General features: G+C 42.6%; 2 protein-coding genes and 1 long non-coding RNA gene across 11 annotated transcripts; 2 read left to right on the top strand and 1 right to left on the bottom strand.

The window, feature by feature from the left end:
- The first annotated feature begins 48899 nt into the window (after positions 1 to 48899).
- LOC137374455 (T-cell immunoreceptor with Ig and ITIM domains-like) lies at positions 48900 to 101733 on the top strand. The gene is made up of 4 exons (XM_068040592.1): positions 48900 to 49003; positions 66714 to 67043; positions 98991 to 99103; positions 99738 to 101733. Exons 1-4 carry the CDS (start codon positions 48964 to 48966, stop codon positions 99897 to 99899), a joined length of 645 nt encoding a protein of 214 aa, XP_067896693.1. The 5' UTR covers positions 48900 to 48963; the 3' UTR covers positions 99900 to 101733.
- Positions 101734 to 172945: 71212 nt separating this feature from the next.
- On the bottom strand, positions 172946 to 528407 carry zbtb20 (zinc finger and BTB domain containing 20). 9 transcript variants are annotated; one of them, XM_068040587.1, is made up of 9 exons: positions 528352 to 528398; positions 482145 to 482265; positions 372876 to 372955; positions 214712 to 214856; positions 212459 to 212570; positions 201735 to 201890; positions 194509 to 194632; positions 191214 to 192833; positions 172946 to 182165 (listed from the first exon to the last, which is right to left on the bottom strand). In XM_068040587.1, exons 7-9 carry the CDS (start codon positions 194573 to 194575, stop codon positions 181807 to 181809), a joined length of 2046 nt encoding a protein of 681 aa, XP_067896688.1. In that variant the 5' UTR covers positions 194576 to 194632; positions 201735 to 201890; positions 212459 to 212570; positions 214712 to 214856; positions 372876 to 372955; positions 482145 to 482265; positions 528352 to 528398; the 3' UTR covers positions 172946 to 181806. The 9 variants fall into 9 exon arrangements, with proteins under 9 accessions (XP_067896688.1, XP_067896687.1, XP_067896685.1 ...); XM_068040586.1 differs by lacking the exon at positions 528352 to 528398 and adding an exon at positions 526994 to 527147; XM_068040584.1 differs by lacking the exons at positions 482145 to 482265; positions 528352 to 528398 and adding exons at positions 198211 to 198344; positions 526994 to 527147.
- On the top strand, positions 527600 to 562796 carry LOC137374454 (uncharacterized). The gene is made up of 4 exons (XR_010975820.1): positions 527600 to 527819; positions 528680 to 528821; positions 557137 to 557466; positions 558057 to 562796. It is a non-coding gene; the product is annotated as an uncharacterized lncRNA (long non-coding RNA).
- Positions 562797 to 576716: the final 13920 nt, after the last annotated feature.

Genomic DNA, 576716 nt, shown 5'->3' with positions numbered 1-576716 from the left:
GGTATTTTAGCACTTATACTCACTCTCCAGCATTGTAGCTGTTACATTGTTAGCATTAACTGTTAGCATTGCTGTTAACAGGGAAGTGCAAAATAATTAACACTGCGACAGACAGTAAAAACTTTACTTAGTGAGACTGCCGCTGAGATCATCAACAATCTTAGTGATTGTCATCAGCCATCATCTGTTTCTTGTGCATGACCAGACTGTACAATTCTGCCAAAAGCCATAAATTGCCAGGGGTTGGAGTCATTGGCCATCGACAATAATCTAAACATTCACTCAATGCACGTATCTTTTTTTCACCAATTTAGAGTTCATTAATAAAGGTTGCTGTGTGGTTTTTGTTTTCAAGTCCCTTACATACTGACCATTCAATAAAACACACTAATATTGAAAGTTGTTGACTTTTATTTGCATAATTATCAATCAAAATACAACAATTTTTTTTAAATTATTCAATTCCCAGATTTAAAAAATCATACAAACAAATTGCCTATTCTTTTCTCCTAGTATATGATCACTGTGGTGATGTGTTTTCTCTGTTTAAGTCAAGAGTTGGGTTTTCAAGGTGAGAAATGTTTGTAATGTTAGCTTTAACCTCAAACCACACATTGCAAAGTCCTGAGCATCTGCAAAGAGAATAGGTGTGCGAATGTTTCAGTGATACACCCTTTCGCAGAGCTACACTCAAAATTTTAATCTACAGTTCCTTTTATAGATAGTGTTGGACCTACTGCATTTTTCCAACATTTTATGTTTTGTATTTAGATTTATTTACTAGTGTTCTGAGAAATAACTGTTGTAGTTCCCTGAATTAACATGATCTCAGTCCTCGCTTCAGTATTCAGTATAACTAAACTTGACATCATTCTCCGCATTAATATTCCTTGTATTGAGTTATGGTAACCACACACACAACATTTGGTCCTGCTCGTGGAAGTGCAAAGGAAACCTTGACTGAAATTATATCATAGGATACTGGCAGAAGAATATTTAATATATTTTTGTCAAATGCCTTCCTCTGCTATTTTAGTGGAGGCATCATCTATTTATTTTATTGCATAAAGTAAGGCCCATTGATTATCTCATCACCCTGCCATACTCTAAAGTTTTGAAACTCAAAAATAAGATATGATATTAGAGATGGGATTATAGGTGTTAGAAATTTGAAATCTATGCAAGTCTCAACAGACTTCATATAATGCATTGAATTTTGCTGAGTGGCAAAGAAACAGCTATTGTCGTTCACCTCACATCCAGATACCAAGAGACTTTCCATAGGCTTATCAGCAGAGATTTCTAGTTTCCAAGCATCTGATCCATTGTGATGTCCACCACAGGGGATCTGTGGCATCTGTAATCAGGCAAGCAGAAGGCAGGCTCTTCAACCAATCAGAATGATGAATCCTCACTAAGGCACGCAGACTGCAAAGCAGGAAGTAAAAAATAGGAAATATAAATTGCATTTAAATCATTGTACAGGAAGCAAAATAAAGATTGGGACATACACGTGGGATTAAGTCAGACATAAAAGAGAAAACAGATTCCTTTTTTTAAATCTGCAACATCGATTTGCTTCTGAGGAAATGAGACTCAAAAATTATAAAATTAATTTTCAGGGCCAAGGAAGTTGTTCAGCAGTAATTATCACTTATTACGCCATTGAAAATTCAGGTACTCCTGATTGTACAAGCCCCAAACTTTTCATCTGTCTTTAGAGCAATAATAAGGGAATTAGCCGAAGTTCATGCCATTACAGTGATCATCAGCGAAGACTGCAATAGAGCAGCCTTTGGAAGAGCAGGGTATCATGGACAGTAACTTCCAGATATCCACGTTTAACGGTGCATGTCTGGACGCCAAAAGTTGCAGTCAGTTTTATCCAGTAGTAACAGCGAGTGCTGGCAGCCTCACCATTATTAGTACAATAAAATCTGAGTTATTATTTGTTAATTATTTGTTCAATTAGATGATTATGATATAATGAAGAACACACCAAATGAATGTTTCTATTTGTATGCAATTAATATTTCTCTTAGTATTACAAAAAGGGAGATTAGACATGCACATTAAGTGATACAGCTGGTGATTTAATTTGTCATATCAGACACAACGATATATTGCACATCCAGGGCTGAATTAATGCGGCCGTTTGCAGCAAAAATGGGGGCGTGGGGAGGTCGGGTTTGGGTGGCTGTATCGGTTGGCCAATCTGTTGAGTGAGAGGATCAGGTGCCCATACTGCTGAACGAGGGAGTCAGATACCAGCAAGGGTGGAGTCTGCCAGGAGAAGTATCAAAGGCACAGTTGCCAAGGCAGGGTTGTTTCTACATCAACAGTGCTCTGGAGGCCCACTGATCATCTAGCATGGGTCTCAAACAGCCAGTCTTTTTGGACCCCCATGGTGTGATGCAACACCTCTGACAGCTGTGCCTATCCGTGAAGTTCCACGTCGAAAGCAGCAGCAGCCGGTCATGCCAAGAACCAAGAAGGGCCCGTCTGCGCCAGAGTGTGTACTGGACTCGAACCAGCTACCTCCAAATGTCCGAGCAGCAGTGTCTGTTGCTGATTTATGTGACCTGTTGCAGGACGCATTGCAGCCTCTGGGATTTGGTGGTCACCCGAGGCCAGTGGGCTTGAAGATCACTGTGACATTTCACACTTGTGGCTGGATCATCCCAAGGTTCCACTGGGGCCATGTGTGGGGTCTCCCAGGCAGCAGCCCACTGCTGCATCCAGAGGTGACCAATGCCCTGTTCAAGAGGGCTGCACTACTGGACTGACCTTGACAGTCAGGCCAAGAGGGCCATTGGCCTCAGGGCCATCGTTGGATTCCCCCGAGTGCAAGATGTGAGAGATTGCACACGAGGCCATCAAGGCTCCAATGGACCAGCCAGTTGCCTTGATCAATAGCAAGGGCATCCATTCAATCAATGTTCAACTGGTCTACGACCACCAAAAACATATCCTGCAGGTGTATACCCACTGGCCTGGAAGAAGCCACGATGCCTACATTTTCAACAGTCCCAGGTGCCACAGTTTTTCAGGCCCCCCCCCCACACGTCTTCAGGGATGGATTCATAGGGACAAAGGTTAGCCATTGAAGACATGGCTACTAATGCCTGTGAGGAACCCTTGCAATGCAAAAAAAGAGATGTACAAAACTTGCCATGGCTCCACCCGAGCAATCATCAAACAGGCCATTGGGCTGCTCAAGATGAGATTCCATTGCCTACAGCGATCAGATGGAACCCTGCAGTATGGCCCAGCGAGGATCTCATGTGGTGCTGTGGTGTGCTGTGTTCTGCACAATCTAGCAGTACAGAGGGGGGAGGCCTTGCATGATGAGGACATGATTGAATGACACTCCTTCACCAAAAAGGAGTACACCGAGGAGGGAAATGAGCAAGCAGCTTTGGCTGTTGAAGCCCTTGTACCAGAGGCCGGGCAGATTGAGCGACACGCCAAGGAGGCAGGAGACAATCTCATACTTACCCACTTCCAACCACCATGATGGCCTCTCAGAGTAAAAACAATAAAGACTCACCTCAATGCATGCAATCTGTTGCCTCCTTTCTATTTGTCTTCCGTGCCTAGTGCTTGGTTGAACCACATGCTATGGCTCATGGGAGACCCGATTCAAATGAGGGCTGTGGCTACATTAGCATCCAGGGGAAGGGGGAAGTCAGCAGTTCACAATTATTGCATGATAGAATTGTCACTTTTTTTTCATTCGTTCATGGAATGTGGGCATCACTGGCTAGGCCAGCATTTATTGCCCATCCCTAATTGCCCTTGAACTGAGTGGTTTGCTAAGCCATTTCAGAGGGCATTTAAGAGTCAACCACATTGCTGTGGGCCTGGAGTTATATGTAGGCTAGATCAGGTAAGGACGGCAGATTCCTTCCCTAAAGGACATTAGTGAACAGATGGGTTTTTACAACAATTTTCCACAATGAAGGTAAATTTCAAAAACCAAAGAACTTTACATGATGAAGCAAATGTCAAATTTCAAACACCCATGAAACCCTAAGTGTCTCTCGGTGGTTTTCTTTATACACTTATGAGTTGTCAAGAAACATACTATACCAAATGAGGATTTTTAATTCATCTGTTGGAAACCTACATTAAACTTTTAAAAAGGAGCTGGGATCCTACAGATAACTTTCAAAAAGCTGGCAGCCAAGATGGCCACCACAATTTGCATTGAAATACCTCACATTCCAGGACATCGAATTGGAGACACATGTCTAATGAGGTTCCATCCAGAACAATGCCTCATGAATTTGGAATCAGCTAACATCTTCACTTCTAATGGCAAAACATTCAAAGCTATCTTGGAACATTAACAGTGGAGTCATACCTCCAGGGTGAACATTGAACCAATGAGATCCGAGAGAGATTCAAAATACCTAGACTCAAATCTAATTAAATTGCAAGCAAATACACTGGACAATCATGTGACTGCCTCCCCATCTGTGGAAAAACTAGCCACCTTCTTCAAAAGAAAAAGCTCCTGAGACTTTGAAGCAGACAAGCTTCGATTGCTAACCAGACAAGACCCCAGCAGAGCTGCACGTGTGTCTCTCTCTCTCTCTCTCTCTCTGTCTCTCCAGATAACATCATAAGTTTGAAACCTGTCTGCGATTGTGGAACATCCAAGTCTACCATTGCTAGAGACAGAGACCCCAGGGAAGAAAGCCATCTACAACTCTGTCTCTGAGAAAAACCTGAACCAGGTGGGCCAGCCACAAAGTGCACTTCTAATGAAAGGTCACAGAACTGAAATGTTAACTCTGCTTCTCTCTCCACAGTGCTGCCTGACCTGCTGAGTATTTCCAGCACTTTCTGTTTTTTATTTCAGATTTCTAGCATCTGCAATATTTTGCTTTTATTACAAAGTGCACTTCTACCAGCCAGAGACTTCAAGATCATAATTGCAGCCAGATGACAACGGAATTACCTGACCCCACAGACTGTATATTATTTTTACTTGCTCTGGACTCTAATCTAAACCAGACTATTTCTCATCACACTCTACTCTATTTGTGTGTCTGATTCTCATGTGCGTGTATGAATGAAAGTTTTATTATTTTATCTAGATCGGGTTTAGTTTTTTTTAAGTACAATAACTCACCTCTTTCTTGTTTAAACTCAAGAAAACCTGTCCAATTGGTTCTTTTATGATCACAACAAAGGTAAAAGATAAAACTCTCACTGAAGTGGGAAGCAAATCCAGTTTCAAAAGGAATAAATCCTGTTGTGGTCAAACAAGGAGAAGGACAAGAGGGGAGCCTTATCACCCCTCTTCACCTGATCATAACAGACTGCTTCTACAAAGAGTGACCCCAGTGCTAGCGGCTGGCCTGGAGGCAGACTGCTGATCAGGCTCCTTTGGTCTCTGATGACTTTGGCAGCCGTCTTCTGGCTGCCTGAGCCCTGAAAGGCTCTGACTGCCTGAGGGTTTCCTGCACAGGTATAGGACTCTCCTCAGGCGATGCAGCTGTTGGAACTGGGCTCACTGGCAAAGGGGCTGAGGAGCCTCTGTCACACTCTGAGCTCCCTGTGTGGGACCCCCCCAGCTATGGAGGTCAGCCTCTCCTCTTCCCTTTCAAGGCTCACTTGAACCTCCCTGCTCACCAGAGAAGGATGAGGAGCTTGAGAAGACTCCTGGTGCCTCATCCCTCTCTTGCCTTTCCACTGCTGCATTGTGCTCATGGCAAAGGCGATGTTGTGCAGGTCTGGATGCATTTGTGGGATTAGGCTCTCCGTGAGGGTCACCAACCTCTCGATGAAGGAAGCTATGCTCTCACATGCCTGAGAAATGGTAGCACACCTGGCATGGATAGATTCCTTCATCGTCTGCTCATGGCTGCACTTTGCCTCTGGAATCTCTGCCATATGTTGCCTTACATCTGTCTGGAACTCTGGCATTCCCTGTGCTGTGGACCTCAGAGGCTCGTCATCATCCTGGAGCTCAGCATGGGCCTGGCCACCCACAATCCTCCGACTGTCAGAGGCCTTGGCTGTCTCAGCCTCAGCCAGCTGCTCAGGCACGTGTGTGGTTCTCTCACCAGCTTGTGACCCTGATTCTACAGATGAGCAGAAACCCACCGAGGTCAAAGTATCTGCACTGGTGGAAGGTGCAGGACAGTCATGGGAAGGTGCATCCTCTGACTGCAGATCCTCTTCAAAGGTAGACTTATGTTCCCCTTCTGCTGGAGTCTCCTGCAGACAACAACATGCATGAGAGAACACAAATATGTGAGGGTTAGACTGTGCAGATCTCTTCATACCAGTCTCACCATCCACTACTGAGTGGCCGCCTTGGGTCCCTGCTAGCTCCAGTGTCTCCTCCTCAGCCATGGAAAGAGGCTGGATATCGACTATTCCTACACCAGTCCACAAGGCCTCTCTGGTGATATGGGCCCATTTGTCCTTCAAGTGGAAAGTGCGACATCGTAAGACTTTTCAGGATGAGCAAGAGAACTGTTCTGCCAGTGGCAGCTTCTCAACATCTGCTGGGGTTTCTTACATGGCTCCTCCCCATGTCCACTCTGAGGGGACGTCATTGGGCTGAGCTGCGAAAGAAGGTGGCCTGTCGCCGAGATACATCCATGTATTTGCCAGGATGTGGTGATGCCTACCCCCCCTTGCCATTGCCTTTGTGGTGACTCCCTTCCCATGTTGCACTGCCTCCCGCGTAGCTACGAACAAGCCCCAAAGAGGAGAGAGGTATGGAGCACTCACCTTGGTCGAATGAAGTAGGTTATTGAATCTCTTCCTGCAGTGGAACCAGTTGCATTGGGCGAACCCATAGCTGCTGATCTCTGCCATCTCCAGCCAGGCTTGCTTAGTCAGGCTGAAAGATCTCTTCTCGCCATTCTTTGGAAAGAGGACCTCCTGCCTTTCCCTTGCAGCCTGGAGGAGAACCCCAGGAAGGCATCACCGAACTCTGGGGTCACCTGGTGTCTTCCACCTGACATGGTCCCTCTTTGCTTATGAAAAACTCATGGCCTCTGAGGCCTTCTTCAGCAGCACAGGGATACCAGGCAGGTGGGGGTCAGCAGTACAACACTGCAGCAGCACAACACTGCAGCAGCACAGGGACTGCAGCAGCACAGGGACTGCATGCAGGGGGGTCAGTAACACAGCAGTACAACAGCACAGGGACTCCAGGCAGGTGGGGGTCAGCAGCACAGGGACTCCAGGCCTGGGGGGTGGTGGTGGGGAGGTGTGGAGAGGGTGTCAGTAACACAGCAGTACAGCTGCAGTAAAGGTGAAACAGCTGCAAAGTCAGTCAGTGAAGCAGCTGTTTAAGCAGGGTTGATAGTGCTTAAAGATGGCTTCAACACCTGCGTCGTCTCTGCTGATGATGCCATCGGCACCTCACCAATGCATAATTGGATGGGCCTCGCACCTCCATTATAATTGGCCGCCCACCTTGTGACCGTGTAGGCCAGCCGCACATGTGATGAGTGGCGACCCGCACTCTCTTCCAGGTCTGCCGCTGAGATCCGCGACAGGTTCACTAAATTTAGCCCCAAAACCCACTGAACACCGCAATAAAGACAGAACCTTCTATCTCTGGCACAATGGAGTTCAGCTTCTTTCCTACATTCCTGCCCCTCAGGCTTGGTACTATTTATACAGTTTGCTACTCAACACATCTCCTCCTTCAGTAAGGCCTACAAACATCTGTACTCTCAGTTTCCAATTATAGGATTGTGTCTGAGATTACGTTAGCCCTATTAATTTACTTTTCTCTCTCCTTTTAATGTTTTTTTTCTTTCCCTTGTCTCCCCTTCTCTCCTCTCTTTCCTGAAGGTACTTATGCTTCATGTTCAAGCTTACATTAGATTAGATTAGATTAGATTAGATTAGAGATACAGCACTGAAACAGGCCCTTCGGCCCACCGAGTCTGTGCCGAACATCAACCACCCATTTATACTAATCCTACACTAATCCCATATTCTTACCAAACATCCCCACCTGTCCCTATATTTCCCTACCACCTACCTATACTAGTGACAATTTATAATGGCCAATTTACCTATCAACCTGCAAGTCTTTTGGCTTGTGGGAGGAAACCGGAGCACCCGAAGAAAACCCACGCAGACACAGGGAGAACTTGCAAACTCCACACAGGCATAGTTCATGTCAGAAGGTTTTTCAGACATCAGGCACCACAGCTGAACATAATCATGTCCTTAAAATAAAAGCAAAATACTGCAGTATTTTGTTTTTATTTTAGTGTTTAATTCACTGCCACTTCTCTTCCAGGAATGCCTACCTTGAAGAAGTTCTGCTCTTCTCTCCGACGGGATTTTCGTTTGTCTCTTTTACCTTGTTCACCTTCATTGCTTTCTATTTCCCTCCTGGTGTTTGATAAAGTGTCTACCAAAACTCGTTTTCACAGCCACAACTCCTTCCTCAGTGACTGTCTCCGGCTCCGACTTATTCCACGTGGATTCCAACTGCAGTTTCACCCATCATGTTTTGAATCCACCCAGGATCACAGGTATCTCCGAGAAATACAACGTTCCTCGGACTGCTATTTTCGCCGCATCCTGAGATCCACACTCAGTGCTATGCGCCGCCACATGCACACACTGGACCTCTCTCTCCAGCAGCACCGCCTCACCTTATCTCAAAGCTGTTGTACTCCGCAGTTTCATTTCATCTTTCGTCTCATCCGACGCATTAATAAAAAGCTTTTTTTTCTTCTTTTCAGGTGTTAAGGAACGTAAGCTCCAGCAGCTGATAGGGACTAATGCCCTTCCAGATCCTCCTTCCGCTTCACTTCCCTCTGACCCCACCCCTTCTGATCTGACCCCTTGTCGTGTATTCACTATACCCTCTGACCTCCCCCTCTCTGATGCTGAACGTTCTGTACTCAGCAAAGGTCTCAGTTTTATCCCCTGACGCCCCCACCTCAATGAATTTCGCGCTCGGCATGACGTTGAGCTTTTCTTCCATTGCCTCCGTCTCCGGGCTCACTTCTTTGACCAGGAGTCCTCCCCCCGACCAGCAGACCCATTCACCCGCCTCCAGCATTCTCCCTTTACCTGGATCCCTCCCCCTGGCCTCTTACCCACTCTTGATCTCTTCATTGAAAACTGTCAGCGAGACATTGGTCATCTCAATTTCTCTTCCCCCCTCACTCACTCTAACCTGTCCCCCTCTGAACTTGAAGCACTCTGTTCTCTCAGGTCTAACCCCGACATGGTCATCAAACCTGCAGACAAGGGTGGTGCTGTTGTTGTATGGCGTACCGACCTCTACCTTGCAGAAGCTCAACGCCAACTCACAGACACTTCTTCCTACCTCCCTCTGGACCGTGACCCCACCACCGAACATCAAGCCACCGTCCAAAGGACTGTCACTTACCTCATCTCCTCTGGAGATCCTCCCTCTACAGCTTCCAACCTCATAGTCCCGCAACCCCGGACAGCCCACTTCTACCTCCTTCCCAAATTCCACAAACGGGACTGTCCCGGCAGACCCATTGTGTCAGCCTGCTCCTGCCCCACTGAAGTTATTTCTTTCTATCTTGACTCCATCTTTTCTCCGCTGGTCCATTCTCTTCCTACCTACATCCGTGACTCTTCTGACGCCCTACGTCATTTTGACAATTTCCAGTTTCCTGGTCCCAACTGCCTCCTCCTTCACTATGGATGTCCAATCGCTCTGCACCACCATCCCCCACCAGGATGGTTTGAGGGCTCTCCGCTTCTTCCTGGAACAGAGGCCCAACCAGTCCCCATCCACCACCACCCTCATCCGCCTGGCTGAACTTGTTCGCACATTGAACAACTTCTCCTTCAACTCCACGCACTTCCTTCAAGTAAAAGGTGTCGCTATGGGTACCCACATGGGTCCTAGTTATGCCTGTCTTTTTGTGGGATATGTCGAGCATTTTTTGTTCCAGTCCTACTCAGGCCCCCTCCCCCAACTCTTTTTCCGGTACATTGATGACTGTATCGGTGCCGTTTCCTGCTCCCGCCCCGAACTGGAAAACTTTATCAACTTTGCTTCCAATTTCCACCCTTCTCTCACCTTTACATGGTCCATCTCTGACACTTCCCTTCCCTTCCTCGACTCCGACGCATCTGCTCTGATGATGCTAACTTCCATGACGGTGAACAAAGAACAAAGAACAGTACAGCACAGGAACAGGCCATTCGGCCCTCCAAGCCTGCGCCGATCTTGATGCCTGCCTAAACTAAAACCTTTTGCACTTCTGGGGTCCGTATCCCTCTATTCACATCCTATTCATGTTTTTGTCAAGATGTCTCTTAAACGTCTCTATGGTACCTGCTTCCACCACCTCCCCCAGCAACAAGTTCCATGCACTCACCACCCTCTGTGTAAAGAACTTGCCTCGCACATCCCCTCTCAACTTTGCCCCTCTCACCTTAAACCTATGTCCCCTAGTAACTGACTCTTCCACCCTGGGAAAAAGCTTCTGACTATCCACTCTGTCCATGCCGCTTATATCTTTGTAAACCTCTATCATGTCGCCCCTCCACCTCCGTCGTTGCAGTGAAAACAATCCGCATTTATCCAACCTCTCCTCATAGCTAATGCCTTACAGACCAGGCAACATCCTGGTAAACCTCTGCTGTACCCTCTCCAAAGCCTCCACATCCTTCTGGTAGGGTGGCGACCAGAATTGCACGCAATATTCTAAGTGTGGCCTAACTAAAGTTCTGTACAGCTGCAGCATGACTTGCCTATTTTTATACTCTATGCCCCAACCGAAGAAGGCAAGCATGCCGTATACCTTCTTGACTACCTTATCCACCTGCGTTGCCACTTTCAGTGACCTGTGGACATGTATGCCCAGATCTCTCTGCCTGTCAATACTCCTAAGGGTTCTGCCATTTACTGTATACTTCCCACCTGCATTAGACCTTCCAAAATGCATCACCTCACATTTGTCCGAATTGAACTCCATCTGCCATTTCTCCGCCCGAGTCTCCGCCCGATCTATATCCTGCTGTATCCTCTGACAATCCTCATCACTGTCCGCAACTCCACCAACCTTTGTGTCGTCCGCAAACTTACTGCTTCTGTTATGACCTCCTTTTTCCTCAACCGAGGATTTCCCCCCACTATGGTTGACATGGCCCTCAACCGTGTCCGGCCCATTTCCCGCACCTCTACCCTTACCCCTTCCCCCTCCCTCCCAGAACCGTGACAGGGTTCCCCTTGTCCTCACTTTCCACCCCATCAGCCTCCATATCCAAAGGATCATCCTCCGCCATTTCCGCCACCTCCAGCGTGATGCCACTACCAAACGCATCTTCCCCTCCCTTCCCCGGTCAGCATTCCAAAGGGATCATTCCCTCCGCGACACCCAGGTCCACTCCTCCATTACCCCCACCACCTCGTCCCCGTCCCATGGCACCTTCCCCTGCAATCGCAGGAGGTGTAATACCTGCCCATTTACCTCCTCTCTCCTCACTATCCCAGGCCCCAAACACTCCTTTCAGGTGAAGCAGCAATTTACTTGTACTTCTTTCGATGTAGTATACTGTATTCGCTGCTCACAATGTGGTCTCCTCTACATTGGGGAGACCAAGCGCAGACTGGGTGACCGCTTTGCGGAACATCTCCGCTCAGGCCGCAAGCAGGACCCTGAGCTTCCGGTTGCTTGCCATTTCAACACTCCCCCCTGCTCTCATGCTCACATCTCTGTCCTGGGATTGCTGCAGGGTTCCAGTGAACATCAACGCAAGCTTGAGGAACAGCATCTCATCTACCAATTAGGCACACTACAGCCTGCCGGACTGAACATTGAGTTCAATAATTTCAGAGCATGACAGCCCCCCATTTTACTTTCATTTTTAGTTATTTTTTCTTTTTTTCTATTTTACATTTTTTACAATCTTTTTTTGCATTTATTTCATTTCATCTTAGTTTGTTCAGTTTGCTTATCCACTGTTTTTTTTTCAGGTTTTCACTTGCTGCTGTTCAATATTCAGTCCTTTAACACCTAATCTGTACTAATGCTTTGTCTTTCAACACACCATTAACATATTGTTTGCCTTTGCTCCATGACCTTTTGGTCAGCTATGTGGCCTTGTCCAATCTACACCTTGTCCTTTTTTATCTCTTGCCCCACCCCCACCTCACTTGCTTATAACCTGTGACTTTTCTAATATTTGTCAATTCCGAAGAAGGGTCACTGACCCGAAACGTTAACTCTGCTTCTCTTTTCACAGATGCTGCCAGACCTGCTGAGTGGTTCCAGCATTTCTTGTTTTTACAATCATGTCCTTACCCAACTCCCAGAAAAGAGCGCTCTCCAACAGAGAGAACCAGATAACAGCTATCAGGAATGAGAAATTTGCCATTTTTCTTCTCCCTAGCTCAGGTAAGCATCTCCCCCCTTGGCAACAGCTGAGTTCAGCTAACTCAGAGATTGAATCTGGGGCTATGTATAAATATGCCGAAATCTTGACTTCCTTTCATAACCATCTGAAAAGTTGTCGTCATTGCAATGATCATAGGCCAGATTTTGCTGTCAAATTAACAATGAGACTAATGGCACTCACCATTATTTATACGTAAATGCTACAGAAACTTCAGGCAAGGAGCAGATGCTCAGGTTAAATGCCAATATCCATTACTGTGCTGGTCTGCTCCACCACTAGCTTTTGAGAATAACATCTCACCGTCTGCCTCAAGTTGAAATGTATTGAATGGTGTGATGTTGCTGTGCTTGCACTGTAGATATGAACTAAATTCACCACAGAAAGGTAAGTCTTGTAACTTCATGCCTAAGTACCCTATTAATGGGGTGATGTGTGTGATTTACTGCAAATCAACTTCTCTGGCACTGAAAATTAACTACTGGAAGTGTAGAATTACATTATTTCAGATATTACATTTTTAAAACTTCCATTTCATCTCTTTTCTCTCTCTCTCTCATAATCCAAACTTCCTTTCCATCACTTTATATTTCTTTCTGTACCTGATTTGACATGTAATCCACTCACTAACATGGTGGACATGACACTGGAAGAAGAGATCAAAGAAGATATAAAGACATTTAAGATAGAAAGGCAATGGGGAGGGTGGAATTATTGATAAACCAATCAAACTTAGAGAGGATAAAACTGGGTGGATTGCATCGTGCATATTAAAAGAAGTTAGGGAAAGGATAGCAGAGGCACTATTACAAAGAAATAACAATTTATAGAAAAGGGATTAGTGCCAGAGGACTGGAGGACAGCTAATATTATCTTATTTAAAAAGGGGAGTCAGAATAAGTCCAGAGAACTATAGGCCAGTTAGCTTAACATCAGTAGTAGGAAAGATAATGGAATCTTTACTCAGAGATGTAATAGAAAAACATTTAGAAATTGAAAATAGAAACCGTAGTCAGCATGGATTTCAAAAGGGAAGGTCAGACTTAACCAACCATGATCAATTCTTTGGAGAAGTAGCAGCAAGAGTGGACAGGGGTAATGCAATAGGTGTAATATATTTGGATTTTCAAAAGACCTTTGATAAGGTACCTCACAGTAGACTCATGACTAAGGTCAGATCATGTGATGCTAGAAGAAGAGTGGGGGAAGGCTCATTTGGAGCATAAACTCCAACATATTCACCCAAATGACCTGATTGTGTGCTGTAAATACTACGTAATTCAATGTAATACTCTAATTTACACTCGCTTCTCAGTCCTTCGGCTGCTAATTTCTTAATCCTTCAACCTGACTGCTTAAGGAGATACACAGTTGGTCACCCTGTTTGCTCAGGTTCGAGAGGCCCAGTTTGCCTTGGTGTGACGCTATCAGGTCACAATTTCAGAAACTTAGAGCTGAATTTAGTGTGGTCATTTTGAGCGGGAATAGTGGCTTGGGGGGGACAGAGAATCGTGTTGGAAACGTCTGCCCTGAAATCCAGCGTTGTGATGTTGGTTCCGCATTTAGTCAATAGCGGGAAGGCAGAATCGCTGTCCCGATGCGACGGGAATTTATTTTAAATTGCTGAGCACTTACTTTCAATACATTTGCCTCTAATTCGTTGCAGTTCAGTGGGAGGCTTGGGATTAAGTGGACGGTGGGCAGCACTCACATGCCTTCAGGTACCCAACCGTTAAAAGCTGCCGGCACTGCAGCGAGGCTTCAGTGCCATAACCGGTAGGCAGCCACGTCCAGCACTGCATAGAGGAAAGAGGGTAGTGTGGAGGCCATTTTCAGCCTGCAATGCTATGTGCTCTGCAAGGGGGCTGGGGTCTTAGGTCCTCTGCAAGGGGGGTGGGGTTGGGTTCTCAGGTGCACTGCCAGACAGGGGGGTGGGGGGGGGGGGGGGTCAGAGTCTCTGGTGCTCTGCAGGAGGGGGTGGGGGTCAGGTTTTCGGATGCTTTGCAGTAGGGGGCGGGGTGTCGGGGGTTGGGTGCTCTGCAAGGTGGCTTGCGTTTGGGTGGCTGTATCAGGTGACCAAACTGTTGAGTTGAGATGTTTGGTTGCCCATACTGCTGGATCAGAAGGTCAGCTATGAGAAATGGTGGGCACCAAGAGCCATCAGGGAGTCTGCCACGAGATGTAGCAAAAACTCAGTTGCCAAGGCAGGGTCGTCTCTGCATTGACAGCGATCTATAGGCACACTGGTCACCTGTCTTTTTGGGCCCCCGTGGCATGATGCAGCGCCTCTGATGGAGGGATGGCCAAGAGGCAGCTGCACCTGTCCTTGAAGCTCCCCAATGAGAGCAACCACAGCTAGCCATGCCAAGAAGGGCGCACCTGCACCAGAGAGTGTACTGGATATGAATCAACTACCTCCAAATGTCCAAGCAGCATGGTCAGCGAAGACTGTGGCACTCCAGGGAGACCGTCACCGATTTATGTGTCCTGCTTCAGGACGAGTTACAATCTGGGAATCTATGGGATTCGGTGGTCATCCTATGCCAGTGGCCCTGAAGATCACAGTGACACTTAACATTCACATGTCTGGATCATTCTGGAGACATGTGGGGTTTCCCAGGCAGAAGTCCACCGCTGCATCAAGGAGTTGACCAATGCACTACTCAAGAAGGCTGGTGACTGTGCGTACTACTGTACCGACCCTGATAGTTAGGCAGAGAGGGCCATCAGGACCATCGCTGGAATTCCTTGGGTGAAGATGTGATAGACTGCACACATGTGGCCATCAAGGCTCCCATGGACCAGCCAGCTGCCTTCATCAACAGGATGGGCTTCCGTTCAACTGGTCTGTGCCCACCGAAAGTGTTTCCTGCATGTGTGTGGCCGTTTCCCTGGAAGCAGCCATGATGCCTACATATTTTGACAGCCCCAGATGCCACAGCTTTTCAGGACCCCCCCCCCCCAACCCCCGCCACCCCCCCCCACCCCACCACACAACTCCAACTCGCTTCCAAGGATGCATTCTCAGGGACAAGGTCTACCCATTGAAGACTTAGCTACTGATGTCTGTGAGGAATGCTTGCATTGCAGTGGAGGAGAGGTAGAACACTCGTCACGGCTCCAACCCTGTGACCATCGAGCAGGCCATTGGGCTGCTGAAGATGAGATTCCGCTGCCTAGATCAATCCAATGGAGCCGTGCAGTATGCCCCAGCGAGAGTTTTGCATATTGTTGTGGTCTGCTGTGCTCTGCACAATCTAACACTGCGGGGGAGGGGGGGGCCTTACACGATGATGACATGACTGAGAAACACCCCTCCACTGATGAGGAAGATGCGGAGAAGGGAGATGAGCAAGCAGCACTGGATGTTGAAGCCCTTGCACTGGAGGCCAGGCAGATTGAGCAACCCGCCAAGGAAGCAAGAGACAATCTCATATTAGTCTGCTTCCAGCCATCCTGATAGCCACTTAGAGAAAAACTAATAAAGACTCATCTGAATGCATGCAGTCTGTTGCTTCCTTTCTATTTATGTTCCGTGCCTAGTCCCCAACTGAACCACACACTAGTGCCCTAGGGAGATCATATTCAAATGAGGGCTGTGCCTACACTGGCATCCATTAAGGGTGAAGGGTGAAATCAGTAGCTCACAATGAAGGAATGGTAGAATAGCACTTTTACACGGTGAAGGTTAATGGCTTGTACAAAAGAACCTTATATGATGCAGCACGTGTCAAATTTCAAATACCTGTGAACTGCCAAGTGTCTCTAGCTGATTTTCTTCATACATTTACGAGTGCTTCTACGAAGTGTGAACCCATCACTAGTAGCTGGGCTGGCGGCAAGCTGCCTCTTGGCCGGGATGACTTTGGCGGATGTCCTCCGGCTGCCTGAGGCCTGGAGGGCCGTGGCTGTCTAAAGGTTTCCTGCACGTGCGGGTGTGTCTACACTCAGAGCATCCTGAGGGGAGCCCCCAGATGTGGAAGTCAGTCTCTCCACCTCTCTTTCAAAGCTAACTTGAACCTCCCTACTCACCAGAGAAGGACGAGGAGCTGGAGAAGACTCCATGCGCATGCTCGTTCTTCCGCCTTGCCACAGCTGCATTGTGTTCATACGAACATATGAATTAGGAGTAGGAGTAGACCTTTTGGTCCCTAGAGCCTGCTCCACCATTCAACAAGATCATGGCTGATCTGATTGTAACCTCAACTCCACATTCCCGCCAACCCCCAATAACCATTCACCTCCTTGCTTGTCAAGAATCTATCTACCTGTGCCTTAAAAATATTCAAAGACTCTGCTTCCACAGCCTTTTGAGAGAGTTCCAAAGACTTTGAGAGAAAACATTTCTCCTCATCTCTGTCTTAAATGGGCGACCCCTTATTTTTAAACAGTGACCCCTAGTTCTAGATTTCCCACAAGAGGAAACATCCTTTCCACATCCACCCTGTCAAGACCCCTCAGAATCTTATATGTATCAATCAAGTCGCCTCTTCGTCTTCTAAATTCCAGAGGATACAAGCCTAGCCCGTCCAACCTTTCCTTTTAAGACAACCCGCCCATTTCAGGTATTAGTCTCGTAAACCTTCTCTGAATTGCTCCCAACGCATTTACATCCTTCCTTAAATAAGGAGACCAAGACTGTACACAGTACTCCAGATGTGATCTCATCAATGCCCTGTATAACTGAAGTATAACCTCCCTACTTTTGTATTCAATTTCCCTCACAATAAACGATAATGGTCTATGAGCTTTCCTAATTACTTGCTGTAACTGCATACTAACCTTTTGCAATTCATACACAATGACACGTAGATCCCTCTGCATCTCAGAGCTCTGCCATCTCTCACCATTTAGATAATATGCTTCTTTTTTATTCTTCCTGCGAAAATGGACAATTTCACATTTTCCCACATGATACATCATTTGCCAGATCTTTGCCCACTCATTTAATCTATCTATATTCCTTTGTAGCCTCCTGATGTCCTCTGCACAACTTACTGTCCTACCTATCTTTGTCTCATCAGCAAATTTAGCAACCATACCTTTGATCCCTTCATCGAAGCCATTTGCATAAATTGTAAAAGATTGAGGCCTCAGCACTGATCTCTGTGGCACACCACTCATTACATCTTGCCAACCAGAAAATGACCCATTTATGCCTACTCTCTGTTTCCTGTTAGCTAGCCAATCTTCAATCCATGCCAATGTGATACAACCTACACCATGAGCTTTTATTTTCTGCCATAACCTTTAATATGGCACCTTATCAAATGCCTTCTGGAAATCTAAGTACAGTGCATCCACTGATTCCCCTTTATCCACAGCACAAGTTACTTCTTCAAAGAACTCCAATAAATTGGTGAAACATGATTTCCTTTTCATAAAATCATGTTGGCTGTGCCTGATTACCTTGAATTTTTTTTAACTGCCCTGCTATAACGTCTTTCATAATAGCTTCCAACATTTTCCCTATGACAGATGTTAAGCTAAGTGCACAAAAAATAGGACAAATCCAATCAGCAAATTACCAACCCATCAGTCTACTCTCAATCATCAGCAAGTGATGGAAGTTGTTGTCAACAGTGCCATCAAGCGACACATGCTTAGCAATAACTTGCTTAGTAACGCTCAATTTGGATTCTGTCAGGGCCACTCAGCTCCTGACTTCATGACGGCCTTGGTTCAAACTTGGAGAAAAGAGCTGAACTCAAGACGTGAGGTGAGAGTGACTGATTATGGCATCAAGGAGCCCTAGCAAAACTGGAGTCAATGGGAAACAGGGGAAAACTCTCCACTGGTTGGAGTCGTACCTAGCGCAAAGGGAGAAACTTATGGATGTTGGAGGTCAATCATCTCAGCTTCAGGACATCACTGCAGCAGTTCCCCTCAAGGTAGTGTCCTAAGCCCAACCATTTTCAGCTGCTTCATCAATGACCTTCCTTCAATCATAAGGTCAGAAGTGAGAATGTTCGCTGATGATTACACAATGTTCAGCACCATTCGCAACTTCTCAGATACTGAAGCAGTCCGTGTAGAAATGCAGCAAGACCTGGACAATATCCAGGCTTGGGCTGATAAGTGGCATGTAACATTTATGCCACACAAGTGCCAGGCAAGGACTTTCTCAAACAAGAGAGAATCTAACCATTGCCTCTTCAATGGCATTATGATCGCTGAATCCCCCACTATCAACACTACCATGGCTACAAGAGCAGGTCAGAGGCTAGGAATCCTGCGGCGAGTAACTCACCTCCTGACTCCCCAAAGCCTGTCCACCATGTACAAGGCACAAGTTCAGGAGTTTGATGAAATACTCTCCACTTGCCTGGATGGATGCAGCTCCAAAAACACTCAAGAAGCTCAACACCATCCAGGACGAAGCAGCCAGCTTGATTGGCACCCCATCCACCACCTTCAACATTCACTTCCTCCACCACCAACACAGTGGCAGCATTGTGTACCATCTACAAGATGCACTGCAGCAAAGCACCAAAGCTCCTTAGGCAGCACCTTCCAAACCCATGACCTTTACCAACTAGAAGGACAAGGGCAGCAGTTACATGGGAACACCACAACCTGCAAGTTCCCCTCCAAGCCACACACCATCCTGACTTGGAACTATATCGCCATTCCTTCATTGTCGCTGAGTCAAAATCCTGGAACTCCCTTCCTAACAGCACTATGTATGTACCTACCCTACATGGACAGCAGCGGTTCAAGAAGGCAGCTCACCAACACCTTCTCAAGGGCAATTAGGGATGGGTCATAAATGTTGGCCTAGCCAGCGATGCCCACATCCCATGAATGCATAAAAAAACTGGTCTGTAGTTTCCTGCTTTCTGTCTCCCTCCTTTTTTGAATAAAGAAGTTACATTGGCTATTTTCCAATCTAAAGGAACCTTCCCCAAATCTAGAGAATTTTGGAAAATTAAAAACAAGGCATCAACTATCTCACCAGGCATTTCTTTTAGGACCCTCGGATGAAGTCCATCAGGACCCGAGGACTTGTCAGCCCGTAGTTCCAACAATTTGCTCAGTACCACTTCCCCGGTGATTGTAATTTTCTTGAGTTCCTCCCTCTCTTTCATTTCCTGATTTACAGCTATTTCTGGAATGTTATTTGCATCCTCTATGGTGAAGACAGATGCAAAATACCTGTTCAATTCATCTGCCATCTCCTTATTTTCCCTTATTAATTCCCCAGACTCACTTTCTATAGGACCAACACTCACTTTGTTAACTTTTCTTTTTTTAAATATCTATAGAAACTCTTACTGTTTTTATATTTCTAGCCAGCTTTCTGTCGTACTCTAATATTTCCTTCCTTATTAATCTTTTTGTCGTTCTTTGCTGCTTTTTATATTCTGTCCAATCTTCTGACCTGCCACCCATCTTTGTGCAATTATATGCTTTTTCTTTAAGTTTGATATCTTTAACTTTTTTAGTTAACCACGGATGGTGGGTCCTCCCCTTGGACTTTTTCTTTCTCGTTGGAATGTATCTCTTCTGTGTATTCTGAAATATCCCCTTGAATATCTGCCATTGCATCTCTATTGATCTATCCCTTAACTTACTTTGCCAGTTCACATTTATTAGCTCAGCTATCATGCCCTCATAATTGCCCTCATTTAAGTTTAAAATACTAGTTTTAGGCCCACTCTTCTCTCCCTCAAACTGAATGTAAAATTCAATCATATTATGATTGCGACTGCCTCGGGGCGCCTTCACTGTGAGGTCATTAATTACTCTCATCTTGTTGCATAATACCAGGTCTAGTATAGCCTGCTCTCTGGTTGGCTCCAGAACATGCTGTTCTAAGAAACTATCCTGAAAACATTCTATGTAATCTTCATCTAGGCTACCTTTGCCCATTTAAATTTTCCAGTTTATATGTAAATTGAAATCCCCCATGATTATCGCCATACCTTTCTGACAAGCAGCAATTATTTCTTCCTTTATACCCTATCCTATCTTGTGCGTTACTGTTAGGGGGCCTGTACACCAAGTGACTTCTTGCCTTTATCATTTTGCATCTCAATTCAAACTGCTTCTACATCCTGGTTTCCTGAACTTAGGTCATCCCTCTCTATTGCACTAATACCATCATTAATTAACAGAACCAGCCCTGCACCTTTTCCTAACTTCCTGTCCTTCCTAAATGTCATGTAACCTTTAATATTCAGGTCCCAATCTATGTCATCCTGCAATAAAAACAGAAAGTGCTGGAAATACTCAGCAGGTCAGGCAGCATCTTGGAGAGAGAAGCTCTCTTTTCATCATTATGCAAAATGGCTGCCCGCTGCATGATGGGGCGACTGCCCACATGGCTAGTGGAAACGGTGCCCATTTCCGGGTCCACTGCTGGGACCTGCGGCAGGCTCACTAAATTCAGCCCTTAGTGTGCAAAATTGTTTTGAGGTGAAAGATGCGGGGGAAAATCTAAATAATGGCAGGTGAAATTAAACGCCCTGCTACAGCAAAATCTATCCCTACATTTTATTGCGAAGATTGTGTCCCATGGTGTATCATGTGACCTGAAGCAGTAACATATTTGTCTCAATAAAGTTCAATTTTTGAATCACAAATGTGTCCAGCACTGTATCTGATTTTAGCAATCAAGAGGAAAAGGCGATGCCTGCCCTAACTGCTGCCAATAGTACAACTTATTACACTATATTAAATATTCTGTATAAAAATCCAGAATTAAAAATACTGCAACTTCACTACTGTAAAGGCATGTTACTGCAACACTTTTTTTTTTGTTTGAAAAGTACAATTGGAATAAAACGAATGATCATTTGTTTATTACAAACCAGTTAGTTGGTCCTCAGAGCTGAAGATAATTAACAGGAGCAAGTGAATCTCCAGTGGCATTACCCACAGTGAGTTGGGGGTATGCTCTTTCTGAATGCTCATTTGTTTCCTCATATTATCTTAAGTAGGCTGCTAAATATTCACAGATGAAGAAGTGTGGGAAGATGCAGGAAAGAGATCAATCCACTATGTTTTGAGGCTCAGCAGTTATCGATTTAAGGGAAAAGACAGTGAAATGTGTGAAAAAAATTCTTACACCAGGCATAAAAAGTTTGTTGGGTTATCCAGGCTTCACGAACAGTGTTTTAAATGAAATTCGGAAGAAAGGGCATGGTTTTCCCATGCACTCCTGCACAAAAATAAGTAAGATATGATTTTACTGTGTAAGTTTGCAATCTTAATGGAGATGCTGAGCCTCAGGGGGTCATACACTAAACTGGTACTTGGGGAGTATCAACAGGAAATATGTGTGCGTCTGTCAGAATTTCCAGAGGCAGTGCACAGAAAATGGAGGAGTCCATCTCTAACATGAGTGCTATGATGTCTCAGGCATTTGCACTGATGACCACCTTCATGAAAGAGTGACCAACCTCATGGGGAGTCAGACATGGCAGGCCACTGAGTGCATGCTAGACAACACCAATGGCCTAAACACTCTGTCTGCCAGTTTGCACAACATCAATCAAAGCATCCCCTTGGTGGCTGAACGCCACACTCACATACAGCCAAGTGCTCTCCTGATATCTTGGTTAGCAGGGATGTGCAGGTGGAACCTGAGAGGGAAGATGGGCAAAGGGCTAATGGCACTGGTGGCTCTCTTCATGGCACCCCCACTTTTCGGTCCTTTCCCTCCTCGCCTCTGACAGAGCCGCACATGCTGCATTCTGCCCTGTGGGGCCCTCATGGGCTCCAAAACCCAGAGGATGCCCGCCAAGGGCATCTCAAGTGTCAGAGCTGGGGACAGAGCATCCTGGCTCTAGCTCCACTAAAGACAGGGGTAACACTACATAGAAGTAATAGAAAGCGTACAAGAAAAAGATCTTAGTTGTACAAAGGGAATCGCTTGGGTGCTTATTCCATTGTTAGTGTTCCATTGATGTGCTTTATTTGATTGGAAGGATCAGTTTGTGTGAACAACTCATTGTCATGGCCTTTACTTTGTTGGATTCCCCCACTGACCCTGGTTAGTTTCATTCCAGTGAATGGAATGAACCACCTTGATGAGGAGGTCAGGCTGTGAATGTGACGGGTAGCTGGGTGTCTGTAGGGAGGTGGTTTGCTGGTTAGAATCATAGAGTTATACAGCACAGAAACAGACCCTTTGGCCCACCGTGTCCACACCAGCCATCAAGCACCTATCTATTCTAATCCCATTTTAGAGCACTTGGCCCCTAGCCTTGTATGCTATGGCGTTTCAAGTGCTCATCAAAATACTTCTTAAATGTTGTGAGGGTTCCTGCCGCTATCACCCCCTCAGGCAGTGCGTTCCAGATTCCAACCACCCTCTGGGTGAAAATTGTTTTCCTCAAATCTTCTCTAAACCTCCTGCCCCTTACTGTAAATCTACGTCCCCTGGTTATTGACACTTCCGTTAAGGGAAAAGTTTCTTCCTATCTACCCTATTATTGCCTCTCATAACTTTGTACACCTCAATCAGGTCCCCACTCAGCCTTCCCTGCTCTAAGGAAAACAACTCTAGCCTATCCAGTCTCTCTTCATAGTTGAAATGCTTCAGCCCAGGCAACATCCTGGTGACTCTCCTCTGCACCCTCTCCAGTGCAATCATATCCTTCTTATAGTGTGGTGACCAGAACTGTACACAGTACTCCAGCTGTGGCCGAACTAGCATTTTATACAGCTCCATCATAACCTCCCTGCTCTAATATTCTATGTCTCAGCTAATAAAGGCAAGATTCCCATATGCCTTCTTAACCACCTTATCTAACTGTGCTGTTGCCTTCAGTGATCTATGGACAAGTACAACAAGGTCCCTCTAACTCTCTGTACTTCCTAGCATTCTACCATCCATTGTATATTCCCTTGCCTTGTTAGTCCTCCCAAAATGCATCACCTCACACTTCTCAGGATTAAATTCCATTTGTCACTGCTCTGCCCATCTTACCAGCCCATCTATATCGTCCTGTAATCTAAGGCTTTCCTCCTCACTGTTTACGACACCACCAATTTTTGTGTCATCTGCGAACTTACTGATCATACCTCATATATTCATGTCTAAATCATTAAATTACACTACAAACAGCAAGGGCCCCAGCTCCGATCCCTGCGGTACACCACTGGTCACAGGCTTCCAATCGTAAAAACAAGCCTCAACCATCACCCTCTGCCTCCTGCCACGAAGCCAATTTTGGATCCGTTGCCAAATTGCCCTGGATCCCATGGGCTCTTACCCTCTTAACCAATCTCCCATGTGGGACCTTATCAAAAGCCTTACTGAAGTCCACGTAGACTACATCAACTGCTTTACACATCTAGTCACCTCCTCGAAAAATTCAATCAAATTTGTTAGACATGATCTCCCCCTGACAAAGCCATGCTGACTATCATTGATTAATCCCTGCCTCTCCAAGTGGAGATTAATCCTGTCCCTCAGAATTTTTTCCAATAGTTTCCCTACCACTGATGTTAGACTCACTGGCCTGTAATTACCTGGTTTATCCCTGCTACCCTTCTTGAATAATGGTACCACATTCACTGTCGTCCAGTCCTCTGGCAGGTCTCCTGTGGCCAGAGAGGATTTGGAAATTTGTGTCAGAGCCCCTGCTATCTCCTCCCTTGCCTCACATAGCAGCCTCGGGGATGCAGCTGGTGAGTTTGCACAGCGATCATGATTGAAAGCTTGCAATGCTGCAAGCACATTTCTCAGGTGAATTGTGCCCAGATGAGTCCATTGTGGGCTCCTCTGGCAGGTACATCTGCAGCTGCTGGCACATCAGGATACTCCTCCTCCAAGGATGTCGGGCACTCTACACCTTCCTTTGGCGCTAACTGCAATCTTCTCTGCATCATCATGCTGTGCAGGGCACAGCAGACCACAGCAATCCTGGAGACCCTTGCTGATGCATATTGAAGGACGCCTCCACATCTGTCAAGGCAGTGGAACCTCATTTTCAGGAAGCCGATTGCTTGGTCTTTTGTCGCTCTGGTGTTGACATGTCTCCTGTTACACCTCTCCTTTTCCATCTGAGGTGGGTTCCTCACGAGGGTCATCAGCCAGCTCTTGAGTAGGTGTCCCTTGTCCCCCAGGAGCCAAACACTGAGGCTGTCTTTGGCTGCTGAGCTGAAGCAAGCTGCACCTCCTCCTGAGAGGTCCAAGCAACTGCTTAATATGTAGCCCCCATATCACAGGGAAGTCTCACAGGAAATAAGGTGAGATTACCCTCAGTGGTATCCAAGGCACTTTATAGTAGTTGCACCAAGTTGCCGTCCTCAATGAGATCAGTAAATTTAGGCTGAGAGAATTGTGCCCGTCAGTGCTAGCCTTTCACTGTGGCTGGCCACAGGCATGCCAGTTTCAGCCTTTATACAGTTGCTATCGGGTCTGTTTCACTTTACAATGAGTTCCCAATGTGCACTCACCTTCTCCAACCTGGTGAGGTATAGACACCGCGTGGAACCTGTGCACTGGTGAGAAACAAGGAATCCAGGGTTAAAAAAGCTCTTCATTATATTTTTAATTGGCTCAATTGCTTTCCTGCCAAACTCAAGAGGGTTCCCCACTAGACTCAGAATCTGCCCTGGGAAAAGCCAGAAGAGGGCGGGATCCTGACCTGACCTCAATTTCAGGGGATTTACCTCTCCGCACGCACCAAAACCCACCTCCACTTAGCCGGGAAAGGCTTACCCCATGTATTTAACTTTATCCAATTTGTTACATTAAAAGATATCTGATTAACAAAATTTCTCACTTTCCTGGGCCACACTTACCATTTCTAGTTGTTCTGTTGTCAAGATGATGAGCATGTCTGAGAACCATTTTTCTATGTATCTTCATGCATTTCAGCAGCACTAGATGTACCTAAAAATGGGGTGCTAATCTGGTGAAGCTACAAGACAGGGTTATATGAATTCTAAACCACGGAAGCAAAATGCTATAGACAGAGGTAATTATCCCACAACCAACGGATCAGATTAAAGCACAGTAGGCTTGCTACATTCAGTCGCGAATGGTAATGGACAATGAAACAACTAACAAGAGGAGAAGGTTTCATGAGCATGCCCATTACCAATGATGAATGAACCCAGCAGATGTGTGCAAAAGACAGGCCTGAAGTGTTTTCAACCAGCTTCAGCCAAAAATGCAGAGTGGATGATCCAACTCAGTCACCTCCTAAGGTCCCTACTATCACAGAAGCCAGTCTTCAGTCAATCTGATTCACTCCACATGACATCAAGAAATGCTGAATGCTGGATACAGTAAAACTAGGGTATTACAGACAGGCGAGAAATGTTAGGAATGGTTCCCCTTTTTCAGCTCTTCACTGACTGAAGACAGCACATTTTAAAAAAGTATTTTAGCTCCTGAGTGCTTTAATTGTCAAGAACCAACTGTCATGCAGGCTCCCACCTGCCAACAATGAGGCACATTAATTTCGCCAAATGGACATTGTTGCTGGGAAGAAGAGAAGGCCTGTTACAAGGAATTGCCAGGCCCCCTGGCTGGAAAGACATTTTTGCCTATTAGTAGACAGTGTTGGAACAAAGGACCAGTCCCTGCTCCCATACAATACAGAGAACAGACCTGGTCAAACCAGTCAGTCATGTGACCAGCCTGCTGGCCAACTTGGGGAGTTTTATGTTATAGAGACAGTGTTTGAACTGGCAGAAAGCTATTTGCTCCTGGACTGAGGCAGACCCCCTCTCCTGTCTGCTCCCATCTCTTTCTCATGGCAGTCCAAAACCCACTGAAGACGCGTGAACGCCAAGAGAGAGAAAAGTCTCCTACAGTGAACAAGGCTGAAGAAGAATACTGGGCCCCAACGAAAAGCAAGACCATATCTTCAGTTAAGGACTCTGCAGCGAGCTCGAAGCACAGTAACAAAAAAACCCTCTTCAGATATTGCCTCAAACCTTTTCACTTTATTTTCCTTCTGCTCTTTTCTGTCTCTATTTGCATGTGTGTATCGCATATGCATGCAAGCATGGGCACGTCATGTATCCGTAGGCGTTAACCAAATTAGAGTTTAAGTTTTAATAAATTTCAATCTTTCTTCTTTAAACCTAAGAAAGCTTATTTGTGCTCATTTATTTGCCTTATAATTGGAAAGCGGTGAACAAGGATTCACCAAGGGGGAGCTAAAACACACTGTGTTTAAAAATAAAACCATGTTACAGCAAGACCAGGTGAAGGTAGAAAGGGACCCCTAGACCGTTTTCTCACCTGGTCATAACAAGACATATGACAGTTTTTCTCATAAGTTTTAAAAGAAAGATAAATGTTTATTGTTCAACACCTGAATATACGCGACTACACCCAATCTCACACTCATACAGATACACACACTCTCAAGAAAAGATTACGATTACGAAAGTAGCATGCGTTTATGTCTTATGATTTCTAGGGTTCTCTGTTACATTTGCTTTTCCCTGGAGTGAAGGCTTGAAATGATTCAAACCTGTAATCCTTTTCTTTGTCAACTGAAGAAAAGTTCAGGAGGTTTAAGAGGACAGATTCGCTGTTGTTTTATGTTCACAGTGGCAGATTTCTCTTGTTACACCACAGTCAAGGTTCAATTGCAAAGCTCTGGTACCATTCCTCAGGTGGAGAGCTCAGTGCCAACTCGAGTCTCTGCCTACATGTGGCTTAAAGCTGGTGGTCTTAGGCAGGGTCTTTTCTCTTTGTTGGCATTGATGTTTTTCTTCCCTCTGTCTGTTCCGCACATGCCTTATTAAATAAAGCCCCTTATCAGAAACTTAGTTTCTGTCATGTGACCATCTTCATGTGAAAGAGCATCTCTTTCCATTGTCCTCATAAATAGTTTCTGATGGCTAAGCCATTGTCAGACAATGGAGTCTGGATATCACTCATCTACATACCATCTTGATAAAATAGATCTTTTCACACCCATTTTCGAGATTTCAAGTTTGGAGTCAAAGTGCATGCAACAGTATCATGAACGCAGTTTTTTTAATTAGTTGGAGAAATGCAGCCATTACCACAGGAAGGGTCATTTGCATTTTAATGACTTCGCCAAGACTTGTCCAGATGTGACAATTAGTTCAGGGTTCTTTCAGTTCCATGTGTATTGGCAGGAAAGAAAAGGCTCCCTGACCTCTCAATTCATTTTGTTTTACAGGAAAGTGTCTGTTTTGGGTTTACACTTCATAAGTTCATATTTATAGTTTGTCATGCTCATGAGAAGTGCAGTAATGAAAATATAGAACCAAACTGAAGAGTTATAAAAAGTTTTTCTTAAAAAAGTGGACAATGTGCTGCAAAATGGCTGGCAAAGGTCGGGTTGGCTTGGCCTGTATCTTCAAATTGTCTGACTGTCTGTTAAGGACAAAAATAAAATTTCCAAGCTAAAAGATGTCAATTGCACCCATCCTGAGACCATCAAGAGACATTCCTGAATTGAATGCATTCTTCTGAAGCAAAGAAGGTGTGAAGTAGCTACATCCTGGGACATGGTGTGGTGAAAACAGGGAGGGGCCAATGTGTCTCCTAACAGAGACTAATGTGACAGATTTTTTACCTTAAAAGGTCGCTCTCTGGAGAGAAAGAGACCACAAGAACATCACCAAAAAGCAGTCCAGGCAAGGGCTGTGAAAAGAAGCCCAGCAAAAAAACAAGGATGGAACACTGCAGCAAATTCTACTCTTCAACTTGGTGCAGCAGAGAAGTGAAAGTGACCACCGGCTCCAGTCTAAAGTCTTAGCCACCAGAAAACTACAAATACCCAGGCTTGCAACTTTAAAAAAGAGAAACTGTCCTCCGAGAAGATTCAACAGGTTTATCGTGAACCCCAAACACCTACCTCACTTCAAACTCTTACCCTTTTCCTCTCTATCCATCCATTCTTGTGTGTGTGTGTGTGTGTGTGCGTGTGCGTGTGCGTGCGCGTGCGCGAGAGTGAATGTGTGCATGGCTTCAGTTGTTGCCATTTTAGGAATGAATATTGTTCAATAAATATTTCATCTTCTGTTTTAAACCTACAAGAAAACCTGTCACTGTCTGATTATTTGACAAATAAAACACAAGGGGTAAAAACCCTAGTTACAAAAACACTTGCTGTGGTCAGCTGGGTGGTGAACAACGGGAACAAGCCATACCATCACCCACCTGGCTGTAACAACTTCATAAGTTTGTAATTCATGAGTGTGACAGTGAACCCCTACAAAATGCCAGCTATAGTGCTGAAGACATGCTCCAGAACTACCTCTGGCTCTAGCCAACCTGTTTCAGCATAAGTGCAATACTGACATCTACCCGACAATGTGGAAAATTGCCCAGGTATATCCTGTCCACAAAAAGCAGAGCAACTCCAATTCTGCTAATTACCACCCCCTTCATTCAACTCTCAATCGTCAGCAAAGTGATGGCAGGTGTCGTCGACTGTGCTATCAAGTGGCACTTAGCAAAAACCTGCTCACCGATGCTCAGTTTGGGTTCCAGCAGGAACACTCGGCTCCAAACCTCATTACTGCCTTTGTCCAAACTTGGATAAAACAGCTGAATTCCAAAGGTAAAGTTAGAGTGATTGTCCTTGACACCAAGGCAGTATTTGACCAAGTGTGACATCAAGGAGCCCTAGCAAAATTGAAGTCAATGGGTATCAAGGGTAAAAACTCTCCACAGTTTGGAGTCATACTGAGCACAAAGGAAGATGATTGTGGGAGTTGGAAACCAATCATCTGAACCCCAGGACATTTCTGCAGGAATTCCTCAGGGCCGTGTACGAGGCCCAACCATCTTCAGTTACTTTACAAATGAACTTCCCTCCATCAAAAGGTGAGAAGTGGGGATGTTCACTGATGATTGCGCACAGTGTCCAGCACCATTCGTAACTCCTCAGATCACGAAGTTATCCATGCCTGCAAGCAGCAACAACTGGACAGTGGCAACTAACATTCCCACCACACAAATGCCATCTCCAACAAAAGAGTATCTAACCAACTCCCCTTGACGTTCAACAGCATTACCATAACTGAATCCCCCGCCATCAATATCCTAGTGTTCACCATTGACCAGAAACTTTATTGGACCAGCCATATAAAAACTGTGGCTACAAAAGCAGGTCAGAGGCTGGGAATTCTGCAACTATTGATTCATTTCCTGATTCCCAAACCCTTTCCACCATCTACAAGACACAATTCAGGAATATGATGGAATATGACCTTTCATCAGAATATTTTCTCTTTTTAATGTAACTGACCGTGACAAAGGTATCAGACGCATGGAAACACCACCACCTATAAGTTCCTCTCCAAGTCACACACTATCTTGACTTGGAAATATATTGCCGCTCCTTCATTGTCACTGGGTCAAAATCCTGGAACTCCCTCTCTAACAGCACTGTGGTTGTACCTAAAACTACATAGACTCACCACCACCTGCTCAAGGGCAATTAGAGATGGGCAATAAATGCTGGCCTTGCCAGAAACACCCATATCCCATAAATGAATATAAACAGAATCCACTGGATCTGCCCCATTGAAGGCAGGAGGTAAATCCTCTTATATTCCAAATTACATTTTCATTGTCAAAATCTTAGGAGGTGGGAAGGAGTCAATCAATCGCAGATCTCAGACTTGCAGTAACCGAATTAAGAAAACAATGCTTTGCAAACCCTTGAATTGATTTAATACCAGGCCACGCATTTTTAATTTAAACCATACAAAGCAACAGCAGTTATTAGCTGTAATTCAACTGAAGACGTTCAAACTGATTTACAACTAGGCATCATCCTGCAACTGAACTTGCAATGCTTTGAAGCTGCTCTTACATTTTTTTGTTAAAAAAAGCTTTGCACTTTCACAGTTGCATAAGTAAAATTCATCTGAAATAAAACCACACAAGCATCTTTAAATTAAAATTCACTCTTCCATGCACCTTAACAATATTGAACCCTGTACTAGGTTATGAATTCAATCAGTGCCAATTTTTATGTTAGATCCCAGGTTGCGTGCCCTAGAAATGATCACATAGTTTAAATCAGCTCAAAACCAAAAACAGAAGGACTCAAAATATCTTTAAAATAATACACATTTGTATGCATACACAGAGATAACAATTAACAAATTTAAGACAGTTCTTGTTTATAAAAAAGATGTCGGTTAAAATGCTTAAAATATATTCGGTTAAATGCTTTTAGCTTTGTGAAAATAAGAGGGTAGAAACAAAGGTCACACAGATTGGAATTCCTGCAGCCTTTTCTTTTTAAAATAAAAACAAAAAATGCTTTTGCCTTTTCTTCCTCACAGTAATATTAACATTTGCTGTGAGCTTTTAACTGTTTTCTCTCTTTCCTAACCCTTTAGCTACACCTCAAGTGTCCAACCTAGGGTTTTTCAGGCAATTCTTTCACAGCCTTTGTCTGCTCTGAAAGGACAGATTTTATTCTCAGTCTGTATTTTGTCTTCAACCTCACACAAAGTCTACATTTCCCATACAATGTTTTTTTAAAATTCAAAACTGAGTCCATGTATCCATCTGACAACCCATCACAAGGTTCTGTGGTGATTGGACTCACTGCACCTTGATTTGAGCGTGTTTCCTTCTGATCCACGAACGTGCCAATGATCTAGGCTTTATGTCTTCCTTATATATACATTAAAAAAACTCACTTATTCCGAAACAGCCTTATTCCCTTGAGAGTCTCCCATCAATCTTGGTCTTTGTTTTGGTCTAAAAGCTATCTGTTCTATTACCTCATCCAGGATAACACCCATTACCTGACTCTCCAGGTATCCCTAAAATCATCTGACAAAATATAAGATAAGAATGAATGAATGCCTTCTTACTTGAAATGTTCCAAGAACCAAGTTTGACTGAACACGATTTCAAATACAATGATACAATACTTAGTTAGAAATTCTAACATGGAAGTTTTATTCTAAAATGGAAACCTGCAATAGCACTTTGCTTACAGCATGACAGCAAGGTGACAGTAAAACTGGGCCATCAATGAAGTGCAGAGTACAAAAGATGACGTGTCACAATGCAGGCTCGAATCGTTAATTCCCTCAACCTTCTTGACATAAAGGTCCATAATAGGAATTAGCATTTTATCCTTTATGCTTTGTCCGAGTGGTGCCACTCCACTGTTAGCTCCATGAAAATGACATCTCACTGTCTGCTTCACCATTGAAACGAATTGAATGGCATGAGGTTGCTGTGTTTGCACTATAGATAGGAACTAAACCTGCCACAGAGATGTTAAATGTTGCCATTTCAAGTGTGGAGCCTCATTCCTTCAGGTATTAATTGACATTGGAGATGTAAACAAATTTCAAATTAAAATGTTTACTTTTATTTAGTAATTCTTTCTGCCTCCTTTTCTCTCACCCTCTTAATCCAACAGTTCTTTCACTCTCTAAGGGCTGAATTTTAACCTAAAAAAATGAGCGGGGTTGAGTTGGGTGGGGGGGATGGGGGGAGGGGGTGAAATGTTCGAAATCTGTTACTCGACCTCATCCTCTGTCCTCCACCTTCCTCAGGCCACTAACCTCCACCCCATGGGGATCGGCAACCTACCTTATGAGGAAAGCTTGAGCAGGTTGGGCCTACACTCATTGGAGTTTAGAAGAATGAGAAGTGATCTTATGGAAACATATAAGATTCTGAGGGGCTTGACAGTGTAGATGTTGAGAGGATGTTTCTTCTCATGGGGGAATCTAGAACTAGGGGGCATGGTTTCAAAATAAGGGGTCTCATGTTAAGAAGGAGATGAGGAGAAATTTCTTCTCTCAGAGGGTGGTTAATCTTTGGAATTCTCTTTCCCAGAGAGCAGTGGAGGCTGGGTCATTGAATATATTCAGATTTTTGATCCACAAGGGAGTAAAGGGTTATGGGGTGGGGTGCAGGCAGGAAAGTGGAGTAAGGCCACAACCAGATCAGCCTTGATCTTAATAAATGGTGAAGCAGGCTCCAGAGGCTGAATGGCCTGCATCCTACCCACTTCTGATTCACCCACCCCCCGCCAGTCGAACCCGCCTCTCCAACTGACACTCCCCCTCCCACCCCCGGTCAACCCCACTACCCACAGTGTGCACTTCCCTGTTCCAACAGCCTTGACTGACCATATCTTCGCTCAATCAGGCTGGCCTCCAGGTAGGAAGCCAATCAGTGACATGCTGTGGAGTTGAAGCTCCCTGCAGGTCAGGTCAGTAAAAGTTCTGCCCTATATTTCTCTTTCTGTACCTGATTTGGCATCAAATTCACTCACTCTAATTTACACTTCCTTCTCAGTCCTTGCAATATTTATTTCACAAGGTTAAGTGATTGGGCAAAAAGGTGGCAGATGGAGTATAATGTGGGGAAGTGTGAGGTTATTCACTTTGGTAGTAAGAATAAAAAGTAGAATATCTTTTCAAAAGGGGCGAAACTTCGAAATGTTGATGTTCAGAGAAACATGGGTGTACACATGCAAAGAACACAGAAAGTTACAATGCAGGTACAGCAAGCAATTAGGAAGGCAAATAGAATGTTGTCCTTTATTGCAAGGGGATTGGAGTACAGGAATAAAGAGGTCTTGCTACAATTGTGTAGGGCTTTGGTGAGACCACTCCTGGAATACTATGTACAGTTTCAGTCCTCATATCCAAGGAAAGATAAACTTGCCTTGGATGTGGTACAGCCAAGGTTCACTAGATTGGGATGAAAGGTTTGGCCTAGGATGAGAGGCTGAACAAATTGGGCTTGTACTCTCTGGAATTTCAAAGAATGAGAGCTGATCTTATTGAAACATGTAGGATTCTGGAGGGACTTGATAAGGTCGACACTGGAGAATCTAGAGCACGGGGACACAGTCTCAGGATAAGGGGGTCAATCATGTAGGACTGAGCTGAGGAGAAATTTCTTCACTCAGAGGGTTGTGAATGTTTGGAATTGTCTCCCCCAGAACATTGTGGATACTCCATTGTTGAGTTGCTGTTGCAGAGAGCTGGCAAGAACACAGTGGTCCAAATGGCCCCCTTCTGTGCTGTAACTATTCTATGATTCTATATTCAAGGCTGAGATAGATATTTGGTCTCCTAGGGCATCAAGGAATATGGGGAGCAGACGGGCAAGTGGAGTTGAGGCAGAAGTATACAGTTTGTAGTATATATAAATGATTTGGAGGAAAATGTAGCTGGTCTGATTAGTAAGTTTGCGGACGACACAAAGGTTGGAGGAGTTACGGATAGTGATGAGGATTGTCAGAGGATACAGCAGGATATAGATTGGTTGCAGACTTGGGCGGAGAAATGGCAGATGGAGTTTAATCCGGACAAATGAGAGGTAATGCATTTTGGAAGGTCTAATGTAGGTGGGAAGTATACAGTAAATGGCAGAACCCTTAGGAGTATTGACAGGCAGAGAGATCTGGGCGTACAGGTCCACAGGTCACTGAAAGTGGCAACGCAGGTGGATAAGGTAGTCAAGAAGACATACGGCATGCTTGCCTTCATCGGTCGGGGCATAGAGTATAAAAATTGGCAAGTCACGCTGCAGCTGTACAGAACTTTAGTTAGGCCACACATAGAATATTGCGTGCAATTCTGGTCGCCACACTACCAGAAGGACGTGGAGGCTTTGGAGAGTGTACAGAGGAGGTTTACCAGGATGTTGCCTGGTCTGGAGGACATTAGCTATGAGGAGAGGTTGGATAAACTCGGATTGTTTTCACTGGAACGACGGAGGTGGAGGGGTGACATGATAGAGGTTTATAAAGTTATGAGCAGCATGGACAGAGTGGATAGTCAGAAGCTTTTTCCTCGGGTGGAAGAGTCAGTTACTAGGGGACATAGGTTTAAGGTGAGAGGGGCAAAGTTTAGAGGGGATGTGCGAGGCAAGTTCTTTACACAGAGGGTGGTGAGTGCCTGGAACTTGCTGCCGGGGGAGGTGGTGGAAGCAGGTACGATAGCGGCGTTTCAGAGGCATCTTGACAAATACATGAATAGGATGGAAATAGAAGGATACAGTCCCCGGAAGTGCAGAAGGTTTTAGTTTAGGCAGGCATCAAGATCGGCGCAGGCTTGGAGGGACGAATGGCCTGTTCCTGTGCTGTACTGTTCTTTGTTCAGAAGATCAGCCATGATCATATTGAATGATGGAGCAAGCTCGAGGGATCTACTCCTGCTCCTATTTCTTATGTTATGTGCTTAATCCTTCGATCTGATTGGTTAAGAAGATGCACTGCTGCTTACCCTGTTCACTCATATCCCAGATTCCTAGTTTCCTTCACTGCCTTGTTATTAGGTCACACTTCCAGCAAATTGCCACGCAATTAAATTAAAACTTAAACATGCAATGGCGAATCTAATTAACGGCAGATGTGACTAGAATCTGTTAGATGGCCTGCTAAAACAAAATCTGTGTCAATATATTTTTGGTTACTTATTAGTATCTTTTGATAATAGCTTCATTTAAAATCTAAGAAAATGGTTGAAGCTGGCTGTTTATGAAAATACAAATGAATCAGACAAGTTTGGTATCTGAGAGCCATATTTCTGAAAAAGCAAAATACTGCAGATGCTGGAAAACTGAAATAAAAGCAGAAAATGCTGGATATACTCAATATGTCAGGCAGCGTCTGTGTAGAGAAAAGAAGAGTTAATGTTTCCAGTCACTAACTAAGCTTAAATGTATTTGTACAGAATTTAAACAAGTCCAGTGAAAATGGTGCAATATTTAAAAGCAGTTTTGGATTACTCAGAGTTTAAAATCAATCCCAAAGTCAAAACTTTCTGATGTCGTAATTTCTGACCATTAGAGAAAAAGAGGTTTAGTTCACAAAACAAAGCAAAATTCCCAAAGCCTCCCCTTCATAACCAAATTGGTGATGCACAGACTAGGGGGAGAGTCTTGCTGATTGTCTTTGTTTCCTATTTGCTAAGAATCCCTCAGTCACATATCCATTAATCTGGTTGAGATCAGTAACCTGCCATTTGGCTTAGATTTGAGTGCAAATATTCAGCCAAATGTGTGACTCAGCCTGGTCTCCATGCCTTTGGTACAGCAAGAAAAATATATACAACTGACTGTCTTGGTGCAAGGATTTATGGGGCATTAGTTGTTTAAGGTGCTCCGCAGAACATTTCAAAAACACAAACAATATACTGAGAAATAGCATCATGTAATTCTTTTAAGCTTTGCAACGAGGCTGTTATTATACTGAAGTAGCAATTATGTACAATTGTCAGTACAGAAAATAGCTGGTAGATAAAATTTAAAAAATATAAAGGGAAAACAATTCACATGCTCAGTGGAACAGTATGCCTCTCCTGTTACTATAGAAACTTATGTTCAGTGGTGGACACTTTCCAATTCATGGAACCTGTAACAGTTTCATCTCCAGAGCTGCTGATTCTTTTACAAGATGTCAAAGCAGAATTTCAGCATCAGAAGCAATTCTTCTTAGACATGTTTAATTCTCTTTCATGTAAATAATTGCTATAATCATAATTACAAAGATAAACTGAATCCAGCTGACCAAGTTATAGTAGATTTTGATGACAATAACAGATATGACTCCATGTTGTGAACTCTCTTGAAACCACCCCATTTAGTTTTTTTACACTATTTCCATGAGCGGCAATTCTTCAATGGAGCAGCTGGTGGTGTCAAAAATATTACAAAGTGCAGTATCTATAGAGAATTAACTCCTGTGTTTACATATTCAAGGTGAATATTTAAATGTTATTTTCCGGCTGGTGCATATTTGCTGTCTTTAAACATGCGCTAACATTCTATGGTCACTTTTCTCCGTATATCTAGTTGATGTCGAGCAAAACAATTTGCCACATCTGTTGTGTATGCAAATATTTTAATGCTCGACAGCTAATTCATATTTGTACAATTTAAAGGGTAAGTAATAACCAGGAGAGTACCTTCTGCTCAGACTACTCCATAGAAAATGTAAGATTTTCCAACATTTCTAAACATGCATTCTATCGAAATGGTCTATCATTAGATGAACTTTCTTTGTAAACAATTTCAATTAACAACTTTGTTATCTGTCTGAACAGAATGATTATTTCTGGATACTTATGTTAAAAGGAACATTAAACGGATCCAATTTGCAATAAATAAGTATCGGCTATCCATAAATAATCAAATTAATTATGAATTAATTTCAAACCAAACTAATCCATCAGCTAATTAATACAGGGCCTCAAGAAATTCTATTAGTTCTAGATATAAATTACTACTAATTAATCAATAGGGCGGCACAGTGGCGCAGTGGTTAGCACCGCAGCCTCACAGCTCCAGCGACTCGGGTTCAATTCTGGGTACTGCCTGTGTGGAGTTTGCAAGTTCTCCCTGTGTCTGCGTGGGTTTTCTCCGGGTGCTCCGGTTTCCTCCCACAAGCCAAAAGACTTGCAGGTTGGTAGGTAAATTGGCCATTATAAATTGCCACTAGTATAGGTAGGTGGTAGGGAAATATAGGGACAGGTGGGGATGTGGTAGGAATATGGGATTAGTGTAGGATTAGTATAAATGGGTGGTTGATGGTCGGCACGGACTTGGTGGGCCGAAGGGCCTGTTTCAGTGCTGTATCTCTAAACTAAACTAAACTAAACATAGAGATGGTAGCACAGGCAACGTGTTGGGACTGTGATATGTCGGAGTTAGTGGACAACGAGACCGTCCTGGATTTCCACAAATGTCTCTGCCTTGAATCACTCCAGCACAGATTTGTTGAGACACTCCGCCAGGTGAAGGAGGGAGAGGAATTTCTAGATAGTTTTCCCCAGATGCACTCACATCTCAGAGGAAGGCACAGGTGCAGGAATTGAAGAATGTTACTGTCAGTGAGCAGGGTATGGGGAATCGAGGGAAGATAGAGAGCCAGGTCCCACAGACACTGGTCCTGTCCAACAGGTACAGCATACTTGCTACCTGTGAGGATAAGGATGAAGGCTGGAAGGAGGATAGCCAGAAGGCTAACCATGGCACTGGGGAGAAAGAGGCAGTCCAAGGGGGAACAGAGCAGAATAGAAAGGTTGTAATCATGGAGGATTTGATAATGAGGAGGTTAAATAAAGTTGCCTACCTGGCGCAAGGGTAAAGGATATCTCGGAGCAACTGGAGAGGAACTTTGAAAGGAAGGGGGAAGATCCAGTTCTCGTGATCCATGTTGGGACCAATGACATAGGGAAGAAAAGGGAGCAGCTCCTGCTATGGGACTATCAGAAGTTAGGAACTAAATTATCGAACAGAATCTCATGAATGGAAATTTTGGGATTACTACCCAAGCCATGTGCTAATTGGCATAGAGATAGACAGATCAGGAAGCTGAAGCTGAAAGACTGGTGTGGGAAGAAGGGGAATCTAATCCATGGGACACTGGCATCAGTACTGAGACATGAAAGAGCTGTGTCAGTGGAACAGATTCCACCTGAATCATAATGGGACCAGTGTCCCAGCAGAAAGAATAAATCAGGTTGGGGAGAGGACTTAAAACCGGTCAAGTGATAGCATGGGATTTTGTGAAAATAACATAAACCTGGAGCTAAAAGAAATAGGAGATGAGAGTAAAGATCAGACCAAGGATAAGAAGGGATTAATCTTGTTAATAGGGGGAATCAACAGACCACCTAATAGTGGAAGGGAAGTGGAGGAAGAAATATGTAAGCAAATCTATGAAAGGAGTGAAAAAAATAATAATCATGGGAGCTTTCAACTATCCCCAAATCAACTGGCAAGATAAAGTAGGCAAAGGGGAAAAGGGAATGGGGATTTTACAGTGTGTTCAGGACTCCTTTCCTATCCAGTACATAAGAAGCCCTACAAGAGTGGATCTAGTAAAGGGAAATGAAATTGAGCAGATAAGAGAAGTAAGTATAGGGGGAAATCCAGGTAATAGCAATCATAACATCTTAAGGTTTAAAATAATGATTGAGAAAGACGTAAGTAAAATAAAGACCAAAGTAATAGATTGCAAATAAGCTTAGGGAATGAGAATGGAATGAGGAAAGGTAAACTGGAAAAAATTATTGACGATGAAGAGATAGAACAGCAATGGGAAATATTTAAAACAATGATGAATAGAGTTCAGGAGAAATATATTTTGCTAACAAAACCCGAACCAATAATGAGACACCATGGATGAATAAAGAGGCATAGGTAAAATTGAAACTGAAGAAAAAGACATACACTAAATACATAGACAATAAACAAAAACATGACAAAAGGGAATATAAAGAGGTTAGGAAAGAATTAGAAAAGGGAAAACAAAAGGAGCTACAAAACTAAATTATCAAGCAATATAAAAATAACTAGTAAAGTACTCTGCAGACACATTAGTAACAAAATAGCATAGGGGTGGGGCTAGTAAAGGACGCACAAGATAAATTCATAGGTAATGACAGCGAAGTGGCAGAAATACAGAATATTTACTTTGTCTCAGTGTTCACTCGAGAAACTAACAAGATGAGCATGTCATTAGAAGAAAAGTTCAAAAAAGAAATAAAGACACGAAGGTAGAAAGGGTAAAGATAATTGATAAACTGATCAAGCTTAAAAAGGAGAAAACCACCTGGTTCGGATGCATTGCATTTGTGCATACATACTGGATAAGAAGTCATGCAATAAATAGCAGAGGCACTATTACAAACATATAACAAATCGTTAAAAAAGGGAATAAAGCCAGAGGACAGGCAAAAACATATGAACGTACAAACATACAAATTAGGAGCAAGAGTAGGCCAAACAGCTAATCTTATATAATAAAAGCAAAATACTGCGGATGCTGGAAATCTGAAATAAAAACAAGAAATGCTGGAACCACTCAGCAGGTCTGGCAGCAACTGTGGGAAGAGAAGCAGAGTTAACGTTTCGGGTCAGTGACCCTTCTTCGGAACTAATCTTATACATTGTTACGGTCAAGTGAGGACAGGTCAAAGGGCTTCCCTCTTTTCCCTCTCCTTGTTTGACCATAACAGGTTTAATTCTTTCTTAAAGTGCAGGTATAGCCAATTCAGTAGGTGTTTGATCACTTATTGCTATGATCATAACAAGAACCAATCGGACAGCTTTTCTTGAGCTAACAAAGAAAGAGATCAACTTTATTATACCTAAACCGAACTAATAAAAATAACAAAAACACTGTTGTTCACAATTTGCATTAACAATTTGGACTTGTGAAATGGAAGTGCAATTTAAAATTTGCAAACAACACCAAATTGGGAGATGTAGTTAATACAAATGAAGAATGTGACAAAATGTAAGAGGGCACTTAGTTTAGTTTAGTTTAGTTTAGAGATACAGCACTGAAACAGGCCCTTCGGCCCACCGAGTCTGTGCCAACCATCAACCACCCATTAATACTAATCCTACACTAATTCCATATTCCTACCACATCCCCACCTGTCCCTCTATTCCCCTACCACCTACCTATACTAGGGGCAATTTCTAATGGCCAATTTACCTATCAACCTGCAAGTCTTTGGCATGTGGGAGGAAACCGGAGCACCTGGAGGAAGCCCACGCAAACACAGGGAGAACTTGCAAACTCCAGACAGGCAGTACCCGGAATTGAAACCGAGTCGCTGGAGCTGTGAGGCTGCGGTGCTAACCATTGCGCCACTGTGCCGCACTGTGCCAGCATTAATATGCAAAATACAAGAAAAATATAAAAAGATATTAAGCTTGCAGAATGAGCATGTAATTGAACAATTAATTTCAATGTAGGTAATTGTGAGGTGGTTCATTTTAGTAAAAAGAATAAGATCATACACTGCTTGGATAATGAGAGTCTCAATGGGATAGAGGAGAAAGGAATCTAGACTAGACACTACACAAGTCACAAGGAGTGGCACAGATTAATAAGGCCATAAATAAATCAAACCAAGCACTGGGATTCATTTCTGGAGGGATAGAATTAAAAAGCAGAGAAGTTATCTTCAACTTGTATCTAATCTTGTTTAAGACTGAACTTGGAGTACAGTACACAATTATGATCCCCATATTATGAAGAAGATATAGAGTCATTGGAAAAGGTGCAAAAAAGATGAAGAAGAATGACTCCAGAACGGAGAGATAAGAAAGATTGAACAGGCTGGGGAAAAAAGAGAAAACTGAGAGGCGGCCTGATAGGGGTCGTTAAAATAATGGAAATGTTTGATAGAATAGACATAGAGAAAAGGTTTCTGTATATAGAGGTGTCCAAAACTTGAAGGTAGAAATTCATCTCAAGCGGTGGTGCCAAACGGGCAGCATCTGATTGGCCGCCCATTATACACATCTCCTGATATTTAGTTCCATTGCAGTAATTTGAATTCAATTAATAAATTCTGGAATTAAAAGTTAGTGTAATGGTGGCCATGAAAGCATTGTCAATTGTTATCAAAACCCATCTGGTTCACTAATGTCCTTTAAAGAAGGAAATCTGCCATTCTTACCTGGTCTGGCCTACACGTGACTCCAGACCCACAGCAATGTGGTTGAGTCTTAACTGCCCTCTGAAATGGCCGAGCAAGCTATTCAGTTCAAAGGCAATTATGGTTGGGCAATAAATGTTGTCCTAACCAGTGATGTCCCCACCCCATGAATGAATTTTAAACAAAGTATAAGGGCGACTGATCTAATACCACCCATTTTGTGTCACCACCCAAGACAAATTTCTACCCCTGGAGGTCATATGTACAAGATAGTCAATAATAAATCCAAAAGGGAATACAAGAGAAACATCTTTACCCATAGGATGGGAACAATATAGAACATACTACCACAAGGAGTAGTTGAGGCAAATAGCATAGATGCATTTTAGGGCAAGCTAGATAAACACATGAGGGAGAAAAGACCAGAAGGATATGCTGATAGGGTCAGATGAAGGAAGGTAGGAGGAGTCTCATGTGGAGCATAAACACCGAATCGCCTGATTCTGTGCTGTACGCTCAATTTAAGACTACAAAAGGCCTACCTTACTGCATAAGACCTAAATAATAATCTCCAATTTGATAGTCTTTATGAGCTGGATTTTGACAATCTGGAAATCATGTTTAAACAACCATCTCTCTACCATAAAGCAAAATACTGCAGATGCTGGAAAACTGAAATAAAAACAGAAAATGCTGGAAATACTCAGCAGGTATGGCAGTATTTGTGGAGAGAGAAACAGTGTTAATGTTTCAGGTTGATGACCTTTCATCTGATGCTGCCAGGCCTGCTGAGTATTTCCATCATTTTCTGTTTTTATCTCGCTATAGAATACATTCTGCAAGGTGAGGCTCCTGGCACAAAGCCTTACTCAGTGGGACATCCGCTGTGGTGTCTTGCAAAATGTACCCTCATATCTATGTGATTGTGATAAGGTTTGACATTTTTAAATATAGTTGCTCAGAACCACAATAACAGCACACAAATCTTATGGAATGGAAAAAAATCATAACGCTACAGGAGATCCAAATTAGGTATATGAGTTTAAGAAGGTGCACTTATTGTAAAGGGTCACCTATTTCATGAAAAGTGTTCAGTAAATCTGTTAGTAATTTATTTTGAAACAAGTAAAGAAAGAATGTAAATCATGTTAACTTGCCTCTTTGTGTCATTTGTGCTCAAGGACTTTATCATTGTTATAACTTTCTGAACAAAAAAGGTTTACCAAATACTTTTTCATCATCATTGTGCCCCTTTAAATTGTATGTAATATAAGTCAAACAAACTTGTACAAAGACATTACATAATGGTCACTAGTATGTAGTTTCCTGGCAAAAGGCGCACAGTGGTTCACAGAACAGGTCAGGAGCAGTGCTTCACATTTTGAGACATACAAATTGAGCTTGATTGATAACCACAACGGCAACAGGCTACAGGAAATTAACAAACTGCTAAAGGTCATTTTTTAACCAATGATTGCATCAAAATAACCTTATTTGTTCCATAACCTATATAAAATAGGACCCGAGCTAGCAAACCACTATGTAAAAAGCAATGGCTTTTTCAAAGGCAAGACAATCAACATAGAATCATAAAGAGATACAGCACTGAAACAGGCCCTTCGGCCTACCGAGTCTGTGCCGACCATCAACCACCCATTTATACTAATCCTACATTAATCCCATATTCCCTACCACATTCCCACCTTCCCTCAATTCTCCTACCACCTACCTACACCAAGGGCAATTTACAATGGCCAATTTACCTATCAACCTGCAAATCTTTGGCTGTGGTAGGAAACCGGAGCACCCGGAGGAAACCCATGCGGTCACAGGGAGAACTTGCAAACTCCGCACAGGCAGTACCCAGAACTGAACCCGGGTCGCTGGAGCTGTGAGGCTGCGGTGCTAACCACTGCGCCATCTTAAAGATTTCCGTCACTCATGTGCATCATTTACAGACTTAATTCTAGAACTTACCTGACAAGCACCAGAATGACATTCTTATACTCATATGCTTTCATCCTCATCACCTTTGATCATTCCTCCAAGAATAAGCAAGAGCAAAAAGAAGAAAAAGATAACATTGGTTGAGCTAATGGCACTTGAGGTAAATGGCACTTTATGTTCAAAGTGGTGAATCACAAAAGAAGTAACAGAGGACTGTGGTGTGAGAGAAAGCTCTGTATCAGATTGAAAGCAAATCCATCCAAAATTGAGGACTACACAGTAAAATTAACTTAAATGATGTACTCATCATGAGGAATCTATGAATTCCCAGTCAGAATGCATAGCTTGACAAGCCATTCATCCTGTTTTTTCCAACAGAAAAGGAGCATTCCCATTAATAGCTTTACCGATGTACCAACAGTTGGTTCCATCACCAATTAGTCAAATAGCTGGCTCACTTTAAAACTTCAAACTGAATTCAGATGAAAATCTTCTGTCCTAGCTGGCAAGTAAATAGAATTTTATTATTCTCAATTCAGTTGCTAATGGATATGAGCCCACACTACAAAGCACACTGTAAATGATAATCTCACGCAGAAAGACCATTGGAGATTGCTATTACAAAATGGAGATATCATTGCTGAAGTATGAGCTGCTCATCCCAGACTACAGCACACTACAGTTCACCTAAACTGTGCCTTATCTTGGAAGCATTTCCTTTGCACTAGAAAACTGTTCTGTTTCCCAGCACTAACATCAATCAAACTGATGACTCCAAAAGACACCAAGAGGGAAAAAATCTATTTGAAGATTACAAAGTAATTGTTGTGAAAATGGCAGCCGGTTTGCTTAACATTGCTGCTATTAAGGCCATTTAAAATACTGCACTGAATCTAGTTGTTCAGTAACTTCGTTTGGTTGTTCTAAAGGATGGTGATGGGCTTCCTTACATGTCCCCTTAGAGCAGAGAAGGCTAAGAGGAGATTTGATACAGGTGTTTAAAATCATGAAGCATTTAGATAAAGTAAATGAAGAGATAATTTTTCCAATGGCAGAAGGGTCAGTAAACAAAGGACACATATTTAAGGTGATTGGCAAAAGAACCAGAGACAGCATAAGGAAAAAGTATTTTACAAAACGAGTGATGAGGATTTGGAATGCACTGATCGGATGGTGGCAATAGATCCAATACTAGCCTTCAAAGGGGAATTGAATAAATATTTGAAGAGAAAAAATTGCAGGGATGGAGAAAGTGTAAGTGTATGGGACTAACTGAATTACTCTTTGCAAGAACTGGTGCAGACTCAATAGCCTGCTTCCATGCTGTACTATTCCATGATTCGATGTTGATGCTTGGTTGACCAAAACAAGCTACTTACAATCGTTGGCATAACAAAATGTCCTGGTTATATATATCTGCTGTTGTTCTCATATATTACATTCAACAGGATACTGCTGGATGTGGATAAGACTGTAACATTTTCACATAATTTATGGAAATACTTGGGCGAGTTCCATGACAAGAGTGACTAACGCATGACACAGTGACATACTGAATAAGGCTGAGGCCAGTGTTCTTACTGGAAGAGTAACTGCTGTTGGGGGGTGAGAATTTAAACCAATATGGCAATGGGGAGAGAAAAACAAGACAAGGAAGCATAAAGAAGAACAAAATGAATACAGAGATTCAGAAAGATAAAGGAAAAATGCTTTAACAAGCAGATCAGAGGGATGAGTTACAAAAGTGAATAAGATTGCCAAACAAAGGCAGACTTGAATTGTATGCACTTAAATGCATCAAGTATTGTGAATAAAAGTGGTGCTTTAGAGGCACAAACTGTTATGATGTGCTATCAGTAACAGATGTGGCTCAGACTAGTGTAGGGCTGAAACATAAATATTCTCTTAGGAAGTTTTCAGGAGGGATTGGAATAAAGTGAGGAGGAGTAGTAATGCTTATCAAAGATTCTATTACACCACTAGGAAATAAGGATGATATAGGGATGATGCAAAAGCTGAATTTATTTGATTAAAGTTAAGGTATAGGAAGGGAACGGTTGCTTTATTGGGAGTATATTATAGACTGCCAAACAGCAGAAAAGTGATAGAGGAAGAAATATACAAACAAGTTAGAGAAAAATTGCAGGAACAGGCCCTAATAATAGGACCAAAGCACCCCTGCTGAAACTGTAATATTCTATAATTCTACAGAGGCAGATTGCACCACATTAGATCTTTAAGGAGGCACCACTTAGCACACTATGGGGGTAAATTTCCACAGAGGTTCTCCCATTCATTCATGTAAGAAGAGCTGCAGGAAGTCCAAAAAATGGCCATTATATAAAGATGAACAGAAGATAGATTTTTATGAATTGGAAGGAAGAAATAATCTAAAATCTTCAATACATTTGGTTCTGTTTGACTAAATTATCCAATTCTTTTCATTGTTCCCTCTCTCAAGTTTTCGACTATTTTATTTTTTTCCTCTTCTATTGATTCCATTCTAAGCCTGAGAAGGAGGCCAATCACCATTTCCTGACTCTTGCCAATCCAGCTCTATCACTAGCCATGAAGAAGTGCACAGAAGTGAGTCACTCACTATGGAAAAACATCCAATCTGCCTTTCGTGCAGCTGAGATCAGGAATTTGTCAAATGGAGATTTACAGACATAATCCTCACAGCACCACAAAACATGGTACTTTGGCAAACCAGTCTGGTTTTCTAGTCTGGGAAATCAATCAGTCTTCCTTTCTTGGCAAAATGTGGATAAAATACTACTTCTTATATAATTTAGCAAGAAAAGTCATTAGGACATACCCAAGGCGATTTTGCCTACTAAGATTTCTTTTGTGAGGGTGGGCTAAAGGCAAAGCAAACCATATTTTTCTTTGGAAGGATTTCCCTCCAATGTTATTTAATTTTTTGATCATTTATGGCAGACCCAACTAGAAAAATAACAATGATATTATAGATCATCTCAGTTCAGTCTTTGCCTGTGAGGGAAGTCAGTCCTTGCTCCCAGATTCTGCTCGTTAACTAGCTATTAAGAATATCACTGTTCCTCAAAGAGTAACCATTTTATCTTGTGAAATCTCACAAGACAGAGATCACTTTGGTGCAACAGTTTCAGTTAATTGTGGCCACACACACACGTAGTTGTGGGTTGCTATACATACATTTATACAAGTGTCACCATCCCATAAGGAAATGAAAGACTTGCCTCTGGCAATTCTCACACTCACATCTTCTGAATAAATCCATTAGTTCAGAAAGACATAAACTTAAGAACCGAAGTGGCATTTCTCATGATTTTCAAAATCAAAGCTTTTGAATAATATTTGGTCCATTAGATATTTGCAACTATGCAACTACTGCGGTGATATCCTGATCTTATTTGTTAGTGGAATCAGAAGCCTGGGGGAATTGCAGAGATGAGTGTTCACATGAATCAGTAATCCCAATTTTATCCCAACCCACCTGCTTCGGGTCTGATGCTCATTTTACATCCCATCCCATTTTACTGTTCATTTAAGAGAATGGAGACTAAAACGAGATTGGATTTTAAATGGTCAAATGACCTGAAAATCCTCTCATTCCCGTTGAGCAGGTTAAATTAAAATAAAAACACTATCCAAGGCCCCAAACGTTCCTTTCAGGTGAAGTTTACTTGTACTTCTTTCAATGTAGTATACTGTATTCACTGCTCACAATGTGGTCTCCTCTACATTAGGGAGACCAAACGCAGATTGGGTGACCGCTTTGCGGAACACCTCCACTCAGTCCATCAGCATGACCCCCGAGCTTCCGGTTGCTCGCCATTTCAACACCCCCCCCCCCCCCCACCTCTCATGCTCACATCTCTGTCCTGGGATTGCTGCAGTGTTCCAGCGAACATAAACGCAAGCTCAAGAAACAGCACACTACAGCCTGCCAGACAGAACACTGAGTTCAATAATTTCAGAGCATGACGGGCCTCCCTTTTTATTTTTAAGTTATTTTTTATTTTATTTTAGTTTGTTTAGTTTGCTTCTACTGTGCCTACCCACTTTTTTTCATGTTTGTGCTTGTGGCCAGAGCTGTTCATTTTACTGTTAATTGACACCCTCTCTGTTCTAACGCTTTGTCTTTCACCACACCATTAACATACCGTTTGCCTTTGTTCCATGACCTTCTTTGTGACCTTGTCCTATCAACACCTTCTCTTTTGTTATCTCTTGCCCCACCCCACTTTACTTGCTTAAAACATTTTACATTTCGAATCTTTGTCAGTTCTGATGAAGGGTCACTGACCTGAAACGTTAACTCTGCTTCTCTGTCCACAGATGCTGCCAGACCTGCTGAGTATTTCCAGCATTTATTGTTTTTATTTTAAATTAAAATCTGGGTTGGTATGTCAAAACCCAACTCCCCCCATCTCAAATGCATAAATATGCATGTTCTTCCAAAGACGTTCTCAAAGTTACATTCACAATGTAGTAAGGGAAACCTAGATTAGGAAATATCAGGCATAGCTTATTGCCAAGGTCTGGAGGAGTGAGGAAGATTTCATCCTGAAGACTGCCAAAATGTTGTCTGCCAATTAGGGAAACTTGAAGCCAACTTTTCATCAATTTATTTTTTAAACCTTTCCACTAGACAGTACTGATCTGACTGCCGATAGGACCATGACAGCCCTGGGAACTTTTGGTCCCCACTCACAGTGAGGACTTCTTAGCAGCTTGCATGGGTTTCTCAATGAGTATACCGGTGTTTGCCATTGTGTTGGACAAGGATGAGGAGGAGGAGGAGAGCAGGGAAGCAAGGCCACATTTAAGGAAGATGCCACTTTAAGATATCAACGTCCTTCAAATGATATAGAAGCAACATAAATTCTATAATGAGCTTAGCAAGGAATTCCACTTTATCTGAATGTGGTCCACTAAGGAGTCAATAGGGGAGCTATACCGGCTACTGCATGGTGACCTACAGCCACAATCTTCTGCCCGCACAGAAGACTTTGGAGGTCACAACCTCAAATCAACCTTTATGGCATCTCGTCATTCCAGGTAGTCAAGGGTGTCTGTGCAATATCAGCTGGGCATGTTTCCTTCTGAAGTTCATCCAGCATCATGGAGCATAAAATCCATGGACACAATCCTGGTTGCCCAAGGCCCAATACCTGGTGTGACACAGGATTATCTGTTCTGTTAAGAGATCATTGCCAACAGCCAGACCAGTGCAAACCCCTTACTAGGCATATCAGTCTAGGTGCTGCTGTGCGCAGACTGCATTATTGGGCCCATATTCTACTTTATCATCGTACAACACAAGCTCGCAGCTGATCTTCTATCTCCAAATACATGTGAAAACTGACTGGCAATTTGCTAAAGAAGCCGGCTCATCTCAATCTCAGCAAACACATTCATCACATTGCTCCACGAGAGCCGGCATGGACCCGATGGGCCAAATGGTCTCCTTCAGTGCCGTAAATGACTCAATGACTCTATAGCATTCATCATGAACAAAAAGAACCCAGATACAGTTTTTACCAGAAGTCCTACATTGTAACCAACAGAAACCAAAATCCATTGGTTCACTTTTCATTAACAGGAGGGTTTTATTCTTTCAGGGTGAAATTGCACCACCTGATACTACCTTCCACATATGTTAACACGCTCATATTTTAATATCATGCAGTGTGATTTGATCTCATTTGAATCATTTTATGTAAAAGAATACATTACCTTCTATATTAAAACTGTAGGAAAAAAATCTACAGGAGAGAATGGAAATTTTTTAGTCTCCACAACACATCCAGTGTGGTATACCAAACTTAAAGCAGGATTGGGTGGCATGATGCCACTTTCCATTAGAAATTCCCTGTACTGTACTAGGATTGGTTACTCACCAATATCTCCCCCACCCCCAAAATGAATTTAAAGTCCATACAGAGAGGAAGATAATATGTTTTAGAAAGAGCAGATATTTACAGTCTTTTAACAAAATGCCATTCGAGAAATACCAAAATGAGATCATTTAGAACAAATTATAATTCAAAATAAATCGTAAGCTAGACTTCGGTAGATCAATTAAATAACAAATGAACTCAGCTGATTTTAACTGGAATGCACCAGTTTAAATGTTAACTTAGGGATAGTTTGAACAGCCAGCACATGCAAACCTGTGGTTTCCTTTTAATGACAGCTTCCTGTTACTGCTGTTGAACTTTTTAAGATGCCCAAGTCAGGCATTTTGCAGTTAGAATAATTTTGAGACTGCTTCTCAGAAACACCATGATAAAAACAGTTGTCATTTACTTGCTGATTGTGACTGGTAAGTCCATCATTCTTACTGTGGCGAACATTATTTAAAGTAGCAGAGGAGTCATTTAGTACAAAAGTGAAAAACTATTCAGTGAAACCAGTCAGAACAAAACTGAATTCAGGAGCATGTCATAGACAAAAATTAATAAACATAAATCTGTTTTCAAGCTAAGATATGGTTTGCATTACAAAGGCTTTTGTAACTGTACTAGGACCACTCTAAAATCTTTGGAAACTACACAGCAAGTGTGCGATTAAGAGGCATGTTTATATGGTTTCTCTAAAGGGGGATTAGTCTGTGTGGAGCAAGAGATACGAGTAAATGTAAGTGTGCCATGATATTATTAACAAATGTTATAATCAGGGCCTGGTGTATTAACTTTATTTGCCATGAATTCCTAAGCTCTAAGAAAAATCCTTCAGAATTTGAAGGCTTGATTATTTTGTAAGTTTTGATTACCCAGTAGCATTAATGTGATCTGTGACTTACACTGTAAATTACGTCGTTTTGTGTACCAGTCTTCCCGTTGTAAACTGAATCCAAAATTTCCTGGAAAAGTAATTTCAATGAGCAGATCAATAAGCATGACTTGAAGTCATAGAATTCTGAATTTTAAATGTTTTCACTATACTGAAATTGTTTGAGTTATGAATATATTCAGCTGTTGTATTCCATTTTCAGGAACATTCTAAATTATAGATGTTTTAACCATCTATTTAGAGTATGACATTAGTCATTTAAGCTACCTAAACAACAGGGGGAAAAAGTTGGACCCTCTTTCACCCATTTCTTGGCCAGAAAATGGGGTCTCAATGATCCAGTTTGGCAGAGGTATGTCCTGTTTCTATCCCAAGGGCACCTAAAATATATCTGATGCCGTATTAGCTCAGGCAATATTCAGGCAACCCTGATTGCCACTTTACAGACATTGGTCCTCTTGAATATGCCAATGAGGGGCCTATTGCCTGTTTAAGGACCCCTCTTTGAAATTGGTCAGCAACTGAGTGGAACGTTTTGGTTACGTCTGCTTTCAAACAAGACTCTTCATAGTTTCCTACTACAATTCATTCTTTCTCAGGATGCCAAAATTGTGGAACTGCTCACCTCCCTCAGCTTTCTCTTTCCAAGTTTTACAAGCCTTTAAACCTCAAAATTGGAGCCATCTAACTACTACTGAATGATTGAGTTTGTCATCTTCACAATTTTTTTAAAATCTTGCTAATGTCCTGGACTATGATCCTGAGCTTGTCACCTAGATTTCTTAATAAATTAATTTCTTTTATTTTTTCTTTTGGGCCTCCTTATCTCGAGAGACAATGGGTATGCGCCTGGAGGTGGTCAGTGATTTGTGAAGCAGTGCCTGGAGTGGCTATAAAGGCCAATTCTGGAGTGACAGGCTCTTCCACAGGTGCTGCAGAGAAATTTGTTTGTCGGGGCTGTTGCACAGTTGGCTCTCCCCTTGCGCCTCTGTCTTTTTTCCTGCCAACTACTAAGCCTCTTCGACTCGCCACAATTTAGCCCTGTCTTTATGGCTGCCCGCCAGCTCTGGCGAATGCTGGCAACTGACTCCCACGACTTGTGATCAATGTCACACGATTTCATGTCGCGTTTGCAGACGTCTTTATATTGCCTAATTATCATGACTATATACAAGTAAAACAAACTTTATGCAGTGTTTAGTGTGCACCAATAAATATGTATTTGTGGATTCATATGGTCATATACATGTATATGTCTGTTTCATGAAACAGACATATAGATAGCCTTTCTATTTAGTGCATGTTAGGATGTGCACTGCTATGTTTTATGTATGGTGTGTGTTTCTACAATATGCTCCTTTTTAAATCAATAACTGTTAACTCGCAACTCCACATTCATGACAATCAACCTCATTGAACAATGTAAGAAAACAAATTAAGCACATTTTGAGACCAAACCTCATTTAAGGGAGCATACCATCAAAAAGTAATATGGTGTTAATTTGCCTGTCTCAAAAATGTGAAGAAAACAAATCAAGGACATACCAGATTTATTTTATCCCATAATCCTTGATTTTAATTGGTTCCTAAAAGTTACCAGTTGAAAGGAATTTACAGTACAGGTGTGTTGTTCTTTTTCACGTTTGACTGTTTTCTGCATGCATAGGTTTGTGCATGTATGTCTGTATATGTTCATACCCAAATAATAGCCAATACTAAAGTATAAAACTAAGGGAATGTTATTTGTCTGTATCTTTCAGATGAGCAGTTAAATAGTGGTCTCATCTGTATATTCCAGTGTTTCAGGTGGACATCAAACATAAGAAAATAGGAATTACTGGAGGAAAAAGACCAAAGTCTATCTCGTTTGCCTTCTACCATTCTGGTAGCAGCATGATATAACTATAATGAAGTTGTTGACTAATAATCCATCGCTATCAATTAGTCTACACCAGACTCAGAAATAAGGGGAGGAAAACCCCAATGGTGGAGAGCTTGGGGAACAAGAGGTCCAAAGTCACTGTTCCTCCTGTTACGACCAACCACTCAAGACAATGATTCTGATTGTGGTGAGAAAAACACACGGTCAATTCAGTCCCATCCCTCCATAGATCGCCTAACATATCACTTTAAACTTTCCAAATTAAAGAAAGTCACAGCCAAATTGAACCATCTATTAACCCCCCCAATGAGGCAAACCAAACCTGGTATCTTATCAACAAATTAACTGTTTATTAGAGAAAACTAAATACTTAAACACTACTAAGATATAAACAACATTTTTTTTTTAAAGTAACAAAGTCCTTGCAGATTTACACTCCTGCCGAAGTGGAATCAATGTGGAACAGTCCAAGGTTGCTTGAAGTCCTTGCAGCCGGCCGATAGGAAAAAAAAAGGTTCTTCAACAATTGGACAGTCAGGAGTTTATTTCAGAAGTTGAAGTGATGCTCTTCTTTTCCAGCGCTGAATTCAGCAATTACAGTTCAGTAGCTAAAGTAATTGGTTATTTTCTTTCAAGAAATTAATCTGGCTTGACTTTTCAGAATTCTGAGAGTATAATAAATAGGGTTTAAACAGACAGAGGGAGAGCTCTCCCATTTCCTTCAGTATATGCTGGCAGACAGCCTGTGTGTCTCTGTCTCAACTATCTCTGCAAAAGCCAATTTTTCAACTAGTTTCAAAATTAAATGGCAACTTTGTATATCCTGTCCTTGGTCTCCAAATGGCTGTATCCAGGCAACCAAGATACACTTTCTCTAACTCCTGAGGCTTGCTTGTTCTTAAAGCAGTAATGATCCTTTGCTGTCTTAATGCATTTCATTACAATGCAAAAAGAAAGTAAATGGAAAAAAAACTAACTTTTTTTCACATTTACAGATATACTTTTCTAAAATGTTAAGATTACAGCAACAAGTTCCACCAGAACATTTTAGGCTTTAAATTTTCAAAAAGTTGTCCAAATTAACCCATTTCAAATTTCCAAGCATAGTCTTCCAGTTGTTTCGTGTTTTCCTTCCAAGTGTCACTATTGTCCTTCACCTCAGCCAGGTGAACTGCCCAGCTAGGAGCACTGACCACTACTGGGTTTACTATTCTCCGAGAAGTTTCTTGAGTACCCCTTAACCTGTGTGGCATCACTTGATACTGGAAAACCCTGTTCGGTGTAATAGAAGCTGATTTTCTTTTACCCTGGGGTGTCAAAGGAGTTTGACAGGATTCCTCCGACAAATTTGTCTCTTTAAGACACATGGTGTTGCCCACTCTGTCCATACAGTCCTTTAAATGAGAATCTGGGGAGGAGTCTGTCTTCTGTACCGTAGTGACTTTTGTGAATCCTTGTTCACCGCTTTTCAATTATAAGGCAAAGCAACCAGCACAAACATGTTTTCTTAGGTTTAAAGAAGAGGAGTTGAAATTTATTAAACTTTAAACTCTAATACGGTTGATGCCGACAGATACATGACACATCCACCCTAGCATGCATACGCGATACACAAATGCAAATAGGGACAGAAAAGAGCAGAAGAAAAATAAAGTGGAAAAGTTTGAGGCAATATCTGAAGAGTTTTTGTTATGGTTCCTTTGAGCTTACTGTAGAGTCCTTGATTGTAGGTAGCTCTTGCTTTTCGTTGGGGCCCAGTATTCTTCTTGAACCTTGTTCGCTGTAGGACACTTTTCTTTCTTGGGGTTCATGTGTCTTCAGTAGATTCAGAGGCTTGTGAGAAACAGATGGAAGCAGACAGGAGAGATCTTTTCAGTCCAGGAGCAAACAGTCCTTCTGAGTTCAAACTCTCTGTGACCAGTTCAAAAGAAAACCTTGGAACAAACAGTTAGTCATGTGACCAGCTGGTCTAACCAGTCCTGGCCCTTGTGGATTGTACCCTCCTTAGCAGGCCCTGGAATGCGCTTCCTCACCTTCGATGTCTATTAGTATGTAAAGGTTTTTTCCAGCCACGGCTGATCTGTTTAACAAGCCATTTCCTTGCTCCAACAACAGTTAAAAATCAATGTTCATGACAAAATTAATGTGCCTCATTCTTGGCAGGTAGGGGCCTAGCATGACAATAATCTATACAAAATCAGGTTGATCCATTAGGTTTAGCTACTAGAACTACTGGCGAACCCTACTTTGACTAGGTTCAATCAAATTGTTTCCAGAATGTACTGGATCTCTGCTTTCACTTGGGCCTGTTTGTCTGGACTCAAGCAGTAAGAATGTTGTTTTAAAGGAACAGTTCCCCCTATATGCACATCATGGCTTATCTCTACAAACCCTTTTAAATGTTGTGAAAAACCTGGTTAAATCTTCACGTTGTTTTACCTCTAAGTGCAAAAGCATATTGTCTAATTTTCCTAGCCAGTCTGTATTTGCTCATCTGACAGTTGGAGGGTTCAATCTGAGAATTTCCTCAGTCTATTTCTGCCTCATCCTCACTATCCTTTTCTTCCTGAACAGTCCCAAGTACCTGACACACCTATACTGGCTTATCCTCATCCCTGTGGTAATATTGTTTGAGTCTATTAATGTGACAAACCCAGTTCTTCTTCCGGCAATCAGGGGCTTCAATCAAATAATCTACCTTCCCCACTCTTTTGATTACTCTATATGGGACACTGAACCATGCTTTTAATGGTTCTCCCTGTAATGGTAACAACAATAATACTTCATCCCCGGGTTTTATGGTAGGTTGTGGTTTTCCCACCATTTGACAGGTGTGGCATGTCCTACAAAATTGTCTCACATCCTTTGTAAGACCTGGCAGTAATAATGTTGGCTTATGCGTGATTTGGTCTTCCGAATTCTTTTATGTCCTGAGAAAGGAATGTTGTGTGATAGCCTTCGTAATCCTTGGCGATACTTAGGTGGCACCACTATTTGTTCAGCCACTGTCCAGTCTTCGTTGGCAGGTCTATGAGGCAGTATCCATTTCCTCCTCAAAACATCGTTTGCCATATAATAGCCTTCCGGAACTCCTTTCGCCTTAGCTTCTGACAGAGCCATCTGTGCTATTCGGTATATATCTGGATCAGCTTGCTGTGCTGCAATGATAGACGAACTGTTAAATGTCTCATTTGAATTATCTAAATCCCCAAATAAGGTTTCAGATACTTGGATATCAATTTGTGGTGCCCTTTTTACCTCTGACAATGGATCCTGTTTAGCCATTGCTTGGGTGACTGCACGCACAGGAAATATTCCCAGAACATGTTCCTGTAATTGCTCCGTTTCCTTAATTTCACTTGGTTCCTCTGTAACTAAAAGAGAAACTGATACTTCTGATCCAGCCAAATCATTTCCTAGGAGTAGATCAATTCCCTTTACTGGCAAACTGTAGGCAATACCTACAGTTACTATCCCAGATAATAAGTCACTCTCTAGGTATACTTTATACAAAGGTACGGGTATATACTCCCCGCAAATTCCATTTACTAAAACTTTAGCGTTCAAGGTGCTCTTTGGTGGAAACCTTATATCTTTTCCCAGCAAGAGTGTTTGGGTTGCTCCTGTGTCCAAGTATAATGATAGGTTTTCCTGCTTCACTTACAGGATACGGAGTTATTCTCCCCTTTGACAAAAATTCATTATAACTCTCAGGTATTTTATTCTTAACCTCTACACTCCTTTTAGTTTTAGTATCTGGTTTCACAGTTGTTATTAAAGCTATAGCCTGGTCTGCTATACTCTCAGTCAGAGTCTTTTCTTTTGCACTAACTTTGCATACTCCAACAAATCCTTTGGGTTTTGCGTGCAATTTCCAGTACTTTGAACGAAGATGACCCGTTCTGTGGCAATGATAACACTTTGGCTTAGGCACCTCACTTCTACCCTCAGCACCTTCCTTTCTGACCTGAGATGATCCTGGGGCATTCCCAGCTGTTCCTTTTTGTCCCCGGCTACTTGCCTTACTTTCACTTTCCCACTTTCTATCCTTCTCGGGTTTATGGGGGTGACGGACAAAATAGATTGGCTTATTCACAAGTTCAAATTCATCAGCAATCTCTGCTGCTTGCCTAGCATTCAAGACTTTCAGGTTATTTTTTTTTATTTAGAGATACAGCACTGAAACAGGCCCTTCGACCCACCGAGTCTGTGCCGACCAACAACCACCCATTTATACTAACCCTACAGTAATCCCATATTCCCTACCGCCTACCTACACTAGGGGCAATTTACAACGGCCAATTTACCTATCACCTGCAAGTCTTTGGCTGTGGGAGGAAACCGGAGCACCCGGCGAAAACCCACGCGGTCACAGGGAGAACTTGCAAACTCCACACAGGCAGTACCCAGAATCGAACCCGGGTCCCTGGAGCTGTGAGGCTGCAGTGCTAACCACTGCGCCACTGTGCCGCCCATTAATATGAGTTCTCACTACTGAAGGAATGGAGTTTTTAAACTCTTCTCAGAGAATCAATTCTCTAAGGTTCTCAGATGTGGTTTCTATCTTTCATGCCCATATCCACTGGTCAAAAGTAATTTGCTTCGCCCTCTCAAATTCTAAATATGTCTGCCCAGCCAATCTCTGTAAGTTCCTAAACTTCTGACAGTTTTAAAGACCCACCGCATACTTCCCAAAGAAACCCACCAGGATCATAACACTCCCGAGCAAGCATTTCTCACCCAAGAAACCAGGCCCAATCTTGCTCCCTGGTTGCTTAAAGGACTCATATCATCTTCTAAATAGAATCTTAAAGATTCAAAAGAGATCAACAAGTTGATCTCTCAATCAACACCACTAAAAACAGCATTGTTTATTGGCTATTACTGGCGCAGAATGATTGCAGTGGCTGAATGTCAAGATAATTAATTGTGTTTTGATACAATAAGGTGCTACATAAATGCAAGTACTATTATTGTATGAAGTATGATGTAGAAACATAGGGCTAAATTTTACGCCGCCCCAGCGGGTTGGATGGTGGGGTGGGGGCAATGTAAAATTGAGCGGCAGGCTCCAGGAGGCCTAACCCCCGCGCTTCCACCTCCGGACAAGTTTACAGCATCGGGCGGGGGGTGGGAAACGGCCCGCCCACCCGAGGTCAATCAAAGCCTTTAAGTGGCCACTTAACGGCTACGTTAGGGCCCTCGCCTGCCTCCACGGGTATTTTAACCATGGCAAGCGGGCGTGCTGGGCGCGTGAAAGGCCGGCCAGCGATAACTGCCGTCCTTCCCGTGCCCCGGGAGGGGGGTGGGGGGGGTGCCATGGTAATCAGACACAGGGTTCCCGATTGAGGGCCGCCCCCGCCTCCCGAACACACCCCCAGGACCCAAGACGCCCCCTCCCCCCAAACGACCACTCTAGCCTCACCAGGGAAGGACCGATCCTCCTGGTGAGGCAACCTTAACTTAACTTCCCTCCAGGCTCCTTGGCCGACAGCTCACGGAGACGGGACCTCCTTCCTCAAGTGGGTGGAAGTCCCACCTCGGGACAATTAAAGCTTGGGGACCCGTAAAATATGGGACGGATCCCCGGGCTAGGCGGAAGAGGGTTCGCCACCGACTTTCATGTCTGTGGCGAATTCCCGTCCGCGAAAGGTAAAATGCAGCCCATAGAAACATAGAAAATAGGAGTAGGAGTAGGCTATTCGGCCCTTCGAGCCTGCTCTGCCATTCATTATGATCATGGGTAATCATCCAACTCAGTAACCTGTTCCCATTCTCCCCCATATCCTTTGAGCCCTTTCGATCCAAGAGCTATATGTAACTCCTTGAAAATATACAATGTTTTGGCCTCAACTGCTTTCTGTGGTAGCGAATTCCACAGGCTCACCACTCTCTGGGTGAAGAAATTTCTCCTCATCTCAGTCCTGAAAGGTTTACCCGTATCCTTAGACTATGACCCCCTGGTTCTGAACACCGCCACCATCGGGAACATCCTTCCTGCATCTACCCTGCCAAGACCTGATCAAATTTTATAGGTTTCTATGAGATCCCCCTTCACTCTTCTGAACTCCAGTGAATATAATCCTAACCGACTCAATCTCTCCTCGTACGTCAGTCCCGCCATCCCAGGAATCAGTCTGGTAAACCTTCGCTGCACTCCCTCTATAGCAAGAACATCCTTCCCCAAATAAGGAGACCAAAACTGCACACAATATTCCAGGTTTGGCCTCACCAAGGCCCTGTATAATTGCAGCAAGACATCCCTGCTCCTGTACTTGAATCCTCTCACTTTGAAGGCCAACATACCATTTGCCTTTTTTTACCCACTGTTGCATCTGCATGCTTACCTTCAGCAACTGTACGGGAACACCCAGGTCTCGTTGCACATTCCCCTCTCTCAGTTTATAGTCGTTCAGATAATAATCTGCTTTCCTGTCTTTGCTACCAAAGTGGCCTCCTCCTGAAGTCCCCAAAATCACAGATGCCAGACTTCAGCCAATTCGATTCACTCCGTGTGATATCAAGAACGACTGAAGGTACTGGATACTGCAAAAGCTATGGGCCCTGACAATATTCCGGCAATAGTACTGAAGACCTCTGCTCCAGAACTTGCTGCGCCCCTAGCCAAGCTGTTCCAGTACAACTACAACACTGGCATCTACCCTGCAATGTGGAAAATTGCCCAGGTATGTCCTGTACACAAAAAGCAGGACAAGTCCAACCCGGCCAATTACCACCCCATCAGCCTACTCTCAATCATCAGTCAAGTGATGCAAGGTGTCATCAACAGTGCCATCAAGTGGTACTTGCTCAGCAATAACCTGCTCAGTGACGCTTAGTTTGGGTTCCGCCAGGGCCACTCAGCTCCTGACCTCATTACAGCCTTGGTTCAAACATGGACAAAAGGGCTGAACTCAAGAGGTGAAGTGAGAGTGACTGTCCTTGACATCAAGGCAGCATTTGACCGAGTATGGCATCAAGGAGCCCTAGCAAAACTGAGGTCAATGGGAATTAGGGGGGAAACCCTCCGCTGGTTGGAGTCATATCTAACACAAAAGAAGATGGTTGTGGTTGTTGGAGGTCAACCATCTCAGCTCCAGGACGTAACTGCAGGTGTTCCTCAGGATAGTGTCCTAGGCCCAGCCATCTTCAGCTGCTTTATCAATGACCTTCCTTCAATCGTAAGGTCAGAAGTGGGGATGTTCACTGATGATTGCACAATGTTCAGCACCATTCGTGACTCCTCAGATACTGAAGCAGTCCGTGTCGAAATGCAGCAAGACCCGGACAATATCCAGGCTTGGGCTGATAAGTGGCAAGTAACATTCGCGCCACACAAGTGCCAGGCAATGACCATCTCCAACAAGAGAGGATCTAACCATCTCCCCTTGACATTCAACAGCATTACCATCGCTGAATCCCCCACTATCAACATCCTAGGGGAATCCCCCACTATCAACATTGACCAGAAACTGAACTGGAGTAGCCATATAAATACCATGGCTACAAGAGCAGGTCAGTAGCTAGGAATCCTGAGGCAAGAAACTCACCTCCTGACTCCCCAAAGCTTGTTCACCATCTACAAAGCACAAGTCAGGAGTGTGATGGAATACTCTCCACTTGCCTGGATGGGTGCAGCTCCAACCAATCTCAAGAAGCTCGACACCATCCAGGACAAAGCAGCCCGCTTGATTGGCACCCCATCTACAAACATTTACTCCCTCCACCACCGACGCACAGTGGCAGCAGTGTGTACCATCTACAAGATGCACAGCAGCAATGCACCAAGTCTCCTTGGACAGCACCTTCCAAACCCGCGACCTCTACCAACTAGAAGGACAAGGGCAGCAAATACATGGGAACACCACCACCTGCAAGTTCCCCTCCAAGTCACACACCATCCTGACTTGGAACTATATCGCCGTTCCTTCACTGTCGCTGGGTCAAAATCCTGGAACTCCCTTCCTAACAGCACTGTGGGTGTACCTACCCCAAATGGACTGCAGTGGTTCAAGAAGGCAGCTCACCATCACCTTCTCAAGGGCAATTAGGGATGGGCAATAAATGCTGGCCTGGCCAGCGTCGCCCACATCCCATTATACTGCATCTGTCTTGCATTTGTCCACTCACTCAACTTGTCCAAATCACCCTGAAGTCTCTCTGCATCCTCCTCACAACTCACCCTCCCACCCAGTTTTGTGTCATCTGCAAATTTGGAGATATTACATTTAGTTTCCTCATCTAAATCATTAATATATGTTGTGAATAGCTGGGGTCCTAGCACCAATCCCTACGGTACCCCACTAGTCACTGCCTGCCATTCGGAAAAATACCTGTTTATTCCTACTCGTTGTTTCATGTCTGCCAACCAATTTTCTATCCATCGCAATACAGTATCCCCAGTCCCATGCGCTTTAATTTTACATGCTAATCTCTGATGTGTTACTTTGTCGAAAGCCTTCTGAAAGTCCAAATAAACTACATCCACTGGCTCCCCTTCATCAACTCTATGAGTTACATCCTTGAAGAATTCTAGTAGATTTGTCAAGCATGATTTCCCTTTCGTAAATCCATGCTGACTCTGTCCGATTCTACCACTGTTCTCCAAGTGCTCTGCTATAAAATCTTTGATAATGGACTCTAGAATTTTCCCCACTACCGACGATAGGCTGACTGGTCTATCATTCCCTGTTTTCTCTCTACCTCCCTTTTTAAATAGTAGGGTTACATTAACTATCCTCTAATCTGTAGGAACTGCTCCAGAGTCTATAGAATTTTGGAAGATGAACACCAATGCATCCATTATTTCTAGGGCCACTTCCTTAAGTACTCTGTGATGTAGATTATCAGGCCCTGGGGATTTATCGGCCTTCAATCTCATCAATTCCCCCAACATTTTCTCTACTAATACTAATTTCCTTCAGTTCCTCCCTCTCACTAAACCCTGTGTTCCCCAACATTTCTGGTATGATATTTGTGTCCTCCTTTGTGAAGACAGAACCAAAGTATGCATTTAGTTGGTCAGCCATTTCTTTGTTTGACTATAAGGGACCTACATTTGTCTTCACCAATCTTTTTCTCTTCATATACCTATAGAAACTTTTACAGTCAGTTTTTATGTTCCTGCAAGCTTACTCGCGTACTCTATTTTCCCCTTGGTCCACCTTCGCTGAATTCTAAATTGCTCCCACTCCTCAGGTCTGTTGCTTTTTCTGGCGAATTTGTATGCCTCTTCCTTTGATCTAATGCTATCTCTAATTTCCCTTGTAAGCCATGGTTTGGCAACCTTTCCCGTTTTACTTTTGCACCAGACAGGGATAAACAATTGTTGCAGTTCATCCATGCGCTCTTTGAGTGTTTGCCATTGCCTATCCACCATCATTCCTTTTAGTAACGTTTCCCAATCCATCATAGCCAATTCACGCCTCATACCTTCACAGTTTCCTTTATTAAGATTCAGGACCCTAGTCTCAGAATCAATTACATCACTCTCCATCTTGATGAAGAATTCTATCATATTATGGTCGCTCATTCCCAAGAGGTCTCGCACAACTAACTTGTCAGTTATTCCTCTCTCATTACACAATACCCAGTCTAGGATGGCCTGTTCTCCAGTTGCTTCCTCAATGTATTGGTCCCGAAAACCATCCCGCATACATTCCATGAATTCCTCCTCTACGGTATTGTGACTAATTTGATTTGCCCAATCTATATACAGATTAATGTCACCCATAATTACAGGTGTTCCTTTATCGCATGCGTCTCTAACTTCCTGTTCAATGCTATTCCAACATCACCACTACAGCTTGGGGGTCTACATACAAACCCAACTATCGTTTTTTGCCCCTTAGTGTTTCTCAGCTCTACCCATACAGATTCCACATCGTCAGAGCTAATATCCTTCCTCATTATTACATTAATTTCCTCTTTAACCAGCAATGCAACTCCACCACCTTTTACTCTTTGTCTGTCCTTCCTAAATACTGAATAGCCCTGGATGTTCATTTCCCATCCCTGGTCACCCTGCAGCCATGTCTCCGTAATCCTGACTACATCAGACCCTTTTACATCTATTTATAGGTAAAGTGTCAGATGTCTGCTCAAGATTGAACACTACAGGATATATATTCAACTTGCCACCCAGTGCTGGAAGAATTAGGGTATAAAATGTCTAAAAAGAATGACCAAGATCCAGTAATCCAATAGGCATATACTCTGGGGACACAGGTTCAAATCCCACCACAGCAGATGGAGAAATTTGAATACTGTTTTTTTTCAAAAAGCTAGACTAATGGTGAACATGAAGCCATTGTCAATTGTTGTAAAAACCCATCTGGTTGACTAATATGCTTTAGGGAAGGAAATCTGATGTCCGTTGCTGGTCTGGCCTCCATGTGACTCCAGACCACAGCAATGTGGTTGACTCTGAAATGGCCTAACAAGCAACTCCATTGTCAAAGGCAATTAGGGATGGGCACCAAATGCTGGCTTTGCTAGTGATGCCTGCAATCCATGAAAGAATAATAATAAATAAATGCTGGTCTTGCCAGGGACACCCACACACCAGGAATGATTTTTTTTTTAAATTTGGAGGAATGTCTGATTGTTTTTGTTAACAAATGATTTGGATCTGTTGTTTTCCTTTAAACTGACCTTTTTCTTGGCCCAGTATTTTGGAAAAGTATAATCAGAAAAGAAAAAAATTATTGTTTTATCCATCTTTGACAATAGTCTATATTCTAATCAATTTTAGTGTGGTACTTTAATAATAAAAATCATATCACCATGGGAGGAGTTGGCATAAAAAATTTTAAAATGTTATTTTTTTTCAGAAATCTAACCAGTTTTGAATATATTAGATTTTTAAAAATATTAATTAGTTCATATTTTCATAGAGTTCTTGAAATTATTGGTTTCAATTTATAAACATGTGGCCAATGAGGCCACAATGTAAAGAGTTATCTGTGGCATAACCAGTAGAATTCAGGCTTTATTCAATCAGAACAACTTTGCCACAAGCCGATAATAGTTGAAAAAAAATTAAATAGTGACGCACCGGGGTTCATCAGCATCAAGTGCCAGCTGTAACCATAGCAACTCACACTTAACAACAGGCAGTGAGCTTTCTGTGGCATCAGTATAGCAGACAAAGCATATTGGTACCACACAGCTGACACAATGCAACAATAAAAACATGCTGGCTCTCAGTATCTATACGCATCCTGTCTATCACTAAGACAACCATAGAAAGAATCTATAACACCATAATCCTCTCCATGAAATGCAATACACCATACAGGGCCAAACTCCCATCGTAAAAGTAAGTTTATTTAATGTTTTTAATAAAGTATTATGAAGCTGGAACACATACACTGTAGGTAGAATATTGCAGTGGAAACTGCTATTTATCACGTTGATCACATTCATAAAGGAGATTATTAACAAGACTCCATTAGCCATGAGTTACATTTTTTCCCCTTCAGGATTTATACGTCGGCCTTGTGGATTCCTAGCTTAACTCCAGCACACATTTTTTTGTTTAGTTCCCTTTAGGGGCTCACTTGGTTTCCAGTTCTGATAAAGGGGCTATACCCAAAACTCTAACGTTGCTTTTCTCTTTACAGGTGCTATTGAACCTGCTGTGCAATTCTAGTATTTTGCTTTTATTTCAGATTTTTCAGTTACTAGACTGGTTTACTATGTTCAGGCAAGTGGCTGGTTCCACGGGCTCTTGCTCTTTCCAGGAGCTTCCTTAGTGCCTTGTAAGGGATGCAACTTTGTTCACCCCTTACAATGCAAATAATAGGGCAAAGTCAGTGGCAGTGGCTGTCGATGTTGAGAGCTCCCACTCCTGGACCTAGAAAGGGATCTAGCAATGCAGTGGCAGCTGATATGCCCAGTAATGTGAGGCATACCAGCCACCATAATGGCATATGTGGGCTCCGGTCAGGAGGGCCCAAGCCAGGAAAGTGGCTTGGGCTGCTAATGGATTGAAATAAAAATATTGCTGGTGATTGAACTAGATTGGCCTCCTTAATCAAACCACACTCCCCACGCACCCCATGTGGAGTTTCAGGCAACATGGGACAGGTGGGTACCTGAGATGCACCCAAAGTGGCACTTGTGCTTGCTGCCCCTAGCTAGTGAGGTACTCTCTCACTGGCAATGCAAATTCCAGTAGGATGAGTGCTGGAGGGTGCCATCATGCCACTGGCACATGCAGCATTCTAGTTTCATGCGTTCTGACTCACCGCTAATATCTAAAAAAGAGGCTTGCATGTATATAATGGCTTTCACGATGTCCCAAAGTGCTTTACAGCCAATGAAATAGTTTTGAAGTGCAGTCACTGTTATAAGGTCGGAACCATGAAAGGCACACAGCAAGCTTCCGCAAATAGTAATGTGGTAATGACCAGATAATTATTTTTTGTGTGATGTTGCCGTCCACCTTAGCAGTAGATGGGGCCTTGGTTTAACATCTCATCCAAAACATCAGTACTGCACTGAAGTGTCAGCCTGGATTTTTGTTCTCAACTCGCTGGAGTGGGACTTGGAACCCACAACCTTCTGACTTCAAGGGGAGCATGCTACCAACTCAGTCAAAGCTGACATACCATACATGATTTATCTTTGTGTCTAGATGGTAGTGTCCACATGGCATGAAGTCCCCATATGGCCTCATCGGATATCCGCACGTGTGCAATTTACAGCTGGAATCACAGGAGGTGATTCTTCCCTAACCTTCGCTTTCTGAGGTCAATTACAATTCTGTACCCCAAATGGTCCCTAGCTTTGACCAACTAATTCACCACACAGTGGGTATTGAAATTGGGACATTGTTAGTTGGTATTATCCTTGTACAATGCAGCCGTTGGGAGCACTGACTGATGAGTTATGTGGTCACATTCATTCAAGAAAAAAATACTAGATTCCACAATTTCCAAACTGTTATGGACAGAATTGAGAGAGAACAGAAACCCCAGTTCCCTTCCCTTGCTGTCTGTAATCAGTTTGTTTTTGACAAGGAACATGTGTGTGTTTCTTAACCCCTGAGTGTATGGTAAATTTGAATAACCAGCAGCACACTTTTCATGGATTTAAATAAAGGGGAATATTTTAGTCACCCCAAAAGTCTAACGCTACATCACCCACTCACCACCCACACAAACACACACCCAAGAAAGAAATCTATCAAAGAGGATAGTGCACTTTTACCAATTACAACCAAAGGAATAATTCATAAGTCACATGATTTGGCTCATCCTGGGAAAAAGGCATGTGTTGCAGGCCCAGTGAAGAATGCATTTTCACTCCAGAAATGTAGTTAGGTAGATTCGTAACCGGAGTCATATATTGAAGTTGTTGCAGGATTCTCTTGAACAGGTGGATTTTCAGCAGGTCACCAAGTTAGCTATTTGTAGTCTCATTACTCGGAGGTCAGTTTTCTGTACTGGTGGACTTGAAAAGGAACAGGCTTGGAGATCTTATGATGTTACAGTCTCTAGTTCTTTTAAGGCACAATGGTACTGCTGAATCTGCTTTCTCTGCAGTTTCTCCCTGGTGCTTGGAGTAATAAGATCCATTATCCGTTTTTAGTTTTGGTCATGTGACCGCCTGATCACTACTTCTATGGTCCACCCAGAACGATTTGAAGTTCAAAGCCATTGCTACTAATGGAGATGGCTGGTGGCCATTCACCTCTACTTAAGATTCAACTTTTTTTTACAGCTCTCTTTGTTAAGTTTCCAGCTCAGAGACAGTGATCCTAGGAGTCCTTAGATATTGTGTGTTGGGTACGAACACAAACAATACGAGGTGTGAATTCCACAAATGGTTTTGTCTTGGTATGTCCATTTAAGGGAGGCACTCCATCCATGGTCATTCAATTGCCCTGAGCAGCCATCTTATGCAGCCCTTTTAATGTCCATTGTGGTTCATTTAAAAATAAAATTCAGTTTCAGAAGATTCTATGCTGAATACAGTCCATGTTTAAAGTTATGAATAGGACATGTCTTTACTGGGCATGACACAATCCTATAGTCTCTATAACACCTATAATCCTATATCCTCCCATACTCCCTAAGTGTCAGCCTGGCTCAGTGGCAGCACACTTGCCTGACTGTCACAAGACTATATGTTCAAATCCCAGGACTTGAGAGGACATGATCTTGGCTGAATTTTCAGTAAACTGTTGAAGCTGCTATGTTCTAAACCAAATGAAATACTACAACCCTAGAAACGAAAAACCAGGCCAGCAACCCAGACTTCTTAAGAAGACTACTGATCGTCCCAGACAGATGACAATTGGATCAGGGAGAGTTATCAATCCTCCTATGAGACTGAATCTGTAAAATCAGAGACTGGGGGGGCGGCGGTTTGGTGGAAGAGAGTAGTAGAGAAATCATAAATGTATATGTTTGGAATAATGTTGGATAAAGACTTTGGGGGAGATGTAGTATAAGGTTGTAAAGGGTTAATACTGAAGATAGTGAGAGACCCCACCCATTGTATGAATGATGATGCAACAGTCAGATGAAATAGGCTTGAGAAGAAGAATTTATAGCAGCACGAAGGATGCTAGCTTAGGTGGCTTGCGGAGAGTATATATAGTAACTGTAAATAATAGAGTTGTTAGCCTTTACCGAAGTCTAAGACTTTCTCTAGAATAGCCTACAATGCTACTAATATAAACCCAACAACGCAACAAGAATGAGGTACAATACTCAAGCTAAAGCCGAACCAGAGTTTATAAAGGTTCATCATAACTCCCTTGCTTTTGTACTGTATTTGTAAAGTCCAGGAACCTGTATGCCTTATTAACCACTTTCTCAACCTGACCTGCTACCTTCAATGATTTGTGCACATATACCCCCAGGTCCCTCTGTTTCTGCACCCCCTTTAGAAGTGTACCCTTTAGTTTCTCCTCTCAACTTTGCCGGAAATATGAATTGGTGCGTAGACTAGAAATAACTCACACAGAGATGCTACTTAATCGGCCATGCTGTCTCCCTCCTTTTATTCATATCTACTCCCAACAGAGAGGGCAATATTACAATATAATCAGCTCTTACCATATACAACATATGGCAGAAACCCCGTTTACACAAATAAACAGATGTTACTACAACAGAGCAGGAGTGGCTCTGAAGAAATACATGACCCTACCAGAAAACAGTGATTAGCTTTCAAAAGTAGATCACAAAAGTAGGTCCTGATGATGCGAGAGGTGCTATTTATAAATACAAGTCTTTCTGTTACATCATACTTGCTGTATTTGTAGAACTGTATCTGCTTATTATTATAAAAGCTGTTCCAAAGTGAATTTGTAATATCTTAATTCTCTTTCTTTTCTACCTAGGTGTCCAAACAATAGAACTTAAAACTAGTGGGAATGTAACCGTTGTGAAGGGTGGTTCAGTTACCTTACGATGTGACTCTTCTGATAAAGGTGTCAAGATGGTATTAGTTGAATGGGAGAAATCCAGTAACAAAACAAAACTTGCAGTATACAGCAAACAATCAAATGGTAAAAACCTAAAAAATCAACGAATAACAATGGATGTCGATGGACAACACTCCACAATCACAATCAAAGAAGCTCTCAAATCAGACAAAGGCTGGTATTCCTGCATATTTCATACTTATCCAAATGGAAAACAGGAGGGCAAAATATATTTGGATGTAAGAGGTAAATATAAAGTTTTAGAAAATATCCTACATTCATAAACTACTCTGAATGATATAAACTATTGCAATACCAAAGCTTACAGTATTTTTTTAAGTGATGAACAAAGATTATATGACTGGCTATTTTTTGGGTCAGTTAACTCACAAAAAAGATTTTAAAAAACATGATCTGCATAAGTTGCTTAAATATTCAAATACATTTAGCTTGTCGTCTTCTACTCCGACCTTGTGTGTCCAACAAGATTACAATCACTGGACATTAAGAAACAGATACCCAGACTCTCTATTCTGTGTTTTCACTGGAGGGAACATGTCTCTCTGTGCATACATGTACTGGTGGTGCAGCACAGAAAATAGTTGCATGCTGCAAAAAGGATTGATTTGTTCCTCAGTGTTGTGATTTGGATTCCAAATCTGAAGAGACTCAATTAGCCAAGTTTGATATCCATAAACTGAAATGCACTTAATTTGGGTCATTGCAGGGTCTGGCAGTCCACTCAGTAAAAGCAAAACCTGAAGCCATGAACTCCTTCAGGTAGAAGAGGATGTAATGCTGCTGCCTGGGAGACAGGAATAAGGGGTAGATTCCGAATCCACAGGTATTCTGGGAGAGGGAGGGCACTACACTGGAAGCCATACTCACAGCAGACCTTCATGGAGCAAATTTCATACTCAACCTCATCAAGGAACAATGTGACACTATAAAACAAAATATGACACCTAGTCACATATAGATATATTAGGGAGATGACCAGAAGTTGGGTCAAAGAGTTAGGTTTTAAGGAATGTTTTAAAGGATGTGTCATGCAGACCTCCCACCTGCCAAGAATGAGGCACATTAATTTTGTCATATAAACATTGATTTGAAAACTGTTGAAGTGAAGAAAGGGCTTTTTAAAAAAAAAAATCACCAGGCCCTTGGCTGGAAAGACATTTGCATATTAACAGACAGTGCTTGTGGAGACAAAGGGGTTACTTCCTTTATCCAATTTAACCCACAATGGACTTTGAGCACCAGACATTGAAGATGAGGGAGCTCAAATTTCAGGATGACTGCTGGAATGGCCGAATCCACAAACTGACGTGGTCAGACCAGCTGGTCACGTGACTAGCCTACTTAACAACCTGGTTTTTCTGAATTTGAACTCGGAGACTGCAGTACCCTGGACTGAAGAAGACCTCTCCTGTCTGGCTCTCCCTCTCTTTCTCATGGAACTCCAAATCCACTGAAGACACATGAACCCCAGGAAAGAAAGGTCTCCTACAGCGAACAAGGTTTAAGAAGAGTACTGGACCCCAAAAAAGAGCAAGATCTACCTACAATCAAGGACTCTACAGTGAGCTCAGAGAACCGTAACAAAGACCCTCTTCAGAGATTGCCTCAAACTTTCCACTTTGTTTTTCTTCTGCTCTTTTCTGTCTCTATCTGCATATATCAGGTATGCATGCTGGCGTGGGCATGTCATGTAGCCGTAGGTGTTAACCAAATTAGAGTTTAAGTTTAATAAATTGCAACCTTTCTTCTTTAAACCTAAGAAAACATGTTTGTGCTGGTTTCTTTGCCTTATAATTGAAACGTAGTGAAGAAGGATACACAAAGGGGGAGCTAAAATATGGAGTGTTTAAAATTAAATCTTGTTATGGTAAGACCAAGTGAAGGTTGAGAGGGAACCCTAGACAACTTTTTCACTGGGTCGGAAAAGAAGAGAGAGAAATAGAGAAGCGGCAACAATTAGGGAGGGTATTCCAGAGGTTTGGACTAAGGCAGCTGAAGGCATGGCCATCAATGATCGAGAGATTAAAATCAGGGATGCTGAAGAATCCATAATTAGATGAGCACAGATATCTCGGAGGATTGTGTGGATGGAAGGGATTACAGAGAAAGGAGGAGCAAAGCCATGGAGGGGTGGTAAAACTATGATGAGAATTGTAAAATTGAGGCATTGCTTAACCGGGAGTCGGTATGTCACCGAGCAACGGGGTGATGGGTCAACATGATTTTGTGCAAGTTAGGACATAAGCAGCAGAGTTTTGGATAAATTCAATTTTACGGAGAGTAGAACATGGGAGGTGGGCCAGGAGTGCATTAGCATAGTCAAGGCTAGAGGTAACAAAGTTATAGTTGAGGGTTTCGGCAGCAGATGAGCTGAGGCAGGGCAGAGTTGGGCAATGTTATGGAGGTGGAAATAAGCATTCTTAGTGATGGTGTGGATATGTGATTGGAAACACACCTTGGGGTCAAATATGACACCATGCTGTCAGATGGGAGGGAGTGCACTTCATTCCCTTCATTTACAGATCTCAATATCTTTTCACCCTCTCCTCCAGATATTCCCACCTCTCCATTGCCCACTTGATTCTGCGGGGCCACCCTAGTGATCTCCATCACTGCCTTCTCCATGGCAGTTATGACAGTGAGTTAAGGCACTCCTCCTCATGTGCGCGCTGTCTCCCATGAATTCGGTGCCCTCTTCTCCTGCAAGGACAAAAGAGAGAGAGATAAGGCACTGCTGACCTCTCTCACCAATGCCAGCAGCTCCTTTACATAAGAAACTGCATGTGTCAGTGCTGCCAGGTCCTCAACAGCGCTAGGGCTCTGGACATTGCTAGGATAGGAATAGAGGGATACGGTCCCTGGAAGTGCAGAAGGTTTTAGTTTAGGCAGGCATCAAGATCGGCGCAGGCTTGGAGGGCCGAATAGCCTGTTCCTGTGCTGTACTGTTCTTTGAGTCAGTAAGTACCCTGAGCACATATTTCTCCCATGTTAAGGAGCACCTTGAGCCCTCAGGCTCCTCAGCTGGTGTATCTCCCAGAGGTTGCAAACCTAGAGACCTGTCATCAGGCTCTCGTGTTGCACTCACTTTTCCAGAATGAAAAAGGTCATTAAACCTCTTGCAGCTCTGCACCCAGTTCCTCCTTATGACACTTCTGCTTCTCACAAGTTCTGTCACCTCCAGCCTGGCCTGCTTTGTTTGGCCGGGTGGCCATCTCCTGTCACCCTCTGGAAACAGGACCTCCTTCCTCTCTCTCCGTGCCTTCAGCAGCACTTCAAGGGCTGCATCTCTGCCTTTCATCATGGTGAGCTGAAAATCGCATGCTGAATTAAAATGATTATCAGAGTAATGGCTGCCATCATGCCTTTAAATCAGGCCTACACTTTCAGAGTCCCGCCTCCATCCCGCATACGCCGCCACTAACTGGCTGCCAAACCCACACTTCAGCCAATTAGCAGCTGCCATTGGGGAAAATCGTGGGCTATGACTACCTCCCTCAAGACCTGGAAATGTTCTGACGTCAGGTTCCCAATCCCGGAGGCAAAATCCTGCCGGAGGGATGTGGGTGGGATCTTGCCTCCTGACCCTCCCACCCACAAGTTGGTCCTTGTCGGCACCCCGGAAAACAAATACAATGAGAACCAATTTCTAGGGTTTAATGATAAATGAAATCTCAAATCCACAATGACCCAAATTAAGTGCAGTTCAGTTTAATATAAGAATATCAAACTTGGCTAATTGACTTTCTTCAGATTTGGAAGCCCCCATCGCCAGCATTTGCAACATGTAGCTATTTTTTGTGTGGCACCTCCACTACATGTGTGCACAGAGAGACATTTTATGTGGCGTTTGCAGTTCTGTTCCATACCTTAGCTTCCTGTTCTCATAAGTTGGTGTTACATGTCCTTAGCCACAACCACAACAACAGAGCTAAAGGCTATTTTCTCTATTCTTTTGTAAAAGAGACGCAGTTGTTATTCATCTTGGGCAGTCATTGAAGTCAACAAGAAAGAAAATTGGACAGAGTGTAAAATGGTCTGTAGCCCCTATCACCCATTTTGTGCAACCACCCAAGAATTGCACTTCCAGTTTATGGGCTAGCATGAAATTTCAAAATATTTCCTCTGCAGCGTTTTTGTTCCCACTTTGTAGCTCCATGGAAACTGCAGCCTGAAGGTCACTAAGACATCTTGGGGGTGAACTTCTTCATTGCTCTTAAAGCATTGTATACACAGTGCAGTAAAGGGACTGGATTTTATCCAGCCAACAGGAGTGGGAATGGAGGCGTGAGGAGCCGAAAAACTGGGAGGAGAGGTGCTTGCCCAGAAACTCGATGATGTGACGTCGGTTCCGGATTTTGTCAGCAGCAGGAAAGGTTCGAGGTCTGTTGCCGCAATGACACGGCGGGACTGCAATTATAATTGCTGTAAAGGTATTTAGCATGTATTTACATCAACCTGACTCAGATTTTATGTGTGGGTGGGGGGGGGGGGGGGGGTTGCGGGTTCCTATTTAGTGAACGGCGCATAGGGTTCATGTGCATTCAGACCCCTGGCCATTTAAAGGTGGTGGCACTGAAGCAAAGCCTCAGTTCCACCACGGGAAGGCAGGTTCCAAAGGCAAGGTCCTCTTTCCAGGGACAGCGCAAAGGATGGGGAACGATCAGCTGAATTAGATCTCAGACACCAGTCTTTGTAGATCCCCGTGCTGCGCAGCAGTGACTCAGACGAAGGCAGAGGGATCAAGAATTGGAATGAGAAGCAGGAAGAGTGAATGAAAGATTTATTGAGTCACACAAAAGAAATGAAACTTGACATTACCCATGAACCCCAAGTGCAGCTAGATGCTCCTCTTAACTCTCTTATAAGTGCTCCTATGAGGTGCTACCCCTGCATTTGCAGCTGAGGTGGAGGCTGGCTGCTGATCGTGCTGAACTGTGGTATGGGATGACCTTGATGGCCGTCCTCTGGCTATCTGAGACCTGGATGATCCTGGCATGCTGAGGGGCTCCCACACAGGAGCAGGACCCACCTCTGTCACTGCAGCTACTTGAGGTGATGGCGTCACTGACAAAGGGGCTGAGGAGCCGCTGTCCACACTCGGAGTGCCCTGAGAGGAGCCCCTGGAAGCTGAAGACAGCCGCTCCTCCTCCCTCGCAAGGCACACCTGTACCTCCCTGCTGATCTGAGAAGGACGAGGACCTGGTGGAAAACCCAGGTGCCTCGTCCCCCTCTCGCCTTGCCGCTGCTGCAGAGAGCCTTTGGACAAGGTGATGGCATGCAGGTCTGCATGCATCTCCAGCATCCACTGAGCGGTCTGCCAGATTTGGCTCTACACAAGGGTCGCCAATCTCTCCATGGTGGAAGTCATGCACATATACATATACCAGAGGCATGGCAGAACTCACGGCCTGGATGGACTCCTCCATCACCCATGCAAGGGTGTGTTAAGCTCGGCCCATTCTATTACCTCTTGCTGCAGCAGTTACCGTGTCGCAGCTGACTCCAGAAACACATCATCAACCTGAGGCTTAGAATGGGCCTGGCCTCCCACTGTCCTCTGACTGTCAGTGACCTCAGCTGTCAAAGCCTCCGTTAGCTGCTTTGGCGCGTCTGTGTTTTGCTCACCAGCTTGTGACCCTGAATCTAATCATGAACACATATCCACCGATGTGACAGTATCTGCACTGCTGGAGGGTGTGGGGGAATGATGTGACGCTGCACCCTCTGAAGATCCATCCTCCTCCTCAGAGGTGGCCGCCTGACCCTGCTCTCCCAAGTTCTTCATGCCTTGGCCCAATCCTGACCTGCATGAGAGAACATAAACATATAAGGGTTAAGGGATTCCCATTTCCAAATCCCAACTAGTCCTGCTGTGGAGCTCCATATTGTTACGACTGAGGCGAGAGCAATGCACTGTCAACTCAGTCCCATCACTCCACAGGTCGCAACATATTATTAAAGTTTTCCCACCCAACTGGAATACAACCAAATTAAACACTCTAGTAACCCCCAGAATAAAACAGACCAAACCACATATCTTTCGACAACAACAACGTATTTATTAAAGCTAAATCTTAAACACTATTAAGCTAAAGCTATGTCTAAAGACCTTATAACTTCTTATTTTAACCTAACTCCCCCATTCACACACATACACTCAAAAATCAACGGTTAACCATTTAAAAAAAAAAGAATGATGCTTTAACAATTAGTTGTCTCATAAGAATAAATAAACAACTGAGTTATAAGTCTTCGTGGGTTATGTTCCTGATGGGTGAGGTTTCCTCGTGTAAAAACAATCAAATGCCATTCGAAGTCTCCATGTGGATTTGATGAAACAGTCCTTCAATAGATAGGCATTCAAAGCACTTCAGCTGCAGCAGGCATCAAACAGTTCTTTAAACAAGGAGTATTACAATGGGTCCACTCGGATTTTAAAACCGACAGTCTCTCAGTTGAAACTTTACTGTGAATTCCAGAAAACACAATCAGTCAAAAGAGATTCAATCTTGAAGCAAAGACTTCTCGGATTGAAAGTAAAGAAAAGCAATACAAATTGTCTCTTCAAAGAGTTTTTTCCTCCTTCGGCAATTAACACGGCCTATAGCTCATTGTAAAATTTCTGCTGAGAGAAATAGACAACTCCTTCCTCCAGTAAGCAGCTTCATTGGTGGCTCTCAAAACTATTTTTAGCTGGTTTTTACATATAATTAAATTGAAACATTATATCATGTGACCTCCTCACTCTCCTGCTGTTGCCTGGCTAACAGGTGCAGCTGGCACACTGTGCCTCTTAGTTTTTAAAGGCACATTTTTTTTAATCCGAGGAGAAAATAAATACAGCTCCATGATAATATGTCCAACATTGGTCACATGAGCACATTGCCTTGTGTGTGGCAGATGCATCTTTGTGCACCTGCACTCATTCTCTTACCCTCTTGGGTTGGCACTCCTGTCTCACCATCAGCTATCACATAGCTGCCCTGGTGCCACGCCAACTCCAAGGCCTCCTCCTCCATGGGGTCAGGATGTGAAGGTACGGCAACCCTCCACCAGTCTTGGCCTTCTCTTTGTTATTGTGTGCCATCTTCTCCTGCAAGCACAAGAAGCAAGACTGTTAGTTTGCTCACCTATGCTGCTGGGGGCATGGTGGGGGCACACGAATGCTACCTGCATACTGTCACTCCCGAGGGACCTTGCAGGGATCAGCAAAGATAGACAGGCACCTCCCACCGAGATGCAGCCATGCCTCTGACAGGATATGCTGGAGTCTCACCCCGTGTCACCAATGGCTTGCTGCCTGCAGGAGGACCTGCAGGGAAACATCGCTGAACCTTGGGGCCACCTGGGGTCTTCCTTTTACCAATCTTGCTGTAGCTTTCCAGTCAGCTCCTTGGTTGGTTAAGGCCGCTGTCGGGGAGCAGCAGCTGCAGCAGGATGATTGAGGCTACAGTCAGGGAACAGCAGCAGGATTTTTAAAAATTTGTTTGTGGGATGTGGGCGTCACTGGCCAAGCCAGCATTTATCACCCATCCCTAATTTCCCAGCTTGCTAGGCCATTTCAGAAGGCAGTTCAGTGTCAACCACATTGCTGTGGGTCTGGAGTCACATGTAGGCCAGACCAGGTAAAGATGGCAGATTGCCTTCCCTAAAGGGCATTAGTGAACCAGATGGGTTTTTACATCAATCAACAATGGTTTCAGGGTCACCACTAGACTAGCTTTTTAATTCCAGATTTATTAATTGAATTCAAATTCCACCATCTGCCATGGTGAGATTCGAACCCATGTCCCCAAAGCATAAGCCTGGGGCTCTGGGTTACTAGTCCAGTAAGATTACCACTACACCACTGCCTCCCCCTAATGATGGTTGCAGCTACAGTCAGGGAGCAGCAAGAACAGCAGCAGTAGGATGGTTAAGGCTGCAGAAAAGGGAAGGTCTCCTTTGTTTAGGCAACCATGAATACAGGGCTAGCAGCCTATGACACCAGTACCTAATGCGGTGTCAGCTCATGTTAACCTCGCCGCCTGACCTCCTGCCTCGGGCCCTGGATTTAACGGCCCCCGCGCCTTGTATTACTTTATTGGCCAGCTGCCGCAAGAGCGCATGCGGCCAGCTGCTGAACAGCCGAGTGGAAACGACACCCACTTCCAGTGCCACCACCATGACCTTTGCCCTTACCACACCATTCAGCTCGTAGAGACTTAGGAGATACAGCAGCTGCCAGGATCAGCTGATCAAGGCAGAAGTGAGAAGTTGCTGACACGGGATCTGGAAATTTTGTGTACAGGTTTCTACAGCCTTCTCCTCACCCACTCCTCATTCCTCCAGTTCCTTTGTGTTCTGTGAATCACTGTTGACATATCCTCACTACACTATCTAATTCCACTGGGTTCAAGTGTCTGAGCTGGAGTCTGGGAGAGAAGCAGGTGGTATGTTGGAGGCTTTTTGGACAAAGGAAGATGGGACAGGATGAAGCAACTGCAGTTGGTGGTTGGGCTGGTCCTTATGCTTTTTCTCATCATCGCCACACACAATGAGCTCCCCAACTCCTCCTCCCCCTCCTTCTCTTCATCATTATCGCCTCTTATGCCCACCTTTGTTGTATAGATCTGCAGGGAAAGAGGATAGAATATAAGAATGAGTGAACATTACCCTCTTGAGGTTAAAGAGACAGAGAGGGAGGGTAGATACTGATTGAAAGTTTTGGGCAAAAGATGCAGGGGGAATATAAGGAAGCATTTTTTTAAGCAGCGCGTTTTAATGACCTGGAACTTGCTGCCCACAAGGGTGGTGGAAGTGGAGATGATCAATGACTTCAAGAGGAAGTGGATGGCCACCTGAGAGAAATAGACTTCCAGGGCTACGGGAATCGAGCCAGGGAGTGGGACTAACTGCATAGCTCCGCGGAGAGCCGGCATGGACTCGATGCATCGAATGGCCTCCTTCTGTGCCATAAATGACTCTATGTTCTATCTGTGTGGTGCTTTAGAGGAATCCCAGGACAACAGTGCAGGCACTCAATTACTAACTTGCCACTGGCAGACTGCTGTTGATTTAGCCTTTGCCCACAGTAACAAGCAAATGTCCACAAAATGTAAGGGCTGAGGGGTTTAATAGTGGAGGTGTCACCTCTGGTGATCTGTTCTTGTAAGGCATTGTATTCCAATTTGTCCTGTAAGGAGATAGAGTGAATGAGCGTAAGGTTAGCATTTGAGGAGTGTGCACGAAGTAGCATGGGAGAGTTGAGAGATGGAATGGTGTGAAGCTGTTAAAGTGGAGGAAGGGGTTTTAAGCTTGTGTATGTAAATAATTAGTGTGAGAGGAGTGGGGCAGCCATAGTGCAAAATATCAAGCTACATCTGCCCTTGACCAGAGTGTAGTGTAAACAGTTAGAGGACTTGGACATCTCAATTAGTTAAGTTCTGTGCTCTTTTTCTTTGGCTTAGTGCCACACCCTAATCCGGATAGTGTCATAATCCTCTAGGAGTGTAATAAATTTCTTGGTAATACATGAAGTTACGAGAGAGTGAAGTGAAAGGGTCAATCATGTCCCTCTCTTACATCTTTGTCTCCCAGTCTGCGGCACAGAAATCTCTAGATAGTTCAGCTGCTTACACCAGTTTTACCTCATTAACTGCTCCAATGAGAATACAATTGACCACTAGTACCATAAACATCTTCGCTAGCATTCCAAACTCTGCATGAATTCAAGTAAATATGCACAGAACAGAGCTTTCCCCAAGTACAGATCAAAGCAGAGCCGTTGGCTTGCACTGTTCTAAAGCAGGTCAAACAATAGCTATACAAGCAAAACAAAGACAGATTAGTTTCATTTCTCTGAACAGCTCTTCCTTTACTAGTACTTGACCTATCAAATAAAGATCAAAATAGGATAAAATTGAATAGCACGGTCTCCTGACCTCTGATAACCTTGACTATTTTCTCCAATCCAATTGATGTATGAGTTTGGCACCTTAACAACTGATGATTATTCAGAGTTTTTGCCTTCTGAAATCAATTAAGATAACGATCTCTTCCCAAATTGGAATGACTTTTCACACATTATATGAATGAAAACTAATATTATTGAAATGCGCTTGAGTCAGTTAAAGTACTTTGCAACTCTAAGGGAATCTGATCATAATGCCTTTTGACATTGGCGAATACAAAATGTGAGTTTGTGATGCAAGGCGAGCTATCAATCACATTGCTTTTACTGGTCTGTTAGCAATGGCATGTTATTTATTAGGCAATAATACATATTTAGGACAACAGACATAGGGTAATGCACTACAAGGCAGTAACAATGGAGGTGGCTAGATAATTTTAATGTCTTAAGTGTCTAAAATAGAACAGTTTAAAAGTGTAAACTAGTCCTCTAGATTACACTGAGCCTCATTATTTTGCATGCTGCAATCAAAGATTGTGTCAGAGCATGATAAAATTGTGATCTAACAAAACAAGTAATCTGATAAAGCTTTCTGTGATCTTGCACAATTCTTGCAAGGCATGCAGTTACCATTACTACACAAAATGCTGAAGTCCCCCTTTTAAAAAGTAAAATAAGTTCTGTTCGAGAAACTGCTATAATAATTTTATATTAATACAGCAGAAGTGTTATTGAAAGCCCTTTCTGAATTATTGACCGTTCACTTAAACATTTAGTGATACAGTGTTTTAGATTCAGTGATTGGTGTTATGACTGCAAGCCACATCCTATATGTTCCAGTAAGAGGCACACTATTCTTGTCAGCAGTCTAAAAAGGTCAACTAAGATCAGACAATTGCATTATCAAATGAGTTTGTGTGTAATCTGTACCACACCTAAATTAAATAGGTATAAAATAGCACCTCCACATATTGTGACAAAATGATTAGTAATATGGCAATATGACATTGAGGGATGTTGAATAACAATTTCCATAATTGCTTAATACAGCAATTTACAAAAATGATTACAATTTTAGCTGCAGTTGAATCTTATATATTACTAATTTCTTGCAAATGGAATCTTTTCCTCACTGCTATCTCCAACCAAAATTCAAGCTACGACTCCTACAGAGGAATGCGAGATGGTTCATGCTGTGGACAATGCAAAATGTGTTGCCAATGCTGCTCCTAAATTGGCCCATTAGGAGACTGCAATCTGGGACTGGGAGGAAAATGGGAGAAGGAGCTCACTTCCTCAATTTCCTCTTTTTTTTGCATCCGAGATGAATGATGCACATAGGTAAAGTTCATGCCAAAGGTTAGCTTGGGTGAAAAGTGCCTGTTGTTTCATTTGACAATTATGTGAAAATTTGGTTCATTCAGAGGGTAGTAACCAATGGAGATTTATTCTATAAATATGGCTATACTAAATGCTTCTTAATTAAAAGTATTGTTAAAATGTTTATCCATAGGTGTTTACCTTAGAGCATGTTGGTGTCTTTGCTTGAGCATTTCAATTCTAATCCCACTGCACTTTTTTTTGCTCTTTATTTGTTCACAGGATGTGGGTATGGTCAAATTATTGCCCAGAGAAGGTGAGGGTTTGACATACGAGTGTGAGATTGAAATCACATGTAGTCCAAACTGACCTGAAGGGTGTTATTAAAATAGTAGGGTTTTTCCAATAAATCAGTATCTTTTTTAACCATTTATTGAATTCAATTTCACCATTTGCCTTGGTAGGATATAATGTCAGAATGGAACTCTCAACCTCTGAGGTTATTAGGCCATGGATACTATGATAATGTACCCCTTCAGTTTCAGCCTTACTGGCAGCAGCAGTCATTGCGATGTATAACAACTTTAAAAAAACACACTTAAATTAAAAATTAAACACTTGCTAAAGCACAACACAGAAATGATTGGACAGTTCACTGCGACATTAGTTTTCAAATCAATTGTTATGACCAGGTGAGATGGGGGTCTAGGGGTTCCCTCTCAGCCTTTGCCTGGTCTAACTGTAACAGGATTTAATTTTAGAAACACTGTATTTTTAGTTCCCCCTCAGTGAATCCTTGTTCACTGCTTTCCAATTGTAAGGCAAAGAAATCAGACAGGTTTTCTTAGATTTAAACCAGAAAGGTGTAAGTTTATTAATCTTAAACTCTAATTCGGTTAACGACTACGAATATGCGATGCAACCACGCTAGCATACATATGCGATAAACACACACGGAGATAGAGACAGAAAAAGTAGAAAGAATAAAGGGGAAAAGTTTGAGGCAATATCTGGTAGTTATTTACAGTCCTTTGAGCTCAATGTGGAGTCTTTGGTTGCTGGTAAGTCTTGCCGTTCGTTGGCGCCCAGTGCATGCTTTAACTTGTTTCAATGTAGGAGTCTTTTTTCTCGAGGTTTACGTGTCTTCAGTGGGTCCAGGGGCCTGTGAGAAAGCGAGAGAGAGCTAGCCAGGAGAGAAGCTCTCTTGTTCTAGGTTCAGTTGCAATCTGCAGTCTGTCCCCAAACTGTCCTGTGTCTAATTCAATAAGCCTGGACCAGCCGGTTAGTCATGTGACCAGTTGGCTTAACCACTTCTGTGTTAGTGGATTCCAAAGCTCTCCGTGGAGGACTATAGTGCTGTCTGTTACCCCGACAAGATGTGGCTCACCATTGCCCAGCCCAATCTCTGTTAATTGAATCAGTGAGCAATTCTTTTGTCTCTCCAAGCACTGTCTCTTAGTAGGCAAATGTCCTCCAGCCAAGTGTCTGGTGCTGTTTTTAAACAAGTCATTTCTTCACTCCAGCAACAGTTTAAAATTAATGTTTATATGACGAAATTAATATGCCTCATTCTTGGCAGGTGGGGGTCTTCATGACAATATGCTTCAAATACTAGTGTCCAAAAATTAGTTTGTCCCGTTTTTTCGGTGTGGATGTTGCAATTCATGACCTGCTCACTCCAGTTCTGGAGGAGGTGGGCAGCACGCAAACTTGGTGCCCCCACTTCATTTCCCTGATTGCCACATGGGGACGAGTGGGTTTCTTGCTACTGACTGCAATTTTGCACTTCCAGCCGCCTCTGCACTGAGCAAGGGCCTGAACACTGTTGTGATGAGAGCATGTGATGCAGCCAGCCTGGTTCTCTTAAATGGAAGCTGCCCTGAATAACATTGATGCAAAATAAAACATGGACAGAGAGAGGATTCCAGAGTGATGGATGTGGCCCTGGAGGCATTTGTGGTAAAGATGGGCAGGAGCAGAGATGCCATGGTTCCACAGGGCGGACCAGGAGGTCCTCAAGGACCACACTCAGAAGGAAGTGGGAGCATGTGGGCAGCAAAGTCAATTTCTGCAGTCCGGACCGGAGCACCTGGCAGCAGTGCCACAAGAGGTCTGATGACTTCACACAGGTGATCATAGCCAGTGAATGCATATTCACATGACATTTCCTACCCACTGCACCACCAGCCTTTCAGGCTGCTCAATGTACTACACCCCCATCATTCATTCAGCAGCACTCTCTGGCATCCAGGACTCACACCTAACATCCAGATACTCCACCTCGCCCTCACACACCTACCAATGCTACCAGTCTCACACCAACCTCTCTCTGCCTCCACATACCTCCAGCTATTCAGCTGTGGCAGGTACATCACCCAAACACAGCACTGCACAATCACTGGCATTCTGTCCTCTCTATTGTAGGACAAGGTGGCATGCAATAGAGGGCATAGAACAGGTGGGGAACAAGGATGTCTGCATCTCTTGAGCCCTCTGGAGGAGATGATTCTCAGCATCATAAGAACATAAGAAATAGGAGCAGGAGTAGGCCTGAATGGCCTCTCAAGCTTGCTCCACCATTCAATAAGATCATGGCTGATTTGATTGTGGCTTCAACTCTACTTTCCTGCCTGTCCCCCATAACTCTTTTTTACTCCCTTGTGGATGAAAAGTCTGTCTAGCTCAGCCTTGAATATATTCAATGATCCAGCTTCCACTCCTCTCTGGGAAAAGAATTCCAAAGATTAATGACCCTTTGAGAGAAGAAATTCCTCCTCATCTTCTTCATAAATGGGAGAGCCCTTCTTTGGAAACAGTGCTTCCTAGTTCTAGATTCCGCCATGAGGGGAAACATCCTCTCAGCATCTATCCCGTAAAACCCCCTCAGAATCTTATTTTTCAAAAGATCACTTCTCATTTTTCTAAACTCCAATGAGTATAGGCCCAACCTTTCCTCATATGATAACCCTTCATTCCTGAAGTCAACCGAGTGAACCTTCTCTGAACTGCCTCCAATGCAAGTATATTCCTCCTTAAATAAGGAGGCCAAAACTGTATGCAGTACTCTAGGTGTGGTCTCACCAACATCCTGCACAGTTGTAGCAAGATTTCCCTACTTTTATACTCCATCCCCCTTGCAGTAAGGGCCAACATTCCATTTACATCCATAGCATCCAGCACCATTTGGAACATTGAAGATGACAGTATGTTCTTGCCTAATGCCCCTTCTCAACTCCCAGCTAGTTCTCACCCTGCTATCTGGCATGATGAACAAGCTGCTGATGATGTGACCATGAAACTGTTACCTCACCACCTCATCCACCCAGCCCCCCGCCATCCCTCTTCCCCTTCCCTCACCCTAAACTTCCCCTTCTGTGTTCCTGCTTTCAGACACTCAGACACCTGCCCAGACACAGCAGCCCAAGCAGGAAGAGAGAAAACAACCTTGGAAGCTAGTATAGAGTTGGAATCAGCACATGGTGAGTCACTGGGCACAAGGGGGCTGCAGTCAGGGCAGGGTGAAAGGATGGTTCATTTGCCTGCTCACTGGAGGTGAAGATCACAGATGAGTTCTGTTGCAGAGGACGCAGATGAGGACCTCAATGGACGGTATACAGGAGAGCACTGATGAACATGCACACCAATATGCTTGGTACATTGGTAGGCCTGCTAGACAGTCTCCTCTCCCTATCAAGGAGCATGGAGGAGTCCAGCTCCAAGTTGGCTGTGGGCATTGTGCAGAGCTTGCCCTCTTCACAGCCTCTTCTCCATCTCCCTGTCCTGCTGCAGGCCCAAAGACACTGCCACTGCTGCCCCAATACATGTTGCAGTGTTTGTGTGGACAGCTCACCTACTCCTCTACCTTTCCTGTGACGATACAGCAGACTGTGCAGCAAATTTAGGAACTCACTACAACACCTCCAAAAACACTACAGAATACCTCTATGCACCTTGCAATGCCAGAAGTTTTTACAAAGGATCTTACCTGCAATTTGGGTGCCTGGCTCCTTAAAGAACACTTGTGCATGGCCCATTTTGCAGCTTGCTGTTTGAAGAGTAAGGAACAAATATGTTGCCTGGACATGCATGGTCCAAATTTGCTATCCTGGTGTCACATCAGCCTGTCGATTCACAGGTTTCTGGCACGTTCTGAGGACACCTGCCCTTTTCCAGATGCAGTGCAGCGCTACACAGATGAATTTCTTGCCTTAGATTTTCTGCTTATGTGACAGAACAAGCTAGTGTATATAACCACAGTTTTTAGAAAAGATAAAAACAATTGTCATATTAACATAAATGTGACCTAGCAAATGGTCTCAGCGGGTATAGGGCAAAAAGGAATTCCATTTTGCAACAGAGAAATGGAAAGTACATAAATCTGACCAGGTTCATCATTTTCATTGAGAGTCAACTAACTTTCTTTGTGGATGTCACTGCCTGTAGACAGAAATTAATTTGAGCAAAGCTTGTTTAGTGACTGGGCACTTCTTTTTAAGGTGTTAACATATTTGGCCTAGATTTTGCTGCCAAAGCGACAATGAATTTAATGGCGCTCTCCATTATTAATGTGTAAACCGTCCAGCAACTAGTGGTGAGAAATTGTGAATCGCCAGAAGTTACTGTTAACCTCAAGAAAACAGCAACTCATCCTCAGCCTCCCCGTTAATTTCATGAAGTTTCTGTATTTGCAAATCAATTGACAGTTAAATTTGCTGCTTAAAACTACTCAATAAAGCTATTTAATAGTGTAAGTATCTTTTCAATGACAAGATTTATATTGTTGCAATGCCACTCAACCTTTCTGGCCCAGAAAGGGAACAATTGAAATTGACTTTTGGTTTCAGCCTGAACATAATGCTCTGATAGTATTCTATTTACTGCCTTTGGGCATGGTAAATGATCTCAATAGCCAACTAGTATAGGTATCGGGCAATTTCTAAGCATATGGTACATCGTTCTAGTCATGCCATACAAAAGTATGCAGTATTTCAGTTCCTAAGAGATGTGGCCTGGTTTTGAAAAATAATTTTCAGTCATTTGTACTAATCAAAAGTATTAGGGGAAAGTCCAAATCATAATATATTTCTTCATCTACAGTTTAATGAGAACTGACAAAATGATAATGAATGTACAAAATGAACTTCTGTACAGCAAATACATTGTATCAGGTGGGATTTTTAAAAGAAATAACATGGTAATGTCAAAAATTAATGAAATGTACTGAAAAAAAAGTTTAAAAGTAACAAAAAGCATGAAGTTACAAAAATGTGAATAATCGATTGTACTGTAAAGCTCCCTCACAACTATGTTCATCATATATGAAAACAATGAAACCACACACCCATCCTCCACTCCCTTGTGTGAAAACACAATTCAGATTATTGACAATATTCTCCAATAGAAATTAGAGGATGTGGTAAACTTTACATATAGAATCATACAATGATACAGTACAGAGGAGGCCATTCAGCCCATCGTGCCTGTGTTGGGTCTTTGGTAAAGCTATCCAACTAGTCCTACTTCCCTATTCTATCCCCCATAGCACTGTAATTTTTTTCCCCCTTCAAATATATAGCCAATTCTCTTTTGAAAGTTACTATTAAATCTGCTTCCACAAATCTTTCAGGCAGTCAATTCCAGATCACAATTCACTGCCATAAATACTTTTCCCTTATTTCACCTCTGGTTCTTTTGTCAATCACCTTAAATCTGTGTGCCTTTAGAACTTTAGAACATCAGACAATACAAGGAACAGGGTCTCTTCCCATTTCCCACATCACTGCATCAGGTATCTGAATATACAAGTTTGGTCTAACGTAACTAATGGGATTACTGATGGCTGTAATTCTTGGTAAAGTGAAAAGCACTTCATTTAATTGAGAGGAAAGTAAAACAAAGCATGCAGAAACAGCTCTCACACACACACACCTCCAGTTACCACTGGAGACAGTTTCTCCTTATTTACTCTATTAATAGCATTCACGATTTTGAAAAGTGTAGGAGTGATATGGTGCGGCCCTGGACAGGGATAAAGGTGAAAGGGGACATGGAAGTGGGAATTCCACTCAAAGCACTTGCACTTCTCACCCATTGCCCCCCAGTCAGTACCCCACATGCTGCCTCATCTCCCCATAGCCGAGTCTGCTCCTACACAGGTGCAGGTGGAGCAGTCTTTGGCAGGACTCAGAAGGTGTAGGCCAAAAGCAACTCAGCAGGCAGGACAGGGAACTGAGCAGCCTGCTTCTACCTCTGCTGAAGCCACAAAGGACATATAGGAAGTGATAGGAAACCTAAGTTGAAGAAATTGTAATTCACCAAGGGTTGCACATGTATATTTGACAACTTGCCATAGATTCATAGAATGATACAGTACAACACAAGGCCATGAGGTCCATTATGCCTGTGCTGGCTCTGAGAAAGAGCTACCAATCAATCCCACTCCCCTGCTCTTTCCCCATAGCCATGCAAATATTTTTCCCTTTCAAGTATTTATCCAATTGCCTTTGTAAAGTTGATATTGAATCTTTTTACACCACCCTTTCAGGCAGTGCATTCCACATCACCAAAACTCGCTGTGAACAAAATTCTCCTCAACTCCCCTCTGGTTCTTTGACCAATTATTTTAAATCAGTGTCTCCTGGTTTCTGACCCTCCTACCAATTTGAATACTGCTCACAGTCTGCTTCCTATCTCTGAACCCATTCACTAACCAAAAGGAAATTGAAAGCAGAAACCAACACCAGCTTAAAAAGTCATTTTTCTTCATTTATAACTATAATGCCACATAAAATGTATTGATTAGCACCACTTCCACATCTTGCCTATTATAGGATACTGAGTGCCAACTCACTCTTTCACTTGTTTCACTGTAAACAAAATTAATGCACATACTTGCATGGATTGTGAATTGGTTAATGGACAGAAAACAGCGAGTAGGAATAAACGGGTCATTCTCAGGTTGTCAGGCTGTGACTAATGGGGTACAGGAAGGATCAGTGCTTGGGCCTCAGCTATTCAAAACCTGTATCATTGATTTGGATGTGGGGACAAAATGTAATGTGCTGAATTTTACATTCCCGCTGCCGAAATCGGTGGCAGGCAAAAACAATGGCGGCCCGTCCATGCAGGACACATGTCATGGAGCCACCGCAATCCTAAGAGCGGCTCACTTAAATAACTGGGGCCACCCACCCCGATGACATGGAGGGAGCAAGCTATCTGTCCCCCGTAATGGTGTCAACTGCCTGTGCGCAGGCGCTGATGCCATTTTTAAAGGGCTTTCAGTCCTTCCGTTAAGTTTACTGATTTAAAGGTACAATAACAAAAAATTAAATACATGAATTTTACCTCTGTCCCCCCCTCCAAATAACCATAAAATGAATCTGTTGCCTTCTTCCCCCCCAAAACAATTATCTTCTCCACCTGACCTTTCCCCACCACCAACACGCCCCCCCCCCCCCACCCACAAGTGCATAAACTTTAACCTAAAACTTTCTCACCATCCCCTACACCAATGATGTCACTTTGAACCCATTCCCCTATCCCACCACACTGAGAAACTTACCTCCTCCCCCTACCCCACCAGTGTGGCACCTTGTTTTCCCAGATGGGGATTAAAAGGCATGGGAGTGCCAGCCAGCAGCAAGAAGATCACACAGGGATGGAAGGCAGAATCATAGAATCGTTACAGTGCAGAAGGAGGCCATTCGGCCTATCGTGTCCGCACTGGCTCTTAGAAGGAGCAATTCCCTCAGTTCCAAACCCCTGCCTTCTCTCCGTAACCCTGCACATTCTTCCTTTTCATATAACTGTCTAATTCCCTTTTGAATGCTTCAATTAAACCTGACTCCACCACGTTCTCAGGCAGCGCATTCCAGACCTTAACCACTCGCTGCGTGTAAAGTTTTTCCTCAGGTCACTTTTGCTTCTCTTACCAAATACTTTAAATCTGTGTCCTCTCATTCTCAATCCTTTCACAACTAGGAACAATTTCTCTCTATCTACTCTGTCCAGACCCCTCATGATTTTGAATACCTCTATCAAATCACCTCTCAGCCTTCTCTTCTCCACAGAAAACAGTCCTAATTTCTCCAATCTATCTTCATAACTGAAATTCCTCATCCCGGGAACCGCTCTCGTGAATCTTTTCTGTACTCTCTCCAATGCCCTCACGTCTTTGCTGAAGTGCGGCGCCCAGAACTAGACGCAATACTCCAGCTGGAGCTAACTCGTGTCTTAAACAAGTTCAACATAACTTCCTTGCTCTTCCACTCTATACCCATTTTAATAAAGCCCAGGATACTGTATGCTTTATTAACCCCTCTCTTAACCTGTCCTGCCATCTTCAATGACTTATGCACATATACACCTAGGTCCCTCTGCGCCTGCACCCACTTTAGAATTGTACCCTTTATTTTATATTGTCTCTCCATGTTCTTCCGACCAAAATGAATCATTTCACATTTCTCTGCATTGAGCTTCATCGGCCACCTGTCTGCCCATTCCACCAACTTGTCTATGTCCTTTTGAAGTTCTATACTATCCTCCTCACAGTTCACAATACTTCCAAGTTCCATATCATTTGCAAACTTTGAAATTGTGCCATGTACACCAAGGTTTAGGTCAATATATACTAGGAAAACCAAGGGTCCCAACATTGATCCCTGGGGAATTCTACTATAAACCTTCCTCCACCCTGAAAAACATTGATTAACCACTACTCTTTGTTCCCTGTCAATCAGCCAATTTTGTATCCATGTTGCTACCGTCCCTTTTATTCCATAAGTACAAGTTGCTCACAAGTCTGTTGTGTGGCGTTGTATCAAACGTCTTTTCAAGTCCATGAACACCATATCAACTGCATTACCCTCATCAACCCTCTCTGTTACCTCCTCAAACAACTCCAGCAAGTTCGTTAAACATGATTTTCCCTGAAGAAATTCATGCAGGCTTTCCTTAATTAACTCACATTTGTCCACGTGACTATTGATTTTGTCCAGAATTATTTTTTCTAGAAATTTTCCCACCACCAAAGTTAAACTGACTGGCCAACATTAGCTGGGCTTATCTTTACACCCTTTTTTGAACAAGGGTGTAACGTTTGCAATTCTCCAGTCCTCTGGCACTAACCACCCCCCACCCCCCGAGTCTAAGGAAGACTGAAAAATTATGGCCAGTGCCTCTGCGATTTCCATCCTCATTTCTTAGATGCATCTCATCTGGTCCTTAATCCGTATCTTAATCCGGAGAATACTTGGCATCAGGTGGCAGGACCGTATCTCCAACACAGAAGTTCTCGAGGTGGCCAACATCCCCAGCTTATACACACTACCGAGTCAGCGGCGCTTGAGATGGCTTGGCCATGTGAGCCGCATGGAAGATGGCAGGATCCCCAAAGACACATTGTACAGCGAGCTCGCCACTGGTATCAGACCCACCAGCCGTCCATGTCTCCGCTTTAAAGACGTCTGCAAACGCGACATGAAGTCCTGTGACATTGATCACAAGTCGTGGGAGTCAGTTGCCAGCATTCACCAGAGCTGGCGGGCAGCCATAAAGGCGGGGCTAAAGTGTGGCGAGTCGAAGAGACTTAGCAGTTGGCAGGAAAAAAGACAGAAGCACAAGGGGAGAGCCAACTGTGTAACAGCCCCGACAAACAAATTGTTCTGCAGCACCTGTGGAAGAGTCTGTCACTCTAGAATTGGCCTTTATAGCCACTCCAGGCGCTGCTCCACACACCACTGACCACCTCCAGGCGCTTACCCATTGTCTCTCGAGATAAGGAGCCCAAAGAAAGAGAGAAGAAGAAATCTCTACCTCTTTTGTCATCCAGGGATCTCTGGATTTGTTAGCCCTACTTTTCCCGTTTGAGAAAATATACCTTGACTGTGCCCGAACTATCTCTTCTTTGAAGATAGTCCATTGTTCATCTATCGGTTTTCCTGCCAACTTTTGACTCCAATTTATTCGCCCCAGCTCCATTCTTACCACACTGAAATTAGCCTTCGCCCAGTTAATTATTCTTAACCTGGTAAGAATAGTCAGCCTAAACCTTATGATACAAAGATCATTATCCTCTAAATGCTCTCCTACTCTTACTTGATCCACTTAGCGCACCTCATTCCCAAGAATCAGGTCTAGAAGTGCCTCCTTTCTTGTTGGACTAGCAACAAACTGTTGTAGAAAATTTTCCTGAACACACTCTAGGAACTCTTGCCCCTCACTGCTCCTTACACTACTATTATCCCAGTCAATGTCTGGATAATTTTTGCACCTCTCTGTAATTTCCTTGCAAATTTGTTCCTCCACGTCCTTCTCACTAGTTGGTGGCCTACAGACAACACCGAGCAATGTAACCACACCTTTTTCGTTCCTTAGCTCTAGCCAAATTGATTCTGTCCTCGTCCCCTCTGGGACATTCTTTTTCTCCAGCACTGCAATGCTCTCCTCAATCAATACCGCCACCCCTCCCCCTTTTTTCCCTTTCCTATCTTTCCTGAACACATTGTATCCAGGAATATTTAACACCTAGTCCTGCCCTGCTTTGATCCAGGTCTCATTGTAGCCACAACATTATATTTCCACATGGCAATCTGCGCCTGTACCTCACCAGTCTTATTAACCACGCTCCGCGCATTCACATACATGCACATTAACCCTGATTCAGACGTTATTACTTTCTCCCTTACTCTAACCCCACCTAATAACTTACTATTCCCTATTCTCATGCTATCTATCTCCCCCAGTATTCTGTGGACCTTGGTATTCCTCTCCAATACTTGCTCCTGGGTTCCCACATCCTGACAAGTTACCAGTTTTGCTTCCCTCCAATCTGAGCTCCCTCTCAGGTTCCCACCCATGGGACAATTTAGTTTAAACCCTCCCCAACAGCACTGGCAAAATTTCCTGCCAGGATATTCATCCCAGTCCTGCTAAGATGCAATTTATCCGTCTTGTCCAGGTCAAACCTGCCCCAGAACTGGGTCCCAATGTCTCAGAAATCTGATGCACTCCCTCCTACATCAGTTCTCCAGCCATGTGTTCAATCGCTCAGTTCTTCTATTCCTATGCTCACTTGCACGTGGGACTGGGAGTAGTCCTGAGATTACTGCTTTTGAGGTTCTGCTTTTTAATTTTTTTCCTAGCTCCCTAAAATCTGCATTCAGGACCTCATCCCCCTTCTTATCTAGGTCATTGGTACCAATGTGGACCACGACCTCTGGCTGTTCACCCTCCCTCAGAAGAATGTCCTGCAGCCATTCCATGACATCCTTAACCTTGGCACCAAGGAGTCACGTTTACTGCTGCGGAAGCTTCTGTCTGTTCCCTAATTAATGAATCCCCTATCACTACTGCTCTTCTACTCTTCTTCCTCCCCTCCTGTGCAGCTGAGCCACACTTGTGCCACAGACTTGGCTCTGACTGCACTCTTCTGAGGAACCATCGCCCTCGCCAGTATCCAAAATGGAAAACCGATTAGCGAGTGAGATCATATCAGGGGACTCCTGTACTACCTGCTATGTTCTCTTAGACTGCCTGGCAGTCACCCATTCCCTATCTGCCTACACGCTCCTAACCTGTGGCATGACCCCCTCCCTAAACATACTATCTACATAGTCCTCCACCTCGCGGATGCACAATAGTGACTCCAGCCGCCATTCGAGTTCCGAAACCCAGAGCTCAAGCTTCTGCAGCCAGTGACACTTCCTGCAGATGTGTTCGTCTAGAACACATGGTGTATCCATGACTTCCCACATGCCATAGGCTGTACATTCCACTCAGCAGAGCTGCCCTGCCACACTTAACTTTACAGACTATTTATTATAAGTAGAATAACTTACCAGTTACTCACGAACCAGCTCTTTCCACTGCACCGAAGCAAGAACCAAATACTGAAGGGTTAAAAAAGTAGATAAAAAGTAGAAAAATGAAGCAACTCTTTCCCCCCTTCACCAAACTTGCCACTCACCAAAATCGAATCTCCACACTCAGCTTGCAATTGGCACTCCATTTGCAGGCTGTACCCAGATCTCTGTATTTATACCTTTTGAAGATGAAACTGCAGCAATCAGATTTGACTGGTCAGCTACTTAACTAATCAGCTGCTCTGCAGTAGAGGCTGCTAATCCCTGCCTAAGGCTGTAAGAAACTTACTTTACTTTCTTAACCCTACTTTGCTTTCTTAACCCTACTTAATCTAGAGGGTAAATCCCAGTTAAATGCTAACTACCAACCAGAATTTTATAAAGATAACACTGAAAATCCCCACTCACCAAACTCAAATCTCCACACTCAGCTTGCAAACTGCACACCATTTGAACATAAGTAGAATTAATGCATTAATTTAAATGTATTTGCAAATGTAAATAGGGGTCCTGTCGCCGAGTGGTGGGGGAGCCACCACGAGGCATCGCCGCTGCTGGCAATATCGGGTCAGGCCTGTCTGCCGTTGTAGTGTGTGGTGACCCTCTCCCGGAGGCATTTTCCGGCCCCCCACCCCTACCATGAACCTGACATTGGGGGGTCTGTAAAATTCAGCCCAATATTTCCAAGTTTGCTGATGACACAAAAGTAGATGGGAATGTGAGTTGTGAGGAGGATGCAAAGAGGCTTCAAGGGGATTTGGACAGGCTAAGTGAGTGGGAAAGTACATGGCAGATGGAATAGAATATGGAAAAATGTGAAGTTATCCACTTTGGTAGGAAACACAGAAATACAGAATATTTCTTAAATGGTGAGAGATTGGCAAGTGTTGATGTCCAAAGGGACCTGGGTGTCCTTGTTCATGATTCACTGAAAGCTAACATGCAGGAGCCGCAAGCAATTGGGAAGGCAAATGGTATTTATTGCAAGAGGATTTGGGTACAGGAGTAAAGATGTCTTGCTGCAATTGTATAGCACCTTGGTGATATCGCACCTGGAGTATTAGGTACAGTTTTGGTCTCCTTACCTAAGGAAGGATATACTTGCTATAGAGGGAGTGCAACGAAAGTTCACCAGAATAATTCCTGGGATTGTAGGATTGTCGTAAGAGGAACGATTGAGGAGGCTGGGCCTGTGTTCTCTAGAGTTTCGAAGAATGAGAGGTGATCTCATTAAAACATAGATATTTCTTACAGGGCTCAAAAGGGTGGATGCAAGAAGGATGTTTTCCCTGGCTGTGGTGTCTAGAACCAGGGGGATACATTCTCAGAATAAGGGTAAGCCATTTAGGACTGATGAGGAGGAATTTTTTCACTCAGAGGGTGGTGAATCTTGTAATTCTCTACCCAGAGGGTGATGGAGGCTTAGTCATTGAGTATGTTCAAGACAGAGATCAATAGATTTCTAGATAATAAAGACATCAAGGGATATGGGGATAGTGTGGGAAAACGGCATTGAGGTAGACCAGCCATGATCTAGTTGAATGGTGGAGCAGGCTCGAGGGCCAAATGGTCTACTCCTGCTCCTATTTCCTATGTTCCTATGTTCATGATGAATATTAACACATGACAGGACCTGGTGGACAGATATGCAATGATCTGAAACAAACATTTTTATTACACCGAGAAAGTTACTCAATTGTCAGGTGTAGTTTTTATGCTCCATTACCATTTAATAAAAATAACTACTTAAAGTAAAATAAAAATAAGATACTTTATAGACTTCCTTGTTCCACATTGTTTCTCAATCTTCTGTTTTCATTGTTAACTTTTCTTTAACTTTTGTTATAGCTGATACAACCTAATTTCACCACAACATTACTTAGCACCGACGAAAGAAATTACCAACTATTTTTTTCTTACCTTTTCTGATCTGCTGGTGTCCATCATCCACTTTTGGCAGACATGAGCCACATTAAAAAACATGGTCTCTGATCACTTCATCAGATCAATGTTTGTCTCAGTTTTTATACATTAAAAACTATCATATTGCAGGGCAATCCTTACCACTAGTAATTTTATCACATCTGCATTGAGGTAGCTTGGCAATTAGCAATAAGTCAATATAAAAATTAGTCTGATTGACAATTTGAAACAGCTAAAATACTTTGGGTGTGTTGAATGAACTGTCATTGATAGGTTGCCTTCCTGCATAATGAACTCTCATGTCAGTGACATGAGAAGCTGTGAAAGCGAATATAAGCATTAGATTGGTTCTATTAGATAAACAGTGGCTAGGAGATTAGAGGATAGATGAGATTGTAGACTCTGTAAGAGAGGGATGAATGGTACCAGGCCAACAGGAGCCCTCAAAGCTGGCAACTGAGATGGGCAAGAGATGATGATGGTGATGACCGGAGAGAGAAGCAGAATACAGGCACCAGCAATAAAAGATTAATTGCCCAACAAGTTAAGCACTCTTTCAACCTACAGAATAGATGCCACGTACACAAAGTAAACAGTCTAACCAGAGTTGTTTTGGGTAAAACCTGTACACCCTTACATTCCAGACATTAAAAGCTGATGGAAGAGCCTGTACTCTGGTAAAAATATTCTTGGGTAATTTAAAAGTGAAGGACTATAAGCAGTCCTGTCTGGATTTCTTGCTATACTTTGAGATTCATACTTTCTCCTCATCCTATGAATTTCACTCTTAACGATGGCACAGCTCAGGTCCTTGATTGATTCTGTGGTCTCCTTCCTCCAACAATCTTGTGCCATTCAGGAGGCTCTTGACAAGATATTCAGGAGGGGAATGAGAAGCAAGAATATTTTTCCATAATGTTCTTGGTGTGTGTGTGAGAAATTGAATCTGAGAGTACAGCAAATGGTGTAGTCTGTAGCTCTGGGTGGTACTGACCTTTTTAAGCCAATGTCACAATGTCATTAGCCATAGCACCCACTTTATTAAGCATGTAGTTGTGCATATTTCCAAACTTTTCCTGTTTATTATCTGATTTACTTCTGAGAAATACCCTAAATGATACAAAGTGTCATGCAGTATCTACACATCAGTAACAGAGAATAGAAGAAAAACTTTGAAATTGCACAGAACCCCAAGTGTAGGAACTTACTCAAAGTGTTATTGAACAGTTTACAGTCTGCAATAATCTGCAAGTGTTTCCCTGAAAGAAATTGAGTGCAGTGAAGTTCCAGTGAATTATAACTGGAGTTTCCCTGACACTGTAGGACCTATTTCATCAGGGATGTCTATTTTCAATCTTAACTTTTTGCCCTACTGTAACTATAAGTATAATAATCATAACAAGCTGTAACTGTTGAATGGAAACTGCAAGAGAAAATACTATTTTTGGCAAATACAGAAAAGAATTATGTAATATACATTGATCAGTGGAGAGTTAGGGGCTGCAAGGCCAAGTCTTGAACATTACAGGAGCTCATGTCTTCATACAACAAATCCAAACACAATGGAGAATTTTATTGACTGGGATTTTACCGGCAGCAACTAAGTCCCAATGTCAGGACCTAAAGTGGGTGGTGTGGCCATGCGGGTGGGGAGCAGACATGGTAGTACAATATTCTCAGGGCTGTTCAATTACTGGCTGGCAGGTGTGGGAGCTGGCCAGATAGGAGGCACGGGTGGGAGGAAGTACCAACTCAGGCAAGGCTTCCACTATCTTTAAAAGGCAGCCGGCAGTACTTTTAAAGGCCGCAGCCCTGGAGGAAACAGTGAGGAAGCCCTGGCAACTGCAGAAATTGTCTCATAGCAGAATGCAGAGCAAGGGTAGCACCAAGGTTCACTGATACCTCCCTGAAAGAGCTCCTACAGGCGGTGTACGCTCAGAGGGATCTCTGGATGGGTAGAGGAGAACAGCTTGTCAGACTAAACAGGCATGGATGGAGATAATGGAGGAGCTGAGCAGCCATGGGTTGGTGCCACGTACAGGGCTGCAGTGTCGAAAGAGGATCAATGGCCTGATGCTCTCTGGCAAGGTGAGTGCAGCGCATAATATTAAGCTTACAACCTTAAATGTGATTAAGGCTGAATATGAAATTGGAGAAGGGGGTGCCCACCCAGGCAGCAGCATTGGCTGTCTGATGCATGTTAGCCTCTCTGTGAAGGACACCAGTCAGTCAGAGTTGACTCCTGCACTCCGCATACTGAATGGCTGCATGCAGGAAGCATCCCTGTGGCACCATGATGGACAGTTAGGCTGCCACCAACATAGGCATGGTGCGTGTTTGATGGGCGAGTAACAATGGAAATTTATGTGCTTGCAGGAGAAGGCAGTTCACAATGCGCGAGAAAGATCAAGAACTGGAGGCAGTGTCCCATATATGGCCATTCTCAGACCAATAGAAGAAGAGGCATTGGAGCTGGAAGGAATGGAGGCAGGGCAGACAATCGCAGATGGTGAGACAGGTGTGGAGCCCTGAGAGAGTGAGTGAGTGCAAGAGACCCTCTGGCGAGCACAAAGCATAGTGCTCATATGTGCACAACTGGTCACAAACAGCTCCAGATGATGAGCAGTCAGAAGGATGTGTTAGAACATGCATTGCTTTCTCATCATTCTTCTCTTTCTCGCAGATCATGGACAAGATCAGCCAGCTATAGAGCCTGCAGGACAACCTTCCACCTCTGAGGAGGAGAAGGAGACCTCAGAGGGTGCACCGTCACATTATTCTCCTGTACCCTCAACAGCGCAGATACTCTCACATCAGTGGGTAGTCGCATGCAAGTAATAATGGGGTCACAATCTGGTGCGCACAGCACAGACACATCCGAGCAGCTGATGGAGTCTGTGAGAGCTGAGGCCACTCATACTTGGAGGATTGTGGGAGGGCATGACAATGTTCAGCTTCAGGCTGATGACATGCCTCTGGAGTCACCAAGGAGACAGATGCTGGAGCTGCAGCGTGAGGTGCATGAACATCTAGCAGATCCAGGCCATGAGGGCAGCCTTGTCTCTGGCATGTGCATGCATGGCACCCTCCATTGAGAGGATGGCAACACTCTTGGAGAGCCACATCCAGCAAAGCACTCTGTGGATGCCAGAAATGCATGTGGAGCTGAATGCCATTGTCTCCTCCATGACCTCTGTGGAACAATGGCTGAGCGAGTGGGGACTGAGATGCCTGGAGCCATTGCCAGGTCCTTGAACTTCAGGTGATCAGGACCGGTCAAGTGTGTCCTGAAAGGGAAGAGAAGCAGCTCCCTGAAGCATCTGGGGCTCATCTCAGGGCACTCCTGGCATGGACAGCGGGTCCTTGGTCTCTTTGATAGTGATACCAATGCCTCAGGAAGCCGCAATGACAGAGGTAGCTCCTGCACCTGTGAAGGAGGCCCCCAATATGCCAGAGTCCTCAAGGCCTGAGGGTACCAGAGGATGACTGCCATGGCCATCTAAAGCCACGGAGCAGAAAAACCAGCAGCCTGCCTCCACTTCAGCTGACAACAGTGGGGGAGCACCTTGAAGGAGCACCCACAAGCCTGTCAGAAAGTCCACCTAGCTGCATTTGGGTTTCACAGGGTTATATTCCGTAATTATATGGCCCCGAGCTGTTTATTTGCCTTTAATGAATTGTGATATGCTGCAGCACAAAAAGAATCCTTTAACTATTTATACACTACTGGGCCATTAACAGATCGATGGCTCTTGCAAAAGGTGTGATGGGAAGGAGCACACCGGATGAGGTCACTGCATTTCACATGCCGTTACTTCATGACGTGTTCAGGAATATGGTAAGGGCATTCAAGGAAAGAGCAACAGGGATATAGAAGGTGAAAGATTTATTTCATAGAGTGGGTGTGTAATGAAGGCTCATGAGAAAGGTGTTTGCATTAGTCAGTCACAAGCCTCCCTTGCACATATCTTATTCTGCCTTGCCTGTGGTCCCTCAGGATCTTCATCGTATTGCACCTGGTCACCCTTCCCACCCCCCTCCCCTCCCATATCCTCATCCTTGGAGCAGGCATTGCGCTCCAGGATGTTCTCAATTTTCAAAGCTTCTTCCCTGAGTAGCACCAGATTGTAGATCATACAGCACACCACAACAATACATGAGATCTTCGCTGGGCTACACTGAAGGGCTCCACCAGATCTATCAAGTCATTTAACTGCATCTTCAGAAGGTCTATGGCATACTCAATGATCACTCGAGTTGTGCTGTGGCAGCTGTTGTATCTCTCTTCTGTAACTGTGCTTGGGTTCCATAAAGGTTCAAGTAACCATCTCTTCAGTGGGTAGCCCTTGTCACCCAGTATCCATCGTTGAAGGTGCACAGGTGGCTTGAAAAGGTTGGGAGCCTGGGACTGCCTTAGTATGTAGCAGTCAGAACCTGCACACACTTGAAGGATCCATCTGTGATGGTCGCAGACCAGTTGTACATTGAACAAGTGGAAGCCTTTCCTGTTGATGAAGGCCGCTGCGTGGTCGGTGGGAGCCATGATGGTCAAATATGTGTAGTCGATGACACCATGTACCTGGGGAAATCCAGCGATGACTGTGAATCCTCTAGCCCTCTCAGCCTGACTGTCCGGATTGGTGCGAAACTACTCGTCTTGGTTGGCCCTCTTGAACACGGCATTGGTGACCTTCTTGATGCAGCAATGAGCCGCAGACTGGGAGATCCCACAGATATCTCCAGAAGATCCTTGGAATGATTCTGAGGCATAGAAATTCAGTACCATGGTGACCTTCAATATGACAGGCATTGGGTGCCCGCCACTTCCCACTGGGCTCAGATCCTCCTCCATTATGGCACACAGCTTGGTGAGCACCTCCTGCTTCCCTGATATTTTCAAGATGCAGCGCCTTCGATGGTAGACCCTATCTGGTGGGTAGCATCTTCTCTGCACAAGAGACATGTGCCTGTGCACCCTCCTCATCCATACCCCATTCCAGCCTCATGATCCTGGTGCCCCTCTGGGAGCTGCTGCCCCACTCCTGGTGGCTGCAGCTCTCTCCTTCTCTGATGCTCCTCCTTCCTGGAGGTCTCAAAGCCTGTGTGAATGAGGCCCATAGTAAATTGCTGCACTCAGTTCTCAGGGCTTCCCATCCCCCTTACTCTGTACACAAGTGACAAGTCAGTGAGGACACTCAACCAGAATGCCTCGGATGTGCCAGCTAAGCTTGGCTTTCCTCCAAATTGCTACTGCCAATGTCTATTCAGTATCACACACCCAACGAAGCCACACTACCTCTCGCAATGGCTGTTGACTGCAGTCAAGAATGACTCTCTGCTGAGCTTCTGCCTCGATATAGCTGGTGAGGCTCTGAAGCTCCGTTGTTCCCGTGCACGCCTCACAAAATGGTAAAAAGCTGGTAAACAGGCAATTCATAGGAATTTTAACAGGCTTAATTATCTTCCCTTAGTCTTCAAGCACAACCTCCTCCCACCAGCCCAGCTGCTTCTGAGAAAATTCCCTAGTGGTGTAAATACCCTGGGCTTCCCTCCTGCTATTTTCCTACCGCTCCTGCCTCCCAGCCCATCTCCACTGCCCTGACAACATCCCGGCCATTGTTTTTACCACCTATGAGTCAAACATCACCTGGACAGTGGGGGGGGGGGGGGTGCGGAGAATCACAGTCACATGTTAGATATAGTTCTTAGGGCTAAAGGGATCAAGGGATATGGGGAGAAAGCGGGAACAGGGTACTGAGTTTGGATGATCAGCCATGATCGTATTGAATAGCGGTGTAGGCTCGAAGGGCTGAATGGCCTACTCCTGCTCCTATTTTTCTATGTTTCTATGACAGAACCCACTTGATTCTCTTCCTATTTAAATTAATGTGAGGAAAATCCAGCAGCTCTATAATTTGTTTTGAGCGAAAGGGGTCAAACCAATTTATTTAAATACAAGTACCCTGTGCTTTTTCTAAAATACACATTTAAATGTCAGCTTTATTTGAACTTGATAAATCCAATTTTAACTTCCTTTGTTCTATTCAAAAGATTTGAAAGTATATCCCAGGTCGATTAAATCCAAGTCAGGTGCTATTTTCACCTCTCCTCCAACATTTAGCTCTTGCACTATCTATAGGATCACAGCTGTTACGAGGTCTGCAGCACAATGATTCTGACAAAACCCAAACTGAGTATTGGTGAGCAGAGTTATGTGAATAGGTGTTGAGAATGGTACTATGGATGACTCCTTCCCATCACTTTACTGATGATTGAGAGCTGGCTGATATGATAGTGAGTGGCCAGATTTGTTTTGTCCTATTTTTTGTGGACAGGTCATAGACGTCAGTATCAGAGCTGCACTAGAGCAATTTGGCTAAGATAGCGACTAATTCTCATATCTTTGGCATCACTGCTGGGATGCTATCAAAGACCATAAGACTTTGCTTTGTCCATTGCACTTGGATGCTTCTTAATGTCATGTGGAATGAAACAAATTCTACTGCTAAAGTGAAGCTATGTTTAATTTGACATAGCCTTTTAAAGCAAAAAAATCCAGCTCTGGCAAGTAAGTACATCTTGAGGTCAATTAAAGGCTGATTGTTGTGACTGGGCAATATTTGGCCATAGATTGGCAGCTGCTTATAAACCCTCAGCTGCCCTGCTTAGGAATAGGTTAACGTTAGAAGTCATCAGGAAATGGCTGGTTTTCCTTCTCTACATTAATGCCTTTAAAAAAGAATATTCTTTCTTCTTTGTCAAATTCTATACCAGTTCAATTGTCACTTTTTACTGTATTGTGATATTGAAACCAATTAGTTGTAGATGTGATAGATTTTTCATATGTAACGACTCAATTCAATGAATATGCTACATGAGAAATTTGTATCGATATAAATTGATAAGTATATACACCATCATTTGATTTAACTTTGACAATTTGCTTTTGCATGTCCCACCACAGAATTAGAATCTCACATCATAGCGATGTAAGTGAATACAACTTCATTTTGGATTTTCAGAACTTATATCAGAAAATAACTATTTATATCTGAACTTAAACTCCATTAGTTGCACAAATTAGGAACAGCGTGTTATACATTATGCAAAGCTGTAATTGCTTAATTTGATATCTATTTCTAATGTAAAAAGAAATCATTTATGTCTTTCTAGATGAAGCAACCAATTCCACAGCCTCCGCCAATCTAGCTGTATATATTAGCGTTGGTGTGGTTCTAACAGTGATGGTCATTGGAATCATTTTTATATTGCTACACTATTTTCATGTAAGTAACAGGAATTTACTATGTTTAAATATAAATATACACTTGAGAATCAAGACTACACTAAATCAGTAATTTAATAAACATACTATAATAAATACACACTTCCTTTAACTTGTTGCCTTCAGTTGTTGAACTGAATTATGGTTATTCACACCGGTTTATTGGTACTCTCAATTCTTCCCATGTTGCTAATTATTTAAAAAGGACAAACCCTTAAAATGAGTTTATCATTTGGAGATTGATAAAGCCTAGAATAGGCATGCATTCCATTCAATGTGATGACCTTTATTACAATGTGATACTTTACAATGCAAGTTACACTATCACTTCACAATTTATTGGAGATGCAGTGCGATAGGAACATAGAGACAAGAATAGACGATTGAGCTCTTTGAACCCATGCCAATATTCATTTAGACCATGGCAAATGTCTATAGATCTCAGTCTCAAATGTTTCAATTGATCCAGCATCCCCAGCCTTTTGGGGGAAAGAGAGTTTGAGATTTCAACTACTCTTTGTGTGTTCTTAATATTCCTTTGTAGAAAGGTAACTTTTCATATTAGAAAACCTTGAATAAAATATCAATTCATATTTTCATTGTCTGATTTTCCTTTCTTTTAAATTGTTTTGCAGCAGAGGAAGTCTAGAATTAACATACCGAACCAGATCAACATAATCCTGAAAAACACGTCTGACACTGATAACCAGAACAACAAACAACAATTGAACAGGCTGATGGTAACCAGCAATGATTGCGAAGGCATAGGCGATGACTATTTGAGTGTCTCAGTATGATGATAGTTTTTGGGTTAGGCCACAGACTAAAAATTCATGTTTTTTGAAAAGATTAGGCCATTTTTCATCATTTTTAATTGAAGACATGCACCGAATAATGAAGAAAAATATTTAAGGAAGAAAATATATGAAAGCTCAAAACTTGTTGCTACAACTTGTACTTAGAATTCTAAAGATGCCATTGTGTAAAAACTAAGTCATCTGATACTCAATTGTGAATACATTTTCAAAATATTTTGTGGCTCTGTAATGCTATTTGGGAAATTTTTATATGCAAAAACATTGCAGCCAAGTTAAAAATCTGCTGTGAAAATGTTCCACCAGTCCCTGGAGGTATTTCTAGGTAATTTCCAGAATTATGTACATGATACGCTGATGCAAATGCTGAATTGGCAGGGAAATTATTTGTAATAAATTAACTTGTTCGGATAAATGAAGAATATGCAAAAATGTTGAAGATTAAACTTTTATTAATTATCTTGCTTCAAAAAATAGTCAAATATGTAAGAAATTAAGACATATATCCATTAGCATGTGTTTTACTGTGCTTTTTAAGAGGTGCCATTATTTAGTTCCATAGTTTTCAGTTTTCCACCTTCCCATGAAGGTGTTAGGGCAAGTTTTTCTGGCACCTCTCTGTTCTAGCATTGGACTTCTTTAGCCTAGATGTACTTTCTTGGGCCATTAATATCTAGCCCTGACTCAATCCTTCCCACACCCCAACAAGACCTTGCATTGACAAAGGGAAAAGGCACATTAAACATGCATGCAAGTTTGAGGGACCAAGTGTAATATACAATCATGAAGTATATTTGATGCAGGTACAGATTAACGCACAAGCTTGTGCCCAGGTGCCTCAACCAAATATCGGACCTGTGATAAAACACACCATAATGCAGAAAAATGCATAGAAACAGTTTAAGTGTAGTATATTTTGATATGGTTTGTTCTATTATTAATGCAGAATGTAAACATTTTATATGCCTATTCGTGAAATTTACTACACCTTTCGGTCTTCATGGATTGAGAGGGAGGGTTGTAGAGAGAGAGAGAGAGAGAGAGAGCATGTTCTGAAGAAGGGTCACTGACCTGAAATGTTAACTCTGCTTCTCTCTCCACAGATGCTGCTAGACCTGCTAAGTATTTCCAACATTTCTTGTCTTAATTTCAGATTTCCAGCATCAGCAGTATTTTGCTTTTATTTGAGAGCATGTTCTTGATGCCCAGGGCCCCAAGAATTCTTAATCTGGCTCACATTTGATAATTATATCTAATTTCGTAGTCAGTGGCAGGGAGTACAGTGGAGGTACATTGACAGTTCTTGCTAAACAGCTGCACATCTATCTTCCTATGTGAATGCAAACACTCCAATTTATGCACTTCAGGTCTGCATTCTTGCTTTGTAGTAAAGATAGCATACTTTTTGAAAAAAATTTCAGTGGCTACAGTAAAGTGTACTATTAGGACTTAATAAGTTCCAAAGACTACAAAGATATAAGAATTTCCTAGGATTGCCCTGTAAACATTTACTGTGTTGTCTTTTACTTTGTCCTACGTTTGCATAAGCCTGCTAATGATTGACAAGGAATGACTTCATACACACTTCGGCACAGTTAGACTTCCCATATATATATATATATATAAATTGCTGTTGAAATTTTTGTGTGTGCTTTTTAATTGGTAGCATTCCCAAGTGATCAACTTGAAGTATTTTAGATAGTGTGCTTGGATTAAAAATATGCATTGATTGCAATGCAGTACTCATCAGTTTTAAATAACTAGACGAGATTAGCATTGTATTCAGCTAATATTCTGTGTACAATAAAAGATTCTAATGCAAATTCAGATTAAAAAGGCTGTTTGTCTACTTTGTTTAGTACGATGCAGATGCATTAACTATGTTAAACTGCCCCGCTACATTCTGTTCCTGAGAATGTTGCTTCAACAGGCAAAGAAGCAATAAAAAGTGAAACCGATACACAGCCCTCCCAAGAAAACAAATCATCAAAACAAAATGGAAATCATTCCATGACATATGAAACATATTTGTAGATAGAAAGACAGCTTTACAGAGGCACAACTTAAATATTACAAAATTTGTAACTTAAATAGCGACATAGAACAACATAGCAATGATTACATAATGTATGCCACAACCAGCAACTGAAATCCTGTGAAATATGACAGCTTGTCCTGTTCCACACTCCTGAGCCAATATTGAGATTAGCTGCAACCAGCTATCCCTCTGTGGCTCTGTAAATAATCCCCAAATTAGAACTGGAGTGATTTCTCAAGTAAGAATGGCACTCTCCTGCTTTTAGAGTCAGAGATTGTGTTGTTTGCTGATCCAGTTTTCTGTTTGACTTAATCTGTATCTGAATTTGCTAGAATAGTCTCCTAGAGGAGGTTATATCACAGTTCAACGAATATTATGGCTCTCTTCACTAGAGTCTGAATCCCATACATTTTCCAAGATAGTTTCTTAATCTGTTAGCCTACATCATGCCACAACCAAAAAGCAACAGGAAATATTTCTTGCCATCTGTTAAAAGCAGGCATTGTACTAAATTGCTGCCGGTTTTATGAATATGACCTTGGATTCTGTTGACTTGTAAAGAGTCATTGTATTGTTTGTCCTTGCAATGTTCTGCTTTCGACAGCCAGTAAAGGGTATCAATAAACAAATAAAAAGCCTGGAGGGAAAGAATATCCTTCTCTCACTTTAAGTCCGTTCTATGTGCCACAAAGAAAGAAGTGGTCTCCATCTTTTCAACTATTCAGGTTCAAAATGATGCAACCTAGAAAAGTCTATATAATTAGTTATGGTTAAAAACATAGTTAGATTTTGTTTATGTCAATGTGTCAGGCAAACCCCCCACCTGCCAAGACTGAAGCACATGTGATTTCGCCACATGAACATTAAAACTTCAAATTGCAAGCCCCTGACTGGAAAGACATTTGCATAGTACCAAACCGTGTTGGAACAATGAGGAACCAGTCCCTGCCCCAATACACAGAACAGACCTGGTCAAACCAGTCACGTGATCACCTTCCAACTAGGGGAGTTTTACATTGAAAAAAACAGAATTTGAACTCAGAAGGCCGTGTGCTTCTGGAACTGAAACAGAACCTCCTCTCCTGTCTACCTGCTCACCTCTTTCCCACGGAACTGAATCTTGTGAAAACACTTGAACCTCAAAGAGAGAAAAGTCCCCTACGTGAACAAGGTTTAAGAAGAACACAGGGCCCTGATGAACAGCAAGACTACCTACAATCAAGTGAGCTCGAAGCACAGTAAACAAGAAACTCTTCTGATATAGTCTCAAACCCCTCTCTACTGTTTAGAACATAGAACAGTACAGCACAGTACAGGCCCTTCGGCCCACGATGTTGTGCCGAACCTTTAACCTACTCTAAGATAAAACTAACTACCTACCCTTCATTCTACTATCATCCATGTACCTATCCAAGAGTCGCTTAAATGCCCCTAATGTATCTGCTTCTACTACCCCCGCTGGCAGCGCATTCCACGCACCCACCACTCTCTGTGTAAAGAACCTACCTCTGACATCTCCCCGAAACCTTCCTCCAATCACCTTAAAATTATGCCCCTTGGTGATAGCCCTTTCCACCCTGGGAAAAAGTCTCTGGCTATCCACTCTATCTATGCCTCTCATCATCTTGTACTCCTCTATCAAGTCACCTCTCATCCTTCTTCGCTCCAGTGAGAAAAGCCCCAGCTCCCTCAATCGTTCTTTGTAGGACATGCCCTCCAGTCCAGGCAGCATCCTGGTAAATCTCCTCTGCACCCTCTCTAAAGCTTCCACATCCTTCCTATAATGAGGCGACCAGAACTGAACACAATATTCCAAGTGTGGTCGAACCAAGGCCTTACAGAGCTGCAGCATAACCTCACGGCTCTTAAACTCAATCCCCCTGTTAATGAAAGCCAACACACCATACGCCTTCTTAACAACCCTATCAACTTGGGTGGCAACTTTGAGTGATCTATGGACATGGACCCCAAGATCCCTCTGTTCCTCCACACTACCAAGAATCCTGTCTTTAAGCCTGTATTCCACATTCAAATTCGACCTTCCAAAATGAATCACTTCACACTTTTCCAGGTTGAACTCCATCTGCCATTTCTCAGCCCAGCTCTGCATCCTGTCAATGTCCCATTGCAACCTACAACAGCCTTCCACACTATCCACAACTCCAGCAACTTTGTGTCATCGGCAAACTTGCTAACCCAGCCTTCCACTTCCTCATCCAAGTCATTTATAAAAATCACAAAGAGCAGAGGTCCCAGAACAGATCCTTGTGGAACACCACTGGTCACCGAGCTCCATGCTGAATACTTTCCATCTACTACCACCCTCTGACTTCTATTGCCCTGCCAATTTTGTATCCAGACAGCCAACTTTCCCTGAATCCCATGCCTCCTTACTTTCTGAATGAGCCTACCATGGGGAACCTTATCAAACGCCTTGCTAAAATCCATATACACCACATCCACTGCTCTTCCTTCATCAATGTGTTTTGTCACATCTTCAAAGAATTCAATAAGGCTTGTGAGGCATGACCTGCCCTTTACAAAGCCATGCTGTCTCTAATCAAACCATGCTTTTCCAAATAATCATGAATCCTGTCTCAGAATCCTCTCCAATAATTTGCCCACTACCGACGTAAGACTGACTGGTCTATAATTCCCAGGGTTATCCTTATTCCCTTTCTTGAACAAGGGAACAACATTTGCCACCCTCCAATCATCTGGCACTACTCCAGTGAAGACGCAAAGATCATCACCAAAGGCGCAGCAATCTCTTCCCTCGCTTCCCGTAATATTCTTGGGTATATCCCATCTGGCCCCGGGGACTTATCTGTCCTCATATCATTCAAAATTTCCAGCACATCCACCCTCTTAACCTCAACCTGTTCGAGCATATCAGCCTGTTCCACGCTGTCCTCACAAACGACCAGGTCCCTCTCACTCGTGAATACTGAAGCAAAGTATTCATTTAGGACCTCCCCTACCTCCTCCGACTCCAGGCACAAGTTCCCTCCACTATCCCTGATCAGCCCTACCCTCACTCTGACCATCCTCTTGTTCCGCACATAAGTGTAGAACGCCTTGGGATTTTCCTTAATCCTACCCGCCAAGACTTTTTCATGTCCCCTTCAGTTCCTTCCTGGCTACCTTGTAACCCTCTAGAGCCCTGTCTGATCCTTGCTTCCTCAACCTTAAGTAAGCTTCCTTCTTCCTCTTGACTAGCTGTTCCACATCTCTTGTCATCCAAGGTTCCTTCACCTAACATCCCTTCCCTGCCTCATCGGGACAAACCTATCCAGCAGTCGCAGCAAGTGCTCCCTAAACAACCTCCATATTTCTGTCGTGCATTTCCCTGAGAACATCTGTTCCCAATTTATGCTCCCCAGATCCTGCCTAATAGCATTGCAATTCCCCCTCCCCCAATTAAATATTTTCCCATCCCGTCTGCTCCTGTCCCTCTCCATGACTATAGTAAAGGTCAGGGAGTTGTGATCACTATCACCGAAATGCTCTCCCACCGATAGATCTGCCACCTGGCCTGGTTCGTTGCCCAGCACCAAGTCCAACATAGTCTCCCCTCTAACACAAACAAAAACAAGAAATGCTGGATTCACTCAGCAGGTCTGGCAGCATCTGTGGAAAGAGAAGCAGAGTTAACGTTTCGGGTCAGTGACCCTTCTTCGGAACTGACAAATATTAGAAAAGTCACAGATTATGAACAAGTGAGGTGGGGGTTGGGCAAGAGATAACAAAGGAGAAGGTGTAGATTGGACCAGGCCACATAGCTGACCAAAAGGTCACGGAGCAAAGGCAAACAATATGTTAATGGTGTGTTGAAAGACAAAGCATTAGTACAGATTAGGTGTGAATATACTGAATATTGAACAGCAGCAAGTGCAAACCTGAAGAAAAACAACCTGAAAAAAACAGTGGGTAAGCAAACTGAACAAACTAAGATGAAATGAAATAAATGCAAAAAAAGATTGTAAAAAATGTAAAAAGGAATGTAAAAAAAAAAGGAAGAAAAAATAACTAAAAATGAAAGTAAAGTGGGGGGCTGTCATGCTCTGAAATTATTGAACTCAATGTTCAGTCCGGCAGGCTGTAGTGTGCCTAATCGGTAGATGAGATGCTGTTCCTCGAGCTTGCGTTGATGTTCACTGGAACACTGCAGCAATCCCAGGACAGAGGTGTGAGCATGAGAGCAGGGGGGGAGTGTTGAAATGGCAAGCAACCGGAAGCTCAGGGTCCTGCTTGCGGACTGAGCGGAGATGTTCTGCAAAGCGGTCACCCAGTCTGCGCTTGGTCTCCCCAATGTAGAGAATGTCTCCCCAATAGTCTCCCCTCTAGTCGGCCTATCTACATATTGAGTCAGGAAACCTTCCTGGACACACCTGACAAAAACTGCTCCATCCAAACTATTTGCACTAAGGAGGTTCCATTCAATATTAGGGAAGTTGAAGTCACCCATGACAACAACCCTGTTACTTCTGCACCTTTCCAAAATCTGCCTCCCAATCTGTTTCTCCATGTCTCTATTGCTACTGGGGGGGTCTATAGAAAACTCCCAACAAAGTGACTGCTCCTTTCCTGTTTCTGACTTCCACCCATAATGACTCAGTAAACAAACCCTCCTCGATGACCTCCCTTTCTGCAGCTGTGATACTATCCCTGATTAGCAATGCCGCTCCCCCACCTCTTTTACCTCCCTCCCTATTCCTTTTGAAACATCTAAACCCCGGAACATCCAACATCCATTCCTGCCCCTGTGATATCCACGTCTCTGTAATGGCCACAACATCGTAGCTCCAAGTACTGATCCATGCTCTAAGTTCACCATCCTTATTCCTGACACTTCTTTATTCTTTGTTTATTCTTCTCTTTTCTGTCCCTATTTGCATGTGTGTATCGCGTGTGCATGCTAGCGTGGATGCGTAGTATCTCCGTAGGCGTTAATCGTATTCGAGTTTAAGTTTAAGTAAGGTTTAATAAATTTCACTTTTTTTCTTTCAAGTTAAGGTGGCCTGTTTGTGCTAATTTCTTTGCCTTATAATTGGAAAGCTGTGAACAAGGATTCACAAAGCGGGGCAAGCTCAAAACAAAGTGTATTTAAAATTAAACCCTGTTACAATAAGACCAGATAAAGATAGTACCAGACCCCTAGACACCTTTCTCACCCGGTCGTAACACAAGGCAATCAGAATTTCCCAGATGTGTGGGGGGTACTACAAAAACAGGAGGGCAGGAAATGATGAGCACAGATTCTCAAAGGGCTGATGACCATTTTGCTTGGTGCCTGCCTGTTCTGGCACAAAGATGATGTCGGGAATAAGTGAGAGAATTGCACTTCACTGATTAAATGCTGAATATGCTATAGGAAGAAAGGTAGGTGTGAGCGGTTATAATTTTTAGGGCTGTGGAGAAGCCTCCCATCTAACATCATGTGAATGCAGCCCTGTTAATGCAGTCTCTCATGCATACAGGACATGGGAGTAAATGAGAAAGATGCTCTTTGATCGGAAGGAGGTCATCAAGCTTGGGCTGGCTGATGGAAAATAAAGCCTGTACTATGCATTGGATAGTGCCACATCAGCAAAGCAATCTTAAAAGTAGTTTTCACCAGTTGGAACTTGATGGCTACCAATGGAAAAGGCTTCCTTCGCCTCAGTTTTCTGATGCATAGCTTGTTACAGTCTCCAATGACTCCTCAAACTGCTCTGTGGCCATCCTTTCACATCAGATGGAATGTATGCTGGTCACTGGGGCACATCTTGCGTTATTTCCGAAAGCTGAAAGCATCTTTTTTTCCTGAATTTAAAGGTGAAGGCTGCCCATAAATAATGAGAGAGCAGCTGCACTGGTGGTGTACCTGCTCAATTGTCCCACCTCACCCATCCTGAGGAGCTCACCCTCTAAATTATTGGCATGGAAGCCATGGAATGATTGGGTGAGGGAAAGCTTGGTAGCTTTGTGGCTCTTCCAAGTGTTAAACCATTTACACATGGAGTCATAGAGAGATACAGCACAGAAACAGGCCCTTCGGTCTGTGTCAACCATCAACCATCCATTTATACTAATCCTACATTAATCCCATATTTCCTACCACATCCCCACCTTCCCTCAATTCTCCTACCACCTACCTACACGAGGGGAAATTTACAATGGCCAATTTACTTATCAACCTGCAAGTCTTTGGCTGTGGGAGGAAACTGGAGCACCCGGCAGAAACCCACGCGGTCACAGGGAGAACTTGCAAACTCCGCACAGGCAGTACCCAGAACCGAACCCAGGTCGCTGGAGCTGTGAGGCTGCGGTGCTAACCACTGCACCGCCCACATTGATGGAATGAAAGCTTTATTGCATGTTGTTGATGGCTAGATATCTTCCAGAAAGGCCCTGTACTGAAGGTGTGAAGTAAAGGTGTTCGGCATTGCAGAAAATCAGCAGCAAACAGGAGAAAAAGCATTAATATCAAAACTCATGTACATCAAGTCCCAATAGTCCACAAGTGAACATCATGGAAGTTCCCAAGCACCTGTTTCAAATGGGTGAGTAGTGGAAGCAGGTTCCTTAGATCAGAAAAGGCAGAGGCCTCATTTTCTGAGCTGTTTATAGGAATTCTGATAAGTTTCAGGGCTATAGGGAGGTCTGCTCATTGCCTCAAAACAAAGCAAAAACTTTCTGCCCTGCTGAATTGTGAGTATTGTGCTATTGGCACGCAACATGAATCTGTTGCACACACACAGCACCCCAAGTCCACTGATCAGTTAGTTCATATATGTATCTATTTAGGTCTTTTTCAGAAGTGGTGCTGTCGTTTTAACAAAACTTTGTTTTTAAACTTTGTTTTATTAAAGCAGACAAGCCTTGGAGGAACCAATTCAGTGGGAAAACGCAGATGAGACAGCATTTCTGTTGAAGAACAACCCAGTAAACTTGAATTGATAACATTAATAAAAATGGCCTGCATTCCAATTGTGACAGCAAGCTTATTAGATAACTATGCACAAGCAGTCAATGTAAGCATTGTATAGGACATTTAATCCCTGCACGTGTAGCTGTTGTGTACTAGGTTTCAGCCTGCCGTGATATTTTTATCTGAGACAGCCTTTTCTTTGAAAGAACGAATAAATAGGTCAGTCAACAATTCTGCTGGTTGCAAGTTTTCTGGTAAGTATGGTGAACACTCAACTTTGTTTTTTTGAATAAAAGTTATTGTTAATGGAGTAAATTTCCAACATTAATAATTTAGTAAAATGGACTATTTCCACTCATGCTCTTTTACACATATTTGATAAAGTCTGCACAGTATTTATGAAATATTGAAGATTCACAAAAAATGTTCAGTTCAGCCAAAATGTATTTTCTTTGATTCTGTACTTTAAATAACTAAGTATGAATTCTTAATTGTTTTATCCCATGAAAAATGTAAGAATCAGAATGAATTACCATGTTTTACGATGTACCATCCATAGGCTCCAGTATTCTTTAAGTGCATACTTCTGGAAATGTCAGGCATGGCTGCTCATACTTAGCCAAGCTATGCATGGTAACTAGAATTTTAATGATACACTACATATAAGAGCATAACTTGCTGGTAGGAATTTGTTGCATAACATGAATAGATTATTAACACTTTTCTTTTTGTAAAGTGAAGATATATTTTCTTCAGTTTGTTAATTTGAGTATAAAAGTAGACATGTACTTCTTTGCCAAAATTAGTTAATGGAGAAAATAGACATCCCCTAATAGATGAACAATGAGCTTGACTTATGATTCTACAGGAGGATCCTGATTGTAAAAGTTTCTATGCTTTAATATAGCAACGTAACACACTCAAGAAAAATTTACAGCTTAAAAATAAAAGCCATAGAAATGATAGTCAGCCAGCAATTTTTTGTTACCTTTTGATTTTGATCTCTTGCACCATACATTATCTAGGGATGGGAAAGTCCATGATCTGGACTGTGGGCTTTACTATTTTGAAAGGTGTGATTCATGTAAGATGAGAGCTCTACACTGTCAGGTTCTCTTTCTCTTTGCTATACTCTTTCTATTTGAGAACTGATAAGATTTGCGCAACCAGAATTGGGAAGGATTCACAACCATCTGGCTGGGAATGAAGTGCTCAACTGCAAGAGCTACAAGGCCACAGGCGTGATTAACCAGTATCTTCTTGTAATTACAGGCTGAGGCCACAGCCAGTGAGTTGTATAAAGTATTGTCTGCAAACATTGGCACTGTTTTTGCTCTGAAAATGTTTAGGTATATACAAAGTGGGTTCATGCTGGTAATTGAGTAGGCTAATTTCTGGGGTACTCTATTAGTTCAGTTGTTGTGTTGAAGGTAAATCTCGAACTTTTCTGAGGATGCCTTGTGGATCAGGAGGCGCAGGAGTGCTTCTCTGGGCCCCTCAAGGGGTCCTTGGGCCACCCAGCCCCAGCCTTGCTTTTTCCTCCCAGCACTGGTATCTCCGGTCAACCAACCCCCTATCTCTCTACAGCACTAAATTCATGGCAGGGACTGTTCCATTGAGTCCCAACATCTGTCCCCAACGCTGATTTCACTGGTTTTGAGGAGGCAACTGTGTCACATGCTGATGAGGCCTGGGAGTTAAAATGGCCTGAGCTCTGCATTCAACTCTCTGTCGGGCTTCCCGCCCTTAACATGACCCAAGTTAAAATCAATCCTAAAATGTCTGAAATATACAACAAGACAGTCAGCATCTGTGGAGAGAAAAGACGGGTTAATGTTTTAGGCAGAATCCTTCCTTAGAATAGTCATAATCACAGAATTGTTGCAGCACAGAAGGAGGCCATTTGGCCCATTGCGTTTGTGTGGCTTTCCAGAAAGCAATTTACCTAGTGCCACTCCCCTGCCTTCTCCCTGTAGCTCTGCACATTCCTCTTTGCAAGTAACAATCCAATTCCCTCTTGAATGCCTCAATTAAACCTGCCTCCACCACATTCCCAGGTGGTGTATTCCAGATCCTAACCACTTGCTGCATGAAAATGTTTTTCCTCATATTGCCATTGCTTCTTTTGCCAATTACCTTCAATCTGTGCCCTCTTGGTCTCGTTCCTTCCATCAATAGGAACAGATTTTCCCTATCTACTCTGTCCGGACCCCTTATGATTTTGAAAACCTCTGTGTGTTTATGTAAAAGGGAAACAGAATGGTTAAGGTAATCTTTATTTCCTCCTTTGAAGTTATTCCATGCAAACTGTAATTTTAAAAAACAAAGGATGAACTCATCAGCACAGAGAAGAAAATTTTAAATGATCTAAATTACAGAGGAGGAGGCTAAACTGATCAGAAAACTGAGATTAGCTAATTTAAATAATTCTGGTAGGACATGGTAGACAGTCTTGCCTGCAGAGGTCAACGTTTGCTGAATCTACAGAGTCACATATCATTCTTGGCCATTACACATTTCTGAATATATTGGCCCTGGAATTCCTGGGTTTGGAGGAAGTGTAAATTGGAATTATTGTCACTCCCTGCCCACCTTTACCCCACCAATCCTCGACTGCCCTCTGATCTCTCACTGACCCCATGTGATCAGCCCGAACCTTCCCAACCACGCTCCACGCAAATCCCCCACAATCTCTATCCCCAACATTCACTAAACCTACCTTCTCCTGTATAATCATAAAAGCAAAATACTGTGGACGCTGGAAATTTGAAATAAAAACAAGAAATGCTGGAAATACTCAGCAGGTCTGGCAGCATCTGTGGAAAGAGAAGCTGAGTTAACATTTCGGGTCAGTGATCCTTCTTCGGAAGAAAGGTCACTGACCCGAAACGTTAACTCTGCTTCTCTTTCCACAGATGCTGCCAGACCTGCTGAGTATTTCCAGCATTTCTTGTTTTTACTACCTTCTCCTGTGTTGTGGCCTCGTACTGCAAGATTTTGCTGCCCAATTGATTTAATTTTATATTCGAACAGAAAATTCTGTGAATACTCAGCAGGTCTGGCAGCATCTGTAAAGAGAGAAACGGAGTTCATTTTCAGGTCTGTGTTTTGCACGTCACAAACCTGGAATTTTGCGGCTCCCAGCGACTCCAGGACAGCCGGGTCGGAAAAGGCTGAGTGAACCAAATCTGCTCTGCGCTGCTCGCCCACCGACATCACACATGGGGCAGCCAATTAGCTGCCAGCTGAATCAGTGGATTTGGGGGCGGGGCCAATGTCAGCCTTTTAGAAAGGTATACAGCATTACAATGGAGCAACCGCTCAGGGGAGTACATCGCAGGAGGAGTTATGAGTGTGACTGCCGAGGTGACCAGCTGACTGGAAAATCAAGAAGTGAAGGAAGACTGACAGTGCCCAGGGGCGGGAAAGGGGAAAGCATTTGCAGAAGAAATCCAGAGTCATGGAGCGCAGAAGGTTCACCACAACCCCCAGATTCTCAGAGGAATGTCTGCAGGTCCTCCTCCAGGCGGTGGAGGCGAGGCGGGACATATTACTCAACGCTGATTGCCGGAGAAGGCCTGCAGAAGTAACCAAGAGGGCCTGGCTGGAGGTCACCAGCCACTGTGTAGTATAGAGGAACTCTCTCCAGTGCCACAAGCCGCTCAATGACCTACTTCGCTCTGCCTGGGTAAGAGGTACTCCTCATTAATCTCATTGTGAATGTGTCAGGGAAGGGTCAGTCTGTCCTAACGATGCAAGGTGGTAACCAGCAATGAGCAGTCCTTGCCTGCTGCATTGTATTGAGACGCAGGATGCAGGTCTGGGATGCATGGTGATCCAAATTGTGTTGGATCAAATTGGGCACTGCATTGCAGTAGCACTGAAATGGAACAACAAACTCAATGGTTGAGGGTGCGAGATACCAAACCCTATGTCTAAACTAGGTGTTCTTGTTTAAATAGGAGAAGAGGGCTCACAATGCCCAAGAGAGGTCCCAGACCAGTGGTGGCCAGGGCAATCAGGCATACCTGACAAGCATAGAGGAGGATGCCTTGATGCTGGCAGGGGAGGACGGAGGAAGCGCCGTGGCAGAGGGCGAGGTTGGCGGCCCTGGTCGTCAGAGTGAGTGACCTATAATGTAGTGGGAGGGGGTAAGGGGGTGGGGGGCGGGGTTGAGGGGCAGTTGAAGTGGTGATCTTCTCATGCACTGAAATGTGCTAATGAAAGCTGATTCACACAAATGTGGGCAAAATGCAGTAAGGGACATGTGCTTAAATCTGCGGTGCTGATCAAACTGATCAATCTGATTTTCCCTGCAGGTGAAACACATCAGCGGCCAGGAGGGCTCTCGGGAGCTCAACAGTCCACCTCTGAGGATGAGGAGATCGCCTCAGAGAGTGCATAGTCACATCATCGCACCACACCAAGGGCCAGCGCAGAGACTTCCACCACAGTTGGGATTACTGTCTCCACGGAAGCAATGTCACTTACGGGTGTTAGCATACCAGACCAGCCACCAGCTTCATACACTCGGATGAGTGTGGGAGGCCAGGCCAGTGCAGAGCCGCAAGCTGAGAACATCCATTCGGCGGGAGATGTTGCAGGTTCAACATTCAGTGCATGGACATCTGGCAGAGTTGCCAGAGACGCTACGAGCCAAAACACATACTCTGGAAACTTCCATCCAGGGCATGTCAGCTGCAAACTCTCAGGCATTGTCCATCTGGCATCCTCCGTTGACAGATTGGCAGCTGCAGTGGAGGAGCCCATACTGGAAGCCATCCGTGATCTCAGGGGCAGTGTAACCTCCCTGGACCAGGCCATCAGAGCGCAAACTCAGATGCACATGCAGCAGGTCGAGGCTGCTCATCCTCTGAAGTCAGCTTTGAGGACCAGTCGAGCCTCGGCACGGGACAGCAGCTGATAGCACATGGGAGCTCCTCTCAGGGTGCTCCCGATGCATCATGCAGCCCTTTGCTCCCTCCACTTGTGACATGTCAACTGCAAACTCCCAGGGTGTTAGAGGGTGCTCCTGATATTTCTCAAGAGCACCCTATATGCCGCGGCCTACACGGCCGCAAGAGGGCAGAGGACGTCCGCCAAAGTTATCAAGAGCAGGGTGGCAGCCCGATCAGCCACCTGCCTCTGGTGAGTCTGGTGGCGAGGGATCGTCCACACACAGGAGCACCCGCAAACGTTTGAAGAAATCACTGCAACATCACTTCTGGTTCACTGGGTTACCTTCCGATTATTTATTTGAATTGGACATTAGATCACTGTAAATAAATTTGTGCTTTGAACATTTAACTTTGCATATGTCATCCATGAGGTTGCATCAGGCATCATTGCACTGCTCACGTGGTTATATATGAGATGTCACACACTTGGGTTGGGTTTATCGTGACATGATGTTGTTTTTAATCTGATCATCTCTTCTCTTGGATGTGTGTGTCTTTCCCCTCTCACAATCCCACAATGGCTCATTGCATGCCACAATGTGAAATCTTTGCATGTAGCGATCCTCTCAAGAGAAACGCCTGCCTATTAGAGCATCCCGGGACTCTCTTGCTCTTAATTCCAGAGGACATTCTGCTTCCTCTCCCCTGCCATCATGTGAGTGTTGCCCATCGTCCTCATCAGAAACTCCACCTTCATCTGATGACGCCTCACGGTTACCTTGAACCTCCTCAATGGCGTCTCCCCTTTCCATTGCAAGGTTAGGCAAGAAGCAGCAAACAACAATAATCCTGGAGACCTGTGCTGGCGCATATTGCAGTGCTCTTCCTGAGCGATCCAGACACCTAAATCTCATCTTGAGCAGGCCAATCGTTTGTTCGATTGTCACTCTGGTGGCCACATGGCACTCATTGAGGCGTTCCTCAGCATGACTCCTTGGGATTCTCACGAGTGTCATCAGCCATGTCTTGAAAGGATATCCCCTGTCGCCAATTATCCAACCTTCCAGTCTGTCCAGGGGACTGAAAAGAGCAAGCACCTTTGAGTTTCTGAGAATGTATGCATTATGGCAACTCTCTGGGTACCGTGCACAAACTTGCATGATTCTCTTCCGATGATCGCACACAAGCTGAACGTTCAATGAATAGAAGCCTTTTCGATTAATGAATGCCCCCGAATGACTTGCTGGTGATCTAATTGCCACATGCTTACAGTCTATCATGCCCTGAACCATTGGAAACCTAGCTATTGCACTGAATCCTCTTGCTCTTTCAGCCTGGCTGGTGTTGTCCGTTTTGAAACTAATGAAATTGTTAGCATATCTGAACAGATCTTCACTAGAGAAGGAAGCTGAATCATTTGTGCGGTTTGTGGCAGTTCATGCTATACCCAGCGCAAGGACAACTAGAGAGATTGAAAGAGAGTCAGACAAAAATGCAGAATCAGATAGAGAATCCAAGCTGGAAATTGGAAGAATTTCCCATTCAATACATACATTTTTATACGAGATGAATTGTGCACAATTGGGAAGTGTGCTCTCAGAGGTAACAGACTTGTAGTGCCACAAAAGCTTAGGCCTAGACTGGTGAAGCTAGCTCATGAGGGTCACTTGGGAGTGGTTGGTACTAAATAAAACTTATGAACCAAAGTATGGTGGCCAGGGATGGAGAAAGATGTGGAGCAGTTTGTCAAAACATGTCACGGATGCCAACTTGTCCATAGATCCAATTCACCAGAACTAGTATGCAGTACACAGTTACCGGCTGGATCGTGGGAGGATGTAGCAGTTGACTTCTTAGGTCCATTTCCATCAGGAGGGTCCATACTAATGGTGATTGACTATTACAGCAGTTATTATGGGCATGTGGTAATGACGTCTACAATGGCAGAGAAAACGATGTTTGCATTGACTGAAATATTTGCAAGGCATGGTCTACCAATCACTTTGTATTCAGGCAATGGGTCACAATTCATTTCACAGACCTTCGCAAATTACATGCAAGTCACAGGTATTCACCATCACAGAGTAACACCTAAATGGCCACAGGCAAATGGGGAAGTGGAAAGACAAAACCAATCTTTAGTGAAACAGATGAGGATTGTTCAGGCTGAGGGTAAAGACTGGAAGGAGGTGTTGTTGTCATATGTGGCCAAGTATAGAGCAAATACACACACAACAACAGGAAAGAGCCCAGCTGAGTTGTTATTTGGCACAAAATACGCACCGAGATACCAGAGCTGAGGGACATTAGAGTTGATCAGGACGTTCGAGATCATGATGCTGAGAAAAAGGGTGCTGCAAAGTTTTATGCAGACCACAGAAGGAGAGCTAGACAGCCTGATATGATCCAGGTGATGAAGTATTGCTGAGATGGGAGAGTCCGAGTAAGATGGCTCCACCGTATTATCCCAAACCGTACAATGTCATTGCCAAGAAGGGAAACAGTGTGATTGTGCAGTCGCCAGAAGGAGTACTGTATGACAGAAATTTTTCAGGCATTAAAAAGTATCATGATGACAAAGACACAACAGCAGATGAATCAGATGTAGGAGCTGAGGCGAAGCTGACATTCAGCAATTCAGATGTCCAAGCCAGTGTTGCTGTTGGCAGGCAGATAGCTTGCTATCCAGAGGGCGAAACATTGGTTCCAAAACGGCCGACGACATTTCCTATCCTGATGTGATGACCAGAGTTCCTGAGACAGCAAGAGGAGACCACCGAAACAATATGAAGATTATGTGTTATGATTATGTTCAAAAAATGGGATATACCGAAGGCTGCCCTTGAAAGCTAACGTAATTAAAGAAATTAATTTACTCAGTGAGTTAGGAAAATCATGGACATGTTTTTGTCTGATAAGGGAGGAATGTCATGATTGTATGTGTGGGCCTGAGTATTAGAGACTATGGGCTGAAATTTATCAGCTTCAAAGATGGCTGCCCGCCTGCGCAGACCGTTCGTCGCAGAGCCGCCGCAAAATTCAGCGCAGCGGCTCATTAACAAACGCGCGACATGCCATCCCTCGCCAACCCCCAGTTGTCCTGGAGGGGGCGGGATTGATGGCGCCATGACTGGCGTCGGATCACTCGAGGAACACGCATTGGGGCCCTACTTAAAAAGTAGCCGGCCCTGCATTAGTTTAAAATGCTGAGAAAACAGCCTTGCAGCTACAGCTGAGATTAGTTCGACTGTGAAGTAACCAGTGGAGTTAAAGAGCTGCAGAAAAATCAGAAGATGGCAGAGGCGCACGGGTCAGCCATGCCTCCCTGCTCATTCTCCTCCAGGCTGTGAGGGCAAGCGGGGGGTCCTTTTCCCCTACGATGATAAGAAGAGGTCCTCCCCCCGACCAAAGCAGCCTGGCTGGAGGTGGCAGAGGAGGTCATTAGCCGCAGGGCCATCTGGTGTGACTGGGTCCAGTGCCGCAAGAGGATGAACGATCTGCTGCACTCCGCAAAAGTAAGTAGCACTTGGTATCATGGCTCCAAAGGACCTGGGTGTCCCCACGCAGAGTGACACATGTGTGCCACTGTCATGCCAAAGAAAGGGAGGTTGGGCAGGGAGGAATGAGGTGACATGACAAGTTTCAATATAAAGTAATCACCTACTTAATGAAGAAACTCATTATGTTGTCTCGTTGCATACTGGTTCCGAAATTTCAGGGAGCTGCAAAGACCAACAATGGGTGCAAGGAAAGCAGTTACTCTTGCAAAAAAGGGCATCTGGCTAAATATTGGACAGGAATTTACAGTCCCAATAGCGGCGAATGCCACCGTAACTTCCGGTGTGCACTCTTACGCTGAAAACCAGAGTTTCAGAGATCTTCAACGGACTCCAGAGGAGCTTACGATGATGGTTCTGCCTAGTCACTCTATAAAGCTGCAGGGACCTGTAATTTCACAATTTGGCCTGACTGCCCACAAATTACGCTGATTTTCACATTTTTTTTAAAGCTGATATTAGCAAGTACAGAGTCTGCTTGGGAGATTCCACACTATAAATTAACAAGCCCCTTAAAGCCACCTCTCCACAAGTACATCTAGAAGTTCAAAACATTTCCAAGCAGCAGGATTTTTTGCAATGCAAACCTCCTGATTCATAGGACTATTTTTGAAGTTTAATACTCAATTTTTTTTTAAATGCATTAAAAAGAGCTTTTGCAATGTAGCAAACTCTCTGCTGTAAAACAAGACACATGGTGAGGATGGAGGAGGAGAGGAAGGAACTGAAGAAAGAATACAAAACTAGTGTGCCCACAGAAGTCGGTAGCACCATTACTGACCGAGTTGGACAAGTCCTAAAGGACATATCTGCCAGATTGGGTCTGCAGCAGGTGGTGCAGGAACCAACAAAGGGGAAAAACCTACTTGACCTCGTCCTCACCAATTTACCTGTTGCAGATGCATCTGTCCATGACAGTATTGGAAGGAGTGATCACCAAACAGTCCTTGTGGAGAAGAAATCCTGCCTTCACATTGAGGATATCCCCCATCATGTTGTGTGGCACTGCCACCGTGCTAAATATGGGATAGATTCAGAACAAATCAATCAGCTCAAAACTGGGCATCCGTGAGACGCTCTGGGCCATCAGCAGCAGCAGAAGAACTGTATTCAACTACATTCTGTAACCTCGTGGCCTGTCATATCCCTCACTCTATCATTACCATCAAGCCAAGGGATCAACCCTGGTTCAATGAGGAGTGCAGAAGTGCATGCCAAGCACAGCACCAGGCATACTTAAAAATGGGGTGCCAACTTGGTGAATCTACAACACAGGACTACATGCATGCTAAACGATAGCAGCAGCATGTGACATATGTTCTTTCTTTCTCTGGCCTCCTGGTCTCGAGAGACAATGGGTAAGCGCCTAGAGGTGGTTAGTGGATTGTGGAGCAGTGCCTGGAGTGGCTATAAAGGCCAGTTCTAGAGTGACAGACTCTTTCACAGACGCTGCAGATAAAATTGGTTGTCAGGGCTGTTACACAGCTGGCTCTCTCTTTGCACTTGTCTTTTTTCCTGCCAACTGCTAAGTCTCTTCGACTCGCCACACTTTAGCCCCGCCTTTATGGCTGTCCACCAGCTCTGGCGATCACTGGCAACTGACTCCCACGACTTGTGGTCAATGTCACAGGACTTCATGTCGCGTTTGTAGACGTCTTTAAAGCGGAGACATGGATGGCTGGTGGGTCTGATGCCAGTGACAAGCTCGCTGTACAATGCGTCCTTGGGGATCCTGCCATCTTCCACACGGCTCACATGGCCAAGCCATCTCAAGCACCGCTGGCTCATTCGGATGTATATGCTGGGGATGTTGGCCACCTCGAGGACTTCTGCACTGGAGATACGGTCCTGCCACCCGATATCAAGGATTCTCTGGAGGCAGCAAAGATGGAATGAGTTGAGACGTCGCTCTTGGCTGACAAACATTGTCCAGGCCTGGCTGCCATAGAGCAAGGTACTGAGGACACAGGCTTGAAACACTCGGACTTTTGTGTTCCGTGTCAGTGCGCCATTTTCCCACACACTCTTGGCTAGTCTGGATATAGCAGCGACACCTTTCCCATGCGCTTGTTGAATTCTGCATCGACAGAGCTAAGCAATCCCACAAACAATGGATCAGATAAAAGCTGTGCAGTACTGCCACATCCAGTCATGACTGGTGGTGGACAATTAAACAATCAACTAGAGGAGGCGGCTCCACAAATATCCCCATCTTCAATGATGGCAGAGCCCAGTACGTCAATGCAAAAGACAAGGGCTGAAGCATTTGCAACCATCTTCAGCCAGAAATGCCGAGTGAATGATCCATTTCAGACTCACTGATGCCAGTCTTCAGATAATTCAATTCAATCCACATGATATCAAGAAACAGCTGAAGACACTGGATACTACAAATGCTATGGGACCTAACAACATCCCAGCAATTGTACTGAAGATTTGTGGTCCAGAACTAGACATGCCCCGAGCAAAGCTGTTCCAGTATAGCTACAACAGTGACATCTACCCGACAATGTGGAAAATTGCCCAAGTGTGTCCTGTCCACAAAAAGCAGGATAAAACCAATCTAGCCAATGACCATGCAATCAGTCTACTCTCGATCATCAGCAAATTGATGGAAGATGTCGTCGACAGTGCTATCAAGCGGCACATACACAGCAATAACATGCTCACCAGTGCTCAGTTTGGGTTCCGCCAAGGCCACTTTGCTCCAGACCTCATTATAGCCTTGGTCCAAACATGGACAAAAGAGCTGAATTCAAGAGGTGAGGTGAGAGTCACTGCCCTTGTCACCAAGGCAGCGTTTGACTGAGTATGGCATCAAGGAGTCGGAGCAAAACTGAAGTCAATGAGAATCATTGGAAAACTCTCTGCTGGTTGGAGTCATACCTAGCACAAAGCAAGATGGTTGTGGTTTTGGAGGCCAATCATCTCAGCCCAGGACATTGCTGCAAGTATGTCTCAGGATAGTGTCCTCGGCCCAACCATCTTCAGCTGCTTCATTAATGACCTTCCCTCCATTATAAGGTCAGAAGTGGGGACGTTTGCTGATGATTGCACAATGTTCAGTACCATTCGCAACTCCTCAGATACTGAAGCAGTCTTTGTCCATATGCAACAAGATCTGGACAAGATCCAGTCTTGGGGTCATAAATGACAGGTAACATTTGTGTCACAGAGTGCCACAGAATGCCAGGCAATGACCATCTCCAACAAGAAAGAATTTAACCATCTTCCCTTGACATTCAATGGCATTACCATTGCTGAAACCCCACCATCAACATCCTGAATGTTACCATTGACCAGAAACTTAACTGTACCAGCCAGTTAAATACAGGGACTACAAAAGCAGGTCAGAGACTGGGAATTCTGTGGTGAGTAACTCACCTCATGACTCATCAAAAGCCTGTCTACCATCTACAAGGCACAACTCAGGAGTATGATGAATACTCTCCACTTGCCTGGATGGGTGCAGCTGCAACAATACTCAAGAATCTCAACACCATCCAGAACAAAGCAGTCCAGTTGATTGGCGCCCCATCCACCAGCTTCAACATTCACTCCCTCCACCATTGGCACACAGTGGCAGCATTGTGTACCATCTACAAGTAACTCACCACACCTCCTTTGACAGCACTTTTCAAACCCCCGACCTCTACCACCTAGAAAGACCAGGGCAGCAGAAGCATGGAACACCTCCACCTGCAAGTTCCCCTCCAAGTCCCACACCAAATTGACATAGAAATATATTGCCCTTCCTTCACTGTCACTGGATCAAAAACCTGAAATCCCTCCGAAATAGCACTGTGGGTGTACCTACCCCACATGGATTGCAGCGGTTCAAAAAGGGAGCTCATCAGTGCCTTCTCAAGGTCAATTACGAATGGGCAACAAATGCTGGCTTTGCCCATGATGCTCACAGCCCCTGAAAGAATAATAAAAATAGTTTATAAAATTGTTAGGAGTATTTAAAAGTTTATAAAAGTTTTTTTAAAGTGTTTAATACTATTTAAAATCATTCATCTGCCTTTGAGCTGAAGACTGATCTCAAGGGTGTGTCTTCTGCTTGTGACGTCATTAGGCGGCATGGCTTCATCGGCTATGTGCCACAATACAAGGCCTCGCCAGTCGTTCCGTCGGTGGGCCATGCTGCAGCTAGAAGTTGAAATTCTCGCTGCAGCCAATGAACCAGTTAAGATCGTATTTCTCTGTGCAGTCAGCGGCGAACACTGCGGCTTTGTCGCTGACGGCAAAATCTGGACCAACATTGTTTTCATTGAGTTTTCGGTAGAATGGTGAACTAGCTGGTGTTGAACAGTGCAGGATCAAAGATTAATGCTCCAATGCTTACATAAGGCCATGAAAAGATTGGGGGAGGGAAGAGAGTAGGATTTCTGGGACATGAAACCCAGATGTATGAGTTTCCCATAGATTGTGCTGAAATTAACCTCAGGACCTCTTGTACCCTTTATCAGCAGGGAACGAAAGCTCGGGAGCAGATGACAGATAAGGAGATCGTGGAGTGAGATGGGTTTGTGGGTCAGAGATGGGGGGGAGGGGTGAAGTCAGAGATAGGGGAGACCTAGAGGGAGTCAGAGATCAGACCATGTGGGGAGAGTTGGAGATTAGTGGAGATCGGATGGGGAGAGTGGGAGATCACGGGTGTTGTGTGATTGCCTTTAAGCGTGGTGTACCTTTAAGAGCTGAGTATGCTAATGAGCTAAGTACCAGGATACAGTCATGTGACTACATGCCAGTCTCACTCTGTAACTGTAACACCAAGAGGCTGGGCCTGTAAATAGATAGCTCTGCACTGTCTATACTCGTTAGCTGTTAATAAACCTGTTTGAGATTTTCAATCAACTGAATTTCATGCATCTCATTAATGTTGCATCAGACAACATAAAAAACTTTTCATTACAGTGGGAAGCTGATGGAGTCAAAGATGAGAGGGAAGTCAGATTCTAGGGGATGGGAGGAATTGAAAATTTGATGGGAGGGTGGTAGTTGGAGATTGGGTGGGGGTGAGGAGATGGAGATCAGGGGGTGGGAGGAGTAGTAGATCAGAGGGGGAGTCGGAGATTGTGGGTAGAATCGGAGAGCGAGGTGAGTCAGAAGTCAGGGTGAAAGGGAAATTGGAGGAATCGGAAATCGGGGGAGTCAGCGAGTCGGAGAATAGCGGGGTTGGAGAGTCAGAGATCGACTGGGAGAAGTTGGAAATTGCGAGTGACTGGCTGATCACAGAGTGTGTAAAAAGTAAGCATGTTGGCCCTGGAGGAAAAGTTCCCACTCGTGTCAGAGGATACAGCAGGATATAGATCGGTTGGAGACTTGGGCGGAGAAATGGCAGATGGAGTTTAATTCGGACAAATGTGAGGTAATGCATTTTGGAAGGTCTAATGCAGGTGGGACGTATACAGTAAATGGCAGAACCCTTAGGAGTATTGACAGGCAGAGAGATCTGGGTGTACAGGTCCACTGGTCACTGAAAGTGGCAACGCAGGTGGATAAGATAGTCAAGAAGGCATACAGCATGCTTGCCTTCATCGGTCGGGGCATAGAGTATAAGAATTGGCAAGTCATGTTGCAGCTGTACAGAACTTTAGTTAGGCCACACTTAGAATATTGCGTGCAATTCTGGTCGCCACACTACCAGAAGGACGTGGAGGCTTTGGAGAGGGTACAGAAGAGGTTTACCAGGATGTTGCCTGGTCTGGAGGGCATTAGCTATGAGGAGAGGTTGGATAAACTCGGATTGTTTTCACTGGAACGACGGAGGTGGATTGGCGACATGATAGAGGTTTACAAAGTTATAAGCCGCATGGACAGAGTGGATAGTCAGAAGCTTTTTCCCGGGGTGGAAGAGTCATTTACTAGGGGACATGGGTTTAAGGTGAGAGGGGCAAAGTTTAGAGGGGATGTGCGAGGCAAGTTCTTTACACAGAGGGTGGTGAGTGCCTGGAACTTGTTGCCGGGGGAGGTGGTGGAAGCAGGTACGATAGTGACGTTTAAGAGGCATCTTGACAAATACATGAATAGGATGGGAATAGAGGGATACGGACCCCGGAAGTGCAGAAGGTTTTAGTTTAGGCAGGCATCAAGATCGGCGCAGTCTTGGAGGACCGAATGGCCAGTTCCTGTGCTGTACTGTTCTTTGTTCATCCTGGCCCACAAGCAGTACACTAAAGGCACTCACCTAATGGAGCCGGCCCTTCTTGTCTCCTTTTACATGTTAATTCCTGAGCCCTGAGAAACGCCACCTCCATGGATTAAAAATAAAAGTCCTGTTGAAATGGAGGCATGCATCCACCTTAAAAACCTTACTGGCTGACCTGCCTCCTTGCCACCAGTAAACCAAAGAGCTTCCATTAAAACTGGTATTGGGTGAGTTAAGGTTGGGTTTGAGATTTAATTTTTTTGTTTTAACTCTCACCCGCCCCCAACCCATCGATCCTTGGGGGTTAAAATTCTCCCCATATGTATAATGAAAGGTTGAACTTGGTGGAATAGCAATTAATTATATGTAATAGGCAAAATTATAGGCAAGACAACAAAGTAAAGTAGTTATACTAAACTTGTTAGCCCAATGGAAAAAGAGCTTTTTAGTAAAGAAACCAGCTCATTTACTGAAATTATTAATAAAGTGCATGTATCATTAGATGCTCCTCTCTTGAAATTATATTTTAACCTTTGGTACAATCATGTAATACAGAAATGTGCGAACTGTCACATAGTTGGGCTGAGATAAATGTATAAAAAGTGACAGTTTATAATAAACATTTGGATTCAAAAAGGTTTGATCAGCCTGAAATAATGTGCTCAGAACTGTTATAGTTGAGTCGCCAACCATCATGCTTGTAAGTACTATCTTTTAAATCTATGTTTAAGTACTATTAAATGTAATGTATGCTTTAAAAAAATGAACACAACATTAATTGTTCAAGGAACTTATTGATTTTGAGGAATAGATAGAACATCTAATTATATATAAAAATCATTCTCTAACAGTCCACTATTTTAATGAAGGCACATAACGAACTTAAACTAGCCCTTGGGGAGAAGTATCTGCAGTGCAGGAGATAAGGGAGATCCTGATCCTTGACATGTTTTAGATTGTCCATTCAGGATCACCACTTGCAACCAGTAAAGAGTTTACCTACTTTGACGAAATGCAACATTGCAGACTGCTCCAAATAGGATGATGGAGGAGAAAAACTGAAATGGAAAATGATAAGAATCAAATCAGGTAAAATAGTAATATGAAAAACTTGGGTTTTAACAAAATGATTTAAAAAGCACATGACACCAGGAATTACACTGATAAAGTATGATACCTATTCTAATAGAAGCAGCATGGAGAACAGGGTATTGAATCTTGAAGGTTAAGTATAGACTAACAAGATGGATATAAATCAGCTTCACTGAAACATGGTAAATAGGCATGAGTTTAATTTCACAAAATGGTGATGCTGAAGGTACAGAAAATAAATTGAGGGGAGATAGAGCAAAAAGAAAGAATCTCAGTTATCAAGAGGATTGAGTTAACAAGCTGATGAGTGGGAGTTGCATTTAGTTTTGGTACAAACCTGAGACATCAAGGGAAGAAAATTAATAATTTACATTTGTTTGAAACCAGCAAGACAAGCTCATATGAGATTATTTCAATGAGTTAATTAATAAAAGGGAGGGAGCAATTTTATTTTCCTGATGGAATGAACACCTTAAAGTTTAATTTTGAATTGAGGTGGGTTAAGATAAACTCATAAAGCTTTAAAGGCTATTTTTTGACACAGTATGTTAACTCAGGTTGGGCAGAATTAATTTTCCTTACACCAGCCTCATCAAAAAAAAACTGATCAGCTCAAAGACTGACACAAAAACAACTATAAGAGTAATAAAGCTACACAAATCATAGGAACATTATTTCTGTAATTTTAAACTCCCACCATTTCTCAAACTTTTATACTTTTAACATCACTTTTACTACCCTTGAGAGGGTGGTGGTGAGCTGCCTTCTTGAACCGCTGCAGTCCTTGGGGTATAGGTACACCCACAGTGCTGTTAGGAAGGGAGTTCCAGGATTTTGACCCAGCGACAGTGAAGGAATGGCGATATAGTTCCAAGTCAGGATAGTGTGTGGGCTGGAGGGGAACTTGCAGGTGATGGTGTTGTCATGCATCTGCTACCCTTGTCCTTCTAGGTGGTAGAGGTCGTGGGTTTGGAAGGTGCTGTTGAAGGAGACTTGGTTAGTTGCTGCAGTGCACCTTGTAGATGGTACACACTGCTGCCACTGTGCATTGATGGTGAAAGGAGTGAATGTTGAAAGTTGTTAATGGGGTGCCAATCAAGTGGGCTGCTTTGTCCCGGATGTTGTTGGAGCTGCACCCATCCAGGCAAATGGAGAGTATTCCATCACACTCCTGACTTGTGCCTTGTAAATGGTGGACAGGCTTTGGGGAGTCAGGAGGTGAGTTACTCGCCACAGAACTCCCAGCCTCTGACCTGCTCTAGGAGCCACAGTATTTGTGTAGCTGGTCCATTTCAGTTTCTGTTCAATGGTAACCCCAGGATGTTGATAGTGGGGGATTCAGCAATGGTAATGCCATTGAATGCCAAGGGGAAATGGTTAGATTCTCCCTTGTTTAAGATGGTCATTGCCTGGCACTTGTGTGGTGTGAATGTTACTTGCTACTCATCAGCCCAAGCCTGGATGTCGTCCAGGTCTTGCTGCACCTGGACACGGGCTGCACAAATTTCTGAGGAGTCGTGAATGGTGCTGAACATTGTGCAGTCAGCAGCAAACATCCCCAGTTCTGATCTAATGATGGAGGGAATGTCATTGATGAAGCAGTTGAAGATGGTTGGGCCTAGGACGCTACCCTGCGGAACTCCTGCAGTTATGTCCTGGGACTGAGATGACTGACTTCCAACAACCATCTTCCTTTGTGCTAGGTATGACACCAACCAGTGGAGAGTTTTCCCTCTGATTCCCATTGACTCCAGTTTTGCTAGGGCTCCTTGATGCCATACTCTGTCAAATGCTGCCTTGATGTCAAGGGCAGTCACTCTCACCTCACTTCTGGAGTTTAGCTCTTCTGTCCATGTTTGGACTGAGGCTGGAATGATGTCAGAAGCTGAGTGGCCCTGGCGGACCCCAAACTGAGCATTGGTGACCAGGTTATTGCTGAGCAAGTGCTGCTTGATAGCACTGTCGTGACAAATTCCATAATTTTGCTGATGATCAAGAGTCGACTGATAAGGTGGTAATTGGCTGGGTTGTATTTGTTTTGCTTTTTGTGTACAGGACATACTTGGGCAATTTTCCACATTGCTGGGTAGATTCCAGTGTTGTAGCTGTACTGAAACAGCTTGGCTGGGGTACATCTAGTACTGGAGCACAACTCTTAAAACAATTGCTGGAATGTTGTCAGGGCCCACAGTCTTTCCAGTATCCAGTGCCTTCAGCAATTTCTTGATATACAGTCATAGAGTTATACAGCACAGATACAGCCCATTGTGTCTATGCCGGCCGTCAAGCACCTATCTATTCTAATCCCATTTTCCAGTACTTGGCCCCTAGCCTTGTGCTCATCTAAATACTTGTTAAATGTTATGAGGGTTCCTACCTCTACCACCTCTTCAGGCAGTGCGTTCCAGATTCCAACTGGGTGAAAACATTTTTCTTCAAATCCCCTCTAAACCTCCTGCCTCTTACCTTAAATCTATGCCGTCTGCTTATTGACACCTTTGCTCAGGAAAAGAGTTTCTTCCTATCTACCCTATCTATGCCCCTCATAATTTTAAATACCTTAATCAGGTTGCCCCTCAGCCTTCTCTGCTCTAAGGAAATCAACCCTAGCCTATCCAGTCTCTCTTCATAGCTGAAATGCTCCAGCCCAGGCAACATCCTGGTGAATCTCCTCTGCACCCTCTCCAGTGCAATCACATCCTTCCTATCGTGTGGTGCCCAGAACTGTACACAGTACTCCGGTTGTGGCCTAACTAGCATTTTATACAGCTCCATCATAACCTCCCTGCTCTTATTTTCTATGCCTTGGCCGATAAAGACAAGTATGCCTTCCTAACCACCTTATCTACCTGTGCTGCTGCCTTCAGTGATCTATGGACAAGTACACCAAGGTCCCTCTGACCCTTTGTACTTCCTAGCATCCTACCCTCCATTGTACATTCCCTTGCCTTGTTAGTCCTCCCAAAATGCATCACCTCACACTTCTCAGGATTAAATTCCATTTGCCACTGCTCTGCCCATCTTACCAGCCCATCTATATCGTCCTATAATCTAAGGCTTTCCTCCTCACTATTTACGACACCGCCAACTTTCGTGTCTTCTACAAACTTACTAATCATACCTCCTATATTCACATCAAAATCATGAATGTACACTACAAACAGCAAGGTTCCCAGCACCGATCCCTGCGGTACATCACTGGTCACAGGCTTCCACTCGCAAAAACAACCCTCGACCATCACCGTCTGCCTCCTGCCACTAAGCCAATTTTGGAACCAATCTGCGAAATTGCCCTGGATCCCATGGGCTCTTACCTTCTTGACCAATCTCCCATGCGGGACCTTATCAAAAGCCTTACTGATGTCCATGTAGACTACATCAACTGCTTTACCCTCATCTACACACCTAGTCACCTCCTCGAAAAATTCAATCAAGTTTGTTAGATACGATCTCCCCCTGACAAAGCCATGCTGACTATCCTTGATTAATCCCTGCCTCGCCAAGAGGAGATTAATCCTGTCCCTCAGAATTTTTTCCAATAGTTTCCCTATCACTGATGTTAGACTCACTGGCCTGTAATTACCTGGTTTATCCCTGCTACCCTTCTTGAATAATGGTACCACATTCACTGTCCTCCAGTCCTCTGGTACCTCTCCTGTGGCCAGAAAGGATTTGAAAATTTGTGTAAGAGCCACGACTATCACCTCCTTTGCCTTATATAGCAGCCTGGGATATATCTCATCTGGGCCTGGGGATTTATCCACTTTTAAGCCCACTAAAACAGCTAATACTTCCTCTCTTTCAATGCTAATCTGTTCAAGTATATCACAATCCCCCTCCCTGATCTCTATATCTACATCGTCCTTCTCCATAGTGAACACAGATGAAAAGTAATCATTTCAAACCTCACCAGTGTCCTCTGGCTCCACACACAGATTGCCACTTTGGTCCCTAATGGGCCCAACTCCTTCCCTGGTTATCTTCTTGCCCTTAATATACTTATAAGACACCTTGCGATTTTCCTTTATCTTGCCCACCAGTGTTTTTTCCTGTCCCCTCTTCGCTCTACTAATTACTTTTTTAAGTACCCCCCTACACTTTCTATACTCCTCTAGGGTCTCTGCTGTTTTCAGCCCTCTGAATCTGCCATAAGCCTCCTTTTTTTCCGCTTATCCCTCTATATCCCTTGACATCCAGGCTTCCCTGGACTTGTTGGTCCTACCCTTCACCTTTACGGGAACATGTTGGCCCTGAACTTCACTATTTCCTTTTTGAATGATTCCCACCGTTCTGATGTAGACTTTCCTACAAGTAGCTGCTCCCAGTCCACTTTGGCCAGATCCTGTTTTATCATATTGAAATCGGCTTTCCCCCAATTCAGTACTTTTATTTCTGGACCCGCTTTGTCCTTTTCCATAACTAGCTTAAATCTTAGAGTTATGTTCACTATCCCTGAAATACTCCCTCACTGGCACGTCTACCACTTGTCCAGCTTCATTCCCTAGGATTAGGTCCAGTACCACCCCTTCTCTTGTAGGACTTTCTACATGCTGGTTCAAAAAACTCTCCTGTATGCACTTTAAGAATTCTACCCCCTTTAACCTTTTGCACTAAGAACATTCCCAGTTAATATTGGGGAAGTTGAAATCCCCTATTATTATTCTATTATTTTTACACCTCTCTGAGATTTGCCTACCTATCTGCTCCTCTATCTGTCCCTGACTGTTTGGAGGCCTGTAGTACACTCCCAGCCAAATGATTGCCCCCTTTCTGTTTTTAAGTTCGACCCATATGGCCTCATTTGTGGAACATCCTAATATATCATCCCTCCTTACTGCAGTAATTGACTCTTTGATCAACAGTGCAATACCACCCTCCCCGTCATGCCCGAAGATTCTATACCCTGGAATATTGAGCTGCCAGTCCTGCCCTTCCCTCAACCATGTCTCTGTGATAGCAATAATATCATATTCCCCTGTGTTAATCAACACCCTCAATTCATCTGCCTTACTTGTAAGACTCCTTGCGTTAAAATAGATGCAATCCAGCCTTGCATTATTCGCTTGTGCCTTAACAGGTCTATATTTTCTCTGCCTTCCAGCTGACTTAGTTTCTCTTCTATATTTGACTGTGCATCACACCCTACTCTACCCCCACTCTGTATCCCACCGCCCTGCCAAATTAGCACTAGTAATCCTCCCAGCAAAGTTGTTGGTCCCGTTCTGGTTCAGGTGCAACCCGTCCACCTTGTACAGGTACCACCTTCACCAGAAACAGACCCAGTGATCCAGGAATCTAAAGCCCTGCCTCCTGTACCATCTCTTCAGCCATGCATTCATCTGCTCTCTCTTCCTATTCCTATACTCACTAGCCCGTGGCACCGGGAGTAATCGGAAGATTACAACCTTTGAGATCCTGCTTTTTGATCGGCTACCTAGCTCCCTAAATTCTTGTTACAGGACCTCATCCCTCTGTCTACCTATATTGCTTGTACCAATGTGAACCATGACCTCTGACTGTTTACCCTCCCCCTTCAGAAAATTCTACAGCCGCTCCGTGACATCCTTGACCCTAACACCAGGGAGGCAAAATACCATCCTGGAATTACGTCTGCGGCCACAGAAAATCCTATCTGTGCCCTTTACGATTGGGAATTCTATCACTATAGCTCTCCCACTCTTTTTCCTCCCCTCCTGTGCAGCTGAGCCACCCGTAGTGCCATAGACTTGGCTTTTGCTGCATTCCCCTGAGAAGCCATCTCTCCCAAAAGTCTCCAAAGCATAAAATCTGTTAGATAGGGAGATGGACCCAGGGGACTCCTGCACTATCTGCCTAGTACTTCTACTCTGCCTGGCGGTCACCCATTCCCTTTCTGCCTGAGCAGGTTTTACCTGCAGTGTGACCATCTCCCTGTACGTGCTATCCACGATGATCTCAACTTCTTGGCTTCTCCACAGTGTCCCCAGCTGCCGCTCCAGATATGAAACATTGATTTTGAGTAGCCGCAGCTGGAGACATTCTTGCACACGTGTTCGCCGTGGACACTGTAAGTGTCCCTGACTTCCTACATTGCACAGGAGTATTCCACTTTGCCGAGCTGTCCTGCCATGACTTACCCTTAATTTACTCCCTTAAATTACCCAAAAATTAGATTATTTACACTCGGGACCTTGATTCCCCCAAAAAAACTACCTACTATATTAAAAAAAAAAGGTAGATCTTTCTCTTTGGTTACTTACTCAGTTATTTAGATATATTTCCTAAAAGCAGTTAAGCAGCTATTCACCAACCAATCACCTTGCAGCTTTCCTATGATGTCACTGTTGACTTTTTTTCCTTCTTTTTTTCAAAACTCCGGCGCTTCTGGATTCTGCTCCGCTCCCAGAAGGTGAGTTTGTAGGCTGCAATCCTCGGACTGTATTTATCCGCTCCTCATTCGGCATTCTCGCTGCAGGTCTGCTCCTCTCCCAGAAAGTAAGTGGAGTGAATCGGATTGGCTGAAAACTGGCATCTGTGATTCATGTGGAGTGAATTGGATTGGTTGAAGACTGGCATCTGTGATGCTAGGGGCCTCAGGAGGCTGCCGAGCTGGATCATCCACTTGGCACTTCTGGCTGAAGATGGATGCAAATGCTTTAGACTTGTCGTTTGCACTGATGTGTTGGGTTCCCCCATCGTTGTGGACGGGGATATTTGTGGAGCCTCCGCCTCCTGTTAGTTGTTTTATTATCCACCACCATTCACGACTGGATGTAGCAGGACTGCAGAGCTTATATCTGATTCATTGGTTGTGGTATTGCTTAGCCCTGTCTATTGCATGCTGCTTCCACTGGTTAGCATGCAAGTAATCCTATGTTGTAGCTTCACTGGGCTGGCACCTCATTTTTACCTAAGTCTGGTGCTGCTCCTGGCAGGCCCTCCTGCACACTTCACTGAACCAAGGTTGATCCTCCCCCAACTTGATGCTAATGGTAGAGTGGGGGATATGCCAGGCCATGAGGTTACAGATTGTGGTTGAATACAATTCTGCTGCTGCTGATGGCCCACAGCATCTCACAGATTCCCAGCTTTGAGTTGCTAGATCTGTCGAAATCTATCCCATTTAGCACAGTGGTCGTGCCACACAACATAATGGTGGGTATCCTCAATGTGAAGGTAGGACTTTGTCTCCACAAGGACTGTGCTGTGGTCACTCCTAGCAATATCGTCATGGACAGAGGTATCTGCGACAGGTAGATTGGTGAGGACGAGGTCAAGTAGGTTTTTCCCTCTTGTTGGTTCCCTCACAGCCTCCCGCAGACCCAGACCTATGTCCTTTAGGATTCGGCTAGCTCGGTCAGCAGTGGTGCTGCTGAGCCACTCTTGGTGATGAACATTGAAGTCCTAATCCAGAGTACATTCTGTGCCCTTGCTACTCTTAGTGCTTCTTCCAATTGGTGTTCAACATGGAGAAGCACTGATTCATAAGCTGAGGGCAGCGTGGGGGGGGGTGTGGCTGGGGTGGTTAGTAGGTAGTCATCGGGGGATTCCTTGCCCATGTTTGACCTGATACCATGAGACCTCATGGGGTCTGGAGTCAATGTTGAGGCCTCCCAGGGCAACTCCTTCCCAACTGTATACCACTGTGCCGCCACCTCTCGTGGATCTGTCCTGCCGGTAGGACAGGACATACCCAGGGATGGTGATGGTGGTGTCAGGGACACTGTCTGTAAGGTATGATTCCATGAGTATGTCAGGCTGCTGCTTGACTAGCCTGTGGGACAGCTCTTCCAATTTTGGCACAAGATGTTTATAAGGAGAACTTTTCAGGATTGACAGGGCTGTGTTTGTCATTGCCGTTTCCAGTGCCTAAGTTGATGCCGGGTGGTCTGTCTGGTTTCATTCCTTTTCTTACACTTTGTAGCAGTTTAATTCAACTGAGTGGCTTGCTCGGCCATTTCAGAGAACATATAAGAGTCAACCATATTGCTGTGGGTCTGGAGTCACATGTAGGCCAGACCAGGCAAAGACGGTAGATTTCCTTCTCTAAAGGACATGTGAACCAGTTGGGTTTTTACAACAATCGACAATTGTTTCATGGTCACCATTAAACTAGCTTTTTTTCCTCACATTTCCAACACGAGGCACTGTATAGCAATCAGAAATGGTTTCCCCATGACCAATTCTCCCTTACCTAATGTAGGGAATTAGTGTCCGATTAACTAACTCTGCACAGACCCGAGATTGAACCTGGAGCCTTCCTCATCTGTGTAGCTTAGATGCTCACTGTCTAAAACCACTCAACCATTGTACAGGTACTACTCATGTTCTGTAACAAAATCAAATATAATTATCAAATTTCATAAAAGTCAAACATGGTTTTTATTGGAATAAAACTTGAATGTTTACAGATCGGTCATTTGGGAAAAGGGATATTTAGACTGTTGTTGGTATGTCAGTTTAATAAATATTCTAGTGCATAATAATGTCACTTTATGAAGTTTGTATAATTACACTTTGTTCTGGCAATAAATTTAATAGTTTGATATTGTTCATATGCTATATTTATAAATCCCTAAACTTTTAGGAGGGTCAAGCTCGTGAGAAGTGCAGTGCAGCACCAAACCAAACTGAAGGGTTCTAAAAATTAGAATTTTAAAGAGACTGGTACATGTGCTGTCAACAAAATGGAGGATAAGAAACTCAGCATGCTTTGCACTCAAATCCACATCCATATCTACTAACACTGAAAACCAATTAAGCCCTGTCTACATGGAAATGTAACAGATAACCACACCTGGATGTGAGCTATACTGATACACAATGAGAAGATCTTTCTCAGACTTCTTGTCTCTGAATAACCTCCATTGCAATGGAGTATGAACCATCCTCATCTCTTCAGGCCATTATACAGTCCAGCTAGGACTGAAACTTGAAGGCACATGGGCGAAGCCAACCCTTGTAAAATTCACCTTAAAAGGTAATCGTTTTGAGGAACAGAAGGGAGAGACTTTTCAGGACAGGACTAGAGACAACATCATCAGTCTGCTCTCTCCTCAGCGACACAGTGCAACAAAAAGCCATCTTGACTTCCAGCAAGACTGAGAGAGAGAAAGAAAGAGAGATTATTTCCAGTCAATACAGTGGAACTCTGCTGAGACAAGTTGGAAATTAGCTATAGCAGAGTCAAGAGAAAGCCTTTGAAAAAATTATGTTTCTACTGTTGAGAATTGACCCAAGACGTCAGCATTGTCTTCAACCCAAAGTGAACAGCCAAGAGACTGCAACAGCCCAACACATACCAGATCACCAGCAAACAGGTCTGCAACTTAAAAAAGTTACATTCTGAGGGGGATCCCACAGGTTATTCCTGAAACAACAGACTTTTAAAACCTGCACTCTGAACACCTTTTACTCCGTACTTTTCTATTTATTTTCTCCTGAAAATGCATATGAGGGTGAAGAATGCATACGTGAGTGGTGTTGCCATCATTTTGGGATTGTTTAAAAAAACATCATTTTTTTAACCTGCAAGAAAACCTGTCATCTGTCTATTTGGCAAATAAAACATAAGGCGTTAAAACACTAGTAACAAAAATACTTGCTACGGTCATTTGGAAGGGGAACAGTGGGAACAAGCCACGCCATCACCCATCTGGCCATAACAGAAGTGTGAATGGAGGAGAGGAGAAGGCACCGGTCAGAATGAAAAAGACAACCAGGAGAAAATTGCACTGATCACCCATGCAGCAAAAACACAGAATGACAGAAAACACAGAAGAATAAAGGAAAACCCAGCTGGTCTGACAGCATCGAAGGATATGTTCTTTCCTATATGATGCATCAACAATTTTTTAATTAAAATTGATTAGAAATGAAAAAAGAAAAATTCAATGTTTAAATACATTTATTTAAATATGTGTTATTCAGACCTCATGTTGCATGTCATTAATTTCACAAAAACCATGATGAGACCACATGAAGTAAAATAGCAACCATTTAGATTACGGAAGCCAGAAAAATGGAAGCAGATAAAATAGGTCATGAAACTGTACAAGAATTGTATAAGACAGAACAGCTGGGTTTGGACGGCCCTTAATCCAAAAACTGAGGGACCTCAAAGTGCCATACAGAAAGAAATCGAGCCTCAAATCATAAAAACTAAAAATTATTCCTTATAAAACTTAGAAAATAAAAAGGCAACAATGGCACACAGAGAATATCTGTGACCTGAGTACCCCTTTCATTCTTCCCTCATCCTCCTCCACAGAAACTGTTTTTGGACATATTGGGCTGAAATTTATATTTCTGCCGCTGACGCAAACCATGGCGGTCCACCCACAAGGGTTGCCCGTCGTGGAGCCGCCATGATATTGAGTGTGGCAGCTCATCTAAATAACCAGGACGGACCACCCACCCCGATGACGTGGAGGGGGCGGGTTGTCCATCCCCGGAAATGGCGTCAGCTGCCTTTGCGATGACGCTGACGCCATTTTTAAAGGGCTTCGAGCCCTACATTTCAATCTAAATATTTAAAAGGTAGAATAATTTTGAAAAATTAAATAAATTGATCTTGAATCTCTCCCCACACCCCCAATAACCATGGCAATAATTCCTTGCTCTCTCCCCCACAAAATACTGACCTTGTGCTAAAGCATGGCTACCCAACCCGAACCCGATCAGACCCACAACATGTGTCAGGTTCGGGTCAGGTCGGGTCGGGTCTCTCTTCCGGGTCCAGCATTCGGGCTCGAGTCGGGTCAGGCTGGATGTGGACACAGTGCTGCCTTGCTCAGGGAGGGAAGTTACCTTCAAAATTTGAACATTCAGCCAAGACGTCAAGGTGGGAAACGTGCTGCCGGAACGGAGGATCACAACATTTGGACAAGATAGAGCACAAAAACCTGTTTGATATAATTAACTTTATTACAGTGGTCGGGTCGGGTCGGGTCGGGTCAGGTCGGGTTGGGTGCGGGGAAAAATCAAAGGGCTCGGGACCGGGTCGGGTTTGGGCTGGATGTGGTCGGGTTGGGTTTCAATTTCATACCCAAGCAGGTCTTTCCCCTGTGCACCTGTCCTGTCCCCCACCGTCCAAATTCATAAACTGTGCACTATAACCCTTCCCACCATCCCCTACACCATGATGAGTTTGACCCTGCTCCCGCACCACTCCCCCCCTCCCATTGCACTGAAAAACCTACCAGCTCCCCCTTCCCCACCAGTGTTCTGCCTTGATTCTCCGGATGGGGATCTGAAGGCGTAGGAGTGCCGTTCACTGGCACCAATATCGCTCTGGGACGGACAGCAGGAGCACGATGGTAATTAATTCATTTATTTTAATTAATTTACATATTTAAATTGGGCTCCCGTCGCCGAGCAGCAGTGGGGGTGTGTGCCACCAGGAGCCCTTGCCACCGCCTGCAAAATGGGGCTGGGCCTCCCCGGCATCGAGGTCCATGGTGGGCCTATCCCGAGGTATTTTCTGGCCACCCCTGCAACAACACCTGATGTCGGGGGTGGGGGGTGGGGTTTGTAAAATTCAGCCTATTGTCTCATGTGCATAATTAATAGCATGTAAAAATCCTGAAAAGATTTTCAACCAATACTTTTAAATAATACATGAATTGTTCAATATTATTAGCAATAATAAATGCATGTAGCTTGGCATGCACCCTCGGCTAGTGAAAGAAGTCAAAAAGAATATAACAGAGACTCTGGCCACAATTTTCCAATCCTCCTCAAATGTGAACTTTCTTGTTTGTTTGTTCATGGGATGTGGATGTTGCTCACCCCTAATTGCCCTTTAGAAGGTGATGGTGAGCTGCCTTCTTGAACCACTGCAGTCCATGTGGGGTAGGTACACCCACAGTGCTGTTAGGAAGGGAGTTACAGGATTTTAACCCAGTGACAGTTCCAAGTTAGGATGGTGTGTGGCTTGGAAGGGAACTTGCAGGTGGCGGTGTTCCCATGTATCTGCTACCCTTGTCCTTCTAGATGGTAGAGGTCACAGGTTTGGAAGGTACTGTCTAAGGAGCCTTGGTGCGTTGCTGCAGTGCATTTTGTAGATGGTACACACTGCTGCCACTGTGCGTCAGTGGTCAAGGGAGTGAATGTTTGTAGATGGTGTGCCAATCAAGTGGGCTGCTTTGTCCTGGATGGTGTCAAGCTTCTTGAGTGTTGTTGGAGCTGCACCCTTCCAGGCAAGTGGAGAGTATTCCATCACACTCCTGACTTGTGCCTTGTAGATGGTAGACAGACTTTGGGGAATCAGGAGGTGAGTTACTCGCCGCAGGATTCCTAGCCTCTGACCTGCTCTTGTAGCCACGGTATTTATATGGTTACTCCAGTTCAGTTTCTGGTCAATGGTAGCCCCTAGGATGTTGATAGAGGGGGATTCAGTGATGGTAATGCCATTGAATGTCAAGGGGACATGGTTCGATTCTCCGATTCTTTCTTGTTAGAGATGGTCATTGCCTGGCACTTGTGTGGCACGAAAGTTACTTGCCACTTATCAGCCTAAGCCTAGATATTGTCCAGGTCTTGCTTCAGTGTCTGAGGAGTCGCGAATGGTGCTGAACATTGTGAATCATCAGCGAACATCCCCACTTCTGACCCTCTGTGTCATTGAGTCATAGAAAAAGAGTCATACAGCACAGAAACAGGACCTTCGGCCCATCGTGTCTGTGCCGGCCATCAAGGACCCAACTATTCTCATCCCATTTTCCAGCACTTGGCCCGTAGCCTTATATGCTATGGCGTTTCAAGTGCTCATCTAAATACTTCTTAAATGTTGTGATGGTTCCTGCCTCTCCCACCTTTTCAGGCAGTGTGTTCCAGATTCCAAGCACCCTCTGGGTGAAATTCTTTTTCCTCAAGTCCCCTCTAAACCTCCTGCCCCTTACCCTGAATCTATGTCCCCCAGGTTATTGACACCTCCGCTAAGGGAAAAAGCTTCTTCCTATCTAACCTATTAATGCCCCTTATAATTTTGTATACCTCAATCATGTCCCCCTCAGCCTTCTCTGCTCTAAGGAAAACAACCTAGCCTTTTCAGTCTCTCTTCATAGTTGAAATGCTCCAGCCCAGGCAACATCCTGGTGAATCTCCTCTGCACCCTCTCCAGTGCAATCACATCCTTCCTATAGTGTGGTGCCCAGAATAGTACACAATACTCCAGCTGTAGCCTAACTAGCATTTTATACAGCTCCTCATAACCTCCCTGCTCTTATATTCAACACCTCGGCTAATAGAGGCCATATGCCTTCCTAACCACCTTATCTACCTGTGCTGCTGCCTTCAGTGATCTAGGGACAAGTACACCAAGATCCCTCTGACCTTCCTAGGGTCCTACCGTCCATTGTATATTCCCTTGCCTTGTTAGTCCTCCTAAAATGCATCACCTCACACTTCTCAGGATTAAATTCCATTTTCTACTGCTCTGCCCATCTTACCAGCCCATCTATATCGTCCTGTAATCTAAGGCTTTCCTCCTCACTATTTACACCACCAATTTTCGTGTCACCCGCAAAGTTACTGATCATACCTCCTATATTCACGTGGTAAATGACAACACCTCATTTTAAAGCCCAGGCCTTGTTTTAATTTGACTTCCCACCTGGTCATGTTGGAAACAGGCAGCCCCCACCTTTTCAAAAGTGAAACTTCCAGCAGGTCACTCATTAAACTCTTTAAAGTCAGAATACACCTCTTAAAGCGAGGTTGATTTCCTTCATGAGAGATTTTGCTGTTATACTTCTAGAAAAAGGATTAGCAGAATGAGTCACAGGGCTATCCCCTCATGAAGGAGCTTAGGGCAAGTAGGAAGGTACAGTTTTCCAACACATACAGGACCATACACATGACAGCCATCCATGAGACAGAGGTGGCTCAGAGGGTCAGCAGTAACATTCCAGGGATGGGGTTCACTGTACGATGAGGTTTATCTATCTCAGAAGAGCAGCAAGGGTCAGTAAATTCCTCATCTTTTCATCTCTCTTAATACTACCTGCCAAAGGTCCTTTCACTTCCTCCCCCCAACACACTCAACAGTTCCTTCCACTGCATCACAATATTCTGCATATAATTTAAGGACAAACTGCAACACCACTCATTTTTCTTTTCACACACCAGCAACTCCTCCGAGCACATCTTCCTCACTTCATATTCCACACATTTGGCTTTACGTTAATCACCTTTCTGTCTTCATGCCATCCTGCTTCTTCTCCAGCTCTCAGCACATGCACTATATGCACAAGCCCTACACATCTCCATTTACCTTTACAACAGCCACCCACTTACCCTCTCTTTCTGCAGAACAAGAGAGCTCATAATTCAAGGGAGAGGACCAAGACTTGGGGAGCAGTACCTAACATCCTCGCACTCACTCAAACTGAGCAGGAAACCTTGGAGGCTAGAGATACGGAGAAAGATATGAGCATTAGGGAAGCCAAGGCTGGCAGCTTATCTGAGCAGGGTGTCTGCTTAGTGCTTGTGACCCTTCATTCAACACAGCAAATATTCAGCACACACAAATTCAAGCTACATTCTGAAAACTGCTCACCACATGCCAATTCCTCATCTGCATTATCTGTAAATACTCGAGTGTCTGTGCGTTGCTCAGTGCAAAGGAAAAGGTGAATGACAGGGTGGGGTAATGATCACCGGTGTTACTTGTGCTCGAGGGGTCTGCAACATCTTGCTTTTCAGCAATGTTCTCCACTGGGTCCTAGCATTAAACCTCTGGAGGAAAAACAGCACTGTTAACTTTGGTCTTTTTGAGCAGCATTCTTACTTAATCAGCTACTTTGTGGATTTCTTATCAATCAAGTAAGCAGGTGATGGAGAGATTGAAGAATATATAAAAACATTAAGAAAAGGCACAGTCCCATGTCTTCACCTTCGACGATTAGGCCAGAGTTGAAACCAATGATTGCCTGTTCGGTTAAAAGTTGGATTAATGAACTTTCTCTTTCTGTGATAAAAAAAACAAGAAATGCTGGAAATACTCAGCAGGTCTGGCAGCATCTATGGAGAGAGAAGCAGAGTTAACGTTTCAGGTCAGTGACCCCTCATCAGAACTGGCAAATATTGGAGATGCAAAAGGTTTTAAGCGAATAAAGCGGGGGTAGGGCATGGGATAACAAAAGAGGTGTTGATAGGACAAGGCCACAGTGAATAACTGACCATGGAGCAAAGGCAAACGGTATGTTAATGGTATGCTGAAAGACAAAGTGTTAGTACAGAGAGAGTGTTAATTGACAGAAAAATGAACAGCCCTGGCCCCCCGCACAAACATGACAAAAACAGTGGGTAGGCACAGTAGAAACAAACTAAAATAAAACAAACAAATAAATAATAAAAAATAACTAAAAATAAAAAGGGGGTTGGGGGGGGGGGGGGCCGTCATTCTTTGAAATTATTGAACTCAATGTTCAGTCCGGCAGGCTGTAGTGTGCCTAATCAGTAAATGAGGTGCTGTTCCTCGAGCTTGCGTTGATGTTTGCTGGAACACTGCAGCAATCCTGTGGCCTGACGTTGCCTGCTGATGCGTGCTGGGAATAGCCCTGCGTTTATCAAATAGCATTTAACTTAGATACATGTAGTGTGTGTGAGGGGTTTACATTGTCCATGTCCACATACTGGTCCAAAGCCGCATCTTTCCCACCCAGAGACATTTTATCTTTGAAGTTGGTTGCGATTCCTGCTGCATGCAGACTGCGGGCAACGTACTTTAAATCTAAAAGTTGCAGCTCAATGATATCATCGGTGTCATTACAACATTTTAATGGGACCAACCCTTGCCAGTTGAACCATGGTGTCACAAAGTGACCAGAACAAGGTAAGTTAAAAAAAAAATGTTTTCCTATGGAATTTTTGTTGGCCAGGAAAAACAGTGCAGTCCTGGGCCCTGCAAGATTTCTTTGGAGCTCTGCTGCCCTGACTTTGCTTCTCCCTCCCCCGATCGAAATTGGTTCAGCAACCCCCTGAACTGCCCCCCCCCCCCCCACCCCTGTGCTTACATTGTGCTGAGTCCGGCTCCCACCTCAATTCCTGCGCCTGCTGACCAGCTCTAATATCATTCCTGCAGGACTCGGTAGGAGACTAATTGAGAAAAAATAACTAATGTCTGGCTGTTAGAATCAGCTGGGTCTCACATCCTTCACAACCTCCAGGTGCACCACCTGCTTTGGGCCCCAAAGCACCATAGGATCATAGGAAATAGGAGCAGGAGTAGGAGTAGGCCATTTGGCCTGTCGAGCCTGCTCAGCTATTCAAACAGATCATGGCTGATTATCTACCTCTATGCCATTTTCCCCACTATCTCCATATCCCTTGATGTCATTAGTATTCAGAAATCTATCGATCTCTGTCTTGACCATGCTCAATGATTGAGCTTCCACAGCCCTCTGGGGTAGAGAATTCCAAAGATTTGCTACCCTCTGAGTAAAGAAATTCCTCTTCATCTCAGTCCTAAATGGCCTGAGACTGTGTCCCCTGGTTCTAGACTCACCAGCCAGAGGAAACATCCTATCCATATATACCCTGTCACCCCCTGTAAGAATTTTGTAAGTTTCAATGAGATCACCACTCATTCTTCGAAACGCTAGAGAATACAGGCCGGGTTTTTGCAATCTCTCCTCATGACATAATCCTGCCATCCCAGGGATTAGTCTGGTGAATCTCCGTTGCACTCCCTCTATGGCAAGTATATCCTTCCTTAGATAAGGAGACCAAAACTGTACACAATACTCCAGGTGTGGGCTCACCAGGCTTTATACAATTGAAGCAATACATTTTTACTCCCTTGCAATGAAGGCCAACATACCATTTTCCTTCCTAATTGCTTGCTGTACCTGCATACTAACTTTTAGTGACTCATGAACAAGGACACCCAGGTCTCTTTAGACATCAACACTTCCCAACCTCTCACCATTTAAGAAATACTCTGCCTTTCTGTTTTTTCTACCAAAGTGCATCCCTTCACACTTCTTGCCCATTCACCTCGCTTGTCCAAATCCCCTTGAAGCCTCCTTGTATCCTGCTCACAACTTACATTCCCTCCTAGTTTTGTATCAGCTGCAAATTTGGAAATATTACAATTGGTCCCCACATCCAAATCATTTATATAGATTGTGAACAGCTGTGGCCCAAGCACTGATCCTTGCATTACCCCACTAGTAACAGCCTGCCATCCTGAGAATGACCCATTTATTCCTACTGTCTGCTTTCTGTCTGTTAACCAATTCTCAATCCATTGCAATATATTACCCTCAATCCCATGTGCTCTAATTATTTTACTAACCTGTGTGGGACCTTATCAAAAGCCTTCTGAAAATCCAAATACACCACATCCATTGGCTCTCCTTTATTAATGCTATAAGTAACATCCTCAAAAAACTCCAACAGGTTTGTCAAACATGATTTCCCTTTCACAAATCCATGTTGATTCTGCACAATCATATAATCATTTTTCAAGTGTCCAGTTATCTCATCCTTTAAATAGATTTTAACATTTTCCTGATTACAGACAGCAAACTCACAGGTCTGTTGTTCTCTCGCTCCCTTCTTAAATAGTGGGGTTACATTTGCTACATTCCAGTCTGCAGGAAGCCTTCCAGAATCAATAGAATTTTGAAAGATAACCACCAATGTTTCCACTATCTCCACAGCCATCTTCTTCAATACTCTGGGATGGAGCTCATCTGGCCCAGGGATTTATCAACTTTCAAACCAATTAATTTTTGAGTCCTCTTTATTGATACTAATAACTTTCAGTTCCTCATTTTTACAAGTCCCTTGGTTCCCTAGTATTTCTGGGAGATTTTCTGTGTATTCCTCTGTGTAGACAGACACAAATATTACGACAGAGGCGGGAGGAGTGCACTGTTAATTCAGTCCCACTTTTCCACAGGTCACAACATATCAATAATTTTTCCCACTTACCGAAACAGCCAATTAGATATTCTATTTGTTCCCATAATAAAGGACACCAACCAGGTTTCTTTAACAACAAAATTATCCATTTATTATAAAACCATGTCTTAACTGATAATGAAGTGTATATATATATATATATATATATATATATATATATGCGAATCAAAATATTAAAGCCCTGTATTATTATCCTAACCCTCACGCACATACATCCAAAAACCGGTTAAACAGGAAAAAAGGGATTTTTGTTTACAGCTGTTGCAAAGAAATAGAAGGAATAAAAAACAAACTTTAACTGAATAGATACGGGAGTCCTTTTTTTGGCAAGGTGTCCCAAAGTTGAATAGTTGACGGCCATGAGGAATTTTTCTAGGTGAGGTTGATGAACAGTTCAAAGAACTTCAATGGCAGAAGGCTTCACATAGGTCTTCCATCAGGTGTGCAGCAACAGAGGTGTCCGTTCTCTCACACATTCAATGCAAAAGACCTTTTTTTTTAAAGATGCAAGGTTTCTGCAAACATTAAGGATGTCTTCAAAATTACAGGAGGCAACAATACCACTTCATACAAGCTTTTGCTTTTTAAGAGCAAGGATTCTTCAAAGATGCAGGTAACAGTTAGATGTTTTGTCTTCTGATCTCCTGGCAGGTCCATATGTAGATTCCAACTGCCTGCTTTTAGTCCAAAAATCAGTACCTTTTAACAGTTCAAAGTGAAACTACTTTTCCAAGCAGGTCTCATGCTAAGTCACAAATTCTCTCTTGTCACCACAAAGGGTAGCTCTCAGGTCAAAACCCCTGTGGTGCTTCCTTGAAATCACCTGGTTTCCAGTATTTGTTTATTGGTCAAAACCAGGAACCTCTTGTTGACCTTGTTTTTCTTTTATTTTAAAAGCATCTATAAAGTTCAGCTATCTCCAGATGTTTGAATGTCCATGAAATCCTTTTTTAGTTTTAAAAAATATAGATTTCCAAGTTTTCCACAAAAAATAGAAATTCCATGACACAAAGTAATTGCACCATTTCCTCATTCTCCGCCACAAACTCTCCTGTCTCTGCCTGCAATAGACCCACATTCGTCCTTGCTAATCATTTCCTTTTCACAAACCTAAAGAAGCCATTACCGTCCACCTTTATGTTTCTAACTAGCTTATATTCATAATCTGTTTTCCTTTTCTTTATCAGTTTCTTGGTCCTCCTTTGTTGGACTCTAAATTGCTCCCAATCCTTGGACTAATCACTTTTTCTGGTGACCTGATAAGCCAATTGCTTTGACCCAATGCAATCCTTAACTTCTTTTGTTAGCCACGGTTGATTTACCTTTCCTGTTGGGGGTTTTGTGTCTTAAGAGGAATGTATATTTGTTGTAAACCATGTAATACTTGTTGTCATAAGTTAAAATCTACCCTAATTGGTTAGGAATGGATAAAACTAATGGCAGGTAAAATGGAGCAAGGACTAGGATAAATCCTTGGAAGGGAAAAAAATTACAGGGCTATGGGGAAAGAGCAGGGGAGTGGGACTATTTGGATAGCTCTATCAAGAAGTCAGCATAGGCACGATGGGCTGAAAGGCCTCCTTCTGTGCTGTATCATTCTACGATAAGAGACTTCAATGTGCTATCATGCTTACTGGAAGTGAGTCTTCTAACACAAGTCCTGTCAAGAGACTTTGTATCTGGGAGAAGGAATGTGTATTTCCATGCAATACCCCAACTTTACTATGCTTCAAGGGAATACCCATGTACTTTTCTATGACTCCAGTATCGACTGTTACTCATTTAAAAACAATTATCTTTGGTGACCCTTTACTCATCTAAAAACACTTATCTTTGGTGACCCTTTATATCATGCTTTTCACAACTGCAAAATTTTCCAAAGTGTTAACACCCATTGAAGTACTTTTGAAATCTTTTCACTGTTGTAATGCAGCAGCTAATTTGCACACAACAAGGTCATAGAAACATAGAAACTAGGAGCAGGAGTAGGCCATTCGGCCCTTCAGGCCTGCTCCACCATTCAAAAAAGATCATGGCTGATCGTCTAATTCAGTACCCTGTTCCCGCTTTCTCCCCATATCCCTTGATCCCTTTGGCATTAAGAAATATATCTATCTCCTTCTTGAATATATTTAAATGACTTGGCCTCCACTGCCTTCTGCGGTAGAGAATTCCGCAGGTTCAACACCCTCTGAGTGAAGAAATTTCTCCGCATCTCGGTTCCAAATGGCATACCCTGTATCCTGAGACTGTGACCCCCGGTTCAGGACTCCCCAGCCATCGGGAACATCCTCCCTGCATCGAGCCTGTCTAGCCCTGTTAAAATTTTATAGGTTTCTACGAGGTCTCCTCTCATTCTTCTAAACTCTAGTGAATATAGGCCTAGTCGATCCAATCTCTCCTCATACATCAATCCTGCCATCCCAGGAATCAATAAATTTTCTTTGCACTCCCTCCATGGCAAGAACATCCTTCCTCAGATAAGGAGACCAAAACTGCACACAATACTCCAGATGTGGTCTCACCAAGGCCCTGTATAACTGTAGTAAGACATCCTTGCTCCTGTTCTCAAATCCTCTTGCAATGAAGGCCAACATACCATTCGCCTTCCTAATTGCTTGCTGCACCTGAATGCTTGCTTTCAGCGACTGGTGTACAAGGACACCCAGGTCGTTGCACTTCCCCCTTTCCCAATCTATCACCATTCAGATATTAATCTGCCTTTCTGTTTTGACAACCAAGGTGGATAACCTCACATTTATCCATATTATACTGCATCTGCCATGCATTTGCCCACTCACCCAACTTGTCCAAATCACATTGGAGCCTCTTTGCATCCTCCTCACAGCTCACATTGCCCCCCCAGCTTTGTGTCGTCTGCAAACTTGGAAATGTTACATTTAGTTCCCTCACCCAAGTCATTAATATATATTGTTGAATAGCTGGGGCCCAAGCACTGATCCCTGCAGTACCCCACTAGTCACTGCCTGCCACCCAGAAAAAGACCCGTTTATTCCTACTCTGTTTCCTGTCTGTCAACTAATTCACAATCCATGCCGGTATATTACCCCCAACCCCATGTGCTTTAATTTTGCACGCTAACCTCTTATGCGGGACCTTATCAAAAGCCTTCTGAAAATCCAAATACACCACCTCCACTGGTTCTCCCTTATCTATTCTACTAGTTACATCCTCAAAAAACTCCAGTAGATTTGTTAAGCATGATTTTCCTTTTGTAAACTCATGCTGCCTTTGCCCACTCCCGTTTATGCTTTCCAGGTGTTCTGCTCTCACATCCTTTATAATAGAATCTAGCATTTTCCCCACTACTGATGTAAGGCTAACTGGTCTGTAGTTCCCTGTTTTTTCTCTCCCTTCTTTTTTGAATAGTGGGGTTACATTTGCCACACTCCAATCTGTAGGAACTGCTCCAGAGTCTACAGAATTTTGGAAGATGACCACCAATGCATCCACTATTTCCAGGGCCACTTCCTTTAGTACTCTGGGATGTAGATTATCAGGCCCTGGGGATTTATCAGCCTTTAACCCCATTAATTTCCCTAGCACTATTTTTTTACTAATACTGATTTTCTTCAGCTCCTCCCTCTCATTAGATCCTGGGTTCCCTAACATTTTTGGGAGGTTATTTGTGTCCTCCTTTGGATAGACAGAACCAAAGTATGTGTTTAATTGTTCTGCCATTTCTTTGTTCCCCATTATAATTTCCCCTGTTTCTGACTGCAAGGGACCTACATTTGTCTTCACTAATCTTTCTCTCTTCACATATTTATAGAAGCTTTTACAGTCAGTTTTTATGTTCCCTCAAGTTTACTCTCATACTCTATTTTCCCCTGCTTAATTAACCTCTTTGCCCTCCTTTGCTGAATTCTAAACTGCTCCCAATTCTCAGACTTGCTGCTTTTTCTGGCAATATTATATGCCTCCTCTTTGAATCTAATACTATCCCTAATTTCTTTTATAAGCCATGGTTGAGCCACTTTTCCGGTTTTATTTTTGCACCAGACAAGAATGAATAATTGTTGTAATTCATGCACACGTTCTTTAAATATTATCCATTGCCTATCCACTGTCAACCCTTTTAGTAAAGTTCCCCAATCCACCATTGCCAACTCGTGCCTCATACCTTCGTAGTTTCCTTTATTTAGACTCAGGACCCTAGTTTCGGATTCAACTGCTTCACTTTCCATCTCAATGAAGAATTCTATCATGTTATGGCCACTCTTCCCCAAGGGACCCCACACAACAATATAGTTAATTAATCCTTTCTCATTGCGCAATACCCAATCTAGGATAGCTTGTTCTCTAGTTGGTTCCTCAACGTATTGGTCGAAAAAAACGTCACGTACACACTCAAGGAAATCCTCCTACACAGTATTATTGCTAATTTGGTTTGACCAATCTATATGTAGATTAAATTCACCCATGATTCACCCTTATTGCATGTGTCTCTAATTTCCTGTTTAATGCCATCCCTTACATCTCCACTACTGTTTGAGGGCCTATAGACAAACCCCATCAACATTTTCTGCTCCTAGGTGTTTCTTAGCTCCACCCATACAGATTCCACATCATGATTTTCCGAGCCAATATCCTTCCTCATTATTGCATTGATTTCCTCCTTTACTAACGATACTACCCCTCCTCCTTTCCCTTTTTGCCTGTCCTTCCGAAATATTGAATACCCCTGGATGTTCAGTTCCCATCCTTGGTCACCTTGCAGCCATGTCTCCGTAATTGCTACTGTATCATAACCGTTAATATCTATTTTCGCTGTTAATTCATCTACCTTATTACGAATGCCTCGTGCATTAAGACACAATGCCTTTAGACTTGTCTTTTTTAACATCATTAGTCATCTTAGCTTTATTTTGCACTACAGCCCCATTTGTTTCTCGCCCTTGTTTTCTCTGCCTTCCACTTTTGCTTTCTACTTTTCTGTCTCTCATTTCTATCCTTGTTTTCCTCTCCTCTGTTTCCCAGCTCAATTCCCATCCCCTTGCCATTCTAGTTTAAACCCTCCCCGACAGCACTAGCAAACACCCTCTCGAGGAAATTGATCCTGGTCCTGCCCAGATGCAACCCGTCCAGCCTGCACTGGTCCCACCTTCCCCAGAACTAGTCCTAATGTCTCAGGCACATTAGGGCGGCACAGTGGTTAGCACCGCAGCCTCACAGCTCCAGTGACCCAGGTTTGGTTCTGGGTACTGCCTGTGTGGAGTTTGCAAGTTGTCCCTGTGACCGTGTGGGTTTCCTCTGGGTGCTCCGATTTCCTCCCACAAGCCAAAGATTTGCAGGTTGACAGGTAAATTGGCCATTGTAAATTGCCCCTAGAGTAGGTAGGTGGTAGGAGAATTGAGGGAAGATGGTGATATAAGAGGAAAATGGGATTAATGTAGGATTAGTATAAATGGGTGGTTGATGGTTGGCAGAGACTCGGTGGGCTGAAGGGCCTGTTCAGTGCTTTATCTCTCTATGACTCTATGAATCTGAATCCCTCCCCACTGCACTATTTCTCCAGTCACGCATTCATCTGATATATCCTGATATTTCTGCTCTTGCTAGCACATGGCACTGATAGTAATCCTGAGACCACTAACTTTGAGGTCCTACTTTTAAATTTACGTCCCAACTCCCTGTATTCAGCTTGTCATTTCTTTTTTTACCTACCTGCTTTCCTCTGAGCCATCTCCCCCAACAATATCCAAAGCGGTACAACTGTTAGAGAGGGGTATGGCCACAGCAGACTCCTGTGCTACTTGCCTTCCTCTACTCTGCCTGGTGATCACCCATTCTCTTTCTGCCTTTGCAGCATTTGCCTGCAGTGTGACTACCTCGCTAAACTTGCTATCCACGACAATCTCAGCATCCCGGATGCTCCACAGCGAATCCACCCGCAGCTCCAGCTCCGTAATGCGGGTAGCCAGTAGCTGCAGGGACTTACTGCACACATGGTTGTCAGGGACACAGGAAGCGTCCCTGATTTCCCACATAGCGCAGGAGGAGCATATCACGGGTGCGAGCTCTCCTGCCATGACTTACCTTTAGATTACTTAGTTACTCCCGTTAATTAAAAAATACAAATTATGCTTGGGGCCTTGTTCTACTCCAAACACTACCCTCTACAAACTAAAGTCCTTAATAAATTACACTAATTGAAAAACAACACTCTAGTAGTACTAACCTTATCACATATAATGTAGGTTTTGAGGTATTTTCTTCAAAAAAAAAGAACTTTCCCCTGCTTTTTTAAGCTAATTACAGGCACTAACAGCTGTTACTTACCCAACCAATCAAATTACAGATTTCTGTAATGTCACTGTAAGTCTTTTTTTCCTCTTTTGAACCTCAGCACGTGCAGGCACACAGAGAGAGAAAGAGAGAGAAAGAGCCTACCGCCGCTCCGGTCTTCAAGTAAGTAAGGGCCTCGAGCCCCACACTCTCTTTTACAGGTCCCGCTCTGGATCCGCCTCCCGCCGCTCGAGTCCTCAGGTAAGTCTGACAAATGGCAATAAAATAAATTACCAGATCAATCTGTTTTTCATGTGGTTGAGGGCTACACGTTGACTAGGACACCAGTCAAACTCTCCTCCCTTCTTTGAATAGTGCCATGGAATCTTTTACATCCACCTGAGAGGGCAGATGGAGCTTCAGTATAAGGTCTCATCTGAAGGATCATTAAACTTCTTTCAACACTAAGGGGACACGATCACTGATGAATGCAAGCAAATGGACCGCTGGGTGGAGCATTGCCAAGAACTGTACTCCAGGGAAAATGTTGACACTGAGACCGCCCTCAATGCAGCCCAGTCTCTGCCAGTCATGGATGAGCTAGATATACAGCCAACAAAATCAGAACTCAGTGATGCCACTGATTCTCTAGCCAGTGGAAAAGCCCCTGGGAAGGATGGCATTACCCCTGAAATAATCAAGAGTGCCAAGCCTGCTATACTTTCAGCACTCCATGAACTGTTTTGCCTGTGCTGGGATGAGGGAGCAGTACCACAGGACATGCGCGATGCCAATATCATCACCCTCTATAAGAACAAGGGTGACCGCGCGGTGACTGCAACAACTACCATGAAATCTCCCTGCTCTGCATAGTGGGGAAAGTCTTTGCTCGAGCTGTTTTAAACAGGCTCCAGAAGCTGGCTGAGCGTGTCTACCCTGAGGCACAGTGTGGCTTTCGAGCAGAGAGATCCACTATTGACATGCTGTTCTCCCTTCCCCAGCTACAGGAGAAATGCCGCGAACAACAGATGCCCCTCTACATTGCTTTCATTGATCTCACCAAAGCCTTTGACCTCATCAGCAGACGTGGTCTCTTCAGACTACTAGCAAAGATCGGATGTGCACCAAAGCTACTAAGTATCATCACCTCATTCCATGACAATATGAAAGGCACAATTCAGCATAGTGGCGCCTCATCAGACCCCTTTCCTATCCTGAGTGGTGTGAAACAGGGCTGTGTTCTCATACCTACACTGTTTGGGATCTTCTTCTGCCTGCTGCTCTCACATACATTCAAGTCTTCAGAAGAAGGAATTTTCCTCCACACAAGATCAGATGGCAGGTTGTTCAACCTTGCCCGTCTAAGAGCAAAGATCAAAGTATGGAAAGTCCTCATCAGGGAACTCCTCTTTGCTGACGATGCTGCATTAACATCCCACACAGAAGAGTGTCTGCAGAGACTCATCGACAGGATTGCGGCTACCTGCAACGAATTTGGCCTAACCATCAGCCTCAAGAAAATGAACATCATGGGACAGGACGTCAGAAATGCTCCATCCATCAATATCGGCGACCACGCTCTGGAAGTGGTTCAAGAGTTCACCTACCTAGGCTCAACTATCACCAGTAACCTGTCTCTTGATGCAGAAATCAACAAGCGCATGGGAAAGACGTCCGCTGCTATGTCCGGACTGGCCAAGTGAGTGTGGGAAAATGGCGCACTGACATGGAACACAAAAGTCCGAGTGTATCAAGCCTGTGTCCTCAGTAACCTTGCTCTACGGCAGCAAGGCCTGGACAACATATGTCAGCCAAGAGCGACGTCTCAATTCATTCCATCTTCACTGCCTCCGGAGAATCCTTGGCATCATGTGGCAGGACCTTATCGCCAACACAGAAATCCTCGAGGCAGCCAACATCCCGAGCATATACACCCTACTGAGCCAGCGGCGCTTGAGATGGCTTGGCCATGTGAACCGCATGGAAGATGGCAGGATCCCCAAGGACACATTGCACAGCGAGCTCGTCACTGGTATCAGACCCACCGGCCGTCCATGTCTCCGCTTTAAAGACTTCTGCAAATGTGACATGAAGTCCTGTGACATTGATCACAAGTCGTGGAAGTCAGTTGCCAGTGATCGCCAGAGCTGGCGGACAGCCATAAAGGCGGGGCTAAAGACTGGCGAGTCAAAGAGACTTAGCAGTTGGCAGGAAAAAAAGACAGATGTGCAAAGAGAGAGTGAACTGTGTAACAGCCCCGACAACCAATTTTATCTGCAGCACCTGTGGAAGAGTCTGTCACTCAAGAATTGGCCTTTCTAGCCACTCCAGGCGTTGCTTCATAAACCACTGACCACCTCCAGGCGCTTACCCATTGTCTCTTGAGACAAGGAGGCCAAAGAAGGTCCTAATCCGCACACCCCAGATTAGCTAAAGATCTTCCAGACCTGCAGCTTTGCCTCTGTTTAAAAACCGATAACCAGTACAAAGCACTACCAGGGTACAAATCTGCATCAGGAGAGCCTCCAGGACAATTTGTTCTCACACATGTGCAGCACACTGCAGTATGCTATACCTACTGGGTTCCCAGCAGTGTTCCAGAAAGGAAAGCTGGTCCTATTAAGCTCCTATTCTTTTCCAAACCTAAGCCACCTCTCTAAAAACCATTAGAACTTATCCTTCGACAGTTTTTTTTTGTTTCGATCATTTTGTGCATTCACATAGATATTAGTCAATGCTGACTCAAATTTTTTGCAGCATTAACCCTTATTCTTTTTCCTGTACACTTCTATTTAACGGATTAATATTCCATTTCTTTCTCTAAAATCGTATTTTTATTGTTCATTATCTCAAAGCCTATTTCTTTCCTTTTTTCATCTAGTAATATTTTGTCACTACTTATTTTAGCTGAACCATGTGCTTCTATTTCAATACCTTGATCAATTCTACTCTCCCTTCGAACCTCAATCCATGACTTTCCCCACCTCTACTCATTTCAATCCTCTCTCACTGCTCTATTTACCCTTTTTAAAAGGACATTCATGCCTTTTTAGTTCTGACTGTCTCTTCAGTTTGGCTTTGCTTTGTTCCAAAATTCACCCCAAGAATACAAACCCTTCCCCTCCTGCACCAGTCCAGCAGTATCTATGTCATTAGCTCCAGCATGAAACATTCTTTTTGGCTCTCTGCCTTCTTTTTAACTGCGAGTGGTAGTGATCATGAATGTATATTGCATATTGCAGTTTTCAAAGCCTTTGGCAGACATTTATGTGGACATGCTGACCCAACTATGTATATAGCAGCTTGTTGCAGCAACAGTGTGCTTAGGTCAGTGCTGAACAGTGTAACTGCAGTCACTCGCTCTCTGTCTCAGTGTAACAATCTAATTTCTGCCTGTTTCTTCGTATACTAGTGTTCTTATTTGTTTTGTCTACTTTGTCTAATTGGGGGCTGTTTAATACTAGTTTATTGAAAAGTGGATGAACATAAATATTAAAATCAAGAAATAAGATGAAACCCTCATTAATTTCCTTTTCTGCATTATATCCAGATCGCTTCTCACCCTGCTCCATGATCAACAAAAGAGCATGAATTTAGTAGCAACATATCTTTGAAAAAAAATTAGTTGCTCAGGAATGTCCTGTTAATGATTATTCAAAAGAAAATTAGGTTGCATATTCCTAGCCAGAATGGAGATGATTGAGTAATTCCCTCATCAATTGCATCTGCAATTTTCTGGAGAAATATTCAATTTGTAATGCGTACTATCCTCCACTCACTGCATTTTTGCTGGAGAATTCAGTGTGCTTTTATCAGACATTGCTGAGTTCTGTTTGCTGTTGTAGTTCATAGAGACTCTTTTCAAATAGGCTCTGTGAGCAGGCTTTGTTGACTGAACTGTTTATCTTCTTTGTTGTAAAATAAACTGTTTGGCTTTAAATCATGCCAGAAGGCCTGCTGTACCTCCATCTCATTGGTGGGTACCATGGTGTACATAGTTGGGTCAGCATGCCCACATAAGTGTCAAAAAGCGCCAAGAAAATTCTGGTCATTTTCCTCTGGGATAAATGAGTTCACCTGCTGAGATGGAGTATATTTAACAATAAAACAACTAAACTCTTCTGTAGATTTGCAGTTCACTTGCATTTTATGCAAATTACCATTAACTAGTTGACAAGGCGGTCTGGGAGCACAGTCTGCACTACAGCCTTAAAAATGTGTCCAGTCAACAATCTTCATGGCTTTTAAATAGTTGATTGTGCTGAGAACTTCATTTTAATCAGTTGAGCAGCACTCCGCCCACAGACACTTTAAACAGATGAGCTGAGCAGTACAAAGAACAAAGAACAGTACAGCACAGGAACAGGCCATTCGGTCCTCCAAGCCTGCGCCGATCTTGATGCCTGCCTAAACTAAAACCTTCTGCACTTCCGGGGACCATATCCCTCTATTCCCATCCTATTCATGTATTTGTCAAGATGCCTCTTAAACGTCGCTATCATCCCTGCTTCCACCACCTCCCCCGGCAGCAAGTACCAGGCACTCACCACCCTCTGTGTAAAGAACTTGCCTCGCACATCCCCTCTAAACTTTTCCCCTCGCACCTTAAACCTATGTCCCCTAGTAACTGACTCTTCCACCCTGGGAAAAAGCTTCTGACTATCCACTCTGTCCATGCCGCTCATAACTTTGTAAACTATCATGTCGCCCCTCCACCTCCATCGTTCCAGTGAAAACAATCCGAGTTTATCCAACCTCTCCTCATAGCCAATGCCCTCCAGACCAGGCAACATCCTGGTAAACCTCTTCTGTACCCTCTCCAAAGCCTCCACGTCCTTCTGGTAGTGTGGCGACCAGAATTGCACGCAATATTCTAAGTGTGGTCTAACTAAAGCTCTGTACAGCTGCAGCATGACTTGCCAATTTTTATACTCACTGCCCCGACCGATGAAGGCAAGCATGTCTTATGCCTTCTTGACTACCTTATCCACCTGCGTTGCCACTTTCAGTGACCTGTGGACCTGTACGCCCAGATCTCTCTGTCCGTCAATACTCCTAAGGGTTCTGCCATTTACTGTATACTTCCCACCTGCATTAGACCTTCCAAAATGCATTAACTCACATTTGTCTGGATTAAACTTCATCTGCCATTTCTCCGCCCAAGTCTCCAACCGATCTATATCCTGTTGTATCCTCTGACAATCCTCATCACTATCCGTAATTCCACCAACCTTTGTGTCGTCCGCAAACTTACTAATCAGACCAGCTACATTTTCCTCCAAATCATTTATATATACTACAAACAGCAAACGTCCCAGCACTGATCCCTGCGGAACACCACTAGTCACATCCCTCCATTCAGAAATGCACCCTTCCACTGCTAACCTCTGTCTTCTGTGACCGAGCCAGTTCTGTATCCATCTTGCCAGCTCACCTCTGATCCTGTGTGACTTAATCTTTTGTACCAGTCTGCCATGAGGGACCTTGTCAAAGGCTTTACTGAAGTCCATATAGATAACATCCACTGCCCTTCCTTCATCAATCATCTTCGTCACTTCCTCAAAAAACTCAATCAAATTCGTGAGACACGACCTCCCCTTCACAAAACCATGCTGCCTCTCGCTAATAAGTTTGTTTGTTTCCAAATGGGAGTAAATCCTGTCCCGAAGAATCCTCTCTAATAATTTCCCTACCAGACATAAGGCTCACCGGCCTATAATTTCCTGGATTATCCTTGCCACCCTTCTTAAACAAAGGAACAACATTGGCTATTCTCTAGTCCTCTGGGACCTCACCTGTAGCCAATGAGGATGCAAAGATTTCTGTCAAGGACCCAGCAATTTCTTCCTTGCCTCCCTCAGTATTCTGGCTTGGATCCCATCAGGCCTTGGGGACTTATATACCTTAATGCTTTGCAAGACCCCCAACACCTCCTCCTTTTTGATAATGAGATGACTGAGACTATCTACACTCCCTTCCCTAGGCTCATCATCCACCAAGTCCTTCTCTTTGGTGAATAGTGATGCAAAGTACTCATTTAGTACCTCGCCCATTTCCTCTGGCTCCACACATAGATTCCCTTCTCTGTCCTTGAGTGGGCCAACCCTTTTCCTGGTTACCCTCTTTTAGCTCTCCTGACTCCTTGATTAAGTTCCTTCCTACTGTCTTTATATTCCTCAAAGGATTCGTCTGTTCCTAACCTTCCAGCCCTTATGAATGCTTCCTTTTTCTTTTTGACTGGGCTCACAATATCCCATGTTATCCAAGGTTCCTGAAACTTGCCAAACTTATCCTTCTTCCTCACCGGAACATGCTGGTCCTGGATTCTAATCAACTGACGTTTGAAAGACTCCCACATGTCAGATGTTGATTTACCCTCAAACAGTCGCCCCCAATCCAAATTCTTCAGTTCCTGCCTAATCTTGTTATAATTAGCCTTCCCCCAATTTAGCACCTTCACCCGAGGACTACTCTTATCCTTAACCACAAGTACCTTAAAATATATGGAATTATGGTCACTATTCCCGAAATGCTCCCCTACTGAAACTTCGACCACCTGGCCGGGCTCATTCCCCAATACCAGGTCCAGTACGGACCCATCCCTAGTTGGACTATCTACATATTGTTTCAAGAAGCCCTCCTGGATGCTCCTTACAAATTCTGCCCCATCCAAGCCCCTAGCACTAGTCCCAGTCAATAAAGGGGAAGTTAAAATCACCCACCACTACAACCCTGTTACCTTTACATCTTTCTAAAATCTGTCTACATATCTGCTCCTCTACCTCCCGCTGGCTGTTGGGAGGCCTGTAGTAAACCCCCAACATCGTGACTGCATACTTCCTTCCTGAGCTCCACCCATATTGCCTATATTTCATCAGTAAACTGATGAAAAGCCCTGACGGGCTAGGAACATAGGAGCAGGAGAAGGTCATTCAGCCCATCGAGCCTGCTCCACCATTCAATATGATTATGGCTGATCATCCACTTCAATGCCTTTTCCCCACACTATCCCCATATCCCTTTCAGCCATTAGTATATAGAAATCTGTCAATCTCTACTTTAAACATACTCAATGACTCAGCTTCTATAGCCCTCTGGGGTAGAGAATTCCAAAGATTCACAACCCTCTGAGTAAATAATTTTCTCCTCATCGTTGATCTAAGTGGTTTCCCCCTTATTTTGAAATTGTGACCCCTGGTTCTGGACTCCTCAACCAGGGGAAACATCTTAGCTGCATCTACCCTGTCTATCCCTTTAAGTATTTTGTAGGTTTCAATGAGATCGCTTCTCATTCTTCGAAACTCTAGAGAATACAGGCCCAGTTTCCCCAATCTCTCTTCATAGGACAGTCCCACCATTCCGGGAACATGTTTGGTGAACCTTCGTTGCACTCCCGCTATGGCAATAATATCCTTCCTCAGGAAAAGGAACCAAAACTGCACACAGTACTCCAGATGTAGTCTAACCAAGGTTCTATACAATTGAATCAAGACTTCACTACTCCTGTACTCAAATCCTCTTGCATTAAAGGCTAACATACCATTAGCCTTCTTAGTTGCTTGCTGCACCTGCATGTTAGCTTTCAGTGAATTATTGACAAGGACACCCACATCCCTTTGTCCATCTACACTTTTAAATCTAATACCATTTAAGAAATACTCTGACATCTGTTCCTCCTACCAAAGTGGATAACCTCACATTTTTCCACATTATATTCCATCTACCATGTTCTTGCCCATTCACTAAGTCTATCCAGATCTCCTTGAAGCCACTCTGCATCTTCCTCACAACACACATTCCCACCTAGATTCCTGTCATCCACGAACTTGGAAATATTACTTTTGGACCCCACATCCAAATCATTGATATATATTGTGAACAGCTGGGGCCCAAGTACTGATTCATGTGGTACTAGTCACAGCCTGCCAATGCGAGAATGATCCATTTATTCCTACACTGTTTTCTACCTGTTAACCAATTTATGCCAGCATATTACCTCCGATCCCACGTGCTATAACTTTCCTAACCAACCTCCTGTGGGGGACTTTATCAGAAGCCTTCTGAAGATCCAAGTATACTACGTCCAAAATCCAAGTATACTACGATAATTCTGTCAGTCACATCCTCATGATTTCCTATTCATAAATCCATGTTTACTGTGTCCAATCTGATCATTATTATCCAAGTGTCTATTTATCACATCCTTTAGAATAGATTCTAACAGTTTCCGTCCAACTGATGTAAGGCTAACAGGTCTGTATTTACTTATTTTTTTTTTTTTAGAGATACAGCACTGAAACAGGCCCTTCGGCCCACCGAGTCTGTGCCAACCAACAACCACCCATTTATACTAATTCTACATTAATCCCATATTCCCTACCACATCCCCACCATTCTCCTACCACCTATCTACACTAGGGGCAATTTACAATGGCCAATTTACCTATCAAACCTGCAAGTCTTTGGCTGTGGGAGGAAACCGGAGCACCCGGCGGAAACCCACGTGGTCACAGGGAGAACTTGCAAACTCCGCACAGGCAGTACCCAGAACTGAACCCGGGTCGCTGGAGCTGTGAGGCTGCGGTGCTAACCACTGCGCCGCCCCTGTAGTTCCCTGTTTTCTCTCTCCCTCTCTCCTTAAATAATGGGGTGACATTTGCTACCTTCCAATCTGCAGGAACCGTTCCAGAATTTATAGAATTTTGGAAGATGATCACCAATGCATCCAATATCTCCATAGCTACCTCTTCCAACACTCTGGAATGTAGAATATCAGGTCCTGGGAACTTAACGATCATCAGCTCCATTAATTTCTCCAATACTACCTCCTTACTAATACTAATTTCCTTCAATTCCTCCTTGTCCCTAGTCCCTTGGATCTCTAATTCTGGGAGATTTCTTGTATCTTCCTCAGTGAAATCGGACAAAAAGTAATCATTTAGCTTCTCTGCAACTTCTCTATTCCCCATTATAAATTCTCCTAACTCTGCCAGTAATGGACCCACATTTGTCTGAATCAAACATTCCCTTTTTCCGTATCTATAGAAGCTTTTACAGTCTGTTTTTGTTTTTTGCCAGTTTACATTCATATTCTATTCCCTCTTTCTTTATCAGTTTCTTGGTCCTCCTTTGCTGTATTCTAAAATCCTCCCAATCCTCAGGTTTACTACTATTTCTGGCAACATTATAGGCTTTTTCTTTTAATTTTATACAATCTTGAACTTGCTTTGTTAGCCACAGTTGACTGCCTTTACTTTTGGAGGTTTTGTCCCTTGAAGGAATGTATAGTTGCTGAAAAACTTTGTAATAATTCTTTGAAGACTATCCATTGTCTATGCACTATCATATGTATTTTCAATGCATTTTTTCAATCCACCTCAGCCAATTTGCTGCTCATACCTTCATAATTTCCTTTGTTCAAATTTAACAGCCTGGCTTCAGATTGAACTACCTCACTTTCAAACATGATGTAAAATTCTATCATATTATAGTCACTCATCCTTAAAGATTCTTTTACAACATTATTATTAATTAGCCTTTTCTCATTACGTAATCCTAAAATAGCCAATTCTCTAGCCGGTTCTTCAACATACTCCTCCAGAAAATCATCCCTAACACATTCCAGAAACTCGTCCTCCACAGCATTAGTGTTCATTAGTTTTATCCTGTCTATGTGCAGATTGAAGTCACCCATAATTACTGCATTACCCATGCTACAAGCTTCTCCAATCTCCTGATTAATATCATACCCCAAGCTACCACTACTATAAGTGGACTATAAACAACACCTACCAATGTTTGCTGCCCCTTGCTGTTTCTTAGCTCCACCCAAACAGATTCCACATGTTGTGCTTCAGATCTGAGATTCACCCTTACTAATGTACTGATCCCATCCCTTATTATCAGTGCAACACCATCCCTTTTTCCTTTTTTCCTGTTCTTCCTAAATGTTGAATATCCTTGAATATTCAGTTCCCAGTCTTGGTCACCCTGTAGCCACGTTTCCGTAATGGCAATTAGATCATACCTCTATTTGTGCCTTTAAATCAACCACCTTGTTGCGAATGCTGCATGCATTCAGGTAGAGTGCCATAACATTGTCTTCTTGACATTATTCTGCGTTCTAAATCTAGTTGATCCTTGCCTTTGTTTCACCTGCCTTCTAATGTTGCTTGCTACTTTTCTACCTCTTGTTACCAGCTTTATTCCCTTCCAATTTGAACTACCCCTCAGGTTCCCATCCCACTGACAAGCTAGTTTAAACCCTCCCGAACAGCACTAGCAAATCTCCGTTAGGATATTAGTTCCGGTCCTGTTAAGGTGAAGCCTGTCCATCTTGTACAGGTCCAACCTGCCCCAGAACCAGTCCCAATGCCTCAGAAATCTGATGCCCTCCCTCCTACACCAATTCTTCATCCACGTGTTCAATCGATCAATCCTCCTATTCCTATGCTCACTAGTGCGTGGCACTGGGAGGAATCCTGAGATTACTGCTTTGGAGGTCCTGCTTTTTAATGTCCGTCCTAACTCCCTAAAATCTGCTTTCAGGACCTCAGCCTCTTCCTACCTATGTCATTGGTACCAATGTGGACCACGACCTCTGGCTGTTCATCCTCCCCCAAAAGGATGTCCTGTAGCCTCGCCGTGGCAACCTTGACCCTGGCACCAGGGAGGCAACACGCCATCCTGGAGTCAGGTTTACTGCTGCAGAAATGCCTGTCTGAACCCTGACTATCCCCTATCACTATTGCTCTTCGACTCTTCTTCCTCCCCTCCGCTGCAGCTGGGCCATAAGTGGTGCCACGGACTTTGCTCTGGCTGCACTCACCTGAGGAACCATCGCCCTCACCAGTATCCAAAATGGAAAACCGATTAGCAAGCAAGATAGACACAAAATAGACTCAGGGGAGTCCTGCACTGCTTGCCTGGTTCTCTAAGACTGTCTGGCAGTCACCTATTCCCTCTCTGCCTGCATGCTCCTGCCTCCTAAACCACATCCCTAAACGTGCTATCCACATTGTCCTCTGCCTCGTGGATGCACAACAGTGACTCTAGCCGCCACTCAAGTTCTGAAACCCGGAGCTCAAGCTTCTGCAGCTGGTGACATTTCCTGCAGATGTGTTCGTCAAGGACTTCCCACATACCGCAGGATGTACATTCCACTTGGCCGAGCTGACCTGCCACACCGTAACTTTAAAAACTATTTATTACAGTTAGAAGTAGAATAACTTACCAGTTACTCACCAATCAGCTTCTTCTGTACCGAAGAGAGGTAGCTACTAGAGGCTGAAAAAGGTAGAAAAAAGAGCCCCACCCTCCTTCCCTCATGCACCAAACTCCCACTTTACACTCTGCACTCAAAGGAGCTCTCAGTGCAGACAAATTTATTTTTTCTTAATTTATAGTTCCTTACCAAACTCCTTAACTTACCAAACTCTCTTCTTCACACTCTGTGCCCCCCAGCAGCACTCAGTGCAGACAAGCAGTGCTGAGAGTCCCCTGAATTTATGCTCCCTAAAAACAATGCTGTGTCAGCTCTGCTAGAGCTCAGAAACTTGTTTAAGCTAGCCACCTAATTAACTAGCTACACAGTTACTCTCAGAAAGCTTGCATACCCCTTTTTAAAACCAAGAGACCTAACTTACCCCTTAACTTAAACAGGAATTTCAATTAATTGCTAAATGTAAACAGAACAAAAACTAGACTTCAGAGAGATTAACCCTAAAAATCCATTCACTTACCAAACTCCTTTCTTCACACTCTGTGCCCTCCAGCAGCATTCAGTGCTACTCAGCTGTACATTCAATTCTCTCTCATAGGAAATCAAAAAATTCAGTTTGTTTAAATAAATAATTTCAAATACAAAAAAACCACAACCATTAATGAAAATATAATTTTCAACATAAAATACACATTAATTTAGAACTTAAATGGCGGCAAAAGATTTCAAAACTTGATCACAAACACAAGAGAAAATACAACAGTTTTAATATCATAGGTCAATAAACATGTTTTCCAAAGTACAGAAATGGCCATACCGGTAAATCAGGCTGTACAAATTGTCTGTGTTCAATTTCCGAGATTCCTGCTCACTGGCTCTGGGTCAGTGTACTTGGCTATTAGTTGACTATTTAACTAGCAATTAAACCATTTTAGAAATGCAAAATGTTTATTATTATAAATGAATCTCAGTTGGCCAATGGTTCTGACAGCAAGCTAACAAAAAATCCACCAGCAGAAAGATAATTAGTCTGTCTATTTGTTGTTTCTGAAGCAAATATGGTGAGATTAAAAACTTCAATTTCTGAAAGAGAAAAGAAATATCCTATTTGGTGAGTGAGCATGAAATTGGGCAGCAATTATCTTATGACCTAAACAGCACAGCTTTGGGCTTTCTTCTTGTGGGACCAGTGTCAATTTTATTTTGCTTTATTTCTTGACCATGTGCCCCAATAAGGAGTTTGATACTTCCGTGGAAAGGAAAGTCTGGCAGGCTGTCTATTGGGCAACTAATATGTGCATGATGTATTACGACCAGGTGAGAAAGGTGTCTAGGGATCTTTTACTGTCTTTACCTGGTCTTATTGTAACAGGGTTTAATTTTTTAAACACTCTTGTGTTTTGAGCTCCCCCTTGGTGAATCCTTGTTCACCTCTTTACAATTTTAAGGCAAAGCAATGAGCATAAACAGCCTTTCTTAGGATTAAAGAATAAAAATGAAATTTGTTAAACTCAAACTCTAATTTGGCTAATGTCTACAGGTACATGTCTCGCCCCACGCTAGTATGCATACGCGATATGCACATGCAAATAGGGACAGAAAAGAGAAGAAAAATAAAATGGAGAGGTTTGAGGCAATCTCTGAAGAGGGGTTTTTATTGTGCTTTGAACTTGCTGTAGTCCTTGATTGTAGGTAGTCTTGCTTTTTGTTGGGGCCAAGTATTCTTCTTAAATCTTGTTCACTGTAGGAGACTTTTCTCTCCTGGGGTTCATATGTCTTCAATGGTTTTCAGTTCTGTGAGAAAGATGGAAGCAGACAGGAGAGAGGTGTTCTCAGCCCAGGAGAAAAGAGCTTTCCTGAGTTCAACTTCCCTGTGGCAAGTTCAAATTCAAAAAAACTCCAAGTCAGTTTGTCATGTGACTAAACTGGCCTGACCATGTCGGTTTGTGTATTCGGCCATCTTAGTAGTTAACCTGGACTGCTTCAATGTCTGGTAATCAAAAGTCCACTGTGGATTAAATTGGCGCAGGGAATAGCTCCTTTGTCCTTTGAAGTACTGTCTGTCGATATGCTAATGTCTCTCTCCAGCCAAAGTCTTCAATTGTTTTTTTTAAAGCAAGTTCTTTCTGCACCAACAACTGTTTAAAATCAATGTTCATGTGGTGAAATTAATTTTCCTCATTCTTGGCAGGTAGGATGCAAAACCCTTGTCATGTTTCAGGATTTTTGACTATTTAACTTGAGATACACTTCAGAATAATTTATATTAAGGTGTACCATTGAATTCATCTCAAGACATGAAAGCACATAACACATCCTGCTTTTGGAAACACACATTAGATCCAGATGAATTGGCTGGAGAACTACTATTTCCACAACAGCTTGAGATCATGGAAGCTTGTTAAGATATTCCTTGATACATAATTTGTTTGACTTAATTCATATGATCCCATGAAGAGGTAGTTTCAAGAAAACATTCCTAACAAGGCAGTAGCCAATTGCACTGGCATCTGAAATGGTCAATCTGCATCATGCAAGAGCTGGGAAAGGGTCACACGTAAAGTCTTTGGCTCCAGTCTAGTTGGAATTTAGCTCAGTCTGCAGAATTTAGAGTAAAGAAAATCAGAATAATAGAGAACATTATTCGAAGTCAATTCCAGAAATAATGCTATGTGAAAGTAAAACTAAGCCTGTATCTGGAAAATGTTTGCATAATTTGTTATTTCGACAGTGACAGTGTAGGGCATTCTCTTCCTCACTCGAAGACCCACATATACACTCAAGTTCGCAACACCAGAATTACAAATGTATGACTTGAACAGAATAACCAGTGAGACAAGTTTCTTCTGATAACTCACAATCAATTATCCACAGTCCTTCGAGAAGGGTTACACTCAGCAATCACAAGTTACAGTTGCAAACCCAGTTACATGACCCAGGACCCTGTCCTGCTACAGGCTAAACATAAATTAAACTTCCTATTCCTAACTTAATTTCCTCACTTCATACTTATAATGACCCTTGGTTGGTCTGCCAATGGTGTTCATAGGTCCCTTGGTGGAGTTGACCAAGCTCTACTGTCTTCCTTGACTGCCTGCAGGAACAGTAACATACTCCGATCTCCGTGTGCATTTATGCATTTCTTGCTGCTGGCTGGACCACCTCGTCTCCAAATTTGGCAATGCTCCAAACCTTTAGTTCTGATTGGCAACTTATATCCTCATTCTTGAAAAAGTCTTCTGTGAAAGACACAATCACCCATTTCTTGCTGATAATCAATTTCAGGAAGGCCAGTCTTTCACACCTCTTCAATCCTTAGACAGTACTTGAGCCCATCTCCTTCTTTTGTCTGGTTCATAAGGTCATCAGGCGCCAATCCCTTCTTCTACTGTAGTTGCAAGACATCTCTGCTTATCGCGCCCTGGATTTTTGACTGTGCTATGCCACTGTTTCCATTGAAAACTGGTAACTTCAGCAGAATCTCAAACAAGGAGGTAATTGTTCTTCAACAGGGATTAGCTTGAATTTCACTGGGAACTGTATTCTGTTCCTTTGAATAAATAAAAAAGCTTGATCTTTGGCTCCCCCAGATTGTGCATCAGCTTGTATCTAATAGAGACAATAAGTGATTTCATTGTCATGACCCCCCCAGGTATGTTCAGCTATTGGGCAGTACAAAAGTTCTCCAGATTGTAGCCACTAATGGGGGAGATTGCAGAACCCAACAGAATATATAGTACTTAAAATTTGTAACAACACATGGGGTCACACTTATATCAATCGTTCAGGTACAGAATGCAGCTGTATACCAGACAGAATACAGAGTGTGTAGATGGAAATTGTAAAGGGATATAAGAATGGTAGAGAGAGTATGAGAAGTGATTAGCATGTAATATAAAAGGGAACCTAAAAATCTTGGGGCTAATTAGGAGCAAAAAAGTAAATCTTGTGGAGGCAGGGGACATGACTGATGTATTGAAGGAGTACTTTGCATTGGTCTTCACAAAAGATGAGGATGAAATTAATGTCAGAGTAGAGATATTGGATAGCATAGATAGAAAGAAGGTGCTGAATAAGTTGGCATCAAAGTTAACAAGTCGCCTGGTTCAGACGGGAGATAACCTACGGAAGCTAACATGGAGATAGATAGAGAAAGCTCTGACTACAATCTTTCAATTCTGCTTGTATACTTGAGTTGTGGGATTACAAATGTTACATTGCTGTTTGAGAAAGAGATAAACCTGGCAAACTACAGGCCACTTAGTCTGATGTCAGTGGTAGGAAAACTAGCGAGAGACTTTTGCCAAGAACAAAATTAATTCTCACTTAGAGAAGTGTGAGTTAATAAGGACCAGCCAGCACAGACCTGTTAAAAGCAAATCATATCTGATTACCCTGATTGAGTTCTTTGATGATATATCAGAGAGGGTTGACGAAGGTAGTGCAGTAGATGGTGAATATCTGGGATATCAAAGGCAGTTGATAAAGTACCTAATAACCAGCTTATTCAAAAAATAGAAGCACATGGTATTAAAATGATTGGTGTTCACTGGGTACAAAATTGGTTAAAGGATAAAAGGCAGATAGTAGTAGTGAGCGATGTTTACTTAACTGGATAGAAGTATGCAGTGGAGTTCCCCAGGAATGTAAATGATCTGGACTTGATAATTGGAATTACTATTTTGAAGTTTGCGAGCAATACAAAACTTGACAAGATAATAAGCATGATAGTAGCAGACTTTAAAAGGACTGGTGAATTGGGCAGACACCTGCAGATTAAAGGCCTGCTCGAGTATGCAAATGAAACCTGACCCAAGCCGGACAGAATCACATCTGACCCGAGCCCGACCTGGCCAGAGTCCTTTCATTTTTTCCCACGCCCGACCCGACCCGACCACCGGAATATAATCAACTTTATTGAAGAGGTTATGCTCTACATTAGATGGAATCACTCACTGCAGACTAGTGCGGAGTATTTTCAGCCTTGACGTCCTGGCTGCCACTGTGTCCAGCCTGGCCCAACCCGACCCAAGCCCAAATGCTGGACCTTGAAGAGCGAACCTGACACATGTCGTTGGATCCGGGTCGGGTAGCCATGCTCTACTGCAGATGCAACTTAATGTGGATAAGTTTGAAGTGAAGCACTTCAGAAGAACCAACATGGAGAGGCAGTACGACCTAAATGGTACTATTTTGAGAGGGGGTGCAAGAACAGAGGGACCCGAGGGTGAATAGTGACAAATTTTTGAATGTGGCAGTGCATGTTGCTAAAATGGTTAAGAAAGGTGATGGGATACTTGCCTTTGTAAAGAGGGGCAATGAATACAAAAAAAACAAGAAAATTATGCTAAACCTTTACAAATTTCTGGTTAGGCCTCAGCTGGAGCATTTTACACAATTTTAGCCATCATACTTTAGGAAGAATGTCAAAGCCCTGGAGAGGGTACAGAGGAGGTTTACCACAATGGGATACCTGATAGGATGAGGAAGTTCCCTTATGTGGAGCGATTGAAGAATGTGGGATTGTTCTCCAGAGACAAGAGATGATTAAGGGGAGACCTAACAGACGTAATCAAAATTATGAGAGGTTTTGATAGGACAATTAGGGATAAGCTATTTCCTCTGGCAAGTAGGACAATTACCAGAGGTCACAGATTTTAAATAATTCATAAAAGAACTAGAGGGAAAATTAGGAGAAATTTCTTTACGAGAGGGGTTGATAATCTCTGGAATGTGCGACCTGAAAGTATGGTGGAATCATATTCGATGGGAACTTTTAAAAGGCACATATACTTGAAGAGGACTAATTTGCAGAATTATGGGGAAAACACAGGTGTGGTGGGACTAAATTGGGCATTTACTTTTAAAGAGCCAGCACAGACCCGATGGGCCAAATGGCCTCCTTCTATGCTGTAAGATTCTAAGATGCTATGATTTATGGAGACACATAAGGATTGGATTTTCAAAGCAATTTGGGGGCGCGCATGGGTGCAGGTGCGCATTGAAGACTGCGGGCTGAATTTTACGCCGCCCCAACAGGTCAGTTGATGGTGTGGGGGCGGCGTACAATTGAGCGGGAGGCTCCAGGAGGTGAAAATGGCCCGCCCGCCTGAGGGCCAATCAAGGCCGTTAGATGGTCACTGAACGGCCACTTAAGGACCCGCGCCTGCCTCCATGGGTATTTTACCCGTGGCAAGCGGGTGTGCTGGGGATGTGAAAGGCCGCCCAGCGAAAGCTGCCAGCCTTTCCGCACCCCGGGGGGGGGGGGGGGGGGTGGGGGAGCCATAGCAGTTGGGCACAGGGTGCCCAATTGAGGGCTGCCCTCACCTCCCAACCCACCCCTGGGACCCAAGACACCCCCCTCCCCCCAAACGACCACTGCAGCCTCACCAGGGAAGGACTGATCCTCCTGGTGAGGCATGCCCAACTTACCTCATTTCTAGGCTCCATGGTGTGGCTGGGCTGCAGTCCCAGCAGTGGCTACTGCTCCCGGTGGCGCTGCTGGGACTAACAGCTGCCAGCCCGCTGATTGACCGGCAGCTCACTGAGACGGGACCTCCTCCCTCAAGTGGGTGGAAGTCCCGCCTCGAGACAATTAAAGCCCGGGGATCCGTAAAGTGTGGGACAGATCCCCGGGCTAGGCGGAAGAGGGTTCACCTCCGACTTTTACGTCGGTGGCGAATTCCTGTCCGCCTAAGGTAAAATCCAGCCCTGCATTCCCGAAAGGCATCTCTGGATCCCAACGCCTTTGGAATGCGCTACAATTTTCTGATTTTCTAAGACAGGCTGGGTGGTGGGGAGCCGGGAACTGTCTCGTTTCCAAATAACAGCCTGTTAAGCTCCTTGAGAAGCTTGTTAATGGGCTGGGGAGGACCAGAAGGGAACTTTCAAAGAGGAGAGCGGGAGGAGTGAAAAGTCCAGGGCATGCAAGTGGTTAACTGCTGGGAGCAATGCAGTCGAACATTGCTTGATGTCGATAATTATTCAAAGAAATTAAAAAGTGTGATTGAAACATTGCGCTTTACCTGCCTTCCTGTTCACCGTTTTGCCATCTGTTTGCACCATAACACTGCTTGCCCATTGATCTGCTGCCTGCACCACTCTGCAAGGCAACAGCGAACCCTCTCATGGCTGCTGTCTGCCTTTCAACATTGCAGTCAGGAGCCACTTCCCACCTCCATGCTGGTCCCGGCACCGCTGTGTGACACACTCGCCCCCAGCCCAATTAGATCATTTACATTTGAAGATAGCATCCCGTCAGCCATGCTGACGCTGCACAGGGTTGGGACCTGGAAATTATCTGGACGTAGGAGACCCGACCTCGGAATGAAAATCCAGCCCATAGTGCGCAAAGATATTCTGAAATTAAAGAAAATGAGCATCATCTTTGAAGCTATAAAAGAAAGTCTTGAATAGGATTATTAAAACACCTTTATGATCATTTCCATTACAGTACAATGATAAGAGTTAAAAAAACAGTAAATACACCTTTTCAGTACAGGAAAGTACTAGAGATTTTATTCCTTCATGTTCAAACTTCACTACAGCGTGAACTTTACAATAACTTGGAAAGTGAAACTTACAAAAAAGTGCTGGTAACATTAAAAAAAGAAATCTTCATCCCCAGAATGTCAATTATTCTTTCACACGAACAAATTTAAGGCTTAATACTTCAGTATAAAGTAAGTATGCAGATAAAACTTCACAGTATTCAAATGTCACAATAACATAATGAAGCATACAGCTAGTTAACAATACACATGTCACAGGTAATACATGAGAAATACAGTCTAATAAATGGCAAGTTAGGATACTGTTGCTTTAATAAATCTGGCAGGATTTAAAGCACTTGAAAATTGTACTTGAATTTATACCAACATACTGTACTATAGTAAATGGGGGAAAAATTGGAGATCACCTCAAAAATGCTAGCCTGTTGTTTGGAGGGTCAACTGAAAAGGCCAAAAAGCTACCACATAAGCAATACCACAATTTAGTACTAACTAGTTTTGAACCCCTTTTATTTCAGGTCACTTTGAGAAGCTGATACTTCATTTCAAACATTATATCTAGACTTTTCACTGCCAAGGATAATTTTAAATATCCTGGTTAAAACTAAGAAATGGTCAGAAGTAATAATTTAATTGCCGTGAAACCCTCTTGGCAAAGTCATGTTTAAAATTTAGTTTTCAATTACAGATTGTTTTCCTTTGTTGTATGCTAACTTCCCTTTCATCTGTTAACATACACATTTGCATTCAGAGGGAAGAATAAACAGTCAGAAAATTATTTTAAGCACTCTACCCAGGGTAGTTTTGTAAATTTCTCATTTGACCCTTAATGCGAATCAACAAATCCCTTAATATTAGATAAAGGGTTCATACACAAGGCAAAAAAGGCAGGATGCTATAAAAGGGAAAATAGGGTACGTGTTCCGTACCACAGGTAAGGTGCAGAACAGAAACAGTAAACTGTTGACCTCTACAAAAACTGGTCAACAAGCATAAGGTGCTTCACAATCTAACTTTTTGGAAATATAACAAGTCAACATTTCTAAAGTGATCCCTTACACCAAGACAAGTTTATTCAACTGTTTGAAAAAACCCAAAATGCTAGTTTTCACCTGTTGTACCAAGATGGCTCAACCATGACAAGTGAACGTTAAAATGAACACTGCATGGTTTAACTAATCTCCTTCAGCACAGACCACTGCAAATTTGTACTGACATAAGAGTCTTATTTCTAATACATAGTAGCAGCACTGATACTGGAAATATTTAATGATCATCTTCCTAGGAGACTTTGGCAAAGAGTAAACCTACCCTGTGATACACAGCTTTGAGTTAAACCTTAGTTATTCCTTACATTTAGCACTATTAATTATGAGTATAACTGACAGGGTGAGAAAATTGACCTTTTTGGATCAAATGACGGCACTAAGTAGCATTGGCTCACAGGATAGGGCCATACAGATCAATAAAGACTTCCCAAAGTATCCATTATTTTATTTGGGGAGAAGTGATGGATTAAGAATCCAAGTGCAAGGTACTGAATACATATTAGGAATGTTTATGCTTCTCACACAAATGAATACAATTTTCCTTTTAACAATAAGAAACAGCACTCCTATATACGTTTCCCATGTTGAATCTTTTCTACTTTAATCACAAAGCAGAATTGATCTGGTGCAAAAATATGCTCTGATAGAGTAATAATACAGGATTATTGTGAAGTACCAAATTATACACTGTGAGAATACATTCACACATTTACTGAATACTTTACCAGTATAGCATTCACCTTTGAGCTTCATCAGATTATGTATTTTCAGCCAAACTCATTATCTTCTGCTTTGTCTGTAAAGGTTATATTTGTAGGTGAGAAGATGGCTTGAAAGGTACACATTCTGATGATACTTCAATCCAAGGTGCTATGATTCAAAACAAAGCTGTGTTTATTTCAGGTGTTAACCAATTGTGGCCAATTTGATTAGGTATATATTCAACCAGTGAACTAGAAACATGTGCAAAGAATGTGAAAGTTACACTTTTTGTACTACTGTACTTTTGGCCTACAAATAAGTAAATTGACTAGTACATAAAGCACAATATCTGTAGAATTTTGTGCTATTAGACTTCTACAGACATGTGTTTGCTAGGAACAGCAGTATGATGAGGAGAGCAGGCACACTAATGAAGACCTAAGATTATTACTTTTTATGATGCCAATGCAACTTTAGAAATCTGTTCGCCCAAATAGTTCCCAAATAGAGTATGTTTACTACACTTGCACAACTGCGTTTTTACTGGTGTTGAGTGTTCAGAATGAATAGCAGCAAGTGTATACCAAAGGCAACATGGATGTTCTACCATAGAAATTCAGAAGTAAAATGCACTTTAATTCATTCAATAGAATTGTCAACAAAAATAGGTTCAGCCTGTTATATCACACCATCAAACAAGGTAATATTTATATTTATTAAAAAGTGTACTCCTAATATGTGAAAAAGTATAAACTATAACTTTGGACATTAAAATCACAGTGGAATCTAAATTTATATAGACTCTTTTATAAAGTTGCAAGTGCAACAAAAATCTACAATTCAGTGCTTATATTATAATGATATTTTCACAAATCTGAATGCTGTTTTTGGAAGAAGGCTGGGTTCTAGAACAAGACAAACCTTTATTTGGAATGGTTTAAAAGCTTATTCTGATTTTCACCATTCAAATGTCAATATAATAGAAATAAAAACAGAAGGCACATAGACTTAATGTATATGTTATAGAAGTGGAAAGGCATATGTGCAACACTGAATACTCAGGGAAGAACAATAAGCTTGCACCAGAATTTCTACAGAATTATAGGCACCTGTTTTATGTCACAGACAATCAAGATCAAGCAGAAAGGGATATATTCTATTCATTGTAGGTATTAGACATGCATGTTTTTAGGTGCACTACTATCTGCATTTCATTATGAGATTAGAAGTTTTATATATCTGTTTAATACTTAGGTGTGCAATTGTCTGTGTGATTGGTGATATCATTTTTGAAGGATTTCTTTCATAGCTTGTACAGATCTTTCCGATCCAAACAAGGAAAACCAAGCATAATCCTTATATTAGTGCTCAGAGAAGCTTGTAAAAAGCTAAAATAGAACATGTGCCACTAACAAGGAGCTTTAGTCTTCCTATACAGGTGTGCATTAAATATCTCCAGTTTGTCCCTTTCAATACTCTGCCCAGTTTTCAATACATTATTTTATATTCAAGGGCACTGGCAGTGAAAAGGAACAGCTTCAGACAGTGCTGCTTTTTGTATCACAAAAATAGTCCTACACATTACAAAAGACTCACAATCCAGTGTGTTTGACAAATCAAAAAACGCCCTTAAAAACCCCTAATTAGTCATCAGAGGAACAGCAGTAAATACAAACTGTTGTAACAATAAACAGACAAAAACCAATTGAACACACATCAATAATTAGTTTCAAAACAGGTTACTGCAGCATTCTTAAGGGCAGACTTTGTTTTCATTTAATTCCTTCACCAAAACAGTCTTATACCAATAAATGTATCATTTTAAAAATATAAAATAGTACACAACAAAAAATATTTTCCTACCATTCAAAAGGATTATTCTCCACAAAACATAGAAAAATGCCACCTAGAGCTTCTTTTTAAGTATAGGGCACATACATGTTTTTGCATAAAATATGGAAGATGCAAAACCATCCTAGTGTTTTATAATTAGGAATAAAAAAACATTCGGCAAGCAATCAAAATCATTGTACATCGCCTATTATTAAAGGAGATGTCAAACTTGTCCAGTGCTTTCCATAACAAAACAAAAAACATACACAATCTGTGATAAATTTTCATCTTAAATGGAGATAAACTGCTTACAAAAATAAAAAAGCAGATTATAAAAAAGAAACAGTAGCTGCAAGAAAAAGAGTGAGAATGTCAGATCAAGGTCAAGAAATGGTTTTACCCACTAATCTACAATAATCTGTGAGCAACCAAACCTCATCTTTCATATTTTTGCAACTGCAGTCTTAAAAAATTTCTCTTTTTTATTTATGATGCTCTCAGGCCATCTTTTAAAGTTACTATATGCTTTTCCCATCATGAGTTGTAAAATAAATTAAATGGAATATGATTGGGTAAATAGTGAAATTAAAGTTTTTTTGGTCTACAGTAGTCACATTAAAACAAATATAAAATAATCATCATGACAGTGTTGGGCTAATATAGTAGAAAGAAGGTGCACAACAGTAAACTGTATGAATCTGATATATTGTACCTAAGAAATACTATACTACTGTCTGATCTTCCAACATAACGGTTGGCTGTTGCTTAAGTGTCTTAAGGCAATCAGATTCTACTTTTGAAACAAATCAGATTTTGGCAAAGGCTGGAATAGACATCTGCATTTTAAGTCATTATGACATAATTGTTTAGTTGTTTTTGAATTGGAGATAAAACCATTTAAGTGACAGATTGAGAAAGACAGAATTAATTGTTACATGAACTGATTCCTCCCACTGCAATACAGCCATGGTTTAAACAAGGGTCAGATAAAATTTGAAGCAGGAAAGGTATTGCTGAAATTTGGAGAAACGATAGCATATTTAACCCTCTAAATCTATTTATAAAGAAACAGACTGAGTTTTTCAGCTAATTTATTCCCAAAACTGTAATTTCTCCATTAACTTTTATCCTTTCAATTGAATGAAAACTCTGCACCAATAGTGCAAAAAATGCCATCAGCTGAAGGTGACCTGGTCCTGGATCAAGAGTTCCAAACTGAATGGGAAAGTCAGTCCAATCGCAAGGAACTCCCTTTAATGGTCCAAAGGTTCAATCATTGTGGACACCAATGCTTTAGCCTGCTCACTTCATCAATTCTTGATTCACTGGCTATTAATTTGACTAAAGTAAAATCCAATGAAAGATTTCACACATAATAACATGTGGAGAACTATGTGCCTTTTAGCAACCTATCCACAGAAGACTATCAACCTTCTTCCCCAGGTAAAAGTTCATGGTACCAAAGTCTTTGAAAACAGGTTTGAAAAGGAAAATTGATTTTGAATAGTCTGAACAATGCAGCTAAATTTAAGTAGAAAGAAGAAAACTTTTTTTTCCCCTAAAATTCAATTTTTTTAATCCAACTAATTGCCAGAAACAATAAAACCAAAAATGCAGATGTCAAGGCATAATAAATTCAGTAGATTTGTCACAAATGTTAACCGATTCAAATTTTTGGGTTAGTGTTCATTTACAGGGAAAGCAAAGTGCTGAATTAGTGTCATATCAAATTATGTGTTACGAGCTAGTATCCTGTACTAGGGTTCCCACCTGTGGGTTCAATTTTACTTTAGGTGACTACTTTGAGCATTGACTGGATGTGACACTAACACTGGTTTGGTTCTATTCAAATGCAATATCTCTCTCCGCGCCCCCCCCCCCCCCCCCCCCCCACCCACAAAAAAATGTTAATTTTTAGCCCTTGTGTGTGCAAATGTTTGAGTGTGAATTCTGGTCAGTAGTGGAAACCTTACATGCAGTGCAGTTATTTCAGTGCATAACACCACCATTAACTTGCACACGAGGGTTGTGCTGACTTTACAAGACAGCAACAAAATAGTGTATTACCACTTGGACACTTTTAAAATCTTACATTGGCATCCAGAGAGTCGGATCATTATTAATTTTGCAACTCAAAGCGTAGAATTGTGAAATACAACAGGAGTGTACTACTGCCAATGCTGACTGGGTTTTATTTGCCCTTCTGTACAGTATGAACCTTAAAGCCACAAGAGATTTATAAAACAAAAACAAGCTGAAACACTACTGACAAACTGGTAGTGCTTCATGTTTTTCAAGCCACTAAGGTTCCAGATAATACATTTTATTTAAAAGGATATACTGTAGTTCTGGGCTAAAACTGAGATATAGAGACCAGTGAGTTTACTTGGTATGAGTCTTTGCAATCCAATTCTGAAATTCATTCATTACACGTTAGTTTTGATGAAAGAAAAATGTCTAAAATTTCAATTTGTATGTTTAGATATAATAGTAAAAAGGCTACAAAAAGCTTTGTTTCCTGCTCCATAAAAAGAACTGTACCCTAGGAAATCATACTAAAAAATTCTAAATGAAGCAAAGAATCATAACGGAAACATTTAAAAGCTGAAAGAAAGAATGCACAACCACATAGGTGTACAGATTAAATGAAAAAAAAATCTTAAAATACAAAGTACTGGATCTTTACCAAAGTTGTTTTTATACTGACCCATATCTTCTATTTACATGTTAAAAAAGGTGGCTAGTTGATTAAATTCAGTATCAATGGACTATTCCACTGGCACAGCCTGATTGCACACCTTAATCTGTTTAATCTTCTGTGTACAACCCACTTGCTGTTGAGCATCAGAAAGAGGCAGTTCTACTAGTTCTTTAAACAAAATTAATGCTGTTCAGGCCTTTTATCTGTACAATTATCCCTGTTCATGTGTAATCCTAAATAGGTTATATTAAAATCTTGAATTCTTTTAAGTGAAAAAGTTACAAGCCAATTGAGGCAGAAATTGGTTTACGTGACCGGTTGTTATGTACATTAGTTGACCACTAGATAATCACAATGCACAAATTTTGTTACAAGGCATAAGGGAACATGACAGTCCTATCACCAACAATTTAAAGTTTTAATGTTTAAAATACAGTAAAACAGCTACAAATGTTCATTGTTGTCATGATCTTGGAAAGGAAATGGCTTAATGGTACTCAACAATTTGTTTAAATGCCCCAACCTCAGCCTCTGTATTGGATCAGTACGGATGCTTTTTATTGCCTGGCACTCTTGACTAATGGAGGTTATCACTATACACTAGAATAACTGAAATTCTTGCTTAAACATATCATCTCAAACATATGCATTAAATTATTATCTTTTCATTCCAAGGCAGCAACAGCTCACGTCTGCATTTTCATCTTATCCTATATTAGAATAACCAAATGCTGAAGGAAACTGTTTAAAGTTGCTGTTTGCTCAATTTCTAAATAGTCAAAAATTTCATATTAAAACTAAATTTTTCAAATAAAATAGTTTCTAGTTGAAATGTTATTGCTCAATCACATTCAGTATATTAAGTAGGAAAATGTGTGCATCCTAATTTAAAAGGGAAAACTGATATCTGTACTATCACAACCAGATCCATTAATGATGAATTTTCCTATACCCATTTTTAGAGTTATTGCAAAACCTTTGGGCTAGAACAGTGCACATAGTGCTGCCATTTTTCAAGAGCTCATTCATTAAATCTTTCATCGCATTTAGAGGTGAAAATGAACAGTAGTTGCTTTAACCCTTGAATTACATACGCCTTTCTTTGTCTGTTCTCTGCTCTGAATCTTCAGTTCTATTTGACTTGAGGACATTCAGCAAATCATTTTTCCATTAATAACAGTACTGCTGTCTTTGCTAGATGGCAGCAGACTGAATCTAATGTGTATGTAGTTGAGTTAATGGCAAACACAGCATTTGAAAAGATGCTGTGAAATTCTCATACGTGTCTTGATAAATGTTTTAATTGATACATGATGTAATATCATGTTTCTTTCTAACTGAATGTTGCCAGCATTGTATTGATATATCCAACATAAACTGAACATTTACATGAACATATTAAGAAAACATCCCTACAGGAATAAAGGCCTTTATAGTTTTACAAATCTAAAGACTTTTATATGAATATACTACATTTGATTTCATAAAGAAAAAATATAAAATAAAGTATAAGGTGCAATGTTCCTGCATTGTGATTTTACTGGTTCAATTAACCACTTGGGCATGGGTTGTACTATAACTTACCATTGATTACATTTAGAGAATCAACAACACTGTGGGAGAGAACGCGTGTAACATCTTGGTCTACTCACCTGCTGTTCAGTCATTTCTGTAAATGGGTTGTCAGTCTCGTCAGTTGCCTGATACAGGAATTCAGTGTTAAACAAATTATCTAAAGTACAGTTGGGGGTAGTATTTCATTCATACCTTTTATTAAAAGCAATGTGAGTATGTCAAGCTGTTGATCCAGCATTCAGAGTCAGGGTAGGGACTACCAATTCTACTCATTCTAGCCATAGCGTAGGGGAAGAGCAGGAGGTCTGATTACCCTGATTGGGCATTCCCAGCATAGAGCGATGCTCACAGGTAGCATAAGTTGGGAAATCACAATCCACAGTGCCTGTTTTTCTATCCATTAATTTAAACGGTCTGGAGACTATTAATTTTGCAACCAGTGGTTTGTGAGCACACTCCCAGTGGCAGGAACTGATCAAGGGAATCAGCCTTATGACAAGCAGAGTCAAAAGGTTGATTCTCCATGACAGAGTAGGTATAGAAAGTTATTATCTCCCAGAAAGGTACACTAGTTTAAAAAAAAAATTACAAATTCATGGTCTTATCTGTTAAAAAGCACTTGTGCTACCTTTTACTCTGTGCACAGTCTATCGCAGTACAGTATTCTTATTTTCTTGGATGGAGGGAGAAGAGATAGCATTAACATTTGGTACAATATCAGTACAATCCTCAAAATTAGAAATGGTCAATTTATAAATTGCTTACACTACATTAACGAATTACATTTTTAAGCTTCATTAAACAATGAAAGTTTACAACTAGCAATGGATCACACTTGTAAAATAATAACCTATGGGAAGCTTAGTTCATTGCTTATTTCTTTTAATAGTGGGCCAAAATATTATTTCAAATACCCTAATTTTTAAGATTTACAACTTGTACTGCAAACTATTCTTTGGTTCGTAATTGTGACATGAAATGTGCATAATTAAAATTACAACTGTAAAAATGTCACAGAAAATTCTCAGTAGAGTTACTCCGTGACACAACCCATGTTGTTCTATTGACATAATGCCTTTAATTTAAGTTAAATCTTCATCAACATATTCAAGCAGAGTTTTACATGATGTTTAAAATAGTTACTGCTAGAATTTCTATAAATCAACTCCTGATACAATGGAAAACTCAGCCTAGCATTAATTGGAATCTAGGGCACAATTTGAAAGTACATTTCTTCAAATTGTATGCACATCAGTTGATTAACTTTTAATTTTTTCTCCCTTCAAGGGAAATTGCTCTGGTTTTGTTTGATGTTTTCACAGATATTTTCAACAGAGAATCCAAAAATATCACTGGGTGTGGGAACTTTAGGTGCAAACTTGAATACTATCGTTCCACAACATAGCAAGTTAAAACACTAACTGTCCCACTGGCCTACTTAACAATGTCTACTTTAAAAAGCATCTAGATCTATTGCCCTCTTCAAAAAATGCCTACTGTTTTTCTGCACAAAAATAGGGTTTTGCAAGATTGTTCACATTTATTATAGTTTAATATCGGTGTTCTGGTGTTATTTAAAGGCACTGATCTACATTGCCCATATGACAGATAGTACATCGGTAACATGAACAAACTAAAAATTGTTCAGTAGCTTTTAAATATGTGTAACTAGGCAAGTCGAAGAGACTTAGCAGTTGGCAGGAAAAAAGACAGAAGCGCAAGGAGGGAGCCAACTGTGTAACAGCCCCGACAACCAATTTTTTCTGCAGCACCTGTGGAAGAGTCTGTCACTCTAGAATTGGCCTTTCTAGCCACTCCAGGCGCTGCTTCACAAACCACTGACCACCTCCAGGCGCTTACCCATTGTCTCTCGAGACAAGGAGGCCAAAGAAGAACTAGGTAAAATTCTAAACCATGTGATTCCACAAATGTTCAGGTTAGTTTCAAGAGTAAACAATGCAAAGTTATATGTACAACCCAAAACTCGAGAGAAAATACAATTTCCATCATAAAATTGTTAAAAAAAGCCAATAAACCATATCAAGGATAAGGATGCCTAATTGGTCACAATTATTAAAATGCATGTTCATTTTTTTTTACTTCTACTCATTGCCTCCAAGGTTCCAAATTTTAAATCTCCAAAAATGTAATGTGAAATACCCAAGGAGGTATTTTGGAGTGTGCTGTACATTCACAGTGGGTTGTGCATACAGAAGTTTAATTTCTACATTTCACAATTTCTGAACTATTGAACTTCAGTGATCTAATACTGTCTTGTTAGTACACATTCCTATGTCTGACTGATGGGTTCACTGAATAAAAAGGACAAATACTACAGAAACCAAGAGTCACTGTGATCGCAGCAGGCTGGTGATATGCAAGTGATTCAAAGTGATTGCATTAAATATTGCAAGGCAGATCTATTTTGTAATAAAATGTAAATGTGTACTGTTGTATAAACAAATACTGCATCGCAAAGTTAAGCTTGGTTAAATACTCCTTCCACAGGTCACTATTCCAGTAAAACAGCCTTATATCATTTAAGAGGCTTCCACTTATTGTGGCTAATGCCTAGCATAAAGCCAACCACCCTTCCTTTCATATTTGCACCTTAAAATCTCAAGATCTAAATCTGTACTCCATAATGTTAAGCCAACAGGACTTCTTATAAGACCCATTTGCCTCTAAAAGATTAACTAAAATTGTTGCCACATTTTTGTAGAACTCAGTCGTCAGTCAGTCAAAATACTGAAAGTGAGTATTTACATCTACAGAAAGATTTTCAAAATACAAAATGCCAACCAAGCTGTTTTCTAATTTTCTCGGATTACAGTTATTCAAGCTTGATATCAGCACTCATTTAAAAAGAGAACAGCATATAACAGTTTACTACAGCAACCACCTTACAATTAATAGAATATTCATAATCACAAGATATGTGGTCATGATTCATTCATAAGCAAATGAAACAACCATAACATTTAACAAAATATTTACTGTATTACATAGCTAAGATGTTTAAAGGTGAAATTTTGTGAAGCAGCTAAAAAGTGCCAATCACAGAATAAAAAATGAAAGCGTGCACTGTTTTTTTACATGCATGTGTCAAACGAGGTCATTAAAAAGGGAGTGCAGTCATCAATATTACTTTTATTTCCTATATGGTTAGCTAAAACAGCCTGTTGATTTTTTTTTTTGAAGTGTTGAAAACGTCATTGGTGGAACTGACTTGGAGGAACAGTCAACCCCATAATGACATGGAGCTAAACTGCCATTAGTAGACGAAGCCATTAATCTAGGATGCACCATCAATTATTTAATTACAGCCCTATTATTTAATTCAGCTCACTTGCACCGTCAGATTTAATAAGTCTCTACCACCACAAGCTAGTTTACTTTCTGAGTTTGTCAGTACTTATGGTTAAACAAAAAACATTCAAAACAAATCAACAGAAAATAGGCTTTAAAAAGAGTAGATAAATGGTAAACTCTCTCGCGTGTGAAAATAATTCCTATGAGTAGAACGCAAACGAAAAGAGGGCAAAGAAAATGAAACACGCAGGAAAATCTCAGTTGGAAAATTAGGCAAAGTGCATTTAGGGAGACAAGAAAGATTAAATGAAAGATTGTGGTTATTCATTACCTAATCCATCCATCAATCCATCAATATCGGCGACCACGCTCTGGAAGTGGTTCAAGAGTTCACCTACCGAGGCTCAACGATCACCAGTAACCTGTCTCTCGATGCAGAAATCAACAAGCGCATGGGAAAGGCGTCCGCTGCTATGTCCAGACTGGCCAAGAGGGTGTGGGAAAATGGCGCACTGACACGGAACACAAAAGTCCGAGTGTTTCAAGCCTGTGTCCTCAGTACCTTGCTCTACGGCAGCGAGGCCTGGACAACGTATGTCAGCCAAGAGCGACGTCTCAACTCATTCCATCTTCGCTGCCTCCGGAGAATCCTTGGCATCAAGTGGCAGGACCGTATCTCCAACGCAGAAGTCCTTGAGGCGGCCAACATCCCCAGCATTTACACCCTAATGAGCCAGCGGCGCTCGAGATGGCTTGGCCATGTGAGCCGCATGGAAGATGGCAGGATCCCCAAGGACACATTGTACAGCAAGCTCGTCACTGGTATCAGACCCACCGGCCGTCCATGTCTCCGCTTTAAAGACGTCTGCAAACGCGACATAAAATCCTGTGACATTGACCACACGTCATGGGAGTCAGTTGCCAGTGATCGCCAGAGCTGGCGGGCAGCCATAAAGGCGGGGCTAAAGTGTGGCGAGTCGAAGAGACTTAGCAGTAGGCAGGAAAAAAGACAGAAGCGCAAGGGGAGAGCCAACTGTGTAACAGCCCCGACAACCAATTTTATCTGCAGTGCCTGTGGAAGAGTCTGTCACTCTAGAATTGGCCTTTATAGCCACTCCAGGTGCTGCTCCACAAACCACTGACCACCTCTAGGCGCTTACCCATTGTCTCTCGAGACAAGGAGGCCGAAGAAGAAGAAGAATCTGAAAAATAAATGAGTAAATGCAGCAAGTTTTATATCGTGGATAAGTTCAGAAAGATTTAGGTGTGTCTGTACATTAAATTGAGATTATCTATGACTAAACTAGCTGAGTGCTTTCACACTCGTTAAACAGGCTGTATTATGGACATCAAATATGATATGTAATACAGAACTACATAGTGAGCGGTATGGTGTTTCAGAATGAATGGGTTATGATACAAGAGGATATGATAATAAACATATTTCACTGTATAGATATAGAAGTACTCCAGTATGTACCCACAGGTAAGAACCTGCAGATAATACTGATGCAGTACAGACCAGTATAACAAACTGGCATCAAAATAGTAGACCGGTTAATAGAAAATGTACAAGGTAAAAAGGCTATAAAAACATGCTTGCCTGCAGATAAAATTGCAATGAATTTGTAGTCAGATAGATACATATGTAAGGTACTTTAAGTATTCAATCCTAAAATATCCTAAAGGTAACAAGAAGTTATATATCTATAGGTGATATGTTTTTGAGGCCTGATCAACTCTGGAATTTCAAAAGGACAAAACAAGCTGAGAAGCACATGTTTTGCACTCATTTTGGATGATGGGCTTGACAAAATGTCATTCATCTGATAATGATTTAAAGCTAATGTATACAGTATAATGTTTACTTCCAGCTAAAATTGTGTGCATATGAAAAATTTCAAGTATTTGCATCAGTCTTATACAGATACATAAAATACACAAAATCCTTACACTGCATCATTCTTCTGCAGTTGTTCAATTTTTAAAAAGTTAAGTAAAGACAAGAGATTTGAACATGATGTCTGAGGAAATATGTAATACCACTGATCAAGACCTTCTTCTCTCGAACTTTATTCATAGTGCACAACTGAAGCTGTTCTCAACTTCATATTCATTATAATGACTGACTGACTGATTTGGGGCACTGCAATAGGTGCACCATGGAACTCTAATTATGTCTATGGCAACAGAAAATTAATCAAAATGTTGTAATATTGATTGGAATAATCATCATTGACAATCTGAAGATAAAATAAAAAACAAAAAAGGAGCAGCAATCAAAATGACAGCAAGTCAAACAGACCACATTGATTATATGCTAATTTTGAATGTTATCAACCACACATTGTGGGGAAAAAAAACTTCCTTCAATTCAGCTCATCTGTCTGGAAGAGATCTTATAACCTTAACAGTCTTCTGAATATTAGTGGCAGTGTACGCAAAAGTTCCAAAAAGCCTCACCTCTGCTCAAATACTGTTGTTAAAAAAAAAAATGCACATCCATGTGGTAAACTTTACCGGAACCATCTGCAATTAGAAAAAAAACTCACTGCGCTTTTCCTCATATTTCAATAACATTGAGTTGTTTGCACGTTTGAGAAATAAATTCTTGTACCTAACTGCAGTTGCACGGATGCTGCATTATATATTAAACCTTTTAATTTTTCAAAATGAAACCCCTCTGTGTAAGTGACCTGTCCACAGCAGGTAAATAATAAATATCTGCCAGTGTCATTATAACCACTATACATACAAAGTCATCTTCGGCAAAAGGCAAATTTTGTGACCATGTTAACACAGAAATGTCAATACATACCAAGTATTGTACTTCAAAAGATGTTGCATACCACAGTTTACCGGACTTCATGCTGTGTAATGATCTCAAAGAAAATTTCCACCTTAGATAATGCAACACTGGATTAGATCTGTAGAGATAGTAGGCCTTTGTAGTGTTCAACACGCTAGCAATAAACGAGAGCTGAATGAGAGGAAAAAATCTTGAGGCCTGTAGTGGTCATCCAGCCAGTGGAGCACACACAATAACAGGCATTAAGGCCACCATCCTGAAGAATTCTTGAACATCTTGCTGCTGGTAATAATATGCCAGCGCTTTTTGTTTTAAAAATTTGTTTTTTTAAATTAATTCCAAATTTGTTCTTAGAGAGTTCCTTAACCATCAGAAACGTGCATTCTCATATGGTCGTTGAACTGTTCGATTTGGTCGAACTTGGCTGGACAGACAGAGCAGACATATGTAGTCACCTCAGAGCAGCCAGTGCCATGGAGTGCCATGTGCCTCTCCAGTAGCGTCTTGTGGGAGAACTTCTTTTTGCAGACGTAGCACTCGTAGGATTTCTCACCCCGGTGAAGCCGCATGTGGACGTTGAGAGAGCTCTTTTGGGTGAATCGCTTGTTGCAGATACTACACTGATAGGCTCTCACACCAGTGTGTGTCACCATGTGTTTAATCAGATAATCCTTCAGTGAAAAAGATCGCCAACAAATGCTGCACTGATGTGGCTTCTCCCCTGTAGGTCATTTAACAAAGATAACAAAAATTAGTCATTTTCAAAGCCTTTAACTGGTGCAGTTATTCATTTTGTTGTTCAGTACTATTAAGATTATTAAGGGAACTGCTTCATTATGCTTATCTGCATTTAAGTTACATCAAGTGATAGAAATATCTTTGAGCAGTATCACAAATAAAACTGTTCAGTTTTATAAATTTTCTTCTGTCAGCATTACTACTGTTATACAAACTGTCTTGCTGGGGGCAGTGTTGGGGACGGGGTTGATGTGAGGGTGGGGAACAGGACTGTGTAAAATTGTGTCACCATGCAATTCATAAACACGGAGGATAAAATTGGTCTTTGGTACTAGTCAATCAACAATGGAAATGAAAATCGGTGCAGGTGGGGTTCACCACTAGCTGAGCCTCTTGTGGTCCCTGATTTCTTCACATTAGGCGCCCATCAACTTTTTAAAAGTAATTTTGCAACTGGTAGGTTGTGGCACGAAACAGCGAAATTAATGGTGCTGCCGTTCCAAGAAATTCCAGACAATTATGGCTGTGTGACCAAACTGAATTAACATACACAGTTGAAATAGCTGAAGGATCCTGAATTAATAGTTTGCATAGATTAATTCAGATCTGATGCACTAACAAACTGCAAAATTCCTCATAGCCAGATGAGCTTATCATTATTCACCATGGAAACAAAAATACCAGGAATTAACAAATGGGCAGAAAAGATTAAATGAGTGTCAATGCCAATCATAAGGCAAAATAAAGTCATTTAATATACTATCATTAAAAAATGTTGGAAAGCAAAATTAGGTCCATCAGCATCCAAAGAGAGAGGAGACTGACATTTTGAATGTAGATCCTTCCAGGAGAATTGGAAAAATGATAGGAGAGTACCACTCTAGAACTAATCAAAGCAGGTTGCTCCAAAAAGTGCCTCTCCGGCATATTTACCTTTCAGTTCCAAAGAAGGATCACTACCCAAAAATGCCTACTTGTCTTCTTTTCTCAGATGCTGACAGACCTGCTTTATAGTTCCAGAATTTTCTGGTTTTATTGGAAAAATTACCTACATTCCTAATTCTTTTCATGTAATTTATTTTCCACAATTGATCCAGTGATGTTATACTACAACCCATCCTTTCTCAGTCAAGAATTCTCGGATTATTGTAGCACGTTACATACTTTTCCCTACAAAGCAACATGACCCATAGAGGAGGACATGCAGCACAGTCAAGCCATGACACAGAAAGAGGATAGCAGTGATGATGGAGAAACTACAGATCCCCAATGTAGAAAACAGCACTTGTGCATAATGCAATCATATAGGATTGCTTTCTCATAGTTTTTAGAATTTCCACAACAAACCTATCCTTCCTCAGGTGACTTTGGTCTTTGAAAATACCAAAGACTCTCGGTTCTATGCCTTGTTCCTCATATATGATCACTTACCATCTTAAAGTCTGGTCTACCTGTAACCTCCAAAATGACATACCCAGCCTCAGCATAATATACAAATACAAAGTACTCTTATTATTTTTGCAAGCTTTGGGAGTGTTGTCAGCATGATTTTATGACTGTAATTTTCCCTTGTGCCAATCTCCATGTCACATAATCTCTAACCTCCTACCACTTCTTTACAATTCTATTATTAATGGAGTAGGTATGGTGGCTGACTGCAGGCATTTCACCTACTGACTGTTGTTATGAAAGTGATTCTGTTTTTGTTCAAATTTTTTTTGAGGAATTCATAGTCATAGAGTCATTGAGAGACACAGCACCAAAACAGGCCCTTCAGCTCAACGGGTCCACGCCGACCATCAACCACCCATTTATACTAATCCTATATTAATCCCACTTTTCTCTCTCACATCCCCACCTTCCCTCAATTCTCCTACCACCTACCTACACTAGGGGCAATTTTTTTTTTACAATGGCAATTTACCTATCAACCCGCAAGTCTTTGGCATGTGGGAGGAAACCGGAGCACCTAGAGGAAATCCATGCAGTCACAGGGAGAACTTGCAAACTCCGCACAGGCAGTACCCAGCACTGAACCCGGGTCGCTGGAGCTGTGAGACTGCGGTACTAGCCACTGCGCCACTCCTAAGAAATGTTTGACCAGTTTTTATTCCAAGAAGGCCATCAAGAGGACACTGAAAGAATTAGTTTGGTAACAATGTTTACTGGTTGTCACTTGACTCGAGTTAAAAAATAGAACAGAAACCCTGGTAAATGGGGATGACGTGTGCAAAGAAGTATCAGTCGCATGCCCCTTAATAGGTCAGAACCCCAGCTCAGCCCAGCCTGTTCCATCTCTTTAAAAAAAGCCTGCAGAAGAGAATTCCCAAGGAGGAAGACAACAACCCAGCTCAGCTTTCCAGCACCTCTCTAAAAGACCCTGAGAATTCCACTGTGTCAACTCATCTCATCTCCTGTCTTTGAAGAAAAGCCTGCTAAATTAATTCTCAACGCCACCTGAAAAGAACTATTCTAAAAGATCCCAGCGACCCATCTACATGTACTCGGAGGCCAGACTGTATGCCAGTTTTGGAACACAACGTATCTCATCTGCTGTTTTCTTCAAGAATGAGCAAGTATTCAGCCTGTGTTTTTTTGTCTGTAACAGAGCTCTGAACAAAAAAACCCTTTTATTTTTCCAGTTAACGTGTGTGTGTGTGTGTGAATGAGAGTGTGAGGGGTCAAGGTAAAAAGGGAACTTTAAAATTTCAATCTGTGTGTTTATGCTTTACTTCATTACTGGTTAAGACTTCTTGTATAATAAATTGATAATTTTGATGTTCATTAAAGAAACCTGGTTAGTGTGCGTTATTCTGGGAAAAATAGCATATATGATTGACCATTATCGATAAGTGGGAAAATTTAAATATATGTTGTGACCCGTGGAGAAGTGGAACTAGAATGAACAGTGCACTCTTCCCGCCTCGGCCATTAACACTGTGAACTCAGAAGGTTTCAGTGATGCAGCCATGTCAGTGACAGCTGCGCCTGCAACTTCCTGAATGCAGCTTGTTTCTTGTACATGCATTCGTGATGTTCATCATTGGTGTCGATGGGAAATCCAACCGTCTGATCCTCGACAATGAAACACAGGAGGAAAACTCTTAGTGCACACTGATCTGTCTTCAGGGTAGAACAGTGGATATATGAAATTGGAAAATTCTTGCTTTAAAGTAGGCTGAAGCCATTCTCAAAACAGGCTGAGACTACCTAAGAACATTATGCAGGATGTCCTCCAAGGCCACCACAGCAGTAGCTTAAGATGCTCCCATAATGCCAAAGCTCTACACAGTAGATGCCAAAGGTGCTGTCACAAACTTCATAGACTTCTGCAATAAAGGCAATGAAGACAATCTCTCCTCCACAATTGAACAGTTTATGATAATGAATTCCTCCACACTGCTCTTTGCAATGTATTTTTCACAGAGATATAGGATGCAATCAATCTATTCTAAGACAGGATTCTCCATTTATAAGCAGAATTTATGAGGTCTGAACACCAGGTTGTGCAGTATGCTCATGTTTCATGCTGAATCACCACCTAACAGGTAGCTGGTCTGAGGCAAACACCACCACTTACTCCATTTTGGTAAAAGAGGGCAAAGTTCCAAAATTTAGAATATGGAAGCGCACCACATATGAAGTTACATTGGAGAGTATTTATATTGGGGTGGGTAAGGTCAGTATGACCGTGCTATTTTACATGATGTGGGAACAATGCATGAGAGCATCCGCCAAGTAATGGCCTCAAACATCAGCATCCTGCATGTGCTCTTTGAATTCCCTTCCAATGATAAACAGGGTGGCCACTGTAATCATATTCAGCAGTCAACACTCTTGACGTTCCTATAATCTTCCCCCACTGTATATCTGTTTCCTCTTACTGAATGCCATCTTGTCTGCAAATAGACGAGGGGACACGAGAAAGGGGGAAAAAAAGAGAAAGCAGAACAATTTCAGGAAGCTGCACAATATTCTAAATATTGTGTGCATGGCCAGGACTATGGTGGATAAAGTATTCATTTGGGAGGCTGAACACATAGCTTAAGCAAATGCAATTGTGATTAGGTTCTTCCACAAACTTTACTCTTGCCATTGGGTCCATACAGGCTTGTCTGCATCAGTGGTACATAGGATGGGCTTCACTGGATTTTGTGACTGGAGTCCTCTAATTTGAACAGGCTGCTGTAACATAAAGAGCTTCTTCAAAGCACTTGGCCAGGAACAAACTCGGCTGGGGACAAAGCCCCATGCATATGGCTCAAGCAAATGTAGTTGATAGCTGATCTTTCACCAATTTTATTCTTGTCGTTTAAGGATATGTTTCAGTATTCCATTGTGTTTTTGCTAGCAGTGCAATGGTTAATGTCAAAATGTTACTCTGCATACTGGTATGTAACTCCTGGAGGACACAGCACATAGCACTAAACTTGGCTGTCTTCTTCAATCATTTGTTTTTCTTCCTTACATCCTTCCCTGTCCTGGGGATTCTGGACACAGAATTTACCAACTGAACTACTGATTAACATGCCTGGTGAACTTTGTGCTTCTGCAAAGCCAGCAGCATCTCATGCTTTTGGTTTGAAATATTAGATATACTATTTTGATTCAGTGTCAATAATTGACTCCTATACAGAGATTTTACATCTACTGCAAACCAGAAAATGTCATTATCTGCCCAATATCTAGGGAAATATAGTGAGATTCCAGGACAGGATAAGAAACCCCAGCCTCAGTATTCCGGCTTACTGAAATAGATCATGCCGTCACATAATTTCCTCTTTGGTAGACAGATATGTTCCATCAGACATCGGCTGAGGATATAAATGAACAGAAAAATATATTTAACAAACAACAAAGGGAAGTGTACTTGTACAGTACAGAGAGCTGAAGTGGGGGGAGTCGAGGTCATGATCAGGGGAGGGGGATATGTGACTGGCAGGAGCCCTTGTGATTTAATGCACGGTTGGCGGCAGCACTCATCCTCCCGGCTCCACATTCAGGTAGGTATATTTTAAACACCTCGTTGGTTGTTGTCTGCATTAAGGGCCTTATTTGAATATGTAAAAGACATAAAACCTGTTTCAGGCATTAGCCCTGGACACCTATTTCTTTTGTCAACACTTGTATGGTGGGCGGCACACTTGCAGCGTGTAATGAGTACACTCTGAATGGTGAATTTTTAGGTCACTGCATTGGAGGTGAACCTTTTTACATCCCAGGCTGTATTTTTCTGTAGCTTGTGGGAAGAACCACCAGAGCCAAAATGCTTGATTAACTAATTAACCTTGAATATCCAGATTAGGGGACTAATACCTAGTGAAGGGGACCTTATACAAATTGGTCACCTCATGAGTGAGACAGATCTTGAGCCTACTCCTCTCACGATTTTTCTGTGACTCTTGTGGCTAGCAGTAAGTTGATGAATTATTTAGTTGTCAAAAACAATTTCCTTTGAAACTACAGGAATCACAATCAAAGTAACCTTGGTGAGTTGCTGCAATGCATCCTGTCTTCTATGCAGTTTGCTTTTGGTTGTGGTTATTGACTCCAGTGGTAGTAGGATCACCGATCAAGTGAGCTTCTCTCTCCTGAATGGTCTCGAACTTCTTGCAGTTCTTCCTGTTGCACTCAACCAGGCGATCGGCGAGTATCCCATCAAACTTCTAACTTAAGCCTTTTTAGATCGTGGATGGGCTTTGATGGATTAGGAGCTATTTATCACAGAGTAAAGGCCTGCTTGGGTATAAAATTGAAACCCAACCCGGGCCTGACCTGACCAGGGTCCGAATCCTTCAATTTATTTCCACGCCCAACCCGACTACCATAATAAAGTTAATGATATCAAACTGGTTATCATGCTCTACCTTGTCCAAATGTTGTGATCCTGTTCATCCGTTCCGACAGCAGGCTATTCCTGCAGAGTCGCGCAGATGGAGTTGGGAATCTGAGCTCCTCCACCCCGCCCCCCACCCCGGCAACTTTCACACCCGAGCATCCAGAGTGCACCGTAGTGTAGAAGCCCTTTTGGATGCATGGAAGCTACAGCATGAGCGCGATGACGTCATAGAGACGCTCACTGCAGAGTGCGGAGTCTGGACTGCACGTTTCCTGCCTTGACCTGAATGTTCATTTGAACATTCACCCGTTCCTGCTGCAGGCTGGTGTGGGCTGTTTCATTATTGGAGGAGTTATGAATGGAACTGAACACTGTTGCGTTGTCAGTTAAAAGCCTGACAACTAACCAGAGGGAAAGAAAAGATGTAACAACTGAAGGTGATTGAGACAAGAATGCTTCCCGAAGTAACTCCTGCAGTGATGCTCTAGGGCTGTGATAACTGACCTCTGACAACCACAACCAGCTTTCTTTGTACCAGCTATAACTCTAACCATTAGCGGATCTTCCTTTTAACCCACCCACTGACCACAGTTTTGCTCACGTGCCTTGTTGCCACACTTGGTTGATTGTTGCCTCAATGTCGAGGGCAACTACTCTTACTTCTTCTCTGGCATTCAGCGCTTGTGCCATGTCTGGATAAAGGGTGTGATGAGGTCTGGAGCCGAGGGATTCTGCTGGAAGCAGAATTGTTATTTGTGAGCAGCTGTCATACGGGAGCACTACGAATTATTCCATTTTTCACTTGGAAGAAGGCCAATAAGGTGGCAATTACCTGGGTTAGATGTATCCTTTTGGTGTCTCGAACATACTTGGGAAACCTTCCACATTGTCAAAGGGATAGAATCATAGAATGGTTACTCCAGAGAAGGCGGCTATTTGGCCCATCATGTCCATACCAGTTCTCTGCAGGAGCAAATCAGCTAAATGCCAGTGTAAGAGCTGTACTGTAGCAGTTTGGGTTGGGAAGCAGCTGCTCTTGTGCAAAGATCTTCTTCACTGTAGCCAAGATATTATCAGGGTCCATGGCCTTTGCTGTGTCTAATGTGCTCACTCAGCTGATTCTCATGTGGAGTAAACCAAATTGGCTACATACTGGCATCTATAATGGTGGAGACCTCAGGAAGAGGCCAAGCAGCATCATCTATTCAGCACTTTTTGCTGAAGATACTTACATATCCTTTACCCTCATTGCACTCTTGCACTCATATACTGGGCTCAACTACAGATGGAGATGCTTCCTCCCCTTGTTAGCTGCCTGGTTGTATTAGGGAATGAATGCTTTAATTTGATCTCAAATTTGATCTCAGAGTCCAAAACTCCTAAAAGGAGCATTGCACAGTAAGTTTCTTCCAATGGACTTATTCTAAGGTACTTCATGAGTAAATGAAATATACTCAGAATTCACTCAAAATTGAGATAATCTTATGCTTTGACTGGTATTTTGACTGTGATCCCTCCCCCAGGCAATTTGAACAATTTCTAAAAGTACTTCTTGCCTTAAAGTGAGCCAAAACTATCTAATCAACCTTCAATCTAAAGATCTTTATGGAATCATAAGCAGCCCTTTCAAAAAGCAATCCAGTTAGTCCCACTCCCCTGCTCTTTCCCCCTATCCCTGCAAGTTTCTTGTCTTTTTCAAGTGTTCATCCAATTCCCTTTTGATGGCGCCTCCTGAAATTGTATGCACCAGTCTATCAGGTAGTGCATTCTAAATCTTAACCAGTCATTGTGTAAAAAAGTTTTTCCTCAGGTCACCCTGGATCTTATGCTAATCACCTTAAATCTGTGTCCTCTGGTTATGGACCCTTCAGCCATTGAAAATAGTTTCACTTTATCGAAATCTTACGTGATTTTAAACATCTCTATCAAATCTCCTCTTGGCCTTTTCTGCTGTAAGGAGAATAACCCTGGCTTCTCCAGTCTATCCACATAACTGTAATCCCTTATCCCTGGAACTATTCTAGTAAATTTCTTCTGTACCCTCTTTAAAGCCTTCATGTCCTTCCTAATGTGTGGTGCCCAGAATTGGACACGATTTTCCAGCTGGGGTCAAACTAGTGTTTCATACAGATGTAGTATAACTTTCTTTTTTTTACTTTATGACGCTATCAGAACAAACTGATGCTTCCACTTTGGTCATTTGAGGCAAAATGGAACATTACTTAGCTAATGCTCTTTAAATAGATGCTCATTATGTTTCTATTACTTTATCCTTTACTGTTCAAATCTCTCCATAATCTGTGATTCGTGTGCTTCCTTTTGACTTGCATTGCAGAACCAGCTCACTATTCCGACTGAATGGAGATACAGCAAAATAAAGCGCCTTGTTTGCACACTCTTTAGTACTTTGCAAATGACTATATGAAGAAAAGGAAGCAAATTCAAACTTTTTGAAATTTTTCAGTGAAGTATTTCAGTGGAAGCTGATAAATACACAACTCACATTCACTCCTGAGAAATACATCTTGGAACAGGTTGCAGAATTTAGTAGTGCATTTTAAAAACAATTTCAACAGAAGTGAAACATTTTGAGCAAGGAGCTATGAGCTAGCAGATGCCCTTGATTGAGGTAAAAGTGGAGATAATACTGAAACTTCACAGGGTGGAATTGGCTGCTTCCAAAACAGAAAGCAAAAGTGTCTCAGAGAATGTTTCCCAGTGCTGAGAGGAAAGGAAAGATAATTCCATACTAGTCTATGGATAGCTAAGCAGAGAGGGAGGCAACAGTCATTCTTACAGGACTTTCAGAAGTCCAAAACTTGAGTATCACCCTAGTAATTCTTCTCCAATGGGCCATGGTCCTTTTCTAATATATGCATAGGATGAATGAAGAATTTAAAGAGTTTTCAGGTAGACAATTTAATGCTTATTAAGGCCAAATATTATAACAGTACAATCCTTTAGATCTCTGGATTTGTACACTACTACAATGTCTAAAATTGCTATATTAGAAAATGACTAAAATTGTTGTATTATAAAGCAAAAATGATAAATCATATTGTAAAAACTAAAAACTATGAATGAAGATACTCTAACATTATTATGTCTCTTTAGTTTTATAACCTACAACTTAAGAAACATATTTAGATATAACTACATGATGAGCTATTGGTACAATATTTACTCACTTACCTGTATGGACAAACATGTGTTTCACATAGTTTTGTTTTGCAGTGAAGGTTTTATTACAAAGAGTGCATTCATAGGGTTTCTTTTCAGTCTGTCCACTTGTACTCTGCATTGTTGACTGAGATTGTTGGGGGTGCAACTGTGTAGTAAAATTTGTAAGATTGGGTTGAGGAACTGTTATAAATTGTGTCTGTTGGCTTGTCAGTGGTTGCGGCAAGGTGAATTGAAACAGTTTGCCACTGGTAGTGCTCTGAGTGGTGAAAAGTGTTGGTATGTACGTACTTCCAGCAGTGCCAATGACTGGAGTAGTGCTGGTTAAGGTCAGTGGCATTCTTAAGTTGGTGGCAAGGGTGTCTGACTGCCTCAGGTAAAGCTGGGTAGTTGCCAGTGGCTGAGTGTTTTGTGTCACTGAAATTACAGAGTTCATTGCAGCTTGCTGCACATCTTTTTCACTTGCAATATTTCCATTACTGCTTTGAGGCCCTGTGGTGTCCATTTCAGTTTCATAAGCCCTTTCTGGGGAAGAAGGATTCATGCTGTTGAGCTGCTGGCTGTCTTCAGCAGGAAGCTCATTCTGCTCAATTGGTCTGACATCTGATTGTCCCCCTCTGCTCATGCCAGCAATGAACTGTTGGTCTATTGGATCAGTTTCAGTCCCATTGGAAGAGCTAACACCAGAGTCAAAGCTTTCTCCTTTTGGCTCACTCTCAGTACCTTCAGCTTGGTCAGTATCTTCATTGCACTCTTCAGACTCATTTTGCTCTGACGTGTTTCTTTTCTGCTGCCCATAGTAATCGTAATCATATTCATCTTCAGCCTCCTGTTTGATGTGAATATTGCCCGCTATGGTCTGGATGCGAACTGGCCGTGGTTGCTTGCGGCAGTGCGTGGTTTCTGGGGTGGAAAGATACCTCTCCATCTGCTGTGTTTGTTCTTGGATTCTGGTTATCCATGCTGGATCATTTACATTCTCTTCTCTCTGCATAACTAGTTGCGTGCTGTGATGGCTGACCACGGGTGCACTGTAGAGGGATCTCTCTCCTGTGCCATTTTGTACTGGCATTCCAGAACAAGCATAAAGGGAGGAATAAATTCTTTCAACATTACGCTGGGAGTGGGCTTGTACATAGCCAGATTCAGTATCACTACTCTGCCCCGATGATCCAGATTCTGGTGTTCCTCGTGGTGTTACTTGGTTCGAGTCCCTTGTTGTAGGGTAACCGGTGCTCACCACTGTTTGTGAGACAATACGGGTGCATTCATCGATAACCGTTTTGATCTGCAGTATGCTGGCTGCTGTGAGGATTTGTAAGGCTTCACTCTGAGACACCCGGAGCACCCCACTGTACATGAAATCAATCAACTTCTGAACAGACTGCACTGAGACTACAGATGGAATCTCAATGTCACTATAGCCCAAAAGCAGTTTGTCTTGGAAGAAGGGGCTTCCAGCGGCCAGCACACAACGATGAGCTCTGAGCATGCTCCCATGGATTCTGACGGTCACATCACAGAAATGCCCTCGGTTTCGCTGCTCATTTAGTGTCTCGAGCACAGAGTTGCTGAAGTTGTGAAGGTTGATACTGTGAATGCGCTCTGTCATTCCCTTCCCATTGATGTTACCTAGTTTTGAACAGAAAATACTTGTTTTTACAGTTTCAGGAAAGTTAGCTAATGAGAGAGATAGCATGCTACTTTGTATTAAAATCCAAATATCATAAATACAAACAGTGAAAAAGAAAATGACACTACTGCATCAAAACACAAACATTGAAAACACATTGATGATATTTTCATGCAATTAAAGTTATTCAAGTTCTGAAATTAATGCAGAATATTGTTGGTCTATTGTTACCTGATAGTAAGAAAAATATAAAATAAATCTTTTAAACTAAAACTGTATGGAAAATATGCACTTGAGAGTGAATAAAAAAACAGCAGTACAAATTGAGGGGGTCAGATATCAAATTGCAGGAGCCAAGGCCTAGATTATTAATCATCTGAAAGCAAAGATCAGATGATTTTTTTCAGTACTGATTAACGATCCTTAGTTAATCTTATGATTATAGATACAGTTTCAGTTTTAGTCTGTTTTGGGCAGCTTATGTGCCAGCACTAATGCTGATTCGCCATGTGCTCTCGAATAATGGTGCACATTACAGGGGATAATTAATTGTGATACCATTAAAGGCTCTCCAATAACAAAACTTGCAGGTGATCACCAGATATTCTATATTTGGCATTTATTCTATACCTATAAAGATACTGTTTATAGTAATGATAAGATTAATTTCATGTAATCCCCATGAGACAATATCATTGGCATTGATTTCAACAATTAAAAAAAAAATCTTTAAATCCATTTTTTTTTTAAATGAGCTGGCATTCTCCCTGTGTCTGCGTGGGTTTCCTCCGGGTGCTCCGGTTTCCTCCCACAGACAAAAGACTTGCAGGTTGATAGGTAAATTGGCCATTATAAATTGCCCCTAGTATAGGTAGGTGGTAGGGGAATATAGAGATAGGTGAGGATGTGGTAGGAATATGGGATTAGTGTAGGATTTGTATAAATGGGTGGTTAATGGTCGGCACAGACTCGGTGGGCCGAAGGGCCTGTTTCAGTGCTGTATCTCTAAATCTAAAAAAAAATCTAAAATTATTCTTTCTACCTAATCTCCTGTACAATTGTACATGTATAATGCATAAAATAATTCACATTTTGATTTTATTTAAGCATTTGTAAAAAGAGCTTATCAGTTACATTTCCAGTATTTTATTAAATATCAAGATGTTGCAGATTAAATGTATGCTCATGGTTGTGATCAAGCTGAAGACTCAATGAAGAACTATCAATATATATGAGAGAGGGAGAAGGAGAGAAAAAATGAAGATGATGGGCAAGTGGGAATGATTACAGCCTAATCAAATAATCCAGAAGACAAAATGAGACAGCAAAGCTGAAGTGATTTATGACATCCAAACCTATGGATTAAATTATATCATTTGCAATCATTCCTTCCTGTCCATTACACTGTAAAATATATATACTAAAATTTGTGGGAGAGTGTTTATCAATCTGTCTTCTCTTTCATTCCCTTCCCTCTTGCCTGGGAGAGGAACATCAAGGCAGGTGTCAATAGCCATGATGCTCCATTAAGTCAACACATTATACAATCATTGTAAGATTACTGAAATTTAATCTACAGCTGATTCCTGGAAAATAACATTCTCGTACATATTGAATGAGATTTAAAAAAATCTTTCCATAACTAAAAATATTACAAGGGCAGAAGTCTCTCACCACTGCAGATGTAAGTGGCCACCATCTTGAAAATCTCCTTGTGTGAAGAAAGAAATTCATGGGCCATCTCTTCTCATGCAATTGAACATATTACTGGAATGATTCATGGAGCTAAGATGTTTGACTGTATATAAAGACAAAAAAGTAGTTCAAAAATTCTATAGATCTACTTTGCACGGTACAATTTTATATTGCACAGTACAATTTAATATATATACAATTAATATATTATATTATACAAAGCACAGAGCTAAAACCTAGCTAAAATTCTTAGCTCAATAACTGAACACATTCTGTGTTAGGCTGAGAAGGCCAGGAATTTTAATTCTCACTGCCACTATGGAGATTCTCAAAATGGTGGTCAAAAACTGAGCATCAGGAAGGCTTAATACCATGTAAAACCGGGAATATATTTTTATTATTTATATTTTTATTAAAAGTTGACTGAGCAAAAATGAATGTCAGTTCTTATATAGATACTGCTGGTATAACATAATACACAACAAATCATAGTTATTGAATTGGGGATATGAAGTTCAATTAAACTGACAAAATACTTTCAGTTAATATGTTCTGATTAAATAATGTTGACCAATAAAAACAATCAAAATCTACTGGGCCATTCTTTCAAGACAACAATAAACACTGCAGCACAAATTAGCCTTAGTGATTAAGGATGACATAGGATAAGAAAGCATATCATGGGAAGTAAGCAGGCAGTGGAGGCTTTATAGGTAGAATTAAGAAATAGAAAAGGATTTAAGACTGCAGAGGTAGTTGTGTATAGGGCCCCTGGTAGCAGCTGTGAAGTGGCAAATTGCACAAATACAGACACTGGACAAGCATGTAGCAAAGGCCGAATGGTTTTAATGGTGTAACTTTAATTTCCATATGGATTGGAATAAACATATTAGTACATGTCAGAAACATCGTGAATTTCTTGAGTGTGTCCAGGATAGTTTTCTGCAAAAATATATCCCAGAGGCATGCCAATTTAGATTTAATAATGAGGCAGATTTAGTTAACAGCCTAACAGTGTGAATATTTATCTAGTAGCAATCATAATATGACTGAGTTCACGTAGTGCGTGAAAGGGGGAAACGCAAAACAGCTACTAACTGACTTCAGTGCGATGAGACAAGATATTGTCCACAGTAAACTGTGCAAATGTGTTAATGGGAAAAACAACAGAAGATCAGAGGGAGGTTTTCAAAAAAGAATGTGATACAGAACCAGTTTATACCCCTAAATGCCAAGAGTTCTACTTGTCAAAAAATACAGCCATGGGTAACTAAACAGGTAAGGGACAACAAAAAAACTAAAAGCATATAAAAATGCAAAAAAAGCATAGATTCTGGCAAATGGGAAAGATATAAAGAACAGCAAAGGGTGGGCAAAACAATAGTAACAGCTATAAAAAGGAAGTATGGAAAGAAACTGGCAAGGGATGTCAAAACAAACACAGCCTTTTTTTAAACAATTATATTGGGGAAAAAGGATGGTCAGGAGCAATGTAGACCCCTTGAAAACTAATAACATTGATATTGCCAATGAAAATAAAGAAATGGTAGACTTAACTGAATAATTTGTATTAGTATTTACTATTGATCCACATGTCAGACATCCCAATGAAACTAATATTGACTCAGGGACAGGGACTGACTAAAATTAACATATGCAAAATCACATTTATGAAGAAAATAAAGGTACTAAAAAGTGAATACTGCCCAGGATTAGATGGTTTCCATCCTAGGGTTTTAAAGGAAGCAGGTTGTAGGTGAGAACATTGCAGATGCCCTAACTATCATCTTCAAAAAGTTTGCTTGATTCAGGAACCTTTGCTTTAGATTGGAAAATTCTGCATGCTAATCTGCAAAGGTGAGAGGGGGAAACCAGGGAATTATAGACCATTTAGTTTAATATCTAATGTCAGGAAATTCCTGGAGATAATAATTAAAGTTAGGGTTACTGAACACCTTGAACATTTTCAGCTGATCAGAAGGAGCCAGCATGCATTTGTAAAGGGCGAACCTGATTAATTATTTTGAAGAGGTGACTAAAGTAGTGAACAGAGAGAATGTCTATGGATGGTATTTATATGGCCTTTCAAAATGGTATTTGATAAAGTCCCTCCTAAGAGACTGTTAGCTAAAGTTGAAACTCATGGAATTGAAGGCAAGTTATTGACCTGATTAGGGAATTGGTTGAACGGCAGGGGACAGAGAGTAAGGATTCTGGACAAGACTCTAATTATAGAATCATAGAATGGTTGCAGCAGAGGAGGCTCTTCAACCCATCAAGTCCTTGCTGGCTCTCTGCAAGAGTAATCCAGTTAGTCCTACTCCCGCTTTCCTCGTAGCCCTGCAATTTCTTTCCCTTCAAGTACTTATCTAACTCCCTTTTGAAAGCCACAATTGAATCTGCCTCCAACATCCTTTCAGGCAGTGCATTCCAGATCATAACCACGCACCACGTAAAAAGTCCTTCCTCATTTCATCTTTGGCTCTTTTGCCAATCACCTTAAATCTGTGTCCTCTAGCTCTTGATCCTTCCGCAATGGGAACTGTTTCTCTCGATCTACTCTGTCTAGACACCTCATGATTTTGAACATCTCTCTGAAAAATCTCCTCTTAACCTACTCTGGTTGAAGGAGAACAACCCCAGCTTCACCAATCTATCCATGTAACTGAAATCCCTTATCCCTGGAACAATTCTAGTAAATCTTTTTTGCACCCTCTCGAAGGCCTTCACATCCTTCCAGCTCAAAGGAGCACTTCTCTATCAGGGAATGTGGAGTTGAGGTTACAATCAGATCAGCCATGATTTTGTTGAATGGTGGAGCAGGCTTGAAGGGCCAAGTGGCCTACTCCTGCTCATAATTCATATGTTCTTATGTAAGTGCGATGCCTAGAATGGGACACAATATTCCAGATGTAACCAAACCTTTTTTTTAATAAAAGGTTCATCACAATTTCCTTCCTTTGTACTCTATGCTTCTACTTTTGAAGCCGAGGATCCAGTATGCGTTTTAACCGCTTTCTAAACTTGTCCTGCTACCTTCAATGATTTGTGCGCATACCATCCCCAACCCACCCCCACCAAACTGGTTCTTTCTGTTTCTGCATCCTCTTTAGTTTAGTTTAGTTTAGTTTAGAGATACAGCACTGAAACAGGCCCTTCGGCCCACCGAGTCTGTGCCGACCATCAACCACCCATTTATACTAATCCTACACTAATCCCACATTCCTACCACATCCCCACCTGTCCCTATATTTCCCTACCACCTACCTATACTAGGGGCAATTTATAATGGCCAATTAACCTATCAACCTTTGATAGGTTGTACCCTTAGAATTGTACCCTTTAATTTATTTTGTCTCTTCTTTTTTCCTACCAAAATGTATCACTTCAAACTTCTCTGCATTAAATTTCACCTGCTACGTGTCCGCCCATTCCACCAGCTTGGCTATGTCCTCTCGATGTCTATTACCATCCTCCTCACTGTTCATTGCACCTCCAAGCACCACTAATCTCCGTTTCCTGTTCTTTAGTCAGTTTTTTTTATCCCTGCTGCCACTGCCCTTTTATTCCAGGGGTTTCAACCTTGCTAACAAGCCTATCATGTGGCATTTTATCAAATGCCTTTTTGAAGTCCATATATATCACATCAACTGCACTGCCCTCATCAAGCCTCTTTGTTACCTCATCAGAAGGCTCAATCAATTGGCAGGATGCGACGAGTGGTGTCCCTCAATGGTCTGTGCTGGCACCTCAACTATTTGGCATATTTATTAACAACTTAGACGATGGGATTGAAAGCCACATATCCAAGTTTGCTGATGATACAAAGATAGGTAACATTGTAAGCAGTGCAGATGGAACACAAAATTACAAAGAGACAGTGTTAGATTAAGTGAATGGACAAAACTGTAGCAAATGGATTTCAATGTAGGCAAATCGGAGATCATCCATTTTGAATCTAAAAAGGATAGAACAGAGTACTTTCTAAATGGTGAAAAGCTAGAAACAGTGGGGCCCAGGATCATAGATCATTAAAATGTCATGAACAGGTAGAGAAAATAATCAAAAAGGCTAATGGAATGCTTTTCCTTTATGTCTAGAGGACTAGATTACAAGGGAAAAGAAGTCATGCTATAGCTATAGTTACACCGCACCTGGAGTACTGTGAGCAGTTCTGGGTACAACAACTTAGGAAGGATATATTGGCCTTGGAGTGCACATTTACCAGAATGATTCCTGGACTCCAAGGGTTAAATTACGAGGAGAAATTACACAAACTTGGGATGTTGCCTGGAATTTAGAAGGTTAAGGGGTGATTTATCAGAGTTTTCAAGACATTAAGAGGAACAGATAATCTGGAGAAAGAGAAACTATTTCTTCTGGTTGGGGTGTCTAGTACTAGGGGGCATAGTCTAAAAAATTAAAGCCAGATCTTTCAGGAGTGAAATTAGGAAACATTACTACACACAAAGATTGGTAGAAGTTTAGAACCCTCTTCTACAAATGGTAATTGATATTAGATAAACTGTTAGTTTTAAATCTGAGATTGATAGATCATTGTTAACCAATGGCATTAAGGGATATGGGGCAAAGGGAGATATATGAAGTTAAGATTGCAGATCCGTCATGATTTCAGTGAATGGCAGAAGAGACTCAAGGGGTTAAAGGGCCTCCTCCGATTCTTATAACCGAGTGTGGCATCAAGGGGCCCGAGTAAAATTGAAGCAAATGGGAATCGGAAAAAAAACTCTCCACTGGATGGAGTCACACACACAAAGGTTGTTGCAGGTTGTGGTTGTTGCAGGCCAATCATCTCAGCTGTTTCATAAATGACCTTCCTTACACCATAAGGTCAGAAATAGGGATGTTTGTTGATGATTGCAGAGTGTTCAATTCCATTTGCAATTCCTCAGATAATAAAGCAGTCCATGATTGCATGCAGCAAGACTTGGACAATGTCCAAGAGAGAATCTAACCATCTTCCTTGACATTTGACAGCTTTACCATCGCCAAATCGTCCATCATCAAGATTCTGGGGGTTACCATTAACCAGAAACTGAACTGGACAGCCACATAAATTCTATGCCTACATGAGCAGCCCTAGGCTGGGATTTCTGTAGCGAGTAATTAATCTCCTGACTCCCTCAACCCTGTCCACCATCTACAAAAGACAAGTCAGAAGTATGATGGAGTACTCTCTGCTTGCCTGGATGAGTGCAACTCAAACACTCAAGAAGCTCGAAACCATCCAGGCCAAGGCAGCCCGCTTGATCAGCACCTCATCCGCTAACTTAAACATTCATTCTCTCCATAGCAGCGCTCCTTGGCTGCAGTGTGTACCACTTACAAGCTGCATTGCAGCAACTCGCCAAAGATTCTTCAACAGCACCTCCCAAACCTGCCACATTGACCACCTAGAAGGACAAGGGCAGCAGACACATGGGAATACCACCCTTCAAGTTCCCCTCCCAGTTACACCATCCTGACTTGGAAATATATCGCCGTTCCTTCATCATCACTGGGTCAAAATCCTGAAACTCCCTACCTAAGCAGCAACAGGGGAGTACCTTTATCACATAAACTGCAGCAGTTCAACACTGCCTCAGCTCAGTTGCTGCTGAAACCCTCACCCATGCATCTGTTATCTCTAGATTTGACAATTCCAACGCACTCCTGGCTGGCCTTCCATATTTGACCCTCTGTAAACTTTATATCGTCCAAAGCTCTGCGACCGATGTTCTAACATGCATTAAGTTCCATTGACCCAACACCTCTGTGCTCGCTAATCTGCAATGGCTCCCAGTTAAGCAATGCCTCAATTTTAAAATTTTCTTCAAATCCATCCATGGCCTTGACCTTTTCTCCATAACTTCCTCAATGTACAACACTCCGAAGTATCTATGCTTGTCCAATTCTAGCCTCATGAGTATCTCCGATTTTATTTGCTCTATCATTGGCGGCCATGCCTTCAGCTGTCAAGGTCCTAAGCTCTGAAATTGCCTCCCTAAACCTCTCTACCTTGCTTTCCTCCTAAGACCCTCCTTAAAACATAGCTGTCTAACAAAACCTTTGGTCATTTGCTCTAATGTCTCCTTAAGTGGCACGGTGCCAAATATTGTTTGATAATGCTCCTTGGGACATTTTACTATGTTAAAGAAGCTATACAAATACATGTTGATGTTGAGTGGAGTTCAGTTCAAGATAAAATCCACTCATAACCTGAACATGAAATCAAAGTTTGGTGACCCTGAAGAATAATGAAAAAATTGTCCGCACCAGTCTCCATTCCTTTGCAACTAACTAGACATTTGTTAGGTAGAAGTGAAACTTTGTTTTTTTAAATCATAAACATACTATGTTCCTAATTTAAATGAGTCCACTTGGAATACATTTAAACAAATATGTAGGCCTTGATTTCTAGAGAGATGGAATTGAAATGCAGACAAGTTATGTTAAACTTATACGGAACCTAGTTAGGCTGCACCTGGAGTTACTGTTCTTCATATTAGAAAAAGGATATAAAGGCACAGGTGCAGGTGCAAAAAAAATGGTCTACAAGAATGATGCAGGAACTGAGAGGATATACTTATCAGGAAAGGTTAAACAGGCTGGGGGTCTTTTCTCTAGAAAAGAGAAAGCTGAGGGGTGACCTGAAAGAAGTCTTGAAGATTATGGAAGGGTTTGATGGGGTAGACATAAAGATGTTTCCACTTGTGGAGGAGAACAAAACTAGGGGCCATAAATACAAGATATTCATAAATAAATCCAATAGGGATCAACGTCTACTTTAGCTACTCTCTTCCTTATTATGCACTTAGAAAAGCTCTTACAATTTGTTTTACAAGACATAGAAGATATGTTGGTGGGGTTATATATAGGAAGAAGGGCAAGAGGAGGCTAGGGGAGCATAAACACTGGCATGGACCTGTTGGGCTGAATAACCTGTTTCTGTGCTGTAAATATTATATAATGCTTTGTTACTATAAGTGCTTCTGAAATCATTTTTTATTTCTGAAATCATTATTGGGTTAATGACTTTGACTTAATCAATGCAAGCCTGACTGATATCTTATGAACCTCAATGTAACTTGTGATTTATTTCTTGTACTTTTGGCTACTAGATGTACTCCCCATTCTTAAATGCAACTAGATGTATCCATTTAAAAAAAATCAATAACAAACATACAATTATTGAATATACGTACAATCAGAAGAGAAGGTGGGTAAAGCAGCCGTCTCTCTGAACTGGACTACAGGCTTCTGTCAGGGAAGACTAGTCCTGGAGCAGTGTCTGTTTGCACGATTCTCATTCTTCAAGGATTGTAGTTACTCCAATTCTTTCATTATTCAGTTGATCTTTACTATTGCAAAAAGAAAAAAATAGAAACTAAGCAGAAATCTCAGACCTCTGAATCAGCAATTAAATCTCCTCAAATACCAGCAACTTCAGCAAATGCAAACAAAACTGAACAACAAATAATGTGCATCTGTGTTGCAGTGCATAAACTATTCATTACTGCTACCACACTTTGTAGAATTGTTTGCAACACTGCCTCCTAACCAATTTCATTAACTGTAATTTTCTGTAGTGACATCAGCAGGCAGCACATTTCCCACTACAACAAGCTGATTCTAAAATATTCCTCACTACATATCAAAAATGGGTGAAAATTCAAATCATCCACCCTACTTTTTAGTATATTCAGTAGAAGACTATAAATCAACACTGGCTACAGCTTATAGACTTCAGATTGGGCTCTGGAAGTCAAACCAGAACTTCCATTCATAAATACTGTACCAAAGCTTACTTACACAGAATGCTGCTTGAGCAAGGGACGAGAGGGCTGCTAGCACCCAGAGAATCTTATCCCAATATGCATTACGGCTCCAGGAGAAAAGGGAAATAAAGCTGAAGCAAAATTTTTCAAGAGTTGGGTAATTTTCATAATAGTTCAGTGGGTGAAATTAATGCATGGGTCATTGAGTTATATGTACCACAAATGTACAAGCTTTGATCCAGAGTCTGTACTGAATGAACTGATCTAAGCCAAAGTGGCAGTGGACACATGACAATCTAACTTCAACTTCCCTGAGATAGGGAGAAGGAATGAATGGTCTATTTCCTCACGTACCAACATTATCCAGCAAGTGATGAAGATAGATTAAGTTTGACAGTAACTGCTCTCACATTTAAGAATTCTTTAAAACTGTACCTAGCATAAGTACCGGCCTTAGATGGGAACAAAAAAGACAGATTACTGATCATTAGATTTCCCCATATCCATATATAGTACCAAGGGGAAATTCAGACAGGAAAAAGCATAAGGAATTTCATCCTATTTGACTTTAGCTTCACATGACTATGATTCCCAGGCAATGCCCCAGAGATTCCATCTTCAGTTATTCTGAAACAAAAAAAGGTATGGGTATAAAAACAGACAGGGATTTCACTATGCTATTAAATAAGTCTGGAACAACTCAATACAGTAACTAAAGATGGCATTAAACCAACATTTTTTTTAACCTGGCTCTCCAACCCAATAGAATCTGTAACTTTGCTACGGTATGTTCAAATCTCTGTTCACACTTATAAAACTGGATTCAAGTGAAATTTATGTCATTTTATTAACATAAGTTAATTGAATACCAAAATGATTTGCATTTATATCACTACCACACTAGTAGATCCAAGATCTGAAATCTGCAGTATATGAAATATGAAAATTGCTTACTTTGGATGACAGTGACGAACTCTACATTAGCTTTTCCTATGCTTTTATATACTTCATCCTGAAATGTCAATGGTAATGGAAGCCCCATAGTCACCCCTTGATGAATACTATGCCAGTTGCCATACGATCCTCGCAAAGAAGGGGCCTTCACGCATTATTACATTCTTGACAGTTGATTAGCTTGATATGAAAGGGGGCACTGTCTTAATAGAAAAGCGTTTTGCAATATGTCTTTTTAACTATTTGCAAGCTAAATTCCAAGAGGATTAATAATCAAAATGTCACCTACACCCTCACTTCGGTAGAAAAAACAGAAAGACAAGAGCATTTCTTAAATGGAGAGAGGTTAGGAAGTGTTGCTGTCCGAAGAGACCTGGGTGTTCTTGTTCATGAGGCACTAAAAGCTAGCATGCAGGTGCAGAAAGCAATTAGGAAGGCAAATGATACTGTGGCCTTCATTGCAAGGGGTTTCGAGTACAGGAGTAGAGAAGTCTACCTGAAATTGTATACAGCCTTGGTGAGACTGTATCTGGAGTATTGTGTATAGTTTTGGTCTCCTCATCTAAGGAAAGATATACTTGCCATAGAAGGAGTGCAGCGGAGGTTCACCAGACTAATTCCTGGGACGGCAGGATTGTCTTATGCGGAGAGATTGAGGAAACTTGGCCTGTATTCTCTAGAGTTTTGAAGAATGAGAGGTGATCTCATTGGAACATACAAAATTCTTCCAGGATATGACAGGGTGGATGTAGATAGGATGTTTCCCCTGGCTGGTGAGCCTACAACCAGGTGGCATAGTCTCAGAATAAGGGGTAAGCCATTTAAGACCAAGATGAGGAGGAATTTCTTCACTCAGATGGTGGTGAATTTTTGGAATTCTATACCCTGGACGGCTGTGGAAGCTCAATCATTGAGCATGTTCAAGACAGAAATCGATAAATATCTAGATACTAATGACATCAAGGGATATAGGAATAGCACGGGTAAGTGGCATTGAGGTAGATGATCATCCATGATCTATTTGAATGACGGAGCAGGCTCGATGGGCTGAATGGCCTACTCCTGCTCCTATGTTCCTATATTCCTATATCCTATGTAAACTATTGCTTGACAAACCTCAAAATTCTTTGAGGAGACAAGTCCTGTAAGTCACCATACAGATTGTCAACCAGGATTCAATTTATACTTGGGTGCTCCTCAACGCTTTCGAACTAGGCAAGGAGACTGCGCTTCAAATATCCATCCATGGTGCCTTTGTGACAATGACAAATGTCCTTGCAAACAAATATAACAAATATTATGCTAACTAGCTAAACTATCTGATGGCCTCCGCATTTTGCATGCTGATGATGACAATGCTCTAAGATGGCTGGAATTATAAATCAAGTCTGCGTACGCTAAATAAATAGCTGACAATATTATATCTTTTATGATCCACCAGATGGCACTGTACTAAACTGTATCTAATGTTAATTAGGCACTAGATGGCATTGCAAGTCATTCAATGCAGTTTCCTCTTTATACACATACAGTACCAATTATCATGCTCAAGTCAAGCTGCTTTCAACTCAAATCCAAGATGGTAGCTGTGCCATTATTCTCATTTGCCTCCATTATAAAGTAAAGGATACAATTCTAAAGGGCGTGCAGGAGCAGATGGACCTGCGGATTTATGTGATTTATGGGCGGCACAGTGGCGCAGTGGTTAGCACTGCAGCTTCACAGCTCCAGCGACCCGGGTTCAGTTCTGGGTACTTCCTGTGCAGAGTTTGCAAGTTTTTCCTGTGTCTGCGTGGGTTTTCGCCGGGTGCTCCGGTTTCCTCCCACAGCCAAAGACTTGCAGGTTGATAGGTAAATTGGCCATTGTAAATTGCCCCTAGTGTAGGTAGGAGAATGGTGGGGATGTGGTAGGGAATATGGGGTTAATGTAGGATTAGTATAAAATGGGTGGTTGTTGGTCAGCACAGACTCGGTGGGCTGAAGGGCCTGTTTCAGTGCTGTATCTCTAAATAAATCACTGAACGTGGCAGAGCCGGTTGAGAAAGTGAAGATCCTGGGCTTTATAAAGCAAGGCATAGAGTACAAAAGCAAGGCAATTATGATAAATCTGTATAGAACATTGGTTCGGCCTCAACTGGAGTATTGTAACCAGTTCTGGAAACCACACTTTAGGAAGGATGTTAAGGCATTAGCGAGGGTGCAGAAAAGATTCAGAAGAATGGTTCCAGGGATTAGGAACTTCAGTTACCATATGACCATATGAATTAGGAGAGGTAGGCCACTGAGTCCGTCGAGTCTACTCTGCCATTTAATAAGATCATGGCTGATCTGTTTCTGTCTCGAATTCCACACTCCCATCTACCCCCGATAATCTTTGATTCCCTTACCTAACAAGAATCTATCTACCGCCACCTTAAAAATATTCAATGACCCTGCCTCCACCACCTTCTGAGGCAGAGAATTCCAAAGTCACACAACCCTCTGAGAAAAAATTTCTCCTCATCTCTGTCCTAAAAGGGCAACCCCTAATTTTCAAACAGTGTTCCCTCGTTCTGGACTCACCCACAAGAGGAAACATCCCCTCCACATTCACCATGTCAAGACCGTTCAGGATCTTATATAATTCAATCAAGTCTCCCCTCACTCTTCTAAACTCCAGTGAAAATAAACCCAGTCTGTTCAACCTTTCCTCATAAGACAACCTGCTCATTCCAGTAATCAATCTAGTAAACCTCCTCCAATGCATTCATATCCTTCTTTAAATAAGGAGACCAAAACTGCACACAGTATTCGAGATGTGGTCTCACCAATGCCCTGTATAACTGAAGCATAACATCCTTACTTTTATTTTCAATTCCTCTGGTAATAAAGGACAGCATTCCATTAGCCTTCTTTATTACTTGCTGTACCTCCATACTAACCTTTTGTGACTCATGCGCTAGAACACCTAGATTCTGCAGTCATTCCCCGTTTAAGTAATACTCTGCTTTTTTATTCTTCCTGCCAAAGTGAATAACTTCACATTTTCCCACATTATACTCCATCTGCCAGATTTTTGCCCACTCACTCAACCTATCTATATCGGTCTACAACTTCCTTTTGTCTTCTTCATAACATACTTTCCTACCTATCTTTGTGTCAGCTGCAAATTTAGCTACCATGCCATCTAGGTCACTGATATAAATTGTAAAAAGTTGAGGCCCCAGCAAAGACCCCTACGGGACTCCACTCGTCATATCCTGCCAATCAGAAAAGGACCCATTTATGCATACTCTCTGTTTTCTGCCAGCCAGCCGATCTTCTATCCATGCTAATATGTTACCCCCTACACCATGAGCTCCTATTTTGCACAATAAACTTTGATGTGGCACCTTGTTAAATGCCTTCTGGAAATACAATTACAGTACATCAACGGGCTCCCCTTTATCCACAGCGCATGTTACTCCTTCAAAGAACTCCAATAAATTGGTTAAACATGATTTCCCTTTCACAAAACCATGCTGACTATTCCCGATTACCTTGAGTTTTTCTAAGTGCCCAGCTATAGCTTCCTTAATGATCGATTCTAACACCTTCCCCACGACAGACGTCAAGCTAACTGGCCTATAGTTACCTGTTTTCTGCCTCCCCCGCTTCTTGAATAGAGAGGTTATATTTGCTACTTTCCAGTCTGTTGGAACCTTTCCAGAATCGAGCACCAACGCATCTACTACCTCATTAGCCACCTCTTTTAAGACCCTAGGATGAAGCCCAGCAAGATTTGGGGACTTGTCAGCCCGCAGCTTCATTAGTTTGATCAGTGCCGTCAGTATCCTGTCAGTTATGCGGATAGATGAGAGAAGCTGGGGCTGTTTTGCTTGGAGAAGAGGAGATTTGATAGAGGTGTTCAAAATCACGAGGGGTCTGGACAGAGTAGATAGGGATAAATTGTTCCATTGGTGGAAGGATCCAGAACCCGAGGACAGATTTAAGGTGATTGGCAAAAGACACAAGGAAAAGTTTTTTTTAATGCAGCGAGTGGTTAGAATCTGGATTCACTGCCTGAGTGTGGTGGAGGCAGATTCAACTGAGGCTTTCAAAAGGGAATTGGATAATTATCTGAAGAGGACAAAATTGCAGGGCCATGGGAAAAAGGCGAGGAAGTGGGACTAGGTGGGTTGCTCTTGCAGACAGCTGGCATGGGCACAATGTGCCGAATGTTCTCCTTCTGTGCTGCAACCATTCTATGGCCAGGATTTTATCTGGGCAATGGGGTTCTCGACCTCCGGCAAAAAAGATGCCAAGAACCCCGTGTGCCCCCTTCTGTGGGAGGCCCGCCGAATCAAGTTCCAATTAAGCACTTAAGTGGACAGCGGTGCGCCTTCCATGGGGTCAAGGAACCCGGAGATGGAAGTTCTGCATTCTGAGAGTTTCTGGACAATCAGAGGCCGGCAGCTCTTTTACTGAGCAGTGCCACTGCGGAGGTGGTGACTGCTGCCAGTAGAGCACCCACCCGAGGCCTAGGAGCAGTGCTGGACCCAAGCCACAGGTAGGTCAGGGTGGGAGAGGTCTTGTGGGGTGGGGGGGGGAGTCATAGGGCAGGGAGGTGTGGAAGGGCTCGGCAACAAGGGCACAGGGTTGGTTCTCGGTGGGTCCCGATGTCGGGACCCTCGTTCAGGCACTGTGACGTTTAATGAGGGACCAACCCCCACCCCAACCGGAAACGACAAGCAACCCCCATGCTTTTTTTTGCCATGCTCCCCGTGCGGCTAAAGGCCCATCCACTTCTGGGCTGATTGACACAGCGACGCGCTAAAGCTCTTAATTGAGCAATAATTGCCTACTTAAGGGCCTCAATTGGTGGCGGTGCGGGAAGACCGCCCACCCAGCTCTCTGCAAAAGCAACCCACTTAGTCCCACTCGCTCGCCTTTTCACCATAGCCCTGCAATTTTTTCCTCTTCAGATAATTATCCAATTCCCCTTTGAAAGCCTCTGGTCTTCCCACCACGGGCTTAATTTCAGGGAGACAGGAAGGTGGCAGGGTCCTCCCCACCACCACCACCATCCCACCCGATTACATGCTCTCCCACCTCCAAATCCAACATGGGGAGAATATAAAGTACCCCCTATGATTATAAATATTGCATTTCAAAGTAATTAATTGTATGTGAAGTGTTTTGAGATATTTGAGAGACATGATGAGGCTCAAAATAAATGCAAGCCTTTTTGTTTCTTACCCAATCTGTGGTGCAATGGCAGCAACAATCATTAACATATAGATGTATAGGATGCTTGAAACTCACCACAGTTGTACTTAATTACACAAAATTTTGTCTTTTCACTCAAAGATTGCCCATTAGTTGGAAGGCTGTAGACAGTGGGAAAGCTGCAGGTAGAGTTAGAAGTTGAGAGGACAGGTAGCAGCAGTGGGTGATATGCCAGGCCTGAAATTGAGTTTTTTTTGGGGGGGGGGGGGGTGGAAAAGAGTGCAGTAGATATGGACTTAACAATGGATGTCCTTTCTCCTCAACTGAGGATTCTCCTCTACCATTCTTCACCGCCCTTGCAGAACCATGATAACGTTCTCCTTGTCCTCTCCAGCCTCTGCCATTTCCAACTACTGAGCCTTTGATACATCCTTTACTTTTCTCATTACTGCTTACTTTTACCACACCATTATCACTTCTGTCATTAATCATCTCCCATTCTCCACCTCATCACAGCCCTTCATTTCTTTTCTCCCCACCTCTTTTCCCTGGCTTCATTCCTCCTTATAAGCTATTCATCTGTATAGGTCAGTGAACTGAAACGTTAGCTCTATCTTCCTTTCTCCAGAGATCATGCCTGACCTGCGTGTTTCCATCATCTTCTGTTTTACCACCATTTGGTTTGGGACCAAGTTAACAATAGGATTTATTCATTTGAATGTGTAGCTCATTAATTTAAAAATAAGAATTAAATGCTGTTATGAAACGTTATAATCAACCTGTTTAACTTTAATAATGGATAGAACATAGAGGAACTGCCATAGTAGCAGTATTTTGTTTTTGCAAAGCCACTGGCTTGTCACATAAATGTTAAAATGACTGATTAGAAATTAAATTATAATGTTTTGCCACAATATGATTGGTTCAGTGTCGTTCCTTATTAATTTATTTTTATGAGTGACACAACCAGAAAACTTCTACATGAAACAAAAATATTCCATACCTTACCTTTTAACACTTTATAAACCAAATCATATTAAAATGTCTTCCATTATAATTACTCCATTCAATTACACAAATTGCTTCATTCCAAGCTTGTTGGATCCAGGAAAAAGCAGTTGGCTTGATTGGTACCCCAAGCAACACCTTAAACATTCACTCCCTCCACCACTGACGCACAGTGGCAGCAGTATGTAGCATCTACAAGATACATTGCAGCAACTTGCCAAGGCTCCTTTGACAGCACCTTCCAAACCTGCGACCTCTACCATCTAGAAGGACAAGGGCAGGGGACAATTGTGAACACCACTACCTGAAAGTTCCCCTCCAAATCACACACCATCTCGACTTGGAATTATATCACCATTCTTTCACTGTTGCTGGGTCAAAAACCTGGAACTCCCTTCCAAACAGCACTGTGGGTGTACTACACAACATGGACTGCAGTGGTTCAAGAATGCAGCTCTTTATCACCTTTTTGAGGGCAATAAGGGATGGGCAATAAATGCTGGCCTTGCAAGCAACATCCTTGAACAAAAAAAAACCAAAATGATATCCTTTTTGGCCCCATCCTTCCTTTGAACACCCTTTTATTATTTATATGTTTATACGAGACTTCTGGATTCCTTTTTACTTGAGCAACTAACCTATTCTCAAACTCTCTCCTTGCTCCCCTTATTCCTTTTTTTTAAAGATCTCTGTACTTTCTATATTCAGCTTGCCTCGCTGCTATATTAGGAACCTTACAATTGTCGTAAGTCTACATTTTCTGTTTCATTTTAACCTGTATTGCTTTAGTCATCCAGGGAGCTCTTGTTTTGAACGTCATTCCTTTCCCCTCATAAGGACATGCCTATTCTGTACCCAAACCATCTCCTCTTTGAAGGCCTCCCAATTACTGTTTTGTCTACCAATCTTTAGTTCCAGTTCACCTGGGCCAGATAGCTTTTAAACTCACTGAAGTTAGCGCTCCTCCTTTACTTTAGATAGTACCTTGTCCTTTCTTGTAACTATTCTAACCTGATGATATTATGATCACTGTTTCCCAAATGCTCTCCAACTGAAACAAGCTCCACTTGCCCCATTTCATTCCCCAGAACTAGATCCAACATTGTTCATTCCTCATCTGGCTAGAAATCAAGAAAGTTCTCTTGTACACATTTCAGGAATTCCTCCAGTTCTGATGAAATGTCAAACCTGAAATGTTAATTATGTTTCTTTCTCCACAGATGCTGCCAGACTGGCTGAGCATTTCCAGCATTTTCTGTTTTTATTTCAGGAATTCCTCCCCCTTTTGCCCTTCACGCTGTTATGATCCCAGTCTATATTAGGATAATTGAAATCATCCACTATCACTCTGCCGTAGTTCTTGCAACTTTTTGTAATTTGTCTGCAAATTTGGTCATCTAGCTGCTTCCCACTATTTTGTGGCTTATAATGTACACACCATAGTGTATTGACTCCTCTATTGCTCTCTGATTCTAACCAAAAAGACTCTGTCTTTGGCTCCTGAACTACATCATTCCTCTCCAGTGCTTAAGATTCTTTGATCACCATTGCCACTTCGTCTCCTATTTTATTTCCCTCCTTTGTCTTTCCTGAATAGCTTGTAGCCAGGAATATTAAGTCCAATCCTCCCCTTCTTTAGCTAGGTCTCTGTTATTGCCACTATATCATAATCCTATGTGGTGACCTGTGTCACCAATCTTATTTACTGCCGTCCATGCATTTACATGTATACACTCCAAACTCCTTTTAGACTACTTCAAATTTGCTCCCTGTCTGATCCAGCTTATTTCTGAACTGTTCTTTACTCTACTGCTATTTGCCTCTCCCAATCCTCTGTGCACCTTGTTTCTCCTCTCTAATTCATCCTGGTGCCCACCCCTTGTCAAACTAGTTTAGACCCATCCCCACAGGAGTAATTAACCTCCCCACGAAGACATCGGTCCCAGCTCTGTTCAGGTGCAAGCTGTCCACCTTGAACGGGTCCCAATGTCCCAGGAATCTGAAGCCTTCCCTCCTGCACCATTTTGCAAGCCACAGATTAATCTGTTTTATCCTATTATTCCAATGTTCACTAGTGCAAGTCACTGGGTGAAATCCTGAGATTACTACATTTGTGGTCCTACTTTTTAAATTCCTCCCTAGCTTCACTATGCCTACAGGACCTAGAAATATACAAACATATTTAACATGTTAATTCAGTCACCAGGGTGGTCATATACTATAACTAGTACATAGTAGTGAGCCGAACTCAGCATCAGACCTCCATATGTGGGGGAACATTTAAGAAACAGTGATCACAATATAATTCAATTTCAGTTGGGAGTTGTCAATAAAACTATATGTACCAAGAATCTACAGTTAATTCCAGCTTGTATAAAGGACTAGTTTTACCAAAATAACAGAAGACTTAATCGGGTAAATTGGTTAACTCAGCTGAGTGGAAATGCTATCGATACTGAAGATAAACAAGAAATTTTCAAAAGTTTATTAAAACACAAATAAACCATGCATGTGCCTAAAGTTAAAAAAAACGGCATATAGCTAGACTAAGCCATGGTGGCTAACTAGTCATGTTATGGGACAGGTTAATGGATCAGCTGGTCTTTTCCTGTTGGACATTTTTGTACATTTGAACCCCTCTCTCTCTCTATGACCTCCTTCTCTCTGTTTACCTTCCTTCTTTAATCCCCTTGCACTCACATGCTTGATCAGACTCTCCTCATTTTTCAGAAAATAATTAAGCAATTTGTAGAAACTGGATCCAGATTGCATAACTGTGGAACAAGGAACAAAGAACAGTACAGCACAGGAACAGGCCATTCGGCCCTCCAAGCCTGCGCCGATCTTTCACTAAGATGTAACAGTTATCGTGCATAACAGTGTGACACCTTTAACATTGGAACTACCTCTCACTGCACCACCGACAGGAGGAACAGATACTACAGGTACTTATAATTATACACATACCTATTATACTGACTTTAATATACAGGATAAATTACCTTGAAGCTTTGTAATATAGCCCCTGTATTGCACAATCTGGTCACTGGATCCACAAAACTTTCTCATGCTTTCTGAAAATATTTTCCAGTTGTCATTTTATTTCTCAGTAACCTAAAATAAGGGTTTAAAGAGAATTGAAAAAAGAGACATATTTCTCAATTGCATGATTAAATGTATTCAGTTAATTGACTTTGTATATTTTATTACGCTTATTTAGGCCTTATCTCAAAAGTGTGGTCTTTGAATTAATATTTTTATCCTATAACAATTAAGAGACCGGCATTCAATCACATATCTATACATTTTGAGCATGTGCAGTTTGCAGAATTTTTCAGAATGCAATGTGTATATCAACAGGACTTGAAGGGTAGAAGATGGATTATCTCATCTTACGACGGTTTAAAAATGTCTTTACTTTTTCGAAGAATTTGAAATAGATTCAAATTTCCAAGCTTTCATTTCCGGCAATTGATGAATTTATATAAATATACTATATAATGTAAAGGTTAGCTAATTCACAAATAGTGCACTCATTGTGCGAGTGGCAGTATCCTGGGCCACAAATTTCTGTCCTTTAATTTTAACAAGCAGAAAATTTAAGCTCATATGTTTTAAGACAAGAATATAGGAACAGGAGTCAGCCCATTCAGCCCCTCGAGCCTATTCTGCCATTCAATGAGATCATGGCTGATCTGTATCCTAATTTCACCACTTGCCTCGACTCCATATCCCTTTTTTGGCAAGCAAAAATCTATTGATCTCAGAATTTAAATGTATTTTAAAATTATTAATTGAGCTAGAATGTACTGATTTTTGTGAGTGTTCCACACTTCTACCATACTTTGCGTGAAGAAGTGTTTCCCAGCTTCTCTGCTGAATGGCCTGGCTTTGATTTTAAGGTTAATGTTGCCTCATCTTAGACCTCCCCTACCACTGAAAAAAGTCCCTTATTACCCCATCTATTCCTTTCAAAATTCTAAAAACCTCAATCAAATCACCCCTTAACCTTCTATGTTCCAGAGATTAGTTGATGTAATTTCTCTTTATAATCTAATCCTTGGGTCCCTGGTAACATTCTGGTGAATCTGCACTGCAACCTTAAAAGGCCAATATAATCTTCTCTAAGGTGTGATGCCCAATTGCTCAAAAGTGATCAATGGCAGTTTGGGTGCCATTCTTCTGGGATCTTCCCCTTTACAAGGATGTTCTATCCTGCACCATCCAACATCATATCTCAGCAACTACCAATGCTCCCAAATCCCCTCCCAAATCAGACCTCCAGCCATCCATACTTCTAGATCCTGTGACACCACCTACCCCGGGTTCTTAGAAACAGCATTTCCAGTTCTCCCTAATCTCCTAACTACACTAAATAGTCCCAGATCTTATGAGCTTTCTCTCCAATGCCTTAAAATCAGGAGCCCTCTCCCAGTAATCACAGATCCCAAAACCTGCCAGAACTTCCCTTCTAGTTCTTATAACACCTATGACTCAATGTGAGCAATGCCATTGACATGTACTCTAGTAAATGACAGCTATTGTATGTCACATAGTGTGTGGCGGTTTAATAATGAAAATACCTCACCGTGTCACCTATAGAAGCAATAGATACTGCAGGTACTTATAATGAATTTTCAATGGAACATGTGCCCCGAGTACCAAATTTAATATATTATCTGATTTCCTGTGGCATAACAAGTCCTTCTGCTTTCTCTTAAGCTCTTCTCCCCTTATCTCTCTTCATCTGGGTGAAATGTATGTTGTGGCAAGAAAAAAAACTTATAAGATCATCACAGTTCAACTCCAGAAAGCCAACTGGTAAAAGATAGAACTGGAACCAATCTTTACACACTTTTATATCTATTTATGTGAAAATACAGTTAATACCCACCACCTGCAAACAATTCAACACAAATAATATACAATTAACAATCACCTCCAGGTAAAGATTTTTCCAATGAAACACCTGTTCCATGTGTCAAATTTAAATATTAGCCCAGACTTTGCGATCAGTGAGGGGGAAGCAGTGGCACAGTGGTAATGTCACTGAACTAGTAATCCAGATGCACAGGCTAATGTACTGGGGGCGTGAGTTCAAATCCCACCACGGCAGCTGGTGAAATTCAGATTCAATTAATTAATTAAAGTCTGGAATTGAAAGCTAGTCTCAGTAATGGTGCCATGAAACCATCATCGCAAAAACCCATCTGGTTCACTAATGTCCTTTAGGGAAGGAAATCTGCCGTCCTTACCTGGTCTGGTCTACATGTGACTCCAAACCCACAGCAATGTGGTTGACTCTCGACTGCCCTCTGAAATGGCCTATCAAGCCACTCAGTTGTCAAGGGCAATCAGGGATGGGCAACAAATGCTGGCCTTGCCAGTGACGCCCATATCCTGTGAAAGAATTAAGAAAAATGAATGGGCTAGCCATTCATTACACTTATATTTGCCCACAGACTTTCTGTGGACTTTTGTATCGGAACTTGCAGTGATTAAAGAGGCAAAAACAATGCATCACGCTCAGCAGGTGATCTGGGGCCTGTGTGAACAGGGCAATCAACAGCATGTCTCCATAACCAATCAGACTGAAGAATCCTTACTGAGACACGCAGAGTGTAAAACATGAAGTGTTAGAATATTTAATTCAATGTCAAATTGTGTACAGAAAGCGAACAAGAGAGGGAAAGAAAGATGAGATTAAGAGAGAGAAATGAGTAATGAGTATTTAAAAAAAAATATCTTCTACAATAATTGAATGAGACTCTACATTTTTAAAAGTTAATTTTCAGTGCAAGAGAAGTTGTTTGGCAGTAATCAAGACTTCTTATGCTGATAAAAATTGTCTTACAGTTGAATGGACAAGCCATATCTTTTTCTGGGGAGTTTAGTGTGTATCTAAGGGGTATGTACTGTAACTTCACATCCTTAAATATGATTCAATGCCAAGTCTTTGGGTGAGATAGTGGTATAGCGCACCTTCTGGTGGAGTTGGGCAACTCTGACAGCAACTTCCTGATTTCCACATTTAACTGTGCATGTGCGGCCACTGAAAGTTGCAGTCTGATTTACTCTTTAGTGTTGTGCAAAATTCGGGCCATTATATAATTATATCAAAACACACACATTGCTCTCCTGTGGCATTGCACATAGCTAAGAACAAGTGTAGTCTTCAGCTGAAGTGGGGCGATAGAATGGCGGATAATTGAACGGCCCCAGTTTCTTTATATTTCAATATTTTCACTGTAATTTTTATGTCCACATTGGAAATGAAAATTACCCATATAAACTTGGGATGTTCTAATTACATATTCCCATCAATGGTGGTATTGCAGTACCTCTAGATAGGTAGATATAATTAACTGATGACAATTATCATTATCAATATTCTGATGATGAAAGGCGATACTGCAGATGCCACTACAATTGTAAACATCCAACAGACAGCTTGAAAATGGATACATATGACATTATGACAATAACTTGTATTTATATGGTGCCTTTAATGTAGTAAAATGTACCAAGGTGCTTCACTGGAGCATTATCAAACAAATTTTGATGCCAAGCCACAAAAAGAAATATTAGGGCAGGTAACTAAAAGCTTTGTCCAAGAGTTGGGTTTTAAGGAGCATCTTAAAAGAGAAAGAGAAGAGAGGCAGAGAGATTTAGGGAGGGAATTCTGGAGGTTAGGGCCTGGGCAATTGAATGCATGGCCACAACTAGTGGAAAGATTAAGGGATGCTCAAGAGGCCAGAATTCGAAGATCACAGATATCGTGGAGGGTTGTAGGGCTGGAGAAGATTACACAGGTAGGGAGGGACCAGGCCATGGAGGGATTTGAAAACAAGGATGAAAATTTTAAAATTGAGGCGTGGCTTAACTGGGAGCCAATGTAGATGAGCAAACACAGGGGTGATGGGTAAACGGGACTTGGTGTGAGTTAGCACGCGAGCAGCGGAGTTTTGGATGAATTCAAGTTTTCAAAGGATAGAATGTGGAAGGCTGGCCAGGAATGGTTTAGAATAGTCAATCCTAGGTAAAAAAGGTGTGTTTAAGGGTTTCAGCAGCAGTTGAGCTGAAACATGGGTGGACTCAGGCGATGTGACAGAGGTGGAAATAGGTGGTTTTAGAGAGAGTAGGCAGGGAGAAACTGTTCACATTGCGGAGGGGTTGAGAACCAGAGGACACCAATTTAAGGTGATTGGCAAAAGGTGACATGAGGAACTTTTTTTTTTGCAGCAAGTAGTTAAGATCTAGAATGCGCTGCCTGAGAGAGTGGTGGAGGAAGATTCAATTGTGGCTTTCAAAAGAGAATTGTATAATTAACTGAAGAGAAAATTTTTTGCAGCGCTATGGGAAAAAGGTGGGGGAGTGAGACGAGCTGAGTTGCTCCTGCAGAGAGCCAGTATGGACATGATGGCCTGAATGGCCTCCTTCTGTGCTTAACCATTTTATGATTCTGTGTGGTCGGAAGCTCACCTCACGGTCAAATATGACACCAAGATTGTGAACAGTCTGGTTTAGCCTCAGACAATTGCCAGAGAGAGGGATGGCAAGGGAACAGAGAAATCATCCGCATCGCTATCTCCAAGAGACTCACCGAACCAGTCATCCATCCCTTCAAACTCACGGCCTCAGGACCAGTGAATTCAGCTGGAAGCCAGCTGAATCACCAAGATCCACAGACTGTATACCTTTTTTTCTGGACTCTAATTCAACCAATCTACCTTTCCCAACTCTGTAACCTACATGTGTGTGTGTAAACCTCTAGTGTGTGTAAGAGTATATGTTGGCGCACAGTTTATTATTTTCATTAGTTTGGTTTAGGTACAATAAAGTTAAGCTCTTTCTTTATTAAACTCAAGAAAACCTGTCAGATTGGTTCTTGTTATGATCATAGCAAATAAGTAATCAAACACCTACTGAATAGGCCAGTACATGCACTTTGAGAATTAAACCTGTTGTGGTCTAACAAGGAGAAGGAAAAAAGGGAAACCCCTCCTCACTTGACTGTAACAGAAATCTGGGGGCTTACGTCTGGGATCAAACCTAAAGACAAATGGGAAATTGGAAGCAGGAAACCAAACTGCTCCCTTGCAAGAATTTAAAAACATCAATACAGGTTTTCTTGTGGTTTTCAGTGCTAGAATAATAAAATGTCCACATTCAAGGCGAGTACCTTCCCAGAACAGAGTGAAGTAACTTGGGCCAGGTTAAAAGCTTATCTGTTGAAGAGTTGAGGAATGTAGCTGGGCAGTTAGAGATTACTATCTGTCCAAAAGCTAGGAAGCCTGAAATCCTAAAACTTGTGGCCAACCATTTTAAAATTGACACAGAAGAACCGGAGACAGGTATCGAATCTGAAACAGACAGAGTAACATTAGCTGAGATACAGCTAGAAAAGAGGTGACCAGAATTAGAATTCCAAGAAAAAGAAAAAGAGCTTTCCAGAGCGAAAAAGAGGAGAGAATTCCAGGAATGGAAGCAAGAAAGGGAATTCAAGTTAAGGCAGCTCTAACTGAATAGGGGAAGATCCAATGTACCCAGTGAAGGCACAGTTAGTGAGGGAGTTACCCCTAGCTCAGGACTGGCTGCTGAGCTCTTAAAGTTCTCCTAGTTGATAGCAAAGTTCAATGAGGAGGATGTGGAAGCATTTACAAAGCTTGCAAAACAGTTGAAGTTGCCACTGTTATTGCAAAGCAAACTAACAGGAAGACCCCATGAGGTTTATTCACTTTTGCCTCATGAGAGTTCATCAAATTATGAGATGACTAAAAATGCTATCCTGGGCACATATGAGATAGCACCGGGAGCGTACGGCCAAAAATTCCGAACTCTCCAAAAGCAGCCAGAACAAAGTTACATTGAATTCCAAAGGGTTAAGCAACTCACTTTCAACTGATGGATACAGGCACTTCAGATAGAGTCCACCTATGAAAACCTCGCAGAGTTGATCCTCCTCGAGGAGTTCAAAAACTTGCTTTCCCTTTCCATAAGAAACGAAGTGGAAGAACAAAAGGTTCCATGAGCCAGGCAGGCAGCAATCCTGGCTGATAATTATACACTTATTCACAAGCCCTTGCCCGAAGGAAATCCCTTCCCTAGTCACCTCCAAAGTCCTGAAAAGGATAGAAGGTGGGAGACTGATAGGAGATTGAACAGCCATGAGCGAGAAAGGAGAGCTGGAAACACAGGGTGCACTCCTCAGGCCAAAGAGGAAGGTGCTGAGGACAGGAGTGATGAGTGGAAGCCTGTATGTTTCCACTGTAACAAGGCAGGTCACCTTTGAGCTGACTGCTGGAAGTTACAGGAAAACCTGTAGGTTTAGTCAGGGTACATCAGACCAGTGCAGGGAAAGGGACCCTGATGGGAAGCACAGTGGGCTAGGGTGTGGCTTTAACTGTGGCAGTAAAATCCAGTAAACTTACCGCTGACAGTGCGAGAAAACTAAACAAAATCCTTGAGAGATACCAGGATTTTGTGTCTAGAAGAAAAGTGACCCGATACCCCTTGAGTGAGCAGAGTAAGCTCCTAGTGATACTTAGGGATATGGGGACCACCCAATCCTTCTGCTGGGAAAAGGCATGACCTTTCCCCCAGAGAGTGCATTGAATGCTAGAGTGAGAGGAAACAGTATCGGAGGAAAGTATATGCCCGTGTGCCCATACCTTTATACTCGGTGCATCTGGAGTGCGACCTTGTTTCAGGACTGGTAATCGTTGGGAATGTCCCTAGTTTACCTGTAGATGGGGTTGACCTGATCCTGGGTATTGATCTGGTGGGGGCGAAGGTGGTAGCTTCCCCAGTGGTTTTAGAGAGACCGAAAGAGGTCAGGGAGACAGAGCAGTAACAGGTAAAGGTCCCACGCATTTTCCTTGACTGTGTGGTGACCTTGTCCATGGCCAAACAAGCTCCATCAGAGGAGGCTGAACTGGCACTGCAGACAGATGACTCTACTATCTGGTTATCTAAAACTGTCTTTGGGAAGTTAGAGGACCCAGAGGATGGGTTAAACAAGTCTTCCTTGGTCGAGGCTCAGCAAACCAACCCAGGGTTAAAAAAATTAGCACAGATTGCTGAAACTGAAGCTGGAGCAGAGGGAGTTCCAGAGTGCTACTATTTAAAGGATGAGATGCTGATGAGAAAGTGGAGACCTCCTCACAGACCTACAGACAAAGAGTGGACAGTGGTTCACCAGATAGTGGTGCCGCCGAGGTACCATAGGGAAATACTGAGATTAGCCCCTGAGATTCCAATGGCTGGACATGTCGTTGTCAGAAAACCCCAAGCCTGCATAAGACAGCATTTTCACCTTCCACAACTCCACAAGGATGTGGTGGAGTTCTGTAAAACTTGCCACACGTGCCAGGTTGTGGGGAAGCCTCAACCTGCAATAAAACCTGCACCCCTAATTCCCATACTGGCTTTTGGGGAACCATTCAGCAGAGTACTGGTAGATTGTGTGGGACCCCTGCCAAAAACAAAAAGGGCTACCAGTATCTTCTCACCATTATGGATGTGGCTACTCAATTTCCAGAGGCCATCCCTTTAAGAACTATCTTTGCCAAGGTAGTGGTGGAGGGGCTAACAATTCTTCACCCGATATGGGCTGCCTGCTGAGATCAAGTCCGTTCAGGACACAAATTGCCATGTCCAGTATTTTTCAAAAGGTCATGAGTAATCTGGGCGTAACCCAACTAAAGTCTTCAGCCTACCACCCACAATCACAATGGGCTTTGAAGCGGTAACACCAAATATAATGACCAGGGCATACTGCTATGAGTACCCCCATGACTGGAACAAAGGGCTAGGATTTCTTCTGTTTGCTACCAGAGACTCACCTGATGAGTCCACTGGCTTTAGTCTATTTGAATTAATTTATGGACATGAGCTGAGAGGTCCTCTAAAACTAATCAATGAGAGATTTTTGGGACACAGGGAAGAATCTTCTCTGTTAGACTATCTCTCCATGTTCCAAAAACAGCTCACGAGAGCCCATGCGGTGGCTTAGGAACACTTAAAAACCTCCCAGACAACTATGACAAGGCAAGTCGATAAACATGCCAAGGCCAGAACATGATAGCCTGGAGACTGTGTGTTAGTGCTATTACCAATACAGGACCTTTGAAAGCCCGGTTCCATAGAATCATAGAAAAATTACGGCACAGAAGGGAGGCCAGTCAGCCCGTTGTGTCCGTGCCGGCCCAAAAAACTAGCCACTCAATCTAATCCCACCTTCCAGCACCTGGTCCATAGCCTTGCAGGTTACTGCACTTCAGGTGCACGTCCATGTACCTTTTAAAAGAGTAGAAGGTTTCTGCCTCCACCACTGTTCCTGGCAGTGAATTCCAGACATTCACCATCCTCTGGGTGACAAAGGTTTTCTTCTTGTCCCCTCTAATCCTTCTACCAATCACCTTAAATCTGTGCCCCCTGATAACTGACCTCTCCACTAAGGGAAACAGGTCCTTCCTGTCCACTCTATCTAGGCCCCACATAATTTTGTATACCTCAAGTAAGTCATCCCTCAGTCTCCTCTGTTCTAAGGAAAACAACCCTAGCCTATCCAATCTTTCCTCATAGCTGCAACTTTCAAGCCCTGGCAACATTCTTGTAAATCTCCTCGATACTCTCTCCAGAGCAATGATGTCCTTCCTGTAATGTGGTGACCACAACTGTATGCAATACTCCAGCTGTGGCTGAACCAGCGCTTTATACAGTTCCAGCATTCCAAGTCTGCTTTTGAATTCTATACGTCGGCCAATAAAGGAAAGCATTCCATATACCTTCTTCACCATTCTATCTACATGTCCTGCCACCTTTAGGGACCTGTGGACATGCACTCCAAGGTCTTTCACTTCTTCTACCCCTCTCAATATCCTCCCATTTATTGTGTATTCCCTCGCTTTGTTGCGCTCCTCAAAAGCATTACCTCACACTTCTCTGGATTGAATTCCATTTGCCACTTTTCCGCCCACTCAACCAAACCATTGATATCATTCTGGAGTCTACGGCTATCCTCTTCACTATCAACTACACGACCAATTTTTGTGTCATCAGCAAATTTCACAATCTTGCCCCTCGCATTTAAATCCAAATGATTAATATATACCACAAACAGCAAGGGACCCAACATTGAGCCACTGGAAGCAGCTTTCCATTCACAAAAACATCCATCGACTACTACCTTTTGTTTCCTCTCACTGAGCCAATTTTGGATCCAATCTGCCACATTGCCCTGTATCCCATGGGCTTTTACTATTCTGACCAGTCTGCCATGTGGGACCTTGTTAAATGTTTTACTAAAATCCATGTAGACCACATCTATTGCACTACTCTCATCAATCCTCCTTCTTACTTCCTCAAAAAACTCAATTAAGTTAGTAAGACATGACCTTCCCCTAACAAATCCATGCTGACTATCCCTGATTATTCCATGCCTTTCTAAGTGGCAGTTTATCCTGTCCCTCAGAATTGATTCTAACAATTTACCCACCACCGAGGTCTGACTGACCGACATAATTATTTGGCCTATCCCTCCTACCCTTTTTAATCAATGGTACAACATTTGCCGACCTCCAATCGTCAGGTACCTCGCCTCTATCGAGTCAGGATTTGAAGATGATCCTCAGCACATCCACTATTTCCTCCCTGGCTTCCTTTAACAACCTGGGATGCAATCCATCTAGCCCTGGCGATTTATCCACTTTCAAGGATGTCAGACCCTCTAGTACTTCCTCTCTCATTATGCTTATCGTATCTAATATTCCACACTCCTCCTCTTTAACTACAATGTCTGCATTAACCCACTCCTTTGTGAAGACAGAGACAAAAAAACTCCATAAGAACCCTGCCCACATCTTCTGCATTCACGCACAAGTTCCTTGGTGCATCTTTGATAGGCCCTACCCTTTCCTTAGTTATCCTCTTAATGTACTGATAAAACATCTTCGGGTTTTCCTTCATTTTACCTGCCAATAATTTTTCATGTCCTCTCTTTGCTTTTCTAATTCCCTATTTTACTTTACCTCTGCACTTTCTATACTCCTTGAGGCTTTCTAAAGTATTAAGATATTTGTGATCATCATAAGCTTTCTTTTTCTGCTTTAACTTATCCTGTAGCTTTTAGATAACCAGGGCCTCTAGATTTGGCAGTACCACCCTTTATCTTTGTGGGTACATGCCTACACTGTGCTTGCGTTTGAATGCCTCCCACTGGTTTGCCACTGATTTTTCTTCAAGTAGCTGCATCCAGTCAACTTTCGCCAGGTCACCTCTCAGTTTCGTAAAATTTGCCTTCCCCCAATTTAGAACTTTTACTCCTTTGTCCTTTTCTATGATTATGCTAAAACTAACTGTATCTTGGTCACTATCTCCAAAATGGTCACCCACTGTTACTTCATCCACTTGCCCAGCTTCATTACCCAAGACTAAATCTAGAATTGCACCTCCTCTCGTTGGGCTTGTGACGTGCTGGCTAATAAAGTTCTCTTGAATGTAGTTCAAGAATTTTGTCCCCTCTGTGCCCTTCACACTGTTTGTATCCCAGTTGATATTGGGGTAGTTGAAATCCCCAACTATAATTGACCGATAGTTTTTGCACTCAGAAATTTGCCTTATTTGTTTTTCTATCTCCCCCTCACTATTTGGGGGTCTATAGTTCACTCCTAGTAGTGTGGCTGCCCCTTTTTTATTTCTGAGCTCCACCCATATGGGCCTCGTTTGATGATTCATTTAGCATATCATCCCTCCTCAAAGCTGTTATGGATTCCTTAACTAATAATGCTACATCCCCTCCTTTTTTATCCCCCTCTCTACCACGTCTGAAAACTCTATATCCAGGAATGTTGAGCTGCCATTCTTGCCCCTCTTTAAGCCAAGATTCTGTTTTAGCAATGATATAGCAGTGGCCTGTACAGAGTAATAAAGAGAATTAGCCAGGTGAATTACATAACTGACACCCCAGATCATAGGCAAAAGCAAAGGCTGTGCTACATCAATATGTTAAAACGGTATCACAGTCGGGAAGGGGACAAACAAGCACAAGTCAGTCAGGCAGTCAGGAAAGAGGAGGGCAAAAGGAACAGCGAGGACGAATTAGAGGAAGGCCCTGAGGATTCCCAAATTGAACCCCCTACTGTCCAGTTAGCTAATACTGAAATGTTAGGGAAATTAGACATCGTACTCTCCTATTCAAATGCAGAACAGAGGGGAGACGTAACAAGGCTTCTCACAGTGTTTAAAAGAATCTGCAGGGACAAACCAGGGTGCACAACCCTAACCCTACACGATGTGGATGTAGGAGAGACTCCTCCCATAAAACAAAATCCCTATCACCTCGGTCCCAGGAAACTGACCCACGTTCGGGAGGAAAATCAGAATGAAGACCTAGAAATCAAAGATTTAAATTCTAAAGGGAGACACAGAAAAGCTCATAAGCCAAAGGACGGCACAGTGGCGCAGTGACTAGCACTGCAGCTTCACAGCTCCAGCAACCTGGGTTCAGTTCTGGATACTGCCTGTGCGGAGTTTGCAAGTTCTCCCATTGACATGCCAAAGACTTGCGGGTTGATAGGTAAATTGGCCATTGTAAAAATTGCCCCTAGTGTAGTTAGGTGGTAGGAGAATTAAGGGAAGGTGGAGATGTGAGAGGGAAAAAATGGGATTAGTGTATGATTAGTATAAATGGGTGGTTGATGGTCAGCATGGACTCGTTGGGCCAAAGGGCCTGTTTCGGTGCTGTATAACTCTATGACTCTACCTTTTCAAACTAAAAGCCTCAGGACCACTGAATTCAGCTAGAAGCCAGCTGAATCACCAGAATCCACAGACTGTATATCTTTTTTATGGCCTCTAACTCAACCAATCTACCTTTCCCCACTCTGTAACCTATTTGTGTGTGTGTAAACCTCTAGCGTGTGTGTGAGAGAGTGAAAGTTAATGCGTATTTTATTATTTTCATTAGTTCGGTGTAGGTACAATAAAGTTAACCTCTTTCTTTGTTAAGCTCAAGAAAACCTATCCGATTCGTTCTTGTTATGATCATAGCAAGTAAGTAATCAAACACCTACAAGGAGAGGGAAAATAAGGGAGCCCTTCATCCCCTCCTTACTTGACTATAACAATATGCTGAGTGAACTGCCCAGTATAAAAGTGAGATCTATCTTTGTTGTACCTGATAGTTAATTTACAATTTGTAATATATATATTGACCGTGATTGGTCTGCTAATTCATGCTCAATTTATTTTGGTTTGATTGTTAAAGTCAAAGTTCTAATAGTGAAATGTTGTCCTTTTCTTTCTATTTGGGGATGCTTGGTAAATTCGGTTCTTTTGGTTTGTTGATCTCCACAGGAAGCATAAGATCATTAGGGAAAAGTAATTCTGCTGCTGCAGTACATTAATTACCAGAATATTTCCCCATTCTAACGGAAGAGCTGAATACTGCAGATCCAGTTAAATCCCCACAACATGCTAAATCCCATAAGATTTCTCTGAAAGGAGTTGATAACTCTGAAGAAAATATATTCACAGTGGAATCTGGATGAAAACTTGATGACATCCTTTTAAATAATTAAGACTAAAATTCCTACCATTCATACCGACAGAACTTGGCTTTAAGACACTAACAGTCTTACTTGCTAGTTGCCAAAATACTAAGTACAGAGAGAAAAGTTCAGATTAATTAAGGACTCGGTACCATAGCATGGCATACCATGAATTCATCCACTCAGAGGGAGGAGGGGGACACCATTTAAAACTTGTGACAAATAAAAAGACAACTATTATAAAGTTCAGAAAAGAGAAGGAATATACAATGCCCATACAAAAATGTGGATTTTCTCTATAAAGTTCAATTTCTCTATTACCAAATAGAATTTCAGTAGCTCACATTTTGAACTATTAATCCGTCTTCAGTGTAAAGCATCTGCTGCGAAGTGTATTGGGCATGGCTCATAACCCCTTTATTAAGGCACGTATTAATGAGTAAGTGAATTTGTGTCCATATTTGTATGAAAAAAACTAAATCCAGCAACAGAACAATTAGATATATTACTCGCAAAAAATATACAAACGGTTTGTAAAAGCCTCTATAGGTACGTAAAAAGGAAACGTTTGTCTAAGACAAATGTGGATCCATGGCAGGCAGAGTCACAAGAATTTATAATGGGGAGTAGAGAAATGGCAGAGAAGCTAAATGATTACTTTGTGTCTGTCTTCATTGAGGAAGATACAAGAAATCTCCCAGAATTAGAGATTCAAGGAACTAGGGAGAATGAGGAATTGAAGGAAATTAGTATTAGTAAGAAGGTTGTATTGGAGAAATTAATGAGGCTGAAGATTAATAAATCCCTGGGACCTGATATTCTACAACCCAGAGTGTTGAAAGAGGTAGCTACGGAGATAGTGGATGCATTGATCATCTACCAAAATTTTATAAATTCTGGAGCAGTTCCTACAGATTGGAAGGTAGCAAATGCCACCCCACTATTTAAGGGAGGGATAGAGAAAACAGGGAACTACAGACCTGTTAGCCTTACATCAGTAGTAGGGAAAATGCTAGAATCTATTCTAAAGGTTGCGATGAATGGACACTTGGATAATAATGATCTGATTGGACACAGTAAACATGGATTTATGAATGGGAAATCATGTTTGATGAACCTGTTGGAGTTTTTTGAGGATGCTGCAAACAAAATTGATAAAGGGGAGCCAGTGGAAGTAGTATACTTGGATTTTCAGAAGGCTTTTGATAAAGTCCCCCACAGGAGGTTGGTTAGAAAAATTAAAGCACATGAGATAGGAGGTAATATATTGGCATGGATTAAGGATTGGTTAACAGGCAGAAAACAGAGAGTAGGAATAAATGGGTAATTCTCACACTGGCAGGCTGTGACTAGTGGGGTACTGCAGAGATCAGTACTTGTGCCCCAGCTGTTCACAATATATATCAATGATTTGTATGTGGGGACCAAATGTAATATTTCCAAGTTCACGGAAAACTAGGTGGAAATGTGTGTTGTGAGTAAGATGCAAAGTGGCTTCAAGGGGATGTGGACAGACTTAGTGAGTGGGCAAGAACATGACAGATGGAATATAATGTGGAAAAATGTGAGGTTATCCACTTTGGTGGGAGGAATAGATGGGCAAAAGTATTTCTTAAATGGTAAGACATTGTAGATGTACAAAGGGACCTGGGTGTCCTCGTCAATAAGTCACTAAAAGCTAACAAGCAGGTGCAGCAAGCAATTAAGAAGGCTAATGGTATGTTAGCATCTACTGTAAGAGGATTTGAGGACAGGATTAGCAAAATCTTGCTTCAATTATATAGAACCTTGGTTAGACCACACCTGGAGTAATGTGTGCAGTTTTTGACCCCTTACCTTAGGAAGGATATTATTGCCATAGAGGGAGTGCACCAGACTTGTTCCCAGGATGGCAGTACTGTCCTATGAAGAGAGATTGAGGAAAATGGGCTTGTATTCCCTAGAGTTTCGAAGAATGAGAGGTGATCTCATTGAAACCTACAAAATACTTCAAGGGATAGACAGGGTAGATGCAGGTAAGATGTTTCCCCTCGCTGAGGAGTCTAGAACCAGGGGACACAATTTCAAAATAAGGGGGAAGCCACTTAGTACTGAGATGAAGAGAAATTTCTTTATTCAGAGGGCTGTGGAAGTTCAGTCATTGAGTATGTTTAAAGCAAGAGATTGACAGATTTCTAAATACCAATGACATAAAGGGATATGGGGATAGTGTGGAAAAAAGGCATTGAAGTGGATGATCAGCTATGATCGTATTGAATGGCAGAGCAGGCTCGATGGCTTAAGTAAGACAAGTGGAAGTAGGGAAACGAGGGAATGCATGTTGGGGGAAAAGGCAGAGTTTGGGAAATGGGCTCGGGAGACAGACTGGAGAATGGGATGGGTATGAAGACCAGCACGTTTTGAAGAGCTGCAAGAAGCAGCAAAGTGGTTGATGGGAATGGTGCTGAGAAAGAAGCAGCCTATCAAGGCTTGAATGAAACCTGAAGACCTTACTGTGGGTAAATAATAAAGACTGTTTCTACTGGTAGGTAAATGCGAAACAAGAGGTCAAAGTCTGAGAAGTTTAGGACGATGAGCCCTGTGCGAAGCGTTCCAAACACTGAGCCCAGTACCCTTAGTGCAATCTCTCTATTCAGCTCAGATTGGTCTGTGTTGGCCTGTTTTGATATATGACATCCAAGTACAGATTGGCTCTGATTGAGGCTCCCTGTTCAGAGTATCACCTTCACACGGAACCCAAGACCAAACCAGAGTCCAAGGAGATGAGAGAGAGATCGAGCCTATTAAAAGTGACTGACTGGGGAGCCTGATTACACCTTGTGTAGCACAGGAGGATGCCGGCTTTAGTTTCCGGGTGAATATCAGCAGATTATAGAATGACTACTATCGAGCTGTTATCACCTATTACTACAAATTATATATATACTATCAATGGGTTATATTACTGTTGGGTCCGAGGGAAATTGGAGTAATAACAGTATTACTGTTAGCTATCTGTACAATTTTCGTGAGTTATTAGTTACTGGTAGAAAGAAATTTTCTTCCACCTCTAGCTTCGCCTCTGCAAGCCCCTCTTCCATCTTTACACCCTGAGTTAATTTCTTTGCCTGTTAATGGTAGCCCCTGGGTCGTGGAGCTTTTTACACAACAGCTGCAGATGCACAACCACGAGCAAAGCTACTCAACTATACGGAACCCACAACCTTTTTAGGTAAATTCAATAACGTGCAGATGTCACATGGTCAGAACATGTGATCAAACATCCACAAATAACTCCAGAGTTGGTAAACCTAAAAGCAAGCTATGTTGGCAAAGGAGGAGAGAGAGAGAAAGCACGTTTTTCAAAAACAAACCTGTGCCAAAACACTTATTAAGTTTAGTTATAAAGACTGGCAAAACATTTTTGAGTTATGAGTAACAAAACAGCATTTAAAAACAGACAAAACAAGACATTGCTTCCCCACTAGTGCTGTGAGACACGATACATGGGTGGGTGCAAGGCCTTCCTGTTTGAAATATAAACAAGGACCTCTACCCCATCTATTTCCTTGTCAGAGCACTGAGTGCAAGCATTAAATATACTGCTATCAGAACACTAATGTAGCAATGTGAAATAAAAACAGAAAATGCTGCACACAGTTGGCCTGTTGGCATTTGAAAAAAGGAGACAGATTAATGTTTCAAATGTAGACCTCATTCAAAATTTTTTTCTTTTTTGTTATTACCAATGGGGCAGCCACCATCTCAGTCATAAAGAATGTAATCATGCAAACAAACAAAAGTCAGATACACAACAACAATTATTGTTGCTGGATGTAGCTGAAACCCTGCTCAAACAACATGTATATTCCCAAAAAAAACAGCTGGATCAACAATAAGGAAAGCTTCAACTTGTAAAATCCTGTTGAGTCCATTGGCTTGTTTCAATTCATATATGTGTTATAAAGTGGCAAGACCATTTCAAAATAGCATAGTGATCAAACAATCCAGATGAAAATGGACCTCACATTGCCCATTCTTAATATGACCAAGCGTGAGGGTTAAAGAGCTTCTAAAATACATTTTCCAAGCACACTCAGAACCTTGGTGAGTAATTTTCAAATCAATTTTTATGGGCAATATGAGCCCCTTTTTCAGCAGAGCAATTATAAATTTGGATCTTATCTTTGATACTGATGTCCAGCCCTTCTGATTTTCAGATTTCATTTATTCCTGAATTTGAAATAAAAAATCTGCTTGTGAATGTGTGATTTTTTTGGGTCCAAAATGAAACAATAATCTGTAATTGGAAAACGTCAACTTATTTCCCAAAAGAATTTTGCATGTGACAAAGAAAATACTTTCGGGTAAATATTAAAAATTTCCAACTGCCTTCAAAAAGTGTTATGCTAAAAGGAATAGGGATGAATTAATAGCAGCATTAGCACTTGTGCTACCTTTTTTATCCACTTGTCTGTAAGTGATGCAGGCAACAAGCTCTACATAGTTACTGCTTAGTGGTTGAGAAAGACGATAAAGTGCTTCCTGCAGCAAACAGGAAAAGTAAGTGCATGTGCCACCCCAAATCTGCAGTATGCTGACATGGAAGCATATCGGTTTTAGAAGGTTTAACCTTAACTTTGAATTATTTTTTGTAAATGGAGGGAATTAGAATTGGGTTTAACGCTAAAGCCTTTGTATTTGTATATTCTATCTAAATCCTTGACCATTATAGCTACTTGTCACAATTCACAACACTCTTACAACTTTGGATTCTCTGTAGTTTTGGCCTTCTGTCATGAAATGATTGCCACCACATTTTCAGTCTTGCTTTAAATCAATGGTATTACTATTCTATCTACTGTTCATTCTCTTAGTTTACATTTCCATCATCATTCATGAATGCTGGTGGATAGAAGCTGTTTTAGACTGGTCAATGTTTTGCAGTGGTGTTCCCCAAGGGTCGGTTTTGGGTCCATTACTCTTTTCAATTTTTATAAACAACCTCGACTAGGGTGTAGGGAGCGACATTACAAAGTTTGCAGATGATACTAAACTTGGCAAGGTATAGATAGTGATGAGGATAGTTATAGGCTTCAAGATGACATAGACAGGATCGTGAAAAGGGCAGAGCATGGCAGATAGACTTCAGTGTGGAGAAATGTGAAGTGGTATACTTTGAGAGGACTAATAGGGAAAGACAGTATACTATAAATAGCATGATTTTGAAAAGTATAGGTCAGCAGAGAGACCTTGGTGTCCATATACAGAAATCCTTAAAGGTGGAAGAACAAGTTGATAAGGCAGTTAGAAAAGTATATGGACAGAAATCAAGACTTCTTCAGCACAGCGTGTTGTTGAAACTACCACTGTGCCAAATATGAAGGAAGAGGCAGTGAAATTGCGGATCATTTCTTTTAAAAATTAAAATGTTGAGTGACAGGAATCATCTTCACTGAATTTACAATCAATGCTGCATAGTAAAATCCAAAATAAAAGGGAAGTTCCTGTGAACATAAAAACCCTGATTTTCTGAAAATGGGAAAATGGGATTGTTGTGGCCCAGTGCAGTGACTTGCCAGCACCTGCAGTGCATTAGCCTAATCCAATTTTTAGGGGCAGCACAGTGGCACAGTGGTGAGCACCGCAGCCTCACAGCTCCAGGGACCCGGGTTCAGTTCTGGATACTGCTTGTGTGGAGTTTGCAAGTTCTCCCTGTGATCGCGTGGGTTTCCGCCGGGTGCTCCGGTTTCCTCCCACAGCCAAAGACTTGCAGGTTGATAGGTAAATTGGCCGTTGTAAAATTGCCCCTAGTGTAGGTAGGTGGTAGGAGATTGGTGGGGATGTGGTAGGGAATATGGGATTAATGTAGGATTAGTATAAATGGGTGGTTGTTGGTCGGCACAGACTCGGTGGGCCGAAGGGCCTGTTTCAGTGCTGTATCTCTGAATAAAAAATAAATAAAATGAACTTGGGTTTATAAATGGAAGAATAGAAAATAAAAGCAAAGAGATCATGCTAGAATTTTATATAGCACTCATTCGGCCTCAGCTAGAGTACTGTGTGAAATACTGGGAAGCCCACTTTAGGAAAGATGTAAAGGCTTTAGAAAGGCTGCACAGGAGGTTTATCAGGATGTTACCAGGGATAAGGGACTTCAGTTATGAGGAAAGGTTGGAAAAGTTAGTTCTGTTCTCTTTGGAAGAGATAAGGTCAAGAGGTGATCTAATAGAGGTTCTCAAGAAGATGACAGATTTTGATAATGTAGAGAAAAAATATTTCCTCTGGTGAGTGGGTCAATAATCAGAGGTCATAGGTTCAAAATCATTGGCAAAAGATCTAGAGGGGAGATGAGGAGAAATGTTTCCACTCAAGAGAGCTGTTGGGATCTGGAATGTTCTACCTGAAAAGGTGCTGGAAGCTGATTCCATAAATAATTTTAAAAAGTGAGTTGGACAGGTACTGAGAATGAGAAACTTATAGGGTTATGGACAAAAAGCAGGAATGTGTGACTAAGCACCACTGCCCTTTCAAAGAGCCAGCACAGGCACGGAGGGCCAACTGGCCTCCTTCTATGCTGCAGGTTTCTCTGATCTGTGTTGCCAAGAAGACAGCATCATTAGCAAAATTAAGGTCAGCCAGTTATCATTTAAGCACAACCTCACTTCCTAGCCTTACTTCATTAATCAGCTAGACCTAATTAATTTCTGCACTGAGAACATTACCTTTCTTTCGTGAAGCCTGTATATACCAGGAAATCTCTCATATATTTTAGTCGAGCGGTACAAATTTTAAAACTAGTAATATCCAAAGTAATAAAATATTGTAACAAGTTCTAAGATCCTGAAGGCCAAAATACAAAAGGGGAAGCAGTGGCGTAGTGGTAATGTCACTAGACAAGTAACCCAGAGCCCGAGGCAGTTGGTGGAATTTGAATTCAAGAAGTCCTTGAAGCGGCCAACACCCCCAGCTTATACACACTACTGAGTCAGCGGCGCTTGAGATGGCTTGGCCATGTGAGCCGCATGGAAGATGGTAGGATCCCCAAACACACATTGTACAGCGAGCTCACCACTGGTATCAGACCCACCGGCCGTCCATGTCTCCGCTATAAAGACGTCTGCAAACGCGACATGAAATCGTGTGACATTGATCACATGTCGTGGGAGTCAGTTGCCAGCATTCGCCAGAGCTGGCGGGCAGCCATAAAGACAGGGCTAAATTGTGGCGAGTCGAAGAGACTTAGTAGTTGGCAGGAAAAAAGACAGAAGAGACTTAGTAGTTGGCAGGAAAAAAGACAGAGGCGCAAGGGGAGAGCCAACTGTGCAACAGCCCCGACAAACAAATTTCTCTGCAGCACCTGTGGAAGAGCCTGTCACTCCAGAATTGGCCTTTATAGCCACTCCAGGCGCTGCTTCACAAACCACTGACCACCTCCAGGCGCTTACCCATTGTCTCTCGAGATAAGGAGGCCCAAAAGAAAGAAAATAAAAAATCTGGAATTTAAAAGCTAGTCTAGTGGTGATCATGAAACCATTATTGATGGTTGTAAAAATCCATCTGATTCATTAATGTCCTTTAGGGAAGGAAATCTGACATCCTTACCTGGTCTGGCCTACATGTGACTCCAGATCTACAGCAATGTGGTTGACTTTTAAATGCCCTCTGAAATGGCCTAGCAAGAGACTTAGTTGTATTAAACCGCTACAAAGTCTAAGAGAAGGAATGAAACCGGACTGACCACTCATCATCGACCTAGGCACCGGAAACCCAGCCCTGTCAACCCTGCAAAGCTCTCCTATCATCATCTGGGGGCTTGTGCCAAAATTGGGAGAGCTGTCCCACAGACTAGTTAAGCAACAGCTTCACAAAGCTATACTCTCGGAATCATACCTTGCAGACAATGTCCCAGACACCATTATCACCATTCCCGGGTATGTCCTGTCCCACCGGCAGCACAGACCCACCAGAGGTGGCGGCACAGTCAGGAGGGAGTTGCCCTGGGAGTCCTCAACATTGAATCTGGACTCCATGAAGTCTCATGGCATCAAGGGCAAGGAAACCTCCCACTGATTACTACCTACTGCCCCCCCCCCCCCCCTCAGCTGATGAATCAGTGCTTCTCCATGTTGAACAACAATTGGAAGAAGCACTGAGGGTAGCAAGGGCATAGAATGTACTCTGGGTGGGGGACTTCAAAGTCCACCACCAAGAGTGGCTCGGTAGCACCACTGCTGACCGAGCTGGCTGAGTCTTAAAGGACATAGCTGCTGGACCGGGTCTGCGGCAGGTGGTGAGGGAAGCAACAAGAGGGAAAAACCTACTTGACCTCGTCCTCACCAATCTACCTGTCACAGATGCATCTGTCCATGACAGGAGTGACCACCACACAGTCCTTGTGCAGGTGAAGTCCTGTCTTCACACTGAGGGTACCCACCATCGCGTTGTGTTGCACTACCACCGTGCTAAATGGGACAGATTTCGAACAGATCTAGCAATGCAAAACTGGGCATCCATGAGGCGATGTGGGCCAACAGCAGCAGCCGAATTGTATTCAACCAAAATCTGTAATCTCATGGCCCGACATATGCCCCACTCTACCATTACCATCAAGCCGGGGCATCATCCCTGGTTCAATGAAGAGTGCAGGAGGGCATGTCAGGAGCAACACCAGGCATACCTAAAAATGAGGTGTCAGCCTGGTGAAGCTACAACCCAGGACTACTTGCATGCCAAACAGCAGAAGCAGCATGCAATAGACAGGGCTAAGTGATCCCACAACCAACGGATCAGATCAAAGCTCTGCAGTCCTGCCACATCAGTCATGCGTGGTGGTGGACAATTAAACAACTGACAGGAGGAGGAGGCTCCACAAATATCCCCATCCTCAATGATGCGGGAGCCCAGCACATCAGTGCAAAAGACAAGGCTAAAGCATTGGCAACCATCTTCAGCCAGAAGTGCCGAGTGGATGATCCATCTCGGCCTCCTCCTGAGGTCCCCAGCATCACAGATGCCAGTCTTCAGCCAATCCGATTCACTCCACGTGATATCAAGAAAAGGCTGAAGGCACTGGATACTGCAAAGGCTATGGGCCCTGACAACATTCCGGCAATAGTACTAAAGACTTGTGCTCCAGAATGAGCCGTGTCCTTAGCAAAGCTGTTTTAGTGCAGCTACAACACTGGCATCTACCCTGAAATGTGAAAAATTGCCCAGGTATGTCCTGTGCACAAAAAGCAGGACAAATCCAACCCAGCCAATTACCGCCCTATCAGTCTACTCTTGTTCATCAGCAAAGTGATGGAAGCTGTTGTCAAATGTGCTATCAAGTGGCACTTGCTTAGCAATAACCTCCTCACTGATGCTCAGTTTGGGTTCTGCCACATAGCTCCTGACTTCAATACTGCCTTGGTCCAGGTCCAAACATGGGCAGAAGAACTGAACTCCAGAGGTGAGGCGAGAGTGACTGCCCTTGACATCAAGGCAGCATTTGATAGAGTATGGCATCAAGGAGCCTTAGCAAGACTGGAGTCAATGGGAATCAGGGGGGAAACTCTCTGCTGGTTAGAGTCATACCTAGCACAAAGGAAGATGGTTGTGGTTGTTGGAGGTCAATCATCTCAGTTCCAGGACATCACTGCGGGAATTCCTCAGGGTAGTGTCCTAGGCCCAACCATCTTCAGCTGCTTCATTAATGACCTTCCCTCCATCATAAGATTAGAAGTGGGGATGTTCACTGATGATTGCACAATGATCTGCTCCATTTGTGATTCCTCAGATACTGAAGCAGCCCACGTCCATATAAGACCTGGACAATATTCAGGCTTGGCTGATAAGTGGCAAGTAACATTCACACCACACAAGTGCCAGGCAATGACCATCTCCAACGAGAGAATCTAACCATCTCCCCTTGACGTTCAATAGCATTACCATCACTGAATCCCCCACTATCAACATCCTGACCGTCACCATTGACCGGAAACTGAACTGGACCAGCAACATAAATGCTATAGCTACAAAAGCAGGTCAGAGGCTGGGAATTCTGTGGCGAGTAACTCACCTCCTGTCTCCCCAATGCCTGTCCACAATTTACAAGGCACAAGTCAGGAGTGTGATGCAATATTCTCCACTTGCCTTGATGGAATCAGCTCCAACAACACTCAAGAAGCTCGACACCTTCTATCACCTTCAACGTTCACTCCCTCCATCATAGACACATAGTTGCAGCAGTGTGTTACAAGATGCACTGCAGCAACTCACCAAGGCTTCATTGACAGCACCTTCCAAACCCATGACCTCTACCACCTAGATGGACAAGAGCAGAAGATGCATGGGAACACCACCACCTGCAAGTTCCCCTCCAAGCCACACACCATCCTGACTTGGAACTATATCGCCGTTCCTCCATTGTCACTGGGTCAAGATCCTGGAACTCCTTTCCTGACAGCACTGTGGGTGTCCTTACACCCAAAGGACTGCAGCGGTTCAAAAAGGTGGCTCACCACCACCTTCTCCAGGGCAATTAAGGATGGTCAATAAATGCTGGCCTAGCCAGTGACGTCCACATCCCCACAACGAATAAAAAGAACATCCATGACCGAGATATACTCAATCAGGATTAAAATGTAATGTGAGGTACAAAAATAAATCTATACACAAGGAAAGGTAGTTTGAAAATCAACAAAACTGTATTTGATAAAAAGCAAAAACAAGAAATGCTGGATTCACTCAGCAGGTCTGGCAACATCTGTGTCGGGCGGCACAGTGGCGCAGTGGTTAGCACTGCAGCCTCACAGCTCCAGGGACCCGGGTTCGATTCTGGGTACTGCCTGTGTGGAGTTTGCAAGTTCTCCCTGTGTCTGCGTGGGTTTTCTCCGGGTGCTCCGGTTTCCTCCCACAAGCCAAAAGACTTGCAGGTTGGTAGGTAAATTGGCCATTATAAATTGTCACTAGTATAAGTAGGTGGTAGGGAAATATAGGGACAGGTGGGGATGGTTGGTAGGAATATGGGATTCGTGTAGGATTAGTAGAAATGGGTGGTTGATGTTCGGCACAGACTCGGTGGGCCGAAGGGCCTGTTTCAGTGCTGTATCTCTAAATCTAAAAATCAAGAAGCAGAGTTAACGTTTCGGGTCAGTGACCCTTCTTCGGAACTGACAAATATTAGAAAAATTTTGCTTTTATTTGATAAAAAGCAATTTCTTTCAATTTCTTTCTCATTCCCCTGGCTCCAAGCCACTGTACACTGCTCAAAATGGTGAGGATATTATCCATCTTCCTCAGCACAGGTTAAAACCATTTAAGCCCTCTGTATATTGTAGGGGATTTTCAAATACACCAAGGAGCATGGATAAGCGCCACCACCATTTTGAGTACAGTATAACCTAGGACTGAGGCTCGGATATGAAGACAAAAGCCCGTGTGTATACTTACAGGAATAATTTGTATACAACTCAGCTTAAACACTTAGCAATTGAATTTTCATTAAGGGTTAAGAAAGGGGGCTCGGACAAAACAATTGTAAATAACCATGATTTTCATTGGCATCAAAGTTGCAGAAATGCAGCTGGGACTAGATCTGAAATATTTAGTGCATATTTAATTTAGTTCAGTTGTCACCTTAGATTGGAGGAAGCTATTTCTAAAAACACAACAAGCTGTAATTGGTGAAAAGAAGGCAGCTTTAAACACAAACTGTAACCCTCCAGCCAGCTACCAATAACAACAGGCTCTTCAATTTGAAAACTGCCTGTGTTTAGAATACAATTTTCAGGCCAACCAGCTGTCACAATTGGGTCCTGTACAGAATGCATACTTAGAGGCAACAAAGAGTGGATGGCAAGAAATAATTCCAGATAAAAACTGTCCCCGGCATATTGAACTGCACACCATTTATATTCACAACACTCTAAATATATAATGCAACTGTTAGGACCCACAGTAAATTAAATGACTGGCATCTTTTGCCTATGTGGTTCCTATGAATTACTTTCATAGACAACACAAATTTCTCAATTCTAATCCTCTAAAACTATAAGTCATTAAATTTGATAATGTATAAATCAAAATATATTCATCTTTGGACTTTTAAAAAGACTAGTGGCAGATAATAGATATGAAAATAAAATGTATATTTTCCCCATTTGATGAGACGTAAAACTACAACATATATCTCCATTATTCAGTCACATACAAAATCATTTCAGATGTATATTCTGCAGTGGGCCAGTCACATGCTATTTATGCGCACAATATTCATTGTATGCAGTTTTATCTGAAAGTACATTGGTATATAATACATTAAAGATAAACTTTTCATATTTACTTTTAGCAACATTTGATAAAACTAGATAACTTATGTTAGTATTCTTTGAATCAATTCCCAATATGGAACAGAGTAACATACAGTGAATACTACTGATGTACTTTATTCTTTGGACATGTTGGTCAAACCTCAAAGTCATCATTGGCATAGACAATACTGAGCACTTGTATTGCTGTACACAAGAGAAAAATAAGTTTAAAATTAATATATGCAGGATTCAAGTACCCACTATTATTGCTTAATATTAGTAGACCGTTCTAGAGGAAGAGAACATCAAAATACTTAGGTCATAATTCACAGTGGCCTGATTCTAATCAGCACTAAATTCTCTGAAGCACACATACCTCATTTAAGTTTAATGGGATTTGTCAAAATATGCATGAAGTGTATAGTCTGGGCAACCGATTATTATTACAAATACGCTAGATATAAAAGTAGCCCAGCTTTGCAATGATGTTATACTACTGTTAGCCTCTGTGGAGTGACAGGAATTTGCTATTACAATTTCCCCACATAGACAATTTCCCAACTCAGTCATCCCTTGGAGAGGTACTAAATGGACAAATGGGAAGTTGCACATAAGGGCGTCTAAGAGTCAAGACCACAGCTGTCAGACAGCAGCACACAGCAAACTTAAGAAGGGCATGTTGACGAAGTAACAATATATATCAAACATATGTGTGCAACCAAATCTATAGTGCCACACATCAACTTTTACAATGCTAATTAAAAAGGAGCTAACGTGGCTTTCCCAAAGACAAAGCAATCTCTGTGGCACTGTATTTTAAACAGAAATGAAATCGATATTTTATAATTTAAAAGACAATGTTCAGGCAAAAGAATATGGAACTTCTGAACTAATTCAAGTCAAATTTGATCACTATTTCAGTACTGAGCTGGTGCAATACATCCACTGTACACTGCCATGGACATGGGTGCAATTAATCTGTTTATAAAGTGTATAGCTAACCTAATGCCATCAAAACACAGGACAGGAGAATGGGGGGGGGAGGAGAGGGGGAGAGAGAGGGGGGGAGAGGTGAAGAGAGAGAGGGGGGGAGAGGGGAAGAAAGGGAGGGGGTGGGGGGAGAGGGAGTGGGGGGGAGAGGGAGAGTGAGGGGAGAGAGAGAGTGGAAGGAGTGGGGGGAGAGAAATACAGAGAAAGGGAGAGGGGGAAAGAGGGAAAGGGGGGAGGGGGAAGAGAGAGGAGGAGAGAGTGGGGAGAGAAGAGAAGGGAGAGAAGAGGAGGGGAGGAGGGAGAGAAGAGGAAGGGGAGAGAAGGAGGGTAGGGGGGGGAGTCAGAGGGAGGGTTGGAGGGTGGAAGGGGGAGAGAGGGGAGGGGGTAGAGGCAGGAGAAGGAGGTGGCAGAGGGAGGGGGTGAGGGGGCAGGGGAGGGGAGGGACACGAGGAGAGAGGGGGACACAGAGGGGAGAGAGAAGGGAGCGAGAGGAGGACATGGGGGGGGGTCACAGAGGGGAGAGGGATGGACACAGAGAAAGGGAGAGGGGTGAGAGATGAACACAGAGAGGAGTGAGGGAGAGGAGAGAGGGATGGGGAGAGAGAGAGAGAGCGCAAGATCATTCTTAACAGATTGACATCTATCCGAATTCTCTGCATTGCTCATCAAGTGTGCGGGCAGACACTGACTACTTATGCAATAGAAAACAATGCCAGGTATCTCACTAAATAGGGAGAAATGTGTTTTCAATCAGATTGTGTTTTGATGGCATTAGATTGGCTATACACTTTATATATAGATTAACTGCACCCATGTCTGTGGCTGAGTCAATAATTTTGTCAAATGTCTGTAGTACAACATGTTGGTGCCTATCCCTGCTCCTACTTATAAACTAGATTTAGCTTGTCCAACTCCTTTCACATAGGAGCCTTATTGTCAACAAAGGGAAGAGATTACTGGCGAAAATGAACCTCTTTTCCATCTAATATTTGCATTACGGTGCTTGAGGTTTGAATTTCCACAGCATCTGCAACCTGACTGTTCTATGGTCGCTAGGATTACTCCATCATCCATACTAATGAAATTTCTTTTTCAACTGGGAACATTTTACACATATTTGTCTAAACAGCATACTTCGAGAGTAAAAGTTGCTGAATAAGGATATCTGTGAGCGTATCTTGGTCAACTACCACAGCGCTCTACCAAACAACATATTATTTTATATGTGTATCTGCTATCTTCTGTAGATGAGAATTTTAAAAACTGTGAAGAGAGACTGTACCCTTGCCCAAAATTATAGGGGGAACTAATAATGCCTTACCTATTCCAGCCTGATGAGATCTTGAAGTGTAAAAGATCATTTTGAGAGACTTCAATCCTGGTGTTCAGGCAAACTTAATGTGAGCACTGGTCTCAGAATCTGCTCTGTAACTTTACAGCACTATTTCTGACCTGCAAACTTGTCGAGTACATCCCGACAGTTACAATTTCATCTCATAATATATTGTTGTGGGAGCTAGTCTCAATGTACAAATAAAATTAATTATCAATATTCTTCCTTGAAATGGAAACAATATTCCTCAAATTCAAGGTTTGTTAATGATTTCTGTTACTAAAACTCCTCTTCCTAGAGACAATGTAGTAATTACAGGTAGGAATTTGTTTTACAAGGTGTGGTAGAAGGATATCCAACCTTGTGCATTTTTCTGTCCTATGGAGAACAAAGAGAAATGTCCTGCTGATTTTCAATTTCATATTTGACTTGATCCCTCTACCTGTGGTACAGAATAAGACACAATTAAGGGGCTAAAGCATTTAGCAAAAGAACAGAGATGGAATGCTGGATTATTACACTCGCACATAATGCATAGTTGAAGGAAAAGAAAAGAATGGCTTCTGTGGATGAAATGTTACAAGATGCACCTTTTCACTAAAGGAGGCCAATCTTCCGATTGAGCCTGCACTGGCTCTTTCGAAGAGCAATCCAGTTAGTCCCACTCTTTCCCCCATATCCTTCAATTTTTTCCTCCTTCAAGTATTCATCCAATTCCCTTTTGAAAGCTACTATTGAATCTGTTTCCATCACCCTATCAGGCAGTGCATTGCAAATCATAACCGCTCAATGCATAAAAAGGTCTTTCCCTCATGTCGTCTCTGGTTCTTTTGCCACACCTTAAATATGTGCCCTCCAGTTATTGACATTTCAACCATTGGAAACAGTTTCACTTTACTTACTCTATCTAAACACCTCTGTCAAATCTCCTCTTAGCCTTCTCTGCTCTAAGGAAAACAACCCCAACTTCTCCAGTCTATTCACATAACTGAAATCCTTCATCCTTGGAACTATTCTAGAAAATCTTTTCTGTACCTTCTCCAAAGCCTTCACATCCTGTCTAATGTATGGCACCCAGAATAAGGCACAATACTGCAGATGGGGCTGAACAAGTGTTTAATATAAAAACAGAAAGTGCCGGAAATACTCAGCAGATCAGGGAGCATCTATGGAGAGAGAAGCAGAGTTAACGTTTCAGGTCTGTTACCTTTCATGCTGAAGTCCAGCTTACCGTTTATTTTAAATCATAATTTGTTCTAAATGACCTCATTTGGTATTCCTCAAATTACACTTTTTTAAAAGACTGTAAATATCTGCTCTTTCTTAAACACTTAAAGTAATTAATAACAGCAGAGAAAAAAGTATTGGACAAGCTTAAGGGACTAAAAGCCAACAAATCCCCAGGTTCTGATGGCCTACATCCTAGGTAGCTGCAGAGAGTGTGGATGCAGTGATTATGAATTTCCAAAATTACCTCAATTCTAGAACAGCCCCAGCAGATTGGAAGTTAGCAAATCTAACACTGCTATTCAAGAAAGGAGGGAAAGTGAAAACAGGGAACTACAAGCCAGTTAGCCTGACATCAGACATCAGGAAAATGGTGGAATCTATTAAGGATATCTGAACAATGCGTTTAGAAAATCATAGTATGATCAGACAGAGTCAACATAGTTTTATGAAAGGGAAATTGTGTTTGACAAATTTATTAGAATTTTTCGAGAATGTAACAAATCGGATAAAGGGGAACTAGTAGATGTAGTATACTTGAATTTCCAAAAGGCATTCTATAAGGTGCCATACAAAAGGTTAATATGCAAGATATGGGCTCATGAAGTTGAGGGTAATATATTAGCCTGGATGGAGGATTGGTTAACAGATAGGAAGCAGATAGTAAGGATAAATTTTCAAGTTGGCAGGCTGTAATGGGTGAAGACAAGACACAAAATGTTTGTTCAACATCTCTGCCATTTCCTCATTCCCCATGATAACTTCTCCTGTCTCTGCCTCGAAGGGACCAATGTTTAATTTAGCTACTTTCATCCTTTTTTATATACTTGTAAAAGCTGTTAGAATCTGTTTTCATATTCCTGGCTAGTTTACTCTCATTCTATTTATTCCCTTATCAATTTTCTGGTCACCCTTTGCTGGTTTCTAAAACTCTCCCAATCTTCAGGCTTACTACTATTCTTCACAATATTATAAGCCTCTTCTTTTAATCTAATACTATCCTTAACTGCCCTAGTAGCCACAGATGATTTCTCTTGCTTGGTTTTTGTTTTTAATGGAATCTACTTTTGTCGAACATTTTGAATTTTTTCTTTAAATGTTTCCCACTGTTTATTTACTATCATACCTTTTAGTTTATTTATCTAATCAAGCTTATCCAGTTCTCTCCTCATACCTCGGTAATTTGGCTTCGTTTAAGTTTAAGATTCTGGTTTGGGACTGGAGTATTTCACTCTCAAACGTAATATGGAAATATTTCTCTCTCCACAGATGCGATCAGACCTGCTAAGTATTTCCAGCATTTTCTGTTTTTATTTCAGGTTTCCAGCATCCACAATATTTTGCAACTGTATGAGTACATTCAAATATATATACGTCAATTACACAACCAATGCCATCCTTTACTCCTTAAAGTTTGGTCAACAACAAAAACCTTATACGCATACTGAGAAAAATGTTGGAACGCTTTATAAGGTACAGGAAAAAAAATGACACTAAGCAGGGAGAAAAAACAGTAAATTGAAATGAAAGTACAAAGAGAACAGTTTTTAAGGAATATTTTGAAAGCCTGGAGAAAAGTGGCAAGGAAGAGGGATTTAGAGAGCATATTTTACAGGTCTGACAGAGTGGCCACTAATAGTGATGGGTGAACAGCAATTGGTGAGGGATATGGTGCAGACAGCAGAGTTTTGGATGAGTGAAGTTTACAAAGAATGAAGGATTGAAGACTGGCTGAGAGTGCAGTCTGGAAGTGACAAAGGCAAAGTTTGTGGTAAATGGGCTGCGATGTGGTTGCAAATAGGTTGGTTCAGCCTGAGACAGTGACAGTAAAGTGAACAGGAATGGAGTCGGTGGTGAGGGAACGGACTTTATGGTTGGGGTTGTCATTATGATGAATTCTGTCTTCCTATTGTTTAACTAGAGAAGATTAAGGCTCATCCAACAGCAACAACAACTTGCATTTATATAGTGCCTTTAATGTAGCTAACCATCCCAAGGCACTTTATAGAAGCATTATCAAACAAAATCTGACACCAAGCCACATAAGAATTTTAGGGCAGATGCTTGGCCAAAGAAATAGGTTTAAGGAGCATCTTAAAGAAGGAAAGAGAGGTGAAGAGGTTTAGGGCCTTGGCAGCTCAAGGCATGGTTGCCAATGGTGTGATTAAAATCGGGGATGTTGCAGAGGCCAGAACTGGAGGACTGCAGATATCTGAGGTTAAGGCTGGAGGATAATACAGGGACATGTAGAAGTAAGGCTATGAAGGGATTTAAAAACAAGGAAGAGAACTTTAAAATTGAGGCCTTGCTTAACTGGAAACCAACATAGGTCAGCGAGCACAGGGATGATGGGTAAACAGGACTTGGTGCAAGTTAGGAAATGGATAGCAGACTTCTGATTGACCTCAAATTTACGGAGGATAGAAGATGGGAGGCCAACTAGAAGTCAGGACTAGAAGTAACAAAGGCATGCGTGAGGATTTCAGAAGCAGATGAGCAGAGATGGGATGTGGTTGGACAATGCTACAGAGGTGGAAATAAGCATTCCAGTCACGGTGTAGATGTGTGGTCTGGAACTCATCTCGGGGTCAAACATGACACTAAGGTTGCGAACAGTCTGGTTCAGCCTCAGCCAGTTGCAAGGGAGAATGATTGAATTAGCAGCTAGGGAATGGAGCTTGTGGCAGAGGTTAAAGACAATGGCTTTAGTCTTCCAAAAAGTTAAATAGAGGCAATTTCTGCTCATCTAGTACTGGATGTCAGAAATGCAGTGAGACAGTTTAGAGACAGTGGAGGGGTTAAGAGTGGTAGTGGTGAGGTAGAACTGGGTATCATCAGCGCATACATTGTTACGACCAGGTGAGCAATGTGTCTCAGGCGTCTCTTGCTGTCTTCACCTGGTCTTATTGCAACAGGGGGTTTAATTTCAACCATAGTGTGTTTTGAGCTCCCCTTTTTGTGAATCCGTGTTCGCACTTCCAAATTATCAGGCAAATAACTGAGCACAAACAGGCTTTCTTTGGTTTAAAGCAGAAAGATGAAATTTATTAAACCTTAACCTTAATTTTAATACAGTTCACACCTGCTGAGATATGATGCGCTCACGCTAGCATGGACACGTGATATAAACATGCAAGATAGGGACAGAAAAGAGTAGAAGAGATAAGTAGAACAGTTTGAGGCAATATCTTGTTAGTGTTTCTCGAGCTCACTGTAGTCCTTGATTGGAGTTATATTCTTGCGATTCATTGGGGCCCAGTAATCGTCTTAAAACTTTGTTCACGTGGTAAACCTTTTTCTCTTTAGGTTTCATGTGTCTTCAATGGTTTCAGTTCCCTGAGAGATAGGCAGGCAGGTGTTCTTAGTTTCAGGAGAGCACACAGCATTCTGCCTCGCAATCCCTTTGTTTGGGAGTTCAAATTGAAAAAGCTCCCAGGGTGCTCAGCAGGTTAGTCATGTGACTAGTCCCTTATATGGAACAGTCTCTTCACATCCCTTGTTGGAGACTCAAATTTCTCTGCCCCAGCCAGCTAGCCATATGACTAAAACTAGTCTGACCACTTCTGTGTATTGGAGAGCCACTGCAGAGTCTCCACTGCAAAGAAATTTCCATGGTAACAGACAAACAGAGATTGCAATTTTTAAAGTTTTAATGTTCATGTGGCAAAATGATGTGTCCCTCAGTCTTGGCAGGTGGGGGTTTGCCTGACAATATGGAAACGGACGCTGTGCTGTCTGATGATGTTGCCGAGGGGCAGCGTGTAGATGAGAAATGGGGGCGGGATCAAGGATGGATATCTGGAAAACCAGAGGCTCATGGTGCAGGACAGACCTAAGATTTGACGGCAAGCAATCTGACAGCACAGAACGAGGGATGAGAGAGCTGATGAAGAGGTAGTGCAGGGTGTAATCAGCACACATGTGGAATCTGACCTATGTCTGTGGAAGACATTGCCAAAGGGCAGCATATAATGCAGAAAAGGAGGGGGGAACAAGGATGGACGCTTGGGGAATCAGGAAAACATGGTGAAAGAGTGGGATGAGAAGCCAGAGACGCTCGGGCTATGATTGGATGGGCAAGAATGAAAGTGAGGGCAGTCCCACTGAACTGCATAATGGAGTAGAGATGGGCACAGAGCTGGAAAGCAACATGCGAAAGGTACTTGTAAAGGAGGCTGCAGATGATACCGTAGTTAGTGAGGACAGAGGGATCAAAAGTGATATTTTAAGGAAGGGATGATAATGTCTGATAATGTCTGTTTTGACAGGGCGTGGGGATGGGAAAGTAGAGACAGTGCCCGAGTACCTGAGAATTCTTCACTTGTAGCCAGCATGGGAACCTGAAAGGGATGTCAGGTGGTCAGAAGTTTAGTGGGAATCGGTTGAGGGAGCAGAAGTTAGCTGTTTTCAATGAGGTGAGCTTGGAGAGGATATGTGGTAGATGAGGGAGGAACTAGGACTGGGTTCAGGAGCAGCGAAAGATTGGGAGGGTTTTGCTTAGAAGCTGAATGGATGGTTTTCAACTTGGTGATGAAGAAATCCATAAGTTCTTTGTACCTGTTGTTAGAAATGAGGATGGAAAAGGCAGGAAAGAGAGGTTTATGGACTGGCCAGCAGTAGAGAAAAACAGCCTCAAGCTACCTTTGCCCTCCACTTTGCTTTAGGTTTCTGTTTGTTTCATCGTGACTTTTTCTCACCTCTAGCCCATCCCACACTGCTGCTGTTACTTACTGAGCTTGACTATATTTTAATACACTGCTGGTTTCTCAACCTAATTTGCTGCTGTGTAAGTTCTGGACAGTAGCCCACTTTTCCATTCTATGTCCATTTCTCCACTGCTTCTGAACTTCGCTGGGGCCTCCATTGCCACTGTTTCTTTTTACAGACAGATATTTTCTGCTGGACCATCTCGATTCTATTATCTGGCCTGCTGCTGCATTCTCAGTTTTATGATCCTCTACGAGGAATTCTTTTACTCTCTGCTGAGCTAGTTCCAGTACATTTCTGTTGGTTTCCATTCTGCCCTGGCCCTGCTGACAATTGACCTTTGCTCTGCTGCTTCGGCATTCTCACATTGTCGCTGACATACCTTCACTGGTATACTGGATCTGTCGGTGTGCATAATTACGAAAATCACTACTCGCCTCCGCTGGACTCCTGCATCAACCTAATCCTGGCTCAAGGTCTACACCTTCTTCGCTCCCCATTTTCCGCACCTTAGACAGTGTGCCGACTAATAATCTGTCCCTCCAACAGCCCCTGGACTCATTTACCCTCCACATGTCAATGAACCAGAACATTTGTTCATCGGTTCTCCAAGATAGCTCTACCCTATCTACAAGTCAATTTCATCCCGCCATGGGACCTCAAACTTAAACTTCAGACTCTTTCTTATTAACTTCTCTGTTTACAACCAGGACATATCTATCCTAATTTTTACCATGCCTATGTAAGCTGCATATCCTCTAAGTCCACTCACATATGCATTTTTGGTTGCTTCTCCAGACCTGAGTTGATACTTCTATCTCCCTTTCTCTTTCCCTTCTCATTACCCCTCATGCGTCCCTTGCTCCTGCCTTCTTCCCATCCTGTTAGCCTGTCATGCTTTCTTCCCTTTCTCCCCTCAATATCCCTACCTCAACCCTTCGCTATTCTTCTGCTGCAGCCATCCAAGGCCCCGAGTCCCTCCTGGGTAAATCCACAGCCTTTGCCTCTCTCAGGATTCTTCCAAAGTCCCATCCAGACACTCATCACTGCCTCCTTGCAGTAGTAACAACTGCCCTATTTTGCTCACTTGCTGACCTCCCAACCTAGAACACCCACTGGATACTACTTTTACCGAGTTCCTTTCTATCCCTCTCACCCCTCCATGGTGGATTCTGCCAATGGCTCAAGAATCACGGCCCTGCTCTGTATGTCCATTCACTTGCGATCAAGGCCTTTGCCTTCCGTGACCTTATTGTAAATGATAGTGTTCACATCATAATATTGAAAAAAACTTGGTGAACGATTGATGACATCTTTCCCTTTACTGACTTCTGCCTATTTGGCTATACCTTTCACCACTTGTCCTTCCCAAACCCCAAGTGGCCCTCACTACTAAATTTCACCTTGTTCTGTCCCATTACTCCTCTGACACTTTCGCCTCCTTTGAGCACCTCGCTTTGTTCTAACCTTCTGATCTTTCCTTTAATTCCTTGCCCTCTACTGCACACCAAGTTCCATGCCAAGCATCGCACCGAGATATACTCACTCTTTTCTTCCCTCAGACTCTGCACTCAGTGATGTCAACCTCCATCTCAACTCATCTTGCCTTCTTTCCTCTAAGTTCACTTCCCACCTTTGTAATCTCAGTTTTGTATAAGATCAAACTTATAGATGCTAGAAGATGGGAGACCGGCCAGGAGATAGTTGGATCTGGAGGTAACAAAAGCATGAATGAGGATTTCAGCAGAAGGATAAGCTGAGGCAGGGAGAGAGATGGGCAATCTTATGGAAACAGAAGCAGTCAGTCTTTGTGATGGAGAGGATATGGGGTTGGAAGCTGAGCTCAAGGTCAAGTAGAAAACTAAGGTAGCAAACCGTCTGGCTCAGCCTGAGACCATGGCCAGGGAAGGGGATGGAACTGAAGCGAAGGGAATGATGTTTGTGGCAGGGGCCGAAGACAATGTGATTTAAACATAAAAACAGTTAATAAACCAGACTAATTTCTCAGGATTCCACAGCACTGGATATAGTTTAATAAATTTGTCTTTGCATGTCCCAATTATTTGACAGAATCTAAAAGAATTGTATTTCAACTGACATACAGATGTAGTATAAAGATAAAAGATTAATTTGGATATATTCCAAGAATGGAAACACTGGATTATGCCTGATAGAACTCAATATTAACTTTTTTGGGTAATTACTTACCAAATAAGTTCTGAAAAGAAATGTAATTGATGTTAGCTCAGCACATGTTTACTTCAACTTTGACTGGCATGCAACATTGCAGTAGAAACATTCCACAAAGCAATTTTACTGCTTAAAAATCAGAAAAATATTCCAGAAAATGAATTTATTCATTCCTGGCCAATGTAACTTCTGTACTTTTACACTTACATAGGCCTTATGAATACTTTCATTTTCTAATTAAGTATACCATTACCATTCAGCTGTGTGGTCTGAACTGAAATACTATATTGGTGGAAGTGGTTACAGTAAAAGCTATAACAAATACAATTGCAGTAGAACATGTAGTATTGGCTGTTTTTTTTTTTAAAGTTAGCTGCTGAATTCAACTACCTTCCTTTACTTTTTTTTAGGAATTCAGATTTCAACTAATGTTAGATAAGACCAACATTCAAACTTGAAGTATGCTTGGATGTTAGATTTCAGAGCAGGTTATGGTACAAAGGAACATAGGAACTGAGGAAATAGAAGCAGGAGCAGGCCACCATTCAGCATGTGCTTCGACAGCTGCAATAATGCACTATTTCGCCAATTTAGTTTCCTTATGAAATCTACTTTTTCTTAATTTATACTCTAATTCCATTGTAGCTTGTGTTATGGCCAAGGTGGGAGTAATGCACTGTTAATTCAGTCCCACTACGCCACAGGTCACAGCATAGTAGTAAAGTTTCCCACTTACCGGAATATAGCCAAATTAAACACTTTATTTATCCCCCAGAATAAGGCACACCAAAGCAGGTTTCTTTAAATAACAAATAATTAACTATTTATTAATAAATTAAATCTTAAACAATAATGAGCTAAATCTATATATACGAAAAGATTTATAACTTCTTATTCTTCCAAACCCTCATGCACTCACACACACATTCAAAAACCGGTTAACTGGAGAAAAATGCTTTTTGGCGTTCACCTGTTCCTTAGGAATAATAAAATAGTTTGTGGTCATGGTCTGGTAGGATATTTCTGAATCAGTGAGGTGTCACAGAGTCGAATAGTCTGATGCCGCTTGAAGTCTCTCCAGGTGAGTTTGAACAGTCTGTGATGGGTAGGCATTCAAGGCAATTTGTCTGCAGCAGGCATCACACATATCTTTCAGCAAAAGGCGTAGCAACAGGTCTACTTAAACTTTAAAGTAGCAGTATAGCAACAGAAGCTTTCTTGAGATTTCAGGATCTCCCAAAAACACAAGTACAGAATTACTCCTGAGGCAGAGATTTTCCAGAGACTGGAGGCAATAGGAATTTGCTACCTTTAACAATGCAGAGCTTCCTCTCGGCAAAGGAGCCTTTCTCCACAGTGAGCAGCAACTCCTCTTTCTCTGGGTCTTTTCCTCTCCAGGTAAAACACAGCCACAACTCAAATGTAGGATTCCTTTTTTATAAGAGAGACAAGCCTTCCTTTCAGTGAGAAGTCTTTTTTTGGTCTGAAAACACAGGTCCCAGCCAGTTTGTTCTGCCTTGTGTCTGTCCAGCACTGCTCTTTCATAAAGCCAAAGATGAAACTCAAACTCTCCAACAATAAGTCATGTGACCTGTCATTTCCCTTGCCGTTGTTTGGAAACAGGTTGCCTTGCAGTCTGTGCCCCACCTAGTTCAGCATTCAATTTTCTCAGAGAAAAATCCTTCATTCCTCAGTCTTTCAAAACACAGAACTCCAAGTTTTCTTTTTAAAAACAAAGCACTTGTAAGACTTGTTCCAATGCATTTGATACTTAATTTTATTCTATTAATGTTTTCCCTTTTATTAACATATTGATATAAGGGCTCTGATTTAGCTATGGAACTCAAACTAATATAGGGCAGGATTTTGCATTTTGGGTCAAGACTCTGACATCGGGGTCAAATGAGGGTCCTGACCCCACACTGTGTTAGAAGCAGTCACTCAGCAGTGATTTTCCCTTAATTGCTTAATTAGTGGCCAGAGCACGTATTGCTTCTCAATTAAGGATGGCAGGCAGGCTCTCGAGGCTGGAGGGCTAATAGGAGGAAGGAGCTGCAGCCTGCCACTGCAGGTAAGGGAAAGAGAGGGTGCCTCCATCTTGAGGCGCTCTCTGCAACTTTAACAAACTTGAATTTTAAAAATGGCCACAGTTGCCAGGCCACCATTGTGGAGGGCAAACCCCAGCTGTGACTAGATAGGTGGGGAGGGCCTCAAAAGGATCCTGGAGTGCTGGCCCCCAGTCTGCCGCCTGAAAGCCGCCTTCAGGCAGCTGGCCTGTTTCCAATGTCGTGGGGGCTTGCAAGTCGATTGGAAAATTCCAGTCGGTCTCTGATAATTAGCCTTAATTGGCCTTAAACTCACCTCAATTGACTACCTTGCAAGTGGGTAGCCCTTTTGTCCCTGATCTCAACTTTGGGAAAATGGTGTCAGGGCAGGATGGTGCCAGCAAAGGGGCACACCAGGCAGCGACATGAAATCATGTGCCTGCCCGCCTCCTCTCTCTGTCTACCTTAAGAATAACTTAAACATAGCAAATAAAAGCTGTTAAATGATTTTTCTGCTGGACATGTATCTATCTTCAATAATCTAACTTTCACCACAAAATATTTAAAACAGCAATACAGACTAAAATATTGCACATGATAATTGAACATAAATTTTGCAACTTAAAAAACATTCTTAAAACATTTGTAGATTTAGGAAGAAATTGATGAGGAGGAAATGGTATACTTGTTTACACACTGAAAAAGTAGTGGTACATATTCTCAACATAGCACTGACTAGGAGGGCACGTTAACACCATAGATGTGTGTGCCTCTTTGTAGATCACTTTAGCATTAATACTAAATGGCTATATGCAAACTGTATTGGCATTATTGGTATTTTATTGTGCAATTAGATTATTTCCCTACATTACAACTGTGACTACATTTTTAAAAGTATTTAATTGGTTTTAAATGCTTAGGGATGCCCTGCGGTCATGAAAGACACTAAATAAATGCAAGTCTTTAAGTTTTTGTGTGTATAGTTTTTTTACTGAGCTATTCGATCAATGTTTCAAGCTTTATCTCCTGTAAACTATTTAGTCTTTGTCTCTTCGGGCTTCAGATTGGAACTCCATTTGTTGCTTACATTTGTGTATAAGTCCTCCAAAAACTAAGTAAGGCTGTGGAAACTAGTATTCCAAAAAGGTAAGCATCTCATTTCGTCACTTTATCTTCAAAGCATGTTTATTTTTAAACCTATACCATGGCAGTTTGGCTTATTGAATGAGTTTAGGAGACAGAAAGAAAACAAAAGTGATAAGAGAAATGGAGAAAAAAACTAAATACAATTTTCCATATTTTGCAGACTCTATGTTCTTAAACAGCCAATAAACAATCAAGCCAACTGATCAAGTTCAATTTGAGCTGTGCTGGGTCGTAAAGGAGATAAATAACCACAACACAACAAGAAAGCCCTGAAATAATACCCAGAAACAAAGAAGAAAAAAATCATGGATATCAACTTTACATTGTTCAATTTCAACCTCTTTAATTCCATAGACAGTGTTGTTATGGACTGAAATTACAAGCTGCACTCCAGGTATTTGCATGCATAATTTAGACTGACATTCCACTGCAGTATGGAGGGAGTGCTGCGTTGTCAGAGGTACTATCTTTGAATGTGACTTTAAAATGGGGCCTTTCTGCCTGTTTAGTTGGACATAGTACTATTCAAAGAACAACATGGAGTATTTCCAGTATCCTGGCCAACGTTCATCTTCAATCAACACTTTCAAAAAAGATTAATTTATCTAATTTTGTTTCTTGGACCCTGCAGTATCCAAACAACAATAAAATGAGCACATTTCAAAAGTAATTCATTGGCTGTGAAGTGCCTTAGAGTGCCTGAGGAATTGCAAGTTCTGCTTTCTTTTCGAAGAGATTCATCAACCCAACTAACCACTGACACCATTTCTTTAGATAACGTCATCAGTACAAGATGGTTTGTACAATATCGCATTATTAGTATAACACACAAAGATCTATGCATGGTTGCACACACCAGGAAAATTATTATTAAACTCTCTAATATAAAAGGTACTGAACTCTGTGGTATACTGAACAAAAACATTTTAAAGTCTAGATTCCATTCCAAAAGGAATAATTTCTTAGCACAGATCAACAAGATGAAAACACCCCTTCAATTTATATCACAGAATATTAAGATGCTCTCAATTAAAAAAAAATATTTTGACCAAGAAAAACTGTGTTAACAGTTTGAGTCAAGCAAAACTTGATAGATACAAACAATAAATCCAGTGAGAAGAACAAAACCCTGAATGGTTAAAACAATCAGATTTTAGGTAAAAACTGTGTGTGTAATGCTTTGCCACTAACCACCAATTAAATCAGCTCTATAAGTCACATCCACACAATTTTTAATGATCTCCAAACTCCAAAAATCTTATACATTGGTGCAAGATTTTATTTGTTCCCATTAACCAAAACACTAGACAGAAGAACAACACTGGTATGACTTGTATTCTAGATTTTTATTTTCTTAAAATCACTCACCAGCTTGTAGAACTAAGTAGCGAGCCTCCTATAAGCAAAACCAAACCTAGCAAAATACCATACCCAACAGACATTTACAAAACAGCGCTAATAAGAGGCATACTACATGAGGGAACGTAAAAAAACTTGCTAATTGAAACAAGCAGATCAAACCCAAATGTGTAGTCATCAACAGTTACTGAAGCATTAGCTATTGATGCATAAGAGTAAATGCAATTATCTTGTAGGACTATTCAAATATTAACTGTCACCATATTCAAGTTAGTTAAAAAATTCAGAATGGAAAATAGTTGGAAAGGAATCTTGTTTTATAAGATTTTCTTTGTGCAACTATCTACTGACAGCACAGACAACAGAATATTAACACTGCCACTAGGATACCAAATCCTGTGCTCACTTCCCTTGTTTATTAAATTCAAATTTTCAAAAACATTGCCTAACCTGAGGTTTTATCGGCACATACAGTTCAATCTCGTTAATAGTACTATCATCATAAACAGATTGAAAGTTCAGATCAAAGAAATCTGTGCACTTGACCAGTTTGGACCAGTAACATCATGGATGGAAGGTAGAATGGTTGCACTGTCAATTACTATTATCTTAAAAGAAATAAAATATCAGAATAATATGGTGGAACCCCTTCTCTACAGCAACTAATCTAATCTATGACTAACCTATGAATAAGAAGATATGCTATACTTTAAATCATGAAGTCTTCCTAAACTCAGTTCTTAAATCCAATAATAAGATATTGTAACCATGTTGCCTCAATTTTTGTGGAACAAAATGGGTCGGATTTTCCTATTAAAAAAGTAACAATGAAACTAACAGCATTCACGTGGAAATCACACAGCAACTTCTGGCGACCACATTTGTCCAGTTAAATGCGGAAATCAGGAAGTTGCTGTCCAAGATGCCCTGATCCTTCAAAAGCTTCCCGAAAATGGCATCTCGGCCATGGACTTGGCATTGAAATACATTGAATGGTGTGAAGTTACTGTACTTACCTCATAGGTACGGATTAAACTCACTAAAAAAAAGGGCATGTCCATTCCAGTCTAAATACCCCTTTTGGCAGTGTGATAAATCTTCATGGCTGCCAAACAATGTCTCTGGCACTGAAAATTAACTTTTACAAGTGTGGAGTTTCATTCCTTCAGCTTTTATGTATTGTTGGAAAATGTTTTTACAATCATTTTTTTCCATTTTTCTTTGACTCTTTTATCTCTCTCTCTTAATCCAATCTTTTCTGCTTTTTATTTCGCTTTCTGTACCTGATTTGACATTGGATTCAATATTTCAGCTGACAATTCCTGGTTCAGCCTCATTAATAATTCTTCAATCTGATTGGTTAAGGAGATTCACAGTCGCTTGCCCTGTTCACACAGGTATAAAGAGCAAGGCTCGGAGTCGCGGTCTCTCTATGACTGTGAGTCCATGATCGACACGGGAGAAAAAGAACAATCGCACTGTGACATCACAGCACAAGGAGGCATGCAAGGCTAAGTTTACAGGTAAGCATTTAATTTAATCAACTTATAATGTAAGCTGGATCGATTAATTATTATAAAAACTAAAAGTAAGCCAATTTGATAAAATACAAAAAATTTAGTTTATCATATTTTATATAATGTATAGTGTATGATTTATCATATAATTACAGTGTTTAATTAAACAGACCTAGATAGATAAAGTTAAAATTAAATAAAGAGGAATAGTGACTTTGTAGGGTTCCTATATTTTCCACTAAATTAAAATCTAAGATATATAGAGAATAAGTAAAATATTTAAATTAACCTACTGATAAAATAAAGTATTGTCAGCACAAGGAAAGCAGCTAATTGGTGAGTCACTGGTGAGTGTTTATTTAAGTTAAGTTTATTTTTCTAAATTTAGTTAACAGTCTAACAAACAGAGGTATGGCAGGGCGCCTCTGTCCCATGAAATGTGCATCCTGTGCCATGTGGGAACTCCAGGACTGTCCCGAGTCCTGGACAAACACATGTGCAGGAAGTGTAGCCAGCTGGACCAGCTCAAGCTCAGGGTTTTGAAACTTTAACAGCAGCTGGCATCACTTCAATGCAACCACGAGGCTGAGAGCTGCGTGGATAGCACGTTTCTGGAGGTAGCCACCCTGCAGCTTAAGAGCAAACAAGCAGCGAGGGAATGGGTGACTAACAAACAATCAAGGAGGACCAAAAAGGTAGTGCAGGAGCCCCTGGAGTGCATTTCACTCTTTAACGCATATACAGTTCTGAATACTGGTGAGGGTGATGGTTCCTCTCAGGAGTGCAGTCAAAGCCATGTCCATAGCACCACAGGCGGCTCAGCTGTTCAGGCGGGTGGTGGGGTGTAATGAGGAGGAAGATTGGGGAAGCATTCGTAATAGAGGATTCTATAGTTAAGGGAACAGACAGGCTCTTCTGCAGCCACAGATGGCATTCCAGGATGTTATGTTGCGTCCCTGGTGCCAGGGTCCAAGAGTGTCACTGAGCGGCTACAGAACATGTGGTGGGGGGGGGGGGGGTAGGGTAAACCACCAGAGGTTATGGTCCATATCGGTACCAATGACATAGGTAGAAAGAGGGATGAGGTCCTGCAAACAGAGTATAGACAGCTAGGAAACAGATTAATATGCAGGACCTGCAGAGTATACCCAGTGCCACACGCTAGTGAGTATAGAAATAGGAGGACATAGCAGATGAATGTGTGGCTGGAGAGCTGGTGCAGGAGTGTGGGCTTTAGATTCATGGAACATTGGGACTGGTTCTGGAGGTGGGACCTGTACAGGCTGGATGAGTTGCACCTCAAGACAGCCAGGATCAATGTCCTTGCGGAACGGTTTGCTAGTGCTGTGGGAGAGAGTTTAAACTAATTTGCTGGGGGATGGGAACCAGGATGCAGCATTAGAAAGGAGAAACAAGGTTCACAAAGGATGGGGAGAGACTGATAGCACTAGAATAAGAAATAGTAAGGTATTAGACTAAAGAGCAAATACAGCATGCTCTAATTCAGGTTTACAATGCATATACGTAAATGCACAAAGTGTGGTAAATAAGGTTGGTGAGCTGCAGGCACAGATAGCCACCTAGGAATATGATGTGGCAATAACAGAAGTGGCTCAAAAAGCACTGGCACTGGGTACTGAATATTTCTGGATACAAGGTGTTCAGGAAAAATAGAGAAGGTAAGAAAGGAGGAGGGACAGCAGTATTGATTAGGGAGAATATTACAGTAGTGCAGATGGAGGATGTTCTGGAGGGATTAAGAACACAATCTATTTGGTTAGAGTTAAGAAACAATAGAGGGGCCATTATACTATTGGGTGTATTCTATAAGCCACCAAATAATGGGAAAGGATTAGAGGAGCCACTTTGCAGCAAAATTACACAAGAGGTACAAGAAGTATTTGGTAGTGATAATGGGGGACTTCAATTATCTTAATATAGACTGGGATAGTAATATTGTAAAGGGAAGAGAGGAGGAAGAGTTTCTGAAGTGTGTTTAGGAGAATTTTCCTGAGCAGTACATTTCCAGCCCAACAATGGAGCAGGCAATGCTGGATCTGGGTCTGGGAAATGAGGTGGGTCATGTGGATTAAGTGTCAGTCGGGTAACATTTAGGGAACAGTAATCCTTGGATCATAGGGTTTAGATTAGCTATGGAAGAAGATAAGGCGCAATCGAAAGTAAAAAGACTTAATTGAAGGAGGGCCTATTTCAGTGTGTTGAGAACGATTCCAATTTACCTGGGACAGATCCAAAGATTGGCAGGCAAAACTGTAATTGAACAATGGGCTGCATTTAAAGAGGAGATGGTTTGGGTACAGTCGACGTACATTCCCAAGAGGGGAAAAGGTAGGACAACCAAAGCCAGAGCTCCCTGGATGATGACAGAGAGAAAGAGTAAGATGCAGCCGAAAAAGGGGGCATATGACAGATGTCAGGTTGTTGATACAAGTGACAACCAGGCTCAATATAAAAAGTTCAGAGGGCAAGTGAGGAAATAAGAGGGGAAAAGACAGAGTATGAGAAGAAACTGGCAGCTAACATATTAGGGAATTAAATTTCTAATGTAGGCATATACATAGTAAAAGGGTACCAAGAGGAGGGGTGGGGCAATTAGAGACCAAAAGGAGACCTAAATGTGAAAGCAGAGCATGTGACTGAGGTACTGAATGAGCACTCTGCATCTGTTTTTACCAAGGAAGAGGATGCTGCCAAAGCCATAGTGGAAGAGGAGGTAATTGAGACACTGGTTGGGCTAAAAATTGAGAAAACAGAGGTACTAGATGGGCTGGCTGTACTTAAAGTTGATAAGTCACCAGGACCGGAAGATGCTGAAGGAAGTAAAGGTAGAAATTGCGGAGGTACTGGCCACAATCTTTCAATGCTTCTTAGATAGAGGACTGGAGAATTGCAAATTACATCCTACAAGCCAGTATTTTTTTTTTTATTTATTCATTCAAGGGATGTGGGCATCACTGGCTAGGACAGCATTTATTGCCCATCCCGAATTGTCCTCGAGTAGATGATGGTGAGCCACCTTCTTGAACCACTGCAGTCCATGGGGGGGAGGGGGGGGGTGGGGGGGGGGGGGGTAGGTACATCCACAGTTCTGTTAGGAAAGGAGTTGCAGGATTTTGATCCAGCGACAGTGAAGGAATGGCGATATAGTTCCAAATCAGGATAGTGTGTGGCTTGGAGGGGAGCTTGCAGGTGGTGGTGTTCACATGCATCTGCTGCCCTTGTTCTTCTAGGTGCTGGAGGTCACAGGTTTGTAAGGTGCTATCTAAGGAGCCTTGGTGCGTTGCTGCAGTGCATCTTGTAGATGGTACACACTGTTGCCACTGTGCATTGGTGGTGGAGGGAGTGAATGTCTGTGGATGGGGGGGCCAATCAAGCGGGCTGCTTTGTCCTGGATAGTGTCGAGCTTCTTGAGTGTTGCTGGAGCTACACCCATCCAGTCAAGTGGAGAGTATTCCATCACACTCCTGACTTGTGCCTTGTAGATGGTGGACAGGCTTTGGGGAGTCAGCAGCTGAGTTGTGGCAAAGGTTTTTTGGACCAGAGGAAGCTATACAGTGTGGTTTCCCAGGTGTAGGTATGAGAACCATTGCTTTTCCTGATATATATTAATGACTAAAACCTGGGTACGCAGTGCACAATTTCAAAATTTGCAGATGACACAAAACTCGCAAGTATTGTGAACTGTGAGGAGAATAGTGTTAGACTTCAAGAGGACATAGACAGACATGTGGAATGGGTGGACGCATGGCAGATGCAAATTAACGCAGTGAAATGTGAGGTGATATATTGTGGTAGGAAGAACAAAGAAAGGACTTTTTTTATGCTTTCATGGGATGGAACCATCGCTGGCAAGGCCAGTATTTCTTGCCCATCCCTAATTGCCCTTGAGAAGGTGGTGGTAAGCCGCCTTCTTGAACTGCTATAGTCCATCTGCTGTAGGTACACCCACAGCGCAGATAGGAAGGGAGTTTCAGGTTTTTGACCCAGTGACAGTGAAAGAATGGTGATATGTTGAATACAGAGTAGAATCTCCAAATGTGCCAATGACACCAAACTTGGAGGTGTGGCAAACAGGATGATGTGAACTGCCTACAACAGGACATAGGTGAGCAGATTGGGCAGACAGGTGGCAGATGGAATTTAATACTGACAAGTGTGAGATGATGCATTTTGGTAGAAGGAATAGGGAGAGGCAAAGTATACTTCATGGCACAGTTCTAAAGAGCGTGCAGGAACAGAGGGACCTGGGTTGCATGTGCATCGATCTTCGAATGTGGCAGGACGTATTGAGAGAGTGATGAGTAAAGCATATGGGTTCTTGGGCTTCATAAATAGGGGCATTGAGTAGAAAAGCAGGGAAGTTATACTGAACTATTATAAAGCTCTGGTTAGGCCCCAACTGGAGTATTGTGTCCACTTCTGGTCACTAAACGTTATGAAGGATGTGTGGGTCCTTGAGAGGATGCAGCTTTATGAAGGATGTGTGGGTCCTTGAGAGGATGCAGCTTTATGAAGGATGTGTGGGTCCTTGAGAGGATGCAGAGGAGATTTACCAGAATGATTCTAGGGATGGGGGATTTTAGTTGCAAAGTTAGGTTGGAAAAAATGGGGTTGTTCTCCTTAGAGAAAAGGAGATTGAGGGGAGATTTAATAGGAATGGACAAGATTATAGATAGCGTCGTAGAGTCATAGAGTTATACAGCACAGGAACAGGCCCTTCGTCCCATTGTGTCTGTGCCGGCCATCAAGCACCTATCTAGTCCAATCCCATTTTCCAGCACTTGGCCCATAGCCTTGTATGCTATGGTGGTTCAAGTGCTCATCTAAATACTTCTTAAATGTTGTGAGGGTTCCTGCCTCTATCACCCCTTCAGGCAGTGTGTTCCATTTTCCAACCACCCTCTAGGTGAAAACATTTTTTCTCAAATCCCCTCTAAACCTCCTGCCTCGTACCTTAAATCTATGCCCCCTGCTTATTGACACCTCCGCTAAGGGAAAAAAGTTTCTTCCTATCTATCCTATCAATACCCCTCATAATTTTGTATTCCTCAATTAGGTCCCCCCTCAGCCTTCTCTGCTCTAAGGAAAACAACCCTCGCCTTTCCAGTCTCTCTTCATAGCTGAAATGCTCCAGCCCAGGTAACATCCTGGTGAATCTCCTCTGCACCCTCTCCAGTGCAATCACATTCTTCCTATAGAACTGTACACAATACTCCAGCTGTGGCCGAACTAGCATTTTATACAACTCCATCATAACCTCCCTGCTCATATTCTATGCCTCAGCTAATAAAGACAAGTATCCCATATGCCTTCGTAACCACCTTATCTACCTATGTTGCTGCCTTCAGTGATCTATGGACAAGTACACCAAGGTCCCTCTGACCCTCTGTACTTCCTAGGGTCTGGTCCTACCATCCACTGTATATTCGCTTGCCTTCTTAGTCCTCCAAAAATGCATCACCTCACACTTCTCAGGATTAATTTCCATTTGCCACTGCTCCGCTCATCTTACAGCCCATCTATATCGTCCTGTAATCTAAGGCTTTCCTCCTCACTATTTACGACACCACCAATTTGTGTCATCTGCAAACTTACTGATCATACCTCATATAGTCACGTCTAAATCATTAATGTACACTACAAACAGCAAGGGTCCCAGCACCGATCCCTGCGGTACACCACTGGTCACAGGCTTCCACTCGCAAAAACAACCCTCGACCATCACCCTCTGCCTCCTGCCACTAAGCCAATTTTGGATCCAATTTGCCCTGGATCCCATGGGCACTTACCTTCTTAACCAATCTCCCATGCGGAACTTTGTCAAAAGCCTTACTGAAGTCCATGTAGACTACATCAACTGCTTTACCCTCATCTACACATCTAGTCACTGCCTCGAAAAATTTAATCAAGTTGGTTAGACACGATCTCCTCCTGACAAAGCCATGCTGACTATCCCTGATTACTCCCTGCCTCTCCAAGTGGGGATTAATCCCGTCCCTCAGAAATTTTTTCCAATAGTTTCCCTACCACTGATGTTAGACTCACTGACCTGGTTTATCCTTACTACCCTTCTTGAATAATGGTATCACATTCGCTGTCCTCCAGTCCTCTGGTACCTCTCCTGTGACTAGAGAGGATTTGAAAATTTGTGTCAGAGCCCCTGCTATCTCCTCCCTTGCCTCACATAACAGCCTGGGATACATCTCATCTGGGCCTGGGGATTTATCCACTTTTAAGCCCACTAAAACAGCTCATACTTCCTCCCTTTCAATGCTAATATGTTCAAGTATATCACAATCCCCCTCCCTGATCTCTCCACCTACATCGTCCTTCTCCACAGTGAACACAGATGAAAAGTAATCATTTAAAACACCACCTATGTCATCCGGCTCCACACACAGGTTGCCACTTTGGTCCCTAATGGGCCCTACTCTTTCCCTGGTTATCCTTTTGCCCTTAATATACTTATAAAATGCCTTGGGATTTTCCTTTATCTTGCCCGCCAGTGTTTTTTCATGTCCCCTCTTTGCTCTACTAATTACTTTTTTTTTTAAATACCCCCCCCCCCCCCCCCCACACTTTCTCTAATCCTCTAGTGCCTCTGCTGTTTTTAGCGCTCTGAATCTGCAATAAGCCTCCTTTTTTTTCCCTGATCCAATCCTCTATATCCCTTGACATCCAGGGTTCCCTGGACTTGTTGGCCCTATCCTTCACCTTACCAGAAACATGTTGGCCCTGAACTTTCAATATTTCCTCTTTGAAGGACTCCCACTGGTCTGATGTAGACTTTCCTAAGAGTAGCTGCTCCCAGTCCACTATGGCCAGATCCTGTTTTATCATATTGAAATTGGCCTTCCCGCAATTCAATACCTTTATTTCCGGTCTCTCTTTGTCCTTTTTCATAACTAACTTAAATCTCACAGAGTTATGGTCACTATCCCCGAAATGCTCCCCCACTGACACTTCTACCACTTGTACGGCTTCATTCCCTCAGATTAGGTCCAGTACCGCCCCTTCTCTTGTAGGAATTTCTACGTGCTGGCTCAAAAAGCTCTCCTGTTTGCATTTAGAGAATTCCGCCCCTTTAAGTCTTTTGCACTAAGACCAGTTGATATTAGGGAAGTTGAAATCCCCTACTATTATTACCCTATTATTTTTACACCTCTCTGAGATTTGCCTACATATCTGCTCCTCTATCTCTCCCTGACTGTTGTGAGGCCTGTAGTACACTCCCAGCCAAGTGATTGCCCCCTTTATGTTTTTAAGTTCTACCCATATGGCCTCATTTGAGGAACATTCTAAGATATCATCCCTCCTTACTGCAGTAATTGACTCCTTGATCAACAGTGCAATGCCACCTCCTCTTTTTCCCCTTCCCCTGTCACGCCTGAAGATTTTACACCCTGGAATATTGAGCTGCCAGTCCTGCCCCTCCCTTAACCATGTCTCTGTGATAGCAATAATATCATATTCCCATGTGTTAATCAACGCCCTCAATTCCTCTGCCTTACTAGTAAGGCTCCTTGTGTTAAAATAGATGCAAGCAATCCTTGCATTATTCACTTGTACCTTAACAGGTCTATATTTGCTCTGCCTTCCAGACTGACTCAGTTTCTCTTCTGTATTTGACTGTGCATCACCCCCTACTGTACCTTCACTCTGTACCCCATCCCTCTGCCAAATGAGTTTAAACTCCCCCCAACAGCACGAGCAAACCTTCCAGCAAGGATGTTGGTCCCGTTCCAGTTCAGGTGCAACCCGTCCAACTTGTACAGGTCCCACCTTCGCCAGAAACAGACCCAGTGATCCAGGAAACTAAAGCCCTCCCTTCTGCACCATCTCCCCAGCCACGCATTCATCTGCTCTATTCTCCTATTCCTATACTCATTAGCATGTGGCACCGGGAGTAATCCAGAGATTACAACCTTTGAGGTCCTGCTTTTTAGTCTGCGACCTAGCTCCCTAAATTCTTGTTGCAGGACCTCAACCCTGTTTGTACCGACGTCTTTGGTACCAATGTGTACCACGACCTCTGACTGTTCACCCTCCCCCTTCAGAATGTCAGGCTTAGATAAGTTAGACAAGGAAAAACGTCTCATTAACTAATGGTTCAAGGACGTGGGGCACAGATTGATGGTTTTGGGCAAGAGATGCAAGGGGACTATGAGGAAGAACTTTTTTACGCAGGTGTGGTAATGACCTGGAACGCGCTGCCCACAAGAGAAGCGGAAGTGGAGACAATCGATAACTTCAAAAGGAAATTGGATGGCCACTTGAAAGAAATAGACTTGCAGGACTACAGAGATCGAGTGGGACTGACTGAACAGCTCCGTGGAGAGCTGGCATGTACTTGGGCCGAATGGCCTCCTTCTCTACCATAAATGATGCAAAGACTCTAAGTCAGGATGGTGTGTGACTTGGAGGGGAACTTTCTACAGGGTGGTGTTCTACTAACTAGAAGCTACAATTCTAAAGGGGGTGCAGGAACAGAGAGACCTGGGATATACGTGCATAAATCATTGAAGCTGGCAGGGAAGGTAGAGAAAGTGGTTAAAAAGGCGTACGGGATCCTCAGCTTTATAAATAGAGACATAGGCCGGAATTCTACGCCACCCCCCAGGAGCTGGCTGGAAGCAGGGGCGGGGGGGGGGGGGCGTAAAATCGAGTGGGAGGGAGGGGGCGTCGTTGTCTACCTGTCCCCGACTGCTATTTTACCAGCGGCAGGGTAAACGGCCCGCCCAACCCAGGCCAGTTGAGGCCCTTAAGTGGCCAATTACTTGCCACTGAAGGGCCACCTCCCGCCGCCACTGCCAGCTGAGGAGGCTACCCAGTAATACCTGGCAGCCTCCTTGAGAACTCAGGTGGTTCCTTTTGATTGGGCACTCTGTGGCCCATGGAGGACCCCCCCCCCCACAACGGCTCAAGCCGTCCCCGCTGGAGCACCTTCCTCTGCCCCTTTGATCGACCCCTCACCAGGCCCAGCCAATTTCCTGCCGAGGCTCCACTTACCTTTTTTAGGCTGGCCTCCCTGTCGCTAAGCGCAGTCCTAGTATTGGCTACTACTCCTGGGGCCTCAGAGGGGTCGAAGTCCTGACCAAGGCCAATTAAGGGCCTGGGTCATGTAAAATTCCAGGCCCGGTTCGCCCCCGACTTTTCAACAGGTGGGTGGGGCCACCGCCGTCACACACAATTGCAGCCATAAGAGTGCAAAAACAAGGAAGCCGAACAATAACCTTTATAAAACACTGATTTGGCTTCAACTGGAGTATTGTGTCCAATTCTGGGCACTGTACTTTAGAATGGATGTAAAGGCTTTGGAGAGGGTGCAGAAAAGTTTTACGCAAATGGTTCCAGGGATGAGGGACTTCAGTTACATGGATAGATTGGCGAAGCTGGGGCTGTTCTCCTTAGAGAAGAGGAGGTTGAGAGGAGATTTGATAGAGGTTCAAAATCATAATGGGTCTAGACAAAGTAAATAGAGAGAAACTGTTTCCATTGGCAAAAGAGTTAAGAACCAGAGGACACAGATTTAAAAATGATTGGTAAAAGAGCTAAAGGTGACAGGAGGAAAGCATTTTTTATGTAGCAAGTAGTTACGATCTGAAATGCATGTCCTGAAAATGGCTAAAGGCAGATTCCATAGTGGCTTTTGAAAGAGAATTGGAGAAGCACCTGAAGGGAAGAAATTTGCAGGGCTAAGGGGGAGAGGAGTGGGACTGGCTCAATTTCTTTTGCAAAGAGCCAGCATGGACTCGACAGGCTGAATGGCCTCCTACTGTGTTGTAACCATTCTATGAAGTTCCAAATCCCCTGCAGAGGATGTGGCACTTTTTGGATGTTTAGCTGATGTTAACTTGCTGTGCAAAACTCCATAGAAAGTCTATAGGCAAGTGCAAGTGTAACAGTTTGCTGCTCAGAGCAAACTGCAGCCCACTGTACATTTTGCTGACCACAATGGTCTTGTTTCACTGTTGTAGAAATTGTGTAACACCATGCAGGTACATCAGACAGTGGTCTACAGAAAAATGCACAATATTTCACAAGTTAAAAAAAGTGCTTTCTTTTGTCTCTGCCTAGTCAGTGTGATTTCAATAGTGAAAAATCACGCATCGTGGCAATCCAAATTTGTGGCTACTAAACGTGTGGCCTTTAGCATTAGTTGGCCACTATTTTTCCCCATAGCTGGCAATGTGTTTAGCTCTTGCCAGTTGTCTTTCCCCTTCCTTTTTGGTCCAAACCTCTGCACTCTCCTCGTGGTAGGCACCTTCCTCCATCCCCACTGCCACTGCCACCATTCCCCAAAGCCACAAACCTTATATTTAGATATACTTGTGGCTATTAGTAGAAGTAGAGAAAATTGTGTGATGTATACAAAAAAAGACACAGGGAAAGAGACAGAGACAGAGAGAAACAGAACAGGGACAGAGAAAAGGACCTGGAGACAGAGATTCAGAGACAAAATGAAAGTCAGTATGCTAAAGTCAGAGAGTGGGTGAGAGACTGATACACACAATAAAACAGTGAGATAGAAGGAATTAAGAAGTGAGACTGCATATTTATCAAGGGTATAATATCAGGAGTCCACACAAAGCAATGCCACTTAAAGATAGGGAGCAGCTCTTAAAGCAGAGGTGCATTCTAATTGGAAAGACAAAAACAAGTTGCTCAGCATATAGCTGAAGGAGGGAGCTAGTAAGATTTTCCCATGGTATAGGCTGTGGAGAGGAGGGGGTATATCCTGTTACGGTCATTGGCAGGAAGATCTCCAGACATCTATTCAAGACTGCAGTGGGAAGTATTATGAAAGTGCCTCTGTGTTTCGTTAAATATATTTTTTGAGGATTCATTTTTAAAAGATTGAAGAAATGTTAAACTTTGGGGTTTTCAAAGGGGGTCATGTAAAGGCCACTTGACTTTGAAAAACAGTCCCTGGAAATGATTTTTAAAAGGGGCACTGACAGGTCTTGTGGGGAAAACAAGCCTTTCCAGGAAACCACTTCACTTCCAGCTCAATAAACAACAGAGAACTTTGGACACCTGGAGAAGTTGTTTACAAAGAAGTGACAGGTCAAGATTTGTGAAGGTCTAAAGGTTGACCTCCTGTTGTCGGTTTCGCTTTTGAATTGTTTTGAGTTGGTGTTGGACTGTATAAAAAGGGAGAAAACTTCCGAGGAGAGAAGAGAATTCCCAAAGAAGGAGAGAAGACCACAATCCAGCTCAGCTTTCCAGCCCCTCTCTAAAAGACCCTGAGACGTCCACTGTCCCAACTCATCTCATCTCTTGTCTTTGAAGAAAAGCTGCTAAAATAATTCTCAATGCCGCCTGAAAAGAACTGTTCTAAAAGATCCCAGTGACCCATTTATGTCTACTTGGAGGCCAGACTGCATGCTAGTTTTGGAACACAACATATCTCATCTGCTGTTTCTTCAAGAATGAGCAAGTATTCAGCCCAAGTGTTTTTTTGCCTGTAATAGAGCTCTAAAAACAAAAATCCCTTTATTTTTCCAGTTAACTGCTGTATATATGCGCGTGTGAGGGGCTAAGGTAAAAAGGGAACTTTAATATTTCAATCTGTGCGTTTATGCTTTACTTCATTACTGGTTAAAATTTGTTTTACAATAAATGGATAATTTTGTTGTTTATTAAAGAAACCTGGTTGGTGTGTTTAATTCTGGGATAAAACTAGATTCTATGATTGACCGTATCGGAAAGTGGGAAAATTTAAAATATGCTGGGACCCGTGGAGAAGTGGAACTAGAGTAAACAATTCACTCCTCCTGCCTCAGTCGTAACAGAAGAGATTTCTGAGTATGCCAATCCCAATTTGTCTCAAGGCTATGCGCAGAGCATGCAGACCGTTCTGTCCAAACTGCAATGGAACCCAAGATGACAACTTCCACAGTGGCACAAACTGCAGCCTTGCATGCTCATAGGGCTACTATGCAAGATAACATTGTTGACATGGAAGCTCAAACAGCTGCCATATTGACTTTTTGGGCCACTGTGGAAAGGGCTTTCTAGGGCATTACATCACTCCCACACTTCATTCTCTGGCTGAGCCCTCGGACTGCTAAGCCCAAATTTTTAAAAGTGGTTCAAACATTATTTTAAATGTCTCATATATATATATATATATATATATATATATATATATATAGATAGTTAATGTTTTTTCACCAATTTGTTGGTAGTTCATGTTCTATTTTGTTATACTGAGTATAGTGATACTAGTAATAGTAGTAGTACTCAATACTGAATACCCATGACCACTTAGTACTACTGAAGATCTTGGAAAGTGGCGCAGTGGTAGTCACTGTAGCCTCACAGCTCCAGCGACCCGTTTTCAGTTCTGGGTACCGCCTGTGCGGAGTTTGCAAGTTCTCCCTGTGTCTGCGTGGATTTCCGCCGGGTGCTCCGGTTTCCTCCCACAGCCAAAGACTTGCAGGTTGATAGGTAAATTGGCCATTGTAAATTGCCCCTTTGTTGGTAGGTGGTAGGAGAATGGTGGGGATGTGGTCGAGAATATGGGGTTAAGGTAGGATTAGTATAAATGGGTGGTTGTTGGTTGGCACAGACTCGGTGGGCCGAAGGGCCTGTTTCAATGCTGTATCTCTAAATAAATAAATAAATAATATTAACCCTTCGACTGCTAGCAGGTTGTGGGAAATAACTCTTCTTGCATTGACCAAGTGCTTTTCAAGTCATATATTATGAATTAAGCAGTATCATAGTATCAACATTACTTAAATATTAGTAGATTTTCTATTGTATTAACTTCAACTACAAAAAGAGGCCTGACCACAATTCTATGAAAAAAATAAACAAACTTTAAACACAAAATGTGCTTAACCCCATCATTCAATTCCCCTGCTATTCTCTTACCCCATTTTTAAATTTTTGCCTTTAATTTTACTTCTCTATCTTTTAATCCTTTTCTACGTTATGCAGGTTCTTCTTCCTTCTGGCTTCCAATTCCATTTTGAAGGTGGGAGCAGCTGACAAAAATAGATATTTCATTGGTTGCAAACACATTTTTTCAGCCAATTGTAAAGCCAAGCTAAAATCAACATGGACGTGCCAGATACAACCAGTTCAACCCGCTGACGCACAAACATTCATCAAATCAGAAAGGGACTCTGCCAAATGAATATACTTGGCAATAGCTCCCAGAGCCCAACCGTGGATGGATAAGTAAGCTAGTCTGTGGCAGTATAAGCATTAAAGATTATCTGGTTTTAAAATATTCTCTGATGTTACAAGTGCTGACAAGTTTAAAAGGGCTGCTTTGGCCCTATTTTCACAAAAGGCCTTCAGGTCATTTAATCCCCAAGTGAATAGTTTAATGTCCAATTTTTCTACATTAAAAACTGAATTATAAATGTCTGATATCAAAAGCACAGAACAAGATTAATCACTAACTAGGCGATTGGCTCCAGAAATCAGGCAAACTCAGAAGACTAAATAACAGGAATAGTAGTTGCAAAATGTACATTCCACTGCTTTTGCTACCTGTGTATTTGACTTTAAGATAAATGCTCTTTTGATTTTCCATCAGATTTTTTCATGTTCCTAGCACCTATGAAGAGCAAGCTGTGAGTAACTAACCAAATCTTTATCAACATTTTGGGCTACACAAAGATACAATGATTTTACATAGTTAATAAAAGGTCAACTCTTACATAGATCCATGATGCCTATTTAGAGCCAAGCAAAGTGTAAAGAAAATGCATGTGGATGCCATTTTCTGGAATTATATGATATTCTGAATTTCTTTGTCATTATGAATGATGACAAAATATCAAACGGGGCAGGTCCCTGAATTCATTTGCATGACCAGATCGAATTTTACCCATCACTTATACCTTCATGTACATAAAAGGCCACTGATTCAGAATCATCTTTCTTTACATTTATTAATTTTATGAGAGGACTAATCAGTCAGATTACATTCATAATCGCAACAAAGTAATAATGGGCAAACAAAACTAATAGGTGCACAAGTAGAAGCTGGTGAATGTGAATTTTAAAATTCACTGTATGACATCTTGTTCAGCAAGGTTTTCTCTATTGACTATATAAAAATATCAAAGTAAATCAAGCTACTCAAAATATTTTAAGACTTTTTAAACACTCATTTTGAGCGTTGCGACACAACTACAACTTTTTGTTTCTAATCAGTAGAAAACGAGAAAGGGGAGAAATCTCCAGAAGGGAACTTTGTGTTAACATTACAAGAGGCAGTGCACCATTGCTCTGAAATAGCTAAATAGTATTCATTTTTTAGGCACACAGTAATGTGACATTTTCAGGAATTTAACACTTGCAGGAATTTTCTACAACCATTTTTATACATTTATAAGTTAGAAATATGTAGAACAATAAAATTATATTCTCTGTATATTCACACTAAAAATTAAAACACCTTTTTGTTTTTGTACAAAAAGTCGCGTGTGTTCACAGGATTAAATCTTGTATTTTCTTGTACAATTGCCAAAATATATACTGTACTGTAAAAATACTTCAAAAATTATGATTTAAGAAACATATCGAAAATTGGTTTAGCACCAGTCTATATAATTCCAGAAAGGTTACTAAATTAATTAGGTCATAATAAGTCAAGCCTTTTGCTAAACTTAGGATGACATTTAAAACTAATTGTGTCATAATAAGCAATTCCCTAAGCTAAATGCATCATAAAACTATAAATTTGCTAGAGATAGTGATTTAATAATCAAATAGAAAACTGGTAATCAATAATTTTACTTTATTAGCACCCAAAGCCACATTTCTCTGAAATCTGAAGCTAGCTGATTTTGGATTCCTCAAACACTTTTAATGCTTACTCAGTAGGTGAGATTTTAAAAGTATCAGTAGCAATCAGACACACTTACAATACACACATAGATACCAGGGGAGTTATAACTTTGTGTTAAATCCTTACAGGCCTCAGTAAAAAGAATGACATTTATCTTTCAGACTCTTTCAAAATTCAGTTCATTTCGGTCAACAGTAAAGATGGAATTTTTAAAAATATACCGGTAATACTTTCTTTTTTGTAAACTAACTATACAGGTACAACACTTCATTTTCTTTTTGCAAAATCCTTTAAAATCAAATTAAGCACTCTGTACAAACAAGCTCAAGTTATAAGTCATATGACATTCAATACTGCAGGAAGCTGAGCCAAGAGCCAACTAGTTTGGTTAAGATGAAAGACCCAGTGTACTCTTGGTCAAAGAGCTTTTTATGTATGTACGTTGTACGCAGGTCACCACAGAAAGAATTCAATACAGCCAGCTATCAGCTTACATCATGGCTGTGCAGCAGATACATACACTGCTTTGCACTGATCACTGGAACAAATGTTAAATACTTCTGTCTTTCTAGCTTGGCAACAATCCCAGTTATTACCCAGTACTAGGCAACAAAAATTAAACATCTGCTATATACAGTTTATAATTATTACATTTCAACCAAAGCGGGTACTTTTCTGCTTAACATAGCCACCTGCTAGACACACTCAGGTGAACTCTAAGTCTGATCACAAAGACATTACACACCACCCCCACAGCCATTTCAATTTTAGTTGCGACATACCACATGTTTAGCTGGCGTCTACCTGCTGTGCATATTAATAAGCCAAGTGTTGGTTTCCGAGACAAGGACCATTTCCCTCAAATTCATCACATCCAGCTGTAGATCTTTTGTTGAATTTTTTCCCCCTTTCTTCTGACACAGTATTCCTGAAAAATGGCTTCAGTGCTCCTTGGGACTGGTATTGATCCCCATCCCCCTGCTCTTTTTTCCATGTGCTGCTCTACTCTATCAATACTCCCAAGAGGTATTGGGTCAGTCTGCAGTTTCAAAACCAGACACAATGCACATCAGTGTACCATGCTGTAATCTACACACAGTCCACGTAATACTGAATCAAGAGCGACACCGCAAGTCAGGTTAATCATCCCCAGTTTAATTAGCTGTGTAGCAGAGAAACAATCAAATCTGAAGGATTTTTCAGTGACCCTCCAAGTAAAAAAAATAAACTCTGTGCTGGCTGAGTTATTGAGGAAGAATGTGGCAACAACAAGATTGAATGCCAAAAATTATATTTTCTTAAATATTTAAATGCAGGTAACACAATTAAGACTTTATGGATTTTAGTCAATTCAGTTGACGTAATAAAATTAAAGGAAACAAAGAAAGCATGAAGTGTAAATGACAATGCAGCTTTTCAGAGTGACTAGCAGTGGCTAACAGATGGACCTTTTTGAAAAAAAAGTTAAACTTTTGGACTAATCCTGTAATAGTTTTTCAACTGGATATATCAGTGATGCACAACCTGAAAGTATAGATCTGGTGATGGAAACAAAGGATATTGTTCAAGATGCGGAACTCTCACTCATAAGGACCCAGATTTCACGGTCAGTGGCGAAGCGATAGTGCTTGCTGTTGGTATTGAAGAAAAAAGCCCACAAAGATCTATTGATCTCTAAGGTGTGGATTTCCCTTTCCTGACATCAGGTTGCATCTGGAGCCAATTCAAGAGGATCTCCAGGCGTCCAGCAACAGTGATGTCATCGAGCAGGGTAATCAACATGGAAGAATTCTCACAGACTGCAAACCAGGAAGTAAAATGCACTGAAATTTTCACTATTAATTAAAACTTATACAGAGCATGAAATAAATGATTGGGACATACACATGGGATTAAGGTAGAAGCTGAAATATCAAACATGTTTTCTTTAAATGTGAATATTTATCATAATGGAGAAATCTGACATTCCACAAACATGAAATTAGCTTATCAGGAACAGTGAGGCTGTTCAGCAACAATAATGAACTTTGTACGCTGCTAAAAAAAGTTACACCTCATTCAACAAGGTGTAACTTTTTCAAGGGTTTTTACAGTGAGACCAATAGCGTAAAAGGGCAAGTTTTTGTCAGTTCAGTGATTTCTAATTGATTGCATTCTGGGTGACCTCAACATCGCACCCCATGTGGAAGAGTAGAATCACTGACAGCAACTTCTGGATTTCCGAGTCCTTAAGTGCATGCACAGACTTCTGACATTGCTGTCAGTTTCAGAGGAGTAATGATGGTAAATGCTGACAGTTTCACAGTCATTATGACCGCAAAATCTGGGCCAATATGGCAGTGCTTTTGCAATACATTCTTCTGTAAAAATAAAGCCCTATATTTATTCAGAACACAAGTAATATGCTACCACCAAGAGAAAACTATGTTAAACACCACTGTGAACACATCACTTTGAATAAAACGCTTTGAATTTTAAATATTCTTCACTAGTTAAAATTATCTATAATAAAGCGAAATACAACTGTGATTTTGTTACTCAATGTTCAATATGCTTTTAAATTTCCATGCAACAGAAATGTAATGGTGACATCCAGTTTTAGATGGGCTTCTACGAACACTGTTCATATTAAGTTGACTCCTTGCACTTACTAATTTGTTTCGGTAAGCAATCTCACTTCAATTCTCACTCCTCCTCATCCTCTATCCTATATAAACAAGAATCACTAACCTACTGTACCTGAGAAAAATGGTTATTTTTCCCTTCCTACAATTAGATTAACAATCTTTGCAGTTTATATCATACAGTAATCAAACTTTGATATTGGTGATCTCATTATTGTGGGATTGGCAAACAAAATACACCAGTAATAAAACTGAAAATACTGGAAATACTCAGGTGGTCAGGCAACATCTGTGGAGAGAGAGACAAAGTTAACATAACAGGCATGTCGCTAACCTTTTCCAGTTTTGATGAAAGGTCATCAACCTTAAATTTTAACTCTGTTTTTCTCTCTCCACAGATGCTGCATGACTTGCTGAGTATTTCCAGCATTCTCGGTTTTTATTTCAGATTTCCAACATCGGCAGCATTTTGCTTTTGAAAATACTCAAGTATAAGATCTTCATATCTACCCAATCTTCTCACTTTTAAAACATCAATCTGCATCAAAAAGCAATACGAACAATGTTTTTCTTAGAAAATCAAGGTCAGAAGTCTGCTGGAGGTCTATTTCAATTTTTAACATGAATCTACAATATTGAAATTCTAGGAAAGATTAGGGATTTGCACATGGGCAAAAATTAAAAGATACAGGTCTGTAGTAATCATTTACAAGAGGGAAGTAGGTTGAACAAAATGTAAAAGTTACATATCTGATTTCTAGTGATTTTTGGTATGTACTCATGTTTTTTGCCTACCTAGGTGAATGGTATGCACCTGATCCAAAATAATTTAGGGATAGGGAACTAATGTGGCTCAAGTGGTCTGGTGAGACTTAACGATCAATCTGAGTTATCAGTATTGCTCTACAGCAGGACATCTAAAGATAAAGCCCCAAAAGTCCTGGAACATCATATACTGCACATAATATTTTCCCAAAAAACTTTTACAAGTAACTGCTTCTTTAGTTATATTTACTCTAATGCCAAGTAACCTTGTAATGCTTAAATATTTAATCACCACAAACCCCTGTTTTTAAACATTTAGCCTACTAACAAAAAAATAGCATCTCCTCTGTAGATATGTATACAGAGTGCTTTATACTGAGGTAAACTGATGGTTAAGAATTGAATTTGGAGCACATCCCACATCTAGGGGGCCAAATAACTCAGGACATGAAAGACAGTTTGTTTATGGTACAAATGTGATTATTTGGGGGGTGAAAGTAGATTAAGTCCCCAATCCACCTTGTACATTAGTTGATTATGTTTTTCAGTGAGCTATGGTCACATAAGGCCAGAAAAAATAATCACAAGATGGAAAAAGTTTTTAATTAAGTCTGTGTGAGGAGGCCACCATGTGAGCACAGGATTAACTGTGTCATATAAATTGAATACAACTGTATTGTGGGAACACACAGCGATCTCTCATGCTTATACTGTGACCCCAAATATCTGTGGCTGAGGGAGGGGGGCCAAGCAGTTTTCCACCATAAGGCAAGGCCCCAGTTATAACGCGTTTTCAGCATGCAAGAGGTGGAACCTCTGGCAGCCTTTTACAAGGCAAATGCAACTGATGGATAGAGATAGCAGTGGGGACTCCCTACTTACAGATAGAAAGAACTGGGCCCCATCAGGGGGCCAGACAAGTGGCGTGGAGGGATTGCTCAAAAAAGGAGCAACTTCTTTAATCCCCATACATAGGAGGCTGAAGGTGAGTTGGCTGGCACCTGGATAGGACCTAGGCAATTCTGCACGCCCTCCCCACCTTCATGGAGAGCAGGCGCTGGATTTTCTGGCTGTATGAGACAGGAAGGCATTGGAAAGATGCCCATAGTGATGTTTATTCCTGCCTGCCTGCTGTATGCATATTGAGTGCTTCTCCTGCTGACCTCTGCAACTTTGATGGGGTCAAGTGCTGAAAGGTGATGGTTGTTGAGATTCTGGTATACCTGTCTGGTTAGCATCCTGAGGATTTTCATGATTGGAACAGGATATTGCTTGGAGCAGGTCAGTGTGAGTGAACCTTAATCTGGTGTGAGGTAGTGGTTTTAAGATACAAAGATGTGATGATACTCAACAATAAGTGTGTATGAAGATATTCTAACCTTATTTGGAAGGTATAGCTGGAACTTTCTATGCAAATGTTTAATTAATTTAATTAAAATTCAATAGCCTGAATATCATTTTCCAATCTCTCCACTCTCTCACACACATGCACTTCAATGTTACATATATTACACGGACTACAGACAGAATTCTTGGAAAACAGCAATGTAATATTGCCTTTTTATATTATGACATAACTTTGTTGGGATGTTTACAGTATGTAGGTTCCTAGAAAAAGCAAAGACTTGATACATGCCTCATTTTGAAAGAAAAAAACTAAAAATGCACAAAACCACAAAGTACAGAATTTTAGTTATGTCTAGTTTATTTTTAGCTAGTGTTAGTGAGTGTGATTTTCCTTTTAATAGGAAGAAGCAGTAATACTAAAATTAACTTCTCCGTGCATCACGGTCCAAATGATTTTCGACTGGACGACCAACTGAGCAATAGTGGCTTATCATCCATTTATGACAATTATTTTAATCAGATCATGGTAGTGGAAGTTAAATACCAATTTTTTAAAAAAGATAATGTAGTGGTAAGGGCAAAAGAAATCACTCCTCAGTACTATATCAACATTTTAGACAAATTCCCCCCTCCCCCCGTTAGTCACAGTTGCGCCCATAATGGAGGAGGATTCCCAGCAGATTGAAATTGTGGTAAATGGGGAGAGGAAGAATTTAATCATTATTTTTGTTAAAAAAAGAATGGCCAATTCCATGCTGCTGGGCCAGATGTCCTTGTTGACCACAGATCTCAGGCATTTGAATATGATTACTGGCATATATTTATTTAAAAACATGGTATTAAAGTCAGAAGCAGGATCTCGTGATGCTTAAGACCTCACTTTTTTGGGTGGCAAACCTAAATCCTCTCATACAAAAGAAAGCTACCAAATTATTTTTGAAAGGTTTTTTTTTTAAAAAAGGATTTGTGGCAAGGCTCCTTCAATGCCAGCTGGTTTGCATCTGTTTATCTTCAGCTGCCTGTTTACCACATGGGTGTAACTCAGACCATGGGTTGCCATAAGACTAGCTTCTGTGATTTTAGTTACACCCACATAATTGACAAACAACTCAAACGTAAACAAATACAATTAAAAATGAATTGGGGTTTTAGTATTCAAACAATATTTTTGAAAGTGCTTTTAGAAATACATAAAGGAAATTGTGAAACCCATGCAACTTTAAATGAGTTTTCAGAATGTGTTTGACAAGTTTTATGCCTCGCCATCCAGTCCCACAGCCCATATATTTGCACTTTGTGCTCCACTGAGCTAATGATTTATATTGCCTCTTGCAAAACTAGGGCACATTCATTTAACTATCTTGAATAAACATTTCAAAATAAAATTTTCCTATAAATTCTAAGAAAGTGGGAAATTGTTCTGCATTTACTACCTTTACTTCATGATACTAACTTATTACTATACCTCAGTTCGACCCTGAGCTAATTCTGTACTATTTATGTCCATTGTTAAATGGAGTGATTATAACTAGAATATTACACTTGGTTATTAAATCTAAAAAAGGCACAGCAATTTCACTTAATACCAAGTGATAGATAATATTACCACTTGATTTTTAAAGTTTTTTTTTTAACTCGCCTCAGACAGACAGTGATTAGACTACAGTATCTGGAAAAGTTATCTTAAGATATATGGGGCTTATGGTGTTTAAAATGATATAAAAGCTTCAAAAACAATTCATATAGAGTGTGACAGATGCCAAAAATTCCACAAACAACCTTTGGTTTCATTTGAAACTTCTGCTTTATTTCTAAAGGAGCAGTACTGCCGTGGATATTTCGGAAAGCACTTCGAAAGGAAACTGTCAATTTGGGATCCTTCTAGGGGTCTGAAGTAAAACATAGCCACGAGCTAATCTACCTTTCGGTACCTTCCAATTAAGAAGAAACCTGGGCTATCTAATTCATACATAACCTCTGATTCTAGATGGTTTTTGTACAGTTCTAGCTATCATATTGCAATGACGTCTCTCTAGTGGCTGATTTTGTGTGACTTTACAAAAACCCTTGTGTCTAATCCCCTGAGTTTTTCTGTAGGACATGAGAAGCCCTATCTATATAGCACAATGACAACTGTAAAAATCAGAGTGCACTTGTAGTAAAGAAGCACTATCAAGTATCCAACTGAGCAGAATTTCTCATTATTAACTCACAAATTAAATAGGATGATGATTTTAAAATCTGAAAGTCACCAGTAATCTTAAAAAACACAACTGGTATATTAATCTTGCAACAGTGCATCCATTTCTGTTTTTCAAAAATGTATTATCTATTATAGCTGTTACAGATTCACCTTTCCAATATATTAAAGACTGATAATTAAACAACCACCATCCTGGTCACCAAGAGAACATAGAATTATAGAATGATACTGCGCAGGAGGAGGCTATTCGGTCCATCAAGCCTTTGCCGGCTCTTTGGTACAGCTATCAAATTAATCCCACTCGCCTGCTTTTTTCCCATAGCTCTGTAATTTTTGTTTCCCTTCAAATATTTATCCAATCGTCTTTTGAATGTTATTATTTCAGGCAATGTAGTCCATATCACAAAAGCACACATCCACCTGCATTAATGTATTATCCTCTCTCTGTTAAACTCCTTTTTCAATTTCTTCTTTTTCTGTACAAAGTTGCAAATGTTTTTTCATGGAAACACAAGAGCGTGAGAGAAATAAAGAAATATCTCTGACAGTTCGCCTAGCACCTGTGGGTCTCATAATTTTAATAGAAGGATTTTATTGTTGCAATGAAGCAAGAAAAGGGAAGCTGTCATAAATACTCAGTTAACACAGTAATGTCCTTTAGAGATGGAAACCAGTCATCTTTAACTTGTCTGGCCTATATGTGACTCCAGTCCAACCCAACATGGCTGACTCTTAATTGCCCTCTAAAATAGAAAAGCAAGCCACTTTGTTATATCAAAATCACTAGTGGTTCAAGAAGGCGGTCTACCATTTTCTCAGGGAATTAAGGATGATCAATAAATGCCAGACTTGCCAGTGATGCCCAAGATTGAATTAAGAAACGGCTTGGGAGTCAAAATCTCCCTGGCGTCATGGTGAGGAAGTCTGGACAGTTTCCCTTCAGTCCTGGTCGTTGCCAGCACAACTCTGCCAGGAGTTAAAATCACAGCTCCAATAGAAAATCACTTATTTTTTAATAAAAATATATTTGTACCATCCTTCTCCTATCCTGAAGGTGATAACTCCTGCTGGGCTATGATTCTATATGCTGAAAATACCCTATGTATATCACATGTTATGATCAAGTGAGGAGGGGTTGAAGGGCTTCCCTCTTTTCCCTCTCCTTGCTAGGCCACACCAGGTTTAATTCCTTCTTAAAGTGGATGTACTGGCCAATTCAGGAGGTGTTTGATTACTTACTTGTTAAGATCATAACGAACCAATTGGACAGGTTTTCTTGAGTTACCAAAGAGCTTAACTTTATTGTACCTAAACCGAACTAATAAAATAATAAATGACGTGCCAACTTTCACTCTCATGCGCGCACTAGAGGTTTACACACACACAAATAGGTTACAGAATAGGGAAAAGTAGATTGGTTGAGTTAGAGCCCATAAAAATAAAAAAGATATACAGTCTGTGACTTTTGGTGATTTGGCTGACTTCTAGCTGAAATCAGTGGTCCTGAGACTTTTAGTCTGAAGAGGTAGATGTCTGGTTCAGTGGGTCTCTTGGAGACAGCGATGCGGATGATTTCTTCCGAAGGGTTTCTGATTGTAGCCAGAGTATGCAAAGGTGGTCAGTCAACAGGCAGGATTTTGAAAGCTTTCAAGCTGGAATGGAGAGGGAGGGAGGGAGGAGGGGGGGTGAAGCTCCCACTTAGGGTCTGCTCATGTCAGAATCCAGTTGCTTCTCCTTTGCTGCAGAGAAAACACCAGCTTAAAACCACAGATGGGGAGGGGCTTGTCTCCCTCCTCACAGACCTTTGCAATGTAGGATACAGTGTAGCAAATTAGATGATCATCTTAAGCTGAAAGGATGACTTTTCTGGCAGCTTATCTTTTAATAACATCTTTAAAAAAGATATAAATTCAGATCTCCAGTCATTGGATTAAAGAACATTATCGTTCAACAAAGCACATTAGGTAACACACACCTAACTGACAATTCTTCCAAAAGCGAGTGTTACAGGAGTGTTAGACTTCTTTTTGGTGTCGGGTGGGGTGGGGAGGTGGGAGGGAGGGAAGAGAAGGAGTCACAGTTGAGCTCCCATCATACCTTCACCAGACATCTACACAGTTCCAGCAGGGATCATATCACTTCAATTAGGATTGAAAAACTTGCTGTCTTTCCCCTTTCTAGTTCAGGGATACTGAGGCCAATTGTAATACTATCAGCAGAAACTGGAAAATGAATCTGGAAACCTCGACTCAGTATGGCTTCATTATGCTGTATTTACCAAATGAATCACTGCAAAGCTAATTTTAACAACTTATATTTATATAGCACCTTTAACGTAATAAAATGATCCAAGGTGCATTACAGGAGATTGTTGTAGCCATAGTCCCAAAGGACCATCGGCATCTCTCCCATTTGAGAGAGACAGTTAGTGATGTATAGCTTGAGGGTCACCACTCCACAAGTGTGGGGCAAGGCGAGGAGACAGGCCTCCATGAACTATCACAGCTGGTACAGGGGATTGAACCCACGCTGTTGGAGTCTTTTTGCATTACATACTAGCCATCTATCCAACTGAGCTAACCTAACCCACATTACAAAACAAGGTATGACACCAAGCCACAAAAGGAGATATTAGGTCAGATGACTAAAACTTCTGAAAAGATATATACCTCCCTTCTTTTTCCTAATTTTAATGATTATTTAGTCATTGAATACCACAAATGCTAAAAGAAAACACTGTCTATGTAGACTATGATAGTTATTTGTCAGCATTTAAATTCAAATATCACTTCTTGCCCAATTGACATGATGCACGCATAACAACCCCTTTTGAAACTGCTGCATTGTAACTGTGCTTTAAATCTCAGCATAGTAATAGGCTAGAAAAACATAAGAAACTGCTGTATTATTCTTTTTTCTTATTTCTTTTGGGCCTCCTTATCTCGAGAGACAATGGATACGCGCCTGGAGGTGGTCAGTGGTTTGTGAAGCAGCGCCTGGAGTGGCTATAAAGGCCAATTCTGGAGTGACAGGCTCTTCCACAGGTGCTGCAGAGAAATTTGTTTGTTGGGGCTGTTGCACAGTTGGCTCTCCCCTTGCGCCTCTGTCTTTTTTCCTGCCAACTACTAAGTCTCTTCGACTCGCCGCAATTTAGCCCTGTCTTTATGGCTGCCCGCCAGCTCTGGCGAATGCTGGCAACTGACTCCCACGACTTGTGATCAATGTCACACGATTTCATGTCGCGTTTGCAGACGTCTTTATAACGGAGACATGGACGGCCGGTGGGTCTGATACCAGTGGCGAGCTCGCTGTACAATGTGTCTTTGGGGATCCTGCCATCTTCCATGCGGCTCACATGGCCAAGCCATCTCAAGCGCCGCTGACTCAGTAGTGTGTATAAGCTGGGGATGTTGGCCGCTTCAAGGACTTCTGTGTTGGAGATATAGTCCTGCCACCTGATGCCAAGTATTCTCCGAAGGCAGCGAAGATGGAATGAATTGAGACGTCGCTCTTGGCTGGCATACGTTGTCCAGGCCTCGCTGCCGTAGAGCAAGGTACTGAGGACACAGGCCTGATACACTCGGACTTTTGTGTTCCGTGTCAGTGCGCCATTTTCCCACACTCTCTTGGCCAGTCTGAACATAGCAGTGGAAGCCTTACCCATGCGCTTGTTGATTTCTGCATCTAGAGACAGGTTACTGGTGATAGTTGAGCCTAGGTAGGTGAACTCTTGAACCACTTCCAGAGCGTGGTCGCCAATATTGATGGATGGAGCATTTCTGACATCCTGCCCCATGATGTTCGTTTTCTTGAGGCTGATGGTTAGGCCAAATTCATTGCAAGCAGACGCAAACCTGTCGATGAGACTCTGCAGGCATTCTTCAGTGTGAGATGTTAAAGCAGCATCGTCAGCAAAGAGGAGTTCTCTGATGAGGACTTTCCGTACTTTGGACTTCGCTCTTAGACGGGCAAGGTTGAACAACCTGCCCCCTGATCTTGTGTGGAGGAAAATTCCTTCTTCAGAGGATTTGAACGCATGTGAAAGCAGCAGGGAGAAGAAAATCCCAAAAAGTGTGGGTGCGAGAACACAGCCCTGTTTCACACCACTCAGGATAGGAAAGGGCTCTGATGAGGAGCCACCATGTTGAATTGTGCCTTTCATATTGTCATGGAATGAGGTGATGATACTTAGTAGCTTTGGTGGACATCCGATCTTTTCTAGTAGTCTGAAGAGACCACGTCTGCTGACGAGGTCAAAGGCTTTGGTGAGATCAATGAAAGCAATGTAGAGGGGCATCTGTTGTTCACGGCATTTCTCCTGTATCTGACGAAGGGAGAACAGCATGTCAATAGTCGATCTCTCTGCACGAAAGCCACACTGTGCCTCAGGGTAGACGCGCTCGGCCAGCTTCTGGAGCCTGTTCAGAGCGACTCGAGCAAAGACTTTCCCCACTATGCTGAGCAGGGAGATTCCACGGTAGTTGTTGCAGTCACCGCGGTCACCTTTGTTTTTATAGAGGGTGATGATGTTGGCATCGCGCATGTCCTGGGGTACTGCTCCCTCGTCCCAGCACAGGCATAGCAGTTCATGTAGTGCTGAGAGTATAGCAGGCTTGGCACTCTTGATTATTTCAGGGGTAATGCTGTCCTTTCCAGGGGCTTTTCCGCTGGCTAGGGAATCAATGGCATCACTGAGTTCCGATTTGGTTGGCTGTATGTCCAGCTCATCCATGACTGGTAGAGGCTGGGCTGCATTGAGGGCAGTCTCAGTGACAGCATTCTCCCTGGAGTACAGTTCTAGGTAGTGCTCAACCCAGCGGTCCATCTGTTTGCGTTGGTCAGTGATTATGTCCCCCGATTTAGATTTGAGGGGGGTGATCTTCTTGATGGTTGGCCCAAGAGCTCTCTTCATGCCATCATACATTCCTCTGATGTTTCCGGTGTCTGAGGCCAGCTGAATATGACTGCATAGGTGTTGCCAGTAGTCGTTTGCGCAACGCCTAGCTGTTCTTTGTGCAGTACTTCTGGCTGCTTTAAGTGCTGCGGATGTTAAATCGCTGGGGGCTTTCTTGTAGTTCAAAAGTGCAATGCGCTTAGCGGCTATGACAGGTTCCAGCTCTTCATTATGAGATTGAAACCAGTCTGCATTTCTCTTCGCACTTTTGCCGTAGGTGGTCAAAGCTGACTCATAGATGGCGTCTCTGATGTGGGCCCACTTGGTCTCAGCATCCCCTGTGGGAGTGTTTTGAAGGGCTGTTACAAGTGAATTTAGAAATTTTTGTAACAGCTGTGGGTGAGAAATTCTGCTCGTGTTGATGCGCGGGTGGCCCTTCTGCTTGGAATGATGCAACTTCTTTGGTCTGAGTCTAACCTTGCTGCACACCAGGGAGTGGTCGGTGTCGCAGTCCGCACTGTGGAAGCTGCGTGTGATTTGAACACTGTTTAAGGCGGCTCGCCTTGTGACAATGAGGTCTAGCTGGTGCCAACGACGTGATCTTGGGTGCCTCCATGAAAGAACGAGTTGGTGATGCAGAGGTTATGATAGGTACACAACTCAAGCAGTCTCTGCCCGTTCTCATTCATCCTTCCAACGCCATAGCGCCCAAGGCAGGAGGGCCATGAGTCATGGTCGGCCCCAACCCTGGCATTAAAGTCCCCCAGCAGGAATAGGTGTTCGGTGTTGGGGATGCTGCTAATGATGTTATGGAGTTGTTCATAGAACTGGTCTTTAGCTTCAGGTGCGGAACAGAGTGTTGGAGCATAGATGCTGAGTAGGTGTACTGGACCAGAGGTGGTGAGCAGTCGGATGGACAGTATGCGTTCCGAGCCATTTGAGGGAGGCTCTATCATGCTGAGCAAGGAGTTTCTGATGGCGAAGCCCACTCCATGCTGTCTTGGTTCTTCAGGATCCCTGCCCTGCCAGAAGAAGGTGTAGTCTTGCTCTGCTAGAGAGCCACTCGCGGGGAGGCGAGTCTCCTGAAGTGCTGCAATGTCCACATTGAGTCTACTGAGCTCGTTGTTAATGATGGCGGTCTTCCGAGAATCGTTGATTTGTGTAAGGTCTTCCGACAGGCCAGGACACATAGTTCTGACGTTCCAGCTTGCAAAGCGAAGGGCTGGTACCTTCTTTCCTTTTTTCATGTTGTTTGGTGCAGTGTATCAGTCCACCTTTCGGGCAATGACCCTGAGCTCCAAGCACCCATTGAAGCAGGCAGACTGTGGCGGGACAGAACCTTATTGACCGGGGGCTGCCCGGTTTGAGGCGGGCGGTAGCTGTCCAGTGAGGTGCAATGACCTCTCCCACCGACAAAGGCAACCCGTGGCGCCCAGTTTCTACGCCAATTTATCTGGACTTATAACCCGTAACTGCTGCCTTCCGTGTTGTTTCAGTCGCTGTGAGGCAACTATGGAGTGACCTCTCCATGGCGCATGCCTGGGCAAATTTATGGAGGTTGAGAGTTGCCCAGTCGTCAAAACCCCCCTCTCGGCCTTTCTGGTGGGGTCCAAAGGAGTGCAGGACACGACGTTTGGCACCAGTATGGCTGCAGGAACTGCCGGAAACATGCCAAAGGTGACACATGACCGCCTACGGGGTTCCGCTCCGGATTTTCTGTTAGGGTTTACTCCCTTAGCCTTGGTCTCTCCCGAGACGCCCACAAGGCAGTGGGGTTGTTGGGGCCCCTACACAGGTGTAGGATGGTGCCAGTGGGAGGAGGGGATGCAAGGGGGAGGGGTAGAGGGAGGGGGTGGGGGGGGGGGTGCAGGGGAAGGGGGTGCGGGGTGAAGATGGTGCGAGGGGGGGGCGGGCTGGGACGGGGTTGTGAGGGGGTGAGCTGAGAGGGTGGAGCAGGGAAGGGGACGGGGGTGGGGGGGGGGGTGGAAGGGGGGTAAAGGGGGGGGAGGGGGGGTGGAATCTGGTGCAGGTAATAAGCCATTTCCTCAGTGCCCACCATCGACGTCCGGAAAGCTCATCCACGTCCTTCGGGAGGTGAAGCATCATTTGGCAGACTTAGAGGTGATTACATTTGCTAAGGGTTTTTTTTTTTGCAGTGGTTTAAATAAAGGCATGCAGCATTGCCGACAGTGCGCTGCAGATGCTCTCCGAGCCATCTCCCGCGGGCGCTTTGAAGTTGCGGCCGGGGGGGCCGTTCGTGGATGTTTTGGGTGTTCGGGGCACCTTTTCACAGGACTTCTCTCGGGTCCCGCAGCTCCTTCTTCACCTCAATGGACTTACCGCATGCCGTGGCTGCAGACACTCTGGACTGTGAAGACAGCAGGATCGGAGATTAAAGTATCGGCAGCTGTTCTGTACTGTTTCATCCGGATCAATTTCATTGAGAAAACAAAGAGCAGGTGTGGCTGGGGGAGGGCAGTGGGCCCAGGTAACATACACTAAACTAACTGTTAACTTTTAGATAGGGCTAAAATGAACTGATTTAAAGAGCCAGGGGAATTTAAACAGTTTAAGAGGGCAGATTGGGGGAGAAAACGTTAGGGATGGGAGCAAATGGCCATGGATAGAGTTGAACAGCAAGGGAGCTTCCTAGGGAGCTTCCAGCCCAGGAGCCATCTTGAAATTGAAATTGAACTCACTGTATACTCCTTGATTGTAGGTAGATCTTGCTTTTTGTTGGGGCCCAGTATTCTTAAAGCTTGTTCGCTGTAGGAGACTTTTCTCTCTTGGGGTTCATGTGTCTTCAGTGGATTCAGAGGTTTGTGAGAAAGAGATGGGAGCAGACAGGAGAGATCTTCTCAGTCCAGGAGCAAACAGTCAAACAGTATTATTCTACACTATATAAAGAATGTCACAGTTTAGAATTATTCAGAGTTCAAGCTTCACTTCTGTGTTTTGTGGCATAATCTCAACTAGTGACTCGTTACTCCCTTCTAACACATTTCAGATGGTTTTATTTCAAATATCCTCTTCAAAACTGCTTTAATTAGCACAAGTATACCAGGTCATCCATTTGTGGGATATAAATCAGATCTCATGACTCATCGTTTATCCACTAGGTATCATACAAGGGATTGACTAAGCATCCTCGTATGCAACTACAGCATCTATATAGAAGATAAATTGAGCAGCTCTGAATCTCAGCAAGTCATACCCAGTGGCACAGTATTGCAGAAATCATAAATGTTGCAGGTACAGGTCAATAATGTGAATACGATGCTTTTTAAAGAAAAAATAATCTCGATTATTTCATATCTATTTGAAAATTAGTTACTTCTCCTGGTCATTTTTAAGATTTTTGTGGTAGCCAATAGTGTGTGGAGATTGGATGGATGGCAAGTTGACACAGTAGTTATTCTGGAGTCTGTTGTTTGTTGGCAGCTCACCAGTAAATTATTGGTCTCAGAGTTACACTAGCAGCTGCAAAAAAAGTAAGTAAAACAGAAAGCAACAAGAAAAGGCAACCTGATAAAGTCAACATAAAGACAAAAAGGCCTGAAGACAGATCAGTGCAAGAAAAGGAGAAAAAAAATGAAAGTGCCATTAAAGTTAATTACTACCATCCAAATACATACAACTGGAGGGGTGACTATGCACGGGAACACTGAAAACAATTTCAGCAATGGCACACAACACCCATAACCCTTTAAACTTTTCAACTGGACTAAATTAATATATTAGTTGAACACTGGTAGTGTTGTATATGGAGGGTCAAGACCGACAGAATACTGAAAAGTTTAATCTCAATGCTGCCAAGGAATATGACAAAAGTAAGCAGAAGCTGCTACAAAAATAATGGAGATAATATATTAACTTCCATATTATTATAGTAGATATACATATAAAATTTGGACGTGTACATTTTGAACACAATTTTGAAATTTGCTGATACATTAAGAAAAGATTTAATAAAGACTGTATTTCTGCAATAGGTGCTAAAATGGGAATAGTTCCCTGTACCAGCACAAACATCCCTCATCTTGACAAGCATAAAACTTAAATTAAAAGTCATCGGTCCCTGAAGCTAATTTTCCAGAGTTTGTGTGCAATTTACCTCATCATAGGGTAGTGCTGTCTTAAGACAAATCAGTTAGCTACTTTTACCCAGGCCACAAGACTGCTGCTGGTTCCTTTCATCTTTACTTGCTTGTATATGCAATGATAACTTTGACTTCAGCTATTTAAACTTCTTGGGCATGGAGGCCTGGAAAAGGTTGCTCACTCTTTCCTGACTGATTTTCTTTGGCAATTTTGCTGTTTAATTCCTCTTTCCTCTGAATTTAAAAAATATATTACTTATTTTTATCTTTTGCGTTTCTTATAGCCCTTGTGCCTTTTGCCTGTTTTTCTCTTATCTAAATGTATTCTCTCCTCTCCTACATGAGTTTGAATGTTCTCCCACATCATTAGCTCCTCTCCCAGCAAAAATATTGGTCACAGCCTGTTTAGGTAAATCTGTATTGGTCACCTACACCATCTCTCCAGTTAATCAAAGGCACAATTCAACATGGTGGCTCCTCATCAGAGCCCTTTCCTATCCTGAGTGGTGTGAAACAGGGCTGTGTTCTCGCACCCACACTTTTTGGGATTTTCTTCTCCCTGCTGCTTTCACATGCGTTCAAATCCTCTGAAGAAGGAATTTTCCTCCACACAAGATCAGGGGGCAGGTTGTTCAACCTTGCCCGTCTAAGAGCGAAGTCCAAAGTACGGAAAGTCCTCATCAGAGAACTCCTCTTTGCTGACGATGCTGCTTTAACATCTCACACTGAAGAATGCCTGCAGAGTCTCATCGACAGGTTTGCGTCTGCTTGCAATGAATTTGGCCTAACCATCAGCCTCAAGAAAACGAACATCATGGGGCAGGATGTCAGAAATGCTCCATCCATCAATATTGGCGACCACGCTCTGGAAGTGGTTCAAGAGTTCACCTACCTAGGCTCAACTATCACCAGTAACCTGTCTCTAGATGCAGAAATCAACAAGCGCATGGGTAAGGCTTCCACTGCTATGTTCAGACTGGCCAAGAGAGTGTGGGAAAATGGCGCACTGACACGGAACACAAAAGTCCGAGTGTATCAGGCCTGTGTCCTCAGTACCTTGCTCTACGGCAGCGAGGCCTGGACAACGTATGCCAGCCAAGAGCGACGTCTCAATTCATTCCATCTTCGCTGCCTTCGGAGAATACTTGGCATCAGGTGGCAGGACTATATCTCCAACACAGAAGTCCTTGAAGCGGCCAACATCCCCAGCTTATACACACTACTGAGTCAGCGGCGCTTGAGATGGCTTGGCCATGTGAGCCGCATGGAAGATGGCAGGATCCCCAAAGACACATTGTACAGCGAGCTCGCCACTGGTATCAGACCCACCGGCCGTCCATGTCTCCGTTATAAAGACGTCTGCAAACGCGACATGAAATCGTGTGACATTGATCACAAGTCGTGGGAGTCAGTTGCCAGCATTCGCCAGAGCTGGCGGGCAGCCATAAAGACAGGGCTAAATTGTGGCGAGTCGAAGAGACTTAGTAGTTGGCAGGAAAAAAGACAGAGGCGCAAGGGGAGAGCCAACTGTGCAACAGCCCCAACAAACAAATTTCTCTGCAGCACCTGTGGAAGAGCCTGTCACTCCAGAATTGGCCTTTATAGCCACTCCAGGCGCTGCTTCACAAACCACTGACCACCTCCAGGCGCGCATCCATTGTGTCTCGAGATAAGGAGGCCCAAAAGAATTGGTCACCTACACCATCTCTCCAGTTAATCAATTACTTCTGTTTATCTTCTAATCCGATAGTAATTAGCAAGCGACAGCGGAAGCAATACTTCTTTTCAATCTATTTCTTAATTTACGAAAATACCTTTGAAGACCTCAATTCTAATTAACTCCTGTCATTGGGTCCAACGTGAACCATGACTTCTGGTTGTTCTCCTTTCCTAGTCGCTCTGGCCTCTCTTGCTGCAGTTATTTTTACTCCTCAGTATCAGCACAGTTTTAAAAGTGGACCAGGCATGGCAGGATAGGCTCACAGCATTAAAGTTACACAAAGAAGTCCAAAGAGCAGGGCCCCTGCTGCCACAGTGCCAAGTCTCCATACTTATCCGTTAGTCTGTCTCCTTTGATGCTATGTATCTGGAGCTTTGGAAAGGCTGTACTTAACCAGGTTACCTTATTGGTAGATAAATGCTAAATCAGATCACCAAGATCTATCAGTATCGGCAATTTGAAACATATAAATAAAGTGGGACATAAATTCAAGTTTTGCGTGTGGTTGTGAGACTTCAGCTACACACTTATGTGGCGTGTGAATACAAAAGGTTTGGACACTCCTGACCTAGGGGAATGTTCTACATAAAAGCTCCCAGGTTTAAAAGGTAACTATGTAAAGCTCCAGATATTTATTTGTTCTCAAATCTCTGCTATTCAACACTGCCCTCCAATTCCAATCCCTCCTACCCCAACAGAAAAATCCATGATCTGTTAATTATTGCTGAAAATAGAGACATGTTGTCAAAGCTTTTCGTCTTGCATTCATTAGGACAATCTGCAAGATTAACCAATGCAATGGGGAAAACAACAATTTATACAGCATGAGAAGAGACTGCTGATTGGTTGGCAAGTGAACTCTGACTGGTAGAGGCATTGCCATGGAGAATGCACCAGTTTATGGTGACTAACAGTTAACTGCGAAGATTTGTTTGAAATTTAAACCAGGCAGCTTGACTCTGATTGCTCAAGGCATTGCCCTGAGGAATGAACCAGTGAATGGCTGCCACTTATTTTGTTCAGCTGAAACAGGTACAATGTTTGTACATATTCTTTCTGTCTACAAAGAACAGGGCCCTGTGTATTAATATATGTAGCTTCCAGTATGCGCCACACTGCGAGCCCTACTGACAATCTTAAATTGGTTGTCAGCATAATTCTTAGCACACTGTGGATTATTTAGCAAATGTCATCCAATCACGGAATCACATCTAATGTTGGAAACTGTGTTTTGAGTTTTGCAAGCACGGGCTGGTTGGATACGGCCCATACCTTGCCTGTTGCAAACAGCAGAAGGGATATGTTGTTTGATACGATCAGTCTTTGAAATGGAGCAGTCAAATGAGCTCACTTTCCTTGATGTCCCAGTTGAGAAATCTGTTAAGGGGTTCTCTACCACGGTCTACCACAAACCTACCTTCACTGGCCAATACATGCGTTGGGATTCTTATAGTTCCATGCTCTATAAGATTGGCCTTATCGGCAATCTCGTAAATAGGGCCCAAGCCTTTTGCTCACCATGCAAGCTTGATGCTGATATAGGGCGAATGAAAGACATCCTACGTGACAATGGCTACCCTGATCAGATCATTTTTCACTGTAAATCGAGCAAACTGATGAATGGGCCCAAGGCCCTCTTTTTTGGCCTTGAAAAGTGCCCAGTCTACCTCAAACTACCCTGGAAGGGTAATGTACCCCAAAAATTTGAGCAACAGGTGAAGCTAGCTGTTTCACGCTGCTACTATGCAGTAGCAACACGTGTGGTGCTTGCCACTAACAGGATGCTGCCGTCAAGCCAAACAGATGTCCTGCCTATCACACAAATGTGTAATGTAATATATGAATTTCAATGCCAGTGTGATGCTAGGTATATGGGCCGTATGTTCCAATGACTGGCGGATCGTATCAAACAACATGTCCCTTCTACATCATAAGACATAGATTCAAAGTGGAAAAACGTAACTTACATTTTATCAGACTTGGGACGTTCAATTATATTTTAGAAGCTGCCTGACCATCTGGACTGTCCAGTTCAAATCTGGACCATCCAACCCAACTCTGGAAAAATGGCACCCTGAATGTAGAATGTTTTCAAAGAGTGACACTTAAAGCAGTGAAGTGCTTTGTCTTAATTCCTTTATTTGAAGTCAAGTTACTCTACACAAGATATTAAGCATTCCGGCTGAAGTGGTTTCCAATTTTTCACTATTACTTGTTGATCTACTGTGGTGTTGTAAACATGGAATGAACACCACGTGTAAGATTCAGGTTTAATGAGGTAATAACCTGGGGTATAATTGTACTCGGGGCAAGAGAAAACTACACTGGAGGTAAGACTCAAGTTTAAATTGTTTGCTATTTTTTAATATCACTAGTTGAGCTTCTTGGTGCTGCATGCAGGGAATGAATGGCAAGTGTAAAAATGCAAAAACAGTTTTCAACGCTAATTGCGTCTAAACCTACCTGCTAAATTTGTAAGTTGTGCTTTAATATACAAACAACTACAAACAACCTGGACATGGTAAGAAGGAGAAAATAGAAAAAAGTTGAAAGATTTTAATAGTTAAACTAGATTACTTAACTGGTACAGTCGAAATTTAACATGGCAGAATCAGAATGAGAGAGCGAAAACAAATGCTCTACAGTGTCACCTATATATCAGAACATGCAAATACATGTAAACACAAATCAATATTTTTCAGTACTTATCTTGAATCATAGGGTTTTGTGACAGCTAAAACATTACCCAAGTTTACTAAGCTGTAACAGACCTACTGCAACACGACCTACAAACACAACATGTTTCACCTTATGAGAGAGACTAGAACCTGGGGATACAGTTTAAAAAAAGGTGTCTCCCATTTAAGGTGGAGATGAGGAAAATATTTCTCTGAGGGTCATTCGTCTCTGGAATTCTCTTCCCCAGAGAGTAATGGAATCAATGGGTATAGGGGGTAGACAGGAAAGTAGAGTTGACGCCACAATCAGATCAGCCATGATCTTATCAAATGGCAGAGTAGGGTCGAGGGGCTGAATGGCCTAATCTTGCTCCTAATTCATATGTTCATACATAACACTGAAAAATCCACGTTGTATCTTCACGCTTCCCTTGGAGAAGTGGAAGTTTTGCAGGCTGATGGAACCATCCATCCATGGCAGTTAACTATCATTATGGTTTTATACAGCCGGGGTGGGGGGGTGGGGCCGTGGTTCTGTGGACTCTCACAGCACATACAATGAAAGAGTAGGTGCCACCAATATCCAACAGACACAGGTATCTCCGACATCCCATCTATCTATTTCTGTAAACACAAAAGATCCCCTGGCACTATTCAAAGAGGAGCTGGAATTTTCTCCGTATGAACTCAATGCAGAGCCAGATCTCCATTTGCCAGGACTATCAAGAGCAGGGTTTAAAATCTGTGCCCTGGGAGAATGCTACCACTAAGCTAAAGGTGTGGGGTAAGAAAACTATATAAGAACTGTTTACAAAGGGAGACTGCAAGATATATATCCATTTTAATTGTACATTTATTTGCAAAAATGTTATTTACTGTTTCAAGCCTGTAATAACACAATATATCTTCCAATCAGGTGAAGTGTGAGACTCCACATTTAAACACCCCAGGGCAGCCATCACTGAGCTGCTGGTTATCCTGAGGGTTATCCTGTGTCAAAGCCTTCCACTGGACCAGAGGGAAGTGAGATGTCACAGGGGAGCCAGAAGCCTGGCACCTGGGGCAGGGGCAGACCCTCACTTCATCGATGTCGATCTGGGTCTAAGGCTGGAGGCCATGAGGGAGAGGAGGAAGGTCCACTTCCTGTAGGGTGGCAGGAGGAGGCCACCTCATCATGCAGCAGAGGAATCTCTCTGTTCAGCATCATTCCCCTCCATCTCCTCTTCCTCTCATACCTGCTTCTCTTCCACCAATAAGCTGTCTCCTTCCACGACCTCATGGTCCTCAAGGTCCACACCTCTCTGGAGGGGTTATGGAGAGCGCAGAAGACTAGCACAATGACAGAGACTCTTGGAGGGCATCACCTGACCAGTCCAGCAACTGGAATGGCACCTTCAGAAGCCCGATGGTCTGCTCATTGGTTGTCCTGCTGAGAAGATGGCATTGGTTGTATTGCCTCTGTGCCTCTGACTGGGGCTCCCATAGAGGAGTCAGTTTCCATTCTTCAAGGGATTTCCCTCATCTCCTCGGATCCATCATTGCACTTTGGGGTTGGAGTTAAGATCTGAAGAAGCTTGGACTGGCAGAGGATGATGGGGAGTCATGGCAGCTGCCAGGAAAGCGAGTGTACATATGGAAGAAGTTCTTGGTGTAGTCACAGACCAGTTGGATGTTGAGGGAATGGAAGCCCTTCCTATTGATGGATCTCACTGGCAGGTCACTGGGTGTCTTGATGGCCACATGGGTGCAATTGATGATGCCCTGCACCTGGTGGAATCCAGCAACGGAGGCGAAACCCAATGCCCTCTGTCCCTGTGAGGCAGTGTCTGTCGTTAAGTGAATGTGCTGTCTAGCTCCAGCAAAGAGGGCATCAGTGACCAATGAGATGCAGTGGTATGCAGCCATTTTTGAGGTGCCACTAAGGTCCACAGCTGATCCTTGGAAAGAGCCAGAAGTGAAGAAGGGCAAAGCCACAATGACTTTGATGGCCACTGGCAGGGCATGGCTAGCAGTACTGCATGGTGCAAGGTCTTCGGCAACGAAGGCACAGATGTCTGTGACCATCTGCTTGGAGAGTTGCAATGTCCCGTGGCACTGGTTCTCAGTCATCTCCAGCTGACTGCGTCTTTGGCAGTCAATCCTGTGTTAAAGGTTTGGCCTCTGTTGCCCTCCTGCCCCTCTTCCCTCTCACATGCCCCCCTGACGCTCGGGGTTGTGCCTTTCCTGCCCTCCTTGCCACTGGGCCCAAAAATTGTATAGCTGTGCCCTCATTGCCAGCTGGAGTCTTTCTTTTCGGCATGTGGCTTCCCAATTGTCCTTGGCAGACCTGCCCTCTGCTTTTCTGCCACCACATTGCCAGGGGGTGCCTACCCTGTTCAAAGCCCAGGCGCTGTGCCCACTGTCCCTGCCATCTGTGCAGCACCTTTACCAACTACCCAGTTACCCCTCTGTCCCAGCCCCCTCCCCACTGACCCTGTTATGGGGCTGAGATGATGACCTGGGGCAGCCATGACTGGATTTCCACTCTTTACCCATTTGCCTTCAGGTCAGATTCTGAAGGCATGGGTAAGCTGTCCGCCCCTTTAAAAATAAACTTCAGCCCTTGGCAAGCTCTAAACGAGCTTTTAAACAAGTTTAATTGGATTCAATTGGGAGAACAGGATTCCTGTCCCGCCTACCCCACCCTGGTGAGTATTGCCAGCACTGGGATTGGCGTCTGGAAATTGATACGCCATCCGATGCCAGTATTTTCGGGGTCCCACCGCACGCCCCCGGCCTCCATTCCTGACTTCAGTGAGGCCTCAAAAATTCAGCACCTTATGTTGAAAGAATGAAGATTCTGTTTAGGACTATACATAAAACACATTTTCTTAGTCCCTTTTTGAAATTATTCAAAATATTTTGTCACACAAAATTTTACTTGGTTTCTAACTACATTTCAACAAAACAGTTGATTTCTGTCAGGAGCTCACAGGACAACAGTCTTGTTTGTGCTGTCTTTATTGAACTGAACTTGTAATGGCTGCCTGCAGTGAGTGCCTCATGGTAGAGGTCACATGACTACAGCAAACCAGGAGGCACATTAGTAAAGTATTGCATTTCTATCCCAAACATCCCCCTCATCATACAAAAAAAAATGCATGCATTATCATTTACACTGTGAGTTGCCCAAGTTACCCATTATGCACACAACTGTTCTCGTGCATTATCAGTTTGACTCAATTCCTTGGTGGCTTGTATTTCTCCTCTCAACTCCTTAGGGATAATGACTCTATTTCCTTTGTGCACGATGCTCTCTTGGGCTGTCAATACACTTCTGTATGCCCAATACGCTCGTGACCACAAGAGTGTCCTTGATGATTTCAGGCCATCCTTTCATCACTATTTCTTGCAACACATGGAGAGCTGCCTCTTGTTGAGTAGTTTGCTTGATTTGAGCAAGGCGCATGTCTGTCAGATTCAATGTCTCTGCTGGGTTGATGGCTTCCACAGCATGTCGAGCTGCAGCTTCACGTTGGATCTGGAAGATTTCACACTCCGTCATAGCATCCTCTACTTTCTTCATAGGGAGTGCTGCTCTCGACAGCAAGTCAGCAATTTACATCTGTTTCCCTTGCTTGTATGTCAAGTTCAGATGATATCTCTGTAACCAGAGTAACATTCTTTGCAAACGCTTTGGAGCAGAGAGTAGCAGCTTGAGGAAAATGCTTTGAAGTGACTTGTGGTTGGTCTCGACTGCCACTTTGTCTCTTCCAAGTAGGTATTGATGAAAATGTTCACAAGAAAAGACAACTGTTACGAAAGAGCTTCCATTATTTTTAATATTTAAATTTTTTGTGAACTTGTGTTAAAACTGAAAAGATTCCATGGATGTGTGTTTTTTTTAAACCAAGTTCACCAAGAGGAGAAGATGTTGTTTGAAAACCACCTGTGCTGGAGACCACCAGTGATTTGGGCTCAGTAACAGCAGAACCCCTGGTGACCTGGAGGAAAATGGTTTCAGAGAAGCCACATGTCAAGGTTTGTGGAGGTCAGGAGATCAACTCTCTGTTTGGAGTTTGAACATTGTTTTCAGTTTTAGTTGTGGTGTGAACTGTTTGAAGACAGTTGGTGTTTTCCTGCCAAGGAGAGAAAAGAAACCACCCAGCTCACCTCCTTCTCTACATTTTTGAAGAAATCCTGCCAAGATCCAGTGTGGAAAAGAAAATCCCTGGTGCTGTATAACTCCCGAGGAGCTGAGAAAAAGATCCTGCGATTCAAGTGTGGCCTGGCAGAAAAACCTTGATGCCACATTTCTCCTCGAAAGCCGACTAGAATAATTCTCGACATCTCCAGAATGGACTGCTTCTGAAACGATCCAAGTGACCCGACTCCGTATGCACGGATACCAGACCAAAAAAGGGACAACTGACTTCCTTCCATATTTTCTTCCTTTTCTCATCAAGAATTAGCAGTATTTGGCCAAAGTAGTTTTTTTTGTAAAAGACCTTCTGCAGAGTGAATTTCTGTACTTTTTCAATGTGTGTGTGTGTAATTGCGGAATTTTTTTTAAAAAGGGAACATTCATATTTTTAAAATCGGTGTGTTAATGCTTTACTTCGTTACTGGTTAAGTCTTGTTTTATAATAATCTGATAATCCTGTGCTTTATTAAATAAACCTGGTTAGTGTATTTTGTTCTCCGATGAAAAAAAGAGTATATGATTGGCTGTACTGGTAACCGGGTAAACATTTAAATAGATGCTGTGACCTGTGGGGAAGTGGAAATAGAAAAGATAGTGCACTCCTCCTGCCTTGGTCGTAACATAATGGCCAGGCATTCTTTCTCGATCTGAGCATAGTGTCGTTCCGTTTGCGTTAATGCCATGGATGCAAATGCAATTGGCTGTTCTTGATGCATTAGGGCTACTCCAAGTCCTGTCTCGCTGATGGCACACTGCAGGGTGACTTCATCATTTACGTCATAGTATTTCAGCACTGGCATTGCTGTCAATTGTTGTTTGTGTCAAGAAAGCCCCATATGCCAAATGAGAAATATTAATTTCATCAGTTGGAAACTTACATTAGACTTTTAATAGAAAAAAATCCTACAGTTACCTTTTAAAAAGCTAGCAGCCAAGATGGTCACTGCAATTTGCATCTGAAATACCAGGACAGTGAACTGGAGACAAAAGTCTAACAAGAAGCCTAGCCAGAACAATGCTTAGGCTAACTGAGTAGATTATGCAGATCATCCTCGTTAGTGAGACAGTCAAAGCTATCTTGAGGCATTCATAAGTGGAGACATCTATGAAGGGGTGAACACTGACAACCCCACCAAAGAAAGGTTTTGGGTTTTAGTCTTTAGACCTGACTAAAAACAAATGGGATTGAGAGAACCATGTGACCGCCTGTCCATCTCTGAAAAAACTGGGAGTTTTGTTACACTCACAGAAGTCAAGCAGTAACTGAGACTGCATCAGCAGAGAAAGCCCTTTCTTTCTTTCTCTCTCTCTCTCTCAAAAACATCAAGTTTGAAAACCGCCTGTGACTGTGGACCCTTCAAGCCTACAGACTGCTATAGCCAGAGACCAGGGGAAGAGAGCCAACTACAATTCTGCCTTCAAGAAAACCCTGAGCAAAGCAGGCCAGCCACAAAGTGCACTTTGAACAACCAAGGACTTCAAGAGTACAACTCCAGTCAGACAATCACCAAATCATCCAATCTCAAACTGTGTATTTAATTATTTTTCCCTCTGTAATCTATTTGTGTGTGTGTGATGTTCCTGTGAATGTGTGCATGAATGTGTAGTATATTTTTTATTATTTTTAAATTGATGTTAGAGTGTTAAGTGAAATAAACTTACCTCTTTCTTGTTTAAACTCAAGAAAACCTGTCCAATTAGTTCTTTCATGATCACAGTAAAGGTAAAAGGTAAAACACTCACAAAGGTAGCAAGCACAACATTAAAAGGAATAAACCCTGCTGCGGTCAAATAACAGGAAGAGCAAGAGGGGTGACTATGACCCCCTCCTCACTTGGCCGTAACACTTTGTTTTAGTGAATGCTATTTCTTATTCTGTGCCCCAATACCACTGCGCGCCCTTGACAGTGAGTTCGCATAATGGTTCACACTCTGACGTCAAATTGGGCAAGAATTTTGCTAAATAGTTGATGAATCCAACAAATCGTTGCACTGGTTTAACATCTGTTGGTCGTCGCATTGCTGCTGCTGCTCTCACCTTTTCTGGATCCGGACGTAGACCTTTTGCTGTCAGTACATGATCGATGTACTTGACTTCGGGAATCTTTAATTGCAATTATTTCTTGTGCAGCTTCAGGTTCATCTGGTGAGCTCTGTCTAGCAGTCACACTAGATTTTGAACGTGGTCAGCAATGGCTTCTTCCATTGTGTCTCTGAATCCATAAACTGGCAGATCATCCACTATAACTTCCACTCTGGGAAGATCACTAACTATCTCATGCTGACTATGTTGAAACTCCTGTGGAGCTGTGGAAATGCCAAACGGCATGCATGACCATCTGTATCTCCCGAACGGCGTCCAGAATATAGTTAGAAAGCTGCTGCTTTCATCCAGCTTCACTTGCCAGTAACCATCCTTCACATCTAGGGTAATGAAGATTTTTGCCTTTGCAAGTTGTGGCAAAATTCCTTCGATGGTTGTCATGAGGTAGCGAGATCTCTTCAGAGCTTTATTTAGATCCTTTGGGTCGATGCATACTCTCAGCTTTCCAGGTTATTTCACTGCTACCATGCTGCTAATCCATTGTCAGGGTTGTCACTTTCTTGATTACTCCCTTTTCCAGCTCTTCCATCTTGTTTTGCAGGCTGGCTGTGAGGGAAGCTGGGACTTTCCTCGGCAGATGCTGAATTGGTCTTACCCTCTCATCTACTTCAAGATAATATTCTCCAGGAAGACATCCTAAACCCGTAAACACATCGTTGTACTCCTCTAGGATCTGTTCCGCGGCCAATGATTTAGTGTGCAGCGACATATTGCAAATCTCTTTTTGTACGTTGAGGGTTACCAGTCCAAGCTTTAGACTTGCTCCGGCTGAAATGAGTGTCTTTTGCCTGCCATCTATGATCTGGAACTCCAGATCTTCATTCTTGTCATTACATTAGGCTCTCAGAGCAGTTTGTCCTCTTGGCACTAGTATGGTGCCATCATATAGCCTCAACCTTACTTTCGAGGGCTTCATTTTTGGATCGCCATGTTGAGCCACTTCACACAGGTCTGTGAAGGTCATGATGTTGCATGACTCACCAGTGTCTATCTGGCACTTTATGTTGACTCCTTCTGCAGTCATCATTCCAACACTCACAAACCATTTATCACCTATCGACCTAACTGAACCAACCTGTTGTATGGTGTGTGGTGATTGTTCAGAGTCTTCGGTGGATATCTCTCCAGTGGCCATCTGTACCTGCTTATTGTGCTTTCTTCAAGCCAAACAATTGTGAGAAAAATAATTCAGCTTCGTGCAGTAAGAATACTGCACTCCCCACGCTGGACATGCCTTCTTTTCCTTTGTGTGATGTCTTCCGCAGTATTTGCATCCTGCCCTTTTGGCCTGGAATGCCTTTCAACATAATACAAGGCCAGGTTGGTTTTGCTATATGCTCTAGCTGCTGATTTACAACTTCAGTGCTTCTGCACATGTGGATTGCTTTCCTGAGAGTCAGTTTCTCCTCTCTCAGGAGAGGTGCTTTCACTGCGGGATCTCTTATGCCTAACACAATCCTGTCTTTAATTTTTTTTATTTGTTCATGGAATGTGGGTGTCACTGGCCAGGCCAGTATTTATTGCCCATCCCTAATTGCCCTTGAGAAGGTGATGGTGAGCTGCCTTCTTGAACCGCTGCAGTCCATGTGGGGTAGGTACACCAACAGTGCTGTTCGGAAGGGAGTTCCAGAATTTTGACCCAGCGATAGTGAAGGGATGGCGATATAGTTCCAAGTCAGGATGGTGTGCGGCTTGTAGGGAAACCTGCAGGTGGTGGTGTTCCCATGCATCTGCTGCCCTTGTCCTTCTAAGTGGTAGAGGTCGCAGGTTTGGAAGGTGCTGTCGGAAGAGTCTTGCTGCGTTGCTGCAGTGCATCTTGTAGATGGTACACACTGCTGCCACTGCTCCCTTCACTGTGGTGAAGGGAGTGAATGTTTGTGGATGGGGTGCCAATCAAGTGGGCTACTTTGTCCTGGATGGTGTCGAACTCCTTGAGTGTTGTTGGAGCTGCACCCATCCAGGCAAGTGGATCATCACACTCCTGACTTGTGCCTTGTAGATGGTGGACAGGCTTTGGGGAGTCAGGAGGTCAGTTACTCGCCAGAGGATTCCTAGCATCTGACCTGCTCTTGTAGCCACGGTATTTTTATGGCTACTCCAGTTCAGTTTCTGGTCAAAGGTAACCCCCAGGCTGTTGATTGTGGGGGATTCAGCGATGGTAATGCCATTGAATGTCAAGGGGAGATGGTTAGATTCTCCCTTGTTGGAGATGGTCATTGCCTGGCACTTGTGTGGCGCGAATGTTACTTGCCACTTATCAGCCCAAGCCTGGATATTGTCCGGGTCTTGCTGCATTTCTACATGGACCGCTTCAGTATCTGGAGACGTACGTATGATGCTGAACATTATGCAGCCATCAGTGAACATCCCTTTTGACCTTATGATTGATGGAAGGTCATTGATGAAGCAGCTGAAGATGATTGGGCCTAGGACACTACCCTAAGGAACTCCTGCAATGATGTCCTGGAGCTGAGATGATTGACCTCCAACAACAACAACCATCTTCCTTTGTGCTCAGTATGACTCCAAACAGCAGAGTTTGTCCCGATTCCCATTGACTCCAGTTTTGCTAGGGCTCCTTGATGCCATACTCGGTCAGACGCTGTCTTGATGTCAAGGGCAGTCACTCTCACCTCACCTCAAGCTCAGCTCTTCTGTCCATGTTTGAAACAAGGCTGTAATGAGGTCTGGAGCTGAATAGCCCTGGCGGAACCCAAACTGAGCATCACTGAGCAGGTTATTGCTAAGCAAGTGACGCTTGATAGCACTGTCGACGACACCTTCCATCACTTTACTGATGATCGAGAGTGGACTGATGGAGCTGTAATTGACCTGGTTGGATTTGTCCTGCTTTTTGTGTACAGGACATACCTGGGCAATTTTGCACATTGCCGGGTAGATGAGAGTGTTGTAGCTGTAGGCTTTGTAGGGCGCGGCAAGTTTTGGAGCACAGGTCTTCAGTACTATTGCCGGAATGTTGTCAGGGCTCAAAGCCTTTGCAGTAACTAATGGTTTCAGTCATTTCTTAATATCCCACGGAGTGAATCAAATTGGCTGAAGCCCAGCATCTGTGATGCTGGGAACTTCAGGAAGAGGCCGAGATGTATCGTTAACTCGGTACTTCTGGCTGAAGATTGTTGCAAATGCTTCAGCCTTATCATTTGTACTTATGCAATTCTACTGCTGCTGCTGATGGCCCACAGCATCTCATGGATGCCCAGTTTTGAGCTGCTAGATCTTAAATTAGGTCATCTTTTAATTGCGCAAATTCACAGATTTTTGCAAGCTGTGTTAATGCAGTCACATATTGATCAATTGACTCTTTTTCATCTTGGGCCGTAATAATGAACACACACTGTTCATAAGTCACGTTCACTTGGGGTTCAAAGCATGTCTTCAAGGCTTTCAAAACTTCTGCTGCCTGTATTTTTTGTTCTTCGGAGAGATTTAGGTTAGAGTACATTTTGTAACAGTCTCTCCCCAACAGTGATAAAAGTGTTGGTACTAGTAGCTGCTCTGGTTTGTTAATTAAATCGGTCACAATTTTGTCATTGCGAGTGGAAGACTTTCATATCACCTTTCATTTCGACTGTTGCCAGGAGAGGAAAATTTGTAGCCATTGTGTCTTACCAGTGCTTTCAGTGGTGGCCTGCTTTTTTGTTCTTTTTCTGTGGCTTCCTGTGGCTTTTAGCAGCTCTGAACATACCTGTGTTCCTCTTTTATTAGCTGTGCTTCTATGTAGTTCTTCAACACTCAATCTCAGCTTCACTCTGACACCATGTTATGAGCTCACAGGACAACAGTCGTGTTTGTACTGTGTCTTTATTGAACTGAACTTATGATGGTTGCCTGCAGTGAGTGCCTCATGGTAAAGGTCACATGACTACGGCAAGCCAGGAGGCACATTAGTACAGTATTGCTTTTCTATCCCAAACAAGGTCAGACCAAAATTTTAGATCGGAATATATAAATGCTTTTTAGCAAGTCTAAGTTCAAATGAAGAAAGCTAATGCAACAACTTTTGGAAATTGACCAATGCATTAATTTTGATAGAAGTAATTTTATTTGATTTTCCTGTAACATTCCTGGGTTCATCAGGATCAAACATGTGGTGGGTTCTAGTTTGTTGAATGAATTTGGCATAAAAATTATGGAGATGACTCTGAGCATCCCTGAAATATCATTTTCATTAGGTTAGAGTAAGTACTTTCCCATATTCTTCAATATAACGAAAAGGACAATCAGACCATTAGTTTGAACCAATTGGTATCATTCTCAATTGTAAAACATTAAGAAGAGTTACAAGATTTGGGTTCAAAACCCACTCCCATTCCCGTGGATGTAAAAGATGCCTGGCACCAAACAAGAAAGAGCTGGTGTTTTGGTCAACATTTCTTCCTCAATCATGCATCAAAACACATTAACTGGTCATTGATTGCTCTACACAGAGCCGGTTATAAACCTGATGGGCCGAAAATCCTCCTTCTGTGCCATAATGACTCTGACTCCTATTTGTGGGACCTTGCTCTACACATTTGTCTACAAAGCAAATACTACAGTTCAAAAAGGATTTAATTGTTATAAAGTGTTTTGGAATATCTTGGAGAAGTGAAAGACATTATATAAATACAAGTTTGCTTTTCCTTATTTACGTCAATAATTTTTTGTTTCAGTTTTATTGACTTTTTTTGCTCTAACTAAGACTGTCTTCAATTCTTTTAGGATTATGGAACAATTCAACAAAGGTGTTGCAAACATAGTAATTCTCGGTCTTTTGAATATATTATCCTTCCTTGTCATAGGTAGGAAATATAATGGAACACTAACAGGTTTTTTTGAAGCACAATGTGACTTTACCATTGGTTACTTTTTATAAAGCACTCCAACATTACTAACGTCATTTCTTTTTAATCTGAAAATGCAAGCCACCTTTTTTTAAAGAAGTCTTTTAGTCTAGTATTTATTACAAACAAAACTTGGCATGTGACTGCCAGAACGTGAATGTTGAAAACACAATTAAATCAATTACCACAACAACTAGTTTGGCAAGATGATAATTTTTTTTTAGAATTAGAATTAGAACATTACAGCGCAGTACAGGCCCTTCGGCCCTCGATGTTGCGCCGAGCTGTGAAACCATCTGACCTACACTATTCCATTTTCATCCATATGTCTATCCAACGACCACTTAAATGCCCTTAAAGTTGGCGAGTCTACTACTGCTGCAGGCAGGGCGTTCCACACCCCTACTACTCTCTGAGTAAAGAAACTACCTCTGACATCTGTCCTATATCTATCACCCCTCAACCTAAAGCTATGTCCCCTCGTGTTTGCCATCACCATCCGAGGAAAAAGACTCTCACTATCCACCCTATCTAACCCTCTGATTATCTTATATGTCTCTATTAAGTCACCTCTCCTCCTCCTTCTCTCCAACAAAAACAACCTCAAGTCCCTCAGCCTTTCCTCGTAAGACCTTCCCTCCATACCAGGCAACATCCTAGTAAATCTCCTCTGCACCCTTTCCATAGCTTCCACATCCTTCCTATAATGCTGTGACCAGAACTGCACGCAATACTCCAGGTGCGGTCTCACCAGAGTTTTGTACAGCTGCAGCATGACCTCGTGGCTCCGAAACTCGATCCCCCTACTAATAAAAGCTAACACACCACATGCCTTCTTAACAGCCCTATTAACCTGGGTAGCAACCTTCAGGGATTTATGCACCTGGACACCAAGATCTCTCTGTTCATCTACACTACCAAGAATCTTCCCATTAGCCCAGTACTCTGCATTCCTGTTACTCCTTCCAAAGTGAATCACCTCGCACTTATCTGCATTAAACTCCATTTGCCATCTCTCAGCCCAGCTCTGCAGCCTATCTATGTCCCTCTGTACCCTACAACATCCTTCGGCACTATCCACAACTCCACCGACCTTAGTGTCATCCGCAAATTTACTAACCTACCCTTCTACACCCTCTTCCAGGTCATTTATAAAAATGACAAACAGCAGTGGCCCCAAAACAGATCCTTGCGGTACAACACTAGTAACTAAACTCCAGGATGAACATTTGCCATCAACCACCACCCTCTGTCTTCTTTCAGCTAGCCAATTTCTGATCCAAAGCTCCAAATCACCTTCAACCCCATACTTCCGTATTTTCTGCAATAGCCTACCGTGGGGAACCTTATCAAACGCCTTACTGAAATCCATATACACCACATCCACTGCTTTACCCTCATCCACCTGTTTGGTCACCTTCTCGAAAAACTCAATAAGGTTTGTGAGGCATGACCTACCCGTCACAAAACCGTGCTGACTATCGCTAATATTAGGGGTGGACAAATGCTGGCCACATCCAGTGAATGAATAAAAGTATAATAATCTTGTGTCAAAGATCTGGTTAATAGAAACTCAAAAATAGCAATGCACTATACCAACAACATTCTGCTACTCATAGCACTTTCATTAGGATCAACAGCCTGATTGGTATGCAATGGCCATATATTTAACATGTAAGGGTAACCAGTCTGTGTTCTTGGGAGAGGAAAATAAAGTCTGATCTACCTACCATCCCACCTAGTTCCACTACAGCATTTTCTGGTCTGTCATGTGCATTTCTTCAAGAGATCAATTACATAGCCATAAGGCTTAAAGCTGGACAGCAACTACTTGTGTTTTATTAGGTAAAACCTTGATGCATTAAACAAGGTGCAATTAATGGGCATCACTATGGCTAAGATGATGCAATATTAAAGTTCAGTAAATAATTTTTTAGCGAGAGTTGTTGTATAGGTGCTCTGTCATGGTGGCAATTAGATATTTTCTCAGGTTGTGAACTGAACTTTCATTTTTGTGGCATGCCCAGTATTTAAGAAGAATAGGTTACAAACTGGCAATCGCAAGCACAGTGTTGGAGATGCTTAAGGATGTCTTTCAAATGTTCCATTAACTAAGCAGTACCTCATTTTGCGTACAATCTACTCATTAACTGAATTTGGTTAAAATTAACCAAGCAACAATATTCTTTATGCGCCATAGGAACACTTCACATTCCAGTAACCTAAACATGTTCACAGAAATAAAAATAGAAAATGGCTGAAAATACTCAGCAGGTCTGGCAGCATCTGTGGAGAGAGAAAAAGAGTTAATGTTGCAGGTCAGCGAAGGGTTATCGACCTGAAATGTTAACGCTGTTTCTCTCTCCATAGATGCTGCCAGGGATGCTGAGCATTTCTGGTATCTTCTGTTTTATTTCAGATTTCCAGCATCTGCAATATTTCGCTTTTGTAAGCAGAATATTAACTTGTATTAAAAAGCTGAAATTTCAAAGGCTTGCTATTTTTTCTGCCAAACAACACAATTACCAAAAACCAAAGAAGAAAATCAATCCCAATTTGTTAAATATATAGGGAGGGATAGTGTTTCCGCTTGTACATGCCGGTTAGATCAACACAATCTGGGTGGAATTGGCCGCTCCAGTGCAAATGATTGGGAAATTTTAAAAGTGTTACAGCCAAGACCACTTATGTTTGTGTTTTCTTCAATCTTTTATATTGGCTCAAGATTGAATTCGCCCAGATCAGACCCCGCCTACAAAACTGGTTACACCCCCTGGTCAAATTGAGAGATTCTGCCAGTTGCAGTGGTTCAGGCAGGCTCTTCAAATTGCGCTCATTTTCTTCGGCACAGAGGCACTGTTTGAAAGAATTTTCATATCAAAAAATGAGTAGTACAGTGTACACCAGTGCACACCAATTGCTCAGTTTCAGTTGTGATAATAAAACTGCACCAGGTTACCACTCTTAAATATATCAATGAATACTTTTTAACGGAAAGGAAAACCAAAACAATCACGTTCTATTACGCTGCCCGATTGTACTGGTTCATGTAAGATTTTACGTTTGTAGTTATACAAATGAATTTTAGCGAATACTTGAACTGTGACTTAAGCAGCACAATCTCAAGCCTATTTTGGGGGCAATTTATTGATTGCACCCAAAGTGGAAACTCTATCCCACAGTTCAGACATATGGCTAAGGCAATAGACAGAAGTAGGAAGAGGAGAATTTATCATTTCTCCTCTTTAAGGTAGTGAATAATGTCATGAAGAACCCACCTGCCAAGAATGAGCCATATTAAATTTGTCATTTGAAACATTCATTTTAAACTGTTGCTGGACTGAAGAGATTAATTGTTTAAAGAGATCAGCAGTGGCAGGAAAATTTTGCATACTAAGAGACAATTGCCTAGAGAGACAATAGAACTGCTACCTGATCCAATTAACCTAAATGGATTTTGATCACCAGACACTGAATGTGGAACAAGCCAGCATTCCATTTCCCCGCCACCCCCCACCCCAGGTGTCTACTAAGATGAAAAGAATCCACAAATACGCAGGGGAGTTGGTTAAAAAAAGCAGCCACATGACTATACTAAAAGCAAAATACTGCAGATGCTGGAAATCTGAAATTAAAACAAGAAATGCTGGAAATACTCAGGAGGTCTGGCAGCATCTCTGGAGAGTGAAGCAGAGTTAACGTTTCAGGTCAGTGACCCTTCATCAGAACTGGAATAAACCCCAGCTATTGCTTCAAACTTTTCCCCTTTATTCCTTCTACTTTTCTGTCTCTATCTGCATGTGTGTTAATCGCGTATGCATGCTAGCATGGTGCGTGGTATATTCGTAGTCATTTTAACCAAATTAGAGTTTTAAGGTTAATAATCACACACCTTACTTGTTTAAATCGAAGAAAACCTGTCTAGTTGATTTCTTTGCCTTACAATTGGAGAGCAGTGAACAAGGATTCACTGAGGGAGAGCTAAAAACATGGTGTTTTAAAAATTAAACCCTGGTACGGTCAAACCTGGCAAAAGCTGAGAGGGAGCCCCTTTCTCACCTGGTCATAACAATAATGATACAATAGGTCGCTGCTGCAGCTGCTAGCCCTTGAATACCTTATCCAATTGCCCATTCTTCATTTGTGAACTCAGCAAATAGCTCCCGAACCAGACTGTCAAAGTCATGTGGCAGAATGCCTCATTGCCAGAACTTCCAAACAAGCACCGAGATGTAGCTTGGCTGGTGGTAAGAAGGGCCCTCCTGCATGCCTGGAGTCTCGGTTGCAATGCACACTGCCCTTGATGTGGCTGTGGTGGGGAAGAGACCACCACCCACCTCCTTCCGGAATGCACCTTTGCAAAGCAGGTCTGGAAAGAGATACAGTGATTTTTGTCGAGGTTCATTCCGAGCAGCTTCGTATTACAGAACTCAGTGCTCTACGGGCTGTTCCCAGGGACACACACAGAGATAAACATTAACTGCTGCTAGAACATCAACTCGGTGAATGACGCTCTTTGCTCTGCCCGAACCACAGGTAGGACTCCTGTGACAATGAGTGCAACAACATATTAACCCACACAGATCAGTATAATAGCTAAGCCTGATCCGATCATAAACTGATACCCACAAGTAAGAAGTCATTTGGGCAGTGACCAGCAGCGTGAACCATGGCAAATTATATCCCTACCTACCTGGGGCTATTATAATGTTACCACTACTGCCTTGACTATGACCACTTAATTCAGCACAGACCCATTTACTATTGAGCCACCCCAATAATTTGCAATCCTCTTACCACTACTAAGTAAGAAAAAATTGCTGTCACGCTGAAGCAAAAAGGTAAAATCTGTCTCTGAGCCATTGCGATCAGGTTGTTCCCAGGTTCAATTTCGTTTTCATTGAGTTAGTTAATTTGAGTGAGTAGAAGTAGCAGTAGCGTGCTGCAATTGATCATTATGCCCAAATTAGGGAAAGGAAAAACAGACCATCTCCACTCTTGAATTGCTATGAGACACCTGCTGGAATTGATGTGGCTATTGGTGCTGAGAGGATCAAACTATGCCACAGATTACAGCACTCGGTTTCAAGCCTCATGCATGAAGAATGGCTAGTTCGGAGTGGAAGTGAAATATATTAAGCACTCTGTGAAACCACAACCCAGGGAAAAAAAAACAGGAGTTCTGATAAAATACTTGGCTTCTTTCATAAAGTGGAGCCCAACTGTTAGGAAAAGAAAAATTTGCCTGGCTTCCAGCACTTGATGACTATGTAGCTACCCTTGCCAAAAGTGTGAATGCATCATTATTGAGTGAGCATGGATCAGACTTGACTTTGATGTCTACCAGAGGATGGACTGCCAACTAACAATTCATAAACCTGCAAATAACACAAAACCATCTTTTTTTGGTGGACATGTTGCCTTTCAAGTAATTCGTAAAAAACAAACATAATATCTTAAAAAATAAACGAGAACAACTACATTAAAAGTCATTCTCAAATAAACCATCAAACTTAGCATTAAAACTACCCAGCTTATCTTAGAAATCCATATAGAAAATATCCTCCATGTAGGCTAGTTCTGCTCCCTGCGTCTTAACTAATTTTGCAGTTGGATGTTTCTCTAAACCAGCAGCTGCTTTACTCCCCTACTTGGGGCATGCTTGGTTAGCTCATGGTAAGAAAAAAACAGCAAGATAATAATTTTGGAGACACTTCTTAATTGTTTTAAATGAAGTGCAATGTGTGAAGTCCGACTGATGTGCTAGTTGCAAGACATACATAAATTTAGCAGATGACCCATCGGGTTGCTCACAATGAGTATTCGATGAAAACATGAAAAGGATAGCTTTTATTTTATATGCACACAAACACACATAATATGCCATGTGAAGTCAAATGCCTGGCAGTTGGCAGTTCTGGCAAGGGAGAGTGGAATTTAGGCAAATGGGGGTTGTCCTGTACTTGGGGGACTGGTGACAGTCTGGAACTTTGATATGGCTGGGGAACGGCCCTTGCCTTTGGCAGCATTGGCCTGCTGAGATTTGACAGTTTCCTTTGGTGTGGCATCACTGCCATGACACATAGGGTTTTGTTCAGTGACAGATTCCACATGAGATACCTCCAGAGACCCGGTTTGTCACTTTATGAAAATTCTTTGCAAACATAAAGTTTGATGTTTTGTAATTGTTTCCTGGAACTTGGTGTCTGTGTGTTTATTCCTATATGCAGAGCACATCGGGGGAGAGAGAGAGACATAGTTTAAAAATGGCTGTGTTTGCTGACAACACAACCACTAGGTGGCAAGATACTGGCACATGCGCGAATGCAGACTCATCGACTGAAATGTCACTGTCTGTGACATCTCAGGCAGCTGCCAGTAATAAAAACGGTGCTGCTCAATTTAACACAAAAAAAGGAGTGAACCCAAATCCCCTCACGCCTCAATGTTCGCGATCGCCACTTCCACGAACCCCAACAGTATCCCAGTATCCTCTTACGATCGCCGCTTCTGTTCCCCGCTCCCTCCCGTGATCGCCGCCTCAATTTCCGCATTCAGTTTCCGGCTTCCTCACGCGCCTACCTTTGCGCCACTCCATCTCGCCACTCCCGACTGCTTGCTGTTATACCCCGGCATTCTCTCCCACGCCTGATTGGTTGCTATTCCCTCCTGCCACTCGCTCCCCACCTTGCCGCTCTAAGAAGCGGCAGGTTGTGGGGGGGGGGGGGGGGGGGGGGGTGGGGAGGAGCAAGCAGGGTGCTTATGGTGAGGCGGGAAGCGAGCTGTGGGATGGAGCGGCGACCAACTCGGAGTGGCGAAATGGAGCAGCGAGCAGGCAGGCGCAGGAGGGATGAGGGAAGGGAAACTGCGACTGAGCTGCCGATTGTGGGAGGGAAGAGGAAGAAGCAGCAATTGAGGTGCCGATTGTGGCAGGGAGCAGAGAGGAGAAGCAGAGATTGAGGCTGCTTTCCAAAACTCACGCTGGAGGCTGATGTCCCTTTGCGTGATGATATATTCACACGCATGCACGCATTAGTACTGACAAGCTGGCAAAACCCGGGTGCATTTTCAGCGTGCGCAAGGATGAATGCGTTCCGTGCAGTTTGGACCGCAGTGATGACGTCGGTGCTTGGCTACACTGTCAGCAGACACTCCGCTTAAAAACAGCATGGGAACCCCTGGACCAGCAGAGAACATCGAGAGAGAGGCGCTCCATTTAAAAACAGCACGGGATCTCCTGGACCAGCAGAGCACATCGAGAGAGAGAGACACACTCTATTTAAAAACAGCGGGGGAACTCCTGGACCAGCAGAGAACATTGAGAGAGAGAGAGAGAGAGAGAGAGAGAGACACACTCTATTTAAAAACAGCGGGGGAACTCCTGGACCAGCAGAGAACATTGAGAGAGAGAGAGAGAGAGAGACACACACTCTATTTAAAAACAGCGGGGGAACTCCTAGACCAGCAGAGAACATTGAGAGAGAGAGAGAGAGAGAGAGACATTCCAGTTAAAAACTGCACGGGGACTCCTGGACCAGCAAAGAACATTGAGAGAGAGAGAGAGAGAGAGAGACATTCCAGTTAAAAACTGCACGGGGACTCCTGGACCAGCAAAGAACATCGAGAGAGAGAGAGAGAGAGAGACATTCCATTTAAAACAGCCCGGGAACTCCGAGACGAGCAGAGATCAAGAGAGACACAGCTTAAAAACAGTGGGGGATCTCCTGGACCAGAAGAGCACATCGAAAGAGAGAGAAAGAGAGAGAGACGCTTCATTTAAAAACAGCATGGGAACTCCTAGACCAGCAGAGAAACATCAAGAGAGTTTAAAAACAAGGCAGGAACTCAAGGTGTGGCATCACAGGAAAGTCGTAAGTTGATTGGCTGGCGAGTATTTTGCTATTTTGTTCCGCTATCTTTCAAAACTCAGGTAATTTATCTGTAATTGTAAGCTTTTATTAGTATTAGTAAAGTTTAGTAATTACTAAGTTGATTGGCTGCTAAGTACTTAGTGTAAGGGATAGTGTTAATAGCCAGTTTAGGACACTGGAGTTAGGGAAGATCTATAAATAAAAACTAAAACTTTAAAATAAATACCTAAAACACATACCTATGGAATTAAGAAATGTATTACTCTTAGTTGTAGGTGGTATTAGCATTTAATAAGCACAGTAAATTGTAGTATACATTGGAATTATTCTAAATTAATTAAGAAAGTAATTGAAGTAAATTAACTAAATAACATAAGTAGCAATGGCAAGACAGGTGTTGTGTTGTAGCTGGGGAATGTGGGATCTCCTGGGCGCAATGCGATCCAGGACAAACACATCTGCAGAAAGTGTAAGCAGCTAGAAGGATTTCCGGATCAGGATTATTGATCTGGAAGCCGAACTGCAGACACAGCACAACATCAGGCAGGGGGAGAGATACCTGGACACTTTGTACCAGAAGATAGTCACACCCCCTTAAAATAGGGTCATCTGTTTTGACCAGTGGTGAGGGACAGGAGGAAGTGACCTTGAGTGAGGCAGGTAAAGGGACCGAGCAGACAGTAGTGGAGGAGACTCAGCCTTTGCAATTGTCAAACAGGTTTGAGGTGCTTGCAACCTGTGTGGACGAAAATGGGCTCTGCAGGGTGGATGAACAGACTGGCAATGGCACCATGGTACAGTCCTGCAGCTTAACACTGCCCCCCGACTATCAAGATCCATGAAAAACCACTGGACAATGTGGATCACTTCTCATACCTTGGGAGCCTCCTCTCAGGAAGGACAGACATCGAAGTTGAAACTCAGCATCCTCCTGTTTGTCAGCGCAGCCTTCGGTTGTCTGAGGTAAAGAGTGTTTGACAGCAAAGACCTCAAACCTGGCACCAAGCTCATGGTCCACAGGGCCCGTGTTACCTGCCCTCCTGTATGCGCGGAAACATGGACACTGTACAGCAGACAACTCAAAGCCCTGAAGAAATATCGCCAGCGGTGCCTCCGCAAGATCCTTCAAATTCAATGGCAGAACAGACACTCCGATATCAGTGTCCTATCTCAGGTCAACATCCCCAGTATCAAGACACTGGTCATGGCTAGTCAGTTACACTGGGCGGAGCACATCGTCCACATGCCTGAAACAAGACTCCCAAAACAAACTTTCTTCTCCGAGCTCAGTCACGGCAAGAGGCTACCAGGAGGCCAGAGGAAATTCTACAAGGATGTCCTTTAGGCCTCCCTGAAAAAATGTGATATCTCCACTGATTCATGGGAATCTCTTGCCCGAGACTGCTCAGAATGGTGAAGAAGCAACTGCGAAGGTGCCAGCCAGTTCGAACAACGTCGACATGCCCAGGCAGCGACCAAGTGCAAACAGTGGAAGGAGCACTCAGAAATTCGAGCATCCCATTCACACTCCTCGCCAAACACCACCTGCCCCACCTGTGGCAGAGTGTGCGGATCCAGAATTGGACTATTCAGTCACCTAAGGACCCACAACTCTGAAGTCAATAAAAAGGAATGAAACTGGACGAACCACCTGGCATCTACCTAGGCATCGGAAACGACTACGGAAAACCCAGCCCTGTTGGCCCTCCAAAGTCCTCCTTACTAACATCTGGGGACTTGTGCCAAAGTTGGGAGAGCTATCCCACAGACGAGTCAAGCAACAGCCTGACATAGTCATACTCACAGAATCATACCTTACAGACAATGTCCCAGACACTGCCATCACTATCTGCAAGTATGTCCTATCCCACCGGCAGGACAGACCCAGCAGAGGTGGCAGCACGGTGGTATACAGTACAGAGGGAGTTGTCCTGGGCGTCGCCCTGGGAGTCCTCAACATCGACTCCGGACCCCATAAAGTCTCATGACATCAGGTCAAACATGGGCAAGGAAACCTCCTGCTGATTACCACCCACTGCCCTCCCTCAGTTGATGACTCAGTACTCCTCCATGTTGAACACCACCTGGAGGAAGGACTGAGGGTGGCAAGGGCACAGAATGTACTCTGGATGGGGGACTTCAGTGGCTCGGTAGCACCAATACTGACCAAGCTGGCCGAGTTTTAAAGGACATAGCTGCTAGACTGGGTTTGTGGCAGGTGGTGAGGGAACCAGGAGGGAAAAACATACTTGATCTCGTCCTCACCAATCTGCCTGCCGCAGATGCATCTGTCCATGACAGTATTGGTAGAAGTGACCACTGCACAGTCCTTGTGGAGACAAAATCCCGCCTTCACATTGAGGATACCGTCTATCGTGTTGTGTGGCACTATCACTGTGCTAAATGGGATAGATTTCAAACAGATCTAGCAATGCAAAACTGGGCATCCATAAGGCACTGTGGGCCATCAGCAGCAGAAGAATTGTACTCGACTGCAATCTGTGACCTCATGGCCCGGCATATCCCTCACTCTACCATTACCATCAAGCCAGGAGACCAACCCTGGTTTAATGAAGAGTGTCGGAGGGCATGCCAGGAGCAGCACCAGGCATACCTCAAAATGAGGTGTCAACCTGGTGAAAATACAACAAAGGACTACTTGCATAAGCAGCATGCGATAGACAGAGCGAAGCGATCCCATAACCAACAGATTAGATCTAAGCTCTGTAGTCCTGCCAAATCAATCCGTGAATGGTGGTGGACAATTAAACAACTAACTGGAGGAGGTGGCTCCATAAATATCCCCATCCTCAATGATGGGGGAGCCCAGCACATCAGTGCGAAAGATAAGGCAGAAGCATTTGCAACAATCTTCAGCCAGAAGTGCCGAGTTGATGATCCATCTCGGCCTCCTCCTGAAGTTCCCAGCATCACAGATGCCAGATGCCAGCCAATTCGATTCACTCCGCGTGATATCATGAAACAACTGAAGGCACTGGATCCTGCAAAGGCTATGGGCCCCGACAATATTCCGGCAATAGTACTGAAGGCTTGTGCTCCAGAACTTGCCGTGCCCCTAGCCAAGCTGTTCCAGTACAGCAGCAACACTGGCATATACCCGACAATGTGGAAAATTGTCCAGGTATGTCCTGTACACAAAAAGCAGGACAGGTCCAACCCGGCCAATTACCGCCCCATCAGTCAACTCTCAAATCATCAGTAAAGCGATGCAAGATGTCATCAACAGTGCCATCAAGCAGCACTTGCTTAGCAATAACCTGATCAGTGACGCTCAGTTTGGGTTCCGCCAGTTATCCCCTCCCCATCCTCTTACTCTCATCACCCTCCTCCCTCTGTCTTCAACAAAATCGAATTAACTGTCTTTCAAAATGACTTGAAGGAATATTAGAGAACAAATTTTAAAAGCATTCTTCAAATAAAATTTAAAACGGAGGGTGGCTATATATGCGTGCGCATCTGTCTGTGCTTTTCCTGAAAGCGAAAATCACAAAGAGTAACACAGATTGAAACGGAGACTATGATTGAGATGAATGTGGGTAATTCTAACCCTCCCCCAACAATGGGTGGTGGGTTCGGGGGGTGGGAGGAGGGGTTTAAAATCAGTAAAACTGTGAAACCTGACCCCAAACAACTGCTGACCTGCCTACTTCCGGTTTGTTTATTTATTTATTTATTTAGAGATACAGCATTGAAATAGGCCCTTCGGCCCACCGAGTCTGTGCCGACCATCAACCACCCATTTATACTAATCCTACATTAATCCCATATTCCTCCCACATCCCCACCTTCCCCTACCACCTACCTATACTAGGGGCAATTTATAATGGCCAATTTACCTATCAACCTGCAAGACTTTGGCTGTGGGAGGAATCCGGAGCACCCGGCGAAAACCCACGCAGTCACAGGGAGAATTTGCAAACTCCGCACAGGCAGTACCCAGAATTTAACCCTTTTATCAGCCATGGGGTTCAGGGTGTTTGAGTAACCCATTTTGGAGAGGTGGGTCAGTGATTATCATATTCAAATGAGATTTTATTTCTTATATTTTGGCAAACATTCAAATTTAATCCCAGATGGTGGGGTTTCTCAGGGTTTGGGTAACCTGGCAGCTAAAAGGAAGCAGGAGCCACTGGTTGCAGCAGGTTAAGTGCTTTACAGAGCACTGCTTGTGGAGCTGGAGGACCAGGAGTGTTTTCCCCAGTCATCCAAGCAAACTTACTGATGCAAACTGCCAGCAATTCTCGGCTATGGCCTTCGAGTGTTGGCTTTCCGACCCAGCAGCCAGCCAGCCTCTTATGCAATGAGAACAGAAAGTGCTGGAAATACTCAGCAGATCTGGCAGCATCTGTTGAGAGAGAAACAGAGTTCATGTTTCAGGTCTAGAAACAGTCTTTGAACAAGTGAGAGAAGGCGGGGGGGGGGGGGGGGGGGGGGGGGGAAGTAGAACAAGGAGACAGTGTCATTTAATCTCTCCCCCCTCCGCCCTATCATAGTCCTTCCTTCTTGTTCTACTTCCCCCTTTCTCCCTCTCACTTGCTCAAAGACTGTTGCATTTCTAACTTTTGCCAGTTCTGATGAAGGGTCACGGACCTGAAACGTTAACTCTGTTTCTCTCTACACAGATGCTGCCAGACCTGCTGAGTATTTCTGGCACTTTCTGTTCTCATTTCAGAATTCCAGCATCCGCTCTTATTTTAGCCTCTTATTTAAGCTGGCTGGATGGCAGCAGAAAGAGAGTTTAAAAAAATGCTGAAGAGATCCTGCCACTGAACTCAGCAGGACCTCCGCTTTCCCGGCATTTCCTGGTTCCACCCCTCCCAACAAACACATGATCCGACTCCCTCACCACAAACATGGAGACAGTGAGTTAAGACGGACTGGACTGATTGCACAGCTGTTGTAGCCTTAGTTGGTGATTAAATTATTGATTTGTTCCAGTAAAACAAATAATTAGTGTTTTTCTTAACCCACTGCAACCAAAAAAGATGGATACCACAGCTGCATCAATAAATCTGTTCTGTGAACAATCTTTTTCAAATTTTGGGGAATGGCCAAAAAAGAGAGAGGTGCAGGAGCATGGGTCACAGGTGGGTTGGCGAGTAAAGGGGGGCCCGTTTGCCCCCATTACTTCTGCAGTTCAGAGTCTGGCTCTCCACATTTTATTGGACCAGGGTAACCCCTGCTAGTAATTCACATCCACACATTTCTCACTCAACCAATCATGATGCCGAAGATCCCAGACTTTTGTACCCCTTCCCAGTACTTGCAAATCTAGGATTCTGCAGTACTCCCACACTCTGCCTTTTCAGTGATACCAGATCCGGTGACCCATTTCTCTGGTACAATTCAGGAATCCTCCCTCCAGGTCTAACACAGTCCAGTCTCCTCCTCTCAGGTTTTCCAGTGTCCATTACCTCCCTCTGTTGTGCTGCCACATTCCAGAACCCTCACTCTCAGTAATGACAGATCTCCCTCAATGTTCCCAGACACCAATCCCCACTACATAATGCTCCTAGATCCTAGACACCACAAATGATCACAGTCACTAGAAGCACCTAACCTCGCGATTATACATTCAAGGATCTTCCCAAGCTGTCAGTAACCACATACTGGCCTCTTCAAGATCCCACAAGACCACTCACCAGGGCTCCCAGTTTTCAGGATAGGTCCCTCTTCCCCCTCCCCACAACACTGTCAGACCTACCACCACAGTGCAGTCACCACCCCTCCAAAGGTTGGTGACCCCCTCAGTAATCAAGGGTAAGGTCAATTGCTTGGTTGAGATGCAACATAACCTAATGAATCAGTGGGGGCTGATATGGGAACAGGCTGCAGCAGATTCGGTAAATATAGCTCAGTCCATATGAATTGAGATGGGTGGGAAGAAAAGTTGAAGGTTCAGTGGTTTGACCACAAGTGCACAATAGCAAGGCTTGGAGAGTCGGGTTAGCAGGAGGGCAGAAACTGGCTGCAGCGTCAGACCATAAGTGAGAAGTGAAGTGTAATCAAACATTCATCAGGTCTGGCAGCAGCTGTGGAGACCTGAAACGTTAACTCTGTTTCTCTCTCCACAGATGCTGCCAGACCTGATCAGTATTCCCAGCATTTTCTATTTTTATTGCAGATTTCCAGCATCTGCAGTATTTTGCTTTTGTAATCAAACATTATTGGTTTGTTTGTTACTGTTCTTAGATCTCATTGATCCCTGCCATGTCATTTCCTTATTAAGGAGGAACGGTTTTGTCCATCCCACATCCAAAATGTTGCATTAGTACAAGAGAAACAAAAAAAATACAATTGGCCATGACTCAGCTTTGTATAAGCATTCAAAAGTTGCTTATATGGTATTTTTATACAGAAATAAAAAGCAGACTTCCATTATCTAATGTGTAAAATCCAGAATCAAATTCTTCCAGCCTTCCAAGTAACCAACTTCAATTATTTGACATGACTTTTTTTGACCATTTGGACTAATCCTTACTCTACCGAAAACTCTAAGTAAATAGAAGCGATTTTAATGCATTCTTGATAATTCTGTATATTTCATAATTTGCAGTAGATTTGTAAGGCCTGCGTCTCAGGCAGTGAAAATAAATTCCTGGAACTTAAGAACTGTCTGGCGTTCTCTGATGTTCTACCATGTCTCTGTCTGGAATCAATAAACAATAAGCTGCATTGTTACGTTATAGACCACAGCCTGTAATATAAAGCCTCACAAAGAAGAGCTGAGAAATGTGATGTTTCAAAACAACTTAATATCAAAAATGTTTTATTTATTTATGGATAAATCTTGCAATGTACTTCAGAAGTGTAATTTTGGAAAAAATAAGAGTGCCACCACCATGTCCATCTTATTACATATTACATAGAGGTTAAATTCGCATCACATTAATCCCTAGCTAGCTTTTAAGCACACAATATTAGATTCCCTGCTAAAACAGTTAGTTTGAGAGGACTACAGCAAACACAGATGGATTGCACAGTAGCACGTGGGAACGATTTGCAATCAGTAATACCGCTTTCGTACATAATCACGTATCACCCCATTTAGGGACTCAGCTGAAACTCTTCTACTATAAATGCATTATGACCATCAATCTTAATTATTAATTAAAAACCTATTTTTGAATTAAAATATCAAAACTATTGATCCTTCAGCATTTAAACCTCTCACACATCAATGACATGGAATACAACAACCTTCAGCATCATCACTGATAGCTGTTGCAGGCCCCTCAGGAGACTAGACAATGAATGAAACGACTTACAATATTTAAAAAAGCAGCTGATATTTGATAATCAGTATAAACATGAACTTTGCTCCTACAATTTATTACATCTGGACCCATAAATCAGATTACGCTCTTGTAATCTTCCTGTATTCATTATCCAACATTCTAGTTATCAAATTAGCTAACAAGTAAACCTATATTTTTGCATCTGTTATGTTCACTCATGTTATTTTTAAACTGGAACCAATCTGTGGCCTTTAGGCCACTCTATAACGTGTCCTTGTTTGTGCCCATACTCTCGGCACTGAGGAATTCTGATCCATTGCTCACATTAGGGATGTTGTTATTTTAGCAGAAATACATCAAAGTATGCTTGACCAAGTAGTATAAGTTTGTGACAGAGGTTTGACATAGTGGTGAAGTAATGAACTGTTGCACTGTTCAGCTTTTTAATCCGATAGGATTCCTTGCAGGGAACAAAACTATTTGCATCCCAAATTAGCTCACAAACCAAATGTCACATAACACAGAACCAATATTAAAATTACAATCAGTTCAGTGATGTCATGAGCACACATAGAATGCTGGATCAAAAGTACAGAAGAAACTCGAGCATTCAACACAAAAAACAAAGAATCAATCGGAAGTTAAGAATCAACTTAATCTTTAAAATTACCATCTTCTTAAGGTTACAAAAAAAAACACGCATAGTAGTTAGCACTTTCTAGGCCAATGCAAAGTGTTGAAAATAAAATGAAAACTGATTTGATACCTCCCCTTCACACATGCTCGTCACAAAGTAACCAAGTAACAGGTAGGTCCTGTACACAAAACGCAAAAGTCCAACCCAGCCAATTACAGCCCCATCAGTCCACTCTCAATCATCAGTAAAGTGATGAAAGGTGCATCAACAGTGCCATCAAGCGGCACTTGATGAGCAATAACCTGATTAGTGATGTCAGTTTGGGTTCTGCCAGGGCCATTCAGCTCCTGACCTCATTACAGCCTTGGTTCAAACATGAACTCAAGAGGTGACGTGAGAGTGACTGCCCTTGACATCAAGGCAGCATTTGACTCAATATGGCATCAAGGAGCCCTAGCAAAACTGAAGTCAATGGGAATCGGGGGGAAATGCTCTGCTGGTTGGAGTCATACCTAGCACAAAGGAAGACGGTTGTGGTTGTTGGAGGTCAATCATCTCAGCCCCAGGACATCACTGCAGGAGTTCCTCAGGGTAGTGGCCTAGGCCCAACCATCTGCAGCTGCTTCATCAATGACCTTCCTTCAATCATTAGGTCAGAAGTGGGGATGTTTGCTGATGATTGCACAATGTTCAGCACCATTCGCGACTCCTCAGATACTGAAGCAGTTCATGTAGAAATGCAGCAAGACCTGGACAATATCCAGGCTTGGGCTGATAAGTGGCAAGTAACATTTGTACCACACAAGTTCCAGGCAATGACCATCTCCAACAAGAGAGAACCATCTCCCCTTGACATTCAAAGGCATTAAAATCACTGAAACCCCCACTATCAACATCCTAGGGGCTACCATTGTCCAGAAACTGAACTGGAGTATCAATATAAATACCGTGGCTACAAGAGCAGGTCAGAGGCTAGGAATCCTGCGGTGAGTAACTGACCTCCTGACTTCCAAAAGCCTGTTCACCATCTACAAGGCACAGGTCAGGAGTGTGATGGAATACTCTCCACTTGCCTGGATGGGTGCAGCTCCAACAACATTCAAGAAGCTCGACACCATCCAGGACAAAGTAGCCCGCTTGATTGGCACCCCATCTACAACCATTCATTCCCTCCACCACCGACACACAGTGGCAGCAGTATGTACCATCTACAGGATGCACAGCAGCAATGCACCAAGACTCCTTGGACAGCACATTCCAAACCCACGACCTCTACCAACCAGAAGGTCAAGGGCAGTAAATGCATGGGAACACCACCACCTGCAAGTTCCCCTCCAAGCCACATACCATCCTGACTTGGAACTATATTGCCGTTATTTCACTGTCGCTGGGTTAAAGTCCTGAAACTCCCTTCCGAACAGCACTGTGGGTGCACCTGCTTCACACAGACCTTAGCGGTTCACCACCACCTTCTCAAGGGGAATTAGGGATGGGCAATAAATATTAGCCGAGCCAGTGATGCCCACATCCCATGTATGAATGAATTAAAAAAAAACTACAGAATGCCATCTAATTCAAGGATTTCAAAGCATCCAGTGCATATAAAAAGTCTGTAATCCTAATTCTAATTAGCATCTGCACGACTCATCGACAGGATTGCGGCTGCCTGCAACAAATTTGGCCTAACCATCAGCCTCAAGAAAACGAATATCATGGGACATGATATTAAACTAGTGTGGCAGGGGGGTGGGAACCAGAGCAGTAGGACAGCAAGTGAAATAAATGAGGGGGAACTAGTAAATAAGGCCAGTAAGACTAAGAGGAAGATCAGGCAGGGAGATGTTGCGGAGCACAGCGGGACTGGTGGTCTGAAGTGTATTTGTTTCAATGCGAGAAGTATAACAGGTAAGGCAGATGAACTTAGAGCTTGGATTAGTACTTGGAACTATGATGTTGTTGCTATTACAGAGACTTGGTTGAGGGAAGGACAAGATTGGCAGCTAAATGTTCCAGGATTTAGAAGCTTCAGGCGGGATAGAGGGGGATGTAAAAGGGGTGGGGGTGTTGCATTACTTGCTAAGGAGAATATCACAGCTGTACTGCGGGAGGACACCTCGGAGGGGTCGTGCATCGAGGCAATATGGGTGGAGCTCAGGAATAGGAAGGGTGCAGTCACGATGTTGGGGGTTTTCTACAGGCCTCCCAACAGCCAGCGGGAGGTAGAGGAGCAGATATGTAGACAGATTTTGGAAAGATGTAAAGGTAACAGGGTTGTAGTGGTGGGTGATTTTAACTTCCCCTATATTGACTGGGACTCACTTAGTGCTAGGGGCTTGGATGGGGCAGAATTTGTAAGGAGCATCCTGGAGGGCTTCTTGAAACAATATGTAGATAGTCCAACTAGGGATGGGGCCATACTGGACCTGGTATTGGGGAATGAACCCGGCCAGGTGGTCGAAGTTTCAGCAGGGGAGCATTTCGGGAACAGTGACCATAATTCCATAAGTTTTAAGGTACTTGTGGATAAGGATAAGAGTAGTCCTCGGGTGAAGGTGCTAAATTGGGGGAAGGCTAATTATAACAATATTAGGCAGGAAGTGAAGAATTTAGATTGGGGGCGGCTGTTTGAGGGTAAGTCAACATCTGACATGTGGGAGTCTTTCAAATGTCAGTTGATTAGAATCCAGGCCCAGCATGTTCCGGTGAGGAAGAAGGATAAGTTTGGCAAGTTTCGGGAACCTTGGATAATGCGGGATATTGTGAGCCTAGTCAAAAAGAAAAAGGAAGCATTCGTAAGGGCTAGATGGCTAGGAACAGAGAAATCCCTTGAGGAATATAAAGACAGTAGGAAGGAACTTAAGCAAGGAGTCAGAAGGGCGAAAAGGGGTTATGAAAAGACATTGGCAAACAGGATTAAGGAAAATCCCAAGGCTTTTTATACGTATATAAAGAGCAAGAGGGTAACGAGGGAAAGGGTTGGCCCACTCAAGGACAGAAAAGGGAATCTATGTCTGGAGCCAGAGGAAATGGGCGAGGTACTAAATGAGTACTTTGCATCAGTATTCACCAAAGAAAAGGACTTGGTGGATGATGAGCCTCGGGAAGGGAGTGTAGATAGTCTCAGTCATCTCATTATCGAAAAGGAGGTGGTGTTGGGTGTCTTGCAAAGCATTAAGGTAGATAAGTCCCCAGGGCCTGATGGGATCTACCCCAGAATACTGAGGGAGGCAAGGGAAGAAATTGCTGGGGCCTTGACAGAAATCTTTGCATCCTCATTGGCTACAGGTGAGGTCCCAGAGGACTGGAGAATAGCCAATGTTGTTCCTTTGTTTAAGAAGGGTAGCAAGGATAATCCAGGAAATTATAGGCCGGTGAGCCTTACGTCACTGGTAGGGAAATTATTGGAGAGGATTCTTCGGGACAGGATTTACTCCCATTTGGAAACAAACAAACTTATTAGCGAGAGGCAGCATGGTTTTGTGAGGGGGAAGTCGTGTCTCACTAATTTGATTTGAGTTTTTTGAAGAAGTGACAAAGATGATTAATGAAGGAAGGGCAGTGGATGTTATCTATATGGACTTCAGTAAAGCCTTTGACAAGGTCCCTCATGGCAGACTGGTACAAAAGGTGAAGTCACACGGGATCAGAGGTGAGCTGGCAAGATGGATACAGAACTGGCTCAGTCATAGAAGACAGAGGGTAGCAGTGGAAGGGTGCTTTTCTGAATGGAGGGCTGTGACTAGTGGTGTTCCGCAGGGATCAGTGCCGGGACCTTTGCGGTTTGTAGTATATATAAATGATTTGGAGGAAAATGTAGCTGGTCTGAATAGTAAGTTTGCAGATGACACAAAGGTTGGTGGATTTGCGGATAGTGATGAGGATTGTCAGAGGATACAGCAGGATATAGATGGGTTGGAGACTTGGGCGGAGAAATGGCAGATGGAGTTTAATCCTGACAAATGTGAGGTAATGCATTTTGGAAGGTCTAATGCAGGTGGGAAGTATACAGTAAATGGCAGAACCCTTAGGAGTATTGATAGGCAGAGAGATCTGGGCGTACAGGTCCACAGGTCACTGAAAGTGGCAACGCAGGTGGATAAGATAGTCAAGAAGGCATACGGCATGCTTGCCTTCATCGGTCGGGGCATAGAGTATACAAATTGGCAAGTCATGCTGCAGCTGTACAGAACTTTAGTCAGGCCACACAGAATATTGCGTGCAATTCTGGTCGCCACACTACCAGAAGGACGTGGAGGCTTTGGAGAGGGTACAGAAGAGGTTTACCAGGATGTTGCCTGGTCTGGAGGGCATTAGCTATGAGGAGAGGTTGGATAAACTCGGATTGTTTTCACTGGAACAATGGAGGTGGAGGGGCGACATGATAGAGGTTTACAAAGTTATGAGCGGCATGCACAGAGTGGATGGTCAGAAGCTTTTTCCTCGGGTGGAAGAGTCAGTTACTAGGGGACATAGGTTTAAGGTGAGAGGGGCAAAGTTTAGAGGGGATGTGCGAGGCAAGTTCTTTACACAGAGGGTGGTGAGTGCCTGGAACTTGCTGCCGGGGGAGGTGGTGGAAGCAGGTACGATAGTAACGTTTAAGAGGCATCTTGACAAATACATGAATAGGATGGGATTAGAGGGATACGGTCCCCGGAAGTTCAGAAGGTTTTAGTTTAGGCAGGTATCAAGATCGGCGCAGGCTTGGAGGGCCAAATGGCCTGTTCCTGTGCTGTCCTGTTCTTTGTTTGACAGGACGTCAGAAATGCTCCATCCATCAATATCGGCGACCATGCTCTGGAAGTGGTTCAAGAGTTCACCTACCTGGGCTCAACTATCACCAGTAAGCTGTCTCTCGATGCAGAAATCAACAAGCGCATGGGAAAGGCGTCCGCTGCTATGTCCAGACTGGCCAAGAGGGTGTGGGAAAATAGCGCACTGACACAGAACACAAAAGTCCGAGTGTTTTAAGCCGGTGTCCTCAGTACCTTGCTCTACGGCAGCGAGGCCTGGACAAGACATGTCAGCCAAGAGCGACGTCTCAACTCATTCCATCTTCGCTGCCTCCAGAGAATCCTTGGCATCAGGTGGCAGGACCGTATCTCCAACGCAGAAGTCCTCGAGGCGGCCAACATCCCCAGCATATACACCCTAATGAGCCAGCGGCGCTTGATATGGCTTGGCCATGTGAGCCGCATGGAAGATGTCAGGATCCCCAAGGACGCATTGTACAACGAGCTTGTCACCGGTATCAGACCCAGCGGCCGTCCATGTCTCTGCTTTAAAGACGTCTGCAAACGCGACATGAAGTCCTGTGACATTGTTCACAAGTCGTGGGAGTCAGTTGCCAGTGATCACCAGAGCTGGCGGGCAGCCATAAAGGCGGGGCTAAAGTGTGGCGAGTCGAAGAAACTTAGCAGTTGGCAGGAAAAACGAACGAAGTGCAAGGAGAGAGCCAACTGCATAACAGCCCCGACAACCAATTTTATCTGCAGCACCTGTGGAAGAGTCTGTCACTCTAGAATTGGCCTTTATAGCCACTCCAGGCACTGCTCCACAAACCACTGACCACCTCTAGGCGCTTACCCATTGTCTCTTGAGACAAGGAGGCCAAAGAAATCCTAATTCTAAACTACAAAAGCAAGAAACCATTATTCATTTTGAAATCTGGAGGCCACAATTGACACTCCTAGACAATTCAATGTATGCCCAGGCTTTATTTCCCAAGTCTCTGTTATTTATTCTCGAAGTGTCAGATGTGGCTTAGTTGGGAGCACTCTCGCCTTTGAGTCACAAGGTTCCGGGTTCGCATCCCACTCCAGGACCTGAGCACAAACTTCAAGGTTAACACTCCAAAGCAATACTGAGGGAGTGCTGCACTGTCGGAGGTGCTGTCTTTCAGAGAGACATTAAAGTCTGACCCTGTCCACCTGCGTAGGTGGATGTAAAAGATCCCATGGAACTATTTTAAAGAGAAGGAGGGGAGTTATCCCCATTGCCCTGGCCAATATTTATCCCTCAATCAACATCACAAAATAAAATCTGATTATCACATTGCTGTTTGTGGGAGCTTGCTGTGCGTAAATTAGATACCACGTTTCCGACATTACCATAGTGACTACATTTCAAAAGCACTTCTTCATTGGCTATAAAGGACTTTGAGATGTCCAGTGGTTGTGAAAGGCACTCTACAGATCTCTTCAATAACCAATAAGTGCAGACTGATTACACAAAGACTGCTCTCCATAGGCATCAAAAGAACTTCAAAGGGCAGGCTATATTTTGTTACAAAAAAAACAAATGATGCACTGTCAGAGTCAAATAACATTGCGATCACTTTTATACATAAATATCTTACATCAACATTAAACGGTATGAAATGAATTTCTGCAGGCATTCTACCATGATAACTTTGTGAAAGAGCCATGATAGCCCCAGAAAATGGCACACATGTACTTATGCCATTATTCCAAGATTTTTACAACACTTCTGAGGTTGTGGCAGATAAGCTGGAGAATCTCTCTAGAACTTCACACCTAAATGCAGTTGTATTTATTTTGTTGTGATTAATCACACTGCCCCATTTTGATTGTGAAATCACCCACCATCATTTTCAGAGACTATTGCATTAGTAAAAGAAAAATATCCATGTACTATCACATCACAGCATTTCATGATTTCAGCTTCAGTCTGAATAAAAAAGCAACATATTAACTGCCATTTTCAATTAAACAAGGCAAGACAACTGCATCCAATGGTAGACTGCCACATCCCTTCGATCAACAGCTCTTACAATGGTAAAACATGGCAAATTAACAAGGAAACTGTAGAATGTTGACCAAGTGTCAGAACAATAATGCTCACAGAAACTCATCACAGGTTTCTCAAGACATTTGAATGACAATGCAAAACAGGGATGAATTTATCCTTATTCATCATCCATCAAGGAGAGATAATTCTGTCCATAATGCAGAATAAGGTTTTAGAATTTAGGGCAGCAACTCAATTACCTATCCTAATATTTTTGAATATTTTGAATCAAGCACTGATGTTAGATCAGAATTTAAGAATTTATTTTTGGATCCAGGCATGCCCACATACTTAGCATCACACAGATTTGTTAAAAATGTATTTAGTTGCACAGCTGACTAAAGCTTCTAACAGGCCCAAAAGGCTGAAAACTCCTCAACATTTCAAGAATTCTCCTAATTCTATAGCCTCATTCACACAGCAATTTTCCAAACCTCCTGAGGTAAAAACAGTAACTTTAGAGCAGGTCATAGTGACATAATTTATACTCTGTTCATGCAGCATGTTAAGAGTATTGACACACTGAACCACACCAATATAAATGTAGGTATTATCTTCATATTTTTTTCACAAGTTTGCATTCACCAATGATAATCTCAGGAAGTGTGGCATATTGGATGCTTCTAAGAGACAGGGGAAAAATGAGAAGGGAGAGTCAAACCAAATTCTCCTACTGACAGAGTTACAAAAGTCTTGGAAGTTGCTCATTAGCTCACAAGCTGTGGACACATCTAATGCTGTTGCAGCAAAATATAGAAGCTCGGGAGGAATGAGATTTTATTTTATAATCTTCTATAATCTGCCTTTGTGTGCAGTTGGCTCGCAAAAGTTCTTTTTTGACTGCAAATGATGAATGTCATTCTCACTCTCTCATCACCATGTGTTTGTTCACTATCTCAGTGTAGATCTGTGGCTCATCTTGTGATCCTGTGTGCTCCCATGGCTCTCTCTCTCTCTCTCCTCGAGCTTGACCATTTTTTTTCTCTGTCACTAAGATTATGCCAACACACTATTAAAGTTCATATGTGAACAGCCACTTAAGCAACTTGATGGAGGGCTGCCCCACCTGACCAGTTGTACTCTGCAATAAGAGAGGGCAAAAACAGTTATGGATCATGGGACTTGGTTGGAGAGTGGGTGGGGCAAAGTCTGAGCTCAAATTGAACAAATTACTACAGCAATACTAATGCTGAAGTTGTATAATCCTCACTGCATTCTGGGAGCACCAATAGGTTTCCATTTGCTCCCAACAGTATTCTCTTCTCTTGGCATTTCGTGGACAAAGGTTTTGGGAAGGTTGTAGTCATCGGTTGTAGGCCCGCTTGTGACTAGTCAGGCCTATCCGTGACCGGCAGATTCTCCCACAGTGGGTATAAGTGAAGGTGTAGTCGCTGCTGGGGGCAATTGGATCTATCCTTCTCCTCCTTTTCTCTTTCATGCTGGTTCTTCACTCAGTCTCAAAGGTGCCTGTAGCCCTCCTGATGTAGTTATCTCCAGGCATCACGGTCTGTGGCCTGCGCTTCCCACTAGCGATGGTCAATGTGGCACACAGAGAGGGACTTCTTCGGGGAGTCCTCGAAAGGTTTGCATTGGGCCCCTCTGATCCTTTTACCCTTGGTCAGCTCTACATACAACACGATCTTGGGCAGGCGACTGTCATCCATCTGGGCAACATGACCTGCCCAACTCAGTTGGCTTTGCAGCAGGATGCCCTCGATGCTGGTGATGTTGGCTGTTTCCAGGACTTCAATGTTTGAAATGTGGTCCTGTCAGCGGATCTTGAGGATGCTGCAGAGGCAGTGCTGATGGATGCGCTCGAGAAGGTGTACATGACAGCGGTATAGGACCCATGACTCTGTGCCATACAGAAGAGTGGTGAGAACTATGGCTTTGTACACTTTGAGTTTGGTCTGTGCTCTGAGGCTGTGGTTGCTCCACACACGTTTGTACACTCTGCCAAATGCACTGTTTGCTTTTGAGAGCCTGTTGTCCACTTCCTCGTCTATGTTGGCATCAAACGAGATGGCGCTCCCCAAATTAGTAAATTGCTCGACAGCATTCATGCTTGGTGGTCTATATTCTTCTTGGGGTGCAGGCAGATGCAGGACTTCAGTTTTCTTTAAACTGATTTTTGGTCCAAAGAGTTGTGCCGCCTCGGAAAAATGTGCTGTTATACCTTGCAGGTCTGACTGACTGTAGGCCAGGAGAGCACAGTCATCGGTGAAAAGAAGCACACGGATGAGTTTTTCTTGTGTCTTTGTGTAAGCCTTGAGACGCTTGATGTTGTAAAGGCCTCCCTCAGTCCGAAAGCATACATAAACTCCCTCCTTAAGGTTTTCCATTCCTGCTGCAGCATCGTGCTGAAAAAGATGGTGTTATAAGTTTTTTAGTTTTAGAGATACAGCACTGGAACAGGCCCTTCGGCCCGAGTCTGTGCCGACCATCAACCACCCATTTATACTAATCCTACACTATTCCCATATTCCTATCACATCCCCACCTGTCCCTATATATTTCCCTACCGTCTACCTATACTAGGGGCAATTTATAATGGCCAATTAACCTATCAACCTGCAAGTCTTTGGCATGTGGGAGGAAACCGGAGCACCCGGAGGAAACCCACGCAGACACAGGGAGAACTTGCAAACTCCGCACAGGCAGTACCCAGAATCGAACCCGGGTCCCTGGAGCTGTGAGGCTGCAGTGCTAACCACTGCGCCACTGTGCCGCCCCGTGAATAGGGTCGGAGCCAGCACACATCCCTGCTTCACGCCATTGGAGATTCAGAAAGGACTCGAGAGGTCACTGTTTTGCTTGATTTATCTGCACTGATTTTCATGAAACTGCTTCACCATGGCCAGGAACCTGGATGGGTATCCAAGTTTTCAAGGATTTTCTAAAGTCTATTTCTGCTCACAGTGTCGAATGCCTTGGTGAAGTCTACGAAAGTGATGTACAGGCCTTTGTTTTGCTCATGACACTTTTCTTGTAATTGTCTGAGTGCAAATATCATGTCTATGGTGCCTCTGTTTGCTCTGCAACCACACTGCCTCTCTGGGAGGTTTTCTTCCACAACGGTAGGCACAAACCTGTTCAGAAGTATTCTAGACAGGATGTTCCCAGCAACAGAAAGGAGGGTGATCGACGGTAGTTGGAGCAGTCTGATTTTTCTCTTTTGTTTTGGTACAAGGTGATGATAACAGCATCACGAAAATCCCGTGGAATCCCGCCCTGTTCCCAGCAGGCCGTGAAAAACTCATGGAGCTTGGTGTATAGGGCAGAGCCACCATGATTCAAGGCTTCAGGTAGAATTCCATCGACTGCAGGGGCTTTGTTGTTCTTCATCTGGTTGATGGCGGTCGCAGTTTCCTCCAGAGTTGGACTCTCATCCAGTTCTTCTTTGACAGGCTGTTGTTGGATGCAATTGATGGCAGTATCATGCACTGTGCACTTGGTGCTGAAGAGAGTTTCAAAGTGCTCCGACCAATGATCCAGGACTGACTCCTTGTTGGTGTGTAGGATCTTGCCATCAATGCTCAAGGGCTTTTGGGTCTGATATGCTGGTCCACAGACAGATTTTAGCACTTCATAGAAACTTATGTCACCAGTATCAGCGTACAGTTGAGTTTTTTCCACAAGTGCGATCCACCAGTCATTTTGGATGTTCCTCAGTTTACATTGAAGGGTGCTGCATGCTTGACGATAGGCTGTCTTTTTCTGTTGGCAGGCCGGCTGAGCCAGGTGAGCCTGATGAGCTGACCTTTTTATTTTTAGCAGAACTGGAATTTCCATGTCACTTTCATCAAAACCAGTCCCAATTCTTCTTGGTGTTGGATCCAATGACATCGTTGGAAGTAACCAGTGCTGCAGCTTTGATGTGTTCCCAGAGTTCCTCTGGAGTGGAATCAGCAGTGAGATCAGGATGTTCCAGTCTAGTCTGTAAGGTTGCTTGATATCTATCTCTGCAAGATGAGGTTTGCAGGTTGCTGACTCAAAATTTCTTTGACAGGTTGTCTCTAGGCCTGTTCTTTGGCTTAAGCTTGAAGTGGAAGTTCAGCTTTGAACGAACGAGCCGGTGATCGGTATGACAGTCAGCACTGGGCATGACTCTAGTATGCAGGACGTCCTTTAGGTCACACTGGCGTACAAAGATGTAATCTATCAGGTGCCACTGTTTAGAGTGGGGATGCATCCATGTGGTCTTGAAGCGATCTTTTTGGTGAAAGAAGGTGTTGGTTATGGACAGCTGCTTTGCTGCACCGAGTTCCAAGAGTAAACATCTGTTTTCATTACAATTTCCAACTCCATGGTTTCCGAGCACTCCCTTCCAGACCAGGCTGTCACGGCCCACTCTGGTGGTGAAATCGCCAAGGACGACAATTTTGTTCTTGGCAGGGGCATTCTGGATGAGTTCATGGAAACCTGTGTAGAACTTATCTTTGTCAGCTGGGTGTGCCTTCAGGGTTGGAGCATATGATGAGGGTTGCATGCTGCTGGTCTTGGAGGGACAGGCGCAGGGACATGATGCATTCGGAATGGCCAATTGGCAGGCTTGAAAGTTTAATGGCAATAGTCTTCTTCACCATGAAGCCGACACCAAAGAGGCGCTGTTCACCTTGCGGTCTACCTGACCAATAGAGGGTGTAGCCAGCATTGTGCTGTGTCAGGCTGCCTTGATCCGAGAAGCAGACCTCACGCAGGGCTGCTATATCAATGTCTAGTCTGGCGAGCTCATGGGCCACCAGGGCTGAGCGTCGTTGGGGGTGGCTGTTATCACCAGAGTTGAGCATTGTTTTCATGTTCCAGCAGGCGAGTTTCAGAATTTTTCTTCTTTTCCCACCTTTTGAAGCAAGGTTAGGTGGTCACATTTCCTTCTCTGTTGTAGTTTGACCACATTAAGAGATGCCTGTTGACCGCACCAAGCCAACTGGGTGATAGGAAGACGAGCATTTGTTTAGGCCACCTTTTCTAGGCCCTTTCCAATTTCGAAGCAAGCAGTGCTGTCCTTCAAAAAGGCTGCTTGGTCGCTCAGGCTGACGTCGTCGTCTCTAGGTCATCATCAAAACGAACAATATCCTGAGCTGCCTGCATGCAGGAGTGGAACTGCGGCTGCCAGTGCCATCTTGCACCTGCAGTTTTTGCCCCTTTCCCATCACTACAGCACTTACATGTTGAGTTAAAGTTGGGGTGGATGGATTTCCTTCCTGCCTACGCAGTGGTGCTTTAAGGTGGAGTAGTACAGTTTGCGCTGACTGACCTCATCTTTTAAGCCTGGAGCTGATCTGTCCTGGCCCTGTGAACTAGAATGGTGGCAGCGAGGCATCCAAGTCATAGGTTTGGATTCAGAGTTTCCCTCTCCTAGTTGAGTTGCCGACTAAGGCTTGAAGGGACCCTCCTTCCCTTGCTATTTTATCCATAGCTGGTATACCAACAATCGTAGCCCACGCAATATGGTGTGGCACGCCTTTGGTCCAGAACATGATGGTCACTTGAGTCACTTGGAATCCTTCTGCCCTGACCATTACCTTTATCAAGAAAGACATCCACCCAGGTGGTGTCATGTTCATCATTTCGCCCCTCACTACGCTTCGCCCAACAGCTGAGATGGTGTACCGGGGAGTGGCGCTTGGAGCCAGCACTGACAGCTGGGTGTAGATGAGGACCAGTGATTCCACTCCATCCTACAAATTGGATAAAGTTGACTGAAAATACAAGGGTACTATTCTCTATCTGAACACCCCATACAGCTACCCCCCACAACAGTATTGTGCTCCAACTATATCATGTTGTTTAATGTCATGAGTTTTTTTTAAAAAAAGGTATTAAAATAAAGTAGACTAAATGCCTTTAACCTTACTTCAAATGCATCACTGTCAACTCATAAGATGCCCAACAACATATAAATTAGCTTGAAAGAGTTATCGTATTTTGTATATGATGTAAGAATCTGAGATAAAACCAAAATAAATTGATCACTTACTTAAAACATTAATGGTATGCTGAGTTAATTTTTTTCAATTCTATGAAAACGTGCACTTTTGTTCAATCTACTGTATACAGCATGGCTACTGACCAAAAAAAAAACAATTGTACCATAACTTTTGAAAAAGCATTTCCTGTTTGTGGTTCTGAATTTGCTTCTGGATTATATAAATCTTTTTGTGCCAATTGCAATAAAAACAGTAACAAAAACAAGTTGCATAAATGCAAAAGGCCAGAAATGTGTTGAACTGTGATCACTATGTATTTACAGAAATCCAACTACAATAGGCACACCACATCCTTTCATATTCCAACTCAAATTAAAGCTGCAGTACATTTTTATATATAAAATATACATATAAATTCAAGTTAACTGGATTTCTGTTGTGCATAGCAACAACTAAGTACAATGAGCAAGAATACAATCCAAGGTCAAGAACAACTACCACTCACATCATTTGAGTTCCAGCTTTAGGAATCACAATTTTGTAGCGAAGGCTATATACCATTTTTCACTGACATTTGTAATCCAACATTCAAGCTTACTGCTCTAAAACACAACTGTAGCTCTTTCAAAACTTGCACTAAATATGATCCATGAATGGATTATTTACACATTTAAACTCCAAATGCATATAACAGCAGCTTCTGTAGCTGACAAAAGATTACTGTTCATAATATGTTTTGCCCAGCACTGAAAAAAACGAGGTCTACAAATAAACATATTCATTGCAGCAGCTTTTTCGGGAGAAGAGAGTGCGAGCGAGTGAGCAGCTGGGAAGGTCAGTTTAAAGTAAACTTAATTTCCTTTTGTTTTCGGCGGAGACCAGGGGGCTGCTGGGTAAGTAAAACCCAATATATTTGGGCCGTTTAAAATAACTTGCCTTTCACTGCAGCAGCTTTTTCGGGAGCAGAGAGTGCGAGCGAGTGAGCAGCTGGGAAGGTCAGTTTAAAGTAAACTTCATTTCCTTTTGTTTTCATCGGAGACCAGGGGGCTGCTGGGTAAGTAAAAACCTATATATTTGGGCCGTTTAAAAAAACTTGCCTTTCATTGCAGCAGCTTTTTCGGGAGCAGAGAGTGCGAGCGAGTGAGCAGCTGGGAAGGTCAGTTTAAAGTAAACTTAATTTCCTTTTGTTTTCGGCGGAGACCAGGGGGCTGCTGGGTAAGTAAAACCCTATATATTTGCGCCGTTTCTGATGGCTGATGTCCCTGACTCCTTCACGTGCAGGAAGTGTGTCCAGCTGCAGCTCGTTAGACCGCATGACGGCTCTGGAGCTGCGGATGGACTCACTTTGGAGCACCCGCGATGCTGAGGAGGTCGTGGATAGCACGTTTAGCGAATTGGTCACACCGCAGATTAGGATTGCTGAGGGAGAAAGGGAATGGGTGACCAAAAGGCAGAGAAAGAGCAGGAAGGCAGTGCAGGTGTCCCCTGCGGTCATCTCCCTCCAAAACAGGTATACCGTTTTGGATACTGTTGAGGGAGATGGCTCACCAGGGGAAGGCAGCAGTAGCCAGGTTCATGGCACCGTGGCTGGCTCTGCTGTTCAGAAGGGCGGGAAAAAGAGTGTAAGGGCTATAGTCATAGGGGATTCGATTGTAAGGGGAGTAGATAGGCAATTCTGTGGTCGAAAACGAGACTCCCGAATGGTATGTTGCCTCCCAGGTGCACGGGTCAGGGATGTCTCAGATCGGCTGTAGAACATTCTGAAGGGGGAGGGTGAACAGCCAGTTGTCGTTGTGCACATAGGCACCAATGATATAGGTAAAAAACAGGATGAGGTCCAACAAGCAGAATTTAGGGAGATTGGAGCCAAGTTAAAAAGTAGGACCTCAGAGGTAGTAATCTCAGGATTGCTACCAGTGCCACATGATAATCAGAGTAGAAATGAAAGAATAGTCCAGATGAATGCGTGGCTTGAGAGATGGTGCAGGAGGGAGGGGTTCAGATTTTTGGGACATTGGGACCGGTTCTGGGGGAGGTGGGACTATTACAAATTGGATGGTCTACACCTGGGCTGGACTGGAACCAATGTCCTTGGGCATGATTGGCAACTAAATATCCCAGGATACCGATGCTTCAGGCGGGATAGAGAGGGAGGTAAAAGGGGTGGAGGAGTTGCATTACTGGTCAAAGAGGATATCACAGCTGTGCTGAAGGAAGGCACTATGGAGGACTCGAGCTGTGAGGCAATATGGGCAGAACTCAGAAATAGGAAGGGTGCGGTAACAATGTTGGGGCTGTACTACAGGCCTCCCAACAGCGAGCGTGAGATAGAGGTACAAATATGTCAACAGATTATGGAAAGCTGTAGGAGCAACAGGGTGGTGGTGATGGGAGATTTTAATTTTCCCAACATTGACTGGGATTCACTTAGTGTTAGAGGTCTAGATGGAGCAGAATTTGTAAGGAGCATCCAGGAGGGTTTTCTAGAGCAGTATGTAAATAGTCCAACTCGGGAAGGGGCCATACTGGACCTGGTGTTGGGGAATGAGCCGGGCCAGGTGGTTGAAGTTTCAGTAGGGGACTACTTTGGGAATAGTGATCACAATTCCGTAAGTTTTAGAATACTCATGGACAAAGACGAGAGTGGTCCTAAAGGAAGAGTGCTAAATTGGGGGAAGGCCAACTATACCAAAATTCGGCAGGAACTGATGAATGTAGATTGGGAGCAGCTGTTTGAAGGTAAATCCACATTTGATATGTGGGAGGCTTTTAAAGAGAGGTTGATTAGCGTGCAGGAGAGACATGTTCCTGTGAAAATGAGGGGTAGAAATGGCAAGATTAGGGAACCATGGATGACAGGTGAAATTGTGAGACTAGCTAAGAGGAAAAAGGAAGCATACATAAGGTCTAGGCGGCTGAAGAAAGACAAAGCTTTGAAAGAATATCGGGATTGTAGGCGCAATCTGAAACGAGGAATTAAGAGGGCTAAAAGGGGTCATGAAATATCTTTAGCAAACAGGGTTAAGGAAAATCCCAAAGCCTTTTATTCATATATAAGGAGCAAGAGGGTAACTAGAGAAAGGATTGGCCCAGTCAAGGACAAAGGAGGAAGGTTATGCGTGGAGTCAGAGAAAATGGGTGAGATTCTAAATGAGTACTTTGCATCGGTATTCACTGAGGAGAGGGACATGACGGATGTTGAGGTTAGGGACAGATGTTTGATTACTCTAGGTCAAGTCGGCATAAGGAGGGAGGAAGTGTTGGGTATTCTAAAAGGCATTAAGGTGGACAAGTCCCCAGGTCCGGATGGGATCTATCCCAGGTTACTGTGGGAAGTGAGAGAGGAAATAGTTGGGGCCTTAACAGATATCTTTGCAACTTCCTTAAACACGGGTGAGGTCCCGGAGGACTGGAGAATTGCTAATGTTGTCCCCTTGTTTAAGAAGGGTAGCAGGGATAATCCAGGTAATTATAGACCGGTGAGCCTGATGTCCGTGGTAGGGAAGCTGCTGGAGAAGATACTGAGGGATAGGATCCATTCCCATCTGGAAGAAAATGGGCTTATCAGTGATAGGCAACATGGTTTTGTGCAGGGAAGGTCATGTCTTACCAACTTAATAGAATTCTTTGAGGAAGTGACAAAGTTGGTTGATGAGGGAAGGGCTGTAGATGTCGTATACATGGACTTCAGTAAGGCGTTTGATAAGGTTCCCCATGGTAGGCTGATGGAGAAAGTGAAGGCGCATGGGGTCCAAGGTGTACTGGCTAGATGGATAAAGAACTGGCTGGGCAACAGGAGACAAAGAGTAGCAGTGGAAGGGAGTTTCTCAAAATGGAGACATGTAACCAGTGGTGTTCCACAGGGATCCGTGCTGGGACCACTGTTGTTTGTGATATACATAAATGATTTGGAGGAAAGTATAGGTGGTCTGATTAGCAAGTTTGCAGATGACACTAAGATTGGTGGAGTAGCAGATAGTGAAGGGGACTGTCAGAGAATACAGCAGAATATGGATAGACTGGAGAGTTGGGCAGAGAAATGGCAGATGGAGTTCAATCAGGGCAAATGCGAGGTGATGCATTTTGGAAGATCCAATTCAAGAGTGAACTACACAGTAAATGGAAAGGTTCTGGGGAAAATTGATGTACAGAGAGATTTGGGTGTTCAGGTCCATTGTTCCCTGAAGGTGGCAACGCAGGTCAATAGAGTGGTCAAGAAGGCATACGGCATGCTTTCCTTCATCGGACGGGGTATTGAGTACAAGAGTTGGCAGGTCATGTTACAGTTGTATAGGACTTTGGTTCGGCCACATTTGGAATACTGCGTGCAGTTCTGGTCGCCACATTACCAAAAGGATGTGGATGCTTTGGAGAGGGTGCAGAGGAGGTTCACCAGGATGTTGCCTGGGCTGGAGGGTGCTAGCTATGAAGAGAGGTTGAGTAGATTAGGATTATTTTCATTGGAAAGACGGAGGTTGAGGGGGGACCTGATTGAGGTGTACAAAATCATGAGAGGTATAGACAGGGTGGATAGCAAGAAGCTTTTTCCCAGAGTGGGGGATTCAATTACTAGGGGACACGAGTTCAAAGGGAAAGGGGAAAAGTTTAGGGGGGATATGTGTGGAAAGTTCTTTACGCAGAGGGTGGTGGGTGCCTGGAACGCGTTGCCAGCGGAGGTGGTAGACGCGGGCACGATAGCGTCTTTTAAGATGTATCTAGACAGATACATGAATGGGCGGGAAGTAAAGAGATACAGACCCTTAGAAAATAGGCGACAGATTTAGATAGAGGATTTGGATCGGCGTAGGCTTGGAGGGCCGAAGGGCCTGTTCCTGTGCTGTGATTTTCTTTGTTCTTTGTATCTTCTGGATCTACTTGGAGTAAATGGCAGGGGGGGCGGGGGAGGGGTGGTGGTGGGAAGAGAGAGAAGGGGGTGAATTTCTATGCTGTTTCACACTTTAACAGTGCTGGAATGATGCGGACAATTTTTTTTTTTAACTGAGAATGCTCATGGGTAAGATGTTTCTGGCACTTGCGTACCTTTAAATGGCCTCCGGAGATTCTGCGCCAGGTTAAAGTTGTTCCATGGTCTGCTTGCTCGTCATTACTAGCCTGATTTAGATGAAGCTGCATGCGAGCCAGTGGTATGGTAATTTGGAGTTTTTTGGACTTATCCACTATGCGCTCTGGTTCAGACTCGTTTCAATTAGACATAGCAACAGATCAACTGTTGAAGAGCCTGCAAATCTCTCATTAAAGATTTCTAAAGGCAGGAATTTAAAAAAAATTATTTCATGGGATGTGAGCCTCGCTGGCAAGGCGATTTGTTGCCCAACCTCTTTGCCCTTGAGAAGGTGGTGGTGAGCCACCTTCTTGAACTGCTGCAGTCCGTCTGGTGTAGGTACACCCAGTGCTGTTAGGAAGAGACTGAAAGGTTTTTGGCCCAGTGAAGTGAAGCAAATGCGATACAGACCCACATCAGGATGATGCGTGCCTTGGATGGGAATTTGTAGGTGGTGGTGTTCCCAAGTGTCTGCTGCCCTTGTGGTCGAGGTCGTGGGTTTGGAAGGTGCTGTCGAAGGAGGCTTAGCGAGTTGCTGCAGTGCATCTTGTGGTCCGGTGGTGGAGGGAGTGAATGTTTAAGGTGATGGATGGGGTGACGATCAAATGGGCTGCTTTGTCCTGGCTGATGTTGAGCTTCTTGAGTGTTTTTGGAGCTGCACTCATCCAGTTAAGTGGAAAATATTCCACCACACTCCTGCCTTATGCCTTGGAAATGGTGGACAGGCTTTAGGGAGTCAGGAGGTGGGTTACTCGATGCAGAATTCCCAACCTCTGACCTGATCTTGTAGCCACAGTATTGATATGGCTGGTCCAGTTCAGTTTCTGGTCAATGGTAACCCCTGTTGATGAAATGTTTTTAAAGCATTATTTTTTGCATTCTGTCTCTAACCAACTGCAGGTGCTTCTGACTCCTTAGCAAAAGGAGTGAGTGGAGAGTGGAGGGCTGATTCCAAGAGCTGAATCAGAGTATGGAGCCACTGCTGTCTGCATCTCTGGACAGTACTTCTGGGCGGCCTGGTCTCGCCTCCCAGGGTAGGGTGGGGGCAGGGAACAGCTGGAGGCTGCTGTCCTGAGGGAGTGCAGCATCATGTAGCTACAAATCCTGGGTGGCTTGGTCTTTTTCATCCTCTTCATCATACTCATCCTCCAGTGCTATTCGTTGTTGTGGTGGATCTGCCAGACAGGTATATGGAAGCAAAGAATGAGTGAGCAGCACTCCCTTGGGATTGAAGAAGCAAAGAAGGGGATAGAAGACTGTGCCAGTGTGGTACTTCACTGGGGTGCCAGGGTGACACTACAGGTGCTGAGTCAGAAAATTGGCACCAGCAAGGTTATGAAAGGCACTGGTTGCATTTTAGAAGAGCTCCAAGGTTTCCAGCTCCTCCTGGTCCCTCAGGACACTTAAAAAAAAATCCACTTACCTTTTGCAACTAGGCATCTTCAGGCCTCAGCTCCTCTTGCAGTCATGTTGGTCTGGCAGAGAAGTCACAAGGGCTTCCACTGCACAGTTCTCATGGTTGAATCTGCAGTCAGATCCCAATGATGCAAGCGGAGCTCGATCTGTATATTTCAAGAAGAAGCTTGCTGCCTTCCAGTGAATGTTCCTCTTGCCCACTAAGAAGAACAGCTTAAAGTCATAGCCAGCAGAAAAGTAGAGGATTTGGGCTGCCAAGTCACATGGCCCATTATAATGGCCTGACAGCCCATTTTCCAGCAGGAAAGCATGGTTAAAATTTAGCCCTGACATTATAGATCCCTGTCAAAGTATTTCTCTTATAACGAGGTATTAAACTCAACTTCATTTAACACTCAAAACAGTTCTGCAAGATGTCATTTCTTAAGCTTTGAAACCCCTTAATTGTTGACTTACTGATTATTTAACTGGGCAGTAACATTTACACTATCTGCCATTAATTTGCAGTCCTAAATGCAGTAAGTAGTAATAATGCCTAAATTTGATTTAATGTCTAAAAACCAATTGGCCACTGCGCATTAATAGTGAGCAAACACTATCACACTTGCATCCTAAATAATATATCTTTAAAATCATTCCTGAGACCTGGGGCTGGATTTTCAAAGCACTTTGAGGGAGAGCATGGGTGCGGGTGCGAATTAAAGACTGCGTTTTCGAAAGGTATCTCTGGATCCCGACGCCTCTGGAATGCGTTACAATTTTCTAAGACAGACTGGGTGGTGGGGAGCCGGGAACTCTGTTGACTCCAACTAACAGCCTGTTAAGCTCCTGGAGCAGCTTATTATCGAGTTGGGAAGGACCAGAAGGGAATTTTCAAAGAGAAAAGAAAGGAGCAAAAGGTCTGGTGCACATAAGTGATTAGCTGTCAGGAGCAATGTGGTCGAACATTGGTTGATGTTGATAATTATTCAAAGAAATTGAAAAAAAGTGTGATTGAAACATTGCACTTTACCTGCCTCCAACTTCACCATTTGGCCATCTGTTTGCACCATAACACTGCTGGCCCACTGATCTGCTGCCTGCACCACTCTGCAAGGCAATGGCGAACCCTCTCATGGCTGCTGTCCGCCTTTCAACATTGCAGTCAGGAGCCACTTCTCACCTCTATGCTGGTCCCGGCACCGCTGACTGTGTGACACACTTCCCCCGGCCCAATTAGATCATTTGCATTTGAAGATAGCATCGCGTCAGGTGGGGTTGGGACCTGGAAATTATCGGGACGTCAGGGTTCCGACCCCGGAATGAAATTCCAGCCCTTGATATCTGAGTTAGCAGGAATGATATTTCTATCTGAAATTGGAATACTGAGCAGTTTTATATTTATTGCAATCAGTAAATACCATCAAAACTGTGCATGCTATGTTGTTAGGTACAAACACTTGTTTGCTTAAAGCTAAATATATTGAAACAGAAAGTGGCGTTTGGTTCACTGTCATTTGTTTTATTGTTGGTGAATGCACCACTTCATTGGAGTGTTGGTATTCTATTGTGTAGAATAACCAAGATCAAATTTTTCATTCTATAATTGAACTGAGCTTTTAAGAATAGAATGCAAGCTATTCGAACTTTCAAACATCAGTTCTTATATGGAACAATTGCCCTGTATGATTGAGCTATTTGACTTTCCAATGGGGGATGTCACAGAGAAATGCATGTGAACTGTCATGTGAAAATAAGTGTTCTCCAGGGAGAATACAAAACTGACTTCCTCATGGCCTTTCAACGAAACAATTTAATAATTATCTCAAAACGTCTCTTACAATATCAGGTAAACTTACAGTGCAGTGCTTAAAAAGGCAATGACAGAGTCCTGGCTCTATAGAAACTTTCTTTTCAACTTGGAAACAAAGTTTTCTCTGAGGTTAATATTTTTTAAACTGTTCAAACACCATCCAAAACTGAGCAATTGTCCCATTATGATTTATCCCCAGTTCCAAATAGGCCAAATAAGAGGTTAGAGGGATGGGAATGAAATACATGGAACTACAATCAAGTAATAGGGAAGACTAATAAAATGCAGGTAACCAGATTTTCTTCTTCAAATATTTATCCTTCCGCATACCTTGAGGAAAATAATACCAAAAATGTAAGTTAACGGCAAGTTGATGTTCAAGTCTGCCTTAATAGGCCTAGATCCCGAAAAGGGAATTTTCGTTAGATGGGTTTAGACTCTAGAATGAGTTTACACTGCATTACAAATGACGTCTAGAAGACCTTTAACTGTCGTGCTGGAGAGAAATGAGCTTTCACGTTATCTGGGGTTGCTAACCTGCCAATTTGTATATATTCCACAACAAACTGTTTGCTAATAAGATTATTTAAATTGTTACTGCCAACTTGAACTGGCTAGATTTATGTAAATCTTGAGCCTTAATGGTGCAATATTCTAAGGATCTAGAGATATCCATAATGTCAATTTCATTGTTGATCTCAATGTAGTGGAGAAGAATATTGCCATCATGATTGCTTAAATTGGAATTCTGAGGCAATTTTGAAAAAAAAACTGAAATGAGGTCTAAAAATATCCCAACCCAATTGCCAAATGAAATACGGCTGTTGTACTTGAAACATTTAAATTTAAGCTCACTGATCCAGCATGTTTAAACAGACAAAACTAGGCCAAACTGACAAGAGCAAAAGTATACTAAACTGATAGGGAGAAAGTTTTGATAATGATGTTGAAAGACTGATAAAAAAGCTTCATCATGTAACCCATCAAAATAAGACTCACACCTATTGTGTGGAAGTTATCATCAAATTGTTGCAGAGATTTTTAAAATTATCACACAGAAACAGATGATGAACATTCAAATACTGCAGCGAACAATTTCCATATAAAATTGGTGGTGATGGACTATGAGCAGTAGGCATTCCTATTAAGCATAAAAATGTGTAAATTAAACCATCTAATTGAATTGGACCCATTTGTCACAAACTCCCACCCTCCTTATCTATAATCTTCAAAACAATCAAGGGATTTATGATAAACTCAACTAAACAAAAAGTTCAACTATCTTCAATAATAATTTATTTTGGAAATTATGCACACTAAATGCAAGATAGGAAGATCCTTTCCACATCCATCCTGTCAAGACCCCTCAGGATCTTATATGTTTCAATCAAATCGTCTCTTACTCTTCTAAATTCCAGCGGATACAAGCCTGTCCAACCTTTCCTCATAAGACAACCCGCCCATACCAATACTAGTCTAATAAATCTTCTCTGAACTGCTTGCAAAGCATCAACATCCTTCCTCAAATAAGGAGACCAATATTGTACACAGTACTCCAGATGTGGTCTCATCAATACCCTGTATAACTGAAGCATAACCTCCCTACTTTTGTATTCAATTTCCCTCGCAATAAACGTTAACATTCTATTAGCTTTCCTAATTACTTGCTGTACCTGCATACTAACCTTTTGCCATTCATGCACTAGGACACCCAGATCCCTCTGCATCTCAGAGCTCTGCAATGATAATGCAATGACATTATAAAAATACTAAATTAGCCAGCAACACCATTGGAATTCAGAACACAATGCAGTTTGTAGATTCAGAGGAATTCTGTGGAGATTAATGGATTGAAATATTGAACTGACTCTTGGGATTATTAGTGATGTTTGAAAACATTAAATTACAAGAACAAAATTTTCTCCCGTCTCTACTCTAATAATTTTTGTCCTTCTAAAACAAGACAGCATTCCACATTAGCATTCTACATTCCATATGTGGAAAGCTAATATTCTTTCTCAATGCCAGACCTACCAAGAATATTGCAGTTAAATGAGAGGTTCACCTGGGAACAACAAACCTACTTGATTATTAAATACAGATATTTGGTTGATAATCAATGGTCTATTAGGGTTTTTCACCAATCCAACTACTGATACCATCCTCTAGAAATGAATAAAAACCATTTTGATTGGATTAACAGATTTATATTCCACTAATGAGTCAAAACAACCTGTGAAACATTCACTATGGTTTTCACTGATAACTTAAACATTCCTCTATTTAGCAAGTGAGCAATTGAGAATGATCATAACAAGATCAACCAATGTCCAACGAGACATGCAACATTTTGAGGAATTTTGACTAACCTCCAGAACTAGCCAACTAGTTCAAAGCTTTGATGTTTCACCTCCATCTAAGAACATACTAAGTTTTTCATCAGTTATCATTCTGCATAGAAATCAGCAGGAAGGAAATTCTGGGTACAAAATCCTGTCTACATTAGTGAAAGTTGGTAGACCATCCCTAAAACCATTTGGAAGCGAACTAATGTTAAAAAATAAATCTATGCAGTCTTTGTAGCTACAGTTACAGGCAAAGACAGATGAAATGAGGAGACATTCATACAAATATCTCAGGTATTTTTTGTATTATGTTCCACCGAAAGAAAACTGAGAAATTTAATAAAATATTGAGAGAGCTCTTCCTGGTTAGAAAATACTTATGGAATTTTTGCCTCTTCAAGGAGATTCATGGTGTGACTGGCAGGAGGGGCAGAAGAGGGTGATGTTGTATAAGAGGGGAACAAAGAGAAAGAAAGGGAAGTTGAAAGAAAGTGAGAGAGAAAGAAAAAAGAAAGGAACAGGGGAAAAGGATGAGAAAGGAAAGAAAGAGAGAAAGAGGGAAGAAGGGAGTAGAGAGCAAGAACACGTCAGTGAGTGGAAGACAAAAGGAGGAATGGGGACAAGGGTGAGAAGAAGAGCAATTGGAAAGAGCAGAAAGAGAAAGGGATGGATTAGCAGAAGACAGACAGAGAAGTGGCAAGAGCTAGAGATAAGAAGAGTGAGAGATGTGTAAGCACTGGGGTGAGGTGAATTAGAGTGAGGGGAAGGAGTGATGGGGAGAAGGAGGAGATAAGAGAGAGTTAAGAGCGGTGAAAGTGTGTTGAGGGACAGAGAGAAATGGGGATATGAGAGATAAAGATGAGTGGAATGAGAGAGAGAGATAGAGAAAGAGAAAATTTGAAGATGAAAAAGAGAGGAGGATTTTTTTTTTAATTTGTTCATGGGATTTTGGGCATCGCTGGCCAGGCCAGCATTATTACCCATCCCTAATTGCCCTTGAGAAGGTGGTGGTGAGCTGCCTTCTTTAACCGCTGCAGACAGTGTGCTGTAGGTACACCAGCGAGTTCCAGGATTTTGATCCAGCGAAGGAATGGTGATTTAGTTCCACATCAGGATGGTGTGTAGCTTAGAGGGGAACTTGCAGGTGGTGGTGTTCCCATGCATTTGCTGCCCTTGCCCTTCTAGGTGGAAGGTGCTGTCTAAGGAGCCTTGGTGCGTCGCTGCAGTGCATCTTGTATATGGTACACACTGCAGCCATTGTTCGTCCGTTGTAAAGGGAGTTAATGTTTGCGAATGGGGTGCCAATCAAGCGGGCGGCTTTGTCCTGAATGGTGTCAAGCTTCTTGAGCGTTGTTGGAGCTGCACCCATCATACTCCTGACCTGTGTCTTGTTAGGTGGACAGGCTTTGGGGACTCAGGAGGTCAGTTACTCGCCACAGGATTTCAAGCCTCTGACCTGCTCTTGTAGCCATGGTATTTATATGGCTACTCCAGATCAGTTTCTGGTCAATGGTAACACCTAGGCTGTTGATTGTGGGGGATTCAGCGATGGTAATGCCATTGAATGTCAAGGGGAGATGGTTAGATTCTCCCTTGTTGGAGATGGTCATTGCCTGGCACTTGTGTGGCGCGAATGTTACTTGCCACTTATCAGCCCAAGCCTGGATATTGTCCGGGTCTTGCTGCATTTCTACATGGACCGCTTCAGTATCTGGAGACTTACGTATGATGCTGAACATTATGCAGTCATCAGTGAACATCCCTTTTGACCTTATGATTGAAGGAAGGTCATTGATGAAGCAGCTGAAGATGGTTGGGCCTAGGACACTACCCTGAGGAACTCCTGCAGTGATGTCCTGGAGCTCAGATGATTGACCTCCAACAACCACAACCGTCTTCCTTTGCACTAGGTATGACTCCAATCAGCAGAGAGTATTCCCCTCGATTCCCATTGACTCCATTTTTGCTAGGGCTCCTTGATGCCATACTCAGCCAAATGCTGCCTTGATGTCAAGGGCAGTCACTCTCGCCTCACCTCTGGAGTTCAGCTCTTTTGTCCATGTTTGAACCAAGGCTGTAATGAGGTCAGCAGCTGAGTGGACCTGGTGGAACCCAAACTGAGCGGCACTGAGCAGGTTATTGCTACGCAAGTGCCGCTTGATGGCACTGTTGACGACACCTTCCATCACTTTATTGATGATTGGGGGGAGTAGACTGATAGGGCGGCAATTGGCTGGGTTGGATTTGTCCTGCTTTTTGTGTACAGTACATAACTGAGCAATTTTGCACATTGCCGGGTAGATGCCAGTGTTGTAGCTGTACTGGAACAGTTTGGCCAAGGGCAAGGCAAGTTCTGGAGCACAGGTCTCCAGTACTATTGCCGGAATATCATCAGAGCCCATAACCTTTGCAGTATCCAGTGCCTTCAGTCATTTCTTCATATCGTGAAGAGTGAATCGAATTGGCTGAAGACTGGCATCTGTGATGCTGGGGACTTCAGGGGGAGGCTGAGATGGATTATCAACTCGGCACTTCTGGCTGAAGATTGTTGCAAATGCAAATTATTGTTTGCACTGATGTGCTGGGCCATGTTTGACCTGATGACATGAGACTTCATGGGGTCCGAAGCTGATGTTGTTGACTCCTGGGGCAACTCCTTCCCGACTGTGCCGCCACCTCTGCTGAGTCTGTTCTGGTGGTGGAACAGGACATACGCGGGGATGGGGATGGCGGTGCCTGGGACATTGTCTGTAAGGTATGACTTGGTGAGAATGACTACGTTAGGCTGTTGCTTGATTAGTCTGTGGGACAGCTCTCCCAACTTTGGCACAAGCCCCAGATGTTCGTAAGGAGGACTTTGCCAGATTGACAGGGCCGGGTTTGCCGTTATTTCTGGTGCCTAGGTTGATGCTGGGTGGTCCATCCGGTTTCATTCCTTATTGACTTCGTAGTACAGATACAATTGAGTGGCTTGCTAGGCCATTTCAGAGGGCAGTTAAGAGTCAACCACATTGCTGTGGATCTGGTGTCACATGTAGGCCAGACCAGGAAAGGACAGCAGATTTCTTTCCCTAAAGGACATTAGTGAACCAGGTGGGTTTTTACAACAAATGACAATGGTTTCATGGCCATCATTAGATTAGCATTTAATTCCAAATGTATTAATTAAATTCAAATTCCACCTTCTGCCGTGGTGGGATTTGAACCCATTTCCCCAGAGCAATACCCTAGGGTTTTGGGTTACTAGTCCAGTTACAATACCTCTACACCACTGCCTCCCCTTGTGAGAGCAATGTATTGAGAGAGAGGCAGCGACCAAATCTGGACTTCTGACCTCCATAAGTCCTTCACTCCTTCAGCATTAGCTCAGTCTTTGGTCGTGCTTGATTCTTGTCTAGTGCTCATGTAATAGTACCTATATATGCTGTACCTTTTATTATTTGAGACCAATCTCCACTTTTATAAATTACTGACAAAATATCTCAAACTAAATTTATTTCAAATGAAGGCAGGTAGTCTCACAGATCATGTGGGAAATCTACTCAGAGACGAAAGTAAGTTAGACATTTCATGTGAATATTCTATGTCATTTTTTGTAAATTATGGCAGTATGTATGTATAGAAGTAGCATGTAGGTATACGAGAGGCAGATGTGGAACAATTATTGGAGACAGATGTAAAAAGCGAATCATACCAAAAACATTAGTAGAACAAAGTGGTTAGTCACTGGGCCGTAATACAATACATTTTAAGCTGGAAGGAATTCAGAGAGGAGATAGAAGAGGCTTTGGTCATAATTTGTCAAATCTCCTTAAATATGCAAATTGTGCTGATGCACTGGAGGGTAGTATGTCTGTTCCAGGAAAGAGGCATAAATTGGCTGACTATATACCAGTTAGTCTATCGGCTATCAAACTCTTAGCATCGATAATCCAAGGTCATATTAGTGCATATTTGGAATAAATAGGTTAATCAGGGTCAGCCAGCATAAATTTGTTGAAATAAGTCATGTTTGACTGGACATAGGGCTAAAAATTCATCTGCGCAATTAATTGGACATGGGGGTTGCAATTCGCTGGAAGTAGGCAGCGTGCAAATGTCGAGCTACCACCTCAGTACCATGATCCCTGCCTGCAGCTCAGTGTGATCTGCACTCCTGGCTGGCTGCGCACATAATGAGGGGGCCTAAGAGCATGCAAAGCTAGCAAGTGTTCTAGCGCATCTCCAGATCTTAAAGGCAGTCTGTTCCTTTTAAAAGGAAGCTGCGCTGGAACAATCAAGTCTGAAAACAACTGATGCAGAAACAAATATTCAAGGTGAAGGAAAATGGAGCACCAGCCAGCAAGAGGGCTCCAAGATTCACTGATGCCACTCTGGAGGCACTGGTGATGGGAGGCCATGTTTCCTCAGGGGATGGCCAGGAGACCCTCAGGGCATTTCCTCAGAAGGGAGTGGCAGCAGGTGGTCTGGGAGGTCAAAGCCTGGAGTCTGCCCCGAAGAGCTGGTAGCATACAAAAAGAAGTTTAATGACCTCACATGCGTGATCAAGGCCAATGAAAGCATCCTTATATCATCTCTCATATACACCAGGCACAGCCACCCCATGATTCACCCAACAGCAACATCACCCAGGCAGAAAGGCACAAATCACTGGCATTCTGCCCTCTCTCTTACAGGAGAAGGGCACATATAACAGGAGGGAGTGACAGAAGATGGCAGGGGGCCACGACTACATCCACTCACCCCGACCGAGGAGATGGTAATCCACAACATGGGGCTGGCAGCAACAGAACCCATGACATCTGGTGCTGCTTAGAACATTTGAAGATGAGGGTGAATTACAGCCTTATGCCTCTTCTTAACTCCCTCTTCAGCCTCATCCTGAGATCTACCAGATAGTGTAAGCATGAACCCTCTGCTTTGCTGCTCACCACCCCTCTCCCACCGCAACCCTCCCCTTCTTCCTGTATGTTTTCAGATACCCAAGATCTGCTGCCTGGCTAGCCTCAATACCTCCAGGACAATGACAGTGGCAAGCTCACACAACTGGTTAGGAAGCACGATCACTTGATCTGATAATCCGAGCCACCAACTTAGATACTGACACTGCGTGTAGCCGATAGGATAGTTTATGAGTTGGGATCAGCATTTGCTAGGTCATCGGGGATGTGTGGGCTGCATTCAAGCCAGGGGTGAGAAGGGGAAAGGATAACTAATGCATATACCAGCTCAGCAGAGGGCGAGGTCACACACGAGTCCTGCTGCAGGGGGCTCAGATGAGGAATTTAATGAGGCAGCATACAGGAAAAGGCTGATGACAATGCACACCGAGACGCTTGGCGCATTGGCCAAGCCTGCCACAGAGTCTCCATCTCTGTTAAAGAGCATGGAACAGTCCAGCTTCAACGTTGTATAGGGCATTGTGCAGAGCTTAGAGCTCATCCTTTCCACCTTGGAATGTTGGCCAAATCCATGACAGCAATAGCAGACCTGAACATGATGGATCATCTGGTGGCGCTGTCTCAGCTTCCACTGCAGCACAGGCAGAAGCCAGCCAATGTCTCAGTGCTGCAGTGGAAGCTCAGAATGAGGTCATGAGATCCATGCTTGGTGCCACGCAGGCTCAGACCGCTGCCATCATTGCTGCTCAAAGAGGCATGCAAGCTCAGACAGCAGTCCAACATCTGTCCTTCTGTTGTTTGCTATGATTGCGGTGCCATCTCGTGGGAGCAGTAGTGGCACAGTAGATACAAACCTGTTGTCCTCTCTCAGACTGACAGCATTTGTGCTCCCACCACTGACACTCCACTGGTGTCCGTGCTAGTGCTTCTCAACCATGACTGCTACCACACGAGGTGGTGCAGTCCGAAGCTAGCCCTCAAGGCCCACAGCTATTTGTTTTGAAAGGTCATCAGCAGTCTCTTCCACTACAAGTCAGTAGCCTTCAAACAGCCATGAAGCAGCCCGTGGGGTAGCACTGCATAAGAGCCCTGGGACAGCTGTTTTTCAGTTAGTTTTCCTAAAGTACAGAAGCAGGACTTCCTCAGTGCTGCTTCGCCTGCAGTGAGTGCTGCTTTAGTGCACAGTGTAAAGTGGGAGTTTGGTGAATGAGGGAGTTAGGTGAGGGAGGTGCTCCTTTCTTTCTTTTTCTACCTTTTGTCAGCCTCTAGTGTCTGGCTCTTACTTTGGTATAGGGGAAGAAGCTGATTGGTGAGTAACTGATAAGTTATTCTACTTATTCCAATTGTAATAAATAGTTTTTAAAGTTGCAAAAAGTGGCAGATCAGCTTGGCCAAGTGGAATATAATCCTGCGGTATGTGGGAAGTCATGGACGCACCATGGGTCCTAGACGAACACATCTGCAGGATGTGTCACCGGCTGCAGAAGCTTGAACTTGGTGTTTCGGAACTCGAGCAGCGGCTGGAGTCATTGTTGTGCATCCCCGAGGCTAAGGACTAGGTAGATAGCACATTTAGGGAGGTGGTCACATCGCAGGTTCTGAATATGCAGGCAGACAGTGAACGGATGACCGTCATTCAGTCTAAGAGGACCAGGCAGGTAGTGCAGGAAACTCCCGAATCCATCTTGCTTGCTCATCAGTTTTCCTTTTTGGATACTGGTGAGGGCAATGGTTCCTCAGAGGAGTGCAGCCAGAGCAAAGTCTGTGGCACCACAGGTGGCTCAGCTGCACAGGAGGAGGGGGGGGGGGGGGGGAAGAAGAGTGTAAGAGCAATAGTGATAGCGGATTCGATAGTTGGGGGATCAGACAGGCATTTCTGTGGCAGTAAACGTGACTCCAGGATAGCGTGCTGCCTCTCTGGTGTGGTGAAAGTCAAGGATGTCATGGAGCAGCTACAGGACATCCTTCTGGGGGAGGGTGAACAGCCAGAGGTCGTGGTCCACATCAGTACCAATGACATAGGTAGGAAGAGGGATGAGCCCCTGAAAGCAGATCTTAGGGAGTTAGGAAGAAAATTAAAAAACAGGACCTCCAAAGAAGTAATCTCAGGATTACTCCCAGTGCTACATGCTAGTAAGCACAGGAATAGGAGGACTGATTGATTGAACACGTGGCTGAAGAACTGGTGTAGGAGGAGGGGCATCAGTTTCTGAGGCATTGAGACCGGTTCTGGGGCAGGTAGAATCTGTACAAGGTGGATGGATTCCATCTTAACAGGGCCGGAAATAGTATCCTCGCAGAGAGATTTGATAGTGCTGTTGGGGAGGTTTAAATTAGCTTGTCAGGGGGAAGGGAACCTGAGGGGTAGTTCAAATTGGAAGGAAGTAAAGCTGGTAACACGAAGTAGAAAAGTAGCAAGCAACATTAGAAGGCAGGTGAAACAAAGGCAAGTGTCAACTAGGCTTAGAATGCAGAATAATGTCAAAAAGACAAAGTTAAGGTCACTCCATCTGAATGCACGCAACATTCACAACAAGGTGGATGACTTAAAGGCACAAATAAGAAGTAAATGGGTATGATCTAACTACCATTACAGAAATGTGGCTACAGGCTGACCAAGACTGGGAACTGAATATTCAAGGATATTCAGGAAGGACGGGAAAAAAGGAAAAGGACGTGGTGTTGTGCTGATAATAAGGGATGGGATCAGTACATTAGTAAGGGAGGATCTCAGATCAGAAGAACAAAATGTGGAATCTGTTTGGGTGGAGCTAGGAAACAGCAAGGGCAGCAAACATTGGTAGTTGTTGTTTATAGGCCACCAAACAGTGGCCGGAAATAATATCTTCGCAGAGAGATTTGCTAGCGCTGTTGGGGAGAGTTTAAATTAGCTTGTCAGTGGTAGTGTGGGGCATGGTATTAATCAGGAGATTAGAGAAGCATGTAGCATGGGTAATACAATAATCATGGGTGACTTCATTCGCACTGGGTAAACCTAATGAGCACTAATGCTGTGGAGGGCGAGTTTCTGGAGTGTGTTAGGGATGGTTTCTAGAGCAGTATGTTGCGGAACCGACCAGAGAACAGGCTATTTTAGATCTAGTATTATGTAATGAGGAAGGGCTAATTAATAATCTTGTTGCAAAAGAACCTTTAGGGATGTGACCATAATATGATAGAATTTTACATTATGTTTGAAAGTGAGGTAGTTCAATCTGAAGCTAGGGTGTTAAATTTGATAATTTAAGGTATGAGGGATAAATTGGCTGAGGTGGATTGGGAAAATACATTAAAAGGTATGACAGTACATAGGCAATGGATAGTCTTGAAAGAATTATTGCATAGTTTATAGCAACTATACATTCCTTATAGAGGCACAAAAACCCAAAACGTCAGTCAACCGTGCCTAATAAAAGAAGTTAAGGATTGTATAAGACTAAAAGAAAAGGCATATAATGTTGCCAGAAATAATAGTAAACCTGAGGATTGGGAGGATTTTAGAATACAGCAAAGGACGACTAAGAAACTGATAAAGGAAGGAAGAATAGAGTATGAATGTAAACTAGCAAAAGCCATAAAAACTGACCGTAGAAGCTTCTGCAGGTACATAAAAAGGAAACGTTTGGCAAAGACAAATGTGTATCCATTACAGGCAGAGTCAGGAGAATTTATAATGGGGAATAAAGAAATGGCAGAGAAGCTAAATGACTACTTTGTGTCCGTCTTCACTGAGGAAGATACAAGAAATCTCCCAGAATTAGAGATCCAAGGGACTAGGGAGAATGAGGAATTGAAGGAAATTAGTATTAGTAAGAAAGTTGTATTGGAGAAATTAATGGGGCTGTAGGTTGATAAGTCCCCAAGACCTGATATTCTACATCCCAAAGTGTTGAAAGAAGTAGCTATGGAGATATTGGATGCATTGGTGATCATCTTCCAAAATTCTATAGATTCTGAAATGGCTCCTGCAGATTGGAAGGTAGAAAATGCCACCCCCCTATTTAAGAAGGGAGGGAGAGAGAAAACAGGGAACTACAGACCTGTTAGCCTTACAACAGTAGTAGGTAAAATGCTAGAATTTGTTTTTTTATTCGTTCAAGGGATGCAGGCATCGCTGGCTAGGTCAGCATTTATTGCCCATCCCTAATTGCTCTTGAGAAGGAGGTGGTGAACTGCCTTCTTGTACCGCTGCAGTCCATGTGGGTAGGTACACCCACAGTGCTATTCTAAAGGATGTGATAAATGGACGCTTGGATAATAATGATCTGATTGGGCATAGTCAACATGGATTTATGAATGGGAAATCATGTTCGATGATCCTGTTGGGGTTTGTTGAGGATCGCTGGAGATAATGGTTGTGCCCTCATAATAGCAGACCACCACAAACTTGGATACCCTCTGTGGTCAGTGCTGCAGTGTTCCCCTCGAACAACCAAGGCAATGGAAGCACTGTTTGAGGAAAATGATAGCCTGCTCCATGATGTTCCAAGTGGCTTTGTGGCTCTGGTGAAAGGCCCACTTTGCTTGTGTAGTGGGATGGCGTAAACCCTTGACCCTGAGCAGTCAGCCTCTTGTTCTTCTAGCAGGACTTCAGATGGTGAGTAGGGCTGCCTGGCACAGGATAAATACATCATGGCTGCTGCCAGGATAGCAGATATTCACCAAGATGAAGGTCTTGGCATGGTCGCACACCAACTACATGTTTATCAAATGGAACCACTTGTAGTTCTTGCAGCTCTCCATGTTGACATGGAGTTGGGGGTGGGCACAGAGTCATGAGAGTGCACCATCATGAATCCTGCTATCCTAGAAAAGTCACAGGCCCTTTCATCCTGCTTGTTCCTCCTCAGTGATAGACTATGAAGTCTCCTGTTCTTGTGTATACGCCCTTTGTCACCTGCCGGATGGCACACTACGAAATGGCAACGCTTCCCGATCCCACCTGATATGGGGGCAGTTGTTGCAGTGTCTCTTAGTCTGTAACATGACCAGGACATGGAGCAAAGAATGCAGAGAGTGGAAGTTCTACAAAGGACTCGGAGGTGTAAGACTTGAGGGCGACTGCTACATGGCTACTGGCAGGGCCGTCCTTGCCCTAGGTGAGGCTCCAGGTTGGGTTTCAGGAGATGGCACAGCTCAGTGACCATCTCCTTTTTGAACCTGAGTTGCCACAGGAATTGCTCCTGGGGCAGGTGAAGGTAGGAGAACTGCTCTCTGAAAACCCCTGGTGGGTAGGGCCTCCTTCCTCTTTGTCGAGCTTCCCTTCTCTGCACCCTCTGCTCCATGTCCTGGTCACTGCAACAACTGTCCCCATACCTGATTCAGGTATTTCTCTGCTCTTCCTAACTGTAAACACCAGCTGCCAAGAAACAACTCCAAAAAAATCAGCACAGTGCTTCCACAAACTCAGCCTAAGTCAAAAATACCTCACCTGAAACTTGTCGAGTAGCCCTTTAAATAGAGCTGGTGCAGGTCTCATCTTATAATTAACCACTTACTCTTTGTGGAACGACATGCGCATTCGCCCAATGGACCTGCCTGATCCAAATCTGGTAGATGGGCGTCACACCAGCTGGCAGGGCTGTGCAACATCAAGATAGCGCCAAGTCAGTTGCTTCTGGTACATACACAGACACCCGCACGTGTGCTCTTCTCAAGATGGCGTGTCAAACGGGCCATGCCGGAAGTGTTTGGCAGCAAAGCGAACACCAGGTGTATGAGACAAGAAAAAATGTAGCAGAATCAGTAGAAAGTTGGTTGACTAAGGGTTGGAGTATTGCTTGGATCAAATAAAAGTTGGAAGCTGTGTACTCTAGAAATCAGGGATGAGTACACTTTTGTTCTCAGTACTTATAAATGATTTGGGCTTGGGCACAGGGAGCATGGTATCAAAATTTATACCAACACAAAAGTGGGGGTGGTGGGGGAGGGGGTTGCAAACAACACAGAGAACTCAGTTTTCAGGAGGATATAGACAAGTTAGCAGAATAGTATAGTACATTTTAAGAGAACTAGCAACAGAACCAGAGGGGTAATGAGGGGAAATTTATGTATACAGTGAGTTACGATTATCTAGAATGCCTTCCCTGAAAGCATGGTGAAAGCAGATTCAATAATAACTTTCAAAAGGAAACTGGATACATACTTGAAAAGAAAAAAAAATGCATGGCTATGAGGAAAGAGTGGGATTGGATGGGCCAAAATGGTCTGTACTGTTTGATTCTCTGATTCAATGAACGATACTGAAGGTTATAGATGAACAGAGAGACAGAGCAGTTCAAACACATAATTCCTCAAAATTACAAGTAAATAAAGTTAAAAGACCAATATCAATTTGTGTTTTATAATTAGGAGTATAGAGAACTAGAGTAAAACAGCAATGATAAATTTATACAAGGCAATAATTTGGTCATAACTAGAGTACTGTGTGCAGTTTTGGGCACCCCATTATACAGAGGATATTAAAACCAAAGGCAATGCACAGCATACATTCACCAAGGTGATGCTAGGAATGGAGAAATAGTTCTGAAGAGACAGGTGAAATACTGGGACTATTTTTACTGGAACAGATAAGAATTGGAGGAGATTTAATAGAGGGTTTGTAAAATTTTGAAAGGGGGAATAGGGAATGGCTGTTTCTTCCAGTTTGGGGGCGGGGGGGGGGGGCAATGATAAGGGGTTCTCAACTTGAAATAGTCATTAAGTGAGCTAGAAGACAGATTTGCAGAAATTACTTTGTGCAGAGTTGTTGCAGCATGGAATGCTTTGTCACAGGGAGTTAATGAGGCAGAGACCCTTGCATCTTTTAAGGGAGGGCACAGATTTAAAGTATTTGGTAAGAGAATCAAAAGCGACATGAGGATAAACTTCTTCATGCAGTGAGTGGTTAAGGTCTGGAATGCACTGCCTAAGAGTGTGGTGGAGCATCCAAAAGGAAATTAGACTGTTAAATGAGAAGGAAGAATGTGCAGGGTTACGGGGAGAAAGCGGGGGAATGGAACTGAGTGAATTGCTCTTTCGGAGAGCTGGTGCGGACATGATGAGCCGAATGGCCTCCTTCTACACTAACAATTCTGTGATTCTGTGAAAAGTGGCTAAACATTTGAAGCAGAGGAAGATGCAGAGATATGGGGAGAGAAGAGGAACTAGATTAGTTTTTTTAATTGGAGCAACATTTTTCTTCTTTTGTGCTGTAAACTTTTTCTGGTTTGAGAGCTTTGCAAGCTGGAAGGAGGCTAAGAATGCAGTATTCCAGGAATCAGTCCTGGGTCCCTTCCTATGTTTAATATTTTTGAAATTTGCAGACACCAGCAACATAGGTGCCAGTTCAAATAATAAGAAAGACTGCAAATAGATTCAGATTTAGTGTTACTGAGGCAGATGCATGTCAATGTTGCAAAGTGTAAAATAATTATGCAAGCAAAGAATGTTAACGCAAAGTATTAAATGGAATAGTAATGGAGCATACTGGTGAAAGATAGCAAAGGGTTTTATTTAGATAATTCTATGAAACTAATAACTTGGTTGCAGTAAACAAAAGACAAATAAGGCATTAGACTAAAATAGCAGAACTGTGCACACATCAGGATAAATTGTATTGTTGCTACACAAAGCCCTGGTCACATTCAATTTGGAGTACAAGCTGGTCAACTAATAAAAGGGAGGATAATAAGTACTGTGCTTGAAAGGATACAGAGTTTGACAACCAAGATGATTCTAGGTACCAGTAAACTAAGTTTAAGAAGAAAGGTTATGGGAGCAAGTGTTTTTTAGGAGGAGACTTTATTGTCACCAAATTGAAGTTTTCAAAGTAATGAAGGGTATTACCAAAATTAATCAAGGTAAGTGTTCACAACAGCAAATTACTTTGAGAGAAGGGCATAGTTTTAAAATTAGAATCAAGGTAGGGGAGTGGTGTATAATTTCCTACATAAAGGATATACAGTTCTGCAAAAAGCATCAAGGGAGACGATTGGAACAAATGTTGTTTGGCCTAATGGATTTCTCCCATTGCTAAGAATCTGTGCATGCCATAACCCCAATGTGCCCATTAAAGATAAATGGTCCCAGTTGATGACACTGCACCAACAATAATAACTCTGCCTAGGTTCATTCAAAATAACCAATAATTATACATGCTAGAATGACAACTCTTCCCCCCCAGATAGAGATCAGAAACAGGAACCTGAGTTAATTTTCAGCCCTCTTACCCAGAGGTGCTGAGGCTAATTGTAGCACTCTTGTTGCCATCTTGAATTTACATTAACTAACTCAGCACAAATTGGAATCAAATCAGGAACATTTATTACCTACATGGTTAACTGTGCCCTGCCTTAAACCAGCTGAGCCATCAAAGGAACTACACCCTCTCGAATGACCCAAAGAAAGTCTCTCTCTACTGGTAGAGAGATTCAACCTGAAATGAGTTTGGGCAGCCTTAAGTTGGTTCCTCATGAATCTGCAGCAAAAGAACTGCCTCTAATTGACAACCTCACTTGGAGAGCTCACAAAGATAGCAAATGTGGGAAATGAACATGCCACGCTGGTGCAGTAGGTCAGTGCTCTCCTGAGGCCAGACTTATTGGTGTGGCAAAGTAGCAGGATAGGCTGACTGTGCTACTATACCTGATCTGAGAACACTTGATGCTGATAGGTTGCTGAGGAATGGAATACTTTGCTATTGTAAGTGCAAAACTAACTGACAGAGAAAGACAAGTTAGTAATTAATTTGAAAAGGTATTAAAAGTTGGTTGCAAATTATTTAAAGGCTATAACATTGGTGGTTTCCGCTGAGGATGAATATGATGATCTGCTTTCCAGTTGAGAGACTATATAAAGATACTGGACTACCAATACATTAGCATGTTAGTTGATATTTTCTCACGTGTATAAAATGATCATCACGAGTGTGAAATATCAACATGGGGCCTGTAAAAATAAGCAAATGATCTATTGTAGTTAGTGTAGATAGAGTTCTGGAAGAAGTTTTGTTTGCTTAGCAATTTATTATTCAATCAAAAAAAAACCTAAACTGTCCGCACGGTGATATTTTTCTGATACTTTAAGTTTAGCTGACATAAGATATCTGAATACACCAATGTCCTGTTTGTATTGCCTCCCTGTTTGGGTTGATCTGAGACTAATCTTACTTTGTCCTGTTTCTAATCTGCTAAAATTAGTTTCACGAAAGAGGTTGAGGAAATGAATACTGTCATTTGCAAATACCACTTCTTTAGAAACAGAAAGATCTCCATTTTCCAGAGCTTAAATAGGGCACAAGAGACAATACTGTAGCATCAACTTAGCTTTGGAATTTGTAATTAACAGGAGAAAGATCATTTATTTTAGTTTGTCACTCAACTTTTACCGTAACCTTGCAGTTTTCTCCCCCTTAGCCCAGTAAATATTTGCATAACTATATGCAGGCTTGAGGCTTGATCAATGAAATTATTCCTAAGTCATTGATGACAGTTACAGCCATTTGCAATTTAAAACAGACTAGATAAATTACAGCACAGAACCTCAAATATGCTCACATATTAAGAAAAACCTCCAGAGAGTCTATGGTATTATTAATCTTTCAAGACACAGCAATATTTCTTGTTGACTGAAGGTGCAGAATTATATCCTGAACAGAGATTAAAATATGAGTTACTGTAGAGAAGGATTTTTTTTAAATCAGCAAGACCATAACAATATGCCACCTACTTTTTCTGGAACCTAGCTATCCAAGTTAAAAACAAGAAGATTACTGCTGATGTACCCAATGTAATGTTGTATCCATAACTTTTCAGAAATGGTAATAGTCATGATTTGTATTTATAGAATCATAATGCAGAGGTGGGATCTGAGTGGACAGGAGTGGCGGGGGGGAGGGGGGATGCGAGTGATAGCTGATGTGAAACCAGGAAGGTTGTGGAATGTATGGGAATGTCTGATTTCAACAGGGATGCCTCATTACCATTTTGCATCTGGGTTTGCACTTCCAATATGTGTGAGCAGGCATAATGCACATCTACGTGATATAATTTATTTGGGCTATTTAAAGGGCCAATGCAATCATGGAATTTGGTGGAGTTGGGACCATTTTGAGAGAGTAAAATATTCATAAATGGAGTCAGGATAGTCAAAGACCGCATCCCGCTACAATGAGGGGACACTTGATGTACTGTTGCCTGCAGTCAGGACCAAGAAGGAGGTATTCTTTCTGAGAAATTGCTGTGATCAAGAAGGTGTAGTTAGAAGTGGCTGAGGAGGTCAGCAGCAGGAAAATAGTGCCCAATATTTGAATCCGGTGTAGGAAGTGGTTTAACAACCTAACCAGGTCAGGAAAAGGTGAACATAGTTACAGATTCACTTACAACCTATGCTGCACCCCCTTCCCACTCCCAGTCTTGTCAAATCTATACCATCACATCACTCCTCACAGCCACTTACATTTCAGCAGCATCCATTGTTCCAGCAGCATTTCTTCACCTCCCATTTTCTCCATACACCATCACTCAGCCCAATGCTTACACAATGTGATCCCACCTCAGTCAGCTCATGCCCTCAAATGCATGCCAGCGGCACTCATGATGCGTCTGCCTGACAACCGGCCTCACAGAACACAATGCATTCATTGCATGCACACAGGCATTGCAGAGACTATTGTGCCCACTTGTAGGGTGAAGAGAGCCCAAAGTAGAAGGGGGAGGACCTGAGGTGATCCATCATGGATTGTGCAGAAGACAAAGCCATAGTAGATAAGCGGCATATCAGTATTCCTGGCCATCAGAAATGGAAAGACACAGACTTCGCTGCTGTATGGTGACAACAATAAATATCTCTGACCCACATCTCGTACAAGACTATGTCCTGTTGACTTGATTTCAGCACTGAATGAAATATGATCACCTTCATCAGTCTGAATTTTCTAAATTTTCTACAACCTATTATTAAATCATATTGTCTCTTCTCCCTTCTAGGGCCATTGTGTAAAGAACAGCAGCCCATGGCCCCTCTGGATGACATTTCCTCAAAGAATCTGACTCCTTCTGAGGGTGCAATATCACAGGATGCAAGCTTAACAGGCACCAGCGCAGATATGAGGACCTTGATGGATTCTATTAGAGAGTTAGGTGGGATATCACCCGGTGAATCACAGTTCACAAAGTGAGCATAAACAAAGTGGTGGTACAGAAAGCTGTGGAGAGTACGTGTCGGGGGGCAAAGTTCTCTCCGAGCTCTGGTCTGCTGTACAGCTATGCTGAACTTAGGGAGCCATAAATAAAAAGGTGAGTGAGAGAGGGGGAGATGATAGTTACTTTGATCCAGTGAGAGTTAATAATTGAACCTTTGAGCTACTAGGGCATCCCGAGCAGCAATCTGAGTGGCTGGTCTGGCACTGTGTGTCCCATCTTTATTTTCCACCTCCCCTCCATTGGAAACCTCAGCAGGGGAACAGTTTGAGCGGCTTGTTCCTCCTTCACCTGGAGTATAACAGAACACAACACACTGTGATTATCCAAATTTGTTGAGTACTGAAAGGCACCTCCTGATCAGTTCAGGCACCTGAAGTGCACCTTCAGCATGCTGATGGTTTGCTCAATGATACATCTGGTTGTAATATGGCTCATGGTGTAGTGCTCTTGGTGTTCATTGGTAGTGTTCTTCAGAGGGGTCATCACCCCGTTTTGTAGGGGGTATCCTTTGTTGCCTAGTAGCTGCCAACATCATCCCCCCCCCCCACCCCCGCAAAGAGCCAAAGATCTCATATACCTTTTTAAAAGCCTTTTCAACTTGACTTGCCACCATCAAAAGTTTGTGTACATGTACTCCCAGGTCTCTGCTCCTACACCCACTCCCTCAATCTTCCTACAAAAATTAATTTTCTCTCTTTTCCTTATTATTATTGTCCCCATTAGAAAAGATAAAGATTAGACCTAGACTGTTAAATAATGCAGCAAGATGTTGTCATTCTTTGTCAATGCAATTTCTTGGTCATAGATGGTAAATCTATATGGTTTACGCTGAAATATTTCATTACCAACTGCAAATGATACAGGTATAATATTGCAATACACCCAAGAAATTGCCCTAGGTATTTTCATTTAGATTTGTGTTACGCCAATGTGTTTCGTTGAATGATGATTTACTTTAATCCACTGACAGGAGATTCTGAATTTTTTTTTGAAGAACTTTAAAAAGAACATTTAAACAGGATGACTGCTGGCAGCTTAAGATGACCATCTAGTTTGCTACACTGTATCCTACATTGCAAAGGACTGTGAGGAGGGAGACGAAATGTCTGTGCATTTCCCGGCAAGGATCAAGACCCAGGTTGTTTAAAGGAACTGCTTGTTCATTTTTGTAAGCAGAGAAATACTGCCAACTGCTATATTTGAATGACTGAGTGACTGTCATGTGACAAGCCCCTCCCCCTCTGTGGTTTTAAGCTGGTGTTTTCTCTGTAGCAGAGACGCAGCAACTGGACACATGAACAGACCCCAAGTGGGGGTCCCTCTCTCTCTTCATACCAGCTTGCAAGTTTTCAAATCTTACTTGTTGACTGACCACCTTTGCAAACTCCGGCTACAATCAGAAACCCCGCTGGAGGAAATCATCCACATCACTATCTCCAACAGACTCACCGAACTAGTTATCTACCTTTTCAAACTAAAAGCCTCAGGACCATGGAATTCAGCTAGAAGTCAGCCAAACTCCACAGACTGTGTACCTTTTTATGGACTCTAACTCAACCAGTCTACCTTTCCCCACTCTGTAATCTATTTGTGTGTGTGTAAATCTCTAGGGAGTGTGTGTGAGTGAAAGTTGGCGTGTTGTTTATTATTTTATTAGGTTGTTTTGGGTACAATGAAGTTAACTGCTTTCTTTGTTAACTCAAGAAAACCTGACCAATTGATTCCTGTTATGATCATAGCAAGAAAGTAATCAAACAACTACTGCATTGGCCAATGCATTAACTTTAAGAAAGAATTAAACCTGTTGTGGTCCAACAAAGAGAGGGAAAAGAGGGAAGCCCTTCAACCCCTCCTCACTTGACTGTAACAGAAATTTGGGGGCTCATGTCTGGAATCAAACCCAAAGACAAATGGGAAATTGGAAACAGGAAACACAAATTGATCCCTAGCAATAACTTAAAAACTTCAATTCCATGCTAGAGTAATAAAATGTCCACATTCGAGGCCAGTACCTTCCCAGAACAGAGTGAAGTAACTTAGACCAGTTTAAAAGCCTTATCTGTTGAAGAGTTGAGGATGGTAGCTGGGCAGTTAGTGACTGTCCAAAAGCTAGGAAGCCTGAATTCCTAAAACTTGTGGCCAACCATTTTAAAATTGACACTGACGAACCAGAGACAGGCATAGAATCTGAAACAGACAAAGCAACATTAGCTAAGGTACAACTAGAATAGAGGAGACTAGAATTAGAATTCTAGAAAGAGAAAGAGCAGAGAGTGTTTCAGGAAAGGGAGAGAGGGAACTTTTCAGAGAGAGAGAGAGAGAGGAGAGAGAATTCCAGGAAAGGGAAAAAGGGAGGAAAGGGAAAAACAGCTTTCCAAAGGAGCTAAGGCAGCTCGAACTCAATAGGGGAAGATTCAACGTACCCAGTGAAGGCACCACTAGTGAGAGAGTTACCCCTAGCTCTAAACAGGGTGTTGAGCTCTTAAAGTTCTCCCAGTTGATATCAAAATTCAATGAGGGAGATGTGGAAGCATTTTCCATCTCTTTTGAAAAGCTTGCAAAATTGTTGAAGTGGCCAGTAGATAGTTGGACGCTGTTATTGAAAAGCAAACTAACACGAAACGCCCATGAGTTTTATTCACTGTTGCCTGATGAGAATTCATCACATTATGAGATGACTAAAAATGCTATCCTGAGTGCATACGAGCTAGTACTGGAGGCGTACCGCCATAAGTTCCAAACTCTCCAAAAGCAGCCGGTACAAACTTACATCGAGTTCGAAAAGGTTAAGCAACTCGATTTCGACCAATGGATATGGGCACTTCAGATAGAGTCCACCTATGAAAACCTCAGAGAAGTGATCCTCCTTTGAGGAGTTCAAAAACTCGCTTCCCCTTTCCATAAGAAACCATATTGAGAAACAAAAGGTTCCATGAGCCAGGCAGACAGCAATCCTGGCTGATGATTATACACATTCACAAGCCCTAGTCACCTCCAAAAACATTAAAAGGATAGAAGGTGGGAGAGTGATAGGAGGATGAACAGCCATGAGTGTGAAGGGAGAGCTGGAAACACAGGGGGCACTCCTCAGGCCAAAAGGGAAGATGCTGAGAACAGGAGTAATGCACAAAAGCCTGTGTGTTTCCATTGTAATAAGGTAGGTCATCTTCAAGCTGATTGCTGGAAGTTACAGGGAAAACCTGTAGGATTAATCAGGGCACACCAGACAAGTGCAAGAAAAGGCGCCCTTTTTTGGGCCTTACTATTGCTGCAGTTAAAGCCACAGCTTGTTCAGCTGTGCTTTCCATCAGGGTCTTTCTCCTTCACTGAGTGGATGTGCCATCATTAATCCTACAGGCTTTCCCTGTAGTTTCCAGTAGTCAGCTCTTAGATGACCCACCTTATTACAATGGAAGCACACAGGTCTCCAGATCTCACTCCTACTTACAGCATCTTCCTTTTTTGGCTAGAGGGCGGCCCCCGTGTCTCAGTTAATCTGTTGCCCCCTAGCTAACTCAAGCCGCCTCAGCTCTCTTCCCTGGGGAACCAACTTGTATATTAGAGCAAACTTATCAGCCAGAACTGCAGCTTGCCTTGCTCTATGAACTTTTTGTTCCTCTACATGAGTCTCCATGGAGAGTGGGACAGAGTTTTTAAATTCCTCTAGCAAAATTACCTCTCTGAGGTTTTCATAGCTGGGCTGTACTTTAACAGATCTCAACCACTGGTCAAAAGCCAGCTGCTTACTGCTCTCAAACTCCAAGTAAGTTTGATCAGCTTGCTTCCTGAGGGTTCAAAACTTCTAGCAGTAGGCTTCCAGTACCAGCTCATATGCCCCGAGGATAGCATTTTTGTTAGTTCATAATTTGATGAACTCTCATATGGCAACAGGAAATAAACCTCAAGGGCTTTTCCTGTTAGCTTACTTTGCAATAGAAGAGTCTAACTCTCAGCCGGCCATTTTAACTGCCTTGCCAGTTTCTCAAAAGATACAAAAGATACTTCCACGTCTCCCTCATTGAATTTTGGAAATCAATTGGGACAATTTTAACAATTCCATACACAGCCCTGCACTTGTATCTTCCATGCTTTCACTGGGGTTACTCTGTCGCCCCCTAGCTAACTCAAGCCGCCTCAACTCTCTTTCCTCACGTTCCTTTTGGACGGTTCTTTCTCTCTCTCTGTCTTCTAATTCAAGTTTCCTCTGTTCCAATTGTATCTTTGCTAGCAATACCCTGTTGGAGTCTATTTCTAACCCTGTTTCTGCTTCTTCAGATTCGAGGGGAAAATGGTTGGCCACTAGTCTTAGAAGTTCCGATTTCCTAGCCTTGGCACGCAAAGTGATCCCACACTGCTCAGCCATATTTCTCAACTCCTCCATAGGTAGTGCTTTTAACTTATCCCAAGTTACTTCCCCTGGTTTGGGGAGTTATTGGTTTCAGTCGCAGACATGTTAGCATTCAAGCACATGCAACTACAAGAAAACCTATAATGAAATCTTTTCTCTTTTTGATTGGGATCAATTTGACTTCCCACTTCCAATTTCTCATTTGTCTGTAGGTCCAATCTGGGACGCTAGTCCCAAATTTCTGTTACAACCAGGTGAGGCAGGAGTCTAGGGCTCCCCTCTCAGCTTTTCCTGGTTTGGCCATAACAGGGTTTAATTTTAAAAACACCATGTTTTTAGCTTCCCCTCAGTGAATCCTTACTCACTGATCTCTAATTGTAATGGCAAAGAAATCAACCAGACTGGATTTCTCAGATTTAAACAAGAAAGGTGTAAGTTTATTAACCTTAAAGCTCTAATTCAGTTAAAACGATTAAAGATATGCGACGACGCTAGCATGCATATGCAGCAAACACACACACACAAATAGAGACAAAGAAGGAGAAAGAATCAAACGGTAAAGGTTTGAAGCAATAGCTGGAGTTCAGTTACTGGCTTTGGGTTTGATGTAAAGTCTTTGATTGAAGTTAAGTCTTGCAGTTGTCGTTGGGGCCCAGTGCACACTTCCAAACTTGTTTCGCTGCTCTTCTGTATTGAGGCTTGAGCTCCTTCCTTGGGTCCCTGGAACTTTGCGTGAGAAAGAGAGAGAGAGAGAGAGATGCTCTCTTCTTGAAATTCAGTTGCAGTCTCTCCCCAAAACTGTTAAGTGAGCTCAATTCAATTAACTCCATGCTGGCCAGCAGGTTAGTCAATGTGACTAGCTCCTTGTTCAGAGCAGCCTTGCCTGTAAGATTTGTGGACTCCTTCAAGCTCACCAGACACTCTCAGTGGGGGATGGGATGCCAACTCAATGACTCTCAATGTCTCTTGATCATCACTATTGACAAAAATCCATCTGGCTAATTAAATCAGGGAATACTCCCATTGTCTTCTTCATGCACCTGGCTTTTAGAATGCAAATGTGTGGCCATATTTTCAGCCACTGTTGTGGTCTTTTTAAACAAGTCATTTCAAGTCCAATAACTGTTCAAAAATAACATTCCATGTGACGAAATTAATACGTCTCATTTTGGCATGTGTGCTTTCTGTCACAGAACATTTAAACAGGATGACTGCTGGCAGCTTAAGATAATCATCTGGTTTGCTACACTGTATCCTACATTGCAAAAGCCTGTGAGGAGGGAGGCGAAATGTCTGTGCATTCCCCAGCAAGAATAAAGACCCAGGAAGTTTAAAGGAACTGCTTGTTTTGCAAGCTGAGAAATACTGCTAACTGCTATGTTTAAATGACTGAGTCAATGTGACAAGCTCCTCCCCATCTGTGCTTTTAAGCTGGTGTTTTCTCTGCAGCAGAGGAGAGGCAACTGTACTCTGACATGAGCAGACCCTAAGTGGGGTCCCTCTCTCTCTCTATTCCAGCTTGAAAGCTTTCAATTCCTGCTTGTTGACTGGCCAGCTTTGCACACTCGGCTACAATCCGAAACCCTTTTGGAGGAAATCAACCTCATTGCTATCTCCAAGAGACTTACCAAACCAGTCATCTACCTCTTCAAACTAAAAGCCTCAGGACCACTGCATTCAGCTAGAAGCCAGCCGAATCACTAAAATCCACAGACTGTATACCTTTTTTATGGACTCTAACTCAACCAATCTACCTTTTCCCACTCTGTAACCTATTTGTGTGTTTAAACCTCTAGTTTATGTGTGAGTGAAAGTTGGCACGTTGCTTATTGTTTTACTAGTTTGTTTTAGGTACAATAAAGTTAATCTCTTTCTTGGTTTACTCAAGAAATCCTGTCCGATTGGTTCTTGTTATGATCATAGCAAGTACGTAATCAAACGCCTACTGAATTGGCCAGTACATCCACTTTAAAAAAGAATTAAACCAGTTGTGGTCTAACAAGGAGAGAGAAAAGAGGGAAGCCCTTCAGCCCCTCCTCACTTGACCATAACACTAGGGATTTCTATGTTCAGCGATCTGCTTCTCTATTATTTCCAGGAACTTTCAGAGGAGAAAAGAGCAGCAATAAACTATGAAAAATTAGACCATCACCATAGCATACCAAGACAAAGAAAAGCAAAGGCTCAACAGATAAAATCTATATAAGTAAACCTGGAAACATATAGATGGATGGACAGTATAAGGATACTCTGGATTGACAAAAGTATTGCCAGGTAAATGGAGCGAAAACCTCATTTATGCCAGGAATATTTTGCTAATTGCAAATTTAAGTCATGATGACCAACTAGATTGTAAGATAAAGTAAATGTTATGCATTTCCTCCTCTAGTATGAATTTGGGATGAATTAATAATTTGATACAGAAAATAATGATAGCTGGTTTAAATTAATTTTCAGTGCAAAAATACTCACCTGTCTCTTGGTAGTTTAGAATCAAATGTGAGTCATAGATGTAAACTAGTCAAAAGTTCTGTGGTTCATGCACAGGTACCATATCCATACGACAACCAGTACTCTAATTAGAAGAAAAAACACTCCTTTCCTCTAAACAGAAGATACCAAACCACAATGCACAGAAGCCATACTTTCCAAATAAGGTGAGAATTCCATTATCTAACTTCCTGATTCTCTCCTAGAATTCTCACAGAATGAAGCCTTGCCTGATACTACTGGCTTCTTGTACAACTTGTTAACACCAGTCTCTTCCTATCTGAAATAAATCAAACCTTACATCAAACAAAAAGTTGATTCAATTTATTATTCTACTTCTATCACACTCACCATTCACCTTCATTCTCATGTCTACGGTACTGTTGTACCATACATGCAATATTCCGGCAACAGTACTGAAGACCTGTGCTTCAGAACTTGCCGCACCCCTAGCCAAGCTGTTCCAGTACGGCTACAAAACTGGCATCTACCCGGCAATGTGGAAAATTGCCCAGGTATGTCCTGTACACAAAAAGCAGGACAAGTTCAAGCTGGCTAATTACCGTCCCATCAGTATACTCTCAATCATCAGTAAAGTGATGGAAGGTGGCGTCAACAGTGCCATCAAGCTGCACTTGCTTAGCAATAACCTGCTTAGTGACGCTCAGTTTGGGTTCCACCAGGGCCACTCAGCTCCTGACCTCATCACAGCCTTGGTTCAAACATGGACAAAAGAGCCGAACTCAAGAGGGGAGGTGAGAGTGACTGCCCTTGACATCAAGGCAGCAGCTGACCATGTATGGCATCAAGGAGCCCTGGCAAAACTGGAGTCAATCAGAGGGAAACTCTCCACCGGTTGGAGTCATACCTAACACAAAAGAAGATGGTTGTGGTTGTTGGAGGTCAATCATCTGAGCTCCAGGACATCACTGCATGAGTTCCTCAGTGTAGTGTCCTAGGCCCAACCATCTTCAGCTGCTTCATCAAAGACCTTCCATCAATCATAAGATCAGAAGTGGGGATGTTCGCTGATAATTGCACAATGTTCAACACCATTTGCAACTCCTCAGATACTGAAGCAGTCCGTGTAGAAATGCAGCAAGACCCGGACAATATCCAGGCTTGGGCTGATAAGTGGTAAGTAACATTCGCGCCAGACAAGTGCCAGGCAATGACCATCTCTAACAAGAGAGAATCTACCCATCTCCCCTTGACATTCAATAGCATTACCATCGCTGAATCCCCCACTGTCAACATCCTGGGGGCTACCCTTAACCAGAAACTGAACTGGAGTAGCCATATAAATACCGTGGCTACAAGAGCAGGTCAGAGGCTAGGAATCCTGTGGCGAGTAACTCATCTCCTGACTCCCCAAAGCCTGTCCACCATCTACAAGGCACAAGTCAGGAGTGTGATGGAATACTCTCCACTTGCCTGGATGGATGCAGCTCCAACAACACTCAAGAAGCTTGACATCATCCAGGACAAAGCAGCGCACTTGATTGGCACCCCATCCACTAACATTCACTCCCTCCACCACCAATGCACAGTGGCAGCAGTACGTACCATCTACAAGATGTACTGCAGCAACGCACCAAGGCTCCGTAGACAGCACCTTCCAAACCCGCGACCTCTACCAACTAGAAGGACAAGGGCAGCAAATGCATGGGAACACCACCACCTGCAAGTTCCCCTCCAAGTCACACACCATCCTGACTTGGAACTATATCGCCGTTCCTTCACTGTCGCTGGGTCAAAATCCTGGAACTCCCTTCTTAACAGTACTGTGGGTGTACTTACCCCACATGGACTGCAGCGGTTCAAGAAGGCAGCTCACTACAACCTTCTCAAGGGCGATTAGGAATGGGCAATAAATGCTGGCCTAGCCAGCGACGCCCACATCCCATGAATGAATAGAAAACAAGGTGACACCTTATGAAAAAATTAGCAGTCCTAGTGGTTCAGTATCACAAGATAACATATTTATATATTGTTTTAGTGTAAATGAATGTCCCAAGAGCTTCACAAAGCCATAATTTTAAAAATGCAAGCTTTTTCTCGTATCCTTTCTGGGATTGCAAAACACAAATGTAATAATATCACACATACTTATAGAAAATTAAGAGTTGTTGAGGGGAAATTAAAGGGCCAATTTAAAATCGTGGTGGAGCGGACCACATCCCTGTGTGGGAATGGGAGGAGGATGTTTGGCAGATTTTAACTCTGCGCCTTATTCCAATCATGTTGCTCAGCTGCTTCCGGCAGAAAGCCTAAGTGAGGGTGAAACATCGAGCAGCCTCGGCCTAACCACCAGCATCAGAAGAAAGTTGTCAGCCATAAGGCAAGTCCGGGATGGGGAAAGGTATTCCAAGGGTTTTGTAGCTAGGGGCAGGGAGCCTGTGGCAGCTGAGGCTGGGACTTACTTCAAGGAGCTCAGAGGGGCACTCCAACTCACCCAGTCTCTACGAAAGAAAGGAAATTAAATTTTATCACAAAAATACTGATCAAGTATGAGTCACAGTTTAAATTGCTCAAATGTCTGAGTTACACACACACGTACAATATAAATATTGACAACCGGTACTTCAATAAAAAAAAAATCACTCTCTTCCTCTAAACAAAACCAACCAAACCATCACATTTGGCAGGTAAGCTCAGGACCAGGTTAAAATTCCATCAGGAACCTATGTACGTCATGGCACCTTGATTTGCATTTAGAAAGGAGCCTCATCTGGCACCAAAGCCAGCAGTGTTAAAATTATAGAGTAGCAGGCACAGAGCGAGAAATGGAACTGCTCCATTTTAACTGCTTCCTTTCTGCAGGTCAGTACGTCAGTAAGTCTGTATGTTATATATATATATATATATATATATATATATTAAAAAAATCACCCTTTATGTGTTTGGTGTGTAACAGGAAGCTAAACTTAAGCAATGGAGAAGTTTAGGTCAGAGGAGCTGATGAAGCTAAGAATTTTGATGGAGATGGTTTAAGAGTTCAGCCAACAAAGTTAAAGAGGTGATAGCAGTTTCCTTGCTAGCAAGTAACATGAAGAAACTTCCTTTGAAAAAATAAATTAAGATTTCTTTATTGCCCAGTTGGATGCACTAAATAGATCAAGATGTTGCAATTGAGCCATTGCACTGCAATAGGACTGGAGGCTATTCACACTGAGGCCAAATAAGAACATAAGAAATATGAGCAGGAGTAGGCCATTCAGCCCTTCGAGCGCACTCCGCCACTCAATGACATTATGGCTGATTTTCTACATCAACACCATTTTCCTGCACTATCCCTGAAATATGAAGGGAATATAGAATATAAATAATCAACAAAACTGTGGATAGGATGCAATGTTCAGTTCAGGATGCTATTGACATGAACAAACTGAGCAATTAAAACCCTTGAGTTAAAGGATAAAGAGTAAAGAGCATGAATGATCACTCACAGCACAATTTCAAAGACACGATATAGCCACGAATATGAATATAGGCTTGGTAGGAATGTAGAACTCCAAGAAAGGATTTGGAAAAAGCCATAGTCATGACAGAGAATTTACCAAAGCGTTCAAAAACGAACATGTTCTTCAGAATCACGACCACTGAAAATATGCTCACAACTACATTGGTGATCGTGGACGAGATCAGAATTTTAACAGTGATGGATAATGTAAGATTTAAAAACAGCTTGCAAATTTTAAAAAGTAAAGTATTCATTTAAGGACAATAGGACAGTTAGAAAGGTAAAATGATTATCTTGCTTTGGAATAGGGCAAACATGAGCAATGTTTCAAAGAAAAGGTTGAAATGTCACTAAGAAAGATCAAGATGCCATTTGCAGGAAAGTTTGAAGTCACACATCATGAGATTGATTCCGAAGGCCACCATTCAGACCAAGGGCTTATTTGAGTCCAGAGAATGGACAGCCCAACATACATGCTGGTGATAAAACTTGATGTTGGTCAAAATTGTCAAGCAAAATATAACTACAGTGTAAAGTTCTTTACCAAGAACGTTGCAGATTAGAGCCATAGAAGGAGTTCTTCTCTTCAGGCCAGTTAGCTGCTAGACCTTTTGGTTTTGTTATGATTAGGCAGGAAAAGACTGGGCTTGGCTGTGATGCCGCCCATAGTAACATAGTTCTTGAAAACTCACTGTATGGGTTTATATGTGCAAAGGAAGATCTCCATGCCTATTTCTATCTTATACTATTCCTAAAGTGTCCTTGTTAATGCTCTTCTCCTTCAGGCTCTATCCCATAATCTTTAGGGTAATGTTGTCAACACAAAGCTAAGTAAGTACAAGGATATCACTATAGTGTTCCCACAACATTTCGATGCAACAATCATTACCTTAGCACCGTTTATACAGATTTCAATTTTTTGATTTTTTTTTAAATTACCAAAATCAACAAAATTGTATTTTTCATTCCATGCAGTGAAATAGTTTTCACAATTTAAAAAAAAAATAACTATCTGAAATTATTAGCTATCGGAGGATGGATTTTCCTTTCTATTGCATCTATGGGTCACTTGTGACCGACTACGCTTAGGCACTGCTTATGGTTTGGTAGAAGAAAATTGTAGGAACCTCTCATCACAGGTGTAATGTGCCTGACCTCAAGTACAAGTGCCGATTAGATGCCCAGCAGGGGGCCTCGAGAAAAAAGTCTGCTGTAATGATGCATAGATAGGACTAGTTTCTGAACTGTTCCTAAATTAGACTAAAATAGACAGAAACAGGACAAAAGTATAAAACTGTGTCACTTAACCATTAATAACTTTACAGGTTATCATCTTGAAGTATACTTTGTTCCAAAATATATTATTTCCATTTTGACTATAATTGTAATGGTAGTGAAAAAGAACGGTATCATTTAATCCAACATTAACATACCTAGTTATCATATACAAAGAACATTGTTTCTGAAAATCAATCTACAGGGCAACCAAAATTGCCTTCATTTCTGCTTTTGGAGTCTGCACATCTTCTCACATATTATGCAAATAGAACATTCCAATGAACCAACAAACAAGGAACACTTTAATCCATTAATACAAAACTGTATTAACCAGCATTTCTGTATACTGCAGAAATGTGTGTGCAAGAGCATTTAATCTATAAGAGATTGCATTCAGATAGTACAGTACATGCCAGTTAATAGATACCCAGCTAATGGGAACATTTGGTTAAAGGGAATATTTGCTCAACCGGTATTTAACTCTTACTGTGTTGTGGATGAGTTATGATGCAATGTATTACTGACAATACAGATTAGAAGATTTATTCTGTTGCAGTACTCCTACAAGACACAAATATCATGTCAATGATTGACTCAGTCTCTTCAAGAAAAAAAAGACTTGCATTTATAGAGCACGTTTCACAACCACCGGTCGTCTCAAAGTGCTTTACAGCCAGCGAAGTACTTTTGAGTAAATCAGCAGCTAAGTTAGAGGTGACAAAAATAATAAATGGACAAAACTAAAGGCTCTGTATCTGGCATTCAAAACAAAACAGATGAACTGATAGTGCATATAGAAATGAATAAGTACGGTCTGATAGCCATAACAGAGTCATGCCTTCAGGATATCATGGATTGGGACCTGAATATTGAAGGGAACATGACATTTAGGAAGGACAGGAAGCTAGGAAAAGGTGGAGGGGTGGTTCTGTTGATTAATGATGATATTAGCACAATAGAGAGGGATGACTCAAGTTCAGGAAACCAGGATGTAGAAGTGGTTTGGGTCGAGATAAGAAATGCTACAGGTAAGAAGTCACTTGTGGGAGTGGTGTACAGGCCCCCTAACATTAACCACGTGGTAGGATGGGATATAAAGGAAGAAATAATGGGAGCTTGTCAGAAAGGTATGGTGATAATCATGGGGGATTTTAATCTACATCTAGACTGGAAAAATCAGATGGGCAAAGGTAGCCAAGATGAGGTGTTCATAAAATGTTTTCGGAATAGTTTCTTAGAACAGCACATTCTGGAGCCAGAGAGCAGGCTACATTAGACCTGGTATTGTGCAATGAGATAGGAGTAATTAATGACCTCATAGTGAAGGCACCCCTAGGTAGCAGCGATCATAATATAATTAAATTTTACATTCAGTTTGAGGGAGAGAAGACTGGGTCAAAGACTAGTATTTTAAGCTTAAGTAAGGGCAATTATGAGGGCATGAAAGCAGAGCTAGCTAAAGTGAATTGGCTAATTAGGTTAAGGTCAACAGAGATGCAGGGGCAGACATTTAAGGGGATATTTCAGAATACACAGAATAGATACATTCCGAGAAAGAAAAGTTCCAAGGGGAGGACCCACCTTCTGTGGTTAACTAAAAAAGTTAAACATAGTATCAAACTTAAAGAAAAAGCATATAATTGCACAAAGATGGGTGGCAGGTCAGAAGATTGGACAGAATATAAAAAGCAGCAAAGAACGACTAAAAGATTAATAAGGAGGGAACAATTACAGTACAAGAGAAAGCTGGCTAGAAATATAAAAACAGATAGTAAGAGTTTCTATAGATAATTAAAAAAGAAAAAAGAGTTAACAAAGTGAGCATTGGTCCTATAGAAAGTGAGTCTGGGGAATTAATAAGGGAAAATAAGGAGATGGCAAATGAATTGAACAGGTATTTTGCATCGGTTTTCACCATAGAGGATACAAGTAACATGCCAGAATTGGCTGTAAATCAGGAAATGGAAGGGAGGGAGGAACTCAAGAAAATTAGAATCACCAGGGAAGTGGTACTGAGCAAATTGATGGGAGCTGCAAGCTGACAAATCCCCGGGTCCTGATGGACTTCATTCTAGGGTCCTAAAAGAAGTGGCTAGTGAAATAGCTGATGCGTTGGTTTTAATTTTCCAAAATTCCCGAGATTTGGTGAAGGTTCCATTAGATTGGAAAATAACCAATCTAACTCCTTTATTCAAGAGGGAGGAAGACAGAAAGCAGGCAATTACAGGCCAGCTAGCTTAACATCTTGTCATAGGGAAAATGTTAGAAGCTATTATTAAAGACGTTATAGCAGGGCACTTAAAAAATTCAAGGTGATCAGACAGAGTCAACATGGTTTATGAAAGGGAAATCATGTTTAACCAATTTATTGGAGTTCTTTGAAGAATTAACATGTGCTGTGGATAAAGGGGAACCGGTGGACACACCGTACATAGATTTCCAGAATGCATTTGATAAGGTGCCACATCAGAGGTTATTGTGGAAAATAAAAGCTCATGGTGTAGGGGGTAAAATATTAGAAGATTGGCTAGCAAACAGGAAACAGAGAGTCAGCATATATGGGTCATTTTCTGGTTGGCAAGATGTAATGAGTGGTGTGCCACAGGGGTCAGTGCTGGGGCCTCAACTTTATCCCATTTACATAAATGACATGAATGAAGGGACCAAAGGTATGCTTGCTAAATTTTCTGATGACACAAAGATAGGTAGGAAAGTAACTTGTGAAGAGGACATAAGGAGGCTACAAAGGGATATAGATATGTTAAGTGAGTGGGCAAAGACCTGGAAAATGGAGTATACTGTGGGAAAATGTGAAGTTGTCCATTTTGGTTGAAAGAATAAAAAGGAAGCATATTATCTAAATGGTGAGAGATTACAGAGCTCTGAGATGCAGAGGAATCTGGGTGTCCTTGTGCATGAAACACAAAAGGTTAGTACGCGGGTACAGCAAGTAATTAGGAAAGCGAATAGAATGTTATCATTTATTGCAAGGGGAATTGAATATAAAAGTAGGGAGGTTTTGCTTCAGTTATACAGGGCATTGGTGAGATCACATCTAGAGTACTGTGTACAGTATTGGTCTCTTTATTTAAGGAAGGATGTTAATGCACTGGAAGCAGTTCAGAGAAGGTTTACTAGACTAATACCTAGAATAGGCAGGTTGTTTTATGAGGAAAAGTTGGACAGGCTAGGCTTGTATCCACTGAAGTTTAGAAGAATAAGAGGCAACTTGATAGAAATATGTAAGATCTGAGGGGTCTTGACGGGGTGGATGTAGAAAGGATGTTTCCTCTTGTGGGAGAATCTAGAACTAGGGGTCACTGCTTAAAAATGAGGGGTCGCCCATTTAAGACAGATAAGGAGAAATTTTTTCTCAGAGGGTTGAGAGTCTTTGGAGCTCTTCCTCAAAAGGCGGTGGAAGCAGAATCTTTGAAGATTTTCAAGGCGGAGGTAGATAGATTCTTAATAAGCAAAGGGGTGAAAGGTTATTGGGTGTAGGCAGCAATGTGGAGTTGAGGTTACAATCAGATCAGCCATGATCTTGTTGAATGGCAGAAAAGGCTCGAGGGGCCTACTCCTGCTTCTAATTCGTATGTTCATAAGTACTAGGCTGCAGGTGACAGGGCATTGGAGATTAGGGGAGGGTGTCGCTGTGAACAGGACTAGCAGCTGGTGTAAATGCAAGAGCTGTAGGAGTGTCTCAGGGCTGCAGGGAAGTGGTAAAAGGAGGATGTTCAATGGTGACAATAAAGTCTGTAAACATTGAAGTGTGGACGGTCGGAAATGGAAATCAGAAATGGAAGCACCAGAAAGTGGAATTCCGAGGGTTCGGACCAGTCCATGAAGGATTGTGGGTCTGGAAGCATGTGAGGTCGGCTCCAGTACTACTGGTCAGCTGCAGCTACAGTCAGGAAGTTGCAAGATGCAGAAATTTGAGTCAGGCAAGAGGCACATTCTCACGAACTGTTGAGAACAATGCCGCCTGAAACTAGTTGACACATACTGGCAGCTAGGAGCATTAGAACCCGAGTGACCTTTTTAAAAAATAGGTCCTAGGATGTGGGCATCGCTGGCAAGGTCAGCATTTGTTGCCTATCCCTAATTGCCCTCGAGAAGGTGGTGGTGAACTGCCTTCTTGAACCACTGCAGTCCATGTGGTGTAGGTACACTCATAGTCCGTTAGGGAGGAAGTTCCAGAATTTTTACTCAGCAAAAGTGAAGGAACGGCGATATAGTACCAAGTCAGGATGGTGTGTGACTTGGAGGGGAACTTGCAACTGATGGTGTTCCCATGCGTCTCTGCCCTTGTTCTTCTAGGTGGTAGAGGTTGTGAGTTTGGAAGGTACTATTGAAGGAGGCTTGACACGTTGCTCATGTTGGAAGCCAAAGAGAGGTTAAGTATAAGAAATATGGATAAGAACCTGAAATCTGAGGATAAAAGAAAGGCCTGACAGAAAGCAGGAAAATGTTGCAGGAAGTAAGTACTATAAAGGAAACAGAGGGGAGATGGGAAGCAATTTTTAAAAAAATATTGAGTTGTGATCTGGATTGCATTGCTTGAAAGGGTGGTGAAAGCAAATTCAATAGTAACTTTCAAAAAGGGATGAAAGGCGTTCTGATGAAAGGTCACAGACTTGAAACGTTAACTCTGCTTCTCTCTCTACAGAAGCTGCCTGACCCCCCTGAGTATTTCCAACACTTTCTGTTTTCATTTGAGAAAGGGGAATTGGATATATACTTGAAAAGAAAAAAAAATGCAAGGCTATTGGGAAAGAACAGGGCAGGGGACTAACTGGATAACTGTTTCAAAGAGCTGCACGATTCCATGGAAAATTGCTTATCATATACCTGTGGGTGTCCAGTGATGTTGCTGAGTCAGATGATTCTCCCCTCTATCTGCTATTCTCTTTTCCTCCTGTGCTTTTTTTCCCTCAGTCCCTCTCTTTCTCACTCCTCCCTCAATCTGTCCCTCTCCTCCCAAATCTCTCTCATCCCCTCCCTTCCCCTCCAATTGCACCCTCCCTCATGTTCTTCACTATCACTCTGCCCGTGATGTATCTGGGGGAAATTGTGAGGGCACTAGGATGGCTGGCAAAGAACTTAAATGGCTAGTGTAGCCATGATAGTTTGTAGAATTGGAGCCGGGAACTGCGAAGTAGGAGGGCAATCCAACTGCTCTGGATAATAGATGAAAGGCTTTGGATGGCGTAGTTAACTCTATCAAAGTCCTCAGAGCAGCCAGGTAGCGACAATACAACACATTCACAATCTTTTGTGATTTTGGTTAGGGCCATTTTGGCTCTTGCAGGGGTGTGAACTTGATAGAACTATTTAAACATGGAACTGAAGGAAAGGGGACCACAGTTTTAGGGGCAAGAAAGGAAAGTTGGGTGGTCAACAGTTTAGTGGGACTGGCATTAAAGGAGCAAGAGCTGGGTCTCATGGACACGGTAGCTCAGAGAGGGGAGAAAAGAAGATAGCAGAAAAACTGAACAAAGATATGAGTTCAGGAGCTGATGAAGTGGGAAGGGAGGTTTTGCTGGAGAAGCAAGACAGTCAGTTGGTATAATGAAGTACACTAAATGTGAGCGGTGTCTGAACTAGATGATAAACAGATCACATGCTACATACATCCATGTATTTATTAAAATTAGAACTATTCAGGATGTTTGTGAAACCTATAGCTGCAGAGCCAGGGACAACCTTAATGTGTCTTAATCCAAATGATTCTGATTTTGAAACTCTACAAATAATTCAACTCAATGTCTAAATTTTTTTCATCATCCCAAGCAATGATTTTATTTCATCAGATGCTTAGTCTACATCTTTCCCCTGCAGGGCAACTGAAGGCAAATTCGGATAAAACATGTATGTATATGAGGGAAATTTAAGTGCTAACAGAATCATTGGCTTCCTTGTCAAACAAATATGCAATGCAACACTGTTTGATCATTTCAATCTAATTGACAGAGCTTTTTTATTTACAAAAACATACTTACTGTACGAAGAGTATCTTCCAGCAATGCTGTATTCTCTTTAACGCTATTCCACCTTGAATTCAACTGGAACTTCACATAATCTGTAAGAGAATTATGAATCGTTTTAAAATATATTTAACTGTCCCCATGTTAAACTATATGATGTGTACATTACACGTGGCTTATTTTATTTAGCTGCTTTTAATGGTTGGGTGTAGTGTTTTAAAAATATATTTCTTCATTGCCACTGGGTCAAAATACTGGAACTCCCTACCTAACAGCAGTGTGGGGGCATCTTCATTATACTGACTGATTCAAGAAGATCCACCACAACCTTCTCAAGGACAACTAATAATAGGCAATAAATGCCAGCTTTGCTAGCAATGGCCACATCACGGGGATGAATATAAAAAACAGGAGATCGTTATCTTGAAGCTGCCTAGGTAACTTTGCAATTGAATTGATCAGGGTTGTCATTTGCTACAACATACCTTTCATTTTAATTCATGTAATCTGTCAGGCCAAGATGCATGTGGCTACAAATACCATGGAAGAAAATTAACTCTCGATTTGTGAGTTGACCTGAATCTAATTAAGTAATCATTTTTAATGCAGCCCATTATGATATACTGAATAATGATGTGTAGACCACCTCCTACTACAATTGCTGAATGAAGATAATACTCCACTCCTAAACAAGTGGAAGGGAACAAAACTCAGTATCATAACTGATTTTAATTTTAAAAATTAGAAGAATTAGTATTTATACAGTGTCTTTCAAACCCTTATCCTTACCACAGACCATCCCAAAGCACGTCAAAGCCATTGAAGTGTTTACTGTTCTCTATGTATTTTAAGTACAGTAGCCAGAAAAAAGTTAAAAATCAGAACTTAAAAACAAGTTTGTATGCATATATATTTTGTAGTCACGTTTAGGTGGCTTTGGAATCTTCTCTTTAATATTAACAGGGTCAGGTTCCTGAGGTAATAATTGTACCATATAGGCTCATACAAGAATGTATATTTATGATAAATGCTTCATCTGCTTTCTTCCAATGAAACTGGAATTAATCAGCCCTGTGTAAACATACGCAAAACAAACGCAAAACAAAAATTATATGCAGTGCAGCCTCCATCATTCACACTCCCAATTATCCAACTCAATTATCTGTCAGAATTTTCTTGGGAGAAAGTGACACACAAGACATAAAAACATGTTTCTTTTTATATTTTCTGGTTTCTTGGTGAACAAAACTAGATTTTTTTCTTTTTATACTATTCTTGGCTTAATTCCTGTACCTAAGTATCACTGTACCATAAATGCATTTCAAGGACTCTCAATTATTTGTCCATTTCAATTAAACACTGGGCAACGTTATGCTTACAGTGAATAAGAAGCTGTATATTAGACTAAGTTTAAGGTTTATCTTGGAATTTATGGTATCTTATTACAAACTCAGTCACCACTTCAGTGCTCAGTTGCAGTAACTTAAGCACTGGAAAACTGTATGTGATATCTTATTACATAGAAATCATAGCACAAAACAAGCCTTTCACTTAACCAACTGAATGCAATGTCGTCCAAAGAAAAAAAAAAATCGCTGACTAACCACAGGACGACAGAAACACTGTTCCAGTGGCATGCACTAACTTTAGTAGAAAAAGCCTTACACACAGGACAGGTATTTCACATGTACATTTACTTAGCAAACATTTACCACAATTCTTTGCAGTTTTTTGTCCAACAGTTGTGGGAAGTACATAAACTTCATTAGAGTGATTGCTGAGAATGTAGACTCCCATGAGTCATATCAGATCTGTCCCAGCGCTACATTGAAAATGTGATTGGATGCTGACTGCATTTTGCTATGACAAGTCCCACTAGAGTTGTACATTATCGGTTCAGCTGGCTTTCTTCTGTTGGCCTGGAGTAGTTACTTTGATTGGGCAGGTTAACCATGATGACAGTTCTCATCTCCAGACAATGTTATTGTGTTTCCATGGTGCCAAAGTCTGGTGTTTCACCGACACTAATTACATTTTAGCAGACAACCAGGAGTGCACACAACTATCATAAAACACTTGCACATTCTGCATTTCCTCTTAGCATTTTATCAACATACACACAAAAGGTTAAAGTACACATGCATAGGTTGGGTGAATATGAATATCAAAGATCACATACCCAATGATTGTTCCTATTCACGAATCAAAATTAAATTAGCCACTTATGGCTAGTGACTAATTTATTGGACAACATTGAAATTAATATAAATAAATTGGTCTCGAGTAAAGATCTTATAGACTAGCAAACACTCTCAAGTGTTCAAACTATTGTGTTTTAATTGTAGTTCATTGCTCATAATTTTACTTACTTGCCAAAATGAAGATTGTGGCTCCACTTGTGGCTACAGGTGGAGGTACTGGCTGGAGGCAGACAACGTCAAATGTAACTTACGTTGGGCCCATCCAAATCCCTCATGTGGTTGGTTCAAAGGAAGCACTGGTCCACAGCCCAGGTGCATGCCCACCCTCTTGGTCAGTCAACATAAATGATGCAGAAAGCCAATGATATAAAATTTTTCTGACACGTAAGACATTGGTTAGTTTCCATCTACCGAACTGCGCACACTTCAGGTTATTCAGTCCTAGGAATGCTATTACCACTGAAGACAGATACCACAAAAATCCTAATTATCCTCATTTGGTTTTTGCAGAAACAATTCCTAGTCCTGAGTTATTTTGACCTGCAACTAAATTTCTCCTCGACCCCATTCCAATATTCACCACCCTCCTGGCCTCCTTCAATCTTATCCTTTCACACACACACATAGACTTCGCCAACTTCAAGGTCTGAAAGCACATCATTGCCACCCAACTCTATGTTGATCTTTCCATCCCTCTGTGTCCAAATCCCTTCAGTTTTTTGTTTGTCCTTTCCATAAGACCGATACCGCCCTAGTCAAGATCATCAATAATATCTTACATAACAGTGACCACAGTGTGTTATACCATGCCATCACATTTGGTATCTCTGTTACTTTTGATACAGTCACTCCACCATCTCCTCTGTGGTTCACCTCCATGATATTTCTCTGTCATGCTTCCATTCCTGTTTGCCTCAACAAACTGTTTGCGGCACAGTGGCTAGCACTGCAGTCTCACAGCTCCAGCCACCCGGGTTCAATTCTGGGTACTGCCTGTGTGGAGTTTGCAAGTTCTCCCTGTGTCTGCATGGGTTTTCTCCGGGTGCTCCGGTTTCCTCCCACAAGCCAAAAGATTTTCAGGTTGGTAGGTAAATTGGCCTTTATAAATTGCCCCTAGTATAGGTAGGTGGTAGGGAAATATAGGGACAGGTGGGGATGTGGTAGGAATATGGGATTAGTGTAGGATTAGTATATATGGGTGGTTGATGGTCGGCACAGACTCGGTGGGCCGAAGGGCCTGTTTCAGTGCTGTACCTCTAAAACTAAAAACTAAAATAATGAAGGGCATCAGGAACTTAAAATAAAAATAAAGAATGCTGGAAATGCACAAATCTTTACCATCTCTAAACTGGAAAGTTAGGTTAACATTTCTAATGTCGAAACTTCGAACAAAGAGTCTGCACCTGAAAGAAAACGGCCCAGATTTTGCTGGAGCAGGTCATCTTGCACTGTACCCAGTTAGTTAGACCTTTGCTCACCTTTCAGCTCGAAACATTTTTGCCTTGCAAGTTGCTAGAAGTATTAGCGGATAACAGCATGGCAAGGGCAACAGAGTATCTGGGACCTTAGTGAATGAGGGTGCCAACAGTTGCCTTAACCAATGAAATATAAGGAATGAGAAAGAAACAGAAATGATAGAGAAGACATTAGGGTGAATTAATATCAACATCAGTACAGAAAGAGAAATAAATGACAGGGAAAGACTGGACTGAGAAAGAGAGCAAAAAATTCAGAAACAAAAGACTTATTTTAAAAAAGATTTTTTAAAATCTCGCAATTTACTACTTGTCAGAATGAGACTCCACCGCTTTAATTGTTCTCTTCCTGGCTGGACAGTTTGAGTGGCATTGCAGGAAAGCAAATATTGTTATTAAAAAGGTACATCAATTGTTAAGATCCAGTCCTAACCTTTTGTGATGAGTTCAATTGGCAATTAATGTGCAAATGCTGGAATTTCCTGAAACTCACAGGGAGGTTGAGCGGGAGATGCCGTTTTTCGAGGCTAAAGGTGGAGTGGCACAAACCGTCCAGCAACTTGGCAAATGGTAATTCATAATTCACTTGGTATCTCATCCTTGCCATAAGTTGCTGGACAATTTACACATTAGAAATAGCACCATTAACCTCACCATTATTTTGGCAGCAAAATCTGGACCATTATCTTTTCAGAGGTGGATGGATCCACTGGGTATTTTTTTAATTTCCAATACTTGCAAGTTTGTTTTTAAGTATCGATCAGGAATTCCTACAATGAAACAACTTTAAGGAAGCCAGTCATGTTTTCTTTAAAACAGGACGCTACTAAGTGATCTAATTGAAATGTTCAAAATTATATGAAAGCTATTGATAAAATTAATCAAGATAAGTTATCCACTCTGAAAAAAGATTCAAATACCAACAAAATAATTTAAAAGTGAGCAAGTTATGAGTGAAAAGTGAAGTCAGGTGGAACATTCTCATCTGATGATTTTTTTAAAATTCATTTGTGGGACGTGAGCATTGCTGGAAAGACCAACATTTATTGCCCATCCCTAAGTGCCCTTGAGAAGGTGGTGGTGGTAAGGCGCATTCTTGAACTGTGCAGTCCATGTGGTGTTGTTGAGGGAGGAAGTTCCAGGATTTTGACCCAGCAACGATGAAGGAACAGCAATATAGTTCCAAGTTAGGATGGTGTGAGACTTGGAGGGGAACTTGCAGGTGGTGGTGTTCCCAGGCATCTGCTGCCCTTGTCCTTCTAGATGGTAGAGGTTTGGAAAGTGCTGTCGAAGGAACGTTGGAAAGTTGCTGCAGTGCATCTTGTAGATGGTACACACTACTGCCACTGTGCATCGGTGGAGGAAGAAGTGAATGTTTAAGGTGGTGTTGGGGCGATGATCAAGCAGGCTGCTTTGTCCTGGATGGTGTCAAGCTTTGTGAGTGTTTGCGGTCATCCAGGCTAGTGGAGAGTATTCCATCACACCCCTGATTTTAGCTGCATAGATGGTGGTCAGGCTTTGGGGAGTCAGGAGGTGAGTTACTCAAAACAGAATTCCCAGCCGCTGACCTGCTCTTCTAGCCACAGTATTTATATGGTTGGTCCAGTTCTGTTTCTAGTCAATAGAGACCCCCAGGATATTGATAATAGGGCATTCAGTGACGGTAATGCCATTGAACGTCAAGGGGAGATAGTTAGATTCTCTCTGGGTGGAGATACTTATTGCTTGGCACTTGTTTGACGCAAATATTACTTGCCATTTATTCGCCAAAGCCTGGATATTGTCCAGGTCTTGCTGCATTTCTACACAGATTGCTTTAGTATCGAGGAGTTACAAATGGTATTGAACACTGTGCCAACATGAGCAAACATCCCCACTTCTGACCTTAGAATGGAGTAAAGGTCATTGATAAAGCAGCTGAAGATGGTTGGGCCTCGTACGCTACTCTGATGAACTCCTGTGGCAATATCCTGGAGCTGAAATGATTGACCTCCAACAACCACAACCTTTGTGCTCAATATAACTCCAACCAGCAGAGAGTTTTCCCCCGACTCCCATTGACTTCAATTTTGTTAAGGCTCCTTGATGCCACACTCAGTCACATGCTGCATTATTGTCAAGGGCAGTCACTCTCAACTCACCCCGTCTCAGGAATTCAGCTCTTTTGTCCATGTTTGGACCAAGGCTGTAATGAGGTCAGGAGCTGAGTGACCCTGGTGGAACCCAAACTGAGCATCAGTGAGCAGGTTATTGATGAGCAAGTGCAGCTTGATAGCACTGTCAATGACACCTTCCATCACATTGCTGATGATTGAGAATGGACAGATGGGGCGATAATTGGCTGGATTGGATTTGTCCTGCTTTTTGTGGACAGGACACACCTGGGCAATTTTCCTCATGGTTAGGTAGATGCCAGTGTTATAGCTGTCCTGGAACAACTTGCTAGGGGCATGTCTAGTTCTGCAGCACAAGTCTTCAGTACTACAGCTGGGATGTTGTCAGGGCCCAAAGCCTTTGCTGTATCAGTGCCTTCAGCCTTTTCTTGATATCACATGGAGTAAATCGACATGGCTGAAGACTGGCATCTATAATGGTGGGGACCTCAGGAGAAGGCCAAGATGGATCATCCACTTGGCACTTCTGGCTGAAGATGGCTGCCAATGCTTCAGCCTTTTCTTTTGCACTGATGTGCTTGGCTCCCCCATCATTGACGATGGTGATATTTTTGGAGCCTCCTCGTTCAGTTAGTTCTTTAATTGTCCACTACCTTTCATGACTGGATGTGGCAGGACTGCAGAGCTTTGATTTGATCCATTGGTTATGGGATCGCTCAGCTCTATCTCTAGCATGCTGCTTCCATTGTTTAGCATATAAATGTGCTCAAGCAATATCTAGATATATTTCTGGAGAAAAAAGGAATCTGAGCAAGGAGGCGGACAGCATGAGAAGGGAAAATAGGGTTGATTCATGAAAAAGGTGGACTTGTTTGAATCTGCTGGACGTTCACGCACCTAAAAATCCTTATGTTCTAACCATCAAGGTGTCAGCCTGCGCTCAGATGCACTCATATCTGACTTAGATCAGGGCTTCAAATCCCGCTCCAAGACTTGAGCACTTAATTTTGATAGACACTCCAATGCAGTATGGAGGGATTGCTGAATGGTTGGAGGTGATGTCCTTCAGAGAAGATGTTAAATCATGGTTCAAACTGCCATCTTAATTGGTCATAAAAGGTGCAATGTCAAAGAAGAGCGCTGTCTGGTCAGCATTTCTCTTTCCGTTTATAATCACTAAAAACCTTAATTGGTGATTTATTTCATGGTTTTTGTGGGACCTTGCTGCCTGAAAATTGGCTGCCATATTTTGTCTGTGTTAGAACAGTGATTGTGCTTCAAAAGGTACGTCAATATCTCTGAAGCAATTTAGGACATATTGACATTGTGAAAGACCCTGTATAATTGCAAATTTTTGTTTTCTCTTATTCATCTACCCTATTATTTCCCTTTATATTTGGGCTGTTTCCCTGCACTCCTCAGTAATTACAGCCTTGCACTGCTTTGTCCTTCAATGTTCTGTGTTCGTCTTTCAACCCCTATTAATCTGCCGATTGGAAAGGAGATTTTTCTGAGAGAAGACAGAAGTTTTTTTCCTCCCCTTCTTGTGATCAGTGTCTTTAACCGACTGAATAAGGCGTGGGTTTTAATCACATTCCAGGACTCAAGGCACACAATCGAAGATGACAGGAAGATCTCCCAGTTTCCTGACCAACATGCTTCTGTCAATGAATATCATAAGAAAAACATATTAGATAATCATTAGATAATTAACCTATCTCTCTGCCAGGTTTGCCTACTAACAGTCACTACAATTCAAAGTGATTTATTGTATGTGAAACACAGATACCCCTTAATGTCATAAAGAACAAAATAAATGCAAATCATCATTAGCATTTACTACAAGGCATTTTTCTTCCTTGACATTCCACCTCTTCAAACTCTCTTTGATCTAATTTGGTGAGCTCTCTGTCTTGAAATTAAAGTTTTTATTACTAAGGCTCTAGGTCTGTTTGGCTGCACAAACTTAGGTGCTAAAGTAGTATGTTTGCCATCTAAATATATTTATCTTGGATGCAGTTTTTCAGTGCTTTTTCTCAGTTCTTCACACAAAGCCTCCCTCAAATACTTTAGGGACACATTTTTTCACACTGTTTTTACAACCTTATTGGGTTTGTCTATTTTGACAGTTACAAGTTTGCACATCTGAGTCAGGTAATCCAGTGTAATTTTTAACTTCTAACAGAGTTACCCTAAGAAGATAAAATCCCTCCTCCACTTAGTACTTAACAGTATTCTTTCTTTAAATGGAAAGTATTTTCTATTCAAAGTACTCGCCTATAAGTCTAGTTTTTTTTCCACCTGTCAAAGGTCATCGTTCTGCCTAATAGTCTGCTGATTCTAGTTTTCTTCCTTTCAGAGTGGCTCCAATCATTCCAATGGTAGCCAGTGCTTCACATCTTGAAGCCCCCCCAGCCCCAAAAAACAATAGTGGCCAAGTTGTAACTCAGGTAAAGTGGGCAGGAGGAAGTCAGCTAGAGCTCCCACTTTCATTTGCTATGTCCCCTAATGAAGAAAACAGATTTAAGTACTCAGCCAACACCAGATATTTATTCCATAAAATCTATAGAACCATTTAAGTTTACAACACAGAAGGCAGCTATCTGGCCCATTGCACCTGTGTTGGCTCTTTGCTACAACAATCCAAAATTAATTCCACTGTCTTGCTCTCCCCACAGGCCTGCATCTTTCTCTGCTAATCTGTCTTTCCTTTAATAGATACAATAATCTCTGCCTCAACTATCATCAGGCAAAGTATACCAGCCTCTAACAACTCTGTGTAAACAATTTTCTCCTAACCTCTTTCCTCACTCTAACCCAAGAAAATAGTCTTTCCCTAGTCACTGTTAAAATCCCTCATAATTTAATAACTTCTATCAAGTCTCTACTTCACCTACTCTGCTACAGCAAAACTGGCACCAGAATCTCAAGCCTACCTTTATCCAACTGCACTTGCAATTTTAAGGAATAATGTATATGAAACTCTAAGCCTTTGTTCATCCAAACATTTCCCCATCTTTTCAGCAATATACTCCTCGTCCTTGTTTTCCTTCCAAAATGCATTACTGCACTTTTTTCCACATTTAATTGCATCTGTAATCTGTGTGCTCATTCTGCTAACCGGCCTACGTCCTCCTGAAGTATTCAAAGTCCGCCTCACCAGCTGGGAAGGAGCAGGAAGAGAAAAGTTGGCATTGAAACATCTCAGCACCAGTGAAATGGAGCACAGCAACAATGGAAAGAAACGGTTGGTTCTCCAGCACTCTGATACTACTCCATCCCAGCTCCCACTGTTAATTTTAAACTGCAAAACTACAATGAAATGGCAATTATCTTCCCCACTTAAAATGGCTTCATTCTAATTTCTGGCTAGGTTTAAATGTCATCTTTAAATTTGTAGAAATTTCCAGCTCTCCCATCAGTCTTTGGACCATACTCTCAATGTCATGCCCACAGCTAACTTTGTCAGTCACGATCTGTGAAATAACATTTGATCCGTGAATATTAATTTCTAAGTGCTAAAGGCTATTTACAAATGAAAGTTAATGTTCAAGGTGGACTGATATAGGTTTTACATAATTATAAAATAAACTACTCTAACTGACAAAAGACTGTCAATACCGTGAGCCAATAGGAAGTGCTGTTTACTTGAACAGGAACAGCTCTTTTTAAAACCATCTGGTCATTCAGATTACTGATCTGTGTGGACAAGGTCTAGTTTTTAACAACCCTAACTCCTGCGGGGCTCAGAACCCTATTTCAGCTGGGAAAGGCTTTCTCTAAATGGGTGAAGCCAACAGTTAGAGGCCAAATGATCCCACAAAGCTCTGGTGTACCCCTCACCCCACCAAAAAGGGAAGATAAAAATAATCATCTTAAAAAGCGATGAGTATCACTGACTCATGGAAACGGTGCCATTCTTCAATGCACAACAGCAAACTTTGTAAAAGTCCCTATAAAAAGTTCCAACAAAATGTTTTATTGTACTTTGTGACTGCACCATTCATACAGTCATAGATCATTTACAGCACAGAGGAGGCCATTTGGTCCATCGAGTCCATGCCGGCTCTCCACGGAACCATGCCGTCAGTCCCCCTCCCCAGCTCAATTCCCGTAGCCCTGCAAGTCTATTGCTCTCAGGTGGCCATCCAACTTCCTCTTGATGTCACTGATCACCTCCTCTTGCACCACCCTTGTGGGCAGAGTTCATTATCACCCACTGCATCTTTTGCCCAAAACTTTCAATCTGTGTTCTCTATTCCTTATACCATCAGTTAATGGGAACAGTTTTTCCTTGTCTAACTTATCTAAGCCTGTCATAATCTTGTACAATTCTATTAAACCTCCCCTCAATCGCCTTTGTTCTAAGGAAAACAAACCCAGCTTTTCCAACCTAACCTTGTAACTAAAATCCTTCGTCCCTGGAACCATTCATTGATTTATTCATTTCAAATCTGTCCTTACACTTATCACATGTGGCATTATAAAGAAATAGTTATTAAGGAAGTGACTTAGGTTACATTATTGTTTCAAAAAACAAAATGTTAAATTACATTTGCTTGTAAAAGAGAATTTAGTGTACTGACCAATTCTAGAATGCTTCTGAAAGATTACCCTTGCTTTTTAAGCGAACATTACAATTTACCACCATTAGTATTTAATATTGTTAAATTGGGGCCTCGTGGCAGTCAATAAAATTAAATTGTTCATTATTACTGCTGCACAGGGTAAATGTCAGATGACGTTCTGTATTGGGTGGGGGGGGGGGGGGGGGGGCGCAGTGCAGGAGAAACACTACACTGTCAGAGGTATTATCAATGTTCCCTGTAAAATTTTGTTGTTGTGCACTGCCAGTTTTTTTAATGAATGGTACCTTTAATTATACATATATATTTTTTACACACATGGTATGTAGCAAGAAACAATTCCTGTGTGATGCCTTCCAGGCTCCTACATGGCCGCGCAAGTGCACAGTTTAGCAGGAACACTGAATATAATCTACTTCCATGATAATATTCAACACGAAACAGGTGGTTTCAGTCGACTTCAAAGTTATGATTTTACTAATTTACACTATTCACATTTTGCATCTCAATATTTTCATCAGCAAAAATACTTTTCATAAGATTAGACTGCATTTTCATTACCACACAAAATTCTTAACCAGTATTTTTCTTCTCTGAAATTTCTAATACCTTATAAAAAATATTACTGGCCTACCCACCGGTTTATAGTCTAACCTGCACTAATTCAGGTTTAAATATGAGGTGACCTCTATCTCAAAATAAAATACAGGTGAATGTTTGATTAAATTGTTGGAGCATGATGCAAGTTTGATCATGACTTGGAAATAGTGTCTGCCAATATCTGTCTCGCACTATAAACAGGAATATTGGATAAACATTGCAAATGTACAGTAGTAGTACTGATATATAATGTGCAACAATGCTTTGGAGTATCAATAGTACAAAATTACTAGCCAGAACAGGAATGGGAGCACAGTACATGGGACACAGCAAAGTGAGTGAAAGACAATATGAGGTGCGACTCTTGAGAAACTGCCATAGCTGACTCAGATGTGGGGATCTCCCCTGTTTGGATCCATGAGGCTAACCTTGGATTTCTGGCCTCCAGACATGCTCGGTACTATGACCTCTAAGTAAATCCTGATCTAACTGCTCCGGTATACTGTCACTTCCAACCTCCAGCTAAGCCCCAGACTCTTGATTGCCACACTGGCTTCAACTGAGGCAGGTCACAATGCTGAAAGCAATCACTGATACCAACCAATGTATCCCATCCTCATTATACATACCTTAATCATCCGTAATATTGTGACTGCTCTTCAGCTGCTTGCTTGTGCAGTTTATCTGCCATTCTGCGTGTACAGGCCTCAATATGCACCACTTACACACATACCACCAAACCATCTCATCAAGAATGTACAAAGAGAAACTGGCAGACTCTTCTCAACCCAGTGTGCGCAGTATAATGGCTATTTATGATCTGTCTTAAGTCCTAACTTAAGTACAAGTTGTTGCTTTACTTCTGCAAATTGTGTTAGTTACAAATAAATCCAGAACTGTAGCTTGGCTTGTATAATATGTTCAATGGTGTGATATATCCCAGAGTCTGAATTGATGGCAGACACAGTGAATATCGTACTTTCCAGTAAGCAAGTTAATCTCATCAGGTTTCATTGTTTCCCCAGCTATACTGGCTCAAGTGGCCGAGAGCAAAAGATGCAAGTTTCAGTTCATAAAGGATGCAGTTTGTTTAGAGAAACTGTTGTCAAGTTATTTTGGTTTTAACAGAAAAAAAATGGTGCTCTACAAAAGACCAAATGGCAATACCTTCATCCCAGGTCAGGAAGGTTCCCTACCCTAACCATTTGCCCTCATACATTAGCCATCTCTTTAGACTACAAGGTAGATTGGAGCCATCAGGCAATGCAGAATGAAAATAAGGGGAACAGCTACCATCACCAGCACAATTTATAAAGCACCTTTAATGTGAACCTATTAGAGACAGATGGCAGAATTTTAAAGTTTTGATCCACCAGGAGCAGGAGAGCCCAGTAGCACGATGGGAACCCAGAAATACTTGCACTCTGTTTGTCAGCGGCTTTTTAACCCAGCCACTGGATTTGCAACTAACTTCCCCACTTCCCGACCAATTAGCTTGAGTAGGCGTGATGACGATCTGTCTATTTCAACTGACCTATTTAAAGATGAACTGCGAAGTTGACAGTCAAAGGACTGTGCAAGTGGGGGAAAAGAGGAAGCAACTGTACCAATGGATTCCCAATGTAGCAAGCCTACCCCTCAGTCCACAAATGCCCCCTTACCTTATGCTGCAGTGTGCAAAGGGCTGCAGGGAGATACTCTTCCCTGCCAGGGGGAGGAAAAAGCCTGTCTCAGAGAGCCACAAGGCATGGCTGGAAACTGTTCAGGTTAGCAGCAGGAGTGTGATGCCACAGCACCGGAAGCAGTGCCACATGTGAATCACACTATGCACCTGTAGGAAGTCAGCCAGAGCTACAAACACAAGCACCTGCTCATTCTGACTGGCCTCATCAGTGGTAAAGTGTGCATAATTACCTGCCCTGGCAAATATGGCAGCAGTCACCTGGATGATGCATTTTGTGGGTGGCAAATTGCAATATTCTGGAAAAATCTTGTGCAGATAACTGGAATGAGCTTGAGGCAAAGAAGTTTGGGGTGGTGGTTACTTTGACAGACATTGACAAAGCGTGGCCAACAGGTTCACTTGGCAGCAGGTCATCGTCCAGAAGGCTGCAAATGTCTGCAACCACCTGAGCCTCCTGAGGTTCAGACATGCCGAAGAAGCTGTTTCTCTGCTTACAGACACCCCTATGTTGCAGGTTTCACCCCCTGCAAGCTGCACTGCTATGCTCATCCCCTCTCCCGTGGAGCAGCACATCTGTGAGGAGAATGCTGCTGCTGGCCCTGCAGCTGATGCTATTGCTCAAATTGGTCCTCACCTGAGGTCCAAGATAAAGTACAGCACCCATGCTGATCTGATATATAACAGATGGAAAATGGACGTCAAATGTGCAAACCTTCAATGCAGTGTAAGTAACCTCTAATGTATTTGAAGTGACCTTCAAATAGTGGAAATCACCTCCAAGGTGCTGAAAGAGCACAAGTACTGTGAACAAAAGCCTTTTACTTAGACAAGAAAGCAGACGTGAGGGTTCAGTACTCGAGGCTTTTTGCCTGTCATTTCTTCAGTCATCATAATTGCTGCTGTGCTGTTGCCTTGCTTTCACTGGCGAGTTCCAGGATGCACATGAAACCAAGAACCCACAGTTAAGGTTGAAAACCTCTGTTAAAATAGCTGTTAATTATCTGTTGACATATTTAAATTGGCAACTTGCCTCTCTCTCGAGGGGGTTTTCTCACATGCAGCCAAACGCATTGCAGTTAAATGTAGAAGTTGGTGGGTTGGAGATGGCTTCCTGACATGCTGTTAATTTCAGCGCTTTAATCACCCACCCGCTCTTGGAAGTTAAAAATTCCCCCCAGACTAACTGAACACTTGGATCAAAACGAATTGATCAGGAAGATCCAACATTAATTGCAAAAGGTGAATCAAATCTAGCCTAGTTGATCTTTTTTGAGGACGTCACTAATATAGTAGATAACGGAGTGCCTATGTAAGCTACATAGTTGGCAGGAAAAAAGACAGAGGCGCAAGGGGAGAGCCAACTGTGCAACAGCCCCAACAAACAAATTTCTCTGCAGCACCTGTGGAAGAGCCTGTCACTCCAGAATTGGCCTTTATAGCCACTCCAGGCGCTGCTTCACAAACCACTGACCACCTCCAGGCGCGTATCCATTGTCTCTCGAGATAAGGAGGCCCAAAAGAAAATGTAAGCTACAGACATGGACTTCCAGAAAGCATCCAATAAGGTTCCACAGAAGAGGTTGTTAGCAAAATGAAAGTGCATGAATTCGAGACAACTTATAGAAATGGGTAGAGAACTGGTTAGGAGGTAGGAGACAGGGAGTAGGGATAATGAGCATGCATCCAATTGGCAGGATGTGCCCAGGGGTGACCCCCAGGGATCTGTATTGAGTCCTTATCTTTTAACTATATTTCTCAACAGCTTAGATGACAGAATAAAGAGATGTGTATTGAAGTTTGCTGACAAGTTAGATGCCACAGTAAATAGAGTTAAAGCAAAATAATGCAGGCGCTGGAAGTCTGAAATAAAAACAGAAAGTGCTTGAAATATTCAGCACATCTGGCAGCATATGTGGAGAGAGAAGCAGAGTTAATGTTTCGAAAGGCCATTGACCTGAAATGTTAACTTGTTTCTCTCTCAACAGATGCTGCTAGAGTTGCTGAGTATTTCCAGCACACTCTGTTTTTATTATAAGACATTATCCCTTGTTGGTTCTGAAACATATTGTTCCAGAAACCTGTCCTAAACACATTTTAAATATTTGCTGCCTAAACTGCTTCTCTCAGTCTACATGCAAATTCAGATCTCCCATTACAATCACACAGTTTCTCTGATCGTCTGACTAACTCGACTGAATTCTTTGATGATGTAACAGAGAAGATCGATCAAGGTAATGTAATAAATGTTTATATGGACTTTTGGAAAGCATTCGACAAAATGCCACACAGGAGGCTTATTGAGAATATGGAATTCTAAGGAACTAAGGGGAAAGTAGCAGTATGGATAAAACTGGCTCAGTACCAGGTAGTGTACAGATGTTTTTTTCCAAACTGGAAGGTGGTTTGGACCTATCACTCTTTGCAATTTTTATAAATTTTTGTGTGGTTAAACAGCATATGGATTACTTGGGTTTATAAATAGAGGAACAGAATATGAAAGCAAAGAAATCATGCTAGAATTTTATAAATCACTGGCTCGGCCTCTGTACATAGTGGACAAATCTGGGTACCACCCTTCAGGAAAGATGTAAAAGCCTTAAAAAAGGAGACAGAGGAGGTTTACCAAAATGTTATCAGGGTGAGGGACTTCAGTTATGAGGAAAGGTTGAAAAAGTTAGGACTTCTTCCCGGAACAGAGATGAGCTAATAGAGGTTTTCAAGATGATGTGAGGTTTTGATAAGAGTAGAGAGATAAAAATGATTCCCGCTGGCAAGTGGTTAATAACTAGAGGTCATAGATTCAAAATCCTTGACAAAGGATCTAGAGGGAAGATGAGGAGAAATCTTTTCACCCAAAGAATTGTCAGGATATCAAAAAGTGGCTGATTCTGTAAATAATTGTAAAAGCGAGTTGGGCAGGTACTTGAGGCTGAGGAATTTACAGGGTTACGGACAACAAGCCAGGATGTGGGATGACTGCACTTTCAAAGAGTCAGCAAAGGCACTATGAACTGAAAGGCCTCCTGTGCTGTAAGTTTTTATGATTCTATCTGCACATTTACACATTTCTCCAATACATCACTGCTATAAAGCGGTCATCAGAATCTTGCATTCTCTACAGTTCCGTGGTTTTCTTCCACTGTCTGTTCAACCTGACCAAAAACCTTTCCTTCCACTGCTGTAATTGAGTCTTTTATCTATATTGCTACTACTCATCGTTTCCCAACACTTCATAAAAAATCTTGTACCCTGGAGTATTTAGCCCTCAGTCAGGCCCATATTGTAGCCAAGTCTCTGTAATGACTACTACATCATATCCTTTACACTGAATTTGACTTCGAACTCATTTACATAGGAATAGGAGTAGGCCATTCAGAGGCAAGTCTGTTTTATTTGTTATGTAACATGCATTCGTATACAGAACTCTTACTTGTCTAACAGCACCTATCCTGCTCATATGCCCTGATGGTACATTTCTCACACATTTTGATCCATCATACTTTTGGTTACTGATACTCTGTACATTGCTATACAGGCAATTTAATGTTACTTTTCCATCACTAATCTTATCTTAATCTTATAATCTTTGGCCTCCTTGTCTCGAGAGACAATGGGTAAGCGCCTGGAGGTGGTCAGTGGTTTGTGAAGCAGCACCTGGAGTGGCTATAAAGGCCAATTCTAGAGGGACAGACTCTTCCACAGGTGCTGCAGATAAAATTGGTTGTCGGGGCTGTTACACAGTTGGCTCTCTCCTTGCGCTTCTGTCTTTTTTCCTGCCAACTGCTAAGTCTCTTCGACTCGCCACGCTTTAGCTCCGTCTTTATGGCTGTCCACCAGCTCTGGCGATCGCTGGCAACCGACTCCCACGACTTGTGATCAATGTCACAGAACTTCATGTCGCGTTTGCAGACGTCTTTAAAGCGGAGACAAGGACGGCCGGTGGGTCTGATACCAGTGACGAGCTCGCTGTACGATGTGTCCTTGGGGATCCTGCCATCTTCCATGCGGCTCACATGGCCAAGCCATGTCAGGCGCCGCTGGCTTAGTAGGGTGTATATGCTGGGGATGTTGGCCGCCTCGAAGACTTCTGTGTAGGAGATACAGTCCTGCCACCTGATGCCAAGGATTCTCCGGAGACAGCGAAGATGGAATGAATTGAGATGTCGCTCTTGGCTGACGTACGTTGTCCAGGCCTCGCTGCCGTAGAGCAAGGTACTGAGGACACAGGCTTGATACACTTGGACTTTTGTGTTCTGTGTCAGCGCGCCATTTTCCCACAGTCTCTTGGCCAGTCTGGACATAGCAGAGGAAGCCTTTCCCATGCGCTTGTTGAATTCTGCATCGAGAGACAGGTTACTGGTGATAGTTGAGCCTAGGTAGGTGAACTCTTGAACCACTTCCAGAGTATGGTCGCCGATATTGATGGATGGGGCATTTCTGACGTCCTGTCCCATGATGTTCGTTTTCTTGAGGCTGATGGTTAGGCCAAATTCGTTGCAGGCAGCCGCAATCCTGTCGATGAGTCTCTGCAGACACTCTTCAGTGTGAGATGTTAATGCAGCATCGTTAGCAAAGAGGAGTTCCCTGATGAGGACTTTCCATACTTTGGTCTTCGCTCTGAGACGGGCAAGGTTGAACAACCTGCCACCTGATCTTGTGTGGAGGAAAATTCCTTCTTCTGAAGACTTGAACGCATGTGAGAGCAGCAGGGAGAAGAAGATCCCAAACAGTGTAGGTGCGAGAACACAGCCCTGTTTCACGCCACTCAGGATAGGAAAGGGGTCTGATGAGGTGCCGCTATGCCGAATTGTGCCTTTCATATTGTCATGGAATGAGGTGATGATACTTAGTAGCTTTGGTGGGCATCCAATCTTTTCTACGTCTGCTGATGAGGTCAAAGGCTTTGGTGAGATCAATGAAAGCAACGTAGAGGGGCATCTGTTGTTCACGGCATTTCTCCTGTAGCTGGTGAAGGGAGAACAGCATGTCAATGGTGGATCTCTCTGCTCGAAAGCCACACTGTGCCTCAGGGTAGACACGCTCAGCCAGCTTCTGGAGCCTGTTTAAAGTGACTCGAGTGAAGACTTTCCCCACTATGCTGAGCAGGGAGATTCCATGGTAGTTGTTGCAGTCACTGCGGTCACCCTTGTTCTGATAGAGGGTGATGATATTGGCATCGCACATGTCATGTGGTACTGCTCCCTTGTCCCAGCACAGGCAAAGCAGTTCTCAAATCTAAATCAGGGGACACAATCACTGACCAATGCAAGCAAATGGACTGCTGGGTGGAACACTACCTAGAACTGTACTCCAGGGAAAATGTTGTCACTGAGACCGCCCTCAATGCAGCCCAGTCTCAGCCAGTCATGGATGAGCTGGACGTACAGCCAACAAAATTGGAACTCAGTGATGCCATTGATTCTCTAGCCAGCGGAAAAGCCCCTGGGAAAGGCGGCATTACCCCTGAAATCATCAAGAGTGCCAAGCCTGCTATACTTTCCATCACTACTGCTTTATTTTAACAAATATTTTATTACTTCTTTTAACCTTTTTTCTTCCCAGAGTATGTTACCTTTATCACTTTTTGTACTTTGTTTTTAACCCCAGGTTACCATTATTTCCATTCAAATTTCCACCATCCCCCTGCTTTGTATAAAGTCCTTTCTATCGTGCCTTTCTATAGTACTGAAACATTTATGCCATGAGTTGCTACGGAAATAAGTATTATACATTGCTTATAATTTAATTAATATATTAATATTTAATCACATGCGTGTAATTTAAGATGGCCATAATTTAGCATTCAAAAACAATTACAATGTAAATATTTAAATTCTATTTACAAACGAATACTGACGTGCAATTAACCTTGCTATCAATTGAAACCTGAGCAGTACAACCAAATCAATACCTATCTGTTTTATATTAAGAAAAGGTGACTGAGCTAAAGATCACATAAGGGACAATACCCATAGTTGGCGCTCAAAATAATGTTATGTGACAAATTGGAAGAAGTGAGGTGCCCCCCAACATTATCTGACAGCCCCATTATACTGATAGTGAACTAAGCTAGCCTGGAATTTATGAATAGTAGTCTTTGCTCAAAACTCGACAAACTGTAATTGAACTCTTAACAGTGTCTAAATGTCACCTTGACATTCTGATGTAGGTAAACATCCAAAAGAACAGCTCCAGAAAAAAATGGGATGGCACACAATCATAACAAAGAAGTGGTATTGTCACTGGACTTGTAACCCAGAGACCCAGGGTATTGCTCTGGGGACATGGGTTCAAATCCCACCACAGCAGGTGGTGGAATTTGAATGCAATTAATAAATCTGGAATTAAAAAGCTAGTCTAATGACTAGATTATTTCATCTAATGATGGTCATGAAACCATTGTCGATTGTTGTAAAAACCCATCTGGTTCACTTATGTCCTTTAGGGAAGGAAATCTGCTGTCCTTACCTGGTCTGGCCTACATGTGACTCCAGAGCCACAGCAATGCCCTCTTACATGCCCTCTGAAATGGCCTGGCAAGCCAGTCAGTTAGGGTAATTAGGGATGGGCAATAAATGCTGGCCTGGTCAGTGACGCCCACATCCCATGAATGAATTTAAAAAAAATTATCTGAATTTATCGCTACTTGCAATGAGAAGATTCTGCAGAGACCAATGGAAATCTTCCCCAACAACCTTTTTGCTACTGCCATTATATCAAAAACCCTCCTTTCCATTGAGCAACATTTTGAAACTTTACACAGGCATTTTCTCAAAATCTACTCCCATTAAACAACATCTTGCAGTTCGACACAGGTGTTTCAACCAACCATTAGCACCCTCAACTACCCCCACTCCACCACCCCACAACCATTGAGTTGTGTATTGGAACTTAATCCTACAAAAATTGGTCTCTTTTCCCTCCTCCCTTCTGTTATGATGGTGCTTCTATATTTTTTAAGGACTCATGTATTTTAGAATTATGGACATTGTTTTACTTGGGAAAATGAAAAAGATTCCATGGATTTTTTTTTTTTACTGGGCTCATTGAAAGGACACTGAGGGACTTGGTTTGTAATCAAACCTTACTGGAAGTCACCTGTCTTCAGATAAATACCCAGCAGGGGCTTTCTGGACGAAGGGGAGATGTTTGCAGAGAAGTGACAGGTCAAGATTTATAGGGGTCAAGAGGCTTGACTCTTGATTGTTTTTGGTTTCACTTTGGGCAGTCAGTTGGGGTTTGGACAGTGTTCTGAAAGGAGTTTAAGAATCAACCTGCCAAAAAAAAAGCAGCTCAGTCTTTTCCCATCTCTTCTAAAAGGCTTCTAGCTTTTCCATCGCTTTGAGAAGCTTTTAGAAGTGTGTAGGAAATAGAGAAATTGATGCTGCATTCCTCCTGAAAAGCCTCCCAGAAACCTCTGCTGCCATGTTTTTTCTGGAAAGCCTGCCAAACTGATCCTCAACGTCACCAGAAAAGAACTGTTCTAGAACGATCCCAGAGACAGCCGTCTACACTTATTTGGGACGCCAAACTCAAAAGGGACAACTGACATCTTTCCATATCTTTATTTTTCTTCAAGAATTAGCAAGTATTTGGCCAAAGTATTCTATTTTTGTCTTTTTTTCGTAGGAGAGCTCTAATAAGAAAATTACTTATTTCGGTTAACCGGAGTGTATGTGTGTGTGAGAGAGAGTGAGGGGCTAAGGTAAATGGAAACTTTCATATTTCACTCTGCGTGCTGATGCTTTGCTTCATTATTGGTTATTTCTTGTTTTATATTAAACTGATAATTTTGTTGTTTATTCAAGAAACCTGGTTGGTGTATTTTATTCTGGGATAAAGAATAGTCTATGATTGATCGTATTGGTAATTGGGTAAACATTTAAATATATGATGTGACCAGTGGAGAAGTGGAACTAGAAAAGACAGTGCACTCCTCCCACCTTGGTCACAACACTTCCCCAATATGGAGTATCCCAGTGCTCTTTCATGCCTCCATCCTCTCAAAATCCTGGCCATTGTGACCATTACAGCACTACCTGTAGGTGTGTTATCACTAACTTGTTACAACCATTCACTGCTTTCAAATTATAAGTGGCATATTTCCCTTTGTGTTTCACATTGGGAGTCAAAATCAAATGTAGCTTTTAGAAATAGAATCCTTACTGAGACATGCAGAGTCTAAACCAGTGTAATATTAAATTCAATATAAAATCATGTATAGGAAGTGAAATAGAGAGAAAAAAAGACAGAGAGATAAAAGACAAATTTAAAAAAAACCTCCAACAATAATTAAAATCTGAAATAAGTTTTCAGTGCCAGAGAGGTTGTTTGGTGATAATATGACTAATTATGCAGTTTAAAAAAGCACTTATACTTGATGGGAAAGCCATAACTTTTTCTGGCAAGCTGAGTGTGTATCTATTTATTGGGTAAGTACTGTAACTTCATACTCTGCATGTATGCACATGAATGCAGAGTCTCATGGCGGAGTATGATTTAGCACAGATTTTGGAGGAGCAGAGTAACCCAGACTGCCTTTAACTGTGCGTGTGCGGACACCGATTCAACCCATAACAATAGTGAGTGTTGATGGCCTCACCGTTACTCTTAGTACAAAATCCAGGCCATTATATTACCCATGCAGTAGAGTGGTACTCAACTAACAGCTCACTGTACAAATGTCAACTCCAGAATAATAAAGTGACCAGTCTGACAGAAACTCAATAACTATTCCAAAGGAACTGTGATGTAGCCCTCCTCCTCCAAGCAGAACTTAGAACCTGACCAATCTACCCCCCATCAACCACCAACACCACACTCCCTCCTCCACAAAACAACTCCCCATCAGTGATAACAGAATCGTTGTCCCACCAGAGTTATATATAGACTCCGGCCCATCATATACCCTCTCACCACAGGGGAATATTGGCCCAGGTCCATTGCTACCCAAAACTTCTCCATCCCTTCTCCACTCTGTCCCCTTCCCCTCTGTCTGCCCATTCAGTCATCACTCTCACAGTCTCTCTTTACCAGACTCCTAGTACAGAATCCTACTGTTACAATTCTCCATTAGCCCATGTCCCTAACCACCTCTGATTCCAGTCTCCACCTCTCTTCTTTTCTTGGGTCCAGTTTCACCCCCATTCCCCCTTACCTTCTCAGCCATTTGAATACTGTACTTGGTCTTGACTCTTTATGTGCAATCTCACAGATGATGTGAGAAAGCTAGATGAAGACAAAATATTGTTGATTTAATCATTTTCAAAAATACAGCCGGGTAAGTAAACTAGCTGCATTTCAATCCTTTTGTACTTTCTAAAACTCAAAATATGGTTTGTGCTGTTTCACAATCTTCAGTTCTACTGAAGCCAGTATCAGCACGTTCCAACTAGCACTTTCTATGGCTACCGAGCTACTAATCTCACATTACCCCAACATTACTTCCTTTTTGTTATAACACACATACATACAAAGAAAAGAAAAAAATCCAGAAAAATGGATCAGCTCCCCGCATTCACTCAATGTGCAAATGCACATGGTGCTCTGCTAAGTCACACAGGTCCAAGATTCAATTGTCTGGTCTGTACTAAGCAGAAAGTACATGTAATGGGTGTTAGATGAGGACAGGCTTGGATTTAGCTGTGACATTCAGTTTGAGGCAGAGAAGAGTGGGTCAAAGACTAGTATTTTAAACTTGAATAAGAGCAATTATGAGGGCATGAAAGCAGAGCTAGCAAAAGTGAACGGGCAAAGTAGGTTAAGGGATAGGTCAATAGAGATGCAGTGGCAGACATTTAAGGGGATATTTCAGAATACACAGAATAGACACATTCCAACAAGAAAGAAAAATTCCAAGGGGAGGACCCACCATCCGTGGTTAACTAAAAAAATTAAAGATAGTATCAAACTTAAAGAAAAAGCATATAATTGCGCAAAGATGGGTGGTAGGTCAGAAGATTGGACAGAATATAAATAACAGTAAGAAGTGACTAAAACATCAATAAGGAGAGAAAAAATAGAGTACAAGAGAAAGCTGGCAAGAAATATAAAGACAGATAGTAAGAGTTTCTATAGATATTTAAAAAAGAGGTAACAAAGTGAGCGTTGGTCCAATAAAAAGTGAGTCTGGGGAATTAATAAGGGAAAATATGAAGATGGCAGATGAATTGAACAGGTATTTTGCATCAGTCTTCATCATAGAGGATAGAAATAACATCCCAGAAATAGCTGTAAATCAGGAAATGGAAGTGGGTGGGGGGGGGAGGAATTCAAGAAAATTGCAATCACCAGGGAAGTGGTACTGAGCAAATTGTTGGGAGCTGCGGGCTGACAAGTCCCCGGGTCCTGATGGACTTCATTCTAGGGTCTTAAAAGAAGTGGCTAGTGAGATAGTTGATGAGTTGGTTTTGATTTTCCAAAATTCCCTAGATTCGAGGAAGGTTCCATTCGATTGGAAAACAGCCAATGTAACTCCTTTATTCAAAAAGGGAGGGAGACAGAAAGCAGGCCAGTTAGCTTAACATCTGTCATAGGGAAAGTGTTAGAAGCTATTATTCAAGGTGTTATAGCAGGACACTTAAAAATTCAAGGTAATCAGGCAGAATCAACGTGGTTTTGTGAAAGGGAAATCATGTCGAACCAATTTATTGGAGGTCTTTGAAGAAGTAACATGTTCTGTGGATAAAGGGGACATACTGTACTTAGATTTCCCAGAAGGCAATTGATAAGGTGCCAAATCCAAGATTCTTGCGGAAAATAAAAGCTCATGTTGTAGGGGGTAACATTTTGGCATGGATAACAGATTGGCTAGCTAACAGGAAACACAGAATAGGCATAAATGAGTCATTTTCTGGTTGGCAAGATGTAACAAGTGGTGTGCCACAGGGATCAGTGCTGGGGCCACAACCTTTTACAATTTACAACGCTGGTTAGGCCACCGCTGGAGTATTGCATACAGTTTTGGTCACCACATTACAAGAAGGACATAATTGCTCTGGAGAGAGTACAGAGGAGATTTACAAGAATGTTGCCAGTGCTTGAAATTGCAGCGATGATGAAAGATTGGATAGGTTATGGTTGTTTTCCTTAGAACAGAGGAGGCTGAAGGGTGACTTAACTGAGGTGTACAAAATTATGAGGGGCCTAGATAGAGTAGACAGGAAGGACCTATTTCCCCTAGTGGAGAGGTCAATTACCAGGGGGCACGGATTTAAGGTGATTGGTAGAAGGATTAGAGGGAACATGAGGAAAAACCTTTTCACCCAGAGGGTGGTGGATGTCTGGAATTCACTGCCAGGAATGGTGGTGGAGGCAGAAACCCTTAATTCTTTTAAAAGGTACCAGGGACATACACCTGAAGTGCAGTAACCTGCAAGGCTATGGACCAGGAGCTGGAAGGTGGGATTAGTCTGGGCGGCGGGATTAGTCTGGGCGGCTAGTTCGTTCAACTAGCATGGACATGACGGGCTGAATGGCCTCCTTCCGTGTAGTTTTTCTATGGTTCTATGGTTATATAAATGACATGGATGAAGGAATCAAAGGTATGGTTGCTAAATTTGCTGGAGACACAAAGATAGGTAGGAAGTAAATTGTGAAGAGGACATGAGGCTACAAAGGGATATAGATTAGCTTAAGTGAGTGGGAAAAGATCTGGCAAATGGAGTAAATGTGGGAAAATGTGAAATTGTTCATTTTGGCAGGAAGAATAAAAAAGCATATTATCTAAATGGTGAGAGATTGTAGAGCTCTGAGATGCAGAGGGATGTGGGTGTCCTAGTGCAAAAGGTTAGTATGCAGGTACAGCAAGTAATTAGGAAAGCTAATAGAATGTTATAATTTATTGCGAGGGGAATTGAATACAAAAGTAGGGAGGTTATGCTTCAGCTATGCAGGGCATTGGTGAGACCACATCTGGAGTACTGTTTATAGTATTGGTCTCCTTATTTAAAGAAGGATGTAAATGCGTTGGAAGTAGTTCAGAGAAGGTTTACTAGACTAATACCTGGAATAAGCTGGTTGTCTTATGAGGAATGGTTAGACAGGCTAGGCTTGAATCCACTGGAGTTAAGAAGAGTAAAAGGTGACCTGATTGAAACATATAGGATTCTGAGGGGTCTTGACAGGGTGGATGAGGAAAGGATATTTCCTCTTGTGGAAGAATCTAAAACTAGGGGTCACTGTTTAAAAATAAGGGGTCGCCCATTTAAGACTGAGGTGAGGAGAAATTTTTTCTCTCAGAGGGTCATGAGTCTTTGGAATTCTCTTCCCCAAAAGGCAGTGGAAGCAGAGTCTTTAAATATTTTTAAGGCAGAGGTAGATAGATTCTTGATAATCAAAGGGGTGAAAGGTTATTGGGGGTAGGCGGGAATGTGGAGTTGAGGTGACAATCATGATCTTATTGAACGGTGGAGCAGGCTTGAAGGGCCGAGTGCTCCTAATTCGTATCTTCATATGGTCCCCTCCTCCATCTCTTTCCAACCAAACAACTCTCTGACCTCATTACATATGCTCACATGAAGAAATAGTATCTTAGACAAGATACCAGATAACCAGCACCCACAGAGGTATACTTCAGCACAAGTACAGTCTGCATAGTTCAGCTGCTCACTAGGTTACCAGTTGTGTCACCAAGGAAGCAGTGAATACAGTTTTAAAGTTATTGAGGTGGCACACCAATCTGGACTTACAGTAAATAGACGGTATTCACTTTTGTAAGCAAATTTACAGTTTAATGAAAAAACAAGATAAGTCTAAGTTAAAGCTGGTACTCATAGTGACAGGCAGACAGACATGCATATTCAATATATTGAGAAATTTTATTTATACACAAGCACACAATCTTAAAGAGTAAAAATTTGATGTTCAAATATGTCAAATAGATAGAGGTACAATGTGACAGTAGCCAAATCCATAACTGATCCAAATGTAGAATTCTAAGGTATCAAATCAATTTCCATTCATTCCCACCATAAAGAATTCCTGATCAAATCACTGAATGTTTCCCAAATGATGCAATTTCAAACACTCAGTTAGTACAATTAGTTGGCTGTCAATATTTTCCAGAGACAGAAGAATATTTTAAAATCTAATTTATTTGGTGTAAAACATATTTCTGTTAAATGTTGCCTGCTGTTTTATTTAGGTTGAATTGAATTAAATAAAAAAAAATAAATGATTACATGAGCAATGATATAAAGATTCACCAATTAGCTATACTGATCTGTGGTTTATGGAAATCTTGATTCAAACACTGTTGACAAACTAATTAGGCATTGTATGTCCTATGTTTGTGATTGAATTGCATTGTATTCAAGTCCAACCTGTGTCATAAGCATCACTGACATCACGAACATCATCTCTACTCTGGAGCTCCTCTGATCACTGAGCACATGCAACAGCGACCTGTACTTATATAGTGCCTTTAACATTATGAAACGTTCCAAGGCACTTCACATGAGCATTATAAAAAAAATTTGACACCAAGCCACATAAAGAGATATTACGGCAGATGATCAAAAGTTTAGTCAAAGAGGTGGATTTTATGGAGCCTAAAAGGAGAGCGAGGTTGACAGGCAGAGAGGTTTAAGGGAGGGAATTCCAAAGCATAGGGCATCGGCAGCTGAAGGCACGGCTGCCAATGGTGGAGTGATTAAAATTGGGGATGCTGAAGGGGCCAGATTGGAGAACTGCAGATATCATAGTGGATTGTAGTGATGGACGAGATTACAGACATAGGGAGCAGCAAGGCCATGGAGGGATTTGAAAACAAGGATATGAATTTTAAAATCGAGGCATCGCTTAACCAGGAAACAATGCAGCTTAAAAGACTGTCAATATAACAAATGGAAAAAATTATGTACTGAAAGCACCAATGTAAAGTTATCAAGTGTTGGAATTTAAATTAAGGAATTTATCTAGAATAACAGTTAATTTAACCTTGTAAAGACCATCAGGGAGGCTTTGGAATTCTATGAGCCCTTTCTTCAAGACTCACTATATTTAAGCTGAGATTAAGAAAGTGGGTTTATATAGCACCTTTCATGCACTCAGGATCCCCCAAAGAACTTCACAGCTAAATAAGCACTTTTGAAATCCAGACATTGTTATAGGGAGATGCAGCAATCAAACTCCACTCAGCAAGGTCCCACAAATAATAAACTGGGAAAATGACCAGATAATCTGTTTTTGGTGATGATTGTTATGGGATAAAATATTGGCAATTGGGAGAACTACCCTTTTTCCCTTCAAATATTGTCATGGGATCTTTTACGTTCTCCTGCTTTGACAGATGAAGTTTTGATTTATGTCTCATTATTACAGTGTTAGCAGAGATTATTTGCTCAACTCACTGGAATGTGGCTTAAACCCACAACCTTAACTCAGAGGCAGAAGTATTACCAGTAACTCTAGGCTGACATCTTGAGGGTTCACAAAAGATTAACAAGGATGCTGTGGGGAATAAGGCCTTTAAATTCTGTAGAGAATCAGGGCTAAATTTTCTTGCATTAGAGAAAAGATGGCACACCAATCTGGACTTACAGTAAAGATCGAATCTAGATCCCTAAAATGGTAAAAGCTGTATGTAATGTAGACACAAGAAAAGATTGTCTTTTATTTCACATGATGTGAGCCTCACTGGCAAGGCCAGTCTTTGTTGCCCATTGAGAATTGTCCTTGAAAAGGTGGCGGTCAGTCATCTCCTTGAACCACTGCAGTCCATCTGGTGCAGGTACACTCACAGTGCAGTTAGGAACAGAGTTCCAGGTTTTTGATCCAGTGACAGTGAAGGAACAGCAATATAGTTCCAAGTCAGGATGGAGGGTGACCCAAAAATCTTTTACCAGCATTTAGACAGCAAGTGGGTAGTAAGAAGTGGAGCGGGGCCTATTAGGGACAAAGAAGGTAATATATGCTTAGAGGTGCAGGGCAAGGCTAATATACTTAATAAGTACTTTGTGTCAGTGCTCACTAAGGAAGTGAAATCTAACAAAATATCAATAGAAGTGGAGAGAGTAGAGGCAATAGATAGGGTAAAGAATGAGGGGGGCAGGTAGTAAAAAGGCTGGCTATGCTTAGGGTAGATAGTTACCTGGTCCAAATGGCTTACATCCCAGGTTGCTAAAGGAACTGGGATAGCAAGAGCGGAAGGGCTTTCCATAATCTTCCAATCGTCCCTGGATACGGGGTAGGTGCCAGAGGACTGCAGAGTGGCAAAAGAGTGTAAGGACAGTCCTAGAAACTACAGGCCTGTTAGTTTAACATCAGTGGTGGGTAAGGTTTTAGAAACAATAATGAGTGGGGAAAAAAATCAACAAACACTTGGAGAGGTTCGAGTTAAATCAGGACATCCAGCATGGATTTATAAAAGGCAGATCCTGCTTGACTAATCTAATTGAATTTTTTGATGAAGTAACAGAGAAGGTTGAAGAAGGGAATGCGGTGGATGTTGTCTATATGGATTTTAAGTATTGGATAAAGTACCATATAAAAGGCTGGTTAATAAAATTGAGGCTCATGGAATTAGAATTAGAATTAGAATTAGAATATTACAGCGCAGTACAGGCCCTTCGGCCCTCGATGTTGCGCCGATCATCTGACCTACACTATTCCATTTACATCCATATGTCTATCCAATGACCACTTAAATGCCCTTAAAGTTGGCGAGTCTACTACTGTTGCAGGCAGGGCGTTCCACGCCCCTACTACTCTCTGCGTAAAGAAACTACCACTGACATCTGTCCTATATCTTTCACCCCTCAACTTAAAGCTATGTCCCCTCGTGTTTGCCATCCTCATCCGAGGAAAAAGACTCTCACTATCCACCCTATCTAACCCTCTGATTATCTTGTATGTCTCTATTAAGTCACCTCTCCTCCTCCTTCTCTCTAACGAAAACAACCCCAAGTCCCTCAGCCTTTCCTCGTAAGACCTTCCTTCCATACCAGGCAACATCCTAGTAAATCTCCTCTGCACCCTTTCCAAAGCTTCGACATCCTTCCTATAATGCGGTGACCAGAACTGCACGCAATACTCCAGGTGCGGCCTCACCAGAGTTTTGTACAGCTGCATCATGACCCCGTGGCTCTGAAACTCGATCCCCCTACTAATAAAGGCTAACACACCATATGCCTTCTTAACAGCCCTATTAACCTGGGTAGCAACTTTCAGGGATTTATGTACCTGGATACCAAGATCTCTCTGCTCATCTACACTACCAAGAATCTTCCCATTAGCCCAGTACTCTGCATTGCTGTTACTCCTTCCAAAGTGAATCACCTCACACTTCTCCGCATTAAACTCCATTTGCCATCTCTCAACCCAGCTCTGCAGCCTATCTATGTCCCTCTGTACCCTACAACACCCTTCGACACTATCCACAATAGGATAAAAAAAATTGGCTTAAGGACAGAAAACAGCGAGCTGTAGTAAATGGTTGTTTTTCAGACTGGAGGATGGTAGACAGTGGTGTTCTCCAAGCATCAAATGCTGGGACCACTGCCTTTTTGTTATATATAAATGACTTGGATCATGAAATACAGAGTAGAATTTCAAAATTTGCTGATGACACCAAACTTGGAGATGTGGCAAACAGTGAGGATAATATGAACCGCCTGCTACAGGACACAGACAGGCTAGCAGAACGGGCAAGCAGGTGGCAGATGGAATTTAATATTGACATGCTTGAGGTGATGCATTTTGGTAGCAGGAATATGGAGGAGCAATATATACTTAATGACACAGTTCTAAAGCGTGTGCAGGAATACAGAGGCCTGACGGTGTATGAGTTTTAATCTTTGAAGGTGCCAGGACATATTGAGAGAGTGGTTAGCAAAGCATATGGAATCTTGGGCTTCACAAATAGAGGCATTAAGTACAAAAGCAGGGAGGTTATGTTGAACATTTATAAAACTCTGGTTAGGCCTGAACTGGAGTAGTGTGTTCAGTTCTGGTCACCACACTTTCGGAAGGATGTAAGGGTCCTTGAGAGGGTGCAGAGGAGATTTACCAGAATGGTTCCAGGGATGGGGGATTTTAGTTACAAGGTTAGGTTGGAAAAGCTGGGGTTGCTCTCCTTAGAGTAAAGAAGAAAGAAGATTTAATAGAGGTATACAAGATTATGGCAGGTTTAGTCAAGTCAGACAAGGAAAAACTGTTCCCATTAACTAATAGTACAAGGACTAGGGGACACAGATTGAAGGTTTTGGGCAAGAGGTGCAGGAGGAATATGAGGAAGAACTTTTTTTACGCAGCAGGACCTGGAACTCGCTGCCCACAAGGGTGGTGGAGGTGGAGACAATCAATGATTTCAAAAGGAAATTGGATGGGCATTTGAAGGAAATAAACTTGCAGCGCTATGGGGCTCGAGTAGGTGATTTTGACTGAATGGATAGCTCCGTGGAGAATCGGCATGGACTCGATGGGCTGAATGGCCTCCTTCGGTGCCATAAATGACTCTATGACTGTGCATGTGGCTTGGAGGGGAACCTCCAGATGGTGGCGTTTCCATGTGTCTGCTGCCCTTGTCCTTTTCGATGGTAGAGGTTGCAGATTTGGAAGGTGCTGTCGAAGGATCCTTGGCAAGTTGCTGCAGTGCATCTTGTAGACGGTACACGCTGTGTGCCACTGGTGGAGGGAATGAATGTTTCAGGTGGTGGATGGGGTACTGATCAAGTGGCTGCTTTGTCCTGGATTGTTACAGAATCACAGAATTGTTGTAGCACAGGAGGCCGCCATTTGGCCCGTCATGTCTGCATCAGCTCTCCGAAAGAGCAATTTACCTAGTGTCACTCCCTTGCCTTCTCCCCATAGCCCTGCACATTCTTCCTTTTCAGATAACAATACAATTCCATCTTGAATGCCTTGAATGAACCTGCCTCCCCCACACTCTCAGGCAGCGCATTCCAGATCCTAAGCACTTGTTGCAAGAAAACGTTTTTCCTCATGCTGCCATTGCTTCTTTTGCCAATTATCTTAAATCTGTGCCCTCTTACTCCTGATCCTTCCACCAACGATCTCTTCTCCAAGGAAAACTGTCCCAACTTCTCCAATCTATCCACGTAACTGAAGCTCCTCATCCCTGGAACCATTCTCATGGATCTTTCCTGCATTCTCTCCAATGCCTTCACATCTTTCCTAAAGTGTGGCACACAGAACTGGACACAATAGTCCAGCTGAGGCCGAACCAGTATTTTGTACAAGCTTAACATAACTTACTTGATTTTGTACTCTATGCCCCTATTAATGCCAAGATGCTGCATGCTTTATTAATCACTCTCAACCTGTCCTGCCATCTTTAATGATTTTTGCACATGTACACCCAGGTCCCTCTGCTCCTGCACCCCCTTTAAAATTGCACCACTTATTTTATATTGTCTTTCCACATTCTTCCTACCAAAATGAATCATTTCACACTTCTCTGCATTAAATTTCATCTGTCACTTGTCCGCCCATTCATGGTGTTGAGCTTTTTGAGTGTTGCTGGCGCTGCAGTCACCCAGACAAGTGGAGAGGATTGCATCACACTCCTACCTTTGGACTTATAGATGGTGGACAGGGTTTGGGGAGTCAGGAGGTGAGAGTTACATGCCTCAGAATTCCCAGCCTCTTAACCTACTATACTGGCCAAAGTATTTATATGACTGGTCCAGTTAAATCTTTAGTCAATGGTGACCTCCAGGATGTTGAAGGTGGAGGATTCAGTGATGGCAATGCCACTTTATGTCAAGGGGAGATGGTCATTGCCTGGCACTTATGTAGCACGAATGTTACTTGCCACTTATTAGCTTAATCCTGAATGTTATCCAAGTCTTGCTACATGCAGACACCGAGTGTTTCACTATCTGAGGAGTGGGACTGAACACTGTGCAATCATCAGCAAACATCCCCAATTTTGACCTTATGATGGATGGAAGTCATTGATGAATCGGCTGAAGGTGGTTGGGCCTTGGACACTACCCTGAGGAACTCCTGCAGTGTTATTCAGAGGCGGAGATAATTAGCCTCCAACAACCACAACCATCTTCCTTTATCTATTTAGAGATACAGAACTGAAACAGGCCCTTCGTCCCACCGAGTCTGTGCCGACCAACAACCACCCGTTTATACTAACCCTACAGTAATCCCATATTCCCTACCACCTACCTACACTAGGGGCAATTTACAATGGCCAATTTACCTATCACCTGCAAGTCTTTGGCTGTGGGAGGAAACCGGAGCACCCGGCGAAAACCCACGCTGTGCCAGGTATGATTCCAACCAGTGGAGACTTTTCCCCCAATTCCCACTGACATCAATTTTGCTAGGGTTCCTTGATGCTGCACTTGGTCAAATTCTGCCTTGATGTCAAGGGCAGTCACTCTCTCCTCACCTCTAGCATTCAGCTCTTTTGTCCATGTTTGGACCAAGGCTGTAATGATATCTGGAGCTGAGTGGCCCTGGTGGAACCCAAACTGAGCATCACTTGATAGCACTGTCAATGACACCTTCCATCACTTTGCTGATGATTGAGAGTCGACTGATGTGGTAGTAATTGGCTGGATTGGATTTGTCTTGCTTTTTGTGGACAGGACATACCTGGGCAATTTTCCGTATTGTTGGGTACATACCAGTGGTGTACCTGTACTGTAACAGCTTGGCTAGGGATACAGCTAGTTCTGGAGCACAAGTCTTCACTTTTTCAGCTGGGATGTTGTCAGGGCCCATAGCCTTTGCAGTATCCAGTGCTTTCAGCCTTTTCTTAATATCATGTGAAGTGAATTGAATTAGCTGAAGACTGGCATCTGTGATGCTGGGGACCTCAGGAGGAGGCCGAGATGGATCATCCACTCGGCATTTCTGGTTGAAGATGGTTGCAAATGCTTCAGCCTTGTCCTTTGCACTGATGTGCAGGGCTCTCCTATCATTGAGGATGGTGATGTTTGTGGAGCCACCTCCGCTTGTTAGTTGTTTAATTGTCCACTACCATTCATGACTGGATGTGGCAGGACTGCAGAGCTTTGATCTGATCTGCTGGATGTGGGGTCACTTCGCTTTGTCTACAGCATGCTGCTTTCACAGTTTAGCATGCATGTACTCCTGTGTCAGGTTGGTACCTCATTTTTAGGTATGCCTGGTGTGGCTCCTGGCATGCTCTCCTACACTTCTCATTGAACCAGGGTTGAAGCAATTGTGTCTTTACAAGCAAAATTAGCGGACGGGAGCATAAAGTGATCAAAGCTGAAGAAAAATACTTTCACAGGTTGTCCTATTACAGACAGGTAGTAAGTGGTGTGGGTGGCTTCCACTTTTCACGTCCCCAACTGACCACAGATAGTGTTCTGTTAAAAATGATGCGTTAGTCCTGGAAGTAGGTTTTTTAAAAAAAGATGAATTTTTAGTTAAATAGCAAAACCCAAATTGTTCGCAACCTTCACCCACTCACACGGTCTCTCTCTCTCACACACAAACACACACACACACACATACACAAAGATAGATAGAAAGGAAAAGGGTAAGATGCAATTAAAGTCCCGTGAGTAACAGTTTGCAGTTCACAGTAACCTGCTGAACCTTCAGGGGAGAAAAGTCTTTTCAAAGGTACAGACCTGGATGTTTGCAGTTGTGAACTTCATGAGGTGTTGTAGATTTCTGGTGGTTAAAACTTCAGGCCGGAGGCAGTGGTCACTTTTTAGCTCTCTGCTGCAGCAAGTGGAAATATAGTATCAGCAGCAGGACTTCTTCCTTTTGCTGGCCTGATCTCATAGCCTTTGGCTGGATCTGGCTTTCTGTGATCTTTGCTTGATCTCCCTTCTCTCTGCAGAAAGCTACCTTTAAAGTAAAAATCCATCATATTTGAGTCTCTGTCAGGTGACACAGGGCCCTCTCCCCTGGTGTGACCACAAAAAGGTCCAGCATATGGAAACCATTGCTATCTGTTGGCACCTGGATGGGGACCATTCTGTTACAATGGCGCTACTGCACACCTATTCATTTTGGTTGGGCTGTGAAGTCGGTATGTCTTACAGAACCTTTGTTAGTCCCATTCCTGTAGGTAGGAGTCATTAGCATGTAATGGGCTCCTTTCAAATTCAATGGGTTTTCCCGAGAGCTAATTCAAATGCAGTTAATGAGTTTAGTCTTTACAGACAGGCTTGTTTATTGCCAGTACAGGAGGGGTCAACTGACCTCTACTCCATTTTGTCTGAGGTATAATTGTGCCCATTTTCTGATGGTTCAGTTTCCTCCAGTTCATTGTTTATTTCATCACGGTTCCTTCCGAGTAAGATCGTCCCCTCATAAGATGTCCAAGTAAAGTTAAAGGTATGTCAATCAACATTTAAAATCATGGACAAATATTTGGTTGGGAGTGCACTTAGTGCACAAAGGTACAAGAGAGGGAGATGATAAAATGCAGAGATAAATCTGGTAGCTTTTGAGGATATGGGAAAATAGGAATATTATACCAAGGAAGGCATATATATCTGGGACATATATAATGCCGAATGTACGGCTGCATAATTACAATTCAATGCTGCTTATTTATCTTTGAGATACAAGGAGAGACTTTCTTCCAAAACTGAGAATTAAATGGAATTCAGGATTGAATAGAGTGTACATTGTCTTTGGAAGGGGCAAAGCTTGTTGGGCCAAGTAGTCTTTCCTTGCTCTATCCTTTATGATTTTGTACAAACGTTCAAAATTCCTAGTCTCTGCTGAATTAGACTCTCTAAGCAGACTGGGGCAGTAGCCAGGGTATTACAATTGGTTTTAGTGTACCCTATCTACATAAAAGAAAACAGCCACGGTTCCCATCACTGGCCCCTCCTGGAAAGTGCATAATATAGATGTTAACCGGCAGTGAGCTTGACTTTGCTGCGTTCCATCCAATGGTTGAATAACTTGCCAATATTCATCATTTAGGTTCACATGAATAGACACTTTGGTGAGGAATCAGATGGTTGCTAGCCCTAGCTAATTGTATCTCATTTCGGCAGGACAGAAAATTTAAGAGATTAATTTATGTCAAATGTACAAAATCTTTACATGCCAAATATGTGCCATATGGAATATCTCCACAAAACAGACCTGGAAGGTACTTTACCACATCACTTGCACTAATTCCTGAGTTATGTACTACAACCAATATCAAATAACTGAATAGCGCAGTGTGAAAATTAGTGCAGTCATATTAAGATAAACTGACAACAGTCCAGGATCGCAAAATGAAAATTACCCCATTCCAAATAAAAGCATCCTGCACAAATCCCTGGAGTAAGTCCAGCTTGCCAAAAGGGTAAAATCAGAAGTCGCAGACACACTCTTGAAGTTGATAATGCTGAGCCAACAACTTAAGGTCACTGTCCAAATGAAGAGCGAATGAGTATTTTGAACTTTCATTTGAGATGCTTGCTTAAATAAATGCAGGAGCAACATAGCACAGCTTTCCTGTGATCATGAAATATAAGCACGAAAACTACTGACATAAAAATCTAGAGGATGCTGTTCCATGATCTCCTTGATCCAATTATTTGTGTAATGCTATTCCATTTGGCTCATCAGAATGTAAATGACCTAGATTTTGCTTTGATCTACGGTGATTTGGGCAATTGGTGCAACTCCTGGGTGTAACTACCAGATGACCTATCTTACTGAAAATCATTCACCTGGCCTTGGCCTCATATATCTGAATCCAATGTGAACCTTTGTAGCCCTGGAAATTATTCTAAAATAGCTTCAAGTACTATAGAAACAGGGACAGAGCAGTTACTAATAAGGATAATTAAGTACTAAGATTCACCTCAAAAAACTTCTAAAGATCCTAGCCATAGTTTGAATAGCATGAAACTACTGAGAATACAGTTTTGGGAATTATATTTTCCTAAAAAAGATACTTGTACATTGGAGGAGCTTTGGACAAGAGCAACAAAGATGACTTTGAATCAATGTTACTCAAAAAATTAAGCTGATTTTCATTGGGAGGAGGAATTTAAAGATATGATCTAGGTCTTAAAATGCTGGAAGGCATGGTCAGTGTTGATATAGTCAGTTGAATTTATATTAAGAACACAAATATAAAGGCGGTAGAAGTGCATGTTTGCCAACAATTCTGCCCTCATGAAGGTGTCAGCCATGACTTAGTTGGTAGCACTCTTGCTTGGGAGTCAGAAAGTTGTGGGTTCAAGGCCTAGTCTAAGACTTGAACTCAAAAATTAAGGCCGATGCACCAGTGCAGTACTGAGGGAGTGCTGCACTGGCAGAGGCGCCATCTTTCAGATGAGACGTTAAACCAAGGCCCTGTCTAGCCTCTCAGGTAGGCATAAACGATTCCAAGGCACTATTCTGGAGAAGAGCAGGGGAATTATTCCTGGTGTCCTGGCCAATATTTATTCCTCAATCAACATCACCGAAACAGATTATCTGGCCATCATCGCATTGCTATTTGTCGGAGACTGTGGTGTAAAAATTGGCTGCCACCTTTCCTACATTACAACAGTGACCATACTTCAAAAGTACTTAATTGGCTGTAAAGCACTTTGGGATGTCCTGTGGTCGTGAAAGATGCTATATAAATGCAAGTCTCTTTTTAATGAAAGCACTGGGCATGTCCAATAGATGCCATCAGAAAAGTAGCTAATTAACAATTAAAAACTGGATAACCATCTGACTAAGAACAGGGCAAGTATTAGATCAGTAAATTTGAAGGATCCATCACAAAATACAAACATTCCACTCTAGCTGGGCCTATGTAAATACCAGAATTCTAATACAAGTGCTCAGGGTTTCACTCAATTGGTTTACGTTTTAGTTGTGGTTATTGTAAGGAGTTTATGTAAGTGGGCAGAGTACATGATATTGGAAATTGCATACATTTTAATTGATGGGACTAATGTTCCACATTTTGCTTTGCTTTTAAGTTACCATGTATGTTACAAATACCTACATGGTTCTACAGAGCTGTAGTATGAGGATCCTCTCATTAGAGGCCTCAGTGGGCCAAGGCAGTATTCCTATCGACAAAATATTTCAATTAACTTCATTCATCCAACAACCTTATACCAATATACAAAGATAAATTTGTGTCTGCATTTTCATTCTCTGGCTAGTTGGACAATCAATTTTTTTTGCCACTTCACATATATCAATCGCAAGATTCTCCAACAACAGAAGTTTATTTTAATAGCATTAGCATCCCACAAAGGTCTTCTGGCAAGTAAAAGAATGCTGTGATACATCATTGCTAATACATCCCAACTGAAAACTTTAATTTTAATTAAAACAATCAGATTTTTAAAATACACAGACACAGACACACCATTTCTTCCATGGTTATAACTTAGTGAACAGCACTTCCCTTTCCCCACAAAATAATGCTGTTTTTAGTTCTTCTTGAATCTAAGATGTTGACAACTTTTTGCATACTTGCAGTATCATGCAACCTCCACATGTGCCATCAAGACATATTGGAATGTAAAACTTTTACAGAGTACACTTTAATCTCTAAATGTGAAAAAGCAAATAGACAAAAAAGGCACGAGGAACGGAAACACAGAAAAAATACATCACTTAAAATAATAGTGTGTATTCAGAAACTATGAAAACTCACTACTGATGCATCTCAAGCTCATTCCATGTCCCTCAATTCTTAAAATTAGATAAATACAAAGTTTAGAATGTCTTTAAAATGTTCATACTTCTAGTTAATAGATACATTCTTAAAACATTGAACTACATAGCTGTGGCACTTTTACAGTTCCAAAAATAATGCGAGTTAAATCCTATCTTTTCTTTGTCTTCAATTCAACTACTTTAAAATACATGATCCTATTCTCGTAGAAGATATATTTTTTGTCTGAACATACTGATTAATGCTAGTTTCACCGGGTCAGTCACATTTTTAGAAAGACAAAGAGTAAACCAATCACCACTTAACCGAAGCTGAAAGTTTATATAAAAGAAAAACCAAGATCCAATAGCCCAAATATATTGCACCAATGGATACCAATGAGTTTGAAACATGGTGCAAGATGCACATTTACCAGTTATTCCCACCAGGATGACGGAACTCGACTGGCCGCATGAACCATGGAAGATGATCACTGACAATACATGTTCGTATGAACAATTCATTTTCTGATCAAAATATGACAAAACACAACAAAAAATGTTGACTCTGAAATTAAATGAGGATGTATTTATCGTCATTCCTAAAGTAATCCAATTGATTTCCTATGCTGGCATTACTTACTGAACGACAGTAGAAGAGAATAACAGCAGGCTGCCCCCCACTGTTTTGATGCTTCCTCCACTAGGACCTGAATGGAAATCAGGACTGAAAGGATTGCACTCTTTTCTAGCACCCACAGGAGCATTCCCAAGGTCAGTGTCAAGCAGGCTTGGATAACGGTGGCTTACATGCTCAATGCCAACAGCACCACAGCCAGGACCTGAGTTCAATGCAAAAGAGGTTTAATGACCAAGTACACCTCTTCATCTCTCCACCTCTCTCACCAGCACCTCACAACTCTTCCCCCACCTGTCAACTATTACCTCCCCTCCATCACGTCCTTTCACCTCTTGATCATTCCAAACATACTCACCTCTTCTCTTACTTTCCTCACACCACACACTAGGACCATTCCCTTCTCAAAACCAATCACTTGCACAAGCACCAACTACTCCCATCACTGCATTTCCTACATTACAACAGTGTCGACCCTTCAAAATTATATAATTAGTTTTAAGGCACTTGGCGACACCCCGAGTTCATGAAAGGTGCTGGATAAATGCAAATCTTTTTTTCTAAAATGAATTTATTTCAGGCAGTCACAATCTCTAAATTCCTTGGTTTCCACTAACCCATAGGACTTGGCTTCAAAAACATTTCATTTAGCTTTTAACCATTTTGTATTTACCCATCAGATAAAATTATTACTGCAATGTTGATGACTGTGGACTTAATTAATTCTCACCCAAGTATCAACATTTTATATAGTAAGGTAAGCAGGTACAAGGTATTTGCAATTAATTTCAAAGTTTCATTAAAAGGAATTTATGCAGAAATTGTAAACATTTCAAAAAAACACTATACCCTGCTTATTAGTTTGGCAGAAGAGAACTTTCCTTTTACATTTAGACAATTGGATTATGTTGCTCTGAGCATTTAATTAGATACAGAAATCTAAACCATCCAATCACACAACTGTGAATTTCACAAATCTACTGGCAGGTTAAATTGTTACAGGGTATATTGACCCTAACATTCAGTAGAGTCACTGTAGCTTATTTTTAAGTACTACATGTACTGTAGATAAAAATTAAGCAAGAACACTATGCTCCTGTTACATGCCAAAAGTGTGTAAAAATTAGTTTGTTATTAGTAACTACTTTTAGACTAATAGCCAAGACATACACATTTTTACAAACCCCACAATTGACTTAACTTGAAACTGCCCACTTTCTGATTTGTATTAAAGGTCAATCTAAGCACTAACAGAAATGATGCTGGATATCATTTATATCGTGTTTTGAGATTTCTTACCAGGCTACTAAAATCTAGCCTAAAAATGAATGTGGCGTTAATGAGCTGAAATAAAAACAGAAAATGCTGGAGATACTCAGTAGGTCAGGCAGCATCTGTGGAGAGAGAAACAGAGCCAACGTTTCAGGTTGATAACCTTTCTGATGTTGCAGTCCCCCTGCTGATTATACACCCAAGATAGCTCTGTACAAAATCCAGTGACAAGTTAGTCTTCCTACTGCTCAACTGATGGACTGGCCACTGAGTCCACATTGCTGAAAGTCATCTCCCTCACCAGGTCCTGTTCTCACAACTCTCAAATGGCTAACGTTCCAGGGGAGGACAAAGAAAACAGTTCAAAGACATTCTGAACATACGAGCATATGAATTAGGAGCAGGAGTAAGGCCACTCAGCCCTTCAAGCCTGCTCCGCCATTCAATAAGTTCATGGCTGAACTGATTACTCCACATTTCCACCCATCTCCGATAACCTTCCACCCCCTTGCTTATCAAGAATCTATCCACCTCTGCCTTAAAAATATTCAAAGACCCAGCTGCCACTGCCTTTTGAGGAAGAGAATTCCAAAGATTCACGACCCTCAGAGAAAAAAATTTCTCCTCATCTCTCTCTTAAAGGGCGACCCCTTATTGTTAAACAGTGACCCTAGTTCTAGATTCTCCCACAAGGGGAAACATCCTTTCCACATCCACCCTGTCAAGACCCCTCAGGATCTTACATGTTTCAATCAAGTCGTCTCTTACTCTTCTAAATTTCAGCGGATACAAGCTTAGCCTGTCTAATCTTTCCTCGTAAGACAGCCGACCCATTCCAGATATTAGTCTAGTAAATATTCTCTGTACTGCCTCCAACGCATTTACATCCTTCCTTAAATAAGGAGACCAGTACTATAAACAGTACTCCAGATGTGGTCTCACCAATGCCCTGTATAGATGAAACATAACCTCTTTACTTTTGTAATCAATTTCCCTAGCGATGAACAATAACATTCTATTAGCTTTCCTAATTACATGCTATTCCTGCATACTAAACTTTGTGATTCATGCACTAGGACACCCAGATCCCTCTGCATCTCAGAGCTCTGCAAATACTCACCATTTAGATAATATGCTTCTTTTTTCTTCTTCCTGCCAAAGTGGACAATTTCACACTTTCCCACATTATACTCCATCTGCTAGGTCTTTGTCCACTCAATTAACCTATCTATTTCCCTTTGTAGCCTCCTTATGACCTCTTCACAACTTACTTTCCTACCTATCTTTGTGTCATCAGCAAATTTAGCAATCATACCTGTGGTCCCTTCATCCAAGTCATTTATATAAATTGTAAAAAGTTGAGGCCCCAGCACAGATCCCTGCGGCACACCACTCGTTACATCTTGCCAACCAGAAAAAAAACCCATTTATGCCTACTCTCTGTTTCCTGTTAGCTAGCCAATCATGTATCCATGCCAATATGTTACCCTCTATACCATGAGCTTTTATTTTCTGCAATAACCTTTGATGTGGCACCTTATCAAATGCCTTCTGGAAATCTAAGTACAATACATCACTGGTTCCCCTTTATCCACAGCACATCTAACTCCCTCAAAGAACTCCAATAAATTAGTTATTAAAATTAAAGTGAAGCTCTCATTGAAGTGCGGCTGCATTGACCTTAACAACTGGAAGGAGCTTCCTACCATCGTTCAGAATGGCGACAACTTGTCCACCAAGCTGCATCACGCTTCGAGTCCCAACGCCTTAATGATGAGGCACAGTGACAGCAAAGAAGGAAAGAAAAGAAGTAAATCCTGCACTCCAGATCCCACTGCCTCATGAGATGTAATGTCCCATGTACCCAAAGATCTGCAGGTCGAAAATCAGCCTGCTCGGTCACATAAAAACCCATGACAGAAATTCGCAAACCCGAGTAGGCGTCGTCCTCGAATCGAGGGATAGCCAACAATGAACTGCTCAATGTCACATTTTGAATTATGATCCCTGGTCACACATCTTCAATGGCTGATATTTGTTTCCCAGAGGGCTCCTTATCCTCGTGTGACCAGGCACAGTCCTCCTCAGAGATGGTAACAGCCTCAAAGAAACACAGCAAAACTGGACAAAGGTGACACATAACTGTGAAGACATGAAGGACATGACTCAATCAATTGCATGTCCTCTGTAAACCAGAATGACTGCCACAGATGCTAGAGCATAATTAATTTCAATTGAGTTGTTAAGAGATTTTATATTGGCCCATAATTTTCCCAACTACTAATCAGAAAGCTGATTGTGTGTCTTTATTGCAGGTGCGTTTTAACCAGGGTCTGAAAGGAAGTGAGTGAGAAAGAGAAGCAGAGTGTTTTAGGTAAGGAATTCCAGACCACAGAGCCCAAGGGAGTTGAAGGCACAGCCACCATTCGTGAGGTGAAGGAGTGGGGATGCACAAGAGGCATCAGAGGAACAAACAGATCAGGGGGAGGGAAGCTGTAGGGCTGTAGGAAAGTTACAGGGAAGGGTAAGGTCACGAACAGCTTTAAACACAAGTATAAGAACTTTAAACAGAAACAGAAAATGCTGGAAATACTCAGCAAATCTAGCAGCAGCTGTGGAGAGAGAAACAGAGTTAACATTTCAGGCTGATGACCTTTCATCAGAACTGGAAAAAGTTAGAGATGTGACAGGCTTACAGCAAGTATAGAGGCAGGGAAAGTGAGGACAGTACAAAAGCAAAGGTCTGTGATAGGATGGTATTTCCAGCATTTTCTGTTTCTATTTCAGATTCCCAGCATCTGCAGTATTTTACTTTTGTATCATAATTTTACATTTGAGGCACTGAGACACCAAGAGCCAATTTAGGTCATTAGGAGAGAGGTGATGGGCAAGCAGAATCTGATGCAGGATAGGTTATGGACAGCAGAGTTTTGGACGAATTGAAGTTTACAGTGATTGCAGTGTGGAAGCCCAGCTGGGAGAACGTTGAATAGTTCTGTTTGAAAGTGATATATGCAAGGATGAGTGTAAGTTTTAGTGGTAAAGGTAAAAAAAATGACTAAATTAGGAAATCTTGACATGAGCAGAAAGGATCATGGATTAACTATTATACAAAGGTACAACATGTGTCCAAAGCATCCTTGCATTGTATAAGCAGTCTAAGCAAGTTATGACAGCTGGTGTAAAATTAACTGTATTCCTATAGACAATAGACCCTTAGATGAGAATTGTATCACATGACTTTAGGAGTGTCTAAGTTAAAAATATTTAAGTAGGGTTACTATGGATACAGACGTATAATTGTGAAAGTGATGAACAGGGAAACCTTAAAGGGATAACAGGTGAGGCATACTGTCTGCATTATAGGACCAGACTAAATCAATGTTAATTTTCTATTTAGGCAAAGAGAATGACATATGGTGCTGTGGTTACATCATATCCTGTCACCAAAAACAGGCACATTACAGAAGAAGGTATAAAAGTGAGAGTACATTGATGTAAGGTGGTCAGTTAGAACTGAGGACACTATCGTTCAAGCTCAAGGAGTCTAAAGGTTTTAGCCAATGGGTTCGCAAAATGCAAGTAATGCAGACACATCACTTGCGTGTTTACTATATTGATGTACCAATGTAAATGTATATTGTAAATATAACGTGTAATCGTAAGTGTAGTGATGTACCTCACGTACCACATACTGCATTGAAAGAAACTGAACTGCATTGCACTTTATGCAACGTCAAATTTGAGTATGCAATGTACTTTTATAAATTTTATGAATAAAGTATATTTTTTCATAAAAGTTGATGTATCAGTCCAAGACAAGATAGCTGACAGAACATCTGCTAATCTTATACTTCTTGTATTAAAGTGTCTGACACTAGACATTCAAACTTATTAATGAATGACAAGGTGTTAGCTAGAATCTTTTAAGAGTTTCAGCAGCAGGTGGACTGAGTTAGGGTGGAGGCGGGCAATGTCACCGAGGTGAAAGTAAGTGATCTTTGCAATAGAGGATTTATAGGGTCTCAAGTTCAGCATGAGATTGAATCGAATGCCAAAGTTGCAAACCACATGGTTCAGACTGAGACAGTGGCCTGGGAGGGGGGATGGAATTGGTGGCAAAGCACAAAATTTGTGGCAGGGGCCCAAAGATAATGGCTGTTTAGCTGGAGGAAAATGTAGCCCCTCAAGACTAATGTCGGATAAGCATTCTGACAACACAGAGACAGCAGAGAGGTTGGGAATGGTGGTAGCGGGGTAGAGCTAGGTGTTGACAGCATATATGTGGACAATCACCCATTGTCTACACATGAAGTTGCCATGAAGCAGGATGTAAATCAGGAATTTAAGGGGGCCAATCTCAGCTCCTTGGCAGACGCCAGGTATGATAGTGCAGAGGCAGGAAGAGATGATGTTGCTGGAGATGCTCTGGCGATATAATCAGATTAAATAATAGGGGAACCAAATGAGGGCAGTCCCACTGAGCTGCACAATGGAGTCAATTGTGTCAAAGGCTGCAAAGTGGCAAGAATGCTGTTTTCAAACTCTGTTCATGAGACAACTGAAACGCAAGAGATTTTTTTCATCATGAAGTGGATGATTTGGAATTGAGCACTCTGAATAATTAAATTGTTGCTTCCGCACTGTCGTAGCCTCTCATACTATTGTCTGATGTGCCTTGGAGTTTTGCTGCTAGTATTCCGCATTTGCCAATGCCATTCATTTGAAGTTATTCATTGATTTCCTAAAATTCTTTAGCATTCTTGAAATTTTCTTCCTTCCTTAGAATTAAGTTCAAACGTACATTTGCCTTCCTGTGATTGGCAATGCCAAATTCATGGTAAAAGTGAGATATTTGAATTTAATGAATCATTCCACTAAATAAACAGTCCTACTCAGTAAATTGTGGCCACCCTTTCAGCTCAGCCTTCATATTCATTTAGCAAGTTGCGGGCATTTTTTCAATGCAGACATACATGCAAAAGAAGTCTGACCGAGGTTTAAACTCAAAATAAGATTGAGTATCGTAAGAAACTATTACAATGCACTAGTCAGCAGAGGTGTTACTCACAGCAACAATGCAGTTTAGGCATCACTGTTCTCAGACACTGCCATCACCATCCCCGGGTATGTCTTGTCCCACCGGCAGGACAGATGCACCAGAGGTGGCGGCACAGTGGTCTACAGTAGGGAGGGAGTTGCCCTGGGAGTCCTCAACATCAACTCCGGACCCCATGAAGTCTCATGGCATCAGGTCAAACATGGGCAAGGTAACCTCCTACTGATTACCACCTACCGCCCTTCCTCAGCTGATGACTCAGTACTCCTCCATGTTGAACACCACTTGGAGGAAGCACTGAGGGTGACAAGAGCACAAAATGTACACTGGGTGGGGGACTTCAATGTCCATCACCAAGAGTGGCTCGGTAGCACCACTACTGACCGAGCTGGCCGAGTCCTAAAGGACATAGCTGCTAGACTGGGTCTGCGGCAGGTGGTGGGGGAACCAACACGAGGGAAAAACATACTTGACCTCGTCGTCACCAATCTGCCTGCCGCAGATGCTTCTGTCCATGACTGTACTGGTAGGAGTGACCACCGCACAGTCCTTGTGGAGACGATGTCCCGCCTTCACATTGAGGATCCCGTCCATTGTGTTGTGTGACACTATCACCATGCTAAATGGGATAGATTTCGAACAGATCTAGCAATGCAAAACTGGGCATCCATGAGGCGCTGTGGGCCATCAGCAGCAGCAGAATTGTACTCAACCACAATCTGTAACCTCATGGCCCGGCATATCCCCCACTCTACCATTACCATCAAGCCAGGAGAACAACCCTGGTTCAATGAAGAGTGCAGGAGGGCATGCCAGGATCAGCACCAGGCATACCTCAAAATGAGGTGTCAACCTGGTGAAGCTACAACACAAGACTACTTGCGTGGACAAGTCCAACCGGCCAATTACCGCCCCATCAGCCTACTGTCAATCATCAGTAAAGTGATGGAAGGTGTCATCAACAGTGCCATCAAGCGGCACTTGCTTAGCAGTAACCTGCTCAGTGACGCTCAGTTTGGGTTCCGCCAGGGACACTCAGCTCCTGACCTCATTACAGCCTTGGTTCAAACATGGACAAAAGAGCTGAACTCAAGAGGTGAGGTGAGAGTGACTGCCCTTGACATCAAGGCAGCATTTGACCGAGTATGGCATCAAGGAGCCCTAGCAAAACTGAGGTCAATGGGAATCAGGGGGAAAACCCTCCACTGGCTAGAGTCTTACCTAGCGCAAAGGAAGATGGTTGTGGTTGTTGGAGATCAATCATCTCAGCTCCAGGACATCACTGCAGGAGTTCCTCAGGATAGTGTCCTAGGCCCAACCATCTTCAGCTGCTTCATCAATGACCTTCCTTCAATCATAAGGTCAGAAGTGGGGATGTTCGCTGATGATTGCACAATGTTCAGCACCATTCGTGACTCCTCAGATACTGAAGCAGTCCGTGTAGAAATGCAGCAAGACTTGGACAATATCCAGGCTTGGGCTGAGAAGTGGCAAGTAACATTCGCGCCACACAAGTGCCAGGCAATAACCATCTCCAACAAGAGAGAATCTAACCATCTCCTCCTTATCACCCTTGACATTCAACGGCATTACCATTGCTGAATCCCCCACTATTAACATCCTAGGGGCTACCATTGAGCAGAAACTGAACTGGAGTAGCCATATAAATACCATGGCCACAAGAGCAGGTCAAAGGCTAGGAATCCTGCGGCGAATAACTCACCTCCTGACTCCCCAAAGCCTGTCCACCATCTACAAGGCACAAGTCAGGAGTGTGATGGAATACTCTCCACTTGCCTGGATGGGTGCAGCTCCAACAACACTCAAGAAGCTCGACATCATCCAGGACAAAGCAACCCATTTGATTGGCACACCATCTACAAACATTCACTCCCTCCACCACCAACGCACAGTGGCAGCAGCATGCACCATCTACAAGATGCACTGCAACAATGCACCAAGGCTCCTTAGACAGCACCTTCCAAACCCACGACCTCTACCAACTAGAAGGCCAAGGGCAGCAAATACATGGGAACACCACCACCTGCAAGTTCCCCTCCAAGTCACACACCATCCTGATTTGGAACTATATCACCGTTCCTTCACTGTCGCTGGGTCAAAATTCTGGAACTCCCATCCTAACAGCACTGTGGGTATACCTACCCCAAATGGACTGCAGCTGTTCAAGAAGGCAGCTCACCACCACCTTCTCAAGGGCAATTAGGGATGGGCAATAAATGCTGGCATGGCCAGTGATGCCCACATCCCATGAATGAATTTTTAAAAAGACCGTATTTTATGCAAAGCAGTAAAGTGAAGGGATAAACAGATTGACATGGATTTATTAAAAACACCAATTGAGATAATTATTGAGGGCAGACCTTATTTAAATAAGTCACACTACCTTTTTCAGAATTTTTAGCAGCATTAAACATGGGTGTGACAATTCAAACTACAAATTGGTTTTAATACCTTGAGTGATGTTTACTCCCCTATGATATTTTATGCATTTTGCATAGTATCTTTTTTTTACACTTCTTTTCCCCCTTTCTAATTTGTGTACAATGAATATTTATGAACTATTATTTAGGAACTATTATTTATGAACAATTACACTATATGAAACACTATGGTTTACTTTGAACAAGGCAGGCCACCTTCTCCATAAATATATTAAAGAAATCAGGACTCAGGATAAGACAACATATACTCCAGAACAGAAACTGTAAGCACTCTTTAAAAGGCAACTCAAAACAGGAAAAGGTTTGTAATTTTAATCTTAAGTAACAACAGTTAACCAGCATTGAAAAAAAAAAATAGGGACCAATGTAATAAAAAGAGCTATCTATTAACCCTAAAAACACATATATTAGAGGTTAGAAAAAACTGGATATAGAATTTTGGATGCTTTGAGTTACTGGAGAGCATCTACACGTTCAGCCTCTGATGAAATAGTGCGTTAGCTATAATGGCACTCAAAACAATCCCAAAAACAATAGAAAGAATTTGCATTTATAGAGCACCTTTCATTATTTGAGGACATCCCAAAGTGCATCGCAGCTAATATAGTACTCAAAGTGCATTCACAGTTGCAAAGTAGGCAAATGTAGCAGCTAATTTATGCGCAGCAAGACCCCACAGACAGCAATGATGTAAATAACAGATAATTTAATTTAACAATGTTGGTTGAGGGATAAAGAGTGCCCAGGACACTGGGAAACTCCCCTACTCTTCTTTGAAAAGTGTCATGGGATCTTTACATTGACTGTAAAGGGCAAACATCTCACCTGAAAGACAGTACCTTCAACAGCATATCACTGATACCTATATTATGTGCTCAAGTCTCTGGAATGGGTCTTGACCCCACAATCTTCTGTCTCAGAAGTAAGAGTGCTACTACAGTTCCAAGGCCATCAGCAATCAGGAGGGATTCAAAATATTTTGGTTGCAGCCTTGTGTCTTCAGCAGATGCACGAGATAACAAACCTACTCGACCTCAGCTGGAGTCTGGCATCCAGTACCAGACATGACACTTTAAGAAAGATGTGAACCATTGGTGAGAGTGCAGGAAAGATTCATGTGAATGGTTCCAGGAATGAGGTACTTCAGTTATGAAGATAGATTGGAGAAGTTGGGACTGTTTTCCTTGAAGAGAAGGCTGAGAAGTGACTTGAAAGAGGTACTCAAAATCATGAGGGGTCTGGACAGGGTAGGTGGGAAGAAACTGCTCCCACTCACAAAAGGATCGAGAACGAGAAGGCACAGATTTAATGCACTTGGCAAAAGAAGCAAAAGCGACATGAGGGTAAGTCTTTTCAAGCAGCGCATGGTTAAGGTCTGGAATGCACTGCCTGAGAGTGTGGTGCAGGCAGGTTCAATCGAGGCATTCAAAAGGGAATTATTTTTTTCTGTTCATGGGATGTGGGCATCGCTGGCGTGGCCAGAATTTATTGCCCATCCTTAATTGCCGTCGAGAAGGTGGTGGTGAGCTGACTTCTTGAACCGTTGCAGTCCATGTGTGCTAGGTACACCCACAGTGCTGCGATCTGAAAAGGAAGAATGTGCAGTTATGGGGAATGGCACAAGGTGAATTCCTTATTCAGAAATGTGCAGACACGATGGGCCGAATGGCCTCCTTCTGTGCTATAACAATTCTGTAATTCTGTGAAAACAGGAAATGATGGAAATACTCAGCAGGTCAGGCAGCATCTGTAGAGACAGAAACAAGCGTTAACGTTTCAGGTCAATAACCTTTCATCAGAACCCAACTGGTGACTATTTCCAGCATTTTCTGTTTTTATTTCAGATTTCCAGCATCTGCAGTATTTTGCTTTTGTACAACCCTACTCAGTTTACTTGCATTATATGGTTCCCAACAGTTGTATCAGTGTGCAGCCGACTAACACTTAGTGGCTTGAGTTTTTCCAAGCTCTTGCAAGTTCTTAGGTGGGGGACTGAAGTTCATCCACTAGCAGATTTGTCCTCTCATGTATACCTTCAAAATATCTGTAACTTCTGGCTATTTAAGAAACATGGCTGAAACTTTGCTGCTGAAAGCTGTGCTATTCCATTATCAGCCATGTTGTATTAAGACAGAGAGGGGTGGATTTTACCAACCCATCGACGTTGCGGATCGTAGTGAGGGGCCCGTAAAATACTTGCGGGTGAGGCCAGCCACAACCCAAGACGCCGAGAAGGCCGCGCCGTATTTTACCGGCGACAGCAAGGCCTCTGTGCGGCCACACCCCCTCCCCCCCCCACCCGCCGCCGCCAAGCAGCGGGGCCTTCATTTAAATATTAAAATGAATTAATACAAGATGCAAATAAACCCACCTGTTCCCGGCAGCTGTCCCACGCTGATATTACAGGCACCGACTGCAACTCGCACACCAGACAAGACACTGGTGGAGAGGGGGGGGAGGAGTGAAATTATCAGGGCGGGATGAGAGTGGGGAAAACGTTTTTATTGGCTTTGGGGATGGTGGGAAAGGTTGAAGGGCAAATGCGACGAGGTTGGGGGGGAAGTTCGGGGTGGGAATAAAGTTGATGTTCAGCATATGGGCCAATTAAAAAGACACTGGGGTGTGTGGGAAAGGGCCTCCAGCTTTCATTTAATTTTTTAAGGCCGATGTAAAATACTGTTGCTATAAAATTTCAAATGTCCTCTAAGGGCTTGAAGTCATTCAAAAACGCTGCCGGACACTGTTGCCGGGGATGGCAAGGCCGCCCCCGATGACGTCATCGAAGGCGGCTGCTCTGCCCCTCTATTTAAATGAACCCCCGCGCATAATATGGGTGCTCAGTGGCAGCGATGTGCGCAGGCACGCCATCAGCCCATAGTGTGTGAATGATAGCCATTCCACTTGTGAAAGATATAATTACATAATAAGTGTGCATGAGTACATTTCTATTAGAAATGTAGACATAGGAATTTCTAATTAAAAAGCTGACAAGATTTTTAATGGATAACTTTGAATTTTGCATAAAATTGGATAGTGATATTTAAAAAAATACTCTGTAATGCGTTAGTGACATGTATATAATGGTAGTCATTGTGTTTGCTATTTTGTTAAGCAAAGGACAGATTAAGAAGCTTACCTGATTTAGAGAAAATGTGTCATGGTTGTTTCATTTATTCAACAGGTAGAACATTTTGATCATATTTTTCCATGTTAAATATACTACTTCTATGATGTCTACTTGTTCATATTTTGAACCGTTATGCCAGATATTTTGACAATCATTTTTAGTGGATCTTCTGGCTGACAGTCTCAGTGACTCCCAGCAATTGCACATTCAGCTTGCAGCAGGCTCTGCAAGACCTACACTTCTGGGAACTTGCAGCACTTGTGCAGGTCCTGGCAACGTATAATCTGCTTAAAGTTCCCTTATCAGCACACTGGAATTCCAACAATTTGGTTCTACATTGCAGTTTAATCCTAATTTATCTTCTGGTTATTATTTTTTAATTTTAAATTTTAATCCACTCCCAATAGCAGCAGATAATATAGCACTGGTGTAAAAGCAGAGTTTTAATGTACTATTTGTCATCAGAGCATTGGAAGAAAAAGATTACATCTTCTGCCTTTGTGTCATTGTTCATCGGCACTGTTACAACCAGGTGAGAAAGGGGTCCAGGGGTCCCTCTCAGCCTTCACCTGGTCTTACCATAACAGGGTTCAATTTTAAACACACCATGTTTCTAGCTCCCCCTTGGTGAATCCTTGTTCACTGTTCTCCAATTATAAGGCAAAGAAACGAGCACAAACAGTTTTTTTTAGGTTTAAAGGAGGTTGAAATTTATTAAACTTAAACTCCAATTCGGCCAACGCCCACGGACACACGACGTGCCCACGCAAGCATGCATACTCGATACACGCATGCAGATAGATAGAACGGAGCAGAAGAAAAATAAAGTGGAAAACTTTGAGGCAATCTCTGAAGAGGGTTTTGTTACGGATCTTCGAGCTCACTGTAGAGTCCTTGATTGTAGGCAGATTTACTTTTCGTTGGGGCCCAGTATTCTTCTTAAACCTTGTTCGCTGTAGGAGACTTTTCTCTTTTGGAGTTCATCCGTCTTCAGTGGATTTGGAGTTCCGTGAGAAAAAGATCAGAGCAGACATAACAGGCTGTGGCAAGCCAGCCAGGAGACGTTTCTTCAGTCCAGGAGCAAACAGACACTCTGAGTTCAAACGGTTTGTACAATTCAGAAAAACCCAGGTTGCCAAGCAGGTTAGTCATGTGACTAACTGGTCTGACCACGTCTTGGCTCTGTGGATTGTATCATCTTAGCAGGGCCTGGAATGCACTTCCCTGTCTTCAATGTCTGGTGCTCAAAGTCCATTGTGGGTTAAATGGATATGGGGAGTAACCTCTCTTGTTCCTACTGGTATGTAAATGTCTTCCAGCCAAGTGCCTGGCAGCCCTTGTAATAGGCCTTCTCTTCTTCCCAGCAACAATTTTAAATTTAATGCCCATGTGGCGAAATGAATATGCCTCATTCTTGGCAGGTGGGGGTGTAGCATGACTGCACCCAAAACATAACTTCTAATGTTTAGTGCAATCTTGCAGCAATATAAATAAGGCAATGGTTTGCTCCTCGCTCTCATATAGCTCTGTACAGCAGTATATCATAAGGCTGACATGATCAAATTTTACACATCTTGCAGGCACTGTAAATTTCAGGGCATTAAAGATATCGAGCTAGACTTAAACTGCTCGGTACACTGGCAGCAGGAGAGCCTGGTAGCACATGGGAAGCCCAGAGGTTTCAGCAATGCTCTTGTTAATGGCTTTTCAACCCAGCCACGCATTTCCATCTGACTTCTGGATTTTCCAATCAATTATCATTAGCGGGCGTGATGACATGTGTGAGTGTATTTATTTCAGCTGAAGTATTTAAAGGAATCCTGATAAAGTGAAGGTTGAAAGATTGTTTAGGTGTTCAACATCAGACTCTCAATGTTGCAAGGCTTCACCGATGCCTCCCTAGAGCTGATGCCACAGGCTGTAAGTTCTCTTCCCTGTCAACAGGAGAAAGAAGCCTACCACAGAGAACAAGGAGGAATGGCTGGAAATTGCAGAGGAGGTTAGCAGCAGGACTATGGTGTTACGCTCCTGGAAACAGTGCCTGAAGAGGTTTAATGACCTAATCAGGACAGTAAATATATGTTTCGTTAGTCTAACTAGGAGAGATTACGGCGTCTTCGGTAAGTTTTAACAATAACTAGTTTATTATATACTAAAGAACTATATACAGCTTTACTGAAGTATACCTAACACCACTAATGCCATGCTACTGCTGCTTCAAGTCTCTTTCCCATATGATCTCTTACATCATCATAGTGGGAGGTGTTACTCACACTGTCCTAGACATTAACCCTTTCAAATCATACTACATCTCCCCCCAAGTCTTTGACCATTTTTTTCAGACATTCATTTTTACTTTTACATACTACCCTATCTCCCCCCCCAAGTCTCTTGACATCACAGATTCAATCTGCCAGGAGGCTTCACAACTCTCCCTGATCGTGTTGTTGTCAGTCGCGGAAGTTCAGTAGTCTCTGAACTCTTGGTTCTTGACTTGGACGGCCTTCATTGAGGTTTGTAGTATCTGATGCTTTCTGAATTTCAGGTTCAACATCTGGTTCATCCAAATGTATGACTGATTGATGTCTTTCATGAACAGAAATAAGATTCTTCCTGTTTCTTATAGTACCTTCTGAAGACTGTACTAAATAAGATCTCTGTTAATTATCATCTCTCTGGACGATTACACCTTCTCTGCCTTGGTCTCGTCCCCATATCTTTTCTCCTTCAGTCAACTTGGGTAGGTTCCTGGTATAATATCTCCTGTTATAGTTAATAAGCTTGTTGTTTTCAATAAGACTTTTGTCTGTCATGAACTCTGATAATCCTGGACTTCTGGCCCTGGAAGTAATTTTGTGTGTAGGATGGAAGTTGTGTTTTAAGCTTCCTTCCCATCAACAGTTCTGATGGTGCAAATCCACATAGCAATGGAGTAGATCAATAGTGTTGTTTGAAAATCTCCATTCTTCTTTAAAAGTGCTTTGATAGTTCTGACTCCTCTTTCAGCTTCACCATTAGATTGTGGATATCTAGCAGAACTTGGAGGATGTATAAATTCACAGTTCTTCGCCAAGTGCGTGAAGTAGTCGTTTGCAAATTGCGGACCATTATTGGAGACAACCTGGTCAGGAATGTCATGTGTTGCAAAGATCTCTGTTACAACTCGAATGACCATCTCAGTAGTTGTGTACAAACGTTTGACTTTGATCCACCTGGAAAATAATCAATGATAGTCAGGTAGGATTTCACATTAAACATGAATAGATCCATCTCCAGAGGTTCCCAGGGTCGGGCTGGAAACTGAGTCGAGATAATGAGTTTCCTCTGGTCTGATCTGTGCACTGAGAATACCTGGCAATTAGAAATCATTTCTTCTATCTATCGTTATATTTCCAGCCACCACACGGGCGACTGAGCCCATGCTCTGCATGTGGCCCTGGTGTATTTTCGCCAAGAAGTCTGCCCGGAGTGAGACTGGAATTAGCAGCCTCTCATCATACGCCAGCAAAACATCCACTACAGCAAAGTGCTTTATACTCAAAGAAGATTTTCATCACCTTACCACTGGGACACTGCTGTGGCCAACCTTGTGTGCAATGTTGGCGGATACAGATGCATTCGTCATCTTGCATCTGAGCATGACGAATTTCTTGGAGCTTTTTTTGAGCTTGCTGGCCATTGTGATGAAGTGAACTGAGAATATGACTGAATCTCATTAATGAAGTTAACACCATGATGGTCAACAGTAGCTCCGGACAATACATCTGCTGTCATTTACAGCTTGCCCTGTACATATATCGTTTCATATGTGAATCTCATTAGCCTCAACTGGATTCTCAGAGGTATCCTAGTGAGTTCCTTTTCCTCAATTAAGGGGTTTGTGGTCTGGCTCTATGACGACCTATAAGCCGATGACATAATCTGAGAACCTTTTGCAAGCCCATGTGACTGCGAGAGCTTCTTTCTCTATCATGCCGTACCCCTTCTCCGTCTCATACAATGCTCGAGACGCATAATAAACCAGTTTTCAACATCCATTTGGCTGTTCTTGAAAAAGAATTGCCTCTAACCCTGTAGATGAGGCATCTCCTGCAATTGTGGTCGGTAGTGAGGAGTTGTAATGCACTAAAATATCTGGCAAAATCAGCATTTCCTTGATCCTTTGAAATGCTTGCTCCTGATGTGCATCCCAACACCATGCTTGAGCTTTCCTTAATAGTTGTCTTAAGGGTTCAGTAACGTGCGCTGAATTGGGAAAAAATATTGCCAACTGATTAACCATTCCAAGGAATCAGTGAAGATCTTGGACAGAAGTAGGAATTGAGAATTCATTAATGGCTCTCATCTTTTGCAGGTCTGCCATTATGTCCTTGTTACTAACAGTGTGCCCTAGGAAAAGAATAGACGTTTTCAAGAATTCATACTTTTCATTAAGTGCCAGGTCATCTTCTTGTAGACTTTTCAAAACTGCTCTAACCCTCAGGTCATGTTCTTCGATAGATTCACCATGGACTAAGATGTCATCCATATGGCATATAACTCTTTTAAGTCCTTGTAAAATGTTAGACATAATTCCAGTGCTGATGTTATTCTGAATGGTAAACGATTAAAACAAAATCTTCTGAATGGAGTCATGAAGGATGTCAATTACCTTGACTTCTCATCCAGAGGAACTTGCCAAAAGACGCTATGTGTCCAGCTTTGTGAACATGGTACATTTGCTGCAGCCTTATTAAGTTAAGTCTACACAAATGCAAAGATCACAGCTAGGTTTAAGAACTGGAACCATTCCAGAACACCATCCTGTAGGCTTAGTGACAGGAGAAATGACGCCCATCCTGGTCACCTCCTAACTGAAGTCGAACTTGCTTCATTAGTGGGTGTGGTATGAAAAAAAACATAACAGGTTTAGCGTCTTTTCGCAATGTGATACTATATTCGGCCTTAAGTCTGCCTAGACCAGTAAATAATTTTATAAAGTCTTTTTGGAAGTGACTCCTGGATTCTTGCTGCTTAGCTTCTTCCACTTTCCTGATAAGATTAAGGTCTATACAAGCTCTTATTCTTAAGAGAAAATTCTTGATTTTGTAGAACGTACAGTGTTGTCCAATATCTGTTTTCCCTTGTACTGGAGTGTTGCCTGTAGCTTTCCCTCGACTTTCAGTTCGATCCCTCTTGGGCCATATAACTGAGTTTCTGTTGGTTGCAGCCAGTGCATTGATAACCACAGTTCATTGTCTGATAAAATTGTTACACTTGCTCCAATGTTTAGTTTAAAGTTGGTGATATGTCCGTTGACATATATATCTGCAGTCAGAATGCACAATTAGGGTCACTGATCTCACCAGGGAGTTTTCTGATTTCTCTTCTGATGGAGATTGTTCAACTTCATTAATAGCTCTGTACATGAAGACTTTTTTGTTAGAACCTGTGAAAGTAGAGATTTTGCTTTGGCACATCTTCCTAAAATAGCCAAAAGCATTCTGCTTTGTTTGCAGGATAGTGTTCGCACATGTGGGTCTTTTTGATGCCACAGAATTGGCAGGGTTTCATGGCGCCTTGCAATTTCCCTCCCAATTGTACCTCCTTTTCTAGTGCTTCTTTTACAGTCCTGTGCTTAAGGAACTATATGGTCACTGGAGGTTTCCTGAATCAGCGTTTTTCTTCACCTCAGGACTGCTCTGTTCTGATTACAGGAGTGCTTACATAGTGGGGGGTGCTACTCACACGGTCTCAGATATTAACCCTTTCAAACCCTTATACTACAGGAAAGGTGAGTGGCAAGGTGCATTCAAGTAAATCCCGATGTGTGGTTAACCCCAACCTCCTGCCCCCACACTCTGCCTTCCCAAGCCTACTCCTGCACATCACTCCTCATACCAGCTTGCCTTGCAGGTGCACACATTGCCCTCTAATTAGGCACCATCTCACATCCCCATCTGATTATCCACCACTGACACTCAATCTCATCTTAATGCAATGTCACACCTATCCCTCACACCTATGCCCCAACAAATGTTGTCCATCCACCCACTCAATGCATTCCATTACTCTTACTCATCTCTTCCTCCTTGCAGAACAGAAAAAAGAACACTAAGGAGAGACAGAGAACAAGAGGTGGCCCTCCAGCTACCTCCATACTGACAGCAGCAGAGGAGGTACAGCCAGTGATAAGCTAAGTCTCTGCCTGTCTGGCCATCGGAGATGGAGAGATGGGGTGTCCTTGCTACTTGGTGACAGAATTAAGCATCACACACCCACATGGCATACATCACTCACTCACGTGACTCAGCAGCCAGGGAAATATGAGCATGTACATGACTTAACACTTTCTTAACTTGACAATTCTAAATCATGACTTTCATCCCCTACAAACGTCTCACAGCAGGTGGTGCAGGAGAAGGAGGAAAACACCTTAGAAGAAGTCACTCATGAAGAACGTCCACCAGTTCAGATATACACACCTCGGTGGGACCATCAAGACTGGTCATTGAGTTCTCACATGGTGTCTCACACATCCCAAGTGAGCAACAGCAGTGCTGGAGACAAGAATGGCAGTGGAGAGTCCCATTTGGAGGGCTCTGTTCCGATGAATGCAGATGCTGAGTCTCGGGGACCGTTGATGGAGAGGATAATTCTGGAGCAGCAGCAGAAAATGTATGAGGTCCTGTTGGCCTTTCCAACTGCACTGTGCGCACTGAGGGAGAGATTGGAGGAGTCTGTCTCAAACATGAGCGCCATTATGTTGCAGGTCTTCATAATTAAATCTACATCCACGGAACGAGTAGCCACCTGCATGGAACATCAAACATGACAGTCAAATGAGTATATGCTAGCCCTCACCAATGGCTTGCACACTCAAAATGCTACCTTAAAGAGGGATGATGCAAACCTAGCCTTGGTCCTTCAGTGCCTCACTGATGTGCAGCAAAGTGAGTGCTCTCCAGCTCATTGCTAACATGGAAGTGTGGGTGGGCCGTGAGGGAAGATGGAGAAAGGAGATGTGGAAGTGGGGACTCTTCTCACCCGTTGCCCAACACCAACCCCTTTCAATGTCTCACTTGCTCCCTCCTGTTCCAATGGCCCAGTCTGCTCCTGCACAGATGCAGGTGGAACAGTCTGAAGTGCGGCCCTTACAGAACAAAAACCCAGAGGATGTCGGCCAAGAGCATCTCTGCAGTCAGAGGAGAAATATGAGCAGCCCGCCTCTACCTCCGCTGAAGCCACAGGGGTTGCATCATGTAGGTGTAGTAGAAAAAGGAAGAGTAAAGAATTGCAGTTGCACAATGGTATGCACATGGGTGTTTAACAAAATGTTGGATTGTTATGTTTCTATTTAATTTCTTCTGAAACATTAAAAATATTTGTTTGTGCCATTTTCCCATATTGCCTATTTTTGCCTGCTGCCTGACAAGTGACCTTCTCATTTGTGTTGAATGGAAAGACAGGAGTTAAAAATTAGAGCAATGCCAGGGAAATTTTGTTGATTGTAGGATTGCTTTGTATCATGGGAATTTGTGGGGGGGGGGGGGGAAAGAGGTGGAGGTGGTGGGTGCAGATGGGTTTGTTGCTTCGGTCCAAGAGTGCCAGAATTAGGCCATCCCAGGCAGCTATGTGTGAGACCGCTGGTGCCCTTGCCATATTAAGCCTCTCCTCCTTCCTCTGGCTCCGGACCTCGTTGCTGCGCTATGTTATGTGAGGCGCAGTACACCACTAAAATTCTCAATACCTGGGCTGGTGTTTACTGAAGGGCACCTCCAGATCTGTCAAGGAACCTAAAGTGCAACTTCAGCATCCCAATCGCTTGGTTGATGTCAGCTCTTGTGTACAGGTGGCTTTGATTGTATCGTTCCTGGGCATCATTGCCTGAGTGTTATCAGCCACATCTTCACTGGGTAACCCCTGTCGCCAAGGAGCCAGCCACTAACTCTGCTTTGAGGTGTGAAGAGCCAAGGGAGGTTTGATTAGTGCAGGATGAAAGCATTATGGCAATTCCATGGGAATCTTGCACAAGCATGCATGATGATCTTTTTGTGGTTGCACGTAAGCTGCAGATTGATGGAATGGAAACCATTGTGGTTGCTGATCCATGGTGATCTGGGGCACCGTGATTTGCACAGGTGTGCAATTGATGACTCTCTGGACCTGCAGGAAACCAGCCAGAACCACAAAATCAAGCACCCGCTCATTCTGACTGGGTTCCTCCTTTGATAAGTGTACATCAGTCCCAGCCTCGGCAAGCATGGGATCGATCGTCTGTGAGATGCAACTGTGGGCAGAAGATTGTGAGATTCTGCAAATAAATCCTGCAGACCCCTAGAAGGAGCCAGAGGTGAAAAAACTAAGGGCAATGGTGGCTTTGACAGCCACTGGCAATGCATGCTCACTTAGCCCACTTGACAGGTCTTCTTCTAGGAGGCTGCAAATGTCAGCGACCACCTGACAAGATACCCTGTGACTCCTGGTAGTGCTGAGACACATCCGGGAAGCTAACTCGCTACTTGAAAACCCTGTGTTGGAGGTATTGCCTCCTTTGAGCTGGACCTCTGTGTTCATCCACTGTCTCATGTGGAGCAGTAGATAGTTAAAGGAGAAGACTGCAGCTCATCTTGTTCCTCATCTATGGTCCAAGGTAAAGCTGCATATAAGGCACCCATGCTGCCCTGATGTTTGACAGATGGCAAGTATAGATCAGATGCACTAAACGTCAAGGTCGTAGAAGCAACTCCAAAGTATTGGAAATCACCTCAAAGGTAGTGAAAGCAGTCTCAGAACAAGTCTTGGCAGCAAAAAGCCTTTTGCCTAGGGAAGCAGGTGAGAGGTCTGAGTATCTGGAGGATTTTTTGCTTGCCCCTCAATTCCCGCTGTTCTCTCATCTTGCTTTGATTGACGAGTTCCAGGAAGCCCGGGAAACCCATGAATTAAGAGTTAAATTTGAAAAGCCAAGTTAATTGCCTTTTTACATTGTTAACGACCGAATGCTCCTGTCCAAAGCCCCCAATCAAAATATACGATTCTGATTGTGGTGGGAGAAACGTACTGATAATTCAATCCCGTCCCTCCACAGATCGGCCGACATAACATTTAAGAAATTTTCCAAATTAAAGACCCACCAAATTGCACCATCTATTAACCCCCGAAGGAGGCTCACCAAATCAGGTGTCTTTAAATCAACAAATTAACTCTTTAATTAGAAGAACTAAATTCTTAAACACTATGAACATTTAAAAATAGAAAAAATTAGAGTCCCTGCAAATTGTTCAAAATCCAATGTTGTTCGAAGTCCCCGCAGAATGTGGCTTTCCTTCTCCAGCGAATTTCAACAATTAACAACTTGCAAACACTTTCAATGGAAACAATCTGACTTTAGAGTTTTTTAAGGGTCTAACTTCCCTTTCATCAATTTAAATTACCAGAGATCTCTGTCTTGGCCTGATTTTTTTAGAATTTCCAAAGATAATAATTAAACAGACTAAAATCCTATTTCCTTCCGTTTAAATGGTTGAGAGCTCTTTTTCAGCGCTGACACCACAGCTGTCTGTGTCTTCTGTCTGTGTTCAGTTAGCACAAACTGTCTTCAACTGCCAGTTCAAACTGAATTGTAACAAATGTATCGCATCAGGCTCACTCCCAGTGGCTGTTTCCATGGTATCGAGAATGCACCCTTTGAATCGCAGTCTCCAAATGGCTGTTTCTAAGGCAACAAAAATGCACCTTCCTATAACTCCTAAGGCTTGCTGGCTCTTAAAGCAATACTGATCCCTTGCAAGCCTTAAAGGCAAACCGCATATTCCGAAAAAAAAATTACAGGACCATGACAACATATTACAGAGGGGTTTCTCATGTACAGCTGAATACACTGAAGTTAAAGTTGGAAGTCAGCAGGTTGCTGTCGGCTTCCCAAAATGCCATCAATTTCAGCGTTTTAAACAGCCATCATTCCCAAACTCACTCATGTTTTCAAGTTAAAGTTCTCCCAATACTATCCGTAATGCTACCTAACACTATAGAAAACTTCCAGAAGCAGCAAGTAACTTTATCCTTCCTTCCCCATAACCTCGTATCTTCAGTTATTTATATCAAAAAATATTTTTGGTCTATGTTCCATAATGCATCTTGAGAAAATACCACAAATCCAAGTACTTTATTTATTTAATCTTTCCTTCCCCTTCTTAGCTGATGGGCAGGGCTGACTTCAGAAACGCCTCAGAAGAGAAATACAGTAATAGTTTCCTGAGAATCTTCTGGGGTGTTAGCACAGAGGTATTGAGATATCATAAATCAGAAGGCAGGGAATCTCCTGGAATTCCTGAGAAAGGATTGAAGGACAGTGGAACTGACTGAAGTTGGGACAGTGGGCAGGACTGAAATTGACTAGTAAAAATCGAGATAGCTGAGATACAATAGACACCATGTGGTTTGATTTAACCTTTGATCATAAACTAACGAATAACGTTATTTCTCAGCGATAAACATCCAGTCAATCTACATTTACTGCTTAGGAAAATCCATCAATATTATCCATTTGCCTTGATTGAGAGAAGAATAATCAAAGGACCTGCAGCATCAGATAGTACGGAGAAATATATGCTGACATCCCCACTAGTTTGATAGGGTTGTACCAGTTAAACAATCAGAAAGACCAGATCATTGAGGACTACAGTTATTGAATCAAAGTCCACCTTCCAGATTTCAGGAGAATGTTCTAGCTGAAGGCTGTTGGGATCTTTGTCCGTATACAGTGCTATGTTGGTTAAAACAAATACTTATGTTTGGAGAAGCAGGAAGAACTCTGTAATATCTTAGCCAAAGTTAAAGGTTATGTTTGTACCTATGCTAGCCAAAGTAAGGGCTGAATCAGACCTGAAAAGTAGGTATATTTTATTCATGTCATACTTTGAAGGGAAAAAAATGAGTGAACTTGTCAAGGAGCTGCTACACTCCAGTATCATATGGCACTGAAGTTTTTTTTTCAGTGAAAGCTGAAGTTGCATAAGTCACTTATCTCTGATAAGTTCTCTCCAAACTGAAAAGTAAATACAGAATGCAATTTTTTGGGCTGACATAGTCCACAGACCAGAACTGCTGTCCCCTGTTAGGTTTCATAAGTAAATTGCAATCTTACTTCTCACAAGTAGCACACATAGAATTCCATTGTCTCCTGCATCACTTTAGAACATCAGCCATCAATCATTCTCAAACAGGGGTTAATACTAAGCAGGTTATGCACAAAACCTAATCAAATAAATTGGTCAGGCAAGTCCCACTGAATCTTTCTTATAGAATTTAAGATGAAATATTTTTTGGAAGAAAATGTAAAATTCTTGTCACTCGGCAAGAAGAGTATAGACTTCACAACAATTAACGCCAGTAAAGAGCCTAGTTTATTTTCATACCTCACAGCAAGATAAATACAACTGTCAGCACTGCTGATTCTTCTTAAATGCTTTCCTTTCAAGAATATGCACTTGTTTTGAAGGAAATTTAGTCAAATAAAGGTAATTGGTTGCACAACAATCTTTACAACATAGGAGACACAAACGATGATCACCTTGATGCTGCTGCCGAGAACTGGAAATATACATCATCTGGGTTTGAGTAATTTTGACAATTTCAACCCAAATCAGCATTCCATCAATTTTGATCCTTCAAAGAGGTATTGCCACAGTAACACAGACATCAAGCTTACAATATAGCCTTCATCTCAAGTATGATATTTTAACAGTAAATCATAACCTCAAGTATCTATGCACACCCTCTTAATGGGCATCGATTGAAGCAGTGCTTTCTTGCTATCCCCTAGTTTACTATATACACCTTCTGAGAGATATTTGGGACAATGAATGTTAAACAATCTGCAGTTCATGGGTTGAACTGCTTTACATACTATTTAGGAGGAAGTCATGGAACATTTTCACTTCCAATTTTGATTATTAAATCAAAAGCCCTTCCTTATACTGCGATCACTCTGTTGCTTCAGGTTGGGAGCTAGGCTCACAGGTCCGTGGCCTGAACTTGTATGTCTCCCAGCATGGGGTAAGTTTATTCTGCTTTAGCTAGCTCAGTTCAGTTAAATTTAATCAGGTTCTCCTGCTCAATTGTACTCTGTGAAATAACAAGTGGAGGAATCCTCCACACCTTCAAACGCCTCCAGAAGGTTTGGCGTCAGCACATGTCTTGGCCGCCGATTCTGGTTCAAGTTGTGAAATCATATGCTCTGCTGCAGTTTAACTGCCACCTGCCACTGCCTCAGTCTGGTCATGCTTTTCAACCTTGGCTTTATATAGAGTACAGAGTAATTATGCAAGCTGCCTCTTCTTCATACTTTAATTTGATGCTTTAATTCTTTCATGGCCTAATGGGCAGTCTAGTAACATCTCAGATTGTGCATTTTATAAAATCATGGATGAAGAACTTTCTTTCCTTCATGTATTTATCTGCCTGCACTAACTGTGAGCTTATCATGGTGAGAGCAAAACATGTCATAAACTGGATATGGGCTAATTATTCATGAGTATTGGGACTGCAAATTGCTGAAGGCTTTGCAGCAAGTGACGCAATAAACAACTAGGTTCAGTCAAGGATCTCATGGTAGTATTTGGTCCACATCTGCACTTAAATGAGTATTCATTCTCTCCATGCCCCATGCTCTTACACTTGAATTAATAAGCCATGGCGTCATCCTTTTGAAATGTATCCTGGGGCTGTAGCCGAGCCCCTTTTGATGGATTGTCTTCTATCCAATCAATGGGAGTCATCTGCCCTTCCGTCATTTAATGACTTCACGAAACACAACAGCTGGCATTCTCAGTTGTCTAAAGAGTTTAATATTTGTTCCTCTGCAGCCTCGCATTTAGATTGTTCATAAACAGCTATGGAAACAGGTCTTTTATGCATAAGTTCACAGAGATCCGACCTCAACTCTCTATCCTCCTTTCCTGCTGACTGATTAAGCATTCCACATCTCCAGAGATTTTTTTTGTACATATTATGTAATCTCCTTTACCATTCTAAATTTATGCCTACAAGTTTCTCATGTGAGATTATAACAATTAAATATATATCATTTCATTACAGGTTTTAATATATTTTACTCTGTATAGTAAATGATAGAATATAGTCGTGGTTTTCCAACTGAGTGATGGTACTGGCTTTCTCCACATATTTCACATCCATCTGTGCCACTAATCCAAACACTCCTTAAAAATCCATCTATGTCTCTCAGTAATTAAATGTTGGAGTGAAATTGGAATTTATTAACCAGGCTCGAATTGCAAATCATCCTGTTTATATACACGACCATGGTGTCATTCCTTCGTTTCTGTAGTGGCACGGCTGTGAAGAGTCTCCATGAGCTACATGGACACTTTTTAAAATATCTGTATTGCTCCTTTGCATCCTCGCTTTGAACACTTCCTACTGATATGCATTCTTTATCCTTCCTCTATCAAGCTAATTCCAGCTTGTGGTCAATGTCTTTGAATCCTGGCAGGCATTTTTCACGACTGGTTTCTTCTTAAGTTTAAGCTAAGCTTAAGATTAGAAATGGCAGGAGATCTCAGACCCGTGTTATGCCCCTCTTGCTCAATGTGGGAGCTCAGGGACACGGCTGATGTCCCTGACTCCTTCACGGGCAGGAAGTGTCCAGCTGCAGCTCTGGTTAGACCGCATGACGGCTCTGGAGCTGCGGATGGACTCACTTTGGAGCATCCGCGATGCTGAGGAAGTCGTGGATAGCACCTTTAGTGAATTGGTCACACCGCAGATTAGGATTGCTGAGGGAGAAAGGGAATGGGTGACCAAAAGGCAAAGAAAGAGCAGGAAGGCAGCGCAGGTGTCCCCTGCGGTCATCTCCCTCCAAAACAGGTATACCGTTTTGGATACTGTTGAGGGAGATGGCTCACCAGGGGAAGGCAGCAGTAGCCAGATTCATGGCACCGTGGCTGGCTCTGCTGTACAGAAGGGCGGGAAAAAGAGTGGAAGGGCTATAGTCATAGGGGATTCGATTGTAAGGGGAGTAGATAGGCGGTTCTGTGGTCGAAAACGAGACTCCCGAATGGTATGTTGCCTCCCAGTTGCATGGGCCAGGGATGTCTCAGATCGGCTGCAGAACATTCTGAAGGGGGAGGGTGAACAGCCAGTTGTCGTTGTGCACATAGGCACCAATGATATAGGTACAAAACGGGATGAGGTCCTACAAGCAGAATTCAGGGAGTTAGGAGCCAAGTTAAAAAGTAGGACCTTGGAGGTAGTAATCTCAGGATTGCTACCAGTGCCACGTGCTAGTCAGAGTAGAAATGAAAGAATAGTCAGGATGAATGCGTGGCTTGAGAGATGGTGCAGGAGGGAGGGGTTCAGATTTTTGGGACACTGGGACCGGTTCTGGGGGAGGTGGGACTATTACAAATTGGATGGTCAACACCTGGGCCGGACTGGAACCAATGTCCTTGGGGGTGCTTTTGCTAACGCTGTTGGGGAGGGTTTAAACTAATGTGGCAGGGGGATGGGAACAAAATGAGGAGGTCAGTGGACAGTAAGGAGGCAGTAACTAAAGCCTGTAAGGAACCAGATAATGAAGTCAGCGTGACTAAGGGAAAGAGTAGGCAGCGAGCAGATGATGAACGCAAAGGGACTGGTGGTCTGAGGTGCATTTGTTTTAATGCAAGAAGTGTAGTAGGTAAGGCAGATGAACTTAGGGCTTGGATTAGTACATGGGAGTATGATGTTATTGCTATTACTGAGACTTGGTTGAGGGAAGGGCATGATTGGCAACTAAATATCCCAGGATATCGATGTTTCAAGCGGAATAGAGAGGGAGGTAAAAGAGGTGGAGGAGTTGCATTACTGGTCAAAGAGGATATCACAGCTGTGCTGAAGGAGGGCACTATGGACGACTCGAGCAGTGAGGCAATATGGGCAGAACTCAGAAATAGGAAGGGTGCGGTAACAATGTTAGGGCTGTACTACAGGCCACCCAACAGCGAGCGTGAGATAGAGGTACAAATGTGTAAACAGATTCTGGAAAGATGCAGGAGCAACAGGGTGGTGGTGATAGGAGATTTTAATTTTCCCAACATTGACTGGGATTCACTTAGTGTTAGAGGTCTAGATGGAGCAGAATTTGTAAGGAGCATCCAGGAGGGTTTTCCAGAGCAGTATGTAAATAGTCCAACTCGGGAAGGGGCCATACTGGACCTAGTGTTGGGGAATGAGCCCGGCCAGGTGGTTGACGTTTCAGTCGGGGACTACTTTGGGAATAGTGATCACAATTCCGTAAGTTTCAGAATACTCATGGAAAAAGACAAGAGTGGTCCTAAAGGAAGAGTGCTAAATTGGGGGAAGGCCAACTATACCAAAATTCGGCAGCAGCTGAGAAATGGAGATTGGGAGCAGCTTTTTGAAGGTAAATCCACATTTGATATGTGGGAGGCTTTTAAAGAGAGGTTGATTAGCGTGTAGGAGAGACATGTTCCTGTGAAAATGAGGGATAGAAATGGCAAGATTAGGGAACCATGGATGACAGGTGAAATTGTGAGACTAGCTAAGAGGAAAAAGGAAGCATACATAAGGTCTAGGCGGCTGAAGAAAGACGAAGCTTTGGAAGAATATCGGGAATGTAGGACCAATCTGAAACGAGGAATCAAGAGGGCTAAAAGGGGTCATGAAATATCTTTAGCAAACAGGGTTAAGGAAAATCCCAAAGCCTTTTATTCATATATAAGGAGCAAGAGGGTAACTAGAGAAAGGATTGGCCCACTCAAGGACAAAGGAGGAAATTTATGCGTGGAGTCAGAGAAAATGGGTGAGATTCTAAACGAGTACTTTGCATCGGTATTCACCGAGGAGAGGGACATGACAGATGTTGAGGTTAAGGATAGATGTTTGATTACTCTAGGTCAAGTCGGCATAAGGAGGGAGGAAGTGTTGGGTATTCTAAAAGGCATTAAGGTGGACAAGTCCCCAGGTCCGGATGGGATCTATCCCAGGTTACTGAGTGAAGCAAGAGAGGAAATAGCTGGGGCCTTAACAGATATTTTTGCAGCATCCTTAAACACGGGTGAGGTGCCGGAGGACTGGAGAATTGCTAATGTTGTCCCCTTGTTTAAGAAGGGTAGCAGGGATAATCCAGGTAATTATAGACCGGTGAGCCTGACGTCAGTGGTAGGGAAGCTGCTGGAGAAGATACTGAGGGATAGGATCTATTCCCATTTGGAAGAAAATGGGCTTATCAGTGATAGGCAACATGGTTTTGTGCAGGGAAGGTCATGTCTTACCAATTTAATAGAATTCTTTGAGGAAGTGACAAAGTTGATTGATGAGGGAAGGGCTGTAGATGTCATATACATGGACTTCAGTAAGGCGTTTGATAAGGTTCCCCATGGTAGGCTGATGGAGAAAGTGAATGCGCATGGGGTCCAGGGTGCACTGGCTAGATGGATAAAGAACTGGCTGGGCAACAGGAGACAGAGAGTAGCAGTGGAAGGGAGATTCTCAAAATGGAGACGTGTGACCAGTGGTGTTCCACAGGGATCCGTGCTGGGACCACTGTTGTTTGTGATATACATAAATGATTTGGAGGAAAATATAGGTGGTCTGATTAGCAAGTTTGCAGACGACACTAAGATTGGTGGAGTAGCAGATAGTAAAGGGGACTGTCAGAGAATACAGCAGAATATAGATAGACTGGAGAGTTGGGCAGAGAAATGGCAGATGGAGTTCAATCAGGGTAAATGCGAGGTGTTGCATTTTGGAAGATCCAATTCAAGAGTGAACTATTCAGTAAATGGAAAAGTTCTGGGGAAAATTGATGTACAGAGAGATTTGGGTGTTCAGGTCCATTGTTCCCTGAAGGTGGCAACGCAGGTCAATAGAGTGGTCAACAAGGCATACGGCATGCTTTCCTTCATCGGACGGGGTATTGAGTACAAGAGTTGGCAGGTCATGTTACAGTTGTATAGGACTTTGGTTCGGCCACATTTGGAATACTGCATGCAGTTCTGGTCGCCACATTACCAAAAGGATGTGGATGCTTTGGAAAGGGTGCAGAGGAGGTTCACCAGGATGTTGCCTGGTATGGAGGGCACTAGCTATGAAGTGAGGTTGAGTAGATTAGGATTATTTTCATTAGAAAGACGGAGGTTAAGGGGGGACCTGATTGACGTGTACAAAATCATGAGAGATATAGACAGGGTGGATAGCAAGAAGCTTTTTCCCCAGAGTGGGGGATTCAATTACAAGGGGACACGAGTTCAAAGTGAAAGGGGAAAAGTTTAGGGGGGATATGCGTGGAAAGTTCTTTACGCAGAGGGTGGTGGGTGCCTGGAACGCATTGCCAGCGGAGGTGGTAGACGCGGGCACGATAACGTCTTTTAAGATGTATCTAGACAGATACATGAATGGGCATGAAGCAAAGAGATACAGACCCTTAGAAAATAGGCGACAGGTTCAGATTTAGGATCTGGATCGGCGCAGGCTTAGAGGGCCGAAGGGCCTCTTCCTGTGCTGTAATTTTCTTTGTTCTGGTTGTTGAATTAAATTCCAACTTGTTTGGATTGCAAGTTGTATTATTCACACTACTGTTATCAAATGATATGATTTGGGATGGTTCCTGGTACCTTTTTTTCATTCTCATCGGAAAATCAAGCCTCCATAGGCAAAACAAGGCTGCCTACAATCAGAAACTTAATTCAAACGTGCATAGATGGGATATAAGGTTCCACCAGGAAAGCAATCCACTCATTTATTGTTAAGTTTATCATGCACAGGGTTCCACTATGATTTGTGTTACTTCAGAGTTGCATGAAACATTTTTTATATCATGAACTAAATTAGTAAATAAGTTTATTCATGGATAGAATTATTATAAGCAAGCAATGCAGCAAAATACCAAACAGTTCAACAGAACCAGAAGTCTAGAAAGGGTTAATCAAACAATTCAGTCAAGCAGGTCCCTTTGAAATATTTTGAGAGAATTTGTGATAAAGTCCTTGTCAGGAAGGAAACAAGCAATCTTGTTCCTTTTGTGAAAACAGAATAAGTCTTTGTCAGAATTACATAAGCATAAGGAGCTTAAGTTACCTCCATCCACCATAGCAATATAAACCCAAGCGCCAACACACAAAATGTGCTGGTTTTTAATACTCTCAATCTTCTCAAGCCAAATGGCCTCCTTCTGTGCTCTACGGCTCTATGAAAAGCAATAAATTTGAAGGCAGTCTGTCAGATGACACTGATCGCTGAAAATCAACAGCCTATAGAGGCAAAGGTATGAAGGTGACCACCTGTTCATCACACCCATGTGATATCAACAACTTTGCTACCTTTCATAGTGGTGCTCAGACAGGAAAGTAGGCATCTCATTCAAGATGTGACCTCCATTTACAGTTTTGTGTTTTAAAATTGCTATTTAGGAATAAGAAAAAATAAGAGAAACTGTGAACAAAACATTTAATTTCCCTTGGTTCCAGGCTGACCATTTTCTACAATTTCAAGTAGTCAAACCAAACCTTTTACAGACCTTTGGCATAGACTATGCACTGAAAGAAGTTGCAAGATGTCAGAAAACAGCATTGTGATTGAGTTCCATTGCTGAGCAGACCAACTGAAGAGATGTACAAATTTTAAACCCACAGTTATCAACTAATTCCCTACCTTTGGGCTGCAAAACTACTTGCTAGTAAAACAATGCTTCACATGGATAACTGCAACATGTACCTGGAAATTATTTCCTTCCTTGCCTCCAAATGGGATTTTTCATAATTGACGAGACACTTGAACTCCTGAAATGTACTTCAAACCTGCTGCCTCAGAATTTGTATAAAAAGGAGCCTTCACAAGGTAATCCCCTCAACAAGGATAAGTTCACTATTGCCATACATGCAGAGGGGCTGCAAACAACATACATGTGCACAAACACTCCAAAAGACTGATGAAAGTACTCTGTAACGTTAACTGAGCAAATAAATTTTAGTGAAATAGCCAAATGGCTTTATGTAATTAAGCACCAAAGAGGTTTATTGCTGAGACACCAAATAATGGAGTTATTTTCTTGACTTTTTGCGATTGAGAATTTTTTCTTAATTTTGTAAGTCCAGGATAGGATGGCTTCCTGGGACATTTGGAATCCATGTGTGCGTAAAGTGCAGTACTGTACTAATCCGCAAGGACCTCTTGTAACACTGTAGATGGAAAACTGTTAACAGCCAACATCAAGGGCACTAGATCCTGGATGATCTCACAATTTCCCTGAACTTTAGAACTTACAGATCAAAATGCCAAGGCTTGGTCTCACTGATACTTCCTTGCTCTAATGTCTGATAAACCACTGGCAATTATTTCAAAATGAAGTCGAGATGCACCCTCCACCCCACTTGAATACCCAACAGGGAAAAGGAGATGATTACAAACAGAAGTTTAAACTTTTTGGAGTCTCCTTCCCCATTGGTTGGTACTTAGGGCCCTAGGGTAATCAGGAAAAATATATAAATATCTTATGAAGTCTGTAGATTAAGCAGTCAGCTGCATGGGAAGTGGATCCAGGTATGCATTTAGGGGGATATTTCAGAATACACAGAATAGATACATTCCAACTAGAAAGAAAAATTCCAAGGGGCAGACCCACATTCCGTGGTTAACTAAAACGGTTAAAGATAGCATCAAACGTAAAGAAAAAGCATATAATCGCACAAAGATGGGTGGTAGATCAGAAGATTGGACAGAATATAAAAAGCAGCAAAGAACGACTTACTAAAAGTTAATGAGGGAAAAATTAGAGTATGAGAGAAAGCTGGCAAGAAATATAAAGGCAGATAATAAGTGAATCTGGGGAATTAATAAGGGAAAATAAAGAGATGGCAGATGAATTGAACAGGTATTTTCCATCGGTCTTCACCATAGAGGATACAAGTAACATCCCAGAAATAGCTGTAGATCAGGAAATGGAAGGGAGGGAGGAACTCAGGAAAATTACAATCATCAGGAAATTGCTACTGAGCAAATTGGTGGAGCTGCGGGCTAACATGTCCCGAGGTCCTGATGGACTTCGTCCTGGGGTCCTAAAAGAAGTAGCTAATGTGATAGTTGATGCGTTGGTTTTAATTTTCCAAAATTCTAAAGTTCCATTAGATTGGAAAATAGCCAATTTAACTCCTTTATTTAAAAAGGGCGGGAGACAGAAAGCAGAAAATTACAAGCCAGTTAGCTTAATATCTGTCATAGGGAAAATGTTAGAAGCTATTATTAAAGACGTTAGAGCGGGGCAAAATTCAAGGTAATCAGGCAGAGTCAACATGGTTTTGTGAAAGGGAAATCATGTTTAACCAATTTATTGGAGTTCTTTGAAGAAGTAACATGTGCTGTGGATAACGGGGAACCAGTGGATGTATTGCACTTAGATTTCCAGAAGGCATTTGATAAGGTGCCACATCAAAGATCACTGCGGAAAATAAAGGCTCATGGTGTAGGGGGTAACATTTTGGCATGGACAGGTGATTGGCTAGCTAACAGGAAACAGGGACGAGGCAAAAATGGGTAATTTTCTGGATGGCAAGATGCAATGAGTGATGTGCCACAGGGATCAGTGCTGGGGCCTCAACTTTTTACAATTTATATAAATGACTTGCATGAAGGGAGCGAAGGTATGGTTGCTAAATTTGCTGATGACACAAAGATAGGTAGGAAAATAAGTTGTGAAGAGTACATAAGGAGGCTACAAAGGGATATAGATAGGTTAATTGAGTGGGCAAAGATCTGGCAAATGGAGTATAATGTGGGAAAATATGAATTTGTCCATTTTGGCAGGAAAAATAAAAAAGCATATTATCTAAATGGTGAGAGATTGCAGACCTCCGAGGTACAGAGGGATCTGAGTGCCCTAGTACATGAATTGCAAAAGGTTAGTATGCAGGTACAGCAAGTAATTAGGAAAGCTAATAGAATGTTAGCAATCATTGTGAGGGGAACTGAATACAAAAGTAAGGAGGAAAAACAAAAAAATGCTGGAAATACTCAGCAGGTCTGACAGCATCTGTGGAGAGAGAAGCCAAGTTCATGTTTCAGGTCAGTGACCTTTCACCAGAACTGACAAAGGTTAGAAATGTAATAGGCTTTGAGCAAATAAAGCGGGGGTGATGCAAGAGATAACAAAAGGGAAGGTGTTGATAGGAGGATCACAAGAGAATAAGTCTCAAGAAGGTCATGGAGCAAAGGCAAAGGGTGCATTCATGGTGTGTTGAAAGACAAAGCATTAGTGCACAGAGGGTGTTAATTGACAGAAAAATGAACAGCCCTGGCTAAAAGCACAAGCAATCGTTCCCTTCGTGACACTCTCGTCCACTCCTCCATTACCCCCAACACCTTGTCCCCTTTCCACGGCCCCTTCCCATGCAATCGCAGGAGGTGTAATACCTTCCCTTTTACCTCCTCTCTCTTCACTATCCAGGGCCCAAAACACTCCTTTCAGGTGAAGCAGTGATTTACGTGTACTTCTTTCAATTTAGTATACTGTATTCGCTGCTCACAATGCGGTCTCCTCTACAATGGGGAGACCAAACGCAGATTGGGTGACCGCATTGCGGAACACCTCCACTCAGTCCGAAAGCTTGACCCCGAGCTTCCGGTTGCTTGCCATTTGAACACCACCACCACCCCCATCCCCACCCACCCCCCCCCCCCCCCACCCCCCAGCTCTCATGCCCACATATCTGTCTTGGGCTTGCTGCAGTGTTCCGGTGAACATCAACACAAGCTTGAGGAACAGCACGTCATTTACTGATTAGGCACGCTACAGCCTACCGGACTGAACATTGAGTTCAATAATTTCAGAGCATGACGGTCACCCTTTTTTATTTTTAGTTATATTTGTTCTTTTTTCTTTTTATTTTATTTTGTTTCATCATTCATTTTTTTTACCATGTGCCTGCCCACTGTTTTTTTTCATGTTTGTGCTATTTTTCCCTTTTGTTATCTCTTTCCCCACCCCTGCTTTATTTGTCTAAAACCTATTATATTTCTAACCTTCGCCAGTTCTGATGAAGGGTCACTGACCTAAAACGTTAACTGTCAGACCTGCTGAGTATTTCCAGCATTTTTTTAATTGTTATTTCAGATTTCTAGCCTCTGCAGTATGTTGCTTTTACAAAAGTATGGAGGTTATGCTTCAGCTATACAGGGGATTGGTGAGACCACATCTGGAGTACTGTGTACAGTATTGGTCTCCTTATTTAAGGAAGGTGTAAATGCACTGGAAGCAGTTAAGAGAAGGTTTACAAGACGAATACCTGGAATGGGCGGGTTGTCTTATGTGGAAAGGTTGGACAGACTAGGCTTGTATCTGCTGGAGTTTGAAAGAGTAAGAGGCAACTTGATTGAAACATATAAGAGTCTGAGGGATCTTGGCAGGGTTGATATGGAAAGAACGTTTCTCTTGTGGGAGAATTTGGGACTAGGGAGTCACTGTTTAAAAATAAGGGGTCATCCATTTAAGACAGAGATGAGAAATTTTTTCTCTCAGAGGGTCGTGAGTCTTTGGAACTCTCTTCCTCAAAAGGCAGTGGAAGCAAAGTCTTTGAATATTTTTAAGGCAGTGGTAGATAGATTCTTGATAAGCAAGGGGGTATAAGATTATTGGGGGTAGGCGGGAATGTGGTGTTGAGATTACAATCAGATCAGCTATGATCTTATTGAATGGCAAAGCAGGCTCGAGAAGCCGAGTGGCCTACTCCTGCTCCTAATTCGTATGTTCATATGCATTAGCCCAAGAAAGAAACAGGATCAAGAGTCGGCCAATGTAATACTAAAAAGCCTCCACTGTTCAAAGGACATCCCACAGTTCATCAAAGGGCATCTACAGAAGCTCAGCCCTACAACTGCTGGGGCAATATGAAATGAATTGCCAAGTGTGCCAGCACTGCAATATGACCTAACGATAAAACATGCTTCTACATGTAGGGCACCATTGTAGCCTGTAGAAGAAGAGTTTGTAGCAAGTCTTCCAAGAGTAACAAGGATGCTTCCATTAATAGGCCCTTGGATTGCCTTTACCACAGGCTAAAGCCAGAATTCTAACTGGAAAAACTTGTCAAGTGATTTTAGTAAACGGGGACTTATTGCAGTAAATAAAACATGAGGCACAGGGACCGAAACTGAGGGGTGCAATCGATGGCTTTCATTTCTGGGACTTGGATTCAAATCCAACTCAGACAAATGGAAATTAAAGGTTTCACTATTAGCATGCTAGGAGCAAAAATATGTTTGGGTCTTAGTCCAGTTTCTAGTGGTCATGGGCCCAAAGCACAAAACTGCCCCTAAATCAGCAGTAATTGGTATCTTTACTGTAGGGACACAGAATAGCTGTGTGAAATGGAAAAACATCACAGTTACAAAAGGAGTGCTGTTATGAGGTTGAAGCAAAGATATATTGTTAGGACAGGTTAAAGAGATCTTTAGCTTGTTTTTCACTGTGCTACACCTGACTTGACAATACTTGATGCTGACACTAGTTCCTGAAATGGAAGTCTTTCATTCATTCTCATTAATATCCCACACCTTGATGATCATAAATTTAAGTTTTAAAAATTTTAGAGGAACATGCATGTTGTATGTTTGGTTAGTCTAGCTAGGAGAGATTACTAAGTTTTCAATAAGTTTTAATAACTATTTATTACATATTAAAGAACTATATACAGCTTTTACAGAAGTATGTCTAACTCCACTGAAGCCATGCTGCTTCTCTTTGAGTCTCTCTCCCATGTCATCTCTTACATCAGTGGGAGGTGCTATTCACACTGTCCCAGACATTAACCCTTTCAAACCCTTATACTACAATATCGCACCTTAAAACATCTGAAGTATCTTACAAATGAACTGATGAACCAAAACATTGAATGTTTTCTAAACTCAGAGGTGAGGGGAAGCAAGGGAAGTGATTCTGCCATCTAAAGCTACCCAACATACTACACAGAAGGGCCTCACCCTATCAAAAATATATTGCATTTTTCCTCTCCTTTCCTATCTCTGCTCTCCAAAATTTTAAATACAGGTAGGTTGTGTTCACAAATTAGTTCTAGTCACTTACTGTACCTGGGTTTACTCAAAGAGTTCCATATTTGGTCAATTTCAGAGGTGTCTCTGCTGCTGGTTGGCCACTTGGTCCAGGCTTTTTATTTTTTTTTTAATTTAGAGATACAGCACTGAAACAGGCCCTTCGGCCCACCGAGTCTGTGCCGACCAAGAACCACCCATTTATACTAACCTTACAGTAATCCCATATCCCCTACCGACACTAGGGGCAATTTACAATGGCCAATTTACCTATCACCTGCAAGTCTTTGGCGGTGGGAGGAAACCGGAGCACCCGGCGAAAACCCACGCGGTCACAGGGAGAACTTGCAAACTCCGCACAGGCAGTACCCAGAATCGAACCCGGGTCCCTGGAGCTGTGAGGCTGCGGTGCTAACCACTGCGCCACTGTGCCGCTTGTTTTCATATTTCTCATAGCCATCTGATCCCAAATATCTTCTGCTCTCCATTTCTTTTGGAATCAGGTGGGCTCCAAACTTAGTCTAGTGACTTGTGTTCAGCCTGTCTCTGCCAGGCGGACTCTCTCCTATCCTCCCAATGAGCAAGGTATAACAGACAGATTTGACTTAAGTAATTCTGGTTCTATTACACAGAAGGCAAATTAGCTAACACTGTTGCAGTACCTTAATAGTGAAATGCTAGACAACTGCAGATTCTATTTCAGTTTATTGGGTCCTGAAAATAACTTTGACATATTTACCATACATTTAAATTGACTTGCCTAGCATTTTAGACAAGGCTTATGGTGTTGACACATTTTATTTTGTTTGATTAGTCTAATAATCAAAATCTAAATCATAAAATGTTTATATCACTAAATACTCGATTTATCACTTAAATAATTCTAAAATTCTTCAGCACAGACTAACAGGGCCAAATTTTATGAGCGCTCTGGCATCGGGAGTCGTGGCCGGGGGGCGGGGGGGAACCGGAAAATTATTTCGGGAGAGGCCTGCCATGACCTCTGACACCAAGAAGGCCCCACATTTTACCAGTGGCAGCGAGGCCTTGGTGTGGCCCCTGCCGCCATATCATATTTTCATATGATAATAAAGGTTAATGAATGCAAATGAACTCAACTTGTCGTGGCGCCGTGCCACGCCGATATTCCGGCCGTTGGCCGTAACTCCCTGCACCTTTGGAACTCCATTCGGAATTCTGAGTTGTGACACTGCTGTAAGGTGGTGGGGGTGGGTGGGGGGGGGTGGTGGGAGAAGTGAAATTATCACTGTGGTGGTGGGGGTGAAACGGGGAAAACACTTTTTATTGGCTGAGCGGATGGTGGGAAAGGGTTGAAGGGCAAAGGTAACAAGGTGGTTGGGGGGGGGGGGGGGGGTTAGAATTTGCATTGGCCATATAGGATCGATGACCCTAAAACAAACATTGGGGGGATGGGGTTGAAAGGGCCTCCAGCTTTTATCAAAATTTTTATACCACATTTACATTAATATCACTTTAAAAATTAAAATTTCCTCTAAGGGCTTGAAGCCCTTTTAAAATCGCACCGGTACCTGCATGGTGGCACTGGACGTCATTGCCGGGGACAGAGCGGCTGTCCCCTCGATGTCATCAGGGTCAGCCGCTCTGTCCCCTCCATTTAAATAAGCCCCCATGCAAAATATCGCAGGGGCTCAGCAACGGCCGCTCTGGGCAAACGGGCCGGCTGGATCAAAGTGGGCCTCTATGATGTGCAGCGCTCTCATAAAATGCAGCCCAGTTTCAACTGCCTTGCCACATGAAATGGCCATTTAAAATAATGCAATACTGCTAATTAATTGTTTACTTTATTTAAAAAGCTAAACACATTGGTACAGCTCCTGAAAAGATTTCTGTAAGTCTTCCATAGAACATTCCTTTTAAATGCATAGCCAAACTGTACAATATGTACTGTGTAATAGACTCTTGGGATATCACAAACAGCAAAGTCCTCGTCTCGGTCCTGAAGTCAGATAGCAAAACTTCAATGCTGGCTATCACTGTCTGTACAATTTAGCGTTGTAATGCCAAAATGGTTTCAACCATATCCTTATTGCAACACCAAGAGGGAAGCAACCAATCAAGGTGCAATGCAAGTGTTTTGAGTACAAGGCAGAGCCAGCCAATGGCTCCAAAAAGCTAAGGGCCAATGCTTCCAAACACTTCAGAAAGAACACACAGATTAGGTCAATTATCTGTATAATTCCAGGCATAAACCCAACATAAAGCTTCAACTGACACATCATCCTCAAGCAATTTCAGTGCCAAGCGTTAGAGTTTGGGTAAGAGATAGGATATGGACAATACAGGACATGGAAAAAGGAAGTCAAATTCTTTAAGAGGGCAGTTGGACTTCAATTAGAATACCACTTAAATCTCAGCCTTTCTTTTTTGCAGGGCAAAGCAGAATAGCCCCAATCACTTGAATTTTCCCTTCACGAACCTGGCCAGAACTAATTTGCAACTTTCTGACTGTGACTTTATCAGTGTACCTTACAAGAAAAATGAAAAAAAATCTCTAATATCAATGGATACATGAAGGTAAAACTGCTCTTTGACAAAGCGCAAAATAAGTGACCAGTCAGTTGGCAGCCTGTTTTTTGTTTGTGGGGAAGAAAATCAGGCAGAAGGTAAAATGGGCTGCTTATCTTTAAGCTATACTTGCACAATTTTAAACTCGAGAGGATGCCATTTCTAAACTGACTGTAAAACTGACTGACGAGCAAATAGCTGAGTACGTCCAGATGGCTAACATATATGACTATGAAGCAAAGAATTTTTATAAGCAAAATCTCTTGGCAGAGCCAGAGTGTGAAGTGATATATTTTGGTAGGAAGAATGAGGAGAGGCAATATAAACTAAATGGTACAATTTTAAAGGGGGTCCAGGAACATGGAGATTTTGGGTGTTCATATTCAAATCTTTGCAGGTAGTAGGGCAAGTTGAGAAGGCTGTTAAAAAAGCATAAGGGATCCTTGGTTTTAGAAACAGGGGCATTGAGGACAAAAGCAAGAGCATTATGCGAAACCTTTATAAGTCACTGGTTAGGCCCCAGCTGGAGTATTGTGTTCAATTATGGGCACAACGCTTTAGAAAGGATGTCAAGGTCTTAGAAAGGGAGCAAAAGAGATTTACAAGAATGGTACCAGGGAATGTGAGACTTCAGTTACATGCAGACACTACCAAAGCTGTGGTGTTCTCCTTAGAGCAGAGCAGGTTAAGAAGGTTACAATAGAAGTGTTCAAAATCTTGAAGGATTTTGATAGAGTAAATAAGGAGAAACTGTTTCCAGTGCAGAAGGGTCGATAACCAGGGGACACAGATTTAAGGTGATTGGCAAAAGAACCAGACGTGACATGAGGAAAAATGTTTTTACATGGAGAGTTTTGATGATCTGGAATGCTTTGCCTGAAAGGGTAGTGGAAGCAGATGCATTAATAACTTTTAAAAGGGAATTGGATAAATGCTTGAAGAAAAAAAGCGGGAAAGCGGCAGGAGAGTGGAATTAGTTGGATAACTGTTTTAAAGTGGCAGCACAAGCACAATGGGCTGAATGATCTCCTTCTGTGTTGTATCATTCTATGATACTGCACTCATATTTAGCATAAAACCTACAAGTTAAATGGAGAAATATAACATAGAGCAGTAACTAGGTTAGAATATCCTGATAGATATATCGATATTATGTAGGGAAGAACTAATGACTGAACAGCAAATGGAAAATTCTATACTGCACTTCAGTATTCACCTCTTTGTCCACATATTAGCATCTGCTTCTCCTGCTGTTTAACGTAAGCTGTTAATGATCAGGAGCAGCATACACAAATAATGTTGGAAGTTCTTCATCTGGCTTTTATCTGTTTTTATTATAACATGCAAATCACATTCCATAACAGACATTCCTACTTAATAGTTAAACATCCCTCCAAGTCCTTAAACATTTTTTATCATTATCTCTCATAGCCCAATCATTGATACCTGTGAAATCTCACACATGAGGCGTGAGGCTCACACATTCTATGACCTACTCGCACATGCATTTAAATCTCACGCTAAACTACTGGTGTTAAGCATGTTTAAAATAAAATTCTCAGCAGTCCAAGAAATTAATGCAATAATCTCATACTTTGCTGAATAGAACAGCTTCTCCTTGCTCAATCAGCAAGATTAAGGCAAACTCCTCCTTAAAAGTAATTCATGAGATATATATATATATATCCATAATTTGTTCAGATATGCTCCATTTTTAAGCAATTATGTAGATTTATAGATACCATGCTGTACAAAGACATGATATTGTCAGAGTTGGTTCTTCCAGTTCTATTTATTTCAACTGTTTGCAACAAACTGGGGACCCAAAACCCGTTACAAAAAATGGGAGAAATGCCCATTTTTTTCCCAACATTAAAGGACTGCTAATAGAACTGCGGAAATGCACAGCTTTGAAAATGTACAATTTTCTTTGCATGGAAACAAACAACAACCAATCTCATGCACAATATTTTGATGCTTCTTAAAGCAACTAAATGAGTGACTTACATAATAATCATAAATATCAAAAATTATCCAGCTGCAGCATTCACACTTTTTGGTTAAAGTGGCTAAAATAACAGAATTAACAATGCTTCCTTGCAAATAGTTATGTCACTGAGTGGCACAAAGCTATTTTTCGTGATAGAAAGACAACTACAAATATGCAAAGAAAAATTAAGTGCAGCAATGTACCACCTCAATAAAAAAAAGCACTTATATCAGCAGAGATTTTGAACGGTCATTTAACCCTTCATAATTGACTGCAGGTGCTGCCTCTGAAATCATTTGAGCCCACAGTGCTTACTGCAATAGAGACCTCTGGCACTGTTACAAGTCCATCAGGGTGAGTAGTAAATGCAGATAACGGGGCCCTGAGGCTCATCAGGTGGCAACTCAGTTCATCATGAATGCTGCTCGACTAGAGAGGCACTTAGAGGTAGAGCACGTCCATGACCAACATGAAGAAATTCACGACACACAAGATGTAAGCACAGCATAGAAAAAATACATACGCTGCTACAGACTGAATAAGGTATATTCACTTTCAATGAGCAGTAAATAAATCCTCAGCTTCCCAAAAGCCAACAAGGTGGCTGACTCCAGAGATGTCCTGTAGCCAAAGGCTGACACATGATGACCTTTACTGCCAGTGGTCGTGCATTGTAGATGGTGTCTGTCCCTGCAGTATTTGTGCACCAAGTAAAACAACCCATTCACAGCCTTCACAGGCAATTCTGAGCCTTATCACCCACTTGTTCCTCCGTCTTGCCCAAATATTAGCTGCAGGTTGTGTGTCTCATATGCCTCATGTATGTTTCTGGGCCATCATTTCTTCCTTCACTGCAGTGTACTCGCCACTGGTCACTACCATACAGAAAACTCCTCTGTACTATTTACTTTTCTGGTTAGACTGAAATTATTTGCCTTCATTAAATTCACTAACTGTAGATCTCAACAAGAATTAATTTTAGTGCTATAGCACTACCACTGTACAGATTGGTTCTTATGCCTAAACACATACAATATCATACAAGTAATGAAATGCTCCTATTACTTTCTTAGAAGCATAAAAACACACAACTCTGGAGCAATATGAAGCCAAGTTACCAAGGTCTTCATTCCTCATGCACAAAAAAGAAAATTGAACACATCTTATAAAATTTGATATTTCCATTTATTCCATGGCCAATAAGTTCATAAGAAATCGGAGGAGTAGGCCATTTGACCCCTCAAGCCTGCTCTGCCATTCAATAAGATCATGGCAGATCTGTTTGTGGCCTTATCTCCACTTTCCTGCCTGCCACACCCCCTGCCCCCCCCACCCCCCCAATAACCCTTGATTCCCCTGTCAATCAAAAATCTGTCTAACGTTGTCTTGAAAACATTCAATGACCCTGCCTCCACTGGTCTCTGGGGGAAGAGAATTCCAAAGTCTAACGACCCGCTGAGAGATAAGAATTCCTCCTCATCTCCGTCATAAATGGGAGACCCCTTATTTTTAAATTGTGCCCCCTAGTTCTAGACTCCCACACAAGGAAGAATATCCTCCCAGTATCCACCCTGTCAAGTTTCCTCAGAATCTTATCTGTTTCAATAAGATCACCTCTTATTCTTCTAAACTCCAATGAGTATAGACTCAACCTGCTCAACCTTTCCTCATACGACAGCACCTTCATCCCAGGAATCAGCTGAGTGAACCTTCTCTGAACTGCTTTCAGTGAAATTATATCCTTTCTTAAGGAAGGAGACCAAAACTGTACACAATACTCCAGATGCAGTCTCAGTTACTCCCTGTACAGCTACAGCAACACTTCCCTACTTTTATACTCTATTCCCCTTGCAATAAAGGCTAACATTCCATTTGCCTTTGCAAACACTTGCTGTAGCTGCGTGCTAGCTTTTTGTGATTTATGTACCAGGACACCCAGATCCCTCTGTGCCACAGATTTCTGCAGTCTCTCTCCATTTAAATAATTTTCTGTTCTTCCTGCCAAAGTGGACAAGCTCACATTTTCCCACATTATACTCCATCTACCAATTTTTTGCCCACTCACTTAACCTATCTGAATCTTTTTGCAGACTCTTTATGTCCTCTTCACAATTTGCTTTCCTACCTATCTTTGTGTCATCAGTAAATTTAGCTACCGTACATTCGACCCCTTCATCCAAGTCATTAATTATAGATTGTAAGTGCCTCAGCACTGATCCCTGTGGCACTCCACTAGTTATAATTTGCCAAACCGAAAACGACCCATTTATCCCAACGCTCTGCTTCCTGTCAGTTAATTAATCCTCTATCCAATATATTACCCTCAACACCACGAGCTCTTATCCTGTTAGTAACCTTTTAAGTGGCACCTTATCGAATGTCTTTTGAAAATTCAAATACACCACATCTACTGGTTCCCCATTATTCACCGTTAGTTACGTCCTCAAAGAACTCTAATAAATGAGACAAACACGATCTCCCTTTCACAAATTGCCTGATTGTATTTTGATTTTCTAAATATCCAGCTTTTTTTTTCTTTGGCCTCCTTGTCTCGAGAGACAATGGGTAAGCGCCTGGAAGTGGTCAGTGGTTTGTGAAGCAGCGCCTGGAGTGGCTATAAAGGCCAATTCTAGAGTGACAGACTCTTCCACAGGCGCTGCAGATAAAACTGTTGTCGGGGCTGTTACACAGTTGGCTCTCTCCTTGCGCTTGTCTTTTTTCCTGCTAACTGCTAAGTCTCTTCAACTCGCCACTCTTTAGCCCTGCCTTTATGGCTGTCCGCCAGCTCTGGCGATCACTGGCAACTGACTCCCACGACAATATTCCCAAGAATATCCTGCTATTCCTCCTTAATAATGGATTCAAGCATTTTCCCTAAAACAGATGTTAGGCTGTTTTCTGTCTCCCTCCTTTCTTGAATAGAGGTGTTACATTTGCAGTTTTCCAATCTGCTGGGACCTTTCCAGAATCCAGGGAATTTTTTCAGATTAAACCCAATGCATCCACTATCCCTGTAGCCACTTCTTTTAAGACCCTAGGATGCAGGCCATCACGTCTAGGGGACTTGTCAGCCTTTCTCCCCAATGGTTTTCCCAGTACCTTTTCCCTAGTGATCGTGACGGTTTAAAGTTCCTCCCTCCCTTTTCCTTCTTGATTTTCAACTATCGTTGGGATGCATTTTGTGTCTACTACAGTGAAGACTGATATAAAATATTTTTTCAAAGCTTCTGCCATTTCCTTGTTTCCCATTATTAATTCCCCCGTCTCACCCTCCAAGGGATCAATGCTAACTTTAGCTATTCTTTTCCTTTTTATCCACTTGTAGAAACTATTATTGTCTGTTTTTATATTTCTAGCTAGCTTTCTCTCATACTCTAACTTCTCCCTTTTTAAAAAAAAGTCATTCTTTGCTGGTTGCTGAAATTTGTCCAATCTTCTGACCTACCCCTCTTCTTCACAGTATTGTGCACATTTTCTTGCAATTTGATATTATCCTCAATGTCCTTAGTTAGCCACAGATGGTGCATCCTTCTCAGAGTCTTTCTCAATGGAATATATCTTAGTTGAGAAGTTATGAAATATCTCCTTAAATGTCTGCCACTGCTTCTCTACCATCTTGCCTTTTAATCTATTCTCCCAGTCCACTTTAACCAACTCTCTCTTTATACCCTTGTAATTGCCTTTGTTTAAGCTTAAGACACGAGTCTTAGATCCACATTTCTCTCCCTCAAAATGAATGTGAAATTCTATCATGTTACGATCACTGTTGCCTAGAGGCTCCTTTACTATGAGGTCATTATTTAATCCTGTCTCATTACACAATACCAAGTCTAAAATAGCCTGCTCCCTGGTTGGCTCTAAAACACATCGCTCTCAGAAATTGTCCTGAAAACACGCTATGAACCTCATCTTCAAGGTTACCTTTGTCAATTTGATTCGTCCAATCTATATGAAGATTAAAATCGACCACAATTATTGCAGTACCTTTCTTACAAGACTACATTATCTTTTCATGTATATTCTGTCCTACAGTGTAGCTACTGTTAGGGGGCCTATAAACTACTCACACAAGTAACTTCCTTCCTTTCCTATTTCTTACCACCACCCAAACTGATTTTACATCTTGCTCTTTTGAACCTAGGTCATCTCTCACTTTTGTACTAATCTCATCCTTTAATAACAAAGCTACCCCACCACCTTTTCCTTTCTTTGTTCTTCTGAAATGTCAAATATCCTTGAATATTCAGGTCCCAGCCCAAGTCAAGTTGCAACCACATCTCTGTACTGGCTATTTCTCATCTATTTCTATTTGTGCTATCAATTCATCAGTTTTGTTATGAATGCTGCATGCATTCAGATACAGAGCCTTTAATTCTGTCTTTTTACCATTCTTCCACACTCTGACTTTATCTGTTGGCATACTCTTAAGTTTGTACATACTGTCTCTTCCCATCACACTCTGGCTATCATTACCCGTATCACTACCCTGCTTTATTGCCTTGTCCTTTCTCTTTAACTTACCAAACCTGCCCTCACATGATTCCTCCACACCCCATTATTTAGTTTAAAGCCCTAGTTACATGATTTGCCAGAATGCTGGCCCCAGCGCGGTTTGGGTGAAGGCTGGCCCAACGATAGAGCTCCCTCTTTCCCCAGTACTAGTGCCAGTGCCCCGTGAATAGAAACCATTTCTCCCACACCAATCAATCAATGAACTACGCATTCAACTCGCTGATCTTATTTCAGCTCAATAAATTAAATATATTATTTCGAAACTCCAAAAACATCAAAACATTTTGACCTTGACAGTCCTGCACCCTCTTGTCTGGACACAGAACAGGTGTAGTGCATCAGAAGTGTGCTCAGTCTGTCTGGCTTGTAATGCGCCCAAATTTAGTTAACTGGGACATTAAAATGATCTAGTTGCACTGGGAATCACAGGTGGAATCATGGGCACAGTTGTTGAAGAATTAGGGCCCATAGTCCAGAAATCCTCTGGGTCCCTAAAAGGGTTATTGAAAACCTGCCTTTCGGGTTCTATTCACCTAGCTGTTCGGCCCTCTGATATGATTGAGGGGTGGGATGATGGCATCCTGGTAAAAGTTTCCTGGATGGCACTGGAAAGGGAGGAAATTGCACCAGGAGAGTGGGGAATATCTCTCCCGACCTCATTTGCGTTGCAACATGGAACCAGTGTCTATTGCAGATGCTGGCCTAGCTCCACACTTTCAGGGAAGGCTCGAAAATCCTTGCCAGTTTAAGAGAGTGGTGACCTAATGTTATAACTCTGACCCTTTTTCCTCATCATGTCTAACACTGTTTTCCATTGGAAATTTGAACCTCTCAGTGAAGTCGAACGCTTGAGTAAATGTTAGCTGAAGAGACTCAAAATAACAACAATTCTCACTATGCATCTGCAGCACATACTACCAGAAATTTATGACTGGAAGCAAGGGCAGTGATTTACAACCAGTACCAGGACTTGCTGTTCTTCCTCTACTCTAGATAGAAAATTACGGGGCCAACTTTAAGAATGAGGAATTTGTCTCAGTATCAAATGTCAAAACAAGGTAAAGCATGAATTCCTCAAATGTATGAGCCAATTTTTCTGCAAGAAACATATTCAAGAGACTCTTCACTGAGAGGATATAGAACATTATATGGGTGACAAATGAAATGTTGCACTTTGAATTTTTCCATCGTTTAATCTTTTAATTTTGTAATCTAAATGATTACTAACTGCATTTCTTTATTCCTGTTTATCTTAGAGAACTCAACCAAGCAACACGATAAACAGTAGAAATTCTGAAAGGACTGAATTATTATTCAAGTTAGTTCGGCTCTGAATAAAAATGCTGAATTCAAAATGTGTTTATTTAAGCAGAACATTTCAGTAATGCTAAGTACTATTGCACAAATGTTGCCAAAGACAGAAAAAGGCAAATCAGTTTAATTTTTGTAAGGTTTATGCAATTCTTATATGAAAATCTATTCCTGAACATATTGATACTAAGTCAGATTACCAAAGTAGTCTGTACAGATTCCCTTCAGGTTCTTGAAAGAGGTAGGCATTCCACATTAGTAAAGGTAGGTTACAGGGTTGCTGGAAATAAGAGAATTACAAGTCACTGAAATCTCCTGGAGGTTGCTTGACTTTATTCGGGGTCAGCAGAAATTTTCTAGAATGTTTTCATAAATTGGTCACTTTTTTTTAATAACTTTTGTTTTGTCTCTCCCAGGAGACAGCAAGATTGGGAGGTGGGTGGCAACAATTATGTATACTGCTACACCATATCCAGATAGTAGTGCAGGCTTGATGAACCAAGTGGTCTTTTCCCATTCTTCTTTTCATGTTATCCACACACATTTATTTAACTCTGTGACTCTGGTATGCAAAGAGAGCAAAGTTATTAATCTGTAGTTAGTTAGCAAAGCATTTATTAATTTTCCAAGAACTAGATTTCTTATAACTATTTCTAAATTCCCAAAGTAGGGATGTACACCCCTTCCCTACTTCCACACCCCAGTGCTCCTCCCTTCCTGCAACAAGATGCTTTGTCCACCATATGCGCAGCATTGCATGGTGCAACTCTTCAAATTGCAGTGCCACACTTGATTCGGTATCCATCAAATAGACAAAGCACAACTGAACAGGTACAGAACGTACCAATCGACACAGACCAAGTGGGAATAAAACTACCATGACAATTTCAAAACTTAGTCACAAACTGGCAGCCTAAAAACTGCTATCAATAGCAACTGTATGAAGAACAAATGAAATCACAGCATCTGGTTTCCTTAGCCTGACAAGCGCACGGGTAACAAATACAGTTTATAACACCTGTAGAAACAAATAAGTTGTATAAAATGCTGAACACCTATTGGAAATGGCATCAATTAAGCTTTGCCTCTGGGCCTGGGCCTGACTTTTGTTCCACAGCCAGTATCTGTAGTGGCCATGGTGAACTTTCTGACACCTAGATGCAATCCTCAGCAATGCCATGGGAGATCCTTTTCTAACAAATGAATGTCTGTTCTTGCCCACCCAAAGGAGGGCAGTCAATACCTTTCATTGCTAGATATTTCATCAACCATAAATGTTTCACCCAACACACACATGGTTTAGTCAATCATCTGCTTCACCATGTCTGACTGTTTCTCTGGCAGCCACCTGATGTTTCAGCTTCAGTCCCTCCATACTGAAGAAAAATGGAGACAAACAAAAGTAAAAAAAAGTAAAAAGTGAACTAATGAATGAAAAGGGAAAGAAAAGTAAAATAAACTAGGAAACAGGAAATTGAAGATTAAAAACTTAGTTTAGAGATACAGCACTGAAACAGGCCCTTCGGCCCACTGAGTCTGTGCCGACCATCAACCACCCATTTATACTAATCCTACACTAATCCCATATTCCTACAACATCTCCACCTGTCCCTATATTTCCCTACCATCTACCTATACTAGGGACAATTTATAATGGCCAATTTACTTGCCAACCTGCAAGTCTTTTGGCTGTGGGAGGAAACCGGAGCACCTGGAGAAAACCCACGCAGACACAGGGAGAACTTGCAAACTCCATACAGGCAGTACCCAGAATTGAACCCGGGTCGCTGGAGCTGTGATGCTGCGGTGCTAACCACTGCGCTGCCCTGTGGCTGAACCCACAACTTCTGATCCAGAGATAAGATTGCTACCTCTGAGCTATGGCTGACATTAGCCAGCTGTAAAGAGCGGATAGCCCTGGTTACCCAGACAGCAACCTGCTTCCAATGATCTAGGGGTTATTCAGACTGTTGCAGTATGAATGCATCATGACTACTGCAAGGAAACCAGGCATAGACCTGTATGACTCACTACATGCGGTCACGAACAGGTTGCTGCGGACTGAGTGAAACAGAGATGCTTCCTACTGGATAAGCACCTAGGGCTATGCTTGCACTGACTACAATGCCCTGCACCTTCAGGAATCCTGCAATACGGGGAAATCCACATGGTCTTTCCTCCTGCTTGTCAGCGAAAAGCAGAAAAAGGCTCCACCTGTCTCAGATGTTGGTCTTTGCCAGTCCCAGCTTCCAGATAACAGAAAACTGATCCCAGTCCATCCTCACTTCAACTTGGGCCCCATGTCTCACTGCTTTAATGTTCCAGCTCTCACTTCACCTAACTGGTCCATTCCCTGGCTGTGTGATAACTCATACTTCCAAAAAAGCAGCCTGTAACAGTCATGATAATCTTCTGATTTACAATTTAGGATTCTTACAGAACTATCTCTCTCTCAGTAGTTTAACAGAAGCTTCTATAAGTGATCCTTATCTGCTACAATCTAAAAGCTATCGCTTTCTTACTCTGTCGTTGCAAAAGCTGCATCCTGAGAATTTAATAATTACTCCACTGTGTTGCACTCAACAAAATAGCACACTAAATTACTGAACTCTCTGAAATGGCAGATATTACCTTACATGAGAATGATCACACATATAACCATCTGTATTTGGACAACTTGACATTTTTTCTTTCTGAAACATTTATTGAATTCCATTCTAAATGCCATTATAGCATCCTTCTCCATAGTCACTTGAAGCAAAGCATTCCATTACCAACATCACAAATAAAACAGATTTCTGGCCTTTTATCCCATTGCTGTTTGTGGAACAATGGCTGCTGTGTTTTCCAAGGTCACAACAGTGACTACACTTCAAAAATACTTTATTGGCTGTGAAGCACTTTGGGATGCCCTCAAGTGAGGAAAGGGACTGTATAAATGCAAGTTCTTTCTTTATGTTTTAGTAATGCAACGTGTGAAAAAAAAAATCCACACTTCTCTCTTTGGTCTTCTACGGATAATTCAGAGTCGATGCCCGGTTGTTACAATTACCCAACCAGTAAAAACAATTTCTGTTTATTCACTCCAAATCTTACCATATTCAAGTCTTTCATTAGATCCATCCTTAACTATTTACATGATCCTCCTTGACTTTGGAAAGCAGAAGAATACCCATTAGACAACGTTGCCAGACTTATTAAAGAGTGTTTGGCTGTGCTACCAATAACAAGGGCCAGAAAATTGATCGCATGCAGGAAACTGGCACAAAGTGGGCAATGCACCTGCAATGAGTTCCCAAAGGTGAAGGTCCAAGACTCATTAGAAATTGGGCCTTGTTCCTCATTTACAAAATAGCATCTATGGATGCAAATGTGGTGCCCAATGCAGCTTGTCAATTTGGATCCTGCAAAATTTGGCTGGTCCCACAGGTTAAGTCCTGGGAAATGAGCACTCCTACTCTGCCTGGCTCCACATTAGCACATCTTTAAAAAAAAAAAATACCTACACCTTTAAGGACCACTATAGTTAGGTCACTATAGAACTGAGAAAAACTGAGTATGATATTGCATGATGAATGCTCTATCCACATTTTGTTAAATTTGGTGTTGGGGTCCTAAAACAGGCATTAGGTCTCTTATTATCATATTCAAGGGTCTTAACGCCTATTTTAGGCAGATACCCCAGGAATTTAGAAGTCGCTGCCCTCTCAAATTGGTAAATAACACACTTCCAGGGGCACTGCACACAGATTGGGAACAGGATGTTGCACCAAGAATTATTTTTTTAATTCATTCATGGGATGTGGGTGTCACTGGCCAGGCCAGCATTTATTGCCCATCCCTAATTGTCCTTGAGAAGGTGGTCGTGAGCAGCCTTCTTGAATTGCTGCAGTCCATAGGTACACCCACAGTGCTGTTAGGAAGGGAGTTCCAGGATTTTGACCCAGAGACAGTGAAGGAACGGCGATATAGTTCCAAGTCAGGATGGTGTGTGACTTGGAGGGGAACTTGCAGGTGGCGGTGTTCCCATGCATTTGTTGCCCTTGTCCTTCTAGGTGGTAGAGGTCGCGGGTTTGAAAGGTGCTGTCTAAGGAGCCTTGGTGCGTTGCTGCAGTGCATCTTGTAGATGGTACACACTGCTGCCACTGTGCGTTGGCGGTGGAGGGAGAGAATGTTTGTAGATGGGGTGCCAGTCAAGTGGGTTGCTTTGTCCTGGATGGTGTTGAGCTTCTTGAGTTTTGTTGGAGCTGCACCCATCCAGGCAAGTGGAAAGTATTCCATCATGCTCCTGACTTGTGCCTTGTAGATGGTGGACAGGCTTTGGGGAGTCAGGTGGTCAGTTACTCACCACAGGATTCCTAGCCTCTGACCTGCTCTTGTAGCCACGGTATTTATATGGCTACTCCAGTTCAGTTTCTGGTCAATGGTAGCCCCTAGGATGTTGATAGTGGGGGATTCAGCAATGGTAATGCCATTGAATGTCAAGGGGAGATGGTTAGATTCTCTCTTGTTGGAGATGGTCATTGCCTGGCACTTGTGTGGCGTGAATGTTACTTGCCACTTATCAGCCCAAGCCTGGATAATGTCCAAGTCTTGCTGCATTTCAGTATCTGAGGAGTCACGAATGGTGCTGAACATTGTGCAGTCATCAACAAACATCCCCACTTCTGACCTTATGATTGAAAGAAGGTCATTGATGAAGCAGCTGAAGATGGTACCACTACCCAAATTATCCCATCAACTCCTATTTTCATCTAGAAATCAGGTGCAACGGGAACAATTTCTCCCGTCACATCCGCTGTGTTAATCTTCAATAATGAACTGGACTTAGTACATGGTCTCTGAATATTAACACTATGTGGAAATATGCTGCCAATCTTTCATAGAACTATAAATCGGCTGCTGATTCTATGATGAAATACTCAATCGGAACTAGTTGGGATCAAATATGCTTTCAAAATATGCAGATGGCTATTAACGCTGAACGTTGTAACATGATTATGTTCCAAAAATTGTGATTTTTTAAAAACAAGTTTAAGATGGAGTCCAGAAGGTCAGGTGACCTCACATTCACTCTGCTGAAGGATACGACAGATTTGAAAAAGAGACTGCAGGGGTAACACCTGAAGAACAAAGACTTTCTCCATCCCAGATTTTCAGGTCATAAAACAAGGAGTCAGTGATCCTGAAGATGCAAATGTACCAAGCAGCTGTTAATACCTGGAAACAATGGAAGGCCCAGGTGGCTCTGTGAAATCAGACTCCTGGACTTTGCATATTGGAGCAGGAAAATAAGCTATTGACTTTTGAATCCAAATAAATTTAACAGATTTTCTGAAGGCAGACAAGCTGTAACAGAGGAAACCAGCGGTTGAGGCCTTGAGAGGGGACACCTTCTCTCAGAAGCTTGATACAGTAAAAGGCTGTGAAGACTTGAACCTGTTTTGAAAACGGAAGCCTGTGGAGAAGTACATGGATAGCAGGATCACCAGGAATCGCCTTATTCAGGAACATCCAGGTTGGAAGTGCTCGGAGAATTGAGTGAAGAGGTCACTGATTTTTGAAAAGGTCTCAGAGATCTAACCGATTGCAATTGGGAAGAGTTTGGGACTTTTAACATAACAGCAAAGAATTTTGCCATCAAAAAGGACTGTGTAACGTACAAGTGTGGTGTGAGGTTTTCAAGTAATTTAATAAATAAAGAAAATACAAAAGGTAATCTGGGGTATCAGCTACTTACAAAGTACTATTTAGTTAATGGGGATTTCTTTTAGTTTAGTCATTATAACTCTTAAAACGTGAAATCTTTGTCATGTGATTTTTAAAAATTTGTCTCGTGGTTCCTATCTTATTGTAACATCAATGGTCTCACAGAGGTTGTAACAATGACATAAAACTCGGAAATGTAGCAGTGAGGAGGATAGAAGCAGACTTTACAAGGACATAGACAGATTGGTGAAATGCACAGGGCAGATGAAATTTAATGCAGAAAAGTGTAAAATGATGCAGAATGAAGAATGAGGAAAGGCAATAAAACTAAATTGTACAGTTGTAAAGGGAGTGTAGAAACAGAGGGGGCATATGTACACAAATCTTTGAAGATAGCAAGATAAGTTGGGAAGGCTTTTAAAAAAGCATACAGAATGCTATTAGGCCAATTCCAGCACCACATTTTAAGGAGAATGACAAGGCTTTGGAGAGGGTGCAGAGATTTATTAGAGAAGCTGTGGCTGCTCTGCTTAGAGCAGAGAAGGTTAAGTAATGGTTTCATAGCTTCTCTAGTGTCTCCATTTTACTTAAGTCCCACACCCCTGGTACCATTCTAGTAAAGCTATGCAACCTCTCTAAGGCCTTGACATACTTCGTTAAATGTGATATCCAGAACTAGACACAATGAGCCCAATTTTAACTCTGTGTAAGTGGATGAGCTTTGAATGGGTGAATGTCCAAAAGGATGATCGAAGCAGATTCAATAATAACTTGTAGAAGGGAAGTGTTGTGTACTTGAAAAGGAAAGATTTGCAGGGCTATGGGGCAAGAGCAGGGGAGTGGAGCTAATTAAATTGCTCTTTCAAAGAAACAACAAAATGGGCTGAATGACCTCCAATGCCATATCATTCTATGACTAGGAAAAAGAGATATAGGCTCCGATTTTGCACTTGCAAGGACGACAAATTTGTCAGCATTCGCCGTCCTTACCCTGTGAAACTGACAGTAAATTCTGGTGTCCATACATGCACTGAAATCCAGAAACTGTCATTAGCAATTCCCTGCTCCTCTACTGGGCGTGCTGCTGCAGTCCCCACAGATGGCAATCTTTAGAAATCATTAAACTGATGAGAATATCCCCCTTTTCCACTGCAATATTTAGATTTTTTAGATTTAGATTTAGAGATACAGCACTGAAACAGGCCCTTCGGGCCACCGAGTCTGTGCCGACCATTAACCACCATTTATACTAATCCTACACTAATCCCATATTCCTACCACATCCTCACCTGTCCCTATATTCCCCTACCACCTACCTATACTAGGGGCAATTTATAATGGCCAATTTACCTATCAACCTGCAAGTCTTTTGGCTGTGGGAGGAAACTGGAGCACCCGGAGGAAACCCACGCAGACACAGGGAGAACTTGCAAACTCCACACAAGCAGTACCCAGAATTGAACCCGGGTCGCTGGAGCTGTGAGGCTGCGGTGCTAACCACTGCGCCACTGTGCCGCCCACTGTTAAAAACTCACAAAAAAGTTACGCCTTATTAATGAGGTGTAACTGGGTTTTTAAACTGCATGCTAAGTCATAACTATCGCTGAACAACTTCTCCAGCCCTGAAAAACTAATTTTATATTTGCATAATGGCAAATTTTTCAATGATAAAAACTCCATAGTCTTTTTTTAAAGATTTATGATATTTCAGCTTCTAACATGTATATCACAATCTTTATTTTGCTCTCTGTAAAATTTATAAACTGTTACGGACCAGTGAGGAAGGGGTCTCAGGCTCCCCTCTAGCCCCTTTCCTGGTTTGTCAGTAACAAGGTTTAACTTATTAAAAACACAGTGTCTTTAGCGTCACCTCAATGAGACTTTGCTCATTGCTTTCTAATTGTAATAGTAAATAAACTAATCAGACAGGATTTCTCAGGTTTAAGCAAGAAAGGTAAAAGTTTATTAACCTTAACATTTTAACTCAGTTAAAACTACTAAAAATACGTGACGCAACCATGCCAGCATTCATATGCAATAAACACGCACACAAATAGATACAGAAGAGGAGAAAGAATTAAAGGGGGAAGGTTTGAAGTAGTAGATGGAATTCAGTATCTGTTTTTGGTCTGGATGTAAAGACCTTGACTGGAGTTAAGTCTTGCAGTGCTCATTGGGGCCCAGTGAACACTTTCAAACTTGTTTCGCTGGTACCAGAAGGCTGCAGGGGTCTTCTGTCTTGAGGTTTAAGTTGCTTCCAAGGGTCCCTAGAACTTTGCGTGAGAGAGAGAGAGAGGCCTTGCTTCTCTTTGGGCTTCAAAACTGCAGACTGCCCAAACCTTTCTTTCAATCAATTCAATCAATTCCCAGGTTGGCCAGCAGGTTAGTCATGTGACCAGCTCTTTGTTTGAAACTGCATCGCCTATGAGGGTTGTTGACTCTTCAAAGCTTACTAGACACACTCAGTAGGAGGGAGAAATGCTGGCTCTTACACAGACTCTCAATGTCTTTTGATGATCACTATTGACATACCCCATCTGGCTAACTGAATCAGGGAGCACTCCCATTGGCTCTCTGCAACTGTCTCTCAGAATGCAAATGTGCAGCCATGTTTTCAGCCATTCAGCTCTGTGGTCTTTTTAAACAAGTTATGTTCAATATCCAGTAAAAGTTCAAATAGTGTTCCATATGACAAAATTAATATGGTTCCATTTGGCTGGTTTCCGTCACAAAACAATGAAGGATAATCAGTGCATTTTGCTTCCTGGTTTGCTGTCTGAGAGAATTCTTCAGTGTGACTGGCTGCTTACCTTGCTTGATGACATCACTGTTTCCGGACACCTGGAGATGCCCTTGACTTGGTGTCAGATGCAAATTAACATTGGAAAGGTGAAATCCATGCCACAGCGATTGCTAGATCTTTAAGGGCAGCTTTCTCTGAACACAGCAGTGAATGCTGTCACTTGGCCACTGATGGCAAAAATCCGGGCCTTTAAGTATCTATCTCTTAAATTCAAACAGGGCAGCCAATCAAACATATGCCAAGACAAAACCTAACAGTACTTCTATCACAGTTGAATGAATTGGCTCCTGCCTCAAATACCTGTTGCAAACAACATGTCTAGTCTGGAGTCCAGAGTGATCTTGGTTTTTTAACCTCATATATAACGTTGAGAGAAAGTCAATAAAATGGTGCATTAGAGACAAAACTGTTACAAATTTGTCACTAATTTTTGACACATGTACTTGTATACATCTATCTGCATTTAACTATCATGTATCTGGCCACGCTGCTAATCTATGTCCTCCAGCAATCTTTCTTATAGTTAGTTATGTCCCATCATTTTGTATCAGCAAACTTTGCTAATATTTTTCATGTCTAGCACTTTTTAAAAATACAAATGGAAAAAAAGGTCCCAGATCATAGCAGCACACCACAAACTACATTTTGCCAATATAAACATAAAGCATCCACCAGTTTGCCTTCGTTCCATCATTATATATAAGCTGTTACATCTGCATTAATATGCATGCAGTTACATTCCTTCCTATAGCATACATTTTAATGTTCATAAAAATTTCTCGTGACACTTCACAAAACACTTTCCAAAAAATGCACATGTACACAAAATCCGCTGCATTCCCTTTATTTGTGCACTCCGACTTCCTTGCAGCATTCAATTACTCATGCAAAAGCTGCTGTTACAAGCTCGTGTTCATTGTTCCTGATTAGCCATGCCTTTCTAAAAGTTCACTAATTTCATCCCACATCATGGAACTTAGAAGTTTATCCATAACTACTGCAACACTGACCAGTCTACAATTTCATGGCTTATCCCTTTCCTGTTTTTAAAAAAAGTGATAATGCCACCCATTGGTCCAATTCTTGTTCAAATTTTTTTTGAGTTAATTCCTCCACTATCTCCTCCAAACCTCCTTTAGTACTCTGGGACGTATACCATCTGGGTCTGGGGAATTACAATCCCAATAACTTGATTAAAAAAAATAAGACTGCAGTCTCCTGCTGTTAATTATGACACATTTCAAATAAATGGATAATTCTTGAGCACAAAAATGACTTAGAATTAATAAGAGTATACTGAATTTGTCTCCTATAAGGAAAATAAAATGTTGAGTTTAAGTGCGTTATTTACTCTTTGGATTTGCATCATTACTCAGGTGGGAGTACAATCGTACATTGTCATTCACTGATGCAGGGGCTACTGCGGCATGCTCCTGCCTGCAATGGCGCTTTTCTCTGGCAAGCTGAAGACGTAGTTCTTCAAATTTCTGTGCTCCAATGTGCAGACTTCAGTGCCAAGTGCTTCGGACATGTGCAGACTGTTCCCAGTTGTTTTAAGTCCATGTTGAAGACCACTTGGAAAAAGCACTGAGGGAGGCAAGGGCACAGAATGTACTCTGGGTGGGGGACTTCAATACCCATCATCAAAAGTGTCTCGGTAGCACCACTACTGACCGAGCTGGCCAAGTTCATAAGGGCATAGCTGGCAGATTGGGCCTGCGGCAGATGGTGAGGGAACCAACAGGAGGTAAAACCTGCTTGACCTCGCCCTCACCAATCTACCTGTCGCAGATGCATCTGTCCATGCCAGTATTGGTAAGAGTCATCACTGCACAGTCCTTGTGACGATGAAGACCTGACTTCACACTGAGGATGCCATCCAGCATGTTCTGTGACACTACCACCATCTCAAAACAGAACTGGCAGCACAAAACTGGGTATTCATGAAGTGCTGTGGACCATCAGCAGAATTATGTCCAACCACATCTGTAACCTCATGGCCCAGCATATGCCTCACTCTACCATTAGCATCAATCCCGGTTCAGTGAGAAGAGCAGGAGAGCATGCCAGGAGTACCACCAGGCATACATAAAACTGAGGTGTCAACCTGGTGAAGCGACAACACAGGACTACATGCATGCCTAATAGCGGAAGCAGCATGCGACAGACAGAGCTAAGCGATCCCACAACCAATGGATCAGATCAAAGGTCTGTCACTATCCTGCCACATTCAGTAATGAATGGTAGTGGATAATTAAACAACTAAAAGAAGGACAAGGCTCCACAAACACTCCCATCCACAATGATGGGGCAGCCCAGCATGTCAGTGCAAAAGACAAGGCTGAAGCATTGGCAACCATCTTCAGCCAGAAGTGCCAAGTGGATGATCCATCTCGGCCTCCTCCTGAGGTCCCCAGCATCACAGCTGCCAGTCTTCAGCCAGTTCGATTCACTCCACATGATATCAAGAAATGGTGAAGGCATGGGATAAAGCAAAGGCCCTGACAACATCCCAGTTGTAGTAATGAAGACCTGTGCTCCAGAACTAGGCACCCCCTTTGCCAAGCTGTTCCAATACAGCTACTGCATTGGCATCTAAGCGACAATGTAGAAAATTGCCCAGGTACGCCCTGTCCACAAAAAGCAGGACAAATCCAACCCAGCCAATTACCGACCCATCAGTCTGCTCTTGATAAGCAGCAAAGTGATGGATGGTGCCATCGACAGTGCTATCAAGTGGCACTGACACAGCAATAACCTGCTCACCGATGCTCAGTTTGTGTTCCGCCAGGGCCACTCGACTCCAGACGTCATTACAGCCTTGGTCCAAACATGGACAAAAGAACTGAAGACAAGACAAGAGGTGAGGTGAGAGTGACTGCTCTTGATATCAAGGCAGCACTTGACCGACTGCGGAATCAAGGAGCCATAGCAAAATTGAGTCAATGGGAATCAAGGAGAAAACTCTCCGTTGATTGGAGTCATACCTATTACACAGGAAGATGGTTGTGGTTGTTGGAGGCCAAACATCTAAGCCCTAGGACATCGCTGCAGGAGTTCCTCAGGGTAGTGTCCGAGGCCCAACCAGCTTCAGCTACTTCGTCAATGATCTTTTGTCCATCATAAAGGTCAGAAGTGGGGTGTTTGCTGATGATTGCACAATGTTCAGTACCATTCGCAACCCCTCAGATACTGAAGCAGTCCGTGTCCACATGCAGCAAGTCCTGGACAATATTCAGGCCTGGTCTGATTAGAGGCAAGTAACATTCGCGTCATACAAATGCCAGATAATGGCCATCTCCAACAAGAGAGGATCTAACCATCTCCCTTGATATTCAACGACATTACCATTGCTGAATCCCCCACTATCAAAATTCTGGAGGTTACCATTGACCAGAAACTTTACTGTCCAACCATACAAATACCGTGGCTACAAGAGCAGTCACAGACTAGGAATTCTACGGTGAATAACTCACCTCCTGACTCCTTAAAGCCTGTCCACCATCTACAAGGCACAAGTCAGGAGTGTGATGGAATACTCTCCATTTGCCTGGGTGCAGCTTCAACAACACTCAAGAAGCTTGGCACCATCCAGGAGAAAGAAGCCCACTTGATTGGCACCCCCAACCACCAGCTTAAACATTCATTCCCTCCACTACAGCACACAGTGGCAGCAGTGTGTACCATCGACAAGATGCACTACAGCAAATCACCAAGCCTCCTTCGACAGCACCTTCCAAACCCGTGGCCTCTGCCATCTAGAAGGAAAAGGGCAGCAGATGCATGGGAACACAAACATCTGCAAGTTCCCCTCCAAGCCACAAACCATCCTGACTTGGAAATATATCACTGTTCCTTCACTGTCGCTGGGTCAAAATCCTGTAACGCCCTTACTAACAGCACTGTGTGTGTACCTGCCCCACAAGCACTGCAGCGGTTCAAGAAGACAGCTCATCACCACCTTCTCAAGGGCAATTGAGATAGTCAACAAATGCTGGCCCAGCCAGCGATGCTTACATCCCATGAAATAATCAAAAAAAGTCAATTTAGCATGAAATGATGTCTCGCTTGCGTAAGTCCTTGTAACTTAGCTTTGGCTACCCAATAGGTCTACGAGTACCAGCAAGCTCTTCACCTTTTAATAGGTGGCCATCATGCATTATAACAATGTGCCCTAGCCATCGTAGTTGATATCACTTGAGGATTGCCACAATACTTTCTGAATTAGAAATTCTGCATTGGGGCTGTATACTACCAATGTATCCCAAGGATCTTTCTCAAGCAATGCATATGAAAAGAATTCAATCTGCATTTCTGCTTCTAATGAGGTTGGATGTCAAGGAACTTAAAGGGTATGATAAGGCAGAAAAGGAAAGCTTATGTCCAACACCAAGAACTCAATATGCCGAGGGGAGCATAGAAAATGGAGGGATGAAATCAAAAAGGAAATTAGGAAATCAAAGCGTGGGCAGGAAAAAAAATTAGCAAGCAAAATCAAGGTGATGGGCGGCACAGTGGCTTGCACCGCAGCCTCACATCTCCAGGGACCCGGGTTTGATTCTGGGTACTGCCTGTGCGGAGTTTGCAAGTTCTCCCTGTGTCTGCGTGGGTTTTCACCGGGTAATCCGGTTTCCTCCCACCGCCAAAGACTTGCAGGTTGATAAGTAAATTAGCCATTGTAAATTGCCCCTAGTGTAGGTAGGTGGTAGGGAATATGGGATTACTGTAGGGTTAGTATAAATGGGTGGTTCTTGGTCGGCACAGACTCGGTGGGCCGAAGGGCCTGTTTCAGTGCTGTATCTCAAAATAAATAAATAAATAAGGTGAACCCAAAGATGTTTTATCAATACATTAAGAGGATAACGAATGAGAGAATAGGGCTCATAAAAGACCAGAAAGGTAACCTATGTGTAGGGGTGGAAGATGTTGGTATTGTTCTTAATAAATACTTTGCATCTGTCTTCACAAAAGAGGGGGATGATGCTGATATTGTAGTTAAAGAGGAGGAGTGTGAAGTATTGGATGTGATAAACATAGGGAGAGAGAAAGTATTGATGGGATTAGCATCCTTGAAAGTTGATAAATCACCAGGGCTGGATGAAATGTGCCCCAGGCTGTTAAAAGAAACGAGACAGGAAATAGCAGAAGGTCTGACCATCATTTTCCAGTCCTCACTGGATACAGGTGTGGTGCCGGAGGATTGGAGAACTGCTAACGTGGCAGGAAACAAAGGGTAATTGTTGATGGGTGTTTTTGCGACTGGAGGGCTGTTGCCAGTGGCATTCCACAGGGCTCAGTACTGGATCCCCTGCTTTTTGTGGTGCATATTAACAATTTTGACGTAAATCTAGGGGGCATGATCAATAGGTTTGCAGACGACACAAAGATTAGCCGTGCAGTAGATAGCGAGGAGGATAGCTGTAGGAAAATATTGATGGTGTGGTCAGATGGGCAGAAAAGTGGCAAATGGAACTCAACCCAAAGAAGTGTGAAGTGATGCATTTGGGGACGTCAAACAAGGCAAAGGAATAAATGGTTAATGGGAAAATACTGAGAAGTGTAGAGGAAGTGAGGGACCTTGGAGTGAACACCCACAGATCCCTGAAGATAGCAGGACAGGTCGATAACGTGGTTAAGAAGGCACATGGAATCCTTTCCTTTATTAGCCGAGGTATAGAATACAAGTGCAGGGAGGTTATGCTAGAACTGTATAACTCATTGGTTAGGCCACAACTTGAGGACTGTGTGCAGTTCTGGTCACCTCATTACAGCAAGGATGTAATTGCACTAGAGAGGATACAGAGGAGATTTATGAGGATGTTGCCGGGACTGGAAAAATGCAACTATGAGGAAAGTCTGGATAGGCTGGGGTTGTTCTCCTTGGAACAGAGAAGGCTGAAGGGAGATCTGATTGAAATGTACAAAATTTTGAGGGGCTGGATAGAGTGGAGGTGAAGGGTCTATTCAATTTAGCACAGAGGTCAGTGACTAGGGGGCATAGATTTAAAGTGATTGGTAGAAAAATTAAAGGGGAGATGAGGAAATACCTTTTCACCCAGAGGGTGGTGGGGTTCTGGAACTCACTGCCTGAAAGAATAGTTGAGGCAAAAACCCTCAACTCATTCAAAAGTAGTCTGGATATGCACCTCATGTGCCGTAATCTGCCGGAAGGTGTGATTAGAATGGGTGAATTGTTTTACGGCTGGCACAGACACAATGGGCCAAGTGGCCTCTTTCTGTGCCTTAAAGTCTCTATGATTCTATGATATGCAGTCCAAGTTTCAGCACCATATCACAGCCTACTTAACACAAAGGCATGATAGATTCTTAATTTTCTGGCAATTGTCATTTTGGGGATTTTTCCAGGTTCTTGCTGGAACCTTTCCAAATGCCGCAGCAGCACTGGCATCAAGAATGACTGAAGGCACTGGATACTGCAAAGGCTATGGGCCCTGACAACATTCCGGCAATAGTACTGAAGACCTGTGCTCCAGAACTTGCCACACCCCTAGCCAACCTGTTCCAGTACAACTACAACACTGGCATCTACCCGGCAATGTGGAAAATTGCCCAGATACATCCTGTACACAAAAAGCAGGACAAGTCCAACCTGGCCAATTACCGCCCCATCAGTCTACTCTCAATCATCAGTAAAGTGATGGATGGTGTCATCAACAGTGCGATGAACCGGTCCCTGCTGAGCAATAACCTGCTCAGTGACGCTCAGTTTGGGTTCCGCCATGGACACTCAGCTCCTGATCTCATTACAGCCTTGGTTCAAACATGGACAAAGGAGCTGAACTCAAGAGGTGAGGTGAGAGTGACTGCCCTTGACATCAAGGCAGCATTTGACAGAGTATGGCATCAAGAAGCCCCAGCAAAACTGAAGTCAATGGGAATCAGGGGGAAAACTCTTTGCTGGTTGGAGTCATACCTAGCGCAAAGGAAGATGGTTGTGGTTGTTGGAGGTCAATCATCTCAGCTCCAGGACATCACTGCAGGAGTTCCTCATGGTAGTGTCCTAGTTCCAACCATCTTCAGCTGCTTCATCAATGACCTTCCTTCAATCGTAATGTCAGAAGTGGGGATGTTCGCTGATGTTTGCACAATGTTCAGCACCATTCACGACTCATCAGATACTGAAGCAGCCTGTGCAGAAATCAGAAAGACCTGGACAATATCCAGGCTTGGACTGATAAGTGGCAAGTAATACTCGCGCCACACAAGTGGCGGGCAATGACCATCTCCAACAAGAGAGAATCTAACCATCTCCCCTTGACATTCAATGGCATTACCATCACTGAATCCCCCACTATCAACATCCTGGGGGGTTACCATTGACCAGAAACTGAACTGGAGTAGCCATATAACTACCGTGGCTACAAGAGCAGGTCAGAGGCCAGGAATCCTGTGGCGTGTAACTCACCTCCTGACTCCCCAAAGCCTGTCCACCATCTACAAGGCACAAGTCAGCAGTGTGATGGAATACTCTCCACTTGCCTGGATGGGTGCAGCTCCAATAACACTCAAGAAGCTCGGCACCATCCAGGACAAAGCAGCCCACTTGATTGGCACCCCATCCACAAACATTTACTTCCTTCACCACCAACGCACAGTGGCAGCAGTGTGTACCATCTACAAGATGCACTGCAGCAACGCACCAAGGCTCCTTAGGCAGCACCTTTGAAACCCGTGACCTCTACCATCTAGAAGGAAAAGGTCAGCAAATGGTCGGGAACACCACCACCTGCAAGTTCCCGTCCAAGTCACACACCATCCTGACTTGGAACTATAGCGCTGTTCCTTCATTGTCGCTGGGTCAAAATCCTGGAATTCCCTTTCTAACATCACTGTGGGTGTCCCTATCCCACATGGACTGCAGCAGTTCAAGAAGGCAGCTCACCACCACCTTCTCAAGAGCAATTAGGGATGAGCAACAAATGCTGGCCTAGCCAGTGACGCCCATATCCCATGAATGAATAGTAAAAAGGTACGAGCCGATACCTCCTCATCAAGCAGCACTACCAATACGAGCTTATATCTCGTCATCAAGCTTCATTTCACTTTGGTCTGTTGACCTCAGGTAGCAGAATTTGACTATTGTTCAATTCAGTGTTGTTTAGTTGTCATGCTGCTTTGGACTGGCCATCTTGAGTCACTGTCTTTTGCAGGCTGATCGTGACCCCAAATTCTTTTGCAGTATTTGAGAAAGCACTTAGAATTGATTGCAGTCCTTCAGCTGAATGTGCCACAAAAGCTGCATCAGCAGCAAACAGGAGTTCAGGTATCAGGAAATGTCTCACTTTGCTCTCAATCTGGAAAGGTTGAACAGTCTTCCATCTGATCTTGTAAGTAGCAATAACACTCCTTCTCTAAAATCTTTATCCCAGAAAACATATACAAGAGGAGGCAGGAGAAGATGCCAAACAGCACTGGTGCAAGAACACAACATTGCTTTACTCCACTGAGTACTGGGAATGAATCAGATGTCATTCCATTGTCGATGATTCTTCCTTTCATTTCACAATGGAACAATTTCACAATCTGGAGTAGTTTTGGTGGTCAACTGATTTTTTGAAGAAGGGAGAACAGACCATCTCTGCTAACCAGACTGAAGCTTAGGTCAGGTCCACAAAAGCAACATGTAGTGGCTTCTGCTGTTCTCTGCACTTTTCGTGAAGTTGTCTCAAGGTAAAGATCACATCTGTGGTTGAACGACCAGCTCTGAAGCTACATTGGCTTTCTCAATAGAATTCATTAGCAGGTTTTTGTAGGCGACTGAGAATTATCTGGGCAAAGATCTTTCCAACTAAACACAACAGTGAAATGCCGCGGTAGTTGTTATAATCTGACTTGTCATCTTAGTTCTTGTACATGGTTATGATTTGGACAGCTCCCATTTCCTGGGGAACAACTTCTTTTTCCCACATGCTGATAGCAAGAACAGTTCATGATGCAGAATAGGGGCGCCCAGCTTATAGAGTTTTGCTGGAAATCTCTCAGCGCCAGGCACTTTACCAGATGACATTTTTCTTTAGCGCTGCTGTAATATCTTCCATGGTAGGGGGTGCACTCGTTCAACTTTAACTGGTTGATCAAAAAAGCAGTGCTTCTTCACTTACTGTGTTTTGTCTACTGTACAGATCCAGATAGTGCTCTACCCAACAGTTCATAAGTCTTTGAAAGTGATCATTTCTTCCATAGTAATATGTAGTGGAGCAAATCTGCTGACAACAGGGCCCAATACCTCCAAGTCCAGCAAGCATTCCATGCACACCACCATTTTTGGCACATGTCTAGACATGCTGACAGAGTTCAAACCAGTATTCTCCCATACATCTACGACAGTCTCAGTAGACATCTTGGGCTTCTTCCCTCATTTGCAGTTTATTTACATTGCTAATGTCATGCAGGCCCCCACCTGCCAAGAATGAGGCACATATTTTTCGTCACATGGACATTAAATTTTAAAATTGTTGCTGGGCAGTAAAGGCCTATTACGAGAGGTTGCCAAGCCCCTGACTGGAAAGACATTTTTTGCATACCAGCAGACAGCGTTGGAACAAAGGAACCAGTCCCTGATCCCCAATGCACAAACAGACGTGGCCAGACCAGTTTAGTCACATGACTAACTGGCTATTAGAATTTGAATTTGCCCGAGAGTTTTAAACTGGCAGCAAGCTCTTGACTCTTGGACTGAGAACATCTCTCTCCTGTCTGCTCTCATTTCTTTCTCACAGAACTGAAGACCCATTGAAGGCACATGAACCCCAAGAGAGAAAAGTCTCCGACAGTGAACAAGGTTTAAGAATACTTGACCCCAATGATAAGCAAGATCTACCGACAATCAAGGACTACAGTAAGCATGAAGCACAGTAACAAAAACCCCTCTTCAGAGATTGCCTCAAACCTCTCGACTTTATTTTACTTCTGCTCTTTTCTGTCTCGGTTTGCATGCGCGTATCGTGTACGCATGCTAGCGTGAGGCGCAGCATGTATCCATAGACATTAACCGAATTAGAGTTTAAGTTTTAATAAATTTCACTTTTCTTCTTTAAACCTAAGAAGGTCTGTTTGTGCTCATTTCTTTACCTTATAATTGGAAAGCGGTGAACAAGGGTTCACCAAGGGGCAGCTCCAAACACAGTGTGTTTAAAATTAAAACCCTGTTATAAGAAGACCAGGTGAAGGCTGAGAAAGACCCCTAGACATCTTTCTCACCTGTTCGTAACAGTAGGCATGCCCAAGTACTGCAATCTTGCCTTCCTCTTTGCTTCAATCATTAGAGCTAAATCAGCTTCATGAGTTTTGAAGCAGTTAGCATCAATTCTTTTCCTTACACCAAGGACATCTCTTGCTGTTGCATACATAGTACACCGAAAAGTTGTCCATTCCGCTTCTGGTCTCCGAGATTCACTTGGAATGGATTTTTCAGCAAAGGCATCAGCTAATGCTTGCTGAGATTCCTCTCGTTTCTGGGATATCCTTGAGGAGTTGCACATTAATACATGGGCTTGATGTTTCTGCTTTTCTTTTTGAATAAAATGGAAAACTTAGAACGGTCAAGAGCATGATCGGTTCCACAATTGGCACTATGCATAGAACAAAGAACAAAGAACATTACAGCACAGGAACAGGCCCTTCGGCCCTCCAAGCCTACGCCGATCCAAATCCTCTATCTAAACCTGTCGCCTATTTTCTAAGGGTCTGTATCTCTTTACTTCCTGCCCATTCATGTATCTGTCTAGATACATCTTAAAAGACGCTATCGTGCCCGCGTCTACCACCTCCACTGGCAATGCGTTCCATGCACCCACCACCCTCTGCGTAAAGAACTTTCCACGCATATCCCCCTAAACTTTTCCCCTTTCACTTTGAACTCGTGTCCCCTTGTAATTGAATCCCCCACTCTGGGAAAAAGCTTCTCGCTATCCACCCTGTCTATACCTCTCATGATTTTGTACACCTCAATCAGGTCCCCCCTCAACCTCCGTCTTTCTAATGAAAATAATCCTAATCTACTCAACCTCTCTTCATAGCTAGCGCCCTCCATACCAGGCAACATCCTGGTGAACCTCCTCTGCACCCTCTCCAAAACATCCACATCCTTTTGGTAATGTGGCGACCAGAACTGCACGCAGTATTCCAAATGTGGCCGAACCAAAGTCCTATACAACTGTAACATGACCTGCCAACTCTTGTACTCAATACCCCGTCCGATGAAGGAAAGCATGCCGTATGCCTTCTTGACCACTCTATTGACCTGCGTTGCCACCTTCAGGGAACAATGGACCTGAACACCCAAATCTCTCTGTACATCAATTTTCCCCAGAACTTTTCCATTTACTGAATAGTTCACTCTTGAATTGGATCTTCCAAAATGCATCACCTCGCATTTGCCCTGATTGAACTCCAGTTGCCATTTCTCTGCCCAACTCTCCAGTCTATCTATATTCTGCTGTATTCTCTGACAGTCCCCTTCACTATTTGCTACTCCACCAATCTTAGTGTCGTCTGCAAACTTGCTAATCAGACCACCTATACTTTCCTCCAAATCATTTATGTATATCACAAACAACAGTGGTCCCAGCACGGATCCCTGTGGACCACCACTGGTCACACGTCTCCATTTTGAGAAACTCCCTTCCACTGCTACTCTCTGTCTCCTGTTGCCCAGCCAGTTCTTTATCCATCTAGCTAGTACACCTTGGACCCCATGCGCATTCACTTTCTCCATCAGCCTACCATGGGGAACCTTATCAAACGCCTTACTGAAGTCCATGTATACGACATCTACAGCCCTTCCCTCATCAATCAACTTTGTCACTTCCTCAAAGAATTCTATTAAATTGGTAAGACATGACCTTCCCTGCACAAAACCATGTTGCCTATCACTGATAAGCCCATTTTCTTCCAGATGGGAATAGATCCTATCCCTCAGTATCTTCTCCAGCAGCTTCCCTACCACTGACGTCAGGCTCACCGGTCTATAATTACCTGGATTATCCCTGCTACCCTTCTTAAACAAGGGGACAACATTAGCAATTCTCCAGTCCTCCGGGACCTCACGCGTGTTTAAGGATGTTGCAAAGATATCTGTTAAGGCCCCAACTATTTCCTCTCTCGCTTCCCACAGTAACCTGGGATAGATCCCATTCGGACCTGGGGACTTGTCCACCTTAATGCCTTTTAGAATACCCAACACTTCCTCCCTCCTTATGCCGACTTGACCTAGAGTAATCAAACATCTGTCCCTAACCTCAACATCCGTCATGTCCCTCTCCTCGGTGAATACCGATGCAAAGTACTCATTTAGAATCTCACCCATTTTCTCTGACTCCACGCATAACTTTCCTCCTTTGTCCTTGAGTGGGCCAATCCTTTCTCTAGTTACCCTCTTGCTCCTTATATATGAATAAAAGGCTTTGGGATTTTCCTTAACCCTGTTTGCTAAAGATATTTCATGACCCCTTTTCGCCCTCTTAATTCCTCGTTTCAGATTGCGCCTACAATCCCGATATTCTTTCAAAGCTTCATCTTTCATCAGCCGCCTACACCTTATGTATGCTTCCTTTTTCCTCTTAGCTGGTTTCACAATTTCACCTGTCATCCATGGTTCCCTAATCTTGCCATTTCTATCCCTCATTTTCACAGGAACATGTCTCTCCTGCACGCTAATCAACCTCTCTTTAAAAGCCTCCCACATATCAAATGTGGATTTATCTTCAAACAGCTGCTCCCAATCTACATTTCTCAGCTCCTGCCGAATTTTGGTATAGTTGGCCTTCCCCCAATTTAGCACTCTTCCTTTAGGACCACTCTCGTCTTTGTCCATGAGTATTCTAAAACTTACGGAATTGTGATCACTATTCCCAAAGTAGTCCCCGACTGAAACGTCAACCACCTGGCCGGGCTCATTCCCCAACACCAGGTCCAGCATGGCCCCTTCCCGAGTTGGACTATTTACATACTGCTCTAGAAAACCCTCCTGGACGCTCCTTACAAATTCTGCTCCATCGAGACCTCTAACACTAAGTGAATCCCAGTCAATGTTGGGAAAATTAAAATCTCCTATCACCACCACCTTGTTGCTCCTACAGCTTTCCATAATCTGTTTACATATTTGTACCTCTATCTCACGCTCGCTGTTGGGAGGCCTGTAGTACAGCCCCAACATTGTTACCGCACCCTTCCTATTTCTGAGTTCTGCCCATATTGCCTCACAGCTCGAGTCCTCCATAGTGCCTTCCTTCAGCACAGCTGTGATATCCTCTTTGACCAGTAATGCAACTCCTCCACCCCTTTTACCTCCCTCTCTATCCCGCCTGAAGCATCGGTATCCTGACATATTTAGTTGCCAATCATGCCCTTCCCTTAACCAAGTCTCAGTAATAGCAATAACATCATACTCCCAGGTACTAATCCAAGCCCTAAATTCATCTGCCTTACCTATTACACTTCTTGCATTAAAACAAATACACCTCAGATCACCAGTCCCTGGACATCTTTCACATCCTGACATCGGACAATAATGAAATCAAGATGATGCCAGTGGGTGGAACAGGGGTGTTGCCAGGTCACTTTCCATCTGTCCTTCATCGGAAACAGCATGCTGGTGATGACTAAGTTGTGATTTCTGCAAAACTCTAACAACAGCCATCCATTTGAATTCATAGCTCCAAAACCATGGCCCTGAATCAAAGTCTTTACCACTGCATGCATTGAAATCTTTTAAAAGAGATATTTTGTCACTGTCTAGTAAATATGTCAACAGTTGATCAAGTTCATCAGAAAATCTTTCCCTTTTCTCCAATTCATTGGACATCATTGGAGCATAAGCACTGATGAAGGTACAAAAACCTACTGGATTTATTAGGATATGTACAGACATGTGTCTTTCTGAGTGACACTCGGGTTCACCAATTATCTCACCCAACTCCATGTTCCTGCCTTGTCCCATCAGGCATTCCAGACCAGTAGAATGTGTGGTCATTTTCACAGAGCAAACCAGTTCCTGTGAACCTTGTTTCACTCAGTGCTGCAACATAAATGTTCATACGGGACAAAATAATACTTTTGGTCAGAAAACGTAGGGGGTGAGGCAAGACTTTTTTAGGCCTCCTTTTATCAGGCCGTCCCATGCAGAGGGCAAGCAGACCATCTCTAAATAGAGGTGCGTTATTTAACAGCATTTAAAACTAAACTTAAACAAGAAAAAACATTTTCGCTGCATTCACATTGATGACTTGAGAGAATTCAGAAGAATTTCAACTCCATTTCAAACTTCAGTTTTAATATCCTACAAGGTCAGCATTTCTGTTCACTCTTTTGATGTTGGGAACTGCCAAACAATCATCCTTCATATTTATATACAATTCATCGATGAAAAATTCTGGGAGATAGGAAAATATTGCACAGAAGTGTCAAGTACAAAATCCAGAAAATAAATATTTCTTTACTGAGAAACATTTGCAAGAGAGCATTGCCCATTTTCGTCAAGGGCCAGAAAATGTCACCTATCTGATCAGTAAGTAAATAAAACAATTCCAACTTTATTCCCCCTTTCAGTATATATTTTTTTTGTACAGCTAAACAAGTTAAATAAAGTTACAACAAAATAATATACATCAAAAATGATTCATAGAGGCATAGAGCACAAAAGCAGGGAAGTTATGCTGAATCTTTATAACGCTCTGGTTAAGCCCAACTAGAGTATTGCGTTCAGTTCTGCTTACCACACTTTAGGAAAGATGTGAGGGTCATTGAAAGAGTGCAGAGATTTACAAGAATGGTTCCAGGGATGGGGAATTTTCGATACAAGGTTAGGTTGGAAAAGCTGGGCTTGTTTTCTTTGCAGCAAAGGAGATTGAGGGGAGATTTGATAGAAGTGTACAAGATTAGGACAGGCTTAGATAAGTTAGACAAGGAAAAACTGTTCCCATTAACTGATGATACAAGGACTAGGGACACAGATTGAAGGTTTTGGGTGGAGTTGCAGGGGGAATGTGAGGAAGAACTTTATTACGCAGCAAGTTGTAATGATCTGGAACTTGCTCCCCAAGAGGATGGCGGAAAAAGAGATTATCAATGATTTCAAAAAGAAATTGGATGGGCACTGGAAATAAGCTGGCAGGGCTACAGGGATTGAGCCAGGAAGTGGGACTGACTGGATTGCTCTGCAGAGAGCCGGCATGGACTTGATGGGCTGAATGGCCTCCTTCTATGCGATAATTGACTCTATGACTCTGAAAATGGTCATTCTCTTCCCCCACCCAAATTTAAAGTATTAATTTCATGCTCCATTAAAAGCCACCCAACTAACTCCTACCCTGCCCACAAACAAAACAATATTGATTTTCCAGTAATCCACATTTTCAAGCCCTGATCGCAATAATGACTCAATTTTTTTCCAAAAATATACTTTATTCATAAAATCTATAAAAATACATCATATAACAGTTCAAATCTGACATTACATAATGTGCAATACAGATCAGTTTCTTTCAATACAGTAGAGGTGCCTCACTACACTTGCCCATACAGGTTATATTTACAATTTACATTTATATTGTGTGTCAAACATTCTCTGGTGCATACAGCCCGAGGTGTTTTACATGGTTTCCAGCCCCTTGATATACTATGGCAGGAAGGCCTTAGTGGCCTTTTCCGATTGAGCCTTTGCGGCAGCTGCCCCAACGTTTAGTCCCTCAGTATGTAGTCCTGGAGCTTGGAACGTGCCAGTCTCCAAACCTCCGTCATCGACAGCTCTTTGCACTGGGTGACCAGCAAGTTTCGGGCAGACAAAAGAGCGTCTTTCACTGAGTTGATGGTCCTCCAGCAGCAGTTGATGTTTACCTCAGTTTGCGTCCTTGGGAATAGCCCGTACAGCACTAAGTCCTACATTATGGAGTTGCTCGGGATGAACCTCTACAAAAACCACAGCATCTCTTTCCAGCTTTGCAAAGATGCATTCTAGAAGGAGGTGGGTGACAGTCTCTTCCCCACCACAGCCACCTCAAGGGTAACGTGTATTGGCGCTGAGACTCTGATCGCGAAGGATCTGACGGGGAGAGCCGTTCCTACCTTCAGCCAAGCTACGTCTTGGTGCTTATTTGAAAGTTCTGGCAACAAGGCATTCTGTCAAATGAGTTTGACACTCTGTTCAGGGAACGATCCGACAGGATCCACCATCTCTTTATCCTGCAGGACCTCAAGGGCATTATGTGCAGACCACTGCTTGATGGACTTGTCGTCAAAGGTGTTTTTCTGTACAACCTCTTCCACGAAGGACAGGTGGTACAACATGGTTTAACTGAATGAAGTGTTCTGCAACAATGTGGCCAGACCCATCCTTTGCAACAACAGGGACAGATAAGCCACACACAACGGTGGCCATCAGGATGAGGGCGACGTTGGGTATGTCTTTCCCCCCTTTATCTGGAGATTTGTTCATCTTGTCCCTATGGACACAGTCCATTTTCGATCTCCAGATAAAAGAGACGATGGCTTGGGCCAGACCTACACCATGTACTGCAACACTGAGAGCACCTCACACCTGATGACCAATTTCTTACCTGCAAGGGAGAGGGAGCATCACCTAGTTTCTGTTTCACCTTGGCTATACACTCCTTCCAGTTTTTGGCACATGGCCTGGCATCTCCGAACCATATATCCAGCACCTTCAGGTAGTCTGACCTGACGATGAAGGGGACAAAGGGTCATTCAGTTCAGTTCTCAAAGAGCATGGCCTTGAATTTACTATGATTTACTTTGGCTCCCAATTCCTGTTTGAACTGGTCGCAGATGCTCATCAGTCTGCGCACCAACAATGGATCCCAGCAGAAGACGGAGACATCATCCACGTACAGGGAGGCTCTGACCCGCGTGCCTCCACTGCCTGGGATTGTCAACCCTCTTATACCCGCATCCTTCCAGATGGACTCAGCAAAAGGTTCAATACAGCACATGAACAAGATAGGAAGAGAGAGGACAGCTCTGCCTGACTTCAGATTTGATTAGAAGGCTTTCCAATTCCCACCCATTGATTGAAACTGTGCTACTGATGTTTGTGTAGAGCAGTTGAATCCAATTGCGGATTCTCTCCTCAAACCCCTTTTCGGAGAGCATGTCCATCATGTAGGTAGGCGATATTCTGTCAAAGGCCATCGCTTGGTCCAAGTTGATGAGGCGGGTGTCCACCTCTCTGTCCTGCACATAAGTGATCATATCCCCGAGTAGCGCAAGGCTATCAGAGATCTTCCTGCTGGGTACAACGCAGGTCTGGTCAGGGTGGATCACCTACTCAGAGCAGACTTGACTCGATTGGCGATGACCTTAGAATTTTGTAGTCCACATCAAACAGTGAAATGGACTGCCAATTTCTGATCTCCTCCCTCTCCCCCTTCCACTTGTGGATAGATGAGGGTGATGATGCCTTTCCTCATGAATTCTGACATGCAACTGGCCAGAAGCATACTGTCATACACTTCCAGCAGGTCTGGGCCGATCCAGTCCCACAGAATCGAATACAACTCGACCGGTAAGTCGTCACTTTTGGGAATTTTACTCATCTCGAAGGATCTGACGGCCTTTGTCAGCTCATCTAGAGATAGCAGTTTGTCCACTCTCCCCTACGGACTGTCTTCTAAGATCTCCATGATAGAGAACAGGAAGGAAGCTCTGGGAGGTCATGCTGTCTGTGGGCTTCATGTCATACAGCCCCACATAAAAGGATTGCTGATCCTTAGTATTGCTGATCCTTAGAATGTCAGGCTGCGATGATGTTATGGAGTCATCCTCTTCCTTCAGGCTGCTGATCACAGAGCTCTCTCTGTACCTTTTGAAAGAAGAAGCGCGAGCACATCTCATCCTGCTCCACAGAGTGGACTCCGGGACCGGAAGATAATTTTGGAGGTCTCGCAGCAAAGAGCGAGGCCTGCTGGCTCATCACCTCTTGGAGATCCTCCTTGACATTGACCCCCACAACTCCAGCAACAGCAGATTCTGCATGCTTTTCTGGAGTCGGGACATTTCCCTCTGTCTCTCTTGCCTTTTGAACACAATTGAGGAAGAAGAACCTGTTGATGTTCACCTTGATCGCTTCCCATAGTGCATCAGGGACTCAAAGAAGGGTTGCATGTTTCTCCAACCTTTATACTCCCATTTGAGTTCCTCGATATTCTCTGGAATCAGCAGTTTCATGTTCAGACTTCATGCCCCCCTGCCAACTCTCTGTTCTTCTAACAATTAGCCTGTAGGAGGCAGTGGTCAGAGAAGAACACTGGCTTGATGTCAGTTGATCTGGCTGTGAACACTTGGGACACAAACAGGAAGTCTATCCTGGAACTGACGGACATGTCCAGCCTTGACCAGGTATATCTACGGGGCACTCTGTCTGCAGGGTCGCTGAAGACATCGTGCAGCTTGGCATCTTTTACCACTTCCATCAGGAGTCTGGACAGGGCACCCAGTTTTCTGTCAGTCCTGCCAGATTGTCGAATTGCATCGATGATGCAGTTGAAGTCATCACCTAGAATAACCGGCCTGGATGTCACCAGCAGCAGTGGGAGTTGCTGGAGGATGGGCAGCCGCTCGCTCTTTAGAACCAGGGCACGCACGTTGATTAACTGGAGCAGAAGGTTTTTGCACATTATGTCTGCTACAAGGAGGCGACTGCCCATCATCTCCTTAAATTCAGTGATGGTAAAGTTCCTCCCTGCAGCAGAATACCCAGGCCAGAGGGGGAATTATTTCCTCCTGACCAGATCAAAAGCCTGTGGGACCAGTATCACGGCAATTGCCTGTAGGTGCTGAGGTACAGTATTCTTCACTCCTGCAGAAATAGGTCAGCGTTGACCTTGGCGAGGTACCCGAAGGCTGAAGCACATCACGTAGCGGCCTTGACGCTACGCACGTTAATGGAGGCAATCTTTAGACCCATTAAAACTGTGCTTCGCTTACCAGTCGTCTGTGCTAGTCCCAGCATGTGTCTGCACACCTGGTTGGGTTTAGAAAACCATCCTGATCGCTCACTGGGGGAGGGGTGGGGGGAGGGGTTGTTCTGCCGAGGTGACATCAGGGTGGTTGGGGGGGGGGGGGGGGGGGTTGGTGGTGTCATGCAAGCAGGAAGGCTTGGGATGTCGTCTGTTGGTGCTGCCTTTCCCTCTGTTTCTCATCGAGGACGTTGCTGCTCCCGGCTTTCTGGAGCTGGGGTGCGTGGGCACCTCGTAACATTTGGTGCCCTCTAGCTAGGGGGGCGCTGGGCATCTCACTGCACTCACCGCTTTGGATTTGGGGTGTGCTGGGCCTTCGCTGCTTCCAGTGTTTCGGAGCTTGGTGGTGGGGGGGGGGGGGGGGGAGGAGGGTGGTCTCCTTTAATTAGGTAACACTTTGATCCAAAATTATTCTCTCCACTTTGGTTTCTTTTTTGTACCTGTACTATCTGCCTCCTCAAACCCACTAATGTCCCTGTCTCAGCTTTACAAAATTAAAGTTTTCTTCCATCTATTCACCCTCTCCAGATATAAGGTACTCCAGGTGAGAGAGCGCGCTGGAGAATATGGAATCCAAATTTGGACTAAAACTAGATTGTAATTTAACACTACCACAGGAAACACATAAAATTACAAAGTTATACGATGGAAATGGGCCATTGGGCCTAACCAGTCCATGGCCATGCCTACTCTTCAAGCAAATAGTCTTAATCACCATTTACTCACCCCATTCTCATATCGCTTTATCTCCTTTTCCTTCATCCATCTACCCAATCTAACTCTGTGTAAAGAAGTTTCTCTTGCTCTCCATGCTAAATCACTTACATATAATCCTGTATACATGGCAACTTCTCTTTATCACTCTACTACTGGAAGTATAACTTCTATCATATCACTCCATAATCTGGGTTGTTTTCATATAAAAAGACCCAATTATTCCTGCAAGTCTTTTTGTATTTGTAGGCTTCCTCCTGAGGTCCCCAGGATCACAGACGCCAGTCTTCAGCCAATTCGATTCACTCCACGTGATATCAAGGAACAGTTGAGCGCATTGGATACAGCAAAGGCTGTGGGACCTGACAAACTCCCGGCTGTAGTTTTGTGTTCCAGAACTAGCCATGCCTAAGCCAAGTTGTTCCAATACAGCTACACCACTGGCATCTATCTGACAAAGTGAAAAATTGCCCACAGTTCCCTGTCCACAATAAACAAGACAAATCCAATCCAGCCAATTACTACCCTATCAGTCTACTCTCAATCATTAGCAAACTGATGGAAAGTGTTGTCGACAGTCGACAATGCTATCAAGGGTGATGCTCAGTTTGGGTTCCACCAGGATCAGTTGGCTCCAGACCTCATTAAAGCCTTGGTCCAAACATGGACAAAAGAGATGAATTCCAGGGGTGAGGTGAGAATGACTGCCCTGGACATCAAGGCCATATCTGACCACATCTAGCATCAAAGAGCCCTAGTTATATTGAAGTCAATGGAAATCAGGAGAAATCTCCTTGGACTCATACATAGCAGAAAGGAAGATGGTTATGCGCTAGGCCCATCACCTCAGCCAGGACATCGCTGCAAAAGTTTCTCAGGGCAGCATCCTAGGCCCAATCGTTTTCAGCTGCTTATCAAGGACCTTCCCGCCATCATGTGGTCAGAAGTGGGGATGTTCGCCGATGATTGCAGTGTTCAGTTCCATTTGTAAACCCTCTGAGAGTGAAGCAGTCTGTGCCAGCATGCAGCAAAATATGGACAACATTCAGGCTTGGGCTGATATTCATGCCACACAAGTGGCAGACAATGACCATTTCCAACAAGAGAGAATCTAACCATCTCCCCTTGACATTCAATGGTATTACCACTGCTGAATTCTCCCACCATCTACATCCTGGGGTGGTGGGGGTGGGGGGGGGGGCGTGGGGGTGGTGTCACCATTACCAGAAACTTAACTAGGCTAAGTCACATAAATACTGTGGCTACAAGAGCAGGTCAGAGGCTGGGTATTCTGCAGTGAGTAACTCACATGCAGGCTCCCCAAAGCCTTTCTACCAACTACAAGGCATAAGTCAGGAGTGTGACGGAATACTCCCCACTTGCCTGGATGAATGCAGCTCCAAAAGCACTCAAGAAGTTTGTCACCATCCAAGACAAAGCAGCCTGCTTGATTAACAGCCCATCTACCACTTTAAACATTCACTTCCTCCACCACTGCTGTACTGTGGATACAGTGTGTACCATCTACAAGACGCACTGTTGCAAAGTGCAAAGGCCCCTTTGACAGCAACTTCCAAACCTGCAACCTTTACTGCCTGGAACAACAGGTTCAGCAGATGCATCGGAACACCACCACCTGCAAGTTCCCCTCCAAGTTACACACCATCCTGATTTGGAAATACATTGCTGTTCCTTCATCGTTGCTGGGTCAAAATCCTGGACCTCCCTACCTAACTGCACTGTGGATATACCTACAGCAGTTCAAGAAGGTGGCTCATCACCACCTGCGCAAGGGCAATTAGGGATGGTTAATAAATACTGGCGTTTCCAGTGACGCCCACATCCCATGAACAAGTTTTTAAAAAAAGACATCCTAGTGAATCTGCACTACACTCTTGCTAAAGCCTTAATATTCGTCTGATACTGTGAAGTCCAATAATGCACACAATACTCCAAGGTCTTACTCATGTTTTATATAGGCTCATTATTACCTCTCGACTTTTTATACAGTATACTTTATGATAAAACTTAGAATTACATTAGCTATTTTTAAGGCCTTGATCAACCTGAGGTGCTGCCTTTAATGTCCTGTGAATCTGTACCTCAAATCCCTCTGCTTTCGCAGCACTGAGCTTATTCCCATTCAGAATATAATTGCTATTATTTTTTAAAACCAATATGTACCACTTCAACATTTATTAACGTTAAATTCCATCTGCCATTTTTTAGCCTATTTTACCATCTTATCAATATTCCTGTGAAGTTTCCTTTGGTTTTCTAAAGAATTACTTATACCTTCTATTTGGCATCATCTGCAACTTTCGACGACACTTCATCTAGGTCTATATTCAAACCATTAATACATATAGAATAACCAAAGAACTGAATCTTTTTGGTATCACAACCTATTTCCAACCAATCTAAAAATCTATTAACTCCTACTTTCAGTTTTCTCTCTTCTAACCATTTTTTTTTTAATGTAAAAGCAAAATACTGCAGATGCTGGAAATCTGAAATAAAATCAGAAAATACTCAGATCAGGCAGCATCTGTGCACAGAGAAGCCCTAGATTGCTATCCTTTACCCAGTACCATACCCAGTATTCTTCTCTAACAACCTCCCAAATGAAACCTTATTTACAATTTGCTTCATCAAGTTTACACTGGAGAAGGGGAAATTAGCCAAAGTTACTATTGCTAATCATTTGCCAGTTACCCCTGCTGGAAATTACATTAGATTAGAACATTACAGCGCAGTACAGGCCCTTCGGCCCTCGATGTTGCGCCGACCTGTGAAACCATCTGACCTCCATTTTCATCCATATGTCTACCCAATGACCACTTAAATGCCCTTAAAGTTGGCGAGTCTACTACTGTTGCAGGCAGGGCGTTCCACGCCCCTACTACTCTCTGAGTAAAGAAACTACCTCTGACCTCTGTCCTATATCTATCACCCCTCAACTTAAAGCTATGTCCCCTCGTGTTTGCCATCACCATCCGAGGAAAAAGACTCTCACTATCCACCCTATCTAACCCTCTGATTATCTTATATGTCTCTATTAAGTCACCTCTCCTCCTCCTTCTCTCCAACGAAAACAACCTCAAGTCCCTCAGCCTTTCCTCGTAAGACCTTCCCTCCATACCAGGCAACATCCTAGTAAATCTACTCTGCACCCTTTCCATAGCTTCCACATCCTTCCTATAATGCGGTGACCAGAACTGCACGCAATACCCCAGGTGCGGTCTCACCAGAGTTTTGTACAACTGCAGCATGACCTCGTGGCTCCGAAACTCGATCCCCCTACTAATAAAAGCTAACACACCATATGCCTTCTTAACAGCCCTATTAACCTGGGTAGCAACCTTCAGGCATTTATGCACCTGGACACCAAGATCTCTCTGTTCATCTACACTACCAAGAATCTTCCCATTAGCCCAGTACTCTGCATTCCTGTTACTCCTTCCAAAGTGAATCACCTCGCACTTTTCCGCATTAAACTCCATTTGCCATCTCTCAGCCCAGCTCTGCAGCCTATCTATGTCCCTCTGAACCCTACAACATCCTTCGGCACTATCCACAACTCCACCGACCTTAGTGTCATCCGCAAGTTTACTAACCCACCCTTCTACACCCTCTTCCAGGTCATTTATAAAAATGACAAACAGCAGTGGCCCCAAAACAGATCCTTGCGGTACACCACTAGTAACTAAAATCCAGGATGAACATTTGCCATCAACCACCACCCTCTGTCTTCTTTCAGCTAGCCAATTTCTGATCCAAAGCTCTAAATCACCTTCAACCCCATACTTCCGTATTTTCTGCAATAGCCTACCATGGGGAACCTTATCAAACGCCTTACTGAAATCCATATACACCACATCCACTGCTTTACCCTCATCCACCTGTTTGGTCACCTTCTCGAAAAACTCAATAAGGTTTGTGAGGCACGACCTACCCGTCACAAAACCGTGCTGACTATCGCTAATGAACTTATTCTTTTCAAGATGATTATAAATCCTGTCTCTTATAACCTTTTCCAACATTTTACCCACAACCGAAGTAAGGCTCACAGGTCTATAATTACCAGGGCTGTCTCTACTCCCCTTCTTGAACAAGGGGACAACATTTGCTATCCTCCAGTCTTCCGGCACTATTCCTGTCGACAATGACGACATAAAGATCAAGGACAAAGGCTCTGCAATCTCCTCCCTAGCTTCCCAGAGAATCCTAGGATAAATCCCATCTGGCCCAGGGGACTTATCTATTTTCACACTTTCCAAAATTGATAACACCTCCTCCTTGTGAACCTCAATCCCATCTAGCCTAGTAGCCTGAATCTCAGTATTCTCCTCGACAACATTTTCTTTCTCTACTGTAAATACTGACGCAAAATATTCATTTAACACTTCCCCTACCTCCTCTGATTCCACACACAACTTCCCAGAGAAGGACAGGATCAATCTTGACTGCTTTATTCCCCATGGTCAGATATTCTGTGGAGACTAACCATCTTGCTTCACACATCACGAATGCTGACTTGATTGGAGGACTCCTCATGCGCATTGCACTTCCACCCAGTATAAATCACCAGTTTATTAATTCATTTAATTTTGCAGCAGAAAAGGAGGTAATTTGGCTTTACATCCTGCAACAGTTCTCTGAAAAAGCTGTCCACTTATTTCAATTTCCTTGCCCTTTTAACATGCTTCTCTAATCCCCCCACAAATACTCATATACTGAAGCTATTGTGGATTTTCCTTACTTAGGATACACAGCACAGAAAGAGGCCATTCGGCCCAACGACTCCATGCCGGTGTTTATGCTCCTCCTACCATCTTTCCTCATCTATCAGCATAACCCTCTTATTCCCTTCTCCTTCATATGATTACCAAGCCTCCCCTGAAATGCATCTATTCACTTCAACCACTCCCTGCAGTAGCAAGTTCCATATTCTCACCACTCTCTGGGTAAAAAATTTTCTCTGAATTCCCTATTGGATTTCTTGGTGACTATCTTATATTGATGGCCACTAGTTTTGCTCATCCATACAAGTGAAAATATTCTGTGTCTACTCTCCATCAAAACCATTCATAATTCTGAAAACAGCTGTTCGGTCATGCCTTTTCAAGAGAAGCCTATTCATCCTTTCCTGATAGGTATACTCCCACATTTCTGGTATCATTCTTGTAAATCATTTTTGCATCCTCTCCAGTGTTTTTATAACTTTTTTATAATATGGCAAGCAGAATTGCACACAGTTATCCGGTTGTGAACATAAGAACATAAATAGGAGCACAGCATCTGGCATCTCGAGTCTTCTACACCACTGAACATAATCACGGCCGATCTTCCAACTCAACTCCACTTTCGCGTCCACTCCCCATATGCCTCGATGCCCTGAGACACCAAAAAGTTGTCTATCCCAGCCTTAAATATACTCTATGATGGAGCATTCCCAACCCTCTGGAGTAGACAATTGCAAAGATTCACAACCCTCCGAGTGAAGAAATCTCTCCTGATCTCAGTCCTCAATGATTGACCCCTTGAGACTTGGGCCTCCCTGCGTTCTAGATTCCCCAGTCAGGGGAAACAATCTCTCCATGTCTACCCTGACAAGTCCCTTCAGAATCATCTATGTTTCAATTAGATCCATTGCATTCTTCTAAACTCCAGAGACTTTAGACCCAATTTCTCAAGCTCTCATCATAAGACAACCCTCTCATCCCAGGGACCAATCTAGTGAACCTTCACTGTACCGTCTCCAATGTAAGTACTTAAATCCTTCCTTAAATATGGAGACCTAAACTGCGCACAGTACTCCAGGTTGCTCTCACCAAAGCCCTGCAAAATTGTACCTTATTCTTGCACTCCAGACTGCTCGCAATAAAGGCCAACATGTCATTAGCCTTCCTAATTGCTTGCTGCACCTGCAGACTAACTTTCTGTGCTCCTTGTATGAGTACACCTAGGTTTCTCTGAACATTTACAAGTTTCACGCCTTTTAAAAAAATCCTGCTTTTCTATTCTTGCTACCAAAGTGAATAAACTCACACTTCCCCACATTATACTCCATCTGCCACCTTGTTGCCCACTCACTTAACCTGTCTATATCTCTTTGCAGCTTCTTTGTGTCATCCTCACAGCCTATATTCCCACCTAGCTTTGTATCATCAGCAAACTTAGATACATTACTCTCAGTCTCTTCCAAGTCATTAATATAAATTGTAAATAGTTGAGACCCCAGCACTGATCCTTGCGGCACTCCACTAGTTACAGCCTGACAATTTGAAAATGCCCTGTTTTTCCAGTTCATTAAATCAATCCTCCATCTATACTAATGTATTACCCCCAACTCCATGAGTCCTTATCTTATATATTAATCTTTTGTGTAACACCTTATCAACTGCATTTTGGAAAACCAAGTATACATCTACTGGTTTCCCTTTATCTACCCTATTTGATACATCCTCAAAAAACTCCAATAAATTTGTTAGCCATGATTTCCCTTTCCTAAAATCATGTTGACTTTTTCTGATCATGCTATGATTTTCTAAATGCATTGTTAAGATTTCTTTAATAACAGATTCCAGAATTTTCCCGACGAATGACATCAGGCTAACTGCCGTGTAGTTCCCGGTTTGCTTCTATTTCTGTTATGCAATTTGTGTCTTCTACTGTGAAGATAGATACAAAAGACTTATTCAACATCTCTGCCATTTCCTCATTTCCCACAATTTATCCTGTCTCCGCCTATTCGGGACCGACATTTACTGTATCTACTCTGCTCCTTTTTATATACTTGTAAAAGCTTTTATAATCGGTTTTTATATCCCTGGCTAGTTTACTCTCATTTTCTAATTTTTCTCTTTTCATCAACTTTTTGGTCACCTTTACCGGTTTCTAAAACAATCCTAATCCCCAGCCTTACTACTATGCTTTGCAACATTATAAGCCTCTTCTTTTAATCGAATACTATCCTTAGCTTTCCTAGCAAGCCACAGATAGATCTTTCTTACTGAGTTTTTGTTTCTAATGGAATGTATTTTTGTTGAACATTTTGAATTGTTTCTTTAAATGCTTCCCACTGTTTATTTTACTGCCTTAACTTTTAGTCTATTTACCCATTCAACCTTAGCCAGCTCTCCCCTCTGTAATTGGCTTTGTTTAAGTTTAAGATTCTTGTTTGGGATTAGAGTATGTCGCTTTCAAACTTAATATGGAATTCAACTGTGAGTTGGACCAGGGGCCTCATCTGCCCTCTCCGGTGGATGTAGATGATCCCACAGCCACCATTGGAAGAGGAGCGGGGGCCGCGGTGTGGAGGGAGTTCGCCCTGGTGTCCTGGGGCCAGTTTTTGTCCTTCAACCAACATCACTAAAAATTAAAGATTTTCTGCTTGGTATCACATCGCTGTTTGTGGGATTTGTGCTAATTGGCAGCCGCCTTTGCTATGTTACAACAACAATAGGGTAATAATAGTAGGGGATTTCAACTTCCCCAATATTAACTGGGATAGTCTTATTGCAAAAGGCTTAAAGGGGGCAGAATTCTTAAAGTGCATCCAGGAGAGCTTTTTGAGCAAGCATGTATAAAGTCCTGCAAGAGAAGGGGCAGTGCTGGACTTAATCTTAGGGAATGAAGCCAGGCAAGTGGTAGAAGTGTCAGTGGGTGAGCATTTCGGGGATAGTGACCATAACTCTAAGATTTAAGGTAGTTATGGAAAAGGACAAAGATGGATTGGAAATAAAGGTACTGAATAGGGGGAAGGCAGATTTCAATATGATAAAACAGGATCTGGCCAAAGTGGACAGGGAGCAGCTACTTGTTGGAAAGTCTACATCAGACTAGTGGGAGTCATTCAAAAAGGAAATAGTGAGAGTTCAGGACCAACATGTTCCCGTAAAGGTGAAGGGTAGGATCAACAAGTCCAGGGAACCCTGGATATCAAGGGATATAAAGGATTGGATAAGGAAAAAAAAGGAGGCTTATGGCAGATTCAGAGGGCTGAAAACAGCAGAGGCACTAGAGTATAAAGTGTAGGGGGGTACTTAAAAAAGTAATTTGGAGAGCGAAGAGGGGGCATGAAAAAACAAACACTGGCGGGCAAGATAAAGGAAAATCCCAAGGCATTTTATAAGTACATTATGGGCAAGAGGATAACCAGGGAAAGAGTAGGGTCCATTAGGGACCAGAGTAGCGATGTGTGTGTGGAGCCGGAAGACATAGCTGAGGTTTTAAATAATTACTTTTCATCTGTGTTCACTCAAGGACGATGTAGGTGTAGAGATCAGGGAGGGAGATTGTAATATACTTGAAAAATTAGCATTGAAAGGGAGGAGGTATTAGTGGGCTTAAAAGTGGATAAAACCCCAGGCCCAGATGAGATGTATCCCAGGCTGTTATGTGAGGCAAGGGAGGAGATTGCAGGGGCTCTGACACAAACTTTCAAATCCTCTCTGGCCACAGGAGTGGTGCCAGAGGACTGAAGGACAGCGAATGTGGTACCATTATTCAAGAAGGGTAGTAGGGATAAACCAGGTAATTACGGGCCGGTGAGTCTAACATCAGTGGTAGGGAAACTATTGGAAAAAAATTCTGAGGGACAGGATTAATCTCCACTTGGAGAGGCAGGGATTAATCAAGGATAATCAGCATGGCTTTGTCAGGGGGAGATCGTGTCTAACAAACTTGATTGAATTTTTCAAGGAGGTGACTAGATGTGTAGATGAGGGTAAAACAGTTGATGTAGTCCACATGAACTTCAGTAAGGCTTTTGATAAGGTCCCGCATGGGAGATTGGTTAAGAAGATAAGAGCCCATGGGATCCAGGGCAATTTGGTAAATTGGATCTGACATTGGCTTAGTGGCAAAAGGCAGAGGGTGATGGTCGAGGGTTGTTTTTGCGATTGGAAGCCTGTGACCAGTGGTGTACTACAGGGATCGGTGCTGGGACCGAAAGGTTGTTTTCCTTAGAACAGAGAAGGCTGAGGGGGGACCTGATTGAGGTACACAAAATTATGAGGGGCATAGATAGGAAGTAATTTTTTCCCTTAGTGGAGGTGTCAATAACCAGGGGGCATAGATTTAAGGTAAGGGGCAGGAGGTTTAGAAGGGATTTGAGGAAAAACTTTTTAACCCAGAGGGTGGTTGGAATCTGGAACACGCTGCCTGAAGGAGTGGTAGAGGCAGGAACCCTCACAACATTTAAGAAGTATTTAGATGAGCACTTGAAATGTCACAGGATACAAGGCTACGGGCCAAGTGCTGGAAAATGGGATTAGAACAGATAGGTGCTTGACGGTCAGCGTGGACACGGTGGGCCGAAGGGCCTGTTTCTGTGCTGTATAACTCTATGACTCTATGATCACTTTTTCCCAGAGGATCTTTTACTATGAAATTAAAAAGTAAGCCTGCCTCATTGCACAATGTTAGATCTAAAATATTTTTATCACTAGTTGGTTCCACAACGTATTGTTCCAGGAAACTATCACAACAGCATTCTACAAACTCATCTTCGCCAATTTGATTTGTCCCTTCTATACCTGATAACTGGACATTCAGAAAATAATGCTGGATTGGCAGAGTCAACATGGTATTACGACCAGGTCAGAAAGGGGTCTTAGGGTTCCTTCTCAGCCTTCGCCTGGTCTTACCGTAACAGGGTTTAATTTTAAAAACACCATATTTTTTTTTTAGCTTCCCCCTTAGGGAATCCTTGTTCACTAACTTCCAATTATAAGGCAAAAAAACTAACCAAACAGGTTTTCTTAGGTTTAAAGAAAAAAGGTCGAACTTTATTAAACTTAAACTCTAATTCAGTTAACGCCTACAGATACGCAACACGCCTATGCTAGCATGCATACATGATACATGTTTGCAGATAGAGACAGAAAAGAGCAGAAGAAATAAAGTGGAAAAGTTTGAGGCAATATCTCAAGATGGTTTTGGTTACTGTTCTTCGAGCTCACTGTAAAATCCTAATTGTAGGTCGGTCTTGCTTTTCGTTGGGGCCCCGTATCCTTCTTGAACCTTGTTCGATGTAGCAGATTTTTCTCTCTTGAAGTTCATGTGTCCTCAGTGGGTGCAGAGGCTTGTGAGAAAGAGATGGGAGCAGACAGGAGAGGGCTTCTCATTCCAGCAGTAAACAGTCTTTGAGTTCAAAAACTCTGTGGATAGTTCAAAAACCCCTGGTCCAGCCAGCTAGTCATGTGACCAGCTGGTTTAACCAGTCCTGGCTTTTGTGAATTGCATCACCTTAGCAGTCTCTGGAATGCACTTCCTTATACCTTCAAAGTCTGGTGATCAAAATCCATTGTGGGTTTAATGTGTCAGGGAATGGTCCTTTTGTCTCCACATGCACTGTCTGTTAGTATGCAAATGCTTTTCAGCTAAGTGTCTGGCAGCCCTTGTAACAGGCCTTCTTTTCTTCCCAGCAACAATTTGAAATGTAATGTCCAGACGGCAAAATTTATATGCTTCATTCTTGGCAGGTGGGGGACCAACGTGACAATGGATTTATGGAAGGGAATTCATGTTTGACAAACCTGTGGAAGTTTTTTGAGGATGTAACTAGCAAAATAGATAAGGGGGAACCAATGGGTGTGGTGTACTTGGATTTTCAGAAGGCTTTAGATAAGGTCTCACACAAGGTTAGTGAGCAAAATTATAGCACATGGGATTGGGGGTAATATACTGGCATGGATTGAGAATTGGTTAATGGACAGAAAATAGAGAGTAGGAATAAACGGATCATTCTCAGGTTTGCAGGCTATGTCTAGTGGGGTACCACAAGGATTAGTGCTTGGGCCCCAGCTATTCACAATCTATAATCAATAATTTGGATGTGGGGACCAAATGTAATATTTCCAAGTTTGCTGATGACACAAAACCAGATGGGAATGCGAGTTGTGAGGAGGATGCAAGGAGGCTTCAAGGGGATTTAGACAGGCTAAGTGAGTGGACAAGAATGTGGCAGATGGAATATAAATGTGGAAAAATGTGAAGTTATCCTCTTCGCGAGGAAAAACAGAAATGCAGAATATTTCTTAAATGGTGACAGATTGGAAAGTGTTGATGTCCAAAGGGATCTTGGTGTCCTTGTTTATAAGTCACTGAAAGCTAACATGCAGATGCAAGTAGGAAGGCAAATGGTATCCTTCGACAAGGTCCCGCATGGCAGACTGGTACAAAAGGTGAAGTCACACGGGATCAGAGGTGAGCTGGCAAGATGGATACAGAACTGGCTCGGTCATAGAAGACAGAGGGTATCAGTGGATGGGTGTTTTTCTGAATGGAGGGATGTGACTAGTGGTGTTCCGCAGGGATCGGTGCTGGGACCTTTGCTGTTTGTAGTATATATAAATGATTTGGAGGAAAATGTAGCTTGTCTGATTAGTAAGTTTGCGGACGACACAAAGGTTGGTGGAGTTGCGGATAATGATGAGGATTGTCAGAGGATACAGCAGGATATAGATCGGTTGGAGACTTGGGCGGAGAAATGGCAGATGAAGTTTAATCCGGACAAATGTGAGGTAATGCATTTTGGAAGGTCTAATGCAGGTGGGAGGTATACAGTAAATGGCAGAACCCTTAGGAGTATTGACAGGCAGAGAGATCTGGGCGTACAGGTCCACAGGTCACTGAAAATGGCAACACAGGTGGATAAGGTAGTCAAGAAGGCATACAGCATGCTTTCCTTCATCGGTCGGGGCACAGAGTGTAAAAATTGGCAAGTCATGTTGCAGCTGTACAGAACCTTAGTTAGGCCACACTTAGAATATTGCGTGCAATTCTGGTCGTCACACTACCAGAAGGACGTGGAGGCTTTGGAGAGGGTACAAGGGAGGTTTACCAGGATGTTGCCTGGTCTGGAGGGCATTAGCTATGAGGAGAGGTTGGAAAAACTCGGATTGTTTTCACTGGAACGACGGAGGTGGAGGGGCGACATGGTGGAGGTTTACAAAGTTATGAGCGGCATGGACAGAGTGGATAGTCAGAAGCTTTTTCCCAGGGTGGAAGAGTCAGTTACTAGGGGACATAGGTTTAAGGTGCGAGGGGCAAAGTTTAGAGGGGATGTGCGAGGCAAGTTTTCTTTACACAGAGGGTGGTGAGTGCCTGGAACTTGCTGCCAGGGGAGGTGGTGGAAGCAGATACGATAGCGACGTTTAAGAGACATCTTGACAAATAGATGAATAGGAAGGGAATAGAGGGATATGGGCCCCGGAAGTGCAAAAGGTGTTAGTTTTGGCAGGCATCAAGATCGGCGCAGGCTTGGAGGGCCGAATGGCCTGTTCCTGTGCTGTACTGTTCTTTGGCCTTTATTGCAAGAGGATTTGAGTACAGGAGGAAAGAAGTCTTGCTGCAATCGTATAGAGCCTTTGTGAGATCGCACCTGGAGTATTGTGTACAACTTTGGTCTCTTTACCTAAGGAAAGATATACTTGCCATAGAGGGAGTGCAATGAAGGTTCACTAGACTGATTCCTGGGATGGCAAGATTGTCCTTGAGGACAGATTAAGGAGACTGGGCCTGTATTCTTCAGAGTTTAGAAGAATGAGAGGTGATTTCATTGAAGCATACAAAATTCTTGCAGGGTTCAACAGGGTTGATACAGGAAGGATGTTCCCCCTGACTCTTTGGTGGGGGGGGGGGGGGTCTCAAACCAAAGGACAGAGTCTCAGAATAAGAGGTAGGCCTGAGATGAGGAGGAATTTCTTCACTCAGATGGTGGTAAATCTTTGGAAGCTCAGTATGAGAATGTTCAAGACAGAAATCGATAGATTTCTAGATATTAAAGATATCAAGGGCTATGGGGATAGTGTGGGAAAATGGCGTTGAGGTAGATCAGCCATGATCTGGTTAAATGACAGAGCAGGCTCGAGGACCCAGATGGCCTACTCCTGCTCCTATTTGCTATGTTCCTATATGAAGATTAAAGTTCCCCATGCTTATTACATTGCCTTTGTTACAAGCTCCAATTATTTCTTGCTTAATGCTCTACGCAACAGTATAGCCACTGTTAGGGGACCTATAAACTACTCCTACCAGTGTTTTCCGACCATCGTTATTCCTAATTTCCATCCATACTGATTCCACTTCCTGATCTTCTGAGTTCTCATTCCTGTCCTTATGTCGTCCTTAACTAACATGTCTACTCCTTCTCCTTTTCCATTCTGTCTTTTTGAAATGCTGTGTACCGTGGAATACTTATTTCCCATCCTTGGTTACTTTCTTACCCATTTATCTCTATTTGTGCCACTACTTCTGATGCATTATTACCGTGAAACTATCTGTCCTTTCCTGTCCCATTCTGCTGGTCTTCACCCAAATCACTACATAGCTCTTTGCTTCGACTTCTCTCTTTAGATTTCTAAATTTTCCTTCATCTGCCCTCCTCTGCCCCACCCCCTTTTAGTTTAAAGCCCTGTCCAGAACCCCAGTTATATGCTTAGCCAGGACACTGATCCCAGCCTCGTTTAAGTGGAGCCCATCCAAATGGAACAGTTCCCTCTTTCCCCAGCACTGCTGCCAGTACACCATGAATCAAAACCCTTCTTCCCATACCACTCTTTGAGCCAATCTAGAGATTATTACCTTTGAGGTTTTGGATTTTAATTTGGGCAGTAACTCCTCAAACTCTCTCAGCAGAACATAATTCCTAGTTCTACCTATGTCGTTGGTTCCTATGTGGACCAAGACAACTGGATCCTCCCCTCGTCACTCCAAGTTTGTCTCCAGCCACAAGGAGACATCTTTAACCCTTAGACTGGGCAGGCAACACACCATTGGGAACTCCTATGGCTGCAGATCACAGTATTTAACACCTTGACTATACTATCCTTTATCACGACCACATTCCTTTTCATTCCCCTCACTTGAATGGCTTTCTGCACCATGGTGCTATAGTCAGTTTGCCCATCCACCCTGCAGTCCTGGTTCTCATCCACACAGACAGCAAGTACCTCATACCTGTTGGTCAAAGTCAAGAGCTGAGACCCCTCCATCACTACATCCTGGATCCCCTTCCCTGCCTAAATCACAGTCACACCCTCCTGTCCCTGACCAAATCTAAAGTTCTACTTAACCTAAGCGGTGTGACTGCCTCCTGGAACAAAGTGTCCAGGTAACTCTCCAGCTCCCTGACGCCATAGAATATCTGCAGCCCGGACTCCAGCTTAGCAACTCTGAGCCGAAGCTGTAGACACTTAACTGCAGGCAGATATGGCTGCCCGGGATTACAATGCTTCCCACAAACTCCCACATGTTGCAGTTACAGCACACCACCTGCTCTGCCTTGTCAGTCTAAACTTACGTATCTATTTGATTAGTTAACTAGTTATTAACAGTAAAGTAATTGAAAGTTACAGTCTCCTAGCTTGGACACAAAAGAGAAACACTCACCAGCTACTGGAGGGAAAATAAATATAAAAAGCAGCACCTCCTTCTTCCTGTGCACCAAATTCCTACTTGCACCAAATGCCCGATTTTAGCACTATGTTCGGCATTCTATCCCTAGTTTATTTTTTGATTAAAAACCTTCTGCATAATGAAACACTTTCCCCATATCTCATTCTTTGTTCATTTGGTGATCTACAGTTAGTCACCAACAATAACCTGCCCCTTTTAAGTCCTGCATCTGCCCTAGACTCTTATTTTATACAAATCCATTTGAAATTTAAAATTGGTAAATTGGCACTTTAAAAGAACTTTTCGAACAGGAGTACATTGTTACAATGAGATTTTTTGGTCAACTGTGGTTTAATGAGCTTTATTTTTCCATTTCCCTCTTCTGGCATGACCATCTTTAAAAACAGTTACTTCCAGAGATTCCAACACAACTGGATCTACCTATGTTGGTGTTTCTCAACACATGGCTATCAGTAATTCAACAGGACACCTCTCTACCAAACTGATTAAAAACAAAGAGAACCTGCCTTTTCTCTTCACAGATGATATTTATGTCAAAAATTACTCGTTAGTCACGCCTAATTGGCATGTTAAATTGTGCTGCCAACTTCCCGAAAACCTCTTTTCAACTATGCATTTGATTAATTTTCCCATTTTTCTCCTGTGTATACATATTGATATGTTTCATTATATTTTGAAGTTATGCAGAAATGCATGCTGCGGTAGTACGTGATTGGATGTGATTTGGCTTAAATTAACTGTCACTGAATTGCAACAAACAGTACCCTCTTTGGTTCACTTTGGCCTGTAGACCCAGATAAACACATCATTTTGAAAGGCTACCTATAATGAGTAAAAAAATACACAACAACAAACTCAGTAACAGATTGATTTAAATAGACCACTCCAGTGAACTCTACATTACCAAGTTCTTTACATACACATTGTAGAATTTTTACTCTCCTGTAGTTCAGTTTGATCTCATCGGATCTTCATCCTCAATTGAGAGCCAAATTGTAGAACCACGTACGGTTACAGCATAGCAGGAGGCTATTTAGTCCATCATGTCCATTCTAATTCTTTGCTTGAACAGAGAACCAGCAGACAAGATGGGCTGAAACCTGACTGTTAGCTCAAAGCAGATGTGACATAGAACGATAACTGCCACTGGCACTCAGATCTATAAACATAGCATTTAATGAGGACTTAACAACTACATTACTCGGCTGCAGTAAGTAGATATATTCAAGTTTTATTTACAGCCCAGGAGAGCATTCAAATACTGTCGATTTTAAATTAAAATGTAAACAGGAATTAATATGTATATGAAAATGTTTTTGGAAGTACTATAATTCTTTTTACCCAACTCTTAAGAATCAAAAAAAGTATACAAAGACATAAAATCTGTTAAATAAAAACAGTATCTGCTTAATATATCTTTAAATTCTTTGCCAAAGAAAGTCATTCAGCCTAGGAGTTCACATTCTTCCATGTGAATTATTAACACATACACATGGCAATATATTCTATTTTTATCATGCCCAAATCATCCAAAAATCTCAAGACTATAAAAGTAGCTTGCTTCAGTTTCTGGGAAACTAGGTTAAATCCAACGACATATACTCATTAACCTCCTTGCTCTTCCTTAGACCTGTAAAAAAAAAAGTTTTGGTGCTCAAATTGTTGCTAATTTAATTCTGCTTCAATGCTCATCATATCAGGTTTGAGTTTTGAAGCTTTGGTTTCATACACAATTCCTGTTTATCTAGCCCTGTTCCTTCTCTCTGGCACTGAACACACTGACGTCCAAAGATTCTAAGTATTTGCATGGAATGATTGTTTCTCAGCATCAAAGACCCCTTGTTCTCCTGCTGCGACTAAAAGCCAGTTTAAAATTTCTAAGTTCAGATCTTGTTTGTTCTTTAGCACAAGACTTTCTGTAGTAGGCAGGTGAAAAGGGAAATGGTTGTTTGGGTTTAACTATTCAACAAATTATGCTCAAGTAAATGGTGTGTATGTTTTTTAAAAATTCATACCTCATGGGCTGAATAATTTGGCCCCAATGGTATGATAAATACTGTCATGAGATTTTCAAATTTCAAAGCTCTGGCCCTTCAGAGAATACATAGTGGGCCAACAAATGCATTTTTAGAACACATTTCATGGAGTAAAACATCAAAGTCTTTCACACAGGTTCAAGGAATCTGGGCAGCAAGAAAGAGAGAGGTGACCAAAATTGTGTTTTGAGGAGGATCTGATGATGGAAAGAGAGGTAGTAAGATACCATTGAAAGCTCTGGCACAAATACTAAAACAGAGGAAGGGAAGCATAATAGACCTTAGAAGAAGAATGGAAGTTTATACTCGCACTTAAGATTGGAGATTAATCCAGTCACAGGGTGGAGCATGGCCATGGAATGATTTGGAAACAAGGTTCAGAATTTTAAAGATGATGTGTTGGAGGACAAGGAACAAATGGAGATAAAAATCAACTGAAATATGTTCCCAGTTCAGCTTAAATTACAAGTAGCAGAATTCTAAAGGAGTTGGAATCTACTCAAGGTGGGCCTCATGGAAAAAGCATTGGAGAAATAAACTCCAGGAAGTAGCAAAAGGTACAGATGAGGATGTTGACAGCAACTGATGCAAGGTAGGAACATAAGCATTCTAGTTAGGTGGATTAGGTGGCCTTGGTGGCAGATTAGATTCAGACTTTTAAATCAAACCCAGATTCAAACAGAACATCAACATTGTACAAATTAAGTTTAGCCTCAAGGAGTAGCTAGAAAGAGTGACAGAACTGGCACCTAATTTTTGATAAGAGATGAAGACAATGGTTTTAATCCTGTTTTACTTGGACTAGAGAAGATGCTGGCTGGATCACCCATAACTTGGTGTCAGAACTGCAGTTTTACAGTACAATAACAAACATGGGGTCAAAACTGGTGGCAAAGCAGTAAAAGTAGGATGCTATTGGCATACATAAGAAAGCTGACTGCTTGATTACAAATGATGTCTCCAAGTGCCACTAGGTTTATGAGGAACAGCAAACACTTAATAGCATGGAGCTGTGGGGAATACCAGAAGTCAAAGCACCAGATATCATATTTAGATTTAGATATACAGCACTGAAACAGGCCCTTCGGCCCACCGAGTCTGTGCCAACCATTAACCACCCATTTATACTAATCCTACACTAATCCCATATTCCTACCACATCCTCACCTGTCCTTATATTCCCCTACCACCTACCTATACTAGTGGCAATTTATAGTGGCCAATTCACCTATCAACCTGCAAGTCTTTTGGCTGTGGGAGGAAACCGGAGCACCCAGAGGAAACCCACGCAGACACAGGGAGAACTTGCAAACTCCACACAGGCAGTACCCAGAATTGAACCCGGGTCGCTGGAGCTGTGAGGCTGCGGTGCTAACCACTGCGCCACTGTGCCGCAAACAGTTTGTTGAGGCAAACAGGAATGGAAGCATGACAGAGAAATATCATGGAGGTGAACCACAGAGGAGATGGTGGATGGTGGAGTGACTGTATCAAAAATAACAGAGATACCAAATGTGATGGCATGGTATAACACACCGTGGTCACTGTTATGTAAGATATTATTGATGATCTTGACTAGGGCGGTATCGGTCTTATGGAAAGGACAAACAAAAAACTGAAGGGATTTGGACACAGAGGGATGGAAAGGTCAACATAGAGTTGGGTGGCAATGATGTGCTTTCAGACCTTGAAGTTGGCGAAGTCTATGTGTGTGTGTGTGAAAGGATAAGATTGAAGGAGGCCAGGAGGGTGGTGAATATTGGAATGGGGTAGAGGAGAAATTTAGTTGCAGGTCAAAATAACTCAGGACTAGGAATTGTTTCTGCAAAGACCAAATGAGGATAATTAGGATCAAGGGTCCAATCAGGAAGCAGTCAGAAGGGTAGCAGACAGACAATGAGAACCTAATTAAAGATATGGAAGCACCAATAAATAATGGAGTACTCATGTAAGCAACAGGGCAAGGTGCAAATGGAGAGGAGTTTCATAGCACTTTAGGCATTGGATATGGAGTGTTGCAATTATGCAGAATGACCTAAATGAGGAAGCAAGAAAGCACCGCCATCTGATAGCTAGGTAATAGGCTTAAGATGTCAATGCACTTGATGTAGAGGAGGGCTATATTCAGGGATTTAAACTTGCACTGAGGTTGGAAATACAGGACTGATGATAGAGTAGGTGCGAGGGGGCTTATGGTAAACAACTGGATAAAAACATTTTCTTCACTAGTTCGCAGTCATGTCAGGACAATTGGATGACAGATAGTGTGATAAGAGCTGCAGGAGGGGCTCATGAAGAGGGCTCCATTATTGTTACCATATGGATATACTGCTAAATGTTTTGAAAACAATGTTTCAACAGATATGCCAGCCATCCGTGTTGCACATTGACATTCGCATTTTGAGATCCGTGCTCACATTTGTGGATCGGAAACCAGTGTCATTCGCAGCTCAGATATGATGCTGTCTCTATAGATAGAACACGGCTGTGGACAAGAATTTTCACAAGATGAGGAACTGAGAGACTAGAAAAGTGGGAGAGTGGCATTTTCAATTGCAAAAGAGTGGGAGATGATGCCAATATAAATGGGGTGGGGGGGCAAGAGGGGGTAAGGTAAAACTAAGAGCATTGGCATGAACTGCCAGTGGGGTGGGAGGGCAGTTGAGAAGGAGAAGAGTACCAGCATGAACAATGGGAGGAAAGGGAGAAGAGTGGCAGCTTGAACTGGAAGAGGGAAAGAATATCTTCATGTGACAAGCATATAAATATATCTTAAAACAATTTATCAGATTTAGCAAGAGAATGTCAATACAGATCTGCAATAACCTGTAATTGTGCCACAGAGAGAAGGAAAATGTTGCACAATTTCTGCCATAATTTTCCATTATTCAAGTAATAGAATATTGGCTGCAGCTTAAGTTATGATAAGTCGATGTTCCACTCCACAACATACTATATTCAATATATATTTAAAACAGTTTTTCAGTTGTCAAGTTGTTTTTCAGGTTATACCAGCTCTATTTGAAGCTGATAGATCAGCTTTTGCTAGTTTTTTAAGGTTGGCTTTTATGTTGCATCAGTAGTACTATAATTTCAAATAGAACCAGCAATCATCCAGTAAAACTGATTTCTTTGGAATAGCACAATCCTTTCCCTCCCATTTTGACAGATGTCTTATATAGATGAAACGCAAAGTTCAGAGATGATCTAATAATGATAGCGATGCAACTTAGGACTATTTGTCAGTGGGTTTAAAGTTCAAATCCCAGCTTTCATATTGAACCTAATTGAAAAGACCTCGGAAATGGATCAGCTGGACCAGTAAAGGGAAAATTGAGAATGCAACAATCCCAGCAAACTGTCACACTGAGCCACACCTATTACATGTCGATTATAGCAGCTACAGAGAATACAGAGAAGCACTATACCATGCTCTTGAAGGGTAGGAGAATGAAGGAAATAAAAGACGCCATCCATTAAATACGAACATACGGATTAGGAGCAGGGATAGGCCACTCGGCCCTCGAGCCAGTTCCGGCATTCAACAAAATCATGGCTGATCAGATTCTAACCTCGTCTCCACATTCCCACCTATCCCCAATAACCTTTCACCCCCTTGCTCATCAAGAATCTATCTACCTCTGCCTTAAAAATATTCAAAGACTCTGCTTCCACTGCCTTTTGAGGAACAGAGTTCCAAAGACTCACGACCCTCCGAAAAAAATTTCTCCTCATCGGTCTTAAATGTGCGACTCCTTATTTTTAAACAGTGACCCCTAATTCTAGACTCTCTTACAAGAGGAAACATCCTTTCCACGCCCACCCTGTCAAGACCCCTCAGGATCTTATATGTTTCAATCCAGTCTTCTCTTCTAAACTCCAGCAGATACAAGCCTAGCCTGTCCAACCTTTCCTCATAAGGCAACCCGCCCATTCCAAGTATTAGTCTAGTAAGCCTTCTCTGAACTTCTTCCAATGCATTTACATCCTTCCTTAAATAAAAAGACCAATACTGTACACAGAATTCCAGATGTGGTCTCACCAATGCCCTGTATAACTGCAGCATAACCTCGCTACTTTTGTATTCAATTCCCCTCGCAATAAACGATAACATTCGATTAGCTTCTTAATTACGTGCTGTACCTGCATACTAACCTTTTGCAATTCATAAACTAGGACACCCAGATCCCTCTGCATCTCAGAGCTCTGCAATCTCTCACCATTTAGATAATATGCTTCTTTTTTATTCTTTCTGCCAAAATGGACAATTTTACATTTTCCCACATTATACTCCATTTGTAGATCTTTGTCCATTCACTTAACCTATGTATATCCCTTTGCAGCCTCCTTATGCCCTCGTCACAACTTACTTTCCTACCTATCTTTGTGTCATCAGCAAATTTAACAACCATACCTTCGGTCCCTTCATGCAAGTCACTTATATAAATTGTAAAAAGTTGAGCGCAGATCCCTGTGGCACATCACTCGTTACATCCTGCCAATGAGAAAATGACCCATGTATGCCTACTCTCTGCTTCCTGTTAACTAGCCAATCTTCTATCCATGCCAAAATGTTACCCCCTACACCATGAGCTTTTATTTTCCGCAATAGCCTTTGATGTGGCACCTTACCAAATGCCTTCTGGAAATCTAAGTATAGTACATCCACCGGTTCCCCTTTATCCACAGCACATGTTACTTCAAAATAACTCCAATAAATTGGTTAAACATGATTTCCGTTTCACAAAACCATGTTGATTCTGCCTGATTACCCTGAATTTTTCTAAGTGCCCTGCTATAACATCTTTACTAACAGCTTCTAACATTTCCCCAATGAAAATTGTGTTGTAAATGTATTTTTTCATTCAATATACAGATTACTTAAAATCCAAAATATGCAAACATTGAGCTTTTTAAAAAAAGTATTCTAAAAAATAATGCTTTGAGCTGTTTTACTAATTAATTTAGTACAATCATTAGCTTACACCCCAAGCCAATATTTTAGATGGCACAGTAAAATTTTTGAGGCTGTTGTTTAATACTTGCGCTATGAACCTTGTAACATCTAGAATTTGCAATCTGTATAGTGATAGAGCTGAAACGTGATCATTTGTATAAATTCTAGATAGAGGTTTTATATAACTGCTCATAAACAGCAAAATGTAACCATGGCAGCCAGTAATTACTGTAAATTGATCAACAAAAAAATGCCCAATAGGAATATCACTGCTCCCTTGGTACTTGTAATGATCATTTAAGCCATTATCTACTTAATATTGGCTCAGGTAGAAGTAAGGCAAGAAACCATCAGCAAAATCTGTGCAGGAATTTGAACTGATATTTTGTACCCAGCTGACAATTTTGTATATTTACATTATGAAGGCTTTGTAGCTGCAACATGAATTTTCCATGTAAATAATTTACTGTTTTTAAGCAAGCAATGCTCTGACAAAAAGCCTACAAATTTTAGTTATGAAACCATTCCACAATGAAAGCAACAGTCTATGGGGGTTCGAAATTACACTATAACCATGGAACTTCTTTGAAGCAATTAATGCTATGGTGATCGTTTGTGTTCCAATGAAATATATTATTCAAATCAGCCGATTTCTTGTGATGCTGGTCATGGATAACATTTTATCTGGAAATTGGTCGAATTTAGTTGTTAATATGGTCTATCCCTTTAATGCCACTGCTGAGGTGTGTCTAAAATAGCTGCACTAAAACCTATTTGAGGTTAATTATTGTTGTTGGTTGTTTTGCTAGATTGGTAGCTGCTTGGATCCTCTCCAATTTATCCCATCAACTTTTTTGGTCTTCGATTCTGCATTTTGAGCATATGCAAGAGCATAATTTTCCAAGCTGCATCAGTAGCATTTAGCTAGCCAAAAGCCAAACTGCTTCTCTCAGTCACAAACAGATCAGTTTGGCTGTTTTTCCAAAATTATTTAAAGAAAAGCTAAAAAGGACAAATTTCAAAACTTTATTCAAATAAAATGTTACGAGCATTTTATAAAACAGTGTGAACATGTGCGGGACTCATGAATAAGTGAATGCTAAAGAGAACAACACTGAATTACATATTTAGAGCAGTTTTAGTTGGTTTTGAGTTATAAGCACTTCATAAACTTCAGATGTGGTACCAAGCTAAGAGACTGCATGAAAGTTAGTGTGACAATGTGATGCATAAGGATAGAAAGCAATACAATTCCAGAAACCAATCACAAAATACCTAAATCAAAGCTTGCAGAAATCTTTGAGAAAGTTACAAGCTCTTCTTTTCAGCCTGATGAGAATGAGGAAAAATGATAAAGATTTAACAAAGTAAGAGCATATTCCACAGTTAACAAGAGTTAACTAAGCTGTAAAAGTTTTTTTTTCAAAAAAAACATTTGTCTGAGTATCATACTTTCACACGAAGGCCTTACGGAATTTGCGGTTGTAATGACGGCAAAACTGTCAGTGCTTGCCATCATCACCATGTAAAACGAACAGCAACTTCTAGTATTTAAGCATAGAGCCTTTACAGCACAGGAGGAAGCCATTTGGCCTGTCGAGCATGTGCCGGATGTCTGCAAGAGCCATTTAGTTAGTTTCACTCTCTGCCCTTTCCCCATAGCCTTGCAATTTTTTTTCTCTTCAGGTGCTTATTCACTTCCCTTTGGCAAGCCACGATTGAAGCTGCCTCCCACACCCTCTCTGGTAATACATTCTAGATCATAACCACTTGATGCGTAAAAATGTTTTTCCTCATGTCACCTCTCACTCTCCTGTTAGCAATACCCTGCTCCTCCACAGGGTCCGCTGTTGCAGTCTTCGCCGGTGAAATCACACACTGATTTGATGTGAACTTCAACTATTTCTGCACTACTCGCTGTTAAAAAAAAAAATGAAAACGTTAATCCTTGTTCAGTCAGTTTTTAATGGTGTACCAAGTCATGATTATTGCTGAACAACCTCTCTGGTCCTGAAAAACTAATTTTATTAGTGTGGTATCTTACTCTCTCAGAACATTTAAAATTAGACTTTTAAAAAAGCTTCACCCTTAATCCCATGCATATGTCCCAAACTTTATTCTGCTTTCTGTGCAATTATTTGTGAATTATATATTTTTTGTTACTTCCTGCTTTTCTGTCTGTGAGAACTCTTCAAACTGATTGGCTGATCAGCATACCCTGCTGCTGGATGCCACAGATCCCCAATAGATGGTGCCAAATTCAATGTGATGTTGGAATCGAGGAAGTCTATGCCCTGGAGCCCACTAAATCTTTGTGGATAGTTTTTTTTAGATCAGCGATGAGTGTTGTACCTTTGCCACTGACCTCAAAATTTGGATCTTTGAGTTTCCTAGTTTTCCAAAGGATTTGAAAATTTGTGCAGAACTAATTTCTTAGGTAGTTTTGTAGGTTTAATTTCAATGGATAATTTAGAGAGGGAGCAAGAGAGAGAACTACTCTCAAATAGCCAACCTCCTAAAAAATGAATTGAATTTGAAAGTTTCTCAAAATACATATTTTGCTGACCATCACCTGTGTTTTAAGAGTTAGGTTCCAGTGTGTAGGAATGTCCTGCTCCCAACCTATACCCACTGTCCATCTCCCAAATATTCATTTTTCCAAGTATCAACTTTCTTCAAATATCCGTCGTCTCTGGATATCCATTGTCATGTACCCCAACTCCCCACCTACTAACCTCATAAAACTCACTCTCAACTACTTACTAACTGCCCCAATTAGTTATTGCGAGTTCACCTACTTTAGCCACTAGACGGCATGTCACCACACCCCTACCCAAGTACCCACTCTCCTATCCCCTTAATTCCTCAGTCCCCTCACTACATCTCTCCCATGTCAAATACCCATTATCCCTAAATCCTCACCATATTCCTCCCTAATCTACTCACTTTCCTTCTGCCCACAACTGCTCATATTGCTAGCATCTTTATTGTTTCCCCCAAATTTCAAACCCAACACTCCCCTCCCAAATAACTCACACCAAAGATGATCCACTTCTTTATAAAAGTGCCCTCTGTCTTTGTGACGAAAGTGCAACAAGTGACAAATTTAAATTGGCACAGCAATGTGCACCAGCCTAGTGTCAGAGATGCAAAATGATCTACAAGATAATGAAACAAAGCCAGCTACTTAATACTTTGTGCTTCTGACCTGGAATCAAACCGAATCGGACCTGTCAATTTGCTATACTTTGTTTCCTGACATAATGCTTAAAGACTAAGTGACTTGAATTTATGTTTCCTTAATAAATTGACTTTGTTGCCTTCAAGGAATACAGCTTTACCTTAGCTGAATGCATTGTTCATCATGTGAGATGCAATTTCTGGCCTTATAAAACAATGTGTGATGCAACTTCTTGTGGCCAATGTCTCAGGATTTATTAACTGCCTTGACCTGTTGAGTATTTCAAACATTTTCTGGTTTTGCCTCAGGAGTTAATCTGACATGTACTTCCTATTAGTTACACTTGAAAAGTCCACTCATAGCTACATGATGCTCCCAAAAAAGGGATCTAAAAATGCAATGGTAATTGTCACTCCTGAGGAATTTCGACCATTTCTCCACCTAAAGGATTTGGAAATGATTTATATTTAAATGAATTCACAGTGGTTTAAAACGCTCATTAATATGCTGCAGTCACTGGGACAAAACTAAATTTATGGGCTGGATTTTACATTGGGGAGACGGAAGCAGGCCAGTCAGTGGTGAACCCACTTCCGCCAAGCCTGGAAATCCGTCCCGCATTTTACGGTTCCCTAGGCTTTAATTGCTCCAAGGCGGGACTTCCACCCGCTTGAGGGAGGAAGTCCTGCCTCATTGAGCTGCCGGCCAATCAGCGGGCTGGCAGCTCTTAGTCCCAGCAGCGCCACCAGGAGCGGTGACTACTGCTGGGACTGCAGGCCAGCCGAGGACATGCAGTCAGGAGTCCAGGTAAGTTTGGGTTGCTTCGCCAGGGGTAATCGGTCGGGCCCCGGCAAGGCAAGTGTGCCCGACCTCCGGGAGCTGAGAGGCTGCCAGCTTTTCCCGTGCAGCTTTTCCCGGCTCCAGGACGCCCACTTGCCATGCGTAAAATCCGCGTGGAGGAAGGCGAATGACCTTAAGTGGCTGATAATTGGCCACTTAAGGGCCTTGACTGGCCTGGGGCGGAGGCTCGTTTTTCAACCCCTGCCCTACGTAAAGTGGGACGGAGGCAGGAGCAGGTCGTGAAGGCCACCCGGAGCCTCCTGCTCCATTTTACGCCACCCCCCGCCACCATCTGGCTGGATGGAGTGGTGTAAAATTACAGCTTATAACTCAATAAGCCAGGTACTCAACATGTGTTCACATGACAAGGGACAATAGTTAATTTATCACAAATGCAAATTACTGCAGATGCTGGAAATCTGAATAAAAAACAGAAAGTACTCAGCAATTCAGGCAGCATCTGTGGAAAGAGGGTTAATGTTTCAGATAGATCATCGATCTGAAACATTAACTCTGTCTCTCTGCACAGATGTTGGCTGACCTGCTGAGTTAATCTATCACCCTGTTTCATGCTCCCAACATTTACAACTATCACTGGTATGATTCTTTCATATGAGCCCACAATTGGACGTTTGTGAAGATTCCATGCTGGATAGGGAAATAGCCAATTTTATAGACAGGCTTACAGTGCATCACTGAATGGGGAAGAAGTTGGAGGAACAACCCCCACCACACAATCTTCCGCATCACCCCCACTACTCTAGTCAGAGATAATAAAAAAGAAAAAGTTACAAAGAATTTAGTGCCATCAGAATATATGCGAAAAAGACAAAAGCCTAGACAATTTATAATAAAGACAATGGCTGACTAATCTAGTGCAATTGTTGGTCTGGTTCAAGTTGAATTAAAAGCAAGTATCTTTCAGTCAACTAACAGGGCTGCATGGTTTATTATTCTAGCGGAAGGGTTTGAAGTTAAGCGAAAGCTTTGAATGTATCTGTCAGTTTATATATAAATTCAATGTCTGTAAAATAAAGCAACTTAACAATTCATATCTGAATAAGACTTGAGTGAAATCTGGCCAGTCAGTCCACTGAAATATTGGGTTAAGTGCATGTGAAAACACACATCTAGATCAGGTCACGTGGAGTCCTATTGATATATCGTAATGGCACAATAGCAAGAACATTAATGGAGAACTCCCATTTTCATGAGGCTAACAGCGGAGTGGTGCAAATTGTCCAGCAATTTTCACCGATTCGCAATTCACTGGGTATATCTTCCTCACCACAAACTGCTGAATCATTTAAACTCTGGTACTGGTGTATACATTAAGCTCTGTTATTTTGGCAGCAAATTCTGGTCCAATAGCTTTTTGAATGATAAATATAGTGCAGTTAATGACATCTTTTCATACAATTGCTGACAAACGTTTGGTAATGAGAAGCACAGGTGGAAGTACACCAGTTCTCTCTGTCAGCTGGAGGTATATATTGGTTATTCCTTTGTATATTGCACCTTTACAATCTGGAGTACAGAGACTCTGGAAGCTGACTGAATTGTATATCTAAATATTTTGGATCTACAAATATTCCATTAGATTAAGGCAGCCAGTGCAACAAGGGAGGGGGGAGAAAACCAGTCCCTGCGATTTTACTCAAGACTTTGAGCATTGTATAGGAATTCCAGTAGTACTGGAGAAAGCAATTCCGGGCACAGCCTAAAAGGGAAGAGCTGCCCACAGATCTCAATGTCCTGAGACAAGATCCTAAATCAAGAGCAAAAGTAGAAGTGTCCAATGTGAGACATTATTGCACAAGAAATGGTATATTACTGAGTTATTTTCAAAAATGTTGATCATCTATACCTTGATCATACAAACACAAATATACATTTATTGCCCATCTCTAACTGCCCTTGAGAAGGTGGTGGTGAGCTGCCTTCTTGAACTGCTGCAGTCCATGTGGGGTAGGTACACCCACAGTGCTGTTAGAAAGGGAGTTCCAGGATTTTGATCCAGCGACAGTTCCAAGTCAGGATGGTGTGTGGCTTGAACAGGAAATTGCAGGTGGTGGTGTTCCCGTGCATTTGCTGCCCTTGTCCTTCTAAGTGGTAGAGGTCACAGGTTTGGAAGGTGCTGTCTGAGGAGCCTTGGTGCAATGCTGCAGTGCATCTTGTAGATGGTACACACTGTTGCCACTGTGCATCGGTGGTGGAGGGAGTGAATGTTTGTGGATGGAGTGCCAATCAAGCGGGCTGCTTTGTCCTGGATGATGTCGAGCTTTGAGTGTTGTTGGACACATCCAGGCCAGTGAAGAGTATTCCATCACACTCCTGACTTGTGCCTTGTAGATGGTAGACAGGCTTTGGGGAGTCAGGAGGTGAGTTACTCACCGCAGGATTCCTAGCCTCTGACCTGCTCTTGTAGCCACAGTATTTATATGGCTACTCCAGTTATATACATAATTGAAGATTCACATGCACATATTTGTGATCGTTCTGATTGTTATATCAAAGCAGTGATTTACTTTTCATTCTAGGTTCTCCAGTTATGCAAGTGAAAACTTTTCAGATTTGGTTTTGTTGCTTCATAGACTCATTCCTCTTATAGCAACAGCTTGTCCCTCTTGTTTAGTGCCTGGTTTACACAGAAATCCAGCGGGCATAATTTGAGTTCAGTCAATTAATCTGCATCAGCAGACACAATAGATTTGCTTAATTTACAACACTGTGTTGTGTCATGTGTTTACACACATATACTCACAATGAATAAGTGCATTTCAGCTGCAGCATATGTTCAAAATATTTAAGAACCGTCTTGAATTAAACATTTGAACTATACAGCAAACTGAATGGTGCCAAGCATCTCGAGTGTTGCTGCAGCTGCCCAGGGTATTCCACTGCAATCCTCGATTGAGCCTTGTAGATGGTGGAGGGGCTTTGAGGGGTCAGGACATGGGCCATTTGTCACAAAGTATCCAGCCTCTGTTCCTGTAGCCAGTAGTTTTATGATTTCTCCAGTTCCTGGTCAATGGCATGCTCCAAGAGGTCAATAGTGAGGGAAGAGGGCTCATTGTTTCTGCCAGTGAAGATTGTGTGAAGATAGCTGGGCTTTTTTCATTACCTGGCACTTACATCACAGGCAACAGATATGCCATATGACAGCCCAAGTTTGGATGCTTTCCTGTTTTTACTGTAGGCTGGCATAAGTTGTTTCATTTTCACAAATTGTGAATGAAGCTGAATGCTAAACTGTCATCAAAAAGCCCCACTCTAGATCTTATGGCAAAGAAAAGTTCATCCATGAACATGGTTGGACTGAGGACACTTCAAAAAAGAACTTGTGCAGCGATGGCCAAGTCATCACAGCCCCAGGACTCAAACAACTTTAACTATATTCCGCTGCATCAGTTAAGACATCAGCTACTGGAGTGTTTTCGCTTTATCCCCTATTGACCTCAGTTTTGATAGAATTTCAGACTTGGTCGTAGGCTGCCTTAATGTCAAGGGAAGCTAATCTCATCTCTCCTCTGGCATTCAGCTCACCTGCCAAGTCTGGGTAAGGTTTGTAGCCATGTGGCTTTGGAGGAACCCAAACTAAGTACCTGATATTATTGGTGAGTAGGTGTTCCCTGATGGAAGGAGTTATCAATACTGTGATCACTTTATTGACAATTGAGAGAAGACGAATAGATTAACTGGCTAGGTTAGATTTATCCTGCTCTTTGTGGATAGAACATACCTGGGCAATTTTCCACATTATGGGGCTAACACTCGTCTCATGGCTAGACTGGAACAGCTTGGCTGGGGAGAACCTATCTCTTGGTATACAGGACTTCAGCACTAGAACCAGGATGTTGTCAGAGTTTACAGCCTTTGGTGTATCCACAGCACCCCCAGCTGCTTCTTAATGTCATGTGGAGTAAACCAAATTGAAAAAGACACTGGCAGCTGAGGAGCAGGCAGAATAGGATCATTTATGCAGCACTTCTGGCTGAAGACACTCACAAATACTTCAGTTTGGTCTCTTGCATTGATATACTCAGCTTCACCATAGTTGAGGATGGGAATATTTTTGGAGGCTGCTCGAACTGCTAATTGCCTGGTTATCTATTCTCAACTGGATATGGTAGGCCTACAGTTTTGCTCCAATCTGCAATTTTTAGGACCACTCAACTGTCTACAATCTGCTGCTTTTGGTGCTTAGCATGCAGGTAGGCTGGTATCATACTTTTGCTAAATTGATACCTAATTTTGAAGTATGTATGGCCTGCTCCTGCCATGCATCACTGCACTCCTCGTTACCATCAAGCTGGGAAAGCAACCTTAGATTAATCAAGAAATGAGGGATGTGTTGGACCATGATTTTACAAATTGTGGTATTATAAATTCTGCTGTTGATTACGGTCAACAGTGCCTCATTAGTAGCTCAGTTTTTGTTTGTTAAAGCTGTTCTTTGATCTGTCTGACCATAACAGTATTGCCATACTATACAAATGGAGGATATTTTCACTGTGGAGATGAGACTTTGTCTTCAAAGGGACTATGTAGTAGTCATTCTTACCAATGCTATTGTGAAACAACATGTCTGTAACAGATAGGTTGGTGAGAACAAGGTAAAATAGGTGAGGTAAAGTAGATTGTTTCCTCATCTTGGTTCCTTTACCAGTTAATGCAGGATCAGTACTTCAGGACTTGGTCTGTTGATAGTATTATCAAGCCAATCTTAGTGGTCATTAAAGTATTCTACTCAGAGTACATTAAATGCCCTTGCTTCCCTTGGAACTTTTTCCAAATGATGCTCAACTTGGAGGATTACCAATTGGTCAATTGAAGTGGAAGGCAGGTGGTGATCAGCAAGAGGTTTTCTCAACATTGTTCAATCTGAAGCCGCAAGACTTCATGGTGTTCAGAGTCAACATTGATGATTCCCAGGCTTACTCCCACTCTACTGCATAGAACTGTGCCACCATCTCTGGTGAGTGTATCCTGGCAGTGAGACAGGAAATACAAAGGAATGGCGATAAAAGAGTCTGGGATGTTGGTTAATAGATATAATTCTGCAAGTACAATGTGAAACAGTTCTTCAACGTGCACCGGTGGCTAGATGTTAAAGAGGAGAATTTTACATGGTCAACTGAGCTGAGACTCCCCATATTTTGCCCAATTATGCTGTTTGGGTCAGTTGATAGTTCTGCTTTTTTATTTGTTGAACACTGTGACACAGAAACTGGAATAGGCCATTCAGCCTCGAGCCTTTTTTGCCAGTTAGATGTGGGGTTGATCTGTACCGTAACTTCATTCACCTGCCTTTGTTCCATTTCCTTTGATACACTTACCCAGCAAAAAAAACTACTCACTCATTCTTGAAAATTTCAATTGTCGCAACATCCACAGCCTTTTGGGGGAAGAGTTCTAGATTTCCACTGTGCTCCGTATAAAAAAAGTGGTACCTAATTGCCCTCCTAAATAGCCTAATTTTAATGTTATTATTCCCTACTGGAGGAATCGGTTTCTCTATATCTACATTATCAAATCCCTTTACTATTTTAAATAGCACCTCGATTAGATCACTTCAATCTTCTAAACTCAATGGGATACAAGCCAAGTTCATACAAACAGTCTTCATAATTTAATCCTTTAAGCCCTGATATCATAATGGTGATGGCAAGGCAACTTGAGTGCATTAATGATGTAGTATGGGACTGGAGTCACATGTCAACTAGACTTGTTTGGGGTCGCTAGCTTCTTCTCGCAAACATTAGTGAACCTGCTGGTTTCTGGCAACAACTGAAGCTTTTAGATACTACTAGATTTATTGAATTCAATTTTAGAACTTTGAACTCGCAACCTCTGGCTTGTTAGTTTAGTGCAATAAGTAATAGTCTGCACCTTTTCTTTCTTTCTCTCTATCTCTCTCTCACACACATTTTATTTTGTTCTTATATATGGTCCTTTACTTTATACAAAATTTTTCATGCCACTTTTGTTTTTTTTCGCCTGCCTGGGATTCTTCTACATGCCAGCTACCCAGAATAGAGACAGGGAAGACTAGATAAATCTATTCCTTGATTTCTTGATCCAGCCTTTCACTGGATCTTTGCCCTAGTGCTGCAGAAATCACTTCACCAAACATGTGTGATGGCAGAACAGAGGGAGAGATTCAAGTAAGAAAGGGAGAAGGCGAGCGCAACTGTAGCATGTGAACACTAGCACAAGAGTGTGCTGAGTGACACCAAGAGTCTAGGGAGTGAAAAAAAGCCAGGAACATGAAGGAGGATTAGAAGAGTACAAAGAGAGGGATAAAAGCTACCAAACAACATGTAACATTTGTACTTTGTAAGTGCCACGTAGACAATCAATGTGCGCCCACCTTCCCATGATTTTTAATTGACATCTCCATTGTTACGTTCCCTCACCAACATTATTTTGCAAGTCACCACTGACCTGAAGCTTAATTGGACCAGCCATATCAACAACATAGTTACAAGAGCAGGGCAGAAGTTGGACACTCTGCAACAACTGACTGATCTCCTGACCGCTCAACTATCAACAAGGCTCAATCTGAAACTTACCAGTAGGGTAGATGGCACAGTTGCAAAACTCACAAAGCTCAACACCATACATAACAAAACAGTTTGCTTGACTGGCATCCCTGCCACTGAACACTACATCTGCCTTCTGCCAGCAGAACACTGTGGCTGCAGTACGTACTAGCTGCAATATGTAGTGCAGCAACTTGTTCTGACTGAAAATCTCTCACCCAACTACTACCACTAAGGAAATCAAGAGCAGCAATGTTGTGGAAATATCACCTGCAAATGTCCCTCTAAATCGCATATTATCCTGTACTGGGCAATATATCACCATTATTTTGTTGTTGCTGGGTCAGTATCCTGCAAATCTTCATCCAACACCATTGAGGGGACATAATCAGCATAATAATTGCAGCAGATCAAGGCAGCACATCATCACTATCAAGGGGCAATAAATGCAGCCTTGCCAGCATCACCCATACTCAGAACCAATAGAAAATGATTAATGCCATGGGAGTTCCACTAATAATCATTAAATGTGTAAAGTGTGTATTCTCACTACATGCTACCCTTAGTCATAATTCTTCAGCTATTCTTGATATGTCAACATTTATAAGGGGGGGAATCAACATTTCATCATCACACTTTGGCTCAAAGTAAAACAGCATCAAATCAACTATCAGAACTGGAAAGGTAGGAAATGGACAAAAATCAAAAGCCAAGTGATAGGCTAGAAAACTGCCAATGAGGAACTGCTCATGATTTCTGAAACAATACTGAATGATCAGTTAAGAGAATTCACTGGTAAATAAGATCAAATTATTCAAAATGCTTTTTGAAAAATAACCATTTTCTTAAAATTTCTGACCTCCAATTTAAACAAACTCAAAAAAATTACGTTTCATAATAATGATAAAATATATCTATTGCATGGTATTTTGTATCCTTTAATGTCTTCCTTAAAGTTTTTATTTCAAGGCCTCAGCCTAGCTTAATAGCCTCAATGTCAATTGGATATTTTTCCATAGACCAAGTGGAGAGTTACCAACTGGAGTTGGACTTCAACCCACAACCTTCTGACTCAACTGAGAGTTTCATCACCAAGCCAAGTCTGACACCTAACCAACTGATAATGGGGAAAAGGCCAGACAGAGCAAATGGGGCTGCAGACAGGTCAGGGAGAAGATGAATAGGTGGGAATGTAGTACAGATGGTGACCAGATAGCCCTAAAAGAACCCAGGGCAGTTTGAGTCCCATTCCCCTGGGCCTCGCTCCAAATTTCCATCCCCAAACCACACAATGCCTCCAAACAAGACTGTCCCCCACCATGCTCCAAAATTTCCACCCATCACCACGGACCCCAGATCTTCGCTCCCCCTCCACTTCCCTCCTCTCAAACCAGATTGCAGTCCTGGTGTTCCCTGACCTCACTCCACACACATCCAGACCCTGGGGGCTTTCCAGTGTTGTACATCACCCATAATGTTCCACACACTGGGGCCTCCCTCGCCCATGCTTCCAGTTTCTTGTGTATAACACCCCATTCATATAAAAGCTCCAAGCCACTATCAGAAATGCCCTGGGAGATCTGGTATATTCAATGTCTTGTGAATAGCATGCAATTCTTCTAAGTTTCACAGTTATTTCCTACTTCTCACTTTAATGTTTTGTTGTTAACACAGCTCACCTCTGACTCACCATGATCAGTGTAATGACATATTTTATATATTACTTTACTTACAGACATATGGTTCCTAATTTGAAAGAGGCGTTCTACCCTTCAAAGTGCACAAACAAATGAGTTCTCAACCAGCTCAGATTGCCAGCACCAAGGACAAATTAACTTGCCCCGCAGTACCACTTCTAGTTGCTTTGCAATGACTTAAAATTTGATTTGACAATGTCTAACACATGGCATTAATCTTTAGACTACTGAGTAAACTGGCTGAAAAAGACCGTTTTTCCAATATCTTGCTGCAGGCAAAGGAAATACCTAAGTCAAAAAAATGTTTAAACTCCAGAGGGAAAAAGTATAAAATATATTAGCGATAAAGCTACATTAAAAAAAAAACACAAAAGGGGAAGAGAAAACAATAGGGAAAAGAAACAAAGGATGAGAAAATTGTTTAAGACATATTTATTTCTATTAACTGTTGTTTAATTGCTTATTTTAGTAATTGTTAGTTAACTGTTACTGTGATAAAGATACTTCTATAATCAGGTTTATTCCATGTGAGCTAAATACTTAAACAAAAAATGGCCACCTCTGAAACCTTTGAATTGTCTAGATCTTCTGGCACTCTTGAAGTAATACCAAGTATGCACTCATGAACAATAGCATAAGAACAAAGCCCCCTCCAAACATTTATCTAGTGATGGGGTCTAAAGACCTCTTCTTGAATTGATTCCAACATTGTTCAATACTGAAAATTATTTATAATCCCAAATCCTGAAGCTTCAGATGCCATGAGAACAGTCACAATGCAGCTAAATTTGTTTTCATCAGATTTTTTTGGGGAAAACTATATTGAATATTACCTACTGCATACACAAACATACAAAAATTAAAAGGCTTCACTACTGAAACTCAACAATTTTGTTCTAAAAATACAATCTTATTTTACATACAATTCTGATAGTTTATGAAGACCCAGTAAGTTGTGCAATAAAATACTGAATTTCACACTCTATTCTGTTGGAATCAACATCTAAGCCAAGATATTTTCTGTGGTAAAGTATAGTTGTTCTCTACTGTGTTACTGGTTTTAGCAGAGTGCACTATCTCAGACAGAAAGTAAGACAAAAGAAGGATTTAAAATTCTACAGGTGTGAGATCCACTTTTTTGGCTCAGAGTTGCACAAAATATTATTGTATTCCATGGCACCTGTAAAGTAAACTTAAATGTTAAAGAGCCAATTGTCCAGCGCTATATGATGATAGGAGACTGAGGGCCTCCAGTGGTAAAACTAGGTACTAAATCATTAAAACAGTGAATCTTCGGAATATGTCAGAAGTTCAATATTTTTATACTGTCAGATCTTGGGCTAGTACACTGAACATAACACTTCTCCCCTGCAGTAGCAAGGGTCTAATGAGATGGTACACAAACACACGAAGATTGCTTTCAGTCCTGCTACATAAACAATCATGGAGAAAATCGTTATTTTGACAGTCCTGTCACCCTGTCAAAGGGATAAATGATTCTAGGAAGCGGCGCAGTATAGACAGAAAGTAAAAAATAGAGTGAATAATCACAAGAAAAAGTAGTACAATTGTGGAACCCGGATCAGAATTCCATATAGCTGGTGGCAACAGAAATCTGAAGAATTCTTTTTACTCCTATAAAGTTAGATTTTTCCTAGAGTTAAATTGGAGGAAATTCTCCTGTCCCAGCTGTTAAGGAAACTCCTGTTAGTTGGCACATCACCTTAATATATTGTTGTGTTTAAACACTAGTTCAACATTCGTACAACCCATCACCTGGAAAGTAAGACCATATATTTTGTAGGGTTTTCATTGTCCAAATGATATTAAGTTATCTTCACACTGCTGAACTCAAGGAAGTTAATCAATTGTTCTGGGAAACCAGATAACTGTTTATAGCCTAGTGATTTTTTAATAAGTCTTCAACATTAGGCAACGCTAGCCCACATACATGGTATACCCACCTTATAAAAGTTCTTATTTTGTGACAGAACATTATGCTCTCTATTCCCCATCACATCTCAAGTTCTGAGTTTTCTTGAAATCATTCCAATTATTTTCAGTTAACAGTTACCAAACATATTTTGTATTTTCTCTTTGTTTAATTTCCAAAACCTTTTAGGAAAAAAACTCCATTTGGTGCTAAATGTGGGCTCTCCAGAACATCAGAAACAATCACGAGGGGATATTGAGAACTATGTGCTTTCTCCAGGTCAGTCAATCAGCCTGTTCAATTTCAATAGTGTGTGAAAATGCTGTGTGAAGGAAGATTGTTCTTTTGGGCAAGACAAAATCTGATTTCATAGCAACTATAATTAAATCCTAATGGAGTCTACTAAGTTAGTTTCTTAAATGTAATGCATGATAGAAGGCATTTTTCATACAATTCACGTTTCCTCCTACTTCAGACTGTGAAAAGTGCATTTAATTTTTCACACTTCATTTTTTAGATTGTTTGCATGCACTAGGAGCACTCCAGAAATCAGGAGAGAAAAATAAAAAGGACTAAGTTTAGAATTCTACCCACAATTGCTGATAAAGCTCAGAACTGCAGTAAATTATTAATTCTTATGATCTAAGACTGTGCTATTCATGGTTAGAAAAATATGTAATTGAAAGAACTGTACTTTATCAATGCAATCAAAACTAGAATCAAGCAAGAGCTCTGAAGATATAATTTTGGATTCCAAAGAAAAATAACCAGTTTAAAAGATTGTGTGCCACACAGGAGAGAGAGAAAAGAGTGTATTGGGACATTCTGCAGTTGTGTTTTCTATTCACTGGAAGCTCCTCCTCCCTCCATCACCCTCACATTACAGCCAGTAATAAATGAAAGACTAACACAGACAGATTGAAGATACTCCCCAAAGCCTGTCCACCATCTACAAGGCACAAGTCAAGAGTGTGATGGAATACTCTCCACTTGCCTGAATAAGTGCAACACTCAAAAAAAACTCAACGCCATTGAGGACAAAGCAGCTCGGCTGAATGGCACCCATCCAGCACCTTAAACATTCACTCCTTCCACCACCGGTGCACATTGGCAGCAGTGTGTACCGTCTACAAGATGCTTTGCAGCAACTTGCCAAGGTTCCTTCGAGAGCACCTTCCAAACCCGTGACCTCTACCATCTAGAACAAGGGAGCAGAAGCATGGAAACACCACCTCCTGCAAGAACCCTCCAAGTCACACACCATCTTGACTTGGAACAATATCACCATTCCATCACTGTCACTGGGTCAAAATCCTGGAGCTCCCTCCCTAACAGCACCGTGGGTGTACCTGCACAATATGGACTGCAGCTGTTCAAAAAGGTGGCGCACCACCACCTTCTCAAGGGCAATTATGGATGGGCAATGAATTCTGGCCTTGCCAGCAATGCTCACATCCGATGACCAAATAAAAAACTCTTTCTCCTAAATTAATAACATATGTAAAGATGGTGTGCCTTTTTGATCGTTGCTAAATTAACATTATAATTATGTTATCCATGGAGAACCTTTACTGAAGTAAGGGTCTAGATTTGGAATTATCATACATATCTAGCTATCTGGCTTGTATTCACAGAATTTTAAAATACTTTTAATATGGACAGTATGATAGTGAAATATATCTATTCTAGGTTTTCATGAAAACCAATTAAATAAGAAAAAGAACATTCACGGTTTCTTTGTTTGAAAGCAACATTAACTGTTTAAATTAATGAAACCAAATATTATTCATCTCAAATTCTAAACCCAATGTAAAACCCATGAAGTCAGCTTTGGCTCCGTGGCAGCACTCTCACTTCGGAGTTGGAAAGTTGAGAGTTCAAACACTACTCCAGAGTCTTGAACACATACTCAGTACTATGTTGTTAGAGATGCCAGCTTTCTGATTAGACCAAAATCCCAGCTGCCTGCACGATGGACATAAAAAAACCATGGCATTATTTGAGGAACAAAGGAGTTCTCCCAGTACTCTGTCAAACATATTTAACCACAACTATTAAAACAGTTTAATTAGTCATTTATTTCATTGTTGGTTATAGGACCTTGCTATGTGCAAATTGGCTGTTGTGTTTCCCTGCATTTCAACTGTAAAAGTGCTTCAAAATCTGTGAAATTTTGAGAGTTGAAAATTACCATATAAATGCATTATTTTTGTTTTGTCTTTCTCTATTTAGATTTAAAATAAAGAACAGCCCGTCTGCCAATGCAAGTTAATTTGACCCCCAAAAAATAGAGGAAATGAATAAATTCTGTTTATGTAAATCTGTAAAAATGTTCTTTGACTGAAATGTTATAATGCATTTTAAAAATATTTTCAGAGAAACATACTCTTAACAACTCAGCTTTCAGTAATATGACTAGCAATATTAAAGCAATATATTTTGTATCAGCTGGTTAAAAAAAAAATCTAACCTTGAAAGACAAGTTAAAAAAATCTGGAAATGTAGAAGGCTAAAATCTGTACTGCTGCTTTTGTACATACAAACCAGTTATCAAACATTCTGTAAAGTACACTGCACCCTCATTACAACACAGTCCTTTAGAGCCAAGTATTTGGAGTGTACTAAAAACAAGGTGTGCACTGTGGGGAATATCCTACATCATAAAACATGTGAAATGAAAGAGCCACAATCCAGTAAACATGTAGCAAAGATAGGTTTATAAAATAATTTAACAAAGATGCGTAAACTCACCTTCATTAATATTTCATTTACAGTAACAATTTGCAAATGTTGGTTAGTGTACAGACTATTTAAGTCATGTGCCATTGCCTGGGCACCATGAGTAAGGGTGTCATCTTTGTTGTTACAGTCTATGCAACTGCAATTATGCTAGAGCACAACAAGTTTGCTTTGCACCTTTCAGTAGTGTATTTGTTGTTCTTGTGTAAATAAACGTGACAAGCTCTTTGATACTACTTGAGAGCAGTTCTCTGAAATAAAATATATTAAATAACTTTCCCTTTCATGTCAACTATTTTTTACCCGCGTTAGGAAATAAATAGTTAAAAGAAGTGGAATGTTTCCAAAACATGAGATAGTTGGCTCGCATTACGTGCCATAAACACCCAGAAGTTGGTGGCAAGCTTTTGCAGAAGGTTCTACAAATAAATCTACAGCAACGTTCACAACATCCCCACTTTGTAAAAGTATCTAGCTGTCTAGATGAGGATAAACTTAAGCAGAAACATAGTCTATCGGCCAATTTCCAATTCTTGTCAAACTGCAAAGAAAGGTGCCAAACAATGGTGAATACCATCTGTCCACAAACATGGTATTTTCCATTTAAGCATAAGGTCAACCATTAGTAAATTTTAAGAGATGCAAATGATTAAAAATGGACCCCTAATAGCAAAACATAAATCTGAGCCTAGTTGATTAGGCATGTCAATTTTTTTTCTCTTTTTGTACTTTAATCCTAAGCACAGGAAACACAGGTCACATGGTATGTCAAAATCATTTCAGTTCAAATAACTCTATTCATATACAGCCTGGAAGATCACTATTTGTAGATTGAAACATCGATAGGCAAATTAATGTCAAACCCTGAGGTTCTCATTCTGCGACAATGTAGATTTGAGTGTGCAAATAACTACCTTTACAATTAAAGCTATGAAGGGGTAATACTTTCTGCAATGTTGAAGTCAAATTTTAGGTCAACTTAAGAACTTTATAAATTGTTAAATAAAATAAAGGTGACCAACTAACAAATAGGAAATTCGGTTTTGAGAAATTTTTTAAGAGCGCAAAAGGTGAAGTTTAAATTTAGCACCCAAAATTCCTACATTGAAGAAAATGTGTTGCTTTGCCAGAATAGCAAATTGAGGTTTTTCTTTTAATTACACATGTACCCTTGTCCATCTAAACTGATTTTATTTTATTTAAAATTTTTATTGGATCAAGAATGGCCTATAGATCTGCTAGAGTGAGACAAGACATCTACCACCACTCAGAAATGGAGTCATGCTGCAGGTGGACAACAAAATTCAACTGAAGTCTGTTCAACCCAAAATGGTGACATAGCAAGAGTGTTATGTCACTAGTTGTTAACTTTAAGAAGTTTTTAATTTGTCAAATCAGCAATTATGTTAATTAAAAGATTCGGCTGAACAGCTTTTTTTCAGTTTTCATGCAAATAAATAGATAAAAAAAGATTTTATATTCCAAAAAAATCCCAATTGTTGTATTTGGCTTTTTTTTTTATTAGATTGTGTCTTTAGGTTGGTCTTGTGTGTATTGTGTAATCAATATAGGACCAGAAAGTACATTCTAACCTGGAAGCAAATATTTGCAAGGATGCAGAATATTGTTGTTGCAAGGCCCCATACCTTAAACATCCTTCAATGAACAAAAATTACTTGTATATCCAAACATTTGTCAAGATGGGGTTGCAAAACCAGAGGGTGAAGTAATTTTCAACTTGTTCATATATTCAATATTTTATGGTTAACAGATGTTATTAAAACTTTTTTCTGCAATTCAGTTACTGATTTTCGATACAAGCTAAAGAAAACATTTATTGTAACTGTATTCATTTGTAACAGATCTCCATTTGAGAAACAAAACCAAAGTCTACATTGCAATATTTTGCCATACTTTCTTTATTATTTATGGTGCTAATTTTATTTCAACTTATTTAAAAGGAGTTACATAAAAAAAGAGAATATTCACATTGCTGTGGCAAAAATGCCATAACATGTGTTTTTCCTCACTATACATAGCAAAGATAAAGTGAGTTTTATTTATCATCCCAGGATCTATACAGAAGCTACTGATTCCCTAGAATTTGTTCTATTCCCTATGGCCAAACTGCAATACACTGTACACCACATGTAACGGCAGCAACGTCTCAAACAGCTCATAAACTGAAAAAATACAAAACTAGTTCGACAACATCTAGAAGATTGTAAATAATGACTGTTAGTTTATTAAAATAGATAATCATAAATACAGGAATAGACACCAAAATAATGGGCAACCTAGAATTGTTCCAGAAATAATCAGAATATTGTGATTTAAATGTAAATGGTGGTACATTGAGACATTGGTCAAAATATTGCTAAAAAGATGAGGTAATGAAATATGGCATTACATTTAAAAAAACAAATGTAGACAAAAATGTCAATACTTGTACTAATTAGTCCTTTTTAACTAAATCAGGCAAATAATTTAAATTTTTTCCATTTGGTGTTTAAATGCTTTATTTTCTGTTTACATTAATATATCTAAGTATGAGCAAGTTACAAAAAATTGCTAACACTGAGCTGCATTATTCGTTGATTGTCATTTATAAGCAATTTTAGGAATGGTATGGGTATGGCAACGATACCTTTCAAAGAAAATATGAAAAGGCTGGCAAGTCGGAACTATTAAAAAGACCATGCTGCACATGAAATTACAAATAACACAACTTCGTAAAAAGATAGCTGGCTCAATTTAGTACAACAAAAACAAAGCTGACAAAATAGTTAGAATCTCCCAGGATATACCCACAGGTAAGTAACGTTTAAAAACAAAACCTCCCCCTCCCCTCATGAAATTAATTATTTTGCAGAATCGTCAACCTAACAGTCTCCAGATAAAAACTACTTGCATCTTCTGCAGCTGGGGCCTTGTAATATACACTTCCAGACTTTAACCAAACTGTTAACATTTTTTACTCTTAAAGGATCCCCAGCAGACGAAAAACAGCGAACTGTTTTTTTTAACTAATACTATGAATGTCAAACGAACAAAGGAATTTAAAATTCCCACTTCGACCTGGATTTTTTTTTAAATGTCCCCCGCCACAACACCACCGCCCCCCCCCCAAAAAAACCCACCCAAATCTTCATCACCTTTTCCCTAAGGACACTATTGGAAAAAGCCAGTGCTCGGCACAGACACCAGATTATTACAGCCCTCAAAACCCCATAATTCACTGAACCGACCATCTAAAAGTCGCAAATTAATCTAAAATTTCACTTGATCATGATAGTCAAAACGGAAAAAACAATCAAGTTTCCAAATTATTTGACATTACTACTATTTTAAAAGTCACATACCTTACTTGGCCAAGTGCAGGCATATATTTCCAGAAATAAAACACATTTCCAAAGTAGACACTTTGAATACTGTATCCATCTTCTGTATACACAAAAGACAACCTAACATGATAACCAGACATCCAGCCCCGAGACTACAGTGATTGGTGCAGCATCGCACCAGCCCGGCTGCTGCCTGTTGACCAGATTGATTGGTTTAAGGTCCGTCCGAATTCCTGTTATGTAACGCACTGCTCCCCGGTTAACTTGGACCGCCGTCAATCACACGTTCTGTCAAATCAATCTACCCAGGGACAGACAGCCGCGCGGCAGCTCCCATTGTCTCGCGAGCCTGTCAATCACTCCAGCTGAGACCGTGGCTGGTGCTGTCACCTGTCAATCAGCACAGCTGAAGCCGTGACTGGCAGTCACCTGTCAATTATGCCAGCTGAAGCCGTGACTGGCTCTGTCACCTGTCAATTATGCCAGCTAAAGCAGTGACTGGCTCTATCATCTGTCAATCACCCCTACAGCCAGTGCGTTGACAGTACGCCACATCAATCACATGGACCGCGCAGGCTATTGGCCACGCGCCACGTCAATCAGGCGCAGTCATTGCGAGTTTTTATTTTCTGACATCAAGTTAGGTTGACGCTTCCCGTCGCCTGTTTAGTTTCTACGCATTTTGTGTTTTGTATTATGTCTTTTTCCCCGACGGCTCTCGACGCCTCGAAGCGGCAGGTGACAGATTATAAAATAAAACGGCCTAAAATCCATTGGCCTACTCACTGCCAGCCTGACGGGAGAAAGGCCTCAATCATAACTCAGACGGAACAAAGCCAAACAGGTACAAATAAAGCCCCAAGTAGAGAAAAAATATACAACTGAAAAGTTAACGTCAGTGATTATTTCTCTTTTTTACAAAGTGACTCAACAGCTCCGTTATTTCTCTTCAAATAGTAACTGTAGATAGAACCTAAAACTAAAATATTAAAATGAAAATGTATGGGGATTAGAAGACAAGGTTAGTTTTAATTTATGAAGAAGCTTTAAATGAGTTTGTTTTCCCCAGAGAAGCGCTGTTTTTAAAAATATAATAAATTGTAAAAGTGGGTGGAAGTGAAAGAGGTAGAGAACAGCTACTTGTCCCTCCGCCCCGGCGAGGGTTCATCACACTCACAGTCTGATGAGACGGAGCTACTGCCGCCGACAGTTCACTCTCAGACACAGCGGCGACCCCACTTTACCCCCAGAACCCTCCCAAAAAAAACTGTCGGCGCAGACAGTGAGAAACAAACAGATACAGTAGACAGCCAGCAGCCTCTCTGACCGTTGTGTTGGAACGTTGAAGGGTGCGCGAACCTGGGTTTTAAACTTACCGTTTGTTGGGGAGCGCGAGACGGCCAGTCAGCAACAACAGTGACGTCATTCAACCTGTCCGCCCGTGACGTCACACAGCCCCGGCGCTCAAAGCCCCAGCAGTGTCCTCATGTATCCATTGTAAACACTGTCCTGAAGCGAATCTTCAATCATCTTTTTTTAAAAAGTTTTTGGTTGGTTTTGCAGAAGGCTTTTTTTTTAAAAAAAAACATTCTTAATTGTCTATTTCTTAAAAGTTTCTGGTTGATTTTGCAGAAGGCTTTTTTTTTCTTTTTGAATATATGAAAGTTCTGGTGAAATGATTCTAATGATGTATCATTTTACCAGGTCGTTTGGAAAGTGCTATGTGAAGCGACATGGTCTTGTACCTGGTGCACTGCAAACTTTGGCTGCAACCAGTGCCGAGAAGTATGAAGAGTAATTTTTCGGAGCGGGTACCCGATTGTTCCGTAAAATTAAACTTTCGAAAGTGAGATTCTGCATCTCTAAAGTGGTCTGAAATCCCAACTTTTTTTTTACAGTGTTCCTTTTCAGTTCTGTAAAGCCGGATGTAGCTTTTTCACTGAAAGCAGACAGCAACATTACAATGCAAACAGGAAAGCTCACTGCATCAGGATCTTTCCCAGATCTCCTAATTAGTTTCAAATATTATACCACAGTAATCATACTTGAAATATATTATTTTTAAAAAGAAAAAGCTTCAAACATTTATTGCAAAATATGATATTCCATAAAATTGTTCAGATCAGTTCCAAAATTCTGCCTATGAATAACTTAAAATATTATGTAAAAGTGATAAAATAACCGAATTACATTATACGTCATCACAAAATCTAAATTAAAGAAGAAACCACAGCCTCTATCTATGCAGATTGGTTTGTAACATGTTTTTTTAATTTTCAGAAAACATTGTGGTATATAACATCATAAAATAACTGTTACGTAATTAATTCCATGCACTATATCAAGCTAAACTTTGCACTATCTTAGATCAAAATCCTTTTCATCTACTACCTAGCAAGGTCTAATATATCCTGTGCTGTAAATGACCCAATAATTAAGGTCCAATTGGTGGAGATTGACGAAGTGTTGCTGTAAGATCCACTTTCAGATATTGTACTTGCCAGTTCATTAGCCCAACTTTTGTTTTCCTTATATGGATAATAGATAGCCAAAAGTGATTGTATAAACCTTTCAATAAGATTGTTGTTGTACAATGTCATAAATTACAGAAACAAAACATGAGTTTCTGGCTGTCATGCAAGATTACAGCCTTGACAGAAAATCTTGTTAGTTTTTTTTATTATACTGTGCAGTTCTTAGGGGATTTTGGTTTTATTCTGAGTCAATTACTTTTGATGACAACAGCTGCCATGGTAAAAGCTAACTTATTGTGCCCCATGTGTTTGATGTGATGATATGCATGCTAAAATATTAACATTTGTGACATAATTACCAGAAATTTATCAAATCTAGATGTTTACTATGAAAACAACTCAGTATATATTATCTTACAGTAACTGATATGGAAGTGTCAAAGCTGCTCTGTATATCAAATGTTTTTAGTTACATGGCTTCCATATTGAATTTCAGAACAAGGGACAAGGTTGCTTATTTTTAATATGGAGATCATGACAGTAAGTGGTAACTTTGTTTAATAATTAAGTAGTCTTTTGTGCACAAGAAACATTTGCATTCTTTTCAGCTTCCTGCCATCATGGAACTGGATCAGAGTAAAAAAAAAGTTCATTTAATTTTAAATATAGTATTAATTTTGAATAAGTAGGCGATTGAAAAATAACGATGTGATTTAAAAGATTTTTGCTTTAATATCATGCCTAATGCCCTAGAATATTTAAGAAGTTTAATTGTGTTTTTCCTCATTTTGTAAGTCTTTTTTGTTTTCTCTACACATATGCCTTCACCATCCATTTGCCAAGATTCCGGGAATTCTTTAATGGTGGGTGTGACCTATTCCCAGCCCTCAATCAATGCTCATCTATCGGCAGGCACTAGGAGGTGTCTGTTCACGACCCACTGATATTTTCCCTCACAAATACACAAAAACACCATTAGGTGTTTTAGAACAGGGTAGTTCAGAGATAGGGAAGAGAGTTTGCTGTATTCTAGAAAAGGGAATAATATTAAAAGGACATGAGAAATTGGAGAATTCCTTATAAGTACTGAGTCAAAATCTTCAAAGAGGTTTTAAGTATAATAAGCATTACACTGGACCCAGACTTTGAGCTTGCTTTCTTGGGGTTTACAGTTCTCCAAGCCCACTGATGAGAAGGCTGATCAAACTGCATCTACACATAGCTAGAAAGTGTTTCCACGTGCTTACCAATGCAAATTGCTTAGATCCAGAGATTTGAGCAGATTTCATATTTAGAACAATTACATACTCATTTTACCTTAAATCATCAAAATTGCTAAATCTATGGTCCCCTTGACTAGAATATTGGTCCAGATATGCTTAGCTGCAAATCACCTTTAACTAATAGATCTTCCTTGCAGCACTACTCATGGCAAGTCCAATGATAGCAGACAGTTTGAAAGTGACAGTGTCATGTTAAAGGTTTGGAAATATAACTAGAGTAAATGTAGCATCAGTGTTTGAAATCTTTGAGATGGCAAGGTTTTGCTTTATGGTAAGTAGAGTTGGATGTGGGTGGGGAAGTTAATGCGCAATGTGAAATTGAGTGAAGACAGAGAAATTGCAAGGGATGGGCAAAGAAAACATACAACAATAGCAACTTATATTAATATAGCACCTTTAATGCAATAGTCCCGAGACGCTTCAAGGAGCATTATAAAACAAAGTATGACACCAACCACATAAGGACATATTAAGTCAGATGACCAAAAACGTAGTCAAAGAGGTTGGTCTTAAAGGAGGAAAGCAAGGTAGAGAGGCAGAGAACTGTAGGGAGGGAATTCTAGAGCATAGAGCTTAGGCAACTGAAAGCATGGCCACCAATGGTGGAGCGGTAAAAATTGGGGATGCTCAAGAGGCCAGAATTAGATGAGTGCAGATATCTCGTGGGTGAGGTGGTATTGTGGGCTGGAGGAGATTACTGAGCTAGGGAGGGGCGAGGCCATGAAATTTATTTGAAAACAACGCTGAGAATTTTAAAATCAAAACGTTGCTTGGCGGGAGCCAATGTAATTCAGCGAGCACAGGGGTGATCTGTGAACAGGACACGGACAGCAGAGTTTTGGATGACTTCTAGTTTACGGGCGGTACAATATGGGAGACCAGGCAGGAGCGCATTGCAATACTCACGTCTAGGGTAACAAAGGCATGAATGACGAGTTCAGCAGCAGATGAATTGAGACGGGGCAGAGTCAGATGATATGGAGGTGGAAATAAGCAGTCTTAGTGATGGCGTGAATACATGGTTGGAAGCTCATCTCAAATATGACACCAAGGTTAGAAACATTCTGGTTTAGTCTTAGACAGTTGCCAGAAAGAGGGATGGAGTCAATAGCTGGAGAAAGGAGTTTGGAGCAGGGCCTGAAAACAATGTCGTCAGTCTTGCCAATATTTAATTGGAGGAAACTTTGACTCATCCAGTACTGGATGTCAGATAAGTAGTCTGATAATTTAACACAGTGGAGAAGTTGAGAGAGGTGGTGGTGAGGTAGATCTGGGTGTCATCAATGTACAAGTGAAAACTAATGCTGTGCTTTTAGATGATGTTGCCGAGAGCAGCATAGAGATGAGAAATAGGAGGGTGCCAAGGATAGATCCTTGGAGGATATCAGAGTATGGGAGCAGGAAGACAAGCCATTTGCAAGTGATCCTCCAGCTACGATTAGATAAATAAGAATGGAACCAGGTGTGAGCCGACCCACCCAGCTGGATGGCAGTGGAGTGGTGTTGGAGGAGGATGGTGTGGTCAACCATGTAAAAGGCTGCAGACATAGTCATAGAGTTATACAGCACAGAAACAGACCCTTCGGCCCATCGTGTCCATGCTGGCCATCAAGCACCTATCTGTTCTAATTCCATTTTCCAGCACTTCGCCCATAGCCTTGTATGCTATGGCGTTTCAAGTGCTCATCTAAATACTTCTTAAATGTTGTGAGGGTTACTGCCTCTACTACCCCTTCAGGCAGTGTGTTCCAGATTCCAACCACCCTCTGGGTAAAATAGATTTTCCTCAAAACCCCTCTAAACCTCCTGCCCCTTACCTTAAATCTATGCCCCCTGGTATTGACACCTCCGCTAAGGAAAAACGTTTCTTCCTAGCTACCCTATCTATGCCCCACATAATTTTGTATACCTCTATCAGGTCTCCCCTCAGCCTTCTCTGCTCTAAGGAAAACAACCCTAGCCAATCTAGTCTCTCTTCATAGCTGAAATGCTCCAGCCCAAGCAACATCCTGGTGAATCTCCTCTGCCCCCTCTCCAGTGCAATCACATCCTTCCTATTGTGTGGTGACCAGAACTATACACAGTACTCCAGCTGTGGCCTAACTAGCATTTTATACAGCTCCATCGTAACCTCCCTGCTGTTGTATTCTACATCTCAGCTAATGAAGGCAAGTATCCGATAGTGCTTTATATGGTCCAGCAGAGACTTAGGGGGGAATAAGAGGGCAGTGAACTCAGAGGAGAGAGAGCATAATGAGTTGTGATGGCGGTTGAAATCATTGAGGATGAGAAGGTCGGAGTGCAAAGGCTGAGGGAGGAAAGCAGTGAAGATATCCTGGTGAGAATTTTTTTATCATACTTAGGAGAGTGGTAAAGAATGAGGATATTGGTAGACAGTTGAGGGGTTGGAATAAGGTGAGATGCTCAAAGGAGGAGAAAGCAGCAGAGGATTAGGAGGTCAGGCCAAGGTGTGAACTAGTGATAACTGCCACACCGCCACTGCAAATGTCTTGACGGGGCAAGTGGTGGAAGGTATAGCCTGACAGGGAGGCTTCATTAAGGGGAAAGGTGTCATCATCCCTCAGCCAGGTTTCCGTTAAGGCCAGGATATGGGTGCAATCATCCTCAATAATTTCATGGATGGCAAGCGCTTTTTCTCAAGTGAACGGACATTCCAGAGGGAGATGTGGAGAGAACAGTGAGAGCTCGTCTGCTGGAAGTGTACACAGGGTCAGCGATGGGAGGAAGATTGGCAAGCAGGCACACTGTGTTAAATTCCAGAAAGCTTGTTATGGAAGGATAATGCTGGAACCTATATTTATTCAGTTTCACGTTTATTGCGCAGAGTAAAAGCATTACAAACATGTAAATCCTCACTAAAACCCTCTACTAGTCTCAGTGAGTGTCTGCTTATAAGTGATCAACTAAGACCCCAATTAACACCTTTCACCTGCATATATTCAAACCATTGACACACAATTAACAGATTGAGACATTGAGCAGGATAGTCGACGAGAGAGGAGGATAGGGCAGTTGAGGTTGCTACTTTTAATGAGCCAGTACTGTGTACCTCTGAGCCCTTTGGAGAATGCCAAAAGAGGTACAGAGGGAAGCTTTAGGCTTATCTCAGAAGTAGTCAAGCCTGGAGTGGCAGCAAGAGAGCAGGAACATCGAGGAGTAATGAGGGGTTGAGGTAGGCAGTTGGCAGGGCAGAGGACCTGAGAGGGGAGAAGTGAAAGGAGGCATGATGACAGAAGAGAAGGGACAAGGAGGGGTAAAGTGAAAAGAAAATTTACAGAAAGAGCAAAGGTGGAAAAAGCTTTGGACTTGGGTCCAGACTGGCAGCCAAAATGCGCAAGCGAATGGACTCTGAAAACTCAAGTTACATAGGCCCTGTTACATAAAAATTAGGATACATAAAAATCTGATAGTAAATGGGAAATAGGAAATAGATAGAAGATAATAAGGAGCCCAGACTTTAAGTTGGAAGTTGCATGGTAGGATAATGATGTAGGTAGGGTGGAGTCAGCATGAAGCATTGGTGAGCTGTGTGTGAAGCTGTATGAGGGTAGAGTATCGAAGAATGCACTGATGGAGGTATTTTTATGGGAATGAGGATGTAGGAGGTGTACAGAGTCAGTTGCAGGATCAAAAAGATGATGACAAAGTTGAAGGACACCTTGAAATTCAGAAGCAGCAGAGGATGACTTTGTCCCAGACAAGTGATTTTCTGGCCAGATTGAAGCTGAAGACCAATACAATCAGGGCCAATCACAGGCTTAGTAGAATATTAAGTCTCTCAATCACAGCAGTGCTTGAAGAAAGTTGGTAAACTGATCAAAGTTACTTTAAATATCGTAAAAGAGCAGATCAGGGACAGAAGTTGGGCTTTATGACATAGTAAGTGTGGTCAGAGCAGGAGCATCTTCTTGATGATGAGAAAAGTCGAGGAATTTGAAGCCAAGTTTGAGAGAAGATCTAGAACTAGATTTTACCAGATCTTTTCCACAGTTCACAAAGCAAAGAAGAGCAGCAGAATATAGACAGAAGCAAAGTCTTACTGTTTATTCCAATGTGGTCCAGCACAGAAACATGGTCCTACTGTCCAGAGAAGTCCAGGAATTTGAAGCAGAGTTAAAGAGAAAATCCATGTCCAGGTCTTTTCCAAATCTTTATGCTCACAATGTGAGGTCAGGGGATGGGGTTTGAACTAACAGACCATTTAACTACCATTTAAACTACTGGTTACCTTGAAGTTTGAGCTAAAAATGCACCCACTATTAGAATCAGGGGAACTTAAAACAGTAGAAGAAAGGATTTGGGGTAGAAAGAGCAATGGATAACAGCAGATGGCCATGGATAGACATGCATAGTGAGGAACTCCTTAGGGAGCTGACTGCCCAGGAGCCATTTTGCAGGAAGCGATAAAGATTGATAAACATAGATGTAGATTGAAATCATTGAGATTCAAAGGTGATGTGTGCCACTTGTCACCATGGTGGTTTGAGTGTGGTACATAGTGGACATGCAACGTGGCTTTGGTGAGGGAAACGGACATTGTCATTCGGCCAGCTTTTGTTCAATTCCCAGAAAATCTACAGGCTCAATCAAGTTTTAATTGTTGGATGAGGAGAACTTCTTTGAAAGGCAGTGAATATTCAGGAGGGTGCTGCAGACTCGACCAATAATTAGAGACATGCTTGAAGGTCAGGAGGAAGGGCAGTGAAAAGGTGAAGGGGGGAGAGAAGAAGGGTGAAGATATCTGGCTGCAGGGATAGAACTATGTAAGGTGCTCACCCAGAGATAAGGATGAGGCATTTACGTTTTCCATGTTGTTCAGGATTGATGTCAGGAAATACTTCTTCATAAAAACAGCAATCAATATCTGGCATGGATATCATGGTAGGGTGGAGAGAAAATAAGACCTCTGGAACAATGGAGAGGTATTTGGATGCCGTCATGGGGGGCAGTTGTAGGAAGGGCGGGGGAGACAAGAATCATAGATTTCCATGAACTAAATAATATCCCTCATTTGCATTTCAGGATTTTTGAAATGATTTATTTGGTGAATGCATGCACCAAGTTTTCACAATGTGTAGTAATACCAAGCTGCAGGTTCAATTCCTGATCTGAGTGGAGTTAGCTGTTCTCAGCTAGGACAGCACTTGGAATGCTGCAACTGGCCTTCGTGTTCCTCAGCCTATACAATAACTTTGTCACTTTTGGTTGGAAAGTGCATGAGTGTGAACATTGGCTGAGCAATGCAATCCTCACATGAAGAATGGCTACTTTGATGAGTCATAGAAAGGCTGTTACTGCTGATGGAATCATATCCCAGTAAGAGTCAATGCCTTCATTAGAAAAGGGGAGAACACTAGGGTAAACAGTTTTTCACTAAAGAATTTGGAATTCCATTTTAATTATCTGCCATCCAAATCGGATGCTAGCATTTCATGCTTGATAGCACCATTAATTAAGCTTTGAATTGCATTTTCTAATTGAAAACTAAACACAATTTTTGACAAGTGTACTATTTTGATAAAATATTTTACAATCACATACAATTGCTTGTGGGATTAAGGATGTTCGGAGACTTGAGCTGTAAACATTGGAGCTCAATTCACATTATGATTTGATCAAGTTGATGATTTGAAGTTGATCTTTAGTACTAATAAATAAACTAATAAATATGCTGAAACTAACAATATTAAAGCTGGAGTATCGCATGATGACAAAAAGAATATTTTATGTTTTTTAACTATATAGTACCTAAAAACATATTTCAAATACAATACACTTTGGGGAGATTTTTCATCACTGTAGGAAAGATTGACCAGCAGAACTCACATTGATCTACAGATTTAATCTGTACTTTTCATTCGTCTCTGCTCTGTGATTGGGAAGAAAGAGGACTAATAGAACAGAATCGAGATCGTGTCACATGTAAACAAAATAAGTAATTGTAGACTTCAATCCTTCCACAAAAATGAAAAAAAAAATGCTCACATACGAATTGTACGAAGAATACTGCAGCCAATTTCAGCCTCTGCAACATGTTAAAGCTTTAAATAAGGTGCATTGTGGGATTACACAAACAGGTGTTTCCCAGAAGGCCAAATGTTTCAGCTTGCTCCTATTGCACAAAATGAGTTTTCTCTTGTCTTGTCTTCATTTTTCCTCTCTTTCCCCACTATCCACTCCGAGCACCGCCCCCACTCTGTCCAGTCTCTATCCACCAATATTCATGACTTTTCTGGTACCCTCTGCCACTTTGACAATTTCAGGTTATCTGGCCCCAGTCATGTCCTTCTCAATATGGATCCGCTTTCCCTTCCTTTTGTAATAATTACAAGTTTCCTCTTATCCTCACTTTGTACCAATCTAATGTCCACTTTCACCAGATCATCTACCAATTAGCCACCTACAATATGATCCCACCACTAATGATTTCCCTCCCTTCTCTGATTTCTGGTGAAACTGGACCCTGTGTGATACCCTGTTCATTATTTCAGTATTCCAACTTCCTAATTTCCTTGGCAATTTACCATGCAACTGCTGTAGATGGAATACATATCCATTTACCTCTTTCAACAACAATGCCAAAGGTCCTATACACACTTTCTATGTGAGACAACAATTAATATGTACTTCCTCTATCCCTATGTACTGGGCTGGATTTTCCCACAGGCTTTGTTACCTCGACATTGGGACTAAATGGTCCTGAGCCTGCTGTTGTTAGTAGCGAGACTGGCGGTACAATCCTCCGGGAGGTGGCCTCATAATTGGATACCTCTACCCTCACCATCCTTTTAAGGATGGTGGTCGGGCTGAGGCAGATTGGGGACTGTTATCAAAGGCCAAAATCGTCAGGCCTCTCAGAGCAGAGGGAAACCCCTCCAGAGGAATCGTTTGGGATGTGGACTCTGCCCCAACATTGGAGCATGGAGACTCTGGCTCTGATGGTTCCCCAAGCTGGCAGCCTCTGCCCGCAGCAAAATGCAGGCAAAGTTGCAAAATTGCCCCTAATTGAGGCTTTAATAATGTTAATTGACTGCTTGCCTCTGTGGAGCAGGCAGCCAATCTGCTTCCCAGCCCGTTCCTGGGAAAGTTTCCCAGCAGTGGGAATGCGTCAGGGAGCCATATCCCCACTCCCCACCTCCAAGCCTGCCACCACAGGGCCAGGAAAATTCAGCCCACTGTATTTGTAGCCAATTTCTGTGTAGTCGCTTCTGTACTGGGGAGACCAATTTCAGATCAGGTAACCTGTTTGCCAAACACCTCAATTCTGTCCATAGATATAACCCTGACGTCCTGGGGTTAACTATCCTTCCCATTCCTTTTCTAATTTCTCTGTCTCTGACCAATTACACCACTTCAACCAAGCTTAATGCAAGCTTCAAGAAGTTCCTGATATTTCTCCTAAGTATTTAGCTGCTCTTTTGTCTGAATATTGGCTTAACCAGGGGGCAGGAGGTTTAGAGGGGATTTGAGGAAAAATCTTTTTCACCCAGAGGGTGGTTGGAATCTGGAACACACTGCCCGAAGGGGAGGTAGAAGCAGGAACCCTCACAACATTTAAGCAGTATTTAGATGAGCACTTGAAACGCCATAGCATACAGTCAAAAAAGTTCCTGCTTTTTGCATGTTATTCTTCCCATTAACTTCCTCCCTCTGTCTGTTATTTCTTTGCTCGCTTTTTTCTTCTACCTTATCAAGGAGCTAAATTGATGTTAGCCTTAGCTCAGTGGAAACCCTCTTGCTTCTGAGTCAGAAGGTTGTGGGTTCAAGATCCACTCCAAAGACTTGAGCATATATTGACACCTTGCTGCAGTGCTACGGGAGTCCTGCACTTTCAGAGGAGTCAACCTTTAAGATGAGATGTCAAACCCAAGGCTCATCTGTCCCTTCAGTTAGATGTAAAATATCCCATGGCACTCTGAAAAAGAGCAGGGGAGTCTCCTGGCCACTAATTATCCCTCAACCAACATCTTTAAAACAGATTATCTGGCCATTATCTTATTGCTGTTTTTGGGACCTTGCAGGTTTCTTTTATTCGTTCATGGGATGTAGCAGTCACTGGCTAGGCCAGCATTTATTGCCCATCCCTAATTGCCCTTGAGAAGGTGGTGGTGAGCTGCCGCCTTGAACCATTGCAGTCCATGTGGGGTAGATACACCCACAGTGCTGTTAGGAAGGGAGTTCCAGGATTTTGACCCAACAACAGTGAAGGAACGGCAATATAGATCCAAGTCAGGATGGTATGTGGCTTGGAGGGCAGCTTGTAGGTGGTGATGTTCCCATGCATCTTCCAAATTGGATGTCACATTCTCTATATTACAACAGTGATTACACTTCAAATGTACGTCATCGGCTGTAAAGCGCTTCAGAATGTTCTGAGGTTGGGAGCAACACTATATAAATTAATTATCTTTAATATAAGCCTAGAGGGAGTGGTGCCAAAACTTGGAGATGATACCAAAATAGGATGTGTAGTTAATGCTTTAAAAGACCAAAAGGAGCTGCAAAGGGATATTGATAAGTTGGGCGAATAGGATAAACAGTGGCAAATGGAATTCAATGTCAGTAAAAGTGTAATGATGCATTTTGATAAAAGAAATTAATACCAATAATAATTTTGAATGGAAGTACAGTCAATGCTACGGAATCTTAGGTTGATGAGACTATTTAAAAATGTTCACAGAATTCTAGGTTTTATTGCAAGTGGTATAGAATATGAAAGCTAAAATGTAATGACGAACTTATATAAAACTTTAAGAGCTTAGTTAAAGTACTCCCTACAGTATTAGACTCCACACAACAGGAAGGATAGCAAGACTTTAGGGAGGACACAATACAGATTCGCTAGGATGCTGTACGAAGAAATATAAATATGACTTGAAAAATTGTTTCCTTTTTGAGTTGTTGTTTTTGTGTTGATTGATCAGGGATGTTTCTGGAAGCTTTAGTTCCAGATTCATTCCAAACATTTTGTAATATCAGGGTTGAGTTATATAATCAAGTTTAATTTTCAGAGCAAAATAGATTTTTTTGTCCATAGATGCAGGATTAAATGATTTCGAACACGGGAGGAAAATCTTTTTTTCCACCAGGAAGATCTGAAGCTGTGGAATTCAATTAGTGGTTGAGATAAAGGGCTGAATTTTCCCTCTAGGGGCAAGAAATAGAAGTAACGATTGTTTCCGGGTCCTGGACCTGCCACCGGGGTGCTGGCAGGGGGTGGTGGGGGGAAACAGTCACTCACTGCAATTTTCACAGAGGTGCCCCCTTAATTTGCATGGAGGCAGGATCCCTGTCCAATTGAGAGTGGCAGTTGGGGTCTTGAAGCTGGAGAGGCAAAGAAATTAACGGTAGGTAGGCAAGACATGTTTATTCATCTTAACAGGCTGTTAAACTAGGCCCTGGATTCTAAAATATAGAAATAACAGAATCTGTCGTGGACAAAATGTCATTTGCTTATCAAAGCTAGTGACAAAATTAGATAAGCACAATTAAAGAGCGCCCTTCAGTTCCTCCAATAAAGCGATTCTCTTAAATTCACTTATGTCTATATCTCAGTCTATCACTGTCAATTCCGATTCAGCTCTGACAAGATAATTATTAACAAAAAACTTTTCTGCAAAAGGTTGTTACTGCATGTATTATTCAGCTACAAGATGTTTAGTCACTATCTGTTGTACTCCAGACTAACCAATTTATGTCCAAGCCAAATCTATTACCTGTTAGCAAATGTGCAATTTTAAAATAATTATATGATATAGACACCTTTCAGATGATATTGGCCAGCCAGATTATCTGCCCTCAAACTGGATAGTAAATGATGCACATTGCAGTTACTGATTATTGACATACGTTTAAAACTTGTCATTTTATCCGTCCTCCCCTCCCCTCCCCTCCCCCCCCCGTCCTCTCCTCCCCCCCCCGTCCTCTCCTCCCCCCCCCCGTCCTCTCCTCCCCCCCCGTCCTCTCCTCCCCCCCCGTCCTCTCCTCCCCCCCCGTCCTCTCCTCCCCCCCCGTCCTCTCCTCCCCCCCCGTCCTCTCCTCCCCCCCCGTCCTCTCCTCCCCCCCCCGTCCTCTCCTCCCCCCCCCGTCCTCTCCTCCCCCCCCCGTCCTCTCCTCCCCCCCCCGTCCTCTCCTCCCCCCCCGTCCTCTCCTCCCCCCCCCCGTCCTCTCCTCCCCCCCCCCGTCCTCTCCTCCCCCCCCCCGTCCTCTCCTCCCCCCCCCCGTCCTCTCCTCCCCCCCCCCGTCCTCTCCTCCCCCCCCCGTCCTCTCCTCCCCCCCCCGTCCTCTCCTCCCCCCCCCCGTCCTCTCCTCCCCCCCCCCGTCCTCTCCTCCCCCCCCCCGTCCTCTCCTCCCCCCCCCCGTCCTCTCCTCCCCCCCCCCCGTCCTCTCCTCCCCCCCCCCCGTCCTCTCCTCCCCCCCCCCCCGTCCTCTCCTCCCCCCCCGTCCTCTCCTCCCCCCCCCGTCCTCTCCTCCCCCCCCCGTCCTCTCCTCCCCCCCCCGTCCTCTCCTCCCCCCCCCGTCATTATAGATGCAATTCGTTCCATAGTCCATTTCATTAATTAACCATTAACAACACATGGTTACATAACCAAATGCTCAAAATGTGTTAATAGGCTATTTATAAAAGGTGCAAATAACCTGATGTACGATCTCCAGTAGCGCATGGTTGTGGCAGTAGCACTTATTCTAATGTGATTTCTTAACTGTCAGCTATCAACGGTTTTTCTTCCTTCCAAACATTATACTACATTTTGTAGTCTATTCTACTTAAAGGAACACTCCAAAACAATACTGCAGAAAGATTTCAATGTTCTATTGGCTATCCTATTTAAAGGACCCCTGTAGGACAAGGCACACAAGCCTTTTAACCTGGAAGCTGAGGTTAACTTAAAAGAAAATGTGTTGTTTGAGCTGCCAGTGTCAGGAAATGATAAATCCATTTGGGAGATCAGTTATTTAATCATAATATTTAAAGTTTGATTTAACTAGAATATGTAATATAAATATATACATATTAGAGGAGATCATTTCTGTTTGAATAATCTTTAGGGTTGTCACCTGTCCAGTGGCAATCTAGTTTATCAATGTGGGTGACCAGAAGTTACTAAAATACAAATCTGACACCAAAAATCTGGCTTTTAAAATAGAAATCCGTTTTCTGTTCTATTAGACATAGACGCATCAATTCTTAAGGTTCATTGATGAATTTCCATTAGCATCATAGCAAACATTAAGACAGATGTCATGATCCCAACCCATAGCCTGCCCCTATCAGCTTTGGCCCTGAGATGGAAACCCTAATAGTCAGCAATAAAGCCATTGTAGAACATTAACTGGGAATATATTCCTTTAAAACATTGCAGTATGTACAAGGTTATACTTACATTTTTAAAGGAGAATGTATGTCTTTTTTAGCGGGGTTGGGGGAGGGGAGAATCAATTTACTCAGTGGAATTAACTGTTACTTAAATGTATATCACAAAGTAACTAACTTTAGAAAGTAAATCATTTCTCTTCAGTTATGAAGATGCATTACACAATTTAGAGTTTGTTCTAATTGTTTACCTTTAGAGCAGTCACTCAACCAATTTGGGTGTAGCTAGGATCAAAGGCTGTCAACAGGACCACAGACTTATGTAATTATGTAATGTAACCGTTTGTGGTCGTAGTTGAATCCACATGGTTGACTGAAACCTCAACTGGTAAATGGTAATAGAATACCACAAACCATAAATCACTATTACTTATCAATTTATGGATTTGTTAGCTAATTTTTCTCAGCATTATTTTGGAAAATGTGTTCAATTGTAAATTAAATCTGGGGAATAACAGCAATTTAATCTTTTTCTTCATATTTGCTTTTTAATCATGCTGGTTAATCTCATGTGGTGTTGCTCACATACCCCAAAAATGTGGTTCTCTTCCTTTAACTGTGATTGGTTGTTTCTCAAACTTTGATTCTTTCCATCTTCTTCACCAGTAGTCTGCCAATCATTCTGCTTCCCTCGTCTCTATCTCTCCCCCTCCCTCTCTTCCTTTCCTCAGTATGCCTCTCGCACACTTTGAGTAAAAATTTGTTTACTCCTGTTCTTGGTTGTTGGAGTCGCAATTTGCGATCTGCTTGTGCCCAGTCCCATTGAGGCAGGCTACATGTAAACTTTGTGCTGTCTCCTCATTTCCATTCAGCTGAGAGTGACCCACGCTACTGGCTGACTGAGTGCTCAACAGGGGGCCAGAATCATGCAAGGCTAGCACATCTTGCAGCTAGCCTCTAGCTCTGAAAGTCATCCTACTTCTCTTTAAGAGGAACTGCACTCAATCGAAGGAAGCTGCTTCTGACTGCCTGAAATGGAATTGGCTGCAAATGGATGCAATAAAATGGAGCCCCAGTGAATCGAGAGGGCTCCCAGGTTCACGGATGTGGGACTGGAGGCCTTATTGATGGAGGTCGACAGGAAGAGAAAATCCATGTTTCCACAGTTAGGGGGACAGGAGACCCTCAAGGAACATGCTGTAAAGGAAAGGGGAGCGGATGGCCAGGAAGATAAAGTCCCAGAGTTTGGCCTGGAGGACCTGGCAATAGTGCGACAAGAAGGTCAATGACCTCATATGGGTGGTCAAGGTCAATGAATGCATCCTCAAAGGATATCTCATACCCACTGTACCACCAATCTCTCATGCTGCTTAATGCACCACACCCCCATTATTCACTCATCAGTAGTCAGGACTCAGGCCTAACATTCAGATACTTCACCTCACCCTTACAAAACTACGCATGATGCAAGCCTCACATCTACCTCTCACTGCTTGCACATGCCTCCAGCTATTCAGCTATGGCAGGAACATCAAAGAAACACAGTGCAACACAATCATTGACCATTGTTCTCTTTCTTGCAGGATAAGATGGCGCACAATCAAAAGGAGCTGAACAGAACAAGCAGGGGATGGGCATGCCTGCATCACCTAAGCTCTATGGAGGAGATGGTGCTCTGTGACACTCATTGCATTCGATGTCACTGAGAACATTGAGGATGACAGTATATTCCTGCCATTATGCTCCTGTCAACTCCAACCTTACCCTCATCCTTCATGAAGTGAAAGCTGCTGATGGTGTCACTATGAACCTCATGCTTTCAATCATCACCCCCGCCACTTCCCACGCTCCAGCTGTCCGCTTCTGACTTTCTGCTTTCAGATCACCAAGAATTGGCACCTGCTCAACCACAGCAGCCTCAAGAGGAAGAGAACAGCCCCACACCACTGATGAAGAAGCAGCATCACTTAATCTGAGAATTGTAGCCACCAGCTCAGAAACTGGCATTACACATACCTTAGAGGGTAGTATAGAGTTGGGTTCTGCACATGATGAATTATTGGACATCAGTGGACTGCAACCAAGCCAAGAGTAAGGATAGTTTGTGTGCCAGCTCACCGGAGGGGAGTCAGATGAGGCCTTTATTGGGGCGGCATACATGATGAGCATTCACGCAGAGATGCTTGATGATTGGTAGGCCTGCCAGATAGCCTGTTATCACTGTCAAGGACCATTGAGGAGTCCAGCTCCAACGTGCCACAGGACATCACGGAGAGCTTGGAGCCCATCCTTTCCAACTCCATGACTGCACTTGCAGTCCCGGCCATGATGCAACGACTGGTGGTCGCTGTCTCAACCTCCACTGAAGCACAGGCAGAAGCCACCCAACATGCACTGGAAACGCAGACGGAGGTCATGAAATCCATGCTTGCTGCCATGCAGGCTCAGATTGCTACTATCATAGCTGTGGATCTCACTACTTAAAGGGATATGCAGGCTTTTGCAACAGCCCAGAAATCAGTCCTCCAACAGATTAATAGTATTGCTGAGGCCCCCCGTGGGGGAGTGGCAGTGGCATCTTGGAGCACAAACCTGCTGTCCTCTCCCAGGATGACAGCATTCGTGCTTCCTTCACTGCCACTCCGGCAGTGCTCTTGCTGGTGCCTCTCAGCCAGCCAGCTCAGACTGCTGCCACCCATGCCGAGATAGTGCAGTCCGAAGCTGGGCCTCAAGGCTAAATCTGCTTGAGGTCGCCCTGCAAGGCCATCTGCAGTTGGTCAGCTGCCTTCCACGAGCCATGCTTGAGCCACTGCATAGGAGCACTAGACCAGGCTAAGGCACCCACAAAACAAGCACTAAGGAATGCACATGGGTGAATAGTTCATTTATGTTTGTATAATTGGATGTGTTGTTTGATAAAGATGTTATGGAAATGTTTTTGTTGGTGTCTTTTATTGCAGGATCTTGGCCAAGATGGTGCTGTGATGGGCATCCCCAACAGATGGGAGTGTTGGAGCCAAGGTAAGTAAAGGGATAATCTCATAAGGGAAGTGGAGTTTTGGTAGGTACCACCAAACAGCCTGTCCAGAGCAAAGGGATCCGGATGCCTCCTTCCTCCCTCCTCCTCTGCCTCCTTCTCTTCCTCCTCCCAGAGTGGCCTTTGGATGCCTGATGGCAGTGGCTGTGCCCTCAAGATAACACTGTTGTGGAGGATAGAGCAGATCACCATAAACTTTGATACGTGCACTACAGAGTACTGAGAGATCCAGGCATCGGAACTGTTGCTAAAGCATGCTGATGGCCTACTCCACAGTATTTCTGGTGATAGTGCAGCTTTCATTGCACGCGCATCATCCTTGTGTGGTCAGGTTATGGAGGGGGTCATCAACCACGTGTACAAGGGGTATCCTTTGTCTCCGAGCAGCCACCCTCTGGTTTTCCTTTGTGACCCGATGACAACAGGAATGATACACTGCCTCAGGATGAAGGCATGGTGGCTGCTGACAGAATAGTGGGCATTCACTGACATCATGGTTTGTGCATGGTCACACACCAACTGCACATTCATGGAGTGGCATCCCTTGCCGTTCCTGTCCTTTCCCCATTGACATGGGGGCCTCGCAGAGCCATGTGCATGCAGTTGATGGCTCCCTGAACAATTGGTGATCCCGCTATCCTGACAAATCCATGTGCCTGCTCATCTGCTTCTCTCTACTTGGACAGAAAATGATGAAATTGCCTCTCCACGCAGCTAGGGTCACCATTACCTTTTGGATGTAGCAATGAATGGTGTGTTGGGAGATGTTTGGTTTGTTGCCTGCTGCCACCTGTAAAGATCTGAAGTTTAGAGCAAAAATGACCTTGACAGCCACTGGTAGCACCATCCTTGTCCTGCTGTGAAGCTGCATGTCATTTGAAGGAGGTGGCACAGTTCTGTAACCATCTCCTTGTTGAATCTAAGGCACCGCATACAATGTACCAGCTGAGGTGGTGGTAAAAGAAGTGCTCATTGAAAACCCACAATGGGTATCACCTGTGGAGAGCACTCCTCCTCCTCCCTCTATGCTGAAGTTCTCCGCTCTGCAGATTCAACTCTATTTCTCTGTCATATTGTAGATCCAGAGGCATTGCGACTACAGCTCCTTGATGTAGCAATGGCTGCTGCTTGGGAGATCCCATGTAAGTCCCCAGTTGATCCCTGGAAAGAATGAGATGCATAGAAATTGAGTGTCACAGGGACCTTCAGGGACACTGGCTTTGGGTGCCCACCAAAACCCATGGGTCGCAGCTTGTCCTGCAGCATACCACATGAGTTGATGATTGCCTCCCTGAAGAGCTTTAGTCTTCACTGCCACTACTCGGGCAGAATTTTATCTGGCCAGCAGGAGTGGAGTTGTGTTGGTTGCGGGGGGGGGCATGCTCGCCTGGAAACCCAATGTCTTGCCATCAGTTATGGATTTTGTCAGCAGTGGGAAAGCTCCAAGGCAGTGTTTCCACCACAAAGTGGCAGGACTGCAATTTGAATTGGTGAACAGCTAGTTATAATGCATTTGCGCTGAATTGAAACCAGTTTTATGGCGGGATTTCAAATTGTGTTAACGATGTACGGGAATCATGTGCCTTCAGATCACCGGCCATTTAAAGGTGGCGGCATCGAGGTGAGGCCTCAGTGCCGCCGTGGGAAGGCAGCCATGACGAACGGGGAGGAGGGGGGGAGTGGAGGCCGTTGTCGGCCTGTGGTACCGGGCTCTCTGCAAGGGTGGCCACAGTCTCGGGCACAAGGGTGGGTGCAGTTTCGGGTGTTGGGATCTCTGCAAGGGTGGGCGCTGAGGGGCATTAGTGCATTATCAAAGGGGAGTAGCAACGGGAAGGTCCCAAGGCAAGATTGTCTCTAAAAGACAGTATACGGGAAGGGCAGAAACCAGCTGGCATGGGTCTCATACACCCAGTCTTTGTGGACCCCGGTGCCATGCAGCAGAGACTCAGAGGAGGGAGGGCCAGAACCCAGCTGGTTATGTCTGTGAAACTCCAATAGGAGAGCAGCAGAAGCTGGCCATGCCAAGAAAGGCCTATCCTCGCCAAAGAGTGTACCAGACTCACCACAACTACCTGCAAATGTAGGGAGGCCGTCATCGATTTATGTGTTTTGCTGTCGGATGAGCTGTGACCCATGGATTTTGGTGGGCACCCAAAGCCCGTGTCCCTGAAGGTCCCTGTGACACTCAAATTCTACGCGTCTGACTCTTTCCAGGGATCAACTGGGGACTTAGGTGGGATCTCCCAAGCATTGCTGCATCAAGGAGGTAACCAATGCCACGTTCAAAAGGGCCGGCGACTATGTCTGACACCGAACCCATCCTGGCAGTCAGGCAGAGAGGGCCATCGGCTTCATTGCCATCACTGGATTTCCACCAGGTGCTAGTTGTCGTCGACTCACACATGTGGCCATCAGGTTACCCACGGAGCAGCTAGCGGCCTTCATCAACAGGAAGGGCTTCTATTCCATCAACGTCCAACTGGTCTGCGACCTCCAGAAGCACTTCCTACAGGTGTGTGCCTGCTTCCTGGGGAGCAGCCATGATACCTATATACTTCGACAGTCCCAGGTGCCACAGCTTTTCAGGTTACCTGCTTGCCTTCAGGGATGGATTCTCGGGGAGAAGGGATACCCGTTGAGGACATGGCTACTCCCGCTGGGGTCACTAGCAGAGTGGCTGAGGAGCTGCTGACCACACTTGGAGCACCCTGAGGGGAGCCCCCAGATGTGGAGGGCAGACTATCCCCCTTCCTTTCAAGGCTTACTTGCACCTCCCTGCTAACCTGAGATGGACGAGGACTTTTCCGGAAGCTCCAGGCGTCTTGTCCCTCTCTCGCCTTGCCACTGCTGCATTGAACTCGTGGCCAAGGTGATGATGTGCAGGTCTGCGCACATCTTTTGGAACTGGCCCTCCATGAGGGTCGCCAACCTCTCAATGGAGGAAGTCATGTGTTCACACGCCAGAGATGTGGCCACACTCATGGCATGGATGGATTCCTCCATCATCTGCTCATGGCTGCACATTGCATTTGGCAGCTCCGCCAGATGTTCCCTCTGTCTGCAAGTCCAGCATGTTCTGTGTTGCCAACACCAGAGACTCGTCATCAGCCTGGAGATTTGCGTGGACCTGGCCTCCCACAGTCCTCCGACTGTCAGTGCCCTAAGCTGTCACAGCCTCCATCAGCTGCTCGGGCACATGTGTGATGTTCGCATCAGCATATAACCCTGCATCTAAACCCGAGCGCATACCCACCAGTATCAGTGCTGGTGGAGGGTACAGGGGAATGATGTGACGGTGCATCTTCTGACTGTTGCTCCTCCTCCTCCTCAGAGGGCGACAGCAAACCCCTGTCCCAGTGGCTGAGCTTGCCTCCGAAGTGCCATGACTTGCATGGGAGAATGCAAATATTTGTGGAATAGGTTGTTCAAATCTCTTCGTGCCAACCATGCGTAATGTGGATCTTCAAAAGTGTGGTTGAGGACACATGAATACATGGGCTGGAATTTCTGTAGGAGGTGGGGCTTCTGGCACCGGGCCAAAAAGGTGGGGGAAGCCTCGCCTCAGCCTTTTCCTGCCATCCTTCTATTCCTGCCGCTGGTAAGATCCCAACGGTGGCAGAAAGAGGCCCTTAATTGGTTGTTCATAGCCCACTTAAAGGCCTCAATTGGCCTCTGTCCCCCTGGAAGATCACTTGGCGATGGAGAGGAAATGGGCCATCTGCCACCTGTCACAATACTCCATGCCTCAGGGGGACCCATAAAATCCTGACCAATGTCTCCTCACTGTCTTGTGTGGACACTCCAGTCTCCCTGTCCGTGGTTTGCGATTGCTTGGCTGCTCTGGGCCCCCATTAGCCAGTGTCAGAGGACACACATCAGGGAACCCACCGCCACTCCTTGATGCCTTCTTGGTGTTATGGGCCTATTTCCTCTAGAATCAGAAAGAGGGACACAGTTAGACCTTGCACGAAGAACAACAGGACACTTTTGCTAGTGGCAGTCCCTCACTCCCTGATGGGGTCTCCCAAATCTTTCCTCCTCATGTCTGTTCTCAGGGGACGTAGTGGGGTGAGCTGTGAAAGAAGGCGGCCTGTCGCTGAGATGCAGCCATGCATCTGACAGGATGTGCTGATGCCTCACCTACTTGCCACCGCCGTTGTGGTCACTCCCTCCCCATGTAGCACTCCCTCCCACATAGCTACTTGCAAACTCCAAAGAGGAGATGGGTATGGAGAACTCAGCTTGGCGGAGCAAAGGAGGTCATTGACCCTCTTACGACATTGTAAGTTCTGGGGGTGACCCACAGCTGCTGACGACCTCTGCGATCTCCATCTAGGCTTGCTTGGTCAGGCACGAGGGTCTCTTCTTGCCATCCCTTGGAAAGCTGACTTCCCGCCTTTCCCTTGTAGCCTAGAGGAGAATCTCTAAGGAGGCATCTCTAAACCGCAGGGCCACCCGGTGTCTTGCTTCGGACATGGTCCCAATTGGCTCCTGGTCCATCCATTCCGCTCGCAGTCCTGGTGTAGGGGTGCAGGGAGGTCCAGCAGTAACAGTGGCAGTGGGGTGGGGGGGGGGGGTTGGTCCATCAGCAACAGCAGCAGTAGAGGGTGTTCCAGCAGCAACACCAACAGTAGAGGGAGGTCCAGGAGTGGCAGCAGCAGTCAGGGGGTCCAGCAGCACTTCAAAGTCATTGCATTAGTGAAAGGCAGCAGTACAAGCAGGGACTGGCAGCGCTTTAAAGATTTCGCCAGTACCCATGTTTTCCTGCAATAGGACAGGCCCCATGCCTTGGTTATGTTAATTGGCCAGCCACTGCGTGATCATGGTCAGCCAGCGGCGCACGTGACGTGTGGTGATGGCACTCTCTTCCGGTGCTGCCACCGGGACCCGTGATGGGCTAATAAAATCCAGCCCTTGGTACGGACAGGTGACCACATCCTTTGCCCTCCTTGTATAGATGCACCAACTTATTACCAACACCTCCAAAAACAATTCACAGTACTTCCATAAACTTTGCTATAGCAGAAGGAGGTCAAAAACACCTCACCTGAAAGTTGAATGGCTCATTGGACCTGTGTGCATCAAATCAGCCAGGATAGCTGATTGGCGTCATGATCTGGGCATTCCTGATGCTTCCAGTGCATGCAAGGCAGTCCCGCGCTTATGACCTTCACAGCATGAGGCACTGCATGGTTGCGTCAGAAGTGGACAAAAGCACTGTGCACGCCATTTGCTGACCTCGGGTCTTCTGTAGCGCCAGCGCTGCTATGGAGCCCAATTTCACACACTTTGTCTTGTGTTGACTCTGTCTTTTTAAGCAGAGGGAAAAATGAATATTCCCTGGTTTAAAAAGTGAATTAAAAAACTCATAGGATTTACTTCTATAGCTCATAGCCAGTCTAATACTGCAGTTTGTCCTTCAGTGTCCTGTTGAAGAGATAATCATGCACAGACAAGGGTCACAGCTAGCTGGAGAGAGGGCTGAGGTCACAACTGTGCTGGTCTAAGAAAACATGATTTGGCTGTCATCTGAGAGTGAGGAGGCTTGGAACTGAGAGTGGGGAGCAATTGTAATGACTGCTGTATGGAGTTAATCTATGAGTAACATTTAATTAGATTTTAACTCTGTGCAAGTGGGTTTTGAATGTTAAAATCTCACCCATTGTCTTTGGTGAGATAACAAAAGCATAAAATAACCAATGTGAAAATAGGGTAAATAAAATAAAGAACTCGGCATGCAAACGCTATAAACATATGGTCACAAAAAAATCCTATCCCTCTTATCCATGTTTGCCTTTGATTTTCGCCCCTTGTCCCCTCTGAAGGCAGCAAATCATGCTGCAAAATGAATCCATAGTGCCTTCTGGTACTTTGACCAAGGTCCCATTCTTAATTCGTGTGTTGGGACAGAAAGGGTGGAATTTTATCTTAACAGACCCGCACACAGCATGGAGGCCAGTAGCGGGTCAGGAATCCATTTGTTCTATCAGCGGGCTTTGCTGTAGCTCTTTAACTCAACTGTGGCATTAGTATTCTGCTTACAGGTTTCCCGACCAATCACAGAGTGCAGACATGATATCTCGCATTCTGTCAATGAGCGCTCTCTATTTAAAGGGACCCCAGCAGGGGTCAGAATGGCTGCAGGATACGTTGCTTGTGAAGACTACTGAAGGTAGGAACATGGAAGGAAGATGTGGGAAGGCTGCCTCCCTGTTCTCTGACTCTTCCCTGGGAGTAATGCTGGAGGCTGTGAGGACCAGAAAGAAGGTGCTCTTTCCTCTGGATGGGAGGAAGAGGCCAGCCACCCAAACTAAGCAGAAAGTTGTGGAAGCTGTGAGCAGCAGGAGTTTTTTTTTAATTCGTTCTTGGGATGTGAGCATCACTGGCAAGGCAAGCATTTATTGCCCAACCCTATTTGCCCTTGGGCTGAGTGGCTTGGTAGGCCATTTCAGAGGGCATTTAAGAGTCAACCACATTGCTGTGAGTCTAGAGTCACATGTAGGCCTGACCAGGTAAAGATGGCAGATTTTTCCCCCTAAAGGACATGAGTGAACCAGATGGATTTTTATGACAATCTGATAGTTTCATGATTATTATTATTAAAGATACTAGCATTTTATTCCAAATTTATTAATGAATTGAATTTAAGTTTGCCCAGCTACCATAGTAGTGTTTGAACTTGTGTCTCTGGATCATTAATCCGGGAGTGTGGTGCCCAAGACCTGGATTTAGTGTCGGAAAAGGTTTAATGGCTTCATTAGGTCAAAGTTGGCAGATGGAATATAATGTGGAGACATATGAGGTTATCCACTTTGGTTGGAAAAACAGAAATACAGAGTGTTTCTTAAATAATGAGAGGCTGAGAAGTGTTGAACTTCAAAGGGACTTGGGTGTCTTTGTTCATGAGTCTCTGAAAGCTAACATGCAGGAACAGCAAGCAATTAAGAAGGCAATTGGTATGCTGACCTTGATTACAAGAGGATTTGAGTATGGGAGTAAAATTGTCTTACTGCAATTATATAGAGCCTTAGTGAGTCCACACCTGGAGTATTGTGTGCAATTTTGGTCTCATTACCAAATGAAAGATATACTTGTTATAGAGGAAGTGCAACGAAGGTTCCCCAGACTAATTCTTGGGATGGAGTGATTGTCCTATGAGGAAAAATTAAATAGATTGGGCCTTTATTCTCTGGAGTTTAGAAGAATGAGAGGTGATCTAATTCAAACGTTCAAAATTCTTACGGGGCTCAACAGGGTAGATGCAGGAAGGATGTTTCCCCTGGCTGGGGACTCCAGAACCAGGGGACACAGTCTCAGAATAAGGGGCAGGTCATTTAGGACTGAGATGAGGAGAAATTTCTTCACTCAGAGGGTGGTGAGTCTTTGGAATTCTGTGCCCCAGAGAGCTGTAGAGGCTTAGTCGTTGAGTATGTTCAAGACTAAGATCGATCGATTTCTACATATTAAAAACATCAAGGGATACGGGGATTGTGCAGGAAAATGGTGTTGAAGTAGAAGATCAGCCATGATCTCATTGAATAGCAGAGTGGTGTCGAAGGGCTGCGCCTATTTTTTATGTTCTTATGTGATGGACTCCTCTCCACTTGCCTGGATGAGTGCAGTTCCAACAACACTCAGGAAGCTCGACACCATCCAGGACAAAGCGGCCCACTTGATCGGCACCCCATCCGCCACCTTAAACATTCACTCCCTCCATGCTGACGTATAATGGCAGCTATGTGTACCATATACAAAATGCACTGCAGCAACTTCAATAGCACCTTCCAAACCCGTGACTTCTTCCACCTCGAAGGACAAGGACATCAGAGGCATAGGAATACCATCACCTGCATGAACCCCCCCAAGTCACAGATCATCGTGACTTGGAAATATATCGCCATTCCTTCACTGTCACTAGATCAATATCCTGGAACTCCTCCCTAATAGCACTGTACCCGCACCAGATGGGTTGCAGCGGTTCAAGAAGGCAGCTCACCACCAACTTCTCAAGGGCAATTAGGGATGGGCAACAAATGCTGGCCTTGCAAGTGACGCCCACATCCCATGGAAGAAAAAAACGTTCACAGCAAAGAACATCAGAACACTCATTTAAAATTTGATATTAGTTCCCTGACATAGAAGGTATACAGAATGAAAGCAAATGTTCTGCTGGGAAAAAATATTATGAGTACAGATTCCATTCCATCAATATTGCAAAAGTATATATGACATTTCCATGGATTTCATTTACTTGTTTCATCGTTATCCCACTGAGCAACATATCTGCAGGATGTGGATTCTTTCCACCTCATTTTTCTTCCTGTTCTACAAGGCTCTGAATTGAAACTTAACTAAAGCTCGTCTAAACTTGCCCCAAAGGGTAAGCCTAAATGGGAAAGTCAGTTGAGCCTTTGATTCAAACCTATGTTATTATTGAACCCCAGCACTTCAAATTATGAACAGGATATCCTTCCCATTTTGAATATTCTTGCATTCATTTTATTGCATTGCCTTAAGCTTTATCCTTTTATTTTTATGTGACATTCTGAATTATGTTCCAGTCTGACCACCAATGCAGAAAGGAAATATCCAAGCCCCGACATGAAACAGAGAAATGTCAAAAGCCTGATCCCTTGGGTGGAATTTTGTGCTGTCCCCACAGTGGATTTGGAGGCAGGGAGAACATAAAATCGGGTGGGATGGTGGCGGTGGCCTCCGCCAAAATTTAGTCTGGGCGGGAAGGCCTGTGAACAGCCTTCCCATCCCGCTGCCTTTTGAGGCCATTCACTGGGTAATTAGCCCCTAATTAAAGGCCTTTTCCCACCACAGCCACAATCACCCTTGCAGCGGGCGGCCCTGTCACCGCATCGGAAGCATGGCACGAAAAACCGTGTGGGCTGCTTCCTGGCTGCGGGGCGGTTCGGTGGGGGGTGCACTGGGGTGCCTCATTCAAGGCACAGTGACTGAAAGAGGGACCCAGCATCGCGGTGGGGGCGGGGGGGGGGTGGCCCATGCTGCCGCCCCCTCTTTTCCCCCCCCCCCCCAACCTTGCAAGACCACGCCCTGCTACCTTGAGCCTGGTTCCAGCACCGCTCCTCAGTGTCTGGTGGCTGCAGCTTCAGCCACTGCCTCCGCCATGGCGGTGCAGCTGCCCGCCTCTGATTGACTGGCAGAGGGGTCCTAAATCATATGGAAGGCCTGCCACTGTCCAGTTAAGTGCCTGATTGACACTAAATTTGGTGGGACATCCGTACAAGAGCCAAAGCAGGGATCTCGGCATCAGTTTCCCCCACTGTTGCGATCCCCACTGCCAACACAAAATTTCACCCCTTTTGCTGAGTTATGTGGAAAGATTACAAAAGTTTGGACTCTTCAGCTTTGAAGAAATGCAAATGAGAGGTGTTACGGTCAAGTGAGGAGAGGTTGAAGGGCTGCCTTCGTTTCCCTCTCCTTGTTAGACCACAACAGGTTTAATTCTTTCTTAAAGTGGATATACTGGCCAATTAAGTAGGTGTTTGATTACTTACTTGCTAAGATCATAACAAGAACCAATTGGACTGGCTTTCTTGAGTTAACCAAGACAGGGGTTAACTTTATTGTACCTAAACCAAACTAATAAAATAATAACAATGTGCCAACTTTCACTCTCACACACTAGAGGTTTACACACACACAAATAGGTTACAGAGTGGGGAAAGGTAGATTGGCTGAGTTAGTGTCCATAAAAAAGATGCACAGTCTGTGAAGACTGGTGATTCAGATGGCTTCTAGCTGAATTCAGTAGTCCTGAGGCTTTTAGTTTGAAGAGGTAGATGACTGGAGACTCTCTTGGAGATAGCAATGCGGATAATTTCCTCCAACAGGATTTCTGATTGTAGCTGGAGGATGCAAAGGTGGTCAGTCAACAGGCAGGATTTGAAAGCTTTCAAGCTGGAATGGGGAGAGAGAGAGACCCAGACTTAGGGTCTGCCCATGTCAGAGTCCAGCTGCTTCTCCTCTGCTGCAGAGAAAACAACAGCTTAAAATCACAGATGGGAGGGGTTTGTCACATGACAGTCACTCAGTCATTCAAACATAGCAGTTAGCAGTATTTCTCTGCTTGCTGAGTGAACAGGTAGTTCTTTTAAATTTCCAGGGTCTTGGTTCTTGGGGACTGTGCAGATATTTTGTTTCTGTCCTCACAAGCATTGCAGTGTAGGATAGAGTGTGGCAAATTAGGTGATCATCTGAAGCTGCTATCAAAGTCATCTTTTTTTAAATGTCTTTTTAAAAAAAATACAAATTCAGATCTCCAGTCAGAGGATTAAACAAAATTATCATTCAACAAAGCACATTGATGTAACAGAGGGTACATTATAATTTTATAGAAAATACTAAGTTGTATGGAAATGTTAATCCTAAGCAATATTTTAAGTGAAATCACAGAGGCAGGACATAAGCAAAAACTGGTGAAAGATAAAGTGAGGACTAATGTCAGGGATAATTTTTTCACTCTAAGAAATAAAAATAAACTTGCAATCATATGGTACCATAAACATTCTCTGGCCGTCCCGCAGTGCTTCATAGTCAATGAAGTACTTTTGAAGTGTACTCGCTGTTGTACTGTAGGCAAAGAGTGTCTGACATCTGAAATGGACCCAATATAATTAATGGAAGGCAAAAACTCTTGATTAATTCAAGGGGCAGTTAGATGCCATGTTGGGGCAATTATAGGTTTCTATGGAAAGATAAGAAGTGGTAAGAGTGGTCCCCCTCAGCTTTCCTTGCCTTGCTGATTTCATTTTCATTTAATACTTCTAATTTTGTCTTTCATTTTATTTTGCTGTATTTTTTCTTTCTAATACATTTCTTTACATCAACCATCTATTAATATTTCATTTTAAGTCTTCTTTGTAACCCACATATGCAAGATTAAAGTTTTGGAGTGGAATTAAATTTCTGTGATGTCAGGTTAATTTTTTGGTAGGAACACAATGATTTTAAGCACCATAACTGTTGGGTGTGTAGATATCTTGCATTCATCAGGAACTTAAAAATAGTTAATGCTGACTTTTAAGAATCTTATTAGTAATTTTATACACTGTACTTGTGTATTCAGCCCATAATACCTATGAAATACAATTTTAACAGGACTATTCCAGGAAACATTGCTGTCTGTGATATCATGACACTATTAAGGATGTCATTACCAAAGAAATATTATTCCCAGACTTGCTTTTGTATACTGTTATACAGACTGAAGTTACACTGTTGACTGCACTTCACAATGAGATATGTATGTATACACAGAGCTTACTCCTGAATAGCTATTGTTTTAATTAATAAAAAATGTGTCTGCTTTCTCCTATTATTGATAGTGAAAAGTTTCTTATTAAGCTTAAAAAGTTCTTGGGAAGTTCAGTGGAGCATCTGGGCACAGAAATTATAACTTTGCACTGGATTAGAATTATACTAAAGGTGTTCTGAACCCAAGTGGCACTTTCCAGAAGTGGTCTCTGACACCTCCTAGCAACTTTGTGCTCAGGGGTTAAATTGGTTCAAACTATCCGACAGTTTCACATCAAAACTGTTTTGCATCAATGCAAAATCTGTAATGTAATGCATCATATCTGCTGCATCACCATCATCATCTGGGATAAATAAGCCTGCGTTTTATTACTCTTTATTAATATAGTATTGAAATAATACATCTGATACTTATCAAAAAGACAGGCCTCAGGTCATTATACCTCTGTAACTTTGTCATGCATATTATTCAGTCATGTTTTCCCATTGGACAGATCTAAATGTGCAGTAATTGCTGGATGTGTGTTTAGTAAGTAATTTGTATTGAAATATAGTAACTGGTAATGGTAGCGTTAAGGAGGAAAGCAGTATTGTCTGCATGAGCAGGGGAGTTTTGGCTTTTTGGAGGAAAGCAGTAGCATAGGCTTGGGACTTGGGGAGTTTTGTGGCAAGATCAGAAAATTATAGTCTAATTAGTAGCTATTTTCCTAAATTTTCCTCCTTCCTCCCTCCTTTATCATCAATAGAGATGATAGCAGCAGTATGGAATCTTTCCAATGAGAGAGACTGTTTTCTAATCACTGGCAGCACTGGAGAAAGGTTTCTGACAACTACAGTTTGGCAGTATCAGCCCATTTTGTACTTTCTACTATAAGACTATTGGACATCGTGCCCCTACATGGAAAATCGTAGACATGGGTAGGGTGCATCAAGAAATTATTAAACAAGAATAAAGCTGGCCTCCAGAATGTAAAAATGGAACATCTTAGAGATTTGCAGTCAAATATCAAGCATCTGTGCCACATTTCTGGAGTCTGAAACTAACAGAAACTGAAACAATCAGGATATTTACAACTGTGAGTCATTTCCTGTTGATTTTTTTCATTGTTTGGAAAGTCGCTGTCTAATCTTGTTTATTACATCTGGGCATGCACCTATATAAGTCATGTGTTATTATGCATTCTAATATATCTTCACCTCCAACTAAATACAATTTTCAAATAAATAAAATTGTGTTAAAATGTCCATATTTCTAATAAAATATATTCCTGTGCAGTCACTTTTTGGGGGGGATTTCCTTCTTGTTGATGTTCCAAGAGTATAGAAAGACTTGAATATCCCTGAATTTAATCCAGGAAATTTGGAAGATGAATGATAGTGATGCCCTGACTATCACTTCACTCTGTTGTATTCTGTTAGTCTGAGAGCCAGATGGTGCTAGGCAACTTTTTTATTGCCCTGAGCAGATGTTTCCCCTGTCGTGTTAGCATCTGCTACATGGGCTTTCATTGGCTTTACTCATGGGTAGTCTACAATCTTGAATACAGTTGTGAAGCTGCCATTCTGGCCTCTTCTTTAAGGCCACTGGTACATGTGGGGAAGTGTCTGAATAGGCACATGCTGAAGTTAACTATATGCCTTTCTGTTCAACTTTTTTAATTGGCAGTAACGTGGCTTGGGGAAAGGCATGATTATCTCAAGATCAGAAAACCAAAAGGAAGTGGGTGGCTTTGTTCCTCTTGTTTACTTTTTTGAAGATTATATAAAGCATGGACAAATCAGAACTGTATAAAATGTGACACCATGGATGGGAAAGGAGCAAAACTTCTTCATATTTGAGCACAAACCCAATCCTTTATGTCACTTTGTGAAGTTTTTGGCATTGCATACGTTCCTCAATTATCTTGTAGACAGTTTCCTGCTCAAAGTTGCAATTATATGTGCTGGCACAGGAACATTACTCAATCGAATACAGAAAAATAATTCAATGTGATATAATGAGGAATATTCTGTAAAGAAACTTAATATTTGAAAATATACCATAAAATATTGCATTTTAATGAGTTACAGTACAAAAAGTAAAATTTGATTTATGAAGTCACCTCTGTCCTGCACAAAAGACAAGGCTGAAATATTTGCAATCATCTTCAGCCAGAAGGCCGAGTGGATGATCCACCTCTGCCTCCTCCTGAGGTCCCGAGCATCACATGCCAGTCTTCAGCCAATTCGATTCACTTCACATATCAAGAAACGGCTGAAGGCACTGGATACAGCAAAGGATATGAGCCCTGACTGTGGTAATGAAGACCTGTGCTCCAGAACTAGCCACGCCCCTAGCCAAGCTGTTCCAGTACTGCTACAGCACTGTCATCTTCCCGACAATGTGGAAAGTTGCCCAGGTACGTCCCGTCCACAAAAAGGACAAATCCAATTCAGCTAATTACCACTCCATCAATCTACTCTCAGTCATCAGCAAAGTAATGGAAGGTGTCATTGACAGCGCTACCAAGTAGCACTTACTCAGCAAAAATCTGCTCACTGATGCTCAGTTTGGGTTTCGCCAGGACCACTTGGCTCCAAGCATTACAGCTGTAAGGAAGAGAAGAAAATTGACATAATATTTAGCCTGACATTCAACCAGCATGTCTTCAGAAGTTGATGGAAGAAATGCTTGTCGTTCAGTCTTTTATAATTAAACTTGCTGGGCTGTGGTAAGACTGTGAAACTAAACAATGCTATTGGGAAGGAGCAATGATGTGAAGAGAGGCATTGGTATTTGGATCTGTGAGGAACAGATCTTGGAGACTTAGATAAGATGGGGCCTTTTGTTGTGCTACCAAATTCTACTAACATCTTTATCTGGAACACTGACTACAAGAGGCTTCACGTGATGGAAAATTACTAAAAAAAAGATGGAAAACTTTCTGTTTGAATTCAAACAGTAGCTTTAAACAAAGAGCTCAGCATATGTGAATTTAAGAGAAGCTTCATAGGATGGTATGGCCCAGTGAATATGCTAACTCAGTCCATCCCCTGAAAAGGCATATAAAAGATTGAATACATCATAGATCTTTACTGCAGTCAAGAGGAGGGATCCTGACCTGCATCGGAAGGAGGATCAGCAATCAACACTTAGTGATTGTATGACTAATTACTGGGAACATATTTGAGCATTCTGATACCAGATATTGTTAAAGCATTTATTTCTGGAAATAGAGTAACAAAGCAGTTTTTAAAAAAAAATTCTATTTCTCACTATTTTTAAGAAGAATGGGGAAGTTCTCCCCAGGGTCCTGGCCAATATTTATCCCTCAATCAACATCACAAAAAAGCAGTTTGTCTGGTCATTATAATATTGCTGTTTGTGGGAGTTTGCTGTGCACAACTTGGCTGTTACGTTTCCTACATTACAACAGTGACTACACTTCAAAAGTGCTTCATTGGCTTTGAAGTGCTTTGAAATGTCCAATGGCTTTTTTCTTCTTAATCTGTTAAATCTGTTACATTTTCTGTAGTCATTTTAAATCTATAATTGTGGGTACAAATAAAGTACTCCATTAAGGAGAACAACCTTTAGAGTGAGTTATCAATTTGTTCTCTTGTAACTCGCAGGGCAAAACAAACTATGAGCCTGAGTGAGTGTTTTGAAACAAAATGCTTGCACAGCCTTGGTCCAAACATGGACCAAAAAGCTGAGTTCAAGAAGCAAGATGAGAGTGACTGCTCTTGACATCAAGGCAGCCTTTGACCAAGTGTGGCATCAAGGAGTCCTAGCAAAATTCAAGTCAATGGGAATCAGGGGAAAAACTTTCCATTGGTTGGAGTCATACCTAGCATAAAGGAAGATTCTTGCGGTTGTTGAAGATTAATCATCTCAGTCCCAGGACATCATTGCAGGAGTTCCTCAGGTAGTGTCCTAGGCCCAACCATCTTCAGCTGCTTTATTAATGACCTTCCCTCCAACTTAAGGTCAGAAATGGGATGTTTGCTGATGATTGCGCAGTTTCAGTACCATTCTAAACACCACAGGTACTGAAGCAGTTCATGCTTGCATGCAGCAAGACCTGGATAACGTTCAGGCTTGAGCTGATAAGTGGCAAGTAACATTCACACCACACAAGTGCCAGGCAATGTCCAACTCCAACAGGAGAGAATCTAACCATCTCCCCTTGATGTTCAACAGCATTACCATCGCTGAATCTTTCATTGTCAACATCTTGGGTGTTATCATTGACCAGAAACCTAACTGAACCAGCCATTTAAATGCTGTGGCTACAAGAGTTGGTCAGAGGCTTGGAATTCTGTGGCAAGTAACACACCTCCTGTTTCTCCAAAGGCTCTCCACCATTTGCAATTCAGGAATGTAATGAAATACTCTCCACCTGCCTGGATGAGTGCAGCTCCAACAACACTCAAGAAGCTCGGCACCATCCAGGACAAAGTAGCCTGCTTGATGGGCACCTCATCCACCAAGTTAAACATTCAGTTCCTCCACCATTGGTGCATAGTGGCAGCAATGTGTAGCATCTACAAGATGCACTGCAGCAACTCGCCAAGCATCCTTTGACACCATCTTCCAAACCCACAAACTCTACCACCTAGAAGGACAAGGTCAACAGATGCATGGGAGCACCACCTCCTGCAAGTTCCCCTCCAAGCGACACACCGTCCTGACTTGGAACTATATCGCCGTTCCTTCATTGTCACTAGGTCAAAATCCTGGAACATTCTACTTAATAGCTCTGTGGGGAGACCTACACCAGATATACTGCAGCGGTTCAAAAAGGCAGCTCACCACCATCTTCTCAAGGGCAATTAGGGATAGGCAACAGATGCTGGCCTTGCCGCCGATGCTCACATCGCATGAACAAGTATAAAAAACATGAGTTCATGTTCTGGTGACAGTGTTGTATTTGATGTGTTTTTTTGAAGATTAAATCAAATAAGTCTCATATGAATAAGCCTTTAATGCATATTAATAGCAGCCACCAGGGACAGCTTAATATTGCCCGAGCCAAATGGGACCTTCCCCCTGACCACCCTCACCCACACACATACACTTTCCACACAAACAATGGGCAAAATTAGGTCTAATTTCTCCCCTGCTGGCCATAATTTTCTCACAAAGTCTCATGCTTATGCTAATGAGGGGCCTAACTCTATTTTAAGGGCCCCTCTCAGAAATCAGTCAGTGCTGAGCGGGCATGCTCCACACAGATTTACCTGTTCTTGCTGCAGCATATTCAGCCTTAATAGGAGCCTAGTTGGCGGCCAACAAAATGGTAGGTTTGTTTTTCACTTATTTTCATTTGGAGCCAGATAGAGCAGAAGCTCTCTTCCTGGCTCTGTAGCAGTTTAGTTTAGAGATACAGCACTGAAACAGGCCCTTCGGCCCACCGAGTCTGTGCCGACCATCAACCACCCATTTATACTAATCCTACACTAATTCCATATTCCTACCATATCCCCACCTGCCCCTATATTTCCCTACCACCTACCTATACTAGGGGCAATTTATAATGGCCAATTTACCTATCAACCTGCAAGTCTTTGGCGTGTGGGAGGAAACCGGAGCACCCGGAGGAAACCCACGCAGACACAGGGAGAACTTGCAAACTCCACACAGGCAGTACCCAGAATTGAACCCGGGTCGCTGGAGCTGTGAGGCTGCGGTGCTAACCACTGTGCCGCTCTGTCTTGCTACTTCCCCCTTCTCTTCCCCCTAGACCTACCTAAGGGTTTCTGACAGCATTACAGCTGGCCCAAATTGGTAGGAAACCAACTGGGGGACTGCCTCTGAATCCTCGATTGGTGTCCATTTTTTGCTGAAATTATGCTGATAAGGCCTGAGTCCAGTTTTGGATGAGCATCTGGCCTCTGACTTCTGGCATGTGTTCCAAGCACATCGCCCTTTTCAGCTCTATAAATAGGCTTAAACCAATTTCTCACCCTATAGTCCTGATTTTAACTCATTCTAAACCCATTCACTTACAGAGTTAAAACTGTGCTCATAATATGTCTCCACAATAAGTTATATCCTTGCACTGATCCAAAATTAGGCTCTTTTTCCCACATTCTGTTCGGACAGATATCATCACAGTACAATGTATCTATCCACATTATTCAAAACAAACTGAACTGAGTGCATACATTCTGCCTACAATCCTTACTTCCTCTGATCACAATTTTTCACCAATGCTTTCATGACAACATTTATACTGTTAAATTGCTATAGTACATTGGTAGAGGGAATTGCCATGTTAACGAGGGCTGGAATTTCTTTTTGGAGCTGCACCTACTCCACTGATATAACTTCACTGAGGCTTCTGCCACATTTTCAATATAGTTATGATTTTGGAGCACTCTTGCCTCCAAGGAAATTTGTGGCCAATTTTGCTTCCCACCATCAACCAGTGGAATTTGTGCCTGCTCCTTCCCATTCAGATGCATGAAAATTGTGGAAGGGGAAGCAGAGCCTGGGTGTTGGAGAATTTTTCTTCTTTCTACCCAATCTACCTTCACTCCCCAAGGCCGTCATGGAGAAGATGGGCCTTGGAAAGTGACAGTAATTATCCTGAAGCTCCCTTTGGAGGAATAGGATTTAAGGTATCCTCTTTCCATTCTGCTCCTAGTGACTTTATGTTGAAGGTCTTGATCTCTGCAGAGGCTTACAATGGGCCATGGATTTGAATTTTCAGGGCACTTCTGCCCCTTTAAAGTCCCTCATTGGATCTTCTCATGTGCTACTGTAGCATTGTAGGAGTTCCCTCCTTTGCATTGGCAGGCTCTCTCTTGATACTGGAAATCCTACTTGGAGCCTGCCATGCATGCATCATGAGGTGCAATCCTCAGATTGTCCTGCTGTCTCCAGGAAATAAAGATTAATTTCCCAAACACTACTGTGAGCAACCAGTGAGAAAATCATTGGGACATTAAAAAAAAAATCTGAGATAGAAAAAGGCTGTTCCGCTAGCAGTCAAGAATTACCTGTTCAGGTAACAGAGTCTATTTTCTTTCCAGTTGGCATGGGAAGGCATTGTGCCATAAGCATGGAGGTGTCAAGCGACCTGCTTTGAGAGCTCTGGCAGCTAGGGCCACTTGTGGTCAATTCTGCTCCTACACTTCCTGTCTTCATGCTACTTCTCGCTATCCAGGTGTGTGGTCCCTCATTATTACGAATATTGCAGAGTGCAGTAGATGATCACAAATCTTGATGCATGGTTAGGGCTATCCTGCAAAGCTCCTTCCAAAATGTCCAGGCAGCTGAAACGTTGCTTGACCATGTTGACAGTCTCCCTGATAATATTCCTGGTGGCAACACGGCTCTCGTTGCGGGCCAACTATGTGGCTGTTCATGATGAGAGCCATGAGCCATACGCCTTGTGTACCAGTTTCTTCTCCAAGCAGAATGGAGTTGGGTTTGTCTGTACCCTGTTGTAAGATTTTGAAGATGTCTGAGGTAGCTTAGCGTAGTGCGCATGATGAGAGAAAGAAGCAGTTAGTGTGGGCAAGGATGAGTAGTAGATGTCTGGCAGCAAGTAGATGTTGAGTGTATGATGTATTGTGATTGGAGGAGAGGCATGGGAAGTAGAGTAGGAAAGGATTGATAGTGCTGACAATAAGAGAGATGTGAAGAGGAGTCACATTTCGATAGCCCTGTTAAGATCATTTCATTATTTCCTGGACTCCAGGCAAGGCAACAATTTGTTCTGCCACCTCTGTCCATTGTTGCTGAGAAGTTTGTCTGGGTATTCATCTCATTCTATTCCTATCTCTTTCTCTACCTCTATCTCTAATTAAAAGTCTTGCATATAGCACACATTACCTCTAAGTATCACAAATACATCCTCACATTTTTGCACATCCTCCAACCTAATGTGACCAACACCACAGAAGACATGCTAATACATTATTAAAAACCTTGCACTTCCTGTCCACCAAGCTTGCTTTCTGTGTTATAATCGTTTGACAACATTTATGTTTAGATTTATACTGTTAAAAAGCACATAGGAACAGGTCAACCTTTTATAATTGAAAAATGTTCATCAACAATATCAATCAATGTATTTGAAACACTAAAATAAAATTGCTTTTTTCTCAGAATTCACATGTATTCTGTCTAAAATAAGGTTTTAAGCACAATAAAAACATGAAATTGTTGATTATTTTGTAAAAACATGATTAAATTTACCCATTGAGTTGTGTTTTTCTTAATATCTTATTTGAAGACCTCTATATTACAATAGTTCTCGGCATTGCAACATTGACCTCATTTCGAAGGTAATTCATTGTCTGTGAAGTGTTTTGCAACATCTTAAGCTCGTGTGAGGCTCTGTATAAATGCATGTTCTTTTCTTGTTATTCAAAAAGTCTGGCTTTGGATTTCATATTTTTGTTACAATCTGTGACTCTTAGCTAAAAGTAGATCTTGCAGTCTGAGTATGTGGTGTATGCACAATTTGCCAAAATGCATTGGCAGCATTTATTCAGTCTAGTACTGGAATGTTCTTCTTAAGTTTCCAGTAATATTTGCTTGCTTGTTTTTAAAAATTATTTGAAGATAAGCTGGAAGATAAATTTCAAATCTTTATTCAGGTAAATTTTGTGTTGCGTGAATATTTTTCCGAAATTAGAGAGGGGATATGATAGAGAAAAAGAAATAGCCCCTTTTGAAACATGACTACTGATTAAACATATGTTACAACAGTGACTGTTATATGATCGCCTTAAGAGTGATGTCCCTTTAAGAGCTCAGTATGCTAATAAGTTAAGTACCAGGATGTAGTCATGTGACTCGAAGCCAGAGGCACTCTGCAACTGTAACGAAGATTTTGTAAATAGTTTGCTCTGTACTGTATATAATTGTGCAGCTGTTAATAAACCTGTTTGAGATCTTCAACATAACTGGACTCCGCACATCTAATTTATGTTGTACAAAACAACATAAAGAACTCATTATATGGTGGCAGCTGTGGTGAAAACACAGGATCTAAGCTTGAAGACCACGGGTAAAACAGCTGTGAAAACGCCCCTTTTTGCAGCCATTAGAGAGAAAGTTCAAAATAAATACTGGCCCAAACAGTGGCAAGAAAAAAGAACTTACCTCTAACTGTAGAAGACAGAGCTCAGAATGACAGGCTGCAAATAAATTCCTGCAATCGAGTGAGTTAATGTGCCGACAGTTGAGGAATTGCAGTTAAAAAGAAAAAACTCTGAAATGCTTAAAAATTGATTTTTTTCTAAGGCTCTGTAAAGAATAAATTGAGAAGACCCAACTCCTCTCCCAGGCTAATTGTGGTTGGCGCCATTACAGGAGGCGGCCGATAGCAAAAAGTGCGGGAAAACCCCAATCACTACAGAGTCCCCATTCACGTAGCCACAGCTTAAAAAAATAATTAAACCACTCGGACGTAAAGAACATAAACAAACTCTAAAAGAAACAATTGAACTGCCTATTGAACGGCTATGTAAACAGACCAGCTTAAGTACTGCAAGCAAAATAAATGCAGAACATGATCAAACACCTGCTCCTCTCCATCCAAGCAGCCAGTCTAAATAACAGAGAATTTCTCAAAGAGGAAATAGAACAGAGTCAAAGAACAAGTCTTAAAGCAAGTTTTAAGCAAAAGAACAGCAGAAAGATGGATACCAAATTTCCCAAATAAACTGGAAGGCCAGTGATATCCTACCTGAATTCAAAGAATGCAGTTATGCTTCACAGACCAAGTGATTGTAGAACTAGAGAAACAGGCTGTGAAAATACAGATATCATTTGGAAATGCGGGGTTACACAGAATCAACACCTCTGGCTTTTCTGAAGAGGACCAGAAAGATCCTGCAACGATATGGAAAGTGCTAGAAGATCTGTTGCGGTTACAAGTGAATTTTAGAATTCACCACCTAGAATTGATGTCCTACAGGAAACGGCCACAAGAATCAATAGACCAGTTCATCAGCAGATGCCTTAGTAAGGACAATGAATGCGATTTTTCGGAAACTGAGCTGTCAGAGCAACTAATGGAACTGATGATTGTCTCAACACCCATTGAAGCATTTCAGAAAGACCTCGTGGAGGAAAAAGAAAGGTCACAGCATTGATGCATTGCTATAAGATGGCAGGAAATACAAAGCCATTGTAGCTGGACAACAGCACCTGCAAGCCCTAGGAGCAGTCAACAGTATCGGCATAATAAGCAGGTCCCAAAAACTAAGCAAGCTGTGTGTTAAGTGAGGTCTGTTCCACACACCGCGAAGTCGTCCTGCATTTCAAGACCTGTGCAAGATGTGCGGTGCAAAAGGACACTGGGCCTGCCTATGAAAGGAATCTGGCTCCAAAGACACAGCCAGAAGTCACAGTAGGACACAAAACAAACAGAAAACTGGTGTGGCAATAGGGCAACAGCAGCAAGGAAAATGCCAGAGACCTGCATAAACGCAAGCTGGTACACAAAGTCCATATCGAAACAGACCTGAGACAGGACTCAAAGAGAAGCAATTTTCAGCCAGAAGACGAGCAGGCATTCTACATTGTGTACCTGACACATTGGGCTGGAATCTATACTCTCACTGCAAAATTGGCGGCGGGCAAAAACAATGGCGACCCGCCCGTGCGGGCCACACGTTGCGGAGACGCGGCGGCTCATTTAAATAGCCGGGACGGACAGTCCACCCCAATGACGTGGAGGGGGTGGGTAGTCCATCCCCAGCAATGGCATCAGCTGCCTTTGCGCAAGCGCCAACGCCATTTTTAAAGGGCTTCAAGCCCGACATTTCAATTTAAATTTTTAAAGAGAGATTGATGTATAAAAATTAAATTGATCTTGCCCCTCTCCCACCCCTCCAATAACCATAGATTTAATTACCTTCCCTCTCCCCTCCAAAAAACACACATTGTGCACCTGACCTTTCCCTCCCCACCAAGGTGCATCAACTTTACCCTTTACCCCTTCCCACCATCCCCTGCACCAATGAGATGACTGTGACCCCACTTCCCCAGAGATACTTACCTGCTCCCCCCTCCCCACCAGTGTTGCACCTCGGGAGTGCTGGCCAGCAGCATGAATATCGCACTGGGAGAGATGGCGGAAGCGTAAAGGTAATTTATTTATTAATTTACTTATTTAAATTGGGCTCCCGTCGTCGAGTGGCGAGGGGGCCACCTTGAGGCCTCACTGCCACTGGCAATATCGGGCCGGGTCTTCCCGACATCGAGGTCCTTGGCGGTCTTCTCCCGGAGGCATTTTCCAGCCCCTGCCCTGCCACGACCCCGTCGTCGGGGGTTCTGTAAAATTTAGCCCATTGTGCTGATGAAGTCAAACAACTGGAAGCTTTTGCTACCATTGACATCATGTGCCCAAAGAAAGACTTGGTCAGTCTTAACCCTATCAGCCCGATTCCTGAAGGATATGTACTGGAGTCGTTGGAAATCAATAATACAACCGACAACTGCAAAGTTACCTGCAGACAAAGGGTCACCCATTCCTTGCAGTGGCACACTGAAAATGCAATGCAGCTATGGCAGGTCGGCACAGAACCCGCAAATATTTTACCTGGTACACACGAGTGGACCAGCAATGTCAGGACTACCAGCATGTAGGACCTCAACATTGTGACTATCCACAAAGTCACCAAGGTACCCATTAGAGCAGAAGAGACCAAGGGTACCTGCATTGAATCAGTCCACGACCTACCCGGACCAATTCGATGCCATAGGAGATTTCAAAGGCGATGTCATACTGCACCTCAGCGAGGATGCAATTCTGTCAATCGACCTTCCCAGAAAGTGCAGCGGCACGTACAAGAAAAACTTAAGTGCGAGTTAGATGACATGGAATGCAATGGCATCATCCATTGGGTGCATTATCGTACAGACTAGTGCAGTTCAATTACGTGCATACTGAAGAAAGATGGAGCAATCAGGGTATGTCTAAACCTCTCCCTAAAGAGATGCCCCCGCAAGATTCCGACAGGAGGGGAATTGAATGCCAAGTTCACAGGAGCCAAATTCTTCTCCAAGTTGGATGCTAAACACGGATATTAGTCAGTACACCTAGCTAAGGAATCTCAAGATGTCACCACCTTCAGGACACCATTTGGAAGATACTGCTTCCAGAGATGACCCTTCGGCTTATCTGGCAGCAGCATATGGACAGAATTCTAGAAAATGTGTCTGGATGTTGTTACAAGCGTTCCATTTTTTTGTTAAAACTTCAGAATCTATATTTTTAAAAACTGATTTCATGGACATTGAATCATCTGGAGATGGCTGAACTGTGCTTTTTTTTTAAAGGTTTGGGACTGAGTTTAACCTGAGAGTGGAATTTAGACACAATGGGCTGAATGGTCTCCTTCTGTGCCATAATTTTTCTATGGTTCTATGGTAAACAATTACTGGAAAACACCTGTTTGCAAAGAACCCAACAAGAGGGTTGTTTTCTGACCTGAAGGGACAGATGTTTACAAGTAAGTGACAAAGGAGTGATTTATGGTGGCCAGGTGACTTGTTCCTGGAAAGTTTAGTTGAAACAGTCAGTTGTGGTTTCTGCTTGGAGAGGAGAAAAACTGCCCACCTTTTCTTTGAAAGATCTCCGTATGCTAATGAGCTAAGTACCAGGATGTAGTCATGTGACTCAAAGCCAGAGGCACTCTGCAACTGTAACACTCAGACGAAGGTTTTGTAAATAGTTTGCTCTGTACTGTATATAACAATTGAGCTGTTAATAAACCTGTTTGAGTCTTCAGCACAACTGGGCTCCATACATCTCATTTATGTTGTACAAGACAACGTGAAGAACGCATTACAGTGACTTCATGTAAGGTGTATTATGTGAGGAGTAGCCCCTTTGTACCCTTGTCAGCTGCACATCCATGATAGTATGGGTGTGGACAAGGAGCACTGGTCTCCCACTGCTGTGCAACTCTTACTTATGCCTCCAAGGAGCTGGTAGTGCACACTAGCGGGCACACCCCGGGACCTCGCCTCGGCTGGAATGCTAGACAAAGTGAGGGGCAACAGCAACTTCACAAGATGCTGTACAAGGGGCATTACCCTTTTCGAGTGCACGAAGCTTGGACCGGTGCTGAGGCAGAAGAACTCACTGTTCAGAGTCAATGGCTCAGAGGTGCAAAAGCAAAATGTGTGTCACATCTAGGGCAGAGTCATGACGCTTATGGACAAATGGCCAGTCACCTTGGAAGAGTCAGGGTACATACCAAGTATTCACCCACAGTTAGCCATGGAATCTAGTTTAAACAGTGGCAGTGATGTAGCCAGACCTGGGCCCCCTGCAGAGATGTCGACTATAAATAAGAACAGGGAAGAAGAGGACTTGCTAGGAAGTAGGAATAGCCAGGTGAATGACGAGTGCAGCCCAAACTCGGAAGAAAGGCTACCATCTGATAATACTACTCAAACCCAGACAGGAACTGATGAAAATCGGAACATGGAATGTGAGGACGCTGTACCAGAGTGGTAAAATGGACAACCGCATGAAAGAGATGTTAAGGCTCAACATCGACATTTTAGGATTGGCAGAAGTTAGATGGACGGAATCTGGGAAAATAGACAAAGGTAAGCAGGTGATGATCATAGGAATGGAGTTGGAATAATGATGACAAAGAAGGTAGCAAGAATAATGCAGGGGTATTGGCCAATATCAGAGAGAGGGGTTAAGGCAAAGTTTAAAGGGAAACCAATAAACATTGAGTGTTTGCAACTGTGTGGGCCCACGCAGGATCACAGTGATGAAGAAGATGCAAAAAGCATTGAAGCATGTGAAGAGTGGAGACACCTTGATAGTCATAGGCGATTTGAATGCAAAAGTTGGCGAAGGGAGGCATGGAAATATGGTAGGAGCTTATGGACTAGGAACGAAGAACAGCAGGGGTGAAGGCCTGATATAGTTCTGTGAGGAAAACTACTTGGTCATCTTGAATGCACTCTTCAAACAATACCCAAGAAGACTGTACACCTGGAAGAGTCCAGGAGATGTTCATCGAAATCAAATAAATTTTCTGATGATTAATGAAATTTGCAAGAACAGAATCAAGAATGTCTTCACTTACCCAGTGCAGACATCAATTCAGATCACTGCCTGCTTGTAATGAAGATGAAGATCAGGCTGAAAATCCCAAAAAGAAATCCCATGAAAGATCAGCCAACTTAGAGAGACTGAGAGGGGAAGATGTGATGAAGAAGTATGCTGCGGTGGTTACTATCAAGTATGAAGCTTTACTTCAAGAAGGGACCTGAATGAGGAGGAAACAACAGAAAGGCATTGGAAAAGGTTGAAACAGAGCATGAAATACGGAGTAACTAAAACAGTCCCTAAGAAAGAGAGGAGGAAATATCAAGACTGGATGACTGATGAAATGCTAGATATGATGGAGAAAAGGAGACAGAATAAGAACAATAAAGAAAAAAATGCCAAAATAGAAAGGCAGATAAAAAAAAATGTAGGGCAGCCAAGAAAAGGTGGTATGAAGACCATTGTAAAGAAATACAAGAACTGGAGAAAAGGCATAATATGAGAGCATTGCATGAAAAAGTTAAAGGACTGACAGACAAGAAGAAAATAGCCACAAATAGTGGCTGTACAAGAAGCAAAGAAGGTAAACCTCATCGAAGAAGAAAGGGTAGAGAAATGATGGGTGGAATACATTAGTGAGTTGTGTGATGATGAAGGCAGAAGTGAATTAGTACCACCAGAGAGAAGAGAAAGACTAGAGATAATAGAGGCAGAGGTCACTGCAGTGATCAAAAAGGTGAAAGCCAAGAAAGCACCTGGAATCGATGAGATGACAGCAGAATCCCTGAAAGCCCTGAATGATGTCAGCATTGGGAAACGGACAGATCTCTGCAACAAAATTTATAGAACAGAATTCATACCTGTGGATCTTATGTGTTCATTAATATTCCAAAGAAACCAAAAGCTCTAGAGTGTTCAGCGTACAGGACAATAAGCCTCATGAGCCATGTGATAAAAATTATTTTAATAATCATTTTGGAAAGAAATGACCAATCTATAGAAGCAAAGATAGATGATAGTCAGTCAGGATTCAGACCAAAGAAAGGAACAAGAGAGGGCATCTATAACTTGAGAGTAGTGATCGAAAGATATCTGGAAATACAAAAACCTGTGTATATATGCTTTATGAGAAGGCATTTGATAGAGTCTACCATCAGACAATAATGGAGTGTTTAAACAAACTAGAAATTGACAAATGCTAAAAGGATAATTCAGAATCTATATTGGAAGTAATCAGCAGTGATGAGACTTGATAGCAGCTTGTCAGACAGTTTCCCAATCAAAAGAAGAGTGCATCAGGGTTGTGTTATGTCCCCATAACTGTTCAACCTATACACTGAAACTATCTTCCGAGACATAGAACATCTACCAGGTTGCAATATTGGTGGTTTGACTATTAACAACTTGAGACACGCAGATGACACTGCACTAAATGCAGAGTCAGGAGAGCCCCACAGGAAATTGTGAACAAAGTGAATGCAAAGAGTGTGGATTATGGACTGAGAATGAATGTGAAGAAAACCAAGACAATGGTGATAAGCAGGGACCTAACCCCGAAAGTGAAAATTGAAGTAAATGGACAAGTCCTGGAACAAGTGAAAAGGTTTGCATACCTTGGGCAGGTTATCACAGATGATGGGAGATCCGACTGTGAGATCCAAAGGAGAATTAAGATAGCCAAGACCAGGTTTGTCAGAATGTAGGTTTAGTGATGAGGGAGGGAATTTGTGATATACTTGATCAAACCAGCATTGAAAAGGAGGAAGTATTAGCTGTATTAGCGGGCTGAATGGTGGATAAATCCCCAGGCCCAGATGAGATCTATCCCAGGCTGCTATGCAAGGCAAGGGAGGAGCTAGCAGGGGCTCTGACACAAACTTTCAAATCCTCTCTGGCCACAGGAGAGGTACCAGAGGGTTGGAGGACAGCAAATGTGGTACCATTATTCAAGAAGGGTAGCAGGGATAAACCAGGTAATTATCGGCCTGTGAGTCTAACGCCAGTGGTAGGGAAATTTTTTGAAAAAATTCTGAGACAGGATTGAGCTCCACTTGGAGCGGCAGGAATTAATTAGGGATAGTCAGCATGACTTTGGCAGGGGGGAGATCGTGTGTAACAAATTTGATTAAATTTTTCGAGGAGGTGACTAGATGTGTAGATAATGGTAAAGCAGTTGATGTAGTCTACATGGACTTTAGTAAGGCTTTTGATAAGGTCCCGCATAGGAGATTGGTAAAGCAGGTAAGAGTCTATGGGATCCAGGGTAATTTGGCAAATTGGATCCAAAATTGGCTTAGTGGCAGGAGGCAGACGGTGATGGTCGAGGATTGTTTTTGCGAATGGAGGACTGTGACTAGTGGGGTACCACGGGGATCAGTGCTGGGACCCTTACTGTTTGTAGTGTATATTAATGATTTAGACGTGAATATAGTAGGTATGATCAGTAAGTTTACAGTCGACACGAACATTGATGGTGTCGTAAATAGTGAGGAGGAAAGCCTTAGATTACAGGACGATTTAGATGGGCTGGTAAGATGGGTGGAGCAGTGGCAGATGGAGTTTAATCCTGCGAAGTGTGAGGTGATACATTTTGGGAAGACTAAGAAGGCAAGGGAATATACAATGGATGGTCGGACCCTAGGAAGTACAGAGGGTCAGAGGGACCTTGGGGTGCTTGTCCATAGACCACTGAAGGCAGCAGCACAGGTTGATAAGGTGGTTAAGAAGGCATATGGAATACTTGCCTTTATTAGCCAAGGCATAGAATATAAGAGCAGGGAGGTTATGTTTGAGCTGTATAAAATGCTGGTTAGGCCACAGCTGGAGTACTGTGTACAGTTCTGGTCACCACACTATAGGAAGGATGTGATTGCACTGTGGAGGGTGCAGAGGAGATTCACCAGGATGTTGCCTGGGCTGGAGCATTTCAGTAATGAAGAGAGACTGGATAGGCCAGGATTGTTTTCTTTGGAGCGGAGAAGGCTGAGGGGGGACCTGATTGAGGTATACAAAATTATGAGGGGCATTAATAGGATAGATGGGAAGGAACCTTTTTCCTTAGCGGAGGTGTCAGTAACCAGGGGGCATAGATTTAAGGTAAGGGGAAGGAGGTTTAGAGGGGAGTTGAGGAAAGTTTTTTTTAACCCAGAGGGTGGTTGGAATCTGGAACACACTGCCTGGAGGGGTGGTAGAGGCAGGAACCCTCACAACATTTAAAAAGTATTTAGATGAGCACTTGAAACGCCATAGCATACAAGGCTATGGGCCAAGTGCTGGAAAATGGGATTAGATTGTATGGGTACTTGATGGTCCGCGCAGGGGGGTTGGGCCGAAGGGCCTCTTTCTGTGCTGTAGAACTCTATGACTCTAAAATGTTTTGGGATATATGAGGTCATGAAAGGTGCGATATAAATGTAAATCTTTCTTCTTTTGTGTTTGAGTAAATACATTCTATTATTTTTTTCAGTTGTAAAACAAATTGCATAGCAGCCCATTGCAATTATTGGGGTGAATTTGGTCTTTGGCAGTAGCAGAAAACAGACAATAGCATGTAAAGCAGCCCATTTTATACTTCGACTGATCATCTTATCCATTGGAATTGAATACTCATTGTAAAAAAATTGAGATAGAAAAGTAAATAGCCATATATTAACAATAGAGACAACATGGAGGAGATACTAATTACCCAAAAATAGGCTTGGATAGCAAAAGTGTGGTGAGCAAAGGGAATTTTTTCAGTTCATTTAGAACTGTTTTCTCAACCAATATTTTTCTGCTACAACAAGAAAGGAATCACTACTTGGTTAATATATCACACTACAACCACCAGTGGTGCTAGAATTCCCCCAATATCAACATCCTGAGGACAAATCGTTAAACAGAATCTGAACTAGATGAGCCACAACAGAGAGACTACAGGTGCATGACAAAAGGTTGAGCCCTCTGTGATGAGTGACTCAACTCCTGACCTCCCAATGCCTCTCTACTATCTATAAGACTCAAGTCAGGAGTATAATGGAATATTCACCATTCACCTGGACGAATGCAGTTGTGAAAGCTTTCGAGAAGCTCGATAACCTCCAGAACAGAGCAGTCCTCTTGATCAGCATACCTACCAATGGACTCAGTATCTACCAATGGTGCACTTGACAGCAGTATATACTGTATCCAGAAAACAGTGCAGTGTAAGCACCTGCCAAGCTTACTTCAAAAACACCTCAAGCAGGACAAGAGGAGCAAAAGTTTGGCAATGTCATTACCTCTAAGTCACCCTCCAAATCACACAGCATCCTGACCTGAATCTATATTGCTATTCCTTCATGTCGCTGATGTGGGATGTGGTGTCATGGTAATGTTACTGGACTAACAATCCAGAGGCCCTGATTAATGGTCTGAGAATATGAGTTCAAATCCCACCACAGCAGCTGGTGGAATTTAAATTCAATTAATTAATAAACCTGGAATTAAAAGCTAGTCTCATTAAGGGTGGCCATGAAACTACCGTATTGTCGTAAAAACCCAGCTGGTTCACTAATGCCCTTTAGGGAAGGAAATCTGCGGTCCTTACCTGGTCTGGCCTATATGTGACTCTAGACCCACAGCAATGTGGTTGACTCTTAACTGCCCTATGAAATGGCCTACAAAGCTGCTTAGTTGTACTAAATCAAGACAGAAAAGTTGAATAAGAATTAAACAAAACAGACGGACCATCTGGCATCGACCGAGGCACCAGAAACGACAATGCCCAGTCGACTCTGCAAAGTACTCCTTACTAACATCTGGGAACTTGTGCCACAATTGGGAAAGCAACTGCCTGAATCATACCTTAAAGTCAATATCCCAGACTCCTCCATTACCATTCCAGATGTGACAGTCAGGAGGGAGTTGCCCTGGAAATCCTCAACATTGACTCTGCATCCCATGTCTCATGGCATCAGGACAAACATGGACAAGGAAAAATCCCTCTGCTTACCACCTACCGCTCTCCCTCAGCTGCATGAATCAGTACTCCTCCATGTTGAACACCACCTGGAAGAATCACTGAGGGTAGCAAGGGCACAGAATATACTCCGTTTGGGGAACTTAAAAGCCCATCACCAAGATTGGCTCACGAGCACCACTACTGACTGAGCTAGCTGAGTCCTGAAGGACATAGCTACCAGACTGGCCCTGTGGCTGGTGGTGAGGGAATGAACAAGGAAAAACCTATTTAACCTCGCCCTCACAAATCCACCTGTAGCAGGTGCATCCGTCCATGACTGTATTGGTAGGAGTGACCACCACACAGTCCTTGTGAAGACGAAGGGCTGGATTTTGTGCAGGAGACAGGGCTCCTGGCGCCGGGCCGAAAAGACTGAGGGGAGCTCCACCTCCGCAGAACGATCCTCCAGTCTTTTGGGGTCAAAGAAAAAGAAGGGGGATCCCCGTCCCTTTAAAAAAATTTATAGGGACGGGGAATCCGCCCCCAAGAGCTTCCGGCCAATCACAGGGCCCCCATTTCATCAGTATTGGCAGCGCCACGAGGAGTGAAGGCCACTGCTGGTACTGCAGAGGCCTCAGACCCAGCCCAGTGGTGGATTCCAGAAAAGAGGTAGGTAAGGCTGGGTCACCAGGGCCAGTCTGGTAGGCCCTGGCAAGGTGGAGTGCAGGGGTGGCTGTTCGGTCCGGGGGTGAGGGGTCCCAGGGGGTACAGTTGTTCCGGGGGGGTGGGGGTTCTCCATGAGCCACAAATTGCCCATGAAGGAGGGACCCCCCCGCCCCAAGCCTGCAGGGAGGGTGCTCGTTTTACAAGGCGTCGTCCCCGCGTGGCGGAGGCCCCCTCCCCAATGCTGGTAAGATCCCAGTGGCGGTGGGAAGAGGCCCTTAATTGGCCATCAGTAGGCCACTTATGGGCCTCAATTGATCTATGGGCAGGATGGTCGTCGTCTGCCTATCCCACCCATGGGAGAATTGGAACCAGGAATCCTGTTGTCTCATTCCATGGTGAGCGATTGTGCCCTGATTTTCCACCCCCAATCCCCCCCCCCCCCCCCCGCCACGAAACTCCCCATCTTGATGAGAACAAGATCCAGTCCAAAGAGTTCACTCCACACTGAGGATACCGTCCATCATGTTCTGTGGCCCTACCACCGTTTTAAATGGGATAGATTCAGAACAGATCTAGCAGCTCAAAGCTAGGCATCCATGAGGCGTTGTGGACCATCAGCAGCAGCAGAATTGTATTCAAGCACAATCTGTAACCTCATGGTCTGGCATATCCCTCAGTCCACCATTACCATCAAGCCAGGGGATCAACCCTG

The sequence above is a fragment of the Heterodontus francisci genome, chromosome 10 (assembly GCF_036365525.1).
Source record: "Heterodontus francisci isolate sHetFra1 chromosome 10, sHetFra1.hap1, whole genome shotgun sequence".
NCBI classification, from domain to species: Eukaryota; Metazoa; Chordata; class Chondrichthyes; order Heterodontiformes; family Heterodontidae; genus Heterodontus; species Heterodontus francisci.
This window is presented reverse-complemented; position numbering and strand designations above follow the sequence as displayed.

Excerpts from the sequence above, each read along its gene's own strand:
- LOC137374455 (XM_068040592.1), top strand. The coding sequence starts at position 48,964 with ATGATAAAAACAGTTGTCATTTACTTGCTGATTGTGACTG. Across the intron at positions 49,004-66,713 it reads TTACTTGCTGATTGTGACTG|GTGTCCAAACAATAGAACTT; the intron begins GTAAGTCCATCA and ends TTTTCTACCTAG. Across the intron at positions 99,104-99,737 it reads TATTGCTACACTATTTTCAT|CAGAGGAAGTCTAGAATTAA; the intron begins GTAAGTAACAGG and ends ATTGTTTTGCAG.
- zbtb20 (XM_068040588.1), bottom strand. The coding sequence starts at position 194,575 with ATGGCCCATGAATTTCTTTCTTCACACAAGGAGATTTTCAAGATGGTG. Across the intron at positions 192,834-194,508 it reads GGCCACTTACATCTGCAGTG|GTAACATCAATGGGAAGGGA; the intron begins GTGAGAGACTTC and ends GTTCAAAACTAG. Across the intron at positions 182,166-191,213 it reads ACACATGTTTGTCCATACAG|GGGAGAAGCCACATCAGTGC; the intron begins GTAAGTGAGTAA and ends AATGACCTACAG.